The sequence below is a fragment of the Rhinopithecus roxellana genome, chromosome 5 (genome assembly GCF_007565055.1).
Source record: "Rhinopithecus roxellana isolate Shanxi Qingling chromosome 5, ASM756505v1, whole genome shotgun sequence".
In the NCBI taxonomy this organism is placed as follows: domain Eukaryota; kingdom Metazoa; phylum Chordata; class Mammalia; order Primates; family Cercopithecidae; genus Rhinopithecus; species Rhinopithecus roxellana.
This window is the reverse complement of record NC_044553.1, coordinates 45668640-46235983: the sequence shown is the minus strand read 5'-3', so window position 1 is coordinate 46235983 and position 567344 is coordinate 45668640. Positions and strand designations below refer to the sequence as shown.

At 41.2% G+C, this 567344-nt stretch overlaps 4 protein-coding genes, 2 long non-coding RNA genes, 2 other non-coding genes and 1 pseudogene across 19 annotated transcripts; 7 read left to right on the top strand and 2 right to left on the bottom strand.

The window, feature by feature from the left end:
- The first annotated feature begins 32697 nt into the window (after positions 1 to 32697).
- On the top strand, positions 32698 to 88409 carry SLTM (SAFB like transcription modulator). Of its 9 annotated transcripts, none has more exons than XM_030930375.1 (21): positions 32698 to 32965; positions 33931 to 34018; positions 49905 to 49969; positions 53202 to 53399; positions 54273 to 54320; positions 65566 to 65593; positions 67150 to 67390; positions 67998 to 68047; positions 69875 to 69993; positions 72515 to 72664; positions 72903 to 73006; positions 73110 to 73276; positions 73738 to 73823; positions 74042 to 74205; positions 76999 to 77179; positions 77904 to 78028; positions 78862 to 79030; positions 79871 to 80184; positions 80284 to 80428; positions 83624 to 83784; positions 87357 to 88409. In XM_030930375.1, the coding sequence occupies exons 1-21, from the start codon at positions 32804 to 32806 to the stop codon at positions 87463 to 87465; spliced, it is 2874 nt and encodes a 957-aa protein (XP_030786235.1). In that variant the 5' UTR covers positions 32698 to 32803; the 3' UTR covers positions 87466 to 88409. The 9 variants fall into 9 exon arrangements, with proteins under 9 accessions (XP_030786235.1, XP_030786233.1, XP_030786232.1 ...); XM_030930373.1 differs by having other exon boundaries at positions 66976 to 67390; XM_030930372.1 differs by having other exon boundaries at positions 66922 to 67390.
- A 26349-nt stretch (positions 88410 to 114758) lies between these two features.
- Positions 114759 to 195833, bottom strand: MINDY2 (MINDY lysine 48 deubiquitinase 2). The gene is given in 10 exon segments (XM_010374254.2): positions 114759 to 117541; positions 119982 to 120176; positions 124129 to 124302; positions 140778 to 140920; positions 150797 to 150899; positions 156149 to 156307; positions 164531 to 164595; positions 178386 to 178443; positions 194981 to 195574; positions 195576 to 195833. Coding segments are annotated over 10 exon segments (1878 nt in total). The 3' UTR covers positions 114759 to 117412.
- A 383-nt stretch (positions 195834 to 196216) lies between these two features.
- LOC104670895 lies at positions 196217 to 199182 on the top strand. Its single transcript, XR_749210.2, has 2 exons — positions 196217 to 196846; positions 198377 to 199182. It is a non-coding gene; the product is annotated as an uncharacterized LOC104670895 (long non-coding RNA).
- Positions 199183 to 206866: 7684 nt separating this feature from the next.
- On the top strand, positions 206867 to 207080 carry LOC115898085. The gene has a single exon (XR_004057837.1). It is a non-coding gene; the product is annotated as a small nucleolar RNA U3 (small nucleolar RNA).
- A 10908-nt stretch (positions 207081 to 217988) lies between these two features.
- Positions 217989 to 379796, top strand: ADAM10 (ADAM metallopeptidase domain 10). Its single transcript, XM_010374256.2, has 16 exons — positions 217989 to 218476; positions 251478 to 251628; positions 287041 to 287159; positions 290110 to 290268; positions 304220 to 304320; positions 322969 to 323118; positions 325180 to 325272; positions 328337 to 328520; positions 335636 to 335799; positions 341669 to 341852; positions 347914 to 348064; positions 362936 to 363119; positions 363814 to 363922; positions 364408 to 364628; positions 375486 to 375612; positions 377542 to 379796. The coding sequence occupies exons 1-16, from the start codon at positions 218422 to 218424 to the stop codon at positions 377634 to 377636; spliced, it is 2247 nt and encodes a 748-aa protein (XP_010372558.1). The 5' UTR covers positions 217989 to 218421; the 3' UTR covers positions 377637 to 379796.
- LOC104670915 lies at positions 278115 to 280042 on the top strand (annotated as a pseudogene).
- LOC115898063 lies at positions 374973 to 375076 on the top strand. The gene has a single exon (XR_004057820.1). It is a non-coding gene; the product is annotated as a small nucleolar RNA U13 (small nucleolar RNA).
- A 25969-nt stretch (positions 379797 to 405765) lies between the features above and the next one.
- Positions 405766 to 566548, bottom strand: LIPC (lipase C, hepatic type). 4 transcript variants are annotated; one of them, XM_030931328.1, is made up of 11 exons: positions 566282 to 566548; positions 553535 to 553791; positions 545647 to 545774; positions 436242 to 436426; positions 432805 to 432987; positions 432121 to 432238; positions 428819 to 429052; positions 426226 to 426468; positions 413590 to 413707; positions 410834 to 411052; positions 405766 to 405924 (listed from the first exon to the last, which is right to left on the bottom strand). In XM_030931328.1, exons 3-11 carry the CDS (start codon positions 545732 to 545734, stop codon positions 405813 to 405815), a joined length of 1500 nt encoding a protein of 499 aa, XP_030787188.1. In that variant the 5' UTR covers positions 545735 to 545774; positions 553535 to 553791; positions 566282 to 566548; the 3' UTR covers positions 405766 to 405812. The 4 variants fall into 4 exon arrangements, with proteins under 4 accessions (XP_030787188.1, XP_010372559.1, XP_030787187.1 ...); XM_010374257.2 differs by lacking the exon at positions 553535 to 553791; XM_010374258.2 differs by lacking the exons at positions 405766 to 405924; positions 553535 to 553791 and adding an exon at positions 408116 to 409421.
- Positions 477141 to 542879, top strand: LOC104670897. Its single transcript, XR_749211.1, has 3 exons — positions 477141 to 477237; positions 481021 to 481131; positions 540852 to 542879. It is a non-coding gene; the product is annotated as an uncharacterized LOC104670897 (long non-coding RNA).
- Positions 566549 to 567344: the final 796 nt, after the last annotated feature.

Below are 567344 nucleotides of genomic sequence, written 5' to 3'. Positions count from 1 at the left end.
ATATATCTTTGCCCAGTGCTTTGTTTTATCTTCTGTTTTGCTCTTCCTTTTTTTCTTTGTTCTTTTAGAGATAGGGTCTCACTCTGTTGCCTAGGCTGGAGTGCAGTGGCACCATCAGCTTCAATCTCCTGGGCCCAAGTGATCCTCCTACTTCAGCCTCCCAAGTAGTGGGGTCTACAGGCATGCACCACCACACTTGGCTAATTTTAGCTATTTTTACAGTATTTATTTGTTTGTTTGTTTGTTTGTTTGTTTGTTAGTTTATTTATTAGAGATGCAGTCTCGCTCTGTCACCCAGGTTGGACTGCAGTGGTGCGATCTCGGCTCACTGCAAGCTCTGCCTCCTGGAATCAAGCAATTCTCCTGCCTCAGCCTCCCAGGTAGATGGGACTACAGGCCTGCGCCAACACACCCTGCTAATTTTTGTATTTTTAATAAAGACAGGGTTTTACCATGTTGGCCCAGCTTGTCTCAAACTCCTGACCTTAAGTGATCCACCCACCTTGGCCCCCTAAAGTGCCAGGATTACAGGCAAGAGCCACCGCACCTGGCCCTGGCTAATTTTTTCAAAGTTTTTTTGAAAAAAAAACTTGGTAGAGGATGGGAGTCTCACTATGTTGCCCAGACTTGTCTTGAACTCCTAAGCTCATACAATCCTTCTGCCCTAGCCTCCTAAAGTGCTGGAATTACAGGCATGAGCCGCCCCACCTGGCCCTTTGCCCAGTGCTTCAAGAGGCCAAGGCAAGAAGATTGAGTTTGAGACAAGCCTGTCCAACATAGAGAGACCCCCATCTCTATAAAATAACAAATAAAAGAATCTTTTCATCTTTGTAGTAAGAATATTTTTCACAGATTCACTTTTGGATTGTGCAACAAAAACCCAACTTTTAAAAATGAAAAATTGAGTTGGGTGCAGTGGCTCATGCCTGTAATCCCAGCACTTTGGGAAGCTGAGGTGGGCAGATCACTTGAGGTCAGGAGTTCATGGTCAGTCAGTTCAACATGGTGAAACCTTGTCTCTACAAAAAAAAAAAAAAAAAAAAAAAATTAGCCGAGCTTGGTGGGGCAAGCCTATAATCTCAGCTATTTGGGAGGCAGTAGAATCACTTGAACCCAGGAGGCAGAGGTTGCAGTGAGCTGAGATCACGCCACTGTACTCCAACCTGGGTGATGAAGTGAGACTCTGTCTCAAAAAAAAAATAAAAATTAAATAAAAATTAAAAATAAATAAAAATAGATTGGCCAGGCAGCTTGGTGACTGACACCTGTAATACCAGCGCTTTGGGAGGCCCAGGTGGGTGGATCACCTGAGGTCAGGAGTTTGAGACCGGCCTGATCAACATGGAGAAACCCTGTCTCTACTAAAAATACAAAAATTAGCTGGGCATGATGGTGCACACCTGTAATCCCAGCTACTCAGGAGGCTGAGACAGGAGAATTGCTTGAACCCAGGATGCGGAGGTGGCAGTGACCCGAGATCACACCACTGCACTCCAGGCTGGGTGACAGAGTGAGACTCCATCTCAAAAATAAATAAATAAATAAATAAATAAATAAATAAATAAATAAGAGAAAATGAGCTTAGGGATGTAATCTAAAGATCTGAATTTATGCCTGTATTTTCAAATGTGACATATCAATTCCTTGCCAGAAGTGCCACTTTATTTTATTTTATTTATTTATTTTTTTTTTGAGACGGAGTCTCGCTCTGTCACCCAGACTGGAGTGCAGTGGACAGATCTCAGCTCACTGCAAGCTCCGCCTCCCGGGTTCACGCCATTCTCCTGCCTCAGCCTCCCAAGTAGCTGGGACTACAGGCGCCGCCACCTCGCCCGGCTAGTTTTTTGTCTTTTTAGTAGAGACGGGGTTTCACCGTGTTAGCCAGGATGGTCTCGATCTCCTGACCTCGTGATCCGCCCGTCTCGGCCTCCCAAAGTGCTGGGATTACAGGCTTGAGCCACCGCGCCCGGCCCACTTTATTTTATTTTTAATTTTCTTTTTATTTTTGAGACAGGGCCTCACTCTGTCACCCAGGCTGGAGCACTGCGGCACGCTGGCTCACTGCAACCCCCGCCTCCCAGGCTCAAGTGATCCTCCCACGTGAGCCTCCCTGTAGCTGGGACTACAGGCGCACGCCAACACACCTGGCTAATTTTTTGTATTTTGGTGGAGACGGGGTTTTCCCATGTTGCCCAGGCTGGTCTCAAACTCCTGAGCTCAGATGACCCATCGCCTTGGCCTTCCAAAATGCTGGGATTACAGGCCTTAGCCACCATGCCCGGCCCACAAGTGCCATTTTAAACGAATCACCTTTTATTATATTTACTTACTTATGCAAACATGCCCAGCCCTATTCTCTAACAGTATTTGTGATAGCTTACATGAACACATGTAATCGTTAGGGTAGAAACCTCAATGGATGAAGACCCTAAGGGGCAAAACAAGAAAAAAAGGATGGCAAAATTCGGACAGAGGTAACTATCAATATGATGCAAAAATGCATACCATAGAATTCTGGACAATTTCTAGGCATGAGTCACAAATTTAGCTTTAGATTCCTTTCAACCAGAGCCAACAGTGAAATGCAATCAATTAAAAAATTCATAGTGTTAATAAGGGAATATGTCTTACAAGAAGCATAACTTTTCCTTACATCAAGACCTTAAAAAAAAAATCATTATAGAGATACTGTGTGACTGCAAACAACATTCTGAACATCCCTACAATAATTATTACAGTTTCATGAAGGGAAGAAAGCTGAGGAGACATATTACAGTGAGATCCTTTTACAGTCCCTTAAGAAAGGAGATAAGCCCAATATAAGAAGGAGGCTGGTAGGCCTGACACAATGGCTCACACTTGTAATCCCAGCACTTTGGAAGGCCAAGGCAGGCGGATCACGAGGTCAGGAGTTCAAAACCACCCTGACCAATACAGTGAAATCCCGTCTCTACTAAAAATACAAAAATTAGTTGGGCGTAGTGGCAGGCACCTGTAATCCCAACTACTCATGAGGCTGAGGCAGGAGAATCGCTTGAAGCTAGGAGGCAGAGGTTGCGGTGAGCCAAGATTGTGCCATTGTACTCCAGGCTGGACAACAAGAGCAAAATTCCATCTCAAAAAAAAAAAAAAAAAAAAAAAAAAAAAAAGACGGAGGCTGGTAAAGAAGACAAAGTATGAGTCTGGTAATAAACTCCCATAATCTCTTCATATGAAAACTTTCTAGAAGATTGAGGGCCATTTACTTTCTTACCAAGTCAGGACAGGAGTTTTGCAAGAAGGGTTCTTCTGCAGGTATAATTTCCTACATACTATCCTCTCCTGTCCTGCTGGTACAGCTTGTCCCAACTCCAAAGGGTAGGTAAGACAGACCATGGATTTTAGCACTCTACTCCTGGTCCTACAGAGACCAGTTTTTGTATGACATATATAAGCACTGCTATTCCAACAGTACCATCTACATGGGGAAACTTGTAATATGTGGGCAAGATTTCAACAGGTTTTTCCCAAGTAGCCTAGGATAAGGTTTTTAAGGGAATTAGCCTTAAGAGGTGGGAGATACATTAAACTGAGTGATAAGTTCAAGAGGGTTCACTTCGTTCTCTTTCCACTTTTGAATATACTTGAAATTTTCCAAAATAAAAAACGAGAGCTGGGCATGGTGGCATGTACCTATAATCCCAGGTATTTGGGAGGCTGAAGCAAGAGGATTGTTTGAGCCCAGGAGTTTTTGTTTTTGTTTTTGTTTTTCCCTCTGAGACAAGGTCTCACTCTGTCACCCCGGCTGCAGTACAGTGGAATGATCACGGCTTACTGCAGCCTCCACCTTTCAGAGCCCAGGAGTTTGAGACCAGCCTAAGCAACTTAGACAGAACCCATCTCAAAAACAAACAAAAAACCCCCAAAAAAACAAAACAAAAAAAAGAAAGTATAATCATGTTGAAGATCCTCATGGATAAATGAAGTAATACGTATCACAAATAAACAATTATAAAAAGCAGACAAAAATAAAACAAGAGTAGATGGATAAAAAGTGTGCCAATTAGAAATTTCAGAAATTAAAAAGTAGCCGTAAAAATTTAATGGAAACTCAAAAGCAACCCAATTAAAAATAGGCAAAATATTTAAATAGGCATTTTACCAAAAAAGATGTATGAATGGCTGGAAATGGTACATGGAAAGGTGCTCGACATCATTGGTCATTAAGGAAATGCAAATTAAAGCCGCAGTAAGACACCATTTCACATCTACTAGTATGGCTATAATAAAGAAAATAACAATTGTTGGAAAGGATGTCAAGAAATAAACCCTCAAGCTTTGCTGAGGAGTATGCAAAATGGTACAGCTACTATGGAAAACTGGCAATGTCTTTAAAAATAAACATAGGCCATGTGCGGTGGCTCACGCCTGTAATCTCAGCACTTCGGGAGGCCCAGGTGGTTGAATCACTCGATGTCAGGAGTTCAAGACCAGCCTGGCCAACATGGTGAAACCCCATCCCTACTAAAAATACAAATATTAGCTGGGTATGGTGCTGCATGCCTGTAGTCCCAGCTATTCGGGAGGCTGAGGTGGGAGAATTGCTTGAACCTGGGAGGCAGAGGTTGCAGTGAGCCGAGATCGTGCCACTGCACTCCCGCCTGGGTGACAGAATGAGACTGTGTCTCAGACAATAAAAAAATAAATAAATAAACTTAAATTTACAGTCATACCAAGAAATTCCACTTCTAGATATCTATCCAAGAAAATACAAACATATGTTCACACAAAGACTGGTACGTGTTAATAGCAGCAGTATTCATCATTGCCAAAAAGTGGAAACAATCCGAATGTCCATCAACTAGTGAAGGAATATACGCAATGTGGTACATCTATATAATGGAATACTTTCAGCAGTATCAGGGGACAAAAAACGAATACAGGCTACAAAATGAATGAACCTCAAAGAAATCAAGTGCATAAAACATATTGTATAATTCTGTTTATATGAAATGTCCGGAAAAGGCAAATATATAGAAACAGAAAGTATATTGGTGGTGCCTTGGGCTAGAGGTAGGGACAAAGGTGGACTGCAAATGGGCATGAGGGATCATTTTATTATGAAAGAAATCTTCTAAAACTGGATTGTGATAATGCTTGTACGACTTCATAAATAGATCAAAAATCATTGAATCGTACATTTTAAACTGTATGTAAAATGGTAAAGATGGCGAATTAGATATGTATGTTTTACCTCAACAAAAGAATAGAAATAGGCCGGGCGCGGTGGCTCAAGCCTGTAATCCCAGCACTTTGGGAGGCCGAGACGGGCGGATCACGAGGTCAGGAGTTCGAGACCATCCTGGCTAACACGGTGAAACCCCGTCTCTACTAAAAAATACAAAAAGCTAGCCGGGCGAGGTGGCTGGCGCCTGTAGTCCCAGCTACTCGGGAGGCTGAGGCAGGAGAATGGCGTGAACCCGGGAGGCGGAGCTTGCAGTGAGCTGAGATCCGGCCACTGCACTCCAGTCCGGGTGACAGAGCGAGACTCCGTCTCAAAAAAAAAAAAAAAAAAAAAAAAGAATAGAAATAAAATTAAATGGTATGTAAATTTCACCTCAGTGAAACTTTTCATTTACTTATTTTTTCTTTTCTTTTTCCTTTTTTCATTTTTTTTTTTTTTTTTTGAGACAGAGTCTTGCTCTGTTGGCTAGGCTGGAGTGCAGTGACATGATCTTGGTTCACTGCACCCCCTGCCTCCCAGGTTGAAGCGATTCTCCTGCCTGAGCCTCCCTAGTAGCTGGGATTACAGTTGCATGCCACTACACCCGGCTAATTTTTGTATATTTAGTAGAGATGCGGTTTTGCCATGTTGGCCAGGCTGGTCTTGAACTTCTGACCTCAAGTGATCCACCTGCCTCAGCCTCCCAAAGTGCTGGGATTACAGGCGTGAGCCATTGCACCCCACCCATTTATTTATGTTTTCAAGACAGGGTCTCACTCTGTCCCCCAGGCTAGGCTCCAGTGGTGTGAACTCCTGGGCTCAAGCCATCCTCTTGCCTCAGCCTCCCAAGTGGATAGGTCTACAGGTGCCTACCACCACACTTAGCTAATTAAAAAAATTTTTATAGAGACTAGTCTCAAACTCCTGGCCTCAAGCGATCCTCCTGCTTCAGCCTCCTAGAGTGCTAGGATTACAGGTGTTCCCAATCTCAACGAAGCTATTTTTTTAAAATAACAATAATAATAATAATTGGGTAAACTTAAGACAGGACAACTCTGAGTAATTAGTGAACTTGGAAGATAATACTGAAGAATACATTCAAAACACATCACAAAAAGAGATAAAAATAGTGAGACAGGATGGAAAAAACATACAATTAATCTGAGTTCCAGAAGAAGAGACTATAAAGGAATTATAGAAAAATAGCATTAAGGTCGTGTGCAGTGGCTCACGCCTGTAATCCCAATACTTTGGGAGGCTGAGGCAGGCAGATCACCTGAGGTCAGGAGTTTGAGACCAGCCTGGCCAACGTGGTGAAACCCTGTCTCTATTAAAAATACAAAAATTGCCGGGCGCGGTGGCTCAAGCCTGTAATCCCAGCACTTTGGGAGGCCGAGACGGGCGGATCACGAGGTCAGGATATCGAGACCATCCTGGCTAACACGGTGAAACCCCGTCTCTACTAAAAAATACAAAAAACTAGCCGGGCGAGGTGGCAGGCGCCTGTAGTCCCAGCTACTCAGGAGGCTGAGGCAGGAGAATAGGGTAAACCCGGAAGGCGGAGCTTGCAGTGAGCTGAGGTCCGGCAACTGCACTCCAGCCTGGGTGACAGAGGGAGACTACGTCTCAAAAAAAAAAAAAAAAAATTAGCTGGGCATGGTGGCAGGTGCCTATAATCCCAGCTACTCAGGAGGCTGAGGCAGAAGAATCACTTGAACCCGGGAGGCGGAAGTTGCAATGAGATCATGCCATCGCACTCTAGCCTGGGAGACAGAGCAAGACTCTGTCTCGAAAAATAGCACTGAAAGTGATAATATCTGAGTAGATTCAGTAACTAAAGGAACATACGAATCTTCAGATTGAAAGTGCACTTCTGCAGGATAAAGAAAAATCCATACCTTATATCCAAACAAGTAGGCTGGGCATGGAGGCTCACACCTGTTACCCCAGCACTTTGGGAGGCTGATGCAGGTGGATTGCTTGAGCTCAGTAGTTATAGACCAGCCTGGGCAACACGGCATAACCTCATTTCTACAAATACTACAAAAATAGCCATGTATGGTGGTGTGTGCCTGTAGTCCCAGCTACTCAGGAGACTGAGATGGGAGGATAGCTTGAGCCCAAGTTGGTCAAGGCTACAGTGAGCTGAGATCGGGCCACTGCACTCCAGCCTGGACAAAAAAAAAAAAAAAGTAACACTGAAAAACATCAAAGATAGAGAGAAATTGCTAAAAGCCTCTCTAAGAAATTATTAAAAATCATTAGACTTATAGGAATATTGCTTCAAATTGCTGAAAGTAAATACAGTGTTTTCTCAGTACACACAGCGGATTGGTTCCAAGATTCCCCAACACCCACATGGTGTATACAAAATCCTTACATACTCAAGTCCCACAGTCCACCCTGCAAACCTACATATAGGAAGTTAGTCCTCCATATAAGTGGGTTTCACATCCCACTAATGTTGTATTTTCATCTGTGTTTGGTTGGAAAAAAATCCCTGTAGTAGCGGACCCATGCAATTCAAACCCATGTTGTTCAAGGGTCAACTGTAATTGTCAACCTAAAAATCTACGTGCAGCTAAACTATTGTTCAAGAGTGAGGATGGGCCAGGCACAGTGGCTCATGCCTGTAATCCCAGCACTTTGGGAGGCCGAGGTGGGTGGATCACTTGAGGCCAGGAGCTTGAGGCCAGCCCGGCCAATATGGTGAAACCCTGTCTCTACTAAAAATACAAAAATTAGCTGGGTGTGGTGGCACACACCTGTAATCCCAGCTACTCAGGAGGTTGAGGCAGGAGACTGAGGAGAATCACTTGAACCTGGGAGGTGGAGATTGCAGTGAACCGAGATAGCACCACTACACTCCAGCCTTGGCGACAGAGCGAGATTCTATTACAAAAAAAGAAAAAAGTGAGGATGAAACAGCATATAAAGAATGGGAGAGAGTATTCTTTTCTGAGCCTCACTGAAGGAACTACCAAAGGATGTGAGTTAGCAAGAGAAATGAACTTTAAAGGAGTGGGATGTAAGGCATGACAGAACATAGAACTTGACAAAAATATGTTGTTAAATTTAATTAAATGTGAACTCTAAAAATAATTTTTAGAAGAAACTAAAACTAAAACTGAACGGAAACCCTGAACAAAAATAAGAAAATAGGGATAGGGAGTATTCAGTGGATAATTACAATATGCAAGCAAAGGTTCAGTAGAAAGGTAGAAGATACTGAAAAGCTTTAGCCTTTGGAAGTTTTTATATTTAAGTAGTGTGGTAGCCAGCCTCCTATGATGGCTCCCAATATCCTCACCTCCTGGTATTGTCATTGAATTGTGGCTTCCCAGTGTGCCTGATAAAATATAGCAGAAGTGAGAGGGCTTTGACTCCTGAGGCTACTTCATCAAAGATGTGGCAATTTCCACCTTGGTCTCTCTCTCTCTCAAAGCATTGGCTCTATGGCAATGATTCTCAATTGGGGATGATTTTGTCCCCCATGTTCACCCCAGGGACCATTTGGAGATGTCTAGGGAGACATTCTTGATTGTCGCAACTGGGAGCGCTACTGCCATCTAGTGGGTAGAGGTCAAAGTTGCTGTTAAACATCCTAAATAGAACAGCACCTCTGGCCCCCAACAGCAGCGAATTATGAAGTACAAAATGTCAATAGTACTGAGGTAAAGAAACCTTCCTCTAGGGAGGACCAGATGCCATATCATGAGGACTATCCAACAGCTGTATCGAGAGGTTCACTCGGTAAGGAACCAAGGCCTCTTGCCTCAACAACTTGCCAGCTACATGGGTCCTTGAGAGTGACCTCCAGGCTCAGTGAAGCCTCAAATGACTGTAGGCCCCCTGACATCTTGACAAGTCGTGAGAGATCCCAAGCCAGAACACACAATTAAGCCCCTCCTGAACTTATTACCCACAGAAACTGTGTGAGATAAAAAATGTTGATTGCTTTTTTCTTGTTTGATTGTTTGTTTGAGACGGAGTCTCGCTCTGTGGCCCAGGCTGGAGTGCAGTGGCACAATCTCAGCTCACTGCAACCTCCGCTTCCCAGGTTCAGGCGATTCTCCTGCCTCAGCCTCCTGAGTAGCTGGGACTACAGGCGCCTGCTACCACGCCCGGCTAATTTTTGTATTTTTAGTAGAGACGGGGTTTTACCATGTTGGTCACACCGGTCTCGAACTCCTGAGCTCAAGTGATATGCCCACTTCGGCCTTCCAAAATACTGGGATTACAGGCATGAGCCACTATGCCCAGCCAAATGTTTTATTGTTGTTTTAAGCCTCTAAGTATTGGGGTAATTCATTAGACAGCAATAGATAACTAATACAAATAAGTAAAGTTAAAGATTTAAGGATATGATTAAAAGAAGAGAAATACAGTTTATAGTTCCCAAACTAGCAAAGGAAAATCAAAGGGGAACCATACAAAATGTTAATAACCCAACATAAAGCAGAGAAAGAGAAGAAAAACAAAACAAAACAAAACAAAAACATGGTACCAGAATCACAAAATATACACATATAAAGTTAAAGATATTAGAAATCACAATAAATGCAAATGCATTAAACTCACGTACCAAAGAGGAAAAACTCAGACAACGGATTAAAAATATCCAACCACATACTTCTTACAGAAGATAATCCTGAAATAACATAGAAAGATTGAAAATAGGCCAGGCCCAGTGGCTCAAACCTGTAAACCCAGCACTTCAGGAGGATGAGGCCAGTGGATCGTTTGAATCCAGGAGTTTGTGACTAGTCTGGGCAACATGGCGAAACTCCGTCTCTACAAAAAATACAAAAATTAACCAGGCATGGTGGCACATGCCTGTAGTCTCAGCTACTGAGGAGGCTGAGATGGGAGGATCATTTGAGGAGGGAGGATGGCTTGACCTCAGGAGGCGAAGGTTGCAGTGAGCCGCGATGGCACCACTTCACTCCAGCCTGGGCGACAGTGAGACCCTATATCAAAAAGAGAAGAAAAATTGAAAATAAAACAGAAGCAATTACAAATTACAGAAAACACATATGAACAGAAAGCTAATAGTAAGTAGTATCAGACAAAATAGAATTTAAGGCAAAAACAGATAAAGAGTGGCACTACATAAAGATTAAAGGAACACAACACGTAAGTCATAAGTGTATTTGTATTAGTTATAAAACAGCCTTGAAACATAAAACAATAAACCAAAAACTGATCTACAGAGAGACATTGACAGAAATCACAATATTGGCAACTATTTGCAGTTGGCGCTTATTGGAGAAAAGATATAAATATTCATTTATGTATTTATTTTATGTATGTATGTATGTATGTATTTTGAGATAGGGTCTTGCTCTGTCACACAGGCTGGGGTGCACTGACATGATCACGGCTTACTGCAGCCTTGACCTCTTGGGTTCCAGTGATCCTCCCACCTCTGCCTCCCAAGTAGCTGGGACCACAGGTGGGCACCACCACACCCAGCTAATTTTTTAAATTTTTTGTAGAGATGAGGTCTTGCCATGTTGCCCAGGCTGGTCTCAAACTCCTTGGTTTAAGTGATCCTCCCACCTCAGCCTCCCAAAGTCCTGGGATTATAGATGTGAGTCATGGAGCCTGGCCAATATGTATTTAATAGATAATGCATGTGTATGTTAAAAAATTGAAAAGGTTCAATACTGTTCCCTGAAATGAAAGCCTCTGTTCTGTCCATCTCCCTTAGCCTCTGAGTTCCTCTCTTCAGAGGGCAATACTATTAACACTCTTAACTGTTTCTTGTGTATTCTTCCAGATATGAGTCTATATATTTGCATATATAATCATACATGTTATTTTCCCCTTGCAAACAATAGCAAACTACATACAATATAATCTGGTGTCTAGCTCTATTTAATTTTTCTAAAGTATCTCGTAGTCATTTCCATAGCAGATATGTATCGCTCCATCATTCTTACTAATAGGTGCAGGGTATTCCACTGCATGACCATACCATTGATGAATGTTTAGGTGCCCATCACTTTTGCTGTTATAAACAATGCTGCAATGTCAGTTCAAATAATATTTCCCATAGACTTGTTATTATCTACAAGAATGAGTGGGATTTCTGGGTCAAAGTGTCTATACCTTATAATTTTGTTATGCATTTTCAAATTGATTTTCATTTATGTCCATTTATACTTCAATTTACAATGCCTGAGAATACATTGACAACATATTCTTAACAACACAGCAAGTTAACAAACTTTTAGCTCCATGCCAACCTAAAGCTTCATATTCTTCAAAATGAACTTGATAACCAGATTGTCATGCCTGAGAAAAAAGATTTACTGGCACAGGAGATGATTAGTAAGCTGTCGTCTTTATGATGTGAGCCTTTCAATCCAGAAACATCTCTATTTATGTCAACTTGTGAGTCTTTCAAAGTGGCTTATAATTTTCCTTACGTGTATATTAAATATGTTTTGTTTGGTTCAAACGTAAGTCATTTATTTACTAATTTATACTATGGCAAAGGTCTTCTATTATATCTTCTAACTGATTTTTCTTTGTAATATACATGAAGCTATTGGGTTGTGTGTATCAGTTTTAACACATGTTGTTTTATCTATTATCTTATTGTTTGTAGCAGTTGATTCTTTTGGGTTTTCCAGATACAGAGTCATATCATATCCAAATAGAAATAGCTTAACCTGTTCTTCTCACAATGCTTCTCCCCCTTTTTCTTATTATCACCTATATACTGTTAAAGACAGAGAGGCTAGTGAGCGTTCTGTATTTCTGACTTTAGAAGGAACTCTTTTTATAAGTAAATGCTGTGTTTTGGACTGAAGTATACGTGCGTGTGCATGTGTGTGTGTGTGTGTGTGTATACTCTCCTACACTTATGGAGATCACCATATACTTATTCTCCTTAGTTCTTTCAGGTTTTCTGTTTTGTTTTTTGTTTGTTTGTTTGTTTAGACAGTGTCTTGCTCTGTCACCCAGGCTGGAGTGCAGTGACACAATCATAGCTCACTGCAAGCACAAACTCCTGGGCTGAAGCGATCTTCCCACCTCAGCCTCCTGGGTAGCTAGGACTTGCACCATCGTGCCAGGCTTTTTTTTTTTTTTTTTTTTTTAAAGAGATGGAGTCTCACTGTGTTGCCCAGGCTGGTCTCAAACTGCTGATCTCAAAGTAATCCTCCCACCTCACCTCCCAAAATGTAGGATTACAGACTTGAGCCACTGCACCTGGCTGCTTTTTTGCCTTAGTTCTATTAATAAGATGAATTACACTAATGAATTTGGTAATAATAAAACACCCTTGAATTTCTGGAATAAACTCCTGGTCACAATGTATTGTCTTTGCAAAGTGCTGTTGAATTCTGTTTACAAAGATTTTATTTTAAACTTATATGTCATATTCACAGAAGAGGTTGCTTTGTAGTTTTCTGCCAAGACAAGTTTTTGTCAGGTGGGACTGAAAGTACCAACTCTCTAATCATGGCTTAGTCTTTCCAGTGACTAGCCCCCATCCTAAAGTTATCTAGCGGTGGCCAGCCATCAGTCAACTTGTTAGCACACAAAAAGTCACTTACCAGTTTGGAGATTTCAAGGATTTTAGGAGTTGTATGCCAGAAAACAGGGAGGAAGACCAAATACTGTATATATTTCACAATATCACAAGCCCAAATGTCCATTAAGAACAAAATGAATAAACAAATGTGGTAAATTCAAACAATGTAATATTACGCTCTAATTAAAAAAACAAATTACTGATATATGCAACAATATGGACAAATTTCACAGATGTTATTATAAACCAAACAGTATCTGAGACAGGTCTCAATCAGTTTAGAAGTTTATTTTGCCAAGGTTAAGGACATTCCCAGAAGACAAGAACACAGAATCATAAAAAGTCCGTGGTCTGTGCCTTTCTCCAAAGAAGAATTTGAGGGCTTCAATATTTAATGGGGAAAAGTGGGCTGGAGGGAAAAGAGGGAAGGTATGGTAATCCACATGTTGCATGAGAAAAGAAGCAGGTAGGGGAAGAGTCAATTATGTACTGGTCTCATGCTCAGTAAATTGGCACTTTACATAAGATAAGGTGAACATAGAGTAGCTACCAGTGGAGATATTGAACCTTTTATCTGTAACTCTCTGCTTATGAACAAAAGGAAAGGCAGCTTCTTGCATGACTCAGCTTTCAGCTTAATTTTTTCTCCCTTTGGCATAGTGAATTGGGGTTCTGAGTTTTTATTTTCCTTTCACATTATGTTGTATGTTACCGTATTTTTCACAGCAATCAACACTCTGCCACAAATGACAAACATCCAAATTGTAGTGACTTAATATCACACAAGTTTATTTCTCAGTCCTGTGACACTTCCTGTGGTTCGGGAAGACTTCCCCTATGCTGTAGCTATATCATCCAAATCATGAAGCCTCTAAGGTAACAGCAGTAAAGATAAGACAGGAAGGTTGCCCAAGAAGTCTTTTTGGTTTCGTTTTTGTTTTGATTTTGAGACAGGGTCTCACTGTGTCACCCAGACTGGAGTGTAATGGCACAGTCACAGCTCACCGCAGTCTCCACCTCCCAGGCTCAAGCAATCCTCCTGCCTGGGCCTCAAGTAGCTGGGACTATAGTGCCTCTACACCAAGCTAATTTTTTATTTTTGTAGAGACAGGGTCTCATTGTTGCCCAGACTGGTCTCAAAGTCCTGGGGTCAAGCAATCCTCTTGCCTCAGCTTCCCAAAGTGCTGTGATTACAGGTGTGAGCCACTGCACCTAGCCAGTCCAAGAAGTTTTTAAGGGCCAGGGCCTGAAACTGGCTAACATCAGTTCCACCCACATCTCACCAGCCAAACTTCTAGAAAGGTGGCAACCTAACTGCCTAGGCACCCAGGAAGAGAAAAGTTAACATTATAGCATTACTTCTGCCATGAGTGTCCACTTAAGGCTATTGATGGAGAATCCATAACAACTAAGGAATTTCTTAAGGATGTGGCAGTTATACAAAATAATTAGAAAAACATGAACAGATGGAGGGATCCTCCCAAACTCTAACACAGAACAAATTCATATTGTTTACATGCCTACATAGAGTAGAAATGTTCTTGACCTGCATCCTTTTACCTAACGCACTGTAGTAAACTACATTCTCACTATTCCCTTTGTAAAATAGGCTAAAGCCGTGACATACTGAACACTTTCAACTAGTAGGCTATTTTCCAGCATAATCATGTATTTCTGCTGCCAGAAGTTGGGCTGTATCTTGCTTGCTATTAGTCATATGGATTTGCTCCAAAACCTGTTTTTCCAGTTTTACATGTTATACATTACTCTAATTATGTAATTTAATTAAATATTCCTGAAGCCCCAGAAATATGAGTTCCAAAATCAAAGAAAAGACTTTTCTCCTTTGAAAATCCATGGCTGGGTCTGATGCTGTGAAACTTCAAATAGGCTTGTTGAAGCCATATGAACTGTAATCCAAAGTATTAAATTATGGCACCGTAGGGATTTCCTCATATAATAATAGGGTAGACTCGCAAGCAGGGCTGTGGTTGCCTCACTTACCTCACTACGGCTTTAAATGATATAAAAGGCAGCTAGCCTACTGCTCTAGCACTCCTGACCCAGCAGATTTTTTATTTCCAAGGGCATCTCAGACTGTTGGTCTTTGGGTGCACCACCATGAAGAATAAAGGTAGGCTTTGGGGAACCACACTGATTCCCATCTTTGGTCGTGTAAATATTTTGTTCACTGCTTTTGTACAGGTTCAGTCGTGAATAAGGAATCACTTAGGTGATCATTCTCACCGATCTTTGAACCTAGCCTAGACAAGCCCTTCCATCCAGACTAGTTCAATCATACATCAAAAGATTGGTGAACATTATTGTGTTTGAAATTAAAATATTTAAAAATAATGTACCATTACTAAAATGGCAATAGAGTTGTAGCAGAGTCAGACCAAAAAAAAAAAAAAAAAAAAAAGAAGGCAGCTGATTAAAAATCTCAGCTAAAATGTGTTGACTTAGAGTTGCCTATTCAGATAGCAGTAGTAAGAAAGGACAGTCTTCCCTTCTGGGAATTAGGTAGAATTATCCTGGGAGCATGTAGTCTTCAGGTTCCACATCCCAGTTTGAACCTGTGGCAGTAACTAACTATTCTATAGCCATATCCTCTTCAACCCAGAAATCTCTGCTCCCTCGGGATGACAACTCTATTGTTGTGTGACTTTATAACCATCAAAAGGCTTAGAGTAAGTTTGGAGATAATTAATTAAAAATCTTACTATTTAAGGTTTAGATCTTAAATATTTAATGCTTTGTCTAGAAAATGGCCTTGTATGTTTATTATTTAAAATGTTATGCTTACGGTGAAACCCCGTCTCTACTAAAAATACAAAAAAATAGCCAGGCGTGGTGACGGGCACCTGTAGTCCCAGCTACTCAGGAGGCTGAAGCAGAATGGCGTCAACCCGGGAGGCGGAGCTTGCAGTGAGCCGAGATCGTGCCACTGCACTTCAACCTGAGTGACAGAGCAAGATTCCATCTCAAAAAAATAAAAAATAAAATAAAATAAAATGTTATGCTTAAGAAAATATATCAGCGGGTCGCAGTGGCTCATTCCTATAATCCTAGCACTTTGGGGAGCCGAGGCAGGCAGATGACTTGAGCTCAGAAGGTCGAGACCAGCCTGGGCAACATGGTGAAACCCCGTCTCTACAAAAAATACAAAAATTAAACGGGTGTAGTGGCATGTGCCTGTAGTCCCAGCTACTGATGGGGGGTGAGGTGCTGAGGCAGGAGGATTGCTTGAGCCGGGAAGGCGGAAGTTGCAGTGAGCTCTGATCCTGCCACTGTGCTCCATTCAGCTCGGCAACACAGAAAAACTGTCGCAAAAAAAAAAAAAAAAAAAAAAAAAAAAAAAAAAGGGCCGGGCGCGGTGGCTCAAGCTTGTAATCCCAGCACTTTGGGAGGCTGAGACGGGCGGATCACGAGGTCAGGAGATCGAGACCATCCTGGCTAACACTGTGAAACCCCGTCTCTACTAAAAAATACAAAAAAAAAAAAAACTAGCCGGGTGAGGTGGCGGGCGCCTGTAGTCCCAGCTACTCGGGAGGCTGAGGCAGGAGAATGGCGGGAACCCGGGAGGCGGAGCTTGCAGTGAGCTGAGATCCGGCCACTGCACTCCAGCCCCGGCGACAGAGTGAGACTCTGTCTCAAAAAAAAAAAAAAAAAAAAAGGAGGCACCTTTTTTGGAAAGTTTAACTGTAAAAGGAAAGACAGGAATAGGAAAAGAAGTTCAGAATTTCCTTCCCTGCCAGTTCTTTTCTTCTTCTGTCGTTTGTTTTTTTGAGACAAGGTCTTGCTATGTTGCCTAGGCTAGTCTCAAATACCTGAGCTCAAGTGATCCTCCTACCTCAGGAGATGAGATTAAAGGTGCTGAGATTAAAGGTGCTCACCACTGCATCCAGCTCTCTCCTTAGGATAATCCTGAACTTTAAGGTTCCTAACTTTAAACTCAACTCAATTCTTTCCTCACCATGAATCTCTTTCTCTATTTGTATTTTGTATCTCAGGGAATGTTATGATTCCACATCCGTTTGATAACTAAGACCTGTCGATTCTACTTCTATAATTCATCCCTTCCCACTCCACCTCTCTTAACACACCAATAGCTTCCTAACTGGTCTCTCTGCCTCCTTTCTTACTTCAATGCACATGGGAAACTGCAGGCTACTTATCCAGTCTCATCCCCCCTCCTCTCCCCTTGCAGCATACCTGCAATGTCTTCACCACCGCATCATCACGCATGTTTCCTTGTTGTCCCACATTCTTCTGCTCTTTCCTCCATTCCCACTTCTTCCGTTCGTTTCATCTCTCAAAACTCAGCTTAGATGTCACCTTCATTAGGAAATGTCCCAAATTTATTTTAGGGCTGATAGATCTTTTCTTTTTTTTAGATCTTTTCTATTTTGATCATTGTACGGCAGTTTAGTATTTAGATTACATTATAAATGTTAGTTTGCTTATTTCTCCACTAGACTGTCCTTCAGGGCCTCTTTTGTATTCATTTCTGTATCCTTATTATTGGACAATACCTAGCATGGAGTGGGCATTCCAATGATACACATTGAGAGCAAATGCTGTGTTCTTAATAAAGCCTTGTTGGAGAATCCCATATAGACTCTTCTTAATACACAGCCCTTTCTTAGCCCAGTACAGCTCTGAGCAATCTCTTTTTCCTTCTTTGCTTCAGTATTTCAGCCTACTTTTTGCTCCTTTGTTTATCTCTTGGAAATCCTCTCCCCCAAAGACAACTTTCAGACTAAGTCACAGATTTCTCAGTTTCCTACTTTCTTGCTTCTTTGTGCTGGTTATCTATTGCTGCATAACAACTTAGGAGTGTAACACAAAAATAAACATTTACTATTATATACAATTTTTCTGAGTCAGGAAGTTAAAAGTAGCTTAAGTGCATGTTTCTGGGCCAGGCATGGTGGCTTACACCTGTAATCCCAGTACTTTGGGAGGCCAAGGCAGGTGTATCACTTGAGTCCAAGAGTTCGAGACCAACATGAGCAACATGGAGAAACCTCAACTCTACACAAAATATAAAAAATTATCTGGGTGTGGTGGCATGCACCTGTAGTCCCAGCTACTTAGGAGGCTGGTGGGAGGGTGGCTTGAGCCTGGGAAGTGGAGGTTGTAGTGACCAAGATTGTATCACTGCACTCAAGCCTGGGCAACACAGCAAGACCCTGTCTCAAAAAAGAAACAGAACAAGTGGGTGGTCTGGCTCAGGGTCTCTTATAAGGTTACAGTCAAGATATTAGCTGGGGCTACAGTCATTTAAGGCTTGTTGGGACTGGAGGGTACCATTTCAAGATAACTGACTCAAAGGAATGGTGAATTGGTACAGGTTGTTGTCAAAAGACCTCAGTTCCTTGCTGTGTGGACTTCTCCTTAGGATTACTTACGTATCCTCACAACATGGCAGCTGGATTCTTCAAGAGCAAATGACCCAAGAGAGGGAACGACAGAGGCCACAATCTCTTTTATGACCTAACCTTGAAGTTCAACTCTATCATTTTCTCAACATCCTATTGGTTGCACAGGTCAGCCCTATTCAACATGGGACAGTGCTATTTGAAGATGTCAATGTTGGGAGAAAGAATGATTGGGGGCCATCTTGAAGGCCATCACACCCCCTTTGAAGATTAGCATACAAGTACTTATTCTTTGATAGGTTTAATGGATACCAGAAGGAAATGAGGGTTAACAATGGTTGAGCACTCATTACATGTTAGACACTTCATATACATTATTTAAGTTTTAAAAATAAAAGTATAGCACTATCTGTTAACCTCAGAAATAGAATTTAAATTCATGATTATATGGCCCCAAAGCCTATGCTTTCAATTTTAACCTTTTTTATTTTGAATATAATATATATAGAGAAATTGTAGAAAACAAATAGGCCGAGTGCAGTGGCTCAAGCCTGTAATCCCAGCACTTTGAGAGGCCGAAGTGGGTGGATTGCCTGAGGTCAGTTCAAGACCAGCCTGGCCAACATGGTGAAACCTTGTCTCCACTAAAAGTACAAAACTCAGCTGGGCATGGTGGCAGGTGCCTGTAGTCCCAGCTACTTGGGAGGCTGAGGCAGGAGAATTGCTTGAACCCAGGAGGCAGAGGTTGCAGTGAACTGAGATCATGCCACTGCACTCCAGCCTGGGTGACAGAGTAAGACCTTGTCTCAAAAAAAAAAAAGAAAGAAAGAAAAGAAAACATAAATATTCAGGCTGAGAAATTATTGTAAGGTGAACATCCCTATAACCACCATCTGAGTCAAAAAAAAAGAAAAAAAAATTTCAGGCTGGATACGGTGGCTCATGCCTGTAATTCCAGCACTTTGGGAGGCTGAGGCAGGTGGATCACCTGAGGTCAGGAGTTTGAGACCAGCCTGGCCAACATGGTGAAACCCCATCTCTACTAAAAATACAAAAATCAGCCAGGCATGGTGTCGTGTGCCTGTAGTCCCAGCTACTTTGGAGGCTGAGGCAGGAGAATCGCCTGAACCCAAGAGACAGAGGTTGTAGTTAGCTGAGATCACGCCACAGCACTCCAGCCTGGGTGACAAAGCGAGACGCCATCTCAAAATAAATAAATAAATAAATAAATAATTTCAGCATTCTAGAAGCCTTGCACATGACTCTTCCCAGTCATGTGCAACTACAGTAAGCACTATCTCCCAACTACAGTAAGCACTATCCTGACTTGTATGGCAACCACATCCTTGCTTTCCATTACAGACTTACTACTTCAATATACATGCCTAAATATTACAATTTGTTTTTCTTGTATTTCAGTCATAAAAATCATACGTATTATTTGACATAATGTAGAAGAATTTACATCATGTACTTACATAAGGTAATTTATTTCAACATCATTGTAATTGCTTCATATTAATTATTGTACAGTATTGCATTGTACAGAATTAACTTATCCATTCTGCTGTTAATTGATATTTCGGTGGTTTCTAGGTTGTGACTATTACAAATAATGCTGCCATGTGTATTTGTTTTTCTATAGAGCATATACTTAGAAGTGAATTTGGGGCTGGGTGTGGTGGCTCACGCCTATAATCCTAGCACTTTGGGAGATCTAAGTGGGAGGATCCCTTGAGTCCGGGAGGTTGAGGCTACAATGAGCCATTAGAGCACCACTGCACTGCACTCCAGCCTGGGTGACAGACTGCGATCCCGTCAAAAAAAAAAAAAAAAAGAAAAAAAAAACCCCACAAGAAAAAGGAAGTGAATTTTTGACTCAAAGATTATAAAGAATATATGGTTCCCTAACTTAATTAGATAAGTCTAAACTATTTGTTAAAGTGGTTGTATCCAATTTTTTTCTTCTAGTATTAAAGAGTTCCAATTATTCCATATGCTTGCCAAAACCTAGTATTGCTATTCTCTCTGATTTAGGCATTATGCTGGGGTATAAAAACATATCATTGCAGTTTTAATATGCAATATCTTGATTACCAATGTTTGATCGCCTTTTCATATATTTATTTAAATTATGTCTCTCTGTGTGTGTATATATATGTAATGTTATCTACACACACATATATACCATTTGAATTGAATTTTCTCTTTCGTGAAGTGTCTTTTTGAGTCTTGATGATTTTTTTCTTTTCTTTTCTTTTTGAGACAGGGTCTCACCCGGTCACGAAGGTTGGAGTGCAGTGGCTCGATCTCAGCTCACTGCAGCCTCTGCCTCCCAGGTTCAAGCGATTCTCCTGCCTCAGCCTCCCAATTAGCTGGGACTAGAGGCACACGCCACCATGCCCAGCTGATTTTTGTATTTTTTTAAATAGAGACGGGGTTTCCGCATGTTGGCCAGGCTGGTCTCAAACTCCTGGCCTTAAGCAGTCCACTGGCCTTGGCATCCCAAAGTGCTGGGATTACAGGCATGAGCCACCATGCCTGACCTTGATCATTTTTATTCTACTGGGTTTTTTTTTTTTCAACGTGTTCTTTGTATATGGTGGTTATGAACCTACTGTTATCTGTGTTTTAAATACCTCCCCCTTTTGTAGTTTGCCTTCTACTCTCTCAGTGGTACCTTTTAATGAGTAGAAATTATTAATTTTAGTGTAGTTATTTACATCAATCTTTTTATTTGTAGTTGGTGCTTTTTGTGTCCTTATAAATAAATATTTTCCTAACCCAAGGTTCTGATAATATTCTCCTAATACTATCTTTGAGGAGAAACAAATCTGAGTACTGATTTCCTCCTCCCTCTAGTAATTTAGCTCAGTATAAAAGCAAGCTGACAGCAGAAACTGAACTCCAAAAGATCCTCCTTTGCAAAACAGACTACTTCCTGGTCCAGGAACCTCCACTACTACACAGTACACTGACTGCTGTCCCCACTTACCCTAGAATAATGTAGAGCATTAAGTTGGTGATGTCCTTGCCAACCGGATTCCTTTCCATGGTTTACTGTGCGTACCCTTTTTACTTCTTACCTTGTGTGTTTTTCCACGTACAGTTCCCAGTTTATATTTACACACTGAACACCAGTGGTATTATTGTCTTGCCTCATATTCAAGTCTACAATCCACATGGAATTGTTTTTTTTTTTTTTTCTTTGTATTTGGTGTAAAGTAGTAATCCCAATGTAATCTGTTGAAAACACTGTCCTCACATTACTACTCGATAATGCCACTTTTGTGAAAAAGCAGGTGCATGGATCTGTCTCGGGTCCCTCTATTCTGTTCCATTGGTCTAGTTGTCATCTCTTTGCTAACGCCACATTTTAAAATAATGCTTGATGTACCATAGAACAAATGCTGATATTTTCTTTCCTCAAAACTTTTTGCTTATTCTTGGTCATTTGCATCCCATGTAAAATTTGAAAGAGTTTCTCAAATTCCACTCCAAAAAATGGTTAGTATTTTGTTTGAGACTGAATTGATAAGTGTATCAATTAAGGATGAACTGACATCTTTATAACATTGAGTTTCAAAATTCATAAACCCGATACCTCCCCATTTTTTTTTTTTTTTTGGATTGCAAAAATTTATTAAAATTGGAGACACTGTTTTAATCTTCTTGTGCCATGAGACTCCATCAGACTGTCTATAAAGACCATTGGGAGGCTGAGGATCACTTGAGCCCAGAAGTCTGAGGCTGTAGTAAGCCTCAAAGGGCCACTGCACTCCAGCTTGGGTGAGGCAAGACCCTGTCTCAAAAAACTCTCCATTTATTTCTTTAAAAATTTTCCCACCAGGCACGGTGGTTCATGCCTGTAATCCCAGCACTTTGGGAGGCCAAGGTGGGGCACATCATCTGAGGTCAGGAGTTCCAGATCAGCCTGGCCAACATGGCCAACATGGCAAAACCTCAACTCTACTAAAAATACAAAAATTAGCCAGGTATGGTGGCAGATGCCTATAATCCCAACTACTTGAGAGGCTGAGGAAGGAGAAGCGCTTGAATCCGGGAGGTGGAGGGTGCAGTGAGCCGAGATTGCACCACTGCACTCCAGCCTGGGTGACAGAGCGAGACTCCTTCTCAAAAAAAAAAAAAAAAAAAATTCCCAATAAAGTTTTGTGTTTTCCATGTAAAGTCTTCCACATATTATTAGATTTGTCCCTAGATAGGTGACATTTTTGAAATTATTGTATTTTTTGTCTTGTAGAAATATATAACCAGTTTACATTTGATTGAATATTAAAAATTTGGCTGGGCGCGGTGACTCACACCTGTAATACTAGCACTTTGGGAGGCTGAGGCGGGCAGATCACCTGAGGTCAGGAGTTCAAGACCAACGTGGCCAATATGGTGAAACTCCATCTCTACTAAAATATACAATAATTAGCTGGGTGTGGTGGCAGGCACCTGTAATCCCAGCTACTCATGAGGCTGAGGCAGGAGAATCGCTTGAACCCGGGAGGCAGGGGTTGCAGTGAGCCAAGATTGCGTCACTGCACTCCAGCCTGGGGGACAGAGGAGACTTCATCTCAAAAAAAAAAAAAAAATTAAATTAAACTTACACTTACTTATTCTACTTATGAGGTAAAGGAAAAAATTTTAAATAGTGAATTTAAAAAAAATTTTATTTCGTTGGCTGGGTACAGTCACTTACACCTATAATCCCAGTGCTTTGGGAGGCTGAGGTAGAAGGATTACTCAAGCCCAGGAGTTTGAGACCAGCCTAGGCAACATAGCAAGATCCTGTCTCTACAAGAAAAATTAAAATTAAAAAAATTAGCTGGGCATGGTGGTGTAAGTCTGTAGTCACAGCTACTCCCAGTACTTCAGGGAGATGAGGAAGGAAGATCACTTGAGCCCAGGAGTTTGAAGTTATAATGAGTTATGATCATCCTTGTAAATAGCCATCATGCTTTAGCTTGGACAACCCAGTGAGACTCTGTCTCTCTTTTTTTTTTTTTTTTTTTTTTTTTGAGACGGAGTCTCGCTCTGTCGCCCAGGCTGGAGTGCAGTGGCCGGATCTCAGCTCACTGCAAGCTCCACCTCCCGGGTTCACGCCATTCTCCTGCCTCAGCCTCCCGAGTAGCTGGGACTACAGGCGCCCGCCACCTCGCCCGGCTAGTTTTTTGTATTTTTTAGTAGAGACGGGGTTTCACCGTGTTAGCCAGGATGGTCTCGATCTCCTGACCTCGTGATCCGCCCGTCTCGGCCTCCCAAAGTGCTGGGATTACAGGCTTGAGCCACCGCGCCCGGCCATAAGATCAAATTTCTAACTACTCAGGAATGCTTTTTTTTTTTTTTTTTTTTTTTTTTTTTGAGACGGAGTCTCGCTCTATCGCCCAGGCTGGACTGCAGTGGCCGGATCTCAGCTCACTGCAAGCTCCGCCTCCCGGGTTTACGCCATTCTCCTGCCTCAGCCTCCCAAGTAGCTGGGACTACAGGCGCCCGCCACCTCGCCCGGCTAGTTTTTTGTATTTTTTAGTAGAGACGGGGTTTCACCATGTTAGCCAGGATGGTCTCGATCTCCTGACCTCGTGATCCGCCCGTCTCGGCCTCCCAAAGTGCTGGGATTACAGGCTTGAGCCACCGCGCCCGGCCAGGAATGCTTTTAAAAATATATATTCTGGCCGGGCGCGGTGGCTCAAGCCTGTAATCCCAGCACTTTGGGAGGCCGAGACGGGCGGATCACGAGGTCAGGAGATCGAGACCATCCTGGCTAACACGGTGAAACCCCGTCTCTACTAAAAAATACAAAAAACTAGCCGGGCGAGGTGGCAGGCGCCTGTCGTCCCAGCTACTCGGGAGGCGGAGGCAGGAGAATGGCGTGAACCCGGGAGGCGGAGCTTGCAGTGAGCTGAGATCTGGCCACTGCACTCCAGCCCCCGCGACAGAGCAAGACTCCGTCTCAAAAATAAAATAAAATAAAAAAAAATATATATATATATATACACATATATATGTGTGTGTATATATATATATTCTACATTTACCTACTACGTCAAATTTGTGAACTGCGTTGTTCAAATCTTTTATGTACTTACTGATCTTCTGCCTGCTTGTTAAATTAGTTACTGTGAGAAGTGTATTAAAAATCTCCCACAAAACAAAATTCCTACAAAAATTGCAGATTTGTCAGTTTCCTTTGTAGAACTGTCAAATGTTACTTACTTCAAGGCTTTGTTATTAGGTACATAGAAACATACAATTGCTCCATCTTCCCCGGGGTTTGCTCCTCAATATTAAGTGAGTCTTCTATCTTTTTTAGTGGGTCCCCCACCCCAAATGCTACATAGGTTGAGTATTCCTAACCCAAAAATCTGAAATGCTTCAAAATTCAAAACTTTTATTTTCCCATAAGTTATTGGAGTATAGGTGGTATGTGGTCACAAGAGTAAGCTCTTTAGTGGTGATTTGTGAGATTTCAGTGCACCCATCACCGAGCAGTATACACTGCACCATATTTGTAGTCTTTTATCCCTTGCACCTCTCCCACCCTTCCCCCCCAGTTCCCAAAGTCCATTGCATCATTCTTACGCCTTTGCATCCTCATAGCTTAGCTTCCATGTATCAGAGAGAACATACGATGTTTGGTTTTCCATTCCTGAGTTAATTCACTTAAAATAATAGTTTCCAATCTCATCCAGGTTGCTGCAAATGCTGTTAATTCTTTCCTTTTTATGGCTGAGTAGTATTCCATCCTATAAATATACTGCAGTTTCTTTATTCACTCATTGATGGGCATTTGGGTTGGTTCCACGATTTTGCAATCATGAATTGTGCTGTTACAAATATGCATGTGCAAGTATCTTTTTCGTATAACGACTTCTTTTCCTGAGTAGATACCCAGTAGTGGGAATGCTGGATCAAATGGTAGTTCTACTTTTAACTCTTTAAGGAATCTCCACACTGTTTTCCATAGCGGTTGTAATAGTTTACATTTCCAGCAGCAGTGTAAAAGTGTTCCCTGTTGGCCGGGCGCGGTGACTCACGCCTGTATCCCCAGCACTTTGGGAGGTCGAGGCAGACGGATCACAAGGTCAGGAGTTCAGGACCAGCCTGGTCTCTACTAAAAATACAAAAATTAGCTAGGCGTGGTGGCCTACTTGGGAGGCTGAGGCAGGAGAACTGCCTGAACCCCGGAGGCAGAGGTTGCAGTGAGCCAAGATTGTGCTACTACACTCCAGTATGGGCGACAGAGCGAGACTGTGTCTCAAAAAAAAAAAAAGTGTTCTCTGTTCACTGCATCCACACCATCTATGTTTTCTGACTTTTTGATTATGGCTATTCTTGGAGGCGTAAGGTGGTATTGCATTGATGTTTGGATTTGCATCTCCCTGATCATTAGTGATGTTGAGCGTTTTCTCATATGTTTGTTGGCCATTTGTGTATCTTCTTTTGAGAACTGTCTATTCATGTCCTTAGCCCACTTTCTGAAGGAATTGTTTGTTTTCTTCTTACTGATTTGTTTGAGTTCATTGTAGATTCTGGATATTAGTCCTTTGTCAGATGTATAGATTGTGAACATTTTCTTCCACTCTGTGGGCTGTCTGTTTACTCTGACTGCTCCTTTTGCTGTGCAAAAGCTCTTTAATTAAGTCTCAATTATTTATCTTTGTCTTTATTGCATTTGCTTTTGGGTCTTTGGTCATGAAATCCTTGCCCAAAGAAACTTTCAAAACTTTTGAGCACCAGCATGATATTCAAAGGAAATGCTCATTGGTGCATCTTGGATTTCAAGTTTTTGGATTAAGGATGCTCAACTGGTAAGTATAATGCAAATACAGTTGATACTTGAACAACATGGGTTTGAACTGCAGGAGTCCACTTATACACAGATTTTCTTCTGCCTCTGCCACTCTTAAGATAGTAAGACCAACCTGCTCTTATTCCTCTCTACCTTCAGTATGAAGATGACGAGGACAAAGACCTCTTTCAACATCCACTCCACCTAATGAATAGTAAATATATTTTCTCTTCCTTCTGATTTTCCTAACAACATTTTCTTTTCTCTAACTTACTTTATTGTAATAATATAGTATACGATACACATAATATACAAAATACATGTTAATTGACTTATGTTATTGGTAAGGCTTCTGGTCAACAGTAGGCTGTTAGTAGTTGCATTTTGGGGGAGTCAAAAATTATACATGGACTCAGGGGCTTGGTGCCCCTAACCCTGAGTTGTTCAAGGGCCAATTATATTCTAAGATCTGGAAAAAAAAATCCAAAATCCAAAACATTTCTGGTCCCAAGCATTTCTGATAAGGGATACTCAACCTGTACCAGCTTTGTCTTGGCTAGTGTTTACAAAGTGCATCTTTTCCAAACTTTTGCTTTAAAGAGATATATCTATATACACACATATATATATGTTTACTTTTGAAAAGATATATGTTTACTTTTGAAAATATATATATTCACTGTTGAAAAGTAAATATATATAAAGATATATATAAAGACATATACATATAGATATATATAAAGATATATATATATAAATATATATATATAAAGACATATATATATAGTGAGATGGAGTCTCGCTCTGTCACCCAGGCTGAGTGCAGTGGCGCAATCTCTGCTCACTGCAACCTCCAACTCCCGGGTTCCAGCGATTCTCCTGCCTCAGGCTCAGGAGTTGCTGGGACTACAAGTGCGAGCCACCACACCCAGCTAATTTTTTGTATTTTTAGTAGAGACGGGGTTTAACCTTCTTAGCCAGGATGGTCTCGATCACCTGACCTTGTGATCCGCCTGCCTCAGCCTCCTAAAGTGCTGGGATTACAGGCGTGAGCCATTGCGCCTGGCTTATTTGTGTATATTTCTTAAATGTGTTCTTCTAACTAGTTAAAAACTTCTGGACTGACAATTATCTTTTACCTGGAATAGTTAACCCATTAATCTTTAATGTAATTGCTTTTATGTTTGTTTTTAAATGTTTATCTTATAGCATGCTTTCTATTATTCTACTGGTTCTACGGCCCCTCTTGTGTCTTGTTCTCTGGAGGATTTTCTTTACCTTAGTTAGTTTGAAAGTTACAGTCTTTTAATATTTGACTAGTGACTACCCTAGAAATTAGGACATGCATGTCTGACCTTTCTGTGATAATTTTCTTCTTTCTCAAGATACCATTTAGTACTTCCTTTAATGCAGATCTACCCGTTGTTAATTCCCTCAGCTATTATTTGCTATTAGCTATTATTTTATTTAAGTACAGGTAAGATATCAACCTGCTATTTTCTGATTTCCTTTTTTGCTGTTGAAAAGTAAATATTCGCCGGGTGCAGTGGTTCACGCCGGTAACCCCAACACTTTGGGAGGCCCAGGTGGGCGGATCACAAGGTCAAGAGTTCGGGACCAGTCTGGCCAACATGGCGAAACCCCGTCTCTACTAAAAATACAAAAATTAGCTGGGCATGGTGGCAGGCACCTGTAATCCCAGCTACTCAGGAGGCTGAGGCAGGAAAATCGCCTGAACCCGGAAGGTGGAGGTTGCAGTGAGCTGAGATCGCACCACTGCACTCCAGTCTGGGTGACAGAGTGAGACTCCATCTCAAAAAAAAAAAAAAAAAAGAAAGAAAAGAAGGAAAGGAAAGGAAAGGGAAGGAAAGGAAGGAAAGGGAAGGAAAGGGAAGGAAAGGGAAGGAAAGGGAAGGAAAGGGAAGGAAAGGGAAGGAAAGGAAGGAAAGGAAAGGAAAGGAAAGGAAAGGAAAGGAAAGGAAAGGAAAGGAAAGGAAAGGAAAGGAAAGGAAAGGAAAGGAAAGGAAAGGAAAGGAAAGGAAAGGAAAGTGAACATTTGACCAGGCACGGTGGTTCATGCCTGTAATCCCAGCGCTTTGAAAGGCTGAGGGGAGGAGATAACGAGATCACGAGATCAAGAGATAGACACCATCCTGGCCAATATGGTGAAACCCTGTCTCTTCTAAAATTACAAAAATTAGCTAGGTGTGGTGGCATACACCTGTAGTCCCAGCTACTCTGGAGGCTGAGGCAGGAGAATCGCTTGAACCCGGGAGGAGGAGGTTGCAGTGAGCGGAGATCGCGCCACTGCACTCCAGCCTGGGTGACAGAGCGAGACTCCATCTCAAAAAGAAAAAAAAAAGAAAAAAAGAAAAGCGGCCAGGCGCGGTGGCTCACGCCTGTAATCCCAGCACCTTGGGAGGCCAAGTCGGACGGATCACAAGGTCAGGAGATCGAGACCACGGTGAAACCCCGTCTCTACTAAAAATACAAAAAATTAGCCGGGTGCGGTGGCGGGCGCCTGTAGTCCCAGCTACTGTGGAGGCTGAGGCAGGAGAATGGCGTGAACCCGGGAGGGGAGCTTGCAGTGAGCCAAGATCGCGCCACTCCACTCCAGCCTGGGCGACAGAGGGAGACTCTGTCTCAAAAAAAAAAAAAAAAAAAAGAAAAAGAAAAAAGAAAAAAAGAAAAGTAAACATTTATCTTATATTTGCTCCTATGAAGGCAATGCCTCCTTTAAGATTTTATCTTTGATCTTCTGTAGTTTCACTATGATGTGTCATATATGATTTAAAAATGTATCCTACTTGGGCTTTGTTGAACTTCTTGACTCTATGGATCAATACGTTTCTTAAATTTTAGAAAATTATCATCTATAATCTCTTCAGAGATTGATTTGACCCCATTCTCTTTTCTTTCTGAAATTTCAACTACAATTATTTTGGATTTCTCTCTGAATTCTGTCTGTCCCGCACTCTCCGTGCTTGATATTTCCAATTTCTCCCTTCTCCAATCCTCTATTCTGTGTCTTAAGAGGCAGATATTTATTTATTTATTTATTTATTTATTTATTTATTTATTTATTTATTTATTTTTTAGATGCAGTCTCACTCTGTTGCCCAGGCTAGAGTGCAGTGGTGCAATCTCAACTCACTGCAACCTCTGCCACCTGGTTCAAGCGATTCTCCTGTCTCAGCCTCCCCAGTAGCTGGAATTACAGGCACGTGCCATCACACTTGCCTACTTTTTGTATGTTTAGTAGAGATGGGTTTTCACCATGTTGGCCAGGCTGGTCTCGAACTCCTGATGTCAGGTGATCCTCCCGCCTCGGCCACCCAAAGTGCTGGGATTACAGGCGTGAGCCACCGTGCCTGTAACTTTAAAAATATTTGTAAAAGCAATTTGTGAACATAGGTAATGTGTTGTATCTCCCTTCAAGGATAATTTACATTTGCTTCTGCTAGGTAGCAGTGGCATTAATATGACACTGTTAGTCTTAGAACATGACTTCATGACATTAGCATGACATCAAGATAGCTGCAGTCTATGCAAGGCTTTCCTTACTCTAAGTTCATGTTTTCTTCTAGAGAGCAGTCCTTTAGTGTTTCAAAAGTCACTTTGGGGCCAGGCGCGATGGCTCACGCCTGTAATCCCAGCACTTTGGGGGGCCGAGGCAGGCAGCGTACTCGAGGTCAGGAGTTCGAGACCAGCGAGGTCAGGAATATGAGACCAGCCTGGCCAACATGGTGAAACCTCATCTTTACAAAAATACAAAAATTTAGCTGGGTGTGGTGGCTCATGCCCCCTATAATCCCAGCTGCTCAGGAGGCTGAGGCAGGAGAATCACTTGAAGCCAGGAGGTAGAGGCTGCAGTGAGCTGAGATTAGGCCATGACACTTCAGCCTGAGTGAGAGCAAGGCTCCATTTCAAAAAACAAACAAACAAAAATACCCCAAAAAACAACAACACAAAAACTAAGTTTGGGATGGCAAATCAGGCCCCCTTCCTTTGGCAGACTCTGGGCTCCACCTTTTGTGCCTTAAATCACCCAAAAGTGGTGCTCAAATTTCACCTGCCTTTCAGCATTAGCAAATAACTTCTTTTACTCCAAATGGTGGTCTCCTCTCTCTAGATTTCAGCCTTCTCTCAAATTTTGGCCCAGCAATTTCTCATTATCTTGTTATTTCTTTTATGGTTTGATGTTTTAAAAAGTTTCAAAATGTTTTGTCAAACATCTTCCTTATCTTCAGAGAGACATCTATAAGATTTATCTCCCCATCACTATTTAATATAAGCTATGCACTTTTCATTAAGATAAGTACACAATAATATAACTATTGCCAATAGGAAATAGCTGAGTCAAAAGAAGATGTTTCAAGGTAGGAAAAGTTTAAAAGCCTATTTGGGCTAGGTGTGATGGCTCATGCCTGTAATCCCAGCACTTTGGGAGGCTGACGCAAGAGGAGAGTTTAAGCTCAGGAATTTGAGGCCAGCCTGGGCAACATAGTGAGACCCTGTCTCTAAAAAAAAAAAAAAAAAAGAAAAGAAAAGAAAAAAGAAAAATTAGCTGAGTGTGCTGGCATGCCACTTGAGAGGCTGAGGGGAAAAGATTGCTTGAGTCCAGGAGTTCCAGACCAGACTGGGCAACAATGTGGTGAAACCCTATCTCTACAAAAAATACAAAAATTAGCCAGGTGGGGTGGCAGGGGTCTGTAGTCTAGCTATTCAGGAGGCTGAGGTGGGAGGATCACTTGAGCCTGGGAGGTTGAGACTGCGGTGAGCCATGATTACACCACTGCCCTCCAATCTGGGTGACACAGTGAGACCCTGTCTCAAAAAAATAAAAACAAAAACCAAAACAAGAGAGAGTGTAGCTATAAGTCCCTAGGTAAATCTCTTACAATCTTGAGGACTGGGTCAGAACATTTTTTTTTCTTTTTTCTTTTTTTTTTTTTGAGACAGAGTCTAGCTCTGTTGCCCAGGCTGGAGTGCAACGGCGTGATCTCAGCTCACTACAACCTCCACCTCCTGGGTTCAAGCGATTCTTCTGCCTCAGCCTCCCAAGTAGCTGGGATTACAGGCACGTGCCACCATGCCCGGCTAATTTTTTGTATTTTTAGTAGAGATGGGGTTTCACCATGTTGGCCAGGCTGGTCTTAAACTCCTGATCTCTAGTGATCCACCCGCCTCAGCCTCCCAAAGTGCAGTGATTACAGGCTTGAGCCACAGCACCCAGCCTTTTTTTTTTTTTTTTTTTTTTTTTTTTTTTTGGGACAGTGTTGCCAGCCTCTGTTGCCCAGGCTGGAGTGCAGTGACTGGATCTCACTGCAACACCTACCTCCCGGGTTCAAGTGATTCTCCTGCCTCAGTCTCCCGAGTAGCTGGGATTACAGGTGCCCACCACCACACCCGGCTAATTTTTGTATTTTTTGTAGAGAATGGGTTTTTTCTCTTGGCCAGTTTGGTTTTGAACTCCTGACCTCAAGTGATGGGCCAGGAGATTTCTAAGGAATCTTTGCATTCTAAACTTCTATTACCGTGAAACCAATACTGTAGCAGAGACAGAGCTGGATTTGGAATCAGGAGGCTGGGATTTTAGCGCAGCTCTGCCACATACCAGCTGTGTGAACATGGGCAAATCATTTAATCTCTCTAAGCCTCACGGAGATTTACCTCACAGAGTTGGGAAGGATTAAGGGGGTTACTGTATGTCAAAGTGCCTTACAAACTGTAAAGAACTACCCTAATGTCAGGTATTCTTTTATAACGTCCAGTCTTCCTCTTTTTGAGCCAATCAGATAAAGTAACCTAAAGTGAGTCAGATCTCAGGAATTTAAGTTGTAAAACCAGGAAACACATTATAGTTAATTGTGCATCATACTCACCTTATGGAATTTATAGAATCGTTTTATTCTATCAGTGCTTACACTTTGATAATGAATAATACAAAGTAAAATTACAAATAGGTACTCACTTCTACAGGCCGATCTTCCACAAGAAGATGGTCACTGTTCTCGGAATCCCAAATTTTGGGGGGCAAAATAGTGAACACAGTATATGACAACGGCAACAAGTACTTATAAACTACTTTTCTCATTCATTGAACAATTTCGTGTGGAGCCATCACGTCTATCGGGGAGGACAGCAAACCTGAGGCCAACACGAAAGAAGTTTTCCTGTTTTCAAGTGAGCAGGGGCAGCCCTAGAATAAACCAAGCTGCCATCAGCAGGGCGATGATGTTTTCTCCTGAAACAGCCAATGAGGCATGTGTCAAAAGCCAGGCCTTCCTATTCTTTGCACTAACAGTCCTAGAATTGCTTTGAGGTCTTTTGAATGGAACTCAGGGAACCTAGTTCGTTGGTGCACACCGGCGACAATTTTTCGATTATTCAGCAGAACTGATAAAGTATTTCCCTGAGAGGTTCAGCGCGCGCACGCGCCTTCTCGGTTTGTGTTGAGTAACGCGCGCACTGTCATTCAGTGCCTACACATCGTTGTTGCTGAGGGCTCAGGAGTTGCAAGAAAATGGCTAACGAAGCGACGAGGGAACGGCGGCGCGGCAGACGTTGCTGCGGTAGGACGTGCCTGACCTCTCAGTACACACAACGGAGCGCACCGCCCAAGTGTCCGCTACCGGCCCGACCGTACGCGCAGCTGCCCGTCCCTGAGCCAATGCGCACGCGCGGCCGTCATCCGGGTGCTGGCTGCTGCTGCAGGTTGCGCTAGGGTGGCGGACCGGGGGAGGGGCCAGCGGCTCATTGTGCGCAGCGCTGTGCGGCGCCGGCGGCCGCCGAGGCCTGGGTGGAAGTTGGCGCTGCTGCCGCCGCCCTGCAGCCCACTCGCTGCCTCGGCAGCGCGCTGCTCTTCTAAGATGGCTGCCGCTACCGGTGCGGTGGCAGCCTCGGCCGCTTCGGGTCAGGCGGAAGGTAAAAAGATCACCGATCTGCGGGTCATCGATCTGAAGTCCGAGCTGAAGCGGCGGAACTTAGACATCACCGGAGTCAAGACCGTGCTCATCTCCCGACTCAAGCAGGTGAGGCCCGGCGAGGACTGGGAAGGACCAGGAAGGGGAGCTTAGGCCGCGCCTCGGCGCCCCGCTTCCGCCGCAGCCTCAGGCCGCCCGCAGCAGCTGGGACCTGCGGGGCAGCATGGTAGGGAGGCCCGGGGCGGCTCCCGCGAGCGTGAAGGACGGGGACCCTTCCGCGGTGCCCCTGCCCCCGCGCCCCGGGCCGGGCCGGGCCTGCGAGGGACCGGCCACCGCAGCCCAGCGCGCCTCCGCCTCCCCGGGACGTCCCCGCCAGCCTGCGAGGGTTGCGGCCGGCCGGCGCGGCCTCCCAGGGGCGATCGTGGAGACCTGGGAGGCGCTCGGTCTCCAGCCTTTAGCCATGGTGAGCGTGTACATTTCTTGGCCTCAGAGGGAATGGTTACTTTGGTGACTTCTGCGAAGTTACCGTTTAATTGTGCCCAACCGTTTCTTCCCCATCTTGAGGGGGAATTGGTAGTGGGAGTTGATGGGTGGGTGACAGAGAGAGTTTTTGTTTTCCACTAGGCTTTTAGTTTTTGCATCAGCGCAATAATTACTTTTTCATTCCTGATTAGCTTTCTGGTTTGAGTGAGCGTTGGAATTGTAGTAGAGTAGCAGTAAGTTTGCATTACAGAAACTAGGAAAACTCTTTTTAGTTATTTACTTTAGTAGCTAGCAACTTTTCTGCAATATAACATATTTAGATTTTTGGCCAGTATGATGTGATATTTAATTATCTTGACATGGTAGAATTTAAAACTCCTTGCGATTTTGATACCTAATGATTTTTTCCCCCTGAAAGTTTCTCTCACTCTTTCATGTAGTTTAATTGCTCATTTTTGAAGTCGGTTTATGAAATAACTGGCAATTCTAATGTCTTGAGGCTTGAGGTTTGCTAAATTTTTTTTCATTTCGTTTTTATAAAATAAGTTTAGATAGATTGTGTAGCATATTAACTTCTCTTTCTAATGTAGGCTATTGAAGAGGAAGGAGGCGATCCAGATAATATTGAATTAACTGTTTCAACTGATACTCCAAACAAGAAACCAACTAAAGGCAAAGGTTGTTACGAGTTATGAACATATTTTAAAATATATTTTGGTTATATAACTTGCCTCTGCTCTTGTGCCACTTGCCCTGTTTATATAGTGCTACTCTTTGCTATTTCCCTCTGGCACTCTGCCTTCTTGGGTCAAGGAAGAAAAGTTACTGTTGCCAGGCTTTGGGTGACTTGTAGCCCTTAAGATTCGGCTGAAGCTGATTAGAAAGTGAGAACAGTTTTTTATTGCTTCCGAAAAAAATTACAAAGTCAAGTTGTGTGATGATGCTTCATAGTGTGAAGACCTGAATAAAATACAGTTTAACACATGTCTACCTTGCCCCACAATTGGCAGAGTATTGATGGAATTCCTACCAAATCTTTCACCTTGCCTCCTTGCTGTTTTCTTTAGTATATTAAAATTCTATAACCTTTATGTTTAGTACTTTGTTTGACTTGGTGAACTTAATTTGCATTTATGCCATTATACCTCCTAATTTTTAGTGAAATTCAAAAAGACCTCACCAATCATACTAACAAGGTAGAGGGAAAAATCCATGATTAATTAGCTTTAAAAAGGTTTAAATTATAGGGATGTTAAAGATTCTTATTTTGTAACTTTTAAGCTAGAGCGATATATTTATTTCCAGGATATAATGATTTAGTGACTAGCTAAAAGTGTTTTAAATGAACATTTTGCACTATGAATGGAACTTAGGTATTTTTTAAAGCTTCTTGGTGAGTGAAACCTTTACTTGAATAACTGCAAATTTCTCCCTCCTATAAGGACAGTGGCAGAGGGTGGACATGATATATCTGTATTCTGGTCCTTACCTACAGTTTTCATGTAGAGTTTCTCATGGACAGCTGCTGCATTTTTGGTAATCTAATTTTCTTTACTGCTTTAAGTGATCCAAATGTTACTCCAAACGACTGAATGATTGCAACTAAAATAAAATGAATGGATTAATCTTGAAAAGAAGGGAATATTAAATTTTGATCTTAAGCACACCTGGGTATGAGAGATGAGGACGACTCACTAGTTTGACTCTTCCTAGGTTAGGAAAGTCCCCCGTTTGTGCCAAAGGAAATTGAAAAGGGCTAAGAAGCATTCCCTGGGAGAGATGAAGATGTAGTTTAGAGAAGTAAAAAAGTTATCTTAAAGGTAGCTTTTAAGATAACTCTGACTCAGTGTATCACTTTGAGAGATACATTTTCCTGTGTTTAGAGAAGCTTGTCCTGAGAAGACTGCTAACAAACCAGAGGCTATTTCAAAATGGAAAATGATAAAAATTCAGAAATAAGTATATCAGGAGTTAACCATGTGTCTTGTAGTGGTTTTGATTCATATCTTTTACCTAGCATGCTGTGCTTAGTCATAGTCCCAGGTTGTTTGAGTTGACTATTATTTTAGCATTGAAAATAAACATGATTTATTTCGTTCTCATCTACTTTTAATTTCTGTGTATATCCCTTTTTCAGTTTTTTTTTTTTTTTTTTTTTAGTTTTGTTTTTTTTTTTGTGGGGGACGGAGTTTTGCTCTTGTTGCCCAGGCTGGAGTGCAATGGCGCGATCTTGGCTCACTGCAACCTCTGCCTACCAGGTTCAAGCGGTTCTCCTGCCTCAGCCTCCATAGTAGCTGGGATTACAGGCAAGTGCCATCACACCCGGCTAATTTTGTATTTTTAGGAGAGACAGGGTTTCTCCATGTTGGTCAGGCTGGTCTCGAACTCCCGACCTCAGGTGATCCGCCTGCCTTGGCCTCCCAAAGTGCTGGGATTACAGGCATGAGCCTCCGTGCCTGGCCCCTTTTTCAGTTTTGACTAGGAACATCATTTATCTCACCATTAGAAATAATTTCAGCAATATAAAATTTTAAGGATTTTTTCAATACATTTTATGACATATAGATATATATCATATATATGATATATAAGTAAATATATAGGTATGTATATATAGGGGTGTGTGTATATACATATTTTTTAATAAGGTATTGCTCTGTTGCCCAGGCTAGAGTGCAGTGGTGCCATCATAGCTTTTTGCAGCCTCAAACTCCTGGGCTTAAGTGATCCCTCCCACTTTAGCCTCCCTGGTAGCTGGGGCTACAGGCACGTGCCACCACAACATTTTAAATAAGTAAACATTATTTATTTTTATCAGTATGTTTGTTAATTTTTTTCTTTGTATGGGTTATACTTGAACTTTATTCCATAACTCTGATGTTAAGAGGTCTTAAGGTATTCAGTTAGAAGTTGTAACATTTGGGGGCCGGGCGCAGTGGCTCACGCCTGTAATCCCAGCACTTTGGGAGGCCAAGGCAGGTGGAGCACCTGCGGTCAGGAGTTCAAGAGCAGCCTGGCCAGCATGGTGAAACCCCATCTCTACTAAAAATACAAAAAATATATATATATCTGGGTGTGGTGGCATGGTCTGTAGTCCCAGCTGCTTGGGAGGCTGAGACAGGAGAATCGCTTGAACCCAGGAGGCGGAGATTACATTGAGCCAAGGTCACACCACTGCACTCCAGCATGAGCAATAGAGCAGGAGTGCGTCTCAAAAAAAAAAAAAAAGTTGTAACGTTTAATCATTTGTCTGTAGCAGGCCTCATTCTAAGAGATGCATGACAAAAAGCTCTAGTCTTCTTGAATTCCGGCTATCATTGTTATGAAAATCCTGTGAATTACAAAGAATATAATGTAAATCTCCACCTCCAAACATAGTTTGAATTAATTTACAATAAAGATGCTTATTGATTCAATTATTTTATTTTTATTGTTTTTAGTATGAGAGATTTCGAACCCAGTTTACTTATTAAAGAATGCTCGTCTCAAATTCCAAGCGCTACTGATCATCTTTAGAGACAGTTTTGCTTAAATGCGTCTTACCAACTCAGTTCTAGCCTTTGAGATGTTTTCTCTGCCAGTTTACGCAGTGATAAGATTATTTTAGGCCAGGTGCAGTGGCTCATGCCTATAATCCCAAAAGGCCAAGGCGGGGGGATTGCTTGAGACCAGGAGTTCAAGACCAACCTGAGCAACATAGTGAGACCCTATCTCTATTTTAAAAAAGAATTAAGATGTTTAAGTAATAACTTTTAGAAAACAAATTTGTATAGGGAAACTTATTAAAATATCAGTAATGAACAGATTTTAAAACCAAGGATATATTAAATATTGTTTTAATGTGATATCAGTTTTTCTTTTTTTTTTTTTTTGAGATGGAGTTTCGCTCTTGTCGCCCAGGCTGGAGTGCAATGATGCAGTCTCGGCTCACTGCAACCTCTGCCTCCCGGGTTCAAGCGATTCTCCTGCCTCAGCCTCCCGAGTAGCTGGGATTATAGGCATGCGCCACCACATCCAGCTAATTTTGTATTTTTAGTAGAGACAGGTTTCCCCATGTTGGTCAGGCTGCTCTCCAACTCCCGACCTTAGGTAATCCTCCCACCTTGGCCTCCCAAAGTAAGCCACTGTGCCTGACTGATGTCAGTTTTTCAGTCAAGTTGCTGAATTACTACATTCAGTTCTTTTTGCCAGATCTTGCTTTACTTACTGGTATCTACCTTGAAAATAATTTCGTCTTGGTTATGCCAGTTTTCCTTCAATGAGCCTGTTTTATCTTTTGTAAAACTGGAAATTTTACTGGTTCACCTATAAGGCTCTTTTAGTTCTGAAATTTAATACTTATATAGCCCAAAATGAGAAGAAAATTCCTTTTGTTTAACTAAAATGATGTTTAAGGAAGCAACAGGTAAGCTCATAGGAAATCAGTATAGTTTTTCTTCAGCACAAATTATTAGAAAACGAAAAGTGCCAAGAAGGGGATTACTTAGAGGTAATTATGTAGACATCAGCAAGACATAATATATAATAGCTTGTCAGGAAAAGAAATCATTCTTATGACAATATTAAGGTAGTGATTAAAAGTTAAATGACGAGAGAGGCTTCCTGGGTATGGAAAAAATACTTTGGTGAAACATTAAGGTTATCTCTTATAAAATAACTATAGGGTAACTTTTTAAAAGATAAGTTAAAATGATTGTATTTAGAGAGGTTAGAGGGAAAGGAACCTACATTTTTAAGTTTCTCCTAGAATACTTTTTAAATGCAGCTATTACAAGCACAAACAATGTTGATAATGTTACAGTGGGCTCTGACATTTATAACAACATATTTATAAAATTCCTTTACATGTAGTAAATAGAGTGGACGTTTGTATCTTAGAATGGCTTTCCTGAGTCTTTTCACACTCTGTTATGAACTTTTAAATAGGTAACTTAGAAGAAAGCTTCACCCGTTGAAGTTTACGGTTATATTAATTGGGTGTGTGTTTAAAAAGTAGTTAAACAGGTAGAGCTAACTTCTCATTAGGTTGTTTTAGAGATTATAGATTTAAAGACTTTTGGTTTACCTGACACTGGCACATCCTTTTCTTTTAGATTTTCAGCCTTTAAAGTCACCAATTAACTTCAGCAAAAGTGATGTGGTTAATCAGTACAGGATTTAGAACGTGTGTACTGCAGTACTTACTGACGTGAAAACTTAATTGCAATACCTGGCAACTTCAAAAAGACTAAAAATGCTGTGTAAAAGCTGATTTTTCTCCCATAGAAACAAGTATATTTTGAGGTTATAGGTTTGGCCAAACATCTACTAATTTTTTGTGGAAAATACCACAGACTACGTATTTATAATTACATGTTTACTCTGTAAAGCTTTCTAAAACTTATGTGGATTAAATGTAGTAATCAGCCATATAAAGCACATTTCATATAACACAGTAACATAGTGTACTGTAATTAGCTTTTTTTCCCTCTAGCTGTAGTATGTTCAGATATTAAGGGACACTTTAATCAGAACTGTGGCATTGAGGAAGACTTTGGGCATATAATTGTTACAGATATTTCTTAGGCACCCGAAAGGCTGAAAGCTCTGTGAAGGCTGGGACATAGTTTTTTCATTCGCCTGTCTGTAATGCCTAGTGTAGAGCATGGCACATAATAACTGCTCAAAAAATATTTGTTGAGTGAACACTGAGGGCCTTTTTGGGGCCTTCTTAACTGCTTTTAGAAGTATCTCTTTTGGGCCGGGTTCCGTGGCTTACGCCTGTAATCCCAGCACTTTGGGAGGCTGAGGTGGGCGGATCACCCAATGTCAGGAGTTTCAGACCAGACTGGCTAACATGGTGAAACCCCGTTTTTACTAAAAATACAAAAAATTAGCTGGGCATGCGGCTGTAATCCCAGCTACTGGGGAGGCCAAGGCAGGAGAATCTCTTGAACCCAGGAGCAGTAGTTGCAGTGAGCTGAGATCGCGCCATTGCACTCCAGCTTGGGCAACAACAGCAAAACTAGGTCTCAAAAAAAAAAAAAAAAAATAGAAATATATCTTTTGGTGCCTATTTTAATTGCATATTTCTTTGCAAGAAGCAGGTACATCAGGGATTAATAGTTTTTATCTTTTTTTTTTAAGGTGCCTCTCAAGAGCACTAATGGCTTCTCCTTACACATTGATATGTAAAGTATACTTACTTTAGAACACATAAATCATTACATCGTCCTTTTATTCTTTACCACATTGATGCTGTGCTGAAAAGCCTCTGAACCTTTGCTGGAATGTTGATCAACCTCAGAGATTGTATATGTCATTTTCATTTCACAAAATTAGCCCTTTTATCAGAGCCATTAAACTCTACATTTGACCAGGCGCGATGGCTCACACCTGTAATCCCAGCTCTTTGGGAGACCCAGGCGGGTAGACCACTAGGTCAGGAGTTTGAGACCAGCCTGGACAACATGGTGAAACCCCCTCTCTACTAAAAATACAAAAATTAGCCGGGTGTGGTGGCATGTGCCTATAATCCCAGCTACTTCGGAGGGTGAGGCAGGAGAATCACTTGAACCTGGGAGGAGGAGGTTGCAGTGAGCCAAAAATGGTGCCACTGTACTCCAGCCTGGGTGACGGAGCAAGACCCTGTCTCAAAAAAAAAAAAAAAAAAAAAAAAAAAAAAAATTAGGTAATCCAGAAAAGTAGAAAGTGAAGATTACCCATAATCCCACCACCCTGAATTTATCATACGTAACATTTTACATATACTATACATACATATTTATAATCAAGTATGTGTTTACTCTGTAAAGCTTTCTAAAAATTGTTTCAATCTAATACAGTAATCAACCACATAAAGCACATTTCATATTACCACACGTTGATCTAGGTTGTGTAGGTATGTGTGTAAGTACTTACAGGAGGTTTATGTTTAAGGGTTTTTTTTTTCCTCCCTTTTTAACAACTAAAATAGATTCACAGCATACATGGTGTTTTGTTGAAGGTAGATAGAATTTAAATATTTCTGTAGTCTGGAGAATCAAAACACAATAACCTTCCGTCTGTATTCTTCTTAACAGCTTCTATAGATAGATTCACTTTGTGGCTCATGATCTGCACCTGCATTAGTGATTTGAGTTTTAAAAAATACAGAAAGCAGGCTTTCACTCCCCATAGAGTTGGTTTGGGTTGTTATATTGGGGGCCCAGGCATCAGTCTATATTTTCTAAAAGCTCCCCAGGTGATTCTTATGTACACCTGGAGTTAAGAACTACTGACTAATCTAAAGCTTGAAAATCAGCATCATTTTTATTCATCTCTGTGCTACTCAGTTTCTAGATTGTTTTATATACTTTTCAGTTTTCGAAAAACTTCTGCATTGCTTTATTTGATTCTCACAACAGTGCTGAGAGTTAGGCAGGACTATTTTCTTTTTACTGGTAGAGTAGAAAGGTAACTCATTAAGAACCCAGTTAAATTACCTTTGACAGTCTTATGTTTGTAGGCACAACTGCCTGAAGGAGTGTGCCAGAAATGTTTATTCTGTTCATCTTTAGATAACAAATGTAAGAGATTTGAAAAATATACCTTTGGCATATTCAAGGTTTATTACAATGAATGTGAATTATCTTTGTAGTAATTTTTCAAAGTGACCTATTGGGCCAGGTGGGATGGCTCACGCTTGTAATCCCAGCACTTTGGGAGGCCGAGGCGGGTGGATCACTTGAGGTCAGGAGTTCGAGACCAGCATGGCCAGCATGGTGAAACCCCATCTCTACTAAAAATACAAAAACTAGCCAGGCGCGGTGGCTCAAGCCTGTAATCCCAGCACTTTGGGAGGCCGAGACGGGCGGATCACGAGGTCAGGAGATGGAGACCATCCTGGCTAACACTGTGAAACCCCGTCTCTACTAAAAAATACAAAAAAAAAGCTAGCCGGGCGAGGTGGCGGGCGCCTGTAGTCCCAGCTACTCGGGAGGCTGAGGCAGGAGAATGGCGTGAACCCGGGAGGCGGAGCTTGCAGTGAGCTGAGATCCGGCCACTGCACTCCAGCCTGGGCGACAGAGCGAGACTCTGTCTCAAAAAAAAAAAAAAAAAAAAAAAAAAAAACAAAAACTAGCTGGGCGTGGTGTTGGGCTACCTACTCAGGAGGCTGAGGCAGGAGAGTCACTTGAACCCAGGATGCAGAGGTTGCAGTGAGCCGAGATTGCACTACTGCACTCCAGCCTGGGCAGTAGAGTAAGACCCTGCCACAAAAACAAAAACAAAAAACCCAAAATGACATATTGTATGACTGTTGTGTTTAAGACAATGTACAAGGCCTTTCAGAAAAATGATTTTATTAGTAAAATGTCAGTTTAATAGAAGAGAAGTTAAAACACTTGCAAATAATACAAGGCATGGCCTGTGATTGTTTTAAGATACTCCACGCAATTGGGGAGAGGTTGTTGTTGGAAACATTTCAGTTTGGCATATCTTCTTAATCTTCCTCTCCCTTCCAGCAGAAATTTTATAACTAAGCTTTTTCTTTTTTTAAGCTTATCGTAGCTCTTGTGGATGTTTAAGGGGAAAAGTTACTCAGCCATAAAGTATTTTGGCAAAATGATTTTAAAATTTCCTTAGGCTAGGCGCAGTGGCTCAAGCCTGTAATCCCAGCACTTTGGGAGGCCAAGGCAGGAAGATTGCTTGGACCCAGGAGGTTGAGGCTGCAGTGAACCATGACTGCCACTGCACTCCAGCCTGGGCGATAGAGCGAGACCTTGTCTCAAAGAAAGAAAACTCATTATTAAGTGGGATTTGTTTTTGTTTGGGAGGTACTTAAAAAGGAAAATTGCAAACCTTTATAAGGACCAGTTTGCCTTTGGAGGAAAAAGAAAATTGCAAACCCTTATAAAGACCAATTTGCCTTTGGAGGAGAATCAGCCAATTTTTGATCCAAAATTCTTTATTCGGAATTCTCAAATACAAAAAGTTCTGAAAACTGAAAGTTTTTTCTTAAGTTTGGTGGCAAAAGTTACTTATAGTCTTAATTTATCCCATTTGATGTGAATCTGCATACATTTCATTGCACAAAATGTTTCTGTGAATGTGAAATACTGTTCCAGAAGCCACTGGGAGGTTTAACTTAATAAATAGTATATGCAACATTTTACTCTTCTAAAATCTGAAAATTGTGAATTCTGGAACATATCTCAGAGGATTTCATTAAGAATTTTTTGACCTGTACAAATTTATGCTGCATAAATGTTTATAGTCTTGTCTTTCTCTTGTATATACATTTTTACTTTGCCATTTTACTTTAGACCCTAAATCATGCAAATAATATTTTAGGTTTTTTTTTTTTTTTTTTTGTAATTTCAAAATAGCCATGTTACTTACTATGATAGTTTAGGATGTGATAAGTTAATCTTGCTTTCATTTTTTATTGTTATTCAGATTATGTTTACTGCCCAATTTATTTTGTAGTTTTTTTCCTCAAAGCATAAAAGTTTGGCTCAGGCTGAGCATGGTGGCTCACGCCTCTAATCCCAGCACCTTGGGAGGCCAAGGCTGGTGGATCACTTGAGGCCAGGAGTTCGAGACCAGCCTGGCCAATGTGATGAAACCCTGTCGGTATTAAAAATACAAAAATTATCTGGGTGTGGTGGGATGAGGCTGTAATCCCAGCTACTCAGGAGGCTGAGTCAGGAGAATTGCTTGAACTCAGAAGGCAGAGGTTGCAGTGAGCCAAGATCGCGCCACTGCACTGCACTCCAGTCTGGGCAAGAAGAGCGAGACAGTGTATCCAAAAAAAAAAAAGTTTGGCTTCAATCTGCCTTATACTTTCAGTTAGTTCCTTCATCCTGGTCATGCCACTTTCACAGTTTTGTGGCAGTTGCTAGATTCCTTGTAGGACAAAAGAGGTGAAACTGTTTAGTTGATTTGCTGCAGGAGCTTTGATAGCAAAGGTTTAAATGGGACAGATATAAATGGTTGACTGTACAAAAATGTGCTGAAGATAGTGCTGCTTGTTGGAATTTAAGGGCGATTTGGTCTTTAAAATTCTTTCTCATGTTTGATATTACAAAAGTTAGGGACCTGAAGATGTAGTGACAGGATGTACTGACAGGATGGGGTTATACACGAAGTTAGTTGAACTGCCATGTCCTCCCCTTCTCCCAGCTGGGCCAAATAGAAATCCAGACCTTGTTTTCTTATTTTTAACTTCTAGAGATTATTTATCTATTTGTTTATTTTTGAGGAGTCTCGCTCTGTCGCCCAGATTGAAATGGAGTGGCGGCGCAATCTTGGCTCACTGCATTCTTGACCTCCTGGGCTTAAGGGATCCTCCCACATCAGCCCACCTAATAGCTGGGATGGCAGGTGCACACCACCACACCTGGCCAGTTTGTGTGTTTTTTTGTAGATATGGGACTCCACCGTGTTGTCCATGCTAGTCTCGAACTTCTGACCTCAGGTAATGATGCCTTTACCTGATGGAGGCCAATGCCTTGGCCCCCCAAAGGGTTTGAGATTACAAGTTTAAGCTACCATGCCCGACCTGTTTTCCATTAGTGTCCAGCATAGGACTTACTCCATTATCAGTCAGAAAATATATAATGCGGCTGGGTGCAGTGACTCACCTCTGTAATCCCAGCACTTTGGGAGGCTGAGGCGGGCTACTCACCTCAGGTCAGGAGTTTGAGACCATCCTGGCCAATTTGGTGAAACCCCGTCTCTACTAAAAATACAAAAATTAGCTGGACGTGGTGGCGGCATGTGCCTGTAATCCCAGCTACTTGGGAGGCTGAAGTGGGAGAATCGCTCGAACCCAGGAGATGGAGGTGGCAGTGAGCCAGGATCACACCACTGCACTCCAGCCTGGATGACAGTCAGACTCCATCTCAGAAAAAAACAAAAAAGAAAAGATATAATGCTTGAATATCAGCTGGTTTTATATTATATATTTTTATATTTACTTTATGTATATATTTATATATTATATGTATAATATATGTTATATGTATATAATATATAGTTATATATTAATGTGATATATAATATATTGTACATATATATTACATACACATTATATTATACATATTCTATATATTATATACACATATATAGTGTTGTACTAGGTTCTGAGCTGGCTGATAAACATTATAGCCTTTTTTTTTTTTTTTTTTTTTTTGAGGCAGTGTTTTGCTCTTGTCACCCAGACTGGAGTGCAGTGGCATGATCTCGGCTCACTGCAACCTCCACCTCCTGGGTTCAAGCGATTCTAGCTTTTGGGAGGCCTCAGCCTCCCAAATAGCTGGGATTACAACCAGGAGCTACCACACCTGGCTACTTTTTTGTGTTTTTAGTAGAGATAGGGTCTCACCATGTTGGCCAGGCTAGTCTCAAACTCCTGACCTCAAGTGATCTGCCCATCTCGACCTCCCAAAGTGCTGGGATTACAGGTGTGAGCCACCTCGCCTGGCAACATTATAGCTTTTTAAAATGAGTTATATTTTGTATGGAGGGGGAAAGTGTTTTTTCACAAAATAAGAAATTACAATATAGTCGACTGGTGTCAGGAGTTTGAGACCAGCCTGGTCAACATGCTGAAACCCTGTCTTTACTAAAAATACAAAAATTAGCTGGGCGTGGTGGCATGCACCTGTAATCCCAGCTCCTCGTGAGGCTGAGGCATGAGAATTGCTTGAACCTGGGAGGCAGAGGTTGCAGTGAGTGGAGATCATGCCACTGCACTTCAGCCTGCATGACAGAGTGAGAGCCTGTCTCAAAAAAAAAAAAAAAGAAAAGGAAAGAAGTTACAATATAGTTTCTAATTTACTGTGTGTAAAACAAGCCAAAAGTTACAAATTATGAAAGCAGTCCAAAGCTAATGAAATTTCAGTTTTCTTGAATATTATGTATCTATCAGGTTGTTACTCCAGTTTCGTCACTGTTTGACAATCTTGTCCTAATGGCTTTTAAGATTACAAGCTGAAACATTAAATGTCCAGTGTGATTGTACTTTAACAGCTGTTGGAAACAGTATGGGACAGCAAAGTTAGACCATTTTTACATACCCCAGCGCTGCCTCTTGTTGCCTGTGCGTCATAGTCATCAGGCAAGTGAGTCTCACATTTTAAAATTTTATACATGTGGATTTTGGAGCTTCTGTTTACACTAACAGAGATAATATTTTAAACAACTGGCATACTGTAGTTCCTCAAAGATCTAATGGTTTTGAGGAATGGAAATTGGGCTGCGTTTAAATTGAAGCACTGCCACTTACTAGCTTTGTAATCTAATTTTTCAGACTTAGTTTCTCTTTTGTAAAAGGGGCATAATTGTTTCAGAGTAGTTGTGAGGATAAAATTGTAAAATACAAGTACATAAATGCATATGAAGAATTTATCCTAGTACCTGGACCATAGATGCCACTTCAGTAGTAATGACTGCTGTTTTTGTTGCTGAAGTATAATTTGATTTTCCTGTTTTTACTAAAAGAAGTGAAATTCGATAGAGTGTGCATAGTATGTCATTTGTCATTATGCTGAGGACTGCGATTTCAAATATAATACCTTTATTTTAAAAAGTTTTTATTTTGTATTTTTTTTTGAGATGGAGTCTTGCTCTGTCACCCAGGCTGGAGTGCACTGGCGCAATCTCGGCTCACTGCAACCTCTGCCTCCTGGGTTCAAATGATTCTCCTGCCTCAGCCTCCCGAGTAGCTGGGATTACAGGTGCCCATCACCACTCCCGGCTAATTTTTGTGTTTTTAGTAGAGAACGGATTTCGCCATGTTGGCCAGGCTGGTCTCGAACTCCTGGCCTCACGTGATCTGCCCACCTCTGCCTCCCAAAGTGTTGGGATTACAGGCGTGAGCCACCATGCCCAGCCAGAACATTTGTTTTTATTTATTTATTTATTTTGACACGGAGTCTCGTTCTGTTGCCCAGGCTGGAGTGCTGTGTTGCAATCTTGGCTCACTGCAGCCTCCACCTCCCAGGTTCAGGTGATTCTCCTGCCTCAGCCTCCTGGTTAGCTGGGATTACAGGCATATGCCACCATGTCCGGCTAATTTTATATTTTTAGTAGAGATGGTGTTTCATGGTTGGCCAGGCTGGTCTCAAACTCCTTACCTCAGGTGATCCACCTGCCTCAGCCTCCCAAAGTGCTAAGATTACAGGCATGAGCTGCTGTGCCCAGCCTTATTTATTTATTTTACTTTTAAGACAGTGTCACTCTGTCTCTAAGGCATGAGTGCAGTAGGGCGATCTCAGCTTACTGCAACCTCCGCCTCCCTGCTTCAAGTGATTGAACCCAGTGCATCAGCCTCCCGAGTAACTGGGATTACAGGCATGCACCACCATGCCCAGCTACTTTTTTGTATTTTGTAGTAGAGATGGGGTTTTGCTAGTTGATCAGGCTGCTCTCGAACTCCAGGCTTCAAGTGATCTGCCCTCCCCACCCTCCCAGAGTGTTGGGTATACAGGCATGAGCCACTGCATCTGGCCTCAAAGATAATTAAATTGAATTAATTCACCACTCCTTATTAGAATAATGTGTTCTATACAGGTCATAATAAAATATAGTGGCAGGAATTCAAGATTGGTCACGAGAAATCCTGGCTTCACATCTGACAGCACCATTTTCAAGTTTTAGGCAAGGTATTTAACCTCTCAGGCTCATTTTCTCTTTTGTAAAATTGTGATAATGGACCCATGTACCATCATAGGGTGCCTGGACAAATCAGCTGAATTTTTTTTTAAGTGCTTTGCAAATTGTAAGGCAGTTTGTGATTATAAGGAATAAATAGCATTTGTAAATGATCTAAAGGAGTTCCCCCAAAAGTTCTCCTCTGTAGGCTGTTTGGTGGTGAGTGGGTATGGGAGAGGATTTGATGTTTTGGTTTATTTTGCTTCTGAGACAGGGTCTCGCTCTTTTGCCCAGGCTGGAGTGCAGTGGTTGGTATAATTACAGCTCACTGCAGCCTTGCCCTCCTGGGTTCAAGCAATCCTGCTACCTCCTGGGTTCAAGCAGTCCTCCCACCTCAGCCTCCTGAATAGCTGGGACTACCGGCATACACCACCACACCCAGCTGTGTCAAAAAAAAAAATTTTTTTTTTTTTTGAAGAGATAGGGATCTCACTGTGTTGCCTGGGCTGGTCTCAACTCATGGGCTCAAGCGATTCTCCCACCTCAGCCTCCCAGAGTGCTGGGATTACAGACATAAGCTATTGCTTCCAGCAGGATTTGATATTTTAAAAGAGCTTTTTTTCTCCCAAAAAGTAGCCTCTTTAAGGTTTTTATATTATGGAACTTTCTCTAAATGTAATAGAAGAATTTAATTAGCTGGGTGGGGTGACTCACGCCTGTTATCCCAGCACTTTGGGAGGCTGAGGTGGGTGGATCACCTAAGGTCAGGAGATGGAGACTATCTTGGCTAACACGGTGAAACCCCATCTCTACTAAAAATATAAAACATTAGCCGGGCGTAGTAGCACGTGCCTGTAGTACCAGCTACTTGGGAGGCTGAGAGGGGAGAATTGCTTGAACTTGGGAGGCAGAGGTTGCAGTGAGCTGAGATCGTGCCACTGCACTCCAGCCTGGGCAACAGAGCAAGACTCTGTCCCAAAAAAAAAAAAAAAAAAAAAATTAGTAGTTTTCTTTTTCAGGAAAAGAACATCTTTAATTTTTTGTCTTTCTTAAATAGATTAATACTTTCAGATGAACAGACTTTTCTTAGTGATTGCCCTTTTAGTAACTTCTAATTTTAGTCTTTAGGGCAACGTAATCAGACTTGTTTTCATGTGAAATTCTCTTGTACAAATTAAGTTTAGTGATAAAGAGAATGATGATAGTAATTATAAAATTATATGCAAAGCATTAATCTACAAAGGGAATAGTAAACCAGAAAGTTAAACCAAAAAGTTGTTTTCCCCAAATTGCAAACATCAACATTGTAAATAGGAAGTTAGCACAACACCAAGCGTCACACCTCATTTCTTATTTGGTTCTCACAAGCATTTAGCTACTAATTGAGTAAAAGAAAAATCCCCACTCCTAATCTTGTTTTTTGCATACTTGGAAGGACTAGCATAGCATTTTCCCTTTTACCACTCATTCGTGGAAATGACTTAGAACTGGGAGTAGATGACAGATAGGAGCTACCGAGGAGACTAGGGAAATGCAGGTATACTAACTTTTAAAATATTTATCCCAACAGCTAAACCTCTACCCTGATTACTGAAGCTTGAACTAGGTAGTAGCACTGTCTGTGCCGGTTATAGACAAAGGGAAAAAAGTTCATTCGTTGGCCTTAGGAAAGAACATCCATTCATGTTTCAAAAGAAATGGAAAAAAAAATTTTTTAAATTTTAAAGTAAAGTTCCAGAAGATACGTTTTTTTAATGACATTTCTAGTACACCAAGGATTTTTAACTAGGATTTTGTGGACTAGCCTGAAAACATAATAAACTTTTAGCATTGCCTCTGTGGAAAACTTTTTTTTTTTTTAATGTGGAAAGCGTTTTTAAAGTTCCAACTACCAGCCGGGTGCAATGGCTTAATGCCTGTAATCGTAGCACTTTGGGAGGCTGAGGCGGGCAGATCACTTGAGCTCAGGAGTTCGAAACCAGCCTGGCCAACGTGGTGAAACTCCATCTCTACTAAAAATACAAAAATTAGCCAGGCATGATGCCTTGTGCCTGTAATTCCAGCTACTTGGGAGGCTGAGGTAGGAGAATCTCTTGAACCCAGGAGGGGGAGGTTACAGTGAGCCGAGATTGTGCCACTGCACTCCAGCCTAGGCAATAGAGTGAGACTCTGTCTCGAGAATAAATAATTATTCTTAAAAAAAAAAAAAAAAAATTCTAACTACCAGTTTGCAAAGTTTTGAAGATGGGCAAAGAAGGTCTGTAGTGTGTCTGAAAGCTATTAACAGTTTTCACTTTGCAGTAATTTCTGCATGCCTTAAATCAGTTATTATGTTAAGTGGCCAGCACTCTTTATATTTAGGCTTTTGTATAAATAAATAATTAGCATAAAAGTAGTCACTGTATTTAAGGAATTTCTTCTCTATGAAGAGGCAAGGTGTACTAGAGACAGAGTACAAGGCAATGTGTCATCAATCACCTGATAGATTGTAAGATGAAGATTAAAGTGTGAGAATTTTTATTTCAGAGAATGCTTGTTGAAGAGAAGAACATAGGAAAGGCTTTGTGGGAGGTACAGATCTTGTACTTAGCTATCAGGTGTCTGTGTATATATAGTCAGTAGAATGCCACTGAAAGGTATCACAACTTCTCAGATAATTGAGGACAGAAAATTCAACTGGTGTAAAGAAAAATGCACCATATATGTCAAATCAGTTAAGCTGATGGGTTCGTGTGTAGGATTATGTGCACAGTGTATTTCAAACAGCATGACGTAAGAAAGCTTTTTTTGTTTGGGACAGCTCTGACCAGGTGGTTTATAAGCAGTTGGCATTAGCTTTGTTAGATAGTTTGGGAGGGGAGAGTGCTATTGCAGGGTAAACTCTGAATATTTTTTATTCTTAAAGTAATAAAATATCAGTTGTTAGCCCATTTTCCTTCTTTCACAGGTAAAAAACATGAAGCAGACGAGTTGAGTGGAGATGCTTCTGTGGAAGATGATGCTTTTATCAAGGTAAAGTGTTAATTACTCAGGTTAAGATGTTTATTTTAAGCCTAGTATTTTGCATCATGAATTTTGTACATTGTATTGAAGAATGGTCACTGAAGTATGTAGGTTAAAGATAAAGACCTATATAATACTGACAATGTATAATATTGTCAATCTTATTAACTCATAATTGAGAAATATAGTAAATAACTTTAATTAAATGAGATACAAAAGCTAAAAATAATAATCTGTCCAGGCCTTTAGGTAGAAAGCTGGCCAGGGAAATAGCTACAAGATAATAGATATATATGTTAGTTCCTGGACAAGATATCACAGGGAAGGATATTGGTAATTTATTTTTTATCTGCCATTGCATTTAGCTTTTGTATATAATTTACAGAACTTAGAGTAATGTAGACCTCAAAATACACAGAGAAAATTGCTGAGGTGTTACTACTTGGTAAAGATCAAATTAAGGGCCAGGCGCCGTGGCTCACGCCTGTAATCCCAGCACTTTGGGAGGTCTAGGCGGGTGTGTCACTTGAGGTCAGGAGTTCGAGACCAGCCTGGCCAACATAGTAAAACCCCATCTCTACTAAAAATACAGAAATTAGCCAGGTGTGGTGGCGTGTGCCTGTAATCCCAACTACTTGAGAGGCTGAGGCAGGAGAATTGCTTGAACCCAGGAGGTGGAGGGTGCAGTGAGCCAAGATGGTGCCAGTGTACTCCAGCCTGGGCAACAGAGCAAGACTCCGTCTCAAAAAAAAAAAAAAAAAGAGAGAGAGAGAGATCAAATTAAGAAATTTGTTTTGCCATTTAAAGATGAATAAGCGAGGCCTTTTGGGGCCAAAAATGAGTGTATTTCAAAACTGGCTGGCCAGAAAAATTATGGATGTAATTTTAATTGGGGTTGTGGCAATTCTATATACTACAGCTATAGAACAAGCTGTTTGTAATTGTAGTTAGGGTTTAAAATTTTTTATTATTATTATTTTAATGAAAAGTGATCTGCTTATTAGTTCTTAAGTATTGTGGTATTTGCAGGAATTATTTCGTGAGTATAGTTTCTCTTGAATTATGTACATTTGTGCCCCCATATATTCTGTTTTCTGGGTAAAACTAGTCCATATTGTCATCATGTCTCTTGATGTTTGTGTGTTTTACCATAGAGTCAGCTCATGTTCATTTACCCACCCATCTCTCCTGCCTCCTAGCTCTCTTCACTCTCCACACTGCACACACACACAGACAGACACACACACAGCCCCACCCCCAAAAGGTGTTTTGTTGAGGAGTTAACCCTGAAAGCAGATAATTTTAGGAACTGTTTGCCCAGGGATCCATGAAAATTGATGATTGCATGCCTGTAATCACCTTGTGTTTGAGCCTTTAAGTTTTGGTATTCTGTTACCCTTATTATATATCTTCCATCAGGTTTGTTCCTTTCTTCCTATTTTTCTCCAGTTGTCTTCACCAGTAAGTGTATGATTAAGCAAACATTATCCATAAACTGTAAAAACATTATGACTCAGTAAAAAAATCTTTTACTTTTCAAATTTGTTTCTTCCAGCTCTTCAGTTCATAAAAATGTTATAGTCATTTGAAATGTCCTAAGGAGATATACACGTCTATTCAGAAGAATAATAGTACTGTCTCTTATATGTGCCACAAAGGATGCCTTTGTGTTATTGTTAAATAAACCTGGTCATAACATCTAGAATAACAAGGGAACTTTTTGTTTGTTTGTTTTTTTGAGATGGAGTCTCGCCCTGTTGCCCAGGCTGGAGTGCAGTGGTGTAATCTCGGCTCACTGCAACCTCCACCACCCTGGTTCAAGAGAGTCTCCTGCCTCAGCCTCCCGAGTAGCTGGGATTACAGGCATATGCCACCAGGCCCGGCTAATTTTTGTATTTTTAGTAGAGACGGGATTTCACCATGTTGGCCAGGCCGGCCTCGAACTCCTGACCTCATGATCCGCCCGCCCATCTTGGCCTCCTAAAGTGCTGGGATTACAGGCATGAGCCACCACGCCCAGCCCTAGGAGCTTTCTTAAAAATTCTGTTTAAAGATATCTTCAGTTTATTTTTGGAAGTATTAATGTGATGTATTTGATAGAAATTAAATGACTGTATTTTTCTCATCTCCCACAGTTGATAATTTTGGAATTTATACAGTAATGGTTGGTAAATATCACCTATTGCCTAAATACCAGAATTGTATAGAAATTGCTTCTGTGAATAGGTGAGGAGATTGGTCAAAGTTGGCACCTCAGAATAGGTGAAGTTTCCTTGGTAACTTCGCTTGATCTTTCTTGCGCCTATACTTCTGCCATAATACAGCCATGTACTCCATTTTCAACTCCTCACGCTCCCCAACTCATACTGGAGTACGTTTGGTCAAACAAGAGATCCCCTGCTCTGCAAGCACTCCACATTCCAAAACAATCATATTCTTTTCTGTGCCCACCTCTCGATAGAAATTTCAGTTTCCTCACCGCAGTTTAGCTGTGAATGATTAGTCGTCATGCCTCTGCCTCTTTTACCTTTTAACCGAGAAGCCTTTTCTTAAATCTGCTGGATTTACCATAAGAACAGGAAAAAAGGAAGGAACCTTTATTGCTTTCACCCCTTTCTCTGCACTTAATCAGAGGAAATTGAGCAGATTGCTGATTTTGTTTTCACTGAAGTACCATATATCCATAAACTTTGAAGGACAAACAGACCCAGTCCCAACCTGTGTTACCCTTCCTAATTGACATTTGGCACAGTGGTAGATTTCAAAACAAATACATTTCAATTAGTTATTTGCATATTTTTCAAGAACAGGCATTGATGCAGCAGTTGGGTGTTCTTTATTATTAGAAGTAAACTTTGTTTTAATGTATAAGACTTCCAAAGTCTTTGAAGTTAAATCAACGTATGGCACACGGAGAAATCAAGCCATATTTTTTGGACAGCTCCTAGAAGGTGGCTTGGTAAATATTAAATAACTGGAATTTAGAGCATCTCTAGTAGCAATTCAATTAGTGTGCATTTTAGTGTGAGAAATTTGAGAACTCAGATTCATGTTTGACGATCGTGGTATTAGACCTATTTTTGAAGACACAGTTAATATATAAGGTAAAATGATTGAACTTTGGGAATATTAAAATATGATCAAATTTGACACATTTAAAGGTGTAAATTACCGAAAACATTTGGTGGATAGCCCACGCTACTTTGCCTCTAGTTGTACCAAATTTTCTTACCATTAAAAGGACTGTGAATTGGAGAATCAAGAGGCACATGAGCAAGATGGAAATGATGAACTAAAGGACTCTGAAGAATTTGGTGAAAATGAAGAAGAAAATGTGCATTCCAAGGAGTTACTCTCTGCAGAAGAAAACAAGAGAGCTCATGAATTAATAGAGGCAGAAGGAATAGAAGATATAGAAAAAGAGGACATCGAAAGTCAGGTCTTTAGCCAGTTTTTTTTAAAACATGACACAGATAAGTTTTAAATAATAAAAAGTACTTTTTTCTAGTTCAATTTGGAAGTCTCAGAATTTTTAAAAGATGTGTTACTAAAGCTACTTATAAGTCATTTAAAATCCTACCACCTTAGGCAACCTTTTAAATTTTTGCTTATTTCTTATATATTTTTACATAGTTGTTATAGAGTTAAGTTGATATTCTGTATTTTCATATAACATATAATTTCATAATTTTCCCATAATTTATTAGACTGCTTTCTACAATTCTAATATACTCCTTTAATTTTGGACATTTTAAGTTTTAAGGCTTTTTCCCTACTCCACGATGAAATGAATGTACCAATTTCATTCTGGCATTGCCAGCATTACTTGGTGGTAGGGTTTTTTCCCCTTTCTGCTACCTTAGCAAGTATAAAAGGTTACTTTAATTTACATTTCTTTGGTTATATCAAGGGTGGGGAATTACTTATGAAAGTTTAATTTTAAAGTAGATAATATTTCCAAATATTTTCTTTGAAATAGACCATTTGTCCTGCTTTGAAGTATGTTAGTACATTTTAAGAAAGTCAGTGGGTTAAGGAGTCAGTGCTGTTAGTATTCATGCTTAAAACACTTCCCTTCTACCTACCTAATAAATGAGGGGCTCAAGAAAAATGTTTCTGATTCTCTAGCGACATGGCTAATTTTTTTTTGGCATAAAATATAGTCTGAATATTAAGCATTGATTTAGTACCCATGGTATCATAGACATTATACAGAAAACAAGGCAAATGATAATCAGGTATAAGCATAAAAGCATTCTCATGTTACCCAGATATTTTGTAAAGCAAAGCTATTGTATACCCTTTTACATAGGAAATTGAAGCTCAAGAAGGTGAAGATGATACCTTTCTAACAGCCCAAGTAAGTTTACATTTAGTCCTATGAATTTGATATTGTGGGTGGAAGGGCTTGGAAAAGGAATCTTATTTTGACTTAATAATTCTTTAATTCATGTAACTGTCTTAAATTTAATACTGAGTTATTTACGTGACATACACAAAGTACTTAAAACTATTGGCAAGGCCGAGGCAGGTGGATCACGAGGTCAGGAAATCGAGACCATCCTGGCTAACACAGTGAAACCCTGTCTCTACTAAAAATACAAAAAATTAGCTGGGTGTGGTGGTGGGCACCTGTAGTCCCAGCTACTCAGGTGGCTGAAGCACCTACTCAGGTGGCTGAAGTGCGAACCCGGGAGGCGGAGCTTGCAGTGAGCCGAGATCGCACCACTGCACTTCAGCCTGGGCGACAGAGTGAGACTCTGTCTCAAAAAAAACCAAAAACAAACAGACAAAAAAAAGATTGGCAGCTGAAATTTCTGTTGCCAGAAAGATAATTGGAGTTATTATGAGTTTCCTATCATTTTCAGAATTTTAGAAAAAAGTCCATCCTTTCTGTAAAACCTAACTCTGGTTACTAGTCTTTTGAGAAGTCTACATTCTTCTTGATTTTTTTTCTTGTCACTTGTTATAAAATAAGTCATTTAAAAGTACTAATATCCTTTTCAAAGCTTTATTTAAAATTTTGTTAATTTAACACTCCTGTAACAGGCATAGTCTAAAAATGATTAAAAATTTCTAGAAATTTACTTGGGGGGTATGTGTGTACTGCAAACGACTGCACTTCAGTGTGTAATAACGTGTTGCTGCTAATGTGATACACATAGTGGACTTTTTAAAGTGACTTACAGATGTTATAAGCAGACATCTGTAGATCAATTTCTGCTTAAAAACTTATCCTTTGTCTTTTTCTCATATCTGTAACTAAAGAACCCTTTGTTTTTGTGTCCTCTTAATTTCCTTTTTATTTTTAATCTTATAATAACCAGAGAGGGTTTGGTGGTTTTGATCCAAGTTGGCTTTCATCTGATAAATAAATGCACACATCCCCAGCGAAGGGAGTCAGCGCCCATTGGCATATATTAGCTCTAGAATTACCACAGTTATCCAAGTAGGAGAGGATCGTGTCCTCTTTAAATGGTGTACTTTCAAATAGAGATATGGGTTCCTTTGTTTACTAGATTCAGAAAAGATAGTCATCAGGTCAGTTATTTCCTCTGGGTAGTATTTCCTAGAAGAATACTTGGGCCTTGTGTTCATGGACTGCTTAGTTGATGGCCCCTGCATGCTTTCTTTCCTGCAGTGCTCTTGCCTTTGAAATGCTAGTGAGTCACAAATGCTTCTGAGGCTGTATATTGCCTCTCTGTGTGTTGCAGTGGAGGAGAAGTTGCATTTTGCAGAAAAAGTGCATTTCTGGGAGAAATGTTGCTGATCATTTGGAATACTCAGAAAGGAAATATTAGAATGGTGAAAGTCTGTAAGGCTGTCCCTAAGTACATTGATTTCCTAGTGATAAAGAATCTATGAGGGGCTGGGCGCTGTGGCTCATGCCTGTAATCCCAGCACTTTGGGAGGCCGAGGCAGGTGGATCACAAGGTCAGGAGTTCGAGACCAGCCTGACCAATATGGTGAAACCCGGTCTCTACTAAAAATACAAAAAATTAGCCAGGCCTGGTGTTGGACACCTGTAGTCCCAGTTACTTGGGAGGCTGAGGCAGGAGAATGGCTTGAACCTGGGAGGCAGAGGTTGCAGTGAGCCGAGATCGTGCCACTGCACTCCAGCCTGGGCAACAGACCGAGACTTGTCTTGGAAAAAAAAAAGAAAGAATCTATGAGGAAAATTAACTCTTAAATCGAGAGAGTACCTTTTCTAGATTACTGATTTGCAAAAAGGGGAAGTTGAGGTCTTTATATTATTTGGCAGCTGGATATTAGCTTCTGTCAAGGACCACGCCTATAGTTGTCCACTGTGTGAGTTGTATGAAGGCATCATATCTAAGGATACCCACCTAAATAATAAACTTCATTACAAACATTTTTTAAATGGATGGAAATATATCTGAAGGAAGAACAGTTATGTATTTCTTATCGGGGAGCAAGATTTGCCATATTGTATCAAAAGATGAGGTTACATTTTTAGAGAAGTTTTCTTTAAAATGACCTTTTTCCTCTTTCTAAATAATGTCTAATGGAACATGTAGAAACAAATGTATCTAGGTTCCATATGATCTAACGCATCTAAATATGCTTACTGAGTCTATTACTATGTGCATTCAGGGATACTGCATAGTGTATCCTGTTTTCAGTTAATGGCCAGTCTTATTTTCCTCTATGCTTCTGTTTACTTTCTCCCTTCTGCATTATTTTGAAACAAATCCAAACGTATTTCCCTTGAAAAATTTCAGTATGTATCTCTAAAAGAGAACTCTTATTTTTTATATTAGCACTCCTAAAATAAAAATTTTATATTATGAAATATACAGTTAGGATTCAAATGTTCAATTTTCTATAGGTTTTTTTTTTTCATTATGTCTTGTTTAAATCCAGATACCAGTAAGATCTGTATGTTGTGATTGATTGAAATGTTTTAGGAGGTTTTCCCTTCCATCTGTTTTCCTCTTACTATTTTATTTGTTGAAAAAAGCAACTTGCTTATCCCACAGAGCAAGGGTTAGCAAAAACAGGCATCTCATGTAGTTTGCCAGTTGCTGCTGTAGAGCTTCCAAGGCCTGGATTTTGCTGATTACATTCTTATGGTGGTCAACATGTTCCTTTGTTTATTGTATTTTTTGTAAATTGTTAAGTTGGTTGTAGCATCTAGAGGCTTGCTCTCAGATTCAGCGTTAACACCCCACACCAGCACACACACAGCCACCTCATAGGTATAGTACTGTATTCTTCTATTTGGATGCACATAATATCTGGTTGTCTTTTTGTGATGGTACCAATCATTGATGATTCATACCCAATTAGGGGTTGCAAAGGGATGCTATTCTAATTCTATCATTTCTTCTTTATATGTTGGAATGTTTCTAGAAAGAGAAACTTTCCCTTATTTACTATTTGGTTACCCTGTGGTATCATTTACACAGGAAAGCCAGGATATATGTTTGATTCTTTCCTTTTTATTTACCAATTTTCAGAATATTGAGCTGGTTCACTGGCATCTCTGACAGTGGCCAGTTCTTAATTTTTCCTTTTTTCCTCTTTAGATTCATTTTGAATTCATGGATTTGTATATATGTAATGTATTTTGGTCCATCACAGTTATTAACCTTAATGCTTACATTGTTCCATGTAGTGAGAGCCTCATCAAGTTGGCTTTTGAGTCCTTTCAACATGATCCTAGTAGACTTTGATTGATTCCTTGCTTGATGGTGTGTAAAGATATGCCATTTCCTGCTCTAGAACTATAATTAGGCATTTCTTCTTTATAGTGGTAAATCGTATTTCAAGACAACAATCTAGGTGGTGGGGGTGTTCACTGCTGCTGAGTTGTTCATTGTTTCTAGGTCTTTTCAATGTACAATGCTAGAGAAAATGTTGGAGTTGTTTTCTTTGGTTTTGCTTATTTTTACTTTTAAGATAAAATAGACCTTCAATTCATATGATATTTCCAAGATAACCATTTACTTTATCTTACGGTACACATACAACAACTTTAGAATGATTATACCAACACTACCACCAATGCAGTTACTGAAAGTAATTTAAGACTTTTTAAGACATATTTTTCGCAAGGATGTTTTCCTCTGCGGATGAACAAATCACCGTGTTTTAAGTTCTTTCCATTCTGTATGGTTGTATCACCCACTGATACATATCTAGGTTGATCTGTTTCATTTATTTTCAGTATTTAGGTATTGCTTTTGAAAGTTTAGTGGTGGCTCATGCCTGTAATCACAGCACTTTGGAAGGCTGAGATGGAAGGATTGCTTAAGGCCAGGAGTTCAAGACCAGCCTGGGCAACATAGTTAAGACTTTGTCTCTACAAAAAAAAAAAAAATTAAAATAGCTGGGTGTGGTGGTCCATGCCTGTAGTCCCAGCTACTCAGGAGGCTGAGGCTTGAAGATCACTTGACTGCAGGAGGTCAAGGCTGCAGTGGGCCAAGATCACGCAACTATACTCCAACCTGGTCAACAGAGCAAGACCCTATCTCGAAAAAAATTAGAAAATTTAATCTGGCTGGATGCAGTGGCTCATGCCTGTAATCTCAGTTCTTTGGGAAACTTAGGCGGGCTGATCACTTGAGCTCAAGAGTTTGAGACCAGCTTGGGAAACAAGGCAAACCCCCATCTCTACAAAAAATACAAAAGTTAGCTGGGTGTGTTGGCGCACACGTGTGGTCCTAGCTACTCAGGAGGTAGATTGAAGTGGAAGGATTGCTTGAGCCCAGGAGGTTGAGGCTGCAGTGACCCGTGATTGTGCCAATGCACTCCATCATGAGCAACAGAGAAGACTCTGTCTCAAAAAAAAAAAAAAAAGAAAAGAAAAATTATATATATATATATATATATATATATATGTATATACACACACATATGTGCAGCATATTTATATAGGGATTTGTCTGTTTCAAGAGCCAGTCCTCAGGCTTTGACTTGAAGCTGAAATCTTTAGGCATTAGCCTCTAGGAAGTTATACCAGGTGGACTTTGGTTCAGATTCTACTTCTATTAGTTAATTACAATATTGTGATTGTGGCAGGTTCTCTATTAGTCAATTTATATGTCTATAAAATGAATATTATAATTCCTACTCAGTTGATACAGGGATTAATCATAGATTCTGATGTAGTATATGTGCAATTAGTGGTCATTTGTAGTGTTGTTTTACTAGCTTGAACATACTGCTTACTTGAGAAATTTCTGGAGCTTTTTCTCTAAAATCTTGTTTGCTAATGCTTTAATTTTTTTTTTTTTTTTTTTTTTTTTTTTGAGACCAGGTCTTGCTCTGTCGCCCAGGCTGGAGTGCAGTGACACAATCTCCCCTCAGTGCAGCCTTGACCTCCCAGGCTCAAGTGATCACCGCACCTCAGTCTCCCCAGTAGCTGGGACTACAGGCGTGCACTACCACACCCATCTGACTTTTGTATTTTTTGTAGAGATGGGGGTTCGCCTTGTTGCCCAGTCTGGTCTCGAACTCCTGAGCCCAAGCAATCCACCCATCTCGGCCTCCCAAAGTGTTCGGATTACAGGTGTGAGCCATCATGCCTGGCTTTAATATGCTTTTATTCTTAAAAATTTCCTCTAGTTTCAAGAACCTCTTCAGTCTTTAATATTATGTGTATTCCTTTTTCTATTTGCCCTTGCCCCTAATATTTCACTAACCTGAAAAATCTTACTTTTTGTCATATGAAAATCTATATACCTCTCATAGCCAGATTCACCTCTTATCTCCACAAAGCTTTCTTTCATCTCTCTCTTATATGTAGTGCTTTACTATTCACAGAGAACTTTTTATATCCATTACCTTACTCAATCCTTGATATATCTTACATGGTTTACATGTCAACTCCACTTTATAGGTAAATTCATCCAGACAGGTGACATACCACAGAGTAAAACTGTTTCAGTGATAACCACAGGGTAAATACCTAGGTGTCATGATGCCTAGTCTGATATTCTTTTCACTAAGTAACTCCACACTAGCAAATGTTTTCTGAGTTCTATTGTACTTAACATAGTGCCAAAGTTAAGCGCTTCAGATACATGAAAATCAAGCAGTTAGTTCAGTCTTTCCAGCTAAAAACAGCAGTCTTACATTACATTTATTTTTTTATTTATTTATTTTTTTCTGAGGCGGAGTCTCGCTCTGTCACCCAGCCTGGAGTGCAGTGGCCAAATCTCAGCTCACTGCAAGCTCCGCCTCCCGGGTTCACGCCATTCTCCTGCCTCAGCCTCCGGAGTAGCTGGGACTACAGGCACTCACCACCTTGCCCGGCTAGTTTTTTGTATTTTTTTTTAGTAGAGATGGGGTTTCACCGGGTTAGCCAGGATGGTCTTGATCTCCTGACCTCGTGATCCGCCCGTCTCGGTCTCCCAAAGTGCTGGGATTACAGGCTTGAGCCACCGCGCCCGGCCCATTACATTTATTTAGTACATTCATTCAACAGGTATTTTTGAGTACTTATGTGCCAAGCATTTTGTACTTCCCTTGATGTTTAGCATATTCCCAGATAGGTAAATAGTGGTTTAAAGTTATCATGAAGATTTGTTCAGTCCGAGTATAGTGTTTACATATCAAGCCAGAGGAAAGGAGGTCTTCTTACTTAGCCTATACATGTACATATATCATAAGATAACCTATGGGAAGTAGTAAAATTGGATATGTAGTAAATACTTGGTTCACTGAAAAATAAGTCCTAGGCTTGTCTTTGTCTCTTAGCAGTCATTGCTGCTCCTAGGATGAAATGAAAATAAAGGAACTTTATGTCTTTTAGCATTTGACTAAGGATTGCAGATCCCCCTGTGAGATAAACAACATGAGTTTGTAGACATTTGCTTCATCTTCATATGTTAAATATTTTTTTAAGAGAAACTTGAGTGGTTAATTTTAAAATTAAAATTTTGCTTTTTTCCTCATTTGGAAAAAAAATCTGTTTTCAATGGGGGGAATTGTTTTCAAATAGTTGCATATCATGTCTGTGCATACATACCATTTAGACAGAGAAAATTTCCCATTATATTTCTTGGTTTGTTTCCTTATTGCAAGTATTTTGGACTTATTTAGGACTTATGGTTAGTGCTATGCTTGCTGCACATACTGCGCAGTAAAATCAACAGGCATTTAGGTGTGGTTCATCTTTTCTACTTTACCCAAGTTGTTTTTGTGCTCCACCCACACTGTAATCAGTTTTGTTTTCTAGAATTGGGTCAGGCCATTTCCCTATCGGCATTTAAGTATATGTCATAAAGTTTCTCTTTAAATTATGAAACCCTTCAGAAGACATGCTGAATTATTAAGATAAAAACCTAAAAATTCTCTAGCAAGTAAGACAAACCTTACTAGTTACTTTAGCAACTAGAAATAACATTATAATTGACAGGAACTACAATAGAACAAAGTTTTTTTTTTTTTTAACATCATAGTATTTAAAAAATTTTACTTTTTAAAATAGCCAATAATTTGGACATTTTTTTTCTTGAAGCTTCCTTTCAGTTTTACATCTCTAAAATATTAACTTGGAAATGGTGTGCTCTTCGCATCTGAGGTAGATAAGGAGAGTCAAACTGCATTCTTTAAAAAAAATTTTTTTTTTAAATACATATTTTTCTAAAATAGAGACAGGGTTTTACCTAGGTTGCCCAGACGGGTCTCAAACTCGTGACCTCAAGCGAACCTCCTGCCTCAGCCTCCTAAAGTGCTGAGATTACAGGCCCAAGCCACCATGCCCGGCCACGTGTTGCATTCTTTAAGTTCATTTAGTCTGCTTTAAATACAAGCTGGGGTGTCTCAGTTTATTGCTTCAAGAAAAATTACTAAACTAAAAGACAGTTTGAAAGAAAAAGATTTATCCATAATTTAAGCATAACTCATTCTTCCCTTGCTGTCTCTACCATTCCACCCAAGTTAAAGTGTTCTTTCCTTTCCAAATACTGCAAATTGAACACATAATGCTTAAAAGTATATTCTAGTAAAACAATTTATGAAGACATTCTTACAGGCTGGGTGCAGTGGCTCCTGCCTGTAATCTCAGCACTTTGGGAGGCTAAGGCGAAAGGATCACTTGAGGCCAGGAGTTCAAGACCAGCCTGACCAACATGGTGAAATCCTGTCTCTACTAAAAATACAAAAATTGGCTCGGCGCGGTGGCTCATGCCTGTAATCCCAGCACTTTGGGAGGCCGAGGCAGGTGGATTATGAGGTCAGGAGATCAAGACCATCTTGGCCAACAATGTGAAACCCCACCTCTACTAAAAATACAAAAATTAGCTGGGCATAATGGTACCTACCTGTAATCCCAGCTACTCGGGAGGCTGAGGCAGGAGAATCGCTTGAACCAGGAAGTCAGAGGTGCAGTGAGCCGAGATTGTACCACTGCACTCCATCCTGGGTGACAGAGTGACACTCAATCTCAACAAAATAAAACAAACAAAAAAGCCAGGTGTGGTGGCGCATACTGGGAAGGCTGAGGCATAAGAATCCCTGGAACCCGGGAGGTGGAGGTTTGCAGAGAGCTGAGATCGCACCACTGCACTCCAGCCTGGGTTGACGGAGTGAGACTCTGTCTCAGAAAAAATAAAGAGGAATTCTTAGAGCACAGTATAATGGACTTAGATAGTGATAGAATTTACATTGCTGTGAGTTGATGATTTACTTGTCCTGGACTATTTTACTTCTTAGCTTATGGTCAAGGTTTTTAGTATTTTTAGTTTCTTTCATGTTACCCTAGTTGTAAAATAATGGGTCATTCCCTAATTGGCACACTTTAACTTAGTCCAAATATCACTTATTAATAAATGATTTCATAGAAATTATTATTGTTGGCCAGGCGTGGTAGCTCATGTCTGTAATCCCAGCATGTTGAGGGGCCAAGGCAGGTAGAGCGCCTGGGCTCAGGGGTTCGAGACCAGCCTGGGCAAGATGGTGAAACCCTGTCTCTACCAAAAAATACCCAAAAAATTAGCCAGGTGTGGTGGCACACACCTGTAGTTCCAGCTACTCGAGAGGCCGGGGCGGGAGGATCAACTTGAGCCTGGGAGGCAGAGGTTGCAGGAGCCGAGATCACACCACTGCACTTCAGCCTGGGTGACAGAGTGAGACAGTCTCACACACACACAAGTTTAAAAAAGAAAGAAATATTTTGAAAAAAGAAATTATTATCCAAATGTATTTTGAGCACACTGTAAAATATCTGACATTTTAAGAAGTGCATGCTGTTATACGAATCTAAAATTGTATTATAAATAAGCTGTTTAAAGTTCTACTTATGTTTCAACTTTAGTCTTTTTTCACTAAGAGGTTGTCACTCTATAAAGGCAGCAATGCTTAGTGTTCTCTCTGTACCAACAGCATTAATTTCACCTGGTACCTTGTTAGAGATGCACATTCTAAAGCCTCATTCCAGACCTTCTGAATCAAAATCTGTGTTTTATTTGAACAAGCCCTCCAGGGGATTCTGATGCATGCTCAGGTTTGAGAACCACTGCTCTAAGGCTTTGTATGTGGTAATTTCACAACAAGCTTCACATCGCCTGACTTTAAACAGTGTACTTCTGATTAGTTTTTCTTTTAAAAGTTATTAAAAGCTGGACACGCTGGCTCACGCCTATAATCCCAGCACTTTGGGAGGCCGAGGCGGGCAGATCACCTGAGGCCAGGATTTCGAGATTAGCCTAGTCAACATGGTGAAACCCCATCTCTACTAAAAATACAAAAATTAGGCTGGATACGGTGGCTCACGCCTGTAATCCGAGCACTTTGGGAGGCTGAGGCGGGCGGATTACGAGGTCAGGAGATCGAGACTGTCCTGGCTAATATGGTGAAACCCCGTCTGTACTAAAAATAAAAAAAATTAACTGGGCATAGTGGCACATGCCTGTAGTCCCAGCTACTTGGGAGGCTGAGGCAGGAGAATCACTTGAACCCAGGAGGCGGAGGTTGCAGTGAGCCAAGATCGCACCACTGCACTCCAGCCTGGTTGATAGAGGGAGACTCCGTCTCAAAAAAATAATAATAAAAATTAGCTGGGCATGGTGGTGGGTGCCTGTAATCCTAGCTCCTTGGGAGGCTGAGGTAGGAGAATCGCTTGAACCCAGGAGGCGGAGGTTGCAGTGAGCCGAGATCATGCCGCTGCACTCCAGCCTGGGGGACAGAGCAAAACTCAGTTTCAAAAAAAAAAAAAAAAAAAGTTAATAAAACATTTGGTAGGGCACAGTGGCTTGCACCTGTAAATCCTAGAACTTTGGGAGGCTGAGGCAGGAGGAATGAACGCTTGAGCCCAGGAGTTCCAGACCAGCCTGGGCAACATAGCAAGACGTCTTCTCCACTCAGAATTTAAAAAAAAAATTTGCTGGGTATGGTGGCACACATCTGTAGTCCCAGCTACTCAGGAGGCTGTGGCAGGAGGATCACTTGAGCCCAGGGGTTAAGGCTGCAGTGAGCTATGATCATGCTGCCGCACTCTAGCCTGGACGACAGAGTAAGAAGCTGTTTAAAAAAAAAAAAAAATCAAAACATTTGTTAAGCCAAGCAGTGGTTTGCACCTGTAATCCCAGCTACTTGGGATGATAAGGTGGGAGAATCAGCTTAAGGCCAGGAGTTCGAGACCACCTGAGCATCAATAGCAAGACTCGTCTCTAAAAAGTAAAATGATTCTTTAATTTTTTCAGTTATTGAGATTAGAATGCATATTACTTTATTCTTTATAGTCTTATGTTTCGGAAAATGTTGGTTCTCTGTTGGTCTGATTACTTCAGTGATGTTTGCATTATTTGCTTAGTAGAGCAAATTAAGCTTCTCCCCTTTATGACACTTTTATTTTTAAGCTAGCACATTCTCAATTTTAATTTTAGTGAAGCTGTCAAATATTTTAAAATTAAAATCATGTTTTAAAAATATGTGGGTTACTTGTTTTAATTACCTATAGCACAAATACCATTTTAAAATTGGCTTGGCCATCAGTATATGTATGACAACTATGAACTCTTTTTTTGAGACAGGGATTTACTGTCACCCAGGCTGGAGTGCAGTGGTTGATATGAACTCACTTTTAACACATTAAAAGAATTAATAATTTGAAACTGACTTAGTAACTGTTCTTCTAATGTCTGATATACTTAAAGGGGAGTGTTGTTTGTTTGTTTGGTTTGTTCATTACTGTGTATCCAAGCTCTTGAAAGTTACGTCTACAGGTTATACTTTCTGGTACTATTTTGAATAGTATATCTTAGCTAGGAGTACCTGTGAACTGAGTAACATAAAACACGTCATCAGGTCAGTCTTTTTATTGACAGCTCTTTGATATGAGGAAGAATTGGATTATATAAACCAGTTTTGAATACAAAAAAAATTAATCCAGTTTGTTATTGATCTACTCATTGATAGATATACCTGTTTTCTAAGATGTACCAGATTTGTGCCACATCTCTCTCTACATGGACTCTGGTTTTGATGGGAATAGCCTATTTATTTGTTAGTGTTAGGTATCTCTACATAATAATATGAAGCTATCCACCAAATTTCACTTGGCTGATTCTGTACTATTACTAAAATCTAGTTTTATGTGAATTCATTTTTACATTTGATTATTCTTTGAATTTCAGGATGGTGAGGAAGAAGAAAATGAGAAAGGTATGTTTGATGCTGAAAAGAGTAAAAATTGCTAAAATTTAGAAAAACAATAAATTATGTGAAAATAAAGCACTCCTTATTTGAAATCTGATTTTTGAAATTAGTTTATTTTCAAATTTATCTATTTAGTGAATTAAGTTAGCATCTTGATTTTATTTTCTAATTGGTTTTAATTTTCTTTTGAACACTAAAGATACATTCCAACTTAATAGTACATATCAGTTACTGTAGTGAGCAATGCTATTTTTTATTTAACCCAATTTTTATTTTTAAAATAACTTCTGGTATACGGTAAGTTGATTAAATTCTTAAGACTGACACTGCAGTAACTCATGTGTGCTTACTGGAGTCCGAGTGCATAACTCACAGTGAATTTTACAACTAGTCCTAAAAATGATGAATGACCAGGAGACTGACTTTGTGTTTGCTGCTTAGAGAAACTTCCATACGGTTATCTGACAATTTTAGTTTAGACGAGCTGTCTCATTCAATACACATACAGGGGCAACAGTAGTAATACATGTGGTCAGTAGGAGGTTATGGAAGAGTCCTTGGACAGAAGTCAAAGGATCCTACTTTGGACTAGAAAGGACATGGAGCAGGGTTAAGCAAGGCAAATAAAAAGCCTAGAAGCAATGACAAAGTAAAGCTACTGACTGAAAATGTCACATGCCCGAAGCCTTTCTGTTTTGGGGGAATGCAAGACATCTTTGAAAATGGTAATTGCAGACTGACTGGACGGGATGAAGACAAAATAACCAATTTCCTGAACGTTACGGAGCAGGAGCATCTTTGGAGCCTTCTGTACCAGTTTTCCATACGAATCTGGACTACTCAAGCATTGAAGAGTGGAAAAGATGGGGCCCTGAAATACTTTGAAGACTGATTGATATCCTCAGACTGTGACCTGTCAAGAAGTCACCATGGGAGTTCTGAAGGTCACTAGGGTTCAATCCCAGGATAATTCGAGCATTGAACAACAATCTGCACTTTTGTCACTGTCCCTTGGAGGAACAAAATCTTCCATATGCCATTAACTTATAACCAGAAATGAAGAGCTGGTATCTTCAGGATGGAACCATTTTCTCACTGTTGTTGTTTGGTGTTTGTATGTAGAGATCATTTTTTCCATGAAGAATAAGTGATCCTGGGTAAAGGATGGTTTATGTTAGTTAATACCCTTGTGTTTTTTTTTTTTTTTTTTCCTCCTAACCTTCCATCAGTGCTAATAACTGGCTTTATATTTTCTAGGTCCTATTCTAGCTTATGAATATGAAATTGTTTAAACTTCTTGTTTTGCCATATTTATTCCTGTTAAATCCTCTTAGATATAGCAGGTTCTGGTGATGGTACACAAGAAGTATCTAAACCTCTTCCTTCAGAAGGGAGCCTAGCTGAGGCTGATCACACAGCTCATGAAGAGATGGAAGCTCATACGACTGTGAAAGAAGCTGAGGATGACAACATCTCGGTCACAATCCAGGCTGAAGATGCCATCACCCTGGATTTTGATGGTGATGACCTCCTAGAAACAGGTAAAAATGTGAAAATTACAGATTCTGAAGCAAGTAAGCCAAAAGATGGGCAGGACGCCATTGCACAGAGCCCGGAGAAGGAAAGCAAGGATTATGAGATGAATGCGAACCATAAAGATGGTAAGAAGGAAGACTGCGTGAAGGGTGACCCTGTCGAGAAGGAAGCCAGAGAAAGTTCTAAGAAAGCAGAATCTGGAGACAAAGAAAAGGATACTTTGAAGAAAGGGCCCTCGTCTACTGGGGCCTCTGGTCAAGCAAAGAGGTTTGTTTTTCTATGTCAGTTCTTTACGATACTGAATTCCAGCATTCAATAAGATCACTCTACATTAAGGGGGTGGCTTCAAGAACATGTACAGTAATTAGTGTCTTATGATCCTGCCTATAATATTTTTGACCGTCATAAGTTACTTTTAAAAATTTTCAAGATCTTCATAATAATGCAGTGTGTTCTACTGATTGCATTGTCGAATGTCAGCATATATTTGGTTTTTTGTTGTTTTTGTTTTTTTTTTTTTCAAATTGACAATTTTTGTGTTTTATTTTTTAAAATCCTTGTGGTGATGGTTAATGAACAACTATCAGTTCTAAGAACACAAAATGAAGTCAAGTCCCAGTCCTGAAATCTGGAGAAGATGGCCATATTTCCACTGAATAGAATTGTCAGAAAATCTAGATCTTCAGGCATCTTGGGGAAAATCAGTACAAGAATCCTCAGGGAGTCATTTGTTCAAATAACCTAATCTAGGCCTTTGGAATTGTTAATTTGTATGAATAGCACTAGTTTGAAATATAGTGAATATCAAGCTGTTCTATTTTGGGTTTGGTTTTGTTTTTGTTTTCAATTTTCTTCTGGTGATTTGCCTCTTTAGCTCTTCAAAGGAATCTAAAGACAGCAAGACATCATCTAAAGATGACAAAGGTAAAGGGTTTTTTTCCCTATTTATTTAAGTGTTGACATTGCATATTTTCATTAAAAAGTAGTAGTTGTGTGGTGTTTTCTTTGACATTTAGTCCTTAAAAATTTTATTGACAGACTAGAAACTTGAGATGGTCTTTATGTAAACTGTGGAATTATATAGAGTATAGAAAACTGATTGATGTATTACTGTTTACTTACTTTGTGAACTGGTATTGGGTATGTTAAAAACCCATTGGCTAGGGAACACTTACCTGGTGTGTTCTAAGGGACTGTGTTGGATATTAATAGATATTTTCTTACATTATAATTTCAGAACTATTTTATCTTCTGTTAACTCATTTATAACTACTGTATATCACCACAACCTATTCCCTGTACACAGATTATACTTTCTGGTACTATTTTGAATAGTATATCTTAGCTAATTAAATAATACTTGTGTGTATTTGTGGAGTCTAGTGTTCGTTTTTCTTTTTTTAAAATTCTTGTAAGTTTCAAAGTGCAGTATTTAGTTGCTTTCTGATACTGAGAAATCTCATGCCCATGAGCTATAGTTTCATCTTGTACATGGGCTGTGTTTACTTGAAAAATACTTACTTTCTACAAAAGGATTTTAAGGGAAAATAAAACATTCAGGTACTACAAAGCTTTTAAATACCTCCTAAATGTATAAAGGAGAATTGTATGCATCTTCTATAGTTTATTTTAAGCCAATTGGTCTTTTAAGGAAAAAAAAAAAGTTTTTCTGTAATTAGTAACATATCTGGGCCCAAATGTTACTGGTTACAAAAATGATACACAAACATTGAGTTAACATTTTATAAGATCCTTGATGAATACCCTTTGTAAGAACAGAATCAAGTATCAACCATTCATATTTAAAATATTTGAGCCAGGTATGTGTTATCTTCTCTCCCTCTGAGTCTACGCTGAAAGTAGTTTCACAACTGTTAATACATGTGATTTTTTAAAACATCTAAAATTTTTACTCTTTCTCCATTTAATGTGAAATATAGAAATTGTTCCTTTTAATTGCTTGTGTACTGTTTCTCTTAAAGTGAGTAAAAATTATTTTCCAAATAAAATCAAGTGAATGAAAATTTCCCTTTTATTATAGCACATTTGAAGAAAAGGGTGACTGGCTAGGCCTGTATCCTAAGATATGGCCTCTACATGTATGAAGCCGTAATTCGTGTGTGACATAGTACAGAAATGATTCATATAATCATTTACCTATTACAAAGGATTTTCAGATCTCTGATCTTTAATCTTGGAGTTGTTTTGTTTCAGAAGATTGTTTCTTATTGACTCTAGAATTACTCAGCTGCATATAATTCCCATTTTGTCTTACCTATTCTCTAATAGGGAATGAAGGTGTACCAGTTGGTTCGTCTTTGTTATTAACCATATAAATTCTTGAAAAATGTATACCTTGTTCTGACTTTTTTCTTCTTCCATGTCAATGTCTAAGGATCTAAAGCCCACAGCAGATGTGGCAACTAAACAGTCTGTTCATTGCTAAATGACTGCTTCCTAGTTGTCTCTATTCAGTGCAGTGGTAGACTATAAATTATTAAAACCGAACAGCAAATTGATTTTTTTACCCTCTTCAGCTTAGAACTCATACAAAGGAAATGTACATACATTCAGATTTTTTCCCTCACTAATTATGTTGTCTGTTGTTTGATTTCAATAATAATAAACACAGGATTTTTATATAGTAATGTCACACTATCAAAATTATAGTTTGGAAAGAATGTGGCCCCTTTATTTTGTTTAAAGATTCTGATTGGGATACTTAAACATCTGATATTAAATCTATTCTAGGAAGTACAAGTAGTACTAGTGGTAGCAGTGGAAGCTCAACTAAAAATATCTGGGTTAGTGGACTTTCATCTAATACCAAAGCTGCTGATTTGAAGAACCTCTTTGGCAAATATGGAAAGGTACATTCTTTTTACCTTTTTATCCGTCTTTCTAGTATCTGCATATGAAATGAGGATTGTATTCTAAATACCGTTACATAAATATCTTCTAATTTGTTGTATCTCTTAGGACGGTTAATAGACTTAATTACTGAATTCTGTGGTAATGGTAGATGAGAGAGTTAAGGGATAAATAGTGTTTCATCATTTAATCTGTCTCTGAGCCTTGGGAATCTTTGTATTCCAAACTTTAAACCTATTTAAGCCAAAGACTAAGTTTATTCATCATGATACTTTGTAGCACGTAGCTTGGGATCTAGCATATTGCTGAGCCTGATTTGGACATCTTGAAAAAATATATTTATATTTAGACTGTTATTAGGCAGTGGGATATATAATTCATTGGGGGTTGGGGGGAACCATATACGATCCTTGTTATAGATTTCTAGTCCAGTAATGGAGAAAAATGTAAAATCGGCTATTATATAGGCATTAGAATCGTTTAAACTTATATAAAGTTATATATAAACATGTATCTATATTAAGTTTATATACAAACTTTTTTTTTCTTTTTGAGACACAGTCTCACTCTGTCACCCAGGCTGGGGTGTAGCAGTGTGACATGGGCTCACTGTGACCTCTGCCTCCCAAGTTTAAACTATTCTCATGCCTCAGCCTTCCTAGTAACTGGGATTACAGGCATGAGCAACTGCAGTGGGCTAATTTTTGTATTTTTAGTAGAGATGAGGTTTTCACTATGTTGACCAGGCTGGTCTCAAACTCCTGGCTTCAGGTGATCCACCCCCGTATGAGCCTCCCAAAGTGCTGGGGTTACAGGTGTGAACCACTGCACCATGCCTGTATATATAAATTTAATCAGAAGTTGTTTTAAGTGCTGCAAAGGAAAAGTACACAGGTGTTAAAAGGGGGAGTCTTTACTGTGATTAGTTCATCAGGAAAAGTTTCTCTGGCAGTTAAGGGGAGACCTAAAGGAAGAGAAGGAGTAGTCAAAGAATATTCCATTAATAACGAATGCTTTGAATTGTGAGCTGCATCCCTGAGGGCACTCAATACTGTCTACTTACAGTTTTTCATATACATCATAGTTAATGTACTCCAGTGTAAGCTCTTCGAGGTCAGGGACCTTATTTACTGTACTTCATGTGCACATGATAGGCTTTCAGATATTGAAATTACTGAATTAGTGACCATTATTGGTAAATAGCCGTTAATATTACCACAACCTGTCCTCTTGATTTTCAGAGGCTTTTTTTTCCTGCTTTAGTGAGTTGCCTGAGTGTAAAGGAGGTTCTTGTAGGTGTCAGAAATAGAATGCTGAGAATTGTAGTCCCATGGTAGGCTGTGTTATTTTTTCTTCTGTTTTCAATAATGTATTGTTAGAGATGTGAAAACAATATTTTAATGTTGATATTAGTAGTAAAACTATATGCGGATACCATTTATTTGGTAGGAAGACCCATGGAGTTAAAAATTAAATGGCTATGGGGCAAATCAGCCTTTCCTAGGGTTGAGGTAAAAGTTAGTTGGTTCCAGCCACCCACACCATAAAACTCCTGATTTTCCTGTTTCCTTGTTCACAGCTTTATGTCTTTACTCTGTTCAGCACTGAATTGTTCTCTCACTTTTCTTCTCACTCATCCATACCTGCTTTGTCTCTCTTAACTATCCATCTTACAGAATTGAAATTATTTGTCATTTTCATATACATTTGAAAAGCACATAGATTGAAAATGTTGTCTTTCTAGCTTTAGGGTGTTTTTCGGGGGGTGCATTTTTAAGTCTGCTTTTTTATATGTGATTGGTTCTTTACTCATTATAGAAAAGTATCAACACTCATTAAAATACTAGAAACTTCTTCTCTAAAGACATTCAGGGTGGGCCTATGATAGGGATATTTTGGTTCAAATCCAATTTATTTGCTTTTATTAATTGTGCCATTACTTCATTGATGAGATTGTTTTGGCTACTTTGGCTACATATTTGAGGGGAGGAAATAAATATAAAAAGAAGGTTAAATTGCTTTTTGGCACTTTAAATTGTTCCCCTGAATATTTATTAAGATGGGTAATGTAGATGGTGATCACAAGAATATGAAATAGGCTGGGTGCAGTGGCTCATGCCTGTAATCCCAGCACTGTGGGAGGCCGAGGTAGGCCGATCACCTGAGGTCAGGCATTTGAGACCAGCTGGCCAATGTGGCGAAACCCTGTCTGTACTAAAAATATAAAAATTAGCAGGACGTGGTGGTGCATGCCTGTAATCCCAGCTACTTGAGAGGCTGAGGGAGGAGAATCACTTGAATCCAGAAGGCAGAGGTTGCAGTGAGCCGAGATCACACCACTGCACTCCAGCCTGGGCGACAGAGTGTGACTCCATCTCAAAAAATATATACATATATATGTGAAACAGAATAAGATACACCCTGAATTAATATATAGTTTCCGTTTTGAAATTTCATGTATTTGGAAGTGTGTGTAGTTGGAAGTTGTAAAACTCTCTAAAGTACAGTCTCATTTTATAGGTTCTGAGTGCAAAAGTAGTTACAAATGCTCGAAGTCCTGGGGCAAAATGCTATGGCATTGTAACTATGTCTTCAAGCACAGAGGTGTCCAGGTGTATTGCACATCTTCATCGCACTGAGCTGCATGGACAGCTGATTTCTGTTGAAAAAGTAAGCTTGCCTAACTGTTTATCCAAGCAAGTCGAATTTGATGGCTAGTTCTCGACTCATAGCTGTTAACAGTAGCAGGGAGTAGAATTTGCAATTATTTTTAATTTTTATGTGTTTGTAGTTTTTACTTTCCTTATAATTTTCTATCTTTTCCAAATTTTCTGCCATTAGCACACTTTTTATAATCACAAAATTGTAACCATATGTATAAATTGTTTTTCTGGTTCAAATCTTTCAGGTAAAAGGTGATCCCTCTAAGAAAGAATTGAAGAAAGAAAATGATGAAAAGAGTAGTTCAAGAAGTTCCGGAGATAAAAAAAATATGAGTGATAGAAGTAGCAAGTAAGGATTTATTATTTTTATTTATTTATTTTGATAAACACTTTTTTGGTACATTATGAAGTACTCATTTCTATTTTTTTTTTGTCTGGGGTGGTATGGTCAGGACACAAGCCTCTGTCAAAAAAGAAGAGAAAAGATCATCTGAGAAATCTGAAAAAAAAGAAAGCAAGGATACTAAGAAAATAGAAGGTAAAGATGAGAAGAATGATAATGGAGCAAGTGGCCAAACATCAGAATCGATTAAAAAAAGTGAAGAAAAGAAGCGAATAAGTATGCTATATATCTTTTCAATCCCTTTCTAATGCATTCTACTGCTTAATTTTTACAGTGGAAGGGAAAACCTGAAATTATAATCCAGAGATGTAAGCTTTGTTGTTAGGTGTCATTGTGGTAGGAAAGGAGGTCTAGTAGGAGTAATTGTCTTCTTTTCTATTCTGGGGAAACAAACAAATGTTTTCTTCCAGCTAACCTCCTTTGCTATTCTGGGCTGACTTAAAATGGTCATTGATTAGTACTATTGAATTAGGATCTTTTGGTATCACTGAAAGTATTTTATGTTAGGGGACTGAACTGTTTAAAAAACTCTTTGCATTTAAGTTCTTGTAGAATAAGTAGGTTTTTTATTTCATGTATTGGTGTGGGACTATCAGAATTTAGCATTTTTACATATGTATTTTCTTTTTCAATGATAATTTTTAGACATTTGTTTTACATAATTTTTTCCCCCTTAGGTTCAAAGAGTCCAGGACATATGGTAATATTAGACCAAACTAAAGGAGATCATTGTAGACCATCAAGAAGAGGAAGATATGAGAAAGTAAGTCTCTGATCAGGATGGCTGTATACTACTTCAGCTGTTTACAAAAGAAGATAATTCTGTTTTTCCATAACCATCTTTGCATACTTGCATGCTAGCAAACCCAAGAAAAAGGAAATGTTACTAGTCATTTGAACTTTTTAAATGACCTGCTAAACTTGAAAAACAAAGCCCCAAAATATTTTAATTTCTAGTGTTCTTCTAATTTTTTTCTATAGATTCATGGGAGAAGTAAGGAAAAGGAGAGAGCTAGTCTAGATAAAAAAAGAGATAAAGACTACAGAAGGAAAGAGATCTTGCCTTTTGAAAAGATGAAGGAACAAAGGTTGAGAGAACATTTAGTTCGTTTTGAAAGGCTGCGACGAGCAATGGAACTTCGAAGGTAGGAAGAGTGTCTGTTTTATACCTGTCATTAAATATAGGTAAATATTTAACACTGGTTATAAGCCAGATTTCTGGAAATTGTATTCCCACAGCAAACTGTTTAACACATTAAAGAAGTACGGTAGCATCTAATGATTTCTTAAGTTTGCATAGCACTTTACAATTTACAAAGTGCTTTCCATCTGTTATCTCCAACTCAACAGTTCTATAAGGCTAGTTATGTCCATTATACAACTAAAAAAAGTGGAGGCCCAGAGAGGCTAAATGACTCTTCCAGTGCCCACATGGCTAACAAGTGGCAGAGTCGGGACTCAGACCCAAGTCTTCTGACTCCAAGTCCAATGCTCTTTCCTCAACACCAAAGCTGCCGCCATAAAAAAACATGACTTTAAAGCAAAAATCTGAGATAAGATAGTTTCAAAGTAGCTATAGTGTTCAAATACTGTAATCTGACATTTTAACAAATTTAGCAAAAATTTATTGTTCGCATTAGTGCCTAAGGAAGATTTGCCCTTTGAGCCTAATAGTATTCAGATTGTATCCCAAAGCAAGCATTCTCTTTAAAACAAATGAAAAATATAAACAAAGCAAGATGCTTCCATTTTTAGTGGCCATATCTCAACAGTTCATCATGAGTGTCAGTTTACTTTTGTATACCAATTTTTGGATGCCACTTAAAATAGTCTTGTGGGTGTGTTTTGTAGTATATTATTTCAATTGTTAACCTATCTTGTCCAGGGGTTACTTACCATGGGATTTCATCTATTCATTCATGAGAGTGTTGGGAACTACCAGAGATACTTTTAGCAATTTAGGTTATTCTGTACAATAATTGACACACAACTTTACTAAAAGGAAGTAATCCTTATAGCACATAGAACCCATTTTCTCTTTTTTAAGATGAAGTCTAAATGTGCCTAGCTTCCTGTTTATTTAGTTGACAACAGATTGAAAGGACAGTGGGATTGAGGAGCAACTAGACCAGTGATTCTCAAACCCTATGAGACCAAAGTCCCTTTTATATTAAAAAATGTTGCAATGCCTTTACTCTCCTGAAATGAAACTGATGCGTAACATACTTAACCTATACTAATAATTTCCAAAAATAAAAGTAATGGCTTAACTATAATATAAAGGAGAAATAAAAGTAATTTATAATAAAAATATGTATTCCAGATAGGAATGTTTAGGCATGACTTAATGAAGTAGTCAGATGTTTGCATCCCTGTTTAGACTCACTGAGAATGGGACAGCTCCAAATACTGACATTGTATGTCAGTTGATACGTTGTATTGGTTAGTAAATACCAGAAGTAGTGTTGACGTTATGACATGATTTCTGAAATGGTGAGCAACTCTTGGTAAAAGTCTCAAGAAAGTATAATTTTCCTTCTGTTTTTATGGAGTTGCATTATTGGAAATTCTAGAATACATAAATCATATCAAAACAGACAAACTTAGTATTTATTAAAAATGGGGTTGAGTTCTAGACTCACATGTTATTTTTGCATAAGGCATTTGGTTGTTTTTAATGGTGTGAATGTCCATTGTGGCATCTGAAAGGTATGAGAAGTGTTGGATGGTTCTTACTGTGTACGACTATCCTCACTATTCCATGCATCAATAAGATGCTTAGATTCCTTCATCCTCATACACTAAATGCTAGTATCTGCCCCATGGTCATTGTGGTAATTAAAAATACCTGATTGGGCCGGGCGCGGTGGCTCAAGCCTGTAATCCCAGCACTTTGGGAGGCCGAGACGGGCGGATCACGAGGTTAGGAGATCGAGACCATCCTGGCTAACGTGGTGAAACCCCGTCTCTACTAAAAAATACAAAAAAACTAGCCGGGCGAGGTGGCGGGCGCCTGTAGTCCCAGCTACTCGGGAGGCTGAGGCAGGAGAATGGCGTGAACCCGGGAGGCGGAGCTTGCAGTGAGCTGAGATCCGGCCACTGCACTCCAGCCTGGGCGACAGAGCCAGACTCCGTCTCGGAAAAACAAAACAAAACAAAACAAAACAAAACAAAACAAAACAAACAAACAAAAAAAAAACCTGATGGATTTCTGTAGAAATAGTACTGACCCATTGAGAACCACTGTGTTACTAGAGAAAGACATGCTAATGATAGACAGAAAAGGACACTGACTACCTTACAGTAAGAAAATAAAATTAAAAGTCTAATATAATAACAATTCAGTTCAGCAAACAGTTGAACTACCTCTCACTCAGAAAACACATTACCTGGAGCCATCTATTATAGGATAGTAAACATTACAAAATAGCCCTTAAAGACACCATTTTGTTGTATGTAGTATTTGCTATTGTTGATGTTCATTGTTATGATCCCAAATCCTCAAAATAAAGTATATACTTTGTTTAAGGAGATACAATAGAATATATAATAGGCATTAGAGCTTTTTCCATCAAAAACAGGTGTTGGAAGTTGTAGTTTTGTAAATTTATATATGCAGATTACATCCTTCTAAAATGTCAATTAATTAATGGACTATTATTATAGTGATTTTTATTTAAACAGGAATCATCTAAGAGGCAACTACTCTATATTATAAAATTTAGCTGCTCAGTTGACAGTCTTATTTATAAATAAGTGAAAATATTGGGATCTGTTTAAAGTTTTACTTTGAATTATCTTTCCAATTACATTAAAACTACTTAGATTGAGTTGAAATTTAAAATTGCCAACCTCAAGGAAAAATTCAAATTCAAAGCTATTCTCTTTCACACAGTGCTAGCATAATTTAAGTATTTCTAAATACTGATTTTTGGTAGACGAAGAGAGATTGCAGAGAGAGAGCGTCGAGAGCGAGAACGCATTAGAATAATTCGTGAACGGGAAGAACGGGAACGCTTACAGAGAGAGAGAGAGCGCCTAGAAATTGAAAGGCAAAAACTAGAGAGAGAGAGAATGGAACGCGAACGCTTGGAAAGGGAACGCATTCGTATTGAACAGGTGCAGTCAGAAAATCTTTTCATCTTAAATAACTCACCTTTTTCAAACTGTGATTTTAGCCCTAAAATTTGCTTTACTTGTTGTAAAGCGTCTATAGAATGAGTTTAGCTAATGAGCTTTTAAGTGTCCCTGAAAGATAACAGTGAATTAGATACTAGTTAAAAATACAATTAGTAGTGACTTTGTTCTAGATAACTGGTAATAATTCTAGCTCTGCAATATCATGGCAGCCTAATAGTCTGAGCATAGGACTATGAGTCCCGAGTAGTTGTAATCCAGGCTCTGTCACTATCCCAGTCTTAGAAAATAATAATGATTTCCTTACATATTATAGTGGGAATGATTTCCCAAGGCTGGAAGGAAATAATGCCTCTCTTTGCAGAATTGCACCTCAGGGTTTTAAGGCACTTAGTCTCCATACATATTAAGAACGCTATTTCTAATTCCCTTTAGGTGCTTTTATTTTAGTTGAATGATTAAACTAAACTTGACTTTCCCAAATACTTGCCAACTTTCACCATCCAGTCCTTGTTATTTTTAATGTTGCAGAACAATAGCTATAGCCTAGATTATTGAAATCAAATTTAGGTGTCATAGGTTTGTGTTTTGCCTGGTCTTTGCTTATGATGGTTTCTTAGCGACAGGATTAAAACAAGGTTGCATGTATACTTATCTTATGTTTTCATTTTGCCTTGGTTGGTTCTTCCTTCTGTGTTGTCTGAAGGAACGTCGTAAGGAAGCTGAACGGATTGCTCGAGAAAGAGAGGAACTCAGAAGGCAACAACAGCAACTTCGTTATGAACAAGAAAAAAGGAATTCCTTGAAACGCCCACGTGATGTAGATCATAGGTAGTTACTCACTTTATTCCTTAACAGTTACACTTGCTGTTTTATTCCCTTTAGGCTAAGACTAGAGAATTAGAAAGTATAGACTCCCATCACTGAAATAAAAGTCATGATCAACAGGGATGGGAAGGATTACAGTACTGGGGTAGACCCAGTGCACTGGCAAGTGGGAACAGTCTGCGTTTCTTTCCCTGTCTACTTTTCTGACGCCAAATGTTTTTCATTATGACTGGAAATACATTGTCGTGGTAGGCTTCCATAATAAACAGATTTTGAACATTCTTAAAAAGGTAGTGCAGATAGTATAGAAATGGAAGTCATAAACTTGAGATTGAAAGATACATTCTGTTGTGTGTTTGGATTCATACTTCATATAGATTTAAAAATATAAGTATGCCCATTTAATTTTCTTAACAGAAATTCTATTAAAGTGAGTTGATTGTGTAGAGAAATAGGTGGAATGAATGAACTGTGCTTCTGACTTGCCACTCAAACGTTTCCAAAGTTAAGGATAACTGAAGAGGTTGTGAACTGCTGGTTAGAATTTTATTATAAAGTGGTTTCAAGTATTTTGTTTGTCTTTTCCATTTAATAATTATAAGACATGCAGTTTTTCAACTATTTTTCTTTCCTGTTAAATTCTTCTCACACTATTTGACTTTATGTAATTCAACAATTAAGTCTTTGCTAGTTTGTACTCCTGAGTGTCTTATGTCTTGAGTTTATTAGCCCTGTTGTGTCCACAGTTCTAACATGTGGTATGTATGACTCCAAGTAAATGTTGTTTGATTACTGTAGAACTAATTTATGTAAATGAGCAAATATTTCTCTTCAAGGCGAGATGATCCTTACTGGAGCGAGAATAAAAAGTTGTCTCTAGATACAGATGCACGATTTGGCCATGGATCTGACTACTCTCGCCAACAGAACAGATTTAATGACTTTGATCACCGAGAGAGAGGCAGGTTTCCTGAGAGTTCAGCAGTACAGTCTTCATCTTTTGAAAAGGTAGATATGTTGAAAATTGTTACATTTATTTTATGAGCCTTGCTAGTGATAACTCCGTTTCTCCTAAAATCTTAATTAAGAAGTACCAGCTCAGAACTGAATGCTCAGAACAAATTATATGGTTTTTGTTTCTGTTAATGGGAATGTGATTCAGTATTCCAAATTAATTAACTAGAACACCATTAAGTAGGTTGCCTTTATCTTCTTATCTTTATTTTTATTTTTTTTGAGACAGGGTCCCACTTGTCTCCCAGGCTAGAACACAGTGGTGCAATCTTGGTGTACTGTAACCTCTGCCTCCTGGGTTCAAATGATTCTTGTGCCTCAGCCTCCCAAGTAGCTGGGATTATAGACATGCACCACCACCATGCCCGGCTAATTTTTGTATTTTTGGTAGAGATGGGGTTTTGCCATGTTGGCCAGGCTGGTCTAGCACTTCTGGCCTCAAGTGATCCATCCACCTCAGCCTTCCAAAGTGCTGACATTACAGGCACGAGCCACCGCGCCCGGCCTCTTCTTATCTTTAAAACTGTGGGAGCACTGATTGCTTTGAATGTGCCTCAACTGTTAAGAACAGTAAAACAATCTTCAGCTTGGTAGCGACTTTGAGTGTTTGGTATCATTTCTCCTGAACACTAAGAAAACCAACCTTAGGCTAGACAGTTAGTTCAGTTTAAAAGAAAATGAGTTGTAATAATCAATAACTAGCTTTTTTCCATGGCTTTGCCTTAAGTTCATTTTTTGGTTTCATCATTATAGGTTATGCAGACAAAGTTAAGAAGAATTAAGCACTCAAGTAAGCACTTCTTGGACCTATATTCTTTGTTTCTAATCAATAGGCGGGATCGCTTTGTTGGTCAAAGTGAGGGGAAAAAAGCACGACCTACTGCACGAAGGGAAGATCCAAGCTTTGAAAGATATCCCAAAAATTTCAGTGACTCCAGAAGAAATGAGCCTCCACCAAGAAACGAACTTAGAGAATCAGACAGGCGAGAAGTTCGAGGGGAGCGAGACGAAAGGAGAACGGTGATTATTCATGACAGGCCTGATATCACTCATCCTAGACATCCTCGAGAGACAGGGCCCAATCCTTCCAGACCCACCAGCTGGAAAAGTGAAGGAAGCATGTCCACTGACAAACGGGAAACAAGGTAGCTGTGTACTTTGTAATGCTTTCCTAGTGGTCTCATGCCTTGGGGTTAAAAACATTACAGTTTTGATCATGTATGTTTTTATGCTTTGTTTAACAGAGTCGAAAGGCCAGAACGATCTGGGAGAGAAGTATCAGGGCACAGTGTGAGAGGTGCTCCCCCTGGGAATCGTAGCAGCGCTTCGGGGTACGGGAGCAGAGAGGGAGACAGAGGAGTCATCACAGACCGAGGAGGTGGATCACAGGTAAATGCTGCGGGAGGCTTGCCTCCAGCCTGCAGACATACATTTAGAGGATTCATGAGCTACTCTGGATATACAGTAACATTTTGATATGGCCTAGATTAGCTAGATTGGAATGATTGAGAGGCATTAATTTTTAATTTTAATATTTAAAAATAATCTGAATTTTTCTCATACTTTACTGTCAGAGTTGACCATCAGTAGTCCAAAGAGTTAAGGTACTAGCCTTGAAATACTTACTCCATTTTGATTAAACTTCCTAGTGAAATTTAAGAATTGTTAATTTGATAAATGAGCCTGTCTAATGATAACTTTGGTTTTATTTCTTTTTAAGAAATTGAGGCTTTCAAACTGGATCTGAAATCTTTGGCCCCTATGGCCCCTATTTGTGTTTCCTTTTCACTTTTTCCTTCTTAATAAGATATTCTTGACCAGGTATGGTGGCTCATGCCTGTAATCCCAGCACTTTGGGAGGCCGAGGTGGGCAGATTGCCCGAGCTCAGGAGTTTGAGACCAGCCTGGGCAACATGGCGAAACACCATCTCTACTAAAAATACAAAAATTACCTGGGTGTGGTGGTGTGCGCCTGCAATCCCAGCTACTCTGGAGGCTGAGGCAGGAGAATCGCTTGAGCCCAAGAGTTGGAGGTTGCAGTGAGCCAAGATGGCACCACTGCACTCCAGCCTGGGTTACAGAGCCAGACCCTGTCTGGGAGAAAAAAAAAAAAAAAAACATATATATATATATATATATGTATGTATGTATTTATATATATGTATGTATACATACACACATCTTTTTCTCCTGCTTCATTTAAGTAGCTTCAAGTGTAAAATTGAAATAGACCTTTGTCTGTTTTTTGTCTTCTTATCCTAAAGGTAGATGAGTGTAATGTTACATATTTTTAAATTTTTATTCTTGTGACACTTATATTGACTTGAATGTTTTGTAAGTTAATGAGCTGGACAGAGGAAAGTATCTTCATCTCTTAGAGACTGAAATGAACAAAAACCTTTTGCCTCATTTAAAAGTATTCTACTGATGAAATACTGGCATGTGGGTTGACAGTAGCACAGTTAGGGCATACTTTCATAAATTATATACCAAAAAGAATTGTGCAATGTGTGTGTCTCCATTATATGCTGGTGTTTGTTTTGTATTTTAATACATATTAGTGTGTTTGTTTATTTGTTTGTTTTTGAGATGGAGTCTCACTCTGTCGCCTAGGCTGACATGCAGTAGCGTGATCTCGGCTCACTGCAACCTCCGCCTCCCAGGTTCAAGTGATTCTCCTTCCTCAGCCTCCCCAGTAGCTGGGACTACAGATGTGCGCCACCACGCCTGGCTAATTTTTGTATTTTTAGTAGAGGTGGGGTTTCACCATGTTGGCCAGGCTGGTTACAAACTTCCAACCTCAGGTGATTCACCCTCCTCTGCCTCCCAAAGTGCTGGAATCACAGGCATGAACCATCACGCCCTCCCCTTAAACAGAATTTTTAAGACTGAGTCTATAATCCAGATAAGTCTGCCTTGTTTACAGTAAAATTTAAGAAAGTCTCAAAGACCAGCCCTCTGCATTCAGATGTCCTTTTAGAAAATGTGTCCTTAGGAGATCTTGTATCCTCCCTTGAAAATTTTCTTTTTCATAGTGTTAGTCTGTAAATTGTTCTGCCAGTATTGTATCTAAGCCTCTCTGTGGGTACCTTCTGCTGTCTTTCCTGTAAGCTAAGTATCACAATGCTTGCTTTCTCTTTCCTTAGATCCCTAGTTCTACAGTTTCTGTTTCTTTGTGTTTGCTACTCTGTTTTCCATAGTTAGGGATGTAGCACCTTGTAAGTGCCATAGCACTAAGTAGTACGATGTAAAATAAGTTGACAACTCCTGTTTTCTGTGCTGTTTGCATGTTGTCCTGATAGGCTGATCATAGGCCCCGCCGTGGCTTGTCTTAAGGTTTTGATCTCTGTCTGTGCGTTCTTACAGTCAATATAAGATCCAAGTATTTGAAATAATCAAGGGTCAAAAAGTCCTTGGGTGCTAGAAAATACAGAAATAGAAATTAATGTCCAGGCCTGGTGGCTCATGGCTGTAATCCCAGCACTTTTGGAGGCCAAGGCAGGAGGATTACTTGAGGCCAGAGGTTTGAGACCAGCTTGGACAATATAGTGAGACCCCATCTCCACAGGAAAATTAAAAAATTAGCTGGGCATGGTGGTGTGCACCCGGTAGTCCCAGCTAGGCAGGAGGCTGAGGCAGGAGAATTGCTGGAGCCTAGGAGTTCACAGTTGCAGTGAGTTACGGTAGCAACACTGTGCTCCAACCTGGGCAGCACTTGATCATGTCTCCAAAAACAATTATTTTTGAAAAAAGGAATTGGCTGGGTGCGGTGGCTCACATCTGTAATCCCAGCACTTTGGGAGGCCAAGGCAGGCGGATCATGAAGTCAAGAGATCAAGACCATCCTGGCCAACATGGTGAAACCCCGTGTCCACTAAAAATACAAAAATTAGCTGGGCGCGGTGGCGCACGCCTGTAGTCGCAGCTACTTGGGAGGCTGAGGCAGGAGAATTGCTCCAACCCAGGAGGCAGAGGTTGCAGTGAGCTGAGATCGCGCCACTGCATTCCAGTCTGACAGCAGAGCGAGACTCCGTCTCAAAAAACAAAACAACGGCAACAAAAAGTATTGAATCATTTCCTCCATACCCTTCCCTGAAGCCTGAGTAGCTTCTCACTACAAAATAGATACAAACTCTTTCCATATGCTGTTGCACTACTCATCCTTTTATCTTCTCAGACATCTTATTAATTTGCTTCTGACATTAAAAGCACACCAGTATAAGTTGGTATGAGACCGAGACTGAGGGTGTCATGACTTTTTTTTTTTTGAGATGGGGTTTCACTATTGTTGCCCAAGCAGGAGTGCAATGGCGTGATCTCAGCTCACTGCAACCTCCGCCTCCTGGAGTGTGCAAGCGATTCTCCTGCCCCAGCCTCCTGACTAGCTGGGATTATAGGTGTGGGCCACCATGCCTGGCTAATTTTTTGTATTTTTAGTAGAAATGGGGTTGCACCATGTTAGCCGGGCTGGTCTCGAACTCCTGACCTCAGGTGATCCGCCTGCCTCAGCCTCCCAAAGTGCTGGGATTACAGGTATGAGCCACTGCGCCCGCCCAAGTGACTTTTCATATGCTATTCTTTTAGCACTATGCTGAGGAGCGACATGTGGTTGAACGCCATGGACGGGACACAAGCGGACCAAGGAAAGAGTGGCATGGTCCACCCTCTCAAGGGCCTAGCTATCATGATACGAGGCGAATGGGTGATGGCCGGGCAGGAGCAGGCATGATAACCCAACATTCAAGGTAAATAACCACTAACCAGTTTAGACTTTTTCTGCCAGCACACAACCAACACTTCATCCTTTCCATAAAAGTCATTATAGTTTCTGAGAGACTGAACTGCAACTAGTGAAAACCCTAGGTCGGCCTGAACATTTCCCTGTATCAACTCAGAGTCTCCAAAAGACTGTGTGCAGAACAGCTGATATTAATGTGTTACTTTGTATTCTTCCTTGTAAATGAATTCAGTGACGTTCTGGCAAGTTGATCTAGATATGGGTATGTATGTACGGTAGGATCCAGTAGATAATCCTTTTGTTTTGTTTTTTGTTTTTTGAGATGGAGTCTCACTCTGTCGCCCAGGCTGGAGTGCAGTGGCAAGATCTCGGCTCACTGCAACCTCCGCCTCCCGGGTTCAAGTGATTCTCTCATGTCAGCCTCCCAAGTAGCTGGGACTACAGGCATGCGCCACCATGCCCAGCTAATTTTTATATTTTTAGTAGAGACGGGGTTTCACCATGTTGCCCAGGCAGGTCTCGATCTCCGGACCTCGGGTGATCTGCCTGCCTCAGCGTCCCCAAGTGCTGAGGTTACAGGCAGGAGCCACTGCACCCAGTCTAGATAATAAATCTTAACCTCACATTGGAACCATTATCTTGTTCCCTACCTAGCATTCCTCAAATTCTTAGGAAGAAAAAACTGAAAGTGTGTTCTGTTTCCTCCCTGTTATTTAAAATAACTCTTGGCAGAGCTTTTAGACATTTAACACAAAATCTATTCATACATTAAGAGGCGAGCTTTACTTTCTCTTCACACCGAGGTCGGATGTGGCCCTTCAGCCAGCAGGTCTTCAGCTTCCCCATCTCTTTCATGTCCTCCTTTCTTTCCCATTCCTCTTAGGAGAGATATTGACTTGACTCAGTGACCCAGGTCACTATTATTCCATGGTCACTTCTACCATCAAACTTCAGTAAGTGTGCTAATTCTGCCTGCACAAGCTCACCATTCATTGTATCCGGTTTGTAAAGGTCACTGATGACTTTTCTCCTGATAAATATAGATTCTTTTATTTTCATGGTTTTCGACTCCTTGGTGGTTAAACACTGTTTCACATGGTCGTTTATCTTTGAGGGAGTCTGTTTTCTAGGGCACCATCACTTTCTTTCTGCCCTTGTGACTGCCTTTGCAGGCTCCTTCCCATGGCTAAGCTTTAGACACTGCTGTTTCCTTTCACCTTCATGTTGCCACTGCCATGTAAGTGCTTTGCTGTGTCCATGAACTCAAGATCACAGTCGAACTCATTCTTTTCCTGTTTCAAACCTTTGTGTCCCTTTTGTTGTCTGCAGCTTCTTTTAATTTGATAGTGCCACCATCCCTTTCACTCACCCTGACTGGAAATACGGGGCTTGTCCTTACCTTTCTTTATTCCTAGCATAAATTTCTAAGTGTGGTTCTTTTTTGTTTTTTGTTTTTTTTGAGACGGAGGCTTGCTCTGTCCAGGCTGGAGTGTAGTGGCACAGTCTCGGCTCACTGCAACCTCTGCCTCCCAGGTTCAAGCGAGTAGCTGGGAATACAGGCGTGCACCACCATGCCCGGCTAATTTTTGCATTTTTTAGCAGAGACAGGGTTTCACCATGTTGGCCAGGCTGGTCTCGAACTCCTGACCTTGTGATCTGCCCACCTCGGCCTGCTAAAGCGCTGGGATTACAGGCATGAGCCACTGCGCCCGGCCGTGTGGCTCCATTTTTAAAAAAAATGTTTCTCAGGCTGGGCACAGTGGCTCATGCCTGTAATCCCAGTACTTTGGGAGGCCAAGGTAGGTGGATCACTTGAACTGAGGAGTTCGAGACCAGCCTGGGCAACATGGCAAAACCCTGTCTCTACAAAAAAAAAAGTTTATCATAGCTATCCCTTATTCCTCATTTTAGCTTCTATCTGATCTTCCCAAATTACTATTTTTGTGTTCCATTACCCTATTTGTAAATTGAACTGTTGAAACTCCCATTTTGTTATACCATTTATTGCTCTAAAACTACAACAAGCAGCTGCTCCAGGTCACAGGATCGAGCCCAGATTCCTTAGTCTGGCATTTAAGCCTTTTTATAATCTAGTTTTATTCTGCCTGAACCATTTCACTGTAGAGAATTTTTGTTTTTCCCAAGACTAAGTCTCTGTCCCCCAAGCTGGAGTGCAGTGGCGCTATCTCAGCTCACTGCAGCCTCCACCTCCTGGGTTCAAGTGATTCTCCTTCGGCCTCCCAAGTAGCTAGGACAGGCATGTGCCATCATGTTCAGCTAATTTTTTGTATTTTTAGTAGAGATGGAGGTTTCACTTTCTTGACCAGGCTGGTCTCAAACTCCTGTTCCTCAGGTGATCCTCCAGCCTCAGCCTCCCAAAGTGCTGGTATTATAGGCATGAACCATTGCACCCGGCCTTCACTGTAAATTTTTATCTCCTGGTTTGTTAAAGTTTTTTCTTTTTTGAGATGGAGTCTCGCTCTGTCACCCAGGCTGGGGTACAGTGGCACGATCTCAGCTCACTGCAACCTCTGCCTCCAGGTTCAAGCAGTTCTCCTTGATCCGCCCACCTGGGCCTCCCAAAGTGCTGGGATTACAGGTGTGAGCCACTGTGCCCGGCCTGTTAAAGGTTTTTTGTCGGGGGAGAGGGTCTGCTTTTTTGTGTTACTAACATCTGCTCTGTTGCATTACACATAAAGATTCCAGAAATATTTTTTAAATGACTTCCTATAATTTAGCTCACAAACTTTAGCAAATAACAGAATCACCTGGAGGGTCTGTTAAAACACAGGTTGGCCGGGCGTGGTGGCTCCTGCCTGTAATTCCAGTACTTTGGGAGGTCAAGGCTGGCAGATCTTTTGAGCCCAGGAGTTCAAGATCAGCCTGGCCAACATGGTGCAACCCCATCTCTACTAAAAATTAAAAAATTAGCTGAGCATGGTGGCGCTTGCCTGTAGTCCCAGCTACTCTGGTGGCTGGCTGAAGTGTGAGAATCACCTGAGTCCAGGAAGTCAAGGCGGCTACAGTGAGCCATGATTGTGCCACTGCACTCCAGCCTGGGTGAAGTGAGTGAGACCCTGTCTAAAAATATATATATTTAAAAGAACAAACAAACAAAAACAGGTTGCTGGGAGTCCCACTCCCAGAGTTTCTTTCTCAGTGGTCTGAGATGGGGGTAAGAATTTGGATTTCTAACAGGCCCCCAGCTGGTGCTACTGCTGCTGGTTTGGGGTCTGCACTTAAGAGATCTGCTGCTGTGGTCCATCCACATGCAGATCTGCAACTGGCTTCTGAAGTAATGGGGCTTCAAAGTGAGATTGCCCAAGTTCAGATCTCTGCTCCACCATTTTATTAGCTCTGTGACCCTGGACGAGTTCCTCAACCTCCAGATCTGTTTCTTCATCAGTAAAGTGGGGTTAGTAATGGTTCAGACCTCAGGGGACTGTTGAAAAGAGTAAATGATTTATTTTGGATAAAGTACCAGGAACAGTGCCTGGCAAATGTTAAGTGCTGCGTAAGTATCTGCAGTGATGATTTGTTCTTTGTTCTCTGACTTTTTTTCTTTTAAACCTTTTTCAGTAACGCATCCCCAATTAATAGAATTGTACAAATCAGTGGCAATTCCATGCCAAGAGGAAGTGGCTCCGGATTTAAGCCATTTAAGGGTGGACCTCCACGACGATTCTGAAAATGAGCTCTCTGCCATGGTTTTATGATAATTTATTGAAATCTCCTGTAAACTTTACTTGACTACTTATGAAAAGGACCTCTGACTTGCTTGAGGGTTCTGTCAGACTTTTCTTTTTAAAAATTTAACATGATTGCTTTTCTCAATTTTGGAGAAGATGTTTAAATAGTTCTGTTGTAACTTTTAATAGTTTTGTGTATCATTCAACTTTTTTTCTTGCAGCACCGAGACACATTTGAAAAGATGGAATTGAAGTCGTTTTGTTTAACGCCGTGTGACTATAAAGAGTAGTTTGCAGCTGTGTGGTAGTGGTTTAATTTGCAGCCTTAGCTCTGTGGTGTCTGGCTCTAGAGTTACTTCTTTTCACCAAGCATTTTCAGCCTCCATTTTGAAGGCTGTCTATGCTTAAGAAGTCTTAGCTGTCTAATTTTTAGAGAATAAGATTGTTCATTGCATTTCTGAGTATTATGTAACCTATTTTTGCAGAAGGTACTGTTACATTAAGTGCATCTGTGTATCCTGGTTTAAAAAAATGTAATCTTTTTTGAAATAAACCTTCATATTCTGTATAGTTGCTAAAGTGTTGAGAACCTTTTTAATTGTAAAATGAGAACTGATTTTCAGTTTAGTGTAGCAGCACACTTGTTCAGGTTTGCATGGTATGAAACCAAATAGATTCATGAAACCTTGGCCATGAGGTTTGTTTCACAAGGTTCTTAGACCGAGTTGTGCAGGTAAGTGCACTTTTAGGTAATCTGCACTGTTTGATGGATAAATTCCATCTCCGGGAATTGTGTGGGTATTAATGTTTCCATGTTCCCAACTATGTTGAGAAGTGGAAAAAAACCCAGGTTCTAGATGGGTGAATCAGTTGGGTTTTGTAAATACTTGTATGTGGGAAGACATTGTTGTCTTTTTGTGAAAATAAAAATCCACACCTCGAATTGTATGTGTCTTTGTTTTCAGCGTTTTAGGTGTTAGTTTTCCAGTTCTTTCTGTAGTTCAGCCCAAGGTGACTGACTAGGTATAGAGCTCTACAGGCTGTCTTTTGGTCTGTGTTCCTCAGAAATAAATCTAGCTTAGACTCTTCACCTCAGTAGCTGGGCAGCATATGCTGTTCACGTGTTAAGAGACTTAACCACTAATCCTATGGCATTTTTTTAAAAAGGCATCTCTTTTAGGAAAGCCCTTCAAGGTAAATGCTGTTCTTTCAAAAAAGCTTCCCACATTTCTTTATATAAATCAGTGGTGAAAAATCCAAATGGTCTAGATTTCTGGTAAATTCAGCACTCTCTATGCTCGGTACAGTCATGCCATGAGATGGCTCACACTTCCCAGTGCTGTGGGCAACCAAGGTACTGTGGTCTCTGGTCCTTTGGGGAACTGGCACTGTGGGGACTCCTCTGGATTTGTTACCTTTTCTGCCATTCCCAGTCCTACAGTTGTGGGAGCAGGTTGGGTGTGTACGTTGGTGTGAGGGAGGTCTACTTCATTTCTTGATCACAACATTTAGTAGAGTGTTACAGGAGAAGCCTCAGTATCCACTGGAGTGAATGTTGGTGACTTTAGGTTAGAATATCACTTCTCAATGGTTCCTCATTTGTAGAGTGGGACTATGTTTCTTAGAAGGGATTATCATACAGTTGCTAACATTGGCTACGCGCTTTACGTGCTGGGCGATGTGCTAAGCGTTTGACGTAAGTTTGCTTGCCTAATACTCAGAAGAATCCTCCTAGCCATAGGTAGAATTACTGACCCTGACCAGTTTTCAGATGGGAATCTGGATAGTAACCTACATTTTAAACATTAGATCCTTAATTTGTTTCAGTCTTTTCTGTACTTACACTGAAGGGTACAAGCCTACAGACATTTTAGGTAGTTATTTTTTACTCAAGTTGCCATGGCGAGTGCTTTTTTAAGTTCAGAAAACCTGACAAAACCACCTGATATGCTGCATTCAGGTTGAGTGACCCTCAGCGATCACCGGCAGCAGCTAGCAGCGACCTGGCTGGCTCAGGGTCAATAGTGAAAACCAAATTTAGAGGGTTTTTTGTTGTTTTGAGATGGAGTCTGGCGCTCACCCAGGCTGGAGTGCAATGGTGCCATCTCAGCTCACTGCAACCTCCGCCTGCCAGGTTCAAGCGATTCTCCTGCCTCAGTCTCCTGAGTAGCTGGGACTACAGGCGCCTGCCACCACGCCCAGCTATTTTTTGTATTTTTAGTAGAGTTGGGGTTTCACTGTGTTGGCCAAGCCGGTCTCAAACTCCTGACATCATGATCTGCCCGCCTCAGCCTCTCAAAGTGCTGTGATTACAAGTGTGAGCCACTGCATCTGGCCTATTTAGAGATTTTGTTGTTGTTGTTGTTGTTGTTGTTGTTGTTGTTGTTGTTGTCAAGATGGACTCTCGCTCTGTTGCCCAGGCTGGAGTGCAGTGGTGCTGTCTTGGCTCACTGCAACCTCTGCCTCCTGGGTTCAAGCAATTCCCCTGCTTCAGCCTCCCAAATAGGTGGGATTACAGGTGACTGCCACCATGCCCCGCTAATTTTTTGTATTTTTAGTAGAGACAGGGTTTCACCATGTTGACCAGGCTAGTCTTGAACTCCTGACTTCATGATCCGTGAAGGAAGACAGTCTCCTCAAAGCCAAGAGAATGGAGGAAAATGTGCCATTCCCCGTGTGCTTGATGCACAATCCAAATGTTTCGCCACAGTGCAATGGCATCAATGAGTTAGAAGCTATACACAGCTCACATGGTGAAAAAAAGATTCAAGAAAGATAGTAACCAGTCTTGGTAAGCTGGGCAAGATGCCGACGTCAGAAACTACACATGCCAAATATTGTAAAATAAAATTAAAAGCTTAGAAATTACATAGAAAAAATCTCAAGCTCTTAAATGTATGAAGTAATGAAAACATTTAAAACCCTTCTGCCTGGATTGTCACTTAACTCAGTTCCTCCATACTTAACATGTCCTAACAAATACTGAATCCTTTTTGTAATCCCAGCTACTTGGGAGGCTAAGGCAGGACAATCGCTTGAACCCGGGAGGCACAGACTGCAGTAAGCCGAGATGGCGCCACTGCACTCCAGCCTGGCTACAGAGTGAGACACCGTCTAGAAAAAAAAAAAAAAGGAAAAAAAAAATTGTCAGATTTTTTGCATTTGTAAAGAATCTCATCCAATCCATCTCTCTACCTAAAGATGAATCTCTTCTAATACCTCCAATAACTGCTTAATTAGCATTTCAGTCAAACACCTCAAATTTACCATGTGTAGTTACCCCCAAAAACTAATCCTCTCAAATAATCACCACCTTCAACTCAGTAAGGGCGCTGTAGGTAAAATTAATAATATCCCTTAAAACGCACCACTCAACAATACTGTTTATTTTTATCTGAAACAAATTGTTTCCTGAAATCCTTTAAGTGCTTCCTACAGATAAGCTTCTGTCTTTTCTTTCTCTTTCCTTTTGACTTAGCCATTCCAGCCAGGCCTAAGGGGCAGGTATCATGTAGTTAATGTTCACCTACATATTCCGTACCAAAATCACCAATATCTCTGTCTTCTACCCCTCTTAACATTTTTCTCTGAGAAGATCAACTTCCCCTCCAAGCCCTCTAATGTCTCTCCATCTGCAGAATACAGTCTGCCACCTCATTTCCTACTACTCTCTTCCTTGTTCACCTGGTTCCATGTGTTGACCACAGCATCTCATCTCAAGCCTTTTGCTTGTGCTCCTTCATCTGAAATGCTCTCCCTCAGATAGCCATGTGGCTCGCTTCCTCATTGCTTCAGTTCTTAGCTAAAAATGTCATTTTCTCAACCATGCCTTCTTTGATTCTATTTAAAATTGCCACATTTCAGCCGGGCACAGTGGCTCATGCCTGTAATCCCGGCAATTTGGGAGGCAGAGGTGGGTGGATCACCTGAGGTCAGGAGTTCGAGACCAGCGTGGCCAACATGGTGAAACTCCGTCTCTACTAAAATTACAAAAAAATTAGCCGGGCATGGTGGTGGGCGCCTGTAATCCTAGCTACTCAGGAGGCTGAGGCAGGAGAATTATTTGAACCCGGGAGGCGGAGGTTGCAGTGAGCCAAGATCACGCCACTGCACTCCAGCCTGCGTGACAAGAGCAAGACTCTATCTCAAAATAAAATAAATTTGCCACACTTACTCCCTTTCTCAGCATTCCCCCTCCTTGCCATCTAATCTATTTATAATCCATTTTTTCCTACTTGAATGTAAGCTCCAGAAGGACAGCTGTTTTCGTCTATTTTTTCTTTTCACTGCTGTATCCCTGGCCCCTGGCTCTTAGTAGCCACTCAATAAATATTGGATGAAGGAATAACCATGTGAAGGATTCAGAATTTTTATAATAGGGACTTAGGGAGAGCAATCTGGTTGGAATGGGGGAGCCTGGGCTTTGTCTTGAAGTTCGTGTAACGTTGGTGTAGCATTGGTGTAACAAACACAATTAAGATTGAATACGGCCGGGCGCGGTGGCTCAAGCCTGTAATCCCAGCACTTTGGGAGGCCGAGACGGGCGGATCACGAGGTCAGGAGATCGAGACCATCCTGGCTAACACGGTGAAACCCCGTCTCTATTAAAAATACAAAAACTAGCCGGGCGAGGTGGCGGGCGCCTGTAGTCCCAGCTACTCGGGAGGCTGAGGCAGGAGAATGGCATAAACCCGGGAGGCGGAGCTTGCAGTGAGCTGAGATCTAGCCACTGCACTCCAGTCCCGGCGACAGAGCAAGACTCCGCCTCAAAAAAAAAAAAAAAAAAAGATTGAATACTTAAGCCATCCGTTCGTGCAGCTATCAGTAAGAAACGGGATTGTTTAGGGACAGGCTGCCCATACCAGCAGCTCTCAGCCTGGAATTCATGCTGTCTGAGGTGAGATGCCTGCCCCAGGCATAAACATTAGCCATGAAGTCATCTTGGCTCTGTGCTCACCATGTAGTTTCCCACCTGGATTTGCCAACAGGGTTAGGAAATGAGAATGAAATCTACTCACTGGTTAAATTTTCATCAGTTAGGCCGGGTGCAGTGGCTCATGCCTGTAATCCCTGCACTTTGGGAGGCTGAGGTGGGCAGATCATGAGGCCATCCTGGCTAACACGGTGAAACCCTGTCTGTACTAAAAATACAAAAATTAGCTGGGTGTGGTGGTGGGCACCTGTAGTCCCAGCTACTCAGGAGGCTGAGGCAGGAGAATGGCGTGAACCCGGGAGGCGGAGCTTGCAGTGAGCCGAGATCGTGCCACTGCACTCCAGCCTGTGCGACAGAGTGAGACTCCGTCTCAAAAAAAAAAATTTTTTTTTTGATCAGTTTATGAGACTGAGCCCATCGAAAGCTCAAGCAATAACCTTTCATTTGGACAGAGAGAGTTTTCCTTCTCTTTTTTTTTTTTTTTTTTTTTTTTTTGAGATGGTATCTCACTGTCTCCCAGGCTGGAGTACAATGGCACAATCTCAGTTCACTGCAACCTCTGCCTCCCAGATTCAAGTGATTCTCATGCCTCAGCCTCCCAAGTAGCTGGGATTACAGGTGGTTGCCACCACGCCCGGCTAATTTTTGTATTTTTAGTAAAGACGGAGTTTCACAATGTTGGCCAGACTGGTCTCGAACTCCTGACCTCAAGTGATCTGCCTCCTCGGCATCTTAAAGTGCTGGGATTACAGGTGTGAGCCACCATGCCCTTCCCCTTCTCTTAATAAATCTGGTGATGTCCAACTATAAATTCATTAATTTCCTCACCACATTTCAGGCATTTGGGAGGTGGAGTGCAGGGGAAATGAGTCAGATACCATGACAAGAAATGGTGCATCCCTCAAGGACATGGTAATATAAGACTAAAAATTCTAAGGAATTCTGATTCAATGAACTAACACCCTAATTTTCTAAAATTACCAAATTACCTGTTAGCTTCTTTAATGACTTTATTTCCCCTGGATCTCCCATTCCGGGCCTCTGGACAGGTAGCCTGCTAGGATTTGCTTCACCTGGTTGACAGCTCATTCCCTCTGAACTACTCTAAGAACACTCAAATTTATTAGGTAAGATGGTACTACAGGGAAGGCCCTTGCAGCCTGGGACAACGTGCAGGGGCATCCAGACTAGAAACCATAGGCTTCAGAATGTGGATGAATAGGGACTCAAAAACCAGTTTGCCATTTGCTAGATGTGTTCAATTATGGGCAATTTATCTGTATGTCCAGAATACTACAGTCAGCTTCGCTAGTAGGAACAAGGCTATTGTAAGGGTTTAAGTGGGAAAATTTGTGTCAAATACTGAACAAATTCTGCCCATTGTTTTTTTTTTTTGTTCTAGCAAAGTCACTTTGTGTTCCCTGATTTAAGACAAAAGAGGCAACCTCATTTGTAAAAGGTCGCTGATTAAATAGAGAATTAGGCCAGGCGCGGTGGCTCACGCCTGTAATCCCAGCACTTTGGGAGGCCGAGGCAGGTGGATCACCTAAGGTTGTGAGTTCAAGATCAGCTTGGCCAATACAGTGAAGCCCCTTCTCTGCTAAAAATACAAAAATTAGCCGGGCATGGCTGTGTGCACCTGTAGTTGCTGCTACGCAGGAGACTGAGGCACGAGAATTGCTTGAACCAGGGAGGTAGAGGTTGCAGTGAGCTGAGATCACACCACTGCACTCCAGCCTGGGAGACGGAGTGAGAATCTGTCTCAAAAAAAAAAAAAGTAAAAATAAAAACAGATAATTGGATGGGTGCCGTGGCTTACGCCTGTAATCCCAGCAGAATGTTGGGAAGCTGAGGCGGGCGGATCACAAGGTCAGGAGGGTCAGGAGTTCAAGACCAGCTTGACCAACATGGTGAAACCCCATCTCTACTAAAAATACAAAAATTAGCTGGGCGTGGTGGCGGGCGCCTGTAGTCCCAGCTACTCAGGAGGCTGAGGCAAGAGAATTACTTGAACCCAGGAGGCAGAGGTTGCAGTGAGCCGAGATCATGCCATTGCACTCCAGCCTGGGTGACAGAGCAAGACTCTGTCTCAAAAAGAAAAGATAATTGAACTTGCATAGATGCTAACTGGGCAAAATCTGGGGTCTAACGGGTGATGAGCCTGGGCCACACCCCCAGAGGTTCATGGATGGGGTCCCAGCATGTTTTACCCCCAAAAGTTCCTCCACAGGATTCACATGTACAGCAAGGTTTGACAATCACTCTAGAGATATAGCTCAGAGTAAGAAAAACCAAATGCTTTTTACAAGCCGTTGGCAATCAACTCTTGTGTTTTTGCCAGTGGGATGAGATGCTCTGAATAATGTAATTTTCTGGTTAAATGATGATCAATTCCTCTGTAGAGCTGAATCACCCAGGGTGGGAGTGGGGGACCTCTGCATCAGCTTTAGGAACTTGGGTCCAGAGCTTTCAGAACTGTCCTGCTTGCCGGTCGTGGTGACTCATGCCTCTAATCTCAGCACTTTCGGAGGCTGGGGTGGGAGGATCACTTGAGGCTAGTTTAAGACCAGCCTGGACCAAATAGTGAGACCCTGTCTCTTTAAAAACAAAAACAGCCAAACTGCCTTGCTTAAGTTGTGAAATATTAATATTATGTATTATTTAGATAAGCCATACTTTGTTTTCGTTCCACTAAGTAGAGAATGACCTTTGAAAGAAGTGTAAGAGGCCGGGCACGGTGGCTCATGCCTGTAATCCCAGCACTTTGGGAGGCTGAGGCAGGTGGACTGCGAGGTGAGGAGTTCAAGATCAGCCTGGCGAAGATGGTGAAACCCTGTCTCTACTAAAAATACAAAAATTATCCAGGTGTGGTGGCGGGCACCTATAATCCCAGCTACTCGGGAGGCTGAGGCAGAGAATTGCTTGAACCCTAAAGGCAGAGGTTGTAGTGAGCCGAGATCGTACCACTGCACTCCAGACTGGGCAACAGAGCGAGACTGTCTCAAAAAAGAAAGGAGTGTATCAAGAGTCTCATTTTGCATCAACTAAAATTTTCATTTACTAAGCAAAAATATTACACTTTCCAGTTGACACACAGTTTAACTATTTTTTTCAAGTAAGTTTTATCTGCTTGACTATTTTTATTTTTTTGAGATGGCATCTCACTCTGTCGCCCAGGTTGGAGTGCAGTGGTGTCATCTCGGCTCACTGCAACCTCTGCCTCCTGGGTTCAAGTGATTCTCCTGCCTCAGCCTCCCAAGTAGCTGGGACTACAGGTGCCTGCCACCATGCCCAGCTAATTTTTTTATTTTTAATAGATATGGGATTTCACCATGTTGGCCAGGATGGTCTCGATCTCTCGACCTCGTGATCCGCCCAGCCTCAGGCTCCCAAAGTGCTGGGATTATAGGCGTGAGCCACCACACCCAGCCTGCTGGGTTTAAACACAAAATTCAAACACAAAAACTCTAAGTGGTCACATAGAATGACCAAAGTAAAGTTAACTCAAATTCTAGTTTTCAGTGCATAGGTTTTACAACTACCTCTAGTATTTTGTTTGATGCTATTATAAATGGACTTGTTGAATTTCAATTTTTAATTGTTCATTGCTAGCATATAGAAACAAAAGTATTTTGAAGTAAAATTTACAAATATGCACACATTTTAAGTGTACAGTTTAATGAGCATTGACAGATGTCTACAGCCAAGTTATTACTACGATGATCAAGAATATTTGCATCACTAAAAGTTTCCTTGTGCTCTTCCCCGGTCATCCTAAACCACATCTCCAGCCCCAGGCAACCACTTATCTGCTTTCTACCACTGGAGACTTTGTCTCCTAGAGTTCATATAAACAGGATCATACAGTAATGTCTTATTTTGTGTCTTGTTCCTTTCACTCAGCACAGTGTTTCTGCGGTTCAGCCATGTTGCTGTATCAGTCATTCCATCTTTTTGTTGCTGTGTAGGTTTCCAATGTATGGATGTACCACAATTTTTTGTGCATTCACCTATTGATGGAAATTTGGTTGCTGACAATGTTTGGCTATTATGAATAAAACCGCTATGAATATTTGCGTACAAGTCTTTGTGTGGACATGTTTTCTTTCTTTTTTTTTTTGGAGACAAGAGTCTCGCTCTGTCACCCAGGCTGTAGTGCAATGGCACGATCTTGGCTCACTGCAAGCTCCGCCTCCCGGGTTCATGCCATTCTCCTGCCTCAGCCTCCCAAGCAGCTGGGACTACAGGCACCTGCCACCACGCCCAGCTAATTTTTGTATTTTTAGTACAGACAGGGTTTCATCATGCTAGCCAGGATGGTCTTGATCTCCTGACCTTGTGATCCGCCTGCCTCGGCCTCCCAAAGTGCTGGGATTACAGGCGTGAGCCACCCTGCCCAATCGACACGTTTTCATTTCTCTTGGGTAGATAGGATTGGATATATGGTAGTGTATATTTAACATTACAGGAAACTGCTAAAGAGTTTTCTGAAATCGTTGTACCTTTGTGCATCAGCAATGTAAAGGATTCAAATTGCTCCACAGATGCACCAACACTTGGTATTGTCAGTCTTTTCAATGCTACCCTTTGTTAGTGGGTGTGCTGTACTATTTCAGTATAGTTCAATGTAGTTTTATTTGTTTTTGTTTTTGAGATGGAGTTTTGAGCTTGTTGCCCAGGCTGGAGCGCGATGGCATGATCTCGGCTCGCTGCGACCTCCACCTCCCAGGTTCAAGTGATTCTCCTGCCTCAGCCTCCCAAATATCTGGGATTACAGGTGCTGGCCACCATGCCCCGCTAATTTTTTGTATTTTTAGTACAGATGGGGGTTTCACCATGTTGGCCAGACTGGTCTTGAACTACTGTCCTCAGGTGATCCACCGGCCTCGGCCTCCCAAAGTGCTGGGATTACAGGCATGAGCCACCGTGCCCAGCCCAAATGTGTGTACATATTCTTCTGACTAATGATGGTGAACATGTTTTTAATGTGCTTATTGACCATTAATATATCTTCCTTTGTGGATTATTATTATTATTATTATTTGAGATGGAATCTCACACTGTTGGCTGGGCTGGAGAGCAATGGCACGATCTCAGCTCACTACAACCTCTGCCTCCTGGGTTCAATTCTCCTGCCTCAGCCTTCCAAGCAGCTGGGATTACAGGTGCGCACCACCATGCCTGGCTACTTTTTTTTTTTTTTGTATTTTTCATTAGACATGGGGTTTCACTATGTTGGTCAGGCTGGTCTCAATCTCCTGACCTCATGATCCACCCTCCTCAGCCTCCTAAAGTGCTGGGATTACAGGCGTGAGACACCATGCCCGGCCATGAATTATTTATTTAAATCTTTATTCCATGTTTTAACATTTTTGTAAATTATTTTATTTCTTTCACGATGATTTAGAGAGACTATCTTCAAGCCAGTACAAATATTTCATAAACGGTATGTGGCCGTTTTCTAACCAGTTGAATAATGTGTTGCACAATAAGCCACCTCACATCTTTCAGCAAGAAATAACATTAAATCTGAATAGTAAAGACATGACATACTGAATTAGCATACAACTAAAATTTGCTTTAAATATTTCTTTGAGGGAGTGTTGCAGGAAGTCAGGGACCCCAAACGGAGGGACTGGCTGGAGTCAAGGCAGAAGAACGTAAATTGTAAAGATTTCATGGACATTTATCAGTTCCCAAAATTAATACTTTATAATTTCTTATGCCTGTCTTTACTGCAATCTCTGAACATAAATTGTGAAGATTTCATGGACATTTATCACTTCCCTAATAATACTCTTATAATTTCTTATGCCTGTCTTTAATCTCTTAATCCTCTTACCTTTGTAAACGGAGAATGTATATCACCTCAGGACCACTATTGTACAAATTGATTGTAAAACATGTGTTTGAACAATATAAAATCAGTGTACCTTGAAAAGAACAGAATAACAGCGATTTTCAGGGAACAAGGGAAAATAACCATAAGGTTTTCTGTCCACGGAGTTGGGCAGAATACAGCCATATTTTTCTTCTTTCAGAGAGCCTATAAACGGATGTGCAAGTAGGAGAAATATCACTGAATTCTTTTCCCAGCAAGGAATACCCTGGGGAAGGAATGCATTCCTGGGGGGAGGTCTATAAACGGCCACTCTGGGAGTGTCTGTCTTATGTAGTTGAGATAAGGACTGAAATACGCCCTGGTCTCCTGCAGTACCCTCAGGCTTCCTAGGATCAGGAAATTCCAGCCTAGTAAATTTTGGTCAGACCGGTTCTCTGCTCTCGAACCCTGTTTTCTATTAAGATATTTATCAAGACAATACATGCACAGCGGGACATAGACCCTCATCAGCAATTCTAATTTTGCCCTTTGCCTTGTGATCTTTGTTGCCCTTTGAAGTAGGTACAAACCTACTCACTGTTTGTACACCCCCTCCCCTTTTAAAATCACTAATAAAAACTTGCTGGTTTTGTGGCTCAGGGAACATCACGGACCTACCGATATGTGATGTTACCCCTGGAGGCCCAGCTGTAAAATTCCTCTCTTTGTACTCTTTCTCTTTATTTCTCAGACTGGTTGACACTTAGGAAAAATAGAAAGAACCTAGATGAAATATTGGGGGTTGGTTCCCCCAACAGGTGAGAGAACAGCACCCTCTACTCAATAAAGACAAATATTTTTTTTTTTTTTGAGACAGAGTTTCGCTCTTGTTGTCCATGCTGGAGTGCAATGGTGCGATCTTGGCTCACTGCAACCTCCATCTCCTGGGTTCAAGCGATTCTCCTGCCTCAGCCTCCTGAGTAGCTGGGATTACAGGTGCCTACCACCGCACCTGGCTAATTTTGTATTTTTAGTAGCAATGGGTTTCTCCATGTTGGTCAGGCTGTTTTCGAACTCCCGACTTCAGGTGATCCCCTCATCTCAGCCTCCCAAAGTGTTGGGATTACAGGTATGAGCCACCATGCCTGGCCAAGAGAAACATTGTTTACAGTGCAGAAGTCTTTTATTTTTTTTAAAACACCTATTATGCTATGAATTTGTAGGGAAGAGTTTCCAGCAGCTCAGGCTCCTTCCCATTGGTTCTCACAAAGTGTGCTTCTCTGGGTAGAGGCTGCTGCTTCAGGTGAACCCAGGTGCCTTTCTCTTTGACTTCTTTCTTTTTCTAATCATTTTCCTTCACATGTTTCAGGAAGCTATTTTGGCTCTTAGAGTGCTTAATGTGCTTAATCCACACATTAATTCTCTTGGCAAGAATCTTGCCCTTAACTTGTTTACAACAATGCCAATAGCATGCTGGGTCACACTGTAGACTCTCCAGTTTGGCCATAGTAACATTTGTGGGGCATTCCTTTTTGAACAGTACCCATTCCCTTGATGTCTACAATATCACCTTTCTTATAGATTTGCATATATGTGGCCAAAGGAACAACAACAAGTTTACTAAAAGGCTGAACATATACTGGATACCTCTCCTCTTTCCCTTTGTGTTCATCATTTTGGCAAATTACTGGAAGATGGTGGTTCTGGCCATCTTTAATTGTATTTTTAAGTTTCGATGAAGTGGGCTGGGTGTGGTGGCTCACGCCTGTAACCCCAGCACTTTGGGAGGCCAAGGCAAGTGGATCATTTGAGGTGAGGAGTTCGAGACCAGCCTGACCAACATGGCAAAACCCCATCTCTACTAAAATAAAAAAATTAGCCAGGCGTGGTGGTGGGTGCCTGTAATCCCAGCTACTCAGGAAGCTGAGGCAGGATAATCACTTGAACCCAGGAGGCAGAGGTTACAGTGAGCCAAGACTGTGCCACTGCACTCTAGCCTGGGCAACAGAGCGAAACTCCGTCTCAAAAGAAAACAAACAAACAAAAGAATTACGATGAAGTTAAGCTGGACACAGTGGCTCACACCTGTAATCCCAGCACTCCGGGAGGCTGATGATGTGGGAGGACTGCTTGAGCTCAGAAGTTCAAGACCAACCTGGGCAACATAGTGAGACCCCGCAACTCTATTAAAAAATTTTTTTGATGAAGTTCAGTTTATCAACTTTTTTTCTTTCAAGGTTCATGGATTTTCTTTTGGTGTGGGGGGGTCCTATCTAGGAAATCTTCACCTACCTCACGATCACATAGTTTTTTCTCCTATGTTTTCTTCTAGAACTTTTATAGTCTTAGTTTTTATAGGTTATTTTGTTGAGACAGGGTCTCCCAATATTGCCCAGGCTGGTCTTGAACTCCTGACCTTAAGTGATCCACCTCAGCCTCTCCAAGTGCTGAGATTATAGGTATGAGCCACTGCAACTAGCCTTACATTTATATAAAATCCATTTCGGGCCAGGCAGACTGGCTCACACCTGTAATCCCAGCACTTTGGGAGGCTGAGGCGGGTGGCTCACCTGAGGTCAGGAGTTTGAGACCAGCCTATCCAACATGGTGAAACCCCATGTCTACTAAAAACACAAAAATTAGCTGGGTGTGGTGGTACACACTTGTAGTCCCAGATACTCAGGAGGCTGAGGCAGGAGAATTGCTTGAACCCAGGAGGCAGAGGCCGAGATCTTGCCACTGCACTGCAGCCTGGGCAACAAACTGAGACTAAAAAAAAAACCGAGATCTGGCCTGGGCAACAAACCGAGATCTCAAAAAAAAAAAAAGAAAAGAAAAAGAAAACAGTCCATTCCTAATTAACTTATGTATGGCATAAATTAAGGATTAAGGTTCATTTTTATCTGTATGTGTACCAGTACATTCTCACATTACTATAAAATAACCGAGACTGGGTCATTTATAAAGAAAAGAGATTTACTTAGCTCATAGTTCTGCAGGCTGTACAGGAAGCATAGAGGCTTCTGCTTCTGCGGAGGCCTCAGAAAATTTACAATCATGGCGGAGGGCGAAGGGGAAGCAGGCACATACCACATGGCCAGAGCAAGAGCAAGAGAGCGAAGTGTGGAGGTGCCACACACTTTTAAACAACCTCCTCTTGTGAGAACTGTATCACAAGAACAGCACCAAGAGGATGGTGTTACACCATTCATGAAGGATCCATTCCCATGATCCACTCACCTCCCACCAGGCCCCACCTCCAACTCTGCGGATTACAATTTCACATAAGATTTGGTGGGGACACAGACCCAAACCATATTAATATGGATATCCAGTTTTTTCAGTATTATTTGTTGAAAATATTTATTTTCCTGTCCGGGCATGGTGGCTCATGCCTGTAATCCCAGCACTCTGGGAGGTTGAGTTGGGTGCATCACTTGTGGTTAGGAGTTTGAAACTAGCCTGGCCAACATGGTAAAATCCAAACCAGCCTGGCCAGCATGGTGAAACCCCATCTGTAGTAAAAGTTCAAAAATGAGCCAGGCGTGGTGGCAGCCCCCTGTACTCCCAGCTACTCAGGAGGCTGAGGCAGGGAAAATTGCTTGAACCGGGGAGGCGGAGGTTGTTGGGAGCCGAGATCGCGCCACTCCACTCCAGCCTGGGCAACAGCACGAGACTCTGTCTCAAAACAAACAAACAAAAACAAACAAACAAAACCCCAAACCAAAAAACAAAACAAAAAGAGTACTGAATCTGTCAACCCATAATTGGTGTCTCTCTTCATTCAGTAGGCTGTAGGCCTTCATTAATCTCTCTCAGTAATGTGTTATAATTTTCATTGTATAGGTCTTACACATTTTTTTCTAACTCTCACTGCATCCCAAATGGAAGGGACTGTTTTTATTTTGCAAGATATATACATTAAAAGCAATAATAACTACCAAGTGTACTTTTACCATCTTTTCCTAACAGAACATTTTAATGCCAAAGAAACAGATGGCATGAGGTCAGAGTGGTTATAGTGGCTGAAATCTACCTATATGGCACCCATGCCGGCTCCTGTTCTGAGGAGTCATGAAAACTGGAAAGGGAGTAACCCTGAGGCCGACCAATTCCATGTTAGTTCTACTACACATCCAGTTCACCCTGTGTTCATCTCATCTCTATGGCAGACAGAATAATGGCCCAAAGATGCACATGGCCTGATACCCAGAACCTGTCTCACAGGCCAACAGGGACTCTGCAGACGGGAGAGAATTAAGCATTGACATGGGGAAACTATCCTAAATTATCCTGATGGGCCCAATCTTATCACAGGCATCCTACAAAGTGACTGCAGGACCAAAGAGGGTCAGGGTCAGAGGAGTGACAGGGAGATGGAAGCAGAGGTTGGAGTGCAGCACTCTGAGGACAGAGAAAGGGCCATGAGCCAAGGAATGTAGGCAGCCTCTAGGACCTGGAAAAGGCAGGAAACGGATTCTCCTCTAGAGCCTCAAGAAGGAATGTGGCTCTGCAGACACCTTGATTTTGGGCTCTGAGACCCAATTTGGACTTCCGACCTCCAGAACCATAACAGACGTGTGTTACTGGTACGCCACTGGGTTTGTGGTGATTTGTTACAACCTACTTTAGGGAACACTGACCCAGAAGGAGGGTGAGGATAGAGAAGCCATAGTCAGCACAGAGGTGCCGGGAGGTGGGAGCAGAGGAGGGGCGAGCTGTATCCCAGATAGTAATGAGGGAGAGTGTTCGGGGGCTGGTCAGGTTGCATAAGAAGGCAGATGGGGCCAGGCACGGTGGCTCATGCCTGTAATCCCAGCACTTTGGGAGGCCGAGATGGGAGGATCACGAGGTCAGAAGATCGAGACCATCCTAGCTAACACAGTGAAACCCTGTCTCTACTAAAAATACAAAAAACTAGCCGGGTGTGGTGGCGGGTGTCTGTAGTCCCAGCTACACGGGAGGCTGAGGTAGGAGAATGGTGGGAACCCGAGAGGCAGAGCTTGCAGTGAGCTGAGATTGCGCCACTGCACTCCAGCCTGGGCAACAGAGCGAGACTCCATCTCAAAAAAAAAAAAAAGGCAGATGAACGGGGCCACTGGGTTGGGTGGCGCAGAGGCCATTGGGTTGGTTGGTGCAGAAGCCACTGGCAGCCTTGACAGGAGCTGCTCCCTCTGGAAGAAAGGAAGGATGCCCTGCTGCCATGGACTGAAGGCTTTTGCTCACTTTGCCTCACCTAGATGCCCCCTTTCTGCTGCTACATCCCAGCACCCAGCAGGCACTCAGTACACACCTACGATGAACACCCGACTGCTCTGACTCTTCATCCTCCCATCTCTGGGGACTCCAGCCTTACTATTAACACTCCCTTATTCACGGGCCCCTCTGCTGCTCGAGGTGCCTCAGGGCCTTTGCACTGGCTGCTCCCACGGCCTGGACCACTCTTCTCAGAGGTCTCTGCGTGGCTGCCTGCTGCTCATCACCCAGGCCCCACACAGCAGCCTCCTGGCACATGACAGTGTCACGTATTGAAAGGAAAATATTTTGAAGACATTAGGGTCAATGAAGTAGGTTATCAAAACTAAATTCACCTGTTTCTTTTCACCTTTTTTAACATGGCGACTAGAACACATAAGATGGCGTCTGCGGTTCACATTACACATCCTCCCTGGGCAGCGTACTGTAAGCCAGGCTGCAAGCTTCCCCTACAGGGCCAGACAGGAAATGCTTCCAGCTTCTCAGGCTCTCTGTCGTAGTTATGGTGGCAAGAGTCAGCCACAGATGACGTAAGTGAATGGGTATGGCTGCGCACCAAGACTTCACAAAGACAGGTGCTGGGCTGGGCTGGGCTGGGCTAAGCGGGCCCCAGACTGTGAGTCGGCCCATGCCTGCTGTGTGGTAAAGAATCCAAACCTGGGGCCGGGAGCGATGGCTTACGCCTGTAATCCCAGCACTTCGGAAGGCCAAGATTAGGTGGATCACCTGAGGTCAGGAGTTCGAGACCAGCCTGGCCAACATGGTGAAACCCCATTTCTACTAAAAATACAAAAAGTTAGCTGGGCGTGGTGGCAGGCGCCTGTAATCTCAGCTACTCATGAGTCTGAGGCAGGAGAATCACTTGAACCCGGGAGGCGAAGGTTGCAGTGAGTCGAGATCACGCCACTGCACTCCAGCCTGGGCAACAAGAGCGAAACTCTGTCTCAAAAAAAAAAAAAAAAAAAAAAAAAAAAAAGAAAGAAAAGAAAAAGAAAAGAAAGAAGAAAGAAAAAAAAAGAATCCAGACCTGCCCAGAGAGAGGCCTGGATTTTGCCCTCCATCCCTGGAAGTCATCTCTGAGCCCTTGGTGCCTCACGCATGAGGAGGGTCTGACTGCCTGGGGGCCTTAGGCCAGCTCACAGCAAGATGAATTTGGGGTGGAGTTTGGGCCAGATGGTATCCCTCAGCTTGGGGAGGCTGGAGGCTGAGGTCAGCCACACAGAGAGGGGAGGAGTCCCCAGTAAGAACCCAGGACACCAAGGTCTGAGGAGCGTCCCTGGCTGGCAACACTCCCTGCGTGCCGGGAGGAGTGAGGGGACAGGACAGCTGATAACTAGTCTCCGTGGAGCCTTCCGGGCCCTCTTCCTGGCTGCTTCCGGCGCGTCCTTCTCTGTGATAAGCGTGACTGTGAACATGCCCAAGTCCTTCTAGAGAACTCTCAAGTATGCCAAGGTCTTGGAGGCCCTACCGACTTGCAGCTGGTGTTGGATGGAACCCCACATGGACTGTCCCTCTGCGCTGCGCCGTGGCCTCCCCACCATGGGTCACCCTGGTTTTCGGGGGCTAAGCGGCGGTCTTCCCTCGGCTTCCTCGTGGCTTCCCCGCTCCCCTGCCTCCTCCCCTCCTCCGTCGTAGCCCCGTCAGGCTCACCCAGAACAACTCCAACAGGGCCACCGCCTCCTCCCCGCTGCACACCCAGGCCTGCGTGTCAGCGGGCAGCGCGCTCAGGAACTGCTCCAGCACCAGCGGCTCCAGGACCTGCTCCTTGGTGTGCACCTCGGGCCGCACCCGGTCCCGGCACAGGGCGCGGAGCAGCCCCAGCGCCTCGTGGGGGCCTGGCGCGTCGCTCAGGTGGAAGCGGCGGAAGCGGTGCCACGAGGAGCCCGGGGCCAGGCCCTCGGCCTCCTGCTTCACCGGCACCACCAGCTCCATGGGGCCTCCTGGATGGCAGCGCCTGCCCCGCCTGGCCCAGGGTGCAAAGAGATCTCTGTGAGGAGCGGCGCTCACTCGGGCGTAGAGGAAAGCGTGTCTGTCTCGTGGAATCCCACGGAGTCAAGTCCCGGCTCTGCCCCTCCTTGCTGGGCCCCCTCCGCGGCTTCTGTACCTCAGTCCTGCAGCTCCTTCCGCAGCCTGTCCTACAGCACGAAGGCTCTGGAGCAAATTCCAGCTCTGCCTCCCACCAGCTCTGTGTCCTTGGACAAGGTACAAGGCACCTTTTGTAATACACTGTATGACCATGTCCTTGGCTCACTCTTTCAGGCGAGGGCCCCCAAGACACCTTACCTCCCCGCGCATGTGCACAAAGCTCACCGGGACTCCTCTTACACATTTTTCATTATTCGTTGCTGGTACATAGAAATACAATTTTTTGTGTATTGATCCTTCTATCCAGTGACTTTGCAAAATTTACTTATTAATTCTAGTAGCTTTACTTTAGATGACTTAGGGTTTTCCATGTGTACGATCATGTCTTCTGGGAATGAAGGCAGCATTATATCTTCCTTATTAATTTCAATGCCTTTTCTCCCCCTTGCCTTACTGCATTGGCTGCTATCTCCAATACAGTGTCAAAAGAAGTGGCGAGGGCAGACATTCTTGCACAGTTCCCAATTCTAGAAAGAAAGTATTCGGGCTTTCACCATCAGTACGTGTGGTGTCAACCTTGAGTCTGCCCCTTATATCCTTTATGAGGCTGAGGAAATTCCCTTCTATTTCTAATATGCTCAGAGTTTTTATTACAAATGGGTATTAAATTCTGTCAAGGACCGGGCGCAGTGGCTCACGCCTGTAATGTCAGCACTTTGAGAGTCCTAGGTGGGTGGATCACGAGGCCAAGAGTTCGAGACCAGTCTGGCCAACATAGTGAAACGCCGTCTCTACTAAAAATACAAAAAAAAAAAAAAAAAAAAAAAAAGCCGGGAGTGGTGGCAGTCGCCTATAGTCCCAGCTACTTGGGAGGCTGAGGCAGGAGGATTGCTTGAACCCAGGAGGCGGAGGTTGTGGTGAGCAGAGATTGTGCCATTGCACTCCAGCCTGGGCAGCAGAGTGAGACTCCATCTAAAAAAAAAAAAAAAAATTCTGTCAAATGCTTTTTCTGTATCTGTTGAGATGATATGATGATATTGACAGGGGGTTTCCTCTTCATTCTGTTAATATGGTTAATTACACTGACTGATATTAAAATATTAAACCAATGTTGTAAGTCGGAGAAAATTGACACTTGGTTGTAACACTGGGTTCAAGCAATCCTCTTGCCTTAGCCTCCCAAGTAACTGGGACTATAGGCGACTGCCGCCATTCCCGGCTTTTTTTTTTTTTTGTATTTTTAGTAGAGACGGGGTTTCACTATGTTGGCCAGACTGGTCTCGAACTCTTGGCCTCGTGATCCGCCCACCTAGGACTCTCAAAGTGCTGAGATTACAGGCGTGAGCCACTGCGCCCGGCCCTTGACAGAATTTAATACCCATTTGTAATACAAACTCTGAGCGTATTAGGAATAGAAGGGAATTTCCTCAGCCTCATAAAGGATATAAGCGGCAAACTCAAGGTTGGCACCACACGTTGTATATATATATGTAAAACCAAATCTTACTGGATTTGATTTGCTAAAATTAAAACCTTTTCTTTTTCAAAACCAATTTATTGGCCTGGTGCGGTGGTGCACGTCTATAATCACAGGACTTTGGGAGGCTGAGGTGGGCTGATCACTGGAGCCTAGGAGTTGGAGACCAACATGGACAACATGACGAAACTCTGTCTCCACTAAAAATACAAAAATTAGCCAGGGGTGGTGGTGCACGCCTGTAATCCCAGCTACTCAGGTGGCTGAGGTGGAAGTCACTTGAGCCCAGGAGGTCAAAGCTGCAGTGAGCCAAGATCACATCACTGTACTCCAGCCTGGGAGACGGAGCAAGACCTTATTTCAAAACAAACAAACAAAAAACAAAACAAAACAACAACAAAAAAGCCGGTGCGGTGACTCACATCTGTAATCCCAACACTTTGGGAGGCCGGGGCGGGTGGATCACCTGAGGTCAGGAGTTCGAGACCAGCCTGGCCAACATGGTGAAACCCTGTCTATACTCAAAATATAAAATGAGCCAGGTGTGGTGGCACACGCATGTAGTCCCAGGTACTCGGGAGGCTGAGACAGGAGAATCACTTGAACCCAGGAGGTGGAGACTGCAGTGAGCTGAGATCGAATCACTGCACTCCAGCCTGGGCAAGACAGAGCAAGACTCTGTCTCAAAATCAAAACAAAAACAAACACACACACACACACACAAATTATTATTATTATTATTATTTTTTGAGACGGAGTCTCACTCTGTCACCCAGGCTGGAGTGTAGTGGCCGGATCCTGGCTCACTGCAAGCTCCGCCTCCCGGGTTCACGCCATTCTCCTGCCTCAGCCTCCCGAGTAGCTGGGACGACAGGCGCCCGCCACTTCGCCCGGCTAGTTTTTTGTATTTTTTAGTAGAGACGGGGTTTCACCATGTTAGCCAGGATGGTCTCGATCTCCTGACCTTGTGATCCGCCCATCTCGGCCTCCCAAAGTGCTGGGATTACAGGCTTGAGCCACCGCACCCGGCCACACACAAATTATATTCACCCACTTAAAGTGTATAATTATTTTAGTATATTCTCAGATACACACCATTATCACCACAATGAATTTTAGAAGATTTTCATCACCTCATGAAGAAATCCTATACTATACTTTTTTTGTTGTTGTTTCGCTCTTGTTGGCAGGGCTGGAGGGCTGGGATTACAGGTGTGAGCCACCACCGCACCTGGCCAGAAATCGTGTACTCTTTAGTTGTCACTGTTGACCCTCTCTCCCCGAGTCATAAGCATCCACTAATCTACTTTATCTTCAGAGTTTACTGTAGAGATTTTATTAAATGAAATAATATAAAATGTTATCTTTTTGACTGACTTTTTTCACTTAGCATGATGTTTTCAGGGTCCTCTGTGTTGTGCTATACAGCAGTACTTCATTTCTTTCTAGAGTTGAATAATGTTCCATTGTATGATCTACCACATAGTGTTCATCCATTCCTCAGGGGATGGGCATTTAGGCTGTTTTCACCTTTAATCTATTGCAAATAATGCCATTATGAACATTCCTGTACGAGTTTTTATGTTTTTTTTTTTGAGACGGAGTCTCGCTCTGTCGCCCAGGCTGGAGTGCAGTGGCCGGATCTCAGCTCACTGCAAGCTCCGCCTCCTGGGTTTACGCCATTCTCCTGCCTTAGCCTCCCGAGTAGCTGAGACTATAGGCGCCCGCCACCTTGCCCGGCTAGTGTTTTGTATTTTTAGTATAGACGGGGTTTCACTGGGTTAGGCAAGATGGTCTTGATCTCCTGACCTTGTGATCCGCCCGTCTCGGCCTCCCAAAGTGCTGGGATTACAGGCTTGAGCCACCGCGCCCGGCCACAAGTTTTTATGTTAACATGTGTTTTTATTACTTTGGGGGTATACATCTGGGAATGAATTGCTGGGTCATATGGCAGCTCTATATTTAATCATTGAGGGAACTGCCAGATTGTTTTCCAAAGTGACTGCCCCAATTTATATTCCCATCAGTGATATATGAGGGTCTGTTTTTTGTTTTCTCACCAACACTTAAGCTTGTTTTTTTTTTTTTTTTTTTTTTTTTTTTTTTGAGACGGTGTCTCGCTCTGTCGCCCAGGCTGGAGCGCAGTGGCCGGATCTCAGCTCACTGCAAGCTCCGCCTCCCGGGTTCACGCCATTCTCCTGGCCTCAGCCTCCTGAGTAGCTGGGACTACAGGCGCCCGCCACCTCGCCCGGCTAGTTTTTTGTATTTATTTTTAGTAGAGACGGGGTTTCACCGTGTTAGCCAGGATGGACTCGATCTCCTGACCTCGTGATCCGCCCGCCTCGGCCTCCCAAAGTGCTGGGATTACAGGCTTGAGCCACCACGCCCGGCCACTAAGCTTGTTTTTTGACACAGGGTCTCACTCTGTTACCCAGGCTGGACTGCAGTGACATGATCATGGCTCACTGCAGCCTCAGCCTTCTTGGGCTCAGGTGATCCTCCCACCTCAGCCTCCTGAGTAGCTGGGACTACAGGCACATGCTATCACACTCAGCTAATTTTTTTTTTTTTTTTTTAACATGGTTTAGAATTAACTGTTTACTTCCTGGGAGTGGGGATATTCTCTCTTTATCAAAAGTTGGCCCAAATATTCTAAGAGTTATAGGTAAATGTGAATCAATGTGTCAATTCCCCATCTCCCTGCTCATCTTTCTGAACTTTGTAGCTCAATTACATGAATATACAGAGCAAACAGACTTTGGTCTAAATATCAAAGTTTATTGAAATAAAATATAATCTATAATAAAAAATACTACAGGTGTTATTCACTGGTTACAGTTTTAAGTATATTAACAAAAACAGCCAACATTTTAATCCAACAATGACACTATCTTTGTGGTACAATAACAAACATGAAAGTAAATGTTGAATAATACTGAATAATTCTGTCAGAAATATTTTATACTTTACCATCTATGTATGCCTTTTTAGGAATATCCTCCCAAAGTGAAACTTTTGAAACTGAAGACACTGTTTTTAAGAATTAAGTAGTTTTAGAATAATTAGTATTTAAAACAAATTTATTTCACAGAAATTCAGTTCAACCCTAAGCTGGGTAGATGGTTTAGGTATATTTATTCAAAAAATGATTTTCAATGCTCTTTCGTATGAATCTCTAGGGTTGCTATTATTCCTCAGTTGAAATTAAAGCTGGTCATAAAGCAAAACAGATTATTTCAGAAGTAAAAAGGGTATTAAGATAGAAAATGAAAGGAGGAAAAAATAGGCACTCATATGCAATCTATATATTTAAACGCTTTGAGAACTCAGTAGCCAATCTTGGCCTGGCACAGAGATCTTTGCTATGTCACAGCAAATTGACCCAATTAGTCCAACAATAAAGTGGAGAAAGAAAACTTGTTTCTCTTCCTTGCTATATTTCAAGATAATTTTCTCTGTAGTCATTATACCATTCCACTTGCTACTCCTCAAAATATGTGCCTCAATCCAATTATTCTGCACAATTCAAGGAGAAAGATTCACATGCACTAGCTTTAGGAAATGACTTTCAGGGTACCTCTGAAGTTTCACAAGCAAACATGATCCCTTTTGCTGACTGCTGTGAGGCAGTCATACACCAATCTCCTGTTATATTGTCCTACTTGTAATGTGTGAATCTGTAACAAGTTGTCATTTATTAAGCAAGATAGTCTTTTAACAAAAACCTCTGAGGGCTTTTCAAAACCTCATCTTTAAAAATATGTAAAACAACGATACCCTATGTACCCTGAAAAAAATGCTTATTTCACATATGTGAAAAACAATAACAAAAATTCTGACAAAATTGAGAGACATACAAGACAGGTCTTCAAGGATTAAATACCGTTAGTCTTAAAACATGTTGCAATTATGTTCACAATGTAAGGTTCATTAAACATTTAAAAAAAACACATTGCATTAGTTAGAACTGCTTCGTAAGGTATTTCAGTTACAAGGCCTATTTTGACAGGTCACTGATTTGAGAACTTAACTGAGAATTTCAGTTTCTTGACTTTTTTTTTTTTTTCTTTGAGACAGAATCTTGCTCTGTCGCCCAGGCTGGAGTGCAGCAGTAGGGCAATCTCGGCTCACTGCAACCTCTGCCTTCCAGGATCAAGCGATTCTCATGCCTCAACCTCCCCAGTGGCTGAGATCACAGGCATGTGCCACCACACCCTGCTTTTTTTTTTTTTTTTTTTTGTATTTTTAGTAGAGACAGGGTTTCACCATGTTGGCCAGGCTGGTCTCGAACTCCTGACGTCAGGTGATTCACCCACCTCGGCCTCCCAAAGTGCTGGGATTACAGGCATGAACCACCGCACCAGGCCAGTTTCTTGACTTTTTATTTACAGTTATAAAACAATTATGAGAGCCAAAGGAGCCAGGATCACCTTCCAAAACATTTTGTTTTGTACTTCCCTAATTTATGAGGCATTCTTCTCAAAGCAGGATATTACAGTGCAGATTAAAACTGGATATTAAAGTTAATGGTGACAAATAATTAAGTGGTTTGAAGAAATCCTTAGAATATTAGATACAGTAGAGAGACTTAATGGCAGAATAAGAAGTCTACTGGGGTTCAAAGCTTAGGTTTTATATTTCTGCCATGGTATCTCAACACTTTCTCTGGGATAGTACCATGCCCTAAAAAATAGCTGTGTTAGGCAGACAAGTCTAAATCTCCTTTTTCAGGACAATAGCACAAAACTGAACTTGAGGCAATAGTTGAAGAATTTTACCCTGTTTTTCAAGTTTAATTTTTTTGAGATCAGAAAAGTAAAATTAGAAACTAGAATCCTTCATGTAAAAAAATATATGCATATCACAATTTATTAAACTCTAACATCTAACAGCAGAAACACCAGGATTAAGTAAGAACATGCATGAACTAAAATTTAGATAAGATACTCAAAATAAGTTAAATTTACCAGAGTCCTGCATTTGGCCTCTCTCATGCCATTGTCTCTATTTTGCAATTTGTTTTATTCAGGAAGCCTCTGATTTTAATATTTAAAGTGTCACCTGAGAAGAGTAACCTCAATTCTTCATGTTTTCTCAACAGTCTTAGAGGTGTTGGACATCATTAATAAAAGATACTAAATCAGAGAACCTAAGAACTCTAAGATTCTGTCGAGTTCCTTTACCATTTTCAGTCACTTTCTAAAAGGGATTTAACTTCACATTATCAAATAACATTTTACACTAAAAACACAATTTATATAGCCCTAAAATAATAGTACTTAAGAGATCTAAATGAATTCCACCAATGCAAACAAAGGTTATATACTGTATTAGTAATTTGATACCACTGTACTTTATTTCATGGAGAAAAAGGCAAAGAGAATCTAAATATTTAGATCTGTGAAAGATACTAGAAAAAAATAGATTTTTAAATGCTTCTGATCCTCCCAAAATACTCTTGATTTTGACTCTATAGTCTATAGAACACAAAAGCAACTGTAAAATGCATTTGGGAAGAGATGATGCCATACTCAAAGAAACTACAAATTTTGACAGCATTAAAAAAAAAAACTGACAAGATACATTTTGTTATTGAGAAAAAAGTGTGCACACTGAAGAACATAGGATATGTAATATTTGTGATAATTTAAGTCATACTTTGTGCTTATACTATGCCCTTTATTCAGGAGTGCAAAACACTTAATCAAAAAGAGCATCCTTCACATATTTAGAGTACACTGAGGTACAGAAAGTTTGCCCAAGGCAAGATAGAAAGTCAGATTTATAGACACAAAACGATCTACAATTGTTCATGTCCAATTCCTTAAAATACAAATTGTAGACTAGTCGTTATGCCTCCATCTTATTTTATCAAACATTAGTAATTTTACTATTATAAGTTTATGCATAAGTACTATGTGATAGGTAATGCCCAGGTTTTTATCATGTTTTAAAATAACTAGTGCATGGAATAGGAAAAGTTAATCAAATGTAAATCAATTCACTTTTGCTTTTTTTTTTTTTTTTTTGAGACGGAGTCTTGCTCTGTTGCCCAGGCTGGAGTGCAGTGGCAGGATCTCAGCTCACTGCAAGCTCCGCCTCCCGGGTTCCCGCCATTCTCCTGCCTCAGCCTCCCGAGTAGCTGGGACTACAGGCGCCCGCCAGCTCGCCCGACTAGTTTTTTGTATTTTTTAGTAGAGACGTTTCACCGTGTTAGCCAGGAAGGTCTCGATCTTCTGACCTAGTGATCCACCCGTCTCGGCCTCCCAAAGTGCTGGGATTACAGGCTTGAGCCACCGCGCCCGGCCACACTTTTTAACAAAACTTAAATAAATGAGCTATTTGAGGACAGTTCTGGAAATTCTTGCCTCGATTTTTCTCCAGCAAGATTTTAGATATGTAGTTCACACGTCAATGCTAATATATGAATAATTATTTTCTTATTTATTGGACTTCTAGTTCTCTTTCCTCTCATGATCTATCTCTTAGTGAACTGACTTTCTGATTCACTGAAAGCAAAATGCTAAGAAGGTTTTGTGCAAGTGCAAAATGGTTAATCTTGGGTTTGGTCAACTAGTCTCTGATATTAACTTGTTTAGTTAAGCCAAGATCAAGAAGTATGAGAAAGAACTTGAAACATAATATGGGATAAGTAGTCAATATTAGAAATGTGAGACAATAAAAACAAGATATATTCCAAAGCCTAATCCTAAACTTAAATCCATGCTTCATTCAACTCTGAACCTGACCTTGAAACACGGAAGAAGTTACTTTACCTAACTAAGCACACTGGACCACTGTAAAACCAATGCCAATTTTAGCTGCCTCATACTGCTTAATGTGTATATGTACACGTGTATTCTTAAAATGGTGATTCTTAAATTGAAGGGAAGTTCTGAATTCTTTTGAGAATCTAACAGAGGTCCTGATAACTTGCTTCAGAAACACACACGTACAGTAAGTACTTTTAAGTGTTGATCATGTACTATAAATCACAGCATTGTGGATGCAGTGGGATTAGACATGAAGAAAAATTTTAGATTTTCAATAAAGACTGGTTACTAACCTTAAGGAATATACTTAGACTCGGAAAGTAAAAGGACAGTGCAGTGATCATATTTCTTCATTCATCTGCCTATTTTCAAATCTAATGATGATGTGCTGTATGCAAATGTGTCCCTAATCTAGGCTATAAATGATAAAAACAAAAATGTTTAAGTTCTAACTTTTGTTAGCAGTATACATCTAATAATTTCCAAGTATTACAAAATACTTGGAAGGAAAGACTTTAATATACCACTATCAAAATCCTATGTACCCAAACCAGCAATGAAATGGCTGGATATATAAAGTTACCTTGGGCAAAATATTTAAGAAAATAAAGACACAATAGCTCTACTTTTTTTTTTTTTTTTTTTTTTTTTTGAGACGGAGTCTCAGCTCTATTGCCCAGGCTGGTGTGTAGAGGCGCGATCTCAGCTCACTGCAACCACTGCCTCCTGGGTTCAAGCGATTCTCCTGCCTCAGCCTCCCAAGTAGTGCCCACTACCATGCCTGGCTAATTTTTGTATTTTTAGTAGACACAGGGTTTCACCATGTTGGCCAGGCTGGTCTCGAACCCCTGATCTCAGATGATCCACCTACCTCGGCCTCCCAAAGTGCTGGGATTACAGGCATGATCTAAATTCTTTATACCCTTCAAGGACAGGAAACCAGTATCTCTGAAAAGTTTGTGTGTTTTAATACAATTTAACATTTCATTTTTCCCCCCACAGTAATCACAGCAAACATTTTATCATTATTATTCTTGGTATATCAAACTAAATTCCAGGAATGTAAGAAAGTCTGACTTGGAAATATTACATAGAAAAAGGCTGAATTAACACATTACATTTTTTAGTTTTTCCTTGTAAGTATATATTGACATCTACTTATCTGATAGCAGCACTGCTGGTTTTGAGTGAGTTTTGTTCTGTTTTGTTTCCTTCCAGAAGGAATGCAGTATGGCAGTATTTTCTTTGGAACAAATTAAGAAGATAGTAACAAATAACAGAAGAAATACTTCTACACATATATTTTCCAAGGGCAATAAATAGATAAGTATATAATTATGAAAAAATACGCCTCGACTATGCTTTTTAAAATTTCTCAAGGTTTACTGGTTTGTTTTTCTTATTAAAATATAATGCACTATCACACTATCTGTCCCAAGAAAAACAAACCCTGAGGTTTGAGTTTCCACCTTCAGCCAATAGTGATATCAAGAGTAAACTTGGATTGAGGTCAACCTGTTTGAGCCAACAGAGTTCTGCAGTATATCGGGTTATTATTACTAAGGTATACATACTCTAGGTTATAATCAAGATACTCATTAAATATTTTCTATCAGAGTTTTATATCCCAAACAGATTCTTTGATGATTTATCATACTACCATAGGAAATTTGAAGAAATAACAAATTGTGTAACAGAAATAGACATGCAATATAGAGGACATAAAAGATACAGCTTGACCCTGGATTTTTCCCTTAGAATAATTCCTTCCATAAATAACACTTTATTTTTACATATAGATTCATCCTATAACTGGTCTGGGATCATAAAGTTAATGACGTAGTTGAAAAAATCCAGACCACACATTTTTGTGGTCTTTTGTCACCCTAGACCACACACAAAGAAAATGTTCTCCAAGTGGATGCTCAGGTCAGATTATGATGCTCTTAAATAAAGAAATGTACTGAAGCTTAGAATGTAAAGTACACAACTATTTGCAGCAGCAATAGTCTTTCAAAATGACTAAAACAAACTTTTAAATATAAGGCATATAAAACAGACTATTGAGGATAGTTTTCCAAACTATATATAGAAACACAGGAAAATATGTGTGGCCTCATAATAAAGTTAAATAAATAGTATTTCTGAGTTCTATAAACACTATAAGAGGTTATAGTTTTATTTGGTTCCCATAAGTTAAAAACTCTGATTGCTTTTACATAAATTCCTCCAAATTCTTAGCTACTCTCAGATTTTTTTTTTTTTTTTTTTTTTTTGAGATGGAGTCTTGCTCTGTCGCCCAGGTTGGAGCGCAGCAGTGCGATCTCGGCTCACTGCAACCTCCGCCTGTCGGGTTCAAGCAATTCTCCTGCCTCAGCCTCCTGAGTAGCTGGGACTACAGGCGCCCGCCACCATGCCCGGCTGATTTTCTGTATTTTTAGTAGAGATGGGGTTTCACCATGTTGGTCAGGCTGGTCGTGAACTCCTGACCTCAGGTGATCCGCCCGCCTTGGCCTCCCAAAGTGTTGGGATCACAGGCGTGAGCCACTGCGCCCGGCCCTCTCAGATTTTTATTAATGTCTTTTCACAAGACACAGAGATTATCTCTAACTTCCTTTCAGAAATGTGCTTTTTCATTGGTTTTAATAAGTACATTTAATTTTCTAGCAATAAACATGACTTAAAATTTAAGGTTCAAGGTAATACTAGAAAAAGGTAGACACTGAACTATCTGCTTTTCTACATCCCCATATTTACAAGGCCTAGCATCCACTGTGCTTTCCTCCATGTACTCAATCACATTGTCAATAAATAGTAACTGTGGTCCAGGTTACCTATGATAAAGACTCCAAAATTCCTCAAAATTTTACAACACTACAAAGTCATTAATATCTGATATTGATAGGTTATAAGTATTAGTGTTATGCAACCTTTTGCTATTGGAAAAGAAATACAAATCTTTATTTTTGCTATCTAAATTAAATCTAAGCTCCATGATCAGTTCTCAAGATAACACCTAAAATGTACATTCCTAAATAAAAGTAAAGCTGTTTAAGGGCTGAACTAGTCCAATATACAATTAAGGGTTATTTATTCCTATTATTTTGTTTGTTTTTGTTTTTTTTGAATCCCTATGTTAAACCCGTGGTTTCTCATGGATTAGATCATAATTTAACATTGTAAAATTTCAGAAACTATTGTGCTAATATTTAGATTTCAGGAAGGAATCAGACTAAATCAATTACCTCCATTCACTGTTAGAACAGAAGATATAATAGCTTACTAACTGATATGAGTTATGAATGTCACTATGACACAAAATTTGCTGTGATTTGTTTATCTGGCTACAAGTGCAGTATTTTTCATGAATGACAACACACAGCATTTCCAACTTGTAACACGAAACTCCAGCTCATAAAGAGTGTATTGTGTGACTTGAAAAAGTCTGATTGTAACTAAGTAACAACCTTTCCCCTGAAAAAACATGAACAAAATCCATTGGGAAATCAGGCACAGACGGTATTGATCGGTTTTTCTTCCTTTCCTCCTGTGGTTTTGTTTCTCAAGACATATAGGTGGTTCCAACAGAAGCCAACACTTGTTACAAAATAACACAGCTATTTTTTTCCTTTTCTTTTTCTTTATCTTTTTCTCGCAGTTCCTTCCGTTTACGTTCACTATTCCCAGATTGTCTTCCACTTGATGGAGAGGCTTGTGCTGGCTGGCCCTGCTTTAAGAAAAATACACAGGAAAAAATTAATCTAAGGGACTTATTCATGGTTATACAGAAAGAAAAACCGTAACAGTGGAAGGAATCACTGATGGAAAAAGAAGCTACCTATTGGTATACAGATTTGTTATATTACGTGGTATCTGAGCAGTTGCCTCTACCATTCTGCATATAATTAATGTATTCATTATTCTAAATAAATAAAATTTCCTTTTTTTTTTGAGACAGAGTCATGCACCGTTGCCCAGGCTGGAGTGCAATGGCACAATCTTGTCTCACTACAACCTCTGCCTCCTAGGTTCAAGAGATTCTCCCGCCTCGGTCTCCCAAGTAGCTGGGATTACAGGTGCCTGCCACCACGCCCGGCTAACTTTTTGTATTTTTAGTAGAGACGGGGTTTCACTATGTTGGCCAGGCTGGTCTCAAATTCCTGACTTCGTGATCCGCCTACCTTGGCCTCCCAAAGTCGGTATTTCAAACAGTAAATAACGTAAGATTATATTGCCTAAAGTCAACTTGAAGACACATTTGTCAAAAGTTTAGAAAATGTTAAAGAAAGTGACACCTTTTGATAAACTATAATAGTTCTTCAAAACCTCATTAAATTCCATAATAAACAGATTGTTTTTTTTTCTTTTTTTCAGATGGAGTCTCAGTCTGTTAGGCTGGAGCGCAGTGGCACGATCTCAGTTCACTGCAACCTCTGCCTCCTAGGTTCAAGAGATTCTCCTGCCTCAGTCTCCTGAGTAGCTGGGACTACAGGTGCATGCCACCACGCCCAGCTAATTTTTTATATTTTTAGTAGTGGCAGGGTTTCATCATATTGGCTAGGCTGGTCTCGAACTCCTGACCTTGAGATCCACCTGTCTTGGCTTCCCAAAGTGCTGGGATTACAAGCGTAAGTCACTGCACCCAGCCATAATAAACAGATCTTAAAAGGAGAAAAGAACCCCTGAGAATTGGGAGTGTGGAATAAGTGTATTTAGTGAAATAAGACACTTTTTGAGTGAAAAGCTAGGCATAACGTGGTAGGATTTAACTATTAAGCTTGGAGTAGTCAATATTTGAGCTAGAAATAGAAATTTTATACTTATTTTAATGGGGACTTCTATATTTAGTTTTATGAGACTTAAAAGGGCATCTTGCTTTTTTTGTATGCCCAAATCAGAATTTCTTGTATATCTGAATCAAAAGGAACAGTCTAGGCCAGGCACGGTGCCTCATGCCTATAATCCCAGCACTTTGGGAGGCCAAGGTGGGTGAATCCCTTGAGGTCAAGAGTTTGAGACCAGCCTGGCCATCTCTACTAAAAATACAAAAATTAGCTGAGCGTGGTGGCACACACCTGTAATCCCACCTACTTGGGAGGCTGAGGTAGGAGAATTGCTTGAACCCATGAGGCGGAGGTTGCAGAGAGCCGAGATTGCACCACTGCACTCTAGCCTAGGCGTCAGAGTGAGGCTCCATCTGAAAAAAAAAAAAGAACAGCAGTCTGGCATGGTATACATATAAAAGGAGGGGAATATTTTTAACTTAATGAAATGAGATTTAACATGTAGAATCTCACCATTGTATTTTAAGTGCTTTAAACTGTTTACGGAAAGTGAAAAGTAGGGAGATGTCAACCTTTGTTGAATACCTAGTACATGTTAAACACTGGGCTAAGCCCTAATATTATTTGTTCTTCACAACAAACTTAAGAGTTCTTCTATTTTACAGATAGGGAAAATGAGGCTAAGAGAGGCAGAGGACGGCATCCAAGAGATTGCAACTAGAAGGAAAGACAGGAGCAGGAAATACAAATCCACATTTATCTGGATCCAAAGTCTATATTTTTTCTAGTACTACCTCATACTGCCCTCTAGTTGATAGAAAGGACTTCGTCCAAATTGACTTATTTTCTTTGCAGCTATTACGAATTTTAGAAATAAATTTGAAAATCAGAATCTCAGGAGAAAATATTTTACCAAACGAGATACAAGCTTAGGACAATGTCATAAAATCCATGGGTGCTAAATTCCTAACAAAATTGAAGAGTTAATACCTAATTTAAAATTTTTTATCTCAAGTGAAATTTACTGCTAAAGTGATCATCACTTTTTTTTTTTTTTTTTTTTTTGGAGAAGGAGTCTTGTTCTGTCATCCTGATTGGAGTGTAGCGGCACAATGTCAGCTCACTGCAACCTCTGCCTCCCAGGTTAAGCAATTCTCCTACCTCAGCCTCCCAAGTAGCTGGGATTACAAGTGTTCACCACCACGCCTGGCTAATTTTTGTATTTTTAGTAGAGACAGGGTTTTGCCATGTTGGCCAGGCTGGTCTCGAACTCCTGGCCTCAAGCAATCTGCCTGCCTCGGCCTCCCAAAGGGCTGGGATTACAGGTGTGAGCCACTGCACCCAGCCGTGATCATCACATTTAAAACTCAGAACACTAGTTTTTACCTGAGCCTGTGTAGAAGCAGCAGCAGCAGCAGCTGCTGCTTGTTCCTGTTCCTGATAGTATTGAGAAGCCCGTCTGTCCTCTTCCTCTTGGAGTTTCTTTGCTAGTTCCAAATCACTGATTCCTTCTGGGATTTGTTCCCAATTGATCTCTTGGCTCTGCTGTTCTTGTTGTAGAGATAATGCCATAAGATAATCCTAAGAAATTAAAGTATAACCATCATTAACCATGAGATTTTGCCGAAGAATGAATGACTGCAAATATAGATGTTATATCTATAAAGCTGTAAGAATGGCTTTAAAAAAATATACCATGCCTGGGCAATATAGCAAGACCCTGTCTACAAAAAAAGTTTAAAAATCAGCCAGGTGTGGTGATGTGCACCTGTAGTCCTAGCTACTTGGGAGGCTGAGGCAGGAGGATTGCGTCAGCCCAGGAGTTTGAGGTTATAGTGAGTTATGATCTCCTCACTGCACTCCATCCAACATGGATGACAGAGACCCTGTCTATAAAAATGAATAAAAACAAAAAAAGAAAAAGAAAACAATATAAAATGACAAAATAATTAAAATAAAAAACATTTTATTTTAAATATTAAAATGACAGTTACCTTCCTAAGTATTTCCCTTGGGGAGCTATGAACTTATTTCAGTGATTCTGTCATTGTTCTAAATATTTTTGGAGGCCAGGCGCGGTGGCTCACACCTGTAATCCCAGCACTTTGGGAGGCCAAGGCAGGTGGATCGCTTGAGCCCAGGAGTTCGAGACCAGTCTGGCCAATATGGTGAAACCCCATCTCTATGAAAAACACAAAAATTAGCCAGGTGTGGTGGTGCACACCTGTAATTCCAGCTACTCAGGAGGCTAAGGCAGGAGAATCACTTGAACCTGGGAGGCGGAGGTTGCAGTGAGCCAAGATCATGCCACCTGCACCCCAGCCTGGGCGACGCAGCAAGACTCGGTTGCAAAAAAAAAAAAAAACTGGGGGGAACGTATTTGAAACTTTTTTTGGAAGCCATATATAGGCAGCCAAGAAAGCTAAAAACAAAACAAAAAGTAGAGGGGAGTCAGGTACAACGGCACACACCTATAATCCCAGCACTTTGGGAGGCTGAGGCGGGTAGGCTGCTTGAGCCCAGGAGTTTGAGACCAGCCTGAGCAACATGGCAAAACTCTATTTCTGCAAAAAACACACAAAAAAATTAGCTGGGCATGGTGACGCATGTCCGTGGTCCCAGCTACTAGGTAGGGGAGGCTGAGGTGGGAGGATCACTTGAGCCCAGAAAGTTGAGGCTGCAGTGAGCTGTGATCACACCATTACACTGTAGCCGAGGTAACTGAGACCCTGTTTCATGTATAAATAAATAAGTAAATTGGTTTAAAGAATTTTAAAAAGTTCCCCATTTACAAAAGAAACACATGCTTATAGGCAATTCAGACAAAACTGAAAACCATAAATAACAAAGTTTAAATCACCATAATATCATTACACAGAGATAACTACTGTTAACAGTAGTTTATTATTATTTTTCTACATTCCCATACAAATTCAAACCAACCCTCTGAAACTACTGCAATGTTTTCTTTTCCATTTAGTGTCCTAAAAGTCTTCTGTTTAAAAACATAAGAATTTCCCAAGATTATTAAATATTCTTCTAAAAGATGATTTTTAAAGACAACACAGTAGCCATCATATAGTCTTACTCAATTATTTAACCATCTCCTCCCTACTCCCATGTACACACTCAGATTACTTTCTATCAGAAAAAGTGCATTTTGGTCAAGCGTTAACTTAATATCCACTTTATTAAGAGTCGGTGCTGACTAAAATTTGACCAGTCTGTGTACCTCCTCCCCCACCTACCCTCAAAATAAGATAATTTTAAATGATACAGAGGATGGGTAAACGGTTTTTGCCTGTGGCCAGGTGCGGTGGCTCACGCCTGTAATCCCAGCACTTTCGGGGGCCAAGGCAGGCAGATCACTTGAGCCCAGGAGTTCGAGACCAGTGTGGGTAACATGGCGAAACCCTGCCTCCAGTAAAAATACAAAAATTAGCCAGGTGTGGTGGCACATGCCTGTAGTCCCAGTTACTCGGGAGGCTGAGGTGAGAGAATTGCTTGAGCCTGGGAGGTGGAGGTTGCAGTGAGCCAAGATCGCACCACTGTACTCCAGCCTGGGTGACAGAGTGAGACCCCGTCTCAAAAAATAAAAAAGGTTGTTGCCTATAAAGATCTTGTCATACATATAGCATGACTATCTCATGGATATAAAGATACAAAGAATTTGTCCTTCAAGTTCTTCTGAATTCTTCAAACTCTGCTCTTTACGAAGCCTCATGGTCTTGAATCCACCTCTTCCTTGCTGCTTCCAGATAACAATCTCAACACCTTATCTGGACTACTGTGACAATCTATTGCTTTGCCTTCATTCCTCTGCTTCAATTTTTTCTTGGCTCACTGCAACCTCCGCTTCCCGGGTTCAAGCGATTCTCCTGCCTCAGTCTCCCGAGTAGCTGAGACTATACAGGTACATGCCACCATGCCCAGCTAATCTTTTGCATTTTTTAAATTAGAGACGGGGTTTCACTATGTTAGCCAGGATGGTCTTGATCTCCTGACCTTGTGATCGGCCCGCCTTGGCCTCCCAAAGTGCTGGGACTATAGGTGTGAGCCACTGTGCCTCGCCTTTTTGGTTTTTTTTTGAGACAGACTCTTGCTCTGTCACCCAGGTTGGAGTGCAATGGCACGATCTTGGCTCACTGCAACTTCTGCCTCCTGGGTTCAAGCGATTCTCTCACCTCAGCCTCCCAAGTAGCTGGGGTTACAGGTGCGCACCACCACACCTGGCTAATCTTTGTATGTTTAGTAGAGACAGGGTTTCGCGATGTTGGCCAGGCTGGTCTTGAACTCCCAATCTCAGGTGATCCACTCACCTCAACCTCTCAAAGTGCTGGGATTATAGGAGTGAGCCACCATGCCTGGCCCAATATTTTTTATATATAATATAACGCTTAGAAAAATCCCGCATATTTCTCATAACATTTAAAACGCAATACCCGTGTATAGCTTCTGAAGGAAAATGAGCACAATGACTTTCAGAACTGTTTTTCAAAGAAAAGTCCTAGAAAGATGCATATTTGTTTGAATTAAATATTCTTTTGTGTATTTGATACCTGCTCTTCAAATTGCCATTATAGAACTTAACATATAACATGCTTGGTCAAATATCTGCCTCCCCTACTAGGCTCAGCATCTTTAAGGACAGGACTGAATGATTTATCTTTGTATCCCTAGGACCTAATTATCGTGCCAGGAATACAACTCCTCACTGAATATTGGCTAATTGAACAGTCTTTGTGCACTTACATTGTTATGAGTAAAATATATGCCAACTGTTTAATATGACCATATTTTTGCTTTAGTCAGGGAAGAATTCACATCACCATGATGCCTCTAATAATAAACAGACCTGTGGCTCCAAGCCTGCCCACTTATGGCAGGCAAATATCTCATCTGTCAAAAAAAAAAAAAAAATCTCATCTGTCTCATTTCTAAATGCAAGTTCTATTCACTAGTGCGTCTCCTGCTATAAATGTCTACTCCTCCTTACCTTGGCCTCTTAAGGTTTAGAATATCCACCCATTCTTTATACAGTATGTGCTACCTTCCAGATTCTCTCTCCTCTACTTTTTCTAACTAGTCAAAATATAGCTCAGATATGTGCTCATCTCTTCATCTTTACCACCCAAGGCTAAGCCATCATCAGCTCTTGCTTGGACTGCTTAGACCTGTATCTCTGCTTAGACCTGTATCCTTCCTATGTATTCTCCAAATAGCAGTCTTTTAAAAAGGTAAAGAAGATCCCATCACTTCCATGTTTAATGCTTGACATAGCTTCCCTACTGCAATTAGAATAAAATTCAAACTTCTCACCATGACCTTCACAGTTCAATATGATCTGGCCTTCTGCACCAAAGTACATAATTAACGTACATGTAGAATGATCACCAACTATTCAGGAAGTGTCAGGAAAATTTCACAAGTATATTGATGAATTAATCTTTAGTTGAAAAATTTTGGATAACTGAATTCACATTTGAAAAACATCAGCATTTTAAGCACTATAAAGAAGACAAGACAAATTTACCTGATCTATCTGATCTTGTTGTCCTTTGTATACAGTTTCAGGATCTGAAGGAGGCCGAAGATGAAATTCTGAGTCACAGAAATTTCCATCACCATCTACGTTGTGTAGGCTTTCCCAAACAACTTTTTCTTCAGTAAGAAATCCCTGGTCCGTTACCAACAAATACAGTTGACCCTTAATAAGAAGTAACAAAAGAAAAAAGACTGTTGAATTGATCAAAACTAGTAATATAATATTTAAGGAAAGTTTTATAATCTGTATCTTCAGAATGTATTAAACATTCCTACTGTTTAGATCTGTACAACACGATAAATAGACCAAGTAGATATTTTACTTCCTCAAATCCACTCGGCTTTGAATATAGTTTTTAATTGGCACACTACACTATAACAAGAAATAAGAGCTCTTGGCATGCTCAGCTAATGTATGACTTATAAACACCTTTGGGGGGTTTATAATCTCATTTCACAAAATAGAAAAACACCACACAAATTCCTGAAAAATATATTACAATCACAAAAAATGATACCATGTTGCCTTTTTTTCCCCCAGTTAAGCCTATATGACTAATCCAATCCATACCAATTTTTCCTTTCTCTGCACCATTAGTTACTCTTGTTTTATACACCAATAATACTTTGTACCTACTCTGTATTATCAGTGTACTTCTTTTGTATACCAATAATACAGATACAATGCAATCGTTTTGTACTTGTTTTGTATCACCAAATTGCCCAGTATTGATTGTATTTTCCTGCCTTATCCCATAGCCTCTGTACCTGCATACAAATTATTTTTTTTAATTTTTGTGGATACATAGTAGGTGTGTGTATTTGTGGGTTACTTGATTTTTTTTTTTTTTTGAGAAGGAGTCTCACTTTGTCACCCAGGCTGCAGCACAGTGGTGCGATCTCAGCTCACTGCAACCTCCCCCTCCAGGGTTCAAGTGATTCTTCTGCCTCAGCCTCCTGAATAGCTGGGACTACAGGCATGCACCACCACGACTGGCTCATTTTTTGTATTTTTAGTAGAGATGGGGTTTCACCGGGTTAGCTAGGATCGTCACGATCTCCTGACCTCGTGATCTGCCTGCCTCAGCCTCCCAAAGTGCTGGGATTACAGGCGCGAGCCACCGCGCCCAGCCTACGTGGTATTTTGATACACGCATGCAATGCATAACAATCACGAGGGTAAATGTGGTATCCATCCTCTCAAACACTTACTGCTTGTGTTACAAACAATCCAATTACACTCTTTTAGTTATTTTAAAATATAAAATTAAATTATTTTTGACTATACTCACACTCTTGTATTAGCAAATGCTAGGTCTCACTCATTCTGTTTTTTTTTTTTTTTTTTAACATCCATTAACCATCCATCCCGCCTGCCTCCAAATACCCATTCCAGCCTCTGGTAACTATCATTCTACTCTCTTATCTCCAGGAGTTCAATTGTTTTAATTTCTACCTCCAAAAAATAAGAAAGAACATGCGCAGTGTGTCTTTCTGTGCCTGGCTTATCTCACTTAACATTATGACCTCCAGTTCCATCCATGTTGTTGCAACTGACAGGATGTCATTTTGTTTTGTGTGTGAATAGTGCTCCATTGTGTTTGTGTACCACATTTTCTTTATCCACTTGTTTGTCAATGGACACAGTTTGATTCCAAATCTTGTCTAGTGCAAATAGTGCTGCAATAAACATGATACCTCTTTGATACACTGATTTCCTTTCTTTTGGGTATATTCTTAGGAGTGGCATTGCTGGATTCGATTTTTAGTTTTTTGAGGAACCTCTAAACTGTTCTCCATAGTGGTTGTACTGATTTATATTCCCATCGACAGTGTATGAGGGTTCCCTTTTCTCCATATCTTCACAAACATTTGTTATTGTCTGTCTTTCGGAAAAAAGACATTTTAACTGGGGTAAGATGATATCTCATAGTTTTGATTTGCATTTCTCAGATGACCAGTGATGTTCAGCACCTTTTCACATACCTGTCTGCCATTTGTATGTCTTTTTTCTTTAAGATGGAGTCTCACTCTGTTGCCCAGGCTGGAGTGCAGTGGCATGATCTTGGCTTACTGCAACCTCCATCTACCAGGTTCAAGTGATTCTCCTGTCTAAGGCTCCTGAGTAGCTGGGATTACAGGTGCCCACCACCACACCTGGCTAATTTCTGTATTTTTAGTAGAGATGGGGTTTCACCATATTGGCCAGGCTGGTCTCGAATTCCTGACCTCAAGTGATTTGCCCACCTTGGCCTCCCAAACTGCTGGGATTACAGGTGTGAGCCACCACACCTGGCCCCATTTGCATGACTTCTTTTGAGAAATGTCTATTGAAATCATTTTGCCATTTTAAATTTGATTTAACTAATGAGATTTTTTTTTTTCCCTAGAGAGCTGTTATATATTCTGATTATGAATCCCTTGTCACATGGGTAGTTTGCAAATGTTTTCTCCCATTTGGTGGGTTGTCCCTTCATTTTTTTTTTTTTTTTTAGGCAAAGTCTTGGTCCCACTCTGTCGCCCAGGCTGGAGTGCAGTGGTGTGATCTCGGCTCACTGCAACCTCAGCTTCCTGGGTTCTAGCGACTTTCCTGCCTCAGACCCAAGTAGCTGCAACCACAGGAGCAAACCACCACGCCTGGCTAATGTTTGTATTTTTAGTAGACAGGATTTCGCCATGTTGGCCAGGCTGGTCTCGAACTTCTGAGCTCAGGTAATCCTCCCACCTCAGCCTCCCAAAGTGCTGGGATTACAGGCATAAGCCACCACACCCAGCCACTTTGTTGAAGGTATCCTTTGCTGTGCAGAATTTTTTTAACTTGATATGGTCCCATCTGTCCACTTTCACTTTGGTTGCCTATGCTCGTGGGGTATTACCCAAGAAATCTTTGCTCACTTCAGTGTCCGAGAAAGTGTCTCCAGTGTTTTCTTTTAGTCATTTCATAGTTTGAGGTTTTGGATTTAAGTCTTTATTCCTTTTTTTTTTTTTTTTTGAGACAGTCTCGCTCTTGTCACCCAGGCTGGAGTGCAGTGGTACGATCTTGGCTCACTGCAAGCTCTCCATTCTCCTGCCTCAGCTTCCCGAGTAGCTGGGACTACAAGCACCCAACACCACGCCAGCTAATTTTTTTAAATTTTTAGTAGAGACGGGGTTTCACTGTGTTAGCTAGGATGGAATCGATCTCCCGACCTCGTCATGATCCACCTGCCTCGGCCTCCCAAAGTGCTGGGATTACAGGCATGAGCCACCACGCCCGGCCTTTTTTTTTTTTTTTGAGACAGAGTCTCGCTCTGTCATCTAGGCTAGAGTGCAGTGGTGTGACCCCAGCTCATTGCAACCTCTGCCTCCCAGGTTAAAGGAATTTTCCTGCTTCAGCCTTCCAAATAGCTGGGATTATAAGCATGCACTACCACACCCAGCTAATTTCTGTGCTTTTGATAGATACAGGGTTTCACCATGTTGGCCAGGATGGTCTAGAACTCCTGACCTCAAGTGATACATCCGCCTTGGCCTCCCAAAGTGCTGGGATTATAGGCGTGAGCCTGTAGAGGCGCCTGACCGCTTTAGTCCATTTTGGCTTGATTTTTGTATGTGAGATATGGGAGTCCAGTTTCATTTTTCTGCATGTGGATATCCAGTTTTCCCAGTACCATTTATTGATGAGACTCTTCCTTCCCCAATGTATGTTCTTGGCACCTTTGTTGAAAATGAGTTCATTGTAGGTGTATGGATTTGTTTCTGGGTTCTGTGTTCTGTTCCATTAGTCTATGTGTCTGTTTTCATGCAAGTGCCATGCTGTTTTGGTTACTATAGCTCTGTAATATAATTTGAAGTCAGGTAATGTGATTCCTCCAGTTTTATTCTTTTTGCTTCGGATAGCTTTGGCTACTCTGGCTGTTTTGTGGTTCTATATAAATTTTAGGATTTTTAAAGTATTTCTTTGAAGAATGTCATTTATATTTTTATAGGGATTGCATTGTATGTGTAGATTGCTTTGGGTAGTACAGAGATTTTTAACAATACTGATTCTTCCAATACATGAACATAGATCATCTTTCCATTTTTTGGTGTCCTCTTCAATTTCTTTTTTGAGATGGAGCCTCTGTCATCCAGGCTGGAGTGCAGTGATATCACAGCTCACTGGAGCCTTGAGCTTTTGGGCCCAAATAATCCTCCCACCTCAGCCTCTAGAGTAGCTAGGACTATAGGCATGCGCCACCATATCTGGCTAATTTTTTATTTTTTCTAGAGATGGGGTTTTTCTGTGTTGCCCAGGCTGGTCTCAAACCCCTGGGCTTAAGCAATCTCCCTGCTTGGGCTTCCCAAAGTGCTGGGATTACAAGTGTGAGCCACCATGCCTAGCCTTCCTAACATATTTTTAATACCCAGCTTGGGTCTACCTCATCCTATGACAATTTAAGAGAAAAACAAAAAGTCCTTTCCAGCTAATTTTCCAGTGAGTAGATCTGACCCTTCCTTCTCTTTATACTTATCACAACTCATTTCAACATATCATTTAATATTACATAATGTCTCCGTTTTACAATTTATGTAGATCATATATTAACTGGCTATTTTCCAACCATAATCTTATTAGTAATTTTTCCCCAGATGATGCTTTAGGATGAGGGTTCTTCTCTTTTTTTTGAAACAAAGTCTTGCTCTGCAACCCAGGTTTTTTAGCACAGTTGGGTAATCTTGGCTCATGGCTCCGCCTCCCAGGTTGAAGTGATTCTTGTGCCTCAGCCTCAATAGTAGCTGGGACTCCAGGGGCACGCCACCACACAGAGCTAATTTTTGGTAGAGTCAAGGTTTTGCCATGTTGGCCAGGCTGGTCTTGAACTCCTGGCCTCAAGTGATCCGCCCACCTCAGTCTCCCAAAGTGTGGGGATTACAGGCATGAGCCACAGCACCCAGCCACATGAGTGTAAGTTTTAACTAAAAGGGTATTCCTTTCTTGGTACAGCTGATCTGTCTTCTCATAGATCATCAGCCTCAATTTCCTCCTTAGATTTTGATATTTATTTTTTGCTGGTGGCGGTTTTTTTTTTGAGACAGAGTCTTACTCTATCACCTAGGCCGGAGTGCAGTGGCACGATCTCGGATCACTGCACCCTCCGCCTCCCAGGTTCAAGTGATTCTTGTGCCTCAGCTTCCCGAGTAGCTGGGATTACATGCACTCGCCACCACCCCCTGCTGATTTTTGTATTTTTAGTAGAGACGGGTTTTCACCATGTTGGCCAGGCTGGTCTCGAACTCCTGATCTCAGGTGATCCACTGCCTCAGCTTCCCAAAGTGCTGGGATTACAGGCATGAGCCACTGTGCCCCGCCTGACATTTATTTTTTTAAAAAACTATAACTGATTCACTCTCAACAATGCAGATTATTAGTCAAAAGTTCCTTTATGTAATTATAGCACAGAATAGCAAAATATCTGTGACTATAGTACTAGTTTAGGCCCATCTGATCCTGAGAGTCTACGGTTAAATCACTATCAAGAATATTTCTTGCATTGATATTCCAGCACTTTTGTTACATTATGCAGTCAATGCTTTCTTAAGACTCAAATTTTCCAATTTCATTCATCAGTTTTTAAAATACTGAAAAATTTCACAAATAATAATAATATAGAATAGGTTTTAATGCATTAAATTCTTAATTATGTATTAGTTCATATTATATAAAATGTCATATTGTCACAATTTGTAAATTTATAAAATATTATTAAATTTGACAAGTTTTCTTCATCAATTTACAAATTGTGATGATATTGTCAGGTATGTTGTTAATACAAGTAACTACTCTATGTAGAATTAATTTACGAGGGTATTTTTATATAGAATAGGTTTTCATTCAGTGTTCTTTTGTGATCCAATATGGAGGAAAGCACTGGCTAAATATTTTTGGTTAACAAACTTGGATTCAAATTACTTAACATCTCTAGGTCGCGTGTGGTGGCTCATGCCTGTAATCCTAGCACTTTGGGAGGCTGAAGTGGGCATATCACTTGAGGTCAGGAGTTTGAGACCTGCCTGGCGAATATGGTGAAACCCCGTCTCTACTAAAAATACAAAAAGCCAGGTATAGTGGTATGTGCCTGTAGTCTCAGCTACTTAGGAGGCTGCGGCAGGAGAATCGCTTGAACCCAAGAGATGGAGGATCCAGTGAGCCAAGATTGTGCCACTGTACTCCAGCCTGAGCGACAGAGCGAGACTGTCTCAAAACAAACAAACAAACAAACACCAAAAAACCTTTAAAAAATTACTTAACATCTCTAGACTTTAGTTTTTTCTTCTTAGAAATTTTGAAGTTTCTAAGGTACTTTATAATTTGAAAATGTATACATTTCTAAGAGAGTTTTTCTAAAGTATTTTAAGTACTCAAAAATGAACTTACTACTCCTACTTAACAAATGTAGCCTTATCCACAAAGCACTTACTTATCCACCCAGAGAGGCAGTGAAGCATAGCTGTTGACTTGAAAGTCAAGTTGAGAGTGGACTTGAAAGTCAGATTGGAAATGCTTATAAGCTAAGTGGTCTTGGGCAAGTTACTTAGGGTCTTTACGTCTTCCCTCAGCTATTAAGTGATAATAATAATATCTGCTCCTCACAAAGGAGTTGTGAAGGTTAAATGAAATCAATATAAAATGCTTAATAAAGTACAAGGCCCCTAATTACTTCATTAACAGAAGATATATTCATGAATATCATCTAAATCGATCTCAATTTCTGTGTCTATCTGCTTCTGTCTCCTATTTAAGAGAAAAAGATGAATCTCTCTGCTTGTACTATGGAATCATCACTTTCCTTATTCCAGTTTCCAAATTCCCCCCCACCTTTCAATTTAAAAAGTGACAATTTTTGATATATCAACCAGCTTTAAAAATAACTAAATTTAATAAATTGTTACTTAAATGTAGCATTCTGTGGAAAAAAATTTCTACTATAGCATTAGTCAAAGAGGAAATAGAATAAACAAATTTATTTCTTTAACATGGTTTTAGTATTTATTCAGAATTGTACCTCCTTCTAAACTACTTTTCACTTCTAATCCCTAAACATAAAGTAAAAAAGCAAACAAAACCAACCTCATACCATCTGGCTGAGTTCATGGTAAAAAAATAACAACACAACAACCAAACTCAAAAACCTTGGGACTGAATATGCTTCAGAGAGATGTCAGTAATTGAAAACCAAGAGACAGGGGAAACAGTTATGACATGAATATGAAGGTTGATATGGTAAAAGGACAATCAAGGAGTCATAATAGGAAAAGAGCTATGCAGATATCATTATATGAATCAAACATCTAGAAGCTATGTAATCTAGACAGGGGCCATGTAATCTTAGTGAAGAGCAAGCAGAAGTTATCAGAGGGTGGTGAAGGCGGGCCATGAAAATGAAATGGAACAACTAGATCTAGGATACAGAATTAGGTAAGGATAGGAATCCAACAGTCATGATCATATGTATAATACGAAAAGCTAAACTAACTTAAATGGGTCTGCTTCTAGAACAGAAATGGTTTATTTACAACCTATCCTTATACTTTCAAATTTCCTGCATGGATAAATAGTCATCTCACTATCTAGACCCACAGGAATAGTCCTGAAAGCATTTGCCCTCTTATGGTCTCCTCACTCTGCTCGTAGAAATCAATCCAGTTATGCTGTTGAAAACCACAGATCAGCCGGGCGCGGTGGCTCACGCCTGTAATCCTAGCACTTTGTGAGGCCGAGGTGGGTGGATCACCTGAGGTTGGGAGTTCAAGATCAGCCTGGCCAACATGGTGAAACCCCATCTCTACTAAAAAATACAAAAGATTAACTGGGTGCAGTGGCGTGCACCTATAATTCCAGCTACTTGGGAGGCTGAGGCAGGAGAACCGCTTGAACCCAGGAGGCAGAGGTTGCAGTGAGCTGAGATCATGCCACTGCACTCTAGCCTGGGCTACAGACCGAGAATTTGTCTCAAAAAAAGAAAAAAAAAAAAGCACAGATCTTCAGGCTGGGCGTGGTGGCTCACGCCTGTAATCCCAGCGCTCTGGGAGGCCGAGGCAGGTGGATCACCTGAGGTCAGGAGTTCGAGACCAGCCTGACGAACATGGTGAAACCGTGTCTCTATTAAAAGTACAAAATTAGCGAGGCGTGGTGGCGTGCACCTGTAATCCCAGCTACTTGGGAAGCTGAGGCAGAAAAATTGCTTGAACCCGGGAGGCAGAGGTTGCAGTGAGCCGAGATCACAGCATTGCACTCCAGGCAGGGCAACAAGAGTGACATTCTGTCTCAAAAAAAAAAAAAAAAAAAGGCATAGATCTTTATAGAATCATGAGCCTCCCAAAGTGTTGGGATTACAGCCGTAAGCCACTGTATCTGGCCCCCAAATTAGCCGGACATGGTGGTACGTGCCTATAATCCCAGCTACTCGGGAGTCTGAGGCATGAGAATCTCTTGAACCTGGGAGGCGGAGGTTGCAGTGAGCCAAGATCATGCCATTGCACTCTAGCCTGGGTAACAGAATGAAAGTGTCTCACACACACAAAATAAAAATAAAAAAATAGGCCAGGTGCGGTGGCTTATGCCTGTAATCCCAGCACTTTGGGAGGCCAAGGTGGGCAGATCACGAGGTCAGAAGATCGAGACCATCCTGGCTAACACGGTGAAATCCCATCTCTACTAAAAATACAAAAAAAAAAATTAGCCGGGCGTGGTGGCGGGCGCCTGTAGTCCTAGCTACTCGGGAGGCTAAGGCAGGAGAATGGTGTGAACCTGGGAGGCGGAGCTTGCAGTGAGCTGAGATTGTGCCATTGCACTCCAGCCTGGGCGACAGAGCGAGACTCCATCTCACAAAAAATAAAAAAATAAAAAATAAAAAATAAATACAATAGTGAGGTCAACGTGTATTTTCCAAGGATGATCCACCCAGTTTAATTGTAGAAGACCAGGTGGATGTACAAGGAAAGAAGTGATACAAATGACAGCAGAAATTAGGGCTATTCCTATTTGTTGCCAATGGATAGATGAGGAATAAAAAGTTTAATGAAGAGTTCATGGAGGATATTATTACAAGTAATAACTAACAGAGATGGATTTCACTTTGCTAATAATGAAAGAAACACAAAGGTATTTTTCCAGAATTTAGCAACAGTAAACCACAAAACTAGGAATGATAAGAGGACTTTCCAACAATAGGAAGTCAATAATATCTGTGGTCGGAGAAAATGTCCTGTGCAATAAAAATCATTGTTTGTACCATATTCATTCGGAAGTGTGAAATTGATTGGTAGATATTATTCACAAAAAACGGGTCAGTTTGATTAACACATCCATGTGACCTCATGATGGCAGAAGGCTTAAAACAGTCTGTAAAGATAAAATCAAGGCTAAACGCGATGGCTCACGCCTGTAATCCTAGCACTTTGGGAGGCCAAGGTGGGCAGACTGCCTGAGGTCAGGAGTTCGAGACTAGGCTGGGCAACATGGCAAAACCCTGTCTCTACTAAAAATACAAAAAATTAGCTGAGCATGGTGGCACACGCCCATAATCCCAGCTACTTGGGAGGCTGAGGCATGAGAATTGTTTGAACCTGGGAGGCGGAGGTTGCAGTGAGCCAAGATTGCTCCACTGCACTCCAGCCTGGGTGACAGAGTGAGACTCTGTCTCAAAAATAAAAAACAAACAAACAAAAAAGATAAAATCAACTGTGGTAAAAATAAACAAACAGATGAAGATGAAATCATGAAGTTAATAAACAGGGAATACTTTGTCCAGGTATAGGTTTTAGAAACATTTATATACTTTTCAATGGTTTGGTGTATTAAAACACCACCTGGTGGTCCTCTAAACACCACTTTGGTGTATAGAGGGTCACCAAAAAGCCTAACCCTAGGCAGGGTGTGGTGGCTCACACCTGTAATCCCAGCACTTTGGGAGGCCGAGGTGGGTGGATTGCCTGAGGTCAAGAGTTTGAGACCAGCCTGGCCAACATGGTGAAACCCCATCCCTACTAAAAATACAAAAATTAGCTGGATGTGGTGGCAGGCGCCTGTGATCCCAGCTACTCGGGGGGCTGAGGCAGGAGAATCACTTGAACTGGGGAGGTGGAGGTTGCAGTGAGCCAAGATTGTGCCACTGCACTCCAGCCTGGACAACAGAGTGAGACTCCATCTAAAAAAAAAAAAAAAACCACCCACAAAAAAAGAGTCTAACTTAACAGAGAATTTGCTCTGCTTCTATCCAATACCTTGAGATGGGAGTTACAACAGAGATGTAATACTAAACAATACCATTCATAACTAGAAAGCATGTATACCTCCCTTACCCTCTTGTCAAAGAAAAGCCCACAGCTCAAACATCTCTAGAATTCCAAAAGACTTTGGATGACAAAAGATTTTAACACACACTAAAAAAAATTAATTAAATAAATAAATATTTAAAAAACCTTTTCATAAATAGGGTTTAGTAAATTCCTATGGAAATTGGTACAACCAGTAAAGAAACTGGAGGTGACCCTTCATGGGTAATCATTTTTGTCCTGCCATCATGGACTTTCCCCTGTTGGCCTAGGTCTTGATAATGATATAATATAATCATGAATACCTGGAAGCATAAAGATCCTCTCTGAAAAGTCATAATAAAAATTAGGCCGGGCTCAGTGGCTCACGCCTGTAATCCCAGCACTTTGGGAGGTCAAGGTGGGCGGATCACTTGGAAGTCAGAGATTTGAGACAAGTCTGGACAACATGGTGCAACCCATCTCTACTAAAAAAAAAATAAGCTGGGAGTGGTGGTACCTGCCTATAATCACAACTACTTGGGAGGCTGAGGCAGGAGAATCGCTTGAACCTAAGAGGTGGAGGTTGCAGTGAGCTGAGATTGCGCTACTGCACTCCAGTCCGGGCAACAGAGTGATTTAAAAAAAAATCCCTAAAAAGTAGCCCCACTAACAAAATAATAGAAGTATAGATATTTATGTCTGACTGCCAGTTTATTATAGACTGGCAATTTATTATTATAAGCCCCTAGGTGTAAACACCACTGAGGTAAAGCATTCTATCTAGATGTTAAATTTGTTTGTTGCAAGTATATCTTTTTTGTTTATTTTGAGATGGAGTCTTGCTCTGTCACTCAGGCTGGAGTGTAGTGGCATGATCTCAGCTCACTGCAACCTCTGCCTCCTGGATTCAAGCAATTCTCCTGTCTCAGCCTCCTAAGTAGCTGGCATTACAGGCATGCACCATCACACCCAGCTAATTTTTGTATTTTTTGAAGAGATGGGGTTTAACCACGTTAGCCAGGCTGGTCTCAAAGTCCTGACCTCAAGTGATCCACCTGCCTTGGCTTCCTAAAGTGCTGGGATTACAGGCATGAACCACCATGCCTGGCCTGAAAGTATATCTTGAATTCTGTGGGATGAAATGTATTTATATTACAGATGTTCCAAAGAGAAAGAGTTCACAGGAGTAGAAAGATGGAAAACACAGTGACCATTAAATATAATTTTTCCTTTTTTTTTTGAAACAAGGTCTTGCTCTGTCATCCAGGCTGGAGTGCAGTGGCACAATCACAGTTCACTGTAGCTTCAATCTCTTGGACTCAAACAATCCTCCCATCTCAGCCTCCCAAAGAGCTGGGATTATGGGCACACACCACCATGCCGGTTTTTTTTTTTTTTTTTTTTAACTTTTTAAAAGTTTTTTGTAGAGGCAAGGTCTCACTTCATTGTCCATGCTAGTCTCTAACTACTGGGCTCAAGCAATCTTCCCACCTCAGCCTCTCCAAGTACTGCGAACACATGTGTGAGCCTGGCTGGTCATTAAATATAAAAGCATAAGATGTCCCTAAAAACTCAGAGTTCCTCAAAAGTGAAATGCTACAAGGCAGTAGGAAGATATGGAGGATGTAGCTTTAAAAGTAGTCATAGTTTGTCTAAAAAAGGTTTCCTTTTTTTTTTTTTTGTGGTGCCATCATGGCTCACTGCAGTCTCACCCTCCTGGGCTCAGGACTCAAGTGATCCTCCCACCTCAGCCACCGAGTAACTGGGTCTATAGGCACATACCACCACACTGGCTTACTTTTCAAAATTATTTGTAGAGATGGGGTCTTCCTATGTTGTCCAGGCTGGCTTTGAACTCTGGGTCTCAAGCGACTGTCCAGCCTTGGCCTCCCAAAGTGCTAGGGTTACATGCATGAGCCACCTTGCCCAGCCTCTATTTAAAAAAATTATTATTTGTGTCCTTACTAAATTACACATTCTCTGGGGCTCAAGTTTATAAAGAGCTACAAACAACTCAGGAATTAGTAGGACAGAGTAATAGTCTTAATGCTGAACAGCCTTAATAGAACAAAGGCAAAATCCTCTCTCTGCCTTATTCCCTTAATAAGCAAATGGACACCATGCGGGAAGAACCCCTTCCCTAAATTTTATTTGGCACTTATTTAGTAATTTTAAAGTATTCCTTTAGGGGTTCTATTCTATACCAACAGTCAAAGTGTTATAGATTGTTGTAAATCAGGTAATCTGTCACTGGGTCAATGAAGAAGACATAATTTTGACCCTTATAAAGAATGCACTCATGTCTGGGTGCAGTGGCTCACACCTGTAATCCCAACACTCTGGGAGGCTGAGGTGGGCAGACTGCTTGAGCCCAGGAGCTCCACACCAGTTTGGACAACATAGGGATTATCCTGTCTCTAAGAAAAAAATTTTAATTTGCCAGGTGTGATGGCTGTGCACCTGTAGTCCCAGCTGCTTCGGAGGCTAAGCCATGAGGATCGCTTGAACCCAGGAGGCAGAGGTTGCAGTGATCTGAGATTGCACCAGCGCACTCAAGCCTGGGCGACAGAGCAAGACCCTGTTTCAGATAAAAAACAAACAAACAAAAAAAAACACAAAAAACAGCACTCACTGGGTACTCTGTCAGAAGTAAAGCAGTGTCTTATCTAAAGACTGAGGATTGGAAAGCTGGTACAATAGGAATACAGGAAATAGAACCGAGAAGTGTAATGGAGCATAAATAATCGCCCAAATGCCCATAGGATCCCTGGAGAAAACAAGATTTGGATCATATTAAAATGGAGTTACTCTATCAAATGCAATGCATGGTCTTTGATTAGATCCTGGTTCCAACAAATCATCCATAAAACTATTTTGGGGACAAGTGGCAAATTTGAATATGGACTAGATTTTAGATATTAAGAATTATAGTAGCCACTGCGCTCCATCCTGGGTGATGGAGTGAGACCCTACCCTGTCTCAAAAAAAATAAAAAAGAATTATAGTTAAGTTTGAGATGCAATAGGCCAGGCACGGTGGCTCACGCCTGTAATCCCAGCACTTTGGGAGAACAAGGCGGGAGGATCACAAGGTCAGGAGATCAAGACCATCCTGGCTGACAGTGAAACCTCTACTAAAAATACAAAAAAATTAGCTGGGGTGTGGTAGTGGGTGCCTGTAGTCCCAGCTACTTGGGAGGCTGAGGCAGGAGAATGGCATGAACCCAGGAGGTAGAGCTTGCAGTGAGCTGAGATTGCGCCACTGCACTCCAGCCTGGGTGACAGAGCAAGACCCCATCTCAAAAATAAATAAATAAATAAATAAATAAAAATTTAAAAAAACCCAACACTTTACAAGATCTAGTCCCTGGCTATCTATTTCACCTTTCTTCATTCTTTTTATTTGCTATGCTTCAGGCACACTGACTTTCTTTTAATTCCTCAGGAGTCAAGCTCTTTCCTTCCTCAGGGCCTCCGCATACATGCTCTATCTGCTTAGTTACTCTTTTTTGGCCAACTGATTAAACTAGAAGATTCACTTTTTAGGTATCATTTTATTTTTATTTAATGAATTAATTTATTGAGACAGAGTTTTGCTCTTGTCGCCTAGGCTGGAGTGCAACAGCATGTTCTCAGTTCACCGCAACCTCCGCCTCTCAGGTTCAAGCATTTCTCCTGCCTCAGCCTCCCAGGTAGCTGGGATTACAGGCGCCCACTACCATGCTCACCTAATTTTTGTATTTTTAGTAGAGACGGGGTTTCACCATGTTGGCTAGGCTGGTCTCGAACTCCTGACCTCAGGTGATCCACCCGCCTCAGTCTCCTAAACTGCTGGAATTACAGGCATGAGCCACCGCGCCCAGCCTCAGGCATCATTTTAAATGTGACCTTCTCAAATATATCTTTCCTGACACTCCCTAAGTTATAAGTCCTGATAAAAGCAACTAAGTTATAAATCCTGATAAAAACACTCATAGCCTGTGACATGTATCCTTAACAAAATGTATCTCAGTAGAAATAAATTAACAATTATTTGTGTAATTATTTAATATCTGCCCCTTGTCAAACTAGGAGGTCCTTAATAGGCAGACACCATAGCCGCCTTGCTCATGGCTGTATTCCTACTAGTGAGCACCCAGATATGATACATGCTCAATAAATATTTGTTAAATAAATGAATAAATCCTAGACTTGAAAGGTCAGGTTAAGTAAGAAATAAAATGATTTAGCAGTATTTACCATGTAGCAATAAATCTGATCCTTATGTCTTTTGGCCTTAGATTTCTGAGGAGTATGGATGACTCTGGGCCCATATCTGACATACATCTAGCTAAAATGTTGAAGTTATACAAATGAGCTGTTGCTATAACCAAGATAGGGAGAGCGAGGGCTTTACAGGTATTCTTACACAGGCAAACAAATCATTATTTTATACTACTCTGTGTAATTCACTGACTAAAGTGTTGAAGAAAATATGAAGATGTAATTTACGACTTTAATAAGCTACTTTCGTTTAGAAAAAAAATGACACATTTACATGGAAAGAAAACTGGTAACTAGGTATTAACCAATAAGGGCTAAAAAAAGATGATGTAGCCAATATCAGCTAGATGATGGTTAGACAATTGTACTCTGCCTTAGATGCACATTAAAATCATCTGAAAAGCACTCAAAATTAATGATGCGCAGATCCCACCTCCAGAGATTCTCATTTAATGGAGTTGGTGGTAGGTTCTGAGGACTGGCATTTTTAAAAAAGCTTCCCATACAGTTTTAGCATATAATTTGGGTTGAGAACCAGTGGTTTGAGGAGAGTAGAAGTAGCTTTACTAAAGAGTTAGTATTTGAAATGTTTCTTAAAGGATGGGTAAAATTTGGACAGGCAAAAAGGAATGAGAAGAGCTTTCTAAACAGGGCTTAAGGAGTGAGATATGGCAGGAAAGTGCAGAAATTAAAAGGTATAATGTATGTATGGGATGGAGGGTTATCAGTGAATAGACACCATTTTGGCTGAAGTAAAGTATTGGTGAATAGAACATATCTTGTATTTTTATCCCCATGCATGAAGTGCGACTGAACATTTTCAGTATATTATTGACGGCATCAGTACAGTATTCTACTGTACTACTGAAGAAATCTATACCTTCAATAGGTATAAGGTGACAAACTTCTGAACTAAGTGACAGCTCTAACAACAAAAAGAATGGCTATAAGAGATAAAAAGAGTAAACCAGTAAATGACAGAGCCATAAATGGCACTATAGGAAGAATTTAAAGCTACACATTATTAAAGAATTTAATGTTTGGTCACACCAAATTCATTAAACTTTAATAATAGCAAGCCATCATAAAGGCAAATCATCTAAATAAATAAGTTTATTCTAAATTCCTTGAGCACTGAAATATAAACTTCCATCATTAGATGTCATCCTAGTTCTGGCTGGGCGTGGTGGCTCACGCCTGTAATCCCAGCACTTTGGGAGGCCGAGGCAAGTTATCACCTGAGGTCGGGAGTTCGAGATCAGCCTGACCAATATGGAGAAACCCCGTCTCTACTGAAAACACAAAATTAGCCAGGCATGGTGGCACATACCTGTAATCCCAGCTTCTTAGGAGGCTGAGGCAGGAGAATTGCTTGAACCCAAGGTGGAGGTTGCAGTGAGCCAAAATCACGCCATTGTACTCCAGCCTGGGCAACAAGAGTGAAACTCCATCTCAAACAAGAAAAAAAAAAGAAAAAAAAAAAAAGCCTGGGCACGGTGGCTCACGCCTGTAATCCCAGCACTTTGGGAGGCCGAGGTGGGCGGGTCACCTGAGGTCGGGAGTTCGAGACTAGCCTGACCAACATGGAGAAACCCTGTCTCTACTAAAAATACACAAAAATTAGCGGGGTGTGGTGGTGCATATGCCTGTGATCCCAGCTACTGGGGAAGCTGAGGTAGGAGAATTGCTTGAATCTGGGAGGCAGAGGTTGCGGTGAGCCGAGGTCGCGCCATCACACTCCAGCCTAGGTGACAAGAGCAAAATTCCATCTCAAAAAAAAAAAGAAGTCATCCTAGTTCTATCTCTAGGGTTTATCTTTTTTTTTTATTCTTAGAAAGAAAATAATAAAATACTTCTTATTGCAAATATCTGTGAAAAAGAAGTGGAGAATTAAAAAACAAAAAGTGATTTGAGATAACACTTCAATTGTTAATCCATCCTATCCTTACGAAGTACTGTATTTAATAATTACCTTCATAATTTGATGGTTATGAAATATTATGCTAAAATCTTTTATTTATAAGCAGATCAAAAGACATCTCTAAATCAAGCTCTTTTGATTTAGAATCACAATTAAATAGCTATTTCTATATCATACCTTGTATTTGGTCATGGTGCTAAAATGATTATTCCGAAAGAACACACAAAGTTCTCCTTCCTGAACCGTTGAAGTTAGTTCACATAATCCATGGTATGTCAGTTGAGTGGCTGTGTTATTTAGAAACTGCTCAGCTACAAAGCCTATAGAACCAATGCATAATATTAGATAGAAGAATAATTTCAAAATTAAAGTTATTCTTTTTCTATTTAAAGTGTGTTCCAAGTATGGAAAAAGGCCAATCATTATAATACTTTCCCTACTACTTTATGATGACTCCAAATTGGACAGCTGTGATTTTAATTTCGCTATGAAATATGTGTATACAGACATTCCTAACCTAAAGAAATAGTTACGTGAAATTCTTCTTTATAAACAAATGCATTTACTTATACCTCACTTACTATTATAAAAGATTTCATACAGGTTGCAGTAAAAAAGCAGACACAATAAAACTACAACTCATCAAAGCAAATAAAAAGACAGGTGTCAGGCAATTTTAAAAATGGGTAGGAAAGAAAAATGTCAGTCAGCAGCTACCTTCCCAGTAGCAAGGTGTTTTCACATTAAAAGTAGTCTTAATAAATTGAGTAGCTTAAGATTTTACAAAAATCCTAGATAATTCTTAAACTTCTCAATTCTCAATTGTAAACTTCTCAATTCTTGCTTTAAAACTACAAGTAGGCATAAGGCTGAAGAGAAAGCCGTGGGATAAATGATGCCATTTGTAATGGTTTTTTATGCCATTTGTATTCTAATCTCCTCCAACATATGCTACTCATGTAGCTGTATCAAGTTTGGAAATAGATCTTATGGCTTTTGTTTTTGAAATACAATAAAATATGCAGAAGTGATCTGGGGTATAGTTTAAAACATATATATATACGCACATACACGCACACAGCTGATCTTCATACACACAATTGATCCTCATTGCAAGTTCATATCTGCAAGTTCATCTGCCGGCTAAAATTTATTTAGAACCCCCAAATCAACACTTGCAGCATTTTTATGCTTGTTTGTGGACATGTGAAGACCGGTGAAAATTCTGAGTGGCCCAATGTGCACATTCCCAACTGAGGTCAAACAAGGCAACATTCTGCCTTCCTGCTTCAGCTCTCTCACAACTGTAAACAAGTGTCCCTTTCATGGTCTATTTAGTGCCAAGTTTTTCACATTTTTATGCCTTCTGTTGGTGATTTTGCTGTTTCAAACAGCATCCAAGCATAATGCCAAAGTGCTGGCTAGTATTCAGTAGACAAAGGCTGTGATGTGCCTTACAGAAAAAATACATGTGCTATATAAGTTTCGTTCAGGCATGAGTTATACAGGTTGAGAGACTGAGTATCACTTATCTGAAATGCATGAGACTAAAAGTGCTTTGGGTTTAGATTCTTCTGGATTTTGCAACATTTGCATTATACTTATCAGCTGAGCATCCCTAATCTAAAAATGAGAAATCTCAACTGCTCCAATGAGCATTTCCTCTGAGCGTCATGTTGGTGTTTAGATTTTGGAGCATTTTGGATTTTGGATTTTCAGATTAGGCATATTCTATCTGTAGTGCTGTTGGCTGTGAGTTTAACGCTAGTGAATCAACAATATATATTAAATAAGGGGTGTTTAACAGAAACACACATAAAACAAGTTTATGTATTGATCACTTGATGAAAATGTTGTTACCAAAGGCTCCTTGGAAACTAACTCATATTATCCTAGGGACAGTGGTTCAGCATTCACTAATTCAGTGTTCACAGCAACTTATAGAACATAGCTACCATAAATAATGAGAATCAACTGTATACATATTTTTTAAACTTGTATTTCTCTTCTTCTTTCCCTCCTTCCTTTTGGAGTAAGGAGAGATGTCTCAGAAGCAATGGGAGAGGAGGGAAGGGAATGCCCTAAAAAGTTTCATAAGTTATCTGAGAGATATAGATATAAGGACTAAAGATAAATCTGTGGTATGAAACTAACACTTCAACAATAAATTTAAAATACAACTTTAAATTTTAAATTCTGGTAGGGCCAGAAGCAGATAACATAGGTTTATTCCACTCCCTAGACATCCCTTAGTGTCAAACCATAGTACTTCAAGCTACAAAGTAGTTGTAAAAAGTTACCACACTATACTTATCACACTATTGCAAGGACTTTGTTATGACAGAAGAAGTACAAAAATTATAAAGGGGTCTATAGTCAAAAGAAATTCATTGAATACTTACAACTTTTGGGTTTATATATTTAGATATAAGAGGTTTCTCCACCTGATTACTGTTGTTACTTTGCCAAGTACTAAGTTACCATATACTAATGAATAGCATTTATGATATACACTAGTAAATAGCATTTACTATTATGTAGCATTTAAAAAGTAGGCATTATGCCTGTGCTGAAAAGTACCACTGCTGTCTATAATATCTGTATTACTAAATGTTCCCTTCAGAAAGATGTTTTTAAATGCCCCTTCCATACCTTACTCACACAGTATCTTCTCTACAGATCCCTCTCAAAAAGATACAGAAACTCAGTAGATATATAGCACATTACTTTCATGTTAGTGTGAAATTCAAAAATTCAACATTAGAAAGGTCTTTCTCTGCTACTTCTTTTTACAGAATAGGACATAGGCTCAGAAAGAGTAAGTGATTTGCCCAAGGACATAAAACTAGTTATGGCAAAGTGAAGACTGTAACCTAGGAGAATTATTATGGGTATTAAGTTTTAAAATTTATTGCAGATGAGTATTATAAATGCCACCTGAATTATATCTCTCCCAAAACCATAAAGCATAACTTATTAAGAACTAGAAAAAACAATGTTTCGTAATTCTCCTGTCATCTCTTAAACAATGGTTTCAGTGGAAAAGGCTAATCTAGTTTTAACTTTTTACAACTATTTAACAAATTTTGGAAAACAACTCTAAGTGTTACACAGCGGTTTCTCTATCTGTAAACTTATCAGAGCATCATTATAACGCTCAAAGAGGTGTTACTGATTCAAATAATCCATGGTTTATTTACAACATTCACATGAAATCTCAATTTTATTGTTAGATATTGTTATTGATGATACCAAAGGTAAAAAAATTCATATAATGATAATAGAGTATTATTCATGAGAATAAACTGTAAGCCCTATTTTCCTGAGAAGATTACTATATTTGAAAATATTTCTTATATTCAGAAATTCAAGGCTGGGTGTGGTGGCTCACGCCTGTAATCCCCGCACTTCGGGAGGCTGAGACGGGCAGATCATGAAGTCAGGAAATCGAGACCATCCTGGCTAACACAGTGAAACCCCTTCTCTACTAAAAATACAAAAAAATTAGCCGAGCGTGGTGGCAGGGGCCTGTAGTCCCAGCTACTCGGGAGGCTGAGGCAGGAGAATGGCATGAACCTGGGAGGTAGAGCTTGCAGTGAGCCGAGACTGTACCACTGCACTCCAGTCCGGGCGACAGAGACTGTCTCAAAAAAAAAAAAAAAAAAAGAAAAAAGAAATTCAATAATAAATTAGTTCATTAAACTGTTTTCCTCTATTACTGGACAGTTATTAGAGAACATGAAAGCAATGAATGCTTTAGAGATGGTGAAGTTAGAAAGACAGGTACTATCATTAGGTAAAAAGGAATAGAATGTAGAAATAGGAAGGAAGGAAATTTGATTTATTTAAAAATGTTGCCTAGATGTGGTCCTGTCTGAGATTTGTGTTCAAATTTAAGCTTAGTCAGAACTTAACTTGTCACTGTGAGCACTGTGACAGCTTTAAACAATCTAATTTTAAAGAATTTAATCTATATTTAAGTTTCAAAGATCAAATACATTATATTAATGTATTTTTTTCTCAAAAGGATGGGCAAAACAATTTATTTTAATGACAAATGCCCAGGTTTTACTTGAAAAGATAAAAGCTCATATCATTTTTTTTTTTTTTTTTTTTTTTTGAGACGGAATCTCCCTCTGTTCTCAGGCTGGAGTACAGTGACGCTATCTCGGCTCACTGCACACCTGGCTAATTTTTTGTATTTTTAGCAGAGACAGGGTCTCACCATGTTGGCCAGACTGGTCTCGAACTCCTGACCTCAGGTGATCTACCTACCTTGGCCTCCCAAAGTGCTGGGATTACAGGCGTGAGCCACTGCGCCCAATCCACTCATATGATTTGATTCCAGGAGTGCAGTAGGGAGCCCAGAACATTTTACTGTGCCGAAAAATAAGTGCTCAAGGAAAGATGAGGAGATACAAAAGAACACAAGACCCAACTTGAGGGCATCCCACTGGCCATATCATATTTAGAACAATTAAAGCATCAAAAAGAATAATGATAATGGATTATAATACACTGAATAAAAAGGAATCCATGAGTTTATATTGATATAATTTTTTTTAATGGGGAAGGAGGAGAAGGAAGAGAAGTGAAAACTGTTCTGTTACAGAAGAATAACAACTAATAAATAGAAAGAATAACAGAAATTATAACTACCACAGTAATAACTGATTCAGGCAAGAATCAATGGATGCCAGATCTACTGGGTGAAAGATTATTAAGGAATAGCATATTCACACAGTTCAAAGAATAACAACACAGGTGACTTATTAACTACCAAGGGAAAAGGGCATCTTTACAGTATTAAAACCTGGCAGATATTATCTTGTATTTGAACATCACCAATAATGAGATAATCAGGCTCATGTGCCCCCAATTTGATGCACTGGGAAAGACATAATGTCACCTATGTAGCATCCCTGCCAAAAATATATAACCTGAATCTACTAATGAGGAAATAATCAGATGAATCCAAATTGAGGAATATTCAATGGAACAACTGGCCTGGACTATTTTAAAAAGTCAATGTCATAAAAGACAAAAAAGGAAGGAAAGGAGGGAGGAAGCAAAGAAGGAAAGGAGGGAGGAAGCAAGGGAGGAAAGGAGAAAGGAAGGAAGGAACGAAGGAAGCAAGAGAGGAAGGAAGGAAGAAGGTTATAGAACTATTCTACATTACAGAAGACTAAAGAGATGTGACAACTAAATGATTCTTAATTGGAGCCTACATTGAAAAAAATCAAAAGCTGTAAGGGGTATTACTGGGAAAATGGGATAATTCTGAATATGAACAATATATTAAATAATATTGTATCAATGCTAAATTGCTTGAGAAAATTGTATTGTGATTATATAGGAGAATTTATATAAGAGAATTCCTTAGGAGACAAATGATGAAGCATTTACGGGCAAAGTGCTATATTTGCAATTAATTCTCACAAGATTTAGGGAAAAAAGAGTGTGTGGGGCTAGGTGCAGTGGCTCATGCCTGTAATCCCAGCACTTTGGAAGGCCAAGGTGGGCAGATCACCTGAGGTTGGGAGTTTGAGACCAGCCTGACCAACATGGAGAAACCCCATCTCTACTAAAAATACAAAATTAGCTAGGTGTGGTGGTGCATGCCTGTAATCTCAGCTACTTGGGAGGCTGAGGAAGAAGAATCGCTTGAACCTGGGAGGCAGAGGTTGTGGTGAGCCAAGGTTGCATCACTGCACTCCAGCCTGGGCAATAAGAGCAAAACTCCATCTCAAAATTAAACAAAACAAAACAAAACAAAACAAACAAACAAAAAAAAGATTATGTGTTGGGTGTGTAGGAATACAGAAAAAAATAAAACATTCAATATATCAACAATTGGTAAATTTAGGTAAAGAGCATATAAAAGTTCATTGTGCCATTATAATATTTTTTATGGGTTTGAGATTTTTCAAAATAAAAGTTAAAGAAAGAAAAAGAAAAGGAAACCAATATTATTTAATAAAAATAATAAGCCAAACTATAATGTTCAGTATTTATGGCACATAATAAAGGCTCAATAAATATTTTAATAAATGAATAGATATCCTAGAAATATTTTTATAAGCGTATTTTTGTCCTAGGAACAATTGTTAAAGAAACATTCCTAGGCTGGGTGTGGCAGCTCACACTTGCAATCCCAGCACTTTGGGAGACAGAGGTGGGCGGATCAGCTGTCAGGAGTTCGAGACCAGCCTGGACAACATGTTGAAACCCTGTCTCACCTAAAAATACAAAAAATTAGCCAGCGTGGTGGCGTGAGCCTGTAGTCCCAGCTACTTGGGAGGCTAAGGCAGAAGAACTGCTTGAACCCAGGAGGCAGAGGTTGCAGTGAGCCGAGATTGTACCACTGTACTCCAGCCTCCAGCCTGGGCAACTGAGCAAGACTCTGTCTTAAAACAAACAAACAAAAACTACACACACAACAAAAAAGAACCATTCCTGACAGCATCTGGAATTAAATGAATAGCTCTGGTGAAGTCTGGCTGCTGGGACTGTGCTTTTTTTAAACTTGCTGATTTTTGCTGCCATGAAAAATCAGCATCATCACAACCAGATTCGAAAAGGTATTGTTTCTATTCATCATTGTACTGGAAAAGAAGTAGAAAATAAAAAAGGTATCGACACCCAAAAGCAGTGTATTCTACAAATAAGTATTCTACGTAAAGTAAAAGTTCTATACCTTTACTTACAAGGTATTTGCATCAAGGAAAGTGAATGTTATCTAAAACAAGTTGAAAGAACACCTAACTCTATTTGATTATGTGCTAAATAACATTTCTTTTTCCTTAAAAAGGAATTTGAGTGAATATATTTCTTATTCTCCATACCTTGATAGGAAATAAAATATGATAGGAAATAAAATGTTTGAATTTTTAAAAAGTTATCACCTGTGACCAAAACTTATTTTTTAATAAAGATTAGAAATAAGTCAGCTTTGAGGTATTCTACTGATTTAAAGGGAAAGCTACAATTGCAGGCTAAACAGAAAAAGAAAGCAGATTACTTCAACTGAACACCACTCAAGATAATATGATATATGATGGGCTGGCTGAGGTGACTTATGCCTGTAATCTCAGCACTTTGGGAGGTCGAGGCTGGCAGATCACCTGAGGTCAGGAGTTTGAGACCAGCCTGGCCAACATGGTGAAACCCCATCTCTACTAAAAATACAAAAATTAGTCGGGCATGGTGGCACATGCTTGTAGTCCCAACTACTCGGGAGGCTGAGGCAGGAGAATTGCTTGAATCCAGGAGGCAGAGGTTGCAGTGAGCCGAGATCATAACACTGCACTCCAGCCTGGGTGACAGAGCGAGACTGTCTCAAAAAAAAAAGATAATATGATGAAGAAAAATGATGAAGGAAAGCTAATTGCTAAAAAGTAAGTAAAAATGTCTATTATGGTCTATTATGGCCTTTTATTTTCCATGATTTCTTAGTGTCTTATACAAGTAACCATTAGTGTTAAGTAATTATTTCAAATGAACTACTTATGTAGTTACTTATGAACAAATACCTAGTTTAGCTTTTTAATTATGCTGAATGACACATATAATTATTCTTTAATATGGAAATCTGGAATGAAGAATTTCACCACTATGAAATTTATATATCAAGGAAGTAATCAATAAATATACCCAGTAGATATTCCCTAAAAATTCGATACCATTTTAGAGGGTTTCTTTCTTTGCTTTTACCATGATGTTCTTCCTAAATTATCAATAACACATATATTAACTATAGTTTTTCATTATCCTGAGGAATCAATGTCAGAAAAATAATATTTGTGACACCAGGTTAAGGAAAAAGAAGTAATGAAGGGATTGACTTTTTTGTTCATTTTATTAATTATTGTAGTACTAAGTCCCACCCTTACTGTATTTGTAGCCATAATTGGGAAAGATGTTAAAAGTGTTTCACATAACTTCATACTCCATAAGTCAGTTTATCCAAGTATTACTTCTTGGCTAGCATTCTGTCTGTTACCACTTTCTGAATCCTATTGTTCCTTCAAGTACTACTGAATAGCATACTCTAGTATACTGGACATTACTGAAAAAGAAGGATTCCATACATAGACATTTTTAAAACAAGAGCTTCTTTTTAGTAATATATCTATGGTAATGAGAGCTTGTATAGGAATGCAAACTTCTAGTGAGTGGAGTTTTTTCCCCCTACATTCTAGTTCATTGAGAAGGAATTTTGTTAATTGAGATAAAACACTTTTCTAACAGTTTTTGTTGCTTCTTTCCCTCCTAAAATTTGAACATTGCTGCCTCATGCTGTAACGAAAGAGTTGTCAGAGAAATCAACGATCAACGACTGTATAATGTTTTTTGCTTTTTGTTTTTTTTTAAGACAGATTCTGTTCTGTTGCCCAGGCTAGAGTATAGTGGCATGATCTTGGCTCACTGCAGCCTTGACCTCCTGGGTTCACGTGATCTTTCAGCTTCAGCCTACCAAGTACGTGGAGCTACAGGTGCCTGGCTAATTTTTTATTTTTATTTTTTAGAAATGGGATCTTGCTACATTGCCCAGGCTAGTCTCAAACTCCTGGGCTCAAGCAGTCCTCCCGCCTCAGCCTCCCAAAGTGCTGGGATTACAGGTGTGGGCCACAATGTCCAGCCTGTCCCTGTATCTTTATATGTTTATTGCAAGTAGAAGACTAGCATAAACCTCCCAGCCTGATCAAGACAAAATCCCACCTCTACGAAAAATACAAAATTAGTGCACGCCTGTAATCCCAGCTACTCGGGAGGCTGAGGCAGGTGAATAGCTTGAACCTGGGAGGTAGAGGTTGCAGTGAGCTGAGATCGCACCATTGCACTCCAGCCTGGGCAACAAGAGTGAAACTCCATCTCCAAAAAAAAAAAAAAAAAAAAAAGATTAGGGTAAACCTTAACTAAAATACTATGCATTTTCTTATTATTTTCCTCTTTTGCAAAAATGTGTTAAACTTCTGGATAATTAAGTAATATAATTAGTTGGGTTCTGATTAATATAGATGGAATTCATGCACGTATCTTTTATATGTTCATATGTTCTTGTAGTCATCAGTTTTAATTCTTAAAAATGTGATCATTGTAATAAACTTTTATTATATCTTATGTAAAATAATTGTGTGTCTGAGACAGACTAAAACTCATGCTCTACTTCTCATGATTTCTCTTTCTTTTTTGTTTACCTTTCATAGAAGAATTATAGCCTCAGTATTTGTGTGTATTTTTGAAAGAGTAAAATGGGGACTAAGAAGGTATATTTACATGCTATGCCTTTTGATAGCATTCTGTTTCAAATCTCCACTTCTCATCATTGACTGGAACACAGTTGAAAAAATATTAAACTGATTTTGTGATGATGAATTTAGGAATTTCAGTTAGCTAAGGATTAGGAAAACTGATTTTCAGAGGCATATTCTGATTCAGAATGGGGCTTTAATATATTGTATCATACTGAAATGTAAGGCAGTAGTCTACTAAAATAGAGTACTTGAGCACCATAATACTCATCTCACTCAATTGAAGTATTCAGGATCAATGATAAAGTCCATTCAGTACTCCTAAATAATAAACCTTTTTTAAAAAAGTAATTATCAGTAACCTCTGGGTACATGACCATACCAAAGTTAGCAAGTGATTCCAAAGATTTTTAATAGAATCGAGGCCTGATTTTACAAGTTAAATGAAAAAGAATTCTAGGAAAAACCTTTCATTGGCACCTTTATGAAGGATTACTTCTTTTTTTTTTGATACAGAGTCACTCTGCTGCTCAGGGTGGAGTACAGTGGCACAATCTTGGCTCACTGCAACCTCCACCTCCTGGGTTCAAGTGATTCTCCTGCCTCAGCCTTCTGAGTAGCTGGGATTACAGGGATGCGCCACCATGGCCAGCTAATTTTTTGTTGTATTTTTAGTAGACAACGTGGTTTCACCATGTTGGCCAGGCTGATCGTGAATTCCTGTCCTCAGGTGATCCACCTGCCTCGGCCTCTCAAAGCGCTGGGATTACAGGCGAGAGCCACCATGCCCAGCCTATGAATGGTTACTTCTTAAAATTCATACAAGTAATATGACATGTGTTTTTTAGAAGTCTTATTTAATAAATTTGAAAGATATTAAATTATTAGAAAAATTATCTTGCCAAGAATTTCAAAAGTCAGGAAATAGCAGCACTCACCCACCTTCACTAACCAGCTCACTATTGTCTGATTGTTTACAAGAGATGATCTTCTCCACTAGTTGGTTGTAGCTGCAGTTACCAACAGCTTTTACGATGTCATCAATCTAGAAAACAAATGACCATCTCACTAATCATGGTAAGATTAGAAACAAAACAAAAAAAGCCATATCATTCTTTATAATTTTATTCTAATACTAAATATAAAACTATGATTTACAAAAAACAAAATCAGCACTAAAATCAACACCCAACAGTTTCCAAGTTTGTTTACAGCTCAGTATGACACATTATGAAAAATACTACAGTTGTATTATTTTAATTATGCAAAAAAAGATTAGGATTATTACATGCAACTTTATTTCTTAAGGTCATAAACATGTATTTAAGTGATCAAAATAAAACATAAACTATTTCAGGAGAAAAAAACAAGAAAATATCCATTTTTTTTCACCCAGCATAAACTACCAAGCAACAGTTTTTTTTAAAAAACTAAAAAACAAATGTTGCACATTTAAAGCAAGGCAACTTTAAATATGTTAATTTATAGGATTAATAAAATTATTCCATTTTATTACTTATTTCCTAGAGAAGTATAGTGGAGATGTGAGTGGAGATAACTAACGTTATTTTCCTGAAGAAAAGCTAATATATGTTAATCAGGAATGGCATCTGCTTCATGATTCTTATTTAATCTTTGTTTTTAGAGGTACAGCAGAAGAGTAAATTTAAACTTTTAAGCTATAGGAAAATAAAATCGGGCTTCTCTACTCTCTCTCCATTACACTTTGCTTTGACTATAGAAGAAAAAGAGGTTTCTACTGTCTAAACAACTTATATAGTTGACTTTCCATACATAAAAATATATTTATATTTATTTATAAATTATTTACGTGCATTGCTGTATTAATAAGTTATATACCTAATAAATACAAATTTTAGAATTATATAAATAAAAATAAGAGGGCCAATGTTTTCTTCCTACATTCAAATGATCAACTTGAGGACTTACTCTTTGAATACCACAGGTCTCAACATATATCTCTGCACAATACTCAGCAGTGCTTTTCAAACTTCGGGAGCTTATTAAAAAGATGTAGAAGAATTTCAGGCTCAAGTTGCTTCTCAATTGAGTTTTCATTCCACTGCACAGGTGATTCCAATGCATAGCAAGTTTGAGAACCACCATTCTAGGCTATAATTTATTTTCCTCATTTATGAAAAAGTCTACAATACTAAAAGACTCTTAACTCATACAACTGGAACTGATGATTGGTTGAGACGACAATCAGTTAATTCAAAACCTCAAAGCAGGAAATTGTGGAAAATGTTTATAGGCATAGATATCTTAAACATTTTTTTTGGTGGGGGGATGGAGTCTCATTCTCTTGCCCAGGCTGGAGTGCAGTGGTGTGATCTTGGCTCATTGCAACCTCCACCTCCCAAGTTCAAGTGATTCTCCTGCCTCAGCCTCCCGAGTAGCAGGGATTACAGGCACCCGCCACCACACCTGACTAATTTGTTTGTTTGTTTTTAGATGGAGTCTCGCTCTGTCGCCATGGTGGAGTGTGGTGGCGCAATCTTGGCTCCCTGCAACCTCTGCCTCCCAGGTTCAAGTGATTCTCCTGCCTCAGACTCCCTAGTAGCTGTGACTACAGGCGCCTGGCACTACGCCCAGCTAATTTTTGTATTTTTTAGTAGTTGGGGTTTCACAGTGTTGGCCAGGATGGTCTTGAACTCCTGACCTCAAGTAATCTGCCTGTCTCAGTCTCCCAAAGTTCTGGGATTACAGGTGTGAGCCACTGTGCCTGGTCCATATCTAAATATTTCATATTAACTTAAAACACAAAAATGTATTCAACGGTCAATCTTTTGATGCAGAGCCAAACAAATCCTTTTCTTTGTGAGAGGATCCTTAGGATAAGATTCTAGGTAAATTGCACAAGAAACATCTATGAGTTCCAGCTTTGATTTATGTAAAATGAGAAGTTAGACCCTTAAGAAACAATTTGAGGGCACAATCTCTTCAGATGTTATTTTCCTCAACACCTTTACTTTATAGTGCTTTTCATTAGTGACTCAACTTCAATAAGTCTTTTCAAAGAATCTGAATTTTCAATTCTAAGAAATCCACAAAAATACAGCTACAATAAGTTGGCTGTGGTGGCTCACACCAGTAACGCAAACAATTTAGGAAGCTGAGGCACGAGGATATCTTAAGGCCAGCAGTTCAAGACCAGTCTGGGCAACACAGCAAAACTCCTGTCTCTAAAAATAAAATAAAATATTTTTTTGAGATTTTTTTCTTACTGTCTCCCACGCTGTGTCACCCACACTGGAGTGCAGTGGTGTGATCTGGGTCTCACTGTGTCACTCTCGCTGGAATGCAGTGGTGTGATCACAGCCCACTGCAGCCTCAACCTCCCAGGCTCAAGCAATCCTTCTACCTCAGCCTCCTGCATAGCTGGGACTACAGGCACACGCCACCACACTCAGCTAATTTTGAAATTTTTGGTAGAGACAGTCTCATTATGTTGTCCGGGTGGGCCTCAAACTCCTGGGCTCAAGCAATTCTCCCACCTTGGTCTTTCAAAATGTTGGGATTTCAGGCGTTAGCCACCATGCAAGGCCTCTAATTAAAAAAATTTTTTTAATTAGCTGGACATGGTGGTGCATGTCGATAGTCCCAGCTATTCAAGAGGCTGAGGCAAGAGGATTGCTTGAGTCCCAGAGTTCAAGGCTGCAATGAGCTATGATCATGCTACTACACATCAGCCTGGGCAATGGAGCAAGACACTGTCTCTAAAACAAAACAAAACCCCCCAAAACCCAACTACAATAATAAACACAAGATCAATAGGCTGGGCATGGTGGCTCATGCGTATAATCCCAGCACTTTGGGAAGCTGAGGCGGGCAGATCACCTGAGGTCGGGAGTTCCATACCAGCCTGGCCAACAAGATGAAACCTCATCTCTACTAAAAATACAAAAAATTAGCCAGTTCACTGTAGCTTCAACTTCCTAGGCACAAGGGATCCTCCCACCTCAGCTCCCTGAATAGCTGGGACTACAGGCATGTTCCATCATGCCTGGCTAATTTTTGTAGACGTAAGGTTTTGCCATGTTACCCAGGCTAGTCTTGAGGTCCTGGGCTCAAGTGATCCTCTTGCCTTGGCCTCCCAAAGTTCTAGGATTATAGGCATGAGCCACTGTGTCCAGCCATGTATTTTGACTTTATTAATGTCAATTTCCTAGTTTTGATATTTTACTAAATTTTGCAAAATTACTAAATTTTCCCATTGGGGAAAACTGGGTAAAACGTATGAGGGATCGTTATTTATTATTTCTTTTTTTTTTTTCTTTGAGACAGAGTCTTGCTCTGTTGCCCAGGCTAGAGTGCAGTGGCACCATCTTGCCTCACTGCAAACTTCGCCTCCTGGGTTCAAGTGATTCTCCTGCCTCAGCCTCCTGAGTAGCTAGGATTACAGGTGCCCGCCACCACACCCGGCTAATTTTTGTATTTTTTAGTAGACACGGGGTTTCATCATCTCGGCCAGACTGGTCTCGAACTCCTGACCTCATGATCTACCTGCCTCGGCCTCCCAAAGTACTGGGATTACAGGCGTGAGCCACTGCGCCCAGCCCGTTCTTTATTATTTCTTACACTGGCATGTGAATCTACAATTACTTCAAAATAAAAAGTTTAATTTATAAAAAAGGTAAATTCTCACCTCATACCATAAAACAAAATAAATTTGAAAGGCATTGGCTGGTATGATTCCTTTGTCTTTTTATTTTAAAGTTCACAATTAACCAATATTATTTTGAAATTTGAATCTTACTTATGTTAAAAAATGTAAGTAAGTGAAAATAATATTACAAGAGTATAGGAATAGACATAACAGATCAGTGGAAAAGAGAAGACTCTAACCTATATAAAAATTTATATGTGGTAGTAGAATTATTTTTTCCTTTCATCCTTCCAATTGACTCTCCACTTCTTCTCTATTTGGGAGACTAACCTCTATGGACTGCAGCAACTGGAATTCTTACTTTCTAGTTATCAGCTGAATTTGGCCACTGGGAGCTACTGGAGGAAATCAGAAAGTGGCAGTCAGAGAATGTTTTACCTATGCTCTTTCCCTGCCGGGCCATAGCTTGGTGCTAGTATTCCGCTCCTGCAGGTCACATCTCCTGGTCAGGAGCTCTGTGCTTTAGTAATCAATCTTGCTGTGTTCTGCTAAGTGTTCCCCCTCCTTGTCTCTTCAGAGTTAGGAGTGGCAATCGTTTTCTGCTGTTGCTAGGTCTAAGATGCTTCACCAACCTTTCCTTGTTCCCCTTAACTTTGTCCACACCTTTGTAAACAGTCTCTTCATTAAACTTCTGACAGTTATCTTTAAGTGTGTCATCTACTTCCTGCCAGGACCCTGATACCCTTGACAAGAGGCAAAATCTGGATTGCTAGAATGGATAGATGGGAGTGCCTTTTTAAAATAAATGTTTGGGTAATACAAAATCTCTTTTCAAAGCTATGCAATAAAGAATACGGTCTTGCCCAAAGAGAGGTTTGACCTTTGTCCTGGCTCCTATGAAATAACTTCTAAATCTTGGCATTTCCGTACCAATAGGACTGACTGTGTTATTTATCGTGGGCTCCTTGGGCCACACCTGCAGTTTATACTAATGATGGATCCCATGAACCACATGGTGTCAGCTCAGCTTCCAGGAAGGAAAGGGTAGGAGTCTGGGTTCAATTACATGGGCAATAAATTAAATCATACCTACATAATGAAATCTCAATAAAAAATCTGAACACTGAAGGTTGGGTGAACTTCCAGAATTGGCAGCACTCCGTGCATATTGTCATACATCAATTCCTGGAGGGTATGATGTCCTGAGGATCCAAGGGAAGCTTCACAGTCAGAACCCTCCGAGATTCTGCCATATATCCCTCTTTCCTTGGCTAATTTTAACCTGTACCTTTGCCCTGTAATAAACTGTAATGGTGAGTATAATAGGTTTCAGGGAGTCCTGTCAGTCACTCTGGTGAATTACTGAACCTGAGGGTAGTTTTGGGAAACCTTTGAACTTGTGATTGGTGTGAGAAGTAAAGGTGGTCTTCTATGAGCTCTTCCCTCTAACCTTGTAGTTGGGCCCTAGCTCCTTGCAGTTGGGGTCAGAGGTCTTGGGCAGACTTAGTAGTCTGGAGGACTGCGCTCTTAACCTCATAGTTTGGCTAATTCCAGGCAAAAGTGCAAAAAAAGTAAGTAACAAAAAATATAAATTGAGATTAATTTTCCAAATTAATACATTTTTCCTGCATTTGTGTTTATATAATTTAAATTCTGTGACTTACCTGAGGGTCTACTAACCACCCATGGTACAAAGGAATATCAAGAAGATCAAATACTATGCATTCTGGTGTATATTCAAACACTCGAACACCAGTGAATCTTACATTTACATCCAGGCCTGTCTGTAGTTTGTGCAGAATTGCCATGGCATCACTCATATTCTGAAAATAGAAAAGGGGAAAGTTCTAATTCAGAAACATCAAAACAAGAACAAAAAAGATATTCAAGTACGAGCACATTTACTTTTAATTTTCCATTTTATCCAATAAATTCAATTCAACATATTTTTACTACTGAGTATCTACTATGTGTCAGGCACTAATTGGAGTTTGAAAGATATAACGATGAATAAAAGAGACACTGAGGTGGGCGGATCACTTGAGGTCAGGAGTTTGAGACCAGCCTGGCCAACATGGTGAAACCCTGTCACTAAAAATATAAAAATTAGCTGGGCATGGTGGCATGCGCCTGTAGTCCCAGTTACTTGGGAGGCTGAGGTAGGAGGATCACTTGAACCCAGGAGGTGGAGGTTGCAGTGAGCCGAGATTGCGCCACTGCACTCCAGCCTGGGCAACTGAGCGAAACTCAGTCTCAAAAAAACAAAACAAAACAAGACAAAGTTCATGCTCTTATGCAACTAATATTCTATTGAGAGAGATAAACATGTATATATATAAAACAATGTCAAGTATTAGTAAGAAAAACTGAGCAAGAAGAGGTTGTAGAAAGCAGGAGAAATGAAGGACCTATTTTAGACCAGAAAGTCTAAAGTCAAATGTTTTAAAAGTTAAAGAGGAAGGCCTCTCCTACTGTTGAATCTAAAATAATTGAAAGTAGGATCTTGAAGAGATACTTGTATACCCATGCTCATTGCAACATTATTCGTAATTCTTTATCTATTCTTAGTTACAACTGACAAATGAATACAGAAAATGAGGTATATACATACAATGGAATATTATTCAGCCTTAAAAAAAGAAGGAAATCCTGTCATATGCTACAACCTGGATGAACCTTGAGGACATCTTGCTGAGTGAAATAAGCCAGTCACAAAAGTAAAAATACTGTATGATTCTACTTATATGAGATATTTAGAGTCATCAAACCCATAAAAACAGAAAGTAGAATGGCTGTTTCCAGGGGATTGGAGCAAGTGGGAAAGGGGAGTTGTCTGATGGATATAGGGTCTCACTTTGTTGCTCAGGCTAGAGTGCAGTGGTGTGATCATGGCTCACCACAGCCTCAAACTCCTGGGCTCAAGTGATCCTCCCGCCTCAGCCTCCCATGTAGTTGGGGCTACAGGTACATGCTACCATGCCCAGCTAATGTTTTTGATATTTTGTAGAGATGGGCTCTTACTATGTTACCCAGGCTGGTCTTGAATTTCTGAGCTCAAGTGATTCTCCACCTCAACCTGTCAAAGGTACTGGGATTACAGACATAAGCCACCATGCCTGGCAAGTTTCAGTTTTAAAGATGAAAAAGTGGCTGGGTGTGGTGGCTCACACCTGTAATCCCAGCACTTTGGGAGGCTGAGGCGGGTGGATCACGAGGTCAGGAGATCGAGACCATCTTGGCTAACACGGTGAAACCCCATCTCTACTAAAAATACAAAAAAGTAGCTGCACATGGTAGCAGGCAACTGTAGTCCCAGCTACTTAGGAGGCTGAGGCAGGAGAATGGTGTGAACCCGGCAGGCGGAGCGTGCAGTGAGCCGAGATTGCGCCACTGCACCTCCAGCCTGGGCGACAGAGCAAGACTCCGCCTCAAAAAAAAGAAAAAAAAAAAAAAAAGAATATATTTTATGGCCGGGCGCGGTGGCTCAAGCCTGTAATCCCAGCACTTTGGGAGGCCGAGACGGGCGGATCACGAGGTCAGGAGATCCAGACCATCCTGGCTAACACTGTGAAACCCCGTCTCTACTAAAAAACACAAAAAACTAGCCGGGTGAGGTGGCCGGCGCCTGTAGTCCCAGCTACTCGGGAGGCTGAGGCAGGAGAATGGCGTAAACCCGGGAGGCGGAGCTTGCAGTGAGCTGAGATCCGGCCACTGCACTCCAGCCTGGGTGACAGAGCGAGACTCCATCTCAAAAAAAAAAAAAAAAAAAAAGAATATATTTTATATTGTGTGGTTTCTAACACAATTAAAAAAAACAGAAATGTGCTATCAAGCCATGAAAAGACACAGAGGAAACTTAAATGCATATTAGTAAAGAAAACAAGCTAATCTGAAAAGGCTACATACTGTGTAATTTCAAATGACATTCTGGAAAGGGCAAGACTATAGAGACAGTAAAAAAGATCGGTGGTTGCCAAGGATTAAGGGAAGGGAGGATTGAATAGGCAGAGTACAGAGAATTTTTAGGACAGTGAGACTATTCTGTATGATACTGTAATGATTGATACGCATCATTACACATTTTTCAAAATCCATAGAATATACAAAACCAAGAAAGAGTAAATTATAGACTCTTGGTGATAATGATGTGTCATTGCAGGTTTATCAATAATAAATGAACCACTCTGGTGCAGGATGTTGATAGTGGGGGAAGCTGTGTGTGTGGGGTTAGGAGGAACAGTATAGAAATTCTCAGTACTTTCCATACTCAATTTTACAGTGAATGCACTGAAAAGGAAGGAAGGATGGAAGGAAGGGAGGGAGGGAGAGAGAGAGGAGGGGAGGGAGGGAGGGGAATGGGGAATGTAAATGGGAGAGGAAAGAAGGAGAGGGAGGTGAGGGAGGCAGGCCTCTTTGAAAATGACACTAGAATAGAGACCACAGTGAGCACTGACTCTTAGGAAGCTCTGGGCAAAGAGCATTCCAGACAAAGTAGACACCAGTGCAAAAACAAGTTTATTACTGTGTCCGTGGAATAGCATGGGGCCCAGTGTGGCTGGGACAAAACAAAAGTGAAAAGTTGTAGGAGATAAAGTCTAAGAGACAGGCAGAGGCTGGATCACAAAGACTTGTTTGTCAAATTAAGGAGTCATTCTGTTCACATCAGTTTTCTCAATAAATGTAGTCATATACTTCTGGAATAAAGACTATTTTTAAATGCTTTTCTAAGTATGTTAACACATTAAATATGGACATATGTATAGAAAGTACACTTGAAAGAATAAAGAAAAACCAACACATAAAATTTAACACTTTTACTGAATCCCTACTGCTAATCAGACACTGTACAAGATACTAAAGACACAGAATATGAACAGTAGATGACAGTCTATAAAGGGGTTTGATAATAAAAAGGGTGAAAATGAAGGAAATCTTCTTATATTAAAACTAGGGATTCTCTTTCAAATTTGAAAAAGACAAATTTAGGTTACAAAAACGAAGTTCTGTTTTATGAAATAATTCATAAAATTCCATTCTAACAGACTGTACAGACTGTAAACAGGAATCATTCAAATGTTTTAAATTCATGAACGATGCATTTATAATAGGATAACATTGTTATACTGCAGTCTTTTACCTTTGTCAGTTTCATCTCTTCCTACTATGTATGTTTCCCCCAAACAATATATTTTCTCCACCTTCCCAAAAATTGAACCCTTAAAAACAATCAGCTTACATTTTTTCCCTTAAGTGTTTTAGAACTTTTCTTAAATCTACAGCAATGATGAATCTGAAAAAATACTAACAATAGCAATCTAAGAATTATAGTTTTACAATCACCAGATTTTCCTCTATTTTTGTAAATTCTTGGTTGTCAACCACCCAACTTCCTTCAGGGGCAATATGATTTCTAATGGCTCTGGGTTCAGGCTTATTCCTTCATATATTTGCTACAATTATTCCCCCTTATTTAGTATTAAAACAACTGAGTTAACACCATTTGATATTTTCATAAAGATTACTAAAACTGATAAAAGAGGCCAGTCACAGTGGCTCATGCCTGTAATCCCAGCACTTTGGGAGGCTGAGGTGAACAGATCACTTGAGCCCAGGAGTTTGAGGCTGCAGTGAGCCACGACAGCACCACAGCAATCCAGACCATGTGACAGAGTGAGAGACCCTGCCTCAAAAAAAAAAAAGGCTGGCACGGTGGCTCACTCCTGCAATCCCAGGCAGGCAGATCACTTGAGGCCAGGAGTTTGAGACCAGTCACGCCAACATGGTGAAATGCCATCTCTACTAAAAATAAAAAAATTAGCCAGGAGTGGTGGCACATGTCTGTAACCCCAGCTAATTGGGAGGCTGAGGCATGAGAATCCCTTGAACCTTAAAGGCAGAAGTTGTACTGAGCTGAGATCGTGCCACTGCACTCCAGCCTGTACAACAGAGGGAGACTGTCTTTGTTTTTTTGAGATGGAGTTTCACTCTGTTGCCTTGGCTGGAGTGCAGTGGCGTGATCTTGACTCACTGCAACCTCCACCTCCTGGGTTCAAGGATTTCTTCTGTCTCAGCTTTTCAAGCAGCTGGGACCACAGGCGCATGCCACCACGCCCAGCTAACTTTTTGTATTTTTAGTAAAGATGAGGTTTCACCATGTTAGCCAGGATGGTCTCGATCTCCAGACCTTGTGATCCCCCTGCCTCAGCCTCCCAAAGTGCTGGGATTACAGGCGTGTGCCCCTGTGCCCTGCCGAGACTCTGTCTTAATAAAAAACAACAACTGATAAACTAAACAAACTTATTTTAAAAGGGTTTTAAACTCTTGGGTAAGTATTTTGCCACTTTGTTCCTAATTCCAAATTATACTTAATATTATAAAATATAAATGTGAGCTATGGTTGCTTGCCTTACAAGAAGAAAGTACTACTGGAAACTTTAAGGCAGTGGTTAAAACTGTTTCTTAGAACTCTTTTCAAAGGAACTTTTAACATGGTCAAATATTTTAAATTTAAATACAAAATATATTTTAAGAATATATTTGCACTCTTTAAAAATTTGTTATGAACACACACACATCATGTTTTCTTGTACTGTCAGTATATTATTGGACAAAACTGGAAAAAATAGGCTCTTTGCTTACATTACAACTTCTGGTAAAGAGTTTTAATTGGGAATATCGCAGCTCTATGTTGGTCTTTCTAAAATTAGATTTGAAGACGTCTGCTCATGTAAAATTATACAAAAAAGAACACTATTACATCACACTTGTGGAACATTACACATTAGCTTAGACTGAGCCCAGCCATATAAGCTTGACATACACTATTTTCAAAACTAACGGTAATGTAATAATAACACCTCAGAGTTTCAGTGTTTATTTTAAAAGCAGGGTACTTTTCCTAATATGTTTATGAGAAATGCAAGCAGTTGTTAGATATCCTTTATTTCAACTTTGAGCCAATACTTCCAATCTCTCTTTAAGAATCCTGATCAGGCCGGGCGTGGTGGCTCAAGCCTGTAATCCCAGCATTTTGGGAGGCCGAGACGGGCGGATCACGAGGTCAGGAGACGGGCGGATCACGAGGTCAGGAGATTGAGACCATCCTGGCTAACACTGTGAAACCCCGTCTCTACTAAAAAAAACACAAAAACTAGCCGGGCGAGGTGGCGGGCGCCTGTAGTCCCACCTCCTCGGGAGGCTGAGGCAGGAGAATGGCGTAAACCCGGGAGGCGGAGCTTGCAGTGAGCTGAGATCCGGCCACTGCACTCCAGCCGGGCGACAGAGCGAGACTCCGCCTCGAAAAAAAAAAAAAAAAAAAGAATAAAAAGAATCCTGATCAGTGTAATGGGAATGTATTCTAAGACTGCGAGATGGACTTAAACCAAATGTTGATAACATTTGTAAGCATTTTTATTTTTTTTCTTTCTTAACTTTTTGAGATGCAGTCTTCCTATATCACACCCAGATTGGTCTTGAACTCTTAGGCTCAAGAAATCCTCCTGCCTTAGTCTCCTGAGTACCTGGAATTACAGCTGCGAACCACTGTGACTGGCTGCAAACAGTTTTCTTTTCTTTCTTTCTTTCTTTTTTTTTGTAACAGGGTCTCACTCTGTTGTCCAGGCTGGAATGTAGTGGCGTGATCTTGGCTCACAGCAACCTCTGCCTCCCGGGCTCAAGCGATCCTCTGACCTCAGCCTCCCAAGTAGCTGGGACTATGGGCGTGTGCCACAACGTCCAGCCAATGTTTTGTACTTTTTGTAGAGACAGGGTTTTGCCATGTTGCCCAGGCTAGTCTCACCCTTGGGCTCAAGCGATCCGCCTGCCTTGGCCTCCCAAAGTGCTGGGATTACAGGCATGAGCCACCATGCCTGGTGCCTGCAAACACGAAAACTAAGATTTTCTCATTTCAATCAAGATTTTCTCAGGACTAGGCAACAAAAGTAAGATGAATCTGGAGGTTGATATCAGACTGCAACTATCATCCACAGTCCCTAATTTTAACTTTTTAATCAAAACAGCTTCATGATTTCAGTAAGAAATGATATAAATTTCATAAATACATGATATAAATTGAACTTTATCACTTTATACTTATCATGTACTGGTTTTATATACTGGAAGGTGGATAAGATTTCATTTGAAAAGAGGTTTCTATTGCTAAAAATGTTTAAATATCACTGTTTTAAGGTACAAATTTCCCTGATAAAATTTAAATGACTTAGAATACAAATTTGGCTTTAGCTGTAGATTTCCTTTCTTCTCCTTCTCCTTTTTTTTTTTTTTTTTTTTTGAAAAGGAGTCTCGCTCTGTCGCCCAGGCTGGAGTGCAGTGGTGTGATCTCGGCTCACTGCAAGCTCTGCCTCCTGGGTTCACGCCATTCTCCTGCCTCAGGCTCCCCAGTAGCTAGGACTACAGGCGCCCGCCACCATGCCCGGCTAATTTTTTGTATTTTTTTTTAGTAGAGATGGAGTTTTACCATGTTAGCCAGGATGGTCTCGATCTCCTGACCTTGAGATCCGCCTGCCTCGGCCTCCCAAAGTGCTGGGATTACAGGCGTGAGCCACCGCGCCCGGCCTCTTATTATTATTTTTTGAGGCAGAATCTCCCTCTGCCGCCCAGGATGGAGTGCAGTGACGCAATCTCGGCTCACTGCAACCGCTGCCTCCCTGGTTCAAGCAATTCTCATGCCTCAACCTCCTGAGTAGCTGGGACTACGGGTACGTGCCGTTACGCTCAGCCAATTTTTGTATTTTTAGTAGAGATGGGGTTTTGCCATGTTGGACAGCTGGTCTCGAACACTTGAGAGTGACCCACCCACCCTGGCCTCCCAAAGTGCTGGGATTACAGCCATGAGCCACCACATCTGGCCTAGATTTCGTATCTTATGATATGAGGCAACGTAAATTGTTGATTCTTCTTCTTTCTTTTTTTTATGAGACAGAGTCTCGCACTGTCACCAGGCTAGAGTATAGTGGCGGGATTCCAGCTCACTGCAACTTCCTCCTCCTGGGTTCAAGTGATTCTGCGGCCTCAGCCTCACGAGTAGCTAGGACTACAGGCGCGTACCACCCTGCCCAGCTAATTTTTTTTGTATTTTTAGCAGAGATGGGGTTTCACCATGTTGGCAAGCATGGTCTCCATTTTCTGACCTTGTGAACTGCCCGCCTCGGCCTCCCAAAGTGCTGGGATTACAGGTGTGAGCCACCACGCCCAGCCAACTTGTTGATTTTTCAAATTCTATTAGGACTAGATTATCTGAACACTAAATTCAAGAAATTTTGCAAGACTGAAATGAGTTATGCTTTCTATTTGCAAATTTGATACTGGTGAAAGTATGTTAAAAAGGTTGCTCTGAAAGTAAATGTGAAGATTCCAACGATGTCTCTTTCTTCCCTGGCTAATACTTCCTTCCACTCTAAGAAGCCAATTCCTTCTTGCCTTTGCCAAGTAAAGGAAGAATACTGACGAAAATGAAGCTCCGCTTGCTTTTTTCCAGCACCAATAATTTTGAGCCTAGTGATACCTCCTACATTGCAGAACAGGATCTCTAAAGAACATGCCAAGAAATGTGGATACTGAAACTATCAAATAGCAAAACTTGTCCTAATGACATACCATATACATCATTTGTTCAACTTTCTCCTGAACATAACTTATTATAAAATATAAATAAAACTAGGAAAGATACATCAATGACAAATTCACCTGGAAGTCAATTTTTCAAGAAAAACACTAGGTTTGATCTGTCATGGAATGAGAAAAAAAGGGAAAAATACTGAGAAAAAAAATGAGAAGAAAAAGGAAAAAAAAATGAGAAAAAAAGGAACAAATCTGGCTGTGAGCTAAAAATGGATTTCATATTTTTAAAGAGGTACAAAAAAGGAAAACAAAGAATATGTAATACAGACTGACCACATGTGGCCTGCAAAGTCTAAAGTGTTTACTATCTAATCCTTTACAGAAAAATGCTGCCAGCTACTAATAGAGACCAATGTATATATTTAAACTTTAAAATTATATACTTTTACAAGAATTGTGTTTATTACCTGTTCATAATTTAAACGTTGAATTTCTGAAATTTCTTTTGGCTTTGCATCAAGCATGTAATCTCCTGTAAAAAAAAGAATTGTAAAATTGCCTTTTAAAAACTTTTTTTTCTGATTACAAAAGTAATAGATCTTAATTATAAATGTTAAAACACTGTAGTTAGAGCTGACATATAAAGTTGACTCACCAATCCTACCCAGAGAAAATCAATGTTAACTTTTCCTATCACCTCAAATATTTTTTCAATGTATATATTATAGTGCTTTTGAACTTTTTACTTCCATTTTATAATATATTTCAGCAGCATTCCACGTTACTATGTATAAAGGTCCCAAAGGTTGTACCAAATTTCATTGCTGTCAACAATATAACTATTTCTGATTACCTCACTAACAATGGGTATTATCAGTCTTCTAAATGTTTGCAACCCTAAGAAGTAAAAAAAAAAATTTTGGCATCTGGCCGGGTTGGGTGGCGCAGGCCTGTAATCCCAGCACTTTGGGAGGCCGAGGTGGGTGGATCACCTGAGGTCAGGAGTTCAGCCTGGCCAACATGGTGAAACCCCAACTCTACTAAAAATACAAAAATTAGCCGGGCATGGTGGCGGGCACCTGTAATCCCAGCTACTTGGGAAGCTGAGGCAGGAGAATCGCTTGAACCTGGGAGGCAGAGGATGCAGTGAGCTGAGATCATGCCACTGTGTTCCAGCCTGGGCAACAGAGTGAGACTCTGCCTCAAAAAAAATTTTTTTTTTTTGCATTTAAAAAGATGGTATTTTTATATATGAGTGTTTATTTGGTATCACCTTTTAAATATATGTATAACCTTTTGGTGTATGTGGCAACTTTTTAATATATGTAGAACCTTCTAAAAATATGGATCATAATTTTAATACTTTTAAATCTATGTATTATCTTTCAAATTATGTATTAACTGTATGTACATACTTTTTTCCTTTGAATTATCTACCTATATAATTTTCTTTTTTCTTTTTTTTTCTTTTTTAAGAGATGGGGTTTTGCCATGTTGCAGCCTCCCAAAGTGTTGGGATCACAGACATGAGCCACTGTGCCTGGCCTATCTTTTCTTATTGAACTGTAAAAGCTAAACTGGGCTGGGCATGGTGGCTCATGCCTCTAATCCCAGTGCTTTGGGAGGCCAAGGAGGGTGGATCACTTGAGGTTAGGAGTTCAAGACCAGCCTGGCCAATATGGTGAAACCCTGTTTCTACTAAAAATACAAAAATTAGCCAGGCGTGGTGGTGTGCACCTGTAGTCCCAACTACTCAGGAGGCTGAGGCAGGAGAATTGCTTGAACCTGGGAAGTGGAGGTTGCAGTGAGCCAAGATTGTACCACTGTACTCCAGCCTGGGTGATGGAGCCAGACTCTGTCTCAAAAACAAAAACAAATTTTATTTTTTAAAAATCTTGTCAACTGGTTAATCTGTCTCTACCCTTCCAGACAACTAGTTAACTGATTTTTTGTGAGATCTAGACTTAGTGATGTAACTGAGACTGCACATTTTCGAAGACTTTTTTTTTTTTTTTTTTTGAGACGGAGTCTTACTCTGTTGCCCAGGCTGGAGTGCAGTGGCGTGATCACAACTTGCTGCAACCTTAACCTCCCTAGGCTCAGGTGATCCTCTCACCTCAGCTACCTGAGTAGCGGGGACTACAGGCATGCACCACCACATCTGGCTAATCGTATAAAATAAATAAATAAATAAAGCTAAACTGGATGCAGAAAAATGAGCAAAACTTGGAAAGGCAATGAAAGAAAAAGCATCTTTTGAGAGGAAGAATGAATGGAGAAAATACATATAAGAAAGATCATGTCACATGGACAACTTATAAGAAGATTTAATACAAAAGATTTATATTGCACAGTAGTGGCAAACACGGTTGAATGAGTCAACTTGAACAGATTTTAGAAAATCCTAAATAATATGCTGATAAGTTTGGCTGGCTGTAAAAGATCACACGGATCTTTATACTATATTAAGTAGAGGAGTGAAGGATGAAATTGATGCTTTAGGAAAAGCACACTGATATGTAGGCTAATTTAGAGAACAAAGAATGATACAGTTTGCAGGTAAATCAGGTTGTGAAGTATCAGTATATAGAAACAGAAAAAATTTCAAGGAAAGAATTAATATAACCTTGCTACTAATGGGATATTCTAGATAAACAGAAAACAAGAAACCTAAATTTGATAGCTACTTTAGGCCAAAAAAGTGGAAGAGAGGGTTTAGCATAAGTTTACTAGCTTATACCAGGTGAACATTTGGAAAAAAGGTAATACAGGCAACTCTGGGAGAAATTAAAATGCTTCAACATTGACCTGTCTTTATAGCATATTTATATTCAAAAGATAAAATAATTTTTTTAAAGTCAGAAAATGCCACCATCTCTACTATTTTCCTTACTTTATACTATGCCAGTCTTATCTTCATACTAACAATTTCAGATGGCTGAAGTCACAATATACATTCCAGTTCATGTTGAGTTTCATATTCCTGCTCATTTCCTGCCTTCTCCCTCCATCTCTTCCCCACCTTACTTTATTACGCTTCCTAACACTTCCTGGGTATAATGTTTCTTTCTCTATGCCAAAGCCCTCCAAAAAGCCATGTCCATGTCTGGCGCTGCTCTCATATTCTAGAAACAGAAATTTCCAGATTGAAATTCACCACTTCTCTTCTAACCTTTGCCAATCAAAATTCCCATTTCCTTGGGGTACTTCAGCTAGGCATTAGGAAAGCAATTAATAGTTTCCCTTACAATCCCTCTACTAGTGTTTGCTTTTTAACTAAAAAACATCTTTTTTCTCCAGAGAAATGGAGTAATCTCAACAGGAGAACATCTAAATAGCTTAGAAAAGTAAACAATTTGTTCTGGCACGATTGGCCCTGAGTAAAGTTTATTTTTGGTGAGGCAGAGCCTTCAGAATTTATTTGCCTACACCGTTCTTGTTCACTTCTCCCCCATACCCTATTAAAATATTACTTTTACACTGTCACTAATAGCTAAGTCCTCTCACCAGTGATTCCCAAACCTCTTTAGCTACACCAGGTCTAGCTATTTCCCCACTAATTTTTCTTTTTCCTTATTATCTGTCCTATGTTCTGCTTCCTCAGGGCTTTGCTGGCTAAGAGTTAGATAAATTTTAACATACCAAGATGTTAACTATTTCTTTTATTACTCTTTCCAAGAAAAATACCATGCTGACATTTCCGTGGTTAGAGTACACTTACGCAGCCACATTAACGACATGTTGACACCTCCAAATAACTAGCTTACAGTACATACTCAGTAAATATTTACTGGATTGCTGGGCGCAGTGGCTCATGCCTGTAATCCCAGCACTTTGGGAGGCTAAGGCAGGCGGATCACCTGAGGTCAGGAGTTTGAAACCAGCCTGGCCAAGATGATGAAACCCCATCTCTACTAAAAATACAAAAATTAGCTGGGTGTGGTGGCAGGTGCTTGTAATTCCAGCTACTTGGGAGGCTGAGGCGAGATAATCGCTTGAACCCGGCAGGCGGAGGTTGCAGCGAGCCAAGATTGGGCCATTGCACTCTAGCCTGGGGGACAAGAGTGAAATTCCATCTCAAAAAAAAGAAAAAAATTTTGCTGGATTAAAAAAGGCAAGAAAAGGGCTGGGTGTGTGACTTACGCCTGTAGTCCCAGCACTTTGAGAGGGCAAGGTGGGTGGATTACAAGGTCAGCAGTTCAAGACCAACCTGGCCAACATGGTGAAACCCCATCTCTACTAAAAAAAAAAAAAAAAAATGCAAAAATTAGCTGGGTGTGGTGGCGGGCGTCTGTAATCCCAGCTGCTTAGGTGGCTGAGGCAGGAGAACTGCTTGAGCCTGGGAGGCGGAGGTTGTAGTGAGCCAAGATCGCATCATTGTACTCCAGCCTGGGCCAAAGCGCAAGACTCAGTCTCAGGAAAAAAAGAAAAGAAAAGAAAAGAAAAGAAAAGAAAAGAAAAGAAAGAAAACACAAGTAGAGGAAATTTCAAACACCAAAAATACTTTGGGATGATAGAGGGGTAAGAGGGATATATTTTTGAGTATATGAGCTTTTCCGCATTCTTTAAATCATAGAAGGTGCCCAGATGGAGACAGCACATTAACCCCTCTAAACATTGGTTTCCTCATCTGTAAAACAGAGGCATTACAATTTTGTGATGGCTTTATTTTTGCACCAATCTCATCCTTTGTACTATTAGTACTTCTGCACTTATGGCTCTGCTCATCGGTTCTCTGCCACCACAACTGTATTTCTTCATTTGCAGAACTCACAGCAAAAGAGCTCATTTTGTCTCAGAAGGTACGCAGACAAAGTCAAGCAGAGTGCTAGTGATAATGAGCAGGGAAGAGGTTAGGTAAATGGCATCAACTTGTGATAGCACAGAAAGTAGAGCCAAAATGAAGGTAAGAGCTATGGAGTGGCAGCACAGTTTAACACTGTCCAATCGAAATATAATGCAAGCCACAAATTTGAGCTCAAATGTAATTTTAAATTTTCTAGTAGCCACATTAATAAAGGTCAAAATAAATAGGTAAAATTAGTGTTTTTTTTTTTTTTTTTTTTTTCTGAGATAGGGTCTCACTTTGTCACCCAGGCTGGAGTACAGTGGCACAAACATGGCTCACTGCAGCCTTGAACTTCCAGGCTCAAGTGATCCTCCTGCCTCAACCTCCTGAGTAGCAGGGACTACAGGTAAGCATTATTACACATGGCTAATTTTTAAATTCTTTGTAAAGACAGGGTTTTGCCATGTTGCCCAGGCTGGTCTTGAACTCCTGAGCTCAAGTGATCTACCTGCCTCAGTCTCCTGAAGTGCTGGGATGAAAGGCATGAACCATCACACCTGGCCAAAATTAATCTTAGTAACATATTTTATTTAACCTAGTATATGAAAATTTCAACAATCAATATTTTAAAATTACTGATACTCTTTTTTAACCAAGTCTTTGAAATTCGGTGTATATTTTACATTTACAGAACATCTCAATTCATACTGGCCACATTTCAAGTACTCGATAGCCGCATGTACCTACCGGCTACTATATTCTTCAGTGCAGGTTTGGGTGATATATGGTAATGACCTAACAAAGAATAATAAATTAGTCCAATTTGACTCAATCTGCCTTATACAATTCCATCTGAGAACAAGGAAAGTACGGTGGAGAGTGGATGGATATGGAAGAGCTGGATAGGAAACAGGGCCAGAAATATATGTAACTCATTACTTAAATTATATATAGTTATATAAAATGGCCAGGTGCGGTGGCTAATGCCTATAATCCCAGCACTTTGGGAGGCCAAGGCAGGTGGATCACTTGAAGCCAGGAATTCAAGATGACCCCAGCCAACACCGGGAAACCCCATCTCTACTAAAAATACAAAAATTAGCCAGGCATGCTGGCGGGCACCCGTAATCCCAGCTACTCGTGAGGCTGAGGCAGGAGAATTGCTTGAACCTGGGAGGCAGAGGTTGCAGTGAGCAAGATCATGCCACTGCACTCCAGTTTGGGCAACAGAGAACCAGTTTCAAAAAACAAAACAAAATAAAACTACATTTAACTTTTTATTATCCCATTTAGGAAACTAAAATAGATTAAGCATCCTATTACAGTAAATTCAAACTTCCTGCCTGGCTCAAAAGACTCTCTTGCCACAATCTACTTAGTCCAATCTCTATTTCTCTAACTATATAACATGCAGATTTACCAAGTATAGTCAAATTAGACTCATACACTGTTCCTTCAATATGCCTTACATATTTCCACCTCTAGCTTGAGCTTAAGATAGTTTCCACCTAGCCCTCAACCTTTCCTATTCTTTACAACAGCATAGATTCTAACTATCCTTCAAAGCGCAATACAAGTCACATGTTCTCCTTTAAGCCTTTTCTACTCCTTACCCACTTCCCATACCCATTTGTACCCAAACTTCTCAAAAGTTTTCTGCCCTTGAGGCTCCACTTCCTTACCTCCCAGACACTCTTCAACTCACCACTCCATTTCCATCTCATCACTGCAGTGACACGGTTTGATGAAGATCACAATAACCTTCACACTGCCAAGTCATAATGGGAGTATTCTCCAGTATTCAATACCCTTTCTCTTTTCTTCTAACAATCTTCACCTTCTGTGGGCTTCATTCTACCACTCTCTCCTGGCTTTTCTCCTATCTTACTACCAGCTACTTCTTCACTATTTCTCTGTCCTCTACTTCATTCATTTGAGCAGAGGTGATGTTGCACCTAAAGGAGCAAAAACTGGTTCTTGGTGCAGGAAGGAGGGTGGAAAAAAAAAAAAAAAACTTAGATAGTATATGGTTTATAGCCTTCAAAGGGCCACAGTACAAAAAAAACCCATACAATAGACCCACACAAAATGGCTCAAGCCTGTAATGCCAGCACTTTGGGAGGCCGAGGTGGGCAGATCACGAGGTCAGGAGATGGAGACCATCCTGGCTAACATGGTGAAACCCCGTCTCTACTAAAAATACAAAAAATTAGCTGGGCCTGTTGGCAGATGCCTGTAGTCACAACTACTCGAGAGGCTGAGGCAGGAGAATGGCATGAACCGGGAGGTGGAGCTTGCAATGAGCTGAGATCTGGCCACTGCACTCCAGCCCGGGCAACAGAGTGAGACTCTGTATCAAGAAAAACAAAACAAAAAGAAAAAAACAAAAAAACACATACAATATATCTACAGCATGAAAATGTCCTGAAGTGAGCCATTAGGACAAAAGTGTCTATAAAGGCTCCTCAGAATGGCAATAATGAAAAGAAAGTTGAAACACTGCTCCACCTAATCTCTACACGCTGGGAAACTTCAAGGGAGAATCCTGGACCCTCTTCTTTTCTCTATTATCTTATCAACTTCCCCAGATTTAAATACCATTTTTATACTGATGACTTCTAAATTCTTATGTCAAATTTCAGTGTTCTCTGGAACTCATAGTCTGCCATTAGCAAATTCCCTAGGCATTCAACTTCTCTGAATGTTCCCTTCACCTTACTATCTGAGTATCTGGCTCTGTCTTGATGACAATGCAGTTCTCTTAAGTGATAGTTCTGTTCTCTCTCATACTTCTTTTACCAGTGAGCCTCAAAGTGGAATAGGAACCCACTTGTTGAAAGTAAGAGGGAAGGTATAAAATAATTGCCTAGAGAAATGGGAGAGTGAATGGATTAGAGAGCTGCGGTATGATTTTGGGGGTGTTACCTTTGAGGTTATTCTCTCCCCACTTCCTCCCTAAACTCCTCAGTTTTAAAACTTAGATAATTCTACCCATTATCTACCCACCTTGTTGCAGTTACCTACTGACCTTCAGGCCAATACCCTTTATTCTTAGCTCCTTTCTCCAACACAAATCCCATAATTTTTGGTAATTTCAATAAGCATGGGGATGTCTCTTCCAATACCCTGCCTCTCTGTTCCTTGACCTCTTCTCCAACGAAAATATTTTATTCTTAAAACACACACACACACACACCCAGAAAAACAACCTTTTATTCTACTTTATCTCAGAAACTCATTTCCCATGGTAATACAGTTTCATTATTACCAAAAATTCCTCAGCTCTATCAGGAATCAAGACTTACAATCCATTAATCTCATTACATTTTCCTTCAACACACTTACATCATTTCCTCTTTATGCAGCTTAAATTCTATGGCCCATGATTATAATCACTCTCTATACACACCTTCATACCTTAGATTACTCCCCTCCTCCCCCACCGCACAATCCTGGCCCCACCACTGGCAACATATAGAGCAACATACCCTAGATTATTTCGTCAACACACTCATCAGGCAAAAATTCAGCTCTGGTTAAATCCTGGCCTCTCATTATTCAGACCTGGACTCGTGCAGCTGAACGTCACTGAGAAAACATAACACCATCCTGGCTGGTTTCACTAACCTCAAAGGTAACACCTCAAAATCATACCACAGCTCTCTAATCCATTCACTCTCCCATTTCTCTAGGCATTTATTTTACACCTTCCCTCTTACTTTCAACAACTCCTCCCTCATCCTCACTCCCAACTGATGACTTTGTTTCCTATTTCATTGAGAAAATAGAAGCACTCAAGAGACTAGCTACAACCACATCCAACCACTTACCTGCACCTATTTGTAATACGTTCTGTCTTTCCTCCTATTACCATGGATGAACTATCTAAGGCTAATTTTTCTATTTGTATAAAGTACTTTCTGCAGCTCCTTTTCTCTAGTTTTCTCTTTTATAAAATGGCTTTGAGGTATAATCTATATCCCATACAACCTACCCACTTAAAATGTACAATTCAATTATTTTTTGTAGTATATTCACAGGATTATGAAACTATCATCATGATCTAATTTTATTATTCATTGACTGATTGATTGAGACAGAGTCTCACTGTCGCCCAGGCTGGAGTGCAGTGGTGTTATCTCTGCTCACTGACACCTCTGACTGCTGGGTTCAAGCGATTCTTCTGTCTCAGCCTCACAAGTAGCTGGGACTACAGGCATGCGCCACCACACCCGGCTAATTCTTTGTATTTTTAGTAGAGGCGGGGTTTCGCCATGTTGCCCAGGCTGGTGTTGAACTCCTGAGCTCAAGTGAACCACCCACCTCAACCACCCAAAGTGCTGGGATTACAGGTGTGAGCCACCGTGCAGTTCCATTTTGGTCCTCCGTAAAAGAAACCCTGTACCCATTAGCAGTCAACCCCCATTTCACCCCATCTCTTCCCCAACCCTAAGCAACCACTAACCTACTTTCTGTCTCTATAAATTTGCCTATTCGAGTTTTTTTTAATTTTCATTTTTTAGAGATAAGGTTCTTGCTCTCTCACCCAGGCTGGAATGCAGTGGTATGGTCATAGCTCATTGCAGTCTCAAACTCTTGGGTTCAAGTGATCATCCCACCTCAGCCTCTCAGACTCCCAAGTAGCTGGGACCATAGGCATGCACCACCAGCCTGGCTAATGTTTCATATAAATGGAATCATACGCTCTTTTGTGACTTTGCCTCTTTCACTTAAATGTTTTAGGTTTCATCCATGTTATAGCATGTATTCATATTTCATACCTTTTTATGGCTGAATAATATTCCATTGTACAAATTTACATTTGTTTATCTGCTCATCAGGTGATAGACATTTCGGTTGTTTCCATTTTTTGACCACTATGAATAATGCTGCTTTAAACATATATATACATATATATTTTTTTTCCCTGAGACAGAGTCTTGCTCTGTTGCCCAGGCTGGACTGCAATGGCACGATCTCAGATCACTGCAACGTCCACCTCCTGGGTTCAAGCGATTCTTCTGCCTCGGCCTCCTGAGTAGCTGGAATTACAGGCACGTGCCACCACGCCTGGCTAATTTTTATGTTCTTAGTAGAGATGGGGTTTTACCACATTGGCCAGGCTGGTCTCAAACTCTTGACATTGTGATCTACCCGCCTTGGTCTCCCAAAATGCTGGGATTACAGGCGTAAGCCACAGTACCTAGCCCGAATATTTTTATACAAGTTGTATGGACATATGTTTTCACTTCTGTTGGGTAAATACTTGGAATGATGTTTCATGGTCATACGGTAATTCTCTTTAACTTTTTAAAGAATTGCCAAACTGCTTTTCAAAGTGGCTGTATTATTTTACATTTCTACTGGCTAGGTGTGAGGGTTTCCAGTTTTCTCTTGTTTCCAGTCAGGTTTTCATCCCATACTCTCATCAAGGTTACCAATGACCTTCTTATGGCTAAATAGTCAATGTTTAGTCTTCCTCCTGCTTGAGCTATTAGCAGCATTTGATTCAGCTCATCTCTCACTCTTCCTTGAAACATTTCTTCATTAGGATTCTAGGAAATCACAGCCTCCTATTTTTCTTCTACCTGGCTGAGCATGCTGGCTCTTTCTCCTTCCCCATCTTCTAATCACTGGCATATCTTGGACTCAGTCTACTGACCTTTTCTCTTCTATCTACTACATTCCTTCCCTTAATGATTTCACCCAATCTAACTACTGTTTATATATGTTGTCTGTAAATACATATTTACAGGCTAGACTTGTACTGTCTAATACAGTAGCCAGTAGCAATATGTGGCTATTAAATTTAATTTACATTATATAAAATTAAAAATTCAGTTCCTTGGTCACATTACACACACACACACACACACACACACACACACACACACAAACACATACACACACACACAATTTTGAGATAAGGTCTTGCCCTGTTGCCCAGGGTAGAGTGCAGTGTTGTGATCTTGGCTCACTGCAGCCTCTGAATCCCGGGCTCAAGCAATCCTCCCACCTCAGCTTCCCAAGTAGCTGGGACTACAGGTGCACACCATCACGTCTGGCTAATTTTTGAATTTTTAAGTGGAGATGGGGTCTCACCATGTTGCCCAGGCTGGCCTCAAACTCCTGGGGTCAAGACAGGAGCTACATTTTAAGAGCCTGAGGGCCACATGCAGCTAGTGGCTACTAAACTGGACAGTACAAATACAGAACATTTCTATCATTACAGAAATTTTAATTGTATAGTGCTGATCCAGACCTCTCCTCTGAACTCAAGATATATATATATATATCTCAATAATTGCTTTCCTGATGGCTCCATTTTTTTTTGAGACGGAGTCTCATTCTGTCACTCAGGCTGGAGTGCACTGGCGCAATCTCTGCTCACTGCAACCTCCGCTGCCTGGGTTCACGCCATTCTCCTGCCTCAGCCTCCTCAGTAGTTGGGACTACAGGCGCCCGCCACCACACCCGGCTAATTTTTTGTATTTTTTTAGTGGAGACGGGGTTTCTTCGTGTTAGCCAGGATGGTCTCAATCTCCTGACCTCGTGATCCGCCTGCCTCAGTCTCCCAAAGTGCTGGGATTACAGGCGCGAGCCCCTGTGCCTGGCCTGATCGCTCTGTTTTGACGTAAATAAACATCTAAAAACAAAAATCCTGTAATTTCTCCCTAAAAACCTTGCCCTTTCCATTTTTTCCTATTTCAGTTTTCCTATTTCCATCCTTCTACTTGTTCAAACCAAAAACGATGAGATAACCCTTGACTCCACTTTCATTCTATATCCAACTTATCAGCAAATTCTGTCAACTCTCTATCCAGAATCTAACCGCTTCTTACAAATTTCACTTATTTTACCTTGGTTAAAGCCACCATCTGTTGCTAGTTGTAATAACTTCCTAAACGGTTTTCCCGCTTGTCCTTACCCCCCCAAGGTCTATTGTCAACATAACTGCTAGAGAATTTTTATTAAGTCCAAAGTTAGATCATGTCAGTCCTCTGTTCAAAATCCTCCAACAGCTTCCCAGCTTACTTATGGCAAAAACCAAAATTGCTGTTACATCCTTAGGGCCCCATATGATCTGACTGCATCAACTCTCTGATCTCATCTCCTACAACTCCCCTTTGTGTACTCCTTGGCAGTCATATTGGCTATTCCTCAAAATCACCCAGTATATTTCAGCCTTCCCCATAAAATATAACTTAGGAATCACTAACTTTGGGAAAAAAATAAAAACTTAAAATAATAATAAAAATTAAAAGAATCACTAAGCTAGCCTAAAAGAGGGATTTTCTTTTTAAGTCAATTTGCAGACATCTAGATATTCAGAGTAATCTACCCTTAACTATGAGGTCCCTAGCCAGTGAATGGGGATTAAATGATACGAATTATATTTTCTAAAAAGGGACTTCCTGCTGGGTGCAGTGGCTCATGCCTGTAATCCCAGCACTTTGAGAGGCCAAGGAGGGAGGATCACTTAAGCCCAGGAGTTCAAGACAAGCCTGGGCAACACAGTGAAATCTGATCTCTACAAAAATAAAACTTGACCAGGCACGGTGGCTCACGCCTGCAATCCCAGCACTTTGGGAGGCCGAGGTGGGCGGATCACCTGAGGTCAGGAGTTCAAGACCAGCCTGATCAACATGGAGAAACCCTGTCTCTACTAAAAACACAAAATTAGCCGGGTATGGTGGCACATGCCTGTAATCCCAGCTACTCGGGAGGCTGAGGCAGGAGAATCACTTGAACCCAGGAGGTGGAGGCTGTGGTGAGCCGAGATCATGCCATTGCACTCCAGCCTGGGCAACAAGAGTGAAACTCTGTCTCAAAAAAAAAAAAAAAACCCCAAAATCCAAAAATTAGCTGGGTGTGGCAGCATGTGCGTGTAGTCCCAGTTACTAGGGAGGCTGAGGTGGGAGGATCACCTGAGCCTAGGGAGGTCAAGATTGCAGCAAGTCATGATCACGCCACTGCACTCCAGCCTGGGCGACAGAGTAAGACTCTGTCTCAAAAGAAAAAAATTAAAAAAGAGTCTTCTAAAATTTGCAGTCTCAGTTATATCACTAAGTCTGTATCTCACAAAAAAAATGAGTTAACTACTTGTCTGGAAGGGTAGGGACAAATTAACCAGCTGACAAGATGTTTCTTTTTTTTTTTTGAGAGGAGTCTCGCTCTGTCGCCCAGGCTGGAGTGCAGTGGTGCAATCTCGGCTCACTGCAAGCTACGCCTCCCGGGTTCACCCCATTCTCCTGCCTCAGCCTCCCAAGTAGCTGAGACATCAGGTGCCCCCCACCACGCCTGGCTAATTTTTTGTATTTTTTAGTAAAGACGGGGTTTCACTGTGTTAGCCAGGATGGTCTCAATCTCCTGACTTCATGATCTGCCCACTTTGGCCTCCCAAAGTTCTGGGATTACAGGCGTGAGCTACCGTGCCCGGCCCCAGGTGACAAGATTTTTAAAAAATAAAACTTGTTTTTGTTTTTGAGATGGCGTCTCACTCCATCACCCTGGCTGGAGTGCAGTGGCATGATCTCAGCTCACTGCAACCTCCACCTCTTGAGTTTAAGCAATTCTCCCACCTCACCCTCCCGAATAGTTAGGACTTAGAGGTGCATGACACCACACCCAGCTAATTTTTGTAATTTTAGTAGACACAGGGTTTCACCATGTTGGCCAGTCTGGTCTCGAACTATTGACCTCAAGTGATCCACCCGCCTTGGCCTCCCAAAGTGCTGGGATTACAGGTGTAAGCCGCCATACCTGGCCTTAATAAAAATTTAATTACTGGAAAAACTGTAAGAATATGGATTAAGATTTCCTATTTGGTAATAGTATAAATACATAAATTCTTATTTGCCAGATTATAAAAGGCCACAATGTGATGTACAACTGCCTGCTCTCTAAACAAGTTCAACTCAATGTAGCCAGTCTACAAACTGTATTACTGGTCTGTTTTGAAATAAGCAGCTTAGAGAAGAATGCAATTCAATACATTACTTCCTTCAACAAGAAAATTTTCCTATAAAAAATTTCAGTTGAAATGAACAATGTGCTTACTAATGTAAATATTTTACATCCTAGGAGAAGATTCTATCTCACTGCAGACCGATAACTAACATTTCATAGACTGGCATAGGTCCATGAATCACACTTTCAGTAGCACTGCTCTAAATCACCTCCTTTGTCTTTAATTCAAGTCTACCGAATATTTTTGAACACTTTCTACATGCAATGTCAGCGATTCTGTGCCATCGCCCATTCTACAATTTATTGGTATTAAGATGTATCTTGTTTTCTAGATGTTACCTAAATTCCTTATGTGTATTACAGAATTTTAATGCTGGTCAGAAAGAAGACTATACCATCTAAGAACAGTAACATACTGATAAAAATTTTTAATTAGCAGATTCAAAACTGTAATTTTAAAATAGATTATATAATAGCACTTCAGAAAGGTGAGACTGGGTAATAAAACAGCTTTGAAAACGTTTGTTTTGAAAGAGATATAAAATCCACTTTTCAATACTAACCTAAATATTCCATCAGCTGCTCGGCAGTTATGATTTCCATCATCGGTGGAAGTTTCACCTGAAAAACAAAATATTATTTCTATAAAATTAAATGTTTTAGGTGACTAAAGTGTTTCTTGCAGTCAGAAACACAAATACTTATGTCTATATTATGGATCAACTATACTTATACATTAACATTCACATATATTAGAATCTTTATAGCCAGTCTTTTTTTTTTTTTTTTTTTTGAGATAGAGTCTCTCTCTGTTGCCCAGGCTGGAGTGCAGTGGCGCAATCTTGGCTCACTGCAAGCTCCGCCTCTCAGGTTCATGCCATTCTCCTGCCTCAGCCTCCTGAGTAGCTGGGAATACAGGCGCCCACCACCACGCCCGGCTAAGTTTTTTGTATTTTTAGTAGAGACGGGGCTCTACGTGTTAGCCAGGATGGTCTCGATCTCCTGACCTCATGATCCACCCGCCTCAGCCTCCCAAAGTGCTGGGATTAGAGGCATGAGCCACCATGCCTGGCCTATAACCAGTCTTTACTGTATTAGTCTATTTATTAGATTGATACAAAAGTAATTGTGGTTTTTGATATTAAAAGTAATGCAAAGCTTAAAAACAGGCAAAATTTATATTGTTTAGAGCTGCACACATAGGAGATAAAACTATTAAGAAGTAAAGAAATGGGCTGGGCACAGTAGCTCACGCCTCTAATCCCAACGCTTTCAGAGGCGAAGGTGGGCAGATCACTTGAGGTCAGTAGTTCGAGGCCAGCCTGGCCAACACGGTGAAACCTCTGGCCTGGGCAATGGAATAAAAAATAAAGAAAAGGAAAGAAATGGGCTGGGTATAGTAGCTCACGCCTGTAGTCCCAGCACTTTGGGAGGCTGAGGCAGGTAGATCACTTGAAGTTGGGAGTTCGAGACCAGCCCAGCCAACATGGTGAAACCCTCTCTCTACTAAAACTACAAAAATTAGCTGGCATGGTGGCGCATGCTTATAATTCCAGCTACTTGGGAGGCTGAGGCAGGAGAGTCACTTGGACCCAGGAGGTGGAGGTTGCAGTGAGCCAAGATTGTGCCATTGCACTCCAGCCTGGGTGACAAGAGTGAAACTCCATCTCAATAAAATATAAATTAGTAAGTAAAGAAACGGATGCTATAAAAAAATCAAGATTATGGTTATCCCTAGAGGTAATGGAAGGAGTCATAGTTGGAAAGGGGCTTTTAAGGGGATTCTGACGTGCTGACAATGCTCTATTCTTTGACCTTCTTGACCTGCAATGGTAGTTCCACTGACGTTTCCTTTATAGTAATTTATTAAACTGGACATCTATTTTGTGTATTTTTCTATGTGTCACATATCACAATAAAAAGTTTAAAAGTAAATAGATGCATTATAGTGATATTTAAACTAAAACCCCCAGAAAATCCATTAAAATTAATTCAGCTGCAACAACACATTAGTCTAAATTAATTTTTCAAATGCGTTGTCAAATGAAGTGACATAGATATTACAGTCAATGACTGCAAATACTTTAACTGACAGTCACGAGCACACTCCAGGGTATATTTACAGACTAGGAGAAAAAATAAATACTGCAGGATGGACACTCAAAGTAATTACTGTATCAATGATAGAAGAAAGTAACATTGTTAAAAATTCTTCAGCAATTATTTTGTGTTCAATTAAGGAAATCCTTTAAATCAGCGATTCTTCCAACAATTCCCCCAAATGTTGAAAAAGGTCCTCTAGGTGTTTATGTTATCAAACGTAATAATGCCACAATTTTGTTTTAATCAACAAGTAAAATAAGTTTTTTAAAAGACCCCTATAAAACAGAATGGTCTGAAGCCCTCTGTAAGCATACATGACAGTCAATAGTTACATTTAGTCATCTAGTAGATTTATTATTCAGTAAAAACCAAGAGATATCTTTCAGGTTTGATCATTTCATTCTAAATTATTTTTATTGTCTGTGAGTTTTTTTTTTTTTTTGAGACAGAGTCTCGCTCCGTCACCCAGGCTGGGGTGCAGTGGCGCGATCTCAGCTCACTGCAAACTCCGCCTCCCAGGTTTACGCCATTCTCCTGCCTCAGCCTCCCGAGTAGCTGGGACTACAGGCGCCCGCCACCTCACCCGGCGGGTTTTTTTGTATTTGTTAGTAGAGACGGGGTTTCACCGTGTTAGGCAGGATGGTCTCGATCTCCTGACCTCGTGATCCGCCCGTCTCGGCCTCCCAAAGTGCTGGGATTACAGGCTGGAGCCACTGTGCCTGGCCATCTGTGACATTTTTAAATAATTTCAGGTCAGGCCCGGTGGCTCACACCTGTAATCCAGGAGGCTGAGGGGGGCAGATCACTTGATGTCAGGAGTACGAGACCAGCCTGGCCAACTTGGTGAAACACCGACTCTACTAAAAAACACAAAAATTGGCCAGGTGTGGTGGCGCACACCTGTAGTCCCAGTTACTTGGGAGACTGAGGCAGGAGAATTGCTTGAACCCAGGAGGCAGAGACTGCAGTGAGCTGAGATCACGCCACTGCACTCCAGCCTGGGTGACACAGTGAGACCCTGTTTCAATTAAAAAAAAAAAAAAATCAATAGACTATTTTTTTAAAGCAGTTTTAGGGTTTACAGAAAAACTGGGCAGAAAGCACACAGAGTTCCCATAAATGACATATTTTTAAATTGAAACTCTGGCAAATTACTGTTGACTGTTTGTTTTTCTAAATAAACTTTCTTTTGGAACACAGTCCCTTCTCATTTGTTAATGTACCGTCTTTGGCTGCTTTTCCACTACAATGCAGAGATGAATCTGTGCAGCAGAGACTGTAGGGTATGCAAAGCCTAAAATATTAGTATTTACTATCTGATCCTTTGCAGAAAAAGTTTGCTGATCTCTGCATTAGATGATTTTTTTTAGAAGCAAGTACACAAATATTTCAACTCACTTATTTACAAGCAGTCAGCAGTTTATTCATTTCCTGAATTGTAGCCAGTAAACTACTTCAGATGTTTATTAAAACTAAAAAGTGCCTATTTCACACCAATACTATGGAGCCATCCACAGATCTTAATTATTTTTTTTTAACCATTTAAGATCTTCCCAAAAGCTTGTTTCTTTTTTTTTTTTTTTTTTTTTTGCTTTCCTTCACCAGCATCACTTCAAAAGCAAGTGCCAAGGGTTTTGTTAATAACCTAATAAGGATTGTACTCCTTTGTCTTTTTAGATTTTTTCAAAGGAGAAACAGGTTATGAGATAGCTGGCTAAATCTCTAAATTTTAATTCAGACAGAGCAAGACTCCGTCCCAAAAAAAAAAAAAAAAAAAAAAATTAGGTGTGGTGGTGTCTGTCTGAATCTCTAAATTTTAAGTTTTACGATGAAAAAAATAACTGGCTGGGTGCGATGTCTCATGTCTATAGTCCCAGCACTTTGGGAGGCTGAAGTGGAAGGATCACTTGAGCCCAGGAGTTTGAGACCAGCCTAAGTAATATAGGCAAACCTTGTCCCTACAGAAAAAACTCCAATACAAACAACAAAACTTAGCCAGGTGTGCTGTTGCATGCCTGTAGTTCCAGCTATTTGGGAGGCTGAGGTGGGAGCATCACTTGAGTCCAGGAATTTTGAAGCTGCAGTGAGCCACTATCATGCCACTGCACTCCAGCCTGGGCAACACAGAGAGACCCTATCTAAAAAAAAAAAAAGAAAAGAAAGAAAAAAATGACAAATCAAGTATGACCTCTTTTAGTAATTATCTACAACATATTGTTTATAATAAATGAGTACTTTAACATATACAAAGGTACTTGGAAGACACTTTAAGTAGTTTAAATATTCTTCCTAAAATTTGAGCAAAGTATCTCAACATATATTAAAAAATAGCTCCCAATTAATAGAGGCCAAATAAATTATTATTATCTCGGAAAATGTCCTACCCTATAAATACTACTGAATTAACTGGATTTCCTGAGGAAATCATTATTATTTTTAAGACATGTTCTCACTGTCCTCCAGGCTGGATCGCAGTGGCAGGATCACGGCATGCTGCAGCCTTGACCTCCCAGGTTAAAGCAATCCTCCTACCTGAGCCTCCCAAGTAGCTGGAACTATGGGCATGCACCACCACACCTAATTTTTTTTTTTTTTTTTTGGGACAGAGTCTTGCTCTGTCCCCCAGGCTGGAGTGCAGTGGCCAGATCTCAGCTCAATGCAAGCTCCACCTCCCAGGTTTACACCATTCTCCTGCCTCAGCCTCCTGAGTAGTTGGGACTACAGGCGCCCGCCACCTCACCCAGCTGGTTTTTTGTATTTTTTAGTAGAGACAGGGTTTCACTGTGTTAGCCAGGATGGTCTCGATCTCCTGACCTCGTGATCCGCCCGTCTCGGCCTCCCAAAGTGCTGGGACTACAGGCTTGAGCCACCGCGCCCGGCCCTGGCTAATTTTTGTATTTTTTGTAGAGGTGGGGTTTTACTACATTGCCCAACCTGGTCTTGAACTCCTGGCCTCAAGCAGTCCTCCCACGTCAGCCTCCCAAATCGCTGGGATTACAGGTGTGAACTACCGCACTCGGCCCTGGCAAATTATTAATATAAGCACAAGAATATTTAAATTAATAAAAGAAAAAAGCTACTCAGACTCCAAATGTTCCACTATAACGTAAAACCTCAAAAATCTAGCCCAATTATTCTATCGTCCAGGCTGGAGTGCAGTGGCAAAATCATGGCTCATTGTAGCCTCGACCTCCCCGGGCTCAGGTGATCCTCCCACCTCCACCTCCCAAGTAGCTGGGACCACCGGCGTGCACCACCATGCTTGGCTACTTTTTTGTACTTTTTGTAGAGATGGGGTTTTGACATGTTGACCAAACTCCTGGACTCAAGCAGGAGCCCAAACTCCTGCTTAAATTTGCCTACCTCAACCTCCTAAAGTGCTAGGATTACAGGTGTAAGTCCCCGTGCCTGGCCCATTCTGTAATTCTTAATCATCTAAAAAGGAAAGTAAATTTGGGAATAGACTCAAGCAAGACCAAAAATAGTAACAACAAAACCTTCTGTTTAAACTGTAAGTGAAATCTTAAACAGGAATGTGAAACGTCCTAAGAGTGACATGCCAAGGTTTTGGCACCTGTGATTTTGATAACCCAAAGGAAAAGATAAATGCAGGGGACTCAGCAATAACTCAGAACTAAGAAGCACTTTATATAGGTGATGGCAAGTACAAAAATTACTACTAGCCAAATAATGTTTTTAAATGCTTAACAATTAGAATACCAATATAATAAGTATTCAAGAAACACACACTTTGAGTTCCAACACCTCTTCAAAGTTGGGAAGATACTTGAGAAAATATAAAATTGAGTTATTTGCCAGTCTCTGCTCTTTAGAAAAGAGAAGTCAGGGGTTGGGCAGAGTGGCTCACTCCTGTAATCCCAGCACTTTGGGAGGCCGAGGTGGGCGGATCACCTGAGGTTAGGAGTTCAAGACCAGCCTGGCTAACATGGTGAAATCCCATCTCTACTAAAAATACAAAGAATTAGCCAGGCGTGGTGGCAGGTGCCTGTAATCCCAGCTACTCAGGAGGCTGAGGGAGGACAATCACTTGGGCCCCAGAGGCAGAGGCTGCAGTGAGCCAAGACCATGCCACTGCACTCCACCCTGGGTGACAGAGCGAGACTCCGACTCAAAAAAAACAAAACAAAAAAGAGAGAGAGAGAGAGAAAATTACATATATTGAACATCTACTAATTGTCATTCAATTTTATGTTACCTGAATCCCCAGCAATCCTATGAAGCAGGCATTATTAACCCCATTCAAAGAATAAACTAAGGCTTTAAAACGTTAATTTATCCAAAGTAAGTAGAAGTACTGTGATGAGAAGTGAGATCAGACACCAAAGCCAATTGCCTTTTCCATTACACCAATACTCACAGGCTTTTTTAACAACAGCAGAAGACTTTCCACTCAATGAAATCTTATATAAAACATCATCTGAAACATATTTTAAATCAATAATTGATAGAACTTTGTGACCAGGGAAAAGTGGAGCATGATGGGGAAAGAATAATCAAAGTTGACCCTAAGGCTCAGGAAACTCTAAAAATCAAGATCCATACAATTGATAGCAATGGAAATTTGGCAAGTGAAGATAAGTTTGTAGAAGAAAATGATGTCTGCTTTGGAACTGTGACATTTTTAGTTTGACATTCAAACAGGGAGTTGAGTTTGGAACAAAGAAGATAACATTTTTATATTGCAGTTTATTTTTGTATTACGTATGGCAAAATGGACCCACTAAATAATAGTCAAATTTCCCTAATATGAAATATGCAGTGTTTACATACATATGTGTGTATATATGTAGCATTTATATATTCAGCATGAATATATAGTATTCGTGATTTTTTAGTTGAAATTGTAAAGAAAGTATTCTTTAGAAAATATTAGAAGTAATAATGGGAATCAAAGAGAAGCTTTACCCACTTTTTTCAAAATAAGGACTCAAAAACTTAAGGATTATTTCAGCATGCCTTTAATTCTGGCTCCAGCAAATAAAAATGTATGTATTATAAGCTATTACACATCATGCTTTACATTTTAATTTCTTGTATGTACTATTCATTTACTACTAATAATATAATACTTACTATACTTAAAAATACTAAAATTCAGACTTTTTAGTAAATCTAATTGGCTTTCTACTTGCTATCAGTATTTCTTTCTTTTTCTTTTCTTTTTTGAGATGGAGTCCTGCTCTGTCACCCAGGCTGGAGTGCAGTGACACAATCTCGGTTCACTGCAAACTCCGTCTCCTGGGTTTAAGCAATTCTCTACCTCAGCCTCCCAAGTAGCTGGGATTACAGGCACCCGCCAGCACGCACGGCTAATTTTTGCATTTTTAGTAGAGACAGGGTTTCACCATCTTCACCAGGCTGGTCTTGAACTCCTGACCTTGTGATCCACCCACCTTGGCCTCCTAAAGTGCTGGGATTACAGGCATAAGCCACCGTGCTCCACTGCCATCAGTATTTCAAAACAGGAAAATTTTATGAGACAACCCACAAGTTAAAAAGGCTTTGAAACTCTGAAACACTTTTGTCAGTTTTTATCATAATTTAGACCCTATCCTCAGAGTAAGACCAAGGCCTATTTAAAACTGTCAGAAACTGCAGATATATTCACACATATTAAATTGCAGGAATGTCTTATTTTATAAGCACTTCAAAGTGTTTTAGAGCAATAAAGAATGTTGTTGCAGTGAGATTTACTAATAAAAGATTTACTAGTAGGCTGGGTGCAGTGGCTCACGCCTGTAATCCCAGCACTTTGGGAGGCCAAGGTGGGCTGACTGCCTGAAGTGAGGAGTTCGAGACCAACCTGGCCAACACGGTAAAACCCTGTCTCTAATAAAAATACAAAACAATTAGCTGGGTGTGGTGGCAGGTGTCTGTAATCCCGGGTACTTGGGACACTGAGGCAGGAGAGTAGCTTGAACCCAGGAGGCGGGGGTTGCAGTGAGCTGAGACTGCACCATTGCACTCCAGCCTGGGCAATAAGAACTAAACTGTCTGAAAAAAATATATAAAGATTTACTAGTAAAAGAAGGCATCTTGCATCCAGAATTCACCACTTACATTGAAGAAGCTCAGCAAGCTTACTATGCTGAAAAATCTCCCCCCCAAAAAATTAATAATAAAACTTTTACATTAATTGCTTGAAAGATGGATGAGAACAGGGTAAGGTAAGAGACCAGTTTGAAGGCTACTAAGGTAGTCCAGGTGAGAGATGAAGGCCTGAACTAGGGTAGTGGCAGTAGAAAAAGAAGTTACTAATTACTGAAAAACATCCAAGAATATATTTAATAAACTACAATGGGAAAGGCAAGTTTATTCACCATAGTACCCCAAAGAGACTCTGAAATTAGAAGTGTCAGACACTTCAGAAGATGTAAGATAAAGCACAGAGAGCTAAAACCGGGAGTCTGTATAAAGAGCAACCAGTACCAGATTGCAGAATTTGATCTAAGAAATCATGAAGTCTATTTTTGCTTCTCTGACTTTATCATTGGCTCTCCCACCCTGTTGTGCCCCAGACCTATTGTCCACCAGACTTATTGCTATCTTTAACTTCATCCTCCCAATCAAACATCCTGAGTGAGAGCTCTGGTTCTAGAGTAGGTGATAATTTTACCTTGGGCTAGTTATTTAAACTTTATGCACTTCAATTTTCTTTTGACAACGGAGTTTCACTCTTGTTGCCCAGACTGGAGTGCAATGGCACGATCTAGGCTCACTGCAAACTCCGCCTCCCAGGTTAAAGTGATTCTCCTGCCTCAGTCTCCTGAGTAGCTGGGATTACAGGTATGTGCCACCACGCCCGGCTAATTTTGTATTTTTAGTAGAGATGAGGTTTGTCCATGTTGGTCAGGCTGGTCTCAAACTCCTGACCTCAGGTGATCTGCCCACCTCGGCCTCCCAAAGTGCTGGGATTACAGGCGTGAGCCACTGCGCCTGGCCTCAATTTTCTATATACATAAAATAAGAACAATAGTCTACATAAGGATTTCATGATGTGGCTGAGAAAATTAAAAGAGAAAACACATACAATGCATGTAAAATAATGCACAGTATCTGGACACAAAAATAATTGAGTACTTACTATTATTATTCAAAGTCCCTATGATTGTTAGTACCACCTGTGCCCAAATGTCCTTCACCTGGGACTCAACAGATAAGGTTGGATAGGGAGTGAGAAGGTTTTTCACTAAAAGACTACTCATATCAAGGGGAGAAGAAGAAATGAACACATCTATCACTATTAGAGGGCAACCCCTACTGGCAGTATTTATTCTCTCCTCAGCCGTTGTCTACCATATCTTACAAATCCATAGTTAGAACACCAATTCTTGGAAGAGATTGGGAATGAAAGCCTCAGAAATGTTCTTAAGTCTTTTGTGTAAACAAAACCCCACAATTGTGTGAAGTTTTAATCTCTTTTTACAGGATCTATATTTAAAAACAAGGTGGGCAGAGGCTAAGATGAAACCTTTGGCTCACCATCTGTTTTTCCTTTTTTATAAGTAATAAACACACTTGGAAAACGTCAAAAGAGCTCTGTGCTTACTTCAGGAAAAGAAAATTTGTGTGATTACAATGTTCCTGCAAGTCAGGGGAAAAAGCATAACCTAGATGGAAGTTAGAAGTGTCTGTGAAAGGATATGAGGTCAAAAAGTCATCAAGGAGTGAGGGAGAACTAGAGAAAAAACTCACCCCCGGCAAAAAGCTCACCTTCATGGTGCCTCACTTTGCTGGTGATAATGAGACAAAGAATATGTCCATTTGAACTTTTGAATTTTCTGTTAATAGCCTTTTGTTCATTTTGCCATTGTGCTGCTCATCTTTTTCGAATTTATAAGGGCTCTCTGTAAATTAAGAAATTAGGGTTGGCCATGGTGACTCACGCCTGTAATCCCAGCACTCTGGGAGGCTGAGCCAGGATTACTTGAGGCCAGGAGTTCAAGGCCAGACTAGACAACATGGTCAGACACATCTCTACAGAAAAAATAAAAAAGAAATTGGTTGGGCACAGTGGCTCATGCCTGTAATCTTAATACTTTGGAAGGCTGAGGTGGGCAGATCACTTGAGGTCGGGAGTTCGAGACCAGCCTGGCCAAGATGGTGAAACCCTGTCTCTATTAAAAATACAAAAAAGAGCTGGAAATCACATGAACCCAGGAGGCAGAGGTTGCAGCGAGCCAAGATCGTGCCACTGCACTCCGGCCTAGGCGACTGAGTGAGACTCTGTCCAAAAAAAAAAAAAAATTAGGTGGGCATAGTAGCACACACCTGTGGTCCCAGCTGCTCAGGATGCTGAGGTAGGAGGATTGCTTGAGCTCAGGAGGTCGCGGCTATAGGGAGCCATGATTGCACCACCATGCTCCAGCCTGGGTGACAAAATGACAGTCTATCTCAAAAAAAAGAAAAAGAAAAAGAAAAAAAAAAAAAGGAAATTAGCCCTTAGATAATCCAGCAAATAGTTCCCTTAGTTTAGTGTGTTTTGATTTAGTTTGTGTCTGTTCTTTTTTTTTAAGCTTTTTTATATTTTACAGAATCAAATATATGAATCCTTATCTTACAGTTTATAGGTTTGATGTTTGGGGAAACCAACTTTATATTAAAAATCCTTCTTCAGGACCCCAGCATCCCTCCCATGACTTGGAACAGGAGATAATCTCTTCTAAGCAAAGAAAAAAATTGGGAAAAGAATTCCCTACCAAAAACAGTTAAGAAGGAGAGGAGATGTGTTTCCAGCATCTTAAATTAGTGCATTCATTTTTCTACTAAAATGCTATACAATGATCAGATATTGCAACACTCTATCTTCTCTATCACAACGTATAGTACAGGTTATATGTAAGTTTTTTTGTATGTATATTGGCCTCAGAACCTATAACATTCTAAAAGAAAAAAAAAAGTATAACCAAGTAGGGATTCCCTCTATATTAAAAAAAAACCTTTGTAAGCACTAAAATATATATGTTATTTACCTCTAGCTTAACTTCATAAACACCTAATTACATGGGTTACAGCCCTCAAATATACCTATAAAAAGCACTTTTTTTTACAGCTAAAATAAGATTTTAAAAAACTATTAAAAGTCACACATAGTCAAAAAGAAGCAAAATAAAAATGTGTTCTAAGTGACACATTTTGATAAGTTTACCTGGTATAATTTGTAATTTGAGCCTAGGAGTTTGAGACTAGCTGGGGCAATATAGTGAGACCCCATCTCTACAAAAAAACAATAAAAAGGAAAAATACAGAGGTAGATGAAACTATCTCTTGAAAATGTAAACAGAATTACAAATTTGAGCTTGAATTAAATGTAATAGATTTCTTTTTTGATTTGTTAGATTATCACAACTCAACTATTTAATAGATTTTCTTTTTTTATAATTAAAAAAAAATTTTTTTTTCTTTTATAGAGATGGGCTCTCTTTATGTTGACCAGACTGGTCTCAAACTCCTGGGCTCAACTGATCCTCTGGCTTTGGCCTTCCAAAGTGCTAGGATTACAGGCGTGAGCCACAGTGCCCAGTCAACTATTTAATAGATTATGAATGATCACCTACTCTCTATCAGTTCTGAACCAATACTTTCAACTCAGTCCTTACCCTGTTTGATCACTTTTACTGTCACTTCTCATCCAGAACTACTACACTTATTCCTTTGCTCAAATCCTTCCAGTTTGTTCAGTCTATTGATTTTCTAATAATTTCATCCTCTCCCAAAAGAGATGATCAGCTGTTTTCCCTTTCAGTTCTCTAATTCTCTCCCCCTACACCCCAGGTATCAGTTCTTGAAAGAAAAGCCCAAGTCTTGATAACTCTAACCAGTCATTCTTCTTGCTCCTATTTCCACACATAAGCGAACTAGGGAAAGACCAAAAACAAAGCACAACTGATCATCTAATCGTTTTTAAAGGACACCTCAATTTATCCATGCTACTAACTGGCAGTCTTTCTGTTTGTGCCTCAAATTCCTAAGCATAATCTCCACTGAGATTCTTCTTTAAAATGCAATATACTTTTCTCACAAAATTCACCCCATCAAATGCTTTACAATCTTAATTATTAATGAGTTCAATAGTTACTGCTGATGAGTTCAATGATTATTTTGCCAAATTGAAAAATATAAGGCTTCAGTTTTCATCTACCTCTCTTTTTTTTCCTTATTATTATTTTTTTACAGACATGGGGGTCTCACTACATTGCCCCAGCTGGTCTCAAACTCCTGGGCTCAAGCGATCCTCCTGTCTTAGCCTCCCGCGATGCTGGGATTACAGGCATGAGCCACCACACACGGCCAACCTCTCTATCAACGTGACCTTGTCTCTGTATTTTTCTTGTTCCATTCCTCCCAATACTTCAGAAAATACGGTTGTTGTTCCTTTCCTCTAAAGAGAACTGAGGATTCCATGTTATCCTGACTTTTCAGTGACCTTGTCCCTACACCTGTCATTTTCAGCAGAATCTTCCCTACTCCATCAGCTCTCTGATGCTGCTCCATCTGACAATAGTAACGTACTAAATTTTTATTACATTATCTTTCCCTGAATACTCTCATGACATTGCCCTATATCTAGTTCTCATTCCACATCTCAAATTGTGCCTATGCTGGTTTTCCACTCCCTCACCCTTAATATTCTTCCCTTCCTCCCCCAATTTGATCTTTACTCCTCTGTTTTCTCTCTGTCTCCTGGAGAATGAGGTAGGGGAGCAGAGGGAGTGGGGAAATTGAGGCAGGATGGAGAGGATGTTTCTGCTGGCAATTTGTCACTCTCACATATTGGGATGGCAAAAAAGTTGAGAACTATTGCTCACTACTCTCTGGAGAATTCATTTAGTCTCAGAACTACCATATTTACTCTAGGTAGTAATTCTCCGATTTGATTTTTCTCTGTAATTTTATAGCCTCTTGCAGGTGGATCACCTGAGGTCAGGAGTTCAAGACCATCCAGGCCAAAATGGTGAAACCCTGTCTCTAATAAAAATACAAAATTAGCCGGTGTAGTGGCACACGCTTGTAGTCCCAGCTACTGGAGAGACTGGGACGGGAGAATCACTTGAATCCGGGAGGCAGAGCTGAGATCCTGCCACTGCACTCCAGCCTGGGCAAGACAGAGTGAGACTCTGTCTCAAAAAAAAAAAAAAAAAAAAAAAAAAAATCAGCCTCTTTCCTGAGACCCAGTCCATGCTTCTAACAGCATAATGAATATTTATATTTTTATGTCCCACTACTGGACATTTCCAACTAAACACAACCAAACTTTGGCATCAACTTTCCCATCTAAAATAATTCCCTTAATACCTTCCCTATCTTTTGAAAGACCCAACCAATCTCTGTTACTCAGGTTTGAAAAATGGTGTTACTGTCTTCACTTCTTATAGCCAGTCAGTGATGAAATCATCATTGGGAATGCTACATTATCCTCATCAAAGAAAGGGGGTAAAGGACTCTAACCAAAGCGCTATCCGCATCAATTCTTCCTGCTACACTCACTACAATCTTACTTCTAGCCTAATATCAAAGTAAAAGACCACTTTCTTCATGTCATTTCTTTATCTAGCAATTTAGAATAGCTCCAATATCAGCTATATATAAAGTCTAAACACCTACAGCAAATGGGTCCTCTGAAATCTGACAACCACCTTCACAGCCCATTTACTATTTTTCTCTACTAAAGCATTTCTCAACCTTTTTGTTCCCAGAGCCCTTTACAGTCTTAAAAATGATTGAGAACCCCCAATAACTTTCATCTATGTGGGTATCTATCTATATCCACCTTATTATAAATTAAAATTGAGAAAAATTTAAAACACAAAGTACAGAGGCATACATTACATTAACTGTCAGAGCGATGCCATTACATCACGTAGCCTGAAAAACTCCACGGACACTTGTGAGAGAATGAGAGTGAAAAAGGCAAATAACATCTTAGTATTATTATAAAAATAGTTTTGACTTCTAGTATGCGGCTCACTTTGAGAATACTGCTCTACTTTGCTTCTCTTATCCATCTCTACATCAATCATCAATGATTACTTATGACTGGTTTTTGTGTGCATCAATAGGGAGAAAAAAAAAACACTGATAACCACAGATTTACAAAACAATCTCCAAATTCATTAGCATGCTTGCTCATTCACAGTCTGACAAAACCTATCAATTTTATTTCCTGCTATTACCACCATTTCCTTTACCTCCTATGCTGCACAATTCAACCCAGGTTGAAGGTCCCAAGTAGAAGAAATCCTTTTCTGCTTCAGTATCTTTCAATACACTATTCTCTTTGCCCAGAAGGTCTTTTCTCACTCATCCTTTGGATCTAGTTCACAGGTTATCTCTTCTATGAAGTCTTCCCTTGATAATCCCCTCCCCAATTACCCTTTTCTCTGCGCTTCCATAGCATATTAGAGCTTCTCACATTGCACTGTAATTATTGTTTATATGTTTGTCATCCCACTACATGAAGGCAGATTTGCATCATTTCCTTGTTTTTCTTTTTTGGGGATAGGGTTTCGCTCTTGTTGCCCAGGCTGGAGTGCAGTGGCTTGATCTCGGCTCACTGCAACCTCCACCTCCTGAGTTCAAGCAATTCTCCTGCCTCAACCTCCCAAGTAGCTGGGATTACAGGTGCCCACCACCATGCCCGCCTAATTTTTTTGTATTTTTAGTAGAGATGGGGTTTCACCATGTTGGCCAGGGTGACCTCGAACTCCTGACTTTACGTGATCCACCCGCCTCAGCCTTCCAAAGTGCTAGGACTACAGGTGTGAGCCACCGCGCCTGGCCTCATCTTTGCATTTCTAGTACCTCACGCACAGTGGGAACCCAAATATTTGATCATTCACTTGAATCTGTCTGAATTGAATGAGTCAGTTTAATATGCATCTATCTCCAAATACTCCAGACCACAGTACTTGTCCTTTCCTCCAAATTTCTGCAGTACTATATAAGAAGAAAGACTAAAGGAAAATAATAGCTATTCCTTCCTACAAAAAAGATTAGGGACTCTGGCCCATTAGAGCAAGTCTAACTCCCTAGTTGAGAGCCTCTTTCAAGTGGCTCTTCTTCACCTTTTCACCATATTTTTCATTATTCTCCAACATTAACTTACCACCTCTGTCATTTAATAAACATATAAACACACAATATCCATTCTATCTTCATTCCTTTGGTTTATACTCTTCTCTCCCCTGGGAATTCCATTTCCCTGTTATTCTAAATTCTCTTCCTTAAAAGATCTGTTAAATTGCTCTAATATTGGTGTCTTTTTAAAAAAGAAAGAAAACAAAAGATTGGTTCAAGACCCATAAATCCCATGAAGCTTTCTAGGACTATGCCATACCAAAGGAAAATTTCCCCTTTCTGAATATCAAATGCATTTCCACAGATTTACCACAATTTACCTACCACTTGTCTCATATAACTTACTATTTCTTGTTCTTAAACAGTTTCAAGTAAGTCAATGATGCCACCTCAAACAGCTTGACAGCCTTTTAAGGGCAGGTACTGTCTTCACTCAAAACATCTCAGTGCCATTATGCACCAGACAATGGCAAGGTTTCTAATTTTATTTCTTTTGTACCAGCCCTTGCTAGTGACAGGAAAATAAAGGCATGTTTGATAAACACTATTCCCTTTACGTGATTTTCTTCCTAACTGTTCAGAAGAATCCAGGTTATTTTTTTCTTTTCCTTTTCTTTCTTTTTTTTTTTTAGACGGAGTCTCGGTCTGTCGCCCAGGCTGGAGTGCAGTGGCCGGATCTCAGCTCACTGCAAGTTCTGCCTCCCGGGTTCACGCCATTCTCCTGCCTCAGCCTCCCAAGTAGCTGGGACTACAGGCACCTGCCACCTCCCCCGGCTAGTTTTTTGTATTTTTTAGTAGAGACGGGGTTTCACCATGTTAGCCAGGATGGTCTTGATCTCCTGACCTCGTGATCCGCCCATCTCAGCCTCCCAAAGTGCTGGGATTACAGGCTTGAGCCACCGCGCCCGGCCTCCTTTTCTTTTAATATATGGTCTCACTATATTGCCCAGGCTGGTCTCAAACTTCTGGGCTCAAGCGATTGTCTTGTGTCAGCCTCCAGAGTAGCTGAGCTTACAAAGTAGCTGAGATTACAGGCGCACACCACCACACCCAGATTGGGTTATTTTTTTTTCTAGGAAACATTGTATCTATAGATATAATTACCAATTTGAAAATAAAATAGGTGCTGTGAGATGCATCTTCTCAGCACCCTAACACTGCAAGCTTAAATAAGACACTTCATTTTACAGGTAACTCTGAGTCCTCATCATACCTATTTTTAAGGGTCCTTCCTTTTTTTGCTCCTTCACCTTAGACATATCTTTTCTTATTTTAGTTTTTAAGAGTTTTAGCTCCTTTAACACATTCAGATGTATTACCAGTAATAATGCCAAACCATTTGAGAGCCAAAGAAATGAGGCAAGTAAAAATCATGCATAAAATGAAAACAATCTTTGAAAACCAAGAAGTTATGGTAATTGGGTCTCAGACCAATGCTTTTCCTTAAATGGAATTTGTCTAAAGAGCCACATCTTTCCCATCACCATTGTCTTAAGTATCTACACACGAATGGGGCATTAGTTGGAAATCAGACTAAACATAACCATCAAAACTTAGTCCATGATACCAAGGATTGATGGTAACTTCTGAAGATTACTTTCTCCAATTCTTCACTTTTTTGTATATGTGATAAAGTAGGTAAGAAAACGTAGGAAATTATAGTTTAAAATAATCATAAGATTAAAGATACTCTAAGTCCTTCTTGTTTCTAAGTGTATCAACCACAATTGAATGTTGAAACAACACTACAAGAGAAAACGGAGGTTAGGGGCAATTCTTTTCGATATATGAACAAGGGATTATTCTTTCAACAAGGAAGTCTGGGAATGAATTTCATGTAAGAAGGGGACTGATGAATGAGGAAAGAAAGGAAGCCATCACCTGACATGCAGCAGCTCCCTCACCCCGTTTTCCTCCACCCCAAAAGCTGTAGGAAGTAGAAAGCTGCAGAATGTACCTTCCAGGCCAGGAGCAAAACATTGAGGATGGCCAGCAAGGGGCAGGGTCCATTCTCATTCTGGGTGATGATGGGTGTGTTCTCTTCCTTCCACTGGATCCACTTGATGTGATACACAGACTGTCCCGGGAAGCGTTCCTTGGAGACCGCCTGCACCTGAGCGGTCTCCTCCTCCTCCTCCTCTTCCTCCTCCTCCTTGCACAGAGGAACAGCCCCGGGCAACACAGCCGCGCCCTCCTCCTCCTCAGGGACCCTGTTCTCCGCTCCCTCCTCACTATTGAACTCGCAGCTACTGGGAAAAGAATGCAGGTTAGAGAACGACTCCAGAGAGTCCAGGCTCGGCGATTCCCCAGGAGGGGTCGGGTCGCTGCAACTGCTGCTGAGGCCGCCGGCGCTGCTGGGCTCTTCGGAGCCGGCGGCCGTCAGCTCTGCTTGGCAGGTGCCGGCGAGATCCGGGCGGGCTCCCGCGTCTCCGGCGGGACCCAACTCATGACCCACTCCGGCCACGGCTGTCTCCGGGGAGGCGGTCACCTTGTACTGCCCTCTCAGAGGCGCCTCGGCGGCAGCAGGACTCTCCAAACCACTATCCTTCAAGGTCCAAACCCGGGGAGGAGCTGCAAGGTCCGGGAACCTCAGGAGAGCCCGCGGGAGAAGCCGAGTCCGGGAGGCTCCTGCTGGCGGCCGCCGCCCCCAGCCCATTCCCGCCGCTGCTCTCTGCCGCCCATACCCCAGGACCATCACCAGCGGCAAGCCTGGTCTCCTGTAGCCCTTCCTGCGAAGAACCTGTCCCTGACGCTGGCCCGGCCGCCACCCCGTGTTCTAGCGGCTGCAGGCTCTCGGGGCTGCTCTCCATACCGGGCCGCCCGCCCCCAGCTCTATGGAGACCGCGGCCAGTTCTCCGCAGCCAGCGCCTCGGACGCCATGACAGCTGTATTGGCAGCAACAGCGCCCTGGCGCGGCCCCGGCCAGGCACGTCACCGGGGAGGGCACTAAGAACGCGCGCGCGCGCGCGCGCGCTACCGCGCTCTCAGTGCGCTCTGAGCTTGCCTCCGCTTGACTGCGCGCTGAGGGGCGAAGGCGAACCACTCAGCAGCCTCCCACGTGGCCCAGCCCCTTCCGTGTGCCCGCCCGAGCTCGCGCTCCGAAGGCCGGGCGTGGAGGGCGTGGCTAGGAGGGCGCGGCCGGGGGGCGCGCCCCCGCGGCTCAGCTCCCGTAGGAAAACATCCTCTCACTATGTGGCCGGAAGTTGAACACCGGGGCAGCCCGCTTGTGTGCGGCTTCTTTAAAGGCAAGGCAGGCGGCGGACAGCTTGGTTGTAACCCTTTAGCGCTGGGTCGTGTGTGGCCCACCCTCGGGCTCAGGCATTGTGGAGTGGTTGGAGGTGGTTGTAGTATTTGGCAAAGAATTTGTCCCTGAAGGGCTCAGGAGACCTGTTTTCTCAGCTCCTAATATGGAAAATTGAAGGCATTTCTTACGAGATGCAGATTTTAAAGCGGGCATATCTACTCGAGAGGTTTGGATTACTGCACTGCACAAATTCCAGTATCTCTCGGTTTTGGCTAAGAGCTGTGCTTCTCACCAGCTACTGGTGAGACACTCGCCCTGCAGGCAGAGTCGGTATGGTTGTGGACATTGACCTGCGCAGCAAAAGAAAGTGGCTAATTTGCGCCAATAATAATAAATTAGCTTGTGTTTGAATTAGCCAAGTGTTTGCGGTTTTGCTAACTTGGCTTCACTTTGCATGGAGTGGGAAATGCCTGCTTCTGAAAAGGTGACTGTTTTCCTAATTAGAATAGACTCCTCTAAGGCCATGCAGTTTTCAAAGAAAAAAGACAAGCTGGACGTTTTGTTAGTAACAAAATGTATGTGGGTCCTATTCTAACTTGTTCCAGAAAAGGGCTTTTTCGCCCATTTTTTTCTTTTCAACATTTTCTGGGCTCTTGGGGATACAAAAATTAACAAGACAGGTCTTCCTTCGCAGACATATAAATACCTCTGTTGGTTAGAGAAGGCAGACAAAAATTGCAAAGTAGTATTTCATTCATTCGTTTAATACATTTTAGTACCAAGTAAGTTGCTGGATACTGTCTGGCACTGGGGATGCCATAGTGGATCACAGAGCTTATATCTTCGTGGAGGTTACTGGTTTTTTTTTTTTTTTTTTTTTTTGAGACAGAGTCTCGCTCCGTGGCCCAGGCTGGAGTGCAGTGGCGCGATCTCGGCTCACTGCAGGCTCTGTCTCCCGGGTTCATGCCATTCTCCTGGCTCAGCCTCCCGAGTAGCTGGGACTACAGGCGCCCGCCACCACGCCCAGCTGATTTTTTGTATTTTTAGTAGAGACAGGGTTTCACCGTGTTAGCCAGGATGGTCTCCGTCTCCTGACCTCGTGATCCGCCCGTCTGGGCCTCCCAAAGTGCTGGGATTACAGGTGTTAGCTACTGCACCCGGCCAAGGTTTTTTGTTTTTTTTTTTTTTTTTCTTATTGCTATATTTTTAATGCCTACTTAGATTTTGTTTGTTTGTTTGTTTGTTTGTTTGTTTTTTTGAGACGGAGTCTCGCTCTGCCACCCAGGGTGGAGTGCAGCTCCGCGTCCCGGGTTCAAGCGATTCTCCTGCCTCGGCCTCCCAAGTGGCTGGGACTATAGGCGCCGGCCACCAGCTAATTTTTTAGTAGAGATGGGGTTTCACCGGGTTAGCCAGGATGGTCTCATGATCCGCCTGCCTCGGCCTTCCAAAGTGCTAGGATTACAGGCGTGAGCCACCACGCCCAGCCACACTTAATATGTATTACATATAATACATGCATGTTTAATACTTATATTCTTGTTTACCTGAGAATGCAGAAGACTGTGCCTTTTTTTTTCTCTTGAGATGCAGTCTTGCTTTGACGCCCAGGCTAGAGTACAGTGGAGTAATCTTGGCTCATTGCAACCTCCACCTCCCAGGTTCAAGTGATTCTCCTGCCTCAGCTTCCTGTAGCTAAGACTACAGGGGCACACCACCATGCCTGGCTAATTTTTTTTGTATTTTTAGTAGAGACGAGGTTTCACTACCTTGGCCAGGCTGGTCTGGAGCTCCTGACCTTGTGATCCGCATTGACATGATACTATGATATATGTCTAACTGTGGGGTCCAGCCCTAGGGGGCTTAGCGGGTGTTCTCCCCGTGTGCAGAGACAAGAGATTGTAATAAATAAAGACACAAGACAAAGAGATAAAGAGAAAACAGCTGGGCCTGGGGGACCACTACCATCAACATGCGGAGACGGGTAGTGGCCCTGAAGGGCTGGACTCGCTAATGTTTATTGCATACAAGAGAACTGGGCAGGGTAAGGAGGGTGAATCTTCTAAGTGATTGACAAGAGAAGCAAGTCACGTGATTACAAGATAGGGGTAGCTGAAGCCTAGGGAGAAGGCAGCATACCTCAGCATTTTCTTCTCTGCGCTTATAAGAAAGATCAAAGAGTTTAAGACTTTCACTATTTCTTCTACCGCTATCTACTTACGAACTTCAAAGAGGAACCAGGATTACGGGAGGAGCGTGAAAGTGGACAAGGTGCCTGACCATTGAAGCACAGTGCCACAGGGAGGGGTTTAGGCCTCCAGATGACTTCGGGCAGGCCTGGATAATATCCAGCCTTCCACAAAAAGCTGGTGGAGCAGAGTGTTCCCTGACTTCTCCAAGGAAAGGACACTCCCTTTTGCGGTCTGCTAAGTAACGAGTGCCTTCCCAGACACTGGCCTTACCACTTGACCAAGGAGCCCTCAAGCAGCCCTTATGCGGGCATGACAGGAGGCTCACCTCTTGCCTTCTAGGTCACTTCTCACAATGTCCCTTCAGCACCTGACCCTATACCTGCTGGTTATTCCTGGGGTATATTAGTAATGCAACAAAGAGTAATATTAAAAGCTAATAGTCAATAATGTTTATAATAATGATTGATAATCATCCATAATAATCTCTATGTCTAATTTGTATTTTAACTATTCTTATTCTGTTTTCTTTATTATACTGAAACAGTTTGTGCCTTCAGTGTCTTGCCTCGGTGCCTAGGTAGTCCTCCACCCACATCCAAATCTTGGACAACAGGAAAATTATAAAAGATAATGGAGAGCTTTTTCAGAATGTTGAATTTAGGAGTTGTGTATGCTTTTGATCTTCATGTCAATCCATAAACAATAAATCTTGTTCTTAAATTTGAATTTGTTGCCTAAAATAGAATTGGAGATGTTAAGAGATCAAAATATATGCTGCTGGTTTAAGCATTTTATGGTATTTTAGGCCATGAAATATAAATAAGAATAGTACAGATTTCAAGGCTGGGCGCAGTGGCTCACGCCTGTAATCTCAACACGTTGGGAGGCTGAGGCGGGCAGAGCACCTGAGGTCGGGAGTTCAAGACCAGCCTGACCAACATGGAGAAACCCTGTCCCTACTAAAAATACAAAATTAGCTGTGTGTGGTGGCACATGCCTATAATCCCAGCTACTTGAGAAGCTGAGGCAGGAGAATCGCTTGAACCTGGGAGGCGAAGGTTGTGGTGAGCTGAGATTGCGCCATTGTGCTCTAGCCTGAGCAATAAGAGTGAAACTCCATCTCAAAAAAAAAAAAAAAAAAAAAGAATAATACAGATTTCAGGAAATTTAGAATTTAGCATGGTACCTCAAATGTAAAAAGGAAATCTATAAAGCTGTGTTATATGAGTAAATTAAATGAATGAATCATTTATAGGCCAGTGGGCCATAGAAGAGCCAAAAATCATGGCATACACTGCTCAAATAATGGCCCGTCACCATTTTTCAAAACCTTTACTTGGAGAAACCTATACTTGCTGTGGTAGTTTTTCTTGGTATGTCTTTCACATGCTCACATGGCATCATTTAATAATTTATTTGTAACAAACAGAACCAGTTTTTATTTTCATGTGTTGTCAACAATTACGCTCAGAAAAACAACTGTGAAAATATAGGTAGTTATTTAAGTTCATGAAAATGTACATAGTTATTTTTTAAGGGAGGTGAGGAGTGGCATCTAGGGAGAATAACGGAAGACAAACTGATATTTTATTCTTATTTTGTGTATATGTATCTTTAGGTAAACTCGGAGGTAAGATTGCCATTTTTAAGTTAAATAGTTACCATCCAAATTTAATTTAATTAATTTATTTAAGACAGGGTCTCACTCTGTCACCCAGGTTGGAGTGCAGTTGCACAATCATGACTCCCTGAAATCTCAACCTCCCAGGTTCAAGTGAGCCTCCTGCCTCAGTCTACTGAGTAGCTGGGACTACAGGTGTACACCACCATGCCCTGCCAGTTTTTAAAATTTTTGTAGAATATGTTGCCCAGGCTGGTCTTGAACTCCTGAGTTCAAGCAATCCTCCCACCTCAGTCTCCCAGAATGCTGTAATTATAGGCGTGAGCTAGTGCGCCTGGCCACTATCCAAATTTTAAAAATTATTTTTCAAAGTATCAGATGTAATAGTCTTAAAAGTTAAATAATTTATATAAAAACAAAGCAGTTCCCTGTTCTGTCCTTCCAGACCCTTGAGTCCTGTTCTTTATAAACAGCCTCACAGTCTCTTTCAACTCATAGCTGTTCCTTTTTTTTTTGAAACAGGGTCTCACTATGTTGCCCAGACTGGAGTGCTGTGGCTATTCACAGTGGCTGTTGTGGCACAGTACAGCCTCTAACTTGGCTCAAGCAATCCTACTGACTCAGCCTCCAGAGTAGCACAAACTACAGGTGCTCACCACCACACCCAGCCTCATAGCTGTTCTTTAGCTCTTCGTACCCTTGTTTCTCAGAAACATGTTTACACTCTGGTTTCTTCATTTAACAATTGTGGGCTGGGTGCTGTGACTCACTCCTGTAATCCCAAAACTTTGGGTGGCCAAGGTTAGAGGATTGCTTGAGCCCAGGAGTTCGAGGCTGCAGTGAGCTACGATGGCCTGGATAACAGAATAAGACCATCTAAAAAATAAAACCCCAAACACTGTATTCCATTCACTGGACAGAAAAAAATAATTGTATATATTGTTTATTGATTTATTCCCATGGAAGATGAGGATTTAGTTCTTTCCTTTTATATCATTCTTCCTCCTATTGCTCCAATCTTCCAGTTATTAAACAATTTTTGATTACATACTCAAAGATTAAAGCATTAGAGCTACGTAAGTATTCACCACGAAGTCAGGTATTTTACTGTGATTTATTTTTGTGTTAAGCTTTTTGTCTGTCTTAGAATTAACAGTTGTCTCAAAGAATAAAAAAGAACAAACAAGAAAAATTGCTCAATTGCTTCATTATTTTATTTGCTTAATTCTTCACTTCCCACTAACTTAGCTACAGAGTTAGCAGTATGATCAGTCATACCAACTTATTCCTCAGGTCCATGTTGATACTGTATACTTTCTTCCTGGAACAGTCACTTCTTTTCCTCTGCTCTGGACTTTTCTTTTATAAGTCTGCTACACAGGTGTCATCCTGGGATTTCTCTTGATCACTTTTTGAGGAATTCCTTCTTCTGTGTTGATTCCTTTGTTTCTTGGATCTCCTTTTTCTTTAATGATGCATATTTTTGCTTTTTTTTTTTTTTTTTTTTTTTTTTTTTTTAATAATAGAGATAGGGTCTCCCTCTGTTGCCCAGCCTGGAATGCAGTGACACGATCATGGCTCATAGCACCCCCAAACTCCTGAGCTCCTGTGGTCCTCCTGCCTCAGCCTTCCAAGTAGCTAGGATTACAAGCACATGCCACCATACCTGGCTCATTAAAAAAAAAATTATTTGTAAACATAGGTTCTCACTATGTTGCCCAGCCTTATCTCAAACTCCTGGCCTCAAGTGATCCTCTGCTTTGGCCTCCCAAAGTACGGGGAATATAGGTGTGAGCTATGACACCCAGCCAACTGTATTCTTTTATTTTTTATTTTTTTGTGGGTCGGAGTCTCGCTCTGTCACCAGGCTGCAGTGCAGTGGCGTGATCTCAGCTAACTGCAATCTCCACCTCCTGGGTTCAAGCGATTCTCCTACCTCAGCCTCCCTAGTAGCTGGGACTACAGGCACGTGCCACCATACCCAGCTAATTTTTATACTTTTAGTAGAGACAGAGTTTCACCATGTTGGCTGGGATGCTCTTGATCTCTTGACCTTGTGATCTGTTCGCCTCGGCCTCCCAAAGTGCTGGGATTACAGGTGTGAACCACCACACCCAGGCTTTTTTTTTTTTTTTTGAGATGGAGTCTAGCTCTATGGCCCAGGCTAGAGTGCAGTGGCATGATCTCAGCTCACTGCAACCTCTGCCTCCTGGGTTCAAGCAATTTTCTGCCTCAGTCTACCAAGTAGCTGGGATTATAAGCACCTGCCACCATACCAAGCAAATTTTTGTATTTTTAGTAGAGATGGGGCTTCATCATCTTGGCCAGGCTGCTCTTGGACTCCTGACCTTGTGATCCATCCGCCTTGGCCTCCCAAAGTGCTGGGATTACAGGAGTTAGCCACCACGCCCAGCCCAAATGTATTCTTAATTAGCTTCCTGAGGAAGAGTGCAAGGGAAGTAAATTTTTGTAGACCTTGTAGGTTTTTACATTTTATAGTTTGGCTGGGTATAAAATTGAAGGTTGGAAATACTTTTTCTTCATTTTAAAGTAATTCTTCAATTGTATTCTAGCTTCCAGATAATTATAGAGAAGTCTGATATTATTGTGACTCCACAACCTTTGTCTATAACCTCTTACTTCTCTCTGAAGTTTATTGATCTTCTCTTATTCTTGATGTTCTGACATTTCAGTATTTGATATATCTTTGTGTGGGTCTTGCTCTGTTTATTGGGCTGGCTACTTGTGTGATCACATTCAGTGTAGAAACTTATGTCCTTCTGTGAAATTATCTGGTTTTATTTTATAATTCTTATCTTTTCTCTTATTTTATACTCTTCATCTTTTTATTCTGCTTTGCATATTTAATTTCCAATAAATCATTCTAGTTTTTGTTTAATGGCATCCTGACCTTTTATCATCTTTTAGAATATTGATTATAATTTTTAATATATCCTTTATATTTTTCAAAAGATATCTGAACCATACACTTCAGAAAAGTATACTTAGTGAACATATAGTTAGTGATTGTGCTAGAGAGTGAGATATGGTGGATATAAGTGTAAAACATTGGACTTATTTTTTGCGAGTACAAAGTTGTTTGGGGAATTAAGAAGTATGTTCACGTGAAATGATCATTGAGAATAAAACTCACTTTATAATTAACCCTAAATGACTAGCGCAAACAGTAAATGTTATAAAAGTTCAGATGTAGAAAAATGTTTTAGTGTGAAATAAGGAAGATTTAAGCTATACAGTGCTTGTCTAATTAAAATAACAGGCTGATTACTACCTCAGGCTTAAGAAATCCAAAAAATACATCAAAATGATTCTTTTAAAATTCAGTTTTTCTTTTTTTTTTCTTTTTTTTTGAGACAGAGCTTCGCTCTTGTTACCCAGGCTGGAGTGCAATGGCATGATCTCGGCTCACTGCAAACTCAGCCTCCCAGGTTCAAGCAATTCTCCTGCCTCAGCCTCCCGAGTAGCTGGGATTAGAGGCGTGGGCCATTTATATTTTTAGTAGAGATGGGGTTTCTCCATGTTGGTCAGGCTGGTCTCCAACTCCCGACTTCAGGTGATCTGCCCACCTCGGCCTCCCAAAGTGCTGGGATTACAGGCGTGAGCCACCACGCGTGACCTAAAATTCAGTCTTTCTTAGTTGAATTGTATTATTTTTGGCTATCATGACAGAAAATTTGGTGCCATCTTTGATTTTTATGCTAGTTTACTGATTATTATCTCATCGATAAGTCTTGCTGATATTATATACCCCTTTCCTTCATTCCCTTTGGGGTCACTCCTGAGTCCTTATCTCCTTATCACTAGAGTGTAGCAGCATTCTAATTATTCCCCAGTCTATGATCTCTTCCTTAACTTATTCTGCATAAACCTACAAGAGCTATAGTTCAAACGTCTTGGCTTTGTTATGTTGATGATGCTATGGAAAATAAATTGACCGTTCTTTATTGTTAGCTGCATCAAAATTAGCTCAGACGAGAAGATTGCACAAGTACAGGGCATATATACATTTACTCCTCCTCTTGTAGCCTTCTATTCAAGATATGTGAGAAAATTCTGAGTTAAAAATCAAAGGTTTCCATGTAACTCAAATTGCCCTGGCTCTGGCCTTCAACTGCTTGCAGAAACTCCAACCTCCTGCAAAGAACATCCCCGACTCAATTATTTCTGAGAGCCCCCATGGGGAGTCCCACACCTGTTTAGAAATAAGTCCAATCCTATGATATTCTACCAGGTGCTGCTTCTACTCCATGCTGCTTTACCAGATGCCCATCTGTCCTGGTAATGTTAAAAATACTTGATGGTGAATGGAGGGAAATAATTTTCTCTTCCCTCTTATTATAGCCCTAATGTGTGACAGTATTAATGAAACAGTTCTCTCAGTTTTACTTATGTAGTCCTTTATGTAGTCCTTTTTAAAAGTGAGGGCGAAATGTGATTCCAGGTAGGTTGCACCAGAAATGAACGTAAGAAATATATAACATCTTCAACTTAGAATCCCTGCTTCCCTAGTCTTATGGCCAATGGTTAAAATTTTGTCATTGGATCACGTGTATTACGCCTGCCTCATTCTTTCCTTAGAACTTTTCTCAGAAATACTTCTGCCCTGCCAGCCCACCAGTTTGTCAGACATCTGTCAACTCTAGTTCTCAAAGTGTGGTTTTTGGGTTGGTAGTATCCGTATCACCTGGGAACTGGTTAAAAATGAAAATTCTTGAGCCCTACTCCAGATCTACAGAATCAGGAGCTGTGTGTTTCAACAAGACCTCTGGGTGATTCTGATCTTTGATAAAGTTTGAGAATTACTACTCTAGCATTGGGGGAAGCAACCCCTTTTGACTTACGTGACAAATAAATAAACCTTAGCAAGAGACAGCGAGAAGCTTCTAAATTCACCCTCCATATTCCCTGTTATTTTTCATTACTCTTCTGGAACTATGCAATCCTCCAGAACTATGCAAATGCTCTTTTGGCCGTGTTTTTCTATACACTTTTCCTTGAGAGGTGTGTGTGTGTGTGTGTGTGTGTGTGTGTAGATAGATACACTTTCAAAGTAATGTCTAAGACTATATTTATCATCCTGATGTCAAATTGTTTTTGGTTCTTGTCTGTCTCATTTTTTTTTTCATATTAGTATCATTATCTCAGTCAAGTGGTTCTGTTTTATTTTTCTCACAGTCAAGAAGTCCTATTTTGAATGTGAAAGGTTTCATTCTTTCGCCCAGACTGGAGTGCAGTGGCACAATCAGAGATCACTACAGCCTTGAACTCCTGGGTTCAAGCAATCCTCTCACCACAGCCTCCTGAGTAGCTAGGACTGTAGGCATGTACTACCTCACTTGGCTAAAGAGAATGGGGTCTTGCTATGTTTCCCAGGCTGGTCTCAAACTCCTGACCTCAAACAATCCTCCCCACTCAGCCTCCTAAAGTTTTGGGATTACACCATGCCTAATTTTACTTTCTTAAACCAAAACCTAAACATACCCATTTTATAAAAACTAGTAAACCACTGTTTTCTTCAAAGGCTACTATTAAATCAATGGTGTATCTTACAATTGAGGGTATCTTAGAATTGGGGAAATATGTCCTCTTTTCTGCTATTTTTATACGTTGACACTGACTTTCCAGCAGTACCTGGTCTTTTATTTTCACTACATCCCTTACTATGTTTGTTTAAAATGGTGGTTGCCAAACTTTAGTGTAATTAACTGCTATGTGGGAAGTCTATTAAAATGGGTTTCTAGGCTCTATCCCCAGGAACTCTATTCAATGGAACTGGAGAAAAGCTCTGTAATCTGCAGGGGTGTTTGTTTGTTTGTTTGTTTGTTTGTTTGTTTGTTGAGATGGGGTCTCACTGTGTTGCCCAGGTTGGAGTGCAGTGGAGGTATCAGGGCTCACTGCAGTCTTGACCTCCTGGATTTAAGTGATTCTCCCTCCTCAACCTCCAGAGGAGCTGAGACCACAAGGGTGTGTCACCATACCTGTCTAATTTTTAAATTATTTGTGGAGATGAGTTCTCTCTATGTTGCCCAGGCTGGGGACTCTGCGGTTTTGATAAGCATCCTAAGTAACTCTAATGCAGTTATTTCATGAGCTATACTTTGAGGAACACTGACCTAGAATGATACCAGGCAAAAACTACTTGCATTGTTGAGAAGTATAGTTTTGTTAATATGCAAACAGTAAGAATTCTGACCCATTTGGTTTATAATCACAATAATGAACCTCATAATTTTCACTGACTGTCTACAATGTGGTGCTTTGGGGCACAAAAGAGAATATGAAGCATGGTCACATGGAGGCAACTCAGTGTAGCCGAAACTGTGATGAATGGAGACTACAAGAACCTGGTCCTGCCACTGACTAATTTTACAAGCTTGGGTAAAAGTAAATTCATAAATTTACTTCAGTTTTCACATTTTGTAAAAGCAACAAAAAAAGGAAGACTATACTTTCAGGGATCATTTCTTTTTTTTTTTTTTTTTTTTTTTTTTTTTTTGAGACGGAGTCTTGCTCTGCCACCCAGGCTGGAGTGCAGTGGCCAGATCTCAGCTCACTGCAAGCTCCGCCTCCCGGGTTTATGCCATTCTCCTGCCTCAGCCTCCCAAGTAGCTGGGACTACAGGCGCCCGCCTCGTCGTCCGGCTAGTTTTTTGTATTTTTAAGTAGAGACGGGGTTTCACCGTATTAGCCAGGATGGTCTCGATCTCCTGACCTCGTGATCCGCCCGTCTCGGCCTCCCAAAGTGCTGGGATTACAGGCTTGAGCCACTGCGCCCGGCCTCAGGGATCATTTCTACAGTTCGTTACTAGAGAAGCTTCTCTGAATGTGTAGAACATCAGAAATCACGAGGAGGAGGCACAGTGTTGTCTCCCGAGCGTGAAGCCGGGTCCTGGTGTTGCTTCGCTGCAACTGCCATTTGCCATTGATTATAGTTTTTCTCTTCCTTTGGGAAAGTAAGAGGGAAAGGATGCAGTCTGAGTGGTTCCTATTAAAAAAAAAACAAAGAAAGAAAGAAACAAAAAAACCAGGAGGAAAATAGCTTGGATGATTTTGCTATGTGGTACTGTAGATGAAATGGAACTTATAATAAAGAGTTTATAAATTATAAAGATATTTTAAAATATATTCTTATTGACACTGCCCTCAAGTTGACCACAATGTGGTTAGGAAGAGAAAACGTAAGCGTCTATAAGTAAAATAAAAATATGACCCCTATAGGCAGTGCTTAAGGGGTAGTATGAAGTGCTTCTCAGAAAGATAATAACCAAATCAACAGAATAAAGCAGCTTAGCTATTTTTGTTTGTTTGTTTGTTTGTTTTAGATGGAGTTTCGTTCTTATCACCTAGGCTGGAGTGCAATGGTGCGATCTCAGCTCACTGAAACCTCCACCTCTTGGGTTCAAGCAATTCTCCTGCCTCAGCATGCCTCGCTAATTTTTTCTTTCTTTTTTTTTTTTTCAGACGGAGTCTCACTCTGTTGCCCAGGCTGGAGTGCAGTGGCACGATCTGGGCTCGGCTCACTGCAACCTCCACCTCCTGGGTTCAAGCAATTCTCCTGCCTCAGCCTCCCAAGTAGCTGAGACTACAGGCGCCCACCACTATACCTGGCTAATTTTTTTCTTTTTTTTTTTTTTCTGAGACAGAGTTTCACTTTTTTGTCCAGGCTGGAGTTCAGTGTCATGGTCTCGGCTCATTACAACCTCCGCCTCCCGGGTTCAAGCAATTATTCTGCCTCTGCCTCCCGCTTAACTCGGATTGCGGGTGCCCACCACCACGCCGGGCTGATTTTTTTTTTTTTTTTTTTTGGATTTTAGTAGAAACGGAGTTTCACCATGTTGCCCAGACTGGTCTCGAACTCCTGAGCTCAGGCAATCTGCGCATTTCGGCCTCCCAAAGTGCTAGGATTACAGGTGTGAGCCACCGTGCCCGGCCTAATTTTCTATATTTTTAGTAGAGACCAGGTTTGACCATATTGGCCAGACTGGTCTCAGAACTCCTGACCTCATGATCCGCCCACCTCGGCCTCCCAAAGTGCTGGGATTACAGGCTGGAGCCACTGCGCCTGGCCTAATTTTGTATTTTTAGTAGAAACAGGGTTTCACCATGTTGGCCAGGCTGGTCTGGAACTCCCAACCTCGGGTGATCCACCTGCCTCAGCCTCCCAAAGCGTTGGGATTACAGGCGTGAGCCACTGCACCCGGCCAGCTTAGCTATTTGTAACAGTTACCTTAGAAGATAGGATTTGTTCAGTGTTTAAAAGAAGTGAGAGTAAGGCTGGAAATAGAATCAAAGTCTGAATAAATGCAAAAAAAAAAAAAAAGTGGTCTAATCAATTATATGATTTCTAAAGAAGTCATATAATAACAGGAAGGGAGATGGTGGTCTGCATGGAGTCCAGAGAATATCCCACAGCATAAGGGTTTGCTGAAGTGTGCTTTGATCACCATCTATTGTGGAGGTCCCCGAACATGTGGATGGTCTGGTACCAATCTATTCCCTCGATAGATTCGATTGTGGCATAGTAAGTTGAATAGTTGGATGAATTAGCCAGAAAAATCATTCAGTTAATTTTTTCTTCAGTGATGCCTTGCTTACTAAGCCACTTTGAATTATACTTTAGCTTCTCAACTATTGATAAGACATAATGCATTGACTTGCTAACGTGAATAGCTAACTCATAAAATTATGAGGTAACATTTTAAGACCTAAGTCCCTCAAGAGTTTATCTTCTTGTCAGTTGATCAAATCAGGTTGCACTAAGAAATATCTAGCTTCTGGGTCTTAAAAGCTAACAGGTAGATTCTGTACCATGGCAATGATAATAAGGATGGATTTACCCAGTAATTCAAAAGACCAGACTACAAGATTTGGAGTCAAACAACTTGGGTTAGAAGCCTGGTCTGCCTGTTTCCTCATCTGTTAAATGAGATATATCTACTTCAAAGCATTGTTTTTTTTTTTTTGAGACGGAGTCTCGCTCTGTTGCCCAGGCTGGAGTGCAGTGGCCGGATCTCAGCTCACTGCAAGCTCTGCCTCCCGGGTTTACGCCATTCTCTGCCTCAGCCTCCCGAGTAGCTGGGACTACAGGCGCCTGCCACCTCGCCCGGCTAGTTTTTGGTATTTTTTTTAGTAGAGACGGGGGTTTCACCGTGTTAGCCAGGATGGTCTTGATCTCCTGACCTCGTGATCCGCCCGTCTCGGCCTCCCAAAGTGCTGGGATTACAGGCTTGAGCCACCGTGCCCGGCCCAAAGCATTGTTACAAAGAGTAAATGGAATCATGTATATAAATTTCTCATCAAGGTGCCTGGTACCATGTCAGGCATATTGTTTTGGTAATCTGGAAATCCCTATAGTAGGAAGAAAATAAATATTTGTCAAATGAATGAACGATTATTATCATTGCCACCCTGTAAGCTTTTGGGGTGCCCTTGGCTTTGCCTCAAACTTTTCTATCTCTGTTCTCTTTAACACTGGGATAATAGAGTTTCCAGAAAGTAACACATGATTAATTGCAGATGAGAGATATAAATAATAGGTGTTTCAGACTAAAATGTGATTGAGATTACTATGGCAAGGGGGATCTAGGAAAAAACTTCAAAGACTATTGTGAACTTGGTCTAGTTTTTAAAATGGGTCATAAACTCAAATACTGACAGGGATAACTGGGGTGGGATTAGATTAGACAAACCCAGACCAAAGAGGGCAGCCTCTACTCAGTTTCTGCCAATTGATTCTGTGCAAGAATCTAGGTCGGCTTGACCTTTCAGTTTCCACGGAAAATCTAGAATCTTGGTTTAACCATGAAACCTTACAATTATTTAATATTGATGAATACTTGAGAAAAAAAATTTTGACCAGGCACAGTGGCTCATGTCTATACTCCCAGCACTTTGGGAGGTTGAGGAGGGAGGATCACTTGAGCTCAGGAGTTCAAGACCAGCCTGGACAACATAGAGAGATCCTGTCTCTGCACACACACACACACACACACACACACACACACAAAATAGCCGAGCATGGCAGTGCATCCCTAATACCTATATTCCCAGCTACTTAAGAGGATGAGGCAGGAGGATTACTTAAGCCCAGGAATTTGAGGCTGTGGTGAGTCCTACTGTACTCCACCCTGGGTGACAGAGCAAGACCCTGTCTTAAAAAAAAAAAAGAATGGGGATGATATTTAAAAAAATACAATACAGTTTGATAAAGCTACATTAGAATTATATAAATGGTAGCATTAAATTTTGTCTAGAGGGGAAGTTTAAAATTTTACAGAAAGGAAGAAGCCTAAGCCATATATTTAACAATGTCTATTCCTTTACATTTTAAAGGAATGCCTTCTAATTGCTGTAAGTTACAAACACCATATTTCACCGTTCTCTTTTCCCCAGACGTGGATTTTTTTTTTTTTTTTTTGAGTCAGGGTCTCACTCTATTGCCCAGGCTGGAGTAAAGTGATGTGATCAAAGCTCACTGCAGTCTCAACCTCCTGCACTCTAGTGATCCTCCCACCTCAGCCTCCCAAGTAGCTGGGACTACAGGCGTGTGCCACCATGCTCAGCTAATTGTTTTATTTTTTGTAGAGACAGGATCTCGTTGGTCAAGCATGGTGGCTCATGCTTGTAATCCCAGGACTTTGGGAGGTCGAGGCGGGCAAATTACTTGAGGTCAGGAGTTCAAGACCAGCCGGGCCAACATGGTGAAAACCTGTCTCTACTAAAAATACAAAAGTTAGCCAGGAATGGTGGTGCATGCCTGTAATCCCAGCTCCTTGGATAGCTGAGGCATGAGAATTGCTTGAACCCAAGACACAGAGGTTGCCAGGAGCCGAGATTTCACCACTGTACTCCAGCCTGGGTGACTAAGTGAGACTCTGTCTCAAGAAAACAAACAAAAAGGCCAGGCACGGTGGCTCATGCCTGTAATCCTAGCACCTTGGGAGGCCGAGGCGGGTGGATTGCCTGAGCTCAGGAGTTCGAGACCAGCCTGGGCAACACAGTGAAACCCCTTCTCCACTAGAATACAAAAAATTAGCCAGGTGTGGCAGCGTGTGCCTGTAATTCCAGCTACGTGGGAGGCTGAGGCAGGAGAATTGCTAGAACCTGGGAGGCAGAGGTTGCAATGAGCCGAGATCGTGCCACTGTACTCCAGCCTGGGCTACAGAATGAGACTCCATCTCTTAAAAAAAAAAAAAAAAAAAAATAAAAGAAAAACACAGGGTGTTGTTATATTGCCCAGGCTGGTGTTGAACTCCTGGACTCAAGAAATCCTCCTGTTTTGGCCTCCCAAAGTACTGAGATTATAGGCATGAGCCCCTGTGCCCAGGCCCAGAAGTAGATTTTTAAAGTCCTTTTCTTCTCTGATTCCTCTTTTATACAGCAATTAAAATCCTAACAAAAAAAGTGTCTTAAAATGAATTGAAAGGATTCTCTGAGCCTAATTTCATAGAATTTATAGGATAAATGGGAGAAGCATTTCTCCTGGAGGGAATAACAAGTGCAGAGATGTCAAAGAGGGAAGTGATGTGTGTTTGGGAAACCAACTGCAGTTGAACAGCAGCATATTGTGATTAAAGCACACGCTCTTGAGGCAGATCTAACTTTAGGCATTGGTTCTGCCATGCACCAGCTTTCTGACTTTGGGCAAGTTATTCAAGTTTCCATTACCTTACCACTCCTCGAACTCCTGACCTGCTATTACTGTTATTCTAATTTTTGTAACTGCTACTTTTAGAAGATAAAGTAAGAAAGAGCTGGCCATTGGGGACAGCAGACTTTTCATCCTAGAAACATGGCCCAGTTTGTCTAAAACCTTACCGAGAAGGCCCCAACACCACCGATGAACACTGCCGTGACTTACTTGAAGACCTGGTTGGCTATATTTTGCCACTGTGCCAAGGTTGAGCTGGTTCCTCCAACTCCTGCTTAGATTCCTGGTTATTCAGAGCTTAAAAATAATAGCTTGGCACGATGGCTCACGCCTATAATCTCAGCACTTTGGGAGGCTAAGGGGGGGGTCAGATCACTTGAGGTCAGGAGTTCGAGACCAGCCTGGGCAACATGGTGAAACACCGTCTCTACTTAAAAAAAAAAAAAAAAAAAGAAAAAGAAAAATTAGCCAGGCATGCTGGCGTGTGCCTGCAATCCCAGCTACTCAGGAGCCTGAGGCAGGAGAATTACTTGAAGTTGGGAGGCGGAGATTGCAGTGGGCAGAGATCGCGCCACAGCACTCCAGCCTACGCGGCAGAGTGAGACTCTGTCTCAAAACAACAACAAAAAAAACCACTCAGTAACACTCAAACTGATAGCTTGAAACAGCTCACAGTTAAGGAAGCTATGCTGAATGGTTTGGTGACCACTGAGGTGTGGATGTGATTTCATATCCAAGAACACAAAGGCAAACATGGCATCATTGGCTATAATGTTTGAAGACCAATCTTAAACATCTGATTCTATTTCATTTATTTTTTGAGTATTCTTGGACTATGTGTGATCAGACTGCTATGTGTCAAAAAAAAAAAAAAAAAAAAAAGGAGGAGTGGTGAAAGACGAAGCTGGCAAGGAAAACAATGACTAGATCATGGTCTTGTTTTTTTTTTTTTTTTTTGAGGTGGAGTTTCACTCTTGTTGCCCAGGCTGGAGTGCAATGGCGCGATCTTGGCTCACCGCAATCTCTGCCTCCTGGGTTCAAGTGATTCTCCTGCCTCAGCCTCCCGAGTAGCTGGGATTACAGGCATGCACCACCATGCCCGGCTACTTCTGTATTTTTAGCAGAGATGGGGTTTCTTCATGTTGGTCAGGCTGGTCTCAAATTCCCCACCTCAGGTGATCCACCTGTCTCAGCCTCCCAAAGTGCTGGGATTACAGGTGTAAGCCACTGCGCCCGGCTGAAGGTCTTGTACTTTATCTTGCAGATGAAAGGATCTATATTTTCAAAAGACTGGCAGGTGGGGAAGGGGTGGGCAGGAGGTCAGGCAGTGGGTATCTGAGAGAGGAAGACCAAGGCTTGGGCTGTGGCAGTAAAGGTAGGTAGAGGGACTTCATATGATGGAGAATAAAGATGACTTGATCTATCTACTGGGATGGGAGTTTAGGTAATTGAGTGAATGGTGTTGCCATTAACCAAAATAGGGAATTTAGGAGGAAGAGAGGTTTGGGTAGATTGATGTAGGGGTTTTTCCAGTTTGGGACATGTTACAGGTATGGCTGTGTAATTTCAGGTAGGAGATGACTAGCAAGAGTTGGATATGAAATAATAACAACATCTAAAATATTTTTATAATAGTAATTGTGTGCTATGCACTGTTCTTAGTACTTTACATCTGTTAATTTATTTGACCCTCATAGCAACACTCCGAGGTAGATACCACTATTTTCCCCACTGTAAAGATTAGGAAACTGTGGCACGGGTGCTTTAACTTACCTAAGGTTACGTGGCTAGGAAGTTGTGCAACTAGTATATGGGTCTTGGGTTTGGGGGCATAGGAAACTTCCTGAGAAAAAATTATTGGAATACTGTTCCAGGAAACTTACTGACAATGTGCCAGGCATTGTCAAGACAGACCCAGGCTTTGTTTTCATGGAGTTTATAGCCTAGTGAGCTGTATACATTTGGGGGTAGTAAAATATCATGCAAGTGAAAATGAGAAGAAAGCTAAGGGTAAAATCTTGAGGATCACTAATATTTATGTGGTAAAGAGAAGAAAAAGTCACAGGAAAAAGAATGTAGATGAAACTACAAGTAAAAGTAAAGAAGAAAGTCAAGAGTAAATGAAGGTTTGGAAACTATTAGAAGAGGGAGTTTTGAGGAGAGAGTGTTTTCTGAAAGGTCCAGTAAGGTAAGGAGTGAAGGTGTCTAGTGGCATTGATCACTAACAGATCTTTGATGTCTTTGATGGCCCTAGCAAGAGTAGCTTCTTACAAAGCTAGGTGGGAACAAATTGCAGTGGATTAACAAGAAGTTTGAAAGCAGGACCAAAAAGAAGAGAGACTGGAGTAAGGGATATAAGTTAGGAGTTCTGCAGTAATCTAAGCAAGAAAAAAATATTATAATTAAAGTAAAGCAGTGGTTCAAACTTGTAACACTGGAATACCCTCAGAGTGCTAGCCAATCAGAGCAACAGCAGTGAGAAGGGGAGCATTAAAGGCACAAAGACATTTTTAGGGAAGAATCAATATGACTTGGTGACAAAGGAATAATCTAAAATGATGCCCCCCTCCCCCTGACTTTTCTTTTTTTTTTTAAATAGAGACGGGACCTCACTATGTTGTTAAGGCTAGTCTCAAATTCCTAGGCTCAAGTGATCCTCCAGCCTTGGCCTTCCAAAGTGCTAGGATTTCAAGCGTGAGCCGCTGTGCACAGGCTAAAATGATTCCAGGTTTCTGGGATAGTGGTAGTGCCAGTATCAGAGATAAGAAGTTAAATATATTGAGTTTAGCTTGACAGTGGGACATCCAGCAGGCAGTTTAGTAGAAGTTGGAAATTCACAATGTAATTGTTGAAATGTTTACCAGCATTGGCCTTCAGTCTGTGCAACAAACATTCTCCTCTAGTGTTACTTGTGTATTACACTGTATAATATATGAGCATTTGCTTACAAGCTGAATTTCCCATTACTAACACTTGAGGATAACTTTTATTATACTGGTAATATCAAAACTGTATTGTTCCTGAGGAACTAATGCTATTAAAATAATTACTGCTTTCAAGTGGATGTTTGAGTGTTCATGCAGTGACCATATATTTATATTTTTTTACTTAATAGTCATATAGCAAGTGTTATATGCCAGGTGTATTGTTACAATTGCTTTACAGATATTAACGTATTTAAATGTAATCATCAAAACAATCTGCTGAGGCAAATATTTTTTCATTGTCATTTTACAAAAGAGATATTGAGGCCAGGTGGAGTGGCTCACACCTGTAATCCCGGCCCTTTGAGGGGGCCAAGGTGGGCAGATCACTTGAGCCCAGGAGTTTGAAACCAGCCTGAGCAACATGGCGAAACCCCATCTCTATAAAAAATACAACAAATTAGCCTGGTATGGGGCCCCCGCAACCTGCAGTCCCAGCTACTTGGGAGGCTGAGGGGAAGGATCACCTCAGCCCTGGAGGTTGAGGCTACAGTAACCTGTGGTTGCACCACTGTATCCCAGCCTGGGTGACAGAGTGAATTCCTGTCTAAAAAAAAAAAAAAAAAGAAAATGAAAATAAATATTGAAGTTAGAAGGCAAAAAAACTTGGCCAAAGTCACACGGTTTATAGATGGCAGAGAGCTAGGAGTCAAACCCAGGCAGTCTGTGATAGTGCAGATGTAGATCTTATACTTTAACATTTCATCAGTTTTCCAAACATTTGCAAAATATCAATAATGAATTAAGTTAAAATAGTAGTCCTTTGTAACTTGTAACACTGGAATACCATTCATTATGATGCTGGTATGTAATGCCATTCGTGCTTTACAAATAAAAAAAAATACAGTTTTTCTTTTTTTTTGAGACAAGGTCTGTCTGTGTTAGGCAGGCTGGAGTACAGTGGTGTGATTGCAGCTCAATGCAACCTGAACCTCCAGGGTTCAAACAGTCCTCCCATTTCGGCGTCCTGAGTACCTGGGACTACAAGTGCATACCACTGCACTGGCTATTTTTTTTTAAATTTTTAATTAATGAATTAATCAATTTTTTTTGAGACAGAGTCTTGCTCTGTCTCCCAGGCTGGAGTGCAGTGGCGCCATCTCCGCTCACTGCAACTTCTGCCTCCTATGTGCAAGCGATTCTCCTGCCTTAGCCTCCCGAGTAGCTGGGATTACTTGCCTCAGCCTCCAGAGTAGCTGGGATTACAGGCACATGCCACCATGCCCAGCTTTTTTTGTTTGTTTGTTTTGAGACGGAGTCTTGCTCTGTCACCCAGGCTGGAGTGCAGTGGTGCGACCTTGGCTCACTGCCATCTCCCCATCCTGGGTTCATGCCATTCTCCTGCCTCAGCCTCTTGAGTAGCTGGGACTACAGGTGCCCGCCACCACACCTGGCTAATTTTTGTATTTTTAGTAGAGATGGGGTTTCACTATGGTGGCCAGGCTGGTCTCAAACTCCTGACCTCAAGTGATCTGCTGACCTTGGCCTCCCAAAGTGCTGGGATTACAGCTGTGAGCCACTGTGCCTGGCCAAAATAAATTTAAAAAATTAAAAAAAAAATACAGTCTTTATAAATGTAATTTTCAGTAATCACCTTGGTAATGCAAAATATGGTTTTGGAGTTTTTTTCCAGTTGAATTTTAAGGGAAAGTGCCATTTGCCTCTAATCACTGGAATTCATTATAAAAATATTGTGCAACAGAAAACGTGCTACAAGGTGGTTTAAGAGCTAGAAAATAAAAATACCATTTGTTGACAGCACTACCACAAGACATTAGTAAAAAGCACAGGTCATATGTGATGTAATGTCTGCAGGTAACTATTTCCTAAGACTGAATATTTCAAGGAAGGGAAAAAAAAACCATTGGTGAGATTCTGCCATCCTCTGATGATTCCATGTATCTCATTATAAATGGATACAATTATGATGGTTTTGAAACGTCCGTTTTTGAGCTTATTAATGTTGCAGCAAAACTAGAATCATTCATTTCTCAAACTGAGAATTAAAGAATATTCTTATGGCCGGGCTTGGTGGCTCCCGCCTGTAATCCCAGCACTTTGGGAGGCCGGCGGGTGGATCACCTGAGGTCGGGAGTTCGAGACCAGCCTAACCAAACATGGTGAGACCCCGTCTCTATTAAAAATACAAAAAATTAACTGGGCGTGGTGGCACATGCCTGTAATCCCAGCAACTTGGGAGGCTGAGGCAGGAGAATCGCTTGAACCTGGGAGGTGGAGGTTGTGGTGAGTCAAGATCACGCCATTACACTCCAGCCAGGGCAACAAGAGTGAAACTCCAGCTCAAAAAAAAAAAAAAAAAATCTTGATTTATGTTAATGGTAACAAATGGCATAAAATACACAGGCAACAGTATAGGAATTCCAGTTTATTATGGTATCAATATTAAGGCCAAGCGCAGTGGCTCACGCCTGTAATCCCAGCACTTATGGGAGGCCAAGGCGGGAGGATCGCTTGAGTTGGAGGTTACAGTGAGCTATGATCACACCACTGCACTTAAGCCTGGGCGAGACAGCAGAGGCCTTGTCTTTAGAAAGCAAAACAAAACAATTTACACACATACACACACACACTCCCTAATTCAGCCTACTCAAGCATGATACCAAATAGATGAAGAATATCTAATTAAATGGCCATAAAAAGTTCTAGTTCATGACATGCAAGTTTAAAGAATCAAAATGAGTTACGAGAAAACAAATACAAGCTTTAAGAAGTTGGGGAGAAGATGTGCGAGGATTCGCTTCAGAGATGTGACAGAGAGAGAGGAAAGAGGACATTTTCTGGACTGGAGATTCAAGACCGTCTGGTTCAGGCTGCATGCTTTTGCAAAGGCTAAAGCCTTAGTCTGTGACATAAATTTGTAAAGAGCTCGGAAAACTACATCTCGGACATGGTGTCTTTTCTTCCTGCTGCTTGAAGGTCTTTGCATGTTCCGATCACTGGGGCAGCTGCCGCTATAATTACTGCTTGTTGGGAGTTTTTGTTTACTTGGTAGCTGTGGTGCACCCGGAGAGGCAGAGAAAGAATAAACAAAAACCTCTGTTACTTGTGACGTTAAGAAGTGGAAAGCAGCCCCGCTTACATCTTCCATGGTCCATTTTAGCCCAAGGGAAGGTCCTCAGCAGCTCTAACACGTAGCGAACCACTATCTCCGCGTAGGAGCGCTCCCGCCTCGGGGCGGGACCAGGACAAACCCCGCCTCCGAAGCCCAATCCCAGCTCTCCGCCGGCGGACAGGAAGCGGCGGCGGGCCTAGCAGCACGGGAACCGTCTCCTGCGCGCATGCGCGCGCCACTGAAGCGCCAGGGGGACGGGTAGGGGCGGGAGGTAGGGGCGCGGCTCCGCGTGCCCGTTGGGTGCCCGCTCGTCACGTGGCGAGGAAGGAGGCGGAGGTCCGAGTTTACAGGGAGGTGGGGGAGAGAAGAGGGAACGAGCAAGGGAAGGAAAGCGGGGAAGGGAGGAAGGAAACGAACGAGGGGGAGGGAGGTCCCTGTTTTGGAGGAGCTAGGAGCGTTGCCGGCCCCTGAAGTGGAGCGAGAGGGAGGTGCTTCGCCGTTTCTCCTGCCAGGGGAGGTCCCGGCTTCCCGTGGAGGCTCCGGACCAAGCCCCTTCAGCTTCTCCCTCCGGATCGATGTGCTGCTGTTAACCCGTGAGGAGGCGGCGGCAGCGGAAGATGGTGTTGCTGAGAGTGTTAATTCTGCTTCTCTCCTGGGCGGCGGGGATGGGAGGTGAGGCACGACTGCGAGCGCCGGGGGCGCCGCGACCACGGCGGAGCGGCGGCCGGGCCGAGAGAAGCCCAGTCGCGCCTCGCGGCGTGCGCGTCAGTCAGCCCAGCCGGCCAGCGGCGCCACTCTGGCGGGCCGCGCTCGCCGCTCCCTATTGTCCCCCGCTCCCCGACCGCTTTCCCTTCGGTGGCGGGCCGAGGAGGCTCGCAAGCCTCCGGCGAGGCCTTCCCCGCCCCCCACCGCCCTGGCGGCCCGGGAGGCGGGGGTCGCCCTCCAGAGAAGCGAAGTCGGGGCATTCGCGTCGCCTGGCGAGAGCGGTGGAATCCAGGCTGGTGGCTGCATCCCTCCAGTCTGCTCGGCGGGTGCCGGTGCAGGCAGCCGCAGCGGGGCTGGCGGTCTCGCCGTCCTCGTTCAGCGCTCATCCTGCTCACCATTCCTCCCCCAGCCCCTGCCCGGTGGCGGATACCGAAGTCCTCTCCGCCGCCGAGACCCGCCGCGCAGACTCGTGGGAAGTTGTGTTGTTTGCGGCTGGGCTCGTGTATTGTTCTTTACCGGGCGCGCGGATCCTGACCGACCCCGTTCTGCAGAGGGGCCGCCCGTGGAGTGGCAGCAGTCATCACCCGCGTGTCTGAGACTAGTGGCCTCGGTTCTTCCTGTGTCCTGTGTTTGGAGAGAGATCACAGGAGGGTGTGTTGGTGTTCAGTGAAAACATTCTGTCGCCCAGGGGAAGGGGTTTGGTCGGGAGAAGGGTAAACCATTTGGGGATGTTCTTTGATTTGTAGGCTGGATTGGGTCTCTTAGAGTAGAAGTTCGGTCCCTGGGTGACCCAACTTGAAGTTTCGTTGAACTCTCAGGTGGAGTAGATGTGCAGTGTAGTTAGTGGATTGTCAAAACAGTGCCCCCTCCCCCCTACAAATGAAAGTTAAATTTGCTAAAAGCATGTTATTTCTTGTTTCGGGTTTTGAAGACAACGATTTTTATTTCCGGTGTATCCTAGGACCAGCTGCATCATTTTATTCTTATGTAAAGTGCTTTATTTTAGGTAAGCTTTTTGACTTGCCCCAAAGCAAACTTGAAAACCTCAAAGTGTGCCTAAAAGCAACGAATTGAAAAATTTTGAGGAATGCTCTGGATGAGTGTCCGTAGCCTTTGATAATTTAAAAAATATCTATTTCATGTACTGTTTCTGTTTTTTTCTTTGCCACTTTGACTTATGACTGCAGGGCCAAGTGTGTTTCTGTCCTGTATTCTACCGAGTCCGAGGGTGGTACTGCGTAGGCAGACTTCTGTTATAGTTGGTAGTGTTCGGTTTTTTTGTTATACATTTTGTTTTATTTTTTTCAGTCCAAGTCATCAAGCAAGATACACATTTTAGATTCAGAACTGATAATAGATGTTTAGTTTTAAAAAGGATTATGTGCGGGAGACCCTGTTAGAGCCTTTTCATCTGACATTTGTTATTTCTGTTCCAAACGTGGCTTTCAACAAATCATTTTCCTATCTGTTTTCACTTTTTGTGATTAAATTCAGGAGTTAAGACACTTCTCTGTAAGGTAATAAAAAGTAAGACAAACACATGAGGCACTTTACTGAGTAGTAGTATACCAAATGTTCTTTTAAAAATAATGAAAACAGTAAGAAACTGATGTAGTCTTATGTTTGAAGAAAAACCAATTGAATAACATAATGTTTGTGGGTTAAAACCCGTATACAAAAATTTTCTAAACTCAGATTTCCAGAGTCCTTTATTGCATTGGTTAAAAGCCTAATTTCTGGTATTTCTGTTAAGCAGAACTTTTTCAAAAAACAGAAGACAAGTTTTATTAGTTTTATTTTAAAATTAGTATCAAGATTCTAGCTTTTGGGTACTTGAAGATACTTGTAATTTTATTGTAACTATGAGGTATTTTTATTTACTAATCTGAACTGTTTGTGGTCACTTGTAAGATCTTTGTATGATGATTTGTAGACTTCAGCACATTCAAATTGAATGTGTCTTTGTTTTAGCATATGAGAGAAAGGAGAAATTTGTGTGGAAGTTGTGGCCAAGATTTAACTTAAAGTAGAAATCATTTTCAGGTAGTTAATAAACCCTTTTTGTTGCTTCCACCTCCCCAATTTGTCAGTCGCTGTTGTGTGTGAAAATTTTCTTGCTTTACGTATTACTAGGATGGGAAGCTGGAAGGAAGAATTAAAGTGGTTAGAATCATAAAACATAAACTTTCCTAATGGTGTCCGTTTCCAGCACAGCCCCATCCTATGTTATAGTTGTAGGAGCATACCATGTTTTTTTATTTTATTTTTTTGATTTAATTGGTGTGTTTGAGAGCACAAAAGGTATTTCAACTGTAGCAGTAAATCCCATAATGTTTTGGTTTGATGAAATCATACACAAAATGAACTTCAGAGTACGATATGTCTCTTAAATTTAAAAATCTGGTGTAAGTGCTTAGCTTTGTACAATATGCTCAATAGAAATAAGTTTTCTAGAAACTCGACCAGAGCTTTAGAGGTAGTAGAGCTGAAGCAGTGAAACTTTCTGTTACTCTGACTCGGAATCTACCAGCAAATAAGAGTTTAATGAAAGAGACAGACTAATTTTGTCTTTATCCTTAAGAATCTCTGACTCGTCATCTTTTTTAAAACTTAAGTTTGAGTCCAGTTAACTCCATCATCTTTTTTAAAATTTGTTTTATTTTATTTATTTATTTTAAAAAGTAGTGACAGGGTCTTAATATGTTGCCCAGGCTGTTCTCAAACTCCTGGAGCCTAGTGATCCACCTACCTTGACCTCCCAAAGTGCTGAGATTGCAGGCATGAGCCACCCCGACTGGGCAATTCCTTCTCTTGTTAAGACATTTTTCTTAACAAGAAAAATTTACGTATTATATATTACTAGTAATTTACATATTACTAGGATGGGAAGCTGCAAGGAAGAATTAAAGTGTTTAGAATTATAAAATGTAAGCTTTCCTATTGGTGCCCGTTTCCAGCACAGCCCCATCCTATGTTGTAGTTGTAGGAGGATACCATTGCCTACATTAACAGTATTTTCTGTGTGTATGTATACAGCCTTTCCCAGCAGGCATGGCAGGCACTTCTCTGATGTGCTTTTAATAACTTGTTTAAGACCTTCAAGGATGTGTATTATTTGATCTTTTTAAAATTTTTCTAAGGACCTTAAGAATTTTGGGGGGTAGGGTGAATGGAACATTTCTATGATGGCTTTTGTGTATCTGAATACTGTGTTAGGAGTTTCACTTTTCAACAGTTATGAGAGAGGGGTGATATGCAGTTGAAGAAACAGACTCGAAAATACAATTCTTCTAGCATCATCCACCACTTATTTAGACATTCAAACTCAAGCTGGTTTGACCTTAAACCCTAATAAGCTTTTTTATCCGTTGCCACCTCATGCGTTTTTGAAAGTGGCTTTCATACATTAGCTCAAAGGTGGCCTCTGGACTAAACTACCTTAGAGATATGTTTTATTTGCATTGTCTTTAAGTTTGAACTAATGATTAACATTGGGATATTTCTCAATGAAATTGGGAAAAATTGGGATATTTCTCAATGAAATTCATGGATTTCTGGATTTTAGGGGAAGACTTGGAAATCCAGGTAGTAGTGGGCTGTATTCCTATTGTCCAGAGCTGAGCAGTAGGGCAGTAGCCACCCTCTTTAAACTGGGCATGTACGTACCGGTTACTGCAGTTTCCATCATTCCTGATGATACATCTGGCCTTTTTCACTCATTTTTGTTACCTGCCTGGGTGCTGTGGGTATGTTGTTCACATCTGTGCCTCAGCTTTATCTTGTATAGATAGCTCCAACTTTTAAAAAATGTTTGACTGTGACCTCTTAACTTTTAATGTTTTTTTTGCAATGTTTTTTCTGTAGTTTTAAAAATTGGTTTAAAAAGAACATGGCATGCACAATACTTTCTATTCAGCATTAAGTTATTGGATTTTTTTTTTTAAACCCTGTTTTTATAATAGTAACAATTTGAAGGTGTTTAAGATAGAATGGTTGTTACAGTCTCTCCACATGTCTTTACCTAAATGAGTAAATAAGAAACCGTTTCTTTTTATACTGGGATGAGAACCACAGAAAAAATTAGTTGAGGGTCGTATTAATAAAAACCAATTTAAGAATAGGATACAAACATAAACTCTGCTTTTGAAATTAAGACAATGAAATGGGCCGGGCGCGGTGGCTCAAGCCTGTAATCCCAGCACTTTGGGAGGCCGAGACGGGCGGATCACGAGGTCAGGAGATCGAGACCATCCTGGCTAACACTGTGAAACCCCGTCTCTACTAAAAAAATACAAAAAACTAGCCGGGCGAGGTGGCGGGCGCCTGTAGTCCCAGCTACTCGGAGGCTGAGGCAGGAGAATGGCGGTAAACCCGGGAGGCGGAGCTTGCAGTGAGCTGAGATCCGGCCACTGCACTCCAGCCCGGGCGACAGAGTGAGACTCCGTCTCAAAAAAAAAAAAGACAATGAAATGGAGGAGCAAAAACTTCAGCAATTAGCTACATTTTCCTAACATTTTTGGGAGATCACAGGTTCAGATATGAGATGATGTCCGTATAACAAACTCTGGGAATACACTTTTTTTTTTTTTTTTTTTTGAGACAGAATATCGCTCTGTCCTCCAGGCTGGAGTGCAGTGGTGCTATCTTGGCTCACTGCACCCTCCGCCTCCTGGGTTCAAGTGATTCTTCCGCCTCAGCCTCCAGAGTAGCTAGGACTACAGGCATGTGCCACCACGCCTGGCTAGTTTTTGTATTTTTACTAGAGACCGGGTTTCACCATATTGGCCAGGCTGGTCTCAAACTCCTGACTTCAGGTGATCTGCCCGCCTTGGCCTCCCAAAGTGCTGGGATTACAGACGTGAGCCACTGCGCCTGGCCAGGAATACACTTGTACATTTTTTGTGTGTTTCTTTTTGTTGTTGTTGGTGGTGGTGGTGGTGGTGGTGGTGGTCTTGGTTAGAGATGAGGTCTCACTAGGTTGCCCAAGCTGCTCTTGAACTCTTAGCTTTAAGCAGTTCTCCAACCCTGGCCTCCCAAAGTGGTGGGGTTACAGGTGTAAGCCACTGCACCTGGCCAGTTTTGGGTGTATCTGATGGAAGTTTTTCTAAAATATAGAAAATTTACTGTAGACACATTTATCTCCTTAAAATGGACTGAATTTAATCTTAAATGATTAAAGTTTAATTGGGAGAAAAGTTGTTATTCTGGGTTCTATTGTAGTTTCTGTTTTTACTTTTTCCAGAAATGACTGAAATGGCCTGGTAGTTTATTATTTTTCTAAATTTATTCTAGATGATTGTGCATTTTATTCTTGGATCTAGTTGTAGCAGTATTTCCAACTTTTTGGTTAGGTTTCTTTGCTTTCTTGTAAACCTTGAAGATGTCACCTTCTAATTAGTTGTTTCTAGTATGTTTTGTGTAGGAAAACTAAATGATTATGCTTAACAAATACGCTTGCACGTGAAATAAAATAAGTAAGTTCTAAATCTTCTATGGAATAAAGTACATGGGCTTTAGGTAGTTTTTTCTTTCTCTCTGCCCCCCACCCCTACCCCTCACCTTTCAATATGTATAGCTTGGCTTTGTAGAGTTTAGCATTGAGGTTGCCTGGCTCCTAACTTTCTAAACAGTTGGAATGATGTGGTACTAGTGTGTTTTGCTAGTCACAGTTAGGCAGGGAAGAATGGAGAGAAAAAACTGGTGAATAACTAGGAAGGTACAGGAAATAAAATGTATACTCATTTGGTTGCAGATAGATTATGTCCTAGAGCTAAATCATGAGTACTCTGGTTTTATGCTAATATACTAGATTATTGGTATTAAACATACTCTAAAGTGTGCAACTATAATATTCTCTACAAGAATAGAAATTGTGAATTAAGAGTGTTGACTGGATGTGGTGGCTCATGCCTGTAATCCCAGCACTTTGGGAGGCCGAGGCAGGCAGATCACCTGAGAGGTCAGGAGTTCGAGACAAGCCTGCCCAACATGGCGAAACCGCCTCTCTACTAAAAATACAAAAAATTAGCTGGGTGTGGTGGCGGGCGCCTGTAATCCCGGCTACTCAGGAAGCTGAGGCAGGAGAATCGCTTGAACCTGGGAGGCGGAGGTTGCAGTGAGCCGAGATTGCGCCACTGCACTCCAGCCTGGGCAACGAGAGTGAAACTCCATCTCAAAAAAAAAAAAGGATTTTATTTAAAGCAAAGTCAGTGAAAGGTAGATGACAGAGGCTCATGGTATTGTGCTTGTTTCTAGTAAGTAGCTGTGTTACAGTTACTGTGTTACCATTTTGGTGATTTTTACATTTGTATAAAGTTAAATTTCTTGTCTGTCTTTGATTGTATTACATTATAATGGTTAGAAAAAAAAATTTGCTGAAGTTGGGGCATAGTTTTGGAAGGGTCTAGCTTAAAATATGGTCCATGTGGAGTACCAAAAATGTAGTTTGTGTGGAGAAGGTTGAAGGCAAGGGCAGTCATTGGCCACTGCTGCCAACACCAAGTTTCAGTGAGAGGCCTATGTGAGATAAATTGTAGGTAGGAAAGGCTGTGGACAGAAAAACACATAGTAATTTCACATCTGAACCCCCCCAAGCCCAAAATCACAGGGTCAGGCCTTCCTAATTGTAGGAATGATTTGCATTTCGTTTGATTTTTACATGGGCAGCTCTGTGTGACGTGCTGGGGTAAAGAGCCCCAGGTTTTTGTTGTTGTTTTGTTTGTTTTTGAGACAAGGTCTCTTTCTGTTGCCCAGGCTGGAGTACAGTGGTGGGATGTCAGCTCACTGCAGCCCTGACCTCTCCAGCTAACCCATCATAAGGTTGAAAAATATGAATCATAGTAAGTTGGGTAACATATGTACAGTCTATTTGTACTACTCCAAGTAAACAATGTGAGATGTATACAGTGAGAACTTTGTTGTTTAGTCACCAGGATTTATTATGTGTCTATGACTGTTACGAGTGAGAAGAAAAGTAAAAAATACTGAGTTTGTTGGAGTAAATGAAATGCCAACATATAAATATATACTTGCAATTATGTATTGTAGTTGCACCTGAAATGAGGATTTGTTAAGCTTGAGGGACATGAGCAATTGGGGAAGGCTTTTTGAGGTAGAAGAGAATGGCATATAAGATGCTTGTAGGTGGCCGGGCGCGGTGGCTTAAGCCTGTAATCCCAGCACTTTGGGAGGCCGAGACGGGCGGATCACGAGGTCAGGAGATCGAGACCATCCTGGCTAACACGGTGAAACCCCGTCTCTACTAAAAATACAAAAACTAGCCGGGCGAGGTGGCGGGCACCTGTAGTCCCAGCTACTGGGGAGGCTGAGGCAGGAGAATGGCGTAAACCCGGGAGGCGGAGCTTGCAGTGAGCTGAGATCCAGCCACTGCACTCCAGTCCGGGCGACAGAGCGAGACTCCGCCTCAAAAAAAAAAAAAAAAAAAAAAAAAAAAAAAAAGATGCTTGTAGGTTTACTTGCATGGAATCAATAGTCTGTGTCAGGAAATAAGGAGAATTGCTAACTGGACCATGATAATCAGGACTCTGATTATTCTAGGCCACGATAACCGTGAGATAGAATATTATGGAATGTTGGTTGGAGTCCCTGTTGAAGAGTTAGGTTATGATTGACAAATTGGGTGTTTGAGTCTTGGATTAGAATGATTGTAGAAATAAATAAGAATAGAACAAGAAATGACATGGAAGAAAAACTGATAAAACTGGGCAAATGTTTAATGTGAAAGTAACAAAACTTATAGAGGGCTCACTCTGTTGAATGTAATTAGGCTGTTTCATTGGAGGGAGTGTGATTTTATAAAACTTTGAAGACCTCAGTCTTTGAAGTTGAAAATGTCTTAAGATTTTGTGTCTGGATAGAAGCTTATAGGTTGGGATGGGTGTCAGAGTCTGGGATTTTATCTTATTTGCATTCTAATACTTGGAAACTGGATAAAATTTTTCACAGATAATCTCTGGCTAGTTATTTGGGAAGCAGTGCTTTAGGTAGTTGGGTTATAGAAGTTTAGTGAATTTGGAGTGGAGGTAGAGATTAGTTTAAAGATATACTAACACTTTTTTTCTTATTTAAGTTGGAATTAGGCTATTCAGTTCAAAAATATGATTGACTCTTGATTTCATGTGAACTGTGAACTTGTGTTTCTGAGACAAATAGGGGAAAATAATGTGATCTTTGCATTTTAGGCAAATGTACATATATGATTTATGGAGCAGAATTTACTTTCCATCTGTTTTTGCTTGTATTGATGGTGACAGGACACAGATATACGTACATTTGAACTTTGAATTTAGCTTTCTTTTTTTTTTTTTTTTTTTTTTTTTTTTTGTTTTTTTTTTGAGGCAGAGTCTCACTCTGTCGCCGGGGCTGGAGTGCAGTGGCCGGATCTCAGCTCACTGCAAGCTCCGCCTCCCGGGTTTACGCCCTTCTCCTGCCTCAGCCTCCCGAGTAGCTGGGACTACAGGCGCCCGCCACTTCGCCCGGCTAGTTTTTTTGTATTTTTAGTAGAGACGGGGTTTCACCGTGTTAGCCAGGATGGTCTCAATCTCCTGACCTCGTGATCCACCCGTCTCGGCCTCCCAAAGTGCTGGGATTACAGGCTTGAGCCACCGCGCCCGGCCTGAATTTAGCTTTCAAATGATCTTTGCATTTTAGGCAAATTTGCTTAAGTGATTTGTGGAGCAGAATTTGCTTTCCATCTGTTTTTGCTTGTATTGATGATAGCAGGACACACGTATACATACATTTGAACTTCGAATTTAGCTTTCAAAAGAACATATAGAATTCTTTATGAATTGATGGGTATTAATTTACTCTCCCTTTTCCTAGGAATTAAGTGGGATAATTTGTAAAAGTGCTAAAGACTTTAAAGTACTATATAAATATTATTAAAATTACGTCATTTCCAGACTTACTTTCATTTGGGATCTATTAGTTACAAAATACAGATGGATAAAATCTATTTTTAGTAGTTGGGATATTAGAACATCATTACCAAACATTAGAAAATAGAATTAAAGAAAATCCATAATTCCTCCTTCAACACAATTTTATCGCTTTTTAATATTAATCATGTAATCTTTTAAAATGCTTATTATGGGTTTATATTATAGTATTTGTGTAGTTCTGTATACATTTAAAAAACTAATGTAGTTAATGGCTAGGTGTGGTGGCTCATGTCTGTGATCCCAGCACTTTGGGAAACTAAGCTGGGAGGATCAGTTGAGGTCAGGGGTCTGAGACCAGCCTGGTTAATATAGCAAGACTCTATCTCTATGCCAAAAATAATAATAATAATAAAAAAATGAAATAAGTAAAATTAAATAAATGGAAGAAAAACCTAAATGTGTAGTTAAAACGCATATATATGCAAAGCAGACACTGAGATATTTATAAGTAGTAAAAAATGAAATCATGTCATTCCTGTTTATACCGTATTTTTTCTATTTTATGGATATTGCTGTTCTTTTTTTTTTTCCCTTCCCTCCCTAGAGACAGAGTCTCGCTCCGATGTCCAGGCTGGAATGCAGTGGTGCAATCTTGGCTCACTGCAGCCTCCGCCTTCTGGGTTTAAGTGATTTTTGTGCCTCAGCCTCTGAGTAGTTGGGACTACAGGTGCGTGCCACCAGGCCCTTCTCATTTTTGTATTTTAACTAGAGATGGGATTTCACCATGTTGGCCAGGCTGGCCTTGAGCTCTAGACCTCAAGTGATCCTCCTGCTTTAGCCTCCCAGAGTTTTGGGATTACATGAGTGAGCCACTGTGCCAAGCTTTGATATTGCTGTTCTTTATTTCAAGCTTTATAGTTAAGTTACTGATCTGTGTCTTTACTAGAAGGGGAATGTTAAGAGGGAAGTAACTGCTTGGTAAGTGGAGTGGACTGCTGGATACATGTTATGTACCCGTTTTCATTCAGCAGATACTGGCATTAGTGAAGCAGCCTTCATAGTACTGGCTGTCAGCTATATTACGGAAATAGTCTCATTACATGAAACTGAATGTCATAATGATTTTTGTTAAAATTGGAATATTGCCGTAGTAAAATCAGAAAGTGACCTCCTCCAATTAGTACAGTATATTATCAGAACCCTCAAATGTGTATTATAAAGGTTAGGTATTCTAATCTAGCATAACGGAGGGGGCAGTTTTGTTGACAGATTTGGAGATGGATTGGCACTGATGCTTATAAATTGGTTCAGAAATCAGAATTTAATTTTGCTGAGAATTTATAAAATTTAAGAATTTATACATTTTCCTGGTAGCCCATAAATTCACTTGTATCCATCCAGTAGCCGAAATCTCTTAGTAACTCCATGCTCCTTAGGAACAGCAGGCCATTTAGTAAGGAGGAGCTCTTTTTCTTTAGTGTAGAGGATGATTTAGCATAGTGGTTCTCAACTAGGAGGCAGAGGTGGATGTTTTGGGATATCTTATGGGAGAAGGGTGAGTTAATGACAATGGGTTTAATGTGAAATGGAGCGAGTGGGACAGATGTATATCAAAAGTGGGGTGCTGGCTATGTGAGTATGAAAGTGATGTAGGTAGGTTGAAAGTCATACTCTGTTACTGTCTGTACTTGTGTCTTATTAGAAATTGCATAAAAAATTCAATATAACCCACAGGTTCAGAAAAAGGAATAAAAAAATTGTATAAAAGAGTTTTAAATTAGCATAGAAATCTTATGCACACATTTCAATCTTTTGATTTTTAAATTGTATTTCATAAGTTAGTGGTAGAAATTTAATACATTCAATAGATTTTAATCATTCGTGTTTTCTGCCCTTTGTATATAGTTTATAAAAGAGCTACTTTGACTTCTGAGCCAGCTTGTGTTATTTTTACTTCTTAGAGACTAGCTGATTTCAAAAAGTGGGTGTGTAGAAATATGCTTTTAATTGGAGACACTCCCTCTTATCTTGTACTTTAACTTGTAACTGTTAGGTGTAGCTGTTTGCTTCTAGAAGATGATTTGGCTAGTTTCTAGTGAAAAAATAGATTCTGGCTTAAGTTTGAAGTCACATTGTAGAAGTAACTTTTCAAAGAGTGCATTAAAAGCACTTAAATATATTAGTGAAATATAGGGCATGATGGTTCCTGGAAGCTTACCTTTGTCATACAGGAGAACGGTTTTGTTAGTGGTATTTAGTGCCTGAAGATCTGAGTGAATATGTATATCAAATAAAGGAAGCACTGGTCAACACAGTATGATGCCTATGACATGTAGTTGATGACTCAGTAGGAAGGAAATATATTTTTATGTTGGGGAAAAATGCTGGTTGGTACCTAATTTTGAAATTATACAAGTGAAAAGTCTGTTGAAAACAAGTTGATTACAAGTAATTTTTTTGAGGAATGCAAATATGCCATGCTTAGCTTACTCTTACATCCTCTCATTTATTGTAATTGAGTTTTTCTGTAAATAGGAAGATCTGTAATATCAAAACATTATTGCAGATTTTCTTCTCCCATTCTTAAGATTGTACAGTCAACTTTTTGTGTATATATAGGAAAACAGTTGCTTGTTATATGATATTTCTGTCTCACACCAAGGTGGTGATGTTGACCCACCATCAGAGAGTTATTCTTTGTTTTTTCTCCTGATGTTAATGAAATTTTCATTCTGTGTTTTTTCACCCAATTCTTTAATTTAGATTGGAACAGAAGATTGTAAGTTTTGGGTTCAAGGATTGGGAAGTTAGTTTTTGCTTAGAAGGGTACTTGGGAAGTAAGATGCTACCTACCCATGGAATATGGAAAAAAATCATAATGGCTGGCATTTGTTGGGGTACTTAATGCCAGGCACTGTTGTTAGGTCGTTTTGTGTATCATGTATTAGCTCAGTCTTCACAGCATCTCTATGAGATAGGTGTTGTTATTTTTTTTTTTTTTTTTTTTTTGAGACGGAGTCTTGCTCTGCCGCCCAGGCTGGAGTGCAGTGGCCGGATCTCAGCTCACTGCAAGCTCCGCCTCCCGGGTTCACGCCATTCTCCTGTCTCAGCCTCCCGAGTAGCTGGGACTACAGGCGCCCGCCTCGTCGCCCGGCTAGTTTTTTGTATTTTTTAGTAGAGACGGGGTTTCACCGTATTAGCCAGGATGGTCTCGATCTCCTGACCTCGTGATCCGCCCGTCTCGGCCTCCCAAAGTGCTGGGATTACAGGCTTGAGCCACTGCGCCTGGCCAGGTGTTGTTATTTTCATTTTATAAATGAGAGAGAAGGATCAAGGAGGGTTACTTACCCAGAGTCAGGAAAGTCAAATAGTAGTTATCAATTGAGGGAAGCCAGTATTTGAATATAGTCAGTCTGGCTCTAGAATCCTTCCTCTTACACGCTGTACTGTCTCTAAGAAACATACCCCATGCTTTAAAAAGTTTAGTATACTGGGATGATTTATCATTCTTAGATCTTGCCTTTACATGTAGGCTAATTTTACACTCAAAGCATAATTTAGGTTCTTTGTACTTACAGTATTTGAACCATTTGCCTTTTAGTCAGTCAGGTTCTTCATAGAAGGTATTTTATTTTTTGGATGTGAAAAAATGTTTACAGTTGAGGGGAGAAAAGCACCTTACAGAAAGAACATGCGTAAAACCATTTCAGTTTTGTCATAGATAAATATATATGTAATCATTTTTAGAGAACAGATACCAACTTTCTGGCTATAAAGATTCATAATGCACTTCTGTGATTAAGAAAAATAATTTTTTAAAAGGCAGATTAGTAAATACCAGTATCCTGGCGACCTTGAGAAAAGTTAAGGAAGATAAAAATACTGTTCTCAAATTGTAAAAAGCTCTCCTAAGCTCTCCTGTGACAAGGAAGCCAAGTTATGTTTTTTCTATTTCTTAAAACCTGCTGGTTATTTTTCTACCACTCTTGCATGTGATTTTTTGGGTATTACTTAGTTTTCCCCCTTTAAAAAAACCCAAAAAACTAGAGATGGGGTCTTACTGTGTTGCCCAGACTGGTCTTAAACTCCCAAGCTAAAGTGATCCTCCTAAACAATCACTTTCAGCTTCCCAAAGTGCTAGGATTGCATAAAGTTTGATAAAGAATCTGTTTTCTCTATCTCGTAGATGCAATCTAGTTATTCTTCTGGCAATTTTACATACAGGCTTTGTTTGACATACTGTGTTTCCTTTTTTTTTTATTCTTGAAAATTTTTATACTTTCTAAAAGGTTGAGGATATACTAGTAATTAATATTTGTATGCCTTTCACCTAAATTTATGAATGGTTACCTTTTACCACATTTACTCTCTTTTTAATAATATATTCTTTTTTCCCCTCTGTTTCATTTGAAAATAAGTTGTACTCTAAATACTTCAGTGTGCTTGCATTTCATAAAAGGACATTGTGCTGCATAACTAAGGAGATTTTTTTCTTAAGTGTGGAGATGTTCAACTTTCCCATGGGGCTTATAAGTATTAGGTACCATGTGACTGTAGTATATGCTTTGTAGTATATGCTTTTCAAATTTCCCATGGGGCTTTTAAGTATTAGGTATCATGTTACTGTAATATATGCTAGCTTTCTGGCAACTAAAACAGAGAACAAGAAAGTAAAATGCTGTTGGTGCGCTTTTCTGTGTAGGTAAAATAAAAAGAGAAGGGAGAAGATAGTGACTTTGCAGGGTAACCATCCTGTAGGGTGGAGCTATTTTATGTAGGAATAATATCTCAGTAACATAACCTTGAGGTTACTGCATCATTATGGCCTCTTCTGGTGAAGATGTTAATAACGATAAACCTGGCTTAAGAAGAACATGTTAAAGTAGGAGGAAAATTAATCATCCATCAAATAGAAAGATATTTAGTAAGATATAATTACCTAGAAACTGTCCTTAGTGGAAGCTGTCATTTTCTGTTGATGTCAGATTAGTAAAATTTTATTGTCCTCTAGGTTAAATGTATTTTATTTTCATCATTGTCAGGTAACATCTATTTCTCCACTGTTAAAGTGTTTGTGTGAAAATGCCTTTTTAAAGTACAGTTGAACCTCCATATCTGTGAGTTTCATATTTGTGGATTCAACCAACCACGAATGAAAAAATTCAAAAAATAAAATTGGGTCTGTACTGAACATGTGCAGACTTTTTTTCTTGTTATTCCCTAAACAACACAGTACAACAACTATTTATATAGGATTTACATTGTATTATGTATTATAAGTAATCTCGAGATTGTTTAAAATATACATGGATATACATGCATAGGTTGTATGCACATACCACATCATTTTGTCAGAGATTTGAGCATCCATGGATTTTGATATCTGTGGGAGGTCCTTGAACCAACCCCCTAGGGATACCAGGGGACAATTGTATTCTATTCTTTCTCAGGGAGATAAAATTAGGAATTAAGATTGGCATTCTTTGAGTACTTCCTTGTTGTTCATTTTGTCCTGCGTGGGTAATATATCTAATAGTGATGAAAGAACCTGGACTGGGAGAGTCTAGCAAGTAGTAAGGATCAGGATAGAGTAGGTGATAAGGAATCGGAGTACAATGATTAGGCAGCTTGGAACTAGGGAATCAGGAAGATCTATAACAAGGAGAGATTCCCAGATACAAAGGTGAGTGGGTCAGAGGCCAAGCTCTGTTCAGATAGAGATGGATGAATAGTTAACATGTTTCAGTGAGATTTGATGATACCACATGCTCTATCTATACTTTTTGAGCTCTTGACTGATTGCCAAAGTTTAGAAATAAATCTCAGTTGATAGGTCCAGTCTCTGCATGTGGGAACAGGCAATTTTGTGGTGTCTGACTGAGGTAAGCAGTACAGGGGTTGAAAATGAGTCAGGGTTCCTGTGGAGTAAACCATGCCCATTGCAATCACTAGCTGTGGAAATCAAGGGTATACATATATATATATATATATATTTTTTTTTTCTGTCTATAAAAAGTATTTTCTTTAGTATTACATTACCTGTTTTCCCCATCTTAGAGGTAGATGTCAGTTTAGTTTTTGAAGACTTTTTGCCATGTGCTGTATTTTGATAATTTTTTTTTCTTTCCAGTTTTTTTTTTTTTTTTTTTTTTTTTCCAGACAGCATCTCCCTTTATCACCCAGGCTGGAGTGCAGTGGCACAATCTTGGGTCACTGCGGCCTCGACTTCCCAGGTTCAAGCGATCCTCCCACCTCAGCCCCCCAAGTAGCTGGGACTACAAGTACATGCCACCATGCCCGGCTGATTTTTGTATTTGTTGTCAAGATGGGATTTCGCCATCTTGCCCAGGCTGTCTTTTCAATTTTTTCAGTCATATCAGAAATGTGACTTACCTTGTTTATGATGAAGGTAATTTGACTCATCGTAGATTATCATGAAATCATTGAAATAAAAATTGAGTTCTTGGCACGGCCTCCTATTTGCCCTGTGACATTGGATTTGTTATATGTCACTCAAACCTCAGTTTTCTTTAAAATGGGCTAATAGTTCTCACTTGATTGGGTGGTTTAAGTGAAAAAAATGTGGAGCAGTACAGAGCTTGGCAAATAGCAAGTGCTTGATACATTTTAATTATCGTGACATCCAGTTCATAAGCATTGTTGTTTAATTTAGGTAAACAAGAAATTGATGTAATCAGGATATTTTTCTGTACATGGTAAGATTTCAGGGTGCATTTAAAAAATTAGGATACTTTTAAAATTAAAATAGGCATGTAAAGTTTAGAATTTTTAATTTTCCCCTTTAAATATATGAAATGTGAAACTTAAAAAGTCATTTAAAAATGTTTTTTAGTGAGATGTTAATGTGAATTTGAATATATTGAATTTCTAAAATAAGAATGAGAAGCAACAGCCTTAGTGTAATATTACATATATATATAATATAATGAAAAACTAAAGATATTCTGTTAAAGTCAGGGACAAAGTAAATATGCCCACACTCGTCGTTACTCAGCATGGTTTGTGTACTATACTCAGTCCTAGTTAGTGTAGTAAGTTAAAAAAAAGATAAAATTATAAATAGATGAATAAAAGATGTAATATGCAAAGCAGAACCAATAAAAGGCCAAGAAAGAAAATAAAGAATATTTTTGGAATTTTGCCTGCAAAATTTAGGGGCTCATGAATCCCCTATAGAGGTTGTGCAGTTTCTCCCTTGGTATCCATGGGGATTGGTTCCATGAATGCTCAAGTCCCTTATATAAAAAGGTATAGTATTTGCATATAACCTATGCACATCCTTCCCTGTACTTTATTTTTATTTTGAAGGGTTAAACAATAAGGCCTTATCTGCACAAGTCAGGATAGAATGAGGCAGGCAGTTCCAGGATTGGCTGATTCGGAAGCTGGCTAGACAAATCCATCTCAGCTACCATGTGGAGAGCCAACATAGTCCACGAAAAAGGGGGACCTCTGGAAATACACAGCAGACCCTAGCCTAGGTCTTTTGGGCAAGAGCTGGGTCATTTCCACACTGAAACCACTCTGAGGGAGAGGGTGAAGAACCACCACGTTCTGTTCACTCACCTAGTTGTAGGTAATCTCTACATTGTGGATGGACAGAGCGGTTCAACTTCTGGCTGACAGCTCGCACTCAAAGGTCACTGTCAGCTCTTCTCTTTTATGATCACGTTGTGTTGAACGATGAGGCAGCACCTTCCATGCACTCTTTGTTTTATTTTTTTGAGATGGAGTCTCACTCTGTCGCCCCAGACTGGAGTGCAGTGGCACAATCTCCACTCACTGTAAGCTCTACCTCCCGGGTTCACGCCATTCTCCTGCCTCAGCCCCTGAGTACCTGGGACTACAGGCACCCGCCACCACGCCTGGCTACTTCCATGCACTCTTAAGGCCTCTCTCCAGTGTGAACTCCAATGCCTAATGAGGTTAGGCTTTGACTGTATGCCTTTTTACATCTGCTACACTTCTACATTTATAAGACCTTTCTCTGTGTGAACTTTCATGTGCCAAGCAAGGTGGAAGTTTCTGCTTCTCCATATTTCCTGCATACATAAGGCCTTGTTCCATCATGAATTCTCTTATATGCTGTAAGATAGGAATTGTGGCTGAAGAATTTTCCACATTTACAACACTTAGAAGTCTCTTTTCCAGTGTGAACTTTCTGGTGCTAAGCAAATGTGTCTTTATAGATAAAAAGACTTGCCACATGATCTGCACTCATAAGACCTTTCTCCACTGTGAATTCTCTGCTGCTGAACAAGATAGGATTTTCTGATAAAGGATTTATCACATTAAGCTCACTCTTTTTTTTTTTTTTTTTCTTAGAGATGGAGTCTTGCTCTGTTGCCCAGGTTGGCGTGTGACAGCACGGTCTCGGCTCATTGCAACCTCTGCCTTCCCAGGTTCACGCGATTCTCCTGCCTCAGCCTCTCTAGTAGCTGGGACTACAGGTGTGTGCCACCACACCTGGCTAATTTTTGTATTTTTAGTAGAGACAGAGTTTCACCGTGTTGGCCAGGCTGGTCTCGAACCCCTGACCTCAGGTGATCTGCCCACCTCAGCCTCCCAAAGTGCTGGAATTACAGGCGTGAGTCACCGTGCCTAGCCTTAAGCTCATTCTTTGTATGACCTCTTTAGAGTATGAGGTTTGGAGGTGGAGTCAAAGAATTTCCCACAGTCACTGCATTTATAAGGTATTTCTTTGCTGTGAATTCTTTTCTGTACTGTAAAGTAGGAGCTGTGACTAAAGGTTTTCTCACATTCACCACACTCCTAAGGCTTTACTCCATCGTGGATTTTCTGTTGCTGAACAAGTATATCTTTGCAGTTGAAGGCTTTCACACACTCACTGCACCTGCAGTGCCTTTGTCCAGTGCGAAAGGCCTCGCTACTCTCAGTACTTTGGTGTGACTTTTTCCCCATTGGGAGGGGCCTGGTGCTTGGAAACTTCAAAGCTATTCAAGAAGTATTTCCCACCCTTCCTGCTAGTGAAAACCTTCTTTGACATGTAGGATCTGCAGATCTTCACAAACACCAGCCTCTTTTGCTTCTAGAAGATTTCTGTCTACTGCCTCTGGATCTGGTCTAGATTACACTGAACCAGAAGTCTCTACCTCATGACTCACATGTGTGTGGTTGCTACTCAGAGGATGTTCCCCTTGTCCAGCAAGATGGAAAAACGTCTTTCAAGACCAGGCCACACATGTCATGGGGTGGGCTTTCTGACCTGCCTTAGGAGTTCTCACCTGTGACACTCTTAAAGAAACACCCTGCTTGGAAGGTGCATATTCATTCTCCACTCCATACCAACTACCTTGGGTGGAGTTACCTCACAGTGCTTGTTGTCTTCTGAGCGTCACTGCAAAATGCCCTCTCATACTTTTATTTTAATATTTTTATTTTTTTGAGACAGGGTCTCACTCTCTCACCCAGGCTGGAGTGTAGTGGTGTGATTACAGCTAACCTCAGCCTCTACTTCCTGGGCTTAGGTGATGCTCCCACCTCAGCCTCTTGAGCAGCTGGGACTACAAGTGTGTGCCACCACACCTGGCTAATTTGTTGCATTTTTGTTGTTGTTGTTGAGACAGGGCTTTGCTGTGTTGCCCGGGGTGGTCTTTAACTCCTGGGTTTAAGCAATCTGCCCGCCTCGGCCCCCCAAAGTGCTAGGATTACAGGTGTGAGCCACTGCACCTGGCCCCTCCCATATACTTTGAACCGTCTTCGGATTTGTTGTAATACCTGATATAATGCCAGCACTTCATTTGTGTGAATTGAACGTAGTGCTTGGTGCACAGCAAATTCAGGTTTTGCCTTTTGGAACTTTGTGGAATTTTTTTCCCCTTCAATATTTTTAATCCACAGTTGGTTGAATCCACTAATGCGGAACCCATGAATACAGAGGACTGACTATATCAGTGAGGATTTTCCAGAGAGACAGAACCAACTGGATATGTATATGTACAGATAGATACACGAGAGAGGATTTATTAGGGGAACTGGCTTATGCGGTTATAGAGACTGAGAAATCCCATGATAGGCAGTCTGCAAACTGGAGACCCTAGGATGCTGGTAGTATGGCTCATTTTAGTCTTGATGTCTGGGAACCAGGGAAGCTGATATTTTATCTCTGTCTGAGGCTGAAGGCCATAGAGGCTGGAGCCCTGATGTCCAAGGGGAAAGAGAGGGAGAATTTTCTTTTCCTCTACCTTTTTGTTTTTTCATGGCCTCTAGCCAATTGGATGGTGCCTGTCCACAGTGCAGGTGGATCTTCCCCAGTCAGCCCATCACTCCACACGCCAGTCTTCACTGGAAGCACCCTCAGAGACACATCCAGAAATAATGGTTTACCAGCTCTCTGGGTCTTCCTTTATCTAGTCAAGTTGACACCTAAAATTAACTACCAGGTTAATTAACTACCAGGTTCGTGGATTTCAGGTTAGTATTCCTCTTATAGAGGAAAAAAAGGTGAATTACAACCAAAGGCGGATGAATCTAAGTGTTTAAGTGACTTACCAAAGATTTCATACCTCTTCTGTAACATTTTGTAATACTTGGCTTATTCAACTCTGCTGTTGTGTGAAAGCAGAGATATAAAATATGTAAATGAATGAGCATAGCAGTGTTGTAAAAACAAGTGGCCAGCTGGAACTGGCCTTTGGGTAACAGTTTGCCAACCCTTGTTCTACATTATTTGGAAACTTTTTCTGCTCAGTACATTGCCTGAGACGTCAGTAGAGGTATTTTTTGCTTAAATGATAGCTCCATGGTGTACCTATCCCTATTAATGTATTGTTAAATGCTTACATTAAAGCAAGTGTGTAGAAAAAAAGAGATACAAGTTGAGTATCCTTATTTGAAATACTTCGGACCAAAAGTGTTTTGGATCTTTAAATTTTCAGATTTTGGGAATATTTGCAGTATGCTTACCATTTCCTAATGTGAAAATCTAAAGTGCTTCAGTGAGGTTTTTTTTTTTTTTTTTTTTTTGGTGACAGAGCCTCGTTCTGTTGCTTAGGCTAGAGTGCAGTGGCACAGTCTCGGCTCACTGCAACCTCCGCCTCCTAGGTTCAAGGGATTCTCCTGCCTCAGCCTTCTATGTAGCTGGGATTACAGGGGTGTGCCACGACTCCTGGCTAATTTTGTATTTTTACTAGAGAAGGCGTTTCGCGATGTTGGCCAGGCTGTCTCGAACTCCTGACCTCAAGTGATCCACCTTCCTTGGCCTCCCAAAGTGCTGGGATTACAAACTTGAGCCTCTGCGCCTGGCTGAGCATTTCTTTTGAGCATCATGTCGGAGCTCAAAAAATTTTAGATTTTGGAACATTTTGGATTTCAGATTTTTGGATACTCAACCTGTATAGCTGCTGGTAGAAGTCAGGGAATTTCTGAGTGAAGAAAGGTTACAGTGCTTCTCAATCTTGAATGTGCATACAGATCATTCTGGGGTGGTCTGGGGTAGAGCCTGAGTCACTTGTGCGGTCGTAGATCTGCAGGAAGCCTAAGATTCAGCATTGCTAGCACTTTTCCTGGAGATACCTATGCTGTTAGTAGCTGAAACACAGTTTGAATTAACAAGGTTCTGTGTTCAGAAAATTGCAAAATGCTAGACACGGAAAAAGATTTAATTGGATAAAGACGTAAATATCCATAAACACAATTTCCAGTCTCAGTGGTAATAGTTGAAAGAACTTGTTAGTTGAACACGTGGTGAGTAGTAGGCCTCCATATTTTCTTTTCTTTTTTTAAAAAATAGAGACAGTGTCTTGCTATGTTGCCCAGGCTGGTTTCAAACTCCTGGGCTCAAGTAATTCTTCTGCCTCAGCCTCCCAAAGTGCTGGGATTACATGTGTGAACCACTGCACGTGGCTCATATTTTCTTTTATTTTAGCTTCAGTTTTGAGTTGAACCTTCTGGTCTTCTAAGAAGTTCTTGAAAATGGTTTAGTTGCTGTTTTCTTAATGGATATTTTGCCTTGATGTTGGTTTCCCCCAATGTTCTTTTAAGACCTATAGTCACTGGTTGTCATTTAATCTTTTATTTCCCCATCTCTTACTACTTATGTCCTATTAGCAAACTACAGTTATGTAGGAATATTAATACGGAATCATTACAGGCTGCTTAGTATTGGAAGTAAGTAGAATGTTAACTTCATTTATTTTACTGAGAAGATAAGTTGAAATATTTTGAATTGTCTTTTTGATTTGTCTTTGTTTTTGATCCTGGATTTTAAAAAATTTTATAACTTAGAAAAATTTTGTAACTTGTAACTTTTATAAATTTTATATCTTAGGGAAAAAGTAGGAAGGTCAGAAATCCATATACCTACCACTTTGAAGCGACGTTTTTCTTTTTTCTTTTCTTTTTTTAAAAAATAGGAGATGAAATCTCGTTATGTTGCCTAGGCTGGTCTCGAATGCCTCACCTTAAGCTGTCCTCCTCGGCCTCCCAAAATGCTGGGCTTATAGGTGTGAGCCACCATACCTGGCCTCAATATTTTTATTAAAAAAAAAATCTAGTCAGCTTTTTTGAGATACAGTTTACATACAATAAAATTCGTTTTTTAAGTGTACAGATTTATAAATTTTGAGAAATGTATTTACTTGTATAACTACCTCCATAATCATAGAACATTTATATCAATCCAAAAAGCTCCCTGGACTATTTGCAGTCAATTCAGAACACTTTCTAATTTCCTTTTGATTTCTTCTTTGACCCATGAACTACTTAGAAATGTAAATTCCTAATATTTGGGGATTTTCTGCATATCTGTTATTGACTTAATTCTACTATAGTCAGAAAACATACTCTTAGATTTTAGTCTTTTAAAATGTATGGAAACATGCTTTGTGGCCTAGGATTAAGGTCTATCTTTGTGACTGTTCCATGTGCCCTTAAAAGGAAATATATTCTATCTATCCAGTCAAGTTCTTTGTGTTTAAGTTTTTAGTAATCTTACTGATTTTTTTTGTCTACTTGTTCAGAAAGGAGTGGTATGATTTCCAACTCTAGTTAGTGTCTACTTTTTTCTGTTCTATCAACTTTTTCTTCACATACTTTGAAGCTCTGTTATGTACATACATATTTAGGCTTGTTATGTTGTCTTCTTTTTTTTTTTTTGAGACGGAGTCTTGCTCTGTCGCCCAGGCTGGAGTGCAGTGGCCGGATCTCAGCTCACTGCAAGCTCCGCCTCCTGGGTTCACGCCATTCTCCTGCCTCAGCCTCCTGAGTAGCTGGGACTACAGGCGCCTGCCACCATGCCCGGCTAGTTTTTTGTGTTTTTTAGTAGAGACGGGGTTTCGCCGTGTTAGCCAGGATGGTCTCGATCTCCTGACCCCATGATCCGCCCGTCTCGGCCTCCCAAAGTGCTGGAATTACAGGCTTGAGCCACCGCCCCCGGCCTATGTTGTCTTCTTGAATTATGAAATGTCCCTCTTTATCCCTTATAATTGTTTTTGTTTTGTTTTGAAGTTTGCTTTTTCAGCTATTACTATAGCCACTCCAGCTTTCTTTGGATTAGGGTTTGGATGTTACACATTTTCCCATCCTTTTTACTTTAACTCATCTTCATTTTTGTGTCTATTAGCATATATTAACATTTCCCTTTTTTAAAAAATACCAGGCATTCAAGACCAGCCTAGGCAACATAGTGAGTCCCCATTTCTACAAAAAATAAAAAAGATTAGCCAGACTGGGCGCGGTGGCTCACACCTGTAAAATTGCCACACTTAGGCCGGGCGCAGTGGCTCATGTCTGTAATCCCAGCACTTTGGGAGGCCGAGGTGGGTGGATCACCTTAGGTCAGGAGTCTGAGACCAACCTGGCCAACCTAGCGAAGCCCCGTCTCTACTAAAAATATAAAAATTAGCTGGGCGTGGTGGTGCACGCCTGTAATCCCAGCTGCTGGGGAGGTTTAGGCAGGAGAATCACTTGAACCTGGGAGTGGGAGGTTGCAGTATACCGAGATCGTGCCATTGCACTACAGCCTGCGCAGCGAGCAAAACGCCGTTTCTGGAAAAAAAAAAGATTAGCCAGGCATGGCATGGTGGTGCACCAGTTTCCAGTTATTTGGAAGGCTAAGGTGACAGGGCTGCTTGAACTTAGGAGGTGGTGGGTACAATGAGCTATAATCATGTTACTACGTTCCAGCCTGGGCAATGAGTGAGACCCTGTCTCTTAAAAAATAAACAAGCAAAAATATATATAACGACAGCTTTTGCCTTTTAATTGTTATGTTATATCATTTACTTTCCCTTCTGCGTCCCCTTCCCTTCCCTTTCTCCTTTTCCTTTCCTTTCTTTTCTTTTGGAGATGGGGGTCTCTCTCTGTTTTCCAGGCTGGAATGCAGTGCTCATTCACAAATGTGATCATAGTGCATTGCAGTGCCAAATTCTTAGGCTCAAGCTATCCTCCTACCTCATTATCCTGAGTAGCTGGGACCACAGGTGCATACTGCTGTACTCGGCTAGATCATTTACTTTTAATGTAATTATTCATATGGCTGAGTTTTAAACTATCATCTTTCTATTTGTTTTCTATTCCATCTGTGCATAGTTCTTTTTCCCCTCTTTTCTTGCATTTCTCAGAAGTAATATCCTTTTTTTTTGTTCTGTTTTGTTTATGGAGACTGAGTCTCGCTCTGTCACCCAGGCTGGAGTGCGGTGGCGCAATCTCGACTCACTGCAACCTCTGCCTCCTGGGTTTAAGCGATTCTCATGCCTTAGCCTCCCGAGTAGCTGGGATTACAGGCACCCGCCACCATGCCCTGTTAATTTTTGTATTTTTAGTAGAGATGGGGTTTCACCATGTTGGCTAGGCTGGTCTCAAACTCCTCACTTGAAGTGATCCACCCGCCTCGACCTCCCAATATGTACTTTAAAAAATGATTCAGTTTTATCTCTGCTATTGGCTTTATGATATACCTGTGTTTTTTTTTTTTTTTTTTTTTTTTGAGATGGAGTCTCGCTCTGTCACCCAGGCTGGAGTGCAGTGGTGCAATCTCGGCTCACTGCAAGCTCTGCCTCCCAAGTTCACTCCATTCTCCTGCCTCAGCCTCCCGAGTAGCTGGGACTACAGGCTCCCGACACCACACCTGGCTAATTTTTTGTATTTTTCGTAGAGACGGGGTTTCACCGTGTTAGCCAGGATGCTCTCAATTTCTTGACCTCGTGATCTGCCCACCACAGCCTCCCAAAGTGCTGGGATTACAGGTGTGAGCCGCTGCGCCTGGCACCTGTTGTATTTTTTAGAGGTTGTTCAGAGTGTATAATATCTATAACTTATCATTGTATACTTTCAAATATTATTTCACTTCATATAGAGTATATGTACACTGCATTTCTCCTCTGTTTTCTGTTGTGCTGTTGTTACACATTTTAATTCTGTGTGTCATAAATTCCACAGTAGATTGTGTTTTAAAAATATATTAACTTTGAAAGAGATTAAAAATGAGAAAAATAAATCCTTTTTATTATTATTCATTATTTCTGTCACTATTATTTGCATCAATGTAGATTTCCATTTGGTATTATTCCTTCTGTCTGAAAAACTTTATCATTTCTGTTAATGGAGGCTTCTAGTGATGCATTGTAAGCTTTGAAACCCAAAAGGACTTTGTTTCACCTCCTCTTCCCACCTTCATTTGTGAAAGTTATTTTCACTGGCTATAGAATCTTAGGTTGATAAAGTTATTGTTTTCTTGTAGTACTTAAATATGTTGCTCCATTTTCTTCTGACTTAACATAGAGTGTGCTGTCAGTTTTATCTTTGTTCCTCTGTTTATAAAATGTGTCTTTTTTTCTGGTTCCTTTGGTGCTTACCTACCCACAAATGATTTTAAGATTTTTTTCTCCCTAGTTTTTAGTCATTAGCGTATGACATGCCTTTATGTGGTTTTTATTTATTTATAATTTTAATTTTTATTTTTGAGACAGGGTGTCACTTTGTTGTTGAGGCTGTTGTGATCATAGTTTGCTGCAACCTCGGACTCCTGGGCTCAAGCAAACCTCCTGCCTCAGCCTCCTGAGTAGCTGGGATTACAGGTGTGCAATAAAAATTGTGCTTGGCTAAGTTTTACTGTTTTTTTTTTTTTTTTTTTGGTAGAGACAAGGTCTTGCTATATTGCCCAGCTGATCTTGAACTTCTTGGCCTTGAAGAATCCTCCTGACTTAGCCTCCCAGAGTGCTGGGACTGCAGGCATGCACTACCACGCCTAATTTTCTTTATTTTTTATATTCGTATAATAAGTACTTATTGTTTTGTTTGTTTATTTATTTATTTATTTATTTTTGAGACAGAGTCTTGCTCTGTTGCCCAGGCTGGAGTGTGGTGTGATGATCATAGCTCACTGCAGCTTTGTCTTCCTGGGCTTCAAGCAATCCTTCCACCTCAGCCTCTCCAGTAGCTGGGACTGTAGGCATGTGCCACTATGCCCAGCTAATTTTTATATTTTTTAGTAGAGTTGAACTCCTGGGCTCAAGCAATCCACCTGCCTTGGCCTCCCAAAGTGCTGGGATTATAGGTGTGAACCACCGTGCCCAGCCTCTGTGGCTAATTTCACTCCCATTAGTAAGGTGTTATTTTTCTGAGGACTGTAGCAATGCTCCATGCATCACAAGGTCTTTCTTCTCTAGATGGTAGGAATATGAACATTTCCCAGCCCTTGTGTGAGCTTTGAGGATTGTTTTGCTTCCTTCTGCTTCCTTCACCCCATTTTTTCTGAGGTGGGATAGTTTATTCTCTCACATGCTTAGATCAGTAGTCAGCCAAACCCTTAGGGAACCCCCACTTGAGGTGGCTGGAGCTTGCTCTCTGTTCAGCTTCCTGCTTTCTGACACTCTGGCCCATAGATTCTAAATACCTGATCTCCCCGAACTCAGAGGTCTGTCTCAATTAAGTGGAACTTTCAGGCTCTTGGTTTCTCCTCCCTGCTGTTTGGCCTGGAGACTGCTTGCAGGCAGTGACCTGGGCCAGTTGTAGTAGATCTCACTTCATTTGTTTCTCTTGTCACATCTTTTGTCTTGTTTTCTAATTGTTTATGGTGGTAGGCTAAATTTAGTCTCTATTACTCCTAAAGTGGCTAGTGATTTAATAATTCGCATATTTTTTCTTTTTTGCTGTCTCCCACCCTAGAATCACTCTAGTGTGAGTTGTGGACATCATGTCATTTTACCCTTAAATATTTAAAATGTACCTCCCCAAATTTAGAAAATTCTCCTTTTCCATAGTCACAATGTTGTTGTACTAAGGAAAATTAATATGAATTTCTTTCTCTCTCTCTTTTTTTTTTGAGACGGAGTCTCGCTCTGTTGCCTAGTCTGGAGTGCAGTGGCACGATTTCGACTCATTGCAACCTCCGCCACCCGGGTTCAAGCAATTCTGCCTCAGCCTCCTGAGTGGAGACAGGGAAGGGTTTCACCGTGTTGGCCAGGCTGGTCTCGGACTCCTGACCTCAGGTGATCCGCCCACCTCGGCCTCCCAAAGTGCTGGGATTACAGGTGTGAGCCATCGTGTCTGGCCAATACGAGTTTCTTAATATCATCTAAGACTAACTCTGCTTTGTCTAGGATTGTTTCCCAATGTCTTTTGTTTTCTTCTCAATACGATTCTTTTTCTATTTTCCTTTTATTATTTCTTTCATTTTTTTTTGTTCTCTAGTGTGTTTTTACAATGTTATGTTCATGGTTGTGTGGCTTTTCTCTGCCCAGATGCTTGTTTTGCTATGATATAAAGTGGGTGACTTTTTTTTTTTTTTTTTTTTTTTTAGGATGGAGGCTCTTCTTGCCCAGGCTGGAGTGCAATGGCATGACCTCTGTTCACTGCAACCTCCATCTCCAGGGTTCAAGCCATTCTCCTGCTTCAGCCTCCCAAGTAGCTGGGATTACAGGCACCTGTCACCACACCTGGCTAATTTTTTTGTATTTTTAGTAGAGACTATGGGTTTCACTATGGGTTTCATCACTGTGTTGGCCAGGCTGGTCTCAAACTCCTGACCTCAGGTGATCTACCCACCTCAGCTTCCCAAAGTGCTGGGATTACAGGCATGAGCCACCATGCCTGGCTTGTGATTTCTTTTTTCTTTTCTTTCTGCCTCTGAGACCAGTGTATGTTTTTTCCCCTTCAAATCATAGTTTGAGGGGCTGATTATTTTGTGTTTTATTCACTTTTCTGCAGTCATGGGGCCGTGCTCATATATAATTTTTTTGAGAATTCCAGGACTCCATTCTCTTGAGATTTTTAAATAAGTGAATTGTATGGCATCTGAGGGCTAGGGGCAACATCAGAAGCCCAGTGTGCCATGCTTTTCCACATTTTCATTAAAATATTGTTTCCTTTCTTGGCTCTCTGTTTGAAAGATTGTATTATTAGGTTGTGACCAGTGTTGTATTTAGCACACTCTCTTGAAAAAAAGAAAAAAAAAATCCTCTGATTTGGCAGGGTACGGTGGCTCACACCTGTAATCCCAGCATTTTGGGAGGCTGAGGCAGGAGGATTGCTTGAGCCCAGGAGTTTCAGACCAGCCTGGTCAACACAGTGAGACCCTGTCTCTACAAGAAATACAAAAGTTAGCCAGATGTAGTGGTGCATGCCTGTAGCCCCAGCTACTGGGAAGGCTGATGTAGGAGAATCCCCTGAGTCCTGGTGGTCAAGGCTGCAGTGAGCCTTGATGGTGCTACTGTACTCCACCTGGGCAACAAAGCGAGACCTTGTCTAAAAAAAAAAAAAAAAAAAAAAAAATTCTCGAATTTGTAGCCTTTTCAGTGTCAGTTTTGGTGGTGTAAATACTCCCTTCATGGCTGATTTCAAGCTACCAACATAATGTTACGGAGCATGAAGTTGGGAAGGGAATTGACACTCATGAGCATGTATCAGCCAAATTGCTTATCTTTTTTTATTTGATTTCAGTTCTTTTCTCTCTTTTTTTTTTTTTTGAGATGGAGTCTGTGTCACCTAGGCTGGAGTGCAATGGGCCGTTATCATAGCTCACTGTGGCCTTGAACGCTTGGGATTAAGTGATACTCCCTTAGCCTCTTGGGTAGCTTGGATTACAGGTGCATGCCATCATGCCTGGCTAGTTTTTGTTTATTTTTTATTTATTTATTTTTATTTATTATTATTTTTTTGTGATGGAGTTTTGCTTTTGTCACCCAGGCTGAAGTGCAGTGGTGCAATCTTGGCTCACTGCAACCTCCACCTTCTGGGTTCAAGTGATTCTCCTCCCTCAGCCTCCGGAGTCTCTGGGGTTATAAGTGCACGCCACCATGCCAGGCTAAGTTTTGTATTTTTAGTAGAGACCGGGGTTTCACTGTGTTGGCCAGGCTGGCCTTGAACTCTTGACCTCAGGTGATCCACTTGCCTCGGCCTTCCAAAGTGCTGGGATTACAGGCGTGAGCCACCACGCTGGCCTATTATTTATATATGTATTTATTTATTGATATTTATTTATTTATTGAGACAGAGTTTTGCTCTTGTCACCTAGGCTGGATTGCAATGGCACAGTTTTGGCTCACTGGAACCTTTGTCTCCTGGGTTCAAGCGATTCTCCTGCCTCAGCCTTTCGAGTAGCTGGGATTACAGGCACCTGCCAGCATGCCCAGCTACTTTTTGTATTTTTAACAGAGATGGAGTTTCACCATGTTGGCCAGGCTGGTCTTGAACTCCTGACCTCAAGCATTTCACCCCCTTTGGCCTCCCAAAGTGCTGGGAGGATTACAGGTGTGAGCCACCACGCCTGGCCACCTGGCTAGTTTTTAATTTTTTTGTAGAGACGGGCCTTTCTGTGTTGCCTAGGTTGGTCTCGAACTCCTGGACTCAAGTGATCCTCCCACTTTGGCCTCCCAAAGTATTGGGATTACAGGTGTGGGCCACTGCATCTGACCCAATTTCAGTTCTTGAAGTTTGTTCTGTGTGTGTGTGGAGTGGGGGCGGAGGGGCAGGTAGGCTGCTTTATCCTCTACCCAAGGCCCCCTTATTTCCCTCTTCATTAAGTATTGGGGAATAGAAACTACGTAATTTGATTTCATGCATTATCTTTTTTTTTTTTTTTTTTTTGAGACAGAGTCTCACTCTGTCGCTGGGGCTGGAGTGCAGTGGCAGGATCTCAGCTCACTGCAAGCTCCGCCTCCCGGGTTCACGCCATTCTCCTGCCTCAGCCTCCCGAGTAGCTGGGACTACAGGCGCCCGCCACCTTGCCCGGCTAGTTTTTTGTATTTTTTTTAGTAGAGACGGGGTTTCACAGTGTTAACCAGGATGGTCTCGATCTCCTGACCTCGTGATCCGCCCGTCTTGGCCTCCCAAAGTGCTGGGATTACAGGCTTGAGCCACCGCGCCCGGCCCATGCATTATCTTAATGTAAGTTTTTTTTTTTTTTTTTTTTGCAATACTGAGATTACACAAATGCTGATATTTAGGCATAATTAAGATAAACATTCATAGGTCTTATATAGAAGATGATAATGAGATGGACTTGGTAACTGTGTGTTGCTGAGAAGTGTTTTTAAGTTTCCCAATTAAACCCTGTGAATCATATTCTGTCTCAATTACAAAGATTCAGAAAATCATTACTCAGGTCTTTTGCCAGTAAAAGTGAATATTATGTTGCTTTTATATGATTTATTTGTATGTGGGACAGAGAAAAGATGACTTTGTTTAATAACTCTCCCAGTAGAATTTCAGCTGTGTAAATAGCTGAACTTTTGTCATGCATGCTTCACCAGAACAGCAATAGTTAGTGTTTTAAATTATCAGAAGTGACAAAATACTTTTTCTGAACTGTGACTTAAAAACTTGACTTTTTCCTGATTTAAGCACCAGAGACAGAAATAAAAACCAGCTTGATGCCTTTGGTGCTGAAAAAGCAGTGCAATCCACAGTTCTACAAAGCCAAGCTTGTGCTATGGCAACTCAGACCCCTTAAATCCAATTCAGTAATCCAGTGGAAATTTTCAAAATGGGAGAAATTATTCAAAAGTTCTCATACTTCCCCATTCTTGATTTCTTATTTTTTGCTAAACTCAAGTATACTACATTTATAAGTATGTTTAAAGGATACAGAAGATGCATTGGTATATTTGATTCTATTATTTAGTCTTGATTTTTAAAAGTTCCATGCTAGTGGGTTTTATTATCTCTTAGAATTGGCTTCACTGTAATTTCTTTGCTACTTGTGAAGATAGTTTTGGACTCATTCCTCTCACCTCTCTTGGGGGAGTGCGTTCAAGAGCAGGAAGAAGTAACTCAATAATAGTTTAAGTTGAATCATCCTTTTATGCCATTCTTTGTGATCATGAGCTTTTTGCATGCATTTAAGGTAGGCATCATTGTCTCCATTTTACAGATTTAAAAACTACCTCCTGAGATTTAAAAAAGTTAAAAAATTACCTAGCTCATGTGGTTATGGCTAGGAAGTATCAGAATTCAACCCAGTGTTATTTTTTATTCCCGAATTCTTGGCTTCGGTGTGTGTATATTGGTCTGAAAGGCAAATATGGGAGAAGGAAGAAAAGGAGGAAGGGGGAAGAGATGATGATGATGGATAATTTATTGAACCTTGTCTCTTTGGTAGGCTCTCTAATATTAATTGTCACACATGGTTTAAATCATTTAATCTGTGAGTCTTAGTAGTGTCTTCATTTTATGGATGGGAGACTGAACCTGAGTAGTTTTCTGTTTTATCTGGGAAACAACTAATAATTGAAGGTAGTGGTATTCAAACCCAGATCATTTTTTTTTGTTTGTTTCATTCTGGTAAAAAATGCTTAAGGTAAAATGTACTGTCTTAAACATTTCTAAGTATACACTTAAGTACTGTTAAGTATATTCACATCGTTGTCCAACAAATCCTAGAATGTGAACCCAAATAATCTGACATCGGAGTTTATGCCCCTAACCACTTAGTGCATAAACAGAAAATTTAATGTTGGATCACAAAATTTAGTGTTGGGTAATAGATGAACCATTTTTAGAAAACTTATTTGTTTTATAAAAGAGGACAGTTTTCTTTATTTAAAAATTTTACTTGATTTGTCAAAGAATCACTTTTTTTCTTTTTTGCTTCTCTTGAAGATGGAGAAATAAGGACCAAATTTACATTCCTGCCTGAAAGGAAACAAGGAAACCAGGAAAAATATAGAAAGACAATGGTTTTTTTTTTTTTTGAGACGGAGTCTTGCTGTGTCGCCCAGGCTGTTGTGCAGTGGCGCGATCTCGGCTCACTGCAAGCACTGCCTCTCGGGTTCAAGCCATTCTCCTGCCTCAGCCTCCTGAGTAGCTGGGACTACAGGCACCGGCCACCATGCCTGGCTAATTTTTTGTATTTTTTAGTAGAGACAGGGTTTCACTGTGTTAGCCAGGATGGTCTCCATCTCCTGACCTCGTGGTCCACCCGCCTCGGCCTCCTAGAGTGCTGGGATTACAGGTGTGAGCCACCGTGCCCGGCCTTTTTTTTTTTTTTTTGAGACAGTTACATTCTTGTCGCCCAGGCTGGAGTGCAATGGTGTGATCTTGATGTTGGCTCACTACAACCTCCGCCTTCCGGGTTCAAGCGATTCTCCTGCCTTGGCCTTCTTAGTAGCTAGGTTTATAGGCACCGACCATCACACCCAGCTAGTTTTTGTATTTTTAGTAGAGATTGGGTTTCACTATCTTGTTCAGGCTGGTCTTGAACTCCTGACCTTAGGCGATCCACCTGCCTTGGCCTCCCAAAGTGCTGGAATTACAAGCGTGAGCCACTGCGCCCGGTGAAACAATGATTTTTAAGGCATTGGTCATCAGGTTGTGAGGGACCCTGAGAGGCGAAACAATAAGGTTGGCCCTTTGTGCCAGCTTTCTGCCTTGAGAGATTTCTGGGTTGTGGTGCTATGAGAGGAAACCTAGGTAGAGTCCAGCGAACTCCCTCAGTTGAAGAGATGAAGACCAAAGTGGCTGGAGTTCACAGACAGAATATCAGGGTGAAGAGAGAGCTGCACAGAGGATCCTTGAGATCTACAGAGACTTCTACTGTAGTGTTTAGCAGAGCTCTGATGAGCCCATCTGAGGAAACTACCTGAGGCTAGATAAAGAATCATCCCAAAAGATTAGATTGAATGGTACCTGGTGCTCAGATAGGGCTGTAAGTAGTGCCTTTTTTTTTTTTTTTTTTACCAGGTAGACTGGAAAAACTCAGTTCATGGAGCATTGGGTAGACTATTGAGATAGGTCTTGTCTCAGTAGTGGGAAATAATTAGCCCCAGACTGAGCACTCATTCTACATAAATTTGTCCAGAGAATTGAAGAAGAGGTAATACTTTTCAACACATTTTTTTACCCCTTGTACTATTTTTGACAAAGATAGTACAAGAAAAGAAACTGTAAGCCAGTATATCCCCTGAACACAGATAACAAAGTTCTAAATAAAATTACAGTAAATTGAATCTGACAACATGACCAAGTAGGGTTTATCTCAGGAATGCAAGGTTGGCTTAACATTCAAAAATCAGTAAATTTAATTCACCATATTAATAAATTAAAAAGAAAAAATATGATCATCTTAATAGATGCAGAAAGAGCAGGTACAGAAATAAGCATTTATTCCTGATAGTTTTTTTTTTAACTTTTTATATATTTTTGTACTTTTTGTTTATTTTTATTTTATTTTTTATTTTTATTAGGGATGAGGTCTCGCTATGTTGACCAGGCTGGTCTCGAATTCCTGGCCTCAAGCAGTCCTCCCATCTCAGCCTCCTAAAATGCTGGGATTACAGGAGTGAGCCACTGCACCTGGCCCTGATAATTTTTATCAGCAAAATTTGAATAGAAGAGAACTTGCTCAGCCTGATAAAGGACATCTAAAACAAACTTACGGCTAATATCCAAACGTGTGTGTGCGGTTGGAATTACCGTCATGATAAGTTTTAATAACATATGCGTTAATATTAATGGAGAATTAGTAATAGTGCTGGGATTAGGGAGAAATTGTTTCATACATATTCATAGATACATGAATAATCATGTTAGAACTAGAAGGGGTCTTCAAGATGATACTAATTCCGACTGTTGTTTATTTTTTATAGGTCAGTATGGGAATCCTTTAAATAAATATATTAGACATTATGAAGGATTATCTTACAATGTGGATTCATTACACCAAAAACACCAGCGTGCCAAAAGAGCAGTCTCACATGAGGACCAATTTTTACGTCTAGATTTCCATGCCCATGGAAGGTGAGTAAATTTATTGCTGACTGTGTCTGAAGTTCCTCTGTGTTCAATTTAAGTTGAAGAGGAAATTTATATCCTTAATTTTCCTTCTCTAATGCAAGGTCTTCATTTGGAAATTCCATTTCCACTGGAATTTGGTATATGCATTAAAAAAGGACTTATTTTAAAATGGATTGCCCTTTTATATTGTTGAGGAAACAAATTTAAATGTTTTTGAATTTATGAATCAGATCTTACGTTAGTAAAAGATACGTCTTTAAAGAAGTTTCTGTGTTCATACTTTCTTACTACTTTGTATGTTTTATGGTCAATATATCTATCTTCTGGTGCCAGCAGTGAAGGTAACTACTTGTATGCTATTGAATACATCATTTACTCAGTTTTACCAGTTCTAAAATGACAGCTGGTAGACAGATTACCTGCTGTATTGTTCAATTCTCAGTCAGAATTGTTAAGTGATAAAGGGGAGTCAAGGGAGAGAAGTTAAAAAAAAATCACTTATTGAGTACCTGTTGTGTTCTAGATACTTTATATGCATTTTCTTGTTTAATCTTCTCAACATGCAGACACAGGTAAATAGGTTGTTACATCCGAGGAAACTAAGGCTCAGAGAAGTTAAATAGCTTACACAGCACTGATTTTACTGAGACCTGGCTAAACACCCCTTATTTTTTTCTCTATCTATTAGGGACACTTACAGAATCTTGGAGATCTTTGTGAAGCCCTCTCTATCTTATGTGTAATTATTAAATCTATTCCTTTTGTACTTTTTCTAGTGATGTAACCCTGATTGATTACTGTAGTATTCACTTCCCAATAAGTTTCCCAGCTTCTACTCTGTTTATTGTTAAAGCTATTCTACTGCTATGAGATGACTTTTCTCTAAATACTAATTTTTTCATGTCAGCTTATTGCTCTAAAGTCTTCAATTAATGATTGTTAGCCAGATTTTCTTAATTTGACTTTAGTTTCTCTGTAAATTAATCCTAGTGTATTATTCTAAACTTACTTTGTTTTACTTCCCAGCATCAAGTGTCTGTTTCACCCAGAATGATCTTCTAGTCACTGAATATACCACGTAAACTTTGTTCTCTGATGTCATTTGTCCTAAATCCTGATCATCTTTTCATGTACAATTCAACTTCTGCCTCTTAGACACTTTACTTTTTAATTCCCTCTAAACTTTAAAATTGCTTATCGGAATCATTGGCATCTTCATTTGTGCTCGCTTCCTTTTTGTGGGTACTTCTTATTAATTTTTCCATAACTGTGTTTTCTGTTCCTCAGAGACAGGCATCCTGGCTACTATTTGGTATTATCTATTATATTGCACATATGGTACATGTGCTTAAAAAACATTTTAATGGATGAAAAATCTGATAATTAGGAATGCTATAAAACTTAAAAGTATTTTGTACGTGGAAATAAATGTGTTACTTAATGATTCTCCATATTACAAAAGTAATGATTATTGTTGGAAAAATTACTTTCCAGTTATAAAATCTTTATTTGAAGGAGGGAAAAAGGTTTATTTCAGGGTCTTTACTTCTAGATAAACATTTTAGTGGCAGCAGTTTATGTAAATTTTTATGATCCTTAACTTCAGATGTTTTAAAATTACTCATTCTTTATTAGTATGTACTATGAAATTACAAGCAATCATTAGTCTTACTGTTTTTAATGAGCATCTCAAAATATACTTAGTATTGTTAATTATATTAATATATACCAAATATGGTTTGACTGTTAAAAGGAGAAGATTTTAGCTGCTTTTGGCTTGAATATCTATTCCTAATATATAATCAGATTTTTGTTAGCTATGTCATGTAATTCATATTGAATAAATGGCAGAACTAAATCCCTAGCTCCTTTGTGTGTGTGTCAGCGAGTGAGAGAGAGTCGGGAAAGTGAGAGGGTTTGCATAAGTGAGTGGGCTGCCATATAGTTGTCCAAAAAATGTTTATTGATTGTTAGTGAAAAGTTACTTAGTGTAGGCTGTGGGTGATAGAAACGTAAAGCAAACATAGATCTCATAGGAGTGGTTAGATGTGCCTAAGTTATTGTATAAGACACATATGATGTGTTACATTACAGATAAAATGCTCTAGGTATTCAAAGGAGGGAGAACCTCTTGCTGAGGCACTAAACAAAGGACCTGAAACCAGGAAATCTCATGTAATATGGTCTCATTTATAGGGGTCATTTTAGGATACTTTTTTTTTTTTTTTTTGATACGGAGTCTTGCTTTGTTGCCCAGGCTGGAGTGCAGTGGTACGATCTCGGCTCACTGCAACCTCTGAGTTCAAGTGATTCTCCTGCCTCAGTCTCCCAAGTAGCTGGGACTACAGGTGTGCGCCACCATGCCAGACTGATTTTTGTATTTTTAGTAGGTAACGAGTTTCACCGTATGTTGGCCAGGCTGGTCTCGAACTCCTGATTTCAAGTGATCTGCTCACCTTGGCCTCCCAAAGTGCTGGGATTACAGGCATGAGCCACCATACCTAGCCCATTTTAGGGTGCTTTTGACACAAATCTGCTTAATTAACTATACAAGCTTACTGTATTTTCTAGAATTCATCCAATTTCAGATAGTTTATTTTCCCAATTTTTATATATTCACACCGTCTCAGAATTTGTGCCCTAAAACGTGGTCGTTGTAATTACCTTTTAAAATACTTTACTTAAATATGTAATGGTCTGATGATCTTGTTCCTCCCTTTCCTTGAAAATAGGCCTACAAAATGACTGGAGTAGTGTAATTATAGATTTCCTGCTAGGTCTTTCTTCCTCTTCTATTGTCTAACAAGTACTAGTCTTGATACACTATAACTCCTCCTAACAGGATTTCTATCTATATATAAATTATTTATTATTAATAACAATTTGTAATAATTAGTATTTTATTTTTATAAATTCTTATTTTTTGTATTTAATATGAATATGTTTTATCTTTATTTTTAGGTAGATTGGCTCAGTACATAATAAATATAGCTTTGAAATGACTTTGGGTTAGAATTACTTGTAGTCCAGCCTATAAGATGTGTACTATCTTATAGTCCAGCCTACAAAATTGTACTGTCTTATACCTGGTGGCTAGAATTGTTATCTGTATTTCACCCTTTAAAAAAATATCAAGTAGAGCCCGCATTGCCAAGACAATCCTAAGTCAAAAGGACAAAGCTGGAGGCATCATGCTACCTGACTTCAAACTATACTACAAGGCTACAGTAACCAAAACAGCATGGTACTGGTACCAAAACAGAGATATAGACCAATGGAACAGAACAGAGTCCTCAGAAATAATACCACACATCTACAGCCATCTGATCTTTGACAAATCTGAGAGAAACAAGAAATGGGGAAAGGATTCCCTATTTAATAAACTGGTGCTGGGAAAATTGGCTAGCCATAAGTAGAAAGCTGAAACTGGATCCTTTCCTTACTCCTTATGGATTAGAGACTTAAATGTTAGACCTAATACCATAAAAACCCTAGAAGAAAACCTAGGTAATACCATTCAGGACATAGGCATGGGCAAGGACTTCATGTCTAAAACACCAAAAGCAACGGCAGCAAAAGCCAAAATTGACAAATGGGATATGATTAAACTAAAGAGCTTCTGCACAGCAAAAGAAACTACCATCAGAGTGAACAGGCAACCTACAGAATGGGAGAAAATTTTTGCAATCTACTCATCTGACAAAGGGCTAATATCCAGAATCTACAAAGAACTCAAACAAATATACAAGAAAAAAACAACCCCATCAAAAAGTGGGGAAAGGATATGAACAGACATTTCTCAAAAGAAGACATTCATACAGCCAACAGACACATGAAAAAATGCTTATCATCACTCGTCATCAGAGAAATGCAAATCAAAACCACAATGAGATACCATCTCACACCAGTTAGAATGGCAATCATTAAAAAGTCAGGAAACAACAGGTGCTGGAGAGGATGTGGAGAAATAGGAACACTTTTACACTGTTGGTGGGATTGTAAACTAGTTCAACCATTATGGAAAACAGTATGGCAATTCCTCAAGGATCTAGAACTAAATGTACCATATGACCCAGCCATCCCACTACTGGGTATATACCCAAAGGATTATAAATCATGCTGCTATAAAGACACATGCACACATACGTTTATTGCAGCACTATTCACAATAGCAAAGACTTGGAATCAACCCAAATGTCCATCTGTGACAGACTGGATTAAGAAAATGTGGCACATATACACCATGGAATACTATGCAGCCATAAAAAAAGGATGAGTTTGCGTCCTTTGTAGGGACATGGATGCAGCTGGAAACCATCGTTCTTAGCAAACTATCACAAGAAGAGAAAACCAAACACCGCATGTTCTCACTCATAGGTGGGAACTGAACAATGAGATCACTTGGACTCGGGAAGGGGAACATCACACACCGGGGCCTATCATGGGGAGGGGGGAGGGGGGAGGGATTGCATTGGGAGTTATACCTGATATAAATGATGAATTGATGGGTGCTGACGAGTTGATGGGTGCAGCACACCAACATGGCACAAGTATACATATGTAACAAGCCTGCACGTTATGCACATGTATCCTAGAACTTAAAGTATTAAAAAAAAAAAAAATCAAGTAGAGTTTTTTTCATTTCATTCACATAGTAGGCTTTAGTCTCCTAGAATCTAATCAGTATAATTTAACACGTAATAGAATATATTAAATACTATGGAGTTAACTTAGATATACCAAGAAGAATATACTTGGAAAGGGTTTTGCTTATACAGTTGTGACTTACATTTCTGGGTAGTAGCACAGCTTCTCTCTCTCTCTCTCTCTCTCTCTCTCTCTCTCTCTCTCTCTCTCTCTCTCTCTGCGTGTGTGTGTGTGTGTGTGTATGTTTAAGTATTAAAGTAATTTTTTGTGGTATTTACATCTAAGTACATGAACATACTTTCAACATGGCTTCCAAGTTTTCTGATTAACAAAGGGTATATTATATGCCATATTTACAGATGTTACTGTTAAATGAAGAAACATTTAGATTTTTCCAAACCGAAAGTCCATTCTTAGGAATTCTGTCGCCAGGTGTGGTGGTTCATGCCTATAATCCCAGCACCTTGGGAGACTGAGGCAGGCAGATCGTGAGGTCAAGGCCATCCTGGCCAACATGGTGAAACCCTGTCTCTACTAAAATACAAAAAATTAGCTGGGTGTGTGCCTGTAGTCCCAGCTACTCAAAAGGCTAAGGCAGGAGAATTGCTTGAACTGGGGACACAGAGGTTGCAGTGAGCCGAGATCACACCACTGCACTCCAGCCTGGCGACAGAGCAAGACACCGTCTCAAAAAAAAAAAAAAAAGAAATGAATTCTATGAAAAGCTGTTGCTCTTGAAATAAAACTTAAAGTTGTTTGAAAATAAAAGTACCATTTGAGTCAGTGCCACAGTCGTTAAGGAAACAACTCCAGTAATACTTATTAGAAGATTAAACTATTTTGATAATAGATATTAGGGTAAAATACATCTCTTAGCTTGGCTGAGAAATTAAGAATCAGTTTTCTAAGTTTCAGAAATTACTTCACTGAATAAGTTCTGATGAATTGGATTGCTCACTTAGCAATGCTGTACATATATCAGTTACGGCATTTATCACATTATAACTTTATTTACATGCATATGTCCTGTGCTCCTTGTGAGCTTGAAGTGCAGAGTGTGAGTCTTATTCACCTTTTTTATGTAGAGGATGGTCATTTTAGCTGTATTGAGTGAGTGAATTACTGGACGTGGTGGCTCATGCCTGTAATCCCAGTACTTTGGTAGGCTGAGGTGAGAGCATCACTTGAGCCCAGCAGTTTGAGACCAGTCTGGGCCACATGGCAAGATCCTGACTCTACAGAAAGATTAGAAGAAACTTAGCTGAATGTGGTGGTGCATGCCTATAGTCCCAGCTACTTGGGAGGCTGAGGTGGGAGGATCACTTGAGTCTGGGAAGTTGAGGCTGCTGTGAGCCATGATTGTGCCACTGCACTCCAGCCTGGGTGACAAGAGTGAGACCCTGTCTCAAAAAACAAAACACCACCAACAAAACATTTAAATACATAGATACTAGGAAACAGATTTTCTTCTTAAATATTTTATACACTATCTCATCCTCTTTGGTAGTTGTTCTTAATGACTAAGTAATAAGCAGATTTGTCATATTGTGGGATGCAGGATTTTTGTTTGAAATTTGTTTTCTCTCAGTCCTCATGTTCATGTGAAAGTGTGTGATGTATCAGGGACTGTCTATTGTAATTTCCCTTCTCTTATTCTTAGATACCGTGTTGTCCTGCCATTTCTGTCTTGTTCTTTTTTTTTTTTTTGAAACAGGGCCTGGCTCTGTTGCCCAGGCTGGGGTAGAGTGGTGAGATCTTAGTTCACTGCAACTCTTGCCTCCTGGGCTCAAGCCATCCTCCCACCTCAGTCTCCTGAGTAGCTAGGACTATAGGCACACACCACCATGCCTAGTTAATTTTCATTTTTTTTTTTTTGGTAGAGATGGGGTTTTGCCATGTTGCCCAGGTTCCCTGGGCCTCCCAAAGTGCTGGGATTACATGTGTGAGCCACCGTGCCTGGCCATTCCTGTCTTAACCATCATGTACTTTAGCATGCTATAATTTCCAGAAATTTTGCTTATGTGGTTTTTGTAAAATGCAGGTTAATATTATGTTTTGATTCTATATAATATGTTGGAATATCACTGTATCACCTATATCAATATAGGTGAAAATTAGAATAAATATCTGTCTTAGATTTAACCACGGTTATTAATATAGCATGAGAAAAACTTCATTGCAAGATCGTATAGTAATGATCCCTTTTATAGCTTTTAGTACGATTCTTATGTTGTATATATGTGTTTTAACTTATGCCTTTTGTTTGCACCTGTCATTGAAGAGAAGCATAAAGGATCACTCCACTCTTTCTTCTTCCTAGTAGAACTTGTAGGAATTTTCTGAAACACCGTTTCAAAGTGGTAATTAAAAAAAATAAGTAAAATGAAGTATCTGAGACTTCTTACTTAAAACGATTGTCTGTTATGATATACTTTATCTTTTTGGTAGGAAGTATATATACACTATTAGATTGAATTATTTTTGTTGTTGTATGTATATGTATGTTTAAACCTTTTCATTCTTCATATCTTGTTTTCCAAATTATATACTTTGGGATAGGCATCTTGTCTTTATTTTCTGGTCTTCTCACCACTTTGCTAACTTGTCTGTCTTTGATAGAGTTGGTAGTTTACAGCCACCAACTTTGTATTTGAGTAGGAAGCCACTTAGTAAAGAATTTTGTGATTTTATATATATGTTGGAGTAGTCATAAACTGAGTAGTGAAAGGAGTAGTGTGGTTAATTCAGACTATTCAGACTGATTGACTTTCCTTCTGACTTGACGTGAAATCTAGAGATTACTTCTGAGCCTCAGTTTCCTCATTAGTAAAACCTTGAAGTTTAGACAAGATAATGTTTAAACTCCTTTCTGTTTTAAAATTCTACAAAATATATTAGTATACTAAGTTTAAAACATTAAAACACTGTCTAGTCAGTAACAAACCGTATTTTTCTGCCTGTGTATTTATTTGGGTACATCAGTCCATACATCAGAAATGATTTTTATCAAATATGTGATTTGTGTATAGTATGGAAGAAACCAAAAACTTTCCTTAAGTGCAGCATAATTGTTTGGAGAATATACAAGTTTGTTTTCTTCTGAATTGACAAGGTAATTCTTCTTGTAGCCTTAAGAGTAAGTTTCCAAACTGTTTAAAACAAATGATTAGACATTTGGTTGGAAGTTTTCTTTGTGGTTTGGGATTTGAGTTCTCTCTACTCCTGAAATTTGGAGGTTTCAAGAACATGGCCCAGGTAACCTGTAAAAGGCATAAATATTCCCTTCACTGGTTCTTGACTGGAGTTGGGTTAGTCTGGAGATGTCTTGGACTTTATCTCTGTTATATCATGAGTCAGGTAGAAGAAACCTAGGGCACTTTTAAATCTGTAGACAAACCAGCAGACTTTGACAAGCAGATGTAAGAACCTAGGGAACACAAATGAATGCCTGATCATAAAGAAGAGCTAGGGAATAAATTTGAATGGTGTAAAAATGCTATTGTTATGGATGTCTAAAAACAAAAATTTAAAAAATACTGATGGTAATTAAATCTCTTCCAACAAAATATGAGTAAAAATTCCCAAAGGAAAATAATATTTATTTAGTACCTACTTTGTGTCAGGTATAGTGCAACATACATTAGTTTAAGTACATTTTACATTGCTTTTTATCTCAGTATTGGATTTTCTAGGATATGATATTCTTTATTCTTGCCTGATTCCTCTTTATATGGAAATTAAAATCCCAAGAAAGCTGTTTGTAAAGAAATCTGAAGGGATAATGGCTACTTGAATTACTTAACTGAAGCCTAAGGAAAAGGAAAAGTTGATCTGTGTTCATGTTATTTTCGTATGACTAAAAGTAACTGTAATATTTTTGACAAAAGGGTGTATGAATTTTGTATGACTAAAGGTTATTAGGAGCTGATCATTGCTTTGAGTTTAGTGTCTTAGATATAATTTTAATATGAGATATCAATTTTATTTTCCACGTTTTTCTCCAGGCTGGGGTGCAGTGGTGTGATCTTAGCTCATTGCAACTTCCGCCTTCTGGGTTTAAGTGCTTCTCCTGCCTCAGCCTCCTGAGTAGCTGGGACTACAGGCACACGCCACCACACCCAGCTAATTTTTATATTTTTAGTAGAGATGGGGTTTCACCGTGTTGTCCAGGATGGTCTTGATCTCCTGACATGATCCTCCTGCCTCAGCCTTCCAGACTGCTGGGATTACAGGCGTGAGCCACTGCACCTGGCCTATTTTACATGTTTTTAAGCACTAACCAGGGCATACCTGGAAGAGAGGGAATGAAGGTTTTTGTTGTTGTTTTAAAATACAAACTCAACTTTCTCCCTCCTCCTTTGAAAAGGGAATGGAAGTAAGAGTGTAAGAGTATTTTTCTGGCTGTTTTTAATTCTTTGGAGAAATTGTTTCCTCTAAAAGTTAATCTAAAACAGGTTTATATCTGATGGCTTATTTAGTGGTGTATTTTTATTTATTTATTTATTTTTTGAGATGGAGTCTTGCTCTGTCACCCAGGCTGGAGTGTAGAGGCGCAATTTTGGCTAACTGCAACCTCTGCCTCCCAGGTTCAAACAATTCTCCTGTCTCAGCTTCCCTAGTAGCTGGCATTATAGGCGTGCACCCGCACGCCTGGCTAATTTTTGTATTTTTAGTAGAGACAGGGATTTCACCATGTTGACCAGGCTGGTCTCGAGCTCCTGACCTCAGATGATCCACCCACCTCGGCCTCCCAAAGTTCTGGGATTACAGGCGTGAGCCACCGCACCCAGCCAGTGGTGTAGTTTTTAATGCCAGAGTGTCTAGAGTTGGTGACCTAGACAGTGAATGTCAGAAATTAGGTATATGCCTAGTAGAAGAGCTTATATATTGTTTTTCTTAATTATATTTCATGCTAAAATGTTGCATGTTCAGTTGAGTCTTCTGTGAGATAAGTACCCTAGCTCAGATTTTATCCAGATTTGTAGTCAACCTTGGTTTTTTCTGTTGTTCAAGTGGTTAAGCTCCTTGTAAGGTTGTTGTGGCATTTTCTTAAAGGTGCAGCAAGGATTTTATGTGACTAAAGGTTCTTTTAATGTTTATCCTGTTTCATTATACCTGAAAGTCTTTTATAGTAACTGTGTTGAATATGTTTAGTTTATTGGTTTTAATATTTTTTTTGGTGTGTTTTATTAAGCATCAGGGAAACCTTGTATTACAGTGTAATAGCTTTAAACTGATTAAAAATTCTTTGGTCATCATATATATATAGTTCCTTTTTGATACAGCTTCTGAATACTTACTCTTCAGTTGATTGTATAATAACCTCTTTAATTTCTTAAAGTCATTCTGTACCTCTGCAGGTTGACACACGTTTTTGATACTTGTATATAGGAATAAAGTTGTTAATTTGTATGCATCTCTGAAATCTGAAATTATAAGCACTAGTAAGTTTCCAAAATAGTCTATACTGAGCCAACAAATCAAGTATAAACACAAGGTCTAGCAAATCAAGAATCTTAGTTATCATGGTGTGGGACAAATAGTTGTGTTATATGTCAGTATCAATTGCCAGGTTGGTATTTTATTATTTATTTAGGATGGAATGAATGACAGGGTCTTGCTGTGTTGCTCAGGCTGGCCTAAAACTTCTGAGCTCAAGCAATTCTCCCACTTCAGCCTCCTGAGCACCTGGGACCATAGGTGTGTGCCACCATGCTTGGCTGGTTTTTAATTTTTTTGTAGATAGTGGGGTCTTGCTGTGTTGTCCAAGCTGGTCTCGAACTCTTGGGCTCAAACTATCCTCCCACTTCAGCCTCCCAAAATGCTGGGATTACTGGTGTGAGCCACCATGTGCGGCCTCAATTATTTTTTTTTTGTCTGTCACCAGGAAGATGTTGTGCATTTTGCCATCCCCGGGGCTCCCTTACATATCCTAAGCAAGGAATTATAGTTTGGTGTGACGGAAAGACTGTTTCAGATTTAAACTCTGATTTTGTGTGCTTTTGGTCAAGTCAAATCAACCTTCATCAATTTGTTAAATTAGTAAATTTAGGTGATTGTTATTTTATACATTTGGTTTACATTAGATATCTGAACAATGGAAGTCTCCCTCTATTCTTAAATCCTTTCACTGTTTTATTTTATTTTATTTTTTATTGTTTTTTTGTTTTTGAGACCATGTCTCGCTCTGTTGCTCAGGCTGGAGTATAGTGGCGCAATCTTTGCTCACTGCAACCTCCATCTCCTGGGTTCCAGTGGTCCTTGTGCCTCAGCCTCCTGAGTAGCTAGGATTATAGGTGGTCACCACCACACCTGGCTAATTTCTGTATTTTTCGTAGAGGTGGCGTTTCACCATGTTGGCCAGGCTGGTCTTGAATTCCTGACCTTAAGTGATCCACCTGCCTCGGCCTCCCAAAGTGCTGGGATTGCAGGAGCGAGCCACCACATCAGGCCCTTAATGTTTTATATACAGTAGTTTACTTGCCATTTATTTAATTACATAGTTGCTTGAAGTTGGAAAGTTTTTATAGAAACCTTTTTTCTTTTTAGTAGATAAATCTACTTATTCTGTAATCATGTGTAATATGTATAATCATGTGTTCTGTAATTATGCCATCATGACAGGTTCTTTCCATTGGCTCTCGTTTATATGAGACTCACATTTTTGTTCTGTTTATCTTCTTACATTGGATGAAGTCACTCATTTAAATTATAGTTTTATTTTTGTCTTCCTCAGGAACCCTTGTTGATTTGTGTTTATGTATATTTGCTTATAATTTGAGGTAATTCATTTACTTCAGGGCCATCAGTTAAGCCTGGGACTGTGTTTTCCTTTTCCTTTTTCTTGTTCTTGTTCTTTTTTTTTTTTTTTTAGATGGAGTCTCGCTCTGCTGCCCAGGCTGGAGTGCAGTAGTGTGTTCTCGGCTCACTGCAGCCTCTGTCCCCCAGGTTCAACCGATTCTCCTGCCTTAGCCTCCTGAGCAGCTGGGATTACAGGGGCCCGCCACCACGCCTGGCTAATTTTTGCATTTTTAGTTGAGATGGGGGTTTCACAATGTTGCCCAGGCTGGTCTCGAACTCCTGACCTCAGGTGATCTACTGGCCTCAGCCTACCAAAGTGCTGGGATTACAGGTGTGAGCCACTGTGCCTGGCCGAGCTTTTTTTTTTTCCCCACCAAAGTATATAGCCCTAGAATTTCTTTTCTTTTCTTTCTTTTTTTTTTTTTTTTTTTTGAGACAGAGTCTCGCTCGCTCTGTCGCCCAGGCTGAAGTGCAATGGCACGATCTCAGCTCACTGCAACCTCCATGTCCTGGATTCAATCTATTCTCCTACTTAAGCCTCCTGAGTAGCTGGGATCACATGTGCATATCACCATGCCTGGCTAATTTTTGTATTTTTAGTAGAGATGAGGTTTCACCATGTTGGCCAGGCTGGTCTCGAACTCCTGACCTCGTGATCCACCTGCCTTGGCCTCCCAAAGTGCTGGAATTACAGATGCGAGCCACCGTACCCGACCAAGCCCTAGAATTTCTGTGGAAGATGCCTGGTGGAGTGTACATTGGCTGACTCTCGACCCTTTCCCCCTTTCCTCTCTGCAGACCTGTTCCTTTCCTTTCCAGTTCCTCTCCCCTCACCCCTCTTCTCCTTTCCCTTCCCTATGACAGCTTGAAAAAAGGACTTTTCTATTTCATAAAGTATACTAGTAGAAGATAATTGATTCAAAATAATATTTGATGTTAATATTGGCAACTTATCTTGAAAAATAATTTGGAGACTCAAGCATCTTAATTAAGAAGGTGAAAGTTAAGAGAAAATGAGTATCTGGAAATATCAGAAATGTCTTAGTTAAGTACAGTTATTCCTAGTAACCACTAACCCAGGCCTGTCATAGGCCTGCTCCATTTTAGATATGATAGAACTCTATTAATGAAGACAGTGCTTTCCTCTGGGACTCCTGGATTACTGTGATAGTACCTTGAAGCAAGGATTTTGCCCTCAAATTTCCTCTCTGTATTGGCAACGTACTTCATTAGTTGGGAGTTTATGTCCCATTATGACTTCAGTTAAAAGGATGCACCCTGTATCTTGTTTTCTTCTGAGTATTAGAACCATACTATCTTTAGCTAAAATAGCAACCCTGTGGGAAAAGACAACTTCTTTTTGGTCTATAGTAGTCCATCCTTGTTTGCAGAGGGTACGTTCTAAGATTCCCCAATGAATGCCTGAAACTGTGGATAGTACCAAACCCTAAATATATTATGTTTTCCTATACATTAATACCTATGATAAAGTTCAGTTTACAAATTAGTTACAGTAAGGGATTAACAACAATAACAACAAAAGAGAACAATTATGACTACTGTTAAGTTATGTGAATGTGGTCTCTCTCAAAATATCTTACTGTCCTGTACTCACCTGTTTTCAGACCACAGTTGACTAGGGGTAACTGAAACAGTGTGGGTAAGAGGGGACTACTCTATATTCTAACTATTCTACAGAAAGTATTTCTGTATATTAAGATGTAGAAGGTATGTAACCTTCCTGAAAACTTATGGAATGACATCCTAACATAATTTATTTTGTTGCATTGCACCAAAGGTGGTTTTGGTACAGTCTATTATTTGTCTGGTTTGGATGTAAAATGCTTTTCTAAAGCCTGAGAAAGAAAAACCAGCTATTACTACCACGTGGTAAAACTGCATATTCAGAGCACTGAAACTGGGGACTCAGTATCTGTTTGGTTATTTTAAAAAATTGCTATCATTTGTTAGACTGATTTTGTCCTCCTATAACTTCACTCCATTCTTTATAATATTACTATAATGTCAACACCAAAAAAAGAATTATAATAGAATCTACTATAATCAAGATGAGAAACTTAATACTACTGATTCATAAAATCAATACAGTGGTTAAATCTGAGGGTAGGAAAACGTTCCCAGTGGAAATAATATTCTTTATGCAGGACATCTTGCCTCCTCAAGGAAATCTACAGTTTATTTTTGATGATGGTGTAATATATTATAAAATAATAAAAAGAACTACATTTGCTGAAAGAAACATAGTAAGAGTGGACAGTGTTTAGCCATAGTCTTGAAAGTGGCTCAAGCATTAAAAATCAAAGAGATTTTTTTTGTGGTAATGCTGTAAAGCACAATTTTCAGTGAAAGCCAAATTAGGTTATAATTTTTGTTTCTATATCTTACTAGCATTTGTTCAGATTTTAAAAGGTGACTTGCTGGAAACTAGTGATGTTACTTTAAGACTACTACAACACTCTGCAGGTGTTAGCTTGACTTTTTCCATCATATGCTTGAGAGGCATTCTTGATACGGTAGAAAGAGCGATATGCAACAACCAAATACTGGAGTTCTACTCCTAATTTTAGTTTTATTACCCTTCAATTAGAATATTCATCGTGTCTCCTTTGTACTGTTACTCTGAGGGTAAGATGCAGTAATATATGTAAAAGTGCTCTGCAAACTGCAAGCCTCTATACTGTATACATTTAAGAACGACGTTGTGATCTCATCATTATCTTCACATACCATCATCTCAACCAAATCCCTTGGGACTTTAACCATTATGAAAGATGGCCATACAATATGATTTTTTTTTTTTTTTTTTTTTTTTTTTTTTTTTTTTGAGACGGAGTCTTGCTCTGCCGCCCAGGCTGGAGTGCAGTGGCCGGCTCTCAGCTCACTGCAAGCTCCGCCTCCCGGGTTTACGCCATTCTCCTGTCTCAGCCTCCCGAGTAGCTGGGACTACAGGCGCCCGCCTCGTCGCCCGGCTAGTTTTTTGTATTTTTTAGTAGAGACGGGGTTTCACCGTATTAGCCAGGATGGTCTCGATCTCCTGACCTCATGATCCGCCCGTCTCGGCCTCCCAAAGTGCTGGGATTACAGGCTTGAGCCACCGTGCCCGGCCACAATATGATTTTATACCCCAGCTTTTTGGAATGCAGTGATTTTTAAAAATTTGTTTTTATTGTAAAATAATAAAAAGTTACAATTTTAACCATTTTCAAGTGGTAAACAGCAAGACTTTTGCCCTTGGATTTCCTCGTTGTATTGCCAAAGTTCATTAGTTGGGGCTTTATGTCCCATTATGGCATCAATTAAAGGAATGCATTAAATGGCATTAAGTACATGCACAATGTTGTGCAACCATCACCATCATCACAAACAGAAAGTATGTACTCATTAAACAGTGACTCCCCATTTTTCTCTCCCTCCAGTCCCTGGCAACCAACTGTTTACTATCTGTCCCAGTGAGTTTGCTATTCTAGGTACCTCATATACGTGGAATCATGGATTATTTATGACTGACTTATTTCACTTACTGTATTAGTCCATTCTCACATTGCTAGAAAGAACTACCTGAGGATGTGAGGGCAATCTGGCTGCAACATTTATCACCCCATTAATCTCCAGGGTTGATTCAACTGATCTGGCTGGCTAGATGGGTGTCCCCTTACTCCCTCACTGCTCCATGTGCATCCCTCCTGAAGCTGCATGCTTGGTAGAGGAGGACTGGTCTTTAGTCAAGTTTATATGAGTAGCTGTGCTCCCCTGCTGGAACCTCCAAACAAGCTTTCAAGAACTACTTGATACTGGGTAATTTATAAAGAAAAGAAATTTAGTTGGCTCACGGTTCTGCAGGCTGTACAGGAGGCATGGCTGGGGAGGCCTCAGGAAACATACAATCATAGCAGAAGGAGAAGGGGAAGCAGGGACAATCTTGTGAGAACTCACTCACTATTACAAGAACAGCAAGGGGGAAATCTGCCCCCATGATCCAATCACTTCCCAGCAAGTCTCCCCCCAATACTGGGGATTGCAGTTCAATATGAGATTTGGGTGGGGACAGAGAGCCAAACCATATCACTCACCACAGTGTCTGACTTATTTCACTGACTTATGTCGGACTTATTTAACTTATCTTAATGTTTTCAGGGTTCATCCATGTTGTAGCAAGAATCAGAATTTGATTACTTTTTAGGGTTGAACAATATTCTATTGTATGTATACATACATACTTTAAAAAAACCTACTCACCTGTTTGTGAACATTTGGGTTGTTTTCATTTTTTGGCGCCTGTGTTGCTATGAACATTGATGAGCGACTATCTGAGTTCGTGCTTTCAGTTTCTTTGGGTATATACCTACAAGTGGAATTGTTGGATGATATGGTAAATCTGTGTTTGTTTTTTTTTTTTTTTTTTTTGAGGGAACACCAAATTGTTTTCCTGGAATACAATGATCATTATAAGGCAATATATCAATATATACTGCACTTTTTCTGACTGTTGAACCGAAGTCTAAACAATTAAAGAATCTGGTTGTTTTCAGATACCTTTTTATTGAGGGCTTGTTAAAAAACTAAAATGGTAGTATGTGGTTGGGTTGTTCCTGTCAGCTACTTTTTATTATTATTTCATAATATGTTATCCAAAGGAATATTGCAGAAAATTTACATTTTATAAAATGCTAAAATAGCATAAAGATGTGAACTGTCAAACAGATTGTAGTAGAATTAAAATTAGAAAGTTATAATCCAGTCGCTTGGTTAACAGAATAAATTATGTCAAATTCCTGATTATTCAGTTGTGGTTTTACTATTTTATGGATTATGATTACCTTTAATTCGTTCTGGCTTCTTTCTACTGTTTACCTGCCTTCTAGGCTCTCCCTCATTCCTTCTTCTGTTCATGTATGTTTTAGATACAAGTTAATTTTCATGTTAATAAAAGCAGTGTATTTTGATATGTGATTTAAATTTGATTTTTAAATTATCTGTACTGCTACTTGACTGCATATTTAATTGAGAACTGATTTTATATATGGTTTTAATCCAATTTAAATCAATACTGGGAATGTTTTGTGTCTCAGACATGGTTTTCTTTTAAAAATCATTTTTAAAATATTTAAAATAAATACATAATATTTCTACATATTTATGGGGTACATGTGATATTTTGTTACATGCATACAATGTGAAATGATCAAGTCATAGTATTTGTGTTGCCCGTCACCTCAAGTATTCATTATTTCTATGTGTTGGGAACATTTCAAGTCCTTTTTTTTAAGCTCTTAGGAAATATACAATGTATTGTTGTTAACTGTAGTCACCCTACTCTGCTATCAAACATTCATACTTACTACTTCAATCTAATTGTATGTTTGTACCCATTAACAACCTCTCTTCATCTCCCCTCAAGCCCCACCCATGCGCCCTTGCCAGCCACTGGTATCTATCATTCTACTGTCTACCTTCATGAATGAAGATCAACTTTCTAATCTCACCCATATGAGTGAGAACATGGGATGTTTGTCTTTTTGTGGTTGGCTTAGTTCACTCAACATAATGACCTCTAGTTCCATTCATATTGCTGCAAATGATAAGATTTCTTTTTCTTTTTCTTTTTCTTTTTTTTTGAGACAGAATCTCGCTCTGTTGCCCAGGCTGGAGTGCAATGGTGTTATCTCAGCTCACCGCAACCTCCGCCTCCTGGGTTCAAGCGATTCTACTGCCTCAGCCTCCTGAGTAGCTGGGATTACAGGTGCGCGCCACCACGCCTGGCTAATTTTTGTATTTTTAGTAGAGATGGGGTTTTGCTGTGTTGGCCAGGCTGGTTTCAAACTCCTGGCCTTGAGAGATCTGCCCACCTCGGCCTTCCAAAGTGCTGGGATTACAGGTGTGAGTCACCGCTCCCGGCCTTATTATTATTATTTTTAATGGTCAAATTGTACTCCATTGTGTATATATGCTACGTTTTCTTTAAACATTTATCCGTTGATTGACATTTAGTTGATTCCATATCTTGGCTTCGTAGTGGCTGTACTAATGTCCATTCCTATCAACAGTATAGAAGAGTTACTATTGCTTCACATTCTCGCCAGTATCTGTTGTTTATTATCTTTTTAATTGAACAGCCATTCTAACTGGGATAAGATAATATATTGTGGTTTTGATTTGCAATTTGCATTTCCCTGATGATGAGTAATGTTGAGCATTGTTTTTTATACCTTTTGGCCATTTCTGTGTCTTTTTCTTCTTTATTTTTTCATCTCAAAGGATACACACTAACATTTCTATTTCTTCTTTTGAGAAGTGTCTGTTCATGTCCTTTGTCCACTTTTTAATGGGATTTTCTTTAAACTATTAAGTCCCTTGAGTTCCTTGTATGTTCTGGATATTAGTCCCTTGTCAGATGAGTAGTTTGCGAATATTTTTTTTTTTGTATTCAGCAGGCTATCTCTATTCTCTATTTTTTTCTTGATTAGCAAGTGGTCATTGATTTTATTTATCTTTTCAAAAAACAAACTTTTGGTTTTGTTGATCCTTTCTATTGTTTTTTGAGTGTCTATTTAGTTGAATTCTGCCCGTTTTTTTTTTTTTTTTTTAAGTTGGAATTTTGTTTTGTCACCCAGGTTGGAGTGCAGTGGCCTGATCATAGCTCAGTGCAACCTTGAACTTCTGGGCTCAAGCAGTCCTTCCACCTCAGCCTTCCAAGTAACTGGAACTACAGGGCTCTGGGCTGTATTTTTTATCTTTTTTTAGAGATGGGGTCTTGCTGTGTTGCTCATGCTGGTCTCAAACTCCTAGCCTCAAGTGATACTCCCACCTCAGCCTCTCATAGTTCTGGGCTTTCAGGCATTGAGTCACTGTGCCCAGATCCTTTATTATTATTATTTATTTTCTTCTACTAATTTTGGGTTTGGTTTGTTCTTGCTTTACTAGTTCCTTGAGGTGCGTCATTATGTTGTTTATTTGAAATCTTTACGTATTTTTTGACGTAGGCATTTATTGCTGTAAATTTCGCTGTAAGCACTGCTTTTGTTGTATCCCGTAGATTTTGGTATGTCGTGTTTCGAATTTTCATCCTTTTCATTTGTTTTTTGATTTCTTCCTTAATTTCTTTCTTAATCAGTTAGTTGTCTTTCAGGAGGATGTTTGTTTAATTTTCATGTATTTATACAGTTTCCAAAGTTCTTCTTGTTCTTGGTTTCTAGTTTTATTCTGTTGTAGTCCGACTTGATATGATTTCTATTTAAAAAAATTTGTTGAAATTTGTTTTGTTTTCCTAACATATGGTCTATCCTGAAGAGCATTTCATGTACTGATGAGAAGAATGCTGTGTACTGTAACTGTTGTATGAAATCTTCTGTAAATGTCTTTTAGGCCCATTTGGTCCAATGTGCAGTTTAAATCCAATGATTTTTTGTTAATTTTCTGTCTAGATCTGTTTAATGCTGAGAGTGGGGTGTTGAAGTCTCCTAACTATTATGGTATTGCAGTTGATCTCTCCCTTTAGATCTGATAATATTTGCATTACATAATGGGTGCTCTGTAGTTGGGTGCATATGTATTTAGCTACTCCTGCTTACTTTTGGTTTCCATTTGCATGGAATATTTTTTTCCATCTCTTTACTTTCAGTCTGTATGTGTCTTTACAGGTAAGATGAGTTTCCTGTAGGCAACATATAGCTGAGTCATGTTTCCTTTACCATTTAGCCAATGTTTATCCTTTAAGTGGAAAATTTAATCCTTGTACAGTCAAAGTTATTATTGGTATGTGAGTGCTTAATGCCTGCCATTTTATAAATTTCTTGTTATTTTGTATACTTTTTGATTTTCGTTGGCTTTTTTTGAGATGGACTCTCACTCTGTTGCCCAGGCTGGAGTGCAGTGGTGTGATCACACATGGCTCTCTGCAGCTTTGACCTCCTGGGCTCAGGTGATCCTCCCACCTCAGCCCCGCTTAGTTGGGACTAAAGGTATACACCACTATGCTTGGCTAATTTTTAAAATATTTTGTAGAGATAAGGTTTTGCCATGTAGCTCAGGCTGGTCTCAAACTCCTGGGCTCAAGCAACCTGCCTGTTTTGGCCTCTCGAAGTGCTAGGATTACAGATGTGAGCTGCTGTGCCCAGCCTGTATATTCTTTTGTTCCTTTCTTTTTCTGTTATTGTTTCTCATTGTGGTTTGGTGGTTTTCTGTAGTGGTAACATTTGACTTCTTTTTCTCATTTGTATATCTGCTCTACCAGTTAGCTTTATATTTCTGTGTATTTTCATGATGATGATCATCATCTTTTTGCTTCCAGATGCAGAATTCCTTTGAGCATTTCTTGTACAATTGGTCTAGTTGTGACAAATTACCTGTTTTTGCTTGTGTGGTAAGAACTTCATTTCTCCCTCATTTCTGAAAGATATTTTTCTTGGGTGTAATCTTAGCTGCCAGGTATTTTTTTCTTTTAACACTTTGAATATATCATCCCATTTTCTCCTGGCCTGTAAGGTTCTGCTGAGAAATCTGCTGTTAGTCTGATAGGGGTTCCCTTGTAAGTGATGAGATACTTTTCTGTTACTGTTTTTAGAATTCTGTCTTTGTCTTTGACTTTTCACAGTTTGACTGTAATGTGCCTTGGCAAAGACCTTTTTGAGTTGTATCTATTTGAGAATCTCTGAGGTTCCTATATCTGGGCGTCTAAATTGCTTTCTAGACTTGGTAAGTTTTCAGCTCTTATTTTGTTAAGTAGGTTTTCTGTCCCTTTCATTTTTTCTTTGCCTTCTGGGGCACCAATAATTTGAATATTTGGTCACTTTATGGTGTCTGTATTGTCATGTATGCTGTGTTTGTTCTTCTTTATTTTTATGTTGTTGGATTATTTCAAAATATCTATCTTAAAGTTCTGAAATTCTTTCTTCTGCTTGATCTAGTCTATTATTGAAGCTTTTGAAAGAATTTTGTATTTCATTCATTTAATTCTTTACTTCTAATAGTTTCATTTGGTTCTTTTTGATGATATCTATCTTTTTTTTTTTTTTTTGAGACAAGGTCTCACTCTGTTTCCCAGGCTAGAGTGCACTGGTGCGATCTTGGCTCACTGCAACCTCTGCCTTCCGGGCTGAAGCAGTCCTCCCACCTCAGCCACCTGAGTAGTTGGGACTACAGGTTCATGCCACCACACCAGGCTAATTTTTTTGTATTTTTTTCTTTCTTTTTTTTTTGTAAAGATGGGGTTTTGCCGTGTTGTCTAGGCTGGTCTCAAACTCCTGGGTTCAAACGATCCACCTGCCTCCGCCTCCCAGAGTGTTGGGATTACAGATGTGAGCCTGGCCCTATGATATCTGTCTTTTTGGTAAATTTCTTATTCGTATTCTAAATTTTATGATTTCTTGGTATTGTGTCTCTATATTGTATCTAACTTAGCTTTTTAAATATTATTTTGAATTCTTTTTCTGGGATCTCATAAATTTCTTTTTCATTGGAATCTATTGCTGCAGAATTATTGTGTTACTTTAGAGGTCATATTTCCTTGCTTTATCATGTTTCTTGGGTCCTTACTGCACATATGGTATAACAGTCACTTCTTCCAGGTTTTTGAATTTGCTTTCTTAGGCGAGGGCTTTTTCCTGAAGATGTGCATATGATGTTGATTGGGTGGGGCATTTTGGCATTAATCTGGGTGCATGCAGTGGTATAGTCTCCGTATAAATTATTCGGCTATTTACAGCGTTAGTAGTGTCTCTGATTTTCTCAGTGATGTAGGGTTTGGTTTGTTAGTGGAGTCTGCGGTGAGGCTTAGCTGGGGACAGGTTCACCAGGTGGGCCTGTCCTTGGGCTTCAGGGCAATGTATGCTGGCACTGGTATTAGCAGGTCTGGGTGGGCTGGTTCTTGGGCCTCCAGGTGGCTTACTTGGGTGTTGGTAGGGGCAGTGGCTGGCCAATTGGGTGGGCAGATTTTCAGGTCCCTGGGCAGCTTATGTGGCTTGATTGATAGTGGGAAAACCCTCTGTTTCCCAAGTGGTGTGTGCTGATATTGGCAGTGGCTGCAATGGGCTGGGCAGATCAGTCTCCAGGCCTGCAGGTGGTGCATGTGGTTGGGGACCAGCTGTGGTATTTAATGGCAGATTGAGTGGGCTAAATCTCGGGCCTCTAGGAGAAGTGTTCACATGTTAGCGGTGGTGGAGGGGGCTGGGTAGACCTGTCCTCAGGCCCACTAGTAATGTGTGTGGGTGTTGGCTGTGGTAGGCAGGGGTGAGGTGATCCCCATGGCCCCAGTGGAGTGCTCGAGTGGGGCCCTGCTACTGGAGAGGGAAGGGTTGCTTTCAGTGGCACCAGACATAAGCAGTCAACTGATGAGTGGGTCCTTGGGCCCCAGGCGGCAGCTGTGGACAGGGTAGCCTGTCCTCAGGACACTTGTAAAGGTGTAGTAGCTCCACTGCTTGGGGCAGCAGGGTCACTGCCAATGGTTTGTGGTTTAGCACCAATGGCAGCAGCCAGCAGGAGTGGTAGCTTTGGGTGGTGGGTGTCTATCATTCTAACCTTAGGCCTTCTTGGGGCACATGAAAATGCACAGCAGCTCTGCTGCTGCCAGTGGTTTACACTTTGGCTTGGGGCAGCATCGGATCACAACAGTGGCTGTAGGTGGGGGATGTAAGTGGACTCCAGGGATATGGAGATGCAGGGGCTGTTTGGCTCCAAGGCAGGATACAGTCTCGTTGGGGCTGGGCACTCAAAATGTGCTGTGCTGTAGCTGCTTAGGACCAAGGAATGGAGGAGACCCCTCATGAACAATGTCATCATGTGGTCTCCAGACAGCTCCCTTTGTCAGTATGAGATGATTTTTTTATTATGAAATCAGTATTGGCCAGGCGCGGTGGCTCACACCTGTAATCCCAGCACTTTTGGAGTCTGAAGCAGGTGGATCACCTGAGATCAGGAGTTCGAGACTAGCCTGGCCAATATGGTGAAACCCCATCTCTACAAAAGTACAAAAATTAGCTGGGCATGATGACGGATGCCTGTAATCCCAGCTGCTCGGGAGGCTGAGGCGGAAGAATCACTTGAACCTGGGAGATGGAGGTTGCAGTGAGCTGAGATTGTGCCATTGCACTCCAGCCTGGGTGAGAGAGAGACTCCGTCTTGGGGAAAAAAAAAAAAAAAAAGAAAAAAAGAAATCAATATTAAGACTGTAAGGGGCCTACGTCAAGTGTTCTTAACTAATGTTTTCCTTCTAAGTTGTTTATCTAGCTTGTACTTAGACACCTTAATAGGTATATGAATGTTTCTTTAGGTAGGGTACGTAGCATAGAATTTTTGTTGTTGTTGTTTTTGAGACAGGGTCTCACTGTTACCCAGACTGGAATGCAGTGGCGCGATCTCAGCCCACTGCAACCTCTGCCTCCCAGGCTCAGGATTCTCCCGCTTCAACCTCCCAAAGTGCTAGGAGTAGCGTGCACCACTACCACCTGGCTAATTTTTGTATTTTTATTTTAATTTTTGAGGTAGAGTCTCACTCTTGTTGCCCAGGCTGGAGTGCAGTGCAGTGGTGCAATCTTGGCTCACCTTAACCTCCGCCTCCTGGGTTCAAGCGATTATCCTGCCGCAGCCTCCCGAGTAGCTGGGATTACAGGCATGTATCATCACACCCGGCTAATTTTGTATTTCCAGTAGAGATGGGATTTCACCATGTTGGTCAGGCTTATCTTGAACTCCTGACCTCAGGTGATCCACCTGTCTCAGCCTCCCAAAGTGCTGGGATTACAAGCGTGAGCCATTGCACCCTGCCTAATTTTTGTATTTTTAGTAGAGACAGGGTTTCACCATGTTGGCCAGGCTGGTCTTGAACTCCTGACCTGAAATATCTATCTGCCTCGGCCTCCCAAAATGTTGGGGATTACCACCAATACCGTGCCCAGCCAGAATGTTTCTTTTTTTTTTTTTTTTTTTTGACAGTCTCGCTCTGTCAGCCAGGTCTTATATTAAAACTTAAATATCTTTTTGTCGCTTTTGCCCTCAATTTTTTTTTCCGTATAGAATACTAGTGCTTTCAGTTAACAGTGGTTTCAGGGTACACTTTTGCTGAACAGTAAATCTTTTTTTTTTTTTTTTTGAGACAGAGTCTCGCTCTGTCGCCCAGGTTGGAGTGCAGTAGCGCGATCTCCACTCACTGTAAGCTCCGCCGCCTCCCAGGTTCATGCCATTCTCCTGCCTCAGCCTCCCTAGAAGCTGGGACTACAGGCGCCCACCACCACGCCCAGCTAATTTTTTTGTATTTTTAGTAGAGATGGGTTTTCACTGTGTTCACCAGGATGGTCTCGATCTCCTGACCTCGTGATCCGCCCACCTTGGCCTCTCAAAGTGCCGGGATTAAAGGCTTGAGCCACTGCGCCCGGCCGCTGAATGGTAAATCTTAATGACGGTGCTGTTTTTGAGATAGTGTTTTTTTTTTTTTTTTTGAGACAGAGTCTCCCTCTGTCGCCCAGGCTGGAGTGCAGTGGCGCAATCTTAGGTCACTGCAAGCTCCAACTCCCGGGTTCCCACCATTCTCCTGCCTCAGCCTCCTGAGTAGCTGGGACTACAGGCGCCCGCCACCACACCTGGCTAATTTTTTTTGTATTTTTAGTAGAGACGGGGTTTCACCGTATTAGCCAGGATGGTCTTGATCTCCTGACCTCGTGATCCACCCACCTTGGCCTCCCAAAGTGCTGGGATTACAGGCGAGATAGTGTTTTTATAGTAACTGTAAATATGTAGATATGTAAATTAATGATTTTTCAAAATAGTATGATCCTTTGTAAATAGAATCTATGTATTTACAGTCGCATATATGGCCTAGAATTTCCTATCAGTTTTCACAAATAATTTTATGAAAATACACGATAGGCAGCAAAAATTGAGGCAGGATACTTGTTTGTTCAGGAGTTTGTTCACTTGTTTAAGTTTGTGAAGTTCCCATTTAGAAGATGTGTTTGGCTTTGTTGATTACTTACAGCAGTAGCTTGGGTCCCTAAGGCTCTAAGGAGAAAGCCTGGAGTCCTTGTCACGGTACCTGGGAATCCCTGGGAGTTTTTTGGCAAGAGGAATGTGAGTACAGCCTCAAAATAAAAGGGTGCCAAGATTGACATGAAATGAAGGAAAAGAGAAAATAGACAATGTTTAAGAATGGACACAATATTTTGAAGCTAGTAAATGTATGCTACTGACTCCTATTTACATAAAATATATTCATGTTAGGCCTATAGTTGGAGGTACCTTTTGACAAATGTATATACTTAGACAACTGCCATTGAAATCAAGGTAAAGAATGTTTCCATCATATCGCAAAATTCCCTCATTACTTTTTGCTCTTAGTCTCCACCCTAGGCAACTACTGATCTGCTTCCTATCACTATAGATAGATTTTGACTGTTCCAGAATTACGTATCAATGGAATTAGACTCTTCATTCTTTTGTGTCTTAACAAAAGTGCATATTTTCAGTAGTTGGCTTGTTTTCTTTTTTTAATTTCTGAGTAGTTTGCCATTATATAAATACATCTTTCTCTTTACTTGTTGATAGACATTTAGGTTATATTCAGGTTTTGGCTGTTATAAATAAAGCTGCTGCAAACATTTGTGTTCAGTTATTTGTGTGGATATATGCTTTATGTTTTCTTTTTTCTTGAGTAGAATTGCTGGGTCATAAGGTTTTTTTTGTTTGTTTGTTTTTAGAGGGAGTTTTCCTCGGCCTCCCAAAGTGCTGGGATTACAGGCATGAGCCAACTCGCCCGGCCTTGTTTGTTTTTGTTTTGAAATGGGCGTCTTGTTCTGTTTCCCAGGCTGGAGTGCAGTGTTGCGATCTCAGCTCACTGCAACCTCCTCCTCCCGGGTTCAAGCAATTCTCTTGCCTTAGCCTCCCAAATCGCCGAGATTACAGGCACCTGCCACCACACCTGGCTAATTGTTGTATGTTTAGTAGAGACGGAGTTTCACCATGCTGGCCAGGCTGGTCTTGAACTCCTGACCTTCAGTGATCTGCTTGTCTCGGCCTCCCAAAGTGCTGGGATTATAGGCATGAGCCACCGTGCCCGGCCCGGTTTTTATATGTTTGACTTTTGTAAGAAAGTGCTAAACAGTTTTCCAAAGTATTGTTGCCATTTTGCATTTCCATCAGCATTGTGTGAGTTCCAGGTACTCAACATCCTACTGATATTTGGAGATGTTATTCTAGCAAAGGGTATGTAATAATACATTATTCTAGTTCTGATTCACATTTCTCTGTTGACTAATGATGTTATGTAGGTTTCCATATGCTTGTTTGCCACCTGTATATCTTCTTTGTGAAGTATTTTTTCACATTGTTGTCTTTGAATGATTGTCTTATTATTGATTTGTAAGAGGTTTTAAAAAAGATAATCTGAACAGAAGTTCTTTGTCAGACCATATGTATTGCGAATATTTTCTCCCAGACTGTGACTTGCTTTTTTTTTTTTTTTTTTTTTTTTAAACTATTTCTCAGTGGGTGGAAGCTTTAAATTTTTAAGAAGCCCTTTTAATGAAAAAATTTTTTTCTTTTATGGTTTTTGCTTTTGTTTCTTAAGATAGCATTGACTACCAATGCCATGACAGTTTTCTTCTAGATGTTTCCAGTTACAGTTTTACATGTAAGTCTGTATTGCAATTCAATTTTTCTTTATGATAGAGGTAAGGGTTAAGGGTAATATTTTTCACGTGGATACCAAATTTTTAGCATCACTTTTTGAAAAAACTATCCATTCTTCATTGAATTACCTTGGTCTATATATGTTGAGACCTGTTTATATATTCTTAGGTCTTTCATTTCAATGATCTGTCTATATTTTTATGCCACTGTTTGATTATTATAGCTTTATGGTACATGTGCTAAGCAAGGTCCATTTGTGAGGCAGAATCCATACAGTAATTTGAAGAATGAAATTTTAGTATAAAGAATTAGCTATTGAGTCACCCCCATTTAGCCTTGGTGCCATGCGCATTTTGGATACCCAGCCCACCTTGCTCTCTAGTACTTACGAGCCTTTTCCTTTCAAGATGCCTGAGGAGGTGTACCATGGAGAAGGGGAGATGGAGACTTTTGCCTTTTAGGCATAAATTGCCCAAGTCATGTCTCTTGTAATCAATACCTTCTATTCCAACGAGATTTTCCTTCAGGAGTTGATCTCTAATGCTTCTGACGGCTTAGACAAGATTCGCTATGCGAGCCTGACAGACCCTTCCACGGTGGACGGTGGTAAAGAACTGAAAATTGACATCATCCCCAACCCTCAGGATTGCATTCTGACTTTGGTGGACACGGGCATTGGCATGACCAAGGCTGATCTCATAAATAATTTGGGAACCATTTATGCTAAGTCTGGTACTAAAGCATTTATGGAGGCTTCTCAGTCTGGTGCAGAAATCTTCATGATCGGGCAATTTGGTGTTGGGTTTTATTCTACCTACCTAGTGGCAGAGAAAGTAGCCATCACAAAGCACAATGACGAAGAACAGTATTCCTGGGCATCTTCTGCTGGGAGTTCCTTCATTTACTTATTGACCATGGTGAGCCCATTGGCAGGGATACCAAAGTGATCCTTCACCTTAAAGAAGGTCAGACAGAGTGCTTAGAAGAGAGGTGGGTCAAAGAAATAGTGAAGAAGCACTCTCAGTTCATAGGCTGTCTCATCACCCTTTTTTGGGAGAAGGAACCAGAGAAGGAAATCAGTGATGATGAGGAAGAGAAAGGTGAGAAAGAAGAGGAAGATAAAGATGACAAAGAAAAGCCCAAGATTGAATCCTGAGGTCAGGAGTTCAAGACCAGCCTGGTCAACATGGTGAAACCCCATCTCTACTAAAAATACAAAAATTAGCTGGGCTTGGTGGCACTTGGGAGGCTACTTGGGAGGCTGAGGCGGGAGAATTGCTTGAACCTGGGAGGCGGAGGTTGCAGTGAGCCAAGATCACCCCACTGCACTGCAGCCTGGGTGACAGAGCAAAACTCTGTCTCAAAAAAAAACAAAAAAAAGAAGAAGAAGAAGAAGTGGCTTGAGCGTCTCTGGGCTGGCAGAAGACAAGGAGAATAACTAGAAATTAGATGAGGCATTCTCTAAAATCTCGTGGCTTGGAATCCATGAGGACTCCATTAACTGGCGACACCTGTCTGAACTGCTGTGGTCTCACACCTCCCAGTCTGGAGATGAGATGACATCTCTGTCAGAGTATGTGTCTTGCATGAAGGAAGCACAGAAGTCCATCGATGACATCATTGGTGAGTGCAAAGAGCAGGTGGCCAACTCTGCTTTTGTGGAGCAAGTGTGGAAGCAGGGCTTTGAGGTACTATATATGAGTGAGCCCATTGATGAGTACTGTGTACAGCAGCTCAAGGAATTTGATGGGGAGAGCCTGGTCTCAGTTACCAAGAAGGGTCTAGAGCTACCTGAGGATGAGGAGGAGAAGAAGAAAATGGAGGAGAACAAGGTGAAGTTTGAGAACCTCTGCAGGCTCATGAAAGAAATCTTAGATAAGAAGGTTGAGAAGGTGACAATCTCCAGTAGGCTTGTGTCTTCACCCTGCCACATTGTGACCAGCACCTATGGCTAGATAGCCAATATGAAGTGGATCATGAAAGCCCGGGCGCTTTGGGACAACTCTATCATGGGTTGTATAATGGCTAAAAAGCACTTAGAGATCAACCCCAACCACCTCATTGTGGAGACACTGCAGCAGAAGGCTGAGGCAGACAAGAACAACAAGGCTGTCGGTGACCTGGTGGTGCTGCTGTTTGAAACCACACTGCTGTCTTCTGGCTTCTCCCTTGAGGATCCTCAGGCCCATCCACCTGCATCTACCACATGATCAAGCTAGGTTAGCTATTGATGAAGATGAAGTGGCAACGGAGGAACTCAGTGTTGCTGTTCCTGATGAGAATCACCTCCCTTGGGGGCGATGAGGATGTGTCTCACAGGGAAGAAGTAGATTAAGAGTTTATACTTGGAAACCTTGTGCCCCGTGGCTCCCACTGCAGCTTTGAGTGGTCCTGTCCCACCTGGCTCTCTCTGCTGATATCTGGTAATTTTTTCTTTCCAGTCCTTGTGTCTAAGGCAGGAAACAAGGGCGTCAAACCCCATTCCCTCCCTACTTTGACAGCAGAATTGGATGTTGTGTATCATGTTTTTTTTGTTGTTGTTTATTTTGTTCTGAAATTAAAGAATGCAAAATAAATAATATGCTGTTTTTATACAGTAAGAAAAACACAAAGAATTATTATTTCTGGGGATTAGCGACTAAAAGAGGATGAAGGAAAAACAATTCTAAAAAATACCCTAGAGCTGAGAGACATTTACCAAAGAGACAAATTTGGATAGGGATCCTTTCTTTGAAGTTGGGATTCAGAAATTACTGGCAAGGATGTGGCAGCTCATCAGAGAACTTCTTCCCTGGGCCAGAGCTGGTCCACAGTTGGTAGGCCGGTATTGGTAGGTAGGGAACCACCAGTCAAAACTGGCAACAAATTTTGCTGAAGGGTGAGTGCCACAGGGTGTATCACTTGCATGTCTCTGGTAGCTGGAACAGAAGCACCCTGAAACCAGAAAGAAAAGTACTACTTCAGAGCCATCTCTTGACAAAGCTTATCACTAGCTGGCAAAAAGAGAAATGTTTACAGGGTCCAAGAAGGCAGTGAAGTGTAGATTAGGAGGAACCCGGAGGCAATAAATTGATAACTGGCATAATGTCTTGTAATCTAATAGTGTCAGTCATCTTTTTTTTCAGAATTGTTTTGCTATTCTAGGTCCTTTGCATTCCCATATACATTTTAGAATTCCTTCTCAGTTTCTACAGTAAAACTTGCTGGGATTTTGATTGAGATTATGTTGAATCTGTAGATTAATTTGGGTACAGTTGACATTCTAATACTGTGGAGTCTTCACATTCATGGACATGATGTATCTCTCCATTTACTTAGGTGGTCTTTAGTTTCCTTCAGAGTATTTCATTGATTTCACTAGAGGCATTGAACATCTTGATTCTTAAGTAGTATAAAATTGCTATTGTAAATGAGATTGTTTTTTAAATTTCATCTAACAGTGTTTGCTGCTAATACACAACGTATTATTTTATTTTTTTTTTGAGACAGAGTCTTGCTCTGTCGCCCAGGCTAGAGTGCAGCGGCATGATCATAGCTCACTGAAGCCCTGATCTCCTGTGCTCAAGAGATCCTCCCACCTCAGCCTCCTGAGTAACTGGGATTACAGCCACATACCACCATGCCTGGCTAATTTTTAAAACTTTTCGTAGAGACAAGATCTTGCTATGTTGCCTAGGCTTTTCTCAAACTCATGGGCTCAAGTGATCCTCTTGCCTTGGCCTTCCAAAGTACTGGGATTATAGGCGTGAGCCACCACCCCCAGCCCTACTATTTTATTTTTGTATGTTAGTCTCGTATCTTGTTACTTTGTGTTAAACTCATTTATTCCAGTAGATTTTGGGTAGATTTCTTAGGATTTGCTACATAGAAGATAATATTGTCTGTAAATAAAGGCCGTTTTATTGCTCCATTTCCAAACTGTCTCTTTTATTTATTTTTCTTGGCTTGTTATGGTATCTGTAACATCATATTGAATGTTACAGAGTTGCATGAAAGTGGCAAGTGTGAACATCTTTGCCTTACTCCCAATCTTAGGGGAGAAGCATTCAGTCCTTCACCTTTAAGTATGATGTTAAATGGAGTTTGTAGATGCATTTTATCGGGTTAAGGAAGTTCCTGTCTCTTCCTGGTTTGTTGAGAGTTTGATCATGAATGGGTGCTAAAATTTGTTAGATGCTTTTTCTGTACCTAATGAGATGATTTTGTGGCTTTTCTCCCCTTTGAATGTGGTGAATTACATTGATGATTTTAGGATGTTAAACCAGCCTCTTATTACTGGAATCAACTTCTTTTGCTTATGATGTATTTTCCTTTTTATTACTTTGTTCAGTTTTCTCATTTTTGTGTTTATGTTTATAAGGAATATCAGTCTCTCTTTTTTGGTCTGTCTTTGGTTTTGGGATTAGGGTAATGTGAGCCACATAAAATGAGTTGAGTACTCTTCCCTCCTCTTTTCTTAAAATAGTTTTATAGGACATCAGGGGAACCATCTGGCCCTGGTATTTTCCTTGTGGAAAGGCTTTAAATCGTGGATTCATTTTATTCAGTAGAAAGGGGCTTATTCAGATTTCCTATATTTTGTGATAGTTTTCATAATTTGTACCTTTTAAGTAGTTTATTTTATCTAAGCAATTGAATTTATTTCATTATGCTCATAATATTACTTTATTACTCTTAATATCTACAGTACTATAATGATGTTTTCTTTTTCATTCTTCATTGACAGTGTATTTTTGAATGATCTTTTTTATTGAGTATAGAATTTGGATTGACATTGTTTTTCTTTCAGCATTAAAAAAGTTACTCCAATAATTTCTAGCTTGCATTATTATTGTTATTATTATTATTATTATTATTATTATTATTTTGGAGACAGTCTTGCTCTGTCGCCCACGTTGGAGTGCAATGGCATGATCTCAGCTCACTGCAACCTCTGCCTCCTGGGTTCAAGCAATTCTGCGTCATCCTGCCAAGTAGCTGGGACTGCAGGTGCATGCCACCATGCCCGGCTAATTTTTTGTATTTTAGTAGAGACAGGCTTTCACCATGTTGCCCAGGCTGGTCTTGAACTCCTGAGCTCAGGCAGTCTGCCCGCCTTGGCCTCCCAAAGTGCTAGGATTACAGGCGTGAGCCACCACACCCGGCCTGCTTGCATTATTTCTAATATTAAATCATCAGTCATTCTGCATATAATCAGTCTCTTTTTGATGGATTTTAAGATTTTCTCTTTAACACTGATTTTCAGCAGTGACTGTGGTGTGTCTTAGTGGGTTTTTCTTTGTGTGTATCTTTCTTGGTGTTTGTTGAGCTTCTTAGACTTGTGTTTAGAGTTTTATCAATTTGGAAGTTTTTTTTATCATTTCATCAATTTTTTTTTTTTTTTTTTCTGTCTCCTCTCCCTTCTTTATTTACTGTCTCATAGGTTACTGAGGCTCTGGGGTTTTTTTTTTTTTTTTTTTTTTTAACTGTTTGTCTCTCTGAACATCAAGTTAGATAGTTTTTTTTCCCCTGTCTTCAAGTTCACTGATATTCTTTCTTGTAGTATCTCATCTGCTCTTAAGTCAGTCCAGTGAGATATATATTTATAATTTTTTTTTCCATTTTAGAAATTACATTTTCCAATTCTGGAAGTTTCCTCCCCTCTCGTCCCTTTCCCTCTCTCCTCCCTTGCCTGTCCCTCCCCTGCCCTCATTCTACAGTTTCTGGTTTTTCCTTATTATGCTTATATTTTCCCGATAATTTTTTTTAACGTATTTACAATATAAAGACACTAAATCCTTGTCTGCTAATTCCATTATCTCTCATTCTGAGTTTTTTTTTTGAACTAATTTTCTTCTTCGTCACATTTCTTTATAGTTAGTGGTTTGGTTTTTTTCCCCTTAGTTTTTTTTATAGTTAGTGGTTTTTAATGGGATATTTCACATTTTGATTAATACTTAGTGTCTCTTTGTTGTTGTTTTTGTTGTTATTGTTTTTTAAATTAGAGATGGAGTCTTGCTACATTGCCCAGGCTTATTGCAAACTCCTGAGCTCAAGCGATCCTTCCCACCTTGCCCTCACAAAATACTGGGACTACAGGTGTGAGCCACTGTGCCCACCTGTGTCTGGATTTTTAAAAAACTTTTAATTTAAAAATAATTGAAGATTCACAGGAGTTTGTACTGGGAAGTCCTGGACATCTTTCCCCCAGTCTCCCTCAGTGTTCACAATTTGTGTAGCTATACTACAACATCAAAACCAAGACTGATATTGGTACAATGCTTAGAGTTTATGTGGACTTCATCAGTTTTACATGTACGTGCATGTGTGTGTGCCTGTGTGTAATTCTGTGCAATTTTGTCTCATGGGTAGTCTTGTGTAATTATCCCTACCATCAAAGATACTCAGTGGTAGCAACACCAGACTCCTTTGTGCTATCCCTTTATGGCCATGTTCATCTGCTCCCTCGTCTGTAATCCTTAACAACCATTAATTGGTTCTCCATCTCTGTAATTAGATTGTTTCATGATTGTTGCATGAATCATATTATGCAGGTAGTATCTTTTGAGATTGACTTTTCCACTCAGCATAATTTTTTTGAAGTTTGTACAGATTGTTGTGTTTATCAATAGTTTGTTCCTTTTTATTGCTATAGTCTATCCTATTGTATGGATATACCACAGTTTAACTGTTTGTATTTTTTTAAAAAAAGTAGGGAGTTTTGTTTTGTTAGATAGTTGAGCAAGTTGTGGATCAGCTTGACCCTTTTGAGCCTTGTTTTTAAGCTTTGTTAGGATAGGTTTGAAGTAGCCTTTATTCTAGGAATAGTTTGTTCCTGTTTCCAAGGAGTGGCTTTTCTGGGTTCTCTATTAAATGACAACAAAGTCTGTCTTCTGTGCTTGATTAGATCTTAAATGTATCAGTGTCTCTTGCAAGATCCATTAGTTGGTCAACTAACAGCTCGCCAATAGTTATTTTTTGACCCACCTTTGTGGAGTCTCTCTTTATGCATCCATGATAGTATTGAGCCAGAGACTACAGTTGAATGCCTGTGCAGATTTCTGGAGTTCTTTCTCATTGTTGAATGTTCCTTTTTTCTTAAATCATAGTCCTTCACTGCTTGTTGTCTGTTGTCTGAAAGCAGTTGTTTCATTTATATAACTGAAAAGCTGTATTTTTCAGGTTGACAGGCAAATCCAGTAATGGTTTCTCCACCATTGTACACAACAAAACTTGTTTATTTCCAAGTTAGTAGTTTGAAAGTCAGAATTGATTCATCTGTCCAAAGAGCAGTAGTTTTTGTTTTGTGTCTTAAGGTGTTATTTTAATTTACATTTTATTTTTTGAATAAGAAATATGTTCATATGTTTTAAAATTTAAATGGCACAAAAGATATACAATGAGGTATCCTCCCCTCTCTTATTTCCCAGTCGCCCACTTTCCGTTCTTGTGGACAACCATTGTTATTAATTTATTGTGTATCTGTCAAGAAATTTGATGCACATTCTGATAATGTGTATCTTCCTCAGAAATTCTCTACACAGAACTGTATCTTTCTTTTTTTTGTACCTTTTTTTTTTTTTTTTTTTTTGGAGATGAAATCTTGCTCTGTTACACAGGCTGGAGTGCAGTGTCACGATCTCAGCTCACTGCAAGCTCTGCCTCACCAGGATTCACGCCATTCTCCTGCCTTAGCCTCCCAAGTAGCTGGGACTACAGGCGCCCGCCACCACACCCAGCTAATTTTTCGTATTTTCAGTAGAGACAGGGTTTCACTGTCTTAGCCAGGATGGTCTTGATCTCCTGACTTCATGATCTGCCTGCCTCGGCCTCCCAAAGGCTGGAATGCAGTGGCATGATCTTGGCTCACTGCAACCTACCTCTCCCAGGTTCAAGCAGTTCTCCTGCCTCAGCCTCCCCAGTAGCTGGATCTGGAGGTGCAAGCCACCATGCCTGGCTAATTTTTGTATTCTTAGTAGAGACAGGGTTTCATCATGTTGGCCAGGCTGGTCTTGAACTCCTGACCTCAGGTGATCCACCCACCTCAGCCTTCCAAAGTTCTGGGATTACAGTCGTGAGCCACTGCACCTGGCTCAACTTTATATTTCTTATGCCACATTCTTTGTAGTATGGAAGTAATTTCACTTACGTCAAAGTATATATAAGATAAATTTCTAGAAGTGGAATTCTTGTATCAAAGGCTATGTGCATTTGTAATTTGAATTTTTTAAACTAGTTTTCCCACCATATTGTACCAATTTATTCATGTCACAAATGTGTGAAGTGACATTATGTTTCCCCATGCAACTTAATGTGTTACAAATTTTTATTATTTAAAAAACAAGGTTCTTATAGTACTCTGCAAAATATATATATGTAAAAAAAGAACATAATGTTTTGTTGTAATTGTCAACAAAATTGAGTAGAAATTCCATTATGTTCAGACTTCTATAGCAATTGTAAAAGACTTGATATACTTTTAAGAGTTGAGTAATGTTAGCTAATTTGTTGCCGTTTTATCATGTATCTCCAGTGTGCCAGGTACTGTTATGACTTTATATACATTATAATCTCTAATATTTAAAGTAATTTTGCAACATATATAGAATTTATTACCTTTATTTCACAGACAGGAATCTGAGCTAGTAAATTCTAGGCTTAAGATTTGATTCCAATTTGATTCTAAACTCTAGATTTTTGTCGTATCTTCAATTAATTTTACTTCAGTATTTTGATCTTTCCCTTTTTTTATGTAGAGGAGTAAAATTCCTCTGATTTCAGCCATTATCCTGGTCTTTCGGGGTTCCCAAATTGAATTTTGGAAGATTTATGTAATTTGCAACAATTAGAAGCCCCAGGGTAAAACAAAGAGCATACACACTTGTCTTTCTGAGAAGAGATGTTAAATACCCAATATATATTGCTGCTTTCTTATGTATTTTCTTATTTGACTTGTAGAAAGTAGGGGAGAATAGCAAAGCTACAGAATTACTAGAAAGAGAAGACAGGCAGTGGTAAATAATAGTAATTGGGTCAGGAAGACTGTTTTAATCTCCAAGTAACTCAGTTGCTGTTTGAATATCTTGTTTTACTATGTGAGAATCACTCTATAGGCATTTATTTTTAATATCCTAGACAGTTACTGTTTAATTTATCTTATTTAGAGTCCTACCACAGCTACTAAGTTGACTTTTAGAGCAGAATGTTTATTTAAAAATCTTGGTCAGCATATTTCACAAATAGACAAATTTCATAACAGTCCACATTTTATAGACTTTTAAAAATAAAAAATAATTGTTCAAAATTTGGATCTTTTTAATTTCAGTTTTCCCCCCTTCCCATCCCATTTTACAGACATTTCAACCTACGAATGAAGAGGGACACTTCCCTTTTCAGTGATGAATTTAAAGTAGAAACATCAAATAAAGTACTTGATTATGATACCTCTCATATTTACACTGGACATATTTATGGTAAGTTGGACCTAACAGAACCCTTTTTCTTTCATTTTTTTTTCTACACAAAGATACTTATTTTGAAGTGTAAGCAGATATTTCAGAAAAGGTTATAAATCCAGAGGAGATTGAATTCATCATGAAGGGTCTTTGAGAAATGAAGTAATGTTTGAACCTGTCTTTACATGTATGTTTAATAGTGAATTATGAAATATCTGGCTTCTGAAAGGTATGAAATTTTGACTCAGTACTTTTAAACTATTAGAATTTTCAAAAATTTTAATGACTTCTATAATTTTCGGATTTTCCAAGTAAGAAATTAATAGTAACTTTGCTGTGTTTTATGAGAAAACAGGAAAAGTCTAAAAGGAAGCAGTAAAGATTATCTTAGCCAAAGATAATGTAACAAAGTTATCTGTAGGAAAGTCCTCCCGAGGCCCTGCTTCCTCAGAATCTATTTGCTTTATTCACAGTTCTAACAAATTTCTCTTACTGCATCAAATTAAAAGTGCATATTGGGGAGCATCAGTGGCACACTTAACCCAATAGAAAGTTACATCTACTAGTAGTGTTGAAAGAACAGAACAATTATAGAAATCATAAAAAAGCTTAAAAAATGAAAATATTCTGGGGGCGTTGGAGAGAGGCAAAATGTCGTTGTTTTGTAACTGTATATTAAGTATTCAAGATGATTCTCAGTTAAGACGGTGTTAAACTGAGATTATTTCTGTGAGAGTGGTTTCTACTGAAAATAATAACATGAAAAATTAAGTGCTTGAAGAATTTTTTCTCATTTTTTGATTGTGCCAGATGAGGCATTTCTATACTTAAACTTCCTCATTTGTAGAATAAACCTAATAAATTCTTTAGCTTTTTTGTACTCTTACAATTCTGTAACCAAAATAAAGCATTTTTCATCAGTAAATTTTCAATGTCAAACCTTAGTGTTCTATTATCTTCTTGATTATTTATCTTGCTGGGCAAATAACTTAGTAGTTCCTGCCCTTTTTTGCTAGGTGATGAGATCAAGAAAAGTACAAGGCTGTAAATGAGTTTGCAGATAAAAATCATGTTATTTAGGTCAGGCATGGTAGCACTCAAACCTGTAATCCCAGTGCTTTGGGAGTCTGAGGCAGGAGGATTGCTTAAGACCTGGAGTTTGAGACCAGCCTGGGCAATGTAGTGAGACCTTTACTCTAAAAAACGTAAAAAAAATTAGTTGTGGTGGCAAACCCGTAATTTCAGTTAGATGGGAGGCTGAAGTGGGATGATTGCTGAGCCCAGGAGGTTGAGGCTACAGTGAGCTGTGATTGTGCCACTGCACTATAGCCTGGGCGATAGACAGAGCCCCTGTTTCTTTATTCAAAAAAAAAAAAAAAAAAAAAATTACTTAAAATACCAGTGTCTTGAGCTCTTACCTCCAGTCTATGATTAATGCAAAGGCAACTAATTAATGTTACTCTACAACTTAGAAATTGTGGAAGGCCTGATTTTTATTTTAATGAGAGAATTGTAATGGGTAACTTCAAGGTGTAAAGCCCTCTCCCTCTACTTTCACCCTTTATGTCATTTGATTTTGGTGCTCACCTTTTCGTGGTGATTATATTAAAAACCAAAAGTACTTTTTTTCCTATTATTTCCTTTCACTGGAGAAGTATAATTGATGGGATAGTATTACAAATTTTTGTCCTGTATCTTTAAAAGTACTGTTGGTATAGTTTTGTTCAAAGTTCCTCTGAAATATTTGACACTGTTCTGTTTAAAAGTGTATTTATAGGCTGGGCGTGGTGGCTCAGGCCTGTAATCCCAGCACTTTCAGAGGCCGAGGCAGGTGGATTGTTTGAGCCCAGGAGTTCCAGACAAGCCTGGGAAACATAGCAAGGCCCCATCTCTACCAAAGATACAAAAATTAGCTGGAGGTGGTGGTGCACGCCTGTAGTCCCAGCTACTGGGGAGGCAGAGGTGGGAGGAGTGCCTGATCCCAGGAGGTTGAGGCTGCACAGAGCCATAAGCTTGTGTCACTGCACTCCAGACTGGGTGACAGAGCAAGACCTTGTCTCAAAAGCAAAGCAAAACAAAACAAAACACAAAACCCCTAAGCATAGCGCAGAAGCCAAAAGGCCTGGCCCATTTGCAGTATATCAGATGGGAAAGGAGCTTTTTTTCTTGTGGTACCTGTAGCAAAATTTTCAAAAGATGCTTTGGATGTCTTTATTCTGAAAGTGTATATTTTATCAGTGGGTTGCTTGCTTGCTTTTAAGTTTAAATTAATTTAACTGTTAATTGTTTTGTTTTGTTTTTTGTTTTGTTTTGTTTTTTGTTTTGTTTTGTTTTGAGACAAGGTCTTGCTCTTGTCACCCAGGCTGGAGTTCAGTGGTAGCCATGTCAGCTCACAGCAACCTCCGCCTCCAGGGTTCAAGTGATTCATCTACCCCAGCCTCCTTAGTAGCTGGACTTACAGGCGTTGTGCCACCAGGCCCAGCTAATGTTTTCTGTTTTTAGTAGAGACAGGGTTTCACTATGTTAGCTAGGCTGGTCTCGAGCTCTTGGCCTTGAGTGATCTGCCCGCCTCAGACCCCCAAAGTGCTGGGATTATAGGTGTGAACCACACTGTGCTGGGCCAGTTTACAATTGTTGATGACTATTGCATACATGCTAGGCACTGAGCTAGATGCAAGGAATGTGGTTGGTAACAAGGCAAATACTCTATTTTTCATTGCTGTTGTTAGTAGTTGTATATGTTTTAACTAAATACCAGTTGCTGTTCACATTTCACATTCTACTTGATATATTTTATGTGAAAGTTTCCATGGTAAATTTGTATTCAGGAATTAACCATATATATGTGTATATATGTATGCATGTGTATATATATATATACACACACGCGTATATACACATATATATGAACAAATTTAACATTCATGTGCAAATTAAATTGTCAAGAATTTGTTGCTTTCATTAATAGGTGAAGAAGGAAGTTTTAGCCATGGGTCTGTTATTGATGGAAGATTTGAAGGATTCATCCAGACTCGTGGTGGCACATTTTATGTTGAGCCAGCAGAGAGATATATTAAAGACCGAACTCTGCCATTTCACTCTGTCATTTATCATGAAGATGATATTAGTAAGTACTTAAATTTTATCAAGTAGCCTTTTTCAAAAGGCATGTAATAGTTAAAACTATGTGGAGACAAATGAAGCATTAGCTGTTGTCTTTCCTGAGTTACTAATCAGGCTAGAACATAGTTTTTACTAGCAATTGCTATTTAAGGAATAGTAGATACATGTAATGAGACAATTTCCTTGTCAATCCATTGCCAGTACTGCTTCGTTGATATGACACAACTAATTCTGTTTGAACTGTGTGAGTCAACCAAATCTGACTGAACTGGAAATTGTATATTTTGACATCAGCCAGTCTGTGTAATGCTAATACCTTTGTGTGTGTGGCCTACTGAAGGTAGAAGAGCATCATTACTTCTTACGTAAATTTCAGTGTGGGTATTTGTGTAGTGTTTAAGGAATATTTTAGGTATTTTTGTAATTTTTAAGTCCATTGAGTATTTCTTTTTGGAATCTTAATGACTTGACCTCAAGAGTCCAACTTTATCATGGATTTTGTTCTCTGCCATCTTTATATGATGATATTTTTGTTTTACGAATAGAAAATGTATTTAGACTTTACCTTTTAATTATATTGTCCGTATATCTACAGTTATCCAGTTACTGGAAATGCTTCTTTGAAGTACCACAGAAATACATTTCTCGAATTTATATAGCTCTTGAATACTCATTTATTATTTTTTGACTGTAATTAGACTATTCTCTCAATTTTTGCCTACTTTCCTAACTTGGCAGCTTCTTCCTACGTAAGTTTTCCTTTGTATAGACAGGAATTTATTGTCAATGATTTTATTCTCACCCCTAGTGATACACTGACAAGCATTAACCATTTTGACTTTTTGCTCCATCAGCTCTGACAGTTTCTGTACTTCATCTGTCCAACTGCTCATTATCTCTGCTGCTAGATTACTATAGAAAATAGCATACGTATTCTAGGTAGGATGCATTTATGATTTTTAGCTACTTGTTATATCATAAGCTTATCAATGCTACTTGCCTGTATTTTCATTCATCTCTGTTTGATTCCTTTTCCAGTTTTAACTCCTGGTATTTCAAACTCTACCTTTCTTTTCAAGCTCTAAGCTATCATTCTCCTTCATAAGTAGGAATATGCATTCCTTTGCTTTCTTTTCTTTCTGCTGACAAAATTATTATTTACCTGGTTTGTGTCTTGTTTTGTAATTTTCTTAGTAATTTAACCTTTTTTTGCAGGGTTACCTCTCCTGTCAGGGTGTATGTAAGTTCTCCAGATATAGTTTCTGTTTCTTTGGCTCCTTTAATATTCCAGGTATCATTTGTCTGTGCAGCAGGCTTTTCATAAATACTTAATGAAATATTGGAATATTTTTCTAGAATGTTTTATCAAAATCAAGTAAAACCTTTTGAGGAAGGAAGGAGAGGAAAAGAGTATCTGCCAGATTATTTTTTCCTTTCTATCATATTGTAATTGTACTTTCTCCATTGCTTTCTACTTCCTATCAGTGCCCTCTACTGTATTTGTTCTGCCTGTTTTGACTTCTCTTACTGTGCCTGTCTCTCGTTTTCCTTCTTCTGTTATCTACTTGAGTGTAGTTTAAGAATATTTTTTTCCACTTTTATTTATTTCTTGTAATATAATTGTATTTTTCACATATTGCATCCAACAGTAATTTCCAAATATCTTAATAGGTGTCAATCTTTTTTTTCCCCTAAAGATGATAAGTTAGCTTGGAGGATGAATGACACTGCATGTTACTTGATTTTTTGTTCTTTTTGGCGTTTAAATGCTTTACCATTGATACCAGCTTTTATTTTATACTTGTTTAAGTAAATATATGTTTGTGGTAAGGAGACCTTTTTAATGTTCTTTTTATTATTAAGTATCAATGGTGGTGTTAGAATTTAAAAGCAGCCATCTTTAAGGTGATTTTATTTGTTTTATTTTATTTGTTTTTATTTACTTCTCAGGTAATTGGAATTGTAGGATGTGAGGATGGAAGTACGGAAGGAATAGCCTTAAACAGAGTTTTTAACATTTACAAATTTAGACAATTGGTTTTGAAAAACTATCTAAAAATCTGTCAAGTGAACCATGGTTTAAGACAAGAAAACATCCATGTATTAGTCTTTTAGTCTAAATAGTTGCTATATTTCTATTCTATATCATGGTTGGGAAATTCTCTGTAGAGGGACAGATAGTAAATATTTTTTGGCTTTGAGAGCTGTATGTTTTATTGCAGCTACTCAGCTCTGCCATTGTAGCACAAGAACAGCCAAAGAAATACATAAATGAATAAACATGGGCTTTAAAAAAATTATTATTTATTTATCTATTTTTTTTGGAGACAGAGCCTTGCCCTGTTGCCCAGTCTGGAGTGCAGTGGTGTGATCATAGCTCACTATAGCCTCAACCTCCTGGGCTCAAATGATCCTCCTACCTCAGCCCTGTGAGTAGCTGGGACTCCAGGCATAAGCCACTGCTCCCAGCTAGCATGGCTGTTTTTAATAAAACTTCATAGACACTTAAAATTTTAATTTCATGTATTTTTCATATGACATAAAATACCATTCTTTTGATTTTTTCTTTAGCCATTTAAAAATGTGGAAACTACCCTTAGTTTTCATGTCAAACAAAAACAGGAGGGCTCACTAAATTTAATAATTACTTTGGTTCTTTAAATTCTCTGTGTAGAATATGACAGGTTCTAGAAGTAGTAGCAGGAGCAATAGTAAGAGTAACTATTATGGCTTAATGTATACCTGACACTGTATAAAAATCTTTACTTGCATTATTGAATTGAATTCTCACAATAACCTTATGAGATACTGGCACACCTATTATTCCCACTTTATAGGTGAAGGCTTAAACTGAGGCTTAGAAAACTTAAGTCACTTGATTGTGGACCTCCTGTTCTTTACCCTGTGCTCTTCTGCTTCACTCATGGAAGAAAGCTGTAAATTCTCACTGCCTTTACTTCAAGGATTTCTGGGGCTTTTCTGAAATCTGTAAGCCTCTCTAAAATCATACATTTGCATCTATTGCTGTTTTAAGCCAATATATCTCTCCTTAATATATTTAGCAGTGTTTATTTTATAACTAACTAAAAGGGAAAGGATGCCCTTTAATGTATATTATTATTTTTATATAATTGATTTAAGTACCAATAATTTATTTTCACAAGTAAAGTACTGCATGATTGTATCACTGTGAATGTTCTTAATTGAATTTGGTATCCTTGTATGTGTTATCCTTATCAAAAAGAAGCAAATGGTAGGGGAGGCATACTAACCTTGGATATAGCTTCTGATGAGAATTTGGCTACCCTCTTCTTGCGACTGTTTTTGCAACTGAAGGCATAAATGTATAGAACCACCATGAAAAATGATACTGCTGTTCTCCAGAACCTTTGGGAATGGCTTCTGAGACTGTACCAGAACACCGAGATAGTTTTCAGTGAAAATACTTAATAATTTCTCTAGATGTGATCGTGATAGCTACATATTGTTATCAGCTTAAAATGTATACTTATTTAATTCTGTACTTACGTAGTAAAAAACACTCTGTCCTAGGACATGGAAGTGTGAACAGTTAATGACAAGGTAAGAATACCACTTAGTCCTCTGCTCCTTAGCACAGTTTATTTTAAAGAAACTGAGAAAAACTGTTCCGTAAACTAGAATAGTATCGTTGTTAACATGAACAGGTTTTAGGAATATTTGACTATATGATTGCTTGGAATTCTTAGTTGTAATAATTCCCTTGCACCTTTTTTGTATACTACCTATCCAAGAGCTAAAGGTCTGAGTAATTTTTTTATGCTATACTTATAGAGAAATACTTTATCTCCAAATTAAAAATATATATTTTAATTGTATATTAAAAGCTGCCGAATAAGTTATTTGAGTTTATTGCTTTCATTTCAGATTTATTATTTATTTTCCTTTGTGGGGTATAGGAAAGCCCAGAGAGGTTGAATTTGCCTCCGTCACCCAGGCTAGGGTGCAGTGGTGCCATCTTGGCTCGCTGCAACCTCCACCTTCTGGGTTTGAGCAATTCTCCTGCCTCAACCTCCCAAGTAGCTGGGACTACAGGCGTGCGCCATCACGCCCAGCTAATTTTTGTGTTTTTAGTAGAGACAGGGTTTCACCATGTTGACCAGGATGGTCTCTATCTCTTGATCTCACGATCTGCCCGCCTTGGCCTCCCAAAGTGCTGGGATTACAGGCTTGAGTCACTGCGCCCGACCTGAATTTGTCTATACCTTATAGTAGTAGGACACCCTTACTTTTAGAATGTCTGTTAGCCATACCTATACTTACTTCTTCTTTCTCTTGTGCTTCAATGGGAAGACTTCCTGTTTCTTGTTCTAAAAAATTAAGATTGTTAAACTTTATTTTACCATTTCAAGATGGGGGCCTCTTCATTCATGTAGAGGCTTCCTCATCTGTGGAAATGTCGGGATGTTGCATCTAAAACCTTTAAAAAGTCACTTAGTTCCATATTGTGCTTTTGAAGTTGTTTTGTGTCACTGTTAGTGACAGAGACAAAAGGAAGGAATATAAGAGGGAAGAAATAATTGAATTGGTAAGTATTGATAATAGCTAGCATTGTTTCTGTCGTTCACATGTAACAGGAAAACTGTTTTAAGAAGCATTCTGGCTATACTTAGGTCCAGTCTGGAGACTGGAAATCTGCATAAGCATACTGAGTTGTGACAAATTATGTAGCCAGCTGAAAAGTTGAGGTGTGGAGTGCTCTGATTGTTTGACTTCTGAACTCCCACAGTGCTTACAAGTGTATTGATTAATCTCTCTACTATATGTTTTAATTTGTATGCTTTACTAAGCATTGATGTTAAATACTGAACTTATTTAAGCACAGTGATAGTATTTGAAAGAAATATAAAAATTTAGTGGTATTGTTGACTGTCTTTTCCTTTTTTTCTGAGTTAATCTCTAGGGAAGTATAAATTAATTTTTCTAAACAACTCACAGGCACAAAAGCCAAAAAGTTGAGAAGGGAGTTATTTTAAGAATAATATTTAATTAGAAATGTAGGATACTACATTGGAAACTTAAAAAAAAGTCACAAAAAAAGAGATAGTGGCCGGGCTTGGTGGCTCCCGCCTGTAATCCCAGCACTTTGGGAGGCTGAGGCGGGTGGATCATGAGGTCGGGAGAGCGAGACCATCCTGGCTAACACAGTGAAACCCCGTCTCTACTAAAAATACAAAAAATTAGCCGGTCGTGGTGGCGGGCGCCTGTAGTCCCAGCTACTTGAGAGATTGAGGCAGGAGAATGATGTGAACCCGGCAGGCGGAGCTTGCAGTGAGCCGAGATCACCTGCACTCCAGCCTGAGTGACAGAGTGAGACTCTGTCTCAGAAAAAAAATAATAAAAAAACAAGAGACAGTGAGGGACTTAATTCTTTTTAGCAGAATCTGGAGAAAATATGCTTAGACTTTTCATATTATGCATACTATGCATTTCATATTATGTAACTTTATATAAATGGGATAACAGTTGAAAATTTTAGATCAGGTTCTTTTCTGATTGGTTATATATGTATGTTTATGTATACATGTATATTCATATATATTTGTCTTAAAACATCGATATGAAATATTTTAGCTGTAATGAAATACAATGAATTATTTCAGAAATATAAGATTTTTTAAAATAAAAAAATGTTATTAGAAGCATTTACAGTGTCAAAAAAACAGCTGCAGCTTTTTTTTTTTTTTTTTTTGGCAATTACAGAGTGGTATTCAGTTAAGAGTAATACTTATTTTGTATAAGCTGCATCAGAGAGAAATGAAGATGAAAAACTCCCATCTCCATATATAACTCATTTGTGCTGTGCACCAATAAGAACCTGTTTTAGATTTTCATGCTGGCTTACAACTCTCATACTGATTTAGGCAAAGTTAATGGTTATTGAAAATACCACCAGGATGGGCTGTCTGTCTGTCTGTCTGTCTGTCCGTCCGTCCTTCCATCTATCTGTATTTTTTTTTCTTTTTGCTCTCTCATCAACTGACTCTCAAGGATGGGCTATCTAGAGACACGTTTGGTAGTGTGGTTAACTGTTAGCGTGTTAACTGTACAGTTTAAAAACAAAGCCTTACCTTTAAAGGCTTTAAAAGGAGTGAGTTGTATATAGGGGTGTTAAATAATTTGTAAACAAGGACAAACACTGTGCTAGAACCAGCTTATTCTTTATGATCATCTTCATCTTCCTCCTCTTCCTCATCCTCTTCGTCCTCCTTTTCCTTATTCTTTTCAACTTCCTCACCTTGCTCCTCTTCCTTTTTTTTTTTTCAGCATTGACGTCTCCCCCTCTGCTTTTTTTTCTTTTTGCTGCATCAGGCCTTCCTTTAGCTCAGTATGCAGCAATATCCATTTCTTAGTTTTTCTTCAGCTTCACAGCCTTCTTTTCATAAGGCCTGCTTGTCATATGTACCTTATCGACTTCTTTCCCAGTTTCTTTGGAACATCACCAATGGATAGGTTTGGATATTCTCCTTAGATTTTTGGGTAGTACTCAGAACAAAATAAAAAGACTGAAGGAGCCCTCTTGAGTACATTGGGCTCCCTAACCTTTTTTGTTTCTTCTTTAGGAGGGATATAAATTTATCTTTAATAGCCATCCTTGTCCCCCTTTGTCATGTCTTCAGATTTTCTTTTCTCTTTAGCAGATACGGTTTTCCACCTCTCTGAGCACTTTTTGAAAATTCTGAGAAGTTAACTGAAGCATGAGTGCTGCTGCTTGTTCTCGTCCTGAAAGTTTGCTCTAGAATGCATATGATGACATTTTGCCTCTTGGCTTCTTAGGATCTTCTTTTACCAAGTTTAGTTATTTTTCCTCAGAGAAGCACAGAGTCACCTAGTGCTCATCTGGCTGTCACTTGCCCCAGCACTGTCTCCTTGGAGGTCAGTGTACTGTAATGGCTATCAGAAATACATGATTATTTGAAAATAAAAAAAGCTTTTATGTTGTAAAGCAACTTTGAAAGTCAGCCTAACAAGTAAAATTATATTTGAAATTTTTGTTTTTTTCTTTTGAGAACTATCTTATCATGATTTTGTAGTGTTTGAAGTGTTTTACAGATAAATTGAATAAGAAATTTTATAATTTTAGTATTGTAAAATGCACTAGAATTCAACACTCTAAAGATGACGGAAACTGAAGCCTAGAGTTCTAAAACTTGTGCAGTATGACATGGATCCATGTCTTCTGGGTTCTACTCCAGTGCTTTATTTCTGTTACATTCTGAGTTAGGAGAGTTTAAAGGCTGCTAAAAGGCAAGAACTTAATGACAATAGAGACAGTGACAGTAAGGATTTAAAAAAAAAGAGTTATTTTTGGTATTGATTTTGAAGGTGAGCCATATTTACTACTGAAAAGGCAAATTTATATTTTAGGCTCACTGGAAACAATATGTATATATATTTAAAGAGGTCTCACTATGTTGCCAGGCTTGTGTCGAGCTCTTGAGCTCAAGTGATCCTCCTGCCGCGGCCTCCCAAAGTGCTAAGGTGACAGGTGTGAGCCACCATGCCTGGCCAAGGCTCAACTCTTATGAGTGAAAAGTTATAGAAAAACTAGAAGAAATAGCATTTAGGAGTATGTGTACGTATATGTCCTAGGGATACTTGGAGCTAAACCTCAGGCTTTCACATCTCTTGTAGCATAATTCAAAGATTGATGTTTGTACCAGTGACCTTGTAAGAGTGCCTGAGGATATTGGTCCAGGACTCTGGCCCTGGAAAGAGCTGCTTCTAAAGAGACATTGTGAGATCTGGTTTATTATAGAAATGTTATATTCTGTTCATGATTTATAAATTGGGGGATTAGATAGAAAATCTCCATAAAGCAGTCTTGCTATCTTGTGTTTATATTTGAGCATAAGTCTGGAATTCACAGATGTGGATTTTATTGGTTTTAGTTTTTAGAGACTTCTTAGAATCATTTTTTATAGGCAAGCTTATAGATCTACTAGTTAAAACTGTTTTTTGGTTTTAAGTTGTTTGCTCAAGACCATACAAGTTAGTGGTCATGGTACATGGTAGGGAGAAGGCACAGGAGGTGATTGTCAAAGAACTGAGGCATGACATACGTATGAAAAGAGTTAGAAATAAAATCAAGGTGATACATTAAAATAGCTTTATAACCTTATACAGGTAATGTACTTTTTCTTGGTCTCGTTTTCTTCAGGTATAAAATGAGGGTGTTAGATCATGGTGCTAATATCTCTTATCTCTTCTAAAAGTTAATGGTTCTAAACTACTTTTCCTTTAAAGGTGGAAATATCTTGATTGATCATGGCTGAGAGAAATAAAAAGTAAAAATAAAATAAAATATTTTTGTGCTGATTACCAAATGACTATATAAAATGGCTATTCTTATATGTAAATTAAGTATTTTGCTTAAGTAAATTAAGTATTCTTTTATGTAAATTAAGTAAATTAAGATGAAATATATCCACCCCATTAACATTTTTGTGAATAGCCCTTCAGATCTCACATGCCATTTTAAATTTCGTGTACAATATATCTTAGATCTCTTTCTGTGTCAATAAACATAGCTCTACATTTTTCCTTTAAATGGCTACATAAAATTTTATTGTTTCCTTGATAAATGTATTATTTACCAACCTGCCAACTAATGGATATGTAGATTGTTTCCTCTTTTTGACTGTTAAAAATTGCAACAGGTAACATTCTTGCACATATTTTCTCCCCTCAATATTTTTATGGTTATTTTCTTAAGATTAATTTCCTAGAAGTAGCATTGTTAGACATTTGCATTTTGGTATATATTGCCAGATATCTCTTTAAAAAGGTTACATAGATTTATACTCTTAGACCTATAAATTAAATATTGACTTAGTAATACTTTAGTGTATAGTCTGTGGACACACTTCCCCAATTACTTAACAAAAATGTCTCCTATTTTTTTTTTTTTTTTTAAATACAGGATTTAATCCAGGTCAACACATTGCCTTTGATTGTCACATCTCTTTAGTCAGTATTACTCTTTTAACAGCTTAATTGAGGGAAAATTGATAGCAATAAGCTGCTTATATATAAAGTATATAATTTGATAACTTTCAACGTATGCTTATGTCTATAAAACTATCATAGCATTTAAGATAGTGAACATGCCCATCACCCCCAAAAGCTTTCAGTGTAATTCTTCTCTCCTCTACTCCCTGTTACCCTCTTGCACTGATCTCTAGGTTAGTTTGCACTTTTTAAAATGTTATATAAATGCAATTATACATTACGTACTCTTTAAGAAAATCTGGCTTTAACTGAGCGTAAGTATTTTGGAATTCATCCATGTTCTATGTATTAAAAGTTAATTTTTTGTTGATAAATAGTAGTCTGTTGTGTGGATACCATGATTTTATTAATACATTTGCCTGTTAAGGGACAGTTGGGTTGGGTTACTACAGACAAAATTACTATAAGGTTTTTTGTATTAACTCATCAAGTATTGGTCGATTAAAGAGAAGATAAATTTTGAAGCGGCAAGGGGATGAAATAACTACTAAGGACCAAAAAGTCTTGCTCTGTTGCCTGAGCTCTAGAGAGGGGGCATTTGGAAACAAGACAAACAAAATACCCAAATAATTTAAATTTAACCTAGTAGCATATGCAGCATATACATTCTCTCTCCTCCAAGCTGATAATGCAACTTAAGTGTAATCCCCTAGAATTTTTTCCTGACCTCACAGTTCTGGGTATCCTCTCTTTACTGCTGTTTATGTATTGATGAGTCTTCCCTATCTTTTGAATCCAGTAGGTTACAGGTCTTGGTCATATGATTGACCTTTGAGAGGCATGGAAGGAAACCAGCTGTTGACTGGATGAATAAATTAAATTCAACCTGTGTTTAATAACCTGTGAATGATTGCAGGGAGACCTTAACACTTGGGAAGTTGGTACTTAAATGCCATGCTTGTTTACATGTTGGACACCTCAGCTAGACTGAAAGCTCTTGAGAATGCATGTTCTGTGTCATTTATTTTTGTATCCCTGTTGTTTGGCATATAATAATTTTTCTTATTTGTTTGCTTAATAAATTAATGCAATTAAAAATAACATTGACATGTGATTAGGAAATTTATGTGTACACAGGTCTTAATTTTGAATGTTCTGTATGTTATAGTCAATCTGTAAAGTAGTTAGGAATTTAGAACATACTTTGCTATAGAAACAATTTAAAGTGTTAGGCAATTCATATTTATTGTAGGTGGAATGAAGGCTAAAAGGAGGTTAAGGGAACCAGCAGTTTATAGGTCTTTGGTTATCGGATGACCTTTGAAAAGAGGCATAGAAACCAGATACTGGCTGAAAAATTAAATTCAACACGTATTTATTGGTTTCTGAATATACAGGAAAGAGAATTTTAAAATTTCCCCTGAAGATTAAAAACCTTCAGGGAAATTTTCAGTAATAGACAGTCAAAATGTGGTAAATGCTACAACAAGAATGTCATCAAAGCCTTGGGGTAGCACATACTACCTCAGTGAGGGAGCTTTAGGGAGATTTAGGAAGACTTCCCTGGGGAGGTGGAATTTGACTTGAACCTTGAAGATCTTTTGATTGCTAGAGGAGAGAATCTGTGATCACAGGAGAAGGGTCAGCCCTATTACTCTGGCTGCAACAAAATTTCTTTTCAGTTGTCACAGCTTGGGAACTAAAGAAAGGAAAAGAGATTCGCATGTTCTTTGGCCTGGAGTCACCCATTTATCCCTGTGTGTAACTGTATAGTCCCAAGTCAAATACATGTAAATAATGGACACTTAAAGTTGGTATGTTACAGGTTTTCATTCCAAGTGTCAGTTGTAAGTTTTACAGTTTTAACAACTGATTAATTTGTTAATCAACATTTTTTGAGGGCCTAATTTGTACAAGACACTTTTAGAAACTATCCATACAATAATGAATAGGGCTAAGGTTCTTGCTTAAACACTTTAGAGTCGAGTAATTCTATTTGTAATTGCTCAGAATAATAAAGCAACATTTGTCTGGTTGACCTGACTCCCATTATCCCTTTGGCTGCCAGTACTAACCCTTTCTTTCTAAAACCTATGGGGTGGGGAGTGACATCCCTGGCCCTCCTCCTCATCTCTGTTTCCAGAGAGATCAGTGTTGTAAGTGCATGTGGAAAGTGGGGTCATCTTCAACTTCTTCCTCTTTCTAGGGACAATCACTCTGTGCTTTTCTTATGCCCACTTACCCTCCCAAAACAGAAATTAGACATGGGGTTTGGGAAGACATGAGACTTGGTACTGGGGAGAAAGGACCTCCCATCCACTAGACTTAGAAGGAAGAACATTTGGAGTTCCTTCCTGTCTCCAAACTTTTCATTTCTTCTCAAAAGAAAAAAAAAAGCCTTTCTTCTACTCTCCATCAGTGAATCCTTGTTGATGTTGGCAACTTTCGGAATAAATGGCGATTTTCATGGATAAGGACCCCACCCCATGATACTCTGGATATTAACGAAAGTAATTTTTATGGAAAATAGTATTATTCTATAGAAGTCATTCTATTTTAAATTCAATTAATGTAGATTTTTAAATATTGGATTTGGTGATTCATGGCATATTATTGGAGGGATTACCACCCAGTTTTGACTATTAGAGAGTCATCTCATAGCCAGGGCCTTGGACCTAGCAGTTAAGTTTCTGAGCTGCCAGTCACATAAGGCGGAGGGGTACCCTGCTGGAAGTAGTGAGGATGCAAAAAGTGAGTATTTTATGCCTAGTTCTGTTCGACAGAGAATCTGAACTGTAAACATTCCTCCTTGAAAGAGTGGATGATTGAGAGTTAACTGGAGCTATTTCCTGCTTGAGGTAGAATCACAATATATGTACTATTTATATTTGTGTCTTGAACAGCAAAACAAAAGCAAGAGGCTGGCAGAGGAACTGGAAGAAAGGCAATAGATCTAAAGCTGATCTTTGTTTTAAATAGGCTGAATATTCTACACCCATGACTCATTCTTTGTGAAAGAATATGCTGTTTGGCCTTTTCAGGGGAACTACAGTGCATCCTATGATTTAGCATCTCAATGAGGGCTTATTCATTAGTTGAACAAAGGCTTTTTCTAGAAATGAGGATTATATTGTTAGTAATTTTAGAGGGAAAATGTCATTGTCCATTTTTATAGTTAATGTGGTGACCAAGGAAAACAGCGTCTTTTAGAAGTTTTGAAAGTATATGGGAAAAATTGTATGCTTGACCCTTTCTATTGGGAGAGTTTTGTGCTGACAGAATTTGAAGCATATATAAATACTATTTTGTTGCTTTGGAAATATTTGGAAATTTTTTTTACCCTAAGTTTCAAGCTTTCAAAAGGAATTTATATTTTTAATTCATGATATTTGAAATTCAATTTATGAAGAAATAAAACACTAATTCTTTTAAAATTCCAATGTTTTAAGTAACAATGTACTAAATAAATGTTTTATTTTTTTGTTCCCCATACATTAATAACCAATGGTAAGTGAGTTTTAGTGTTTTGACAAAAGATTTTAAAGGTCACAGAACAATTGTAATTTTTTCCCTGTTGATTATTAAGATCATTTTGCATAGTTTCAGCTTGCATGGTCAGTTTTATGACTGACAGTTACTGGTGTGGCAAAGTAAGAACTGCCTGGTGTTAACTAGGTGAATGAAATTGAGAATAGACTGGAAATTCAGTTGCTAGCTGGCATTAAGGAACTTCTTGAGGTTATAGATCATGACTTTTGAATGAGACTGGTCATAATTACTAGTTTTTCTTTAGCCTCATTCAGCTTCAGGAGGAGCTTCTCTCCTCCATAGTTACACTTCTGAAGTAAGTAAGACACCACTGCATTCACCATCAACTCCCTTCCAGGGTGTTGGGGTGGAGCACAAGGGAGTTGATGGTGAATGCAGTGGTGTAATTATAATAATAATTGACTATGGGATTTAAACTAAATAAGGAAGAAAAATAATATCTTGTGATAGACAATAAGGTGGTAGCATTGGTGAATTAAAGGGTCTTACTGATGTTAAAGGGTTGTTGGAGCCTAGAGGGAATGTGCTGAAAAGATAAGTGGTGGAAAGAAAGTAGAGTACTGGAAGTTGAGATTATGAAGCATTTTCAGTTACCAATAACGACAAGTTCAGAAGTGTAACTATGGAAATGAGAAGCTGAGGTAGGAAAAAAATCATTGGAGAAAAGAACTGAGTGTATTGGAAAGATCATCGTCATGAATGATGAATGATGATGAATGAATGATGAGTGATGTAATCAGTCATGATGATGGGGTGGTGTCAGAGAGACTGACAGTGGGTCAGGATGTAAAAATAAGGAAATAAGGGCAGTAGTGACTTGGGTGACAACAAATGCCTGTAATGAGTTGAGGTAGTCAGTGATATAGTCTCATGACTGTAAAAACTGAGCTACTGTGAGAATAGTCTTAATGGTCCTAAGGGAGAAAGTGGTAGAAAGTTGTGTTTTGTGAAATGAGGAGTAGGGGAGTATCTTCCCAAGAATAGGAAGAGTTTTGGGGTTCTCCTTTATTTTTGCTAGTGTCCTCCTGATGGAGGTCAGGAATGCTGCAGAAGGATTCTCTTGACCCCTGCCAGATGATGGACCAGAAACATAGATATTCTCTTGATGACAGCCAAATTCAGTATATTGGTGATAGGGTCAGAATAATGAGTGATTACTGTCCTTTTTTAGAATTGACAAATCATCTGTATGACAAAAAGCTAAAGACCAGTGGTTTTTATTGACGGAGAACTTAGGAACCTGCTAGGTTTTAACATTAAAATGCCTAGCATAATGCCTTTTCCATAGGTGCTCAATAAACATTTATGGTTTTCATTAGTTAAGACAGTTAAATTTTTATTTGTAAGATAATTCTCATTTATAATTGGTTATACCTAAATATGTGACAGTAAGATGTTTCTTCTTTGTATTTTAGACTATCCCCATAAATACGGTCCTCAGGGGGGCTGTGCAGATCATTCAGTATTTGAAAGAATGAGGAAATACCAGATGACTGGTGTAGAGGAAGTAACACAGGTAAGGATTTTAACACTAGCTTGCATTTAGGAAATGGAAATGAACTTGAGGATGTATATCTACATTTAAAAATGTATGTTCTAGAATTTCTGAAAGATTTATACCACTATGGGGAGTGTGTTTTAATGCTCAAAGAGGCCAGGTAACATGCCAGTAAGAAAGAGATGGGGCTGAGGTTTGAATACAAATATATATGACCCAAGAAAAATTACATGTCTAAAATATACTATCCTTTACATGTTTTGTTATAAAAGAAAACAAATGTTTTATATAAATGTAACTATTTATATTAGTATTAAAATTAGAGTGACCACTTGCCTTGGTTTGCCAAGGTATTCCTCATTTTTAACACTGAACGTTGTGTGTTGACAGACAATCTGATTAGTCATGTTAATAAAAATCTCAGGGCTTTTCATATTTTAATTCTTCTTTTTTTCCCCTCCTTTTTCTTTAGTCATAGGTGACAGGTTATAGTTATTCAAAACATAAGTTCAAAATGAGAAAACATTTTTTCTTTTATGATAAAACATTTATTGTATATTTTGGACATCCTTTCTAAAAGTAGTATGGTAGAGTAATGTTTCTTGAGCCATGAATATTTGTATTCAGACCTATTCCTTGATCAGTAAAATGGCATAAACAGTTCTGTTTCAGGTGGGTCTTTCTAGTATTAAGTGAGATTTGATTTTTACATGTGTTGAAGAAATACATATTGATCTTGCCATATGTCAGAGACTGGAAAGTTCTGGGAATATGTGGAGATTACGATGAAGGCTTATTCTCAAAAGTTTATTGTTTAATTGGAGACACAGAGAAACAATTTAGAGTTGTAGGAGGTAGAAGAGGATTAAGTATAGGATGATATTCTACACACAAGAGGAATAGCTAATCTAGCCTGATAAATATTTGAAGGCAATAATCAGACCTTAAGAATAAGTAGGAGTTAGGTTAGCCACAAGGATATGGAAAGACAATTCCAAGCAGGAGGAACAGTACGTACAAAGGCCAAGGAGACAGAAAGATCAGTAAAGAATTTTTAACATGGGGGTAGAGTTTAAGACTAGAGTTTAGGAGACTAATGAGAAGTAGTTATTCAGTTGAGAAGTGATAGGGGCTTGTACTGATGTATTGGCAATGTGGATAGAGGGGATGAGATTACAGACTGTTAGATATGATAGAATTTAGCAGGGTGGCTTGATAAAATATTAAGATACAAAAGTAGGTTGCATTTATTTATACCACGAGTAGATTACCAGAAATATAATGAAAGAGTGGACATTGTTAATAGTATCAGAGAATATTGTGTATTATAGAATAAATGTAACAAAGAATTATAAGACCTATGTAAGGAAAATCAAAACTTTATAAAAATATTAAGGAAGATTGATTTTAAATGAATGGAGACATATACCATATTTGGGAAATAATATTTAATATTATAAAAATGTCAGTTCTCCCTGTATTGATTTGTAGATTCAATGGTAGTCCAATACACATTACAGCAGGCTTATTCACAACACTCAATGGGTCAAAAATGTCACATGGAAAAGTAAAGACTAAGAAGAAGTAGGGCCCATTTAAAGATGATGAACAGGAAAGAGGGAAAGAGGGATTTACCCTAGGAGGTATTAAGACTTATAATAATAATTGAGCGTGTGATAGCACAGGGATGGACAAATTAACTAGTGGAATAAAAATGAGTGCTTAGAAAAAGACCCATGCATGTATGAAACTTTGTTGTGTGGTAGAGATGGAATCTCAAATTAGTAAGGAAAGTAGTGGGTACCATTGAATAAATGGATCCAGAAAAAAATGTTTATTTGAAAAAAAAAGTCGAAGTTGGATCACAATCCTACACCATATTTACAACAAAAAAGTCCAGATGGATTGAAATATTAAATGTCTAAAATGAAAACTTTGAAACTTGTGGATTTCGCTTTCAAGCTGTGATAGAGTAACTGATATCTAACTAGGCTTTCTACAATAAACAATTAGAAAACCAGACAAACTATTTCTTTTTTTTTTTTTCTGAGACGGAGTCTCGCTTTGTCGCCCAGGCTGGAGTGTAGTGGCGCGATCTCGGCTCACTGCAAGCGCCGCCTCCTGGGTTCACGCCATTCTCCTGCCTCAGCCTCCCAGTAGCTGGGACTACAGGTGCGCACCACCACGCCCGGCTTATTTTTTGTATTTTTAGTAGAGACGGGGTTTCACCGTGTTAGCCAGGATGGTTTGGATCTCCTGACCTCATGATCTGCCCGCCTCAGCCTCCCAAAGTGCTGGGATTACAGGCGTGAGCCACCGCGCCCGGTGTCAAACAAAATATTTCAAACAATTATTTTCAAACATTAGAAAACAAGCATTGCAGGATTGAGATCTCAGAGTGAGGAAATAAATATCTCTGTGATTTCCCTGACTTTTTGAGTGGAGTCGAAATTTCAGATATGACACAGAAGGAGATCTCAAGAAGAGTTAAGTACACAGCAATGTTGCTAAGTTGAAGAGTTAGAAGTAAGAATTTAGGAAGACTGAGGTGTCTGGACTTACAGGCACAATACCTGAGAGGAGAGAGCTTTGCTGAAAAAAAGCTCCAGCTATCTGCACAGGTGTTGCTTTCCTTGAGTCTTAACTGAATACTAAGCTGTGCCTGCCTGCACAGGATGAAATTCTTTGAGAAAACTATGAGACAAAGAAAAACTACTGGGACTCTGTGAAATGAACAACTATCAAAAACAGTACTTGGGCCGGGTGTGGGTGATTGATGCCTGTAATCCCAGCATTTTAGAAGGCTGAGGCAGGAGGATCACTTGAGGCCAGGAGTGTGAGACCAGCCTGGGCAACCTAGCCAGATCTCATCTCCATACTTTTTTTCTTTTTTTCTAATTAGCTGAGTGTGGTGGTGAGCACCTATAGTCTCAGCTACTCTGGAGGCTGAGACAAGAGGATTTCTTGAGCCCAGGAGGTTGGGGCTGCTGTGATCCATGATTGTGCCATGGCACGCCAGTCCGGGCAGCAGTGCGAGACCCTGTCTCTCAAAAAATTACACTTAGTAGATACCCCAAGCCATGGTAGCAGGGCTAACCTAGCCCTAGAGTAGAAGCTACTTCAGACCTGCCCTTCCTAAGCAGAAAAACAAGCCTCAAAAATGTCAAACTGCTTTTCAAATAAATTAGCTGTCTGTCAGAGAAAAGCTCAATAATATTTCTTTAAGGAGGACATTAAGTCCAGATACTCAATAATATAACAGTGTTCAACATTCAAAGAACATTACTAGATGACAAGAAACTGAAAAATATGATTCATAATAATAAGAAAAGCCACCTAAATAGAAACGCAGCCAGTAATTACAGACATTAACAGGCAAGGACTTTAAAATAACTGTTATTAGTATGTTCAAAGAATTAAAGACGTGAACACAAAAAGGAGAGAATGGAAATTCTAATAAAAAACCAAAGGAAATTCTAGGGTGAAAAGTATGTTATCTGAAGTAAAAAATTTAGTGGATAGGCTTAAAAGAAAATTAATTACTGTGGAACTCAATATGAGTATACTTGAATAAAGGAAAATGGAACAATAGACAGTATCCATATCTAAAGCAGAGAGAGAAAATAATAGACGTCCGGGGGAAGAGATGCAGAAAAAAAATTTAAAAAATAATGCCTCCAAATTTTTCAGATATGAAGAAAAATTTCAATTCATGGTCCAAGAAACTCAATGAAGCACATGCAGGATAAACACAAAGAAAACCATACCAGGGTATATTACAATTAAATTATTGGAAACACCTGAAAATCATAAAAAACCATAAAAGCAGCCAGAGTAAAGGAGATACATTTACATACAGGGGAACAAAGATAAGTATAACTGGTGACTGCTTAACAAAGATAAGTATAACTGGTGACTGTGGTGACACAGTGCAAACTGGAAGACACAGAATAACATCTTCAAAGTGTTGAAAGAAAATCTGCCAAACTAGGATTCTATATTCAGTGAAAATAATTTTCAAAAACAAGGGCAAATTAAATATCTTTTTAAATAAAAATTGAGAGAATTTATGTCTGAGTGACCTACACTGTAAGAAACATTAAAGGAAATTCTTCAGGTAGAAAAAGATACCAGATGGAAACTCAGATATACACAGAGGAGTGATGAAGAACATAAAATAGTAACTATATCGATAAATATTAAGCAGTTTTTTTTCTCATTTAAAAAAATCTTCAAGAGATTATTACCTAAGTCAAAATAGTAAGGTATAATGGATTTTGTAATATACAGAGAATCAAAATTTATGACAGTAGCACAAAGGACAAGAGAAAGAAGAATGGAAGTATGTTTCTTAAACAATTTGTGAAGTGGTGTAATTTTGGCAGGTAAACTGTGCCGTGATAAAGATGGATATTGTAAACCCTAGAGCTGGGGTCAGCAAACTACTGCCTGTGGGCAAACTGTTTGCTTTTGTAAGTAAAGTTTTATTAGAACACAGCTACACCTATTCATTGATAGGTTGTCTTTGGCTGCTTTTTACATTATAGTGGCAGAGCTGAGTAGTTGTGATAGAGAACAACTACATGTTGTTTAAAAGTCTAAATGTTTACTATTAGGCCTTTTAAGAAAAAGTTTGCAGGAATTTCCTCTGCCCTGGAGCAACCACTGAGAAAAGAAAAGGAAATAATTTAATAGGTTAATAAAATAAATCAAATGTAATTAAAAACAGTTAAGAGAAGTTAGGAAAAAGAGAAAAAGGAACAAAAAACAGATGGAACAAATAGAAAATAAATAGCAAGATGGCAAGTTTAAATCTAACCATATGAATGGCTGCATTAAATATAAATGGACTGCTGAGGTGTGACGATTGCTTGAGGCCAAAAGTTCAAGACTAACCTGGCCAACATAGTGAGACCCTGTCTCTGTTTTTTTTTTTTAACTAAAAGAATACAAATGGACTAAGCACATTAAGAAACTGAAATGGTTAGAGTGATTTAAAAAAAAAAAAAAAAAGCCAGACCAAATTAGTCTAAAAGAAATACAACTTAAATGAAAAGACACAGTTTTTTGTTTTTTGTTTTTTTGTTTTTTTGAGACGGAGTCTCGCTCTGTCGCCCAGGCTGGAGTGTAGTGGCCGGATCTCGGCTCACTGCAAGCTCCGCCTCCCGGGTTTACGCCATACTCCTGCCTCAGCCTCCGGAGTAGCTGGGACTACAGGCACCCACCACCTTGCCCGGCTAGTTTTTTGTGTTTTTTTTTTTTGGTAGAGACGGGGTTTCACCGGGTTAGGCAGGATGGTCTTGATCTCCTGACCTCGTAATCCGCCCATCTCGGCCTCCCAAAGTGCTGGGATTACAGGCTTGAGCCACTGTGCCCGGCCAGAAGACACAGTTTTAACATTTAAAGAGCTAGGTGAGACGGTCCACTCCTGTAGTCACAGCTTGTCGGATGCTGAGGTAGGAGGATTGCTTGGCTATAGAAGGTTGAGAGTGCAGTGAGCCATGATTGATTGTACCAGTGTACTCCAGCCCAGGCCACAGAGTGAGAACCTAGTTAAAAAAAAAAAAAAAAAAAGAAAAAGAACTTATTGTTTTGGATTTGGGTCATAAAATGATGGAAAAGAAATTGGGTTTAGTTAATTATGCTATGAATTAATTTATGGATCCATATTCTCAGAGTTTATCATTAAGGACAGTCTTAAAGTCCTTAAGAAAATACAAAGAAAACGGCCGGGTGTGTTGGCTCACACCTGTAATCCCAGCACTTTGGGAGGCCGAGGCAGCAGGATCACGAGGTCAGGAGATTGAGCCCTTCCTAACACAGGTGAAACCCCATCTCTATTAGAAGTACAAAAACAAAATTAGCTGGGCGTGGTGGCAGGCACCTGTAGTCCCAGCTACTCAGGAGGTTGAGGTGGGAGAATGGCATGAACCCGGGAGGTGGAACTTGCAGTGAGCTGAGATCGCATCACTGCACTCATGACACAGCGAGACTCTGCCTCAAAAATAAATAAATAAATAAAATAAGTAAATAAGGAGAAAACGTCACAACACATTTTATGAGACCAGTGTTACTTTGATAGTCATACCAAACAGAGACATTACAAGAAAACTAAGCTACAGGCCAATATTCCTCATGAATGTAAAAGTAAAATTTCTTAAAATATTAGCAAGTGAAATCCAGCAATATATAAAAAAAAAACACATTATGCTCAAATGAAGTTTATACCAGAAATGCAAAATTAACATTAGAAAATTTGTGTAATCCACCACATAAACGTAATAAAGGATGAAACCCCTCTGATTATCTCAGTAGACTAGTAAAAAACATTGCCAAATTTTAACACTCAACACATGGCAAACTAAAAATAGAAGGAAGCTTTCTTAGGCTAGTAAGAGCTTTTATAAAAAACCTACAGCTGATACCATACTTAAAAGTGAGAGACTAAGTCCTTTTCCTTTGAGACCAGGAATAAAAGCTTTTTTTTTTTTTTTTTTTTTTTTTTTTGAGACGGAGTCTCACTCTGTCACCCAGGCTGGCATGCAGTGGCATGATCTCGGCCCACTGCAACCTCTGCCTCCCGTGTTGAAGTGATTCTCCTGCCTCAACTTCCTGAGTAGCTGGGATTACAGGTGCGCACCACCACATCCACCACTTTTGTGTATTTTTGGTAGAGATGGGGGTTTCACCATGTTTCTCAGGCTGGTCTTGAACTTTTGACCTCATGATCTGCCTGCCTCGGCCTCCCGAAGTACCGGGATTACAGGTGTGAGCCACTGCGCTCAGCCAAGGAACAGAAATTTTTACTCAGCATTATACTGAAAGTCCTAGCCACCATAATAAGGCAAGAAAAATAAAGGCATACAGATTATGAAGGAAGTGGTTAAAGGTAATACAAGAGTATACCTAGAAAAAGTTACTAGAATCAATAAGCAGACTTATCAAGGACATAGACTAAAAGTTGGTATAATCAGTTGTATTCTATATACTGGCAATGAATATTTAGAAAATGAAAAAAATTAAGTAAAACAGCATCAAAATATAAAATATGTAGAATAAATTTAACAAAATATGTGCAAGATGTGTACATGAAAAACTAGAAAACATTGCCAAGAAAAATTAAAGATCTAAATAAATTGAGAAATGTACTCTGTTTATGGTTGGAATCCTCAATGTTAGTATGTCCGTTCTCCCCAAATTGTTCTGCAGATTCAGTGTAGTCAGTATCAAGACTTGCAGTGGACATTTATCTAGTAATTGACAAACTGATTCTAAAAGTTATACTGAAAGGTAAAAGACCTAGAATAGACAAAACAATTTTCAAAAAAGAACAAGGATGGAAGATTTAATAGTATTTGGTTTTTAAGACTTAGTATAAAGTTACAGTAATCAAGATAATGTCATCTTGGCCTAAGGGTAAACGTATAGGTAAATGTAGCAACATAGAGAGTTCACATGGTCAGTTGATTTTTGCAGAAGTCCCAAGGTAATTTAAAAGAGGAAAGAACAGTCTTTTCAACAAATGGTACTGGAACAATTGGATATCCATATGAAAAAAAAAATGAGATTCACCTATACTTCACACCTTATACAAAAATTAACTCAAAATGGAAAATAGACCTATATGCTAAAGCTAAAACTAAAACTAGGGAAAAACATAGGAGAAATTTTTGTGACTTGTGATAACAATTTCTCAAGGCACAAAAATTCCCTATGAAAAACATGTAAACTGGACTTCATCAAAATGAAAAACTTTGCTGCAAAAAACATAGTTAAGAAAAATATGAAAACAAGCCATAGACTGAGAAAATGTCCACAATATCTCTGATAAAAGGCTTTTTTTCCAGAATACGTATAGAACTGTTATAACTCAATTAAAAAAAAAAAAGCACAAACGCCAATTAAAAAATGGACAGTGCACCTGGAAAGCCTTTCCAAGAAGGATAGGCACAAATAAGACCAGACTGGGAGGACTACAGTAAATACCTAACTCTTCAATGCCCAGACATGAACCAACATCCACAAGCATCCAGACCATCCAGGAAAACATGACTTCACCAAATAAACTAAATAAGGCACTGGGAACAAATTCTGGAGAATGGATCCAGAGATAGGTGACCTTTCAGACAGAGAATTAAAAATAGCTGATTTGAAGAAACTCAGAGAAATTCAAGATAACACAGAGAAGGAATTCAGAATACTATCAGATAAATTTAAAAAACAAATTGAAATAGTTAAAAAGAATCAAGCAGAAATTCTAGAGCTGAAAAATGCAATTGATGTACTGAAGAATGCATCAGAGTCTCTTAGTAACAGAATTGATAAAAGAATTAGTGAGCTTGAAGACAGCTTTGAAAATATAAAGTCAGAGACAAAAGAAAAAGGAATACTCTAAAAGAATGAAGAACACCTATAATATCTAGGAAATAGCCTTAAAAGGGCAAACATAAGAGTCATGTCCTTAAAGAGGAGGTAGAGAAAGAGATAGGGGTAAAAAGTTTATTCAAAGGGATAATACCAGAGAACTTCTCAAACCTAGAAAAAGATAACATGTAAGTGTAAGGAGGTCATGAAACACTAAGCAGATTTAACCCAATGAAGACTAACTCAAGGCATTTAATAATCAAACCAGTAAAGGCCATAAAGAAAAGGTCCTAAAAGCAGCAAGAAAAAAGAAACAAATAACCTACAATGGAGCTCTAATAGATTTGGCAGCAGACTTTTCAGTGGAAATTTTACAGGCCAGGAGAGAGTGGCGTGATGTGTTTAAAGTGCTGACGGAAAAAATTTTTTATCCTATAGCAATGTATTCAGGGAAATAGCCTTCAAACACGAAGGATAAATAAAGACTTTCCCAGACAAACAAAAATGGATAGATTTCATCAACACCAGACTTGTCCTACAAGAACTACTAAAGAGAGTACTTCAGTCAGAAAGAAAAGGATGTGAATGAGCAGTAAGAAATAATACGATGATATAAAACTCAGTGGTAATAATAAGTACACAGAATATTGTGTATCTGTTATTATGGTGTAGAAATTACTCATATCTTGAGTAGAAAGACCAAATGATGAACTGATAAAAAATAACTTTTCAGGATATAGACACTACAATAAGGTATGAATAGAAACAAAGTTAAAAAGCAGGGGGACAAAGTTAAAGTTTTTATTAGTCTTCTTTTTGCTTCTTTATGCAATCACTGTTGTCATCAGTTTGAAATAATGATTGTAAGATAGTATTTGCAAGCCTCATGGTAACTTCAAATCAAAAAACATACAATAGATACACAAAATAAAAAGCAAGAAATTAAATCATACCACCAGAGAAAATCGGCTTCACTAGAGGGAAGACAGGAAGGAAAGAAGGTAGAGAAGGCCACAAAACAACCAGAAACAAATAACAAAATGGCAAGAGTAAGTCCTTACTTATCAGTAATAACACTGAATGTCAATAGACCAAACTCTCTAATCAAAAGACATAGAGTAGCTAAATGGATTAAAAAACCCCAAAGATCCAGTGATCTATTGCATACAAGAAACACATTTTACCTGTGAAGGTACACATAGACTGAAAATAAAATGGTGGAAAAAGATATTCTATTCCAGTGGAAACCAGAAGAGCAGGAATAGCTATACTTGTATCAGTCAAAATAGATTTCGGGACAAAAACATTAAGAGACAAAGATGGTCACTATATAATTATAAAGGGGGCTGGGCCTGGTAGCTCACGCCTGTAATCTTAGTAGTTTGGGAGGCTGAGGTGGGCGGATCACCTGAGGCCAGGAGTTTAAGACCACTCTGGCCAACATGGTGAAATCCTGTCTCTATTAAAAATACAAAAATTAGCTGGGTATGGTGGTGGGCATCTGTAATTCCAGCTACTTGGGAGGCTGAGGCAGGAGAATCACTTGAACCCGGGAGATGGAGGTTGCAGTGAGCTGAGATTGGGCCACTGCACTCCAGTCTGGGTGACAGACCAAGACACTGTCTCAAAAGGAAAAAAAAAAAAAAAATATATATATATATATATATATATGTATGTCAAGGGGTCAATTCAGCAAGAGGATTTAACAACTGTAAAAATATATATTAATATAGTTTGGATATTTGTCTCGCCCCAAACCTTCTGTTGAATTGTAATCCTCAGTGCTGGAGGTGGGACCTGGTGGGAGGTGTTTGGATCATGGGGGCAGATCCCCCATGGCTTGGTGCTGTTTTGTGATAGTGAGTTCTCGTGAGATTTGGTGGTTTAGAAGTGTGTGGCACCTCCCCCCAGAGACACTCTTGCTTGCTCCTGCTTCCAGCATGTCATGTGCCTGCTCCCCCTTCACCTTCTGCCCATGCTTACAAGCTTTCTGAGACCTCTCTAGAAGCCAAGCAGATGCCAGCACCATGCTTCCTGTAAAACCTGCAGAACCATGAGCCAATTAAACCTCTTTTCTTGATAAATTACGCAGTCTGTTATTTCTTTATAACAACGCAAAAATGGCCTAATAACATATATGTACCCAACACTGGAACACCCAGATATGTAAAGCAAATATTATTAGAGCTAGAGAGAGAGAGATTTCAATACAATAATAGCTGAAGACTTCAATACCCCACTTTCAGCAATGGATAGACCTTCCAGACAGAAAATCAACAAAGAAATATTGGACTTAATCTGCAGTGTAGAACAAATGGACCTAATAGGTATTTATAGACCATTTCATCCAATGGCTGCAGAATACGCATTTTTTTCTCCTCAGCACCTGGCTCATTCTCAAGAATAGACCATATGTTTGGTTATAAAACAAGTCTTCAAATGTTCAAAAAATTGCAATAGTATCAGGTGTCTTCTCTGACTACACTCAAAACTAGAACTCAATAACAAAAGGAGTCTTTGAAACTATACAATTACATGGAAAGTAAACCATATGCTCCTGAATGGCCAGTAGGTGAGTGAAAAAATTAAAAAGAAAATTGGCAAATTTCTTGAAACAATTGATAATGGAAACAGAACTTACTGGCTGGGAATGGTGGCTCATGTCTGTAATTCCAACACTTTAGCAAGCTGATGTGGAATGATCATTTGAGCCCAGGAGTTTGACACCAGCCTGGGGTCTGTAGTGAGAACTTTTCTTTACAAAAAGTTTAAAAAGTAGCCAGGTATGGTGGTGCATGCCTTTAGTCCCAGGTCCTTGGGAGGCTGAGACAGGAGGATTGCTTGAACTCAGGAGGAGGAAGTTGCAGTGAGCAAGATTGTGCCACTGTACTGCAGCCTGGGCAACAGAAGGAGACGCTGTCTCAAAAAACAAAGAAAACACACCATGCCAAAACCTATAGGATACAGTAAAAGTAGTACTAAGAGGAAGTTTATATAGCTATAAATGCCTGCATCCAGAAAGAAAGAAAACTTCAAATAAATACCCTAATGATGCATTTTGCAAGAGCAAACCAAACCCAAAATTAGTAGAAGAAAAGAAATAATAAAGATCACAGCAGAAGTAAATGAAATAGAAATGAAGACAATATAAAAGATCAAAGAAACAAAAAGTTGTTTTTTGAAATCATAAAATTGATAAACCTTTAGCCAGACTAAGAAAAAAAGAAGACCTAAATAAATAAAATCAGAGATGAAAAAGGAGACATATTACAAGTGGTATAGATGAAATTCAAAGGATCATTAGTGGGTACTTTGAGCAACTATATGCCAATAAATTGCAAAATGTAAGAGGAAATGGATACATTTTTAGACACATACAACCTACCAAGATTGAACCATGATGTTCAAAACCTGAAGACCAATGACAAATAATGAAATTGAATCTGTAATAAAAAGTCTTCCAGTAAAGAAAAGCCTGGGACCCAGTGGCTTCGCTGTTGAATTCTACCAAATATTTAAAGTATAACTAATACCAATTATACTGAAACGATTCCAAAAAATAGAGGAGGAGGGAAAATTTCAAACTCATTCTAGGAGGCCAGTATTACTCTGATACCAAAACCAGATAAAGGCAGCAAAAAAAGAAAACAGCAGGCCATCATGTCTCATGAATACTGATGGAAAAATTACCAACAAAATGCTAGCAAACTGAATCAGCAATTCATTAAAAATATCATTCATCATGACTAAGTGGGATTTATCCCAGGGATGCAAGAATGGTTCAAGTGTATGCAAATCAATCAGTGTAATACATCATAACGGAATGAAGGACAAAAGTTATATGATCATTTCAACTGATGCTGAAAAAGCAGTTGATAAAATTCAACATCCCTTCATGATAAAAATGCTCAAAAAATTGTGTATAGAAGGTATGTATCTCAACATAATGAAAGTGATATACAGCAGATCCATAGCTAGTATCATACTGAATGGGCAAAAACTGAAAGCCTTTTCTGTAAGATTGGGAACACAAGAAGGATGCCTACTTTCACCACTGTTACTCATCATAGTACTGAAAGTCCTAGCTAGAGCAGTCAGAGAAGTGAGAGAAATAAAGTGCCCCCAGATTGGAAATGAAGAAGTCAAAATATCCTTGTTTGCAGATGATATAATCTTATATTTGGAAAAACCTGAAGACTCCACCAAAAAACTATTAGAACTGACAAACAAATACAGTAAAGTTGCAGGATACAAAGTCAACATAAAAAAATTGGTAGCATTTCTACTGTTGTTTCCAACAACAGTCTAAAAAAGAAAAGCAATCCTATTTGCAATAACTACAAATAAAGTTACATACCTAGGAATTAACCAAAGAAGTGAAAGATCTCTACAATGAAAAGTATAAAACACTGATGAAAGAAATCGAAGAGGACACAAAAAAATGGAAGCATATTCTATGTTCATATATTGGAAGAATCAGTGTTGTTAAAATGTTCACATTACAAAAAGCAATGCAGTTGCTACCAAAATACCATTGTCATTCTTCACAGAAATAGAAAAAACCATTTGAACTGTTTTATGGAGCCGGAAGAAACTCAGAATCACCAATGCTGTCCTGAGCAAAAAGAACAAAATTGGAGGGATCATATTACCTGACTTCAGATTATACTGTAGAGCTGTAGTAACCAAACAACATGGCACTGGCATGAAAACAGACACATAGACCCATGGAATGGAATAGAGACCTCAGAAACAAATTGATACACCTACAGTGCGTTTTTTACAGTGGTGCCAAAAACACACATTGGGGTAAAGATAATCTCTTCAATAAATGGTGCTGGGAAAACTGGATGTCGGTATGCAGAGGAATGAAACTAGACCTCTATTTCTCACCATATACAACAATCAAATAAAAATGAATTAAGACTTAAATTTAAGTGTTCAACTGTGAGACTGCTACAAGAAAACATTGAAGAAACTCCCCACTTTTATGTGGACAAAAATTTATTGAGTAAAACCCCATAAGCACAGGCAACCAAAGCAAAAATGGACAAATGGATCACATCAAGTTAAAAGCTTTGGCTCAGCAAAGGATACAGTTAACAAAATGAAGAGACAACCCACAGAATGGGAGAAAATATTTGCAAACTACTTGTCTGACGGGATTAATAACCAGAATATATAAGGAGCTGAAATAACTCTATAGAAAAAAATCTAATCTGATTAAAAAATGGGCAGAATGTCTGAAGAGACATTTCCTAAAAGAAGACATACAAATGGCAAACACGCATATGAAACGGTGCTCAACATCATTGATCCTCAGAGAAATGCAAATAAAAATTACAATGAAATACCGTCTCAACCCAGTAAAAATTGCTTTTATCCAAAAGACAGGCAATAACAAATGCTGGTGAGGATGTGGGGAAAAGGAAACCCTCATACACTGTTAGTGTGAATGCAAATTAGTACAACTACTATGGAGAATAGTTTGGAGGTTCCTCAAAAAACTAAAAATAGAACTACCGTAATCCAGCAATCGCACTGCTGCAGATCTACCCAAAGAGATATATCGTAGAGATAGCTGCACTCCCATGTTTCTTGCAGCACTGTTCACAAAGGCAAGATTTGGAAACAGCCTAAGTGTCCATTAATAGATGAATGGATAAAGAAAATGTGGTACATAAACACAATGGAGTACTGTTTAGCCATAAAACAGAATTAGATTCTGTGATTTGTGACAACATGGATGGAACTGGAGGTCATTATGTTAAGTGTAATAAGCTAGGCACAGAAAGACAAACTTCACGCATTCTCACTTATTTGTAGGAGCTAAAAATTAAAACAATTGAACTCATGGAGATAGAGAGTAGAATGATGGTTACCAGAGGGTGTAATAAGTATTAGAGCAGTGGTGGGGGAAGTAGGGATGGTTAATGGGCACAAAAACATGTTAGAAAGAATGAATAAGACCTAGTATTTGAAAGCACAGCAGGGCAACTATAGTCAATAATAATTAAATTTTACATTTTAAAGTAACTAAAAGAGTGTAATTGTATTTTTTGTAACAAAAAGGATAAATGCTTGATGGGATGGGCTCACCATTTAGCATGATGTGATTTCCACATTGCATTTCTGTATCAAAGTATTGTATATTTTATGTACCCCATAAATATATATACCTACTATGTACCCACAAAATTTAAAAGGAAAAAATAAAAAAATTTAATAGATAATGGGCAAAACGTTTGAAAATACACTTCACAAAAGATGTTATAAAATATTTTGGATTTTGATCTGGAGAAACGTTTTGAATACATAAGACTTTTCAGTATAAAGGAGATAAATATATTTTACTATATGAATATTAAAAATAAAAGGCATCTTAAAGTGAAGGCAAATTATAAAGTTTGTATAAAATATTATGCGTTCACAATGTATAAAATTAATAAAGAATTGTTTTTAAGAAGTAGAGAACAACTGATTGTACAACTAATATAAAGCAACCTGGCCTGAAAATAAAAAAAATTTAAAATATATGTGTATGTATATCTCCATATATGTGTTTTGTATATTTGTGTGTGTTTATTTGAAGGCATTGGAAAGATAACATGACTGTGAAGTAGTATGGGACCAAGATCTCAGAAAAAAGTATACACCTAGAATGGTGATCCTGGTATTTGATTCTACCTTTTCTCCAGGTGTGTCTTTGAGTTTCTGAGGAGGTAGCTGAGAGACTGAGAGAGAGAGTAGAACTGTGCAGATTTATGAGGTTGAGGATGAAAATATTGTTTAGGATCTGCCTAGAAGAGCTTTTGGTTGGGACCTCGAAGGACTACTCCCTTAAGAGTAAGGGTATGAATCATAAAATGTTCAACCTCTCCTCACAGGGATTAAAGTTTCACACCACATCTCAGTCCCTGATTGGATTAAGGTGATGCAAGATTACTAGTGCACCAAGTCTAACTCAGCTTACCAGAAGTGAAAGTAAATCTTTTGAGAAAGGTGTCAGTCACAACCTCACATTAAATCTGTGGTTATCCATATACATAGCCTGGCACTCAGTTCAATGTAACCAGTATATGAACAAACAAAACAACATGATGGAAGAACAAGATAGTCAACCGACAAAGGAAATGGTACCTGGATAAGAAAATTATCTGACACAGACTTTAATATATTCAAGTCATAAAGACTAAATTTAAAATTTTAGCAGAAAATTGAAAATTAAGAAAAGAACTGATGGAAAATTTAGAATTGACAAATATAGCAACAAAAATTAGGAATTTGATGGATTTAGATTTGGATAATATAAGAAAATAGAGCCAATTGCTAAGAAAAGGATGGAGAATACAGAAAAGAGCATAAGAGAAATAGATGATACATTCAGAAAGTCTAATATATGTATTATGTAATTGATGTCCTAGAAGGAGGAAAATGGAGAGTCAAGTAAGGACAGGTAATGGCTGAGAATTTTTCAAATGTAACAGAAGGATATCAAACAACAAATTCATTAAGCCCTGTAATTAGGGCAGGATAAATACTTTACAATGAAAACAATACCATAGCACATTATTTGAGAAGTCTGAAAGCCCAAGATATAATCTTAAAAGCAACCAGTGAGAAAAAGTTTAACCACTCTTAAAGAAGCAACAGAAAACATAGCAGCTCATTTCTCATTGGAAGCAGTTGAAACCAAAAGACAGTAGGATATGCTGAAACAGAGAAACTGCCCTCCTCTAGGATGCTGTACTCAGAAAAATAGATAAAAGTAAAATTAACACATTTCAAATGGAATATATAACCATCTGACACACTGAAAGTAGTTTTTTTTCCTAGTGAAAAGATTGCAGGCTCAAATGCTAACTTGTAGATGAAGTATTGAATAAAGAACACGTTAGATAATTTTAAATGAATTTTTACTGTATACTACAAAGCACTTTTTCATATTGCATACCAATTTCTTATTTAACACCTTTCTTTAAATAGGATTTTCACATTAAAGCATCCATTTTTTTTTTTTTGGTCTGGAGTAGAAAATCTTGCATATGTAAAACTTCAACATTAGCTAAGATAAATTCCTTTTTGTGTAGAATAACATGATTGTAAATATTAACTGCATTTCACAAATACGTGGATTTGAAATACTTCTCAATGTTTGAGTCATTTAAAAACTGTGTTAACTGAGACCTGGAGACCATCTAAATGAAAATCCTGAGTAGAATAGTATTCAAGGTAGGCTTTGGGAACAGTTCCCCAAATGTTACACTATTGCAGTAGTATTGGTACCCATGTATAATACAAATTGTTTTAAAAATGAGTTTTATTGTGTATATATCAGGTATACTACATGATGTTATGAGATACATGTAGATAGTCAAAATGGTTACTATAGTGAAGCAAATAAACATTTCCATCATTTCACATAGTTACGCTTTTTTGTGTGTATGGGATGTAATACAAATTTTTCATTTTGTGTATGTTCACATGGAATTATTAAGGGAGAAGGAAATGTCAAGGAAGAAGAAATTGTGACTTAAAATTCAATTTGGGTTCTCTATTACTGTGCCATCAAAAATACTTAAGATGATCCTTTTAGGTGTTTACAAATGTTTGACTCTTTGGATTCAATAGCAGTGGTAATTATTTGAAGAAATACTTATTGAGGCCAGGCACAGTGGCTCATGCCTATAATCCCAGTACTTCGGAGAGCTGAGACAGGAGGATTACATGAGACCAGGAGCTCATGACCAGCCTGGGCAACATAGGAAGACCTCCGTCTCTACAAAAAAAATTAGCCAGGCATGGTGATACATGCTTATAATTCCAGCTACTTGGGAAGCTTAGGCGGGAGGATTGTTTGAGCCCAGGAGTTTAAGGCTGCATTGAGCTGTGATCATGCCACTGCAGTCCAGCCTGGGTAACAGAGCAAGACTCTCAAAAGAAATACTTGGTGGGTGCGGTGGCTCATGCCTGTAATCCTAGCACTTTGGGAGGCCAAGGAGGGCGGATCATGAGGTCAGGAGATTGAGACCATCCTGGCTAACATGGTGAAACCCTGTCTCTTTTAAAAATTCGAAAACAAAATTAGCCAGGCGTGGTGGCGGGCACCTGTAGTCCCAGCTACTCCTGAGGCAGAGACGGGAGAATGGCGTGAACCCGGGAGGCGGAGCTTGCAGTGAGCCAAGATCGCACCACTGCACTCTAGCCTGGGTGACAGAGTGAGACGCTTGTCTCAAAAAAAAAAAAAAAAAAAAAAAAAAATAGTGTCTACTCTTTGCTGCCAAGTCTGTGTTAGGTGATAGCATTACAGTGAGGATCAGAGATAATTTCTTCTTTCCAGAGCTTACATTCTAGTGGGTGAAGTGGGATGTGGACAGAAATTAAATAATCCCACAAATAAATGTAAGGTTGCACTGTGTAAGAGACATTGGTATATGGTTCTATGGAGTGGTATAATGGATAAATTGACCTTCTCGAAGTCTAAAGGAAGAAGGAAGCCATTAACAAGATCAGAATAGGTAGTGTCAGCATGTGCAAAGACTGTGGCAGGAGATAGACTGTGTGTTGGAGGATTGGAAAGAAAACGTATATAGCTGTACCACAGACAGCTAGAGTTGGGTAACATAACGGTCTCTTTATGAAGTAATATGGAATGAGAAAAGCTGCATAGTTAAGTAGAGGCTGTGCAATGTTGATATTTGGGGGAGCATATAAAGAATATTGGGCTTCATCTTTAGAGCAATAGGAAGTCATTGAAATACATTATTGAGGTGGATGACATATTCAGATTTGCAGTTTGAAAAGATTGCAGTATGGAGAAGAGATCTAAGGCCATTAGTGGTATTGGTTGATTAAACTGATCTTATTGCAGTATTCTAGATAAGAAGTAATGGTAGCTTGGGCTAGAGTGGTGGAGCCAGAGATAATGGGTAGATACCTTAGGTATTTAAGAGATAAATTTGGCAGAACTGGATGGTAGATGGGTATTAGATGTGAGGTAGAGAAGATACCAAAGTATTATAAGCTATTACACAACTCGCTTTAGATTTAAATGAATACATATTAAAATATATGTTTTGAAAATGTTTAAAAGTGAAGGAGTTCCTTGAATAGATAGTAAATTATCTATATGGAGGAAGATTATGAGACAAAGTGATTTTAAGAACTTTTAATGGCTGCAGAAATACCTATGGTGTTATATAAAGCAGAGTAAGAAATTGTTTATAGTGTGTATTCTTAATTAGATAAAATGATAGTGTTGAAGCATGCTAATTATCAAAAATGACTCTCTTTGATGTATAGATACCTCAAGAAGAACATGCTGCTAATGGTCCAGAACTCCTGAGGAAAAAACGTACAACTTCAGCTGAAAAAAATACTTGTCAGCTTTATATTCAGACTGATCATTTGTTTTTTAAATATTATGGAACACGAGAAGCTGTGATTGCCCAGGTATTTCTGATTATGCGCTGTTTTAGTAGTTCCCATATTGTTTTATAATACCTTTTCTTTCCTTTAAAAATTTAAGTTACTGTATTCTCTTTTTGGGAAAAAGTATGCATTTTCAGTTGTGACGTGATAAAACGTGTAAGATAAGTACATGGATAACTGAAAGACTAGTTGGGATATTTTAGTGTCAAAAGACAGGGGTAAGACAATGATTTCCTGAAGGAAATGATGACACTGAAGTTTAGCTTTGGAAAGAGAGTTGAATTTTCATTTGTGGTCTTAAAGGACGGAAAGATGGAGGAATTCTTCCAACTGGAAGTATTTAATTATATTCTGTATTTTTACTGTATATAGCACTTTCTTAGTTACATTATTATTTGCACTTGTGTCTTCTCAACCCTCATTAAAGTATAAATATTTTGTGGGTACCCTTCAAAATGTCCTTCGTGTTTAAGGTACCCAGTAAGAATTTGATGAATGAACTTTTGACTCAAAGGATTTGAAATGGAGAAGATGGAGGTAACCACTAGTATAAATGATTCATTTTTGTGGTGAGGATGAACTTACTTTTAAACATGTGTAAAAGCTGGGGGTAGTTCTTCCCTTAGGATTTTGAAAATGTGAAACTAGAGCTTGAGGGAAGGGTTGCCTTGAGAGATTGAATGTGGAAAGAATGAAACCAAAGGAGAAGAAATTGGAGCTATCTGTATATGGTGAATAGGTTGAGGAAGAGAAGCTAGTGAGGAAAAACGTAATAGTTAATGAGGTAGGAGATTTTCTAGGATTTACCAAGGAAGAAATACATTTCAAGACAAAAATAGCATGAATTTATAATGAGCCCTGTGAGCACAGCTAGGAATTTCATTAGCAGTGTTTGGCAGCCTGGGTGGGCTACCTTTGAAGTGATTATTGTTAATGCTTTTACTTGACCATCTTGTTTTATGTTTTTACAGGTTCTTTGAAAATAACTTTGAGAGTATACATATATATTTTTACACAAATGGTAGCAAGAGTACTTTTTGTAAATGAAGTTAGGAAGGTTGTCTACAGAGTGGTTTAGAAGCTAGAAAGTTAGTTGGGGGTCAGCTAGGTAAACGGATGCTTTTGGGTTTATCATCGTTTATCTCCTTGTAGAATTTAGCAAAATCTGAATGTATATTTATTATATTTGCATTATCTCCCTCTTTTCTTCCCCTACTAAAGTAAGCCTCTGTAAATTTATAGGGACCTTCTGTATTTTGTTCACCACTATATCCCCATTGCCTAAAACAGTGCCAAGAATATAGAAAGTGGTCAACAAAGCTTACAGAATGTCTACTAGCACAGCAATAGAAAGATTAAAGTCAGGGAATAACTGTGTGTCCTGAACTGTCAGGGAAGTTCTTATAAAAATGTTTGAGCTGAGTCCGAAGGATAAATAGAGAAAGATACTCCAGGCATAGGATGTACATGAAAAGGAATGGACATGTGACATTGTAGGATTGGATTGAGGAAACAAAACTTTTATGTGACTGAAACAAGAGTATATGTTTGGGCTGGTTGTGGTGACTCATGCCTGTAATGCCAGCACTTTGGGAGGCCGAGGTGGGTGGATCACTTGAGGTCAGGAGTTCAAGACCAGACTGGCCAACATAGTAAAACCTGTCTCTACTAAAAATGCAAAAATTAGCCGGGCATGGTGGTAGGCTCCTGTAATCCCAGCTATTCGGGAGGCTGAGGCAGGAGGATCACTTGAATCTGGGAGGCAGAGGTTGCAGTGAGCCAAGATTGCAGCACTGTACTCCAGCCTGGGCAACAGAGCAAGACTCTGTCTCCAAAAAAAAAAAAAAACCAAACAAGTGGGCATGTTTGTTGTTGGCCAGAGGAGTCTGGAAAAGAAAATAGAATCTCCCCTGTCAGCGCAACTCACTAATCTTTTTCATATTTCTGTCCAGTATATAATGTTGACATTTTAAAATGTGAATGTGGTGGGACATGAATAATTATTGATTTTGAAAATGGAAATTTATAATCTTTTTCATATTTCAACATTGCCTCTAAAATGTTCTTTTTTTTAAATCATAGATATCCAGTCATGTTAAAGCGATTGATACAATTTACCAGACCACAGACTTCTCTGGGATCCGTAACATCAGTTTCATGGTGAAACGCATAAGAGTAAGGAACTTAAATAGTTAAAAACACTTAAAAAGTGCAACAATCCAGACCATGTTTACACACACACAAAAAAGCTTGCTTTTAATTTTATTTTTATGAATTAAATAATTTAAATTAAATTGTATCTATTGATGCAGTTTTTTACTCCTGGCATTTACACATGTACACACACACAGATACTTGGGTTTAAGATTTAAGAATTAAATGTATAAGGTCTTAATCCGGACTATAATAGAAGTGAAGTGTGTTTTCAGTCTGTCTCATTAACATATTACTAGGAAAGCTCTGACCCTTCAATAACTACAGATATAGTACTTGACTTCTTCCCCCGACATTATCCCTCAGTTTCCTAAAATTTGCTTTGTGCAATATTTTTCACTGTATGTTCCATTTGGTGTTCCAGGGGAGAAAGAGGATAAATACAGTGTTTAAATAAAATTGGAAGTTGGAAAAACCCTTAATACTATAATCTTCTTGAAAATTCACAACTCACAGTAACATGTATCAAGTTTTGAGAAGTCTTTCAGGAAAGAAACCCATTTTTTCTAAATTTTTGACCATGAAACTTTTTTTTAGAAAAAATATATTAACATGAACAGATTCCAAAATACTTTAGGCATTTTGAGAAAAGCTCATCCAGAGCCATAGGGTCACATAGTATTAGTTTTAATGTTATAAATTATAGGTAAATAAATAAATTACTGACAAATTTAGGCTATTTTTTCAAAAAATTTCTGAATATTCTAAATATATATGTATAGCTTTTTAAGAAACAGTATTTATATACTAAATAAACAATCGAACTTTAAAAAATCATCCTTTCACAAAAGTATTTGCCACAGGGTTCCTTAATATTTATGCTTTCCTATTTTTCTTGAAATATAGTTAGATAAAATATCTGTACTAGAAAATTTTAGTATATACATTCAGCCACATAGCTGTAGGTAGTCCTTAAATTTAGAAGTAGTATGATTAAATCTTAAATTGGATTTTCTTAAGGTGAAATATGATTTACTGATTTACAGTATAAGAATTGTTCATAATTAATTGCTTTCATGTATTCTGTGAGCAATATAAATCCTTAAATGAGCAAGTAACAATGATAAGAAGTATTAAGTGTTGGATTTTCTTAAGGTGAAATGTGATTTACTGATTTACAGTATAAGAATTGTTCGTAATTAATTGCTTTCATGTATTCTGTGAGCAATATAAATCCTTAAATGAGCAAGTAACAATGATAAGAAGTATTAAGTGTTGCTGTTTAGTAGGCAGAGCAATAAAATGCAAATAATGAAAAATAGAGAACACCTCAACACATTTTAGTGATGCCCTTTGAGGAAAATGATTTGTATTATGAACAAATACATGTGTATAAGTAAATAATGTGGTAGTTGGTTGTTTTTAGTCCTTAACTCTTATTAAAACTTTAGTAAAGTTTTATCTGTTGAAGGTTGTTCACAGCCTATTAATTTAAAATTTATATTATGTCAGCAAATATTAATAAGCCATTTAAATAATAGGTAATTACAATTTAGATGCAATTTTTTTTTTTTTTCGAGAAGGAGTCTCACTCTGTCACCCAAGCTGGAGTTCAATGGCGCAGTCTTGGCTCACTGCAGCCTCTGCCTTCCAGTTTCAAGCGATTCTCCCACCTCAGCCTCCCAAGTAGCTGGGATTACAGGCACCCGCCGTCATGCCTGGCTAATTTTTGTATTTTTGTAGATACAGGGTTTCACCATGTTGGCCAGGCTGGTCTTGAACTCTTGACCTCAGGTGATCCGCCCGCCTTGGCCTCCCAAAATGCTGGGATTACAGGCATGAGCCACCGTGCCTGGCCTTAGATGCAATTTTTATTTATAGCCAGTATTAGAGAATTACTAGGAAATTTCGTTTTTATATTTAGTGGGAGAAAGCCATCTACAGCATGTCTTCAAGCATGGAGTATCTGTAAAATACAGTCTGCTTGTTTTTGAATTTTTTTGGTGTTAAATGGCCATAACTGATTGTTTTTGGTTAATTGTTAATAGATAAACTAGATGTTCTAAAATCTATTCTTAAGCAGTTGCCCTCAGTGGTGTTTTTGCCTTTCTGCTTCTGAGCCTCTTGGTTTTACTGGAGAGTACGGATCATAAAGAGACCTGTAATTCTTGTTGTTTCAACCATTATATGATCCTCTTATTGCCAGCATTTTCAAATAGACTGAGGTTTGCCTTTCAGTAAAAACATTTACTTTCATATTGTAATGCCTTAGCTTACCTGGAGAAAGCCAAATTGTTCTAGGACTTCATAGGAGACAGACAGGTCTCTGAAAGGATGCAGGGGCTAATAAATAAAAGCTTTTGTTTAATAGAAGTCTGGTATTAGAACAGATTATTCAGATTCCGAAGGAGGAACCTGTGGTAGGAGTATAGTAGCTAAGTGTCAAAAGAAACATTCTGAAATAACTCAGTTCGAAATAGTAAAAGAAGTGAGTTTAAATTAGAAAGCAAAATTCTTGCCCACAATCAGGAAAAAAAAATAAACTTGCAGTTAGTTTGGTTTGGCTCATGTGACTCTCTAGGCAAGGAAAACCAGGAAAATGATTTGTCTGCTGAACTGACAGTCTTGGGTTTGATACCTATTTTATATTCTAGTAATTAGCTAAAATACAGGGTTTTATATCCTTGTAGGTGTCACCATATGTAGGAGATTAGGACTAAAGGAGACTTGTTCGGATAATTAAATTTGAGAAACTTTACTTCCTTTACTGAGCTTTTGAAAGCAAAACTTGTTTTTTCTTCCCAAGTGTTCAGTGTTCAGCAATCTGGTGAATACTTGCTCAGAAATTTAACATCTTCAATTTTAATTTCCCTACTTAGCCCTTCTTTTTTACTTGTTGTTATTGTTTTGCCTTCTGTGATCAGCTCAGGGATGTGGGCAGTGGGAACAACCTTAGAAGCCTTAATTCAGGCCTGATTTCCATGGGAGCATATTGTCCAGGTATATGCAGAAGAAGGTGAACAGACATTTACACTAAAGCTCTGCTAACATTAATTACTTACTAAATTATTGTTTTGGATTTTAGATCAATACAACTGCTGATGAGAAGGACCCTACAAATCCTTTCCGTTTCCCAAATATTGGTGTGGAGAAGTTTCTGGAATTGAATTCTGAGCAGAATCATGATGACTACTGTTTGGCCTATGTCTTCACAGACCGAGATTTTGATGATGGCGTACTTGGTCTGGCTTGGGTTGGAGCACCTTCAGGTAGTTTATCATATTAAATACTTCTTAACTTACTACTTGAAACAAAGAGGAGTTTTCAGGGAATGTTGAATTTTCAAAGTATAGGAGAAAGTGATGCCTTATAATATCTTAATTTATGCTACTTGAGTTAGGCAAGACTCATAAGCATAATGGAAAAGGCACAATAGATGAAGGAGCTTTTTATTTTGAAATGCATACAGGGAAATATCCTGATTCCTGACATTTGAATAGACCAAATGAAGTAAATAATTTTGTGAGAAAAAGTGGTAATTCTGAAACCCAAAGGGAAATTTAATTTTTCCACAAAAGTTAATAAATGTTATATATTTCCCCAAAATAGGGTACTTAGAATCAAAAGAGGAAAACTGTCTTGCTCTCTCTTCTGTAGTGAGATAAAGAGCAGAGAAATCCTCATCAAGAGTGGCAGGTAGAAAAGAAAGTCTACCTTAATTATTTTATTTCTAGCCTTTATTCAAATAAAAGGGAAGCACTGCATGAAAGAGATGTAGGCAGGAAGTCCCTGGTACCCACAACTCCATTGACATCATCACCTGGGTTCATACTCTGCTGAGTTTCTGCCTTAGCCATGAAAGCTATTGTCATTGATAATGTTGGGATGGAACAATACCCTTCCCATTACAGTGGGGGTGGAGTGTCGTGGAGGAGCAGTGATTTACCGTATAAGTTCAGTTTCCTAGTTTAGAAATCCAAATTTATTAATTGAAAGATGAGTAGAAAGGACCCCAGGCTCTTTGAATATAAATTGTGCCAAGTAGAGTTTAATCAATAGTATATTATCTTCTGAGCTATATACAACAAATTCTCCTTCTGATAATTCATTTCTATCTTTTAAAAAACAAAAACAAAAACTTCTGCTTTATCCAGAGTAAGAGAAGCTTTTGTATTCCTATTCTTATTAGTTTGTTCTTTGATTTGTTTTGTATATTTTAAGATCTTAAGTAGTTCTTTATTTTCCTTTATATTTCTTTCTCCTTTTTTAAAAGTCATTATTTTAAGTTAATATGTTTACAATTGCCATAGCTTCTTTTGTTTTTCTTCTATGTTTTAAAGTGTACTCAATTTCATGGTATCATTTTAAAGTACAAGTTTATGTCATGGGCTGCATATTAATAGTGCAGTACTTTTGGATATTTGTCTTTTTTGATAATCTGTGCTTTTTTTGTTACTTGGATTGGTCAGCAGATTGTACAGCTCACTCTTTCCTGTGATTTTTCATGTGTGAAACTTCTATACTCTGAAATCTCTTTGCCCCTTCAATGTTTGGATGATTTTATCACAAAGTTTGTGATTTCTTCTCCCTATTCATTAGTAAGTACTATTAAAAACTCAGGGTCTCATATGATTTTGTTTGTATATATCCATTAATATGGTAGTTCTGAAGTCTCAAATAAGTGGTTCTCAAAGTGTGATCCGTGGACTAGCACCATCATCATCACCTAGGAACTTGTTAGAAATATAAGTTCTTAGGCCGTACCCGGGTCTCTTGAATCAGAAACTATAGGTGTGGAGCCCAGCAGTCTTAGTTGGAACAAGTTCTCAAAGTGATTCTGATGCACACTGAAGTTTGAGAAGCACCACATTAATATTTTTGTCTCTAAAGCTTGCTCACAAAATGCCTCCTGGGTAAGTGAGTTTGTGATCTTAAACTAAAAACTTCCTGCCATTTTGCATTTTAAGTTATAGACTATTATATTTAAGAATGTAATGATTCTGTGGGAATTTGGTAAAATTCTTCCTAAATCTTCAGATATTCTCATGTCTTTAGATTCAACTACTTATTTTTTTTAAAGTAGGCTTTATTTTTTAGAACAGTTTTAGATTTACAAAAAATTGAACAGATTAGGTATTCTCAAATCTCCATCCTTCCTCCCCTGACAGTTTTGGGGAGTACTGGTCAGGTATATTTTAGAATCGTCCTCTATTTGGAATCTGTCTGATGTTTTCCTCATGATTAAACTGTAGTTATGGGCTTTTGGGACACTCAGTGTTTATGTCTTATTGTTTGTGATATTTGGATCACCATTTGTGATGCTGCTCATTTTCCTGAGGTGGGCAGAGTTTTGAATTGAAAATGGTGGGGCATGTTACTTGTATTTTCTTTTCTTTTCTTTTCTTTTTTTTTTTTTTGAGACAGAGTCTTGCTCTGTCACCCAGGCTGGAGTGCAGTGGCGTGATCGCCGCTCACTGCAAGCTCCACCTCCTGGGTTCACGCCATTCTCCTGCCTCAGCCTCCCGAGTAGCTGGAACTACAGGCGCCCACCACCGTGCCAGGCTAATTTTTTGTAGTTTTAGTAGAGACAGGGTTTCACCATGTTAGCCAGGATGGTCTCCATCTCCTGACCTCGTGATCCGCCCGCCTCTGTATTTTCATTATTAGGGTCTTCATGAAGGTGAAACAAGATACTTCCTGTGTACTTCATGAGCAAAAATATGGTGATTGGCAACCAAAATAGAAAACTGAGACTCCTATTGTCAATGTTCTATCCCCATTTTCCCCGCCTCTGCCTTTTTTCCTTTTATATTATTATCTCTCTTTATATCAGACATTAGGTATCTGCTTCGATTACTCTATGTTAAACCCCTAACTTCAGCTCTTGGAAGCCATCTTCTAAGAGCTGCTAGGGAGAGGCTGGGCAGACATAGAAGAATAGAGGCCAAAGTGGGAAAGAAAAGGGATCTTTGTCCCTTTGGTCCAGCTTTTTCTAGTGTAGGTTATCTGCCTTGAAATAACACTGCCAGCTTTCTTCTTCACTTGTCTTTGCCCTTACTACTAGCTGAACTGAGTTTCATATTTGACTTAATTTTTTTTAAAAATAAGGAATGTTATATATTTAGTCTTGATTATTTCAATACCTTTATGAGGTGTAGGTATTATAGTCTCCTTTCTACAGATGAGGAAACTTGTGTTCAGAAACTTTGTGACCAACCTAATATCACACAGCTAGAGGTGGAACAGGATCTGGAATCTGGACCTTTTGACTCCAGATTCAGTTCATTTGGCAATTATATTACTAGGTATTTTATATATGTATAAATAAAATCACACACACACACACACACACACACACACACACACACACACACACACAGTAACATCCTAGCCTTTTCTTAGATGTTTCAAATAAGCAGCTGAAATGTTTTCTGCTTCTTAGTAGAGGTTATATATTGATGGAATGTTTTCTTCTTTCTTGAGAGAGAAGAGTTATAAAATCATACTAAGCTATAATATTTTGATATAATTTTGAGTAATTGTCATGGCATAATGGGAAGAGCAATGGATTGAGAGGTGGGAGACAGGATTCTTGTCTGTTCTCTGTCTATAAATTCAGGAAAATCATTTTTCTTCTAGTTGTTTATTTTTTCATTGTAATTCTGTCTTTGCTCTTCCTTTGAGTCTTCATGTTTCTACCTATAGGTCGTATCAGTTAACTGAATAAACAGAGTCTCAGTTCAGCCTCATCATTGAATGAGGCTGGCTTTGGAATTCATCTCTATAGTTAGTCCTGAAACCTTTAGTACTCCTCTATTTGTGAAGAACATTTTTTGAGGCATTTCATTTGGTAGAAATAGTCTCTTCTGTTTTTTTAGATTCTGTGTTTTAGTTTGATATTACATATTAAAATTTGAGAGCATACAGAACTTAACACAGGGTTCTCGGGAAAACCCACAGCTTATTCTTAACCCATAGTTTAAAAGTATAATTTCAAATGTTGGGAAAATTACATCATTAGAATATTGCAATGGAACACTTTCTATTGGCATTTTGTGCTTGTCTGGACCCCTTGTATATTTAACATCTTTGATCCCTACCCTTTACATGTGAGTAGTGCTCTCCAGACTTGAAAGCCAAATGACTGTGCTCTCACATTTCCTAGTAACACTTCTGGGAGTAGTACTATGGTCTGGTCCAGAATTACTGCTCAGATTAGTATTGTATGATCAGCATGTTACTATTAATTTTTGGCCTCCTCACATCAAAACTGTATTTATGGAATATGTCAAGGTATGATATTACTCTTGTATTTTTTTCTAAGACTTTTTTGGGGGGAGTGGGGTGGAGTTGGTCTGTTTTGAAGTTTAGGACGGATACTCTGACTTTAGCTCTCAAACTATCCTGCAGATAGAAAATTGTCATTATACTTCTTTGTTGCTCATTGACTCATTCATCAATAATTACTTTTGACCTGAATTTAAAACATTTCACCCTTCTCATTGTTATTCACAACTTATATTTGTCAATGATGAATATATGTATAATAAAATCTTAAATTTAAAATATGTAGCAATTGAGTTTGAGTTAATGGTTTAGCTGTGGGTATATGTAATACCTCATTACTGAGTTTTCTGGCATATCAAAACTAGTTGCAGTATTTAAAAAATTAAACCATAACTTTCAGAGTTACAAATAGTATTTTATTTCTTCCTGTATAATCAAGTTACTCCAACATATGCTATTAGCCTGTAACAAATATTAAACTTCCATTGATCGATTGATTGATTGATTGAGACAGAGTCTCGCTCTGTTGCCCAGGCTTGAGTGCAGTGGCATGATCTCTGTTCATTGCAACCTCCGCCTCCCGGGTTCAAGTGATTCCCCTGCCTCAGCCTCTGGAGTAGCTGAGATTACATGCATATACCACTTCGCCTGGCTAATTTTTGTAATTTTAGTAGAGATGGGGTTTCAACATGTTGGCTATGCTGGCCTCCAACTCCTGATCTCAGATGATCGGCCTGCCGCGGCCTCCCAAAGTGTTGCGATTACAGGTGTAAACCACTGTGCCTGGCTATTTTAAACTTTCATATAAGCAATAATCATAAAGACCAAAAACAGTTTTTAAGAAGCAATATATAAATTACTATATTTCAGGATAATATATTCTAATTTATGTATACTCTTCTCTTAAATTAACCAGACCCTAAAAGTGCAGAAAAATGTGTATTATCAGAGATTTTAAAATATGCCTATTTATCTTTTTTTTTTTTAACTGATAAAGATTTGAAGTGTGGAGTCTTCTATGCTTAATTCAAGTTTGACAGTACTGCATTGGACCAATATGCACATGACAAATCTTCACTAAGGCAGGATATTAATTTACTATTTGTTTAAAACTATGCTGTGTGTACAATAATTATTATATACAGAATACTTATTTATATATTTTCTGGTTTCCAGAAATAATGATGTGCTCCTCAGGACTCAGCTTCAAAAGTAGAACTAGCTTAGGAAAATGTAGTAAATACTGACAAGTTATTTAGTATTTTCTCTCTACTCAGTTGTCAGTGTAGAAAAGGTAGTAAATTTTGAATATCATAAAGGTTCTCAACCCCTTGCTGGGTTAAATTTGCATGTGACTCAGTCTTTTAGTTTACTTTTCTTTGAAATATAGTTTTCATTTCAGCTTTCTGAATTAAATAGTAACAGTAATTCAAATTTGTGTTTTGTTGCCATATAGTTTTCTTATATTTAAGGGGAGCAAGGCAACAGTTGTAGTATAATACCATTCTTGTAGACCTGTTTTGAATTGCCTTCTATTACATGCTTTATTAGTGATTCTAAATATTAGACTTGTTTTTGAAGCGGGCAGAATGGGAAGGGGAGGAGAAACAATATTAGACTTTTTTTTTTTTAATGGTTTAGTAACTTTGTTGTAACTTGTGTATAGAAAGCTAATTTGAGCAGTTATCGTAATACCCTTATTCATTTGGTTGTATTTCGTTTAAAAATCAAATAGGGAAAACTTTTAAGTATAAATATAAACTAAATAACTTCTCACTGAAAATCTTAATAATAAAGTTAATTAAAAGAAAATATGATCTTACCAGTGTAATGTCTATATAAAGGCATGAATTGACCAGACGTTTTCTGATTTTCCTATTATTATTTTTCCAGTTTCTCATAATTGATTTTAGCTGTGAAAGCACTGTCTTTTTGCTATTAAATTCTAAAGTCGCTGTTAATGAACAGATGAAAAAATGGTAAAAATATTTAAGTGGAAACTACGGCTTTTATTAGTGATCTTTAAATTTTTATAGTGCCCTAAAGACATATTGGAACAGTCATAATTCAGTTTTTAAATTTATTTTGAAAATTTCAAGCCTGCGGAAAGGTTGCAAGAATAGTATGGTGAAATTCTTCTTCCTTTCTTTTTTTTTTTTAAGGCAGAGTCTCACTGTGTCACCCAGGCTGGAGTGCTGTGGCACAATCTCAGCTCACTGCAACTTCCACCTCCCGGGTTCAGGCAGTTCTCCTGCCCGAGTAGCTGGGATTACAGGTGTGCAACACCACACCCAGCTAATTTTTGTATTTTTAGTAGAGATGGGGTTTCACCATGTTGGCCAGGCTGGTCTCAAAGTCCTGACCTCAAGTGATCCATCTGCCTTGGCCTCCAGAAGTGCTGGGATTACAGGCATGAGCCACTGCGCTCAGCAATGGTGAATTCTTGATAGATTAATCAATCATTAACCTTTTGCCGCATTTGCTTTCTATCTCTTCCTTCCTTCCCACCCGTATTCTCTTTTTCCTTCTTTCCTCCACCCCCTCTTTTTTTTTTTTTTTTTTAACTTTCTCGACATAATTATTTTCTTTTTTTACAAATACATTGTATGTTGTATCTCAGGACATGTACTCATGTGCGTCACTGCTTTTTGTAGAAGTGACTTTCTCAGAATCTTCTTGAGGATATTTTGTTCAACTTTCATTTAACTTAAATCATAAGATTTCTTTTTAAAAGATGAGAGGATGTACACTTTGACTCAATGTAAATATGGATATATTCAAATTGAAAGGAAATGTAAATACTTGTTTTCCTAAATTAATGGGAACAAAATTTGGGGGACATTTTGATTATGAAGAACATTTTGTGAAGGTTGTGTACTCAGTCCTGGGAGTTTCTTTATGAGTGTCATTAAAACTTTTATTTGAAGTGACTTCTTAGTCTTAGACCAGAGAAACTTTTGCATATGTGATATGTTTGAGTACCAGTTCTATTTTAGATTAAAATATAAAATGTTTTCATTTAATATAGCATATATTACTTTTTTAGGGGATAAGGGGAAATAGATGCTAACTTAGCCATTTTTTTGTTCTGGATTAGGAAGCTCTGGAGGAATATGTGAAAAAAGTAAACTCTATTCAGATGGTAAGAAGAAGTCCTTAAACACTGGAATTATTACTGTTCAGAACTATGGGTCTCATGTACCTCCCAAAGTCTCTCACATTACTTTTGCTCATGAAGTTGGACACAACTTTGGGTCCCCAGTAAGTATTGTCTAATTATTAGCTTAAAAAATACTTATTAGTCTGATTTTTGCGTTGAGTGATTTATTTTAAATTTACAGTGAAACAAATGTACTTACAAGTGTTTAGTTTTTATGTCAGAGCATGGTAATGTATTTGACCATACTGAAAGGGAGGAAGATAGAATGTTTGTGATTAAAATGAGAAAAGTAAGCAAAACAATGCCAGAACTCTGTGAAGGCAAGGAATTTTCATCTGGCTTATTCAGACAAAATAATATCTGTATCTCCTGGCCCTAGAACAATGCCTAGTACCTAATGTACTCAAATATCTTTTGAATGAGAATCATTATTCATTGTTTAAAAGTACATTTTGAATGTTCAGCAAATTGTGAGAAATTCTTTTTTTGTTTTGTTTCTGTTAAAGCATTTTTAGGGAATGAGATATTTTAAAGTCTTTTATCTACTGTGGAATGAGATTGATATTTTAAAATCTTTTATTATGAGAAAATTCTAATATACACAAAAGTAGAACAAATAGTGCAACAAAGCCTTATATGCCCATAATTTAGAACAAGGATCAGCAAACATTTTCTGTAAAGGGCCTGCTAGTAACCATTTTAGGCTTCAGGGGCAGCGTTTGGTTTCTGTTGTACAGTCTTTGTTGCTTTTACAATTTGTTAAATATGGAAAAGCCATTCTTAGTTAAGCCATATAAAAACAGGCTGCTGGCTACTTTGTCAACCCCTAATTCAGAGCCAGTAAACTGAAGATTTTGCCATAACTTCTATCCGTATTTCTTTCTTTTTCTTTGCTATTTAAAGGAACTCTGTTTATCCTTACATATTTCAGTACATATTCCTGAAAAACTAGACATTTTCTAATAAAACCACAATGTGGTTATTATACCTAACAAAATTAACAACAATCTTTGATATTATCTAATACCCAGTCCATTATATTAATCTTTTAAGTGACCTTAAAGATCAGTACAACACAGAAATATTAAATAATGATATTCTCTCTTTGTGATTTTGGTAGAGCTTATTAAAGATAACATTTTGGAAATGTACACTTGAAAACTGTTTGGAAATTCATTTTACTTTCACCTTATCACTTGGAAAAGTGCAAGTTTTTATGATTTTTAAAAATAAGTCATCTACTTGTAGCTTAAAATCCCCAAATGCACTTCTCTAATTTTTCCCATGTTTGTAAAATAGGTGCCATCTCACTAAGTTGCAAGTCTTTCTTCTTCTACGTCCCAATCAGAAATTGATAGATTATTAATGTTCTTGTATAAGGTATTTAAAATGTGCTTAATCTCTGTAACTCTTGACTGCTTTTGTGATCTGTTCTTAAAAGAGTGCTTGGAATTTTAGAGATGAGCAGAGAATTATTGTTCATAGTTGATTTGCATTTTCAAGAGCAAGTCATCTTGGTTCCAGGCCTTACCAGGGGAATTTTAGTACCCTTCCAGCTACTTGTTCTGGCCTATAGTCCCAGGTCACTCATTTTAATGTGCATATACATCATCTGAGAATCTTAAAACACAGATTCTTTTTTGGTAGGTCTTTGATGGGGCTTGAGTTTCTGTATTTCTAACATACTCCCAGATAATGCTGCTGCTGCTAGTGCTCATCTGTGAACTGCACTTGTAGTAGGGAATCTAGACCTTTCTTTTTCACTTCTTGTCTAGTCTCTTTCCTACCTGCCAGTGAGATGTTTTTATTAAATTAATGTTATATTATTGTTTAATGGAGAAATTGGTTCACATTCTTTGCCTACCACACTCAATTATACCCCATTCTTTTGCACATGTTGTTAATTCTGCCATCTGTATCCATAGTAGATGGTTGTCTTCCATCTGTTTTGTGTTGTTATAAGGGAATATCTGAGGGTAGGTAATTTATAAAGAAAAGAGGTTTATTTGGCTCATGATTCTGTAGGCTGTACAAAAAGCATGGTGCTGGCGTCTGCTCAGCTTGTGGTAAGGGCCTCAGGCTGCTTCCACTTATGATGGAGGTAAACAGGTGCTGGCATGTGCAGAGATCACATGGCGAGAGTGGGGGCGGTGGGAGCGTCGGGTCGGGGAGAGAGGAGGTACTAGGCTTTTTTTTTTTTTTTTTGAGACGGAGTCTCACTCTGTCCACCAGGCTGGAGTGCAGTGGCGCAATCTCGGCTCACTGCAAGCTCCGCCTCCTGGGTTCACGCCATTCTCCTGCCTCATCCTCTCTAGTAGCTGGGACTACAGGCGCGGGCCACGGCGCCCGGCTAATTTTTTGTATTTTTAGTAGAGACGGGGTTTCACCGTGGTCTCGATCTCCTGACCTTGTGATCCGTCCGCCTCGGCCTTCCAAAGTGCTGGGATTACAGGCCTGAGCCACCGCGCCCGGCCGAGGTACTAGGCTTTTAACAGCCAGCTCTTGCAGGAACTAAGAGAGTGAGAATGTACTCACGCACCCACCTCCAACCCTTCGGGAAGAGCATTAATCTATTCATGAGGGATCTGCCCCCATGACCCAGGCCTCTGTTGTTAGGCCCCACCAACAACATTGGGATCAAATTTGGGGGGACAGATATCCAAATTACACAATGCTTAATAAATATTTGTTGAGTAACTTAATAGTAAGATTAGCCAGAATCATAAACACCTGAACGCGTCTCCCTTAACATCTTTATCTGAAATCTCTTTCTCTCTTATGCATTTGTACTGATGTCAATGTTACTTTTTCTGAGCGGTTCACATTATTTCTTATATTTATTTATCCTATCTGAAATATTTATTGTGCACCTATTATAAACTACTTTATAAACTTTGTTGTGGAAAGTTTTAATCACAAATGAGACAAAGTTCCTGTCTCTCAGGGTGAAAATTCTAATACATACCTACTCTCACCAGATTCACCTTCGTGTAAATACAGTGCTAATAATACCACTTCTGCTTACAAACTTCTACTACTTTCTAATATTGCTGATACAATTTCCTTATCTTAATGTTTAGGGTGTTTGATGATTTGGGGTTTAAGAATATTTCTAGTGTTATCTCCCCTCATCTGTCAAATTAAGTAATTCACAGACCTTTAAAACTTTCCTCCGCAAGGAAGTCAGTTCCTTCCCATGTCTGCCTGTTGAAATCTTGATCTATGTTGTTATATGATGTAAATGAATGTGGCCCTTAATAAAAATTAAGAAAATATAACCATTGTAGTTTTATTTATAATACCAAAAAGTTTTAAGCAGCCTAAATGGCCCTACAGTATGAAAATACCACAGAATGTTCTGCAGTCATGTAAATATCAAGTTTTGCAGTGCTCATTTTATAGTGTTAAGCTGAAAGAAAGGTGTGTATAACTGTACACCTGGAGGGTGGCTGTGGTGACTCACACCTGTAATCCTAGTACTTTGGGAGTCCAAGGTGGGCAGATTGCTTGAGCCCAGGAGTTTGTGACCAGCCTGGGCAACATGGCGAAACCCAGTCTCTACCAAAAATACATAAAAAAAACAATTAGCTGGGTGTGGTGGCCTTCACCTGTAGTCCCAGCTACTTGAGAAGCTGAGGTGGGGGAGGATGATTTGAGTGCAGAAGGCCAAGGTTGCGGTGAGCCAGGATCACGCCACTGCACTCCAGCCTGGGGGACACAGTGAGACTCTGTCTCAAAAAAAAAAAAAGTTATAACCGTACACATGGTATAGTCCAAACATTATATTAAAATATGATATAGCTAGATATAAATCAGATAGGAAATAGATCAAAATTTTAATAGTTATCGTGCATGGTAGGTTATGATTCAGGTTTTTTTATGCATTTTTTGTTTTCTTAATTTTCTTTCTTATAGTTAGAAAAATGTTTCTGTTTTCTTGTCAAACAGATTATAGTTTCTTTGTGAAACCTTTCTCTTGATTTGAACTCTCAATACTTGTGCGGGTCCAGTCAAGATGGCCTTCATGTTCTATTTTATGTTTTGCTTATTCATGTGCTTGTTTTATTCGTTATCTGAGGATGGCAAATAGCTGGCATGCTTGCTTACAATCTGTTTTCCCTTTTATTCCTGTTAATGATGATCTATTACAATATCCCCTGGCCTAGTAAAATAATGTTTGACTAGCAATGTCTTTAATTGATTTATGCAGCAGCAAGTCAGACTAAGCGGATATGTCAAGATTTGCTATCCTTTAAAAATAGAATGTAAGTACCTTGAAGGCTAGGGATAATACTTTTCTCATCTTTATATTTTTATATTTTAGTGCCTCCTTTTATAGCACTGGACATTCATTAATATTTACGGAATTGAAAAGTGGCAAGATATTCTGTGATGACCTCAAGAGTTATACAGAGTTGGGATTTTTTTCTTTCCTTCCTAAAACTCTAATGCTGAGAATAATTCTAGTGCTATACCTTTTTCAGAAACTGCATTATGTTTTTAGGATGAAAACATAAAGCAAGATAATTTTGGTGAATAGTATAGAGTTGTTAAATGCTGAATCTAGATTCAGGAGAAAGGCAAGAGGTATCAGGAAGAATAAAGGTGATAGTACAGGGCACGTTTTTTAATTTTAACAGTTGCCTCAGAAGAGGGAATAGAAAATGAAAGTAACTTAGTTGGGCTCTAGGAAAAAGCAGAACGCCCTTGGGTAGTCTTTTTCTATCTTGAGAGTGGAGTTGTTAGGTATTTAAAACAAGATTTTAATTAAATAGCACTATTACTCCAGTGTCCAGTGTTTTTGCTCCTTCTGATGTGTTCTAATTGTTTGAGGGGCATTGTGAGGGTTTTTTGTTTTAGTGCATATCACCCAGGATGGCAGGGTCTGCTGGGATCTGGTAGTAGTGTTCTGTTGCTGGATCTCATAAGCATTACTTTGAGAAAATTCAGGGAGCTATGCTTTGGTATTTTTCTTTTCTTTTCTTTTTTTTTTTTTTTTGAGACAGAGTCTCGCTGTGTTGCCCAGGCTGGAGTGCAGTGGCGCATTCTCGGTTTACTGCAAGCTCCGCCTCCTGGGTTCACGCCATTCTCCTGCCTCAGCCTCCCGAGTAGCTGAGACTGCAGGCGCCCGCCATCTCGCCTGACTAATTTTTTGTATTTTTAGTAGAGATGGGGTTTCACTGTGTTAGCCAGGATGGTCTCAATCTCCTGACCTTGTGATCCGCCCGCCTCGGCCTCCCAAAGTGCTGGGATTACAGACACGAGCCACCGCACCCTGCCTATCTTTCTCTATGTATCTGACACTTGAATAAAATTTATCAAAACCAAGCACCACTTATGTGCATTTATATGTTACATGTACACAGAACTCGGTTTCCTGTTTATTCGGCAAAGCAGTATTTTGGTTTTATCTCTAGGCTTCTACCATTTTTCATTTTAAAATATGTCATTGTGTTTCTGTTCCTAGTCAGCATTTTTACTTATCTTTCTTATGTATTGGCTATTAAGTTAGCTGTCTTAGATTCCTGTTCTGTGTGTATTTAGCCCCATGCCAGTCTCTTGATTCTTTTGTCTTTCCCCACCTCTGTCTTCTCTGAACTAGTCATAACATGTAATTTAACATATATGTTAGAGACTATTTAGTAGTTTTAAAGTAGTTTATTTTACTGTTACTGCTTTTAAAAGTAAGTGAGCTTATTTTTAATAGACTTTTATGACTGTCCTCAATTCTAGTCCCTGCTTACAAAGTTATAAATTGTTGTGACTAGACCTCCACTGATTTTCCTTCTTTTCTAAGACAGTGACCCCTAAAAGAGCAAATTCTTTTCCTACTCAAGGTGTAAAACAATTGTAAGATTATTTTTAAAGGAGAGTCCACAAGCTTCCATGATGAGAACATTATATTTAATCAGTTGACCTGAAAACCTTATTTTACTTCCTGTTTATGTAACTTTATATTCTTTTTGACAGCATGATTCTGGAACAGAGTGCACACCAGGAGAATCTAAGAATTTGGGGCAAAAAGAAAATGGCAATTACATCATGTATGCAAGAGCAACATCTGGGGACAAACTTAACAACAATAAATTCTCACTCTGTAGTATTAGAAATATAAGCCAGGTTCTTGAGAAGAAGAGAAACAACTGTTTTGTTGGTATGTATGTTTTCCTAACATTTTGTTAGGAACATTTTCAAACATTCAGACAACTTGAAATAATTCTACAGTGATTACTGACATACCCACCACCTGCATTTTACTATTGCTAACACTTTGCTGTATTTCCTTTATCTCGTTGTTTCTTAATCTTGCCATCTCTCAATTCATGATTTATTGCAGTTTAAAGTAAGTTGCAGCAGTCAGTATCCTTCACACCTAAAAACATTTTAGTCTACAAATCATTAACTAGAGTTCAATATTGTTTATGGTTCTTTTTCTGTTTTCTACGTAAGTGAAATGCACAAATTTTAAGTTCATCATTTGATGAATTTTGACAGATGCATTTACCTGTGTAAACAACCTATCAAGATACAGGACATTTCTGTCACCCCAGAACTTTCTTTTATCACCCTTCCCAATCAAGCTCTGTCCCAACACACCCTCAGAGGCAACCACTATCTGATTTATTTCACTGTACATTGGCTTTGTCTTCATATAAGTGGAATTACACAGTTTGTACCCTTTTGTGGAAGGCTGTTTAACTCAGCATACAGCTCTGAGATTCGTCATTAGTATTTTACTCCTTTTTATTGCTGAGTAGTATTACATTGTATGAATATGTCCTAGTTTGTACATTTACTCTCCTGTAATGAATACCTTGGATTTGGGGTAATGTGAATAAAGTTACTATGAAATTATTTCTTATTTTAGCAAAATATATATAACGTAAAATTTGCCATTTTAAACTGATTTTAAATGTACAGTTCTGTGACATTAATTATATGTGCAGTGATGAATGTGAATGTAATCAATTACATTAACTATTCATTTACAAACTTTTTCATCATCCCAGACAGAAATTCTGTAACCTTTAAGCAGTAATGCTCTCTCTTCCCCTCAGCCCCTGGTAATCTCTAATCCACTTCTGTCTTTATGAATTAGCCTATTTTGGGTATGTAAGTGAGGACATACAATATTTGTTCCTTTGTGCCTGGCTTATTTCACTTAACATAATATTTTCAAGGTTTATCTGTGTTGTAGCATGTATCAGAGTTCCATTCCTTTTTATGGCTGAATAATACTCCATTCTATGTATAGACCAGATTTTGTTCTTCCATTCATCTGTTATGTCTTTCTTGTGGCATTGAACATACTCTAAATTTTTATTTTGTATTAGGGGTTTTTGTGTGTGTGTGTTTCCTTGTCCTATTTCACATAGGTTTCTTCAGGGGAAACACTGAGGCCTATTCATCTTTGTACATTAAGAGCACTTAAAGAGGGGTTAAACATGTGACAGCAAAGGAGAATTGAGGAAGATTTCCAGATAAACATGGGATTTTGTTTTTAATTGCAATTCTATTGAGACAATTATAGATTCACATACAGTTCATAAGAAGTAATATATTCTCTGTACCCTTCACTCAGTCACTCATTTCCCTCCAGTGGTAATGCCTTGCAAGACTGTAGTACAATATCATGACCAGGATGTTGATATTGAGAAAATCCATAGATCTTATTCCAATTTCCCTAGTTTTTTTGTTCTCATTTTTCTTTGTGTATATTTAGTTCTATACAATTTTATTACATGCGTAGATTTATGTATCCACCATCACAGTCAAGAGTCAGAACAGTTCTGTCATTATAAGGATCCCTCATTGTTTTATAACCATGCTTACCTCCCTTCTGTTGTTCCTTCCTCCGCCTACTACCCTGTTCTCCATATGTAAAATTGTGTCACTTCAAAAAAAAGTTATATAAATAAAATCAGATAGTATACAACCTTTTGGAATTGCCTTTTTTCACTCAGCATAATTCCCTGGGGATTCATCTAAATTGTTGCTTTATCAATAGTTCGTTCTGTTTTATTTCTGAGTAGTATTCCATGTTATGTATGTACTGCTGTTTGTTTAACCATCCATTTGAAAGACATCTGGGCTGTTTCCAGTGTTTGGCTATTATGAATAAAGCAGCTGTAAACATTCATGTGTAGGTTTTTTGTATAAACATAAGTTTTTACTTTGAGATAAATGCTCCCAAATCCAGTTATTGGACCATATAGCAATTGCTTGTTTTGCTTTGTACAAAACTGCCAAACTCTTTTCCGGGGTGGCCATACTATTTTATGTTCTCACCAGCACTGCACAAATGTTCCAGTTTCTCTGCATCTTCACTACCATTTGATGTTTTCACAGTTTTTTATTTTAGCTGTTCTGATGGGCGTGTTGTGATATCTCATGGTTTTAATTTGCATTTCTCCGGTGGCTAATGATGCTGAACATCTTTTCATGTGCTTATTGACCATTTATAAATCATCTTTGATGAAATGTCTGTCGATGTTTTTTGGTCATTTCTAGTGGGACTTTTTTCTTTTCTTTGGAGTATTGAGAGTTCTTGATATAGTCTAGATACTCTAGTCCTTTGTCAGGTACTGGTTTCCAAATTTTTTCTCCCTGTCTGTAGCTTGTCTTTTTACCCTTTTCACAGTTCTTTCTTGAGCAAAAGTTTAAAATTTTGATAAGGTCCCGGTAATCAGTTTTTTATTGTATTGATTGGCCTTATCTTTTAAAGCCGCCTTTTTCTAAGGGCAGATTGAAATTCCATTGATGTTATAATTTGTTACTGTTATTATCAGTGGTTGTTTTTCTAATGCTGCTTAATGTACAGGTACATTAAGATTCTTCATTTGTAAACTGAATTTTCACAGTAAACCTTCTGATATAAGTTGACTTTTAAAAATGTACATATTGCTTTGTAGGTATTAACAGGAAAGAAAATTTTTTCTTAAATTATAACAAAATGTGTACCTATTATAATTTTTGCATTTAAACAATATTTTTAGGCCAGGCAGGGTGGCTCATGCCTGTAATCCCAGCAGTTTGGGAGGCCAAGACAGGCAGATTGCTTGAGGCCAGTAGTTTGAAACTAGCCTGGCCAACATAGCGAAACCCTGTCTCTACAAAAAATAAAAAGATAAGCGAGGTATGGTGGCGTGCGCCTGTAGTCCCAGCTACTCGGGAGACTGAGCCACAAGAATTGCTTGAACCCAGGAGTTGGAGGTTGCAGTGAGCTAAGATTGTGCCACTGCACTTTAGCCTGGGCAACAGAGTGAGACTCCATCTCAAACAAACAAACACAAACAGTACCTTCACTGTTGTTTAAGCTGTTAGCAAATAACTAACTTGAAGTACTAATTTTATATGAAATAAAAATTAATGTGTAGTAAATAATGTGTCTGACATTTTCTGACTTCATTATTTGTTTTCTTCTAAATTACGTGTCATGTGAATTATAAAATTGTTACTAGACTTATAAAAATCATTATTTACCTAGTATATATGTGCAGATGCATGCTTTTAGTTTTTTTTGTTTTTGTTTTTGCTTTTTTTTTGAGACAGAGTTTCACCCTGTCACCAGGCTGGAGTGCAATGGCACGATCTCGGCTCACTGCAACCTCCACCTCCCAGATTCAAGCAATTCTCCTGCCTCAGCCTCCCGAGTAGCTGGAACTACAGGCGCACACCACCACGCCCAGCTGATTTTTTTGTATTTTTAATAGAGACCGGATTTCACCATGTTGGCCAGGATGGTCTTGATCTCTTGACCTTGTGATCTGCCTGCCTTGGCCTCCCAAAGTGCTGGCATTATAGATGTGAGCCACCTCGCCTGGCCTTTTTTTTTTTTTTTTTTTTTTTTAATTTCACTTTAAGTTCCAGGATACAAGTGCAGAATGTGTAGGTTTGTTACATGGGTATACGTGTGCCATGGTGATTTACTGCACCTGTCAACCTGTCATCTAGGTTTTAAGCCCTGCATGCATTAGCTGTTTGTCCTAATGTGCTCCCTCCCCTTACCCCCTACCCCTGGACTGGCCTTGGTATGTGGTGTTCCCCTCCTTGTGTCCATATGTTCTCATTGTTCAACTCCCACATATGAGTGAGAACATGTAGTGTTTGGTTTTCTGTTCCTGTGTTAGTTTGCTGAGGATAATGGCTTCCAGCTTCATCCATGTCACTGCAAAGGACATGATCTCATTCCTTTTTATGGCTGTATAGTATTCCATGGCGTATATGTATCACATTTTCTTTATCCAGTCTATCATTGATGGGCATTTGGGTTGGTTCCATGTGTTTACTATTATAAATAGTGCATGCTTCTAGTTTTTGAGAACAAAAGAGATGGTTTGAAGTGAAACAGAGATGAAGCTTCAATAACCTCCAAGATTTTAAAAAATAGTCGATGTGGTTAAGAATGAACTTTCTGCTTTCACCTAGGCCAGTCTGGCTCTGGAGAGCAGGGGCCTCCACAGCAACATCCCTGGGGGCCCTGAAATTAGGGTTCAGCTCCTCTGTGCCCTTAGGGTCTGGGTTCTCAGCCCTGTTGCCAAGTGGCTTTGTCCCAGCTCCTTTATTCTGGGCCGGTGTGAGTGCGTATGTTCATGCCAAGCTTCTGTTTTATATTGCAGATATAAATAAAGGAAGATAATTTACCATAAAGAAATAATTATCTGAATATAAAGCCAGTCTTTCTAGAACATTTTTGATTTAGATGGGCCTCATGTGGGGTTCCTGTGTTGAGATGTATGGGTTCCTGTGTTGAGATGTATGTGTTCCCTTCTACTTATTCAATTCTCCACTTAAAGCCTGTACAATGACTGTTTTCCACGTCGATTTGGTGTAGTAGAAAGAAAAGAGCACCAGATTGTAGACCTAGAAAACCCGAGGTTTTTGCCTATACTGGGGTATATGGTCTCTAGCAAAAGTTACAGACTCCTTGGAAGTTAGTTTTATTTCCTAGAACATTTAAGGCATTTGATTTTTATCATTCTTTGCAGTTGCCAAAGCTCTTTGATTTTGTGATCTTACAAAGAGGAGCATTTCTATTCCAATTTTAAATTCCGTTGACAAAAATCAAAGAACTTTAGAAGACTGCTGAAGACATTTTCTAAAATTATTCACTATGCTTAGATGAGACTGTCTAATCTTAATCAACGAAGATCTGGCTCAATACCATTAAGGTCTGTGAGAATACAGAAGATATAAATAATACATGTTTTTTCCCTTAAGGAGCTTGGTTTAGTTCAGCAGCAAGACTAATGTACATTAAAAAAAAAAAAAAAAACCTACTGATTGTATTACAGTCAGCTAAATAGAATGTGGAACATTTCATAGACAAAATCACCCAACTTCTTTAACAGATCAATGGTGTAAAAATAAATAAAAATGGGGAAATCTATTATATGTTAAAGGAACATAAGAGACCTCTCAGAAAGCAGCCATGAGGGGAGGAGATGGGGTTAGGGGAAGCTTGTTTGAAACTTGATTCACAGCAACAAATTGTAAAGAGACAGTTGAGGAAAACTGCACATGAGTTGGCTGTTAGATGTTATTAAGCATGTTATTAATTTTGTTAGATATGATCATGATTATTATGGTTAGGTTTAAATAAGAAAAAAAACTTTATGTCTTAGTGATACATCCTGAAGTATTTACAGGGACAATAATATGTTTGGTGGAGTTGTTTTAAAATACTCCAGAAAAAAATTATGGGAGTAAATGAGATTAAGAAGAGCATATTGTTGATAGTGTTAAAGATGAGTGACTGGTACATGGGAGTTCATTGTACATATTCTTTTAGTACTTTTAGGTATGTTTGAAATTTTCTGTTGCAAAAACAGGCTTTTTTTTTTCCTGGTTAGTGAAGCCCTAACTTGATTTGTATTTGTGTGATATAAATAGTACAGTCAATAAAGCTCAATGTAGCATGGCCTAAGTTGCAAGTTACACTTCTAGAAGGGACCCTCTGTCAAATCCCCTCACTATACAGATTAAGAAACTGAAGGCCCCCAAAAGGCAAGTGACTTGCTCAAGATCACATTGCTAGTTAGCAGCAGACCCCGTTAGAATTAGGTCTCGTGATTTCCAGATTTCCTAGTTTGTTCTACTTACTCATCAAAGTTTTCCTTTATCCCTTTGTTATGATGATCTAAAGAATGTGTGAATTTTAAATAAAATCAATGTGTGCATGCAATTGTTTACCTTGTCTTGTTTATTTTCCTCAGAATCTGGGCAACCTATTTGTGGAAATGGAATGGTAGAACAAGGTGAAGAATGTGATTGTGGCTATAGTGACCAGTGTAAAGATGAATGCTGCTTCGATGCAAATCAACCAGAGGGAAGAAAATGCAAACTGAAACCTGGGAAACAGTGCAGGTACCTTGCTAATTTCAGTGATGTTAACATTCTTGTAAAGTTACCTGAATGCAGTTACGACAAATTTAAAATTGAGATGCATATGGTTTTGAAACTTTGCTTTTATTTGTTTTCTTTTTCTGAAATAGTGTTGGTTAGTGCTCTGTTATTGGCAGATTGAACTACTTTTCTTTTTCTTTTTCTTTTATTTGAGATAGGGTCTCACTGTGTTGCCAGGCCGGAGTGCAGTGGCGTGATGTCGGCTCACTGCAACTTCCACCTCCCGGGCTCAGTTGATCCTCCCACCTCAGCCCCCTGAGTAGCTGAGACTATAAGCATGTGCTGCCATACCCAGCTAATTTTTGTATTTTTTTTGTAGAGACAGAGTTACGCCATTTGCCCAGGCTTGTTTGGACTACTTTTAATAGTAATTTGTGTAGTGAGTATTAACAAAAGGACATACTAAAAGGACATACTAAAAAGAATCCTAAAAAATACATATTCTTTAGTTACTTACTGTGAAAATGTAACTTTCTTCCATATTTTTAAAATCTTTAAATATTTAGTTAATGTGGAATCCATTTACTTTTATAACTTGGCGAAATATAACTATTTCACTTGTCAAATTTACTTTGGTAGCAGTGTAAGCAATTGTTTGTACAATACTTTTTTTTTTTTTTTTTTGAGATAGAGTCTCAAAAAAGCCTGTCGCCCAGGCTGGAGTGCAGTGGCATGATTTCAGCTCACTGCAACCTCTGCCTCTCAGGTTCAAGCAATTCTCCTGCCTCAGCCTCCTGAGTAGCTAGGACTACAGGTGTGTGCCACCATGCCTGGCTAATTTTTTATACTTTTTGTTTTTTTATTTTTGAGACGGAGTCTGGCTCTGTCGCCCAGGCTGGAGTGCAGTGGTGCGATCTCCGCTCACTGCAAGCTCCGCCTCCTGGGTTCATGCCATTCTCCTGCCTCAGCCTCCCGAGTAGCTGGGACTACAGGCGCCCACCACCACACCCGGCTAATTTTTTGTGTTTTTTAGTAGAGATGGGGTTTCACTGTGTTAACCAGGATGGTCTTGATCTCCTGACCTCGTGATCCGCCTGCCTCAGCCTCCCAAAGTGCTGGGTTTACAGACGTGAGCCACTGCGCCCAGCCCCTATTCCATTTTTAATTGATAAATAATAATTGTACATATTTATGAGGTACATGTGATATTTTGATACATGCATAGAATATGTAATGATCAAATCAAGGTAATTAGGATATTTATCTCAGATATTTATCATTTCTTTGTCTTGGGAACATTTCAAATCTTCTACTTTGAAATTTACAATTAGTTATTGTTAACTGTAGTAACTTTACTGTGCTATCAAACACTAGGGCTCATTCCTTCTGTGTGTTTGTAACCATTAACCAATCACTCTTTATCCACCTCCCCACTACCCTTCTTATCCTGTTGTAACCACCGTTCAACTCTCTACCTCTATGAGATCAACTTATTTTGCTCTCACATATGAGTAGCAACATGTGCTGTTTGTCTTTCTATGTCTGGCTTATTTTATTTAACATGATGACTTCTATTTCCGTTCATGTTACTGCACATGACAGTATTTTGCTCTTTTTTGTGATCAAGTATATACTACCTTTTCTTTATCCATTTGTTTCTTGGTGGACACTTAGACTGGTTCTGTATCTTGGCTATTGTGCATAGTGATACAGGGGGCTGTTGGTATCCCTTTTGTATACTGACTTCCTTTTCTTTGGATGTATACCCCGCTGGATCATATAGTAGATCTATTTTTAGTTTTTAGAGGAACTTCTATACCAGTTTACACAGTGGCTGTACTAATTTATATTCCCACTGGCAGTAAACTAATGGTTCCTGATCTCCACATCCTTACCAGCACCTTTGTTTATTTTTGATCATTTTGATAATGGTCATTTTAACTGGGTGTATCTCACCATGGTTTTGATTTGTGTTTTCCTGATGGTTAGTGATAATTGAACATTTTTTCATGTACTTGTTAGTAATTTATATGTCTTCTTTTGAGAAATGTTTATTTAGATCGTTTGTCTACTTTTTAATGAGATTATTTATTTTTTTGCTGTTGAGTTCCTTGTACATTCTATCAGTCCCTAGTCAGATGAATAATTTGAAAATGTTTTCTCCCATTCAGCAGATTGTCTCTTCACTCTGTTGATTGTTTCCTTTTCTGTACAGAAGCTTTTTAGTGTGTGTAACCCTATTTGCCTGTTTTTGCTTTTGTTGCCTCTGCTATTGAGGTCTTACTCAAAAATCTTGGCTCAGATCAATGTCATTATGTGCTTCCCCAGTGTTTTCTTTTAGTAGTTTCATAGTTTCAGGTCTTAAATTTACATCACATTTTGATTTGGTTTTTGTATGTGGTGAGACATAGGGGTCTAATATCATTTTTCTGCATATATATATATCCAGTTTTCCCATCACCACTTACTGAAGAGACTGTCCTTTCCCCACTGAATGTTCAGAAATCACCTTTGTCAAAAATCAATTGGCTGTAAATATATAGATTTTTTTCTGAGTTCTCTGTTCTGTTTCATTGGTTGATGTGTCTGTTTTTATGTCAGTATCGTGCTGTTTTAGTTACTAAAGCTTTGTAGTACATTTTGAAATTAGGTGATGTGATGCCTCCAGCTTTGTTCTTTTGGCTATTGGAATCTTCTGTGGTTTCATATGACTTTTAGGATTGTTTTCTCTTTATCTGTGAAGAATGTCATTGGTATTTGGATAGGGGTTACATTGAATCTGTAGATTGCTTTTGGTAGTGTGGCCATTTTCACAGTATTAATTCTTCCAGTCCATGAACATGAAATGTGGTTTGTTTGTTTTTTTTTTTTTGACTTGTTCAATTTCTTTCATGAGTATTTTATAGTTTTCCTTGTAGAAATTTAATAAACTCACCTCCTTCTGTTTATTAATCTCACTCTTTTTTTGCAGCTATTATAAATGAGATTGATTTCTTTTTCTGCTATTTTCTTGTATATAGAAACACAACTGATTTTTTAATGTTAATTTTGTATCCTGCAACTATTCTGAATTCATTTATCAATTCTAAGAGTTTTCAGTGGAGCTTTAAGGGTTGTCTATATATGTAAGATTATGCTGTCTACAAACAGGAACAGTTTGGCTTCCTTCTTTCCAATTTGGACGTCCTTTATTTTTTTCTCTTGCCTAATTGCTCTGGCTCAGAACTTCCATTACTATATTGATAAGAGTGGCGAGAGTGGACATTCTTTTCTTGTTCTAGTTCTTTTTTTTTCTTATTTATTTTACTTGGTGATCAGGAAGTATTGTTGGGAGACTTTTTTTTTTTTTTTTTTTTTTTTACTGATTCAATCTTGTTACTTGTGATTGGTCTGTCCAGGTTTTCTATTCTTATTTCAATCTTTGTAGGTTGTATGTGTCCAGGAATTTATTAATTTTCATTCGGTTTTTCCATTTATTGGCATATAGTTTATTGTAATGGTCTCTAATGATTCTTTGTATTTATGTGGTATCAGTTATAATGTCTCCTTTTTTGTTTCTGATGTTATTTGGATTTTTTTTTCCTTGTCTGGTTAATGGATTGTTGATTTTATCTTTCTAAGAAACCAACTGTTCATTTTGTTGATTTTTTTTTTTTTTTTTTTTTGAGACAGAGTCTCGCTTTGTTCCCCAGACTGGAGTGCAGTAGCACAGTATTGGCTCACTGCAAGCTCTGACTCCCAGATTCACACCATTCTCCTGCCTCAGCCTCCTGAGTAGCTGGGACTCCAGATGCCCACCACCACTCCTGGCTAATTTTTTGTGTATTTTTAGTAGAGACAGGGTTTCACCGTGTTAGCCAGGATGGTCTTAATCTCCTGACTTTGTGATCCATCCACCTCGGCCTCCCAAAGTGCTGGGATTATAGGCATGAGCCACTGCGCCCAGCCTGATTCTTTGGATTTTTTTAGTCTCAATTTTGTTTATTTCTGCTCTGATCTTTATTATTTCTTTTCTTCTAATTTGTGGTTTGGTTTGTTCTTGCTTTACTGATTCCTTGAGGTGGATTGTTAGGTTGTTTATCTTTGTACTTTTTCTATGTAGACATTTATTGCTATAAACTTCCCTCTTAATATTGCTTTAGCTGTATCCCATAGTATTTGGTATGTTGTGTTTTTCTATTTTTAGTTGTTTCAGAGAGCTTTTAAACTTCATTTTTAATTTCTTCAGCGACTCATTTGTTGTTCAGAAGCAAGTTGTTTAATTATGTGTTTGTACAGTTTCTAAAGTTCCCCCTTGTGATTGATTTCTAGTTTTATTCCGTTGTGTTCAGAAAAGATACTTGATATGATTTCTGTTTTTAAACATCTGTTGATAATGGTTTTATAGCCTAATAGGTGGTCTATCCTGGAGAATGTTTCATGTGCTAATGAAAAGAATGTATATTCTGCCATAGCTGTTGGATGAATGTTCTGTAAATGTCTGTTAGATCTATTTGGTCTTAAGTGTAGTTCCAATCCAGTGTTTCTTTCTTGATTTTCTGTCTAGATCATCTGTTCAGTGCTGAGAATGGACTGTTGAAGTCTCCAATTATTGCTTTATTGGAGTTGATCTCTCTCTTTAGATCTCATGGTATTTGCTTTATGTATCTGGGTGCTTTGGTGTTAGGTGCATATAGATTTAGAATTGTTATGTCCCCTTGCTGAATGGAACATTTTATCACTATATAATGACCTTTTTTGTCTCTTTTCACAGTTTTTTTTGGAGACAGGGTCTTGCTCTGTCACCCAGGCTTGAGTGCAGTGGCATGATCTCGGCTCACTGCAACCTACACCTCCCGGGTTCAAACGATTCTGCCTCAGCCTCCCAAGTAGCTGGGACTGCAGGCATGCATCACCATGCCTGACTAATTTTTATATTTTTAATAGAGATGGGGTCTTGCCATGTTGGCCAGGCTGGTCTTGAACTCCTGACTTCAGGTGATCTGCCTGCCTCGGCCTCCCAAAGTGCTGGGATTACAGGCATGAACCACCGCACCTGGCCCTCTTTTCACAGTTTTTGACTTAAAATCTGATTTATCTGATACAGGTACAGCTACTCTTGCTTACTTTATTTCTGTTTGAGTGAAATATCTTTTTCCATTCGTTTACTTTTAGTCTATATATGTCTTTACAAATAAAATGATTTTCTTGTAAGCAGCCTTTAGTTGGGTGTGTCATGTGTTTGGGAGGCCGAGCTGGTAGTTTTGCTTGAGCAGGAGTTCAAGACCAATGTAGGCAACATATTGAGAACCCATTTCTACAAATAAATGAATACATAAATCATTTAAAAGCTACAGAGGGGGAAGAGATTACAGTAGACCCATTCAGCCAGGTTGTGTCTTTTAAGTAGGGGGATTTAATTGGGGTATATTCGTGATTGATATCAGTAGGTGAGGACTTCCTCTTGTCATTTTGATTTTTTTTCTTTTTCTTTTTTTTTTTTTTGAGATGGAGTCTTGCTTTGTAGCCCAGGCTGGAGTGCAATGGCACAGTCTTGGCTCACTGCAAGCTCTGCCTCCCAGGTTCCCGCCATTCTCCTGCCTCAGCCTCCTGAGTAAGCTGGGGCTACAGGTGCCCGCCACCACGCCCAGCTAATGTTTTGTATTTTTAGTAGAGATGGGGTTTCACTGTGTTAGCCAGGATGGTCTCTATCTCCTGACCTCATGATCTGCCTGCCTCCGCCTCCCAGCGTGAGCCACTGCGCCAGGCCTTTTTTTTTTTTTTTTTTTTTTATTTTATTATACTTTAAGTTCTAGGGTACATGTGCATAACGTGCAGGTTTGTTACATATGTATACTTATGCCATGTTGGTGTGCTGCACCCATCAACTCGTCAGCACCCATCAATTCATCATTTATATCATGTATAACTCCCCAATGCAATCCCTCCCTCCTCCCCCCTCCCCCCTCCCCATGATAGGCCCCAGTGCGTGATGTTCCCCTTCCTGAGTCCAAGTGATCTCATTGTTCAGTTCCCACCTATGAGTGAGAACATGCGGTGTTTGGTTTTCTGTTCTTGTGATAGTTTGCTAAGAATGATGGTTTCCAGCTGCATCCATGTCCCTACAAAGGACGCAAACTCATCCTTTTTTATGGCTGCATAGTATTCCATGGTGTATATGTGCCACATTTTCTTAATCCAGTCTGTCACAGATGGACATTTGGGTTGATTCCAAGTCTTTGCTATTGTGAATAGTGCCGCAATAAACATACGTGTACATGTGTCTTTGTAGTAGAATAATTTATAATCCTTTGGGTATATACCCAGTAGTGGGATGGCTGGGTCATATGGTACATCTAGTTCTAGATCCTTGAGGAATTGCCATACTGTTTTCCATAATGGTTGAACTAGTTTACAATCCCACCAACAGTGTAAAAGTGTTCCTATTTCTCCACATCCTCTCCAACACCTGTTGTTTCCTGACTTCTTAATGATTGCCATTCTAACTGGTGTGAGATGGTATCTCATTGTGGTTTTGATTTGCATTTCTCTGATGGCGAGTGATGATGAGCATTTTTTCATGTGTCTCTTGGCTGTATGAATATCTTCTTTTGAGAAATGTCTGTTCATATCCTTTCCCCACTTTTTGATGGGGTTGTTTGTTTTTTTCTCGTATATTTGTTTGAGTTCTTTGTAGATTCTGGATATTAGCCCTTTGTCAGATGAGTAGGTTGCAAAAATTTTCTCCCATTCTGTAGGTTGCCTGTTCACTCTGATGGTAGTTTCTTTTGCTGTGCAAAAGCTCTTTAGTTTAATTAGATCCCATTTGTCAATTTTTGCTTTTGCTGCCATTGCTTTTGGTGTTTTAGACATGAAGTCCTTGCCCATGCCTATGTCCTGAATGGTACTACCTAGATTTTCTTCTAGGGTTTTTATGGTATTAGGTCTAACATTTAATTCTCTAATCCATCTTGAATTAATCTTCGTATAAGGGGTAAGGAAAGGATCCAGTTTCAGCTTTCTACTTATGGCTAGCCAATTTTCCCAGCACCATTTATTAAATAGGGAATCCTTTCCCCATTTCTTGTTTCTCTCAGGTTTGTCAAAGATCAGATGGCTGTAGATGTGCGGTATTATTTCTGAGGACTCTGTTCTGTTCCATTGGTCTATATCTCTGTTTTGGTACCAGTACCATGCTGTTTTGGTTACTGTAGCCTTGTAGTATAGTTTGAAGTCAGGTAGCGTGACGCCTCCAGCTTTGTCCTTTTGACTTAGGATTGTCTTGGCAATGCGGGCTCTTTTTGGTTCCATATGAACTTTAAAGCAGTTTTTTCCAATTCTGTGAAGAAACTCATTGGTAGCTTGATGGGGATGGCATTGAATCTATAAATAACCTTGGGGAGTATGGCCATTTTCACGATATTGATTCTTCCTATCCATGAGCATGGTATGTTCTTCCATTTGTTAGTGTCCTCTTTGATTTCACTGAGCAGTGGTTTGTAGTTCTCCTTGAAGAGGTCCTTTACATCCCTTGTAAGCTGGATTCCTAGGTATTTTATTCTCTTTGAAGCAATTGTGAATGGAAGTTCATTCCTGATTTGGCTCTCTGCTTGTCTGTTGCTGGTGTATAAGAATGCTTGTGATTTTTGCACATTAATTTTGTATCCTGAGACTTTGCTGAAGTTGCTTATCAGCTTAAGGAGCTTTTGGGCTGAGACGATGGGGTTTTCTAAATATACAATCATGTCATCTGCAAACAGGGACAATTTGACTTCTTCTTTTCCTAACTGGATACCCTTGATTTCTTTCTCTTGCCTGATTGCCCTAGCCAGAACTTCCAACACTATGTTGAATAGGAGTGGTGAGAGAGGGCATCCCTGTCTTGTGCCAGTTTTCAAAGGGAATTTTTCCAGTTTTGGCCCATTCAGTATATTAGCTGTGGGTTTGTCATAAATAGCTCTTATTATTTTGAGGTACGTTCCATCAATACCGAATTTATTGAGCGTTTTTAGCATGAAGGGCTGTTGAATTTTGTCAAAAGCCTTTTCTGCATCTATTGAGACTAATCATGTGGTTCTTGTACTTTGGTTCTGTTTATATGCTGGATTACAGTTTATTGATTTGCGAATGTTGAACCAGCCTTGCATCCCAGGGATGAAGCCCACTTGATCATGGTGGATAAGCTTTTTGATGTGCTGCTGAATCCGGTTTGCCAGTATTTTATTGAGAATTTTTGCATCAATGTTCATCAGGGATATTGGTCTAAAATTCTCTTTTTTTGTTGTGTCTCTGCCAGGCTTTGGTATCAGGATGATGTTGGCCTCATAAAATGAGTTAGGGAGGATTCCCTGTTTTTCTATTGATTGGAATAGTTTCAGAAGGAATGGTACCAGCTCCTCCTTGTACCTCTGGTAGAATTTAGCTGTGAATCCATCTGGTCCTGGACTTTTTTTGGTGGGTAGGCTATTAATTGTTGCCTCAGTTTCAGAGCCTGCTATTGGTCTATTCAGGGATTCAACTTCTTCCTGGTTTAGCCTTGGGAGAGTGTAAGTGTCCAGGAAATTATCCATTTCTTCTAGATTTTCTAGTTGATTTGCGTAGAGGCGTTTATAGTATTCTCTGATGGTAGTTTGTATTTCTGTGGGGTCAGTGGTGATATCCCCTTTATCATTTTTTATTGCATCTATTTGATTCCTCTCTCTTTTCTTCTTTATTAGCCTTGCTAGCTGTCTGTCAATTTTGTTGATCTTTTCAAAAAACCAACTCCTGGATTCATTGATTTTTTGGAGGGTTTTTTGTGTCTCTATCTCCTTCAGTTCTGCTCTGATCTTAGTTATTTCTTGCCTTCTGCTAGCTTTTGAATGTGTTTGCTCTTGCCTCTCTAGTTCTTTTAATTGTGATGTTAGAGTGTCAATTTTAGATCTTTCCTGCTTTCTCTTGTGGGCATTTAGTGCTATAAATTTCCCTCTACACACTGCTTTAAATGTGTCCCAGAGATTCTGGTATGTTGTATCTTTGTTCTCATTGGTTTCAAAGAACATCTTTATTTCCGCTTTCATTTCGTTATGTACCCAGTAGTCATTCAGGAGCAGGTTGTTCAGTTTCCATGTAGTTGAGCGGTTTTGATTGAGTTTCTTAGTCCTGAGTTCTAGTTTGATTGCACTGTGGTCTGAGAGACAGTTTGTTATAATTTCTGTTCTTTTACATTTGCTGAGGAGTGCTTTACTTCCAATTATGTGGTCAATTTTGGAATAAGTGCGATGTGGTGCTGAGAAGAATGTATATTCTGTTGATTTGGGGTGGAGAGTTCTGTAGATGTCTATTAGGTCCGCTTGGTGCAGAGATGAGTTCAATTCCTGGATATCCTTGTTAACTTTCTGTCTCGTTGATCTGTCTAATGTTGACAGTGGAGTGTTGAAGTCTCCCATTATTCTTGTATGGGAGTCTAAGTCTCTTTGTAAGTCTCTAAGGACTTGCTTTATGAATCTGGGTGCTCCTGTATTGGGTGCATATATATTTAGGATAGTTAGCTCTTCCTGTTGAATTGATCCCTTTACCATTATGTAATGGCCTTCTTTGTCTCTTTTGATCTTTGATGGTTTAAAGTCTGTTTTATCAGAGACTAGGATTGCAACCCCTGCTTTTTTTTGTTCTCCATTTGCTTGGTAGATCTTCCTCCATCCCTTTATTTTGAGCCTATGTATGTCTCTGCATGTGAGATGGGTCTCCTGAATACAGCAGACTGATGGGTCTTGACTCTTTATCCAGTTTGCCAGTCTGTGTCTTTTAATTGGAGCATTTAGTCCATTAACATTTAAGGTTAATATTGTTATGTGTGAACTTGATCCTGCCATTATGATATTAACTGGTTATTTTGCTCGTTAGTTGATGCAGTTTCTTCCTAGCCTCGATGGTCTTTACATTTTGGCATGTTTTTGCGATGGCTGATACCGGTTGTTCCTTTCCATGTTTAGGGCTTCCTTCAGGGTCTCTTGTAAGGCAGGCCTGGTGGTGACAAAATCTCTAAGCATTTGCTTATCTGTAAAGGATTTTATTTCTCCTTCACTTATGAAACTTAGTTTGGCTGGATATGAAATTCTGGGTTTAAAATTCTTTTCTTTAAGAACGTTGAATATTGGCCCCCACTCTCTTCTGGCTTGTAGAGTTTCTGCCGAGAGATCTGCTGTTAGTCTGATGGGCTTCCCTTTGTGGGTAACCCGACCTTTCTCTCTGGCTGCCCTTAAGATTTTTTCCTTCATTTCAACTTTGGTGAATCTGGCAATTATGTGTCTTGGAGTTGCTCTTCTGGAGGAGTATCTTTGTGGCGTTCTCTGTATTTCCTGAATTTGAATGTTGGCCTGCCCTACTAGGTTGGGGAAGTTCTCCTGGATGATATCCTGAAGAGTGTTTTCCAACTTGGTTCCATTTTCCCCCTCACTTTCAGGCACCCCAATCAGACGTAGATTTGGTCTTTTTACGTAATCCCATACTTCTTGCAGGCTTTGCTCATTTCTTTTTCTTCTTTTTTCTTTTGGTTTCTCTTCTCGCTTCATTTCATTCATTTGATCCTCAATCGCTGATACTCTTTCTTCCAGTTGATCGAGTCGGTTACTGAAGCTTGTGCATTTGTCACGTATTTCTCGTGTCATGGTTTTCATCTCTGTCATTTCGTTTATGATCTTCTCTGCATTAATTAGTCTAGCTGTCAATTCTTCCACTCTTTTTTCAAGATTTTTAGTTTCTTTGCGCTGGGTACGTAATTCCTCCTTTAGCTCTGATAAGTTTGATGGACTGAAGCCTTCTTCTCTCCTCTCGTCCAAGTCATTCTCTGACCAGCTTTGATCCGTTGCTGGCGATGGGCTGCGCTTCTTTGCAGGGGGAGATGCGCTCTTATTTTTTGAATTTCCAGCTTTTCTGCCCTGCTTCTTCCCCATCTTTGTGGTTTTATCTGTCTCTGGTCTTTGATGGTGGTGACGTACTGATGGGGTTTTGGTATAGGTGTCCTTCCTGTTTGATAGTTTTCCTTCTGACAGTCAGAAGGACTGTCTGTTGGTCTGTTGGAGATTGCTTGAGGTCCACTCCAGACCCTGTTTGCCTGGGTATCAGCAGCAGAGGTTGCCGAAGATAGAATATTGCTGAACAGCGAGTGTACCTGTCTGATTCTTCCTTTGGAAGTTTCCTCTCAGGGGTGTACTCCACCCTGTGAGGTGTGGGGTGTCAGACTGCCCCTAGTGGGGGATTTCTCCCAGCTAGGCTACTCAGGGGTCAGGGACACACCTGAGCAGGCAGTCTGTCCGTTCTCAGATCTCAACCTCCGCGTTGGGAGATCCGCGGCTCTCCCCAAAGCTGTCAGACAGAGTCGTTCGCGTCTGCACCGGCTCCCGCTACTTCCCCTGTTGGTCTTCAGCTGTGCGCTGTTCCCAGAGGTGGAGACTACAGAGACAGGCAGGCTTCCTTGAGCTGCTGTGAGCTCCACCCAGTTCGAGCTTCCCAGAGGCTTTGTTTACCTACTTAAGCCTCAGCAATGGCGGGCGCCCCTCCCCCAGCCTCGCTGCTGCCTTGCGGATAGATCGCGGCAGACTGCTGTGTTAGCAGTGAGGGAGGCTTCGTGGGCGTGGGACCCTCCCGGCCAGGTGTGGGATATATTCTCCTGGTGTGCCTGTATGCTTACAGCGCAGTATTGGGGTGGGAGTTACCCGATTTTCCAGGTGTTGTGTGTCTCAGTTCCCCTGGCTAGGAAAACGGATCCCCTTCCCCCTTGCGCTTCCAGGTGAGGCGATGCCTCGCCCTGCTTCAGCTCTCGCTGGTCAGGCTGCAGCAGCTGACCAGCACCGATTGTCCAGCACTCCCTAGTGAGATGACCCCAGTACCTCAGTTGAAAATGCAGAAATCACCGGTCTTCTGTGTCGCTCGCGCTGGGAGTTGGAGACTGGAGCTGTTCCTATTCGGCCATCTTGCTCCGCCCCCTTTTTTTTTTTTTTTTGCATATTCATTCTTCCTTTTTTTCCTCTCATGCAGCATTGTGGTTTGGTAGTTTTCTGTAGCAGTAACATTTGACTCTTCTTTTTCTCATTTGTGTATCACAGTGGCCTGCGCTATACAGCTTTGTAGTAATGGCGGCAGTGGTGGTATAGGTTGTTAGCATTATAATTCTGTGTGTTTTCATAATGGTGATTATTGGTTTCTTTTGCTTCCAGGTGCAGGACTCCCTTGAGTATTTCTTGTAGGGTCAGTCTAATGGTGATTAATTTCCTATTTTTGCTTGTGTGGGAAAGACTTTATTTGTCTCTTGTTTCTGAAGGATAGTTTTGCTGGGTATAGATTCTTGTCTTGGCTCAGAAACGAGGCACAAATAAAGTCTTACAGATTTTTGGCTACCAATTTGTTTTTTCTTTCAGTGCTTTGAACATATCCCATTCTCTCCATGCCGGTGAAATTTCTGCTGAGAAATCTGCTGCTAGTCTAATAGATACTCCCTTATATGTGACTTGATACTTTTCTCTTGCTGTTTTTTTAGAATTTTCTTTGTCCTTGACTTTTTACTGTTTGACTATAAATCCTCAAGGCAGACCTACGTTTTCAGCTATTATTTTAATAAATAGGTTTTCTTTTTTTCTTTCTTTTTTTTTGAGACAGTCTCACTTCATCACCCAGGCTGGAGTGCAGTGGTACAGTTTCAGCTCACTGCACCCTCTGCCTTGCAAGGTCAAGCGATTCTTGTGCCTCAGCCTCCTGAGTAGCTGGAATTACAGGTGCGCGCCACCCTACCCAGCTAGTTTTTTTTCATATTTTTAGTAGAGACGGGGTTTCAAGCTCCTGACCTCAAACGATCCACCCGCTTTGGCCTCCCGAAGTCTTGGGATTACAGGCATGAGCCAGCGTACCCAGCCAAAACATAGGTTTTCTGTACCTATTTTAATCTCTTCTCCTTCTGTAGCTTTTAAATGATTGATTGATTGATTGCAGAGATGGGATCTCATTACATTGCCTAGGTTGGTCTTTAACTCCTGGGCTCAAGTGATCCTGCCACCTCCCAAAGTTCTGGCATTACAGGCATGAGTTACTGCACCCAACCTTCTGCAGCTCTTGTAATACGAAAATTTATTCAGTTTGTGGTGTCCCATAAGTCTTACAGGCTTTCTTCCTTTTTTTTTTTCCTTCCCCTAAATGAGTAATTTCAAACATTCTATCTTGAAGTTCAGAGATTTTCTTTTGCTTGATCAAGTCTGCTGTTGAAGCTCTCTATTATTCTGCATTGAATTCTTAAGCTGCAGGAGTTTTGTTTCTACTTAATGATATTTATTACTTTTTTGAATTTCTCATTCATATTAATTGTTTTCCTAATTCCATTGAATTTTTTTATCTATATTTTCTTGTGTCTTTTCCCTCAAATCATCATTTTGAATTCCTTTTTAGGCAATTTATTGATTTCCTTTTCATTGGGACCTGTTGCTAGAGAGTTAATTATGTTCCTTTGGTGGTGTCATATATATTTGTTTTTTCATGTTTCTCGAGTCCCTGTGTTGATGTCTGTGTACCTGTCTGGTGGAACAGTCATCTCATCTAAATTGTCTATAGTGGCTTTCGTGGAGATACACTCTAAGTTGTAGATGGATCTTAGTATGCTGGTAGGGAAGGGTGTGATGATTCTGTTTCCAGGTAGGTGCAATGGTATAGTCTCCATGCAACTTCTTCAGCTGTATGCAACATCATCAATAACTGTAGACACCTCAGTGACTTGTGCTGTAGAAGTTTGTGGTAATGGATGCTGGTGGTGTAGGTTGTTAATGTCCTCAGTGGCAACGACTTTTGGGGCCCTCCTATTCTCATTTTTCTCATAATGGTGAGACTTAGCCAAGGGGATCCCTCTTGGTGTCAGGTCTGACATGCATGGCCTACAAGCACCTGCTGCGGTGCTGGCTTCCAGTTGCAGATGCGCAGAGTAACTATGGGGCTGGAGTTCTAGGCTCAGGATCTTAAAAACCTGTTGGTACTTGTGTCTTGCAGTGCATGTTTACTGTCTGTGGCAAGATTGAATGTAGGTTGCCTATAGCACCAGGATCTATGACTCTGGGTTACTCCCTAGCAGCTTGGGCCTAGCGGGCCAGTCTGTAGCTGTGATTATACACTTTGTGGGCAGGGCATAGCCCTGGTTTGAGTCCAGGGAAGAAGAGATGCTGTGGAGATTTGAGCCCAGAGCACAGTGCATGGCAATAATTTCGGAGCCTGAGCGAATAGGACTCAGTGGCGAGTTGGGTCGCTGGGGATGGAGGTGTTGGTGAGTCTAGACCCTGGGATGGTGGGGCTTGGTGGTATCCCAGAGTCTGTGAGACCAGGTGCAGCAACAGCAAGTACCTCAGAATGTTCAAGCACAGCTGTCATTTGGTCCCTAGGGGGCAGGGAGCAGCACAGTGATGACTGCTCTGGGGAGAAGGGTGTCTCAGCAGCTCAGACTCTAGGGGGCTAGTCTAGCTCCAGGAAGGCAGGGTGCTAGAGTTATTCGGTCTGTAGGCATAGTTTCCAAGTTCAGCCATTGATATTTCCCTGGGTTGTGAGTTATTGTGTTGGCTTAGCCCTGGAATGCACAGCTCCTCAACTTGGCCAAGGCAGTGTTACCTGAAGGAGCAATGTGCTGCTTTATCTCATGCCCTGCAGGTGTGACTTTTCCGTGTAGGCCCAGGCACTGTTTCTTTGGGACACACGGCTCCACCAGTGCACTGTTTACTCAGGAGGCAATGTGCAGTTTCAGGTTTTTGAAGTTGTATACCAGTAACATACTTACCATTTAAATGATGAGACTTATGATTTAAAAATTGGTACTGTGTCTGATAATGTGGATCTAATCTAATATCTAATAGTATGTAGGAAATAACTAGTAATTTACTTTGTTTAATCACTTAATGTTTCTTCTAGTCCAAGTCAAGGTCCTTGTTGTACAGCACAGTGTGCATTCAAGTCAAAGTCTGAGAAGTGTCGGGATGATTCAGACTGTGCAAGGGAAGGAATATGTAATGGCTTCACAGCTCTCTGCCCAGCATCTGACCCTAAACCAAACTTCACAGACTGTAATAGGCATACACAAGTGTGCATTAATGGGGTAAGCATTTAACTATATGTTTTTAAATTTAATTTTAGAAAACTTGTTTTTCAGAAGAATTATTGATGCTTAAAGCTACATAAAGTAATTAATCTTGGTCTCTGTTTAAGTAATATCCCTATCCCCTCACAAAACCATGAATATATTATGTAGCATTCAATTAGCTACTAATTTGTTTTTCATCTTCCCATGTACATGTGGTTGATATTCTCTAGAGAAACATAGTTGTACAACTTGGCATGTGACTTGTCTATAATATTTAAGTTTTATAAAACAATATTTCAGTAGCCTAAATAAAAGAACTCCTTGGTCATCTTCTCTGAATTTGAAACCTTTAAAGCTTTTGTAGCTGAATATCACTTTGCTCTACATGAAGAAAATTTAATTTTTCTTTCTTTATAGAAGAGCCATAATAACCAACATAAAATCGATTCTCATCTAATCTATTTCTCTGCTTTTATTTCAATTTTTAAAGTTGCCATTTCTTTAAAAGATTTACTGTCTTACTTGGATTTACTGTTTTTCAATTTTTTTCAAATGTATTTAGGTAATTCAGTTTTGATACTCAACTCTGTTTTTCACTTTTATATCCATTTAAATATTTTGACATTGGAAGCTTATACTTGGCTATTACTATAAACAATAGGTTTGACTGTATAGGGATTAAATAATTTGTCTTTTATTTTTCTTCTAGCAATGTGCAGGTTCTATCTGTGAGAAATATGGCTTAGAGGAGTGTACGTGTGCCAGTTCTGATGGCAAAGATGATAAAGAATTATGCCATGTATGCTGTATGAAGAAAAGTAAGGCTTTTAAAAGTACAGGAGTATAAAATCTGCCTCAAACTATTATTTTCTCCTAAATTTTAAGTGTTAAACTTTGACCTGTAGTTTGGCCAGATAGTTTCCAGCTCAATCTGTCCTCTTGAGGAGATTATAAATGTAACATAGCATTGTCTCTCTATCATTATGGTCTCTACGATGTTTTAAAAATGATAAACTAGACAAAACATTGCCAGTTTTACAGCAGTGATTTACATAAACACTGTTAGACTTTAAGTCATTGTGGACGCTGGATCAAGACTTGCTGGTTGCTTGTTGACATTGTAACATTTAATGTGAATTACTAATGGCATTACCCAGCCTAACTAGAGAAGGTCTATATAACATGTTATGGTAATGATTTCAGACAGTTTTTTTTCCCTCGTTATATTTCCGCAACTGGAAATCTGATCTTCAACTTATATTTGAATCTGATCTTCAGCTTATATTTGGCATTTCTTTTCCAGTGGACCCATCAACTTGTGCCAGTACAGGGTCTGTGCAGTGGAGTAGGCACTTCAGTGGTCGAACCATCACCCTGCAACCTGGATCCCCTTGCAACGATTTTAGAGGTTACTGTGATGTTTTCATGCGGTGCAGATTAGTAGATGCTGATGGTCCTCTAGCTAGGCTTAAAAAAGCAATTTTTAGTCCAGAGCTCTATGAAAACATTGCTGAATGGATTGTGGTAAGTATAGTTTTTATTTACAAAGAAAACTTAAAGTGGTTTGATCTTAATTTTACTTGGCCAGAAGTCATCAAAGTTATGAGAAAACAACTTAACTATTGATATTAGAATGACTTTATATGAATATTTCTGGTTATTATTTCCTTCTGAAGTGATCAGAATAATGTGTATCATTCATAGATTGCTTGGTAGGTGATGGGAGTCATTCTGTTTTACCGCACTCCTTAGTTCATCTCCTGGATGGGTTACTTCTTTTGGTGCATATAGGGCATTTTCATGGGACTTTAAAAAGTTTTTTTGTTGTTGTCTTTCAAGACAACTTATTTGCCCAAATCATGGACTAATTGGTGATTTTTCCTGATCTTTCAGTATAATCTCTGGGTCTTCATCTTGTTTGTAATAGGAAATGTTGAACAGAGTAAGATCAGATACACAGCCTTTTGTAGATCTACTAATGATTATGGACGTTCATCCAGTAGTAATCCGCTGAATGCTTATTTTTAAGCCCACTTATCTCCAGGTTGTTCAAACATGGAATTACCTGATATTTTCTTAAAAGATTGTCAAGAATGCCTGTCCCAGCTTACTTAACTGTTCATGCTTTAAAAGTGATTACATTAAAATATCTATAGGAAGCTTGCAAATGATGTATATGAGAATGTGCTATAATTGAACTGAATGTAGGTTTGCTTTGGAAATTGACTTATAACTCAGATTCCCCTTTCTCAGATTATTGTGTGTGTGTGTGTGTGTGTGTGTGTGTGTGTGTGTTCAGGACTATGGATGCCTTAAAGCACAAAAAGATGTTGTTTGGGATGTCAGTCTTTTTTGATACTCTTCTGATAACATTCTAGAGTAAAAATTTTATAGTTACCTCCAGCATTTAAAATGATGTTTACCATTCCTAGGATACTTTAGGATATGTGGTTTTTAGATATGTAGTGATCATGGAGTAGAAGGATTGTTGAAATTGGATTTAGGAGATCTACCCAGGTTTCAAACCAAATACTTGAGCAGTTAACTTAGGTTTCCTTAAAACATGTTACTCTTTTTTTTTTTTTTTAATTCCTGTGCTTACTGCACAGTAAGTTCTAGTGAATATCCTGTCAAACTGAAGTTCTCTTCTGGTACCATGGTATAGTGGAAAGAGCACAGGTTTGAGAATCACGTAAGGACTCAGATAATCTTTCTGGCATTTATCAATTCTGTGACTTCAAGCAACTTACCTTTCTTGGCCTTTCTTTATTTTCAACTCAGCTTTTTTTTTCTTCTTCTGATTATCTCTAATAAGAAAAGTTGAAATTTGGCATACTTGTCTACTGTAGAGGACAGTGTATGCAGAAAAGGAAAGAGGATCTCAGAATTACGTTCTACTGAGTATATATTGTGCTAGATACTTTGGGTTTTTGGGGTACTAAATCATATCATCTAAACATAGTATTTTTTCACTTTTCTCTGTTAGCTCTAATTCTGACTCATTATATTATTTAGAATTTCAAATGCTCATTTGTTTTCACTTTAAAAATATTTAATAGACATGATCTTCTAAGCATTTTTAAGACCTTTTCTCCTCATATTTTAGATGTGAGGATTAATGAAATGTTTCACAATGAATTGGCAATATGAAATCTTTTCTTGTGCTCTGGAACTAATTAATCAGACACTTTCACGAGTTTATAGACATTGACTTTAAGTGTATGTAGGATAGAACATGCCTTTATTTTATATCATCGTTGACAGTCATATGCCAATCTTTTGAATAGCATGCTCATAATGTGTGAAGAGTCCCGCTAGGCTGTTGGTGCATTTGTGGGCATTAACCACATCAAGCAGTAAGATAATAAACATCCGCTTCTTTGCAAGTTACCTTGTCTCATTTGCTTATGTGTATAGTTTACTTGCATACCAGGGTTTATCATGTTAGCAAAGTGCCCTTGCAGTTAGTAATACAGATTATCAGGATGCTGTGGTGTAAGAAGCTGTGAAAGAAGTGAGGGGTTAGTTTCACTACTTTCCTTTCCAGTGGTGCCTGGTGGCCTTTTGTCTTCTTTTGTGGTACACTATGGCAGCTTCTCTCCTCATGCAGGGTAGAGTAAGAAGAACTTTAACAATTTAGAACTTCAGTGCATGGGTTATTGACTGCTGCTACTGATACCATGGAAACGATACTTTCTTTTCTGTGTTGACAGCTATGTTTTGATTTTTCCAAATACATTTACTGTATTTGCTGAGTGCCTACTGTGTATCTGGACAGGAGAAAATGATAAACATCCTTTGGATTTATCCAAGAGTCATCTAATTCTTGAAACGTTTAAGAGCATTCATCAGTGAATCTGTTGACACCTTATTTCGGCATCTCCTTTTCTTTAATTAGGGATTGAGGGCAGTGGTAATTCATTTCCAGTTTCTTCTATAGTTGATGTGTTCTGATTTTCTGTATCTTTCATGTTAGGTTTGACATTGTAGAAAACCACCTCTTACCTTCACTTTTATTTTTCAAATTTATTGTTGTGTTTCCCCTCCTTTTAAAAATCATTGCCTGATAATTTTGTGGCTTTTTCTTTTTAATTTGTTTGGATTTATCAGGAGTTTGTATTTTTTTATTGCTAGTTTTTCAAGAGTCAAACACCTTCTCATTTTAAAATTAATTTCCACTGCATAGTTTGCTATAATTTTATGCATCTAAGTATTAAGTGTCTGGTATTCTTTATGAATGAAAGATTTAGAGCACTGTTTCCCAAATGCTTAACAGAACACTAGTCCCATTGGATGTGCTAGGGCTTCAATGGTCAAATGAATCTGGAAAACACTGCTCCATACTATAGACCTTTCTTGGAGATTCGTGAGAAGATTATGAGAAGTCCTGCAATAAATACATATTTTAAACTTCATTTTCCAAACTTACCTAACCCTAGAACCTTTTATCGTGAAAAGACTAAGTCGTAAATATCCTTAGATGTCATTTGGGAAAATATTGATTAATAGCTGTAGTTCTCAATCCTGGTTGTATACCAGAATCACCCTGGGGTTTGGACTAATTAAATCAGAATCTCTTGGGTTTAAGTATCTGGGTCTTTTAAAACTCTCCAGTTAATTCTGATGAAGAGCCAGGGTTAAGAACCACTCATCTAGAACGGGGGCTGGCAAACTATGGCCCATGGGCCAAATCCAGCCCATGCCTCTTTCTGTGTGGCTCAGAAGCTAAGAACGGTTTTTGCATTTTTAAATGATTGAAAAAAAAATTTTAAATCGTCAAAATAACAGTCTTTTAAAAATCATATGAAATTCAAATTTCTGTATTGTTAAATAACATTTTATTGGAACATGGCCACACCCATTTGTTTACACATTGTCTGTGGCTGCTTTGGCACTTTGAGTGGCTGCAACGGTGACTGTATGACCCCACCAAACCTAAAATGTTTATCTGGGCTTTTATGGGAAATATTTGCCAACTCCTGATTGAGAGCGATGATCTCAAAGTGTAGGCCTGAGAAGTAGCATCAGCATCCCCTGGGAACTTCATAGAAATGCAAATTCTCAGGTTCTATTCCAGACCCACTGAGTCAGTGGTTGAGGGTGCATGCTAATAGTTTGTCTGCCATTTTTTTTGGTCTCTGCGATATGAGGACTCCTTTTTAAAAAGACTTGTAACAGAAATTTTCCATTTTGTCATCCTGATATGTTGAAAATAGAAGGTGGTTTTCACTTTGTGGAACAGGCCACATAGATAGCATAGCACTTATGAAACTTTAACAACAAAGATATAATATTATTGGAGGGTTTTTAGCATATAGTGAGGACACAGTATACATCTGCTAGATGAGTGAAGCAGATTTCTCAAATGTAATAATTTATATGGAAAAGAGTAAAAATTGTGCATATTAACTTTGAAACTGGAATGTTTTCGGGTTCCTGTTAGTGAGATTTTATCTTACTTGCCCAGGCTGAGCTTGAAGTAGCCAAAAGTTTAGTAGCAAGTTGCTTTCTGCTTGGCAGATTGCTATTGCTGCTGCTGCTAGTGGTGGTGGTGGGAGTTTGAAGGATAGGAGGAGTATATGGTCAAAGTCCAGACTGCCCCTATAGGGATGAGATAATCAGTATCATGACAAGGAACTGTGGGCCCCACATGGTCTTGTGACCCATGGAAACTCAAGAATGCATTTGCTGAGAGTGAGCATTGTTCAACACTGGAGTATTCATTGAAAGGATTATATGGTTGACTTTCTGGAGGTCTTTAAGAACAGTAGATTATCTTATGTCTGAAGAGAGTTGAGTACATGTGTTCCCTGTCCTCGCTCATGCACTTTTTTTAGATGATACTTGCTTTATCGTTTTGTTACCATACAGGTTCTTTTTCTTTTTGTTTATATTTAGATTATCATATTAAATACTATTGTAATTAATACATAATAAATTAGACTATTTAATTTTGACTTTTTACTTTATTATTGGCTATGTTTAAGTGCCTGTATTAAACATCATCTCTCTGTTTCTTATGTAGAATTATTTTCTGAGTTGAAAAACTTCTTGAGTTTTTGAAAAATTTTGAAAAATTTGAAGGTTGGATGTCTTCTCTTTGTCCCTAACGTTTTGCTTAACACCCTTGTCTCTGAGATATAAGACCCTGGCACTCAGTTTACATTCAGTAAATGTTCATTGAATGAATGACAACTCCCCTTTCATTCAGGCTAATAGGTGGGCAATTTGTGATCTTTCCTTTTGAGAGAAATGCATATTTTACATTTACTAGCCTAGTCAGTATTCCTTTCCCTGATTTTATAGTATGTTTAAAGGAGATAGCATGCAATTTAGCATTTAACTCATTCTCTTTTAAAAAGATAAACTATCAAAGGTGGCCGTACTTACTAATATTTTCAGATGCACTGTTGTTTTGTTTAGTTTTTCTTGCTATCTTCTGTCTGTTGCCATATTCCATTTCCCCACACGTTAAATTCACAAAAGCTACTATCATTGCCACTAAAACATCTCGAGCATTGGGCTTGTGATACAGTTACCTGAAAAAATTAAGAAGAAAGCCAGGAATACTGTGCTAGAAGAAACTGGAAGTTCTCGAGGGCTTGAGTGCCATATTTTATTATATATCTGTTGATCTGAACTGGGACTAGGTTCTTTTTACCTTTGTTTTCTACAGTTTTAACCTCTATTAAATCTGGGCTTTCTGTCTCCAGTCTGCCTCTCTTACTGCCATAGTGTATACTTGTATGGTGCTTTATTTAAATCTGTAGGCCAGGTACAGTAGCTTATACCTTTAATCTTAGCACTTTGGGAGGTTGAGGAGGGAGAATTGCTGGAGACCAGCAGTTGAAGACCGACCTGGACAACCTAGCAAGACCCTGTGTACGCAAATAAATCAATAAATGAATTCGCAGGGTGTGGCAGCATGTACCTTGTAGTCCCAGCTACTCAGGAGGATCACTACAGCCCAGGAGGGCAAGGCTGCAGTGAGCCATGATTGCACCATTGCATTCCAGCCTGGGCGACAGAGCAAGACCCTGTCTTTTAAAAGAAAAAACAAAACAAAACAAAAAAAGAAGAGTGTGTAGGTACTAAAAAGACTATCATTAAATATATCCAAACCAGTTTTACTGTCCTATCTCTGTTGTAACGGCCTTGTCACATTATTTGTATGTGTAGGCAATCTAGAAATAATAAATGAGCTGTTAGATATGTTTCAAGGTCAGTATTTAAATACTGACTTACTTGTAATAAGTAGTTCAACAGGTATTGTGTTTGTTGGCTCAGTACTGAGGTAATAGGATATAAGTCCAGGGAGCTCACAGGTCAGTTTGGGATAGAGAACACAGGCCAGAGAAACGTATCTTCAGTCTGTATGCTGTTTTCACAGAACTAGGAGAACCTATTAGGAAAAGCCTTTAAGGCGGTAACGCCAGAACTAAGTTCTTTTTTTATTTTTATTTTTGAAATGGAGTCTCACTCAGCCGCCTAGGCTGGAGTGCAGTGGTGTAATCTCAGCTCACTGCAACCACCATCTCCCAGGTTCAAGTGGTTCTCCTGTCTCAGCCTCCCAGGTAGCTGGGATTACAGGCACCTGCCATCATGCTTGGCTAATTTTTGTATTTTAGTACAGATGGAGTTTCACTATGTTGGCCAGGCTGGTCTTGAACACCTGACCTCAGGTGATCCACCCGCCCCAGCTTCCCACAGTGCTAGGATTACAGACATGAGCCACCATGCCTGGCCAAGCTAAGTGCTTAAGAATTAGTAGAAGTAGAGAGTACAGAAATATTTTATGGGGATAGAGCCTGTGAAAAAGTCACAGAAGTATGAATTTTGCAAAACAAACATTTTTTTTCTACTTTTTTTCTTTTGAAAAGTTTGATTATTCTTTCTTTAATTGACAAAGTAATACTACATTCAAAAGTAGGCCTTTCCCCCCGGACCCCCAGTCTTTTCAGGATGGATTTCTTGTGTATTCTCTGAAACTGTCTATACTACTCTAAGGGTATATACTTTTTAAAAAGGTGGAATCATATACACTTTGCTGTACTTTATCATGTGCTCAAGTTTTTGCTTTTGCTGTTTTTCCTCTCTCCTACATAATGGTCTGTCTTGGAAATCTTTGGTGGGAAGCATTCAAAGAAGGGTTTGACACAAAGGAGTAACATGGTCAGTTCCATATTTTAGGTAGCCATAACACTGATGGCCATATTTTCATAAAAATGAAAGTAAAGATGAAGGAAGGAAATATATTCAAGGTGATAGTGACTTTAGGAATAGATCTGTATCTCCTTTACCCAACTTGCCCATCAACCTGAGAAAGCTAGTAGGAAAACTCTGAAGCTTTTGCACTCATGGATTGGCTCACATTAGAGGTGTTGCTACTTCCCCAGCAGGTGTTTGGAAATGTACGGTTGTTGTCAGAGTAACTGAAGGGGCTCTACAGGCATTTGATGGATGGGGGCCAGAGATGCTAAACTGCATTACTCAAAATGGTCCCATACTGTTGTGACAGACGGAGAGTGGCCTTCTACCCTGTCTTACGATAAGTAGCAGGTCTGTTATTTGAGGATGAATAAAAACAAAAAACAATAGGAGTCTATGGAATATCTATATAATAAAGGAATGGGAACATCATCCTAAAGACTAACAAGGAGAGCAGAACTCTGAACATGATTTTTATAGAAAACAAAATAAAATTAAAAAAAAAAATCTGGCAGTCTCAAGAAGTAGCTTTTAAAAAGTAGATTGTAAAGTTTTAATTTCCAAGGCAGATTCAGCCCTGTCAGCATGTTTTTTATAGTCTACACATTGTTTTAAGAAATTTCTCACAAGTTTGCCAGCACTTAAAAATAGATTTTAAACAAAAATTCCAATATATTGCTTCTCTTGAAAAATCAGATCTTTAAGCATTAAGGTTGAATTGCATTCCACCTTACCTGCCATGTAAGCTTTTTAGTTTGCAGTCCCTGCAGTAACAAGCAATGTGAGGGACAACCATGATACAGTTTTTACAGACTGAACAATAAACATGAAAATAAAGAGAAGGAAGGTGTTTGTGGGACTCTTCTGTACAGAAATCTAATCTGAGAATTAAACAAGACTGAGAAATGACACTCAAGTGTAAATAATTCCAAGTTTGATTTTAAAATTGAATATATAAGTATGTGTGTGTGTGCGTGTATATGTGTGTATGTATATATCTCTTTCCCTTTTTTGTTCTCTCTCCTTTTGTTGAAGCAGTTAATTCCTAAAGCCATTAGGTGAGCCCAAGCAAGGTAGGCAGTCCACACCAAACTTGGGGAGCTGCAGTGGCACAGAGCAGAGTGTTGGAACCTGACCAGTTTCGGAAGGTGTGGGATGGGGAAGACTACCAGTATGGGGTTTCAGAGCCCAAGTAGAGTGAGAAGTGCACCCCTGTGGAGGAATGACTGGCATGGGATGTCAAGAGTGCAAGTAGGATGAGGAAGGTGTCTACATAGGAGGGGTAGGACTAAAAGAAACCAGGGCTTTTTGGAGAAATGGCAGATTCCAAGGCTGGGGTAGGGAAAGAACAAGATAAATCTGGAACTTCTTATTGGGCCAGAAAGTAAGAAAGGGCTCAAAGAATGATGAGGACATGTTCAAAAAACACAATAATGTCAGTAACTGATTATATATATATATAAAATAGGAAACCATGAGGGAATAAATAAATGAATACATTGAAAGTTTGAAGAAGAACAGGGTATTTACATACTTCCAAATTACGTCCCTACAAAATATTCATTGTCTACAAAAGGGAAACAAGAATCATGGTAAAATTTGGCAGATAACACCTTAACCCAGTGATCAAGTTAACATCAGCAGTAATGAAATAAAAATCACGTGCTACCTGATAGGATGCAGCGAGAACACAGCATCTGTGATATTCTTACCAAAGATGTGTGACCTGAATTTGATCACAAAGAAACACCAGAGAAACCCAAATTGAAGGACATTCCCATACAAAATAACTGCCCTGTAATCTTCAAAAGTATCAAGGTCATAAAAAACAAGGAAGGACTGGAATATTTCCAAATCAAAGGAGAGTAAAGAAACATGGTGGCTAAATATAGCACACAATTCTGAACTGGATGGTATTGGGACAAATGGCAAAACCTGAATGGGGTCTGAGGATTAAATGTTAGTAATATATCAGCCCTGATTTCCTGATTTTGGTGATCGTCTTGTTATCTAGGAAACCACCCTTATGTTGTAGAAATTATATGCTAAAATGTTCAGGAGTAACAGCATGGTGCTAGCAACTTACTCTGAGGTGCTTCCAGATTTTTAAAAGGTTTTTTTTTGTTTTTGTTTGTTTGTTTGTTTGAGGTGGAGTCTCATTCTGTGGCCCAGGCTGGAGTGCAGTGGCGCAATCTCGGCTCACTGCAACCTCTGCCTTCTGGGTTCAAGCGATTCTCCCCACTCAGCCTCCTAAGTAGCTGGGATTACAGGCACCTGCCATCATGCCCGGCTAATTTTTGTATTTTTAGTAGAGACCAGGTTTCACCATGTTGGCCCGGCTGGTCTCGAACTCCTGACCTTAGGTGATCCACCCGCCCAGCCTCCCAAAGTGCTGGGAGCCACCATGCCCAGCCTCAGGTTTTTAAAAGGTTTTTGAATTGTACTTGCAGCTTTTCTTTAAGTTTGAGTTCAAAATAAAACAAATTTTTATAAAGTAGGAAAGGCTTTACGTACATACAGAAAAAGTGGCTTGGGATATTTTGCCACAACATGCCTTTTAATTTTAGCATTTCTCTCATTAATGCTAAAATTAGCATTAGTATTACTTTAATTACATAAAGACTGCTGGAAAAAGTAAACAGTGTAGAAGTGGTACCCAGTTTAAGTTCCTAAGTCATAGAAAATCTTAAGTGGGAGTTTTGCTAGAAACAATCAGTAGTAACTATGTATGTGTTACAATGATCTGTGTTAAGTAAAGGTTCAGTTTTAAAGTTGTAAATATTTTGTATGATGTTTATTAGTACATGTGGTCTTAAAACAAAGTTTTAATATTTGGAATTGCAAAATATAATTTGAGACTAGACACATTAATTTTCCTATAAATTTATCAATAATTTTTGAAGGTTTTTCTGTTTGGCTAATTGATTTGTTTAATATAGTTCAGTTTAAAAGTGAAGTTTTGGTTTCTTCTAAGACTGGATGAACTTTGCCTGCTGCTAAAATATATGTCTTCTTCCACTTTTCTTTCTTTTTTTTTTTTTTTTTTTGAGACGGAGTCTCGCTCTGTCGCCCAGGCTGGAGTGCAGTGGCTGGATCTCAGCTCACTGCAAGCTCCGCCTCCCGGGTTTATGCCATTCTCCTGTCTCAGCCTCCCGAGTAGCTGGGACTACAGGCGCCGGCCACCTCGCCCGGCTAGTTCTTTGTATTTTTTTTTTAGTAGAGACGGGGTTTCACCGTGTTAGCCAGGATGGTCTCGATCTCCTGACCTTGTGATCCGCCCATCTCGGCCTCCCAAAGTGCTGGGATTACAGGCTTGAGCCACCGCGCCCGGCCTTTTCTTCTACTTTTCATATTTAAAATTAAAGATAGTTAATCTATAAACTAATGAATAAAATAAAGATATTATGTATAATGTAATGAAAACTAATGTATATAAAAAGTGATTTCATAACTAGTCCGAGTCTCAGATTCCAAATGAAATAGAAGAGGAAAAGGGTGTCTCAAAAGAGATAGAATTCCAGTCTTAACTTTGATAATTAGAAAGCAATAAAGAGTAATTTTAAAATCTATTCACTAGTAGAATTTAAAGCAAGTTACATGCTTTCTAAGCCATGGAAAGTATAAACGCAAACAAAACATAGTCTATAAGAGTAAGAGGAGATCCTTTTGTAGTTCGTAAGTGTGATGATTGGGTTTGCACACTCTTATGTAGGATATGCCTCCCTCAAACCTTGTTAGGGCATTGTGACATTACCCATTTGAGGGAGAAAAAAGAGTAAGGGGAAAACACAAAGGAAATATAAACCAGAAAATATTTAATAACATGGGAAAATACAATATAACTATATGCAAGATGACCCCAGTTTTGTATTTGTGTTCATGTGTATGACAAATGTCATTATATGTAGAAAAGAGACTGAAAAACATCAGATTGAGCAGTTTCCTCTATGAGATGAAATTATGGGTGATTTCCATTTTCTCCTTTAAACTTTTTTTTATATTTAAACAATATACATGTGCAAATATCTAACATATGTATACAACTCCTAAACAAATGTTCTTTAAAAATTACAATATACTGTGTTCTATTCTATCTTTTATATACTGTAAAAGGTATTCTAAAATATTTTGTAGATTTTTTTTTTTTCAGTGGAAAAATCTGTTTATTTCTAGGCTCATTGGTGGGCAGTGTTACTTATGGGAATTGCTCTGATCATGCTAATGGCTGGATTTATTAAGATATGCAGTGTTCACACTCCAAGTAGTAATCCAAAGTTGCCTCCTCCTAAACCACTTCCAGGTAAGAATATTTGAGCAAGATACATGTTTATGTAACTCAGAATTGTTTAGCAGGTAGAGTTGAATTATAAATGAGTCTTTAGTAACTAATGTTATAGTACTTTCTTCTTAAGAATGGGATTATTGGATGAATGATTTAGTTGATATTTGTGTGCTTTTCGTCAATCCAGTCTGGGCAGTGACTGCTAAGTTAATGCTGATGTATTTGAATGTCTGAATATTTAGAACTAGAAATTTTAAATTTTGCTTGGTATTTGTTTTCTTGGTTATATATATACATACATATATATTCTAACATCTTGTCGTGATTATGGTAAACTACTTTAAAATTATTGATCTTTCTATTCTAATAGTTGTGCTTCTCATATTGTTGTCCTTCCTTCCCTTCCATCTTCCCTTCCTCCTGCCTTCACTTCCTTCTTTTTCTTTCTTTCACTATGTTGCCCGGGCTGGACTTAATCCAGAACTCAAGCAATCCTCCCCACCTGAGCCTCCTAAGTAGCTGGGACTACGGGCACGTGCACTGCGCCCAGCTCTCTTACTGTTTTTACTGTTTGTGCTCTTGAAATATTTTCTGGCACATAAGCTTATTTTCCCCCAGGGTGATGCTTATGGGGAAATACAGATCCCAGTCTGTGGGAAAGTCTTAGAGTAGAGGATTCATTCACCAAATAAGCATAGTCAAGTATTCTCCATTCCTGAAAACAACTCTTTAGTTCTGGTCTCCACCTTTTTCCTCTCAGGGAGACATAGCATGAGGAAGGACCCTCTTTAGATGAGCTGTGGGCATTGGAAGGAGAAAAGGATAGGAAGTAAACCTTTCGTATTGTTTAGTCCCCTCTGTTTATCCCTCCCCCTCTCCAAGGTATTCGTAGCTATTCTCTACAGGTGTGGGGACAGACATTGTCTCAGGGCAGCGGCAGGGGAGAACCAGAGCTAAATGACAGCAGTTCCCTCTCCTGCTGCTCTCAGACTTCTTATAAAGTGTCTTGCCTCAGGCAAATCCACTACCTTACACAAAGTAGTTCAAAACTAGATTTCTTATGCTTTTTCCCTGTTTTCCCTCAATTGTTCACCTGCATTTACCTGTCTGGGGCAAGATGGCCAATAGTCATGCTAGGACAGTATCTTAGTGAGAATTAGAGAAAATTTGATTTTTATGTCATTGCTTTTCTTAAATTCACAATGTTAGTTAGCACTCTGGAACTTACGTTAGTATTTAAGGAAGTTCAAAGGGCCACATGACACTTTTTAGATACTGTTACCAATTGTTGTCTCATTCAGTGAAACATTTTATGTGTATATTAATTTCATTTTAAATAAATAGCACCTTTAAAAGCTTAGAAAACTAGCTGTCATTTATTGAACCCTCACAAAAAGTGTTAAACATTTTTATATGAATTATATAATCTTTACAACAGGCTATCTACATTAATTATCATCCCTGTTTTACAGTGTAGGCATCTGAGTCTCAGGTTAAGGCGTTTGCTCAAAGACAGTAATTCCCTCATATGGATTCCATCCACAGAATCTGTGATATTAATCTAGATTAATCTAATACTTGTGGCTGTTGAGCACTGAAATGTAGCTAGTTTCCATTGAAATGTGCTGTTTTAATTAAAATACATGCCAGAGTTTGAAGATTTAGTATAAAAAATGAAATATTTTGTTAGTAATTTTTTACATTGATTACATATTGAAATAACACTTTGGCTATGTTAATTTAAATAAATTAAAAAATATTATTAAAATTATTTCACCTTTTAAACCTTTTTTATTACGGCTATCAAAGATTTTAAATTACATTGGTGGCCCATATTATTGGACAGCACTGAACTAAAACCTTTCTTATTGAAACAGCAGCTTTGCTTTTAAAGACTGAAAAGCTCATGATTGATAAATCTGTTTTGCTTTTGTTTGTGGCTCACAGGCACTTTAAAGAGGAGGAGACCTCCACAGCCCGTTCAGCAACCCCAGCGTCAGCGGCCCCGAGAGAGTTACCAAATGGGACACATGAGACGCTAACTGCAGCTTTTGCCTTGGTTCTTCCTAGTGCCTACAATGGGAAAACTTCACTCCAAAGAGAAACCTATTAAGTCATCATCTCCAAACTAAACCCTCACAAGTAACAGTTGAAGAAAAAATGGCAAGAGATCATGTCCTCAGACCAGGTGGAATTACTTAAATTTTAAAGCCTGAAAATTCCAATTTGGGGGTGGGAGGTGGAAAAGGAACCCAATTTTCTTATGAACAGATATTTTTAACTTAATGGCACAAAGTCTTAGAATATTATTATGTGCCCCGTGTTCCCTGTTCTTCGTTGCTGCATTTTCTTCACTTGCAGGCAAACTTGGCTCTCAATAAACTTTTACCACAAATTGAAATACATATATTTTTTTCAACTGCCAATCAAGGCTAGGAGGCTCGACCACCTCAACATTGGAGACATCACTTGCCAATGTACATACCTTGTTATATGCAGACATGTATTTCTTATGTACACTGTACTTCTGTGTGCAATTGTAAACAGAAATTGCAATATGGATGTTTCTTTGTATTATAAAATTTTTCCGCTCTTAATGAAAAATTACTGTTTAATTGACATACTCAGGATAACAGAGAATGGTGGTATTCAGTGGTCCAGGATTCTGTAATGCTTTACACAGGCAGTTTTGAAATGAAAATCAATTTACCTTTTTCTTATGATGGAGTTGGTTTTGATACTCATTTTTTTCTTTATCACATGGCTGCTACGGGCACAAGTGACTATGCTGAAGAACACAGTTGAGTGTTGTGCAAACTGGACATAGCAGCATATACTACTTCAGAGTTCATGATGTAGATGTCTGGTTTCTGCTTACGTCTTTTAAACTTTCTAATTCAATTCCATTTTTCAGTTGATAGGTGAAATTTTATTCATGCTTTGATAGAAATTATGTCAATGAAATGATTCTTTTTATTTGTAGCCTACTAATTTGTGTTTTTCATATATCTGAAATATGCTAATTATGTTTTCTGTCTGATACAGAAAAGAAAAGCTGTGTCTTTATCAAAATATTTGAACAGTTTTTTCAGCATATCATCACTGATCATTGGTAACCACTAAAGATGAGTAATTTGCTTAAGTAGTAGTTAAAATTGTAGATAGGCCTTCTGACATTTTTTTTCCTAAAATTTTTAACAGCATTGAAGGTGAAACAGCACAATGTCCCATTCCAAATTTATTTTTGAAACAGATGTAAATAATTGGCATTTTAAAGAAAGAGAAAGCAAAAACATTTAACATATTAACAGGCTTATTGCTATGCAGGAAATAGAAGGGGCATTACAAAAACTGAAGCTTGTGACATATTTATTGCTTCTGTTTTCCAACTACATCACTTCAATTAGAAGTAAAGCTATGATTTTCCTGACTTTACATAGGAGGCAAATTTAGAGAAAGTTGTAAAGATTTCTATGTTTTGGGTTTTTTTTTTTTCCTTTTTTTTTTTTAAGAGTATAAGGTTTACACAATCATTCTCATAATGTGACGCAAGCCAGCAAGGCCAAAAATGCTAGAGAAAATAATGGGATCTCTTCCTTGTAAACTTGTACAGTATGTGGTGACTTTTTCAAAATACAGCTTTTTGTACATGATTTAGAGACAAATTTTGTACATGAAACCCCAGATAGACTATAAATAATTCTAAACAAACAAGTAGGTAGATATGTATGTAATTGCTTTTAAATCATTTAAATGCCTTTGTTTTTGGACTGTGCAAAGGTTGGAAGTGGGTTTGCATTTCTAAAATGGTGACTTTTATTCTGCAAGAGTTCTTAGTAACTTCTTGAGTGGTAGACTTTGGAACATGTAAATTTTTTGCTTGTAATGTTATCCTGTGGTAGGGTTTTGGCAGGTACACACACTGCCCTATTTTATTTTGAGTCTAAGTTAAATGTTTTCTGAAAAGAGATACATGCACTGAACTCTTTCCACTGCGAAACAAGATGTGGTAAAATAAAAGGATCAAGAAAAATGAGATCTAATACTACTGTCAGTTTTAATGTCCACTGTGTTTTATACAGTATCTTTTTTTGTTCACTTTGGAAATTTTTACTAAAAATTGCAAAAAATAAAGTATTGTGCAAAGATGTAAGGTTTTTTGAAACTTGAAATGCATTAATAAATAGACTTGATTAAATCAACTTGAAGGTTCTATACTCTTTGAACTTGTGAGAACGATCACAAGAAACTTCCCACAAGGCAGGTTTTCTTACAGTTGTCTCTTCCTGCAAGAGTATAGATTATCTTTATTCTTAACACCCAACTAATCTCAACTGCATTACGTTGTTTCTAATCAATATTCAGTGCTTGTCTTGGTGGAAGAGGTGAGTCATTTTGAAAACTTATGGTCTTGTTTATATGTGTTTTTCAAAGTTTTTAATGCTAAGTACCTCATTTATTTTAAAAAGCCTGATTTAATGATAAGTCTATTTAAAATTTTGAGCCAACATTTTTCTGTTCATAGCAAATGTGGAGAGAATTGACATTTCAGTGTTATCTAGAAAAGGAATTGTAAGCCCAGAATAGTTCCCTGCATGGGGTAATCTGCTTCAAATTCTTTTTTCAGTCAAGGTTAGCTGTACTTGTTAAATGAGTAAATATGTAATACTTTGTGAATCACTTTGTTAATTTAGGAGTATCAAATGTATATTATGTTTAGTTATTTATGAAACTCAATATTGATTGATTTGGGTAATTATAAATTAGTTATTTTTACTTATAATCAAATGCTTAAATTCTGTTTACAGTCCGTTCTCTCTGCCTTCCTCTCTCCCTCCCCTTCTCCCTCCCCAGTTTTATAAATTCAGACACCAATTCACAAACAAAATCAGAAATAAGATAAATTTATTAACTGCTTCTGGATTTAGCATTCCCTGTAGTGTCAGGCAATGTCATGTGGTTTGGGGAAGCATTTATTTAAGTAAATGACAACTTTCTCTGATCAGTCTTGTTTTGTGAGGTGTCTTCAACACTTTGTGCTTTGGGTACTTCGTTTTTGTCACAGTCTTAGAATAGTGAAATCTGATTTGTCCAAGCTGAGCAAACTACTCGACCCTAAGTCCTTGTATTTGTCCCTGTAGTAAGACCTAATTATTATTATTTCTCAAAGATGGGATTGGTGTCCTTGGCAGCTGTGAAATTTCAGGGGCTTGTGCATGAGAATATTTTCCTATGAAGTATTTCTAATTGAAAGTATCAGAGTGTCAAGCATTACAAACCTGGACAGTTCACCTTCAGGAGTACCAGAAGAGATATTCATTATCCATATTTAAAGGGTCAAGGTCTCCCAAAACCAGGGTGCAAGCCAGATGTAGTTTTAAAGTAGCTGCCAGGGACAGTTCATCTTTAGAGAAGTCACTAAAGTTGTAAGAAATTTTAGTTTCCCCAAAACCACTTTGAACTTCTTAGAAACTAGAAAGATGATTGGTTTGCCCCGCAGAAGACAACTTCAGTTTCAGCATCTCTCATGTTATGTTCTTGATTAAAAACAACTTCCATTTGATATACTTTTCCCTTTATTACCTGTTTAGTTTTTTCCCTATTGTTTCTGTATTCAACTCTTTATATGATTAGGATGCAAAATTAGCCCTTTGTTTTATGTTGCTATATTGTTTGTATGTCTTAGATATATACATACATGTACTATTTTCAGTAGAAATTCATGTATTTTATAATTGATAAGCTCTTCAGAGCATCTCTTGTCCTATAGAAAGCAACAGGATGCTAGGTAAAACGGAGCGTTGAGCAAAATGCTGATTAGTTTTTGCTTTTTCCTGAAATCTACACTAAAGTGATAGGGTGTGGGGGTAATTCAACAGGGACAAGGTGAATTGAACAAGAACAAAATTTTGGAAACTTGGAAGCAGATGAAGGAGTACTATGGATTTGGGAGACCCAGGGAAGTCAAATCCTAAACCAGCAGTGGGAACACAAGAGAATGGTATAGTTTGCACTGTTAAGATTTGGGTACCTGGCAGGGCTGGGCACGGTGGCTCACACCTGTAATCCCAGCACTTTGGGAGGCCGAGGCGGGTGGATCACTTGAGGTCAGGAGTTCGAGACCAGCCTGGCCAACATGGTGAAACCCCGTCTCTACTAAAAATACAGCTGGGCGTGGTGCCACATGCCTGTAATCCCAACTACTCAGGAGGCAGAGGCAGGAAATTTCTGAACCCAGGAGGCAGAGGCTGCAGTGAGCCACGATTGCGCCATTGCACTCCAGCCTGGGTGACAGAGCAAGACTGTCTCAGAAAAAAAAAAAAAAAAAAAAAAAAAAAAATTGGGTATCTGGCCTTCGTGACTTTTTTCCATGTGTGTGACAAAAACATAATATGCACACTTTTGTAACCCACCTTTCTTATTTAACAGTACATTGATATTGTATATCACATTAATTACTGTAAATATATGGATGTATTGTATGTTTTTAATTAACCAATTTCCCATTGTTTGGACATTTAGGTTCCACATTATTTATTATTTTAAACACTTCTAAAGAATTTTAAACGATTCTTAGGAAAATCCTCAGCCTAATAATAAAATTAATTCCTAAAAGTGGAATTGTTGGGGTAAAAGTCTTTTGAGGGTCATTGATAAAAATGATGGTACTATACAGCCACATGAATTTGTTGGAAACAGTAATAGAAGACTCATGCTTTATTAAGTTGATTAGCTTTAGACATAATTCAAATGAAGTCAAGTTGAGTGCCCTATTTGTGGTCTCTAAGGACCATTTTTCTTCAAGGGAAGCAGACTCCTTTGGATAAATCACTAATTCCCCTGTAAGAAAGAAATGTACAAGAAGAGTCTGGGAAACATTCTTTTGTACCAGATCAGAAAGATTCAGGAGGCACCTTAGAAGTTACCACTGGCCAAAGCTGAGATAACTTTAGCATCGGCAAGGATAATATCTGCAAGAGATTGAAACTCATAGTATTATGTTGAACTCCATGAGTTAATAATGGTAGTGGACAGAATTATAGTTACCATTGGGATATGCTTTTAAAGACATTCCAGGTAATAAGAGAAATGATAGAATTAGGATATCACCATTTTTACCCTCCAACAATTAATGGATCTAGACAATAATCAGTTAGTGACTGCTAACCTCACAAAGAGAGCAATCAGATTTTGTGCCTCCTAATGGAAGTACATATACCACCTATGAAGCAGTTCTGCCAAAAGTCACATCTGACCATGATGAAGCCTCCGGATCTAACTATCCCTTCATTAGAAATAAGGGGACAGAGGGACAAATAATATACAAGGGACTCAATCAGCAAAATCCACACTCTGGAAAACTACAAGACAAATGGCCCTGCTGCTTCAACAACAGAAATGCAAAGAGAAAAGACAACGATGGGTTAAAGGAGACTTAAGAGATATATCTATCAAGACAATTTATGGACTTAATTTGGATACTGATTTGAACAAACTGTTGAGACCATTGGAAAAATATGAAAAGTGGATATTTGATATTAAGGTTTTTAATTATCTTTGGGTGTGATGATGATATTGTTACTTTTTTTAAAGGACCCCTTTTAGAGATGCAAATTGAAACACTTAAAAATGAAATATGTAAAAGTTTTTGTTTAAAAATAAGCATTGAAGTTGGCTAGTGTGTTTGGATATAGTTGAAACAGGATTGGCTGTGAGCTGATACAATTATTGAAGCTGGGTGATAGGCACTTGGGGATTTATTATACTGTTTTCCCTACCTGTGTTTATATTTGAAATTTTTCATAAAAGTTTTTAAAATGTGGCCGGGCATGTTGCCTTCCGCCTGTAATCCCAACACTTTGGGAGGCCAAGGTGGGAGGATCACTTGAACTCAGGAGTTAGAGACCAACCTGGGCAAAATAGTGAGACTCTACATCTCAAAGAAAAAAAAAAGTGTTTCAAATGTGAATCAAATTCATATAGAAGCTGATTCGTTACTGTTTTTATTTTAGCAGTAATTCATGATAATTCATAATGATTTTCATAATGATTGTTTTAGTGGAATTAAACTTGAACCAGTCAAGCTAACATAATTAATTATATTCTGCTCCAGTTACAATGAATAATTAATTGATTTCAACTGCTAGGGTGAACTCTTGAAGCTATCAGTCATCCAGCAATCTTAGCAAGCAGGCCATTGGTTCCCTGTTTGCTTTCTCTCTCTCTCTCTCTCTCTCTCTCTCTCTCTCTCTCTCTCTCTCTCTCTCTCTCTCTCTCTGTCTCTCTCTCTGTTGTAGGGCTTGCTAACTACTTAAGTAAAATATTTGTTTTCTGTTAAACATGTCAGGGAGTATGGTCAGCTTATCCACATTAAGCCTGTGTGTCCCAAGTTGGAGTAAATGTTAAGTAACTCAGTACAGTAAACTAGATTCTTCTACCCTTTCTTGTTTAAATGATCATGTTCCCTGGAGGTGGAAATAGATCTTTAAAAAGATATCCTGTAGTTGTTTGTTCTCAGTGTAAAAAAAATGAGAATAATTTGATAGAGTGTAGGTTGTCTTATGTAAAAAGTGCTTCCATTTGCATGAATTTTAGAAAAATCACTTTGGAAAAATGAAGGCTATGTGGTTATACTGAACACATTAAGCAATTTTATTCTTTATTTTAAATGAGTATTTTATTATTTTCTTCCCTTGCCCTTTGGGTATGGGAGTTAGCCTTTGTATTTCTAAATACAACAGGCCAGTTTTTATAAATTAAGGTGTCGATATATTCTTAATTATTTAGTTTTGTGATTGTGGTTAGTTTTCATTTTTCTTAAGCACCTACTAGTAGCATCTGTAATTAAGTGAACTGACCTGTTAACCGTTTTCCTCTTTCTCCTCTTTTCCTCCTCCTTGAAATATATCAGAGCATGTTTGGAATTCTTTGGCTCTTTTGGTGTGCGTTTGCTGATATGCATTGACCAGTTACCTTACTCACGGGGTAGATACTTCTTACGCACTTGATTGTGCCAGGGCCTTGGCTGAATGATAAGAATACAGTAGTGAGCTTAACAGTGTCCCTGCCCTGGTGAAGTTTATGGTCTTGTAGGGGAGACAGATACCAGATAATCATGTGAATAAATGTACAATTCCAGCTGTGCTACATGTCGAGGGGGAGGTTTTTGGTGATCCAAGAGCTGATAATGCAGAGATAGGACTGAGAAAGGAGGGTGGGATGTTGTCACAGCTGATAATGCAGAGATAGGACTGAGAAAGGAGGGTGGGATGTTGTCACAGCTGATAATGCAGAGATAGGACTGAGAAAGGAGGGTAGGACATCAGGAAGGTCAGAGAATTCCTTACGAAAGTGAGGTTTGAGTCAAAATCTGATGGATGAAGAGAGTTTAAATAGATTACATCGAATTTTTAATAATGTTGATTGGTTACATACTGGGCAATGATAGCTGATTTTTCTTTGGGGAAAGGTATGTCAGCTCATCATTCAGATTCCTTTATTTTTTAATGATTTTTCATTTTTTTGCTTTGCATTGTATTCATTTGCTGAAGAGCTGACTTGTACTTTGGCAGATATCATACTTGGTTATTCTCCTTAGGATATTGGCCCAACAGTCTGGGAGTTGTCAAAGGCACTTCGCTTTTCAGACCTGGGCCTCTGTATCATGACTATTATAAATTTAGGATTAAGACACCTCACCTCCTACCAGGATGAATGAGATGTCCCTGTGATCTGCTGCTCCCTGGAATTCTCTACATCTTTCTCTCATAGCACACACCATATTACAATATAATCCTGCCTCATCTAAGCCAAACTTTTGAGAGAATCATTTACACTCAGTGGCTACTTCAGCTCTCATTCACTTGTCAGCCTGCTGCAGTTTTTCACAGCCCCCAAAGGACTGCAGTCCATGCCTTCAGGGAGCTCAGACTCTAGTGGAAGGAAAGAAACCAGCAGTTACAGTACAGAGGGGTTTGTGTTGGGAACTCTACAAGCACAGGATGCCCTGGTAGCTCAGAGGAAGTGCATGTCAAGCATGGTAGGTAGGTAGTGGGTAGAGCCAAGATGACTTCCCAGAGGAGAAAAGCTGGAGCTGAATTTTGGAGTTTCGGTAAAAGTTGACTGTAACTAGTCCAAGTTGCTGTCGCAAGCTTTTAGAAATGATGTAGCCATGGGGCAGTTGACCGTCGTCGTGTTCTTTGCTGTTTTCATGATTCTGGATGTGCTTTTCCTTTTCCCTGGGTTGCCCTTTCCATCTTGATTCCTCTGCAGGACTGGGCTTTATTAATCTCCATTTCCTTGAGCTTGGCTATAGTAGGCTTTTAATAAACATTTGTTTTGTTGTGTGCTTTGTAAATAGGCAATGAAGCTGATTTCACAAGATAGCCACAAAAGTTAGTTTCATTACAACACATTACCAACAGCTGTATTTCTAACTTTTAACATATCTCATTCTAAATCCTGTGGCAGCACAACCTCCTTCCCTCATCCCTGGAGATAAATTTTCTTTCAAAATCTAATATGCACTGTATTTATAGAATATAAAACATACCCACCATGTTTTGCACAAATGGAAAAGGCATAACTTAGCTTTGGGGCATGTAAGTAGCAACTCCTGATAGAAGAAGAAATGTATTCAGAAAGCTCAAATTAGAAATAAAATGGGAGGCCCTAGATTTGTGTTTGTGGATGACTGTTTTCTTTAGCTAAATCATTGATGTCATGTTTATTTGACTATTTCATAATGAAAGGTGGAGGTTAAAAGTTTTGAAGATATTTTCCTGCAGTAAACTTCCAGATTAACATTTTCCAGTTTTTCACAGAATTCTAGTTTGTTTGTTTTTAAATAACAAATAGGTTTTTAGAAAACCTTAAGAAAAAACCAGGAGGTATGAATTCCAGGATCAAATGGAAATGCTGAGTTACACAGGTTTTTATTTTGTTTGATTGATTGATTTTTTTAAAAATGAGGTACTTCTTAGAGCCTCTAATATGCTAGCACTGATTGTGATCTGTAAAGGCATTTTATAATACGCGGTGCTCCCAAACTAGTAGACTCTTCTACTGTTTTCTCTCCTAAAGAGTCTGGGTTCTGCAGAACACGCTGGGTGTTACTGCTTAGATAGCTAGTACTGTAGTGATCCCTGACAGGGACAGGTTCTCCTTACCTAAGGAATTCTCACTGGGCTTGGACATCCATATCTGTTATGACACTTGGCACTGACAGTGGGGTTGCAGAGATTCTCAGGACAGGCTGGTTAGCCTACTCCCTCACCCTTACAAGCAACTCTGCTCTCTGTGGCACTCATCAGAATTGCTTGGCACAGTGGTCTCCAACTTTTTTTTTTTTTTTTTTTTTGAGATAGGTTTTCTGTAGACCAGGCTGGAGTGCAGTGGCACCATCATGGCCCACTGGAGCCTCCACCCTCTGGGCTCAAGCAAACCTCCCATAGTTGGGATTACAGGCACATGGCACCACGCCCAGCTAAAATTTAAAAATTTTGTAGAAATGGGGGTCTTGCTATTTTGCCCAGGCTGATCTCAAACTCCTGGCCTCAGGCGGTCCTCCCACCTCCCAAAGGGCATGAACCATCACATCCAGCTGGTCTCCAAGTTTTTTGATCTTGTATCTTATACTTAAAAACTTGAGTACCACTCCTAATATGGAAATATGTATAAATAATATGAATGTGTTATTGCACTATGATTATGTTTTAAAGTATGCCACAATTTTAAGGGATAAGATAAAAACTAATGGAAATCATAGTATTTCTTCCCACATTCCAGTAGGCATTTTGCACTCCCTAGTGTGTACACAATCCACTTTGTAAGCCTCTGGCTTTTGAGATAGAATCTACTTACAAGCCAACTAGCTGTCACCCTCCCTGCGTTTCTGGGTTAAGTTTGCTTTCCAGTGAAACACTCTGCAACCACTGAAGAATGCAGGCCACTTGCAGGTATTTGCTTCTAAAGAAATCCAAGAAGTACTAAGTGGAAGAAGCAAGTATTAATATATATGTATGGTCTGATTTCATGTGTGAAATTTTTTTACATTTGTAAAAATGTATAATTTATTCAGAGAAAATCTAGATTGATACATTAAAAGCTGTTATTTCTGAGCACTGGGATTAAGGGCCTTGGGAGAGTAAGAAGATCTTTATTTTTTACTTTATACCCTTCTGCACTGCTTGAATTTTTAATGAACCAGATTCTTTTTATAATAAATAATTTTAAAAATCACTAAGTATATTACGGTATCAACTATGTTACAATGCATCGCCAATGTTGATTGTTGAAGTTGGGTGATGGGCATGTTGGGTTTCATTATATTCTTCTCTACTTTTATGTGTATTTGAATATTTCCATAATAAAAATTTTAAATAAAAAATGCATTGCAAAAGAGTCTAGAAATACACTACATAGTTAACAGTGGTTATCTTAAGGGTGGGAGGATAGAAGGAGGGTTGAGTAGAACTTCAGATACCTTCTACCTCAAACGTTTTATAATGGGAAAACCACTGATACGCGCGCGCACACACACACACACACACACACACACACACACTCTGCAGAGCCACCAGTACAAAGAGTTTCATATGTAGAAGGGAGTAGAAAAAAATTATTTGATTTCCTAGATAAATGTTAGTTCCTAGAGGAATCTACAAAAGAAATGTGCAAGTCGAGTGTTTAATATGTAAGGCTTGGCTGTTCCATATTAAGATTTTTTTTTTGAGATGAAGTCTCATCCTGTTGCCCAAGCTGGAGTGCAGTGGCATGATCTTGGCTCACTGCAACCTCCACCTCCTGAGTTCAACCGATTCTCCTGCCTCAGCCTCCCAAGTAGCTGGGACTATAGGCCTGCGCCATCGTGCCCGGCTAATTTTTGTATTTTTAGTAGAGACAAGGTTTCACTATGTTGGCTGGTCTTGAACTCCTGACCTTGTGATCCCCCCACCTCGGCCTCCCAAAGTGCTGGGATTACAGGCTTGAGCCACTGCGCTTGGCCCCATATTAAGATCTTAAGGCTTGTTTTATAAAAAGGATTCTTGGCCTTGTTACATAATCAAACAAAGGTGAAACTCCACGGCATCGCCACATGCCTCTGCACAGTCTCAGCGGCAGCAGGGAGGGCACAGCTAGTGGTCTGCCTGAATAATTTGCACTTTTATCTGGTTACCAAGCTCCATAACATGAAAAGACAGTGTCTTAAAGTACAGTACCTAATTACAGCTCTCACATGGGGTCCAAGGGAGTTAATATGTAAAGGACGTTTTCTATTGCTGACTACGATGGTAGGCTGCATTCATGGACACATAGAATCTCTAAAGAGGGAAATGATGGTCCATTAGCCGTGTGACCTTGTAAAGCTAAGCTCTAGGTACCTCATCTGTGAAACAAGGATAATAGTATTAGGTACCTCAGGGCACTGTGATGTGGACTAAAGGAGAATGTATGTAAGGCACCTTGCATATGGTGAACACTCACCATATGTCAACTATTCTTGTTTTCATGTGAAAAACTGCTTACTGAACTGGAACATTTAGCTTGCGAGCAGGTGTCCCCTGATTTTATGTATCTTCTCCTCAAACAGACGTGGTTAGGGATCCTTGGTCTGTGGTTAATCTCACTACCCTTGCCAAAGTTTAGGAATGGTCATGTCACCTAATTTTGGCTAGTAAGATAAGAGGGGCTGTCTCCTGCATGATGTCTACTGTTCATTCTCTGGATGTTACCATGTCTGAGTGTGCTGCCTGCAGTTGCAGTGGGCAACTTGCTAACAGCCTGAGGATGAAGCCAACATCAAGGATGGTGGAGCAGAGAGAAGGAAAAACACTGCATCTTCATGATATTACCCAGGCGGCCCAGCCAGCTCTTCCTGAGGCCCACTCTACCTTGGAACTTCCTTTTGTGTGAGATTTAAAAACAAAACCAAACGAAACCAAACAAAGAACCCTCATTATTTAAGCCAGTTTGAGATAGCTTCCAAAGACATCATGATTGATTGAACCTGCACCAGACAGGATTTGAGGTAGGGGTGGTAGCACTTATTCAGTGATATTTATTGAGCACTTCAGAATGCAAAAATAGAGACATCAAGAAGTTCCGAGACATGAGGAACTGGGGGTTCTCGAATGATAGCAGCTTGAACTTTTTTTCTACTTGCAGTTTAACCCATCTGCCTCTCCTGAGAAAAGCAGCTGCTGGGGCTTGCAGAGAGCAGATAAGGCCTGGGATGTGAATGAGGCTTCTGGCCACAGCAGAAGCCTGTCAGAGAGCTGGGGCAAGACTGTCTTCCTGCCCGGGAACCATATCAGAGAGCCCTTGGGAGGGGATCCAGGGGAAGCTCCTCGTGAGTGTATGGGCCTCCCTGCTTCTTGAGGAGCTGGCCAGATGGGTTGAGTTGCCTTCACTGCTATGAAGGTGTCTGAGAGAGGTGAGGAGACTAGAAAGGGGGCAGAGAGGCTTCCTCCAAGTCCCTTACCAGAGGACTGGCAATCCATATGCTGCTAAGCTTGAGCCTGGGAGGCTGATACTGCTGTTCCTTCTATCTGGCTGCGAATGCTGTCTCTTAAGGTACCTCAGTATCTGCAACAGAGCCCCAGTGAACAAACAAAGGAAAAGAAGATTCCTAATGGAGTCCAGTAGTGAGGAGAATTAACAAGTAGAACCCTCAGTACAGAAATAGCTGCTGGCATAGATAACTTGAACCAAAGAATAAGAAAGGGAGATATAAGTGCAACACAATAAAACTGATTTTCTGGAACCAAAAATGTTCCAGATTTTGAACCAGAGCTTTCAAGAGATAAATTGAAGGAGAAAGTGGTCACTGTTGATGTCTGAATTAGTGTCAGAGAAAGATAAATCTGAAAGTATAGAGCAAGATTACAAAGTAAAAATCCAGAACGGAGGTGAAGGATGTAACAGAAGAGAGATGTGACTGAAAATATCTAAAAGGTTTCTGAGATGAAGAGAGAGACTTGCCTCTCAGATTTCCAGGAGCTGGGCGTGGTCATGCCTGCAATCCCAGCATTCAGGGAGACAAAAATGGGAGAATAACTTGAGGCCAGGAGTTTGAGACCAGCCTGGGTAACAAAGTGAGATCCTGTCTCTGAAAAAAACAAAAACAACAACATAAAAGAGTTCCAGGAAGGAATGCTCATCAGAAGACATGCTTCTAGGCATATTATATCTCTGAGCTACAAGAATAGAGAAAAATCTTGAAAGTTTCTACAGGGAAGAACAAGTTACTCCTAAAGAAGGAGTCATCCTGGCAATAGACTGCTTACTTACAACACTGGAAGCAACAGTATGGAAAATGGCCAACCACTGAGGGAAAAGGACTATGTGGAAATTAACCTAGGCAGACCTGCAGTTTGGCTTTCCAGTACCTTTAGTTCACTCTTAAAAATGTGTCCAAGAATATGTTACCAGTTCCTTTTACTTGGTGATAAACTGTCAAAGTCTCCAGTAGAGTTGGGAAGGTTCAGAAGAATATAAAATCTTAGAATAATAGTAAAGGGGATCATCACCCAAATCAAAATGTATTACCAGCTCCTGGATACTAAAGGCCAGAGAAGCTCATCCCTCTGAATGTTACTGGGTCCTCCACTCTGTAAAAGTCTATTCTTTCCCTGAGTTGATCACATCACCATCTGCCTTGACGACTCTTCTAAAAACAGTCTGGTGCTAAAAATAATAAGTGAATCTCAGCAAATCTGGGCATCGGAGGTGGGTGGGAAGGAGGGAAATGTTCCAAAGTTCTCATCTGGGTAGTAGCTGTGCAACTGGTAGGGGAAGTGAAAGTATTCTGAAGTTTGGAATGGGTAGTGGAAGCAGTGGACAAACAGTATTTGGTGGGAGAAGTATGTGTCTGGTTTTATATAAGGGTAAAGAAATATGTATCTGATTATAAGCAACAGGAAAGGGAAAGTAGCTGGAAGTAGAATGAAAATCTACAAGAGAAGTCATATCAACAAGATGGAAAGGGGAACTATCAATTTGATCAATCTGCAAAAATAAGACTACGTAAAGGGAGAAAATAATTAGTAAAGTAAGGCAATAAATAAATAAGATAGTAAGGGTCCATTTCACTAAATGTAAATGGAATAGATTTTCTTATTGGAAGTCAGAGACACTTAGGTTGAGTTAAAAATATCAATAAGCCAGCTATACTCTATCTAGAAGAAAAAATCTAAAATTTTTAAGGAAACAAAGTATAAAGAAAAGTTGAAAATAAAGAGATGAACAAAGATATCAAGAAAATATAGTGAAAAAGAAAATAGGATTAGCAAAATTAATTGTCAGACAAGGAGGAATTAAAGATTAGAGGTGCTAAAGGAGGAATGTTATCTAACAATATAAGGCACATTTTGTGAAGCAGAATTAACATTAGTAAACTTATGTGTACCAAACAATGTAAATACAAACATAATTAGATCAAAATGGAGATTTTAAAACACTTTTAAGAATCATATCTAATATATGAAAAATAAGGCTATATTAGCATAATACAATCAACATACTTAGCTTAATAGATATATAATCTTGAAGTTCTCAAGTAAAACATAGAATATTTTCACATATCCAACAGAATGTTATAAAAATTGACTATGTACTTGATCACAAAGAAAGGCTTAGCAAATATAGAAATGAGAGATTTTTGTAGCAACATTCAATGAAACTAGAAATAAATAATTTAAAAGTGATCAGAATAGCCTATTTATAAATTGAAGAATACTTCTAGGTAATCTTTGGAGCAAAGAGCAATATAAAGCTAATACTAAAAAACTACAGTGAAAAGAATGCTTTATATTAATATCTGTATATTACAGCCTTACATGTTAGTATCATTAAAGAATGACTAAAAATAAAAGTACTAGTTGCTTTTCTATGGAACAAGTTCTATGGAAAGAACAAAATAAAGCAAAAGAAAATATGAAGAAGGAATTAATATAAACAGAACTGGGACTACGGAGAGACAAGCGAGATGCCTAGGGCACAAAATTTAAGAAAACAAGGTTGTGCAAGTGCCAGCCCTGGCACCCAGGCACGCCACTCCTTAGGAAGCACTCGATTTCACAGACACGTTAAGGGAGCGGCTGGCACTTGTACAGTATCGCTTCCTTGAATTATGTGACCTATGTGCCTTGCTTCTCTCACCCTAGTTCTGGCTGACTGGAAAAGTAAAAGCTTCTCTCCTGGGAAGAAAAAAGCATTTTCTTCTTTTTCTTCTTCTCCCTCCTCTTCCTCCTCCTACTTTTTCTTTCTTCCCCTTCCTTCCTTCCTTCCCCTTCTTTCTTCTTTCTTCATTCCTTCCTCCTTCCTCTTTCTCTTTTCTTCCTCCTCCTCTTCTTTTTTTTTTAAATTAACAAAACACATAAAAACCTAGATGTAATTTATACTTATTATTGTGATCTTTGAATTTTACTACTTTTATCACAGCCTAGAAGATAGTGGAGTCAAAAGAGGTCTTACAAAAATAACTTACTGTTACCCACTAAATGTTTTTTAGAAACTCATTTTTTAAAAAGTGCATTAGACCTCTTACCTTGTTTCATATTCCTAAATCAATTGGCCGATTTTATGGGCCCACACATGTCGTTGTATGTCATTACTGAAAAACATAAATAGTAATAAGACTATCTGTACATCTTATTTCATTTAGAATGTCAGGGTAGGCCGGGTGCGGTGGCTCATGCCTGTAATCCCAGTACTTTGGGAGGCTGAAGTGGAAGAATCACTTGAGATCAGGAGTTTGAGACCAGCCTGGGCAACATGGCAAAACTCGGTCTCTACTGAAAATACAAAAATTAGGCCAGGTGTAGTGGCTCACGCCTGTAATCCTAGCACTTTGGGTAGCCGAGGCGGTTGGATCACTTAAGGTTGGGAGTTTGAGACCAGCCTGACCAACATGGAGAAACCCCATCTCTACTAAAAATACAAAATTAGCCGAGTGTGGTGGCGCATACCTATAATCCCAGCTACTTGGGAGGCTGAGGCAGGAGAATCTCTTGAACCCAGGAGGCAGAGGTTGCAGTGAGCTGAGATCGCTCCATTGCACTCCAGCCTGGTCAACAAGACCGAAACTCCATCTCAAAAAAAAAAAAAAAAAAAAAAAAAAATATACAAAAATTAGCCAGGTGTGGTGATGTGCACCTATAGTCCCAGCTACTGGGGAGGCTGAGGCAAGATAACTGCTTGAACCTAGGAGGCAGAAGTTGCAGTGTGCCAAGATTGTGCCATTGCAATCCAGCCTGGGTGACAGAGCTAGACTCCAAGAAAAAAGAAACATAAACAGAATGTCAGGGTATAAGGTAGAAAACAGAAAAATGGATACCATTTAAGTATGCTCTTAAGGAGAATATTGCTGAAATTAGGAGGATTATTATCATTCTCCAACATAGTTTCTCTCGACAGTTAACGCTGAACTATTTAGCTTTTGAGTTTTTTTCCTTTTGTGGATTATATCGAGATTTAATGTTGGATAGAGCACTACATAGCATTTCTGTAGTTTATCTTGTTTTCTGTGATAAATGTGTCCATTGCTTCAACTACACTAGGAAGAATTATTAGAATTTCAGAGTTTACTTTTGGATTTTTGTCTGTGCTTTAAGGTTATGTCTTCATTTAATCATTATTGTGCTCTTATATAACTTTGTGCCTCTCTTGCTTGAAGATATTTCACAAAAATAATTTTAATAAATGTTATATGCAAAAAGCAAGTAAAAGCTGAAAATCTAAGAATATTACATGCAAAAGCACAAGGACCAGATGGTTTCACAGCTGAGTTTTAAAAAGATTTTTTAAAAAAAGATCATCACAATATTATCTAAACTATTCAAGGCCATAGATAAAAGCTGTAGAATATCAAAAGCATGAAATGATAGACCCCCTAAAAAAGGTGTGGATCAATTTCATTTATGAGGCCGGGCGAGGTGGCTCATGCCTGTAATCAGCACTCTGGGAAGCGGAGGTGGGCGGATCACTTGAGGCCAGGAGTTTGAGACCAGCATGGCCAACATGGCAAAACCCCATCTCTACTAAAAATACAAAAATTAGCTGCGCGTTGTGACCGGTGCCTGTAATGCCAGCTACTCGGGAGGTTGAGGCAAGAGAATCGCTTGAACCCAGGAGGCAGAGGTTGCAGTGAGCTAAGATTGTGCCACCGTACTCCAGCCTGGGTGACAGAGCAGGACTCTCGAAAAACAAAAACAAAAACAAAAATTTCACTTACGAAAATAAACGCAAAATTCTAAATAAAATCAAGGAAAGTCCAGCAAAGTTATGAAAAAAAACCAAAAACAACATGGTAAGCAAGGAAGGTTTACTCCATGAATGCAAATGTGGGCTGGGCGCGGTGGCTCACGCCTGTAATCCCAGCACTTTGGGAGGCCAAGGTGGGCAGATCACGAGGTCAAGAGATCGAGACTATCCTGGCCAACATGGTGAAACCCCTGTCTCTACTAAAAATACAAAAATTAGCCAGGTATGGTGGTGGGCAACTGTACTCCTAGCTGCTCAGGAGGCTGAGGCAGTAGAATCGCTTGAACCTGGGAGGTGGAGGTTTCAGTGAACAGAGATTGTGCCACTGCACTCCAGCCTGGATGACACAGCAAGACTCTGTCTCAAAAAAAAAAAAAAAAAAAAAGAAGAAGAATGCAAATGTGACTCAATATTAGGAAGTCTATCAACATAATGTAATCTCTGAATAAAGAGGGAAGAGGCCAGGCATGGTGGCTCATGGCTGTAATTCCAGCACTTTGGGAGGCCGACACAGGTGGATCACTTGAGGTCAACTTGGGTTGCCAGTAAGGTGAAAAAAAATGAAATAAACAATATAAACTGTGGTTGTTGGTGATGAAGTGGTTGTACAAGGTAAAATTCTAGTATAAAAAAGAACAAATAGAATTAATATCATTAACTTGATAAGGTGGACAAATATAGAATAAACAACCAAAAGCTGATCTTTATACTAGTAATAAGCCCCATGGGATAGAAATGGAATGGAATGAAGGGTTCCATCACACTCTTGACAAAAAGCTAAAATACTTAGGGGGAAGAAAATATGAACTTTTAGTGAAGGATATGAAACAAGATCCAAACAAATGAAAAACATACAATGTCTCTCTGGATGAGAAGATCTCACATAGTAAAAATGTTGGCTCTCTTTGTAGTAATTTCTGTATTTCACGTGCCTCCCAATTAGTATATTTACAGAGATTTTAGGGAAATTACTGTAAAGTCCATATGAAAGACTAGATGCTTGAAATCAATTAAGTGTGATTAGAACAGAAATAAAGAGAAACAGAAATAAAGAGATCAATGTGGCAAAATAGAGAATTAAGAAATAGTTCACATGTACTTTAAATTTATGATACAAGTGGGATCTCAATTCAGCATGAAAAAGTTTAATAAATTAAGTTGGCTCCACTTGTATGCACATAGAAGAAAATTAAGTTGTCATTCTATCTCACACTATATACAAAAATAAATTTCAGATGGATTAAGGCTTTTAAGGGACAAAACCAAAAATCTCAGAAGAAAATATTTATTTTCAACAATTTGCATTTCAATGGTGACTTTAAGTTAGAAATTCCATACAATAGAAATGTTAGATTTTTTTTTTGACCTCAAAGAAATTACTGTACAGCAGGCCGGGCGCGGTGGCTCAAGCCTGTAATCCCAGCACTGTGGGAGGCCGAGGCGGGCGGATCACAAGGTCAGGAGATCGAGACCATCCTGGCTAACGCGGTGAAACCCCGTCTCTACTAAAAAGTACAAAAAAAAACTAGCTGGGTGAGGTGGCGGGCGCCTGTAGTCCCAACTACTCGGGAGGCTGAGGCAGGAGAATGGCGTGAACCCGGGAGGCAGGAGATTGCAGTGAGCTGAGATCCTGCCACTGCACTCCAGCTTGGGCAACAGAGCAAGACTCCGTCTCAAAAAAAAAAAAGAAATTACTGTACAGCAAAGAATACTATAACTAAAATCAAGGCTGGGTGTGGTGGCTCATGCCTGTAATCCCAGCACTTTGGGTGGCCTAGGTGGGCAGATCACTTAAGGACAGGAATTTGAGACCAGCCTGAGCAACATGGTGAAACCCCGTCTCTACCAAAAATACAAAAATTTACCATAAGTGGTGGCGCATGCCTGTAATCCCAGCTACTCGGAAGGCTGAGGCAGGAGAATCACCCTGAACCCGGGAGGTAGGTTTCAGTGAGCTGAGATCATGCCACTGCACTCCAGCCTGGGAAATAATAAAATAAAATAAAATAAAATAAAATAAAATAAAATAAAATAAAATAACCCATAGCTAAAATCAATAGAGGAATTAACTTAGAAAGTTATTTGCAAAGAAGCTGAAAGACAAAAGGTTACTGTATGTCATAAAATATGTAGTTCTTACAAACAGGCAAGAAACAGAAGCATTCTAAAAGAAAGTGGGATTTGAACAATTAATTCACAGTAAAGCAAATTCAACAAACCTATGGAAAGATTCTCAAACTCAGCAGTAGGCAGGGAAATGTAAAGTCACAAGGAAGTCACCACTTGCACCCATCAGACTAGCAAAAGCTAAAATGAACAATAAATATTTCTGCCTTGGAAAGAGGAAGGCAGTGGGGAATAGGTGTTCATACACTGCTGGTAGAACCTCAAATTGTGATAATGTTTTAGAAAAGCAATATGGCAATATCCATTCAATTTAAAAATATATATCGTTTGGCTTAAAAACTTCTACTACTATCCCAGCCCTTTGGGAGGCCGAGGCAGGCGGATCACCTGAGGTCAGGAGTTCGAGACCAGCCTGACTAACATGGTGAAACCCCGTCTCTACTAAAAATACAAAAAAAAATTAGCCAGGTGCAGTGGTGGCGCCTGTAGTCCCAGCTATTTGGGAGGCTAAGGCAGGAGAATTGCTTGAACCCAGGAGGTGGAGGTTGCAGTGAGCCGAGATCATGCCACTGCACTGCAGCCTGGACAACAAGAGCAAGACTCTGTCTCAGAAAAAAAGAAAAATTTTATACTACTAGAAATATTTCCCACAAATGGGTATATAAGAATGCATGTATAAGGATGTTAAATGAAGCATTTTCCAAAAAGGCAAAAGCTGGAGAAAAGTGAAGGCACGTCAGTATGAGACTGACAATAAATTAAGATTATCTGTACAATGGGGAATATTATGCAACCATCAAAAATAGTGAGGCTGGGCACTGTGGCTCACACCTGTAACCCAAGCATTTTGTTTGAGGCCAGGAGTTTGAGGTTGCAGGGAGCTGTGATAGGGCCACTGAACTCCAGTCTGGACAACAGAGTGGAGTTCTAAAAAATTAAGAAAAAATTAAAAAATAATAAGATCCGTATCAATTGACCCAGAAATATTTCAGGTCATATTGTTGAGTAAGGAAATCAATTTGCTAAAAAGAATGTTTGTGAAACACTAACAAATCCCTTCTCTTTGGGAATGTGTGTATATGTTAGTATATATAACTGTAGAAATATTCCAGAGTTACACTCCTAGTTATGAACATGGGTCGGGGAGAGGGCATTGACCCAAGCAAAAAGAGTAGGAAAAGATTGCACTAACCCCTCCAGCATGTGTAATTCTATTTATCTAAAAACATTGTGTTATAGCACACAGAATTAGAAAAAAGATCCGTATCTTTTGACATGTAGGGTTACTAATAAGTCACTAAGAAAAAAAAAAAAGCAAAACCAGAAACAAAACCAAGTTGAGCAAGTTGCAGAGTATGTGTATGTGTATATATCTATATATATCTATATATACACATACACATACATACATACTATGGTTCCATTTTGGTGAAAACAACAAGCAAACAAAAGCCTTGAGTGTGGATAAATGCTTGCATGTGTTTGAAAGAATAACGTTGTCAGGCTGTTACCAATCTTCACTTTGGGTCGCTGGGGTGGGGAAGAAGGTGGATGCAGGGAGATGAATGACCAGTTTTCTCTTTATATACCTTTGCATTGTGGCACATGCTGCTTTTATACTCTTGTAAAATATCTTTAAAATGAGAAACATAAAATAACCACATAGCAAAACCTAAAAATACATTACAGCTTTTGCCGTCAAGGGGCTCACAGTCTCCTGCAGACCGTCTTCAGATAGCTGACGTGTTTGATTTGCTCTCTGTGGCTTCCAGGGAAGAAAGCGAGGGGAGAAGTTACGGCAAGGTAGGGGAAGCTCCTTCCCTGGTGGTGCTGAACCACACCTGCGATATTCTCTTGAGAGGAAGGTGTTGGCCTCCATCAGTGTTGCCCCAGTTTTCTGAAGAGATGAATTAGCCTGGGTACTTGTTGAAAAGAACAGTCTTTAGGATCTGTCCTTGACTTGCTGAATTCAAATTTCCAGGGGAGGTGTCTGGGAAGCTTTATTTTTTAGTGCCCAGGTGATTCATATCATCAGGGAAACTTGAGAAACACAGGTCTACATTTACGCTGCTCAGCGTGGCCTGGGGACCAGCTGCAAGGGCATCGCCTGAGAGTTTGTTAGGAATGCCTGCTCTCAGACTCTGCCCCAGACCTACAGTGTCAGAAATGCCAATGAACAAGGTGCCTGTGCACAGAATGGGTTGAGAGGTATGTTGTAGATGACCCTTATGGTTATTCTCTAATTCTATCTTATTTGGCAGGAAGATAGCTCCAAGACCGTAGAAAATTCTTTTTGTGATACACCTGTTTCAAAAGTAAAAATGTAATCAAGGAATACAAAGGGATTTTGATGAACTGAGTGAGGCAGAAACTGAGTTAACATAAGTGGAGGCCAGCAGGGCCAAGAGATGAGGGAGGGAGGGAATCAACCCCTACGCCAACCTGGCTTTGTTTCTAAGCCGAATGAGGAAGCAGAGAACGCTGTCTTGGACAGGTATGGTAGTTGAAGCTTCTGATTTAATCAAGAGACAAAAAATACAGATAAGAAGAGATAACTGTCACTTATTAACTCAGCAAGCATTTACGGGATGCCAACTCTCTACCAGGTGATGGGCTGAGCACTGGAAATAATGCAGTGAACAAGAGCCTCTCCCTGACTTCACCAAGCTTCAAGGCCAGTAGGGGAGAAAGGCAGTAAAGAAGCCATTTCACAGATCAGGCCTAGGGCTAGGGTAAAGCTAGTGAAGCACTTGCCTTGGGTGCAAAAATGTAAGGGGACTCCAAAAACTCAGTTATCAAGATAATTTTTAATGCAAAAATTTTTTAAATGGAAATGAATGCAAAAATCTATGATACATAAAACATAAAAATTTTGCTGTCATGGTGGTTTACATCTGTAATCCCGGTGACTTGGGAAGCTGAGGCAGGAAGATTGCTTGTGTCCAGGAGGTCGAGGCTGCAGTGAGCTCTGATTGGGCCACTGCACTGCAGCCTGGGTGACAGAGCAAGATCAGGATGGGCGCAGTGGCTCACTCCTGTAATCCTAGCACTTTGGGAAGCTAAGGAGGGTGGATTGCTTAAACCCAGGAGTTCAAGAGTAGCTTGGGCAACCCTTGTCTTTACAGAAAATACAAAAATTTTCTGGGTGTGGTGGCATGCACCTGTAGTCCTAGCTACTTAGGAGGCTAAGGTGGGAGGATCCCTTGAGCTCAGGAGGTTGAGGCTGCAGTGAGCTGTGATCATGTTACTGCACTCCAGTCTGGGTAGCAGAGTGAGACCCTATCTCAAAAATAAATATATAAATAAAGACAGGTTCACTATTACTGATTTTCCTTTTGCCTCAGGTTCCAATATAGCTCTGCATGGCATGGCCACAAATCATTTCACAAGGAGAATAAAAAAACATTGACTATGGATGGCAGGGGGAGCTGCTTGAAGCTTGCGTAAGATGAGATAATTGTTAAATGATCCCGGAAGCAGTAACACCTAACTTGGAGCTGCAAGTGTGCAACGCAGGAGAGGTTGGTGTGTAAGCAACAGAATGGGCCAAGGAGAGAGCTTTGTGCTTTTGAAGGAACCGAGGTGGCCAGTGTTGTCTAGACCTGTGGTTCTCAAACTTAGTGCCTATTAGAATCACCTGGGAAGCATTCAACAGTCTCAGTCTCTGGGCCCTGCCCCAGTCCAATTAAGTCAAAAATCTCTAGGTGTGGGGCTGAGGCACAGCTAGTTTTTAAAGCTCCTCAGGCGTTTCTAAAGTGCACACTAAGCCTGGGCAACATAGTGAGACCCCTGTCTCTACAATACATTTAGAAATTAGACAGATGTGGCAGTGTGCACCTGTAGTCCCAGCTACTCGAGAGGATGAGGTGAGAGAGTTGTTTGAGCCACAGGAGGTCAAGGCTGCAATGACTGTGATTGCACCACTGCTTTCCAGCCTGGGTGACAGAGTGAGACTTTGTCTCCAATAAATATATAAATAAATAAAAATAAAAAATAAAGTGCAGGCTTGGTGGAGTCTCTGTGGGTGGAGCTGGACAATGGCCTAGTGAGTGACAGAGAGAGAATAATGGGAGGCAAGACTGGGGAGAAAACTAGGGGCTTCATTGGGGGCCTTGAAGGCCAGGGTAATTATTTTGGACTTTTTCCAAAAAATGTGGGAGGTCATTGGGAAGGTTTTATGCAGGAAAATGATATAACTTTTTTTTTTTTTTTTTTAAGGTCACTCTGGTTGCTGTGAGGGAAGGGATTGAGAGGGAGGAGGGGGTCTGGGGGATGAGCTGGAAAGTTGTTGCAAACGTCTGGGTAAGCGACAGTTCAGCTTGAGCTGGGTTGATGGCAGTCGAGTTGGGGAGACATAGACACGCTTAAGAAATAAGAGTAGAATTTCTGGGATATGGTGATTGTTGGATTGTGAGGGGCCAAAGGGAAGGACATATAATGGATAACTGCCCAGAGTCCAGCACCAGCAACTGGGTGAGGTAATGACATTCAAGGAGATAGACAACAGAGAGAATGGGGATGAGCAGGTTCCAGGGGCAAGAAACATCATGCATTCATTTTCGGATGCAGAGAGAGATGACACAGGGGAACTGTTGAATGGACAATTGCATAATATATGGAAATATGGGTCTGGAGAGAAGGCCCAGGCTGGAGTTCTACAGTGAGAACCGTTGGCCTATGTGGTTGGTCATAAATAAAGCCATAAGAGTGGGTGAGATTGCCTATAAAGAGAGAACCATGCCAGCAGAGAAGGAGGCCTGGGATCCCCTGGAATGGCTGAGTGGAGGACAGGGAGCAGCGTGGAGGCTGGGAGGAGGCTGGGAGGTTCGAGGGGAATCAGCAGGGCACAAATAACTAAGGTCCAAGTGGATGGTGGAGAGCATCGCTTATGTGACTGCCGGGCACTCAGAAGAGAGGAAGATCTCCATGGCCTGGCCAGGCTAGGAGGCAACTGGTGAAAATAACTGGGCCTGAGTAGATAAATAGGACTAAGTTAGGCAGAGCAATTGCAGAGGAGAAAAGAAAAGGAGGAAGGGATAAGAGAAGGGAAGGCATGAGATGTGTTGGGAGCCATTAATTATGTGCAGATCATTGGGATTCAAGTAGAAGTATGTATTATAAGAAAAGTTCAGCCAGTAAATGGTCCCTTTTGGGATTGATTTTCTTCAATCTTCGTCTTGCTTTTCTATTTCCCATCCCTCTGACTTTCCTCTAGTCCAGCCTCTGTGGGAGTGCAAGCCCAGCACTGGGCAGCTATACCCCTTGCTCTGCCACTCCACAGATATGCACTGCAATCCAAGCTTTTGCAGTATTTGCTGCCGACATGACTCAAGGTGAACACTGAGGACAGGGAGCTTTGCCATGCAGCGGAGTGCGTTCATTTTAATGTTGAATGGAGTGCTTGTTTCCTTCTCTCTGACTTGCTCACCTCGAAGAGCCCAGCTGCAGTGTAATCGACATTCCATTTCTTTCCCAGTGCTCTCTTACAAGCAGAAGCACAAATTAGCTTTTGCCTAAAAGGCAAGATGCTAGTGTTATCTTTTCTGAGTGGGCTCATAAATGCAGATTCTATGGAGAGAGGTGTGTATAATCAGTTCACGAGCCAGCATTTTGCATGTGCAACGAACAGATGTGGCTGCATTATTCAGTTTCCCAATTTGACTTCCCTACTCGAATATACTTAAGAAAATGTGATGTCGATGAACACATCCCTCCAAGTGAAAATAATCCACCGACAACAGAATTGGCAACCAGATTTGGACACGCCAAGAGGAGTTTCAAATGTTCCAGTTACCCACTTGTCACGTTGGATGCTTGTTGAATTCTCTGCCCAAAATGTTACCATGTATTGTGGCACTTCAAGTTTTCTTACTAAAGATGAAATAATTTCTAATTATATTGCTTGTGAAACTGTATTACTTTTGAAACATATCACACTAGAGTAGAAACATGTTTGTTTAACTCTGCCCTTTATTTTCCCTTTTTTTATTTTCACATTGTGAAAGGTGGCATTCATACTAAAAAGTGCATGAAATGTAGATGTACATAGAACAGTTAAATCAGTGAACGTGTGAGTACCCACCACCTGGAGTAAGAAGTAGACTGTTGCTGGCACCTGGAACTCCAGAGTGCCCTTCCTCTTTCCTGGGATTATCACAGCCTTGCTTTTGTGATAATGATTTCATTGTTTTGTTTCCTTTTGGTTTTTTTTTTTTGTTTTTTTTTTTTTTTTTTTGTGACGGAGTCTCACTCTATTGCCCAGGCTGGAGTGCAGTGTCGTGATCTCAGATCATTGCAACCTCCGCCTCCCGGGTTCAAGGGATTCTCATGCCTCAGCTTCCCAAGTAACTGGGATTACAGGTGTGCACCACCACGCCCAGCTAATTTTTGTATTTTTAGTAGAGACAGCATTTCACCATGTTGGCCAGGCTGGTCTCGAACTCCTGACCTCAAGTGATCTGCCTGCCTCAGCCTCCCAAAGTGCTGGGATTACAGGTGTTATCCATCCCTAGCAATAGAGGTGGGTTTTGTTTGTATCATACTATACCATTTTTTGTGTCTTTGTGCAAGTTCAAAATGCATGAGTGCTTCCTTAAGTGTTGCTCCCTAGATGCCTCGCTGCCTCACGCTGGCCCCCGCCCTGTTCTTTTGTGTGTGTAGCTTTGGCTCATTTTTCTTACGGCTGTACAACAGTCCATTAGCAAGACTATACCCCAGTTCATTTCTGCATTGTACTGGCAGACATTTGGGCTGTTTCTGGTTGTGATGATTTCAAGGCTCACATACATGTCTCCTGGAATACATGTGCATGGACTCTGTTGCATATGTAGCAAAGAGTGTTTCCCTGTTGTTTTTCAAAAGTGATATTTTAAATTCCTTTTGGATCGTTAATGATAAAACCTGACAATCCAACGCAAGCATTTTATTGTAAACCTTAGTATTTTAGATATAATGGGAAATGTTGTTCATTTTAGTATCTATCAATTTTAGACACACACTCACACACGTTCCCTAAAAGTGGGGTCAAATACTTTTGCAAGTAAGATTAGTATTCAGGACAGAATGCTTCATTTGGAAACATTGACCAGCTGTTCTTCCTATCCCACCACCCCATACGTTTTAGATTTCTGGGTCTTTCAAAGGGAAATAAAAGTGAATCATGCAAGATAATTTTAAATTGATTAGTCAGAGGTAGACATCTTTCCAGGATTTTTGTTTTCATGAGCCCCAGTTTACCCTGCTTTGGTGAAGAGAATATGAATTATGGGCTGTATATAGCTGAGCCTAAGTGCATGTTAGGTTAGGTTGTTTAATGTGCATAACATGTTCCTCCTCTCTGAATTATGTAAAACACATATCTAACTGATTACCATATTTAGTATCCATTGTCACCATGTGCTTTGTGATGGAATTTGCTGGTCAAACATTATTATTTCGCTTATTGGACAGTTTGAAATTTGACATCTAACTCTCTCAGTCATTTCCGGCTTCTATAGCAAATTACCATAGACTGGATGGCTTAAACAAGAAACCTTTATTTCTCACAGTTCTGGAAGCTGAGAAGTCCAAGCTAAAGGTGGCAGCAGATCTGGTAGTCCACTTCCAGGTGAGAGTCTGCTGCCTGGTTTGCAAAATTGCCTTCTCATATCTGCATATGGCAGAGAGTTCTGATCCTTTATCCCCTGTAAGGGCACTAATCCACTTATGAGGGCTCCACCCTCATGACCTAATCACCTCCCAAAGGCCCCACCTCCAAACACCATCACATTGGGGATTAGATTTCAGCATACGAATTTTGGGGTGACGGAAACACTCAGTCCATAGCAAACTCTTTGAGACATTCTGGGTTTTTTAAATTAGCTTTTGTTGCAAGCATTAGTAAGATACAATAATTATATTTATTTAATTTGTAATTTCATAATTAAAATGACCAACTGTCCAGCTTTCATTGTTATCACTAGTAGTTTTAGTAGAATTCTTTTTTTTTTTTTTTTTTGAGACAGAGTCTCGCTCTGTTGCCCAGGCTGGAGTGCAGTGGTACCATGTTGGCTCACTGCAAGCTCTGCCTCCCGGGTTCACGCCATTCTCCTGCCTCAGCCTCCCAAGTAGCTGGGACTACAGGCGCTCGCCAACACGCCCGGCTAATTTTTTTGTATTTTTAGTAGAGAGGAGGTTTCACTGTGACCTCGATCTCCTGATCTGGTGATCCACCTGCCTCGGCCTCCCAAAGTGCTGGGATTACAGGCGTGAACCACCGCACCTGGTGTTTTAGTAGAATTCTACTTGTGTTTGGTTCTGTGAAATCATTATATGATTTGTATAACTATTAGAATAATTTTAATTTTTTCTTCTTTTATGAACTGTATTGTCTTAAAGGGTATGCATTTTGGTATACACAACTAGTGGTGATTAATTAGAATTTTGCTTTATTGAAGCACTAGTTACCTAATAAAAAGTATCTTTCTAGCATGGTTCAAAAACTGGTCAGAATAAACTAGCAAGGACATGTGGGAAACTTGACTTAATTATAAAAGACATTGTAAATTAGAACAACAGATCTAAACCAGCTCTTTCATTTGTACTTATTTGCATATATTAACATTTAACCATAGATAAAATTGGGAACTTTTTGGTTGTACTAATACTGGAAAATAGTTATATCATTTTGAAAAGCTCAGTTTACGAGAGTGAAACATACCCCCCTTAAATGTAAACTTTATTCAAGCTTTATGTGAGATTCTTTATGTAATTTTGGCTTCTAAATAAGGCAACCATTCCAGATAAGGAGTAAGATTCATTTATTGTTTCCATGGGGTCTTCAATAAATCTCATCTGATCTTTCGCTTTGATGTTTTAGACTTTATTTCACATTTCACAAAGATTTTTTCCTGGGTTGGGCGAAGTTGTAGATCATCTGTGTTTTCTGAGCAAAATGTCGTTCTGAATAGAAAACAGAAAGCAAACACAGCATTATGTTTTAGGTGGAGCTTATTGAAGTGTTTCATCCTTTAGCAAATTCCACTCAATTTGTGTAAGGCATGTGATGTCTTTTTAAAAATGAGATTCTTATGTTCGCAAATATTTTTGTAACTTCAGAGAAAAACAAAACCCAAGTCAGTGAAAGCAATCAGAGTAAGACTTCCTGGGGTTCTACACTGGGGTGATTTCGGTTCTGTAAGAAGGAAAGTCCTGGGGCAGCCCTCCTTTGTTCTCCTGTATGACAGCTCACCTAAGATTTGAGGGTGACTATTGCTTCCTTGACCATATTTGCCTTGACTTCAGGGCAAACATTTCTAGTTCCTCAACCCTTCCTCCTAAGGCAGGCTTACCTCCCCAGCCTTCCCCCTGTGGGCAAGCTCACTTGTCAAGGCTGTTCTTAAAGGTCCATGGCATGAGGTCACTGTCATCAGTTTCTGCCTGGCTCAGCCCTGTAAGCCCTGCCCCTTCCTGTTATTGGAGCTGACATTGTCCACCAAAGAGAACACCACCATGTGTTTTGGAAACAACAACTAGACTGCTTCGGCCATTGGCCTGGCCCGAGATAATCATTTTGTGTTACTAATTCCAATTGCATCTGTTAAATATATATCTATAGGCATATCTGTAGAAAAATTCTAGTTTATTATTTCTTTCTTCTTTGAATTGCATCTAAGGTCAAGCCTTTACTAAACTGGACTCTTAAAATTTAAAAATACTATGAGTAGTTTGTGAATGCATTCTCGAAAATTCAAATGGTAAAGGAATAAATGAAGCCAAATAGTAAAGAACCTTTTCGCCATCGGCCTTCACTAACATCACTCCCCTCTCTACATTTATGGTTTGGTTTATGCATTTCCAGACTTGTTCCTATGCATTTACACATATATTGAGTGGTATCATATTGTATATGTTTTCCTGCAGTTTTTCCTTGGTACCAGAAAATGGCACTCAGAAACCTGCTCATATCAGTATGTAGAAGTCTATTTCACTATTTATCATCTGCTGCATGACATTCCATTTTAAGGATGTACCACAGTGCATTTTCCTACTATTAGACATTAAGATTTTCTCAAGAATTTACTGTTTGCTTATTATGTATACTATTTATTTAATAGTACTGCAACAAACATTCTGTACATATGTATTCATATATAGCCTTTGTGCATATTTTGATTATGTGCACAGATAATCCAGAAAGACCATAAGATACCTAGAAATAAAATTCTGGCTCAAAGTAGTATGCATATTTAAAATTGTGATAATGTACACTTCGTGAGACCAAGGACTCTGTCTGTTCACTTTTTTTTTTTTTTTTTTGAGACGGAGTCTTGCTCTGTCACCAGGCTGGAGTGCAGTGGCAAGATCTCAGCTCACCGCAATCTCCGCCTCCCGGGTTCAAGCGATTCCTCTGCCTCAGCCTCCCAAGCAGCTGGGATTATAGGCATGCGCCACCATGCCCTGCTAATTTTTTGTATTTTAGTAGATGGGGTTTCACCATGTTGGCCAAGATGGTCTCGATCTCCTGACCTCGTGATCCATCTGCCTTGGGCTCCCAAAGTGCTGGGATTACAAGCGTGAGCCACCGTGCCCGGCCTGTCTGTTCACTATTATACATCTGGTGTCCACAACAGCGTCTGGCATAAGGTAGGTACTCACTAAACATTAGTTGTTCAATGAAATTCCCCTACAAAATGCCTGTAATTTACACTCTCACTAATAGTGTATGAGAATGCCCTGTTTCTCTACATCTTTACTAACGCTGGATGTTGTCTATTTTTGAATTCCTGCCAAACGAATGAGTAACCAGTGATAACTTCATTGATTTTTATTTTGCATTTATATGAGTACTGTGGAAATTGAATGTCTTCTCATTAGTTTTAGCCAGTTATTATACTTGGTCTTGCTGTGGGGCCAATAGTTTCTTCTTCCTCTTCACCATCTCCACAACCCTACTCCTCCCTGGCTTTGTGCCTTTGGGGCAAGAAAACCACCTTCCACTGAATTTCTTCCACGGAGGCACAGAGCAAGTTACCTAACCTACTTCTTTTCCCCCTTGCACTTAGCAGCGATATTAAGAGTGTAGAGTCTAATCTTTCCATCCCGATTCTGGGATTTGGGTCTGCAAAAGGCACTAAAAAATTGGTAGTTGTTATTAGTGTCATGAAATGTATGTTATGATTCTCATTTATCACTAAACAACTGAGTCTTGAAGAGTGAAGTTATTGTTTGAGGCTACACAGATTGTGAGCAGTGAAGTTAAAATGGGAGTTTAGGACTGGCTGACACTGGAGTCCATCTGATCCTGCCAGCCATATTGCTTTGCCGGCTGCCTGTCTCCCTGGGAACACCTCTTGGCCTCCTCAAAGCGTGCTGCAGCACAGCCCCAAGTGTACCGGTCTGAACTTTCTTCTTACACTTCCTGGGTTGTGTAATGCTGGACTCTCACTATTCAAGTGTGGTCCATGGACCCGCAGCAACAGCATTGCCTGGTCGCTTGTTAGAAATGCAGAACATCAGGCTCACCCCAGACTCACTAAAGCAGAACCTGCATTTTAACAGGATTCCCAGATGCTTTGTATGCTCGTGAAAGTTTGAGAAGCCCTGGGATGGACCACACCGTTAGTAAAATTAATTCATCTTATTTTCCCGGTTAGGTCCTGCAGTTTATTTCTACCAAGAGCCACAACTCAGATTTTTTTTGTGTGTGTGTTCTCCAATAGTACCTGGTACTGTGTATACACAGAGGAGGCACTCAGTATTTACAACCTAAAAAAAATTATTGCTCCCATGACCCCCATGCCCCGACGCTTTTTTAGCAGTAACTCCTATAGCCCTAAGGATGGGTTTGATGCATATATATGTTCATGTCCAGCACTGCAACTCTGCTAGATTAGACTGAGAAAATTCAGATTAATGGAACCAAAACTAATGGAAGAAAGAACTGTTGGAAACAGCACACCCTCAACAAATGGGTAATAAATTGAACAAATCCCAGTCAAATCTGGACTGGGACAATTTTGAGCAATGTCCTCAAGCTGTGTAACTTCTGTGAACCTCAGGTTCCTAACCTGCACAGCCAATGCTACCCATTTCAGGGTCACAGCAAAGATCACATGAGATCAATGCCATGGAGCACCTGGTGCAATGCCCACCATGTGTGGGAGCTCTGGAAGCGCCAGGCCCCTCCCTCTCCTCATTTCTTCTTCCGTACCACATGGGTGTGCCCCAGTGGACAGGGTAGTGTTGTGCTTTAGACAACCTTTCAGGTCAAGCCACATGGGATTGTCAGGGTGAGCAGCCACCAAAACTGAGGAATTACTCTCCAGCTAAGAGCACATAGGCAGGGTCAGAGCTCAGAAGCAGCACTGCTCCAATGGGCCAAACAGTCATGTGAGAAGAGCTCAGTGCAGAAGAGGAACGAGCAGTTTAATCTTCCCAGATTGATCATGTTGGGAGATCTGTTGGCAGACGGCAGAGTATGCTCTTAGTAACTGCCAGGATTTTGCACCCTAGGGAGATAAAATCTCAGAGTGTGGTTGTGTAAGGGACTCGGGGGCAGACATCTGCCACAGGCCTACTCCTGGCAGTGAAACCCAGGAGGTGAGGGAAGAGGGTAGTTCAGAGGTTAGAAGCCTGCTGTTTTCCGCCTCTATGAAGACAAGCCAAAGAAAAACATGGCCTTCGCGACAAGGAAGGTGGGAGAGGAGAGACCGTGTCCTGAATAGAGAAGGGCGGAGAGAGGAGAGGGCCCAGGGACACCTGGAATTCCGCCATGGAGAACCACAGATGACAGAAAAGCACAGTCGCTATGGCAAGGTGTGCTGGTGGCTGCTGCGAGGACTTCAGGGGCGCTGGAGTGTCCTTCCTTTTCTTTTCTTTTTTTTTTTTTTTTTTTTGAGATGGAGTCTCTCTCTGTGCAGTGCCGCAATCTCGGCTCACTGCAACCGCCACCTCCTGGGTTCAACCAATTCCCCTGCCTCAGTCCCCTGAGTAGCTGGGACTACCAGCGTGTGCCACCACGCCCAGCTAATTTTTGTATTTTTGTAGAGACATGTTTCACCATGTTGACCAGGCTGGTCTTGAATTCCTGACCTCAGGCGATCCACCCACCTAGGCCCCCCAAAGTGCTGGGATTACAGGTGTGAGCCACCACGCCCAGCCCTGTCCTTCCTTTTCTTTGCTCCCCAACCCAACTCCTTCATATCCCTGGAGACTTTGGGGCCACGGGAGATGTTAAATCAAACACAGCAGCATTTCTTAAGGGTGACCCATTGTTTCACATTGGAATTTCTTAGGGCTGTTATTCAACATAACAGCCTAGACCCCTTCCCAAGCCCACCATGAATCTGCAGGTAGGTCAAGGAATTCTGCAAGTGTGTTTGACTTCCCAGTGATTCTTTGGCACCTGACATTTGAAAGATACCACCACAAAGAGGGAGACACATTGAGATTTTTGAGATTGTGATCTGTTGAAAGCGTGTCTTTGGGCAAACAACAAAAAAGAGATGTTGCCTCTAGCACAGCACCTTGGAGCGGCAGCACTGACATCACCCGGTGATTCACCTGCACTGAAGCTTGAGAAGCCTTGGGCCAGTGTGGCGGTTCTCGGGTTCCAGGGGCAGGCAGCGTTAGCCACGGGCAGTGGGGAGACGCTGGTGTGGGATTCAAAGACCTGGGTGCGAATCCTTGTCCTGGCACCTACGGCTGTGTAAAGTTGGGATAGTCACTTCACCTTTCTGAGCTTCTATACTCCATCACTAGGGCCTAATAATATTCACTGCACCTGATGAACGTGAGTATTAAATTGTGAAACTGCCTGGCACAAGTGGGTGCTTAATAGACGTTAGTAGGAGATTGAATCAGCAGTCACCTTTGCTGGGTTTCTCCTGCTTTGACTCTGATCGTCTTCAGAACGAGGCCTGGGTGGCGGGGCCCTGTGCTCCATGGGATGATGGTCTGGACCGTGTTCCAGACATTGGCCCACACTGCACTGCTTTCCCACTTGAACTTGATCATGATCAGCTCACCGATATCCACATCCAGCGTGATAAGAAAGGAATATGTTTTATTACGAGCAATTCCTTTGCCCCTTGAACACACAAAGAAAATCAGACACAATCAGTTTAGTTGTAACAGCAAAGTGACAGTCACACCCATTCAGGATGTGTTATGTTTCCCTGAATGACTTGGGATTTTTGCTGCATTTCCCAAACTAGCGTTCAACAGACTATTGATAGAGCTAGCAGTAGGTGTGCCAGGGTAAAAAAGAGATTTCCAGATAATAAAATTGGGAAAACTATACTATTTTCTGTGTTAACACATCAAAAGGGCTCTGAGAAGTCCCGCTATAACAAACCTAGTTAACTTTCTCTGGCTTAGCTTCTAGGAAGAAGCTTCCTTGGAGACAGAGGGGCTTTGGCAATGGCGTCCAGACGGTTCAGCTTTCTGTAGGTTTAACATAGTATGCCTACACCATGCACTCTCTCCCACGTAATGCTCCTCCCCCCATATAAAAAGAAACCTCTATTAAAACAGTGAGGCATAACAGTAGTAGAAAAACTACACATAAAAAGGATGCACCCATTTAGAGCAAGATTTAAATGCAGACTCTGAGGTATCGTTATCAGCTTTAGTCACTAATCTCCAAGACATTAACATATCCCAACGTTGACAGAACAGCGAGATGCCCTTTCTGCTCTTGAGAACTATCCCCTGGGAGAGATTTTTGGCTGTGCAGAGGCAGCGCTGGATTTAGGGCGAGGCAGATGGATGGAGGGGTCCCTTGTGTGGTTTGGCATAGCTCTTCCTGAGTATGCTCTTAAGAATTGTTTGGGAATCCCCTTGCCCTGCCAGGTTGTGAGCATCCAGAGGCTGGGGTCCTCTGTATCCTTAGGTAGGTGTTGGACAGAGCACCAACAAATGCTTGCTGAATGACTGAATCAGTGTGATGATCAGAGGTCCAAAGCTGGGGGCAATTTTCGGGACGCTCAGGACCATCCCTGGAGTGGGTAAGAGGCTAGTGTCACTTCCCAGGGAGAATCCACACTGAGGGTGGAGAGGCCAGAGAGGCTGGGGAGCCTCAGAGCGAGCAGGTGGGTAACAGGGTGAAGGACAGATGGGGAGGCTGGCAGAGCAGGCTGATTGAAATTGGAAATCTGTGCCAAGTCAAAAGATACCACTTTAATTTCTGGGTTATGAACTCACTGGAAAGGCTCTTGGGACCTTCTTGGGAACACCTGCTCTGCCCCTCACCACTCGCCTCTGCACCGCAGGCCCTGGTGGGGCCATCTCTGGTTTCCCTGTCTGTTCAGCCCACAGTGCATAACACTGAGCAGGTGGTGGGACCTGGAGAGGCTGAGGAGGGACTTGAGGGTCTGGGCTTGGGTGAATGTCCTGTCTGACCAGGATGGCTATGTGGGATGGGCTGTGTTTACTAAAGGGGTTGTTTCTGAAGCACCAAATATTTATTTATGTTCGCAAAAAGAAACAAACACTAAGAGTCGATTTGTGGACCAAGAGTTTTCTGCTTAGGTAAGAGCTAGCTCAGGTAGTATCTGGCACCTACCACAGTGCCCTGTACGGTGATTGGTGCTCAAATGCTCAAGCCCGTGTAAACTAAAAATAAAATTCTAAGCCCCCCAACCATCTGAATGGACCCCTCCTCTCAGCCAAGGGCATTCCAAAGTTAATCTGAAAAACAAGTTCAAGGCCATGGTGGGAAGGGGAGGTGGGGCATGCCTCATTGTACTCTCCTCCCTTTGGAATCCAGGCACAACTGACCAGCATTAACATTAAAACCCAGATTTTAAGACTGATGAAGCAGACTTTTTGTAGCAATAAGACACCAAATTCCAGCCAGAGTCTAGTATAGCATCACATGACAGACAGCAGGCCCTGAAAGAAATTAAACGATTTTACCCTAAAATATATTTCTTTGACGTATTTTGAAAGGGCCCTGAACAACTGTGTCTTGGGGGGAAAATCCACATTCTGTAGAGAATTCCCTTCCCTTTCCAGGTCTTTTCACAGATCCAGGAGAGAATTAACTAAGTCTGGCCCCTTTTTAAGTCTGATAAGAAACATTTACAATCAATTCTCTCTGAAGCCTGCTACCTGGAGGCTTCATCTGCATAATAAGAACCTTGGTCTCCACAGCCCCTTATCTTAATCCAGACACTCCCTTCTATTGATTATAGATCTTTAGATAAACTCATTCAACCAATGCCAATCAGAAAACCTTTGGATGCACCCGTGACCTGGAAGTTCCCCTGTACCCCCAACCCCAAACCACTTTGAGTTGTCCTGCCTTTCTGGACCAAACCAGTGTACATCTTACAAGTACTGATTGATGTCTTATATCTTCCTGTAATGTATAAAACCAAGCTGTAGCCTGACCACCTTGGATACAGGTCACCAGGACCTCCTGAGGCTGTGTCATGGGCGTGTCTTTAACCTTGGCAAAATAAACTTCTAAACTGATTGAGACGCGTCTCAGATACTTTTTGGTTTACATCTGGAATAAAGTAGTTGTAGCTGGCCTGACTCTTGGAAATTACAGAGTCCATTTATACTCTTGCAAGAAAAATAAGCGTGTCACCACGCTAGGGGGCTACACCTCCTACTCACAGAGTGATGGGAATTTTCTGCATTTTCTCTTTTGTTCCGAGTAGTGACACAGTAAAAGTTGTTTGTATTGGCGTCTCAGTTTGGTTGATGAACTGGATCTTGAACTGGTAATGATAAACTAGAGAGAGGGAGAGAGAAAGAGAGAGAGAATTTAAGCAGGACTTTTCAATTTAAAAATCTCTTATTTCTTAAAATTTAAACATGTAGAGGGAAAAGTTTGGATAGATAGATATCAAAATGTTAACAACATTTTTTTTTTTTTTGCTCCTGAATGGTGGTTTATCTTCTTGTTTTTCCTTCTCTGTACTTCCTAAATGTCTACACAGGACTTATATTGTGTTTGTAATGTAATAATGATAAATATTCACCAAAAAAAGTGGCAGAATAGGAGTATAGGATATCTGGCATTCTCATTGATTTCTAGATGCAAGTTCTGTTGTAATATTTCATGTGTTTGGCGAGGGTCTCCTTCTGTAAATCAAAGAATATATGCCTTTTAGGCATTTGACAAGGCAAGAGGGAACACATTGCCATTTTACATTATTGCTGCTGTCTGATGGGGTGTGTTTCAGGGTGGGGCAGAGCTCCAGCTAGGAAATATATGCCCTAGTGACCAAATATTTATATTCTGGGGCAGTTCCTGGAAACAAGCTCTGTGAGGTTCAATGAGTGTATTTCCTAATAGAAATAACATAACTCTAGTTCTAGAACTTGGGCCTAGAAGCTTTCTGTTTTATCAAATGTCCACAATCAGAATGTCCTCCTACTGACGGATTGGTTGGGAGAGGATAATTTATTTTATTCTTCTTTACCGAATACAGTCTACATTTAGTTACTGAAAGCAAATGGCTTACTATTAGACAGGCATTGTTAAATACATTGCATCATTAAATGTTAAATACATTTTTGCATTGTTGAATACATTGCAACATCTCATTTCCTTATCACAACCCTATGATGTAGGCATTGTTATTATCACCCCTGTTTTATAAATAAGAAAACTGGAGCTCAGGTAGATGAAAGTGACTTGCTCAAGGTCAAATAGCAGCATCTGTGCTCTTAGCCTCCCTCACCCTAGATAGTGTTGGCTTAGCTTGCATGGTGGCACAGCTATGGAGCTGTTTTGAAAATTATCCTACCTCATTCCAAAATGGCTGATTACTGCTTGGGCTTCTTTCTCTTGTCTCCATATTCTCCCCAGTGGATTCCCCAGGGTTGGATACAGGGTCCAGCTTCCAGACCAGGAATGGCTTTTGTTTTGTTCTGGGTTTTTTTTTTTTTTTTTTTTTGGAGACAGGGTCTCTTTCTGTCACTCAGGCTGGGGTGCAGTGCCACCTCGGCTCACTGCAGCCTTGACCTCCTGGGCTCTCTTGTCTCCATATTCTCTAAGTATCTACAGTGTTCTAGCTCCAAGATTGCAAACAGGCTTAATATGGAATGTTAATTCCATTTGATTGATATTAACTGCCTAGAGCCCTGTGTTGAGATGGATTCTGAGGCCATGTTCAGGCTTGTGGCAAGATGAGTGTCTGGCTTGGGCAAAAGATAAGGGATTTATGGAATGCTTGCTGTGTATTTTTCTTTCCTGTTTAGACAGTGGTTAATCCATGAATCCTAACAGTGCCTTGCACACAGTAGGTGCTTAATAAACTTTTGTGGGATGAATGAACTGATGGTTTGCTTGGGGGTGACGTATCACAATGCACATTAACATCTAACAAGATGGAAATCACCCGTGAGGATTCAAGACCTGAGTTTCAAGCTTTGTGGTAGGAGAATTTTAAAAAATTAGATCATGGTAACTAGCCACTTGACCATCCATTCTTTGTACCCAGCATGTGGAAATTCATCTCTTCATCGATCAATCTACTAACTCTTAAGTGGTACCATTTCTGCTGGAGGTTGGTAGCTATACAGCAAGCCCAGCAGAGGGTATTGCCAATGCTGTATTGCTAACACATCAGCTCCAGTGTCCTGGTATGCTGGTATTGCTGAGTTTCTAGATTACGCAGTCCTATCCTTGGCGTAAACTAATCTTCCCATTTGGATTTTGTGTTTAATTTGCTCATGTGAGTGGGGATATCTCTTGGGTTTACCAAAGGGGTTATCTCTGAAGCACCAAATGTTTATTTAGGTTCACAACAAGAGGCAAATACTAAGAGTTGATTCGTTGGCCAAGAGTTTTCTGCTTTAGGTAAGAGCTAGCTCAGGTAGTATCTGATACCTACTACAGTACCCTATACACCAGTGGTCCCTAGCCTTTTGGACACCAGGGATGGGTTTCATGGAAGACAGTTTTTCCATGGACTGGTGTGGGGGCAGGGAGGATGGCTTTGGGATGAAACTGTTCCACCTCAGATCATCAGGCATTAGATTCTCATAAGGAGTGCACAACCTAGATCCCTAGCATGTGAAGTTTACAATAGGGTTTGTGCTCCTGTGAGAATCTTATGCTGCCACTGCTCTGACAGGAGGCAGAGCTCAGGTGGTAATGCTTGATCACCCACCACTCACCTCTCGCTGTGAGGCCCAGATCCTGATGGCTCACAGTCCGTGGCTCGGGGGTTGAGGACCCCTACTGTAATACAATAGATGCTCAAATCCTGCTATAATACAATAGATGCTCAAATCCTGTTGTAATACAATAGATGCTCAAATCCCAAGCCTGGAATGAAGTAATTTGATGCCCTCAAGATGGCAAAAGAGGCTGTGGGTGAGAAGTAAGAAAAGAGCTGGCTAGGCACGGTGCCTCACACCTGTAATCCCAGCACTTTGGGAGGCTGAGGTAGGTAGATCACTGAGGTCAAGAGATTGGGACCATTTTGGCCAACATGGTGAAACCTTGTCTCTACTAAAAATACACAAATTAGCCAGGCGTGGTGGCAGGTGCCTGTAGTCCCAGCTAGTCGTTAGGCTGCGGTAGGAGAATTGCTTGAACCTGGGAGGCGGAGGTTGCAATGAGCCAAGATTGCACCACTGCACTCCAACCTGGATGACAGAGCGAGACTCTGTTTCAAAAAAAAAAAAAAAAAGAAAAGAAAAGAAAGAAAAGAGCTACAGGCGCAAGTCCTGGGAAAGGTCCCTAAACTCTTGGGTGGCACCACTGGAGAGAGGGACTTAGCCCGTCACCCCAGAAGCCTCTGGAGACGTCTTACACTATTTGGGGGTTGTCAAGGACACTCTGTAACAAGTGAACAGTCTTATAAAGTCAAACTGAGACAAAAAGGACAGTTCTTTCCAAAGACAGTTTCCAAAGAAAGAACTTTCCAAAGTGGGGGAGGGGGTAAGATGTGGGAGGACTGGCCTTGGGTTAACCTCCTTATAAGTAGTCAGGACATCTTCCAGAGAACTCAAGGAACACTCACAGTAACTGATCTTCAATTCAGTTTCATATGATATGTATTAATTGGAAGTCAACTGTGTGTTCAGCCCAGTGTTAAATGCAAGTAAAAGCGTATAATGGCAGTATGCATGGTAATAACATTGGCTAATATCTATTTTGGCTTTTGTCAGGTGCTTTGCATCTCTCACTTAACCCTCAAACAAATGAAACTATTATTATCTCATTTTAGAGAAGAGGAGACTGAAGCGCAGAGAAGTTAAGTGACTTTTCTGGGATCACACAGCTGGTAAGTCGTGAAGCGCAGAGAAGTTAAGTGACTTTTCTGGGATCACACAGCTGGTAAGTCGTATATGGCTGGGGCATCAGCTCTCACAACCTGACTCCAGAACTTACACTTCTACATGTTTATACCCAGGACCACTAGCTTTATATACTCTAAGGAAAAACCTGAATTGTGGAAAGAGATTTAAGTTAAAAAATGTCATAACATTTGTTTAAAAATAAACTGAAAACACCTGAAATATTCAGTAATAGAGGGATGGCTATGAACTAATAACAGCAATTATGATAACTACCACTTAGCTCTTCACCATGTCCCAGACATTGAGCTAATAGTTTCACATAATTATCTCATTTCTCTTTACAACAACTTTATAAGATGCCTACTTTGTCTTCCCTCCCACATCATTTTACAAAGGAAGAAGCTGAGGCTCAGAAAAAGTTAAGGAGCTTGTCGTTGTCATGTGGCTAATAACTGATGAAGCTGCAATTAGAAGTTAGTCTGCTGATTCTCAGTTCATCGTCCCAAACATGTGATTTACTCTTATGAAGCCATTAAAAACTATTTTTGGAGTGATTTCAATGCTTATGAAAGAAGTGAAGAAGAAAACAAAAACAAAAAAACACAGGCTATGAAATTGTCTAGTGTGAGACCAGCTCTGCAAAATGGAATGTGTAGAAGTAGGGAATTCACAACAAATATTAACAGGTGCTTATCTCTGGAGAGGGCAGAGTGGTCATTTTTATTCTCTTCTTTATGTTCTTCTGCAAGTTTCATGTTTTTTTGCAGTAAACATGTATTCTAATTGGAATCCTATTGGAAAAAGAAAGAGCTTTTACAAGTATTGAAAAAGAAGAAAAAGAGAACTAGAAGCTGCAGCCCTTTGTGGCCTCTGCCTTGTCTCATGGGCATCTGTGTCCATGTCTTATCTCCCCAAAGGCAGTCTCAGAACCACACTATTGCTTGTATCTCCACAAGGGCACAGCACACACCAGGCGTCCAAGGAGTACTTAACAGGTCTCTGAGTGAAGAACGCCATGGATATATAACTGCATTAAAGACACCAAGAATGAGAAAATAGCTTCCGGTTTTTGAGATCCTACTATGCGTCAAGCTACACACTAAGTGTTTTACATACATCATTTTTGTCCTCATAACAAGCTAAATAATGATGCCCTGCTGGGTAGTGTCCATCTGCTCCCTCTACCCCTGCTGTCCTCATCCACTTTGCCCTCCACTGCTCAGCTCTGAGCCTCAGGATGAGATCCCTTAGGCTGCATCTGCCAGGCTCCCTCATCGATTGGTTTCTGGTTGGTGTGACCACTGGAGGGAGAGGCACTAGCAGGAGATCAGGGCAGAGAAGAGAGGCAGGGGCATTTTCCCTCTGCTCCCCCATGCTCTGGAGCCTGACTGCGCAGTCACTGCCCTCCCACGATTAGCAGCAGCCCCTCCTCCATGGCTCCGGTTCTCCCACGGCTAGTCCCTTCCCTGGCTCCATCCATCCTGCTGTTAGAGGCAGGGAGCAGCCTCAGTCCTTGTTGGTTTCCTTAACACTGTCCACCCCTCTGTAAGGAGTCCCACTTGCTTTCTTCAACTGATCTAGGCCAGTGGAGTCCTGTTTTCTGCTGAGACCTAGACTGACACAGTGTTAATTATCCTGGTGAATATAAATAAGGAAGTGGAGGGTTGGAGACCTATAGTTATCCAGATAGTTCAGTGGAGCAGGATTAAAAGCCAGGTGCGTCTAATTCCAAAAGACCCTTTCTATACCACCTGCTGTTTTGGTTCTGCAAGCTGAGTCTGTCCCTTGAAAGCAAATGGCCAACAGCCTCTGAAGAAAAGTTGTGGTTGAACACCTGCTTCCAATGAAGCTACCAAGACCAAGTGCCTGCCAGCTCTGAGCCCTTGACATCCATCCTGGGCTACTGCTGCCACAGAGGATGCTCTCTTGTCCCCTAAACGTCTGACCCCCGAGCCGGGGAAAATGTTTCATGTCCTTGTCTTGGCGATATACTTTTTCTTCCCTTTTCCTTAAATTGTGAGTAGGAGGAGATTGATTTCTGCATTTAAGATGCTATGATTCCACGATTTTGGGAGGAGATGCTTGTGTAAAACTTAGGAGTCAGCTTTAGAGGATCCAAAGTCCCCTTTAGCTTGCACATCCTATGAATGAGAATTGCCTATCTCCGCAACATGTGTCCCTAGAGTAGCACCTCTTCAGGAGGGTGGAACCTGCCAAGGTGTGTGGGCTGTGAGGAGCCAAGCCAGCATGCTTTCTGAGGCTCACGAGGGAATGGGCTGTGGACAGAACCTGCACTGATGGCTGAGGCACCCTTGAGTTTGCAGGAGCACTCCTGAGAAACTCCATGTCTGCACAGGGAATCTTGTGTGACTGCACATTTTTAGAGAAATCTTTAAATGAAATTAACTTTAAATATAAATGAGTCTTTCATGCTGAGAACTAGTTCCTCCTCCTCCTGCTCCTCCTCCTTCTCCTTCTTCCTCTTCCTCTTTTGTAGAGATGAGGTCTCCCTATGTTGCTCAGGCTGGTCTCAAAATCCTAGGCTGACACTATCCTCCTGTCTTGGCCTCCCAAAGTGTTGGGATTACAGGTGTGAGCCACCACACCCGGTCCTAATCATTTACTCTTATTTGGATTTTTGTGTTTTTCTTTAGAAAAGAAAAGAAAAGACAATTTGCCTGTCATTCTACCCTGCCACCCCCAACACAATGATGCTATTACAAAGATTAAGGAAAAAAGTTGAGTGATTTTGCTCACTTTACCTTATGACATGTTTAATATGGACATTAAAAAATGATTTGGGGAAAATGCTTTTGATCCTGTGACTGCAAAGAGACCAGTACAACATACTCCCAAGTTCTGGCAGGAGAAATTATTTCAGGTCTTAAAGATGAAAGGCATGAAATAGTCCATTGACCTCGAATGTGACCAGGGAAACTCCATCTAGAGCAGAAATCTGAGGCCTCTGGAGAGTCTCCTCACTAGGAAAAATCCTGGATTGTAACCCTGTGTGGACCCTGCTGGTGCCATTTAAAAAAGAAAAACTTATATTTCTTTTTTTTTTTTTTTTTTTGAGACGGAGTCTCGCTGTGTCGCCCAGGCTGGAGTGCAGTGGCGCGATCTCGGCTCACTGCAAGCTCCGCCTCCCGGGTTCCCGCCATTCTCCCGCCTCAGCCTCCAAGTAGCTGGGACTACAGGCGCCCGCCACCGCGCCTGGCTAGTTTTTTGTATTTTTAGTAGAGACGGGGTTTCACCGTGTTAGCCAGGAGGGTCTTGATCTCCTGACCTCGTGATCCACCCGCCTCGGCCTCTCAAAGTGCTGGGATTACAGGCTTGAGCCACCGCGCCCGGCCGAAAAACTTATATTTCTTTTCACAAGATCAGGTTACTGAATTTATGAAAAGAGAATATATTTCTCTCTATTTTTTGCCTCCCAGAAACAATGATTCTGAATCATTAGATGTGGGCTCTGGGAGATATTATGACTCTCTCTGCAAACATCAAAGAGGGCTAACCCCCCACCCCCACCCGGCCGCAGTGTATGGATTTCTCTCATGGAGATGGTAGGAATGAGACTTCTTGTGTTTTCTCCAAGCTCAGAAGGCTTGTTCCTAGACCCGAAATGCCTCTAACTCAGAGGGAAGCTGAAGGTCACAGGACTGAGGGACCCAGGATGGTGTTGTCCAGGGTGTTGCTGCACAAAGAAGGCAGCCAGTGCCAGCAAGGCTGAATGAAAGTGAATTAAGTCAGAGCAGGTGCAAGTGAAGAAGAAAAAGGGAAAGTGATTTTGTAAACCTTTGTTTATAATACCTGTATGTGTATGTATTTTCGTGGCCACATTTGGGTTTTAACTGTACAGTCCCATTTAAGTGATGCCCTGATGTCATGAGACTGGATGCTTGCCCCTTTCTTTTTTAAATTAAATTGAATTTTTTTGAAACAGGATCTCACTCTGTCACCCAGGCTACAGTGCAGTGGCACCATCATGGCTCACTGCAGCCCTGACCTTCTGGGCTTAAGCAGTCCTCCTGCAGCCTCCCAAGTAGCTGGGACTACAGACATGCGCCACTCTATCTAGCTAATTTTTAATTCTTTTGTAGAGATGGGGTCTTGTTTTGTTGCCCAAGCTCGTCTTGAACGCCTGGGCTCAAGTGATCCTCCCACCTTGGCCTCCCACAGTGTTGTGACTTCAGGCATGAGCCACCATGCCTGGCCAACACCTGCCCCTTCTGTGGGGGGTCTGTTGCTGTCTGTGAGTGGTGGAGATCGGGGAGTGTCTGTGTGTGGCCAGGAATGTTGTGCTGACTGGCGTCCTGTTGCCAGCTCTTTGTGCTGTGGGTGGAATAAGGGTCCTCAAAGGATAGACAGAGCCCAGGGGGTTTGAGTCCTCTCTGTCGCCTGCTACCTTGTGATCTTGAGACCACATAGCCTCTCGGGGGCTCGATTTCCTCATCTGTGAATGCGGATTAAAAACTCTCTTGTAGTGTCGCTGTAAGAGTGTGATAAAATGGCGATGAAAAAATGCCTGTATTCCAGGAGGTGTTAATCGGGTGTTACCTACTTCCTTCCTTCACACTGAACTGACTGGGGCAGGTTTTCAGACCCACCTGCAGGTCCCAGGCTAGTGGTTCATCCCCATGTCTGTTCTCACCTCTTCCTTGGTGCCCACATAGGTTTTGTCATTATGTCAAGGTCATAAAAGTGGTTGGCAGCAAGGCCAAGATTCTTGACACTCCTTATCCCAACCCCAAGCCTGTGCTGTCTACGACACCTGCCCCTCCCCCACCCCGCTTCTTCTGGAATTCTCCCTGAAGTCAGTGGAAACCTTCCAAAGAAGAAGCTGAGAAAAGCCAAAAACAGACTGCCCGAGTCACAGTTTGGCTCGTCATCTTGCCGACCAGCAGGAAAGGGTGCTCTCATGGCTGCTGTGAGCAACAGAAGCAAGTGCCCCTCACCCCCCACCCAGGGACTCTGGAGTGCAGGGGGAAAGGGCAGCATGGGGAGGACAGGAGAAGAGGGGAGGAGATACAGAAGAGGGAGTGTGGAAGGAGGGCAGAGACGAGGAGGTGGGACACACAGCAGGAATGCCGCAGGAGGGAGAGGCACTCAGTGGAGGGGCCTTGGTCCTATGCCCGAGGCCAAGGGCAGTGAAAGGCGCAAAGGCTGGGATTCAGTGTGGTGCTTCCTGCTCACAAATTGTGTGACTTTGCCCTGACCGTGTCTGTGTGTGTCTGTGTGTGTGTGTGTGTGTGTGTGTGTGTCTCGGGGTTGCTGTGAGGCTCCAGTGGGAAATGAACTAATGTGTACAACACATCCAGCCCAGTGCCCAGGCAGAGTGCCCCCCGAGGGCCCCTTCCCTCCCCTCCACCTGGTGACCTCATCTGACTGCTCTGAGGATGAAATGAGAGGAGGCGCGGGCAAAACAGCGTTTACTCCGTACAGATCCGTTTCCCTCTCCCTCCCTTAAAAACAGGATTCCAAACTGGTAAAGGTTCCTTGTGAGAGAGTGAGAATGGAAGTGGGCGATAAATTGCCTCGTTTCACTCAGCGACTGTTTCCCAATTCTCTCTGGCTACTGCTGTACTCTCGCAGTGTTTACCCGAGTTCTGGCGTACGGTTGTAGAAAATAGATCCTTTGATGGTTTTGTCGAAATATCTTGGGAGCCAGAGGAATTCAGGCCAAGTTAGTCATCCTTTGTGAAACTACAATCAGGAGGCGATGTTTATCTTGCCCAACCAGACCCTGCACTAAAATATAGAGTACAATTAGATGTTTTTGAAAAATAGGCCTTGTGGTTTCTCTGTAGGCCTGGGTTGGGCATGTCCGCTCTCTTAAGAGTGTAATATGTACTCATCAAAATGCTGGAGGTGGCTGGTGAAATAGGCTTTGGGGGCCCAGGTCGGTTATGATCATGGTTGTGATGGGCGGGGAGTGGTGTAGCTGTGGTGGCCTAGATTAAAATCATCATCCTAGCACCACCAACAGACCTCTCCACAGCGATGGAAATGTTTTATTTCTGTGCTCTCTGATGCAGCAGCCACGTCTTCGAGCACTTGAAAGGTGGCTTGTGTGACTGACAAACTAAATTTTTGGTTCCATTTAATTTAAAGTAACTTAGATTTGGATTTAAATAGCCACATATGGTTTGTGGCTACCATATTGGACAACATAGCATTATACAGATAGCAGTATCCCATAAGCAGCTGCTTCAAACAGGCGAATCTCGCATGGGTGCACTTTCCAGCCATGCCCAGGGCGGCTTGATGTGACCACAGAGACGTTACTCTCCACTAGCAAGTGAAACTGGGTTGAGCGGGTGAGGAGTTTGCTCACTGGAGGGGCTGAAGCAGAACTGGGGAGCATTTGTAGGGGAGCAGAAAAGGAGAGGGTGTGGGCTGGGTGCGGTGACTCACACCTGTAATTCCAGCACTTTGGGAGGCCCAGGCAGGTGGATCACCTGAGGTCAGGAGTTAGAGACCAGCCTGGCCAACACGGTGAAACCCCATCTCTACTAAAAATACAAAAATTAGCTGGGCGTAGTGGTGCACGCCAGTAATCCCAGCTACTTAGGAGGCTGAGGCAGGAGAATCACTTGAACCCTGGAGGTGGAGGTTGCAGTGAGCCAAAATCACGCCACTGCCCTCCAGCCTGGGCAACAGAGTGAGACTCGGTCTCAAAATAAAAAGTAAGAAAGAAAAGGAGAGGGTGTGGCGCAAGCCACAGCTCATCACCGGAACCTCCATCCGGGCTGGGGCTTTTGGTTCCTGATCAGTTTCAGGCAGTCCTACCTTTAGCCTCCTCCTCACTGGATGTTCCCAGGAGCAAGATAAGTAGTCGGTAATAAAGAGACACAAATGTGGTCTCCAAGAGGCTCATCTCAGGTTAGTCTCCACCAAGCACCCTGAAGGTAGGACTGTGTTTGAAGAATGCACAGATGGATGAGTACATTGGTGTTGGTGGCTGGTGGGTGAGGTAATCATGCCCTAATGCAATTCTTTGGTCTTCCTTAATAAGAAAGGGATCCTTGTGAGTTCACACCAGCAGGGGATGGTGTCGGGCACTGGGGCCGTTGGCGAATGGGAGACGCTCGGCCTGGCTCATGCCTACTGCTCTTGTTTCCCCTTCTTCCTTCTTTTGAGGCTTCCCTTCCCCATCTCCTAGCCCCCAGTAGATGTCCTAGGGCTGGGCCAAGTCTCTCATTTCAAATGAAGTGCCCAGTTTGGCCCTGAAAGATGAAAAATGACCTCTTTTCTTCCCAGCTGATTTCAAGGAGAAAGCAATCTCCCCACCCTTCTCTTCCATACCCCTTCTTACCCCCACACGCAGACCAGCGGCAGGTTACAGAGCAGGTAAAAATCACTTCGCTCACTGTTTGGAGGCCCCAGGTCTAAATGCCAGGTCTGCCAAGAGCTTTTTGTCTCTGGACAAATGATTTTCCCCATCTAGGCCTTGGTTTCCCCATCTGAAAAACGGCAGGGTTGAACCGCTCCTCATGATGCGAACATTCCATGATTAAAATAGATCCAATGAAATGTGATTATCTAAGAGGCTTAATCACTCCAGGAGGCATTGCCATTTAAAAGAGGAGCTGGTTAACCCAAATGAGTCTCTAATTGTCAGCCTGCAGCGGAGGAGCTCCCCGAAGCAGGAGGACTTACAAATTCCCTCACCTGCGTGCTGCCATCTCCTCCAGCCCTAAGGGACCGCCAGCGGAGGGACCCTTTGGCCCAAAAGATCCTGCCCTCACACAAACTACTCTTCAGATGCTATGAGCACCCACAAGAAATTTCTGTCATTCCTAGACCTGCTTGGCTCACAGGAGGGAAACCTGGGTGGAGAGGAGAAGTTCAGATACACAGAGAAATCTTGTGCCTCAAAACTAAGCTGCCTGGGAGTTTGAACTCACTGCTGAGAGTCAGGCGGCCCTGTTCCAGGTCTCCTTACAGCCACACAGCTGTGGACGCCCCACGCGAGTTTTGCTTTCCTCCTCTTTAGAATGGGATAATAACCCGCTCTGCCATCCTCGCCTGGCTGTTGTGAGAACCACAAGGAGTCGGTGGCTGCATCTAATGTTTTGTGTAAAATGCTCTCTGAAAGCGAAGTGGTGGCGACAGCACGTTCACTTTCTCCAGATACAAATATCTGCATGGTAATAGTCAAACAGCACATCAGATTGCCTCTCCCAGCGCTGGAGAGGCTGTGCAATGAAACAGTAAGATGCTAAATCACTCCCGAGCTGTTTGAAGGATTAGGCAGAAATGTTAATGGCAACAGATGTTGGCTTGTTCCCTCCAGGAGGATTTAGGTTTCAGTGGAGTAGTTCTCTGCTGGCCTCAGCCTAAGATGTGGCCACAACGCTTTCTACGATCTTCCATTCAACCCAGAGAGGTGCCGGGCCCACTTTCTGCCCGGAGGTTAAAAATCTGGCTGGGAAACACTGGAAGCTGAATCTTGTCTTGGGAGTGCCTCAGGGTGAATATCATATCTTATCAGATCAACTGATTCAAATCTTAGAAGGAATGAAATGCAGTCTAGAATCCAGTTTTTTTCACGGGGGCCCTGAACAGAGATGAAAGAACTGGGTTGTAGGGTGTGTTTGGAGACGCCTCAAGTCCCTGTACAGTGAGATCTGGGTGGCCCAGGTAAACTGCGTGTGGCCGTGCAGATCTAACATTCTAGGGGAGCATGAAAATGGATAGAGAGGCCAACCCAAGGATCGTTTCAGAAATTATCAAGGTTTCTCCTCTTAGCCCTTGGCAGCAAGGTGGCCACACTCTTGGGACAGGAGAAAGGCTGTGTCAGCATCACTGTCTGGAGCCTGCACAGTTTCAGAAACACTGCAACAGCAGAGCTGAAGCACCTCCAGGAAAAGAACCAAGGGAACTTCATTGGCCCAAGGGAACCAAGGGAACCAAGGGCCCAAGGGAATGAGCCCTGTGGGCAGGGAACTGCATCCTGCCCTTCTGAAGGCTCCCCGGCTCCACACTCACCTTTGAAGGGGGACTGGGCTCGCGTCACGAGGAAGAGCCTCTTGCTCTTGCTCCGCGGCTCCTGGCGGACGTGGTAGCCCAGCGTGTTGCAGCGGCCCTTCTTGCAGCTCAGGCACAGGCCCTGGCTGAAGCTGTCCATGTCGCTGCACAGGTAGGCCACGCTCTGCGTGCCGGCATGCAGCAAGGAGTCGATGAAAAGGTGCACTGATCGCTCGTGGGAGCATTTTATGGTCTGGGTGATGGCTGGAACACAGGGCAAGAAGGATGTTATCACCTTAACCCAAAGCAGCCTCAACTCAGAGGCTCACCTTTTTTCTCAGCCCACAGGAGGTTAGAAGTAGCACACAGAACAGGCAGGGGTGGGCTTGTCAGGACAGACCCCCTGACAACAGCGGGATGTGACAACTGACCGAAGCTAAGGAAAGTAGACCCTTTGAGTCATGTAGTGTCAGGCAAAATCCCAGGCATTGCTGGGGTCCTGAGAGCACTCCTCTATGACAGTGTGTTACAGTAGGTGTTTTAATAGGCACCCAAGTCACTAAGGAAAGATCAAATTCATTAAGAGAGCAGGTTAGTGTAATTTATTATAGAAATATTTCTATCTTAAATGAGATAATTGAAAATGCCCAGGTGCTGATGCCTGGAGGGTGGGTTTTCTGGAACAGACTTGCGTGGGACACCTTTTCTCTTAATATAACTAGATACACGAGACAATCTCGTGGCACTCTGATGGTATGGAGAATGCTGAGGCCTCTCGACAATGTCTACCTTGTGTCCCAAGGCAGCCATTGCATCCCTTAGGTAACAGGCCTGTGAAACCAGCACAACAATTGGATTTGGAAGGACACTTCCCAGTAACCAGGTCTGGACAGGCCTCACCCCCAAAACAAGCTTATGAGGTTGACCTACCAAGAATTTGACCCTTGTTTTTTTTTTTTTTTTGACTCTCCAAACTTTAATCTAATCTGTAGTAAATAATTCTCAAGGGATGTTGAGGAACCACCACAAGATATGTGAAACATTTGCTGTAAAGAGACAGCACAGGTGACTTTGCCAAAACCTAGTTCCCCAGGTGTCTGGAGGTTAAATGCCAAGATTAGTTATCGCAGTCCGTGGACGCTAGCAGCTGCATTCCTGGGGCACCTACTAGGAGACTGTGTATGCTGCATGCCCTCTGCTCCTCTACTGCCTGCATCTTCACTGCAGCTCCTTGAGGCAGCTGTTATCAAGGAGAAAACTGAGCTTCCAAGACATCCACTAACTCACCCAAGCTCATCTACCCAGGAGGTGGTGAGGGTGAAACCGTAGTTATCCAGTGAGCCCCTGTGCAGTTGTGGCTGGGAGAACTACCCCAGGAACCCTTTCAAACACAGAGGTAAAGACAACTGAGGAAAAACACCCCAAGCTTGGGCAAGCTGAATACCTACATTTGGTTCCATCACTTTGAAGTTTAGCATGAAAGAGCAATGGTAATGATTGGTCAGGAATGTGTTTACCAGGCAAATAAAGCCCATACCCCATTCTGGTGGTCTGCACCAAGCTTTGTGGGGATGAAATTTGGGATGAGGGCTGGATGGTCAGCTGGGAACTGCTGGTGGCTGGAGGGGAGGTGATGGGGTGGGGGAGGTGGGAGGGATATAAGCAGTGATAAGGGCAAGTTCCCGGAAGGCTCTCTCAGGCCTGTGCGGTGGAAGGCTGGGAGTCCAGCCAAAATGAGATGATGTGGAATGTGAAGGTCATTCTGATATTGGAGAGGTGAGGATGGTGTCATCACAAGAGAGTGTGTTCTCAGCTGAGTGTCGGATGATCAGGGTGAGGTGGCTTGGGGGGGTGGAGGGCTCTAGTTGGCTTGGAGTGATTGGCATGTTTTAATCAGGATGATATTTTATAATAGCAGGAAATTTGGAATGCCCGTGGAATGTGCTGCTTCTGCTGACATTTTTGTTCTTTAATCCTGTGCATATTGTCAATGTGCATGTTAATATTTCAGTTTTAGGACTTGAGAGAGAAGTGGGATCACAACCCAGATAACAGCACATTCTGTGTCTGCCCTGAGGTAAAGGGCGTAACAAGGACGTATTTGAAGCTGAATTTCCCATTGGGGGAATCTGAGTAATTTCCCCAATTAAACTGATGGGGTGGGATGAAGAGTGAGACCTTCATCAAGAAGCCACAGCCTATTAAGTGGATCCTCATGTGGTTCAGAATAGAGGCAGTCCCTGGAATGAGGAAACGTCCAGGGAAGGAAGAATAACCACAGGCATCTGGACTCAACTCTCAGAAGACCTGGTACCCCGGGAGAGGCTTTGCCTGGGCACATAGGGCCGGGGTGAGAAGTGGAGGTTCTTGTTGGTGCCCTCTGCTCATCCTCAGGACGTGGCCTTGGCCTGTTTCCAGGAGTGGCCTGCTGGGGGATGGGCACCCTTGCCCACTCCCATATTCCTTCTCTCTGGGTGAGCTTGGTGGCCATACACCCTGGGCCCTATCCTTGCTGAACTCTTTCCTGAGTCCCACATGTTGGTAGATTCTGCTGAATTCCAGAGGCCCCATTGAAATGTAGGCCGGTGCTCCCGGCCCATGACTTCATTCTCACCATTGAGGCCGTGCTTGGCAATATGTCTGTAGAGCTCTAGGAAGTGGCAGCCAGGCTGGAAGGAGCCCCCGTTGGGATAGAAGTCATAGTGCCCTATGGGCTGTTTGATGCCCACGCTCAGGCCCATGTGCTCCCGGGTAAAGGTGTGAATGGCATCCACAAAATTGGCGTCATCTGGAGAAAGACGATTGCTGGGGGAGCTTCCCTCAAACAAAGGGCCCGCGGCATCCAACCCTAATTGGAAAGCAGGGGTAAGGGTTAGGTGGGAGCAAGGAGAGAAGAGAAATGTGCTCTTTAGCTTTTGGATATTATTATACATTAATGAACTAGCAGGAAGAAGAAACACCTCGGGCATAATCCTTCTCTGGAAAACCTTGCCATAACCTTTTCTCAGTAAAAGCACAGTAATTCATGGTGCTAACAATGACACACAGGCTGGGCATTAGCTAGAGGGGCAAAGAGGCTTGCAGAAACTATCCAGTGGTAGACACAAGGTTGTGATGCCTGAGGCCAGGAGGCCTGGACAACATCGTGAAACCCCATCTCTTAAAAAAAAGAATACAAAAATTAGCTGGGTGTGGTGGCATGTGCCTGTCATTTCAGCTACCCAGAAGGCTGTGGCAGGAGGATTGCTCGAGCTCAGGAGTTTGAGGCTGCAGTGAACCGTGGTTACACCACTGTGACCCAGTCTTGGCAACAGAGGGAGATCCTATCTCAAAAAGAAAACAAAAGGAATAAGGTTATGAGGGAATGCTTGATTTACTTAAGCAAATCAATTTTGAGTACCTCTCAAGCTACTTTCAAGACCATCTGTTTGCATACAAAAAAAGCCAATATGCTCACTATAAGTAGTTCCAACCTACCTATCAAAGAATGAAATTTATTTGCCTGTATGTTGTCAATAATTTCCCTAAACAAGCTGATTTTTCTCCTACAGTGTCATTTCATTAGAACGTCCAGAACAGCCATGGGACACCACTGTATGGGGTGAAAATGTTGTATGCAAGTAGGGTAGCTCAAAGCTCTGGGCCTCAAATGACAGATGTCTATGCATGAAGTAAGGTGGCAGCTCCTGGCTGACTGTGGCTGGGGAGTATTTGTGCACTCAAAGTTTTTGCCTGTCTTTCTTGCTCTTCCTTCTCCGGAGGACCCTCTGGTGTCCCACCCTAGCCTTGGCTTCCTTCCCTACTCGGGGGCAAAGGAATTGAGAGCAGGCTATGAGATCACCCGTTCTCCAGCTCCACCCACAGTGACAAATGAAAAATGTCCTTGGCCGGGTGCAGTGGCTCATGCCTGGTAATCCCAGCACGAGGCTGAGTCTGGCAGATCACCTGAGGTCAGGAGTCGGAGACCAACCTGGCCAACATAGCAAAACCCCGTTTCTACTAAAAATACAAAAATTAGCTGGGTGTGGGGGTGGGCATCTGTAGTCCCAGCTACTTGGGAAACTGAGGTAGGAGAATCACTTGAACCTGGGAGGTGGAGGCTGCAGTGAGTCAAGATCATGCCACTGCACTGTAGCCTGGGCAACAGAATCAGACAGAACCAGACTCTGTCTTAAAAAAAAAAAAAAAAAAGAGGAAAAGAAAAATGTCCTGATATGATTTCTATTCCTTTCTTCATCAGGCTGATGACAAGATGGCAAGAGGGTGTTGAGCCTTCCTGCTGTCTCTGAGGTGGGTGGGACTTGCTGATATGCGTAGCACCAGTTGGATGGAGAGGGTTCTGGGCCTTGGGCCTGAGGCTGCCTCGCTGGGTGTGGACTCTGCCCTCTGGCCCTGCTTCTTCGGTGGGAGGGCTGCTCCTCCCCTGGCTACTGTGGGTTAAATCCACAGGGGCCACATGCCGGTCTGTGACCAGGCTTCCCCAGTCACCAGCAAGATGAACAAAAAAGCATGAAGAAATGAGCTCTCATAATTACAAAAGTATTCCGTTTAAATGTCTGTCATTATCTCCATTCTTTCTCATGTTAAAAGAAATTCTTTTATAAAGGAATGATGATAGTTGATAGTAGTTGTTTGTAAAAACGTCCTCATGGCCGGCTGTGGTGGCTCACACCTGAAATCCCAGCACTTTGGGAGGCCGAGACGGTGGATCACCTGAGGTTGGGAGTTCGAGACCAGCCTGACCAACATGGTGAAACCCCTGTCTCTACTAAAAATACAAAAAAATTAGCCAGGTGTGGCTTAGCTACTTGGGAGATTAAGGCAGGAGGATCGCTTGAACCCGGGAGGCAGAGGTTGCGGTGAGCCAAGATCGCGCCATTGTACTCCAGCCTGGTCAACAAGAGCAAAACTCTGTCTCAAAAAAAAAAAAAAAAAAAAAAGGTCCTCACTTGATAAAATATGAAATTGCAACACCTCTGTTATTCATCTAAAATGCTCTTTGTTTTGGCCTGTGAAATATTGTTTGAGCCTGCTGGATCTTGAAGGATGAGTAGGAGTTTGGGTGGGTGGGTGGTGGGCAAAGCAAACAGTGCATGCAAAGGCCCAGAGGCACAAGAGGCCATGGTGTGTTCGTGAAGTGGAGAAAAAACTTGTGTCGTTGAAGCCTAGCGCTATGGGAAGGGATCAGCAGGATGAGAGGCTGGGGTGCTCTGGGGCTTCCACATTGCCTGTGCCTCCTGGGTTTTTATACCTGTGGTAACAGTGGGCCTCAGACTTGGACTGGGGAACAGTTTGACCAGGTGTGTGGTTTTGGATCCTAATCCCTGGCAGTGTGAAGAGTGGGGTTGGTGTCACGGAAGCCTGGGAGGTAGGCCTTCCTTGCACATCTGCAGACCTTCCTGGATATCTTGGGCCATTTCTGAGTGGGTATGGAGTTTGGGGTGAAGTTTTTGATGCAGAGCTCCCTCCCTCAACCCAAATGGGTCCCAGAATAAAACACACACGTTTCAGAAATGTGGAACCGGAGGCACTAATGTGGCTGATGAATTACAGCAAATTAAGGCTGTGATTCTTCACTCCTTAACTCGCCCAAATTGGACTCTGTAAATTATAGATTAAAAAATAAGCTCCTTCTTGCTAGAAAAGTCCATCTTTTAGTCCCATTTGGCACACCTACATGAGGCATTCCTTTGAGGACAGGCAATAGGAATTGAGGCTGTAATTTGCTCTGAATTCTCTGGCACAGCAATCCGTGACATTGGTCATGTTTGAGAGAATGTTACAAATCCTCTCATGAGCTCTGATCCCTCGCAATAAGAGTTGGGGTGTTTTAATGATGAGCCTGTTGGAAAAGCAGGTCCTTGTTGGACGCCCCCATGCAGTGGAATCAGTGTGTGAGTTATTAGGCAGGGTTACCTGTGATTCTCCCAATCTTGCGCGTTCCACCGATGGAACTGCCGGCAAATCCTGACACGTGTGCACCCAGGCTGTACCCAATTAGGTGAACATGGCTTCGAGAGAATTGAACAGATTCCTGGAAGACAGCAGCGGGATGGGGGCAGGAGAAGAGCTGCCTGGATGAAAGCCTTTTGCGGTCCAGTGTGTTGTGGCACCCACCCTGTTCTTCGTGGCTGCTCAGAAATGAGGTGCCTTATTCACACTCCAAACTGAAACTAGTGTCTCACCTGGCTGACTCTCCTGGGACTTAGGTACCTGTGACCTCGCCTGGTAGCTGCGGCCTCCTGCCTGCCTGTCTTCCCCTGAACACTAATGCCCTACAGAAGTGATCCCACTCATTTGTATGGGGGCCTGATAGCTTACAGGGTGTGTTTGTATCCCTTAGCATATCCAAGGGGGTGAGCATAAGAGGAACAGTGAATGAGGAGAGGGGAGAAGATGGTTCTGCGAAATAGGGGTTCAACGGAGGCATCTGAGAGAGACCTGGGGTCTGGTGTCAGTCCTGTGCCTTCTCATTCCTGTGAGCTGAGCATTAGTGCTTCTCCTGTTTGGACTGCTGTTGGAGACCAGCTTAATTCATTCACTCACAGAAGAAGGGAAAGGAGGGAAGGGAGGTGAAGGAAGGATGGGGCAGGTTGGTACCTCCAGCCACCGGAGAAGAGCCGCTACCTCCTTGCCCACGAGGCGGGTATTGCGGACGGCGATGGTGTAGTGGTGGTGGGCCAGGGTGATCCAGTCCACTAGCCCCACATTCACTGGCTGGGCCGGCTGAGACTTCAGCGCGGCCACCATCTGCCAGATCCAGTTTTCTAGTAAGCCGTCCACCTGAGGAGGGTACAGAGGGAGGGTCACACTCGTTTCCTTTCTCCCCGTTCACCCTTCTTCCTTCTCCAGCTCTTGGATAATGCTGGATCCTTCCCCGCAAGAGGAAGGGCTTGCTACGAGGTTTCTCAGGCATGCATAGTTGACATTTTGGGCCAGAGAATTTCTTGTTGTGGGGGCTGTCCTGTGCATTGTACGATGTTTAGCAGCATTCCTGGCCTTTACTAACTAGATGCCAGCAACACCCACCCACTGTCCCAGGTTTTGAAAATCAAAAATGTCTCCAGATTTTTCTCAACGTTCCCCCCTCCGTAAATGATTATCTTAATGCTTTTCTACCTTGGGACTTTCTAAACCTTGAAACAGTGGAGAAATATGTGTAAATCAGGTCCTGGAAGCTGACCTGTCCCTTAGGGCCATTGGTACGCTTCCTCCTGCATGAGGCTGCCCCACCTCACCCCTAAACCCACAGTGCTGGCTCTGCCCTGCAGACTGCATTGTGCTGGACTTAACGGGATAGGCACTGTAAGCTTGACACAGTAGGAGCTAAAAAATGTTTACAGATAATTGTTCTGTGTGTGTGCCTTCTTTGAGAACCAATTTGCAGGGCACTCCTAATGGATTCACAGAGCAAAGACACTTGTGCTGGGCCTTAAAGGATCCATAGGAGTCCAGTAAGAAGAATATGGGTGGGGGCTGGGCGAGGTGGCTCATGTTTGTAATCCTAGCACTTTGGGAGGCCAAGGCAAGGGGATTGCTTGAGCCTAGGAGTTTGAGACCAGCCTGGGGAACATGGTGAAACCCATCTCTACAAAAAAATACAAAAGTTAGCCAGGTGTGATGGTGCATGACTGTAGTCCCAGCTACTCCAGAGTCTGAGGTGGGATGATGGCTTGAGCCTAGGAGGTTGAGTCTGCAGTGAGCTGAGATCACACTGCGCTCAAGTCCGGGTGATAGAGTGAGACCCTTTCTCAACAAAACAAAGCAAAGAAACAAAAAGAATACCGGTGGGCAGGCGAATGTGGCAGTGGTGAGGTCTAGGGTATTCCAGGCAGAAGGAACAGTGTGTGCAGAGACACAGAATTGTGAAAGGGCAGTGTGGTTTGTCAGGGGAGAGGAGGAAAGTTGGTGAGGTGAAGGATAGACAATAGGAGGTGAAGGCTTGAGAATAGGGGGTGAAGCTGGAGAGCTCCACTGAGGGCCTGTCACGCCGTTCCAGGGTAAGACGCATTCCTTTACTAGATGTTTACCAAGTGCCTTCTATGTGCATGGAACATCTTGGGTTCAAATCCAGGCTCTCCCAGTTACTAGCTGAGTAACCTTGGGCAAGTTATTTAACTTCTCTGTGACTCAGTTTCCTCACCTGGAAAATGGAGTTAATAATGCTCTCCTTCCAGGATTGTTATGAAGGAGAAATGAGTTAATAGATCTAAAGCACTTAGAGCAGTGTCTGGAGCATAGTAAGGACTCAACAAATGTTCGTTCCTGCAGTTGTTGTTGTTATTAATATCAGTAGTAATAGGAGGAGGAGACATATACTAGGTTGGACAGAATTTTGATAAGGAAGAGTGCATGTTGGTAAAAAGATCCTGGTAAGAGGCTCCTGTGGTCTTCATGTTGCCTTTATAAACAAGACTCATTCATTTGATCTTTAATTCAGTTAACAAACATTTTGGAGCACTGATTACATAATGGATACTGACCCACAGTTGTCAATTAGATGAGAATAGGACAGAATCCTTCCCAGGAAGAAGCTTACAGCTAGCAGAGCAGAGAAACACAGACAATTAGAAAGCCGAGCTGCAGAGCAGTGCTGGAGAGTGCTCAAAGCCGCACGGGAAGACCCAGTGACACTGAACGCCCCTGCGGGAGTGCTGGGATGAAGGCAGCAATGGCTTGCAGGAGGACCTGTTTGGGACTGTGTCTTACAGGAAAAGAGGAGGAGAAAGAATGCTCTAGGCAGAGGGCACAGACTGAGCCAAGACCAAGAAGAGAGAAGGCAGGCACATGAGCTGTGGAGGAAGCTATTAATACAAGGAGTTGGAAGTTGTTGTAATGTCATGTGGGAGGCAGGGAGAGGTGAGGGGAGGCAGGTGATGGAAGGGTTCATTTTGCCTTCCAGGATAGGACAGATGGGGGTTTTGAGTACTTTTCAACTGGATGGCAGGGAAAGGTTTCTAAGTCATGAAACTGACACCAAAATCTCCGGAGGGTTCAAATTGTGAACTATGCTTGAAATCATGGGTGGGCTAGACACTGGGGAGGCAGGATTTCCTCTTGGCAACAAGTCCTCAGACGGTTTGACTTCACCTATTGCCAACAATATCCTTTCTCTCCTTCTTCCATAGTAATAGAATTTTTAGCATCACTAAAAGCTACACTTTCTTTAAGAGCCTATACTTTTCAGCCATCTTTCCACTTTGATATGGTCAATGGATGTAACTGGGAGAATTTCACAGAGGCTCTGGGACACCTAAAAAACAGTCTTTTATACCAAAAGCCATTGAATTGTGTACACTTTAAATGGATAAATTGTATGCTTTGTAAATTATATCTCACTAAAGCTCTTGTAAAAACCTTGCTTTTGACCCCTTTGCATACGTCTTTTACTACATTGTGCTTCCTGGAATAAAGATGTGATGGCTAGTGCTCTAGCTGCCATCTTGGACTATGAGGATGAGAGTCACACCCCAAGATGGCAGAGCACTGAGCTGGAAGGAGCTGGGGCCTGGAGGACTTCATTGACCAAAGCTGTCTAGCTGGTTTTTGGGTTACATATATCTTTGGAATATTTTGTGAAATGAAAACAAATGTCTGTTTTCTTTGAACCACTGCTAATTTGAGTCTCTGTTATTTGCAGCTGAACTTAAACCTTGCTGATACAAAATTTCACTGGGAGTCCATTCTTCTGGCTTCTTATGTCTCCCCGTGTAACATGCAGATTCAAGAAGGAGGCTTCCCCCTGCATGGGCTGTAATCCTTTGTGGGCCCCAATGGGCTGTGTGACCTCTTTGAGCCACATTCTATCTGAAACATGGAGATAATTATATTTTCTCACCCTGCTTACTCATGGAATTGAGATAATCAATGAGCTAATGCGTGGGGAAGCACCTGGAAAATTAGAACATGCTTTATAAACATTATGCATGGAGTTGTTATCACCAGCTCCCTATCTTTTTATGAACATTGAATGCACTAGAAAGAAAAAAAGAAAATGTGAAATCGGAGAGAAAAAAAGGCATGTCAGCATTTCCTACCGACCACCCGTGGATTATCATCACCAGAGGCAGCGAGGAGTTGAAGCCGCACTCCTGTAACGTGTCCAGATGATGGATTCGAATCTGACAGCCCTGATTGGTTTCTCCAAAGAGCAGGAACCTGGTCTTCGTCTCATGCAGCGTTTTGTTCGTTTCAACAGCTTGAGCTCTTCTTCCAAATGGCTCTGAAATATAAGATTGGGGATGGTGCTTAGCCTGGCATCTGCTCCACCTGCAGCCCTCCGTCTTCTCAAAGGCTGCTTCTACAAGCACAAGCCAAAGAGGTTACTGGGAGATGCTGGAGATCAGAATGAGCCACAACTTTGGGGAGCCCCAAAGACTGTTTCCAGTGGAATGGCCAAGTGATGGAGGGTGGCCTAGGAGGACCCAACACAGAGATTGAGATCACCAGATCCTCTATCCTGCATCCCAGTGACCAGCCAATCAGGCACTAGAGTTACCCTCCAAGTCATGAGGAATATAGGCGAGGCAGTTTTGGAGGCTCGGTGGATAAGCACCTCACCCCAAATCACACTGCCAAAAACTGATAGAGATGGGATTTGAACCTAGGTATCATGGTCTCCAATTTCATCCCTACATCCCTACCTAGGGAGACAGTGAATAGAGCATCTTAGTTGGGTGACACTATGTATTAGCTCCTGTGGCTCAACTTGTCCTCACGTGCAGACACATTATATCAGGTAAGCCTTGCAGGGACAAGGTACAGGGGTGAGGGTGGGGCGGGGTTGGGGGAATCACAGAGGGAGTAGTGGAAGCCGCTTGAGGGAGGGTGTGGCATTCAGGGAGGAATTTTGAGGGAATGTGATGTTGACCCTGGCCTTGCAGGATGATTGAGTGTATGTGTGTGTTTTGTTGCAGGGGTCGGGGGTGGCTGAGGGAGCAACGCGAATCAAGGCTTGGAGGCATGCAATCTTGCATGCATAAAGAGGCAGGAGACAAGGCCAGGCAGGCCAGAGCATGGAGGGCCCTGGGATGCTGAAGAGTCTGGGCTTCACGCTCCAGATGCCAGGCTGCTGCTAAAGAGTTTGCAGCAGAAAAGAGTAGAGGAATATCCATTCGAAGGTTTTCCAAGGCCGTGGGAGGTGGAAAAGGAGAGGAAGATTGTTTTTTAAGATCTCACCTTCTGTTGTTTGACTGAAGGGCCTTCCAGCCTCTCTTCTGGGGGAGCCTCACCATGACCATGAGCCACTTTGGAGTGGGGGTGGGTGGCCATCCAACTCTGCTAGGCACCCTGACAACTGTCCTGTCTCTGTGGTGGACCAGAGAAGGACACCTCTGCGAAGAGGCCTGGTAGAGCCTGAGGAGGTGGCGTGTTTCCATGGCGTGGCATGTCAAGATGAGCGCATCTTTTCTGCCAAGATTAGGAACCAGGCCAAGAGCTGGGAGAGGAAGCTCTCATCCCTTCCTTCTGGTAGAAGGTGGGCTCCTCTGTGGCTGAGGGGCAGACAGAAGGCCATTCTGACCTTTTTGGTCAGTGAACTCAATTCAGCCCAATTACTAAGGACCCTGATCATTCTTTCTGAGCATAAAATCATTCAGGCTTCTCGAATAATATGTCTTGGGCTTTTGGTTTCAGGGGACAGCAGGACCAAGAGATGATGAACCTACAAAGTGCAAGGGGAGGTGTTAATGAAACCAATTTTCCTACCCGAAGGGTATTAACTCAAAAGGTTATTAATTCTCAGCAAAGGGCAATGATTTTTCACTATGATGACAGAATGAAATGCATCATATTTTATTAAAAGGAGATGTGAGCAAGAATTTGAGTAAGTTTTCTGAGATAATGAAAATTTCTGCCTCCCTGTTTGGCTTTTCTGAGCTTATAGAGGGTCTCAGCTTGCCCTCGCTCCTGGAAGCCTGCTTCCAACCTAGTCTCCTGGTTTCACTGGGTGCCCCCCTGATTGTCTAAGTCAGAAGCCGGGGTGTCACCTTGCACCGCTATGCCAGCCTCTCCATCAGTCCAAAGCTTCAGGCTTCCTAAATATCCCTAGAATCCTGTGCCTTAGTTTCCGTGCACACTGTATCTTGCTTGGTTTATTGCAGCAGCCTCCTAACTGGTCTCTCTCTGTTTGGTCTCTCCGTCCTCCTGCACACAGCGGCTCAAAGAGTCTAGAACAGAAATGACTACACCTGTTAGTGACTTTCAGCTTCACGGTATTGCAGCCAAGGCCACCACCTGAATGATGATCCCTCAGTCCCCCACCTCCTCCTCTCTTTTCGTTCTCCTGCTATCAGCAGTTCCCAAATGCCGTTTTGGATGCCAGTACCTTTGCACTTCACCTCCTGCTCTGTCTCTGCTGCTCCATTCATTAAAATGGAACTGAGACTTCACAGCCTCCAGGAAGCCTTCTCATCTAGTCAGAGATGATTACTCCTTCTTGCTCTCAGCACCGTACTGCCTCCCTGATCCTAATGCACTTGCCCTGCAGCTGGGTGATTTATTTATCCAGGTGTGTTCTTCCTCCACCTGTCAGTGAACTCATGGAGGGTAGCACTGGGCACAATGGTGGGTGCTCAGTAAATGTTAGTGAGCGGTGAGGTGTCCTGCCAGATCCAGATCTCAGATCAAAGGCTGGTACTCAATCTTCAGCCATTTATACATTGGACCTAACGTAGTTCATTTTCTTTTATTAAGAGACTGAAACACTACACCTTTCTTCGTTTTAGGATACTCTACACTTTTCTTCGATTTAGCTGCCTTAAATGTTAAGAGGATCATATGAAAATAAAATGGGGATAAAAATAGTGCCTATCTTATGAGGTTGTTACGAGGATTAAATAAGATATTTGTAAAGAGCTCAGAACAATGCCTGGCAAGTAATTAGCACCTAGAGAAGAGAGTGTTGTTAGAATAAGTACCAATTGGAGCATCCAGCATCTTGCGTTTCCGATCAGTGAAATCCTTTCTTTCTGTGGAAATTCACCCCAGTTGTCCTCTTAGGACCAATTCTGTCTTGTGTATATTTACTCTGGATTTAGCTGTGAGATAAGCTCCAGCCCAGGTGGCTGAGGCTTCGAGGCTGTTCAGGAGACACCATGGAAAAGAGTTGTCACATGGAAAGCCCTGCAAACAACTGGACTGAACAGGACCCTCTCTTTTCTCCCTTCCTGGGGGCTTTAGCTCTCTTTAACATGTGTATGAGCGAGGAAGTTATGCAGACTGTAGACAGGTGTGTGCTCATTCATTTATTTACTTCCTTGACAAACACTTATTAAGCATGTATTATGCCCCAGGCCCTGGCTGGGTACTGGTTGGAGGCAAAGACAGCATGTGGCTCCTGTCTTTCAGGAGTCCGCAGCCCCATGGAGGAAGGGGGTGCAAGCATGAAAACCAACTATTAAAAGTGGTTGCTGTGTTGCAGCGGAGGAATGCCTTGAGTAGGGGCTTTAGGGAAGAGGTCAAGAGAAGATAAAGCATCAGTCAGGTCTAGATGGATGAAAGATTCTTTAAGAGCTCATATCCATGAGCAATTGTTAAAGAAAGTGGGGCTCTGGTTCCTATAAAAATAAGATTGGGTGAATGACGTGAGAGTTGAAGGGCTGTTGTGGAGAAGGTAGACTAGAATTATTTTGTGCAACTTCCAAGAGTTAGAAACAAACAAAATCAATGGGTGGGCATGACATGGAAGAACATTTTTAACTTGAGTAGTTGGCAAAAATTCATAGTTGAAGAACTTAGGACAAAGAGAAAATAAGGGCAGTAAAACAATAAAGATAGAAATGTTAGTATTAACACCCAAACATGTACACTATGTGATATTATAAGGCTGCTGAAGATGGGCCACAGATTTTTTTCTGAGCTTCCTGTTGACCGCATCAAAGAGGGAAGCAGGGTCAGTTATAGCATTCCTGGTGGCCAGGTACTCACACTTTCTTGGTCCTGAAACCCAAGATGGTTTCCCTATGTGTTATGGAAAAAGGAGGTTACCAAATATATAGCAGTAGGTTTTATGTGGTTAACTCTGAGAGCCCTGTAATCTTCAGTGAAACAGCAGCCACAGCACCAAATAGCATTAAAGTCACAGCAAGCCTATGAGAGATTCCTCACTATAATTGAGCAGCAGTCCCTCTGACTGGGGGAGGCAGGGGCCACTTCAGGTCACATTTAGGGGTGGAAGGAATAGAGCCCTGAAGCCCAAGGGTCTGAGCCTCCATGAGAGCAGAGTCTGTTGCTTAATCCTAGAACACTTCGAACACTTGGGCATCCTAAGGGAAGCCCGTGTCTTCAAGGACTCACTGCTGTGCCCATCCTCATACCTTTACTGCAGTTTCTTCCCACAGCTTTAGCTTTACACTTCACCAGCTTTTAACTGGGCATCTTTGCCTGGGTACTCTTTGGGCACTACAGACTCAGCAAGGCCAAGCTAAATGTATTTTCCTTCCTCCCCACCCATTCTTCTTCCTTTCTTCCTGTGTTTCTTATTGTGGTTCATAACATCATCATTCATCTCTGTGCCCAAGCTAGAAAGCTTAGAGTTCATGCCCTCTCTTGCCTCTCTATTAGGTCACCAAATACTGAGGACTCAGCCTCAGAATTATCTTCTTTCTCTGCCCAGTGGCCTAGTCTAGGTCCTTAGCCTTTTTTTCCCCCTTCAAAGTATAGTGTTGCCATAGACTTTTAACTGTTTCATATTTTATTTTGCTTTTTGTAGAATTAAGGGATGCTCATTGTATATATGCTGAAAATATATTTCAGTATAATTTGAAAAATGCTGAAAAAATACAGAATATTATTATTTAGAAAAAAACCACAAGTAACATTTGGAGTATGTCTTCACAATCTTTTCTTATGGAGATATTTGTTCCATAGATATTTATTTGCAGTGTGTATAATTGAGATCATGTTACATAAATGGTTTTAAATCCTACTTCACTTACCATTATCAATTTCTTATAGCATCAAAATTTTTCAAAACATACTTGGAAAAAGTGCCATAATGTATTTGCTTGTTCCACTATTGTTGAAAATTTATGCCGTTTCAAGGTTTTCTTTGCCCTATTACAAACAATTATCTGATGATAATCTTTATTTATAAATATTTGTCTGAATCTATTAGTATTTTCTTTTCTTTTTTTTTTTTTTTTGAGACGGAGTCTCGCTCTGTCGCCCAGGCTGGAGTGCAGTGGCGCGATCTCGGCTCACTGCAAGCTCCGCCCCCCGGGTTCACGCCATTCTCCTGCCTCAGCCTGCGGTGTAGCTGGGACTACAGGCACCCGCCACCTCGCCCGGCCAATTTTTTTTTTGTTTGTATTTTTAGTAGAGACGGGGTTTCACCGTGTTAGTCAGGATGGTCTGGATCTCCTGACCTCGTGATTCACCCGTCTCGGCCTCCCAAAGTGCTGGGATTACAGGCGTGAGCCACGGCGCCTGGCCTCTATTAGTATTTTCTTAGAATAGTTTCCTAGAAGTAGAATCAGTTCCTTACGTATAATCCTATTTATATCTCTTTATATATACATATATGTTCAAATTGATCTTCAGCATTTTTAAAAGCTAATATATATTGAATGCTTTCTCTGTGCCAGGCACTTTTCCAAAAGTCTTATTTGTATTGACTCTTTTAAACCTGGCAACTCTAAGATAAGCTGTGAGGAAAGGATATGCTTTAGTTATGAGTGAAGAAATTGGTTCCATATTGGATGAACTAGAAGCAGCACATTCTCCAAGCATATCTTCTGAAGTGGAACTTTTCTCATGTCTTCAGAAGAGATGAAGTCATGCCAATGATAAGAATCTGGGGATAATACTGTGGTTTTAGGAGGGGGAATATTAAATTGAGGTAAGCGATCAAATCCACCAAGGGATTCAGCCCCCATATCCAGGAAAAGGGGTTGATGGACTAGGGAGGCTTGGGGTTGTCCTCTGTATGACAGTAAGTTCCTAGATCAGCAAAACAATCCTTAAAATTAGTCAGAAGGAGAAGCTGGGTCCAGCCATTACATTTCTAATATTATTTCTTGCAGCAAGTGATTTTTCTATTCCTAGTCAACTCCTAGGTTTGAGGGTTCCTGATATTTCATACAAGAAGAAATTACTTCATTTTCTTTTGGGTAAGGACATCAACAGATGGGTGACTGCAGGCAACCGAGGTGGGCCACCTTCCATGGGAGAGAACCAGGGATTCTACCATAGGAGGCCTGATGGGAGTCAGGATCTGCCTCCCGCCCATGATGCCTGGGCTAGAGGCTGTTGCTCAGCTCAGTGTTTGTTCAGCCTTTCCGTGTATTGGCTGGTGCTGGGCACACAAGTGCATAAGAAAGAAGCCTCAGGTATTGCTATGCCCCTCATAAGGTTTTTCATACAACATGCATTATTTAATTTGCTAATGTGTGTGTGGGCTTTTGCTTTGTAAACATCCACTGCTGAAAATATTCCCAGACCTGGCAAGGGTCCTCTGGAAGACCAAAATTTCATAATTGCCCTGAAAACTCTCTAGGCCATGTACTCTGCTCAGGATGGAACAATCCTGTGATAAATGTAGCCACAGCTCTGTCCCTTCCTGCTGTGGTCAGGCCACTGATTTGTAGCTGGGCAAAGTCGACTTCAGAATTTCTTGCATGATGGAAAGATGGAAACGTTCGTGTGGGAATTTAGTCACTGCTGGACCTTACGGATTCAGCTCCTAGCTGTTGCTGAGCTTTGTTTGGAGATAAGCAGATTCTGTCCAAGGCCATGGTGAGGAATGATTCTCCCACTCCTGCCATCTGGAATTTTGCCCTGACCTGGACACCCTACCCTCCCATTTACTTATTTTCTTGAAAATAATTCTGTGTCTCAATTTCTGAATGTGCACAATAGTTACTAATCTTTGTATTTTCCTTCACCTCTTATGACACCCTAGCATCACTTCACTATAATATTGAACTTCAATTACCCAAGGTATAAATCACTCCTAAGGAGTGAATGAGGTGCTTTGTAAAGCCATGGTAATTTTTCAGGTTATTAAGATATTGTTTTGAACTCTGAAGAAATTCCTAAGTTTGTCTCAAGTGGGTTTCTTTTCTAGCTATTCTTTACAAATAGCTTTAGGTTCTAAGGCTGCCGAAATTAATTTATTACCTTTTGGAGGTTGCCATCTTCCCACCATTTTTTGCATTCTTGTTTTACCTGTTCTTTGTCATTATAGTTGCTCTTTACCATTTTTGTTGTCAAATAAGAAAATGAGATATGGGATGGAAGGAAAGCTATTTTCATGCCTGATTTATTCTGTTTTTTTTTTTTTTTTTTTTTTTTTAAGTCCATTTTGGCACCATGCTACTGTAGCCTGAGGCCACAATTTCTTCTTTTGTGGATCCCAGGGAACAAAGTAACTAGAGTCTTTTTTCTTGCCAAAAAGTTTTTTTCTTCTAAACTTTTCTCTTAAATTCTCTTAAATTCTACTGCACTTCTGGCTAGAATCAGAATGATTTTTTTCTTTTAAGAAATCTGGTTATGAAAGAGTATGCCATTCAGAAAAACTTTCCATTTGTGCTGGAATCCTCTCTGGGGAAAGTGGGGCTTACTTCCCTAAAGTCCTTCCGAGGTCATGGGCACATTCCACCCTGTGTAGGTTCAAGGTAGGGTGAGAGAGTTGAACAGATATCCTTAAAAGAAGATACACAAAGGGCACATATGTACAAGAAAAGGTGCTTAACATCATTAGTCATGGGGAAAATGCAAATTTAAAACGCAACAGAATGTCACTTCTCTCCCTCTAGAATGGCTAAAATTAAAAAGACTGACAAAATCCGGTAGAACTCCTCATAGATTGCTGGTGAGAACAAAAAATACTTACTTTGGAAAACAGTTTGACAAGTTCTTTAAAGGCAAATGTACACTTACTATAGGACCCAGTAAACTCCAAGCTTAAGTGTTTACTCAAGAGAAATGGAAACATATGTCCACATAAAGATTCAAATGTTCATGGCAGTTTTATTCATCATAACCCCAAACCTGAAACAACCCAAATATCTATCAACTGATAAATGGATAAACAAATTGTGGCATATCCATCCAATGGAATACTACTCAGCAGGAAAAAGGAACGAATTGCTGACACATGCAAGAACGTGGATGCATCTAAAATGCATAAAGCTAAGTGAAGGAAGCTAGATTTAAAAGGTTACAAATTGTGTGATTCCATTTATAGGACATTCTGGAAAAGCAAAACTATTGTGATTGAGAACAGATCAGTGATTTCCTGGGCCCAGGGAATGGGGTGGGGATTAACTAGGAAAGGGCAAAAGGGAATCTCTAAAGAGAGATGGAAATATCCTACATCTTGATGATGATCATGGTTACACAAGTGCACATTTAAAATGATTGTTGGAATAATGCACTATAGTCAAGCAATAATGTGGTTTCTCCACATTGCCCTGGATCCAGGATGAGCAGCATAGGCTGCACAGCAGGCCTTCTGTGGTAGTTACTTGTACAAGTCAGGGCTGGGCCTGGCTGCTCCTGGTTTGCAGGCCTGAGAGGATAGGCTGTTTCTGAGTTTTCTGGAGGTTGGGGTCAATTGGCAGAGAGAGCTCCAGGACTGACTTTGAACCAAAAGACTGGGTCAGGGAGGGAGCCAGCCCTCGTGGAGCAGGGTCTCAGGGAGACTTGGCAGGTCCCGAAGGTCCTTCCTGGTTCCTTCAGGCTGGGGATGGCCAAGGGTTCCCTGGGGACTACCCTGTGGAGGCCAAGTTGTCCAGCAAGAGGGTTAGAAACACAAGGGGCCTGGAGATCATGCAGCATCATGCACTGCACCCAGCCTGCATTTCAAACAACCTGTACTTATTGAGGAACAATTCATTTTCCTTCACTTATCAAACAAGCATATAGATAACCCCACCCATCTACACTTTCAGTTCTCTGGAGAGAATCCATTTTACCACACCAAGTGGAGAGAATTCCACAGGGAAGCAAACCAAGTCAACATTCAGTTGTCCTGTGCGATATCATCTTTTACAATGTGTTGGAAAATAGCTGGGTGATGCCCTTCTGCCACTCCAACCACTGCTCCCCAAGGATCAGGAACCTTTTATTGGCAGTGATGGTCTAGTCTGCCTTCATTATGTCACAGATGAAGAAGCTGGGACCCAGAAAGGCCAGCTGACATGCCCCAAACCATGCATCTAGGTAGCAGCTGAAGCAGAAACACTGGATTTTCCTGACATTCAAGCCGGCATCTTTCTACCGTGCTGGAGGACAGAGCTTCCGGACCTCTTCCCTGCCATGTTCTAGGACTCTTCCTATCTCTGCTAAAGCTCAGAGGGCTTACATTCCATGCCTCATAAAGGCCGATGCCTCCAAGTAAGGCCCCTGGTTGGCACAAGAGTAAACAGGTCTTGAATCACAGAAGATAGCTGACTGGGGCATCCTCTTGTCTATGGGAAGTACCTCCAAACAACTGGGGTGACCAGGGTAATAAAAACAAAGAGTCCCATGACCTTCACCCTTCAAACACCTGGCAGAGCTGTAGTCTGCTGGTCTCATTCTCAGACTAGACTTTTTTTCTTTCCCTTCCAGAGGTAACTCTAGGAGAATCCTTACCCAGCTAAGGGGGCAGTGATGCTGGCATCTGACCACAGTTAGGCCAGGGAGGCTCCCCAGGAGCTGGACAATCACAGGCCCTTCAACTGCTGTTGCCATGAGAGATCGTGGCTTATAGTCAAGTTGCCAAGTGCTGTTTTGATTGGCAAATTAATCCCATTGTGTTCTTTTTCCAAAACTTTATTTGATGTATCATGACTATCTAGCTCCTGGCTTTGAACTTCATTTGACCTTCTCCTTCATTCCTGTATCAGCCATAGCTACACAATTGCCAAGTGATGCTTACAAGGACTAGAAGGAGGGGTGGGGGCAGAGGACCTTTGACATCACAGTCAAGGAATCTAGGAATATGGATGTCCTATCTCAGCCCAGAGCCACCTACCTCATAAAGTTAGTGCTGGAGACAAGGATCCTGGGTGCCCTGGCAGGTGGGGACAGGCACTGCTTTAGTATTGGCAGTGATTGTACCTGTAAAAGGAAACGAGGGCCACTCCTTCCTCCAGGTCACCTGCCAGAAGATGAATTGGGTGCCTTATACTCAGTGTGAAAAGAAGAGAAGATTGCTGCTTCCTTTCCAGTCGGAACCCATGGATGGAAGAGACTCAACATGGGCCCATACCCTGAGCATGGCTTGTTACTGCATAGCAAGACACAGTGCTGTGAAGCAGTTAGGAGCCTGGGCTCTAGCCGGGTATGGTGGTGTGTGCCTGTAGTCCCAGCTACTTGAGAGGTTGAGGTGGGAGGATCACCTGAGCCTGGGAGGTCAAGGCTGCAGTGAGCAGTGATTGTGCCACTACACTGCAGCTGAGGTGACAGAGCCAAACAATGTCTTAGAAAAAAAAAAAAAAAAAAAAAAAAAAGAGGCACCTGAGCTCTGGAGCCAGATGTCTGCCTTAAATCCCAGCTCTGCTACTTATTAGCTTGTGACCTTGGGCTAGTTACTTAACCTCTCTGTGTCTTAACTATATAATAAGACTAACAGTAGTACCTACCTTATAGGATTATTGTGAGTGACAGATATGTGCCCCTGAGACAGTGTTTTTAGGCCAGACTTAATCAGGCAAAAAGAAAAGTGAGAGCGAGAGGAGAGGTGACCTGAGAACGCCTGGCTGTTCTACAGGAGTGTTCCCCTCCCTGGAGCTGGAATCTGGGCAAAGATAAACACTTGCAGCGTGAGGAAAGCATTAAGCATTAACTTGGCCAAACAGCCCAAGGTTATTCTTTTTTTTTTTTTTGGAGATGGAGTTTTGCCCTTGTTGCTCAGGCTGGAGTGCAATGGCGTGGTCTCGGCTCACCACAACCTTTGCCTCCCGAGTTCAAGTGATTCTCCTGCCTCAGCCTCCTGAGTAGCTGGGATTATAGGCAGTAAACTGTGGGTGGGGAGTGTGGGCTGAAGTATTTGGATGTGCTCTTTGGGGCAGAGGTTTGGGGGCTTCCTGATGAGGAAATGGGCCTGATCTAGTCCCTGAACCTCCCTAGGGCTTCCCCATGTGGGGGCCTGGGACTGAGAGGGCTGGCTCTTGGGTGTGCTTTTAGAGACTGAAGGCCCACCCTGATCCCATTCATTCTTTTATTCATTCATTCATCCATTCATTTGTTCCACTAAACATTTATTAAGCACCTATTATGTGTCAGGGACTGTGCCTAACATTGTGATACCTAACAGTGAATAAGACAGACCATACTTTCAAAAAGCTCATGGTCTTATGGTAGAGGCAAGTATACAAACTGTCACACAGTTTGGAAAGTGTTGTGTTGGCCGAAGAATAGGAAAGCACCCACCCAGCCATAAGGTGACTGGTGTAAAGGCAGCCAGATGAACTCCATTGGTGGGTGGTGCCATCAGCTCCCCAGATAATCTTGGGAATTTTAATCAAAGGCTGGACCTGATGGGAGGGAAGGACTATGAAATGCAGGGGGAAGATGAGCTTAGGTGTGGCCAGTATGGTCACCTCTAGACCCACAGAGGTTGAGGTCATGGCTGCGGCATGCACCCTGAGCCCTTCAGCTTTCCTGAGGCCCTTGGTGTCTCTCATCTTCTTTGAGACTTGCTTGCCCTGAGATCTGCAGCACAGCTCTTCCTATCCTAGGAGATGTTAATTTCCTCATGAAGAAATAAGGAAGGGTTCAGTGACTGCCAAGGCCCACAACTGGCCGAAAAAGCAAACCAGTTCCAGAATTCGACTTCTCCATACATCTATGTTCTGAGACTATAAAACTTTCCTGGGCATGTGCACTATTTCCCCTAAGATATTCTTTTGGACCTGTATCCTCCCTTCACTACCCATATCTGGAGGCCCAGTTGACTGCTGCCGGCCCACTTCAGACCACGGGCAGGTACCCCAGCAGTTTCCAGGGTGCCATAGGGAGCAGTGGCAGAGGCAGGGTAGTGGAGTGGCAGCAGGGGGCACTGGGTTTTGGAGTCAGTTGGCTCTGTGTTTGGTTGTTTAATACTTACTAGCTGTGTGGCCTTGGGAAGCTTGCTTAACCAGTAGGAGCCTCAACTTCCTTCTTCTAAGTTGGAAATAGGAAGACTGTCTCGTGTGGGTGGTAGTGAGGATGAATGAAAGTTGAAATGTCTAGTCCAGGGCTTGGCGTTCGATGCGTTGTTTCCCTTTCCAAACTTGCCTACGATCTCTTCCTTCTCATGTCTCAACCCAACGTAGTTCTTTCCAGATATTTGTTGGTACTTATCCACCAAGTCTTTGCCAGCCTATTTGATACCTCTCTGTGAATTCTGTGCACCTGCTTTAGGTAACACACAGCCTTAACTGTGTGGTTTGGCGCGGTGCCTTTGTGCCAAGAAAAGGAGGTCCTTCTTTAGAGTGAGGATTTCAGCCTCCCCTCTTCCATTTGGCCAGGTTGTTCTGGGCAGGAGAAATCTACTGGGCTTAGGCAGCAGCTCTGGAGCCTACTTGGCTGAGTCCCTGCCTCTACCAGCTAGGGTGCTCTAGCTGTGGGGTGCTGTGTCTGAATCAGGCACCTCGAGGAGCCAAACTAGGCTACCGGTTAACACTCTCTGCTAATGAGGAAATCAAAATCTGACTGCAAAACACAGCAGTCAGGGTTCTGCCCTTACACCACTGCTAAGGAAATACTCATCCTCACAGCCTGATATGTTACCTAACTTTCTACATTTGTGAGCAGTGGCTCTCAGGTATTCATGTGCTGGAGATGCAGACTCCTGGGCGCCATTCCCAGAGCAGCTGATTCAGTAGGTCTGGGAGGCCTGGGAATTTGCATCAACACAGGGTGGCAGATCATTCTGAGAAGAAGTTGCCCAGTGGTGAAGAATATGAGTTTTGGAACCAGGCTGGGATCGAAAACTTGGCTCTGCCACTAATGAGCCGCAATTCTGGGCAAGTTTACAGATGGTTTCCTCATGGGGTTGTAAGTAAATGAGATAAACGTATAAAGTACCTCCCACAGTGCCTGGTATATAGCAGGTTCTCAATGAATAAAAGTGGCCATGGTGGCATTGGTGGTAGTAGAAGTAGGGGTTGATGTTGCTGTTATAACATCTTCCTCCTTGAAGGGTTCTTCTGCCCCTGATCAGTAACAAATCATGAGGAGACAGACTATCAGACAGGATAACTCTTTATGTTGAGGTTATCTGGGATCACCTTCATTTAAACAGATTGGATGGACCAGAAGGTCAGTGCTGAGAATCTTCAGGCCAAAGTCCAAACCTCCAGGAAGACATAGATGTCCTATTTGGCCTTTCCCCAGAACACTGGCCTCAAAGGGGTACATAGACATGGCCTAATGGAACTCTCCCAGAAGGCCTTGCACCCCTGCCTCTGCCTTGTTTGGGGAGCAGGCTGTGCTTGCCTCTTTCCCTGGTTGGATGCCTACAGGCATATGTTGGCTTCCTTGTAGGACAGAAGAGAATAAAACATGACAGTGAGCAAGGAGAGCCCCAGTGACAGAGCTCAGCTTGCCAGTAAACGGCCAGGGGAGCTCTGAACTAAAAAGGACTATGGGGGAAGGTGTGTCCTATTTGATACTAAAATGTGCCATAAAGATTCAGTGATTCAAGCTGTGTATATAGGAACATGGATAAAGAAGCAGAATAGAAGCCCAGAACACCCAAATGCATACGTTTGAATTCAGTGTTTGATAGAAGTGACTTATTGGCCAGGTTGTTCTGGGCAGTGGAAATCTAATTTCTCAAAGTGCTAGGATAGAGTAAAGATGGACTTTAAAAACAGTATTGGGAGATCTGGAAAAAGATGAAAAGATGTAAGTTGGGTCCATCCCTCTCATCATACATCAGGAAAAACTCCAAAGGAATCCAATTTTTAAATGAAATAATAGGAATCATAAAATTACCAGAAAAAAATATGGATGAATTCCTTCATAACCTTTTGAATAAGAACCTCCCTCTGCGATTCAAAATTCAGAAGCTGTAAAAGGTTGTTAAATTAGATTACATTAAAGCAAACAAAAATCTTCTGTATGACCAACTAAATTAAAAAAATAAAGGCCGGGCGCAGTGGCTCACGCTTGTAATCCCATCTCTTTGGGAGGCGGAGGCGGGCGGATCACGAGGTCAGGAGATCGAGACTATCCTGGCTAACATGGTGAAACCCCGTCTCTACGAAAAATACAAAAAATTAGCTGGGTATGGTGGCGGGTGCCTGTAGTCCCAGCTACTCGGAAGGCTGAAGCAGGAGAATGGCGTGAACCCGGGGGATGGAGCTTGCAGTGAGCTGAGATCGCGCCACTGCACTCCAGCCTGGGAGACAAAGCAAGACTCCGTCTCAAAAAAAAAACAAAAAACAAAAAACAAAAACAACCACAAGTAGAGGCAGAAAATGAACAATAAAGCGAGAAAAAATAATTGCAACTCATAACACAAAAGGTGAATCTCCTTGATATCTATAGAATGCCTAGAAATCAAGGAGAGCAAGACCAGCAACCCACAGAACAGTGGGCCAACCGAGGACAGGAGGAGCCATTTCACAGAAAAAGGAATATGAATAGCCCTTTAACATAAGAGAAGATCCTCAACCTTACTCCTAAGAGGAAAAATACAAATTAAAACTATACTGAAACACAAGTCTCACCCCTCAGATTGGTGAACATTAAAAAATGTGACCACACACCTTGATGGAGACGCTGGTAGGAATGCAAAATGGTGCAACTCCAACGGAGAGGGATTTGGCAACAGCTATGAAAGTTACAAATGCATTTTCTCTTTACTCAGCATTTCCTGCATGGGAATGTACCCTGTGGCTGTATCTGCATACATATGAAATGAAATTAATACAAGGTCATTCATTGCAGGATTATCTGTAATTGTAAAATACTGGAAACATCCCAAGTGTCCATCTAGAGTCTAGATAGCTGAAATGGGACATATCCCTCAATGAAATACTTGTGCAGCTTGAGTAAAGAAACACTGTACTGATTTGAAAAGATTTCTAGAACGTACTGCTGAGTGACCAAAGTAAGGTGCAGAACGGTATCTAAAGTGTGATACCTTTTGTGGAAGGGTGGGGACATAAGTAAATAACTCCATATTGGCTTTCAGTTGCGTAAAGAAATGTTGGAAAGATACAGATGAGATGAATATAAGTGGTTACCCGTGGTGGGAGAGGGGGAGGAGGGAGTGGATATGGATGTCGTGGGATGGGGGTAAGATGTTCCAAATCTATTCTATTTTATATTCTTTTAATTTATGAACCATGCGAGTATTTACTTCCTTAAAATAATTTCTTTTCTTTTATTTCTTTATATTTTTAGAGACAAGGTCTGGCTCTGTTGCCTGGGCTGGAGCGCAGTGATCATAGCTCACTGCAGCCTTGAATGTCTGGACTCATGCGATCCTCCCACCTCAGCTTCTCAACTAGCTGGGATCCCAGGCATATGCCACTAGCCCCCTCCACTAGCTAGTTAATGTTTTTTTTTTTTCCATAGAGACAGGGCCTCATTGTGTTGCTCAGGTTGGTCTCAAACTCCTGGCTTCAAGTGATCCTCCTGTCTTGGGCTCCCAAAATGTTGGGATCATAGGCATGAACCTCTGTGCCTGGCCTGAAAAATAATTTTAAATAAAAAAAAGATCCCAGCTTGTTTCCTGCTTGCACTGTCCATGATATCTATTTCTCTGGATGCCGTTCACCTACCCCTGCAGCCCCTTCATGCCCCAGAGAACTCTGGGAGTAGCTCTCTCACCGTCTGACTGTGGGGCCAAAGGGTCCACGTGCCTCACCTGTCTTCTTGGCTGACCTGACTGCCTAGCTAGATGCTGACCTTCATGCCTTTAGCTGCACCTTCACCTACCTGGGCCCTAGTAGCCCTTCATTTCAGCTATTTAATAGGTCAGGGGGTCAGTTTCCTTCTGAGAGTAAAGGTGACCTGAGAGAGGAAAGGTGGCGCCCACAGAGAACTCCCCACATCGGCTGCTTCCTCTCTGGCAGAACTGACTCGGCAGATGGCAAAGTACTTGGAGTCACCGGGAACCAAGGTGCAGAGAATTCTGTGGAAGGAAGTTGGCTTGGAGCTTGGAAGCCGGGCAGCAAGGGCTGCTGGAACATGAAGGTGCCCGCTCATTTGGCAGGGGTGCCCAAAGCGAGAGGAAGTGGGGCTCCCTAGTTAGGAAGCTTTGTCAGACATCCCCCTCCTGCCCCAAGGCTTCTCAGAGGGCCTGGAGAGACTGATGCTTCCCCAGCAGCCAGTCCATCTGGGCTGGTGCTCACGCAGCTCTGGGAGCTAGGATATTTTAGATGTGTCAAAAGTGACGAATGTTGGAAAGTGCCACGGGCATCTCTGGGAGCTCACAGTTCACACTGGCAGCTAAGATGTGCCAAGCTTTTTGGAAGAAACCGAACTCTGGAGGAAACTGAGGAGTCTTTTGCTGTCCCAGATGTGGGTGGCAATGAGACGGGCTCTGCAAGGGGACAGAGCCCTGAAATCAATAAAGATGGGGCTGGGCCGCAGCAGTGCCTGAGGTCTTGGCAGAAAGAAGTGGCATTCTGAGAGGCCAGCAGGGGCAGGAAGGAGCAGGAGCATGTGGATTTAGAAGCAGGCAAGCAGGGGCCTGAGGCTGGAGTCAGCAGAGCTTGCAGCCGGCAGCACTGGGGGCTGTGGAGTTGGGCCTGTTCAGTTCCGCTTGCCAGGATGGAACCAGGGCAGCAGTCAGAGCCAGCCTGAGGCTGGAGGTGAGCCCAGGGGCCTTCGCCCACAGTGAGGCTGGAACAAGGCTCCAGTGTGTCTGGATTTGAAAACACCCCAGGGAATGTGTTACTAGAATTCGACATCTATCCCGAATATAATGCATCCTAAGGGGAGGGTGCCTTGGTGTTCTATTTGCAGCATGGCCTTGGTTTGTGTGTATTGTCACTGGTTCTCTGCCTCTGCAGGGAGATGGCTCATCCCATGCTACCCAGCCAGGAAGGTGGCTCATCCCAAGCTGGGGGTGGAGGAGGCTGAGGCAGTGGCTGGGATAGGAGGTGTAGGATCAGGCTTACGCGAGTCACAGGGAAGGAGGAGGGTCAAGGAGAAGGGATCCTCGCTATGGACCAGCGGGGTTCTGGGGTGGTGGGGGTACAGGACCAAGTTGGGCCAGCCCAGCCTGTCTTCTGCTTAATGATGAATGGGGCTGGGGTGTCAGGGATGGATGGAGAAGCTAGCACCAACTCTACCTGCCCCAGGTGTTTTTTGATGAAGACACAAACTCTCTTCTGATTATTGTTCTTCACAACCTCCCGCCTCCCTGCAAACTCCTGCAACCAGGAAGGAGAGAGAGAGAGAGAGACAGAGAGAGAGAGAGATGACCGAGAGTTCCTAGTCATCTTTGTCATCGTCCCCATCATGATTATGATCATCGTCATCCATGCCTGGACTTCTTACATAACCTGCTTAACTTGTTGAGGGCTGAACTTGTCTTTCCACCTCCTACCTCCAACCAGCTTTTCTAACTTCCTCATTCTGCTCACACATTCCTCTCTTCCAGGCGCTGGCTCACCCCAACTGAGTCATCTTCCACGCCCCCTTCCTCTTTCTTCCCCTCCTACTATCAGCAACTCACTGTAGCATGAACGCCTGCAACTGCTTCCTGGGAGGATCCGCTTCCAGTCCCCTCTGTTCACACGCTCTCCATCCCGCGACACTGCGGCTCCGACCATAGCTGCTCGCAGGCCCGGGGTGCCTCTGGGCCTTTGCTCCTGCAATTCCTTCTGCTTGGAACCTCTCTCCTCTTCCTACGCCTTAGCCCTTAACCTTGGAGGAATCAGAATGTGTGGACAGTTCTCCTGACAGCTGGTCAGGGGAGGGGCCCCTCTCTGTGCTCCCCTGTCTCCTGTTCAGACCTCGAGGGTGGGGCTGTTTACTTTCCCATTTCGTGACCAGGCTCGAAGGTGTACATGTCTTACGCATCTTCGTGGTCCCAGCACAAGGCCTGCACAGAGGTGGGTTATCTGTTGAATTGATTTAACAGATAATTCATTTTCTGCCCTTCCTAGGGAAGGATTTGTCACAGTGAGCCAATGCCAGAAGGAAGGGGAGAACAGAGGCAGGGACCTGCCCTGCTTCACTTCTTACACCCACAGTCCCCTTCCTATGGTCAGGAGCCACTGGCCACCAACACAGCACCTCCTGCCTCTGTCTGCCCTCTAGGAATGAGCTGATAGAAAGGCACCAACAGACAACAAGCAAGATCCGGATCTTCTTTGGAATCATGGATGGTCCTTGTTTCACCCTCATCCAGACCCCAAACCAGGGTCCTTGTCCCTCTTCCCTTCCTTTTCTAGAATTCCTCATTTATTTCGAGCCTTATAACTCAGTCTTTAAAAATTGCCTTTTCTGATCTCAGACTGTTTCTTGTGATATTAATAGGAGTTATGGGGAAAAAGGAGCTTTGTGGCCAAATAAATTTGGGAAATGTTGTATTAAGCAACATTAATCAGGCTTCCTGCTGGTCCGAGAAAAGAAGCTACTGTGAATTTAATCTCTACTAGGGGCAGATGATATGCAGTGGCTCTCAACCTCAGTTACTTTGAAGCAAGCCGCCCTCACCCTCCGTATTTCCTTTTTTGGCCAAGCATTTCTGGCACTGATGGTCCATAGGACACAACTGAAGAAATTCTGTCTGGGGCAGCTTTCCAATGGGCTTGTACACTGTCGAGCTGGGCTCACACTCACCTCTGTGTGCTGGGGTTTCAAAGTCTAGTCCTCACTGCTCTCATGGAGGCAAGGCTTTATGTGTAGGGGAGAGGGCTGAGCACTTTAAGAGCAGGAAAGGAGTTTCTAAATAGGCACATCTAATGGTTTAGACATTGTGCTCTAGGATCCCAAGGCCAAGGATCTTGTGGAACTACTTTGGGGGCTGCTATGGGAGATGGGAGAGGACACAGAGGATGAAAGGGTGGGTTCCTGACTGCCTGCCCACCTGGTTTCATCCCAAAGTTGATTTTAGGTTTTATCGTTTTCTGCTTGAAGAGTCTGTTTGTAGGAAGGTTTCCATAGCTGACACACATTCAGAGACCAAAAATCTAGACCAATCACTTCATTTAACAGATTAAAAACAAAAACAAAAAACAGCCCAAAACCTGAGGTGCCAAAAAGCTCAAACACACATCAATCAATCACATAACTAGATGCTGGATGTAGAGTCCGACTTTCTGGACGTGCCATCTAATGCTCTTTCCACACACTGTTGCATTTGTTTATTTCCTTCTGACTCAGCCAGTTTCAAAAGAGAAGAATAAAAGATAGCAAGGAGCAAATAGCAGCAAAGATAATGGGATAAATCCACCGAGAAATAGCGGGGGAAAGATAAAAGGAAATCCCACCTGCCCCCCATCCGATCTGTTTCGCTGCAGTTCTTCTTATGCTCCACCTTAAAATGTAAAGAAACGGATGCTAAGAGCAAGGGCTGCTGATGACAAGAATAACTCCAGAGACACAACACCCCACCCCAGTCTCCAGTGAAATGAACTGTTTAATCAAAACTGCGCTATTCTGTAAATACTCAGTCTATTGATGAAGAGCTCTGCAAACAGGGGCAGCTCCTAAGCAAGCCTCCAGAGAGAACCTGGAAGGAACTGAAGAAGACAGAGAAAAAGGGCAGATGTGCCTGTCTTGATGGTTGTGGTGGGAGGACTTACATATACACTCTGTGTTCAATGCATGGGAGGTGAGGCGGAGGGGGCAGCAGAGAAATTCAGAGTAGCTCTCTTAATCCTTCACTTTGCCTGGCTGGCTAGAAGTGTAGTTCTTTTTTTTTTTTTTTTTGAGACGGAGTCTCACTCTGTCTCCCAGGCTGCAGTACAGTGGCACAATCTGTACTCACTGCAAGCTCTGCCTCCCGGGTTCACACCATTCTCCTGCCTCAGCCTCCCGAGTAGCTGGGACTACAGGCACCTACCACCATGGCCGGCTAACTTTTTGGTATTTTTAGTAGAGACGGGGTTTCACTGTGTTAGTCAGGCTGGTCTCAATCTTCTGACCTAGTGATCTGCCCACCTCCGCCTCCCAAAGTGCTGGGATTACAGGTGTGAGCCACCGCACCCAGCTGAAGTATAGTTCTTTTAATTTTAATGGTGAAAATACTTATTGAGCACTTCCTGTATGCCCTGTGTAGTTTATTAACTTCCCACAAAATGCTCTAAGGTAACCAGAGTCATCGTCAGGGATGAAATTTAAACCCAGACAATTCGGTTCTAGAATCAACATTCCTTTGTTTTCTTTCTCTCTTTCTTCTTTCTTTCTCTCTCTCTCTCTCTTCTTTCTTTCTCTTTTCCTTTCTTTCTTTCTCTCCTTCCTTCCTTCCTTCCCTCCTTCCTTCCTTTCTCTTTCTTTCTTTACTTTCTCTCTCTTTCTTTCTTTTCTCTCTTTCTTTCTTTCTCCCTCCCTCCCTCTCTCTCTCTCTCTCTCTCTCTCTCTCTCTCTCTCTCTCTCTCTTTCTTTCTTTCTTTCTCTTTCTTTTCTTTCTTTCTTTCTTTTCCTTTCTTTCTAGGTGATGAATCCTGTGTATAGCTCTATGAGTGTTGTATCTATTATGTTTACAACCAGTGTAGCCACCACCAAGATCAAGGCAGAGACCATTTCTATTCTCTGAAACGTGTCTCCAGGCAACACCACAACCAGATGTAACTGTTCTGACTTCCATCACCGGAGATTAGTTTTGCCTGCTTTTGAACTTTGAGTCAGTAGATTCATACAATAGGTGCTCCTTTGGGCCTGGCGCTTCTCACCCAACACTAAATGAGGTTCATTCACATTGTTATATGTGCAGAACCTGCATCTTAACTCCTCTATTCTGCCTCTCAGCACATTAACTAATTCCATGTTACCTTCCAGAAATGTTTCCTTGGAAAGTGGGTTGTGTTTTGCGGGGTTGACTGAGCCTGAAGGAGTGGAGTGAGAACACAAAAGGTTAAGTTCAGAGGGTGGCCCAGAAGAGAACTTCTTAGATAACTCCCTGGTGCTGCACAATTCTGTCTCTCATGGCCAACTTTCGTGGTCCCAGACTCACTGGTATCAGCACAAGTTCCTCTTTCGATTTTGTTTCTCCTTTTACAGAACTAATGTAATCACTGCTGCTTTCTCAAACACGTGGACAGCATTCTCAGGCATCATTTAGGGCAGTGGATTTCAACTGAGGGTTGAGTTTGCTCTGCTGTTACCTCCCCCCACCTTGGGGCATTTGGCAACATGGCAACACCTGGAGATAGTTTTGGTTGTCAAAACAGGGGGCAAAGGGAGTTCTACTGGCATTAGTGGGTAGAAGCCAGTGATCCTGCCAAACACCCTTCAATGCACTGGACAGCCTCTCATAATAAAGAATTACCCAGCCCCAAATGTCAAGTGTGCTGCGATCAAGAAGCCCTGGTCTAGGGTCAGCACAGGAAGTTGGTGGCTGTTCCCTTTTCTGATACAGTAACAGAGGAGGCAGGGCGTAATGAAAAGAGCTCTTGACCAAGAGTCAGAAGATCTGGGTTCAGGGCCCCACTTTGCACCAACTAGCTGTCTGACCTTGTTCAGATCACTTAACCTCCACAAGGCTGATTTCCTCGTCTGTCACTTAGGAGCTGTGATTCCTGCCTTTCTTACTTACTTACAGGCTTGTTGTCAGAATCACAAGTGAGAATGTCAGTGGAATATCTTTGAAATGCTTACATGCTATTATTTTATTTGACTGTGACAGCAAATCAAGCTTATATGGGTGTTTTTGTGTCTAATGTCAATGCAAGAATAGTTTTGGCAGAGTTTCTGTTTCCCTGTGTTCAATTTCCAGGGTCATAGCCTCCTTCTCACATTTGTGTGGGAAAGGAGCTCATATACAAAGGGTGTTTCCTGGAACTGTGGGCAGGGCTTCAAACATCCCTGCAATTCTCTAAGCCTGCAGCTCTCCACACTGAAACTTGTGGTCTAGAAATTCTCTTTTAAATTCTTGTGAGACCTCTGAAGGGGTTCGCTCCAGAAAAGCAGGGCCTTTTTAGCACTGAAACTTGGATTTTATTTTGCCATTTAGAGGCTTAGGGCTGTCGCCCCTCCTGGGCGAAGATGTGCAGTGTTACGGCAGCGTCAGTCTGATAGAACATTGTTGAACTCAATATGCTGTGCCACATAGTGGAGAGAGGGGCACAATTCTCTATGAGAGGCAAGAGCCCTGGTGCTGTGCAAGCTGGCACCAAAGTAACATTGGGTATTTGTTAAAACCTTGGGGAACTTTGCCTTGTGAATACACAGGAGATTGAGGTGAGGCAGTCAACAGTTCTACTCAAATATAGTTGTTGAAGGGAGACTTAGTAAGCAATAGTGTGGGACATGGATATTTTGTCATCATATTGTAATCATTAACAACATAAACAGTGTTTGGAATCAAGGGGCAAATTTGCTTTAGACTAAAGACTGTTCTCGTCCCATCTAACAAAGTTTTAAAGCAGGTCTCAAAAGGATCGAGCTATTCGCAGGTAATTTAACTGCACCCCAAGACAAAACTAAAGAGCATTTAAAATATTGTAGGAATGCTCAACACCGATTAGGTAACATTCACAATGTCTGGTATTTAGTCAAAAATTACCAGGCATGCAAAGAAGCAGGAAAATACAACCCACAATGAAGAGAAAAATCAATCAATCGAAACTAACCTAGAATTGTTATAGATGGTAAAATTAGTCATCGAGAACATGAAAACAGTTCTTATGAGTATATTTCATTTATTCAAGATGGTAGAAGAAAATGTAAGCATGCTAAGAAGAAATATGGAAGCTCTAAGAAGTCTAAACTGAACTTCTAGAGATTGAAAAATCAATGTCTGAGATATGAAATACATTGGGTGGGATGAATAACAGATTACACACAGCAGAAGAAGAGATTAGTGGACTTGAAGTCACAACAGCAGAAACCAACCATATGAAACACAGAGAAAAAAGACTGAAAATAAATTAACAGAACATCAGGGAGCTGTCGGGCAATTTTAAGAGGCCTCGTATATGTGTAATTGAAGATTCCAAAGGAGATAAGAAAGGGGACAGAAAAGAACGCTTAAAGAAATAATAATGGCGGAAAAATGTCTAAATTTGATGAAAGCACTAAATACATACATCCAAGATGATCAATGATCTCGAAACACACACACACACACACACACACACACACACACAGGGAAACTATACCAAGGCACAGAATAATCAAATTGCTGAAAACCAGTGATTAAAAAAAAAAAAATCTTAAAAGAAGGCAGAGGTAAAAAGCCACACTGCATACACAGCAACAAAGGTAAGAATTCAACAGACATCTCCCCAGAAACAAGGCCTACCAGAAGACAATGGGACAGCACTTTTAAGGTTCAAGCAGAGATGTGCAGCAAATCCCATGGCCTTGGGCTCCTTGTAGGTTGGTAGATGTTGGGACAAAAATCTCATCCTCAAAGCCTAGCCAGGTGTCAGCAAGAAACACAGAGCACTGACACGTGGTGGTCACACGATGATCACAACCCCGTGTTCGTGCTTATGAGAGAATAGGAAGCGAGATGAAGTAATGGAAAATTTCACAGTGACACTAAGAAGAGATCTGAGTTCTAGAACACACTGAGTACATATTTTCCCTCGAAAGTGTCTTTCCTCTACTGTCTGTCTCCAGCTCTATGAGTGACATCCCCAAGCCGTGAACTTTAGGCACCCTTGACCCCTATATTTCTCCTACCCCATTGCCAGTCAGCTCATTGATTTTTCTCAAAAATGCCTCCATTTACTTTTTTTCCTCCAGATCTAATTCAGGCCCTCATTACGTCTCACAAACTCCTTATTTGACGCTGGGAAAGTTGTATTACCCCTGTGGTTCTGAGTTTGCCCCTTTATAGAATAAGGAGATTGGCTGATGATCTCCAAAGGCCCTTTTTGTTTCTTAAAGTATGGGTTTCGGTGATATATATAACTTATAACCTCCTCTCTGGATATAACCACATCAGAATCAAGCTTCATTAGTGTGATGCAAAAGAGGTCTTTACATATATAGATATCTGCTCTATGGTATGTAGTAGCTGCTCTATGGTATTTGCTGAGTAAAGAAATGAGAGTTTAAAGCAAAGCAAACAAACAAAACCCCCATTCCTGCTCCAAATAGCTATATTCTGGAGAACAGGATCCAGTTTGTGGTAGGCTGAATAACGACCACCTCCAAATTTGTCCACATTGTAACCCCCAGAACTTAGAATATGTTACCAAAAGGACTTTGCAGATGTGATTAAGGTAAGGATCTTGAGTTGGGGAGATTATCCTGGTTTCTTTGAATGGACCCAGTGTAATCCCAAGGGTTCTTATAAGAAAGAGGCAAGAGGGTTAGAATCAGAGAGAGAAATTGGAAGATGCTATGCTGCTGGCTTTAAAGATATAGGAAGCCAAGGAATATAGGTGGCCTCTAGAAGCTGAAAAAGGTGAGGAAATGGATTTTGTCCTCAGACTGTCCAGAAGAAACACAGTTCTGTTGACACCTTAATTTTAGGACGTTTGACTGCAGAACGGTAAGATAGTGTCAATTTAACTAATTAAATTTGTAGTAATTTGTTAACAGAAGCATAGGAAACCAATATATAGCCTTATTTCTGCATTAACTTTTTTTGAGATGGAGTGTCACTCTGTCATCCAGGCTGGAGTGCTGTGGCACGATCTTGGCTCACTGCAAACTCTGCCTCCTGGGTTCAAGCTGTTCCCCTGCCTCAGCCTCCCAAGTAGCTGGGATTACAAGTGTGCGCCACCATGCCTGGCTAATTTTTGTATTTTTAGTAGAGATGGGGTTTCACCGTGTTTGCCAGGCTGGGGTCTCTAACTCCTGACCTCAGGTGATCCTCCTGCCTTGGCCTCCCAAAGTGTTGGGATTACAGACATGAGCCACTGCATTCGGCCTGCATTAGCTTTTTATGCTTACTAGGAAAGATGTTTAACTTTTCTGAGTCTCTGGTCTACTTTCAATCAAATAGCATTAAAAATATCTTCTCTATGAGGTAAGGGTGTAATGAAATAGTGCATAATCCTAGTTGAAATAATATAAAATACTCCTTATAATAGCAATACAACTACTAGTACTACTACTACTACTTCTTCTACTACTACTGGTACTACTGGGACTGCTAACGCTTTGCAAATGCCTTATAGACATTGTTTGACTGTAATCGCTAAACAATCTTATGAAGTAGCGATTGCTATCCACCTTCCACAGATGCTAAACCAAGACTTAGAAAGGGAGAGAAGTGTGCTCAGCCACACAGCTAGAAAGTGGAGGAGCTGGAATCCCCATTACAAACAGGTGTTCTGGCTCCTTTAGTTATGCTGGCGATGATAAACTTGATGCCAACGGGGGCTTTTATGATGCTGCTTATTACTGTACCACTCTGTTGTCATTCTCTCCTCATGCCTTTCTCCTTTAACAACATCTGATTGCTTCACTCATCATATTCCAGCCTGTCACCAGCTCGTCACGGAAATGATTGAAATGCTACTAATTCTGCATTATGGCTTTCTGGCTGGGTGAAGTTGGCAAAGGCTGAGGAGATGTTTGTGTATCTAAGAGCAAATGGCCCCAAGGTTTGGCAACGGAAATGCCCCTCCCACCACACCCAAGAGAAATGTGCATGGTGAGGAGTTCTGGGGTTCTCAGTCTCTTGTGAGTAGAGCCAGGATGTAGACGCCAGCTGCTGTGGGGTTTCTCCAGAATTCTCAGCTGCACAATAGTGAACTGAGGGGGTTGCTGTGAGGCAGTGTGGCATGCAACATCTTATCCTTTTGTTTGAGGGAACTGCTAAAAGTTTAAGTAGTCAGCTCTCCAGTCCTCATCCTCCTTCTTTCATTTACCTGTTTCCTCTTCCTTTTTCCTCCCATCACGTTGGATGCTGAATGTTTCCCTGTGTTGTTCTGAGGTCTGTTTTTAGGGGACTGGCTTGGCTAACAGGAGTCAGGACCTAAAGGGCCGGCTCTGCATGAGCTCTGCTTTCTGCAGCCCAGAGCAATGGTTTGCTTTGAAGATTGTTGAGAATATTTGGATTAATAAGATTTGTTCTAATATTTCCCCTCATTTCTGATCATCAAAGTGCTTGGAAGGTTTGAGCTGGTGCAGAGTTTCTTCTAGTTTGTCCTGGGGAGCAAGTGTCTGGAACAGGGTTGATTTAAAAATGTTTTCTGACTGAAGCCTTGTTAATGGGGCAGGCTGCAAATTCACATCAAGGGAGTGTCATCTTTCAAAGCAGCTTCTTGGCAGAAGGGGATGTGGAATTTTAGAGAAATCTGAATCTGTTAAGCTTCCATTAAATGAACTCCTTGATTCCAGACTGTGCTGAGCGGAATCTAGGAACCGTGGGCCGTGAATAATTGACTTCTTCAGTGGCAGGATGCCTGAGAAAGGTCGAGCGTCCTTTGGGATGAAACATCCATCAGTTTGGAGGAGGATTTTGCTTTTCTGTATTCCTCTGTGTCTCCTTTTCTATGTAGTTTTACTTGTTTGTTTTTGTTTTTGTTTTTGTTGATGCTTTGTGTTTTGCCCAATATAACGGAGATGAAAGGCGGAGGTTTTGTACCGGGGTCTGGAGGATGTGGGTGGAACGACCGTCGTCATAGGGCATCATTTTATGGCTGTCAGCCTTCCTCACATTGACTATAAGTACCTTGAGGACAGGGGCAGGGTTTTACCTTTCATCCCCTTTCCCCGCCTCCTACCTCGTTCCAGTGCCGCTGTTGCTCAACCCGTATTTGGCAACTCATCCCAGGGTGCCTTCGTCTCCTGAAGCTCTGACCCAGTGACCAGGCCACTTTAAGATTGGGGGGCGGGTCTGAGACTCCGTCTGCCTTCCTAAAAGACTGCTGGATCTGGAGATGTCACCCTGTGGGCTGTGATTCCCGTGGCTTTTCCCAGTGGTCTCGCAGACCCAGCCGGCCCAAGCCATCCTTCTCACTTTCTCATATTGCTCCTGGTTCAAAGGTCCCATCCCCATGTTTCACATCTATTCCTGCCTCTGATTTGGGTGAACTTTCTCTCTTAAAAAGCAAAAAACAAACAAAAAGCGAAATAAAACATTGTAGAAAACTTAGAGATAAACGGCCAGGTGCAGTGGCTCATGCCTGTAATCCCAACACTTCGATAGGCCAAGGCGGGTGGATTACCTGGAGTCAGGAGTTCGAGACCAGCCTGGCAAACATGGTAATACCCATCTCTACTAAAAATACAAAAATTAGTCAGGTTTGGTGGCTCATGCCTGTAGTCCCAGCTACTGGGGAGGCTGAGGCAGGAGAATCGCTTGAACCTGGGAGACAGATGTTGCAGTGAGCTGAGATCATGCCATTGCACTCCAGCCTGGGGCAACAGATTGAGAATGCATCTCAAAAAAAAAAAAAAAAAAAAAAAAAAGAAAACTTAGAGAAAATCACCAAAATAATCAAAATTACCTGTATTCCCATAATCAGAGATAACTATTGTATTATGGTTATGATTTCCTTCTAGGTTTTAAAATGCAATGTGTGTCTCCATGTATATGTTTGAGTTTAATTTTGTGTGTGTGTGTGTGTATATAATTTAGAATCCTGATTTTATAACTCAATGTTTTGTCTTGAACACTTCCGCATGACATCAATAATTGGCAAGAGAGAATCCTAACGTACCAGAATTATAATATTTGACCAACACTCTACTGTTGTAACTTAAATTACAACCACTGTTTTTTCCAAATGTAAACCATACTGTGATGCAATCCTAGTCATAGACCTTTCTCTACCTCCCAGATTAATTCTCTTTGAATGAACTCCTGGAAATGGGATTACTAGATTAAGTGACATCAACTTTTAAAAGACTCTCAATACCTGTTGCCAATTGTCCGCGCCAATTTAGCTTTGCTCATGCAAACCAGCAGGGTGCCCTTGTCTTCTGGACACAGTGAGTCCTACTAGTCTTATGTAGAGCTCTCCCCTGAGAACTTGCCTGGGCCCTAATCCTTGGGATATGTTATTTATCATTCATGTTCCTGCAGCATCTGATGCCATCCCTGGAGAGCTCCAGGTATGGGTAAATGCAATGGCAAATGCAGTGGAATGAGTTATTGCCTGCATCTCCTTGAGTTTGGGACTTGCAGTTAGTAAGGATTCAATTACTCTCCTTTCACCACATTCCCTCCCCAGATCCCCTAGACTGAGAAGAATGGGGAAGAGGACTGAAGGATGCCTTTGAGTTGAATGAACAGCTGAGAAGTCTTAGCTGGAAACATGCCAGAATTACACAAGACTGTGGATAATCATTTAATTTGCATTTTGTACCATTTCATGTAGATAAGAAAAACAAAAGATGTAGAGTCAGAAGTCCTGGATTCTAGTTTTGGGTCTTCCAGGCATTAGCTGAGTGATGTTAGAGAAGTCTCTTAAGCTATTCGAGCCCCAGTCTCTTCATCTGTAAATATACACAATAATAACGACTTCCAGGTGTGGTTGTTGAGATGCTGAAATGAGATGTCACCACATGTCAGCATTTTGTATACTAAAGTATTTCCGGAAGGAAGTGCTGTTATCCTCACCAACTCCACGTGGAACAATGTGCATTAGTTAGCAATGTGTCACTCTTGCTGAGAGGTCCTTTCAGGACGTGTAATGGTCTTATGTTTTGCTTACTTGTTTATTATAGTATTTCATTGAATCTAATATACACAAATAGTATGATATACCATTGTTTAACATAGCACTAAAAAGGAAAAAAGCAAGTTACAAGTTAAAACCTGATGTCTTAGTGATAGTCTTGTGTGGATTGGTCACGGTGCCTCTTGTTGTTTGGAGATTTCTCTCCTATGCTTTAGGGTTTGGCAGTTTCTCCTACTGTTGGTTGCTTTGCTTGCAGCCTGATGGGCAATCCTTTTGCATGTGCACCAGTAAAGTACAGCTTCATATATTGCGGTTACGTTTCATAAAACACTTGTTTGTTACTTTGTAAGAAAACATAGGATGACGGTTACTCTAATGATGAATATCAAATTTATGCCTCACCTCTGTCTCTGTGCCTTTTTGTGTGCAAATAATGAGTTAATCTTGTCAAAAACCTTCTAAGTGGCAATTAAGCTCAAGCCATGCAGTACTACTCAACAATGCGTGCAAGTCAACTGAAGTGATGGCAGTAAGAGCCCTTTTTATCAGTGTCACAACCATGCCCTAGCCCACAGCATTTGTCAGATAAATTCCAAATTCAAAGATATTAGATAGAAACAACAGTGGACCTTACAACTGAAGAAATAAAGTATCTGTTTCCTATACCAGGGAATTGAGTCCTTGTCAGTCATGTCTTCCACCCTATGCCCAGCACCTAGCACAATGTTGGCATTCAGAAGGTACTCAACAAATATGTGTTGAGTAATGGAGAAAACAATACAATTCTGCACATGTACATTTTATTAACAGCGGAACTGGTTAAAGTCTTATGGAATAAAATAGTATATAAATATATTCTTCTTTTTCTAAACTGTTTTAACGATCCAACAGATCCAATGGTATAAAAACCTTTCTTATAAAATTTTTTTAAATTTTAAAATGTACAGTTAAATTATTATTGATCGTAGTCACCCTACTGTGGTATCAAATAGTTGGTGATACCAGTTATAAGAACTAAAATTTTGACTGGTAAATATAATAATAGATATCCATTGACAACATTCCTATCATATTATATAATTTTGTATAACACTTGTCTGTTTCCAAACGCAGACACGATATCGCTAGTAATAGGGATGGAAGTGATTCTTGGTCACCAAGCAGGGTAAATTTGGGAGTATAGGAAACAATTTCATCCTTGTAAATGATGTGGCAAAACATTGAGTATACAGAGGGTCCTGGCTTACTGGGGAGTTGGTAAGCCATAGTATGGCTATTATATGTTAAAAAGACTTAAAAAAAAAAAAAAAAAGATTGTGTATGGGAAGTGAATTTTGCAGGGAAAAATAGAAAAATATATTTATTTACTGAACACCTATTTGTTTAGCACATGGTCATTTAATCCTCACAGCAATCCTTGGAGTAGATAGCATTGCTTCATTTTGCAAATGGGGAACCTGAGACTGAGAGAGAGTAACCTGCCTGTAGCTAGTAGGTAGTTGCTCCAGGATTCCAATCTGAGTCTTCTTGATTCTACAGCGATTGCTTTTCCAACCATTCTATGCTGACTCAGAAAACCTGAGCGTTTCACAATATCTAATAAGAGTTAATGAACATTTAGGAAGACTGGGGCCGGCCCTGGAATTGAAATGGAGAAGGTGGCTCATCATCTGAGGAGGAGTCAAGTTGGTGAAATTGATGGATTCTGTTCTATCTAAACCATTCACAGTGGATTGATGTATTTCCCAGACAACACTGAAGAGAATGTGTGGATTTGGGTACAATAACAAGAGAGGATTCTGATGATATGTTCCCCATCATTCCCTGCATACATATCCTCTTCATATTTGCTTTATTTGGCTCAGTTTTGTTCCTTCATTCTTTTAGCAGTTGTTAAAAGAGCTACTGTATAAGGTTTGCTTTGATACAGGACAAATACATTGGGATGTTGTGAATGAGGGAGTTCTGTGTACAAGTGGTACTCAGCAGAGAGGCTGGGTGAGAAGCCTAGGACAGAAGAAAGGAGGATACAGAGAAGAATACTAAAAAAAAAAAAAAAAAAAAAAGAAAAGAAAAATAGTAGCAGGAATGAAGGGTTGAAAAACCCACAGCCCTTTCACCAAGGTCAGGTTGGTTGGTTCTTCCTGTCCAGGCTGGAGAGGGCAGAAGGATGTGAATGGGGAGGAAAAGGTGTCAAAAAAACTGGGACCAATGAAAACCTTGTTGGGAACTATGTCAGCCATAAGGCACTCTCCCTCAGCCCTCAGCACTGAGTTTGGGGATGAATACATTTTTGTTTCAGAGCAAAGTTGATAAATCCAAATGTTCCCATATTAACTAATTTGTTCAGTTCAATACTAATAAAGGGATGGGGGGTCGGCCTATAGGAGAGGAAAAGAGCTAGCTAGGAAAGGCATTTCGTGTTTTACCAAAGTATGTGAGTTAATGATCTCCCTACCTCCAAAGTGACCACAGTGAGTAAGACTCGCTGAATCCTGTGTTCAGGTTACTTGTCATAAGAGGAATTGGACTGGACTAATATTGCTTTGGGGATGATCAGCTTAATTTGATTATGGGGTGGCAGTTGTTGGGGCTCAGCAACTGTTACCCCAAAATATGGTGCTTTGACATGCTAAAATAAGAACAGCCTCAGGGTCTCTCTGATCTTAACCCCCAACCCCCACCCTTGGCCCCACCCCATCTCTCAATTCTTCATCTCTCCCAAAGCTCTGGATGAAGTTGTTCTCTTCATCCCTTATCTGGCTAAAGTCTGGACCTACCAAGGAAGAAAACAATTATCTCTAGTCTCCTTCCTGAGTTTTCATCAACTGAACCCATATCACAGGAAGAAAGACTCAAGTTTGCCAACACACCTGGACCGCATTTTGTCACAATCCATCATTTTCTATTTTGGTTCCCATTCAGTATTTACCAGTCATTGTCTGCTCTACAGTCCCAACAGACTTTGTCCATGGCCATTGTAAGTTCCCCAAGTCCAGTCATCTCCCCCTAAATATCATTTACCATCCCTCATATTGCCACATTTCCCCCAGCACCCCTTCCCCTATGAAGAAGGGTTAATGGGTAATTGTTCTCTATGGATCCTCCAGTGCTACACATGTTAAAATAAATTTGTATGCCTTTTTTTCTACTAATCTGTCTTCTCTGAGTCAATTTTCAGCGAACTTTCAGAGGGCAAAGGGGAAGCTTTCCCTTAGCCCGTACACAGTGCCTGGTGGAGTATGGATTTTAAAGTCGCTAGCCAGCTTCCCTTTCTGTATTCCAGAATTGTAGAAGCTGAACTTTGTCCTAGAGGCCACTCTCCCCTTATTATAAGAGGGACCACTTTAGTGAGCTCTTTTGGTTTTCCAAAGTAAGGCAAGTACTGATTTGTGTGTGGCCAGGGGAATCCTTGAATGATTTGAATCCTCAAAGAAATAATTCAATCATAGATATATCACAAGACCTTATGCAGATGACTGATCACATTCCAAGAACGGGAATTATCCTACTTGTATGTTTAATAATGAGCTAAATCAAGTCAGTTTGACTTATTTTCCTTCCTTCCTTCCTTCCTTCCTTCCTTCCTTCCTTCCTTCCTTCCTTCCTTCCTTCCTTCTCACCCTCCATTTTTTCCTCCTTCCTTCTTTCCTTCTTTTTTAAGAAAAAGCAAAAATAAAAGTATATTTCTCTTTTGGTTAGAAATACTATCAAGAGGACAGGGAAAGTTTAGCCATTGTGAAAACCAATTTTATTTCTTGAGCTAATCCAGACTGGTAAATGTACTTCCTGGTTTCCCCACTCATGATTTGCCTGTGTCCCCACCTAAATCTCATACTGAATTGTAGTTCCTATAATCTCCACAGGTCCTGGGAGGGACCAGGTGAAGATAATTGAATCATGGGGTGGTTTCCCCAGCCTGTTCTTGCGATAGTGAGTTCTCACGAGATCTGATGGTTTTATAAAGGGCTTCCCCCACCCCTTCACTGGGCACGTCTCCTTGTTACCACCGTGTGAAGGAGGACATGTTTGCTTCCTCTTCTGCCATGATTGTAAGTTTCCTGAGGCCTCCACAGCCATGCTGAGTTGTGAGTCAATTAAGCCTCTTTCCTTTCTAAATTACCCAGTCTCGGGTGTTTCTCGAGTATATCTTTATTAGCACTGTGAGAATGGACTAATACACCCTCACTCCTGTAGCATCTTCCCCCACCTCAGGGTGGGGGGCAGAGGAAGCCAGCAGGGCTTAGGAGTTAGGAACACAGCCAGCTTTCAATAGAGCGCAATTTGAGCCTGTGTCTTCAGGGAGAATACTGGTGCTTTATTAGGGGAGCCTCTCAGCAGTCTGTATCGTGGAGAAAGAATCTTGTCGCCTGCATGGATATTTCAGAAGCTAGGGCTCTGGGTTTGGAATTGTGAGTGGAGTTGACAGGGGAGGGAGAGGGAATAGGCAGAGTGGCCTGGGCCGCCTTCACTGTGCCTTCTCGTCAGCACCTGCTTTGCCCTGCTCAAAGGCCTCTCTTCTAATCTGGACTGTCCTGGAACAGTGGCCAAGTGCCTCCTGTGGGAGGGTGCCCTTTCAGTCGTGGCAGGAGAACTGAGCCCATTCAGTGTGCCCATGCAAAGAAGGTTGGGTGTGTCTGGCTTCTATTTCTGTCCTCCAGCATAGCTGTGGCTTTTGAGATCTATGGAAGGAGCAAAACAACACCCTTGCCGCAAGCATGCCATGGCAGTCTCCTTTCTGGACAGCCTCTCCCCTCTTGGGCTAAGGAGAGCCCTGTTGTGAAGCACAGTGATGGGAAAGGAGCCCCACAGATGTGTGTTTGAGACAAGAACAGGAAGAGGTACTAAAAGTGCCCAAGCACAGCCCAGGTGGGGCTCACACCATAGAGACAAAGTGGGGAGGGGTGGCTGCCATCTGCTCTAAGGAAGTTCCTCCAAGTTGGTCAGTAAGGATGAGACCCAAACAGTGGAATTCCTCTATGCAAGGCCCAGGAGCTCTGGCACAAGGAGGCAACAGCCGCCTCCTATAAGGAGGGAGCTCACAGGGCTGTGTGGTGCTGGCTCCCCAAGGCTGACCTAGCAGCGTGCAGCCCCGTCAATGCAATCTGCAGTCCCCTAATGAAAGCAGGATACTCAACTCATGATAGAGTTGATGGGTTTGGTCTTGGAATGTTGGCTTGGGTGGGAACTGGCTTTAGAGTAGTCATTTACCAACTCGAGCTTGTTCCAAGAAGGGTGACTAAGTGACGGAACTGGAAACCGTGTCATTTGAGGATGTGTTAAAGGGAGACTTAGTCCAAAGAAGGGAAGGGCTGGTTGAGGTTGGGTGAAACATGAAGGAAACAGATCTTGGTACAATAAAGGGAGGAGCATGCCAATGGCAGTAGATGAGTATCATCTGAACAGTCTATCTTCATACTCATGAAATGTTTGTTCCACCTCACAGGCATCCCTACCAAGCCAGCAGACCATTCACCAGCCCCAACAATACCAACAGCAGCTGTTGAGCAGATTCTATGTGTTGAGCCCTGTTCTCAACTTTTTTTTATATATTAAATCATTTGATCCTCACAACAACCCTATAAACTACATGAATCTTTTATTATCCCACTTTTTAAAGATGAGGAAACTGAGACACGGGGATTATCCCATTTGCCTGAGGCCACATGGCTAGTGAGTGGGGGAGCTGGGACCACATGTAGCAGAGGCTGGAGTCAGCATGTGGCCTCCGTCTGCTCCCGCCAGCCCTGCTGTATCCCAGCGACCCGATAGCTGGCTGTAGAGTGGTAGCCTTTCCCCTTAGGTCCTGGCCTATTCGTGGGCTGTTGGCCTCACAGTCTATCACATCAAGTTTCAGATGCCTATTCCTTCTCCCTCCCCTGTCAACTCCACTCACAATTCCGAAGCCCAGTGCTATCACATCAAGTTTCAGATGCCCCAGAAAATTGGGGACCTGTGCTGTCTAGCATAAGGGAATTTCCATTGTCTTTGCCTTCACGGTTCCTCCAGCTTCTGCATGACTATGGTTTTTGCAGCTTGGTTTGACTGAAAATATTTGGCCTCTTGAGTTCTATTCCTTCTCTGGCTGTTTTTGGCCTCCCCGGTGCTACATAACCGGGAGATTCCTGCTTTGCTACCAGAAGCACGGCAGGCCGTGTAAAACGGGGTACAGTGTGCACAGCTGTCCTCGAGGTAGTATAATGGGGCCATTTGGATTTACACACACTGGGTCGTGTTTAGAGATCTGCTACTCTCCACGTGCTGCTGTCTGGTGAAGAGAACACTAGTTTATGAGGATGGCCTTTTATTTGTCTTGTTTCTGACAATAAGGGTAGAAATTTCCTGTCTTCTGATACTTTCGAGATTGCTGGGAGGAGAAAAAGAAATCCAAATTTGTTCTTAACTGAAAAGCTACAGAATGAGTTGTTGGAAGTGGGAGAAGGCCAGGTCGATGCTGGGCCTCAGGCTGAACATAGCAGTGTGGTTCTCAAGCCACCCTCTGCTTTGTTTTGGCCTGTTGGATGCTGTTCCTAGCCTTCTGGAAGACCCCTTATTCATACAGAGAGGGGTGTGTTGACATCCAGAAACAGAACTGGCCAAAATGGAAATTTCTTTGTGATTTGGCTTCAAGAGTCACTTGCTTGAGACTCAGAAAACATCTTTTCTGAATGGTCCACAGGTGGCCATAATGTATAAAAAAGAGAACTTTAGAATGAGCAGGTGTCATCACTTCTGCCCTGGGCTGCCTGACAACAGCATGTTGATTTTCCTCTGCTCTAAGAGGTTACAACCCCAGATGGGGCTGGAATGACCCCACGGTCAAGAGGACTTTTATGCTGGGGGGTCTGGAGGGAGCTCGTTCACCCCAACGAGGATGAGTGCAGGCCTGTGGCCCTGCACTCTGGCCCAGTCTGTTGGATGAGACTTGAAACTGGTGTATGTATTTCTGTGGTATACAGGACCTTCTGAGAATTTTTCTTTCCACTTGGAAAATGATGTCCTGTCATATCTTGAAATGTGTCATGGGCTTGATATTGTCATCGGCTTTCTTCTGAAAATGTCCTTCTGAGGAAATGGGACTGGTGCAGTCCGTGTGTTTGGGGGTGTGTGGGGGTGTGTGTGGGTGGGGTGTGTGTACATATAAAAGTCCACCCTGGTGTGGGCCCTGTGCCTGGAAACTCACAGGCTGCTGGAGACCTGCCTGGCATGCCTACTTCTCCTTGGTTTCTACCACTGCTGTGTCCAGGTGACTTGCCCTCAGACGCTTGCTCTGTGCTCTGTCTCTAGCAGGTACAGGGCCTACTTAGGCTCACAGAGACAGCACTCACATTCCCTCTGCTTTTGGGGCCACCCAGGGGCTGGGTGGTGAGGCCCAGTGGAACCCTGCTCCTCACATTCCCTGGAGTGAGCTGGTGAATTGGAAGGTTGACGTGCTGGTGCTGAGACACTGAGGGTCCTGCGACACTGAGGGTGCTGCCTGTTTGCATGTGTCCAGTAGGGTGCTGATGTGTGCCAGTATCAGATGCGAGGGGTTGCCCCATGCAGACCAAGTCCTTACCTCCCAGAGTCCTGCCAATGATGCCTTGGTACCCCCAGGGTCCCTGTTATCCAGGGGCTGGTGCTGCCCCTAAGGCCTTTCACAAATCACCTCTCCCTGACTCCTAGTATCCTACCTTGGACTCCGCCCCCTCCACTCCTTCTCCAGCCTCCGAATGGACAACAGGCAAATCCAGTGACAGATTCTGACCAGGGTTTAAGGAACCCACCAAGTTCTCTTACACCAGGAAAACAAATAAAATCTTGGTTCTCCCACTTCAGAGGCTGTGTGACTCTGGGAAAGTTAACTTTCCTGCACTTCAGTTTCCCCCCTTTTGACATGGGATTAGCAACACTGTCTGAATTGTGAGGGTTGAGATTGTCCATAATAATAATCATGAATTGTCCATCGCTCAGTTGTTATGGAGATAAAATGAGTTAATATTTTTAAAGCACCTATACATATTATTTATAATATGTATATACTATTCTCAATGATGCATGGCACATCTGATAGAAGTGTGTATTTAAAAAAAAAAAAAAAAAAAGCCCAGGTGCAATGTTTCAGCACCTCACGGGCTCATCAAATGCCTGTTGAATGATTAGGAAAGCTCTACAGGCTGCGAGTTGCTTGGGGGTGCTGATAACCATGTCCTCTTCATCCTTGTGCCTCCCCAAAGCCTGACAGGCTGTCTGGCATATGGGAGGGCCCTAAAAATTGCTCTTTGACTGTATAAGTGAGTGAGTGAATATGCCTTACTCATTTTGTACCTTCTCTTCGGCATCGGAAACCTTAGTTGTAGAGAACTTCTAATTTGGGAACATATTACCCCAGTTCTCACACATTAAGGACGTAATGAGAACTCAAAAGGGTGGGGCCTTAACCCAATAGGAATGGTGTTCTTGGAGATGACTTGGAGTTAACCACTGTGACATCTGTGACCTCAAAGCAAGAGCTATGGCAAGTTAAATGATACGTTTTCAGAAAAACAAGCAAACAAAAAAACAAGAGAAAATTACATGGAATTCAATGCAAAATGTGCAAAGTAACCCAAGGATGGGAGCTAAGTAGGGATGCAACACCACCCTTTCCTTGTTTTGAAGGAATATCTACCTAGCACCCACACGTGCCAGGTAAAACTCGGGATGGCAGCTAAGTAACGATCCTGCTGTCCAGGTGCATCCAATCTGGTGGGGATGGTGGGTTCTGTAGCAGCACAGGAATGGAAATGCTTCCAGAGCAGAGCCAAAGTGCTGAGCAGCTTGTGTGGAAGGAAAGAAAGGGCCGATGAATTAGTGAGGGGCATCTGGGGAATGGCAGAGAAGGAAAGAACATGAGACGATGTCATGGTGTGCCTGCTTCTTCTTGCCACACTCTGGGAGCTGTAGTGTCACTAAACCTGTGCAAGGCTCTCTCTCCCTGTCCTTGCCCTCTGGTCACTAAATCACCTTCAGGTCCAGCCTCAAGCGTCTTTGGCTACAGCCTCACCCTCGGCCCATGCATCTCAAGCATCCCATTAAATTCTAGCCTCCCCAGGAGTGTGGGTGAGCTGGGATTTCACTCCTACTCCCTAACATCAAGAGACATAACAGATGTCTGGTTTTCTTTGCATCTTCAAGTTTTCATACCTCCTTCAGGGTGCAGAACATTCCTGAAGGGTGGAGAGGCAGAGGCTCCAAGATAGCATCAGTGTCTGTCCTCAGGCCACAGTGTCAGAGCCGGATGAACTGGGTTAGGGTAAGAAAGAAATTTGGGTTTGCTTATTCTAAAAACAATCTTGGTAGGGTAATTTTCTTGTAAGAAAATTGGCTTCTGTAGAGTTTTAAAAACGGTATTGTAAAAAACTGGTAAATATATTCATGGCAAGTTAATGTACTCTTCCTTGTGATTAGGCCCAATCAGATGTCATATTCCAGTTCATCCAGCGCTGATGGAAGTTCTTATAAAAGCTAAAGCTAATTAAGTTTCCCTCTTCTCCCTTCCCACCCTGTCATCAACCATGATTTCTTTGTTCACTGACGCAGATGTTAAAAATACATGGAAAATGTTTCTAAATTCTTTGTCATTTTAGGAGAAGATCTGTCATCACCAAAGAAATACTGGGGTGTAGAATCAGAAAACAAAAAGGAATAAACAAAAGAACTTAAGGCATTAAAAAACATAGTATGAGAGGCCTCTAGGTAATGATAACATTGGGACTAGGTAGAGACATTTGAATATACATAGGCTGAGCCACCTTAAATCCCTCCTGGAAAGAGTCTAGGCATATAGGCGAGAGGGCCTGTTAGGAAATCACTGCAATGGTCTGGGAGGAGATGACAAATCCCTGTGAAGCATGCGGCTGTAGAGAGGCAGAGGAAAGGGTGCACAGGAGGCATTTTAAGGTGGAGCCAGCGGGACCCAGAGGCTCATCAAATGAGGGGGTGAAAGGAGAACAGAAGGGTCTGGGCAGCAGATTTGCTAAGGTTTCTCAGTGATGCCCATGAGGAAAGATGGGAGAAATATGGACTGGCTGTGAGAATGGTAAGGCTGTGTCACTAATGGGAGCAATGCACCCAGAGTATCAATGAATGGCCTGGTGTGTCTTCCAAGGGGGTGGGAGTTCCTGTGGTTTGACGTGGCTTTGTCTCAGTCAAGAATTTTGTCACTGATTTGGATAATAATACAGAGTATGAGCTCACCACATTTCTGATGTCAAGAAGCTAGAAGAGATATCAGAAACAATCTAAAAGTGTCACAAAGGATGAGAAGGGGGGTGACGGGGGAAGAGGGAGAGAGACTGAATTCGAAAAGATAAAATTGAACAGGGCTACACGTGGATCCCCAATCCATCTGCTCAAGGTAAGGGATTGGTGGCTTAGTAGCAGCACATATGAAAACACTCAGGGACGTATTGATTATAATTTTCAACAGGAGTAAATCTTCTCCCAGTCCTCATGTGACTGTAGGCTGTGCTGTCTGAAGCATGTGTTATAGAGAAGGAAGGTGACAGTCTCATTCAGTTCTGTGTTGGTTAAGTGGCAATGGATTATTGCATTTGCTTGTGGACACAAGAGCAACATGGAGACATGGGAGCGTGTTCAGATGACAGCAGGCATGACAGTGAAGGGGCTAGAGTCACTCAATCCCAACATCGTCATCACTACCATCTGTTAGGCGCTTACATCTCATGAAATCGTCTCAGCCTATGCACCAGACGTTCCCATTCCCGTCTTACCTACAAGGAAACCGAACCTCGGGATGACATCACTGTAACATCACTGCTCCTGGTTCCATGGTTTGCATGAGGGAAAACAGATACCTTAAACCCATGCTCTCTCCACCCCTCCTTACTGGGTCTTAAACCTCACCATCTGAGGGACTGTTGAGGGATATGGGGATTCTTAAGTTTCAGTTGGAATCAGACCCTGCTCCGTGCCCCATACTCTGTCTCTGAGGTCCAATTTACTTTGTCCTGTCTCTGCTATGCCCTACTGTCCCTACTCCAGCTGGACACAAGTTCTGGATCTCTTATACCAAATCAGACCTCCCTAGCTGATGTCTTGTACCAAATTAGACCTCCCTGATTTGTGATCCTGATGTCCACTGGCATCGCGAGGGGCTGCTGCCTAGGACACTGTGACCACATCCTATTTATCACTTAACCTCCCCCCCAGGACACAGTTGACCTAGACCACTTCTGTTATCCAAACGCACTTAGACCAGGGCTATACAGTTACGACAATCCAACTTGTTTAGCAAGAAGACAGATTTAGCATTTGGGGTGGCTCCTGAGCTGGACAGGCAGAGCTGGGGGCCTGGATAAGAAATGGATCCCCCCCAGGAGAGACACAGGGACCAGTTCCTAGGTGCTCAGAGAAACTGGAGCAGAAGAGCTGATCCACTGGGATCAACCTATAGGGTTCAGTGGCTCACTGGACATAGAGTTTCTGAGGAAGAAATGGGATTCTGGATTAGAGATAGAGATTGGTTCTTTTCAGGTTGATGGTAGAAGAATTACTAAAGTCTGCTTCAGGGAAACAGATCTTCCCTTTCCTGTTACACACTCATTCCTAAAGAATTCTCATTTAGGGCCTGGGAGATTGGACACATAGTTAACAGAGACATAGTTAACAGAGACAAGACGTGTAACCCAGGAGTCTGGCGGTCCCTACTATGTGTGAGTCTGTTTTCGAGCCAGCATAAAGTTAAAGTAGACTTAGCCTCTCTCGGCTCTACCCCCAAAGAATGTGCTGTCCCCAGAGGCATTGTTTGGAGGCAGGTGACAAAGTACAGAATTCTTAGGGGTGGTGAAAGAGTTTATAGAGCTGCCGCTGAGAACACTTGCCCAAATCAGGATCAATGTGCACGTTGCCTGGTATTCTTGCCCTGCCCCAGCCTGTCACTGGCGGCACTGTCTCTCCATCCTTCCCACCCCAGCCTGGCCGCTCTTGTGCAGAGTAATCCTGCTCTGCCTGACACGTGCATTTCCACGTTCAGCAAAGCAAGGCCATTGACAGACCCAGCCTCCTTGGGAGATGGTTTAATGTGCTGCTTTTGCTACTCAACCATGCCCTGTGGAGTCTTGCTCACTCCTATTTGTATAAACCACCCCTTAATGTATCTCTTCCAAGCACACACAGCATTCTCTCGCTGGCAGTTTTGGTTGTCGTAACTTTCTTTATTTCAGTACTAGAAGCTCAGGTGGGTGTGGGTGGGAGGCCTGAAGTTACTGCAGAGCAAGGATTTGAACCTGAGTTTTGTGACTCCAAATCTAATGCTGCTTCCACAATATCAGATGGTGTGGGCTCCAGGTCACTGCAGGGGAGGGATTCTGGCTCAGCTGCTGCGGACTGAGCACCAAGTAGGCACTTGGACCAGGTCAGTGTTTCTCAATATTTTATCATGATTGCCCCCTAAACAGTCTTTCTAGACGTTTTTCCCCCTAATTGTCTACCCATGACGTTTTAACACCAGGGATATACTGCACACCTGTTTGTGTACTCTGTGTATGTATATATATATGTGTGTGTGTGTGTGTGTGTGTGTAAATCTGCTTTATAATAAAAATACTGTTTTTTCATCGCCCACCCCAAGATCCAATTTCACCCTCGGGGGCAATATGGCCCCCATTGATAACTCATGGGCTCAAAGTGATTCTCAGAGTGAGGGCCTTGACCAGCAGCGGCAACATCACTGGGAATTTGTTAGAAATGCAGATTGTGAGTCCTGCTCTAGACCTACTGAACTATATCCTTGGGAGGTGGAGTCCGGCTGGCTGTGACTTAACAAGCCCTCCAGAGGATCCTGGATTTGAGATAGGGGAGGCTATTGGCTCTTTTCAGTTTGATGGTAGAAGAAGAATTATTAAAGCCTGCTTGAGAGAAACACAGATCTTCCCTTTCTTGTTAATCACTCATTCCTAATTGTAATCATGGTCAGGATCCATTCTTTTTGATCCTTCAGCTCTTACTAAACACCTAGTATGTGCGAGGCATGTTGGGCTCTATAAAGATCATATTTTGGCAGGAAAGAGCCAGGTTCTACAGAGCCTTAATCTTAGATATAATTTGGAGGTCCTCTTTATGAAAAAAAAAAATCATGAAAACATAATTAGGTGTGTGTTGCGGGGGGGAGGTTGAAAGGGGCTTGTGCAAGTGCCATTGGCTCCACGGCACCTAAGTGCCATTGGCTCCACGGCAAGTCAGCTCACTGCTGAGCCCAATGGAGGACCCTGAAGGTGGTCACAGAACAAAGACAGGCAGGTGGGCAGGTCTGAGCTCCTGCCAGCCAGGCATGTGAAGGTGTCTGCGATGGAGACAGGTGTGCAGTTGGGGAATAGAGTGGGGAGGGCATTGTGCCGACCTGGAGCCTGGGAAAGGCTTACCATGGGAGGCATCCTGAGGGCTTTGGAGAGGTGTACCAGTGGAGACAGGAAGGGTTTGGGAGAACTGCGGAGCATATTACTTACAGGAGGGAGGAAGATGAGAGGATGTTTCCATCTGACAGTTTCAAGGCATTTTCTAGATGCTCCCCATGGCTTGATGAGAGCAAGACAAGTTCTCCCTGACTGGTCATTGAGCATTATTTGCTGCGAAGGGCAGGAGCTGCATTTCCCAAGAAGGTCTTTGGGCTCACAAACCCCTTCTGCTTGCCCAATAAACACAGCCTGACTTCCCCCGCTTCCCCATCCATTCCTGAGAATTAGTGACTGCTGACAGATTGTCCCACCATGGGTGGCAGGGGAGGGGAGGGGTGGTGCATCACCTGCCAGCTTGCTCTGACGGGGGAGCCATTTGTCATTCGGCTGGGGGTGAAGCATGAACTGCATTTAGAGATTTGGATTTAGTGCATACTGACCACTCAGGCCAGCCTTCCTCCGTGGCTCAGCTGCCTTGGAATGAGAGCTGTCTATTATGTCTTCCTCAGTGGCAGCTCTAACAACTGCAGTTTTCCCAGTGGACACCTCCAGGGAACCAGTTACTTTTGTAAAAGACAGTGCATTTGTACCTCACTGATTACATCATGTCCATCAATCAAGATTTACTTTAAGAGGGCCAGGCGCGGTGGCTCATGCCTGTAATCCCAGCACTTTGGGAGGATAAGGCAGGTGGATCAGTTGAGGTCAGGGGTTGGGGACCAGCCTGGCCAACATAGTGAAACCCTGTCTCTACTAAAAATACAAAAATTAGCCAGGTGCGGTGGCACACGCCTGTAATCCCTAGAGAGATTGAGCCACTGCTCTCCAGCCTGGGTGACGGAGCGAGACTCCATCTTTAAAAAAAAAAAAAAAAAAAAAAAAAATTTAAGAAGGGGAAGAAACTTCTGTAGCAGGGCTTGGGTTCTCTGTTTAATTCATTTTGTGAGTATTTGCCTAAATTGTTCTAAAGCATAATTAAGGTGTTCAGAGTTAGTCTTCTCTCTGGAGTGATATACAGGAATTGATTTCAAACAGTCGGACGTCTTCTGTTTTATGAACAGAGGTCTTGATTTATAGTGTTGGTCTTTCTTCGCCTGCCAGGAAAGCCTGACATCTTTTTCTGTCATTCTTTCTCTTCATTTTCTCCCTCTCTCCTTCCCTCCCTTGTTCAATGAGCTTTTATTACATGCCAGGCACTTCGCTGAGCACTGGAGCCAAGGATGAATAAGACAAGGTGTCCAACTGTACTTTTAAAGATACAGAAACAAAGAGCCTTAGAGGAACCGGTAAATCCCACAGAATGGATCTCTCAACTTCAGAACTATTGAATTCTGGGACACACAATTGTGCTGTGAAGGCTGTCTGGTGCATTGTAGGATGTTTAACAGCACCCCTGGCTTCTCTCGGTAGATGCCTGTAACATCCTTTTCTCCAGCTGTGCCAAGCAAAGATGCCCCCAGATATAGCCAAATGTCCCAGGGGGTGAGGTAGCAAAATCATCCCAGTTGAGAACCACTGAGAACCACTGTCCTAGATCCAACTCCTGATAGGGACGGGAAGGCCTGGATTTCTGTCCTGGTTCTGCAGTAGGGAACTGTGTGGTCAGAAGCAACTTAATCTCCTCAAGCTTCCCTTTTCTTATTTGGAAAACAAGAGTTGAGAAAAATCCCTTCTAAATCCTGTGAGTCTTGGAAATTTTGCATTTGTCTGCTATAATATATCAGATCATATGTTCTGGAAAGGTAGGGACAGAGTTTATGCTTGACCCTATCTTAACATGCCTAGGACAGAAACCTGTAATCAGTTAACAAATACTTGTAGATGCTGACTGTGTGTAAAATAAATAGGGCCTGTGATTAAGAAATTTACATTCTTCATGGGGGAAAATCCAGTCCCAAGTCAGCCTGCTTGAGTTCCGGACTGCCTAGGCATGAATCCTGGCTCTGCCTCATGTGAGCTGGCTGACTTTGAATAAGTCACTTACCCTATCTGAGCCTCAGTTTCCTCATCTGTAAAATGGAGATGATAATAATAGCCACTTCAGGGCTGCTGTGAAGTTTTAACGAGGTAGAACAGTACCTGGCGCACAGAGCAAGTACTTGACAAGGGTTAGCTATGGTGGTTGGGAAGATGAGGCTAAATTTGCAGCACAAAGCCGTGTTGGTTTCACACCCAATGCCTGGAACATATGGTTAAGTCTTGCCAGTGCTCAGAAGGAAAAAGCCCACAGGTAGAGAAACAGATCTATGAGGAGTATCTGCAAAGGTTGTATAGGCTTTGTTTTTGGTGGGGAGCTGCAGGGCAGGCAAGGGAGGAGGCCGTAATACAAGGTCCAGAGGTGCTCAGTAAATAACGGGGAGAATCATCCAGTCTTTCATAACCAGAACTAAATCGCTTAGAGCAGTGAAGTGACCTACCCTGGCCACACTGCAGTTAAGGATGAGAGTCAGGGTCAGCACCCCAGGTCTTGATTCCTAGTCCAGTGCTCTTGTTGCCTGACCAGCACTGTGGGGATTTTAGAAAGAGGTATTCCCTGGTGAGAAAGTCCTCTGTGTTCTAAATGCCTAGAGTTAAACAGGTCTGTCTTGAGAGCCCTTAGGGCAGGGTAAGGAGGCAGGGGAGGGAAGGACCAGTTGGAAGGTTGAGATTGGGGTCAATGACATGAGGGCTGAGTGTTTTGGAACCTGTGATATCCCAGAGAAGGACTGGGCCAACATTTAATTTTGTATTGTCAATCAAAACAGAAAAACCAGGGTTGCTAGGGAAATCAGATGAAGGGAGGACATTCAGATGAAGAAGCAGATCATTTCCAAGCAAGAACGAGCAAGAACTCCAGATTGCTTATGTGCATTCAGGTAAAAAGCTAATTATAAATCAGCTTTACCAGGTCATTAAAGAGATCCCACCCAAGCTGTGTTTACAACACTTCATTATCTGACACTGGGTGTTGGCAATGTGAAATATACATGGCACTGATTGATAAAGGTGGGCCAGGCCTGTTAGCTCAACAGAATCGGAGTCCTCACAACTGTGTGCTACTGGTACGAGTAATTACACTCAAAACCATGTTGCCTTATATCTGCAGCACACTTTCCTTTGTTCAATACACTTTCATAGGCATCGCCAAGCCCTGACGAGTCTATTACTCTCATTTTCTGTAAGTGTAAACAGCGTAAGTGAGGTTAGATGAGATGACCTGCCCAAGGATCTATGGCTGCAATCTGGGCACCTCCAAATGTGGGCTCACCACGCTTTGTACCTGCTGGAGTAACGACCCTTCAAATGGCCCAAGGGCCCCCGCCTCCTAGGACTTGTACCTTGTGTGGTCCTCTCCCACATTGCACCAGGGCTGGTCTGTGTGACCAATAACATAGCAGAAGTGATGGGTATGTCACTGCTGGGATTGGATTGTGAAAGACTAGGCCTTCCATTGTGGAGCCTCTCTCTCTCTCTCTGGGGATTCTCTCTCTCTCTTGCTGTGGGAGAAGCCAACTGCCATGTTGTGAGCAGTTTTATGGAGAGACCACCATGGCAAGGAACTGAGGTCTCTGCTCCAGCAGCTGAGAGGATCTGGGGCCTGCCAATCTCCTCATGAGCATTATTCTCCAGCCTCGGTGCAGTCTTACCTGTGTACTAGGAGGCAAGGTGACCTCCTCCAGAACCCCTACTCACATGTCTTATAACCTGTCCTCCTACCTGGGTTGTTCTAGTGAATGAAGTTCCCCCACAAGCAATTCATTCCTTTCAGTTACCCATTGCCATCTTCCTGTGCATCTCATGAATACACACCCGGGAGATGTCCATGCTTAAGGAGGTTTCAATTTCTCTTATAGTGAGTCATATAAATAAATAAAAATACTTAGATATTTATTACAAGTATATTTTATAATTATATATAATATATATTTATATACAAATACAAGTATATATTATATATATTATGTTATAATATATTATAATATACTTATATATTTATATATTTAAATATATATTAATAAAATATTTTTATATATTTATATATATATAAAAATTCATGACAGCCCTTTTAGGTCAGGCCAGGGATGAGGGAAGGGACAGTGCTGTGTACCTCTGGTCAGGCAATGGCAGTTTCCCACTAAAGCCTGACGACCCTGATGCTCTCTCTCTATATATATACTTGTCATAAGTATATGACTCTAACTATATGTATATACACTTACATATTTAAATATATAAATATATTAATATATAAAAATTTCACATATACAAATATACACAAAATTTTGTATAAATTTTATTTTGTATATACTTATGTCATAAGTGTATGACTCTAATATATACTTATATTTTAAATATATAAATATATATAAAATATTTCACACATACAAATATATATAAAATTTTGTATAAATTTTATTTTGTATGCAAAATGAATATATATTTTTATTTCCTCTGTGTGTGTCTTTGTATACACAAAATAAATAAAAGATATATTTTTAAAATTGTGAGTGGCAGGATCTAATGTGTGCATACTGAGCCAAACTCGGGTATGGGCCAGGCGCATATGGAGTCTTTATTGCTTGTCTGTTTTCCTAGGTTCCCTATGATGCCCCAATTTTGTGACATAATTTCAGTGGAGTTAAAGATTCCACAGCACCAGCTGCTAGTCCAAATGAGCAGACAGTAGGCAGGCTGTGGTGGAGTGCTGGGGAGAGGAGGTAGCCAGCAGAGAGAACCTCCTTGCTTGCTAGTCATGTGAGCCTCCTAATCATGTGAAGTCGATTTTGCTGAGTCATCACTGATGAGGGTACGGGTTCTTTTGGTCTGATGATGACGTGAGATATGGGGGGCCAGGGCAGATGGGAAGCTTCCTAAGTATGAGTTTACTTATTAAGTCAGTTTTCTTCATGACAGCAAGAAAGTTCTGGATCACTGGGAGAATGGAAGAGCCGTGGCACCAGGATTTAGCAGAGATAACATTTAGGAATCCATCAGGAATGGAATAACATGTAGAAAACAGGGGGATGCGGGGGAAAATAAACTTTGATGTGATCCTGCAGATTTGCCCAGGGTCCCCTCTCCTGCTCTTGGCCAGCTGTCTGGAGGAAAAGGCTTTGTGAGTGATGTCTTACTCGGGCACCTGTTTATGGATTTCCATCCTGTCCCAGGAATATTTGTGTTTAAGGAGGGGGTAAAGCTTTAAAACAAAAAACACAGAGGAATTCCAGGCACCCAGGTGGAGAACTGTGGGGCAGAGCTCTAGATTTAGTTTTAAAACTCTTCCACTGGCTTGATTGGCTTGTGGGTTTGGGTGGCCACATTTGCAGAGCTGGGTGGCACAATGGCTAAGAGAACAGGCCTAAATGGGAACTTGGGCTCTTGTGGACTGTGTGGCCTTGAGCAAGTAACTTAGCCTCTTTGAATTGTCCTTGTCTGTAAAATGAAATTCAATGATAGTTCATACCTAATGCATTTGTGGGGGGTTTAGAGTGGGATAATGCTTGGTATAGACTTAACACATAGAATGAAGATTAGCTATTACATCTTTTTAATATGTTTATATTATGGCTATATATTGTAGTTACATTACAATAATATCAATTAATTGCAGTAATATTAATATATCACAGCTATGTAATAATACCTAGGAAGCTTCCATAGAGCATGGTTTAGGTTTCTTCTGCTTGCCTGACCTTTCCTACCTGCCCTTCACAAATGCCAAAGCAGGCCAACTTGAGGATCTGGCAGGAACTGAGGGCAGGGTGGGCCGCAGGCCATCAGGGGAGGGTACTTGTTCTTCTGGGTAGAATGGTTGGGGAGCCTCCCCTGCTGCCAGAATCTGGGTGGCATCTCTGTGCTTGGCAGGGACAGTGCCTCTTGGCCTGGGGAAGGCTGTACAATGGGAGCTCTGTTGCTTGTTGGGACCATGTCAAGGTATCCTGACTGTGTCAGAAATGCAGCTACAGAGCAGGGACCCCCTGCTCCAGGGGTCATGTGTGAAAGTGTGGGCAGAGAGACCTCCAGCCTCCAGGCCTGTTGACATCCCCGGAAGGACCGATAGGAGTCATGTGGCAGGCGGTGTTTCTGGCACCCTGAGCTCTCAGTGGGGTCAACAGTCCTGTGGTGCCCCAGCCCTCTTAGGTCAGGCCGGAGGTGAGGGAAGGGACAGTGCTGTGTACCTCTGGTCAGGCAATGGCAGGTTCCCACTAAAGCCCTATGACTCTGGCTCTTGTCCTACAAATTTTACCACACACTGAATAAAAGCAGGATTGTGAAGTTGTTGCTGCCTGACAGCTGGTTACAAAACTGCCTTGCCCAGCACCAGGCACCAGTAGTTGGCAGAGATATCATTTAGGAATCCATCAGGAATTTGGTCTCCGGGGTAGGAGACTGAGGTGGGGAAGGAGAGGTAGAGAGGGATCCTTTAAACTAACTTTAGTACCTCTTATTGTTTTAAGTAGTCTGCCAAGCGATTGACGTTCATTTGATCTTTTAAACCTGACAACCAAGATAGTAGTATAATTATTCCCACTCTACAGGCCAGGAAACTGAGGCTCAGAGAAGCTGAGTGACTTGCCTTGATGACACATTTGGGGAGAGTAGAGTGAGGATTAAAGCCTGCCGCTGTCTGGTTGAAATTCCCAGGGTCCGACCACTCTATGGCACTGCCTGGCTGAGCTAAGACTATTTCCCTCTTGTGTTTGGTAGGTGCTGTTATCTCATGAAAGGCCAGTCTAAGTGTCTAGCTCTGGAGCTTTCTTTGGCGATGGGACGGGCATGTGTGCATGGGATGTCTGTCCTCTTGTGGCCTGGCTGTCAGGAGCTAAGAATTCAGACCAGGCTCCCTTTACCTGTTCTTCAAGGGTGCTTTTGTTCCTTGACCTCCAGATTTTAGGAGATAAATTTGAGAATGACTCTGAGGCTATAATCTAGAAATCTAATCCCCTGTGAACTCCATTCCTTCCTGGCTATTTACTGGGCTCGCTCTTTCCTTAGGAGGTGAGCTGTGGACAGGCTTCCACCTGGGTGTAATTAGAATCCTCCACACTTCTGAGGCTCTGGGCTCTCAGAGACCTGAAATTTTTGCAAGTGCCGCCCTCCTCCCTAACAACTGGTTGGCAGCGGTTCATCAGAGCCGAAAGCGACCAGGTAGCACTTCTTGCTGCCTCCCTTTCCCTGTCCCCTGGGAGACAAATCAGGGGCTCCACCCACTCCCAGCCCTGGGTTCAGAGAGCTGGAGATGATGGGAGAAAACATTTCTCCATATTTCATTGTTGTGTTTTAATTTATATTCACGGGAGAGTGGCAGATTAGAGGTTGTGAAACTATGAGGGGAAAACAGCTTCTAAAAATAAAAGTGTTGCTGGCGTGACAGGCCAGATTTTGAAGGAGGGCGCCTTGTATTCTCTCCCGAGGTGAGAAGACAACAGGATAATTATCCAGTAAATGGCGCCGGCTCTCAGTGGAGCAGCGGGGCCAAATGTTCGTGATGCCATTTCACCCACTCAGCTACAAAGGGGCATTCAAAAGCCCTGTAAGAAATATGTTCAGATTAGCCAGTGGAGATACGCTCTTTCAGAAAATGAATGGCATCAACATTCTTTCTTTCCTGGCAGAAGATCTGGCTGTCCTTATGGAGGTGACCACGTCATTTAGGTGCCAGGCTAAAAGAAAGTTAAGTAGGCTGAGTGTCGCTGGCTCTAGGGCATCTCCCCTGGCCTGATACCCTGTGCCTGCCACCTTCCTGACCCCACCCATGTTTAAGTCCTAACTCCATCACTCATATGACCTTTTAGGCAGTTTCCTAAACTTCTTGAGACTCAGTTTTAAAAATGTACTGAATAGTAAATCCTGTCTCAAACTGGTTTGAGATTAAAAAAGAATTAACTATTGCAAAGAACCTAGAATATGCCTAAGGCCCAATGAGTGCTATTTTTCTTCACAATATTAGCAGGTCACAGTGAAACTGCCTTTGTGAAATTATGACAGTTAGAGAAATCTGACATAGTTGACTCTATCTTGCTTTTAACCTCCAAGTTGTCCTTGGTAATTGCTAGGCATAGGCCAAGCTAACTTTGGAAGAAATTCAGTTTGTAGCTTAACCTTACAGCAAGGATAATAGCCACTCCCCAAACTAAACCACGTTTGCAAAACCAATGAAAGGCCAGAAGGTTAGGATTATGAAAGGGCATGAATTCTGCTAAGATACAGGCAAATTTTCTGTCATCCCTTACTGCTCGGGGTCATGTGGCCAGAGGTCACAAGATATGTGACTTCCTCGATTGCTCGTATAGATAACATCAGTATCGTAGAGCCTAAGAAGGGTCTTTGGAGACATTTTTTAGACTGACTCCATCCGGACTAGAGACTCATGACTCAAGACTTGAGACTCATGACTCAGCCAGTCTTGGGGCCCCCACCCAGAGGCAGACTGAGTGCACGAGGACCATTTTCCACACCCCTATGATTTCATCCCCAAGCAATCAGCAGCACCCATTCCCTAATCCCCTGCACATCAAGCTATCCTTGAAAAACCCTAACTTCTGAGCCTTCAGGGAGACTGACTGGGGTAATAACTCTGTCTTGTACATAGCTGGCCTTGTGTTAATTAAACTCTCACTTTACTGCAATAGCATGGTCTTGGTGAACTGGTTTTGTCTATGCAGTGAGTAGGAAGAACCTGTTGGGTAATTACAACAGCTGAAACAGCTATTTAATAGAGTGCTCCTGAACCCTGGGAAGCTTGTAAGCCCCCCCACAAAATGAATCACTAATGGTTGAATTTCAGGCCAGGGGAATGATACTTTGGAGAGGTGAAACTTTCTGGTGCTATTCAAATACTACCATGGAGGCAACCATCTGTTCAGCTTATTTGTAATGTCAGCACAGTATTGTTGTGAAGAAGGCCCAGAGAGAACCACAATTATTTTTGCAGTTTACAATGCACTTTCAGATGCACATTCTCATTTGGCCCACAAACAGCTTTTTCAAGTAGCCATCAAGACCATCTGCCTTTTGCAGATGACAAAACTAGAAGTCAAGATTAAGTTCATTTAGTGATTAAACCAGAACTCTCAAATCCTGTTTTTCTCCCATCCTGAGATCTAATAGGGAATTCATCCCTAGATTGTCAGAAAACATTAGGGTATGGCCTTTATGGGAGTGGTCTTTTGGTCAAGCCAAAGGGAAATACCAAGGAGAAGAAACATGGTCATCCATACAATTCTTTTCACCATAAGACTGGAGAGTGAGGCCGGGATTTCTTCATTCCTAAACTTCTCCCTTTCAAGACTTGGGCCCTTTGTGCTGAAGGCCCCATGCCTGGGTTCCACTTCTGACACTTTTCAGAAAATGGAGCAGTTCAGAGAGGCTGCCCCCCATGATTCCAGGTACAGGTAGGAAAGAAATGAATGTGGGACTAAATATTTTCCTCCCAAGGAGGCTAACTCTGGAGGTGAGGGCCTTCCTACAGGTTGCTGAGATAGGATAGGCCTCAGAATGACTCTTCCAAACACCTAGCACAGTGCCTAGTGCCTAACAGGGATTAATACATAGCTGTCGGATGAAGGGTATAGATAAGGAAACTGAGGCATGTACCTTCCTGTAGTTCAGTGGCCAGCCCCTTTGTGGACACCAGAGTTCTGGGTTGGAAGGAGTTTCAGGAATTGAGCAGCTTAACTTCCTAACTTTATTTATTGAGATGGAGTCTCTAATGTCCAGGCTCAGAAGCAGAGGTGTGATCTTGGCTCACTGCAACCTCTGCCTCTTAGATTCAAGCCATCCTCAGGCCTCAGCCTCCTGAGTAGCTGGGATTACAAGTGTTTGCCACCATGCCAGGCTAATTTTTGTAGATTTAGTAGAAATGGGGTTTTGCTATGTTGGCCAGACTGGTCTTGACCTCCTGACCTCAAGTGATCCACTCACCTTGGCCTCCCAAAGTTCTGGGATTACAGGTGTGAGCTACTGCACCTGGCCACTTCCCTTACTTATTGATGAAGAAACTGAAGCTCAGAGTTCAATAGTGACTTGCCCCAGGCCGTATGGCTACTTAGTGGCTGAGGTAGCTTTCCTGACTTGAGCCTCCCTGCCACGCTCCCACCATACTCCTTGGCAACAGGATTTCATGATCTATTCATGGCCAACACAAGACCTCATGCCCCACAAGTACCTCCACTGAATTTCCTTAAAGTAACTGTTGTGATGAGCTTTAATTTGTTAGAGGTGCCAGGGGTGGGGTTGGGGAAAGGAAATCCTGTTAAACTTGCTAATTGCCTGTTAATTTCAGTCCCCACTCTAGAGAAAGCTGTTTCTGGATGATGGTATGTGCTCTGGAATTGGCAATAATTAGTCAGCTTGGGCCAGAGCCAGACCATCAGGTAGGAAATAATATGTCCAATGACTGAGAAGTAAAAATGCAGTCAGTTTTAAATGATAAGCTGTCTGGAAGCTGTTTATTAAGGGGCTGCCTTTTGCTTCAGCAACCTGGTAGAATACCCAGCTTAGCTACACAGCTTTAAATGCCAAATAAAAGCAGTGCTATTACCACCACTAAAAATAATAGCTTTGGTTTATTGAGTACTTACTTTGTACCAAGCAGTCTGCTAAGTGTTATGCATGCATTCCCTTCATTTAATCCTTACCGTGAGCCTGTGAGGGACAGATACTATCCCTCATTTGCCCATGAGGAGAATGGAAGCTCTACAAGGTTAAGTCATGACCTACTTAAGATCATTTAGTTACTAAGTAGCACAGCTGGGACTCACTGTCTGGGGACTCTAAAGTTAGTATGTAAGATCCACCTTTGAAAATCTCATCAGCACTTATAAAGTATGGGGTTCAACCAATATTTTTCCCAGTTGATTACCAGATAAAGATTTCCTTAAGTTTAGGGGCCAGGTTGCGTGAAAAATAAGTGACTTTGTATGCCAGAACCATAATCATCCTAGCACAGTGTGAGGCATACACACAGAAGGGAAGTGTGCCCCCGTTGTCCCACCTCACACCCACTCTGGGCCCGTGCTCACCACGGATGGTTCTAGTGGAACCATCTGGCATCTAAATGATTTCCCTCTCTCTTGGGCCTGTTCACTATTTGATTGTTTGCCAAGCACCTATAGTCGAATTTATAGTCGAATTTAGATGCCATCTGGTATCTAAAAGATTTCCCTCTCTCTTGGGCCTGTTCACTATTTGATTGTTTGCCAAGCACCTATAGTTGAATTATTTCACGTTAAACCTATCTGTGAAGGGATTCCACTCAATTATCCCCCAAGCTTCTGACTGGCAAATGAAACTAACAAGCAAACCAGTTCTTTGGCATCTGCGGGCCAGGTTTCAGTTGTTCTCAGGCCCCGTGTCTTGCTCATGTGCTGCTTTGGTGGGACGTCCTCCGCCTGCGTTGCCTTCCGTCTCTTTATGCTGGGTGGTGGGAGCCATCTCCTAACACACTCACTGAGTCTGGGCTCATACATTCATTGCACAAACATTGACCACACACCTGGTCTGTACCAGGCCTAGATGTTGAGAATATAGTGATGAACAAGGCACAAGGCTTCATCTCAAAGAGTCATATCTACTTTTGGGGAAGGGGCAGAAGAGAGAACCAATGAGTACAAGACAGCTTGGATACTTGCTGGGCTTGCTGTAAGCAGGGGCAATCCACATGCCTAACTTGGGTGACCAACCATCCTGGTTTGCGTGGAATTGCCCTGATTGAGCACCCAAAGTCCCACAAACCAGAAGATCCCTTAGACCCAGGCATACTAGGACAGCTGGTCACCCTACACCCAGCCTGAGGAGATGGGGGAGGGATGCTCTGGGTGGGACTCATCCAAGGAGCGGGACTCTCCAGGCAGATAAGACAGAGGAAGGAGGAACCAGCAGAGGGACAGTGACACGAGAGAGTGGCATGGTTAGAATAGAGGGTCCATGTCAAGGAGTGGCAGGACAGGGGGAGCAGCATGGACTCACCAGCGTGGTAGAGGCACGAAACTTGTTCTTAGTTATGCTGTGGGATGTCTGTTCACTGGAACCTACTTCTAGGAAGAACAGGGACACCCTGGATACCTGAGGCTGGGGAGGTGCTTTACTAGATGAATTCTAGAGATGAAAGAGGGGCATGTTCTGTGGTGCGCACCTGCTGTAGTTCTAGCCATCTTAGTCTGTTCCCTTGCCGACATCCTCACACAGCCCACAGCATGTGCTCCAGAAGTTCTCATTGTTCCTCAAGTTCTCAACTCTAATCTACATGAAAAGTAACCTCAATGCCTTTGAGAAGAAGGGGCCCCAAGGCCAAGCCCACCTCTACCTCAGTGTGGCTGGGAAGGCAGCGCTGGGATGTCAGTGGGCTGTCTCGTTTATGCCACAAATGACAGGCCAGCTTTGGAACTTCTCTGTTTCTCAGTAATCTGTAAAACAGGGATGGCAATATCTTCTTTGCAGAGATGTTGTGAGATCCGAATGAGTGCCTGGTCCAGTGTCAGTGTGTGATGTATATGGAGGGAGAGACTTTCAAGCTGAATCTTATGGTATGAAAGGTCTTCAGCTGAAGGAAGGAAATGGCCCTTAGCCCAGGATCAGCACACGCGAGGGTCTGGAGCCCAGAAGCATCCTGAGAGCGAGGGGAGTGATGAACATTGCGTGTGGCTGTTGCACAGGACTTTCTTCCCCTCCGGCACCCAACAAACCTGTGACAAACAAGTGCTTCCTGACCCTGTGAATACGTAGAATCTTCAGAGCCACCACTGACTCCTTCTCGTCACCCAACATAATCAAACATGCAGCATGACCTGTTGATACTGTCTCCTAAAACTCGCTTGAATACACTTTAAATCACCTCCAGCCCATCCATGGGAGTATCAACACTCTCCTGGCTGCTACCTCCCCCAGGGTTTCCCTGCTTATACCCCCTCCCCCACTACCGTCCTCTTCCAGTGCATTCTACACATTAGCCCAAGTGATCAGTGGACGATGAGAACTGATGCTATTACTCCTGCCGAAGCTGTTACATTCCTATCATTCTTGCGAAACCCAACCACAGAATGACCCTTGGCCTGTAGCGAGGGTGTTGAATGCTATGGTTGCTGCTCATGTTTTAACCTCTTCTTGAGCTGTTTTCTTCCTTCTTTTCCACCCTCCTCTTCTGGTGGCCTTGCTGAGTTCCTGGAACGTATCGCACTCCTTCCCCACCCAGAACCACGGCTATAAACCCACTTCCTCCCCTGTTAGCCCAGTTAACTCCTGTTTATCATTCAGGTTTTAGTGTAAATGTCACTTCCTCAATGTGTTCTGGAGCATTCTCAGTCGGCATACTCTATTTCTAAGTGGTTTTAGTTACTGTCTTTGAATTTGGTGAGAAAGTGTGTTGCGAAGCAGTGTGGCCTGGTGGTAGGAGCGTGGGCCCTGGAGTCAGAGTGTGTGGGCTCCAGGGCCCATGCCCCAGGAGCCCTACCTGGAGCTGACTGGCTGTGTGACCTTGAGCAAGTTGTTTCCCTGCTCTGTGCCTTAGTTTCCCCACCAGTACAAAAGGATAAGAATAGTATCCATCTCAGTGGGTTTCAGTGAGGATTAAATGAATTAATATTGGTAAAGCCCTTATTAGCACGATGCCTGGCCCATGGTAGATGCCTTGGAAGCATTTCTGACATAAATAAAAGGAGTTGTCTCCACGCACTTTGCTCACATCCCAGATGCACCCTCCATCATGTCGCATTTAGCCAGATGTGCTTGTGTCCACCACTTCTTGATCCTAAGGCCCTTTTGAGGGCAGGGACGAATGCTAAGGCATTTTTCTGTATGGTGGTGCCCAGAAAGCTGCCTACCACACAGTGGATTGTCACCAAATGGAGTAGGAATGGAATAATGAGGTGAAAATAATGCATGATGCAGAAGATGCGAAATGCCAAGGACAGCCTTGCTATAACCAGTATCAGAGACAGGCCTGCATGTTTGACCCCGTCCACACCTGTGTTAGGACGTTAGGTCAAAAAGATAGACCCAGAGGGTCAAACCTTTCAGGTTTTAATGAACTGTCTTTTTGGAGAGACTCAACAGTATTGGTAGATTCACCCCAGATTTCCATCATTTTCTGAAACAGTTCAGTCCTCAAGAAGAGAGCCCATGTTGGACATAAATTTAAAAATAGATAATAAACCTCAAGAAGTAATTTGGAACGACTGGGAAAGTCACTTTAAAATGCCCCCTTTAAGTATGGAGGGAATTAAGGTATTTGATTAGCAGACAAATCTCCCAGAGAATAAATTAGAAAATACTCAGTTTTCTTGTTTCAGAAGCACTTTTTACAGAGCTGTGAAATTATCAATACTAAGTAGGAAAAAAGAGTTCTCATTAAAAAAAATTGATTTAGGACAACTTGCTAAGAGATATTTTTACTCAATGAGCATGGTATTCTTGGAGACAGCTGTGATCTTTAACTTCCTAGATTTACTTAAAAAATACATGGAGAAGTATCTTTCTACTTTGTATCTGTGGTTTATTTTGGAGTGTGAATGCTGGATGGTGATATGGCAAGAGAAACATGGTGAAGGGACAGAGGTTACCCCCTTCTACCCTCACAGCAGCCTCCCCTCCAACCCCACCCACATCACAAAACCTCTGCCAGGAGCAAAATCTTTTTCTACCCTCAGGATCTTAGGAATCACTTTGTAAATTGCAGAGTCAGTGTGCCAATTACTTACTTAAGTAGTCACTCCCTTCTTGAAGAATTTAAATCTGTAACCTTGAAGAATTTAGTGTGTTCTGTACCCATGTCATTTTATGTCCATGGTAGGGAGATACTTTAGCCTGAAAAACACACTGTCTAGAGACTCACCCAGCTATGCTTTTGCTGAGCAAAGGGCTCTGCTAACACATCCTGACTGAGGCTATGAGGCTGGCCAGGTTCTGGGCCTCAGGAATCACCACCCAGTCTGTGCAAGGCTTGGGATGAGAAGTGAATCACTCCAGGAGGCTCAATTAATGGCAGAGTCAGGCCTCAAATACAGGTTTCCTGATGTCTAACCCTGGGCCTTTTCAAAAGCCCCCAAACCCAGGAAGGACTGGTCTTGATCATGAGCTCCTCAAGCTTTGTTGCTTGCTGTGGAAGTTTACTGTAAAACATTACCTCAGAAATACAGGATGTACTTCTCAGGGGATTAGGGGGACATCCAGCGGTCTTGTGGTCTCTGGCTGCCTCCAGGAACACTGCTCAGTGAGGAGGGGTCCCAGCCATGGAGGGCGCTGGTGCCCAGAGCTTTAGAGTGGCTGTGGCTAAATGACCCGTGTGCTTTTCATGGACTGTTTCTTACCCTTATAACAACCTAAGAGCCAGGTATGAATTGTCCATTTTATGGGTGACGCCATAAGACCTAGAGAGATTGGGTCAATTATTGAAGACTCAGGTTTGTCTGACCCCAAAGCCCAAAGAACTGTTTTTACCACTCCATACATGTAGACAACCCTGCCTGAAAGCTTGGCTCTGGAGAACACAGCATGAGCTGGAGAGGGTGGTGAGGTCAGTGGAACATTTCTTCCAGTTCACTTTATTGTGATTATTTTAAAAGAAAATATCTGCAATGCATGGACTGTCTCTAAAAACGGCAGAAGAAAGGGCTCCTATTAGGTGTCTCTAGGCTGGAAACTGGGTGACTGGGGACAGGGCTAGGGGGAAGACTTTTTACCATATACCATTTTGTAAGTTTCATGATTTTGTACATGTGACTTCATCAGCTGATAAAAAATAAAGTTAAAATTTAAAAGAAAGATAATGCACGCACTTGCTAAAAAACTTAGTCCATATGAATGAGAATACAGAATATAGTGACTAGTTTCCTCCTGCTTCTGACCCCAGGCTCTCTTTCCCTGCTGCCCCAAGTCAGCTGTTGCTATTGTTCTGGAGACATTATAGGCACATCAAAGCATACATGTGTACATCTCCCTTTTTACATAAGCTGGATGAAGCCATGCATACTGGTTGGCACCTTGTCTTTTGACTTACATGTTGGAGAATATTTTACATGAGTACATACAGTTCTACTTTACTCTATCTATTTAGAGATGGAGTCTCGCTCTGCCAGCCGGGTTGGAGTGCAGTGGCCTGATCTTGGCTCAGTGCAACCTGTCTCCCAGGTTCAAGCAATTCTCCCTGCCTCAGCCTCCTGAGTAGCTGGGGTTACTGTTGCCCACCACCACACCTGGCTAATTTTTATATTTTTTAGAAGAGACGGGGTTTCGCCATGTTGGCCTTGCTGGTCTTGAACTCCTGACCTCAGGTGATCTGCCTGCCTCAGTCTCACAAAGTGCTGGGATTACAGGCGTGAGTTATCGTGCCCGGCCAACTTCATTCTTTTAAAAGGCTGCATAGTGTTCTTCTGCATGGATATAGCCTAATTTATTTATCCAGTTACCTGTTGATGGGCATTTATGTTTCCAGTCTTTTGCTACTACAGATAACCCAAAAGTGAGTTTTCTCAATGACTTTTCTCATACATGTGTAGGTCAGTCTGTGAGATAAACATTTATAAGTGCAATTACTGTGTCAAAGGACATTTGTGTTTTTTAAAATCTTTTAAAATCGTATGTGCTATTTAAACTTTGAGAGTCATTGTCACTCTGTCCCCTGAAGAGGTTGTACAGTTTCCTTCCCACCACAAGTCATGAGGATATCTGTTTCCTTACAAATGGGAAGAGATTTAGCAAAATGGAGCAAACTTTCTACAGAAGAAAAGTCTTTAGAGGCCCGGTGTATCCCATGGAGGGCTGTAGGGCCTGTAATCACTGTGGCCTCTCCAGAGTATCTGACCATCTCCATGGGAATTGGACATTTCCCCAGTCAATCTGTGGATGCTAATGGAACCTCTATTGTGTGTCATACTCTTTACTAAGGGCTGTGGAGGGCTGTGGAGATCACCAGGAGCCAAAGTCTCTGGACCTGGCCCCCAGAAGCTTGTGATATAACTGGGCAGCTAAGAAATCCTTTGAGAAGAGAACCAACAGCACAAGGCCATGAGTCCTCAAGTTCTAAATAGGGACTGTCCAATCTTTTGGCTTCTCTGGGCCACACTGGAAGAATTGTCTTGGGCCACACATAAAATACACTAACACTAATGGTAGCTGATGAGCTACAAAAAGAAAATCACAAAAAAATCTCGTAACGTTTCAAGAAAGTTTATGAATTTGTTTTGGGCCGCATTCAAAACTGTCCTGGACCAAGGCCGTCCTGGGCTGAACGCTGGACAAGCTTGTTCTAAATGACACTTACGGGCTGGGCACAGTGGCTCACACCTGTAATCCCAGCACTTTGGGGAGGCCAAGGTGGGGGCGGATCACTTGAGGTTGGGGATTTGGGACCAACATGGCCAACATGGTGAAACCTCATCTCTACTAAAAATACAAAAATTAGCCAGGTGTGGTGGCGGGTACATGTAATCCCAGCTACTTGAGAGGCTGAGGCAGGAGAATCGCTTGAACCCAGGAAGCAGAGGTTGCAGTGAGCTGAGATTGCGCCACTGCACTCCAGCTTGGGTGACAAAGCGAGACTCTGTTTCAAAAATAAGTAAAATGAATGAATGAATGAATGAATGAAGCTTATGGATAATACATGTCTTAGGAGTTTAGGGAGACAGATCACTTCTAGTTGATGTGGTATTGGGAAGGTTTCTCAGACAAAGCAGAATTTGATGTTAGCTTTGAACAATGGGTAAGATTTTACCAGGCCAAGAGGAAGATGAACGTCACCGGTGGGGAACAGACTCTTAATTTCTAAGGAACCATTAGTTGTGCTGATCACATGCCAGATACCATGCAAGAAATTCACTCATTTGCTCAAGCAACGTGTACTGTGTGCCTTCTATGGGCACATTGTCTTAGGAGCCTGGGAAACTTAGATTGGAGGCACTTCCATAGTTTTCTGCCTTGTTTTATAGAGAAGCAAACGGAGCCCCACGGAGGCTACATGACTAGCTAGTGAGTGGTCAAGCTGGGGGGTTAATGGTGATTTTCTGACTCTGATTTTTGTCCTTTTCCTCTCCAACAACTGGAGAGCAAAGGTACAGAAGGAGAAACGTACAAGGCACGTTTGGAAGACAAAATATAGGTCTATGAAAGATGAATTGGGCACCAGACCCAAGGTCTCTTCTAAGTGTCCAAGCCACATACCCTTATAACAAAACAATTCTGTAAGAAAAGATGACATTTCTGTGGTCTGAAATTTCATGCCTCATGCAACCAGTATTTTTTTTTTTCCTACAAATGACAATCTGCATTGACATTATTAAGGAAATCAGATGGACCCAGCAGAAAATGAAGAATCCATTGATTGTTTTTATTGCAATAGAAGTCCTTTGTAGGCGGACCAGGCAGAGACCCAATTTCATTTGCCTGTAATGTTGTAAACACTGCTAATTGCCTGACTTTAGTAAAACATAGAGACAAAGGAACAATCAAAGGTATTGATTAGAAATTCTATTTGGACAAATTAACTTCACGTTTCAGTGGTCTTCATCTTAGCAACACCAGAACTCTGTGCATTAATAAATGACAGTCATAACATTACCTTTCCTATTGTTTGTACAGTTTTTGATAATATCACTACAGTGCTATTGCACTGATTATTTTCAGGCTGATTACTCTTTCCTGCAGAGGTTGAACTATCAGTAGATAGCCATTCAATTCAATTTAGTAGTTATGACAGTTGGAATAACTACATTGCATCTTAATGTGTGTGTCTCATGCATAAATCACACTGTTTGCTAAGCAATAATGAACAGAGAAGCAGCTAGTAGATTGAAAAGCAGTCCTCAATAGAAGACTGTGTTCTAGGCTGGAAAGTGGAAATTCACTGAACATCTGAAAGTCCAGTGGACCCTGGCTTCAACTCTGGGGCCTAGAGTCCATCAGAATGTGGGCCACATGGTTGGTGCTTAGTACGTTTTTGTTGACATGGCATCCTTTTAATGTTTATAAAAGTTGCCTTAACTCTCTAGTCTGTGGGTATTTTCTCATTCATTCATCTATTCATGCATTGATTCCTGGTGGCTCAGTGTTGTGGGAGTTATGAAGAATCATGCATGGACTTTGCCCACTGAGCTATAGTTCTGTAAATGTTACAAAACAAGTGCACAGTAGTTTTAGTAGCTCAAGGTGCTGTTGGGAAAGGTGGTATGAGTTCAACTCTTGGCTCTGATACTTACCAACTATATGACCTTGGGCAACTTGCATAACCTCCCTAAGTCCCAATTATCTCCTCTATGAAATGGGGATAAATCATAGTAATATCTGTATTGTTGTTGGAGGACTGAGAGTGAGCTGGCCGGGCGCAGTGACTCACACTTGTAATCCCAGCACTTTGGGGAGGCCAAGATGGGTGGATCACTTGAGGTCAGGAGTTCAAGACCAGCCTGGCCAACATGGTGAAACCCTATATCTACTAAAAATAAAAAATTAGCCAGGTGTGGTGGTATGTGCCTGTAGTCCCAGGTACTTGGGAGACTGAGGCAGGAGAATAGCTTGAACCCAGGTGAGGAGGTTGCAGTGAGGTGAGATCATGCCACTGCATTCCAGCCTGGGTGATGGAGTGAGACTGTCTCAAAACACACACACACACACACACACACACACACACACACACACACACACACACGAGAGTGAGTTTGTAAAGTGCCTGGCTCTTATCTCAGGAAATGTGAGCTATTGTTTATTCTGAGAGTTCGCTCATCACTTCCAGCTTGGACCAAGATAGGTGGTGGTAGGGTTATCAGAGATGGCCTCAGGATGGGCCAAGCTTGGGTACCCTGAGCTATGGGGGGAGGTGGGGCCTTGTTGGGGTAGGAGCTGAAAGCCAGAGCCTGGGACAGGTGTGCATGGGATGGGTATAGGGTGCAAGTCCCCCTGGCTGGAGAGGAGGGAGGTGAGATGACACTGGGAAGACAGGTACTCATCACAGAGGGACTTGTGGGCACCTGCAGACTGCCATGTGACTCAAATTTTCCCCAAGAATCAGGCCAGTTGTCACAGGTGCAGGGGGAGGTGACATGGTAAAAATCAGTGTATTGAGGCCTGGCTGCTCTGGAGATCAAGTATTTTATCCTATAAATGAAATTCAGTCACTTTTCAGTCAAGCAATTTCTTAAATTAAGGCAAGCAGGAAACACAGGCATTTTCTAACTTTTACATCATCCATCTCTAAGACTCTGTGGGAGCTTCCAATGGAGGACAGATGAGTGGAGCTGAAAACCAGAGAGCTATCTTCTACAAGGGTAAAAGGAGAAGCGCTACCAATTATTTTCTAACCCTTTCATTTTCCTCTGTTTTGTACCCTTTAAAATGACATGGCAAATATTTTCCCATAAATGATTAGACTCCAAAATTGCTTTGGCTCATAGAATGTCCATAAGCTCCACCCACACTTCCCATCTCTCAGTGTTTTTCATTTCTGTCCCTAAGAGCCTGATCTGTTGGGGTCAAACTGCTATGCAGGCATTCTGCAAAGCTGGGCTCCAGCCCCGGAACTGCCGGTCTCAGCTCGGCTTCCTCTTTCAATTCTCTCTTCAGCTACAACACAGCTCACGTAGCTTCCCTCAGAAGCGTTTTACCCCATCCAAAGATATATCTTGGCAGAGAAAATCAAGGCAGATTTTGTTTAAAAAGGTAGGAGATAGCAAAGCCGCTTTCTTCCCTGGAAGAAAGTCTATATACAGACAACCTGCTAGCTTCATCCTCCAATGCCTGTGGACTACAGTCGAAGGGAAAATATCTTTAAAAGAAAAATGTGACCGCCTATAGAAGCTTGTAGGGAAAAGATCCCACCCAGCTAAGCAAACATGGATGAAATGGGAAGGCAGCTTAATGCCATGGTGGTGCAAGACCGGTTCTGAGACCAGGTTGTTTGATTTGAGTTAGAATGACCCTGATTGTTGTCAGAGGGCAGGGCGTGCCCTGGGTACAGTGCAGTCCAACAGAAACAGGTGAAACTAGCTTTCCTCTGAGCTCGCTACTAAGGGCAGCAACTGAGGAATGTTTGACAGCTTATCGAGCACAGGGGCACATTCTGACCACAGCCCTGTGACGAATGAGCTCTCTGGCTTGTTTCGCAGGCGGGGAAACAGACTCAGAGGCCAATGGCTTGCCCAGGATGTCCCAGAGCTAGCACCTGGCAGAGTCAGGGCTTCTGGGGGTCCAGCTGCATACCTCATGTTTTTTCTGTGGAACCATGCCACTGTCATTTGGAACGCAGCCAGCAGGGTGAGGTCCACACTGCTAGTGGACTGACCCCATGCCTGAGCTTGGTGTGATGGTCTTAGCTCCATGTGAGTAACTAAACCGCTTTCAGCTTCAGTTTCCCCAGCTGCATGAGGAGGGGACTGACTCCAACTCACACCTTCCCAGAAGGAAGGCATAACTATGGCACACAGGAGAAATCGGGAGGAACCAGACTGCATGGCTTCCTGTGAATTCTGTCCCTTGGAGGATGGTATGTTAAATGTGATATTAGACTAAATGGGACAGAAAAGGAAGCCTGCTAGTCCCATGTGTTTCCCCTGGATATTGCATCAGGCTGTGTCTGAAAAACTTGGCCTGCTTTCTTCTCAACTGGACTTTGGCACCCTGCTGTACCAGAGACCAAGAACCTGGGTGCCAGAGCAGATGGATCGGGGATGGAGGACCAAATCCACTACTTCCGAACTGAAGACTTTGAGCAGATCGCTTGGCTTAGCCAAGACTCAGTATCTTTTTCTGTAAAATGGGGACAAAAAGGACTGCCCTCTCCCCAAGGCTGTTGTGAAGAGTGAGACAGTGCGTGGACTGTGCTAGGCACGTTGCCTGGTGTAAGAACTGTCCCATAAATGATGGGTCACTTTTCTTGCTAATGTGTGTTCAGTACTTATACTGTGTCAGGCACTGCGCTACTCACTTTCCATTAATTAACTCAATCCTTTTTAATGACAGAATCCAGGTAGAGATCTTCACGTAGTTCCTGGCACATAGGAAATGCTCAGAGCGGTGCCTATTGTTAATGGAATGTCCTGCACAGTTAAGCCTGCCTAAGTCTGGGCTCTGCCCTGAGCTGCTGCTTCCATGGGGACTAATCGCCATGACTTGGGTCATGTAATCTCTCAGTGGCTCCCTTTGTTGCAAATCCATTCATTGCACAAGGCCTGGCTCAGCAAGCCACTTCTTCATGGTTTAGTAGTTTGCTGGTGGAGACAGATGTGTGAGCCAGTGGTTGCAATGCAGTGCTCCAGGAGTGCCTGAGCAGGGGTGAGCAGAAGGGTCGCCATGGGGAACCAGAGGGGACAATCGCCTTTGTTTTGAGGGGGTGGTTCAGGGAAGATCTGATGGAGAGAAGGTAATAGTTGAGTTGGGTGTTGAAAGAATGGGAGTGTGTTGGGCAGAGGCAGGGAAAGGGCATATTCAGGACACTGTAGGACATTGGAGATGGTCTAGAGGCAGATAGTGAAGGGCCTGGGTGGCCAGGTTGTCTAGCTTTTCTCTGGAGGCCTCGGAATATTTTCACAGATCTTGAGCAGGGAAGAAGCTTGATTACCTTTGCCTCTTAGAAGGATCACCAGGATTGTGGTATGGAGGATGGAGGGGAGAGGGCAGCCAGCTTCAGGCCTATGGTGGGAGCACAGGCCAGACACTGAAGAGGGCAGTGGCAATGGAGGGGAGCCAGGGGACACATTTGAGAGACACACAGGAGAAAAGGCCGGCTGGACTTCCTGACCACATGAGGTAGGAGAAGGAGAGAGAAGCCCACAGTGACTTCCCCTGTGGGAAATTCTGACTTGGCCTCTCACAGTGAGGGCTGAGAAGAGGCCACCAGAGGTGGCGTTTGATAACTCACTGGTTTCCGTAGAAAATAGGTGGAGGGATGGTAGCTGGAGATGTGTCCTCTCCTTTCGCCACTGGACAGAGGCCCAGAATCCACAGGGACCTAGAAGGAGTTCCTCAGTGGGATGGGGCAGGTCAGGAGGCTCACTGGCTAGTTGTACCTGCCTCTGTGCAGGAGTAGCTTTGAGAAGCCAGGGGCGGCTGGGAGGGTCATGAGTGGAGCAGAATTGTGTGCTGAGAGGAGAGCTGAGGTCTCTGAGGATGTTCAGCCTGGGCAGAGAGGCCAGGGAGGGACCTCGAAGGTTGTCACCCTCAGCGATCCTGCACACCTCCACGCAGGGACGCTCACTGCGTTGCCAAGGTCAAACTGGATTTGGGCTCAACGTAGGGGAGACCTTGTTTCCTCCTCTACAAAATGCTGATAAATTACCTATATCAAAGACAGTGGAGGGTGGAATGTGAAATTCATGAAAAGCCTCTCTTTTTTTTTTCTGAGACAGGGTCTCTCTCTGTTGCCTAGGCTTGAGTGCAGAGGTGCAATCATGGGTCACTGCAGCCTTGACCTTCTGGTCCTCCTGCCTCAGCCTCCCTAGTAAGTGGGACCACAGGTGTGTAGCCATCAAGCCCAGCTAAATTTTGTATTTTTTGTGGAGATGGGGTCTCTTTATGTTGCCCAGGCTGGTCTCAAACTTCTGGGCTCAAGTGAATCCTCCTGCTTGGGCCTCCCAAAGTGTTGGGATTACAGGCATGAGCCACAGCTGGCCCATGTAAAGCCTTTTTACTGCCCCCAGCAGAGAGGATGCACTTCGCAGTGGTGAGATGCCCCTGAAGAAACTGTTCCCTCTTCCACCACCCAAGGGCCCAGTTCCCTGGAAATTTCAGCAAAGTAGGTTTGGTTGCTTGATGATTGATGTAGAAGGGCTTTGGATCAAGTAACTTAGATGTTACCTTCCCACAGTACATCTTTGCTGGGTGAGCACATGTATCTGATGTGGCTGCAATGTGTTTTAGCTGAAAATGAGTCATTAATAAAAAAGGTAGGGAGTTTCCTTAGCCCTGTTTGCTTCAACACAAGATAAAATAAGGAATGCAAAATGGCAATAGTCTGCCGGGAAAACTGGACTGAGTACACCTAGGTTGGGGGTGGTCAAGACTCTTGATCTTAAGCCGGACGTGGTGGCTCACGCCTATAATCCCGGCACTTTGGGAGGCTGAGGCGGGTGGATCACCTAAGGTTGGGAGTTTGAGACCAGCCTGACCAACATGCTGAAACCCCATCTCTACTAAAAATACAAAAATTAGCCTGTGTGGTCAGGACCTGTAGTTCCAGCTACTCGGGAAGCTGAGGCAGGAGAATTGCTGGAACCTGGGAGGTGTAGTTTGCGGTGAGCCAAGATAGCGTCACTGCACTCCAGCCTGGGCGACAGAGCAAGACTCCGTCTCCACACACACACAAAAAGACTCTTGACCTTATTGGAGGCAGGTTGGTACACTGGAATGAGTGGGAGATTTGGGATCAGGGAACCTGGGATGGAACCACGTCTTTCTCCCTTCCCAGCTGTGTAACCTTGGACAAGTCACTTAACCTCCAAGACTCACTTTCCTCCTTCATCAAGTGCTGTGTAAAGAATGCAGGAGAGTGATTTAAGCAAAGCCCCCTAGCTGCCTGGCATATAGTAAGTACACAGGTAATTTTAGCCAAATCTATAGCTGAACCAGCTGATGGCAGAAAGATATTAACTGGAGCAGTTTCTTATCCTCCTACCTCCCTGCTGCATCTTCCCATGCTGTCCCCAGACATTTCCCCTGGAGTTCTGTCTGTGGGTTGTCATTTTGTCTGCTTGCCTTTCATCCTCCAAACGTCTTGTTAATCGTACAGGAAGTGGGTGGGTAATGGGCTTCTCTGTTGTTCCACTGGCCTCCCAGTGAGTCTTACTGTTTTGCTTTCCTCACCACGGGGGCTTCTCACACCCTCTAATGACTGTTTTCCTTTCAGAAATGGCATATTTTTAGACAAAAAGCATTTCCTGGGGCTCATCACCAATTCCCTGGCAGATCTCTGACTTCTCAGCAATTTTCCCTGCTTCTCTCTGGTCACATAAAACCCTCCCTGGCAGCATAAGCACAGGAAATGCAGAAACCACAGGCTCCCCAGCAGTCTTCACTGCTCTGAGCCCATACCCAGTGCTGGGGGCCAGGACCTGGGCTGGGCAATCCTTAGTTGAGGCATGAGGTCCCAGCTGCTGGGACAGCAGAGGCTGTTGCTTCTGGCTGCTGTCCTGCCCCTCCCCAGCTGTCCAGCTCACCTCTGTCAGTGTTAGAGGGTAGGGTGGTAGTGTTTTCAAAGTTACCAAAACCATGCCCCTTTCTGAGTCAAGCCCAAGTTCAGATGATTCCCTTCCCCTCTTAGTAACAGCCATAGTCAGACACACCTGGGTTTGAGTCATGGCTTAGCCCTTGGCTAGCTTGAATGCTCTAAGCCTCAGTTTCTTCATTTGTAAAATGGGGGCTATATTAGTAAACCTCACGAGGCCATCGTAAAGATGACATGGAATACAGTGGGTGAGTATAATGCTTAGCCCCATGCCTGGCACTTGCTTGTTTTTATTTTTTCTGATCTAAATAATTACAATGATTTAATTATAATTTTAAATTTATAAAAATTGTTTTATAATTCTTTAAATATAATTATATTTCTTTTCCCTCTCCCATAGGCTGTGAGTCCCTGGAGGGAAGGGGCAAATTTTTTTTTTTTTTTTTTTTTTTGAGACGGAGTGTCACTCTGTTGCCCAGGCTGGAGTGCAGTGCCAGGATCTTGGCTCACTGCAACCTCCATCTCCCAGGATCAAGTGATTCTCATGCCTCAGCCTCCCGAGTAGTTGGGATTACAGGCACATGCCACAACACCTGGCTAACTTCTGTATGTTTTGGTGGAGACTGAGTTTCACCATGTTGGTCAGGCTGGTCTTGACCACCTGGCCTCGTGTGATCCACCTGCCTCAGCCTCCCAAAGTGTGGGCATTACAGACGTAATCCTGCCAAGATCATCATCTTTTTTTTTTTTTTTTTTTTTTTTGAGACCAAATCTTGTTCTGTCACCCAGTCTGGAGTGTGATGGCACAATCTTTGCTCACTGTAACCTCTGCCACCCAAGTTCAAGTGATTCTCTTGCCTCAGCCTCCCAAGTAGCTGGGATTACAGCCACATGCCACCATGCCCGACTGCTTTTTTGAATTTTTAGTAGAGATGGGGTTTCACCATGTTGGCCAGGCTGGTCTGAACCTCCTGACCTCAGGTGATCCACTCACCTCTGCCTCCCAAAGTGCTGGGATTACAGGCATGAGCCACCACACTCGGCCTGATCTAAATACCCAGTAAATGTGTAAGGGGCTGAGAAGGGTGAACTAATGCCTTTATGGCCCCAAAGAGCTGGGTTCCCTGCCCTCAGGGAACTTCAGTGGGGAGCCCAAGGGTCATTGAGAAGAGTCATTGAGAGGTATGGAAAGGGCATGTGGCTGGACTGGCAGGGCAGTAAGGGTGGTTGTGATTGGGTGAGGAGGGTGGAGGAACTGCAGGTGCCTGCCCTTTCTAAGCCTCTCTACATAATAAAAACTGAATAGTCATGCATTTCTATTTGTCTCAATTCATTCATTTGGTTGATTCCGATTTTTGGAGCACTAACTCCAGAAGGTTCTTCTAGGCAAATCTCCATTCACTATTCAGCTCACCCCTAGACCACTGTGAAATGTGTAGCACTCAGACTGCCTCTTGCTGCTCCTATGACCATAACAGATACAGCTAATGGATTACAGTATTCTGTTGCCCTTAGCCTGATGTCATCTTAAAGCCCTTCTGCATAAAGCAGCCATTCCTGATGGAGTAGAATCCTCACTTGTGTTTAAAGCTACTTATTTATCAGCTGGGCGCCATGGCTCATGCCTGTAACCCCAGCACTTTGGGAGGCCGAGGCTGGTGGATCATTTGAGGTCAAGAGTTCGAGACCAGCTTGGCCAATGTGGATGGTGATACCACATCTCTACTAAAAATACAAAAAAATTAGCTGGGCATGGTGGCGAGTGCCTGTAATCCCAGCTACTCAGGAAGCTGAGGTAGGAGAGTTGCTTGAACCTGGGAGGCAGAGGTTGCAGTGAACCAAGATTGCACCACTGTACTCCAGCCTGGGTGACAGAGCAAGACTCTGTCTCTAAATAAATAAATAAATAGACAAACAAAAACAAAAAAAAACCTACTTACCATCTCTGGCCTAGACCTTAGATCACTGGGTATGTCCTGAGGCCTTCAAACCTTATAATTTCTCCTGCAAAAATACTACCATGCTTCAATTCTCTCCACCTTTCTTTATGGAAGCTTTTCTTACCCATTACTAGAAAGATTAGAGAGGTGTTAGGTATTAGGAAGATGAAAAGGAGGCAGACGAAAGGACTGAGTCTTCCTCTATCTACTCATACTTTCAAGGTGTTTGGCAAAATCTGAAGTTTTGACTTAAAATGATAGAGTTAAATGCAATTCTTTCTGTATTTTTGTCTTTTCCAATTCTGTATTAAGCATGTACTACTTTTCAAAGTAGGAAAAATGTATTTTATAAATGAGTAATTTTATAAAAATATAATTTTGTTACATTTAAAAATTGAGTAATTTTATTAAAATTTTTATTCAAAATTTTATGAAAATGCATTTTACTTCAAAAATTTCATAAAAATTTCTTAGACTTAATATTATATACCCTTTCATACCTTTGTGACTATAATACTTAATAAAAAATAAAACCTGGTCTTTGGGTTTGTACATAGGAAACACCCTCTTCTCTGAACAAATCTCTCATTTATAGTCTTTTAAAATTCAAAGAATGCATTCCAGCTGGCTGCGGTGACTCATGCCTGTAATCTCAGCACTTTGAGAGGCTGAACCGGGAGCGTTGTTTGAGGCCATGAATTTGAGACCAGCTTGGGCAACATGGTGAAACCTTATCTCTGCAAAAATTATAAAAATTATCCAGGTGTGGTGGTGTGTGCCTGTAGTCCCAGCTACTCAGGAGTCTGAGGTGGGAAGACCCCTTGAGACTGGGAGGTCGAGACTGCAGTGAGGTATGATTGCACCACTGCACTCCAGTTTGGGTGATAAAGGGACACCTTGTCTCAGAAAAAAGAAAAAAAAAAGGATTCCATGAAGACGAGGAAGGTGATGGAATGTCATCCAACATTGAGAAAAATGTGCCATGCCCATCAACTCCTCTGTTCTCTTGGGGGAAGTGTTACCGCAGGGAGGTCTTAGCCATTGCTCCATCCCTTTCTTGCTTCTTCTCAACGAGCTTTGTTAATAACTGGAATCTGCTGGGCCATGTTTTTAGTAGAAGGCAGGGTCACTTCACTCAAGGAGTTTTGCAACAGCCAGTCTTTCTCTGCTCTGGGCTGTAAAGCCTGGTGCCAGGCCTCCTGGGCAGTCCTTAAGGTCCCAGTTCTCTCATCTGTCCATCTGCCTGATGACTGGGTGAATGGGCAGCCCCAAGCTTCTCAGCCTCCCTGCCTGAGCCAAGTTGGAAAATGAGGGTGGCCTCTTTTTGGGAAGTTGGTGATCTTCAATTTAAAGGGTGGGGAGCAGAAAGCATCACTCTGGCTTTGAGCCCAAGCCGAATCCCCTCTCCCATGGTGAGGAAAAGGAGAAAAACTGACACTGTGCTCTTCCTTTGATAATCAGTACTCTAAATGGTTGAGACCCAAGTGGGCCAAGAGCTGAGCTGAGAATTCTGAATACGCCAACATGCTCATAAAACTATATTCCTTAGGGTGGGTATGGTGGCTCATGCCTGTGATCCCAGTGCTTTGGGAGGCTGAGGCAGGAAGATTACTCGGGCCAGGAGTTCAATGTTACATTAAACTAGGATCACGCCACTGCACTCCAGCGCAGGCAACAGAGTGAGATCCAGTCTCTCAAGGCACGTGCGCACACACACACACACACAAACTGTTCCCTGAAGCCCTTTAAATTATTAGAAGAAAAACAGAACTGTGGTGGACTAATGTTTAATGCTTACCATACCTCATCATGACGTTTTCAGATCAAGTGGGATAGCTCTGGGCAGTGGAGCTTAGGTACATTAAGTAAATACTTCATGACCATTAGTAGCTGTACAAACAAGTGGGCATGAGGTGGAGGCTTGGCCAGCCAGAGAGTCCAAGGTTCACAGGGAGGAAAGGAGCCAATTTACTGGAACTGGATTATGAAACACATAAACCTTAAGTAAAAATATTACTAGCCTAGCAGAATTCTCATGGAGTCTGGGTGGCAGTTCTATAGTTCTGTGGTTGTCAGTCCAGGCTGTCTTTAGATCTGAACTGGTCTGGGGTGGGCCTTTGTGTTATTTTATAAGTTCCCTAGATGATTCTAATGAGCTTCCAAGGGTGAGAACCACTGCCACAGTTAAACGGTCTCAATATGTATTAATCACAAATCCCCTGATAACGCCACAGGGTTGGACAGCTTAACTCATGTTAGGAATCACATTGAGATTTGTGAACCATCCATCTCAGGAGCGGGTGGCAGGGCTTGATCCAAAGGCAAATTAGTATTCCATGGAGCCTTGGTTCTCAACCTTGGCTGTGCATCAGAATCCTCTGGAGGTCGTGATAAAACCCAGACTGTGGGGCCTCATTCTCAGAGTTTCTGATTCATTAGGTCTGGGGTGAGACCCTAACATGTCTAACAAGTTCCCAGGTGATGCTGATGCTGCTGGTTTGGGGACCACACTTCGGGAATCACTGTCATGGACACAGGTCTTGGCTCTGAGAGGCACTGCTGGGGAAGCAGAGAGAGCAAGGATCTGGGAGGTGGTTAGGACTTAGGTTTGGGTCCATGGTTCATGCAGGTGCAGTATAGACAAGGGTAAGCCATGTGACCTCTTTTGAACCCAGTATTCTTACTTACAGTCTGGGGTAATATTTGCTGCTTTGCCTTTCCCCAAGCATTGAGTGGGATAATGAGTAATCATTGGGCTTTTATCATGTACTGTGCATTTTACATGTGTTATTCCCATTAATCTTCTCAACATTTATAGGAAGTGGGTCCTATTTTACAGACCCAGAAACTGAAGTTTAGGAAGCCTCAGTTCTTGTTAAGAGCAGTCCTTGTGTTAGAGGCAGTTCCAGCTGACCCCAGGGTTCAAGCTCTCAACCGTTGTACGATCCCTGACCCTCAGTGGGAATACCCTGTGCACACCCACACTTGCCAAACAACTTCTAGCTGTGGTTTTTCTAAGCGCGGGTAGGATTTGATGTAAGGGACACCTGGTGGGCAAACCACTGTGCAGCAGTGAGCAAATCCCAGTTCAGGTCTGAGCAGCGTGGGAAGTTTCCAGAAGAAAACATAGCACATCAAAGACTCATTTACCGCATTTGAGAATGGGCCACTCTGATAAGGTAGAGGCATTAATTAGGAGGAAAAAGTAGCCTAGCAAATGTTGCAGGAAGGCCAGGAGGCTCTTGAACAGCCTGACATAAGCCCAGGAAAGCTGCTTCCTAGAAGGCCTAGTACCAGATCATAAACTCTGCAGCTGACTCATTAATCCAGTAAAAGTGGCTGCAAAGCTCTCTGGGAAAGGATGGATTTGAAGAAAGGAAAACATTGCTTCTATGAGGAGACCAGAAGAAGCCATGGAGTGGAACCCAATATGTGCAAATCAGGCATTGTGAGCTCAAGAGCAGTTCCAAGGAGCTCACAGACACAAGGAGCCCCTAAGCAAAGGTTCTGCTGTGCAAGCAGGAAACCCCTGAGAGATGTGTACCTTTTGGTCACTGTGAACAAGATCCTATGGTCAGGAATGAGTGGGACAGGTGATCACTGAAGTCCATTTCAGTATTTAATTCTAATCACCCTCTAAGTTAGATTCATGCTTCATTGGTCTACCAGATTTATTTCCCAGGGTCAGTAAACATTTGGATAGGAATACAATGAATGAAAAAAGAAACTATCAGAATCTGATGAAACATCATGCCAAAGTTTACTAGGAATAAAAAGTTATAACTATTAAATATAAGTAGGAATGCTGTGTAATAATCTATAAAAAATGAGGTAGTCATGAGGATTCAGACAAAACAATGGATGTCTGAAAAGTGTTTTGAAAACTGGAATTATTAGAATAAAGGTATATATAACAGTTGGGATAATTTTCTGGATGAAGATATGTGAAAAGCAACTTTACTAAGTGATTACAATATGTACTGTATAAGCATTTCATATGACCTGCAAAGAGAAGAAGGAAATCATGTGCTTTCCAGGAGGTAAAATGCTCAGCTGACTGAGATGCTGGAAGGTCTTATGGGGTCATATGAATGGGCAGGAAAATAGAAGATGACCTTTGATGCAGACAAAGCCATTATGTGTTTAGGGAAAATTACCACAAACAACCTATAAAGTGGTTTCCTCTAACCTAAAGGGTATAAACCAGAGAAGAATTTTGGTGTTCGCAGCTTGTTTCTTACCTGCGATGCTAGTTTGGTCGAGATGGCTAACCAAGACTTTAAAATAACTATACGTCCTTAGAATAAAGGAACCATAGAGATCATGTGATCTGTTGATGGCTTTTATTTTATAGATGAGAAAACAGGCCCAGAGAGCTGAATGGCTTGTTCAATGTCCTATATCTACTTAGAAAATGTTTTGTATACCAGATGCAAAACATCAGTCCACCTTTCACGAAACTAAGATACCTGACAAAGGCTGCCTTAAAGAGTATGGGGGAATTTCCAGAACCTTTTTATTTCTAACCACTCTCTGAGTCACCCGCTAGGAGTTCTAATTGCACCACCATTAGGTGAAAAGTTGACCAAATGGTCCCTGAGCATATTCCATTGCATGGCTGTAAAAGTCAAATCATTGAGATGGACAGATAGATACCTCATGACTAGTAACATTTTCCACGTAATCTTATGTAAATGATTCCTAATAAATTACACAGACAGGACTTTGCAGTAAAATCGCAAGTGAATTTAGTGCAGGGATAATGACAGCCCAAACATCTGTTGGTTTTGGAAGTAAGTCTTCCTATTTTAGAACTAACATTGAATCATCAGGAGATGGGGCTTGATAGAACTTCAGAGGAATTTTAGATCTCCACCAAAAGATCAAACTCCTCTGCCCTGTGTTAATTAGAAACGATAGACATCGAGGACTATGATTGTCTCCCTAGTTTCCTGCATACCTATTTCTACCTTGACAACTTACCACAGAGTAGAGACAATAGCGATTAGAGAGTTTTGATGCTTTTACTGTGGGACTGGTGATGACTGCCCTCTTGGACTCCATCTTCCCAGGACGGGTCCAACCTTCTTGGCCCCCTTACCTTGTTTGAGCCTTCCTGCTCTAGCTGAGTTCCTAGGCCTGTGAATCCCTGACCCTAGTACTTTACCTGCTCCTTCCAACTTCCTGGATCCACTTGGGACTCCATCCGTTATGGTTCTGATCTGTAATTTACACCCCACCTCTGCCTTTGGTTGAACATTTGGTCTTTGTCTCTTCCTCCCAGCCCAGCCCTACATGTCAGTCATTTCCTACAATCTGTGTTTAATTGATGACTATAATGTCCCATTTAAAACTTTTTCCATTGTTCATGTGGAATTTAATGGAACTCTTTTCTAAAAATGTGAATTTGAAAAACCTTCAATCTGCATTAAGACTATTGAAGAGCACAGTCTGTGTTAAAAGCCAGATATAAAAACTTGGCTTTCATAAGAGGTACCAATTATAAGTAAATATCCATCAATCGATAAACACATCCTGCTTCAAAGTTCAAAGAATAGGGAAGCAATCAAGTGGGGGAAATGACTGGTTCTGATTGGAAGAAGGGAGGTGACATGGGCAAATGTAGAGTGCACGTGACAAGAATCTTCTTTTTCCTCTGGTTCCTGAAGGGATAAGACATAGAAACCCAAAACATCAGAAAAGTAAGGGAGCAGTGATAGGGCTTTTCTTTCCTCCAGTGCCAACCAGTCATAGTATTCTTTTATTTGGGCTTTAGATGAGAAGGCCTATATGTTTTGTTGTGTTCCTTTTTTTCCTTTTTTCCATTTTGAGACAGAGTCTTACTCTGTTGCCCAGGCTGGAGTGCAGTGGCACAATCTTGGCTCACTGTAACCTCCACCTCCCAGGTTCAAGCGATTCTTCTGCCTCAGCCTCCCGAGTAGCTGGGACTACAGGTGCACACCACCACACCCAGCTAACTTTTGTACTTTTAGTAGAGACAGGGTTTCACCATGTTGCCCAAGCTGGTTTTGAACCCCTGACCTCAGGTGATCCGCCTGCCTTGGCTTCCCAAAGTGCTGGGATTAAAAGTGTGAGCCACCATGGCTGGCTACCCTATATGTTTTGATGGGTGATCAAGCCACTGAAATTTCTAGAAAAACAAGGAACCCGGGAAGGACTCATCCCAAGAAGGTTGAAGGTGAGTTAGAAAACTGGCTTCTACCCAAGTTTGACAGAACTCAAGGACTGGCATAGGCTGTGATGAATAGCAACTAAAGAAAAGAGCTCTGGTGCTCCATGTTTATATGTCTTTAAAACTTGCTTTAAATAAAATGCTTTATTTGTACTAGTTAAGTATTTGTTATGATGTGTTGCTTTAATGAAAAGCTCTGTTGAACTCTAGTTGTATGGGAAAGCAGGCTGGGCTTTAACTGGATTAACCACACAGATAGGAAGTTAGGCTCTTTGGAGCCAAGTTGGTTCACACAGGTGGCACAACCCACCTACAGGTGTCCATCGCACCTGCGTTATGAATACTGCTTCTAAGAAGACACAAACCAGGCTGTGGGAGCACTAGCCTAGGAAACTTGAGCCAATAAAGTCACCGCAAAGACCACAGCACTTAAAGATAGAAAGGAGTAAGTATAGAGGGGAATGGGAGGGTGACAGGTACATGCTCCTTTCATCATGATTTTTTTTTTAAACACAGAATACAGTGCTTTGGGCAATTTTATTTTTTGAATGAAAGCTTTGGATTTTTCAAATGGGGTTATTTGCCTTTCATCTGTGTTTTCTCTACTGTTCTATTTTCTGATCCATTGCTTTCATCTTTGAAACCTCTCATTGTGACTCTTGTATCAATGTAACTATCCGTTAAAAGGCTTTTTGCTTTTCGGGTCAGAAGTGTTTAATATCAGACAATTTAAATGATTTTATTTGTATTGATCTCAAACTTGAGAGTTATGCAAGAGGTACTATAAAATTAAGTATCAAAGATATAAATCCCTTTATTGGACTTTTTTGATGAGCAGACAGGTTGAGGGGTCCTAAGGGAGTGATGGAAAAGTAGAAAACTCACCAGGACCCAATGCCTAGGTCCCTGAGAAACAGAGCAAGAAAGGAGTCAGGGAGATGGGAGTGGAGTGGATGAATACCTGCGCAATCTCAGGACACAGAACAGACCTGATGGATTCTTTTCTTTCTTTCCTGGTTAGAGGAAGGGCATGGCTGACCCAGGCTGGCTGCAGGGGCTCAGATAGGATAGAGGAGTTTGGGGCAAAAGGGTGGGTGTTGTAGCTTAAAGGGGAGCAGTGGGCGGGAAGTTGAGTCAGCCTGGGCTGGTGCATTGTGGATATAGCACAGCATGAGAGGGTGGAGAGGAGTGGGAGAGAGTAAAAGAGCACAACAGGTTCTGAAAGCTTGGTGTGGTCTGGGTCACAGACTTCTGCAGATGTTCTGAGGGGTCAAGCCCTTTTCCTGAGGTCCCAGAGCTCACTGAGGCTGGAACCTAGACTGCAGGCCCTACCAACATCCTGTGCTCTGAGCAAGTGGCTGTCAGGACCCTGCAGTGAATGACACATAAGTTCCCCTCCCACCTCCCACCTCCATGGAAGATGAGAACAGAGCAGTCAGGCTGGGAAGCAAACACCATCCCAGTTTGCAGGTGTGCAGTAGAAGCATAATATCATCTTTCACAGGGGAGCTGGCCCTTGGCTGTCACTCTAGCAGCCAGACACCCCCAGTGCTGCTCCAGGGGGAGTCCATGCTGGGAGAGAAGAGATTGGAATCAACTTCTTGGAGTCTCTTACGACTTCAAAAGCAGGGATGAATCTGCAGTGTTCTGGGGGCCATTTAACGATACAGGAATACTCCAAAAGCCTGTGCAGTGCTAATGAGCACCGAGAATAACTCCACCAACCTATCTCTGCAGGCAGGGCCCAGTGGACCAGCAGAGCTCAGCTGGTCTTGGAAAGGGTTCCTCAGGCCTGCTCCCTCTGCCCAGAGGCCAGAGCTCAGCCAATGGGTTCCCTTGAGGATTGCCTGGGAGGAGAGGATTGCCTGGAGTGGCCTCTGAGTCAGGACTGTGCTCCTCCCACACAGGGGGAGGAAGTCAAGGGCTGTGTGCAGGTGTGAGCAAACCAAGCTGACAGCCTGACTTCTAAGGTGCTGGCTTTGGTTCCTCTCATGCTGAGGATTAATTTGTCGAAGCGGGAACAGAGCAGGAGAAAGGGACATGTATTTCTTTGGCTTTGGTCTGGGGTCCAGTCAGGGAAGGAGAGAGAAAGAGAGAATGTATGTGTGAGTGTCTAAACCACTGGGATGGATTAAGGGCAGGGCAGAAAGTGGACCAGTGGTATCAACTCTTCAAAAAGGTGCTGAAAGCTTTTATCATAAACACTAAATGTAATACTGTTTAGGGGGCAGAATAGGGTTGGTGCCAGAAGGACACCTTTCCTGGATCCCAATGTTCATTTATTCTTGTGGTCATTCATTTAATCCAATCAATCAATCATGTCAATGCAGTCATCAGCATTTCTCCAGCATCCACTATATGCCATCTGTTGCACACAGATTAGACTACAGCCCAGCCTCTCTCTGCCTTCAAAGCTCACACGATCCTACAGGGAAGGTGGAAATATGAACAAGCAGACAACAATAGACATAATGAACACAGTGTAATACATGCGAGAAATAGGAAAATAGATGACAGAAGCAAAGAGGAAGGTGGGCCTCACTCAGACACAGAGGGGTGCAGACATTTGGTATGTAACTTGGATGATGCAGTGCGGACTGCGTGATGGGTGGGACTGAGGACGAGGGAAAAACGTTCCAGGACTTTCAGGAGCAGGTTTGAACTGTGGGGGTGGGAGGTGGGGGCGGGGGGACAGCACGAGGCAGGTGTGGAGGGGTGCACAGAGGAAGGTGTGAAAATTTAAAGGAGGAGCTGGAATTTGAAGGGAATCGGAACCAGGGGGAGACAAGGGCATCCAAGAAGGCCAATGGGTGCGAAAGGCAGAGGCCTGGAGGGGAGTGTTGTCCCTTTCTTCTGCACACAGGTAGGAGGCAGAGTTGCACAGGGATTAAGAACATAGGTGGCTGGGCGCAGTGGCTCACCCCTGTAATCCCAGCACTCTGGGAGGCCAAGGCAGGCAGATCACTTGAGGTCAGGAGTTTGAGACCAGCCTGGCCAACGTGGTGAAACTCCTTCTCTACTAAAAACACAAAAAATAAAAAATTAGCCTGGCATGGTGGTGCGTACCTGGAATCCCAGCTAATCGGAAGGCTGAGGCAGGAGAATCACTTGAACTAGGGAAGCGGAGGTTGCAGTGAGCCAAGATGGAGCCACTGCACTCCAGCCTGGGTGACAGAGCGAGACTTTGTCTCAAAAACAAAGAAACCATAGGCCCTGTACCGAGACTGTGTTCAAATCCTGGCTCCGGGGGCTGCCAGTTTTGGCAAGTTTCTCTGCCTCTATAAGCTTCAGTTTCCTTATCTAAAAAGTGGGATCAATGATGATGATCATTCCTGCAGCGGGCTGCTATGAGGATTGGTAGTTCAGTACTTGGTGGGATAACTGGCATAGCCTTCAGTAAATGTTAGCTTTTGTCATTGTCACTATTGCAGCCAATCTTTAAATGCTGTTAGTTTTTCCTTTGAAGTGTTTCTTGGGTCTTATTATGACCTCTCCCTCCCAGCAGTGACCACTCTAAGCTCTGCACCTGAGAATTGCCCTCCTCACCTCACTTCTGGGTTTCTGCACATCTTCTAATTGGTCTTGGTGGCTTTCTTCCTTCCTCTGTAACCATCCTGTGGACCAACCCCAAACAAAGCCCTCTTACATGCCATGTTTGGGTAACTCCTTTGGTCTAAACCACTAGTACTTTCTCTCAAAAAAGCACCAATCTGGCCCATTGTCCTCTTGCAGATGAGAAAACTGAGGGCTAAAGAGGCCATTGGACTAGTCCACACGCGAAGGAAGTCTGTTCCTGAGCTTTAGGTCTCCCGACTCCTCATTCTCGCTCTTTCCTCTCTGACAGCTGCCCTCTTTTCCCAGCTCCAGAGCTTCTCTAAACTCTCCCTGGAAAACATCATGGCGAGTAGGAAATGGACCTGTGTCAGCTCTGAGGTGGGCCATTGAGTTTGCAGCCCAGCCTGGCCCTTACTGGCTGAGTGACCTTGAACAAGTGATGTCACTCATCGGAGCCTGAGTTTCCCAGCTGTGGAGAGCAGTGTCACGCTAAGAGCTCCTTTACAGGGTGAGAGTGAGGGTGGGAGATGTGATTATTACCTAAGTGAAGGACTTGGGAGAGTGTCTGACACACAGTACGAGGCTGAGATTTTCAAGCCTACTCTCTGGTCAGGGGCCATTCCCGGCCCGGGGCCCACCTTAACTGTGCCCACGCTGCCTCCCATCCAGCCTTCACCTTTCCTGTTGCACATCCACATTCCAAGTCACCCCAGCCCTTCCTCTCACCATGAGCTGTTCTCTACTTCCTGAATTCCTCGAAATCCCACCTCACTGCCTCTCCTGCAGAGTTAGAACTCCAGGAAAAAGCCAAAACTTTATTTCAGAACTCTGTTATAAACATCCTTAAAGACAGACGCCAGGTGGTGGGTGGGGCCGAGGCCCCGAGAGTGGAAGGGTTTTGGGTGTGTTCATCGGCTGGAGCAGTGCTCACTGGGAGCTGAAAGGACTTTGAGAGCAGAGCCCTACGGGTGCTCAGACATGTCCACCGTGAGATCGGAAGCTGCAGGACGGGACCCACACAGCCTTCCCCGTGGGCCTCCAGTTGTTTTCCCTTCTTAGGAAAAAGGGAGAGGTCCGTTCTTGCTGGGTGTGAGCCTGCTGCACCCACCAACTGGCTGCCATTCTGATCTCTTAGGAACCCAGTGGCCCCACTCAGGGCCTCCCAGGGCCCCGCCTGTGAAGGAGGAAGCTGCGAGGAGTGCCCAGGGCTGGGAATCCCTCAGATACCTCTGTCTGTCCCCCAAGGGGTAATGAAGCGGGCATCTGTTCCCGCGCAGGCGTCCTTGGGGACGAGTGTGGATTCCTTCCTGTGACAGCTGTGGAAGCCACCAGAACACGGAGCAGAGAGCACAAGGCTGGTTTTCCATCCCAGTGTGGGCCACGCCCTATGTGAGGGGAGTGTTTGCTTTTCCATAAACGTAAAAATTGCTTAATATGACTCCAGAGAAGACTAAATACGTGTTTGCTGGTGGACTCTCTCTTGTTTATTTTTTCTGTTTTCAGGAGCGGGTGGGACTTCCTCCAGCAACTGCTGGTTTCCTGAAAATCTGGACCAAGCCTGAGACTTTTTATGTACTTTAGCTTTGTTTTGATTTATGTATTTATTGTGAGCTCTCTAGGGGACCTCAAAAAAAAAAAAAGTCGATTTTCCAAAAGATTTTCACTCAAGCTTAGCAAAGGAAAAAAATTCAACCTCACCAGCGAATATTTGGCCCTCATTAAGCATTCTCCAAAGTAAGATCTCTATAAAAGACAGTGTCTATGTCACTTCCTGCTTGCTGGGAAAAGCCAAAGGTTCACTAGGCTTTGACTAGACCTCCCAGAGGTCCTCTTGCAGTGATGTCCACTGGGCCTTTGGCTTTCAATGACTGAAAAGCTGTTTTTGTCCCAGCAGAACTAGAAAAAACATACCTTACCTAAAAAAAATAGGAGGCATGGCTACCATCTCTAACTCTTAGAATGTATTGCACCTATAGCCAAGGGGAGATATACAGCCTTCTCAACATCCTATGACCTAGCACCTTTTTCTCTTCAATATTCACTAGAAAAATAATAAAGCCATGGACATACTCTGATGTTATCAATGGCAGATTTTGGGGTTGACCTAATGTACTTTTTTCCCACTTAACGCACAACTTAATCATCTCCTGAAGAACAAAGAGATGTTGGCAAAAGGCCCTTTGCAAAACCTTTTTCCTATTCTACTGGGAAACCAGGATTAAGGACAAGGGACAGGAATGGTGCAGGGACAGGGGCTAGTTGTATAAGATGTGTAATTTTGAGGGGCGGAGGGGTGACCAGATTCTGCTGGCAACGGCTAAGAAACAGGGAGTTCTTTGGTCTCTGATGGGGAAAGAAACCATGGAGTGTTATTTAACCCTGGTGGAAAGCTGGTCTCTAAAAACCGAAAGCACCCAAGATGACGGGGATAAAGATGGGAAAAGGTTAGAGAGGTGGCAAGGGTTAGAGGTGGCAAAACCTCAAATAAGACTTATTCTTTGGGTGGTGTCATTCTAAATGTTTTGACTTGGAGGAAAGAGCCAGGAATGAGGACAATGTCCGTGCTATTATAACAACAACATATGCACCAACATAAAGAAAAATCCCATTTAAGAAAAACCTGCCTGGGCTGTGCTTTAATTGCAAGAGGTAGAAGGACGTGGTGGGTGAGGCTCAGCTGCTGGTCTAACAATAGCCTAAGCCGACCTTGCTCAGGGGAAGTCCATTGCTAAACTTCAAAGTTCAGTTTGTGAACTTCACATTTAGGAAGCACTTCCTGATGACCCCATTTAAAATTTTATTCTTCCAAGGGACACAGTACAGAATATATGGGCTTACATTTTTTTTTTTTTCTCTCCAGCAATTTCCCTGCCTCTGTAGGAGTAAAAAACGGAAACAGGTGCTTATGTATTTATTTTTAAAGCTCTCTAGCTATTGAGGACAGCAAGGACTTTTGCCATTTAATTTTTGTTATTGTCTAGCTCATGAAAATGTATTTCTTAATCCTCTAGCGACATATATTCCTGATTAGAAAAAGTATAAACTGGTATGTCCTCTGCACTCTGGGGGCGCGTGATTGAAGACTAACTATGAGGCATATACACAGAAAGCCATGCAGAAAATGCCTGCAGAGCCAGCACTGGGGGCAGGATGGAGACATGGGGTCCAGGATAGAGTGGAAAGGGAATTGTGTGAATCACGGAAGGCAGAAAAGTGTTTATGTACAAGATGGAAATCCCCACCATATATCCAGTTCAGTCAGGTTTATGAGGAGGAAATGACCAAGCCAGAGCTACTGGCTCTTTCGATTACCAAATGGGATTGCCTGGCTGGTTTAGGGGGAATAAACACAATGATAGTGAAAGTAATTGACCACAAAATGACACGGCCTGAGTCATAGAAAGGCTTTATGGAGAAGATAGCATCTGAAGGTCCCATTCAGCAATGGGTGGGGCAGAAGTGGTCTTGTATGCTGAGGGGTTGTGGTGCACAGAGAAAAAAGTACTGCTGCCGCAGCTCTGCCCTGAAGAAGCCAAGTGGCATATCATAAACTGGGTGCCTTGTAGGCTTCTTGCTGTCCACAGGTAAATTTGAGGAGCGCTTAGAATACGTCGTGTCTGCCAGACACGGTGGCTCACGCCTGTAATCCCAACACTTTGGGAGGCCGAGGTGGGCGGATCACCTGAGGTCGGGAGTTTGAGACCAGCCTGACTAAAGTGGAGAAACCCTGTCTCTATTAAAAATACAAAAATTAGCCAGGTGTGGGGGTGCATGCCTGTAATCCCAGCTACTCGGGAGGCTGAGGCAGGAGAAATGCTTGAACCTGGGAGGCGGTGGTTGTGATGAGGCAAGATCTCACCTTTGCACTCCATTCTGGGCAACAAGAGTGAAACTCCATCTCAAAAAATAAAATAAAAAAATCATGTCTTCGACGCCAAGGGCTGCTTAGCCCACATCGCCCAGTGCTGAGTTTTGGGCTTGTCTGATGATACCTGCATGCTGGCAAAGGAGGTGCCCGGCCCTGGGCGTCATCTCTGCTGAAACCTAGTTCTCACTTAGCTCTGTGTTCCTGAGTATGCCACTTGACCTCCTTAGTTTCTATTTTTTTATTAGTAAACTAAACGAGTTGAGCGTGATGTTCTCTAGAATAACTTTCATTTTACCCATTCTATGCATGGTAAAGTATACCTAAACATATGTATATATTTCTTCAGTTGGGAAAACGGCAATGGTAAAGCCCTAAAAAGACAGAGGACCTCTCGTTTCCCCCAATTTGTTGCCTTTATGAATGTGATGGGTTGCTGCAGACCTTTGCAAAGAGAACAGACATCTACCCGAGGCTGTGGGGTAGGGAGCAGGTCCCCATATGGACAGGGCTACTCAGGCCCATGGGGGCAGGAGGCCTTAGCAGTGGCTACCCATGTGCTCCTGCAATCCTCCCAGGAAGGACTGACACTTCTAGTCTCTACTCACCTCCCCAGCGCCTCCCTCCAGGGGCCTCTGGGCTGCATCAGGGGAGATGTGCCCTGTCCTTAGCTATGGCTTCAGGTTTGGCTCAGTGCTTTTTGCACTGCATACTGGAAAAGCTTATTTTTCCCCATGAATACCAAAGTAATACAACTTCAGAACAATAGGAAGGTACAGGAAAGTGTTGAGGATGAATATATAATCAGCTATCATCCTATCACCCAGAGCATTTTATTTAAGTACATTTTCTTCTAACATATTTTTTCCTTAATGCAAATGTAAAATTTTGCATTCTGCTTTTTCTTTTCTTTTGGCTCAACCTCATAGCATGTTTCCATGCCATTACATATATTTGACCCCACTTCATTCCATTCTGCTTCCCTATGCTCACCCTCTTCTCTTGGTGTCCCTGACTTCAGTCTCCCCTCCTGAGCTCATGCTGTGTGCCTGTCCGAAGTGCAGCCATTCTCCATTTGTCATTTAGTCCTGCCATGCTTTATAGTTCTCTCTCCCCCACGAAGCCTTCTCAGACCACTTTGGAGAACTCTCCTGATTGTCTATCCATCCCTGACCCCCTTCCCTTCCTTGGGGTCTGGACCATGCCTTGGGTCCTAAACAAGTGCTGCTCTGGGCTGTTAGGTCTCTTTTTATGTAGATACCCCTCAGGCAGTGGTGCATTGGTAGATACTCAGCAACAGGCTCTCTGGAAGAAAATGTATTCATATATATACATGCATACATGCATATATTGTGCATTTTATTGCTCTCAAGATGAGTATTATACAATTTATAAATAATAATCAAATATACAGTATTTATTATAAACTCCAAATAGCAGTTGATTTTTACGGAATACTTTTGCTGATTTTTGTTGGACCCTTGTCTCACTAGTCAACCTATGGTGGCAAATGAGAAGTGTAGGTTGGCTGAGAGGTTTATTTACATTAATGAAGAAGACAAAAATGAAAGACATGTTGGAACTTCAATCATTTAACAATGACATGAATTCTTTGCTCAATCAAATCATTGTTTTTGAGCATTAGAACAATATTTCCTTAATGTTTTGTGCTAGTTACAATTGGGACGGTTCTAATTTTAATCTTCATTACTAACATTTTTTTCTGTAGCTCTCAAGTTTAGATGAGGGGCTAGCGATCTATGGCCTGACAAATCTGGCGCACCACATGTTTTCGTGAATAAAGTTTTATTGGAACACAGCCAGGTCCATTCGTGTATCTACTATCTGTGGCTGCTTTTGTGCTACGATAACAGAACTGAGTAGTTTTAACAGAGACCTACGGCCTACAAAAGGAAAAATATTTACTGCCTGGCCCTTTATGGAGAAAAGTTTGCTGAACCTTGCTTTACACAGTCAACAAAACAATACATCAAACCCTAATCTATAATGTTTGTCAATTTCCATGTATAAATACAACCATCATGGCTGCTGTTAAGCTCCCATTGTGATGTTACTGATAATGGAGTTGGAAAGAGATTCACTTTGGTGCAGCATTCAATAGTATTTCCACCACACAGTACAACAGATGGAAATAACCTTACAGACAGAGACAATAGTAAAATGAGAACATTTGAGTATTTATTACTGTGATTTTAAACATTTGGTTCATCGTAAGTTTTACAATGTAATTTTAAAATAATGGCTGTGTTTAAAAATCAACTTGCAAAATTCTTGAAAATTTAACAATTGGCTTTGTGAGAGTGTGAGGGCTCTCATCTTCACTGGGGAAAATATTCCAGCCCGGGTGGGTGATACATCTCTCCAAACCCCAGGCCCTGGGGGTGATCGCTGCACATGGTAAGGGCATGGGAGGATCTTGTGAGCATCAGAAGTCTTAAAGTTGAAGGAAAAAGCCTCTTGTGTGTAGCAGAGGCTCCAACCCTATCTGTTGACTAGAAAATTGCCATGCACTGTAGTCACCATGTGGGAGTAAAACCATGAACTTCCACCCACCACAGGCAGAACTGAATCATTCAGACAGAGCCATCCAGAAGGCACAGATGGCTCCCTGACCCCATTTGACCTGGGCTGGGTGCTCCACGAAGCTCAAGCTCAAGGTCAGCTCTGTCAGCGCCAAACCCCAGCTTTCTGCTTTGGAAGTACCAACTTACATCCCCACCCTTTCCTCCAGCCCAGGAAGGGAGTAAAGCCAATGGGGTTCCAGGGGAACATAAGACCTTGGCCTGGGAAGATGATGGCTGGGACCCATGTGACTGGGCATGACTGACCAGAACAAGGTGGTGTTTTCCCTAAGGAAATCCCATGCCCCAAACCCTCCCCTGCCAGCTGTTCTGTGGCCTTGGAAACAAGCTATTTCTCTGGTTATTTGCTCCAAGTTGACCCAGAGCTGGAAGACAAGTGTGGCTGAGACACCTGCATGAAACAGCAGGGAGAGAATAGGTGCTCAGGAGTCACTGGGCTGGGTTCCCATCTCGCCATCACCACTGTGTGTGTGACCTCGGGCTTGTCACTTAACCTCTTTGAGCCTATTTCCTTATAGGTTAAACACCTTACAGAATCACTGTGGGGTCAACTGAGATAATATATGTGAAGACATGTTGCAAATAGCAAATGTGAGAGGGCAGTAAATAGGACTTACTGGCCCAAGGACCTCTGCTAAACCACCAGGTGCGAAGGAACCCACATTCTATCCATTTCTTTTTTCTTTCTTTTCTTTTCTTCTCTTTTTTTTTTTTTTTTTGAGACAGGGTCTTGCTCTGCATGATCATGGCTCACTGCAGCCTCACTCTCCGAGGCTCAAGCAATTCTCCCACCTCAGCCTCCCCAGTAGCTAGGACTACATCAGGCCTGGCTGATTTCTTTTTACTTTTAGTAGAGTTGGGATTTCACCATATTGCCCAGGCTTGTCTTGACCTCCTGGGGTCAAGTGATCCACCTGCCTTGGCCTCCCAGAGTGCTGGGATTACAGGCATGAGCCACTGCGCCAATGTACGGAACCCACATTCTGTAATGAGAGTTGCCAGCAATTGGGGTCACATTCTTCCAACTCCAGGGCTCTCAAAGAAGCAGTCTTTATTCCCATCACCACCTTCCCCCAGCCAATGTAGATAGACAAGTGGGAGAGGGAGTGTAGGAATTGCTGGGTGAATAACGCAGTTCTGTTCTTCCCATTGTGAGTCTCTTGAGTTCAAGTTGGGGGATCGATTAGAATCACTTATCAAGAATGCAGGATGAGGGTGCCTGTAGGAGGCAGAAATGCTCATATTGTGCCAGGCTGGATGCTGGCTGAGATGTTGCTATTCTAGGTCCCATCTGGTGCTGGGGATATGAGGACGGAGTTTTGGAGAGAGACTGACCTGTATCCATAGGAGTTTATGGGGCTGTGTGGGAATGTGGGGGTTGTGCCTGCTTTAGCCATCTGAAGAGAGGAGGCTCAGCCAAGCTGGGAGAAGAAATACTATGAGGTAGTGTGCCTGAGGGGATGGGTCCCCACACCTCAGCTCCCATCAGTCCTCAGAGGTAGGGAAGAAGACCCAAGTCATTTCTGAGACTTTGTACAAGAGGACAGAGTAGGAGGGGCATGGACCTTTGGAGAAGCCAAAAGGGGCCACAGCAGTGCTTCTCAGTGACAAATGGGCTGGGCTTACACCAATAGGACCCTCAGAAAACCACATCTACCATCTTCACAGGCCAAGGCCACCAACAGCAGATGAGACCACAGTGAACCAGAGCAAGAGCAGACCACTCACAAGAGGTGAGGACCTTTGTGTCCCCCAGCTGTTCCCTCACTGCCAGCTCCCAGCCCCATAGGGGCTGGCTCTGAAAAATGAGGGGCAGCAGTTCCAGGCCTCACCCCACCCCCCCCCCAACCCCACCCCACCCCATGCCATGGTTTTCCAGAGAAAAGAGGAAAGAAAGAGCAGAACTATCCTATCCCCTTCCCACTGCAGATTCCATCCTCTCCAAGTCTGGCTCACAAGATGAAGGGAAGAATGTCAAATCAGATGTGAGACTGAGGCTTTAGAATGAAATAAAATAACTTTTAATAATTGAACTGACCAAAAGTTAAAGGAATCTGCCCAAGATGCTATAAAGGGATGGAAGCATATAACTTGATAGTGCGTGGCTGAAGGCAGGGATGGGAGAAATAGAAAACTGTTTGACGTTTACGTTCTTCTAAATTCAGACTGCTCAATGAACCCTGAACAGAAACCTTAGTTTTTGTAGTAGGTGGTCCCTTTGAACTTGATGGAATGGATCAAATATATTTATAGGCAGACATTCTCAAACTTTGGTGCCTGTATCAGAATCACCCAGAGGGTGCATTAAAACACAGACTGCCAGGCCCCTTACCCAGAGTTTCTGATTCAGTAGTCTCGGGTGGGATGGAGAATTTGTTTGTCAAACAAATTCCCAGGGGACGGAGATGCTGCTGGCCTGGGGACCACAATTTGAGAATCACTGTGGAATAGACTAAAGCATCACTGAAATGTGTATTTAACATAGCCTTGAAAATAGGCCCCCGAGCATCCTAGGTTGCCAATGAAAGTGCTGGTTTTATTTATCTCATCCATCTGCTTCCTCTGGGAGGAACGATGCTTGAGCGTTGTGTTGGTCCTCCAGTGTGTTACAGAACTAACTGAAAATCCCTTTGCCCTACAAATGAGTCTGTTACGCCACCCAGGATTTTCCCCACACTCACATGGTCTGCTCTTCCCAGGAAGATTAGCTACAACAGCACACCTTTGAGCAGGGCCCAAGGTGCACAGCCAGGGCTGTGTGAGCAGGGCAGAAACATCCTCCTGCTTGCCCCTGTGGAAGCAGGAGCCGCCCTTCCCTCCGGCTCATCCTCGTGCCTCACAGCCAGTCCTCCATGGTCTGTGGGCATTTCCTCCGCCAATGGAGTGACCCTCCCGTGTGGATCCTGATCAGTCCTGTTTGGGTAAAGCTGATCCTATCCAAGGGGTGGATGGGATGGTTCCCAAATCAGGCCAATCAGAGATCCCAGTTTCCTGCCTGTGGCCATGTATTCAGGGGTGGGCACCTGGCTAGAATAATTTCTGGAACATTGCTATAGATATGTGATAAAGTATGGTTTATCTAGAAGTTTGAGTTCTAAGGACTGAGGAATCTGGCACTCTGAAGTGTTATGAAGGGAGGGGGTGGGGAGCAAATGAAGATACATGGTGACTTTATTAAGGTCATAGATCTAGCTGCCCCTGAAGCTTATAATTTGGACATCTCTGTTACATGAGTAAATAAATTCCCCACAGGTTAATTTGGGTTGGATTATTATTCTTGTGACCCAAAGTCTCAATGAATATACTTACTTACCTGCCTTTTTCATATCTCCAAATATGTTGACTTTGCTCCACCCCACTGCTCTACCTGTCACTCCAGGCCTGGGTCTCAGTAACAGCCTCTCAATCCTGTGCGGGTCAGGGCCTTTGATTGCTCTGGAGATACATGCCTCCAAGTAATGAATCCCAACTGACTGCTTGCCCAGTCCACTAGACTTTGATGGGGAGGGTAGCCTGGCTTCAGTAAACCATGATTCTTCCTAGTACGTTTCCTGGGGGAGGAAGGCAGCACTGATAAATCGCAATCACAGCCTCATCGTGACTTATAACGTGAAGTCCTGCGGCAAAGAAAAAGTTGTTGTCTGGCATCCACAGACCTCTAGTGTTCATCAGGAAACTCCCAGAGTCTTTAGACTATACCCCTTTATTGCCCTAGGCCCCGTTCTACCTGTAAACCCTGACTGCTGCAGGGAAAATTGCGTAGGGATCATTGGTATAAACTAGCACAGTGGGCTGTGTTACCAATACCAGGCATTTCTTACCACTTTCACTCAATAAGCAAAACATCCCGGTGGCAGGACTGTGACCTGCTCAGTACATTGACCTTCCTAGTACCTAGGTCTAGCAGACCACCAGTGGGTAGCTTGGGTGGTCCCAGGCCCATGTAGCATTTCAATGCATTTCCAAAATACATAGATCCACATATTTATGGAAATTGACCTTTAACTGAAGATTTCATAGAAAAGGATTTAAATTGTATGTTGTTCAGTGAAACTTAATAAAATTCTCCTTTAGACAGTGCTGTTCTTTTTCCCAAGTGCCAAACACTGCTGGCAGCCTCATCCCTCCCATGATTGGCCTCTAATACTTCTCTCTCTTATTCTGAGGCAGTTCTTCAGGTGGGATGCAGGACCAGCATCAGAATTAGCATCACCTGGGACATCGTTAGAAATGTGCATTCCTACCTGACAAAAACAAGAAATGGGGAAAGGATTCCCTATTTAATAAATGGTGCTGGGAAAACTGGCTAGCCATAAGTAGAAAGCTGAAACTGGATCCCTTCCTTACTCCTTATACAAAAATTAATTCAAGATGGATTAGACACTTAAATGTTAGACCTAAAACCACAAAAACCCTAGAAGAAAACCTAGGTAATACCATTCAGGACATAGGCATGGGCAAGGACTTCATGTCTAAAACACCAAAAGCAACGGCAACAAAAGCCAAAATTGACAAATGGGATCTAATTAAACTAAAGAGCTTCTGCACAGCAAAAGAAACTACCATCAGAATGAACAGGCAGCCTACAGAATGGGAGAAAATTTTTGCAATCTACTCATCTGACAAAGGGCTAATAATATCCAGAACATACAAAGAATTCAAACAAATTTACAAGAAAAAAACAACCCCATCAAAAAGTGGGCAAAGGATATGAACAGATACTTCTCCAAAGAAGACATTCATACAGCCAACAGACACATGAAAAAATGCTCATCATCACTTGCCATCAGAGAAATGCAAATCAAAACCACAATGAGATGCCATCTCACACCAGTTAGAATGGCAATCATTAAAAAGTCAGGAAACAATAGGTGCTGGAAAGGATGTGGAGAAATAGGAACATTTTTACACTGTTGATGGGACTCTAAACTAGTTCAACCATTGTGAAAGACAGTGTGGTGATTCCTCAAGGATCTAGAACTAGAAATACCACTTGACCCAGCCATTCCATTACTGGATATATACCCAAAGGATTATAAATCATGCTGCTATAAAGACACATGCACACATATGTTTATTGTGGCACTATTCACAATAGCAAAGACTTGGAACCAACCCAAATGTCCATCTGTGACAGACTGGATTAAGAAAATGAGGCATATATACACCATGGCATACTATGTAGCCATAAAAAAGGACGAGTTCATGTCCTTTGTAGGGACATGGATGCAGCTGGAAACCATCATTCTCAGCAAACTGTCCCAAGAACAGAAAACCAAACACCTCATGTTCTCACTCATAGGTGGGAATTGAACAATGAGAACACTTGGATGCAGGAAAGGGAATATCACACACCGGGGCCTGTTGTGGGGTGGGGGGAGGGATAGCAGTAGGAGATACACCTAATGTAAATGACGAATTAATGGGTGCAGCACACCAACATGGCACGTGTATACATATGTAACAAACCTGCATGTTGTGCACACGTACCCTAGAACACAAAGTATAATTAAAAAATGTGGAGGGCAAAAACCATGCACATTCCTGGGCCCCACTGTAGGCCTATTGAATCAGGAACTCTAGAGTGGGGGCCACAATCTGTGTTTTAAAAAGCTCTTCAGTGGATTCTGATGCACACTCAAATTTGAGAACCAGTGATCTAATTGATTTAGCTCCTGACTCACTTTACACACCACACGCAGAAACACAAAAGACCCGAAGAGGCAAAGAGGGGACTACCTATTGCTCCTGAAGCAAGCTCCTTGGGGGGTCTTGATCCTTGCCCCAGATCATATATGAGTGGTGTCAGCCCATAAGACAGGCAATTTTTCTGCTAAGGTGCTAAGGGTCTCTTCATACTGTCACACTGATGATTCTGGACAGAGGACAGGCTGGTCCCTCTGGTCTTTGTTCCAGAGCCTTGGAGGACATTAGAATATCTGATGGTGGGGACAGGGTAGGGCCCACACCACCAGACAAAGCAGAATGAAGTGGAATAGAAAGGTCTCCAAGGGAAGAAACAAATGCATTTAAAACCCAAGGCCGGGCATGATGGCTCACGCCTGTAATCCCAACACTTTGGGAGACAGAGGCATGGGGATCACTTGAAGTCAGGAGTTCAAGACCAGCCTGGTCAACATGGCGAAACCCTGTCTCTACTAAAAATATAAAAATTAGCAGGGTGCGGTGGCACATGCCTGTAATCCCAGCTACTAGGGAGGCTGAGACAGGAGAATCACTCGAACCTAGAGGCGGAGATTGCAGTGAGCCAGGATCATGCTACTGCACTCTAGCCTGGGTGACAGAGTGAGACTCTGTCTTTAAAAAAAAAAAAAAGGAGAGAACAAATGCATTTAAAACCCATTCCTCCCAGCAACCCACATGGATTATAAAGCCACATTTATCTTTCAAAGTAAATAGCAATCAGTCCCAAGCAGCAAGGAGACTCAAATAATGGCCAACATGTGTTGATATTGACAGTGACCCATAAATCTTCATTTCTTTGGCAGAGAATGTTGGGTGGCATTTTAATTCCAAGCCATTGAATAAGGAGAGAGATGCACCTCTGCTGTGAATCTTAGCAGAACATCCTTGAAAATACAACCCAAGGAGCGTAGAGTTTAGCCCTAATCAATGACCGCCAACATGCTTCATAACACTCCATTACCCAGATGGGGTGTGTGGCGGCTGAAGCATGGAGCAGCTGAGCCTGGGGTGCTCGCAGACAGGAATCTGAGCAGCCATCTAGGAAGGACAAAGGGCCCTTGGAGCCTCCCCGGGCATGACTAATCGCTCCCTCCTCCCCTGGGCTCCCATCTCTGCTTGAGCCCCCACTGTCCCTTGTGTGCACCCAGCACTTTCCGGCCTGCCAAGCCCTCTTCCAAAGTCTCTCCTGCTTCTCTTCTCAGTGGTTTTCTCATCATGTGTGGCCAGTCCCAAGCCTGGTTTTTGTCCTTTAGGGGAGATAAACCTTTCTCCCACTTGTCAGTTTTGTGTCTGAGAGTGCAGATTACTGGCCCCCACTCTCTGTTCTGTCATTTGAAAAGGTATTTTAGTCACCGTTAGTTACTACTTGCCACTCTGCTGAGTATTTTTGCATATATTTCACTGAGTCCATATTAGCTGTGTGATGTTGAGCCAGTCATCTGACCTTTTAAAGCCTGTTTTCCCATTTTTAAAATGGGGAGACAATACTAGCATTTTCCTTTGAGGGTTGCTGGGGGTTAAGTGGAATCTTCCAGGGAAGCTCCGAGCCAGGCCTGGCGTATGGCAAAAGCCCACTTAGGCCTGCTGGCCTCTGCCAGTGCTGAGTGGGGTGCTCTCCTTCACACCCTGAGAGCCTGAGCCAGCCACGCTGCAGGGCACCTGTGGTCAGTTTTAGGTTTCCTCCCCAGGGAGGGAGTGCATCTTATTTACCTTTGCCTCCCTAGCCCTGAGCACAGGTTTGATGCAGAGTATGTGCTTGATAAATGCGTGTGAAGTTAGGAAGGAAAGGAGGAAGACTGGAGGTGAGCCCCAGAAAGCCCCAGTCCTGAGCTAAGAAGAGGGGGCTGGGGGACCCTGATGAGGACATAACACATGCCTTCACCTGGCTTGATGGGAAAACTGCAAGAAATGGCTTGGAAACTGCTTAGAAACCTTTTGGCAGACAGGAAGGGACTTGAAGAGCTCCCAACCCTAGTCCAGGTGAGAGGAGAGTGATTTATCCAAAGTCAAAAAGTCTTTTGGTGACAACATTTGGGCCCTAATTTATGGCTGAAGTTTGCTAGCATGGGCAGTGTTCGATACCATGTTAGGAACTTGTTACAAAGGGCTTGAGCATCAGCAGGAATATACATGACTAGAAACAGCCAGAAGACCCCAGGGGAGGCAGCTAGGAGTAACTTTTTAGGTACCCCTTCTCCTTTCTGGTAGTTACTAGAAGCCTCCGGCTTGCCACCACTCCCACCTTTTCCCCATGGTCACTGCCAGTTCTGCTTCAAGGGCCAGGCCTGAGCTAGGTCATTCTCTCCCCCACCCTTTCTCCATCAGGTCTGGGGACTTGACGGGAAGTGCTTCAGATTAAGTGTTAGGTGCATGCAGAACAACACTGGCCTCATTTCAAACCTCATTGCATTCTTTTACTAGTGGGGAACATGACAATTAGGCTGTATCGGTCCCAGTTTCCTCATATGTAAAGTGAGAATAACAATGTATACTTTATAGATTATAGGTTATTGTAAGAATTCAACCAACTTAAGCAAAACGCTAGATGAAGTATAAAGGGCCCTCCAGTTGGATTTGAGTCAAAGGCCTGTGTCTTATTCTTCTTTGTATTTCTTCCCATTTCCTTGTTCCTCTGATGCTAGAACACTGCCTTATATTTAGCCATAGGTGCTAATTACCAGTTCACTGAAGAAATGAGAAGTTATTTTTGTGACCTTTAGAACTTCGCTTCCTAAAGTGTAATTCAGGGACCAGTGGCACTGGTGTCACCCAGACCACTTGTTAGAAATTCAGGATCTTGGAGCCCATCCGAAATCTACTTTTAAAAAACCATTGATTGTATCAAGCTCCCCAGATGATTTACAGGCACTTGAAATTTTGAGAAGCTCTGCTCTGGAAAGCACCATTTGAAGCTGGGAGAACTGAAAACTCTCACTGAGGTCCTGAGCATTGTGGTGAAGTGATACGTGCAAGAAAGTGACGCAAACAGGATACGCATGCCCCTCTTCTCACTCCTGCTGGTCTGGAAGTGGTTTTCTGGTTCCACAGAAACTCAAAAGACTTGGAATCACTTCTGTAAGACCTATAATGGGAACAGAGCCAGCTTCTCATGTACGTGTGTGTTTTCCAGAGGAGACTTGTGGTCTGGAGGGCAGCTCTCCCTCTGTCGATGGTCCTCTCACAGATGTCGAGCGCAGACTAGTCAAGAGCCCAAGCGATTTCAGAGCCCAAGTGGTCACTTCGAGATGGGGAAGTAGGGCAGGGCCTGAGCTAGGTCTCCTGGGCCTCTGGGATGCTTTCCATTAGCTCTGACAGGGGTACAGAATTTGTCAGATGAAATTACTTAAAACTCATTTACTTTTTTTTTTTTTTTGAGATGGAGTCTTGCTCTGTGCCCAGGCTGGGTGTAGTGGCACAGTCTCAGCTCACTGCAACCTCCACCTCCTAGGTTCAAGCGATTCTCCTGCCTCAGCCTCCCGAGTAGCTGGGAGTACTGGCACACACCACCACACCTGGCTAATTTTTGTCTATTTAGTAGAGAAGGGGTTTCACCATATTGGCCAGGCTGGTCTTGAACTCCTAACGTCAAGTTATCTGCGTGCTTCTGGCTCCCAAAGTGCTGGGATTACAGGCATAAGCCACTGTACCTGGCCAAAACTCACTTTTTAAAGGTGTATGTTGCTTAACCCTCTGATGAAGATTCAAACAAGCAACCGTCATTTGCCACATGCCTGTTCCATGCCAGGCGTGTGTGGGTTCTGGGGAAACAACAGTAGCTGAGCTAAGACTGGCCGCTGCCCTTGGGGTGCTTATCCTCCAGCAGGGAGAGAGGTGTGTAAGCAGATAGCTGAGTGCAAGGAGCCAGCGCCATGGGAGAGAGGTCTGCAAGGGGCCATGGGACAGTGGGCAGCACAGATGACTGTGAGCATTGGCACCAAGTAACCGAGATGCTCATAGCCTCAGACACTGGGGAGACATGGCAGAGGCCCAACAAACAGGGCAACAGGAGGATCTTGAGTGGATCTCTGTCTGAAAAACTCTATAAACAACTATCTTGGGACAATTGGGGAAACTGGAGTAAGGTGTGGATATTGGATAGTATAAAATTGTTTTTAATTTTCTGAGGTGTGGTGTTTACTGGGGCTATGTAGGAGAATGTCCTTAGTAAGAGGCATTAATTCCAGCTACTCAGGAGGCTGAGGCATGACAGTCGCTTGAACCCTGGAGGTGGAGGTTTCAGTGAGCCAGATCATGCCACTGTACTCCAGCATGGGTGACACAGTGAGACTCCATCTCAAAAAAAAAAAAAAAAAAAAAGAAATACTAGCATATAAATATTTAGAATTGAAGTATCATGATGTCCACAACTTTCATATGGGATATATATGTGTGTGTCTTTCTCTCTTCCTTCCCCGTCTTGTCTCAACTGATTTTACACGTCACACACATATAAATATGCACATAGAGATAAAGCAAATATACCAAAATGCAAACAGTTATTGAGTCTATCTGGAGGGAATATGGAAATTCATTGTATCATCCTTTAGACTTCTTTCTGTAGTTGAACACTTCTGTAATAAAAAGTAGAGAAAAACACTGGGAGTAGTACATGAATCCGGTGAGTATTATATGACTAGTAAATAGATGCCTACACGTGTTAGTTTCGTGACCAGCAACGGATAGTTTCAAAGTGCATTCACTTACGTGGTCTCATTTCACCCTCAAAACAGCCCAGTGGGGTCTCTATAATAGTAATCTTCTCTTTACTAATGACTGACTCAGGTCTGCAGGCCTTGAGTGATTTGTTTAAGGCCACGTGCTGGGAAGTGATAGAGCTGGGACTCAGGCCCAGGCCTTTCGACTCCAAATCTGGGTCTCTTTTCCCACCCAGAGTCTCCGGGACCCATGGTTTATTTCCCCTGTTCCAGGATCCCCTGTTTATGCCGGGATCTTGTAGCCCAGTCATGAACAGGAGCCCAGGAGTTTATCCTCCCAGCCCCAGCTCTGTCCTCAGGCACCAACCATCATCCCACCCTTCTATTTGGGCTTGATGGGGTGAAGGAAGGGAGGCAGGCACATGATGAGAAAGTGGCCGCCGGCCTTGACCCTTTCCCCTCTTCTGAGGTCTGGGCGAGTCTAGGTAACCCCCTGGCTAAAGCCAGCCTGTATGGGAGAAACACCTCTCAAAGTCAGAGGGAGCAGGTGTGGGGTCCACACTGAGCACATCCACTCAGAGTTGATGTGCCGAGCCGGAGGGTGAGTTTTGTCACTCACTTGCACATGAGCCAGCTAAACGGCGACTTCTTGGTCTCCTGCCAGTTATTGCTCATGCTGCCAGAAAGTCCCAGTCACTCTGTTGAAGAGGGCAGATGCCCCTCCCCAGCCCAGGCTCCCTGAGCCCCCACTCCCTCTCCCACTCCGCTAGCGGCTGGCCAGCAGGCTCCTGTGTGTCTCAGCAGGGCTGCTGCTTCCTGTACCCTCTCAGCACACGACCCCTGTTTGGGCCTGGTGTGGACTTACTACTCACTTTCCAATCTCCTGTGTATTTGTAAGCCTCTTTTCTAACTCGGAAGCCTCCCGGAGAGTTGTGGAAGGTCAAATAGAACAAAGAGATTTGCAGTGTCCCCTGTATTCCCAGTGCCAAGCCCAGGACCCGGGTCACAGCAGGGCCTAGAAAAGTGTTTGCTGGGTGTTATGGGCTGAATTTTGTGTTACCTCAGATTCATACATTGAAGTTGTAACCCTCTACCTCAGAACGTGACTGCTTTTGGAGCCAGAGTCTTCAAAGAGGTGATTCAGGTGAAATAAGGTCACTGGGGTGGGCCTTACTCCAATATGACTGGGGTCTTTATAAAAAGAAGAGATTGGACACAGAAACATAGAAGACTGTGTGCAGACGGAAGAGACGCAGCCATCAGAAGACAAGGAGACAGACCTCAGAAGAAACCCACCCTGCTGATCCCTTGACCTCGGACTTCTCGCTTCCAGAACTGTGAGAAAATACATTTCTGTTGAGGACCCCCAGTCTGTGGTCCTTCATCCTGGCAGTCCTGACAGACTGCTAGACTGTGTGAATGTTGAGTGACCATGTTGGGGTCCCAGCACAAGGCCTGGCACAGAGCTGGTGTGTGGCGAAATCTCTGACATCCAGAAACCACCCTCTGAGTATGGAGAGCCAAATGACAATTGGTGGTTTGGTTATCTCCCAGGAATGAGTGGATAGGCTCACTCATGAGTGCCTTCTTGCAGTTCTTCCTGCTTTAACACCTTTCCGATCATTAACCTCAGGAAGGGGAGTCCCTGTATGTGACACAAAGGTGGGGGCCGGGGCATGCACAATAATACACCAAGAGTGCCCAACTGTGGAATAATTCCTAGACCTGTGTCGCAGGCAGGAAGGAGATTGTCAGGCCTCTGAGCCCAAGCTAAGCCATCATATCCCCTGTGACCTGCACGTATATATCCAGATGTCCTGAAGCAAACGAAGATCCACAAAAGAAGTGAAAATAGCCTTAACTGATGACATTCCACCATTGCAATTTGTTTCTGCCCCACCCTAACTGATCCATGTACTTTGTAATCTCCCCTACCCTTAAGAAGGTTCTTTGTAATTCTCCCTACCCTTGAGAATGTACTTTGTGAGATCCACCCACTGCCTGCAAAACATTGCTCCTAACTCCGCCGCCTATCCCAAAACCTATAAGAACTAATGATAATCCACCACCCTTTGCTGACTCATTTTTTGGACTCAGTCCACCTGCACCCAGGTGAAATAAACAGCCATGTTGCTCACACAAAGCCTGCTTGGTGGTGTCTTCCCAGATGCGTGAGACAGAGATTTGCGTGAAAGGAGCTTTCTCAGGTGTTGTCTTGATATTACCAAGGCACCGAGGAGCCATGGAGGGTCCTCTTCAGCTCATAAAAACGACCTGGAAGCTAGAGGATTCTTGGATAGAGGAAAAAGCTTCAGCTCTTTCGAAATATCCCTGGTGACCTTAAAAGTAGCCCAGAATTTTCAGGCTTGACATCACAGGGTTGTGCCTTTCTCTGGGCTGCCTGGGTTTGTGCTCACATCTGTGTTTCTGGGCTTGACTTTGGGTAGCCAGGGGCAGTGACGGAGACTGAGATGTGAGGGGTCCAGGGCTTTGTCCAGAGGTTTTTCCCTTTGGGCCACGGAGGCTGCTCCTGCCCATCACTCCCAGTTGTGTAAGGTGAGCAGAAACTTATGATAAAAAGTGGCCAGACCCAGAGGTTCAGAATATGTCCCAGGCTCCCCTATTCAAATGGGATACCTCGACAAGGCACAGTGGCTCATGCCTGTAATCCCAGCAATTTGGGAGGCCAAGGCAGGCGGATCACTTGAGGCAGGAGTTCAAGACCAGCCTGGCCAACATGGAGAAACCCCGACTATATCAAAAACACAAAAATTAGCTGGACGTGGCAGTGCATGCCTGTAATCCCAGCTACTTGGGAAGCTGAGGCAGGAGAATTGCTTGAACCCTGGGAGCGGGAATTGCTGTAAGCTGAGATCACACCACTGCACTCCAGCCTGGGCAACAGAGCGAGACTCAGAAAAGCCAAAAACAATCCCCAAAACCAAATGAGATACCTTTGAAGGCTAAGATACCCATATGGGCTCTGAGAGGGACTCCAGAACCTCTAGAAGTAAGCATCAGTGAGAATCACAGGACCTTGGGAGGCTGCTGCTTCCTCTTTGCCCTTCAGGCAAGCCCACATTTCAGCGACACCATGAGAGATTATTAGCTGAGTGGTCTAAGGAGAGTTTCTTTAACCCTCTTAGCCACAATTTCCCCATCTGCAAAGTGGGGTAATACCTATCTCACAGGGTGTTTTCGTGGATTAATTGACATAAATAGGCAATAGAAAATAGCAAAGAACTTGGCACATTCTTAAAAGTAGTGGTTTCTATTTTTCTATACATCTTAGCTCAATCTATACATCTTAGCTCAATTCAAGAAATGTAAGAATTTTCTTCCAAACAGCCATCAGATATCCCTTTTCATCGTCAGCACTCGATCAAACACTGCTGCATGTCTGGCGCTGAATAAGACAGTACTGGGCAAGAAATGGCAAGAACTGGGCAATTGATTGCTTGAGCTGTTCTTACAGAATCCCGTCTTTGTTCTTCTGGTGTCTGGGAAACTTTGCGTTGCTTGAGGCAAATGAGTCAAGGTTCAGTTAGGGTAAAAGGTCACATGCTTAAAATGGACAGAATTTTGTTTCCACATTTCTCTTTTCTGATAACATTTAAATAGCTGATACCAGGGGAGGTCACCACTGCAGATCTCCTGGCACCACGATGACCGTTATAATCAGTCCCATTCACAACCAGAATGTCAGTGTGGAAGGGACGCTATTACTCCTGAAATCAGAGGTAAGGAGGTAAAAGGCGTCACCCAAAGCTGTGCAGCTAGGGCATAGGTATTAAGAGACCTTAAAGGCATTTCCCACGTTCCTTTGGGAGAGACAACACAAAAACACAACACAACAATAAAAACCAGATCTGCCATCAGCCAGACCATAATACTCACAAGTGAATGGAGACAATGCCCACAGAATAGAAACATGTGCAGCACAGACCCTCCACATCTGTGTTTGCATCAAGACAGGGAGGAGGCCACTCCAAAATCCAAAAACATCACTAAACATTTCCCTCTTCTGACTAACAGGAGTGACTTGCGCTCCTGTATCAATGCCAGCTCAGCCCTGTTTTCATCTTCCCATCTGCTAGATCATTTATTGATTACATTAAATAATAATTAGTGATAATTAACTATGAGATTATTATGATGCCAAATCATTGAATTGGCCTCCTTTTTGACAGAATCCAATCCAGAATTCCCCTTGCTTTCCAACCCTTCCTTAGACTCATCCAGCACAAGCCCAAGTCTGGAGTGAGCTCTCCCTTGCTGCAGTAAACCACAGAAACTAACTTGCAATTGATGTCAGCTGTGTTCCTCATGGTCCGCTGATAGTGAATGTTTAAGTCTCTAAAACGGGAATAAGAATTCCTACCCAATATTCTTTACAGGGCTATTGCAAGAATCAAGTGATATAATGCAGGTGGGAATGAATTTTTAAAGTTGAAATTGCTATAAGTCTGTAAGACAGTATGACGTGGAATTTCCAAATGGCTCTCTTTTCAGACATAGAATAAGGTATTTTTAAGATGGAAGATTCATATTAAGCTTTGGTTATGTGCTCCTGCTTCAGTTTTCATGGGTGATAATCTTTTCCATGATTTAGTGTTAAGTATAGCAATTCATAAGAAAACTTCAAAGAGACTTGCCCGAGGTTGAGGCCTGCCTTGGAGGAAGAGCTGAGTCTATGTGGGTGCAGGGCCAGGTGAGTTTGCAAAACTGGTCCCTGCTGGGCCCCACCCCTGCCCTTGTCTGCTGGGAACCTTGCTCTCTATCAGGGAGTGGTCAGGATTTTAGCCAGCCTGAGATAAGGCTATCAACCCGTCTGGGAAAGGCAGCCTTTTTAAAACACCGCCCTCATCAGTGGTCTGCCCTGCCTCCAGGAGGAGGACAACATTTCTGAGGATAGCTCTTGCGGTCCTTCCCTCTGGCCACTTCTTTTTATGTAGCCCATCCAGGGCCTCCCCCAAAACTCAAGACTTCCCAACTTCCCTCTCCCTTTTCCAGTCTCCGAGTCAAGCAAGGCTGGTTCACTCTTTTTCCCTCTGCTTACAGGGTCCTTCCACTTCTTGAAGGAAACTTCAAGATTCAACTCAGATATCACCTCCTCTGTAAAGGCTTCTCAGCTAACCTCTTCTGCCTCAGGGCTCTTGTAACATTTTGTACGCAATGGTATTTACAAACTAATTGCATTGTGTTGAAATTACGCCCCTCTCCCAACCTCCAACCTCCCTGCCCCACACAATCCCATAAGAGACTAGAGACCCTGGCACAGTGGGAAGTCCTTGGTGAATGGATGCACACTTTTTCATTTTTGTATCCTCAGGGATACACTTTCCTGCTGACGATGGGGCCTGGTACACAGCGGACAGTTTAATAAATGCTGTCACAGCTGCTGTTGATCGTGTTATGTTTCAGTATAAAGCAGTTTATTTTCTTACCACTTTGGCTTCTCTTGGGACAAGAAAGCTGGAACATTTGTTACTGGAAAGTTTTTGGCAGTCATGGAAAGGCCAGTCCTAGTCAATGGATAACTCATAGGCTATGCCTAGCTTTGATAACGCCCCACTCATAGGAAAAGAATTTTCTTGATTGTATTTTCAGGCCTGCCAAGGAGCGGCTCAGGGTGGATGGTTAATTAGCTTTTGCAGTGATTATTTTTCTACCAATTACAAGTAATGCTCGGCTTGGGAATTTTTCTTCATTTCAAGGACTGCTTTCTTTTTAGCATGTAGATATTTTATTTTGGATGAATACATTTTCACAAATATCTTGGGGTTTTAAATATTATTGGGGTTGTAGCTACTGGGGAAGAGGTCAGTGTCTGGGAGCAATAGATGTTGATTCTCACCCCTTCCCCCCTCGAGAGTTAGAAATGAAGTGAAGTTTGCCTGGTAGCCTCATGTTGTTTCTGTAGGAAGCACCCTAGCCTGGAAGTCAGTAACCTAGGTTCAAGTCTTGGTTTTTCTGTTTTTTTTCTAGTGTTTGTCTGTGGTCCCCACGCCAGCAGCAGCATTTGGGAACTGATGAGAAACGCAAATATCCAAGTCTACCCCAGGCTCACTGAATTAGCAACTCTGTAGTTAGGGCCCCAGAATCTTATTTTAATAAGCCCTGGCCTGGGGCAGTGGCTCATGCCTGTAATCCCAGTACTTTGGGAGGCTGAGGAGGGCAGATCATGAGGTCAAGGGTTCGAGACCAGCTGGCCAACACGGTGAAACCCTGTCTCTACAAAAAATACAAAAAATAGCCAGGTATGGTGGCGTGCACCTATAATCCCGGCTACTTTGGAGGCTGAGGCAGGAGAATTGCTTGAACCTGGGATGTGGAGGTTGCAGCGAGCTGAGATCACGCCACTGCACTCCAGCCTGGGCGATAGAGCAAGACTCTGTCTCGGGAAAAGCAAACAAATAGAAAAACAGCCTTTTAGGTGCTTCGATGCCCACTACAGTTCCAGGACCACTGATCTAGTCAAACCCCTTTATTTTATCATTTCGTAGTAACTTTATTTTCTGATTATTTAAATCATGAAAGTCAATATACCATATACATACTATAACGTTACATAAAGAGGGGAAGATATAAAAGTTTAGATACAAACTCAATGGACGTATAAACATTTTCATGCATTTTCTTCCAGCATTTTTTCTCAAACACATGTATTTTCACGCAGTTGTAATCACAGGACACACACAATGAGGCCTGCTTTTCGTGTTGGAACATAAACACTCCTCAGCGTTGCCACCTACACATCTTCCTAAGAACTATTTTTACGGGCCACTGACAGTCCACTGGAGAGCCATGCCAGAACTGACATCACCAGGCCCTGAATATGAACCTGCACGTGTGGAGGTGAAAATGCTGTAGGTAAACAGGCTTCCACTTCCATTCCATGCATTTCATTCTCTTCACTTTTTCCCCATGCCTCTCCACCCCTAGCCAGGCCCCACTGGGGAAAAAATGAAATGAGGAATGCTGGAAATAGAGCCCTAAGTGGGGAGGAAAGGGAAGTTAGCCCACAGCCTCAATCTTCCAGTCACCCAGAAGCTCCATTCTCCTGAGCCAGAAACCCTTTCCTGGAACCGGAAGCAGCTGAGATGTCACTGCGCTACTTTGTGACCATGTTTAGGAATCGCACCTTCTGTGGGAAAGCCAGGTGGGCACCCTGACTCCTCCAAGGCTGGAGTGACTGGACTTGGTCTCTCACCCCAAGTAGGTACCTGAATGTAAGACCCGACTGCCTTTCTTACCGTAGCTCCTCCACCTGCTGCGGGACAGACTAGGCTCGGCCCCCTTGTTCTAGGTATCACCTTGGGGCTGAAGTCCAGCCTGCCAGGCAGGGATCTGGAGGGTCCTATTGGCCCCTAGTCAGTCCTTTTCTCTGGTGGGCTGGGCCCCAATTCCCGGGTGAGAGCACCCGGCTCAAAACTGGTCACCCTCCTGGGGGCCAGCGCACATCACCTTCCTGGATGTGAGAATTGCTGTGACCTCTGTTCTGCGTGGAGCCCGTGGCTGTCAGGGACACCCAAGCTGAGGCCCAGGTGGTGACATGCCCCTCATGATGAAATGGGGACTGTTCTGCCCTGTCTCGGGGCCCAACCTCTCTCTGCCTCTCTCCCTGCTGTGCCACCTGCAATGACCCAGCATGCCCACAGCACTGTGGCAGCTGATGTGGAGAGGAGGGCAGGGGGAGGGCCATTGTGGAAAGTCAGGTACTGGATTCTCTTGGCTTTTGGCTGCGCACTTATTTGGTGATTCATGTTTTCGGGTCAGCTTACAGACCCCATGCATTCAACCGTCAGTCCTGTAGTTTCCTCTCCAGCTCAGAATGAAAGAATATGGGTTCCCGTCCTGGGTCCCTGTGAGAGGCAAGCAGAGTGGAGGACAGGCTGCTGTCCCACGCCTCTCCAGGGTGGGCCTTTCAGCAGGATCACAGACATGCTCAGCTGTGGGGCTAGGAAGGCTGGCCGTGGATGGGAGGGTCTCTTGCACGGAAAAGACAGAATTTCCCGAGAATGCTGGGGGCTGGCCCTCTGCTGATTCCAGAACTATGTGCACTCTTGGAAGAATGACTTTCATCTCTGGACTATATCTCAAATATTAGTCATGGGTGACATTCTGTGTAATTGTGGAGGCCTGTCAGAAATCTGACAGACCCTGCCGGGGTAGTGATTATGAGTGTGGCTGAACCTGCAAAGTTGGGTGCAGGTGGCAGGTCGGAAGGATAGTGGAAAATCCCTTTCCCAGGGTTCGTCTTGGGATGACCGATCTAACTGTAGCTGATGAGGGCCTTTTTATTTTATTTTTCTTGTACATTTAAGTGCTTAAAATCCTCCAAAGCCTTAAAACCCTTTATATATCTTTAAATACACTTAGAATCTCTGGCAATATACAGCACATGTCTGCAGTTTTTTCCTAATTATGATTCAACATGTAGATTCTTTAGTCCTGTTATTTTTCCCTACATTATTGCGTATACAATTTCCTTATCCTTGTTTTTCAAAGCTACAAGACCAGTTGTTACTGAACTTTTTCAGAGGTCACAGATCCCTTTGATAATTTGCTGAAAGTTATGACCCCTGCCCCCACTCAAAATGCACATACACTCAGCCTTGGGCGCCATCTCAGGAGGCTGCGGACTCTTGGAAAGCATCCCCTGTGCTAAGATCGCTGGTGTTAAACTGTGAGTGCCTGGGGGCCAGCAATAAGCTTTTATTTCTGAACTTCATCATTATTGCCCCCAAAAGTTTCTGTGCCTTTTAGTAGTAGGTATTCAAAGCAATGCCTGTTTGAAGTTGGGCTTAGCAATAGCTGGAGTCCCCGACTTCAGTGGTTTGTGCTTGGGCATTCAACTTGTTTCCAGTCTGTTGCAGTTTAACCAGTGTTGCTATCAACACCGTTCTATGGGATTTTTTTTTCTTTTCCTTCCTAGATGGTGTATTTTTTGAAAGGTATTTTTGGGCTTGAAAAGCACATGTACTTTATCAGCTGTATACCTCTGCTATTGTACAAGGAAAGCCTCATTCTCTTCTGTCTGGATACTATCATCCTTCAACACCCTACTCCTAGAAGACTTCTAGTCCTCCTAGAAGACTTCTTCCCTCCACTTGGAAGTAAACTCTGCCTCTCTACTCATTCCTCTCTCATAGTCCTCATCACATGCCGTGTTCTAGCTGATAACATTTACATACATTACTCAGTGGTATACCTCATGTACTTGACACATAGAACAGATCATTTTAATGACCCTCTGCTCTGTAAGACAAAAGCATTTTCAGTAATATTTATGTAAAAATCAGCAATCATCACGACTTTCTCGATTTGTTCTTCAGTTATAAAGCAGTGAACAATTTTTAAAAAGACAAATATATTTTAACTTTAAGATATTCAAATACAGTAAAAATATTTTGTGTATGAGTCCAAATTTTTACTTACCAAACAAGATGCTACACCTCATTGTTCACAATCTGTTTTATTGCTTTAAGTTTTAAACACATATGAGAAGCTTAAAGGGGTCACCTAGTATGACAAAATTGAAGTAATTCAAGTTCTGGGTTTTTGTTTGTACAACCACTACGCTGTCACTTTTTATTTCGAATCTACTGTTTACATGCAGGAGCAAGTAATAAGTGCCACTGAGGTTGGAGACATAAGGACGTCAAAGGATCTGAACCATTGCACACTTACCCTTGCAACAAGAACATGCCCCTGAATTTGTGCATGTTGGGGCCAAGTGCGTAACTGGGAGTTCTCCAAATTAATGTCAATGTAGAACACAATATTTATGAAAGGATAAATAATAAAAATGTGATGAATTTGAAGCTTACATATACTTAATACATAAAACCCAACAGAAACCACACAGATTGTTTAGAACTTAGGCCATAAAACCATTTTTTTCTGGAAAGAGCTTTGCCTTTATCGCTGATATTCTTTTTTTTTGGGGACGGAGTTTCGCTTTGTTGCCCGGGCTGTAGTGCAATGGCGCAATCTCGGCTTACTGCAACCTCTGCCTCCCGGGTTCAAGCAATTCTCCCTCAGGCTACCAAGTAGCTGGGATTACAGGCGCCCACCACCACGCTTGGCTAATGTTTTGTATTTTTAGTAGAGATGGTGTTTTACCATGTTGGCCAGGCTGGTTTCAAGCTCCTAACCTCAGGTGATCCACCCACCTCAGCCTCCCAAAGTGCAGGGATTACAGCCGTGAACCACGGCACCCGGCCAACATTCTTTAGAATTGTGATAATGACAGGCAGATCAGCTTTTGGTTATATTTGTATTTAAATTCTCCGCGGACAGTTGCTCTTTTATTGCTGGCACATCCTCCCTCCACCCAGTCCCATGGACCCCTATTCCCTCCCCACCCCACTCCTATCCCATTTGGCCATAAATTCCTGCAAGGCGGGGTTGGCTGTGCAGCCTCCTGCTGTACCGTGCCCACTGCACAAACACAGCAGTTTGCAGGCCAAGGCCCCAGGGAGATCGCCTTAGGATGTCCTCCCTTTTCCTCTATGGGAGGCCAGATTTTCTTCCTACATTTCAAACAAAGCAACACATCACAACAGACTGAGTACAGAAACAGGTAAGAGAATCCAGCTGTCTTGTGAAGCCAGATATTAGAGAAATTTGCAACATTTCTTTGTAAAACAATGTCACTCTTCTGCCCCACTTAAAATTATTTGGAAAATACAAGTTATTTTTCATAAAATTACATTTTATGTGTTAACATGTAAGGGTTTACTATTATTTTAAAAAGCGTTAACAGATTTTAAAGATTTCTCAGTTTTCATTTCTAATGAAATAAATATTGATGTCTCACATAATAAACACTGTTTGGGGTCCTCAGTGCTTTTTAAGAGAGGAAAGGTGTGTGAACAGAGTGTGTGAGTTGTACTCAGGCTCTGCCTTACGTATGGCAGGCGCTCATGTATGCTTGTGACATTCATGAGGGACTGACTAAATTGATGGCTTTCAGCTGCTCCTAGGATTTGGAAGCTGAGGCTGGGGTGGAGGGGAGGGAGAAGGCACCTGTTGATAGTGGGCCAAGTACCTGAAGGTGGGGTTTGCCAGGGTCTAGGAGCAGCAGTTGCTCTTTGGAGCAGCGTTGGCTTTCATGGCAACAGTGGCTGGGGAACCTGGGTCTCAGGCAGTGGGGGCTGGGCATAAGTGTGATGTGCCGTGGGGGCTTCAAGCAGCTCACTCTGTCCAGTCCCCCTTAGTGCTGAAGGGAAGGAACAACTGTCTGAATCTGCCTCTCTGTGAGAGGAACGGAGCAGAATGCTTTTCTAGAAACCTCTGGCTGTCAAATCACTGGGTGTGGGCTCAACAGAGAGCACTGCGGCCTCAGTAGACAGATTGAGGCTGCGGGTACCTCTCCCTGCTCTGCTCTGACCAGCTATGCGACCGCCGGCGAGGCACTTAACTGCCAGCTTACTCAACCATATGGTGAGGATGAGATAAAATGTCTGTGGAGTGCCTGGCACATGCTGGGTGCACAGCACATTAGTGACTCCATTAGTAAGATGTCATTAATAATAAATACTCAAAAGAATTAGGCTGGGAGGAGGGGCTAAAGAGCAAGCGTCCTTGAGGGAGTACTTCCTGGTGTTCGATGAGTGACAGTTGAAGCTTGGCGTAGATCATGGTTTCTCAGCCTCTGCACTAATAATATTTTGGGCCAGATAATTCACTGTTGTGAGGGCTGTCCTGTACATTGCAGGATGTGAAGCAGCATCCCTGGCCTCTACCCACTAGATGCTGGGAGGGAAGCACTGTCTCCCTGGTCGTAACAACCAAAAATGTCTCCAGACATTGCCAAGTGTCCCCTGGAGGGCAAAATTGCCCCTGTTGAGAACCATTGGTGTAGAAACGCGCCTGACAAGGGCTCCACCACAGGACACTGGCTTCCCTGCAGTTTCCCCAGAAAGACATCACACCAGCCACATGCACACAGATTGGGTTCACTCATTGCAGAAAGAATTCTGCCAAGAGATTCTGCTTCCGAGAGAACAAGAGGCCTCCTGACTTGCATCCTCTTTCCTGAGGAACCCTCTTGCAATAGTGGTCACTTCCCTCAGCATTTGCACAAACCAGGCCCTGGGGAAAGAAGCAGGCTGACCAGGACAATGAGATTGGTCAAGGAAAATCTGGACAATACCCAGAAGCCTGGGGGACACAGGCTTCAACCTCAACCTCAGCACCGACAGCTTCCAATTCCCATGGCTCCACTGCAAAAACAGCCCTGACCGATCGATAGTAGAATGAATAAACGAAGTGTGGTGTGGTCCCACAGTGGAATGCTACAACAGTGAGAATGAATGAACCTCAACTCCACGAAACTGCATGGTTGACTTTCACAAACTTAATGTTGAACGAAAGAAGCCGGGCGCAAAAGAGCAACTGACGTGTTTCTATTAGTGAAAAATCTCCCCAAAGGAAAAATCATATATGTTAAGTCTCAAGGGGCACACAAGGAAGGCTTTGGGGATACTGGTTCAGTTTGTGAGAATTCATGGAGGATTTATGTTACAGGCCCTTTTCTAGAAGTGTGTTATAAACTTCAATAAAAAGTAAACAAACAAATACAACATTCTGGGGCAAAGGACAGGAAAGGCCGTTGAGCAAAATCATTGTGAACCAAGGGAATAAAGATTACTGGCAATTTTACCTGTATGGCTCTAAATTATCATGTAAGGGTCATTTTTGGATGTGGCTTTAGGAATGAGATGATGTATCAAAAATAGTATAGTGCTTGGCACAGAAAATACTTAGCGAATGGCAACAATTAATACTACTACTCAGTTATTAACTGACCTATGAAATAAAATTATGGTCAAGTACAAAGGAACATTTTCCTTAAAGGGTAAAAAGTTTCTGAAATTTTTAGATACATCCCCTGTTAGTGAATTTCTAATTCTCAAAGTTGTTGGAGCTCTCTCCAAGCCTAGACTCAGAGAAAAGAAAAATCTAAGACTCTACCTTAGCGTTACTAGCTCCTGACCAGTAACCAGTACCAAAACGAAGTCCCAAACACCTGTCTAGTTTGGCCAAATTGTTCAATTAACTGATCCATCATTTATTGGTCCACTGATTAGCCTGGAAGCTGGGCTCCACTCTACCTGCCTGATCAGGCATTTGATCTGTCTTTGGCCGTCAATCTAGTTTGTGAATTTACAAACAAAACAGGCAGGACTGTTGTTGGATTCTTCAGTCTCAGACTAAAACTTTGGCAGAAAAACAAAGTCTAGAAATTGTGCAATGATATCTCTACTTTAGACCTGACTGGAAATAGAACTCTCATAAACTCCCCTCTCTTCTGAGAGAGCCAGGCAATTAGACAACCCCAACACAACAGAGCATTTCATTGCAAGCCTGGCTCCCTGGCTGCAAATTAGATGCCACATTAACTCTCAGGAAGGTCTGAATCGCTCTCAGATCATTCGCCACTGAATAACTTTTAGCGTGACTGTTTCTATCAGATATGCAAGAGACTTCACCGCTAGCTGCAGGCGCTCTTAGAAGACTTTTAATCCCAGGATGCTTTTCTAAAATTTCATTTCTGCTTGCAAATGGCTACGTGTCCCTGTGGACCTGTGAGGTCATGTATAGAACCACCTGGCATGCTCTGAATGCAAGCTCTGTCCCATACACTCAGAAACCCCTGGATTCTTTGTGACACACATTTTAAAAAGAAAAGTTCACGCCCATCTCTGGAGACAGGCTCTTACCTGGTTTCAGGCTTTGTCCATGGGCACTTGATTGGATAAAGATGCATAAAACCAAGAGAATGGAGAAACACTGGGGACTTATGTCCATTTCTCCGTTTCACCCGGGGTCCAGGCTTTCTTGCTAATTTCTGAAGCCAAAGAGACCAGAATGCCTATTAGATACTTTGTTAGGGAAGACTGCCCATTAATAATTAACCTCTCAACATGTTATCCACTGTTCAGACACTTTCCTTACTGCCCCCAACTGCAAATCTAATTATATCTATTTTAAAAAGGTCGATTTACAGAAGTGCTTCTTATCCGGACACATTTTGAGAATAAAATACCTTGTTATGTATTCTTACCTTTTGGGGCCAAGGTCAGAGTTCCAAATTAATCAATTGAAAGCTACTGTGTTGTGTTTGGAAATTCTGCCAAAGGTCGGGGTAGGTGGCGTTCACGTGGCTTCCTAAGCCTCCCTGTGACAGTGCTGCAAGGGGGATGCTGGCTCAGGAAAATGGTGTTTCAAATGGCAGGCTAAGCCCAAAGGAAAAGAAAAGGGCCCTGCCATGCAGAGGGCCCCCAGGGGGTCCAAATTTCTGTTGGGTTCAGTGAAATTGATGATGCTTGTGGTCAAAGTGTGGTGGGGCAACATCTCTACAGCTGAAAGGGACAGAAAACCCTTCACCCTCATGTCAAAAGGAGTTGATGGGGAAGCAAAGATGCCCTTGCCAAGTGACTCATTGAGAGGTGATCCTAGAGTAAACACACTTCTTCCGCCTCTGTGTTCATTAATGTTCCAGCTGTGTAGAGGACAAAAAGTAAGGTCACTCAGCAAAATCAGGTAGGGAAAAGGCTACCATAGATGGCTTTTGTGATATTTTTGGGCCTCTAGTTTTAACTTTCTTCATTTGTTCAACACTTTTTTATTTGGGCATGACTACTATGTGCCAAGCCCTGTTGTAGGCATGTGGGATATACAAGTCCTTATGTATCAGTGGAGGTGGGAGGAGTTGGATAACGGACATCATAAAGAAGAGATTTAGGGCCTGGTGCACTGGCTCACTCCTGTAATCTCAGCACTTTGGGAGGCCAAGGCAGGCGGATCACGAAGTCAGGAGTTCGAGACCAGCCTGACCAACATGGTGACACCCCATCTCTACTAAAAATACAAAAATTAGCTGGGCATGGAGGTATGTGCCTGTAATCCCAGCTACTCAGGAAGCTGAGGCAGGAGAATCGCTTGAACCCAGGAGGTGGAGCTTGCAGTGAGCTGAGATCGCACCACTGCACTCCAGCCTGGGCGACAGAGAGAGACTCTGTCTCAAAAAAAAAAAAAAAAAAAAAAAAGATTTATGTAGACTGGTAGAATGCAATGAGAACCACCACAAGAAAAGCATGGGGTTGGGGAGAAGAAGGTGGGGATTTTAAGGAGAGTGATTAGAGGGAATTGCATTGGGAAGTTAAACTTTGAGCAAAGGTTTGAAGGAAGTGAGGGAGTTGCCCCTGTGGACATCTTGGGGAGGAGAGCTATGGGCAGTCCGTGCGAAGGTCCTGAGGTAGGAGTATGCCTGGCGTGCTCCAGGAATAGTAAGGAGGCCAATGAATGGGGAGACATGGTAAGGACTTTGACTTTTATACAGTGACACATGGCGGGGGCGACTCTGAGCAGAAGGGTGATATGATTTGTATTATAGTTTTAAAAGATCACTCTGGTTTGAGCCAGGGTGCAGTGGGGAGATCTGTTAGGAGGCTATTACAGTGACGCAGTGAGAGGTGATGGTGGCTTGGCCCAGCATGGTAACAGGGCAACTGGGGAGTGGTGGATGGGTGCTGGATATATTTTGAAGGTAGAGCCCACAGGATTTTCTGACTGCTGAGATACAAGATATGGGAGACAGAGAGGAGTTGAGGATGACTTCCAGGTTTTCAGCTTGAACAAATAGATTAATGGGGTTGCTGTCAGCTAAGAAGGGAAAGCTATGAGTGAAGCAGGTCTGGTGGGGGAAGATTAGAGATTCAGCCTGGGCCACGTGGGGCTTTGAGATGGCTCTTAGATATCCAAGTGGAAATGTTAAGTGGGCAAAATTAGATAACATGGTAATTATTGCCTGGACGAGCCTCATTCAAAGGGTCTTCTGAAGCCACCAGCAGACTTGGACGATCTTGACCCAGTCTAAAGCTGTGTTCTGTCCTATGACTGTACCTTCCTCCCAAGCCCTGCAGCTTGCGGACCATGCCATCAGATAAACAATTTCTTTTTCTTTTCTTTCTTTCTTTCTTTCTTTTTTTTTTTGAGACGGAATCTTGCTCTGTCACCCAGGCTGGAGTGCAGTGGCGCAGTCTCGGCTGACTGCAACCTCCGCCTCCCAGGTTCAAGCGATTCTAGTGCCTTAGACTTTAGAGTAGGTGGGACTGCTGATATGTACCACCACACCTGGCTACTTTTTGTTTTTTTAGTAGAGACGGGGTTTTGCCATGTTGGTCAGGCTGGCCTCTAGCTCCTGACCTTGTGATCTACCCGCCTGGACCTCCTAAAGTGCTGGGATTACAGGTGTGAGCCACCGCGCCCATCAGATATAGAATTTCTGAGCAAGGACTTCTGCCCTGGGTACTTGGCTGGCTCCTGCACAGTTAAGCAGAATCTGAAAGTTCCACTTTTTTTCCTATAAAACTGGCACGTAAAACCAACTGGCTACCCATCTCGGGCTCCTCTCCCCTGTGCCCACCCTTATCTCCTCTCCTCTGGGTACTGACAGTAACCACTCCAACTCCCCATTTTATTCTGGACACAGACTCTTCAAAAGACACCATTGAATCCAAGTGCCCCTGAAATACCAACCCTGTGCCCCCACCTGCCCCCCAAATTTCTGCAGAGTACACTTTCTTACCACTTTCTACATGGTAAGAACACTTTCTACATGGGAAGAAGCCTTCAACATTGTTTCTAGCTCTTGTAGTTCCTTTACTTGCACCACCCAACATTCCTCTAACATCATCTCATGCCAACTCAAATTCTATGAGGCTCTCCTGGAAAATGACAAGGAGGAGTGGGTACCTGTCTCCTTTCGGGGTGGTGTCTGCTTTCACCTCTACCTAAGCTCTTCCAGCCTGCCCCATCACCAGATCCAAACTTCCAGTGGTGGTTTTAATGCACAAGCTCTGTTGTGTTTTCTTGAAGCTGACCATGGAGGCTCCTGGGAGGGAAGAGGGGAGGACTTCACAGAGTATGAGGTTTCCTGAGCTGGGGGCCTATCTACTTGCTGTGTATAATATTATATAACCTTAATGAGTTCCATCTCCTCACCTATAAAATGGGGACAACATGTGTCTGTGATAATATTTTGAGACATCAACTTATTTTTCTCCCAAACTGTCCCCCTTCCACTTAAGAGGGGCAAAGTAGAGAGAAGGCTACAAATCTTTTTTCTTCCAAAAATATAGGAACTTAGGGCAAGTGAATTTTATTTATTTTATTTTATTTTTGGAGACAGGGTCTTCCTGTGTTGCCCAGGCTGATCATAAACTCCTGGGCTCAAGTGATCCTCCTGCCTTGACCTCCCGAAGTGTGGGCAGGTGAATTCTAGCCAACAAAGAAAAGCAAAAGGCTAAAATATCTTGAAAGTATATGAAGGAAGAAGGAACCCCTCACCTTCCTAGCACTAGAAAGACAGTCTTTTGGGCTTTGCAGGTGGTGTGGAAGGGGAAGGTTTGTCTATGGGTCTGAGAGCAGAGGGGACAGTCCCTTGCTTCCCAGAAATCCTGCTGGAAGAGAGGAACCTAGAGAGGAAATGGCTGTGTTGGCAGATGGGCAAAAGATAAACCTGGCTTGATGTAGGGCGGTAGAGCAGTGAGTGTCTGGGGCCAGCAGGTCATGTTGATGGGAGGATGGGCCCCTCAGTGGCCACTAATGTGGACTGATGATGGAGGACTAGGTCACACTCCTCTCACCCCATGCCTGGCTATTGTGTTGGTCCAGAACTATGGCATAACTACTGGGGTTGGGGGTGGGGTGGGAAGAAGAAATCCAGAAGGCCTGAAAATAGGGGTTGGGAGTGAGGAATTTAGATGGGTTGCAGAGAATAGAGAAATTTATTGCACATCAGAATCTGTGGACTGAAATTAATACCTCTACAAACAGAAGTATGGTATGAATATTAGAGATTTGTGTGTAAGGTATCCAGCCAAGTGCCTGGTTCATAGCAGAGGATCAATAAATTATAATGACCTATTTTGTGGGCAATATACTTAGCAGTCAAGAGTCCATGATTTGAGGCTGGGTGCAGTGGGCAGTGGCTTGCACCTGAAATCCCAATGCTTTGGGAGGCTGAGGCAGGAGGATCACTTGAGGCCAGGAGTTTGAGACTAGCCTGGCTAACATAGCAAGACCCCATCTACATAAACATAAAAACCAAAAAATTAGCCTTGTGTGGTGGCACACACCTGTAGTCCTAGGTACTTGGGAGGCTGAGGCAGGGAGATTGCTTGAACCCAGGAGGTGGAGGCTGCAGTGAGCTGTGATCACACCACTGCATTTCAGCCCGGGTGACAGAGTGAGACTCTATCTCTAAAAGAAAAAAAAAAAAGAGTCCAGCCTTGGGAATCCGACAGATACAGGCTCAAATTCCTGCTCTATCTCTTGTACTTACTAGCTGAGGAACTCGGATAAGACATTGTGACTGAGCTTTAGTTGTCTTCATCTGTATAATGGGACTGATAATGCCTCCCTAGTCTGATTAAGTGAGGCAATGCATGTGAAGCCCTCAGCAATGCTAGGCCACAGGAAATAATTAATGGTAGCTGATATTATTTTTTTTTAATGTTTAAATTCACTGAGGGGATCATGAGGGTGTCCAGGAGGTGGATAACAATAAGACTACAGTGATACAATTGTAGCAAAAAATGTAGGGGGCAGGAAAACACAAAGGTCTGGATCAGTGGCTCCAAAATCCAATTGAGCATCAGAATAAGAGTCAGCTGGGGAGCTCAGACAAAGGACAACTTACGGGCCCATCCCAGGAATACTGAGTAATGGGATCAACACCAGGGTCAAGGCCTGGAGAACCTTCATTTCAAAAAGTTCTCCAGCTAATTCTTGGTCACGCAAAGTTTGAGAACCATTGCCTCAGAATGGTGCTTGAGAGATCTATTGGGGCACAACAAGAAAATAATATAGACCTTTCAGATTTTTCTTTGTATTTCCTTAGAAGTTCATGTTTGTGCATGTATAATGTTTATAGTATATAAGTACTATGTAATATGCACATGGTACTACGGAGTATACTAGCGCTATATTATTTATACTCAGATTTAAAAAAATACTTATAAAGATGTGTTGTCAAAAAATGGGTGAAGCCTCTGCCTTAGAGAGACAGAATGGCTCCCACGGCTGCAAGACCTGACTGTCATGTGCTTGACTCCAGCCACGCATCTGAACAGTCAGTAGATCCATTCATAGCATCTTTGGTCATTTTCATGCCCAAGGAAGCCCAGCAGTTTCTTGAGGCCTCTTCATTTCCTATTAACTGAAGAGGAGGCAAGCCTGAGCCTCTTAGGGTTTGGAGCCTCCAATGGAGCGATCAGCATGGTGCATGTTAGTAGAGCCCTGTGGCTTCTTCCTTTGCAATTCTTTTTTTTTTTTTTTCTGAGATGGAGTCTCACTGTGTCACCCAGGCTGGAGTGCAATGGCATGATTCCGGCTCTCTGCAACCTCTGCTTCCCGGGTTCAAGCGATTCTCATGCTTCAGCCTCCCTAGTAGCTGGAATTAGAGGCGTGTGCCACCATACTCGGCTATTTTTTTTGTATTTTTAGTAGAGATGGGGTTTCACCATGTTGGCCAGGCTGGTCTAGAACTCCTGACCTCAAGTGATCTGCCTGCCTCGGCCTCCCAAAGTGCTGGGATTACAGGCATGAGCCACCATGCCAGGCCTCTTCCCTTTGCAATTCTTTAAAGACTTTCTATTTTGGGTGACACTGCACTCTGGTCTGCAATCCTTGATCTAAAGTAATAATGGTTTTATAATGAGGTTTTTAAACATTGCCCAGTTCTTGCTCTCTTTTAATTTGCAGAGCTTCTTGAATAAATAAAGATTTCAAGAGACTGGCATTTGATGACCTGAGAATGACCTTTTTCTTTAGTGTCATGGTGATAAGAAAGTTAATTAGGAGAGAAGAAACAGACATTTTACAAGGATAAAGCAAGCAGATCCCAAGAGGAAGAGGCCAGGGGACCAAGGTGAAGTTTACTGATGACAGAAACAGAATTTTATACCCAGAATCAGGTTTTCTTCTTTTTGTCTTCAGGAACTGGGATACCTTACCTGAGAAAGGCAGGCTTTTGTTGGTGTTCTAATAAAATAATTCTTGAAACAATAAAATTTGACACTATTATTTCCCTAATTTTGCAGTTGAGATTTAAGAGGTTAGGAACAGGTACCAAACTGCATCTCACCAGTAAAAGGCAGAGAGAGGAGAAGTCAGGGGATCTTAACAACCACAAATCCTTAATCCCTGTATATCTGGCTTTCTCTGGGACTGAATCAGGCTTCTCTGCACATCAGCCTAGTCCACGTCCAAGATGAAATGAATTTCCTTGGATCATGTTATAGGAAAATGACTCTATCCTCTTTTACTCCTGCTTGGGGCCAGTCTGCCATGAGGAGAATGATTAAGTTTTTATTGCGTCACTAACTGATCTGTGTGGACATTCTTGCACCATGTGGGAATATGGCAAAACAAGTAGGTAAACCTTGTTAATTTGAGTTGGCCTGGAACATGTCCTCATTTGGAAAGTGGTTGGACTGGAGTTTAGCCTTTTCCTTATCTGCGTTAGAAAAAAAAAAAAAAAAGGACCTAATAAACAAACGAAGGGTGAAAACAAGATTGCAGAGGACATTTTAGACTATTTGGAAGGATTAGGTGTTTCAAGCATTTCAAATAGGTGTTTATTCATCCAAGATTTTCACGCCTGGTGACCAGGGGTGTCTTTGCATCAGCTCTGCCTCCAACTAGTTGTGTGACCTTGGGCAAATTCTGTAACCTATCTCTGCCTGTCAAATGGGATTATGAAGGTTAAATAAGTATCACATGAAAATACTTATAAAAACTCTCTGCATAGTCAAGCCTCATTTGATTTTCTTAACAAATGAGGTAGGAATTATTTTCCCCATTTTACAGGTGAGAAAACTGAGGCTCAGAGATTCCTCATGCATACCTAATCAATATAGATTGGATAGAAGGACGCTAGGTCCCTGGAAGACCTAATATTCTGATTCCCTAAGTCTCAAGTTATGCAGCTAGGGAGCAAAGAGTCGAGATCTCCTTTCTTCTTGTTTTTATGTTTCCTGGTCTGTGTTGGCCCACGGAAGGAGCTGCCACGGACACTCCTTATCAGGATTTCAACTCCAATTGGGAAAATCATCATAACAACAACACGCCCCTAGAACCAGAGTAGTCTTTTTTATGACTAGATACTGTGGAACCAATAATGCATTTTATGATCTTACAAATTCCAGTAGAATGGAAAACCTATTTTCTCTCTTTGTATTATGCTTTGAAGCAAAAGGACATAAAGATTTAAGTTGGCTTTGAACACCAGGTAGATAGTGAATATTGTTGGCTCTGTAAAGTTTGCCTAGGGTTTTCGCCTTTGTAGGGAAGGTGGGGAGTATAGACTAGGATTCATGACGTGTCTAGTCTGTGCCTGCTTCCTCCAGCTGCTGGGATGCTGGTCCTGCTTGGTGAGCGGTGACCATGCTGGCTCCCGAGGGAGACTCCCCCCAAGTCATGAACCGAACTAGCTGCTTGCAACAAGCAAGGGCACAGTGTGGGGAAGGGGACACCAGCACACTGGCTCTCTCTGGGTCCTAGTGCTTCCAACCATGGGGTGTCGAGGGGCACAGTCCTCACCCTGGGTATCAGGCAGGGCTGGGCACTGGTCAGATCGCACTGGCCCAAGCCTCCCTGCAGTAGGATGCCACATCCTCATCTCACAAAGATTTGCTGAGTTTAGCACACGGAATCCACGGCTGCAGGAAACCAGGAACTAATTCCACTCTCTTCATTCCCAGTGATGGGTTTCGGGTTCTGAAGAGCTGCCAATGAGTCATCATTTTTCTGAAGACGGTAGCTTGCTGACATGGTTCATCACTGATTCCTAGGCAGGCCTGAAAGTCAGGAGTTAACAATTCAGGAGCCAGCCTCCAAAGTGCCTGCACAGTGCCAGAATCGCCGTGTGATCTCATTCACACTTCAGGAAGAATCCTATGATGTAGGCATGATTTTTCCCTTTGAATAGAGGGGAAGCTGAGGCTCAGGGAGGCTACTGAATTGCCCACATCCATACTGTAGTAAGTGGTGGAATGGGACTTGAATTATGTTTGACTTCAAAGTCCATACAACAAAAAGCAGTTTTGCCAAGTACAGTAGGGATTGGCTGTGAGATCTTTGTGTATCAGTTGCTTAAAAAGAAGGAATTGTGTCATGCTCTTGCTCTGCGTATAAAGACATATATCATGTGTCTTTCATTTACATATGAAAGGGAGTTTATTAAGGAGTATTGACTCATACAATCACAAGGTGAAGTCCCATGATTTGTTGTCTACAAGTTGAGGAGCAAGGAAGCCAGTGGTGGATCAGCCCGAGTTCCCTAACCTCAAAAGTAGGGAAGCCGACAGTGAAACCGTCACTCTGTGGACAAAGGCCAAGAGCTCCTGGCAAGCCACTGGTGTAAGTCCAAGAGTCCAAAAGCTGAAGAACTTGGAGTTTGATGTTTGAGGGCAGGAAGCATCCAGCATGGGAGAATGATGCAGACCAGAAGACTCAGCAAGTCAAGTCCTTCATGTCTTCTGCCTGCTTTGTTCTAGCCAAACTGGCAGCTTAGATTATTAGATGGTGCCCACCCAGACTGAGGGTGGGTCTGCCTCTCCCAGTCCACTGACTCAAATGTTACTAATACCTCCTTTGGCAACACCATCACAGACACACTCAAGAAAACTATTTTGCATCCTTCAATCCAATCAAGTTGACACTTAATATTAACCATCACATCACATGTTGGTTATTATTTTTAAAACAAATGTTCTCAAACCTTTTCTCAGCTATTTAATGGAGATAGCTCTGAGATAAACTACGAGACATAGCAGAAGTTAGAAATAATGGAGACATTATAATCGGACAGAATCATATAATTTATATGGCAATTACTTTTCCTCAATCAACAGTAAAGGAGACCAGCCAGGAAGAGGGGACTGGGGTCTTTGGCCATGATGCTTTGTCCTGGACAGAGCAGAGTGTTTGAAAGGAAGTTGTCAGAACAAGGCTGTGCTGCCCAAGACCCAACTGAGACCACTATCAGTTATCCAATTACTCCTGAAGCCATTCATTAGAGTTAGATCATGCCTGGGGTCCTTCAGAAAGTAACAAGCAAGATTCTTTTGATATGCTTTCATAATTCCACGAAGAGATAATTCTTTAAAAACGAAGGTAAAATCACGACTCTCAAATATAAAAATGAATACATGGTAAATATTTTACTTAACTAATTAATGAGGAAACTGATAAGGGTGTTGTAACCAGTTCAAAGGAGAAGCCAAAACACACACACAAATTTATATGAGTAAAGAAATGTTGCAATGAATGTACAAATGGCAAATGGAAACAAAAGTAGCTTTTTCTGCAGTGTGGGAGTGAAGCTGGTGGAACTTCTACAGGATAGGACAGAATTTGCATTTTGCATTGCTATTGTCTACAATTTACAGAGTTGCAAAATACTTCAAGGGCAATGAAAGCTAGAATCAGATAACTCAGGGAGGCTGTGCTGTGTGTAGACAATGCATCCTTTTCCATGGAAATACAAAATTTCCCCTTTATTTAGTATTGTTACAAAATGATGAAGTATTTAGCGACAGAATTCTGATGATAACAGGATAAGGTTCTTTCTGGAGGAAAAACTATCTCTTGCTGCATTTTTACCTCCTGAGTGAAGACTCTGATCACTGAGAACTGGATTTCCAAGCTTGGTTTCTCCGTTTTTAGTCCCAGTAAGCAGGCAGATTATTTAATAGCTGGCACCTCAGTTTCCTCATTTTAAAATAGGAGTAGTAAAATTATTTGCCTCACAGGGCTTGCAGGGAGATTAAATGAGAAAAACATGAATTGTGCATACCATAGTGCGCAAAAAATACGTATCAGCTATGAGTGTTTTTATTTATTACTGCAGCTTTTCGGCATGCTTTTTATTTCTCCCGTCCCTCACCTGCTCCTTCCCTTTCTTGTTTCCTGCCCATTTAACTGAAATAGTAAAGAATAGGAGACTTATTTACAATGTTTTGAAGTATAGCTAGAGTCTGTGCTTCCTGTTCTTGATTTTAAAACTAACTGCCTAAGTTGTTACGTGTTCCTTTCTATTTAAAAAAGAAAGCAAGCTGGGTGTGGTGGCTCAGGAGTTTGAGACCTGCCTGGACAGCATAGTGAGACCCTGTTTCTATAAAAACTTAAAAAGAAAAAAAAAAACAAACAAACAAACAAAAAAAAACCAGTGTGGCAGTGCATAGCTGTAGTCCCAGTTACTTGGGGGGCTGAGGTGGGAGGATGGCTTGAGTCCAGAAGGTCAAGAGTGTAGTAAGCCATGATCATGCCACTGCACTCTAGCTTTATAGAATAAGATCCTGTCTCTATCTAAAAACAAAACAAAACTAAAGAAAAGAAAAATAAAAAGCACCATTACCCCCAATATTTGCTTTCTTGTTTTTGAGTAATTCTTATCACCTATCTTAGCCCAGCTAACCCTGAATTTAAACACGTGATTCATTTTCTCAGGTTATATAATTAATCGCCAGAGAAAACGGTTGAGAGAGTGGGAAAGGCCCTCTTTGGGGTCTTCTCAGCCCAGCTGGGGATAGGAGGCCAAGGCCAGGAGGTAACACACTGGAGCCACATTGTCCAGAGCTCCTCAGTGAGCCTCTCCCCCATCTGCATTCTCAGACCCCAGGGGCCATGTCTACTGGCCAAAGAGTATGTGAGCAGCATGAGCCTAGCACCAGAGAAAACTCCACTCAGCCCTGCCCAGAGGAGTTGGTACAAACGTGCCTTTGCAAAGTTTGTGTTTCTCTTTTGGGTCTGATGGAGGGGGAGTGCTTCAACCTCAGAGGGGAATGCCTGGACGTCTAGGGTCAGGGTGCCTGATGGATTGACCTCATCAGCTCCACTTGCAATTCTGGCACCCCAAGAAACTTCCAGATGATTCGGGTGAAGCTCCCAGGATCTCCCCCTTTGCTCAGCAGCCTGGATTCTTCGAGGAAAAAGAAAGCATTTGAGCAAGGATTGGGGAAGAAACTTCACCTCTGGGCCAAGTTCAGGGATAGGAGGACAGAGCTATAGTGCTGTCTAGGCTTTCTTTACATGTATGGCAACTGGAGTGACACCTGGGATAGCCATCTTCACTCCACAGTTCCATTCCTATCACCAAATCTGTCAGGCTCTGGGGAGGACTCCTAGAGAGCAAAACATGCTTTCCACACATTAGCAAACAGCATGATCCGATCTCAGGGGTCAGCCAGGAGGGGAACACAGGCAGATGCATACAGGGCTCCCTGCCTCCAGGACTATTTCTTTTTGCTACATATCATCTCTAAAGCAAAATTGCTTGTTTTAGCTCTTGACGAAAATGAACTTCCCTTGTCCATTTTCCACAAGCAATGCATACACAGGAAGGAAATGGCAGGTTGTTCATATGTAGCAAGATTCACACTTGGCCAAACCTGGGGTCACAGAGAAGGACATGGAATTGAGGGCAGAAGATCTGGGTTGGAGTCCAGCACTGCTTTAGGTAAGTCATAACCCTTATACGACAGGGATAATGAAACCTGGGATGCCTACCTCACAAAGTCATAAGGATAAGAGATGACGCTCGGTGCAGTGGCTCATGCCTATAATCCCAGCACTCTGGGAGGCCGATGCAGGTGGATTACTTGAGGTCAGGAGTTCGAGACCAGCCTGGCCAACATGGTGAAACCCTGTCTCTACTAAAAATACAAAAATAAGCTGGGTGTGGTGGCGTAGGCCTGTAATCCCAGCTACTCGGGAGGCTGAGGCAGGAGAATCACTTGAACCAGGGAGGTGGAGGTTGCAGTGAGCCGAGATTGGGCCACTGCACTCCAGCCCCGGGAACAGAGAGAGACCCTGTCTCAAAAAAAAAAAAAAAAAAAAAAAAAAAAGAGCAATAGAAGAAGAGATGGTAGATGCCCAAACATCCTTAAGCAATGAAAAGACCCAGGTGAAGCAGAAGGCCCAGGCTGGGATGAGTGGATGGGTACATTGGTGGAGCAACGAGATCTTGAGACTTGGGGACCCAGGAAGTTCTCCTTTCTGGCATCAGACCAGAGTACACCTTCTTGTCCCGGATTTCCAGGGTGACCACCAACAGAGGGGCAGCTCTGGCTCCTGGCAGGGCAGGGCTCTCTGACGTACCCACCTTCAGTGGGCTGTCTCACAGTAATTCCTTCAGGCTTTGGAGATGATGGTCAGGGCCAGCTGGGCTCTGGTGGCCTGCAAGTGACCTGAGGGCTACTGCAATTAGGCAATTCCTGGGGACCTCATTGGTAAGCCCTGGAGGATCAAGCCTGGATGTTTTGTTATTGCATAGGGGTTAATATTTTGACCAAGTTCACCTTAGGCATCTCTCTGATTGTCTTTGCTGGTCTCTCTTTCCTTCATTGCCTTGTCTGATTGAGGTCAGAGTCCTTGAATGACCCTCAAGGTACCCCTACCCCACTCCCAGGAAAACCTCTGCTCTGCCCTGCTTTCTCCCTGGAGCCCATGCCGAGAGAGCCTGTGGCTCCTCTCACTTGCATAAGTAGGTGAGATCCTCCAAACACCGCCTGTGGGTGGAAAAGAGAAGGTGTCAAGAGACTGGGTGTTCCAACATTTAGAAGTCAAGGAGATGAGGAGGAACCTTTCTGCTTTAGCCAAATTACTTCTTCAGAATTGATTTTTGGCCGGGTGCGGTGGCTTACGCCTGTAATCCCAGCACTTTGGGAGGCTGAGGTGGGCGGATCACCTGACGTTGGGAGTTCAACACCAGCCTGACCAACATGGAGAAACCCTGTCTCTACTAAAAATACAAAAAAATTAGCCAGGTGTGGTGGCGGGCGCCTGTAATCCCAGCTACTTGGAAGGCTGAGGCAGGAGAATGGCTTGAACCTGGGAGGCGGAGGTTGCAGTGAGGCAGAGATCGCACCATTGCACTCCAGCTTGGGCAGCAAGAGTGTGAAACTCCATCTCAAAAAAAGAAAAAAAAAAAAAGAAAAAAAGAATCAGTTCTTAGTGGTAACCTTTCTGGTAAAAGGACATGAGCAATATGGTTATAAATGAATGTATGGATAAATTTCCAGGCAGCTCCACCATCAATGGATATCAGCATTTGACATTTTTTTCTTGTTGTTCCGTTAGAATATGTAAACCGGCATCTCCAGACTGCTTCCCTTTATATTTCTTTGATTTCTGGCAAGAATTAACATTTCCCCATGATGTTTGTCTACTAATTGCAAGTTCCTTGTGGGAATTGTCCTGTCTTTGACCCATTTATCTTTTGGAATCTTGACATTTATTTTACAAATTTGAATTAGTTATTTATGATAGATCTTAATTCTTTGTAATGTTTGATAGAAATATTTTCCTTCTTAAAAAATCTTTAGTAATGCTAATTTTTATAGTGCAATCATTTCAATTGCTTCAAAGCTGAGAAAGTTAAAATTCCCCCAGAGAGCTGATAAACTCTCTTTCCAATTGTCTGCAAGTTCTATCATAATTAGATTTTATATTTAAATCTTTAATCAACCAGAGCTTATTTTGTTGCATGTTTTATTTTAATAACTTTTCTATTAAAAAATCAATAAGTGTTTATTATTGTAAACTAGGAAAGTAAAGAAGAACAAAAAGAAAAACATAAAGAGATCTGTGATTTCACATTTAGAGATAAGCACTGTTGACATTTTGATGTGGATATCCCCAAGTCATTTTTTCTATGTATACATTTATTTACAAAAATACAACTGTAAACACACTGTACAAACTGTTTAAATACCTGTGTATTAACAACACATTAATGGCATATTTCAGGGGCATTAAATATTCTTTTAAAACATTATTTTAAATAGTTACAGAGTACTGTTACACTCTATAGATGTACCATAATTGGCTTAATTCCCTAATGTTTTTTCATTAACTTTATTTAAGATATCACTATTATGAACAATGCCACTATAAACATATGCATAAATCTCGGTCCACATGTATGATTATTTTCTTTGTATAAATTACTTTTTTAGTAACTTAAAAAAATTTTAGATTCTGAGGGTACCTGTGCAGGTGTGTCACATGGGTATATTGTGTGATGCTGAGGTTTGAGCTTCTAATGGTTCCATTGCCCAAGTAGTGAATATTGTACCCAATAGGTTTTTTCAACCTTTGTTCCCCTCTCTTTCTCATCCTTTTTGGAATGCCACTGTCTATTATTTCCATCTTTATGTCCACGTGTACTCAATGTTTAGCTCCCACTTGTAAGTGAGAACATGCAGTGTTTATCTGTTGTTGTGTTAATTTGCTTAGGATAATGACCTTCAGCTGTAGCCACGTTGCTGCAAAGGATGTGATTTTGTTCTTTTTCATGGCTGCATAGTACTCCTTAAAAAATAATACTACACATCATATATGTACCACATTTTCCTTTGTATAAATTTCTTAAAGTAGAATTGCTAAGGCAAAGGTTTTATATCTAGGTATGTATATCTATCTATATATTTTGCCTTTACGTATATACTGCTACTTTAAGTAAATTTCTGTCATTTTAAGTACTCATTAACAGTGAGTGTACTCCTCTTCTGTCCTATCCTCCACCCTTGTTAACATTAGCTATTAACATTTTTGTAATTTTATGCTAAATTGATAAGCTAAAATGGTATGTGCATTTTTTAATGTTTCTTTAAAACCAGTGGGTTGAAGTTGAATTTATCGCCACTTCCATTTTTATTGCCTTTTTCTTTCTTTATGATTTATCTGTTCATGATATTCATATATTTTATGTACTTTATAGGTTTGTGTATTTTTTATATATTTTCAAAATTGGGGTTCTCACTTAAGAAATTATAATGAGTTTAAACACACACATGTATACAATGCATAGTTTCGAATGCCACCTACTTCCCAGCTCCATCACATCCTAGCATTTTGCCATATTTGCTTCCTATTTTTGCTAAAAAGTAGAGTGCTGTACCAGTATAACTGTGTGTCTCTTCTCAAGCCTGATCTTATTTTTCCTGTCTCAGAGGCAACGTCACCGTGAGTTTGGTGTCTATCATTCTCATCTCTGTGTGTATGTGTTTGCAGCATATGTATGTAGCTATGAAATATATATGGTAGTTCCTCAGTATCTGTGGGGGATTGGTTCCAGGATCACTCACGGATGCTCAAGTCCCTGTTACAAAATGGTGTAGTGTTTGCACATAACCTATGCACATTCTCTCACATGCTGTAAATCACCTCCAGATTACTTATAATACTTAATACAAAGCCTGTACATCGCGTTGTTTGCCTGGTTTTAACATGGTACTCAGGATGTGACGAATTCAAGTTTTGCCTTTTGAAACTTTGTATGATTTCTCCCCCAAATATTTTGCATCCTCGGTTGATTGAATCCATGGATGTGGAATCCCATGGATATAGAGGACTGACTGTACCATTATTTTGCATGTTTTCAAACTTTTATACTCTATACATCTATCTGAAACTTGTTTTGTCATTCAGCAGTGTATTTTCGAGATTTATCTCTGTTGATAAAACAGCTACAAATGGTCCCATTGTATGAATGTATCAGAATTTGTTCGTTGGGTTGGTGGATACTTGTGTTGTTTAGTTTTTTCATTTTACTGTTATAATATTGCAGTAGACATTACATCATCCACAAGTGAAAGCTTCTAGAATTTACTCCTAGAAGTGAAATTGTTAGATTGTAAGATATACGTCCCATCAGAGTTAGTAAGATGTTGACAATTTATTCTTCAAAGTGGTTACTCCTGTGAACATATCATTGGCAAAACGTGAGTGTTCCTTTAATTTTTCTACCTCATCACCAACACTTGATAGTGTCAGATTATTTAATTTTCACCAGTTTGATGGATGTAAAATGGTATCTCATTGTTTTAATTTTAAGCTTTCTGATTACTGGTGAGGTAGAACATTTTCTTATGTGCGTGATTGTTCGTTCAAATTTCTGTTGCTGAGAATAGCTTATTCATATATTTTGCCTGTATTTCTATTAGTTCATTGCAAATATCCTCCCAGTTTGCGTTTTGTCTTTCATATCACCTGTAATGTCGTGTTTCACAGAGTTTACATTTTTGTTTAACGAGATTTATACAGTCTTTCCCTCCAGGTATATCCTTAATGTCTTCATTTCTTCAATTTTCCTTTTTTTTTTGAGACGGAGTCTCGCTCTGTTGCCCATGCTGGTGTGCAATGGTGTGATCTCTGATGACTGCAACCTCTGCCTCCCAGGTTCAAGTGATTCTCTTGCCACAGCCTCCTGAGCAGCTGGGATTACAGGCACACACCATCACACCCAACTCTTTTATATATATATATATTTTTCAGTAGAGACGGGGTTTCACCATGTTGGTCAGGCTGATCTCGAGCTCCTGACCTCGTGATCTGCCTGCCTTGACCTCCCAAAGTGCTGGGATTACAGGCGTGAGCTACTGCATCCAGCCCAAATAGTAATTCTTTTACAAAAGATACTCTGTGATTTGTTATAATCTTCTGGCATCAGTAGAATTTACCTTAATTAATGACTACATGCTGTTGTTTTAATTTATAGTTGCATTTTATAAGCTCAGTTAAAAATGATTTTTCTGCCTATGCTCCTTGAGGAACCCATGGATCGATAAAATTTGCTGATCAATAAAATTTAGCAAATAGACAGTATGCACAAGCCATTCCTGCCTTTCAGGTAGATGTTGATAATTGCCTGCATTATTTTCTTCATTTGTGTATTCATATATTCACTTACTCAACAGCTGTTGTGGGAAAATCTGCTAATGTCCTTGAGCCTGGTTCTAATCATTTCAAGCCAGTTTTATTGGAATTGGCACTTGTGCACATTTGCCATCCTAAGACTGTGTGTTTATGTGTGTGTGCGCCTGTGTGGTATTTCTTACAGGTTTGTGGATGGGGATAATACTCATCTCTTAGAATGAATTGGGTATCAGATCTTGTTTTTCTGTGATTTGGAACTGATTACATAATACAGAAAAATCTGTTTGAGTATGTAGTAATATTGTTCAGTAAATTTATTGAGGTCATAATATTTCTTGTGATAGATGAGATTTTTTAAAATAACAACTTCTCAGTTTCCTTTGCCTTCATCATTATTTTCATGTTACCTACATCTTCTCTTGCCAGTTTCTATTTTGTGTTGTCCATTTGGCTAAGCATTTCAAGTTGATTGTCATAAATTGTGCATTGCAATCATTTATATTTTAAAATCCTTTATATCAGTTGTTAAATCATTGGCTTTGGTTTTAATTTTGTTAATTTATACCTTTTCTTTTGTTTATTATATTTCCAAGGGGTTGATCTATCTTACAATCTTCTCACAGAATGAGCATCTATTTATTATTTCCACTGATTTCCGCTTTTCTAGTTTATTTCTGTCCTTATTCTTTATTATTATCTCTCTGTTTTCCTTCATAATGACTGTCTTCATAAGATTTTAAGTCAAATGCTTATTTCATATTTCTAAAACAAAAGCACATAGATTTATGCCTTAACTTCTGGGCCCTGATTTATACAAAGCCCCCTCCCTTTTGATATGGGGTGTTTTCAATTTTATAAACATCTCAAAAGTTATTATCATGTTCTTAATTTTCTACTTCAGTGATCCTTAATGTTTTTGGCACCAGGGACCAGTTTTGCAGGAGACAATTTTTCCATGAATGAGGGTAGATGGGCGATGGTTTCAGAATAATTTGAGCATATTGCATTTATTGCACACTTTATTTCCATTATTATTACATTGTTAATATATAATGAAATAATTATATAACCATAATCTACTCACCATAATGTGGAATCAGTAGGAGACCTGAGATTGTTTGCCTGAAACTAGGTGGTCCTATTTGGGGGTGATGGGAGACGGTGACACATCATCAGGCATTAGATTCTCATAAGGACCATGCAATCTAGATTCCTCACATACACAGTTCACAATAGGATTTGCGGTGCTATGAGAATCTAATGCCACTGCTGATTCGACAGGAGGCGGAGTTTAGGCGGGAATGTGACTGATAGGGAGCAACTGTAAATACAGATATAGCTCCGCTGTTCACCTCCTGCTGTGTGGCTGGGTTCCTAACAGGCCACAGGCTGGTACTGGGGGTTGGAGACCCCTGTTCTACTTGAACTTGTAGTTTAGGAAAGTTTTTGTGGTTGTTAGACATTGATACCTATTAATTTGTTACTGCTGTAAATTTTTATTAATATTTTAATATAATTTTAAACTAATAGAAATGTTAAAAGACTAGTATGAACTCCTATACACCTTTTACCTAGGTGCACTGTTGGTTTGTATTTTTCCCTAGTTATCATTCACTCTGTCTCTATGTATATGTGAATGTTTTTCAGAACAATTTGAGAGTAAGCTGCATACATACATATATACCTAAATACTTCAATATATATTTCCTGACACAAATATTTTCTTTTGTAAAATTAGAAATTTAACAGTAAAATCAGGAAATTTCATATTGATACCATATGATTAATCCCACCATCCACATTTAAATTGCCAGTTATTCCAATATTGTGTTTTTTATATATATATAAAAACATATATATAGCATATATAAATATAAAATATATGTGTGTTTTATATATGTGTGTGTATACACATATATATGTATATATGTAGAAAGACAGAAATTGAGGGTATTTTAGAATTTATAATGACAGGCAAGCAACTGAGATGGCTGCGTGCCTATAGCAACCACTATCTGTAGGCCACCCAAGCATAAATACTTATTTTCTTCTTGTACCCTGTTTTTCAGAAGTTCATGTTTATTTTCATCTTTACTATTTTTTATTATTCATATACTATATATTCATAGTAGAAAAGATAAAGCGATATAACAAAAATCGGCAGAAATGTAGAGCTATGCATAGAGTGCGTAGAGATAACCACTGTTAGTATTTAGATGAATATTTTATAGACTTTTGCTTTCAATCAACAAAAATTCTAGACATTTTTTCTAGTTAAATGTGAGTACATTAAAAATGGAGTTATATTGTATGGCTGTGGTTTTAACTCCCTTTTAAGTCTTAGTTTATTTGACATACTTCATAGGTAATCTTCGTAACAACTTTGCAAAGTAGAGCCACATTTTTGGATGAGGAATCCAAGGTTCAGAGAGGTTCAGTAAACTGCCCAGGTCACACTGCAGTAAGGAATGGAGTTTATAATCTAAACCCTGAACTGTTTGCTGCAAAGGCTCTTGGTTAGATTATTTTTTTGTCTGAGGCTCCTTCATTGCTTTTACTTATTCACATTTAGTTTTATTGCATGTGGTGAGAAAATATGTATATTTTTTCCTCTTGATTCCATTTTTGGGGCCTAATTTGAGAGTTAGTATATATGTACCAATGCCCACATATGGAAAAAATGTATAATCTATGTTGGTATTGAGTTCAATGTATGTGTATTCGTTCTAACTTATCAATTGTATAACATAACCTCTATTGTCTATTTTTGTCACATCTTCAATGTCTTCCAAATTTTTGTCTATTTAAATTTGTCTTTATTTTTTAATATTGTCTATTTTTTCTTAGCCTTGAAATCAATTAAACCCTCCCATTACAATTGCTTGTTTTTTAATCTATTTCTCTTTGCATTTCTAACTTTAGTAATCTCTGTCTTCATAGTTGATTTTATATATTTTATCATAATCAGGAGCTTCTTTGTATCCTCTCCCTATGTTTTTGGCTTCAAAATCTCTTTTATATGCTATCAACTTTACCAACTGTTTTCTTTTTGTTGTATGAGTTTCCTCATAAAACCTTTTTATTTTAGCATTTCTGCATTTTTTTGGTAACAGATTCCTATTTTTAAAAAACACACATATTGTTGGGTCTTATGTTTTAATCTAGCATGAGAATTTGTCTTTTTAGAAATCAATGGCCTAAATGTATAAAGTTCTTTGGGGTGAAGCCAGTGTATTGATACGAGATGGGCTCCCAGCTACTCGCTGTGGGCCTTCTACAAGTTCCTTAAATACCCTGTGAGGAAGCTACTTACAGGCATCTTTATCTGTAAAATCATGTTAATAAGCATACCAACGTGAGAGAGTTGCTTCGAAGACTAAATGAGATCAAGAGCACTCACAAATAGAAGCATATTAAAGCATATTAAACTGATTATTTGTAAAATGCAATTGTCAATATTTGCTATTGTAGATATTACGTCTGGAAATACCATTCAAAGCAAGTTTCTTGGCAATTATAAAGCAAATTGGTTAAATGATGATCTATGCTCAAAATGGGGATAATCAGTTCTATACTTTTCTCCAACCATATTTTAAATTTTTCTTTGAGATAATGGGAATAACTTACAAGAAAAACTGCTGAGAAGCAGTGGTCCAAAGCCCTTTAGAAGCTCTCAGGGTTCAGTTCAAGTTGTCCATCTCCATTTCTGGCTGTACCTGGAGCTTCACAGCTTGACTTAAATTCAGCCATGTCAGGAATCACTCACTGCCTTGCTTTCCATTTAGTTAATTAAGTGCTTAGGTTTACGAATAAGTTATTTGCTCTCATGACGGGTATGGAAGCTGCAGGCTTTGCTGTGCCTCGGCAATTCTCATCAGGCGTGGAAAAACTGAAACTAAGAAAAACCAAGCAAGCAATGATAGATTTTCTACTTCCTGGATTGTGTGACTTGCTCATCCAATGAAAGGCAATGAGGGTGGGGTGGGGGGGCAACCAGAGATGAGGACTGATTCTCAGCTTGTGGTTCTCCTCAGCAGTCCTCCAGCCCCTATACCGCTGGAACCTCTGCATCAGTGAAAACTGCTAGGAATTCAAAGGGCATTCACATTCACTTCTGCTCCTCAGGATCAGAGGCAGTGAGGAAAGCTAAAAAAAGTCTCAGGTTTAAATTGGAACCCATTTTTAACTTTTCAAATGTTCTTAGTATTTTAGGATCCAGAAAACCTTAAAGCAGACAATTCTATATTACCAAACTGAAGAATAGTCTATAATATCATAATCTGATATGCTCCAGACTGACCTGATTTAGTTTTAGTTGTATGAACTTCAAATCTCTGATGGCTTCTATTTGATCACTCAGAGGAAGCTGTAGGTCCATTTCCCATCTGATGCAATAGAGGCGTCTTTTTTTTTTTTTTTTTTTTTTTAAACTTCTCTGAGAATAATCATCATCTGGTGTCTTGTTACACAAATGTTTCCAAGTGCCTCCCTAGAGATTCTGATTCAGTGGGTCTGGGATGGGGCTTCAGATTTGTGGTCTCTTTTTTGTTTGTTTGTTTGTTTGTTTTTTTGAGACAGAGTCTCACTGTGTCATCCAGGCTGGAGTGCGGCGGTGCGATCTTAGCTTACTGCAACCTCTACCTCCCAGGTTCAAGTGATTTTCCTGCCTCAGCCTCCTGTGTAGCTGGGA

Excerpts from the sequence above, each read along its gene's own strand:
- SLTM (XM_030930372.1), top strand. The coding sequence starts at position 32,804 with ATGGCTGCCGCTACCGGTGCGGTGGCAGCCTCGGCCGCTTCGGGTCAG. Across the intron at positions 65,594-66,921 it reads GGAAGAAGAAAATGAGAAAG|ATATAGCAGGTTCTGGTGAT; the intron begins GTATGTTTGATG and ends AAATCCTCTTAG. Across the intron at positions 72,665-72,902 it reads AGCTGATTTCTGTTGAAAAA|GTAAAAGGTGATCCCTCTAA; the intron begins GTAAGCTTGCCT and ends CAAATCTTTCAG.
- ADAM10 (XM_010374256.2), top strand. The coding sequence starts at position 218,422 with ATGGTGTTGCTGAGAGTGTTAATTCTGCTTCTCTCCTGGGCGGCGGGG. Across the intron at positions 328,521-335,635 it reads TTGGGTTGGAGCACCTTCAG|GAAGCTCTGGAGGAATATGT; the intron begins GTAGTTTATCAT and ends GTTCTGGATTAG. Across the intron at positions 335,800-341,668 it reads GACACAACTTTGGGTCCCCA|CATGATTCTGGAACAGAGTG; the intron begins GTAAGTATTGTC and ends TCTTTTTGACAG.
- LIPC (XM_030931327.1), bottom strand. The coding sequence starts at position 453,911 with ATGGTCGGAGCCGCAGTGTCGCGGGATGGAGAGCGTGTGAACAGAGGG. Across the intron at positions 436,427-453,814 it reads TTGCAGGCGTTCATGCTACA|AGCCATTTGGAAGAAGAGCT; the intron begins GTGAGTTGCTGA and ends CTTATATTTCAG. Across the intron at positions 432,988-436,241 it reads TGATAATCCACGGGTGGTCG|GTGGACGGCTTACTAGAAAA; the intron begins GTAGGAAATGCT and ends TACCCTCCTCAG.